Here is a 475,627-nt window from a genome sequence, read left to right as displayed (position 1 = left end):
TCATTTCTAACATTTCTTCCAGGAGCTTACAATACACGATTGATGCCTGACATTATCCTCTCCTTTTCCCTGTTTATCCATTTCTGACCACTTGGCTCAAGGTTCCTGAGAGCCTGGACCTCCTAGAAGAAAAACTGGGCGTGGAGTACAAGGCCAAAGGGACCCCCTCCCAGCACCCTGGCAAGACCAGGCAGGCCTTGACTTTCCCTCAGTAGGTCTTTCCACCCCAAGCCCACCCGGCTGAAACTGGGAGCGTCAATGAGACTCCATTAGGGCAGAACGACCCCATAAAACCAGTTATGGGGTGTTGCTGAATTTACAAGCCTGTTCTTGTAAAGTCGCCAGATTTGGGGCAGCTACGGCCCCCGTGGAAGAATGACTAAAAGGGATTTCTTCTCTCCACCAGCTCTCGCCACACACACGCCAATCATTTCCATGGAAGCTAAAGGAAGGCCCTTTCCTTACCTGGGAACAGTCAGTTCCCCAAAGTTTACTCAGTCCCCCTCCCATCCCCTTCAATCTTCTTTCTCCTCTCTCAGAGCCCTTCCTCCACCACCCATTACAGAAACAGAGACAGAGTACAGAGATAGACAGATTCAGAGACAGACAGACAGACACAGAGGCAAGACAGAGAGAGAGACAGAAAGAGAGAGACAGAGAGAGAGAAAAGGGAGGGACATAATTGGAGGAAACACTGGGACTTGGGAAAGGGAAGACCCTCAGAACCACTGGAGGTTAATACTTAGAATTGGCTAGGGTGCAAATCCCAATTTGGCCACTACCTCAAGTTGTTTCTGATGTTAGCTGATCATTTTCTCTCTGGGTCTCAGTTTTTCCATTTCTATAATGATTTGATTGTATTAGATGATGTCCAAGGTTACATCCATCTCTAATATTCTGAGCTCCACTCTAACACTTCTAATACTACAAGATCCCTTTTAGTTCTGACATCCTGTGTCCTAAGGTCCTTCCCAGCTCTGACATCTGTTGACATTTAACAGTCCAGATTATTCCAGCTCTGATTTTATGTTCTAAGGTCTCTTTGAGCTCTAGGATTCAATGATACGCCCATCCTCACTGAAGTGTTAGGGACCTACAGTTTTTCAAAGCTTTTACTTTTAAAAAGAGACCCACAAGCAAGATGCAAACGTCTCCTTACCTAAAAGAAAGGCAGCCTTTCATGTTTGTGGCAGGCAGCTGGAGGTGACTTTGGGGACGCGAGTTCTAGAGGGACGCCCTTCAGACATCTTGCTGTTTGCTAGGTGCTGAGCACCTGGGAATGTAAGTACAAAAATGAGCCCATCTCACCCTTCAGTGAGTTTATGTTCTTCTGGGAGTGGGAATGATCCACAGGCCACGTATACAAATTATACAGAATAAAGACAAAAGTCATCTTTCTCAGAGCTGGGGAGATGCTTCCTGGAGGATCTAGGCTTTTAACAAAGTTAAAGATTCCATGGGATGGAGGTGGAATCGAATGATGGTCCAGGCCTGGACAAGAGCACAAAGGTCTGGAGGCAGGTGGAGCGAGCATCCCAGGAGGATGAGGAGGAACAATGTCATTGCCATCTGGCTTGGGTCAAATTGCCAAAGACTTGAAATGGAAGATAAAATCATTTGGTTTTTCTCTTAGAGGCAATAGGGAGTGCCTTTCTTTCTTTCTTTTTTTTAAAATTTAATTTGATGTTGTTGTTGTTACTGAGATAATTGGGGTTAAGTGACTTGCCCAGGGTCACACAGCTAGTAAGTGTTAAGTGTCTAAGGCTGGATTTGAACTCAGGTCTTCCTGATCTCAGGGCTGGGGCTCTAACCACTGCACTGACTAGCTGCCCCTTAAAGCTTCTTGAAGAAGGGAGTAACAACCCTTAAGTAAGATCTGAGGTTTAGGAACATAAATCTGGAGCTGGATGGAGATGGGATCAGAGAGTTGAGAAGCAAACAAATTACTTTGTTTGGAGAGACTGCCCTTGTAGCTCCTATGGGCTGACAACTACAGACCACCATCCTGCCCTCTCTTCTGGGTTGGGTGGGGGGGCATCAGGGGAAGGAGGGGAGATTCACGGCAAGCAAGGTGTGTGCTGCTGCCCCTGTCATGTGCCGCGGGCAGGGCTCACAGGACAGCTTCCTATGGGATCTTCAGGTCTCATGTCCCCTGTGGTCAGCCTCCAGACTAGAAGGGTCTGTTCCCAAATGATCCAACCCAGAGCTGTGGGAAGCTCGTTGGAAAACCTGGAAAATATGAGGCTGCAATTGTATATTTCGCCAGGACACTTATTCCTTCAATAAACCAGGCCATCCCAGCTGTGAGAATTAAGGGAAAGGGCAGGAGGAGGGGGGGGGAACGTTCTTCCCAGAGAGTTTCCTGAGCACTTCTAGGGAAGGAGCCCAAAGTAGGGTTTGGAGTTTCTTGGCCAAGACCCAAAGAGGCTCCCTGGTTGCCCGAGATGAGGGTGGGGAGAGAGGGAGGGGTGTCAACATCCTGTCCCCTCCTCCTCCATGTGGCTTCTCCAAGATCGGAGCTTTTGGGGAACCCTGGGGAATGATCATCCCCATAATCACAAAGGTCAGAGGGATCATGGGCCGTATCCTAAGGGCTTCCCTCAGAATCACGGTATCAGAGTAGACAACAGCCTTGTAATGCAGTCCTCTGGTTTTACAGGTAAGGAAGCAGTGATTCTCTCCAAAGCTTCTTCATGAATCACAATAGCTCATTTAAATGGAGATTTACCATTTATTGTTATTAAAAAAAAACATTTCCTCAGAAGAAAGTTTAGTCTTGTCCAACTCCTCCTGATCCCATTGGAGTTTATTTGGCAAGGATAGCAGCATGGGTTTGCCATTTCCTCCCCAGCTCTTTTACAGATGAGGAAACTGAGGCAAACAGGGTGAAATGAATGCCTAGGATCACACAGCTAGTACGTTTCTGGAGCTGGATTTGAACTCGTGTCTCACTGACTCAACAACAATAGTTTCTTTTAAAGCTCTATGGGATCAGAGAGGAGAAAATACCCAAACTCAAGCTGTGGTTAGGATTCAAACCCAGTGCTTTTCCCATAATGCTTTGAAACAACAGTCGAACTCACAGAGGAAGAGGAAGGACATTCCAAGTGATTGTGTTGCTATATCTGGTGATAGTGTTTGCATTGGGGAAAGCAGTTTGAGAAAAACCATGGAGACCTTATTAAAAATGGTGTGTCTGGGGCATAAGAGCTGACCACTTTGGCTGGAAAGAATAAGCACTACATCACAAAACTGTAAGTGTAAGCAACCAATAACCTCATTTTACAGATGAGGAAACTGAGACCCAATGAAATTAAGTAACTTCCTCAACATTGTCTAGAGAATACATGTCAGAGGTGAGAATCAAACATAAGTCCTCTAACTCTAAGAACTCTTTCCACTCTAAAATCATATGTTCTGTTTCCTTCCAACTCTGATATTCTATGTTTTTCCTTCTAGGTCACTTCTATTTTGACAATCCATGTTTCAAAGTTCAATACACAAAGTTCAACAGTCTATGTTCTAAGTTCCCTCGTAATTCTGACATTCTATGTTCTAAGGTTCCTTCTAGCTCTAACTAGTCTATATTCTTTCTTCTAAAATCACTCCAATTCCAACAAATCATATTTTAAAATACCATTCAATTCTATCACTCTATGTCTTATTGTAGAATCAAATAAGGTTATGTCTTCTAGGAAAAAATTTTAAATATTAGAAAAGAGATTACACAACATATCACAAGGATCATACACTGTAACTAGGTGGGATTTATACTAGGAATGCAGGATTGGTTTAATATTTGGAAAATTATCAGTGTAATTCACTATAATAACAATAAAATCAACAGAAATCATATCAATATCTCAATAGATACAAAAAATACTTTTGATAAATATAGGACCCATTTCTATTAAAAAGATTAATGAGCATAGGGATATATGGAGCTTACCTTAAAATGAAAAGGAATATTTATCCATTATTATATATTAATATATAATATTATATATGATATAATATTATATATAAATATATATTAAATATTTATCCACTAACAACCATTATCTGCAATGGGGATAAGCTAGAAACCTTCCCAATAAAATCAGGGTGGCCCAGGAAGCAAGGATGCCCGTTATCATCTTTATTATTTAATATTTTACAAAAAAAAATTAGTGTAGTAACAAAAGAAGAGAAAGAAATTAAAGGGATTAGAAGAGGCAATGAGAAAACAAAACTATGAATCTTTGCAGACAATATGATATTAGATTTAGAAAATCCTAGAGAATCAATTTTTTAAAAAACCACTTGAAATAATTAACAATTTTAGCAAAGTTCCAGGATACAAAATAAACCCACATAAATCATCAGCATTTCTATACATTACCAACAAAGTCTAGAAGCAAGAGTTAGAAAGAGAAACTCAATTTAAAATAACTGTAGGTAATATAAAATAAATGTGAATCTACCTGTCAAGACAAACCCAAGAATTATATGAATACAATTATAAAACATTTTTTACACACAAAAAGTTATATATAAAATGATAGAAAAAATATTAATTGCTCATTGCTAGGTCAAGTCAATATTTTAAAAATGACTTGTATGCCAAAATTAATCTTTTTATTCAGTGACATACTAATCAAATTATCAAAAATTATTTTATGGAGCTAGAAAAAATAATAACAAAATTAATCTAGAATAATAAAAGCTCAAGTTTATGCAGGAAATTGATGAAAAAAATGTGAAAGAAAATAGTCTAGCTGTACCAGATCTCAAATGGGTTATAAAATGGCAAATATCAAAACAATTTGCTACTTTCTAAGAAATAGAATGATGGATCAGTGGAAAAGTTAGGTACAAATTACTTTATAGTAAATGACCATATTGATCTAGTATGATAATCCCAAAGATCCAAGCTTTTGGAAGCAAAACTTATTATTTGACAAAAATGACAATATGTCAGAAACTAAGTATAGACCAACATCTCACATTGTACATCAAGATAAGATTGAAATGAATATAGGATTTGCATATAAAATATCATAAGCAAATTAAGAAAGCATGGAGTAGTTGTTCTGTCAGATTTATAAATAAGTAAAAAATTTAAAACCAAAGAAGATAATGGAGAACATTACAAAATGTAAAATGAATAATTTTGATTATATAAATTTTTAAAATTTTGCACAAACAAAATCAATGCAATCAAAATTATAAGGAGAGCAGAAAATTGGAGAGAAAATCTGCAACAAATATCTTTGGTAAGGCTTCATTTTTCAGATATGTAAAGAACTGACTCAAATTTTTAAAAATACAAGTGATTTCTCAGTGGTCATAAATGGTTGATAAATCATCAAAAGGGTACGAACAGGCAGTTTTCAGACAAAGAAATCAAAGCTATTTGTAATCATATGGGAAAAAATGGTCAAAATCACTATTGCTCAGGGAAACAGATTAAAGAGTTCTGAGGCACCATCTCACACCTATCAGATTGATTAATATGACAAAAAAAGGAAAATGTTGGATGTGGGAGATATGGGAAAACTAGGACACTAATGCATTGTTGGTGAAATTGTAAATTAATCTAACCACATTATTGGAATTATACCCAAAGGGCTTTAAAACTGTGATCCAGAAATATCACTGCTAGTTCTATATCCCAAAAACATCCAAAAAGAAGAGAAAAAGACCTATTTGCACAAAAAATATTTATAGTAACTCTTTCTGTTATGGCCAAGAATTGGAAATCAAAGGGAAGCCCCACCAATTGACAACTGGCTGAATAAATTGTGATGGAATATTATTGAAATGTGAGAATGACAAGCAGGATGATTTGACTTACAGAAGCAGGAGAACATTGAACATAGTAACAGCAATATTATATAATGAAGAACTGAGAATGATAGCTATACTCTGTAAAACAAAGGTCCAAGACAATCCCAAAGGATTAATAATGAAGCCTTCTAACTGCCTCCAGACAAAGGACTGATGTTGAGTGAATATAGACTGAAGCTTTTTTTTTTTCACTTTCTTTCTCTTTTTTCTTTTATTTGAGTCTTGTACAAAATGGCTAATTTGGAAATGTTTTATATAATTGCATATGTATAACCTATATCTGATTGCTTACTGTCTCAGGGAGGGAGGGGCAGCTGGAAGGAAGGATAGAATTTGGAAATAAAAATGTTTTTAAATATTAAAAAAAATAAACAATTCAGGATTTTTGAGAAATCGCATGAATTCAGCTCTAGCTTATACCAGGCCAAAGAGTCAAACCCAGGGCCCCTTTTGATCTCACTTCCAACAGCTGAGATGGCTTATTAATTGGTTAAAAATCATTATGAAGCCTGTAACTCATTGTGTCTTGGGGGAAGCTTCCTGTCACCCGCAGCTCCTCCCACCATTGTCACAGTCTGGAAGGCTTTACTGTCACCTTCTCTGACTCAGTCTCAGAAGAGTGTGGGTTGGGGACTTCAATTGTCAGAGACAGAGTTTCTACAGCTTCCTTCCATCCCCTGCCTTTGAATCTGAGATCTGCCCCTAGATGGTAAATCCTGGGGTTTTATATCTTTGTTCCTCGTTTCAGGCCCCCTAAGGCTGGGGGGCCACCAAAGTGCCCATAAATGAGAAGCTACTTGTGCTGTTGGGATTGAGTAACAGCTGCAAGTGACGCCAGCATACCCAAGCTCTGAGGGGAGGGGAGGCCATGGCTTTGACCCCATCCGGACCATCTGGTCCCCAAGTTCCCCACCTATGTCCATCAGGAACCTGGAGCTCCTGAGCCTGGGCTGGCCGACATTGGCTGGACTCTATGTAGAAGGTGGGCCCCCAAATGGCCTAGATCCTGACTGGAAAGAGAAAAATGCAAACGGCTGTTGGAGTCCATACAACATCAATTAATCGAACTTTTTTCAAGAATTAAATTCAGTTCAAACATATAAGTGCCCACTCTGTTTCATACACCAGAAAGACAAAGTGACAAAAATTTCTCCTTCTGGGGAGTTTATATGCTACTCTGGGGGCAGAGAAAGGGAGTGAATTGGAAGGATCTGGAGGATGCTGAGAGCTCAACCCTTCCCTTTTACACATGAAGGCACTGGAGCTCAATGAGATCATACAGCTTATACATATCAGAACCCAGATTTTCCTGCTTCGTCTTTAGTGCTCTATCCACTAAAAAAGACAATGGTATTGTGGAAAGAGCCTTAAAATGAATTAAGAAGAGCCTGAATCAAATCCCCATTCAAGTCTCCATCATTCATCTGACTTTGAAGTAACTCCGTGGATAAAGTCCTGAACCTTGAGTCAGGATGGCCCAAGTTCAAATGCAGCTTCATACACTGACTGGTTCTGTAATCCTGGACAATTCCTGAACATTGTCTGCCTCGGTTTCCCCAATTGTAAAATGGGGATCAAAATAGCACTTAGTCCACAGGGTTTTTGTGAGGATCAAATGGGGTGGTTTTTGTAAAGCTTAACTGGGCTAAGTAGCTATTTAGCGAAAGCTTATTCCATTCCTCTTTCAATGAGTTATCTTCCCTCTTTATGACTCTGTTTTCATATATGTAAAATAAGCTTTCTTTTTTTTTTGTTTTTTCTGAGGCAATCGGCGTTAAGTGACTTGCCCAGGGTCACACAACTAGGAAGTATTAAGTGTCTGAGATCAGATTTGAACTCAGGTCCTCCTGACTTCAGAGCCACCACTCTATCCACTATACCATCTAGCTGCTCCTAAAATAAGCTTTCTTAACTTATTTCATTTCTTTTAAATTTTATTTTTCCTAAATTATGTGCAATTTTTTTTAACTTAAAAAAATTTGAGTTCCAAATTCTTTCCCTTCTTCCCTTCCCTCCTCCTTGAGAGGAAAACAATTTGATATAGATCATAGATTCTCAATCTATTTCTAAGAGTCCTTTCAGTCCTTTCTAAATCTTTTGATGCTGAGGGAAGTCAATAGTCAGGCCGTATCTGGAGCATTTGGGGTCCAATGCTAAGCACCTAATTCAAGAATGATATTGATCATGAAGAGTCCATTTTGAGAAGAGTGACCATGATGGGCGGTGGTCTGGAAATCATTTCACGTGAGCAACAGCTGAACAAAGTGGAAATATTGGTACCCTCCATCCCCTAAGTGACTCTACTGGTGTAGGGGTTGTTTTCCCCAATAGAACGTAAGCTCTCTGAAGGCAGCAGGGACTGTGTCTTTATAATCTTTGTCTCTCCAGTGCCTACTGCACAGTAAGTGCTTACTAAGTGCTCTCTGAATGGCTAATATGAAAATAGGCTTTGCAGGCTTCCTATGTATAATGAATATCATACTGGTCACCTTCTCAGTGGGGGTGACTCGAGGCTGGAGGGAGGAGCAGAATTTGGAACTCAAATTAAGAAAAGGGTGCTATAGGTAGATGGAGGGACAGACAGACAGATGGACAGATGGACACAGATAGCTATAAATAGAAAAGAGACAGATAAAAATACAGGCAGACAGATATAGAGATACAGGTAGATAGATAGCTATAAATAGAAAAACAGAGAGAAGACAGACAGAGACAAAGACAGAGGCAGACAGAGACAAACAGATAAACAGGAATAAAGACAGGCAGGAAGACAAATAAGGAAACAGGAAGACAGACAAACATAGATAGATATGGATAGAAAGAGATAACTAAAGAAAGACAGAGACAGAGACATAGGCAGGCAGACTAATAGGTATAGATAGAAGGACAAAGACAGACAGAGAGACAAGTAAATAAACAGGCATGTAGACAGGGAGGCAGATAGAGAAAAAGGCAGTGAGACAAATATAGATGTAGATAGAAAGGCAGACAGACAGATAGACAGGCAAGGAGATATATAGATAAAAAGACAGACAGTAGACAGGCAGACAGAGAGACAGACATAGATAGGGAGAGAAAGAGAGAGAGAGAAAGAGAGAGAGAGAGAGAGAGAGAGAGAGAGAGAGAGAGAGAGAGAGACGATAGATAGAAATTAACTTAAAAATAAAATTTAAAAATTCTTGCTGATTGATTAAGGGGATATTAAGACAGAGTACTATACTCAGAGTCAGGAAAACCTAGATTCAAATGATATCTCAGGCACTGGCTGTGTGATACTGGGTAAGCCACAGAACTTGTTTGTGCTTCAGTTTCCTCCTCTTTAAAATAAGAGACTAGATTCCAAGAGCTTTTCCAGCTCTAAATCCTTAATCCTACAGTGGATTGGTCGGAGTCAAGAATTATAGAGGGTATGATCTCTGGGAGTATCTGAAGGGCCATCATGTTAGATGTATCCTGCTTGGCCAGGAATGTAGACCCAGGAGGGATAAGTGGATGAGAGACCTTGTACAGAAGGGAAAGAGGGCCCTAGACTCTGAATAAGGACAGACCTGGATATGAATCTCCATTCTGATTCTAATTGTAAATAACCTAAATCACAGTTTACTCATCTATAAATTGGGGCTACTTATAATAAGTTTATATTATTTACTTCATAGGGGTTTCATGAGGAAAATGCTTTGTAAACTTCAAAGTGCTATTTTGGGTATGGGGAAGGGGATGGGCGCAGGAAAAAGATTTCTACTTCTGAAGTCAGAAGACTTGGGTTCAAATACCATCTTTGCAATCTCATCATTTTGACCAAGTCATTTAATTTCCTTGGACCTCAAATTCTTCCTGTGTAAAATAAGAGGGTAGGATCAGATGAACTCAATGTAAAGAAATCTTGGTTTTTTTTAAATGGACAATCTTGCTAGGAAATGCGTTTCCACTTCCTGGAGATTCTCATAGAGAAGATAAATCCATACTTGTCAATGACACGGTACTAGCCCCCATTTGGATTGGTCTAGATACCTTCCAGGTCTTTTCCAATACCAGGATCCTAGGATTCTGTTGCTGGGTCAGCCCCTGTGCAGGGACCCATGCTTCCCTCAGCAGCTTTCACTAAGCATCGGGGACAGCTATGAATTTGAAAAATGTAATACTGCATTTCCTTTGGGGCTTACATTGAAAGTTGAGATGGGAGTTAGCGCTCCAAAGCAAATCCTCCGTGTTTACTTAGCCAGGGTCGGGCTGAGGAATAGTTCCTCTAGAATTAAGGGCAGTCAGCTGGTCTGCACTCACTCATCGAAGATCTCTAAGGTACAAAGGCTTCAGATTTCAGCAGCATCCATAGGAATAAATATAATGGCCACAAAAAGATTGGTCCCACAACCAGTAGCAGCCTAATAAAATTCATGGTTTTTCTATTTTTCCTCATGAGAAACAAGACCAGAAAAAAAGCAAATTCAGATTCTGGTCCCGTGCCCTGTATGACTTTGGACAAACTAAAGTTACCTCATCTATAAAAAGGGAAGATTGGTGACATAGGAGATCCAGAGCTGGAGTCAGAAAGCATTCTGACTTAGACCTCTATTAACTGGGAAAGTCATTTAACCTCAGTTTCCTCATCTGTAAATAACAGTAGCACCTACTTTTTAGGGTTCATGTGAGGATCAACTGAGATAAAATATAATGTACTCTAATATATAAATATCACTTAACATGATTATTTTTATTTATTAGTATTAGACTTCTCAGGTTCCTTTCAGCTCTCCTTATTTTCCCAAAGTTTAATTGATATGAGATGAGAAGGGCTGAGATATCTCAGATAGTGGAGAAGTTTAAATTCTTGATTCAAACTCTGCACCACCTCCCTTTGCCTGTCATTCCCTTCCTTAAGAATCCTCAATGTCTCCCCATTGACTAGAAGATAAAATCCAAACCCCTTCTTGACACAGGCAGCATTTGGCCCTTCATCTCATGGGTCCCAACATGTCTACCCTTTTTTCCCCCATAATAGCCCTGAAAGAGATCTGGCTTTGGGGTTAGTGAACCTGGGTCCAAATCCCTCCTCTGTAACCTACATTCTGTGGATTCAGCACAAGTCACTTTTCCTCTCTGAACCTCAATGTCTTCATCCATAAAATGAGGGGGTTGGAAAAGATGCCCTCTGAAGTTCCTCTCAATTCCACAACTGTTTATTAAACACTTTCTCTTCACAATGGCACCATGATGGGTTATAGAGAGATAAAGGCAAGAGGAAAACTCTTCTGCCCTCAGATCACTAACTCCTGCTTAATGGTTACAACATCCAAACTGATGGGGAAATATATCATTTGACGGCAGAAAGAGATCTAACCACTGGGAAGTGGGAGTGGAGGAGAACATCAAGAACATCCTGTAGAAGGCAGAACTTGAGCTAAATCTTAAAAGAAGCTAAGGATCCTAAGAGAGAAGTGAAAAAAGAGAGTATTCCAAGCATAGAGTGCTGAGTTCAGGGAACAGCAGAGAGGCCGAGGTGGGTTAAGATTCTATGATCCCATGTTCCTAAACTGGTCTCTTCTTCTTTTTATATCTTTACCCACGTCTCCTCTCTGTTTATCTAAGTCTTTCCCACTTTGGCTGAGTTCCCATTATTTCTCTCTCCTAAGCCAAGTCTTTCCTACCAGCCCAGATCAGTCACTCATCCTTCCCAGAAACCTAGCACATATTGCCTTATGCTGATGGCAACTTTTCATCTACAAGTAGCTTATTTCCCCAAGTTAGCCTCCCATGGTATATGAGAAGCTGATCCCATTTCCTTCCAAAATTCCCTGAGCCTGTCCCTGTGTAAATAAAAGTCACTTGCTCACTTTCAGGTAGGACTTTTCCTCCCACCTCCATGTCAAAAAACAGCCTGTGACATTGCACAAGATCATAGAGTCATGTACACCATAAGTAAAATAGCAATAAGTAAATGTTACATAAACTACTTAGAATCACTGAGTGACTGAATGTTAGAATCCGAAAGGAAAATTTAAACCTAGAACATAGAAAGTTAGATCTAGAAGAGACTTTGAAACCTGGAACATAGAAAGTTGGAAACTTAGAACCTAAACATTTGGGAGGATGCTTTGGGACCTAGAACATAAGAGTTTGGAAGGATCTCTTGGAGCCTAGAACATAGATTTTTTTAGGGCTTGAAGACATTTTAGAACATAGAAAGTTAAAGCTGAAAGGGAATCTTAATACAGAGACTGTTAGTGCTCAGAGGGACCTTAGGATATGAAGTGTTAGAATTTGAAGGGGCTTTTGAATTTAGAATGTTAGACCGGAAGAGACCTCAAATCACAGAACACAGAAGGTTAGAGCTGGAAAGGATTTTAGAACATGATCTACCCATTACTAGTTTTATGACCTGAAAGCACTTCTCAGTGGGCCTCAGTTTGCCCATTTGTAAAATGAGAGTTGGCTATAGAGCTGGGTCTCTTAGTCTGGGGAAGTCTGGGGAAGCCTCCTATGGACCTCTCCTCAGAATGATGTTTTTAAAATAAATACATAGAATTACAAAGGAACTGAAACACAGCAGGCTCAATCATAATGAATTTAGATGGAAGATGGCTGTTGAATGACTAAATCCAATGAGTCATAGGCATTTAGTATTAACTTGGAAAAAGTTCACGGGTGCAGTGACCCAGGGATCCGTGTTATTCAATATTTTTATTGATGGTTCGGATTAAGATGTAGCTGTAATGTTTAGGCAGATGGCATAAAGCTGGAAGGGATGGCTAACGCATTGCATGATGGAATAAAGATCCCCCTAAAGTTCTGACCAATAAGCCAATGGGCTAAATCAATATAAGGGACAGGGATAGGGACTGGACATGATTTCATCTAGATAGGGAATTCCTGATAAGGAACTTCCTTTACTCTCATTTTTCCCTGTCACTTAGATTTTTTTAAAAGAGGATTTCCTAAAACATCGAGGGGTTAAGTGCTTTGTCTATGGTCACACAGAGAATATATCCTGGGGTAGAACTTGAACCCAGATCTTCTGGGCTCTGAGGCTAGCTTTTTGTCCAATATGAAAAATTACTTCTATTAAAGAAAGTTTAAGGGAAATAAAGGAAAAGTCCTACTCTTGGGTTCTGAAAACCCACTCAAGCATAGAATGGGAGGGTTATAGCTAGAAACATTTTCTCTGAAAAAAGATCTGGGGGGGGGAATTAGTGATTGTAAATTCAGTATAGGTCAACAGGATGATATGGGAGTAAAGAAAAAGAAGTAAGTAGCCAAGGAAGATTGTCTGGGATGATGGGGGGACTTGGACTGTTGTCCTTTGCTACGGTCAGACCCCTTCTGGGTTCACTTTAGACAACACATTTTAGAAAGGACATTGATTGACAAGCTGAAACCCATCCAGAAAAGGGTAGAAATGCGAGAGGAGGAGAGACTGTCTTGTTAGCATTAGTTGAAGGAACTAGGGGCATTTAACCTGGAGAAGAGGAGATTTGAGGGTGGGGGAAGTAGGGGAACTGATGTAATTACTATCATCCAGCATTAGAAGGGACGTCAGTTAGATTTGTTATGCTTGGCTCCAGAGGGCAGATCCAGGAGCGACGGGTCGGCTACAAGCAGATCCAGGATTGATGGAAAGAAGAACTTTCTAATAAGCAAAACCACCTCAAAATAGAATAATCTGACTAAGAAGGTAGTGAGCTCTCCAGAAGACTTTGGAGGACATCTCCTTGTCAGATATGTTGCCATAGAGACTCTTGATTAGGTGCACATTGAACTCAAAAGCCTCTGAAGTTCTTTCCATTTTGGAGAATTGCTGTTTCCAAGATTCCTCCCAGTTCTAAGCATTTCTGGTGATTTGAGAACTAGCATTTGAACCCAGATCCACAAACCCTTTTTTTCACAAAGTTAACCAGCCAGGACTAAAGTGAGCTTTTGACACAGGGAGCAGGTCAAGACAACTTGGCCCCCAGTAGCAGCCCCATGACCCTATGAGCGCCTGATGACCCCTACTCTCGCGATCTAGCCAACAATAACATCACAACTTTCTGAAAATGCCCCCGAGCTACTGGGTAGGTAGGTATTTAGCCAGACCATGCTGTCTCTCTTATTCTGAGCCGTCTCAACTAGCCTGTTCTCCATCAGCTTCTCTGACAACCATGTATAATTATTAGGGAAATGAGGTTTGGGTGTTAAATAATGATCATTCAATTTATTTTGACAGCAAGGACCAAAGGGGGGAAATTGACATTGGTGATTTTTCCATAAGCCTTGACAACTCTAATTAATCTTTACTCCTTTTCAGAGAAGCCAGCAGCCTGTGATAGCCCATGTTGAGCCAAGGCTGCTTGCCTGGTGAGAGAGGTTTGTAGGATTTGGAGCAGGAAAGGGATCTTGGAAATCAGCAAATCCAGAGTTCTCTTGTAACAAAAAAATGAGATCCAATGAGGTAAAATGACTTAAACTCCAGAATCCAGCTTTAGATAAAGCTTAACCCCAGTCCAGAAGACATCCTGAAGTCACAGGAGTAGGTTGTGGGGTGAGAACTCTCAAAGGATCCAAACACATTCTCATTCCTGGGCAACTTGGTCCTCCCCAAACCCAGCCCGACATTGGATAAATCGAGAAACTGACCACAAGCTGCCTTGAGGACCTGGATATCTTCCCTTTGGAGATATCTCCCATGCTCCTGTTTTTCTCCCCCATCCCATCCCCTCTCCCTGCCTGTAATCTCTGTCAATGGGTTTAGACCTCTCTGTACCTGTCTGTCCCTGTGAGTTTATTTCTCTCTGTTTGCATCTATCTGTGTCTATTTGTCTCTCTAATTCTGTTTCTGTCTATTTCTGTTTATCTGTCTCTCATTCTTTATTTCTGTTTCTGTCTCTCTATTTCTGTTTATCTATCTCTCGTTCTTTATTCTGTTTCTATCTCTCCATCTCTGTCTCTCTCTCACTCTATTCCTGTTTCCATCTGCTTTTACCTTCTCTGATTCTTTCTATCTCTGCTGTCTCTGTCACTTGATTCTAGGGCCACAGTTTTTCCATGGTCCTAAAGGCCTTTCCAACTCTAACATCTATGACAACTTCAAGCTGCATCTCCACCATCCATCAGCTATATAACCTTGGAAAAGACAAATTCCCCATATGAACCTCACTTACTTCTATGGTTTTCCAGCAATCCTAAAGTGACACTCTATGTATGGCAGGGATTCTTCATCTAGGGTCTATGAATTTGTTTATTTTAAATACTTTGGTTTTGTTTCAGTTTGTCCAACTTTATGAATCCATTTGGGTTTTATTTTTTGACAAAGATATTGGACTGACTGGTTTGCCATTTCCTTCTCTGGCTCATTTTACAGATTAGGAAACAGAGGCAAACAGAGGTAAGTTTCTTGTCCAGAGTCACACAGCTAGTGTCTGAGATTACCCAGGTCTCCTTGACTCTAGACCCAGTGCTCTACCCATTTTGCCACCTTGCTGCCTATACTTGCTAAATGCATCTCAATATAACTGGTTTCCTTTGTAATCACACGATTACACTTTATTTTATTTTATTTATTTATATTTATGTATTTATATATATTTATTTATTGCACTTTATTTTAAAAGATTTCACTTTATTTTATGCATTTAAAAACATGCTTCCAAGAAGGAGCCCTTAATTTTCACCACATTGCCAAAAGGGTCCAGGACACATAAGCAGATACCCCTAAGATCTCTGAATATTCTCCTTCTCACTTCTATGTACCAGATTTCAGAACCTTCAACATGTTTCCAATCCAGCCAACTTTTAAGGGAAAAGATGCCCACTTCACTGAGCAAATAATAATTTGGCAAACCCTCTTCTGCTCCTGGAGGATTCTTGCCTGTCTGAATCTGAGCCTGCTGGAGTAAAAGGGAGACCAGATCCCTCCATGACAGTGCATCTGCTCGGGGCTGGCCCCTTTTACCATCTCGCCATAGACGGGAAACCCAAAGCCCAGCCTAGGCCTCCGCCTGGGGTCTGTCTGGGCCCCCGCTTTCCTCAGATGTCAGGACTCTGCGCTCAAACATCCCTGGGAACCGTGCCAGGGACTTTCATGTTTTGGATTTCTAGAATTAGAAAAGACCCCAAACTACCAATGAATCATCCCAAAACTATGTGGGGCTCTGTCTGGAGGGAGACCTTGAGGGTGAACACTTGAGCAGGCGTCCACTTTAATTTCACATGCTGTTTTCCAAACCCCAAACTCTTTATGGTTCCCAGGTTTAGGAAAGGTCCTAAAGTCCCTTTTGGCCTGAAATCTGTGATTCCAAGATCATTTGATATTTCACGCTTCTGAGGAATTCATGTGGTTGTGTGATCTTGGTCAAGTCCCCAGATCTCTCTGCCTTCACTTGTTTCATCTGTAAAATGACAGAAATGGATGCTCCGAGCTATGACAGCCTATGATCTAAGGCTCCCTCCAGCACCAACGTTCTTGAGATCACAGATTTCAGACCAAAAAGGGATTTTAGGAATCATACAACCTGACCCCCTTCATTTGACAAATATGGAAAAAGAATCAGAGGTTGGTGACTTGGAGAAAATTGAGGCAGAGAGAGGTTAAGGGGCTCGCCTGGGGTCACTAGTAAGTGTCTGAGGTAAGATTTGAACTCCGAGCTTCCTTTCTCCAGGCAACATGAAGTTATGGTAATAAAGAATTTTTTTCACTTGAGACAAAAGCAGTTGGGGGAATGGGTACAAGGGGGGAGAAGGAAGAAGGGCAATGATGGCAGCCTGGCAAAGGGCAAACCTGCTCGGGAGAGGGGAAAGAGAGAGCATCATACCTTAGAAATCATGTTTTTGCCACTATATGCTGGGCCAGGTTGTAGTGACCTGGCTTTCCCCCTACTCCCCTCCAAAGGCTGGGTCATTATGAGAAACCCAAGCTGCGCCAGCTCCTGGGCAGCCCTGTACCCCAAAGTCTCTCCCCACTGGCTCGGCATGAAAGACCCAGATGCTTTTCTGGAGCCAGCTTCAGACGCAGGAATTTGCTTTTTGCAATGTGTCAACAAGTCAGATTGATCCCTTGCTTTCTCACAGACTCTTCCCATTCCTCTTGCCCCATCTCCTCGGGCCTCCTTCTTCCTCCGCTCACCCCACTGGCCTCTCCTGCCTGCAGATGCCCGGGCTCGGTCCTTTGGCCCAGCAGAACAAGCAGGATCATTATCTCGCTGAGATTTTCAGTGGACTCCTTTCAAACAAGTAGAAGCTTTATCTCCCCGCCCAGGACCGCAACCCCAGAGTAGCCCAGAGAAGGGCAGAAAGAAACAGGGCAAGAAAAGCTATTCCGGAGTCATGGGGCAGTCCTAGAGAAGCATCCCCATAGTCCCCTTATCAAAAAACTGGACGAGGGGACCCCAGAAGGACTCCAGGGATCCTCAAACTTTTTAAATAGGGGGCCAGTTCACTGTCCCTCAGACTGTTGGAGGCCGGACTATAGTAAAAAGAAAAACTTTGTTTTGTGGGCCTTTAAATAAAGAAATTTCATAGCCCTGGGTGAAGGGGATAATCATCTTCAGCTGTGTATCTGGCCAGCGGGCCATAGTTTGAGGACCCCCAGAAGTCCTAGACGATATCTAAGATCCTCTGAGATCCTTGGGAGTAAAGGAGTCATAGAACATTGGGCAGGGAAGCTAGATGGCTAGTGGATAGAACACAGCTTTTTAGCTTCCAGGGCACACTGTTGACCTAGCAGAGCACAAAAAGCCAAAAGTCTAAAAGCTTCCTTTTCATAATCTTCTCCCTTGCATTAGATTTCCACTCTCTGCTAAGAATCTTTGTTCTTTTTCAATTAGAAAACCATTCTCTTTAGAAGAGAAAAGAGAAGAAAATTATAAGTTGTCATTCAGCTTTTTGACCAGTGTTCCATCTTTTCCTTGATATAATCTCCCTGCTTTCAAAATAGCCTGAAAATCCCTTTGTACCTGTGACATGACATTAAGAACGGATGCAGAATAAAGGAAAAACAGCCAGGAAAATAATACATGTGATGGATATGAGAAAGTATGAAAAACGCTCTGTAATTGTAATAACCTAGAGCTTAGTCTTTCGAATTTATCATTGCATCAAGAAGTTCTATCCCTTAACTCAGCTAAAGCCATTGACATATAGGTCTGATTCTCTTTTGGATTCATCCCTAAGTTACTTGCCTCTATTTCCATCTTCAATATACAACTTGGATGCCAGCTGAACTCTAAGAATTCATTTTTATTAACTATTCATAAGAGAGAGAGAGAGTTTTCTTTTTTTAGTTCTTTTTTGTTCTTTTTTCCATTGAGAAGGCAAGGTAAGAGGGAGAAAAATAGATATTTGTTAATTTTTTTAAAATAAACATAAATTTATTTTAATAATAAATAATTAAATAATAATAAAATAAATAAAAAATCATAAATTAAAATAAAAATAAAATAAAACTTAAATACAAATACATATATGTATCTATACATACATTTATATACTGTATACGTGTATGTATATGGATATTTGTTAATTTTTAAATAAAATAAAACTTAAATACATATAGATACATATATACATGTATATACTGTGCACATATATGTATTATGGATACATGTATGCATATATAAGCACATAGACAAACATATATTATATATATACATATATATAATACACATATACACATATACATATGTATGTGTATATACTCATAAGAAAGCCAATATGATGCAATGGAATGATCTCTCGACTTGATGTTAAGAAAACCTGGTTTCCAGTTCCAACTTTGACACTTGCTAATACCTATGTGACCTTTGGAAAGTCATTTGTCTTTCTCAGCCTCAGTTTCCTAATCTGTAAAGTGGGAATAATGGCATTTGCAATATGTTGTTCACAGGGTTGTTGAGAGAGAAAAATGTTTTACAATAATTTTAAAGCTCTACATGAATGTGAATTATTATTATGTGAAAATGAAGGAGTCTGAAAGGAGAAGTAGAGTAGAAGCTACTGTGAAAATCAAATGACTTGGAGTGGTTGAGGGATACATAAGTTTTGTACTGAGGCTGATCAAAGGAAAATTAGGGATGGTCTGGGCTAAAGCAATGCCCTTATTTGCTTGCATATACTAATTACACATTGGTAAGAGAAAGGCACATTCATGTCAGTACAGGTGCTGAATAAATGTTGAAGTCATTGAATTTGATGTCAGAAAAGGGCATGAGGAAGCTGGAAAGGCTCCAGAGTAGAGTAAATAGGAGAGTGGAGAGACTTGAGTTTATGCCTCCTGAGGATGGATTGATCCAATGGGGAAAGTGTTTGATTTTGAGCTAGAGCACCGAGTTCAAATCCCCTTTCTGCTACTTACTATGTGACATTTGCTAAGTCACTTCTCGCCTATATGTAAAATAAGGGTGCTAGACTTGATGGTCTCCAAATCCCTTAGAGTTCCACATGCAGAAGCCTGTGAACAGAGAATGTGGTCTCATGAAAAAGATATTAAATCTTGTCTGTTTGGCCCCAGAGGATAGAACTGCAATCTTTGACTTGAAGTTGTTCTGGAAATATTGAGCAGTGACCATGGACATCCATCTGGCTCCAGTGATTCTCCAGACAAAATCTTTCCTCCACTCCTCCTATTCTTTAAGTGGGGTTTGCTCTATTAGAAAGTGGTTTCTTGAAGGCAGAGGCTGTATCTCCAGGACTCTTTAAAAAATAGCATATTGGGCTATTGTAGGTTTATTCATGCAACTCAGATATCAGAGTTAGAAGAAACCTTAGAATCTAGAATGTCAGAGTTCACAGAAACTTAGAACATAGAATGTCAGAACTGGAAAAATATTTGAGCTGAAAGAGACCTTAGAATATAGAACATCAGTTTGGAGGAATATTAGAACTTAAAATGTCAGAAATGTAAAATGAAAAATCTTTAGAATCTAGAATCTAGAATCTAGAGCTAGTATAACCTTAAACTCTAAAATGTCAAGTCCAGAAGGGACCTGATAGAACCCAGAATGTCAAAGTTTGGGAGGAACCTTAGAAAGTAGAATGTCAGATCTGAGAGAGATTTTAGAACCTAGAATTCAAGAACTAGAGGGACCTTGGAATCTAAAGTGAAAACAGCACAGAGATCCCTATCTCCTGAGTCTCTGGCACAGACTACCCATGTCACCTTACATAAATCTCTTCCCTATTCTGGCTTTACTTTTCCTCATCAATAAAATTCATCTGGTCCAGAGAGTCTCGGAGATGCCTTTGGGATTGGAGAGCTCTGATCTTACTCGAGCATGGTTTACCTGGGGCCGGTCCCCTCATTCCAGAATTCCACCAGGCTCTCCTCCCCAACAAGGGGTCATGCTGGTTGGACTTCTCCAAGGAACAAACACCAAGATGAGAAGGGAATGGTGAGATTGTGCTTATTGGAGCCAGACTCTGCAGGGCCCAGCCTGAGACAGAGAGGCAGCCAGGCTGGCGAGTCATTCCTGGGCCTCTGGAAAGGAGCTTCTCCCAATCCCTGGAACTGAGAAAAGGGGGAGAGAGGAGGAGGAGAAAACCAACAAAGAGAACACATCAAATGCTGGGCAACCCATGTGTTCTGGCGGGAAGAAAATTCTTGGTATTTCGTTAGCTGGAGTCTGAGCTGAGAAGGGAATTCTCAGTTCCAGAGTCTTCTGGGGGCCATGGATTCTTGTATTTTCTTCCCTTTTTAATCTTAAAAAAATAAGAAAGGGAGAGAGAGAGAAAGGAAAAGCTTCTCCATCGTTTAATTGAATTACTGAACTGCCCTCTGGGGCTGACATTGGAATACATGAGTCTTTTGTATAATATCTAGAGGAATCCAGGGACAGAGGGAAGGATTTCAAAAGAGAAGGCAGAGGAAGGGGGTGGGCGGAGGGGGGCACTGAGTATAGCGTAAACTAATAGGGATGGGAATCATTCTTCAGTGCTGGAGGGATAAGGGAGGGGGAGGCTGGAGAAATTTAAAACTGCCTCTCCTTCTTCGCCCCAGGCCTTGCCCTGACCTGGGATAAGCGCCCTCTCTCCAGTCACCGGGACAGAGTTCAGGACACAAGGAAAGCTGGATAAATATGGTACCCCTGTCGTTGCCTCCTCCTGACACAGGAGACCCTCCTGTCTATTTGAAAAGGAGAGCTCAGGATTATAGATCTCTTCTCTTATGGGCCCAGGCTCTGCTTTGACTCTCAACCTCTCCCCATGAAAATGTGTCTTCTGAGTTTCCTTAGTACCCAACCAAAGCTTCGTGAGATGAGGTCTAGATTTGGCATTGAGCAAGTAATTTCTCTTCTCTGGACCTAGTTTTCCCATCAGTCAAATGAGGAGATTGAACTAGATTATTTCGAAGGCTCTTACCAACTCAAAAAATCTATGTTCTGTGTTCTAAGGTCCCTCCCCAGGACAACATTCAGGGTTTAAGGTCCTTTTTCAACTCTGATATTCTAGAGTTTAAGACCTTCCTGGTTCTGACATTCTCTGCTCTAAGGTTCTCTTTCAGCTCTAACATTCTAACAATTAGGTGACACAATGAGTAGAAGGGTGGAATTGGAATTAAGACCTGAATTCAGATCATATTTACTGTATGATCTTGGGCAAGTCAATCAAGCTTTGTTTGCCTGCTCAACTATAAAATGGAAATAATAATATTAATAGCATCTATTTCCCTGGGATGTTTGAAGATCAAATCAGATATTTGTACAGCTCTTACTACAGTGCCTGGCACATAGTAGGAGCTTAATAAATGCTTGTGTCATTTTCTTTCCTTCCTACCCTCCCTTCTTCCTTCCTTCCTTCCTTCCTTAGTTCTTTCCTTCATTCCTTCCTTCCTTTCTTTCCTCTTTCCTTCCTTCCTTCCTTTCTTCTTCCCTTCCTCCCTTCCTTTCTCCTTCTCTCCTTCCCTCTCTCCCTCTTTCTTCATTATGAATAAAGGGAAGGGAAGAGAAAGGATAAACATGTAGTCTGCTATATGCCAGGTTCTGTGCTATTATTTCTTCATAACAACCTTGCAAGCTAGATGTCATTATTAACCCTTAGTAAAGTAAATTAGTCAAGTTAGGATTAGGTGCTTCCCTCCATCTCAGCTGACTGGTCTCTGATAGGGATCTTTGACCACTAGACAATGGTAAATAGGGATAATATGGTTTGCCAAGAATTCAAAACCTAGGCAGGACCTGGATCTGGGCCCAATCTTCCTTCCCTCCTCCAATTCCTCTTATTTCTTATTTCTTATTTCTGCCCCAATTCCCTCTCTCCCTGCTTTGTTTTTCTCCTTCTGTTCTAGTCCCATCTCCTGTTTAGATTCTTTTTCTTTCCTTCTCACTTCTCTTTCATTTCTCTCTCTTTTCTTTTCTTTCTCTTCCTTACACTTCTCTAACTCCTTCCCTCTTTTCTCCCTCTTCTCTCTCTTGCTCCCTTCTTTCCTCTTCTCCTTTTTCTCTCTCTACCTTACCTTTTCTCTTTTCTGCCTCTTCTTTCCTTCTTCCTTTCATCATCTCTTTCTCCTCTGAATTCCCCCCCTCTCATTTCCCATTTCCCTCTTCTTTTCCCACACTTTCTTTTCCCTTCCCCCTCTCCTGCTATCCTTCTGCTTTCTCTGGGCTATGACATAAGAAGGAGGGTCATAGCCTCCAGCAGGTCCATGGCTTCCACATCTGTATGAGAAAGCAGTCATTCATTTACTACTGATTTCACTCTTTTCCTTATAGAAATGAAATTAAATCACCTTCAGATGTGTAATGAAAGCATCCCGCCTGTTGCTATTTTAAAACTCCCCAAATAATTGTAACACTGATTAAAGTTTTATAAGAATTTTTTTTAAAAGTCAGTCATCTAGCATCCCCACAAGACTCCACCTAATAGTCACTTTATTAATACAAAGTCTGGAACCAGGGATGTCTTGCATTACAATGATTTATTTTTTCCATGTATATGGTGTGTCCTTCTCAGCTTGTCTTTAATAAATCTTGCAGGGTTCTCCTTCTGGAAAAACCTCCCAGCTGCTTTATTTATATAACCACATGGATTTTTACATAGGTGTGAAAGCACTGGCTTTGGAATCAGAAGCAAAGCCTTAACTAGGCCAAGGGAACTAGCTCTCTGTACCAGGACGCTGAAATTTAGTGTAGAGAGGATATCTGTGGGATTGTCAAGAGTGTAGAAACAGCTAAGTTTGCAAGGACATCTGATTAAGATGATACTTCTTCCTCTATTTGTAGCATACCACCCAGCTCATCCTCTATCCAGCTTTCCTGCGCCTTATTTCATTCCTCCCTGTGATAGATCAAACCAACAGCATCCCCATGGTGGCTTCCTCCTTTTCCAGTCCACATATATATTTGCTACTTGCCTTAGGCACAAAAATTACCGGTTACAACTCTATTGAGAAGACCATCAATCTTCTCATAGATCCATAGAAATATTGAATTCCATAGACATGTCTTAGAATTCTTTTTCTCACAACTTTTGGAATGGTTAAGCCCCCATTTAATTGTATACATACAGATATACCTCAAACTATCTTCATATCCCTCTTATATGTGCAGAAAAGACTATATTTACCATCCAAGACTATTACCATGAAAGAATTGTTTCTGCATCTATTGTCCAGACTTGATTTCATTGGTATAAGGATGGTGTAGACATTCCCTTCTCCAGTGCAGATCAGCAACTCATCTACAACTTGTGATTTTTTTCCACTTAATAATATTTATTTTTTCCAATTACATGTAAAGATAGTTTCAACATTCACTTTCATACCATTTTGAGTTCTGATTTCTCTCATCCCTCCTTCCTCCCTCCCCAAGGTGGAAAGCAATTTGCTGTAGTTCAAATAATGTACAGTTATATTAAACATATTTACGCGTTAGTCATGTTGTGGAAGAAGAATCAATAAAAGAGTAAAACCACAAGAAAGGAAAAAAGTGAAAGTAGTATTCTTTGATCTGCCTTCAGACTCCATCGTTCTTTCTCTGGATGTGGATGGTATTTTCCATGTAATTTGCAGACTTAACGAGAGCTTCTCAGGATACTAAGAAACAGCACAATGTAGTATATTGGAATTAACTCGGGACTTGGAGTCAGGAGATATCGTACCTCTCCTCCCAACTACTTATATAGCCATAGGCAAGACGCTTTACCTCTCAACTTCAGTTTCCTTATTTGTAAACTGAGCATCATAAAATAATAGGATTTAACTATCTCAGGGGTCCTTAAACTACGGCCCACGGGCCAGATACGGCCGCTGAGGACGATTATCCTCCTCACCCAGGGCTATGAGGTTTCTTTATTTAAAGGCCCACAAAACAAAGTTTTTGTTTTTACTATAGTCCTGCCCTCCAACAGTCTGAGGGACAGTGAACTGGCCCCCTATTTAAAGAGTTTGAGGACCCCTGATATCTCATTAGAGAGCCAATTGATACCGTGCATGAAAAGTTCTTTGGAGCCATTCAGGGATGTGTGAATGTTAGCTACTATAGACCTGCCTGCCCTGTGTAGAACTATATGCACCTTTCACAGCAGCTTACTCTTATACAATACATACTTGCCACCATTACACAAAATATATACACACATAAAGACATATCTATATATCTATATATGTATACACACACAAACACACTTACCATGTAAGATGATTCACCCTTCAATAGGCAGTCTACCCCAGACAAACAAGCACAGGCTTTCCTGAGAACAGCCAGCAAAGATTTATATATGTATATATATTATATATAGTACTTTAAGGTTTGGAAAGTTCATTGTAAATATTATCTCATTTTAACGTCATAATGGCCCTTGGAGGTAAATTCTATTATCCTCCTAATTTTATAGGCGAGAAAACTAGGTAAGTAGAGGCCAATGACTTGCCTAGAGTCACACAGCCAACAAGTATCTAAGGCAGATTTTAACTCAGGTGTTCCTAATTTATATACCTAGTGTTCTATTCACTATGCCACCTAGGGGCTAAGAAACATAATGACAGTAGTATTATAATGATGATGATAATTTATTTAGAACAGTATGTGTTACAGTGTTTTATATATTAGTTCATCCAATCCTCACATTAACTGTGTGAGGTGAATGGTACTGTAATCCTCATTTTATAGATGGGGAAGCTGAGGCTTAGGGAGGCTGCTTAGGTGACTTGCTCAGTGACATAAATAATAAATATTTAAGGAAAGATTCAAACTCAAATCTTTCTTATCTCAAATCCAGTGTTTGCAATAGTGTTAGGTCTACCACTGTCTGTAGAAATTCATGTAAGGCTTTTTTTTTAAGTGTAAATGGAAAGTAAATCTCTCTCTCTCTCTCTCTCTCTCTCTCTCTCTCTTTTTTATTATAGTAACTTTTTATTGACAGAATCCATGCCTGGGTAATTTTTTTTTACAACATTATCCCTTGCACTCACTTCTGTTCTGATTTTTCCCTCCCACCCCACCCCTCTAGATGGCAAGCAGTCCTATATATGTTGAATATGTCCTAGTATATCCTAGATACAATGTATGTGTGCAGATCCAAACAGTTTTCTTGTTGCAAGGAGAATTGATTCAGAAGGTAGAAGTAACCGGAAGAAAAACAAAATGCAAACAGTTTCATTCATTTCCCAGTGTTTTTTTCCTTTGGGTGTAGCTCTTCTGTCCATCACTGATCAATTGAAACTGAATTAAGTCTCTTTGTCAAAGAAATCCTTCCATCAAATTACATCTTCATAAGTATCGTTGTTGACGTATATAATGATCTCTTGGTTCTGCTCATTTCACTTAGCATCAGTTCATGTAATTTCCAAGCTTCTTATTCATCTGTTGGTCATTCTTACAGAACAATAATATTCCATAACATTCATATACCACAATTTACCAACTATTTCCAATTGATGGGCAGCCACTCAGTTTCCAGCTTCTAGCACTACAAACAAGGGCTGCCAAAACATTTTGGCACATACAGGTCCCTTTCCTTCTTTAGTATCTCCTTGGGTATAAGCCCAGTAGAAACACTTTGGGTCAAAGGGTATGCACAGTTTGATAACTTTTTGGGCATAATTCCAGATTGCTTTCAGAATGGTTGGATTCGTTCACAGCCCACCAACAATGTACCAGTGTCCCAGTTTTCCACCCCTCCAACACTCATCATTATTTTTCCTATCATCTTAGCCAATCTGACAGGTGTGTAGTGGTATCTCAGAGTTGTCTTAATTTGCATTCTCTGATTAATAATGATTTGGAACACTCTTTCATATGAGTGGTAATGATTTTAATTTCATCATCTGAAAATTGTCTGTTCATATCCTTTGACCATTTATCAATTGGAGAATCTTGTTTCTTATAAATTAGAGTCAGCTCTCTTATATTTTGGAAATGAGGCCTTTATCAGAACCTTTAACTGTGAAGATGTTTTCCCAGTTTGTTGCTTCCCTTCTAATTTTGTTTACATTAGTTTTGTTTGTACAGAAGCTTTTTAATTTGATGTAATCAAAATTTTCTATTTTGTGATCAATAATGGTCTCTAGTTCGTCTTTAGTCACAAATTTCTTCCTCTTCCACAAGTCTGAGAGATAAACTATCCTATGTTCCTCCAATTTGTTTATAATCTCGTTCTTTATGTCTAAATCATGGACCCATTTTGATCTTATCTTGGTATACGGTGTTAAGTGTGGGTCCATGCCTAATTTCTGCCATCATGTAAGGCTTTCTTATAGCTACTTCCTAGTCTTTTACTCCTAAGGCTTCAATTCTGTGATTCTGTCAGTGAGTACAATAGGGATGTACCAAGATCCCAGTCAGGGAAATTTGAATATAGTATTAGGAGATTACTTGATGATATCAAGTAATTACTTTTTCAGGAAATAATAAATCCCCCCACAAATGCCCTAAAATCTATACAGAAACTGACCCAAAACCTTTTTTCTGGAAGCTCAAATTTTTATTCCATAAGTCAAGTTTTGGTCAGATGAGGCTAAAATTAACAGAAGAAAAGATTTTAATTAACTAAATATATGCAGGAGTAATGGCCCTGATATATGAACAATATGAGAAATTTGGCCCAATATTTCCTAGATAGGGTGGTGACATTGCCTGGGTGTGGGAGGAGAATAGGAAAGAAAATGTGTGGTCAGAGAGCACCATGGTTGTCTTGGGACATCTTGAAATTTAATAGTACTCCTAGCTATGCCATAGAAGCTTGTCCTCACCCTTTACCTTGGATTTCTTTCCAGTATGGGATTAAAGGATACTAGAACTAGAAGAAATCATTGATAATATGATGTGAAAGCTGGAAGAGACTCTAGCCTATAGAAAATAAAATTCTAGAACTGGAAAGGACCTTACAATATAGGTTGGTCAAAGTTAAAAGAAGTTACTAAACCCAGAGTGTTAAGGAGGAACCTTAATACACAGAATACTAAAGCTGAGAAGGACATTGGAACATAAAACATAGATTGCTAGAGTTGGGAAGTACCTTAGAAAGGAAGGGAGGGAGGAAGGGAGGGAGAGAGGAAATGAAAAAGAGAATGAGAGAGAAAAGCAACCCTGTTTGACACTAACAACTTACTAAGGGGACTGAGAAAGACTGGTTTATGGTTCAGTGTCTCCAACCTCATTGACTTGTAAAAAACCCACTACTTTTTTTCCTCTGCCCATGACATCATACTTTGATGAAGAATTCAATTCTCTTAATAATTGGGGACCTGGGGCTAGTTTTCCACTGAGCAGAATGATGACTGTCTAGGAGGGGGCCTCTCTGTGCTCACCTATCCTGGGACCAATCACCTGTGGAACAGTTTTTAGAAATTCTCCGGGAGGGGATATACTGGTTTGTTTCTTTTCACGTTGTTCTATTTTTCTGATATTGGCTCAACTAGCCAAAGTCTTTAGCTAAAGAAAAAGGCCAGCCCCTTGGTCTACAACTTATATGTGATCCATTTTCAATATGCCAGTTTTGTCAATATGGACCCCCTAGGCAGTCAGAAGTTGTGGTAACTGAATTACAGCACACAGCAGAAGAAATGAGGTCTATGTCTGGGTTCAAACCAAACTGGAGGAGACCTTGGAGGCCATTCAATCTAACTCTCTCATCTAATAGATTAAGAAATGAAGGCCTGAGGAGATAAGTGATTACTTGCTCAAGGCCACAGAGTTTGTCAAAGATAGATCAGGGAGTAGAGTGGGTATTCTGACACCAGACCCAATACCTTTATCTAGTTTCTATGTGTTGCAGGGGCTTGACTAGGGAAAAGGGAAAAGAAAAACTCGAAACCAGGGGAGTTAGAAGAGGAAAGCCCAGCAGACTGGGAGGTCAGAGTTGGTCTGATGGTATCAAGGCATCCTTTCCTCCCAGCAGTTCACCATACCCTGGAATCGTCCCTCTGCTTTCCTTTAGGGACGATTTTAGGGAAAAACTTGTGCTCTTTCTTCCTGGTGCACAGAGATTGTAGACACAGAGTAGTGTTTTAATAACTTGGACTCTCCTGAACCAGAGACTCATTCAGGCAGTTAGGAAAGACTATAAACAGTGGGCTTCAGTCACAAAAACACACTACGGCTGGTCCTCAGATAACCTCGAGCAGCCTGAAGCCAGGGAGGGAGGAGGAATGAATCTCACAGAGAAAGGAGGGATGCTGCCAAGACTCTCTCCCCCAAGGATCCAGATGGCTGTCTGAGACAGATCAAGCCTCTGGGGTCCCTGGAATCCACAGATCCCAGGGGAGGGATCCTTGGCGATTCTCAATGCCCTGCGTGTTGGGGAAAGGGTAAGAGAGAAGTGGTGAAAGAATATGGGGTGCTGAAAAATTACCCATGCTCTTGTAAATAAAAAGCTATAATAATAATAATAATATAATAAAGAAAGAATATGGGGAAAGATCTCTGGAGGCCCATTTTTAGTCAGTTAGGACCATTCCCTTCATTTTATGAACAACTCAACCAGCCACAATACCCACAGCATCAGACTCCAAGGGAAGAGGGAAAAAAGAAGCCAGACAAATGTTTACACACTCTCTTATAACCTGTGAACCTCAGAGGGAGAGGTGTAGACAACAACATGGCAGATCGCTTCAACCAAAAGCCAGACTCACATCTGGGGAACCATCTGTCACCTTTACTTTTTTTCATTTTAATTCTTTCCCTTTGAATTATGATCACTCTAGCTCAGATATTTATCACCTATTTCTCAGATTACTTCATTAGTCCCTTGTTGGACTCCCAGCTTCCAGTTTCTCCTCTCTCTAATCTTTCCTCTGTTTTGTTGACTAGTTTTACCCAACTCTTCGTGACCCCATTTCTTGGCAGATATACTGAAGTGGTTTGCCTTTTTTTCTCCAGCTCATTTTACAGATGAGGAAACTAAGGTGTGACTGACCCATAGTCACATAGCTAGCAAGTATCTAAGACTAGTTTTGAACTCAGGTTCCTCCTGACTCCAAAGCTGCTCTATCCATTACACCACCTAATTGTACCAATCTGTCCTTTAGATGCTGCTTAAAACGCAGTTCTGACCACATCCCTCCCTTGATCAAGAATCTTTAGTGATTTCCAACTATTTGTAGGATAAAATGCTAACCTTAGAACTAGAAGACATCAGGATTAGGATGAATCTTAGAACATAAAATGTCAGATTTAGGAATATCATAGAACATAATGCTAGAGTTGGAATAGGAATATATGTGTGTATATATATATATATATATATATATATATATATTATAATATAGAACATGCAATGTCAGGGCTCCAAAAGATCTTAAAGAATAGAATACTAGAGCTGGTTTTAGAATATAGACCATGATTCACTTTTTTTTCCTTTTTCCTCTTTTTTTTTCTTTCATGATTTTTCCCTTTTATTTTGATTTTTTCTCTCAACATGATTCTCAAAGAAATGAGTATTTTTTTAAAAAATTAATATACATGTATAACCAGAAAAAAGAAAACAATAAAAAAAGTTGTTAAAAAGAGAATAGAATATTGATCATGGAATGTCAGAGCTCTAAGATACCTTAGAGAATAGAATATTAGAGCTGAAATGGATCCTAGAACATAGAATGTCAGATTTAGAGAGATTAAGACCATGGAATGGATCTACAAACTTTTAAAAATGGACTTTAGAATATAGAACATGTAATGTAAGAGTTCCAAGGGACTTTACATAACAGAATGCTAAAGTTGGAATCGATCTTAGAACATGGAATGTCAGATGTGGAGGGGCCTTAGGACATGAAATATCAGGCACCTTAGAAAACAGAATTCTAGAATTGGAATGGATCTTAGAATATAGACTTGGAATGTTGAAGTTTAAAGGGGCCCCAGAACACAGATTGTGCAAGGTAGAAGATGTATTAGTGGTCTCCAAGCCCACCATTCTTTCCACTATAGCCAGCTATCTTCCAAGGACCATTGGTAAAAAGGAATCAGAGTATATGTTTGGGGAATAGACATTTCAGAAGAAGCAAATGTCCCCATCTTCCCTAAATCCTCAGGGAATGAAAGAAGCCAAAGCTTAAAATATTGGTGAAGTTAGGGATCCTCTGGTTGGGAGCACAGTCACCTGTTTGCTGTTCTTTGAATATGTCATCTCTTGATTCCCAGAGTTCTCAGTGGGGAGTGGCTAGACCCTCTTACCTGAAATTCTTTCCTCTTCTCTCTGCTCCTGGCTTTCTTCAAGTCCCTTCTAAAAACCTACCTGCTACAGGAAGTCTTCTCCAATTCTCCTTAATACTAGTGCCTTCCTACTATTGATTATCTTTGATTTACTTTGTAAATAGCTTATTTATATAGCTAATTAAATATGAGACCGTGAACTCCTTCAGAGCAGGGACTGCTTAATACAATACTTGACACATCATAGACACCTGATAAATGTTTATTGACTGACTGGCTGATGGACTTGAAATATAGATTGAAATAGTGTCCAAGGGCCCCAACAGGGAATCCTGGAGAAATGGAGAACTGCCACTCACCAAAGAATCAAAGATGTAGAGTTAGAGATAATTTAATTCTACTCCTCTGTTTTACAGACTAGGAAACTGAGGTTCAGTGTGGCCAGGGCAGTTTCCCAAAGTTATATTGATAGAGAATAACAAGGTTGGATTTCAACACAGGTCCTCTGACTTCAAAGCCAGTACCCAAATCTAATTTCCATGGAACCACACTGGGCAGAGATTTTTAGATTTATTTTTCCAGCTGAGAGGTTGGCTCTATTTAATAGTTCCTTTCCAATAATTGAACTTGATCAACTGTGTTTATTTAACACCCACAATGTTCTAGGCTCCACATTAAACACAGAGAAGACAGAGTCCTCAGCTTTCTGAAACTGAGCCAGGCAATCAACATTTTGGTTTGTCTCCAAGAACCATAGATTTTCTCTCTCCTTTTCCAAGATCTTCCCCTCCTTGCCATTTCTGGATCTCTTTCTTAACTTTCTCCTTGGAGAATTCCTTTTCTTTTTCTTTCCTCTTTTCTTTGTGTGTCGTGGTTAAAAGGACATTATTCAAAGAATACCCAAATGGAGAAGGTCTCTCTCCCTGTAGCTCCTTCCCATCCTTCTCCAGAACTCCCGCTGGCCTTCATTGTTGTCTTCTCTCTCCCCAAACCCTTGATGAGCTTTTCAGGAACCACAGAAGTCAACAGTTTGAAAATACTGCTCTTTTCTCTCAGACAGCTTTGGCCCTTAATCAGAACACTGTCTTCCTCCTGGGTGTGTTATGAGACACTGAGCTGAGTTTGCTGACTTGCCCTCAACAGATAATAAATAAAGGCAATTATCAAAATCTGTTCTATCACAGCAGAAGTTTGTGTTCTGCCAGGGGGAGTCAGCTACTGGCAGATTTCCTCTCACTTGGTAAGTGGAGACTGGCAGCCTCACAGATGCTGTAGCCTAAACAAGCCTATATCCAGTGTAACCCAATAAAACACTCTTCATTTCAATTCAGCAATCATTATTAAATGCTTACTAGGCTAGGGAATGAGATACAAAGAGGGAAAAATAGTCTCTGCCCTCGATGAAGTTATAGTCTAACACAGAAGTGAAATAGAAGATAGAGCACCTGGATTCAAATCTTGCCATGGGTACTGATCAGCTGTGGAACTCTGGGATAATCAGTTAACTTCTGGTGAGGGGACTGGGCTCAGTGACCTCCCTTTCATCTCTCCATCCAAATAGCTGTAGTATAAATTCAGATATGTTTAGAAGAATAGGAGAGATCATGGAGAATCCTCAGGAACACAGGTCACTTTTAATGGTGACTGGGGGAGTAGAGAAAGAGGCTATCAGGGAAAAACTTGATGGAAGTGGGGACATCTGAGCTAGACCAATGAGTGGGGATAAGTTCAAGAGGATTCTCTTTTTAAGAATAATTTTTTATAATTGTGGAAATATATGTAGAAGAATTACACATGTTTAACATATTGATTACTTGCTGTTTAGGAGAGAGGTTGGGGGAAGAGAGGGAGAGAATTTGGAATATGGGTTTTTGTAGGGGTGAATATTGAAAACTATCTTTGCATATATTTTGAAAATGAAAAGCTATTATTTTTAAAAAATAAAAACCAATTTTTGTTTGATTTTTTTGTTTGTTTTTATGTCACCAGAATTTTTCCTAATGTCCCTCATACTTCCTTCCCAGGGAGTCATTGCATATAATAAATAATATGTTTAAAGGGGAAAAAAGAAAAAAATAAGCAAAACAGATCAATACATTGAAAAAGTCAAAACATAGATGCAATGTTCCTTGGACCTCCCATCTCTGCAGAGGAATAGGGGTAGAATGTCTTCTCACAGGACTCCTTTGGGGCCATTTTGTTATTTATAAATATGCAATTCCAAGCATGGGGGCAGCCAGAGAAAATGCTCAGAGCCAAGAGATGGGGTGTCTGGAACAGCCAGGTGGCCAGAGTCAGTGGATCAAAGAGCAAGAGCCAGGAAAAAAGATGTAAGAAGACTGGAAAAGGGAAGGAGAGGCTAGATAATTAAGGGCTTTGAATGCCAAACAGAACAGAATCCAATATCCCTTTATTTTTTTACAAAGAAGGAAACTGAGTTCCAATGACTTTTTAAGCTTTTTCCATTTGTGACTTCTTTTCACCTAAGAAATTTTTTTCCTTGACACAATTAGGGTTAAGTGACTTGCCCAGAGTCACACAGCGAGGACATATTAAGTGTCTGACACCAGATTTGAACTCAGGTCCTCCTGACTTCAGGGCTGGTGCTTTATCCACTGCACTATCTAGCTGCCCCTACACCTAAGAAAGTTTTACATGACCCTGGTTATGTAGGTATATATAATAGATATACAAATCAAGCATTTCCTGATAATAAAGCGAAATTTTGTGACCCCTGTATTCAGCTACACAACCCCATAGGGGGTCCCAAACCACAGTTTAAGTAAATAGGAGTTAAGGGATTGGTCCATAGTTATATAGGTAGCAGGATTTGAATCCTGATCCCCTGATTTTAAAACCAACTCTCTTTCCACCATCTCCTACAGGTTTTAGTATCTACAGAAGAAAGTGAGGTTTCAGTAGGAACCAAAATTTATACTCCCCAAAGAGATCAAAGAAAAGAAAAAAGGAACCATATGTACAAAAAGCATTTATAGCAGCTCTTTGTGTGGTAGCAAAAAAAAAATTGGAAACTGAAGGAAAACTTGTCAATTGGGAAACGGCTGAACAAGTTATGCTATATGAGCGTGATGAAATATTATTGTGCTATAAGCAGTGATGAAGGGGATGATTTCAGAGAAATCCAGGAACATTTGTATGAACTGATGCAGAACCAAAAGAATGATTTGCGCAATAGCAACAATACTGTAAAGACAAATAACTTTGAAGATTTGGGAACTCCAGTCAACACAATGACCCAACTACAATTCCAGAGAACTCATGATGAGAGTTCTTCCCTCAGAGGCAGCTTCTGGACTAGGACAACCAGAGACATATTTGGGATGGGTTTTGTTTTTCTTGCTTTCTCATTGGAGGTAGCAGAGAGAGACTACAGACCTGAAAATAATATCAGATTGATTTTAAAAAACAAAGATTCAGTTAGAGTCATATCTATCGGGAAAACAACAACAATAAACTAATAAAGACCAAAGGATGGAAAGAATGTTAGGGAAGAGAATTGGGCTATAGGGAAGTTTATAAACAACTTGGAAACTTGGGAAGGAAGAATGGAGAAGGAGAGGAACTTGGGAAGATGAGTTCATTTTGCTATGGGGAGGACAGGACCACAGCAGCCAGCAACAGCCACTGCCTTTCTTCTTCCCCATCCCAAAGCACAAGTTAGATGTCATATTAGGGACAGTCTGCCCCAGTGAGAAGGTGATGGACCCCAGGAAGATGCAGCCCAGAAGTCAGGGAGTCAGAAGAGGTCAGTTGGGTGAAAAGTGTTCTGCCAGCTCGTGAGAAAGAAGTATGATTTTATTCGAACATATACATCTACAAATAGATGCCTATTAAAAAACCTTTTTTTCAAATTCAAGAGAAAATATCAAGAAATAATATTTTCTTTGGAGTAAAATCCTTTCCAGACTTTTCCTTTTAGAAAATAAATAGAACAAAAGCTAGACTCTTTCTTAAGGAAATAGATGAAGGGTGATAACCAAATTTAATTTCTCTTTTTCCTAGTAAGGTCATTGCCTCTACACTCACATGGGGGAAGCAGATCCATGACATATAGAAGAGTGGTGTCCTCCTCAAGGAGCAGGCCTTCCATACCCCATCCCTCGGCTCCAGGAATTCTCTCTGCTATCCCTCATGCCTGGAACACTCTCCTTCCTCTGCTCTGACTATTGACCTTTCTCACTTCCTTCACAGCTCAACTAAAATCCTTTATTTTCTTTTTTTTATTAAAGCTTTTTATTTTCAAAACATATGCATAGATACTTTTCAACATGCACTCTTGCAAAATCTTGTGTTCCAAATTTTTTTCTTTCTCCTTTCCCCTGCCCCCTCCCCTGGATGATAAATAATCCAATATACATTAAACATGTGCCATTCTTCTATACATATTTCCACAATTATCATGTTGTACAAGAAAAATCCGATCAAAAAGGAAGGAAAATGGGAAAGAAAACAAAATATAGGCAAACACAACAAAAAATATTAAAATGCTCTGTTGTGGGGACAGCTAGGTGGCACAGTGGACAGAGCACCAGCTCTGAAGTCAGGAGGACCCGAGTTCAAATTTGACCTCAAACACTTAACATGTCCTAGCTAGTGACCCTGGACAAGTCACTTAAACCCCAATTGCCTCAGCAAAAAAAAGAAAAGAAAGAAAATACCATGCTGTGAATTACACTCAATCCCCACTGTCCTCTCTGGTGTAGATGGCTCTCTTCATCACAACATCATTGGAACTGGTTTGAATCATCTCATTGTTGAAGAAAGCCACGTCCATCAGAATTGATCATGGTATAGTCTTGTTGCCGTGTACAATGGTCTCCTGGTCCTGCTCATTTCCCTCAGCATCAGTTCCTGTCAGTCTCTCCAGGCCTTTCTGAAATCCTCCTGCTGGTCATTTCTTACCAAACAATAATATTCCATAACATTCATATACCACAATTTATTCAGCCATTCTCCAATTGATGGGCATCCACTCAGTTTGCAGTTTCTGGCCACTACAGAAAGAGTCACCACAAATATTAAATGTTATTAACTGATAATGATTTCAGGGAAGAAACTATAATTCTTAAGATGTGTGGTACAGGAAGAAACTGAGTAGTGAATCCTGGGGAATGCCAATGTGAAATTACATTTTTAACATTTTATCTTTTCCTTTTTCAAGAGTCCTGTAACTGCTAGTTCAATTCATCTTGGGGTAGATATTCATTCTTGAAGAAGTATAGTAGGATTATGCTTTTGAATGGCTCTCTCTGCATCTCTGTGTCTCCATCTCTGTCTCTGTCCCTCTGTGTTTCTGTCTCTGTCTCTGTCTTTCTGTCTCTATCTCTTTCTCTGTGTGTTTCTGTGTCTCCATCTCTGGCTCTTTCTCTCTGTCTTTCTGTTTCTTTCTCTGTATCTCTGCATTTTTGTCTCTCTGTCTCTGTCTTTCTGTCTCTGTCTCTGTGTTTCTGTCTCTCTGTCTCTGTCTCTGTCTCTGTGTCTCTCTGTGTGTTTCTGTGTCTCCATCTTTGTCTCGGTCTTTCTGTGTTTCTGTCTCTGTCTCTGTCTTTCTATATCTCTATGTCTCTGTGTGTGTCTTTCTGTCTCTGTGTCTCTGCCTCCATGCCTCTCTATCTCTCTCTCTCCTGGAAATCTTTAGATATTAGATGAAAAATACATGAAATAAAACTATTTCTGCTTTTGTCTTTACAGCAAACAGTATTAATCTCTTTCCTTTGCTCATAGACAGAGCCTGGGACAAACTCTGGCTGCACAGCACTAGTTCTGGTTCTTGTCTCCCCATAGAACATAAACTCATTGAAGGCAGATGCCTTTTCATTTTTATCTTTGTATCCCATGGTGATATCCCATATCCCTTCAACATGAAGGAGGCACTTCATAAATTGCTGATTGATTGGTTAGGATGAAGGGTAGAGATGGACTTATTTTTTGCTGATTTCAAGCCTTTGATGCCAAATTACCTCTCTCCTCCATACTCTAGGGTCTGGATCCATATTTCCTCCCACTCACCCCACTCCCATGCTCCCCCTCACCAGGCCCAAAAACCTTTTTTTGATCTGTTCATCAAGGGTCTCCTCCTCCCTTCCCCTCCAGCTGTGTTCATGACATGGACAGCAAGGAGCAGTTGGATAGTGGGGGAGCGAAGAGGGGGAGACAATTCTCCTCCCCCTTGCCCAACATTCAAAGAATACTCCCCATCAGTCCCAGCATGGACCAGAGCCCCTCTCCCACTGGATCCTGGGCCTGGAGGGGAAAAGCAAAGGCAAAAGATCAAACATCAACTGAATGGAAGCTGGAGATGCTGCTGCTCAAGTCAGAGGCAGAAGAATGGAAGAAGAGATGGGGCCCTGAGGATAATTACTTTCATCCAAATTCTATTCCCATAAATCCCCAGCCCTTTTTGAGGACAATTTTCCCTTAATCAAAGGCAGTGTTATTAATGACTTCAAGTGGAAGCTTTTCTGTGCAGGACAATGGCAATTCCCCAGGCAGGGCTCCTTCTTGCCTCCTGGACAGTCCGTGTCTATATGAGACCAACAGATGGACACAAATGTCTACTTCTGAGCCTGCAAGTCCTCTGGTGGAGTCAGATAACATCCCCGCATCGGAGTTTCTGCAGACACAGGCTGACATGTTCCCTGGCACCTCAGAAGTCCCTGCCCTTTGGCTCCAGAGACAGAAAACTCCTCACAGGAGCCCTGGGAAGACACAGTTGAAACACTGCTACATTGAAGCCATTAATTCAACATGCATTTATTAAGCTCCTACTGTGTGCCAGCCACTTCAAAAAGCATCAAAGATGCAGAGATGAAAGTCATCCCTGTCTTTAACAAGCTTACAATTGACTGGATCCAAGAGGAGGGAGGTAATATGTAAACACATAAATAAATATCAAATAGATACAGAACGCTATTGTTTGTCCTTCCTCATCCAAGAGGACCATGACGTTGGGACAATGGGATATCATGACTTGAGAGTGAATTGGATTTAATGGAGGGAGGGCTATGCAAAGTCACCTGTCTCACTTTCCCCTCCAGAGTCATCTGGGTCCAGTGGCCACTTCTAGATCTGGACGACTGAAGAGGGAATGAGGTACAATGGAAGATATGACCTTCTTAAGCTAAGGTCTTTCCCAGGATTCAGTTCAAATGAAGCAATTACCCAAGTGATTAAGGCTGGGAAAGAAATGAAACAAAAAATGATCTCTTTTACCTAATCAAAAAAATTATTCTGGGAGGGCAAACCCCTTAGGAACCCAAAACAAAACAAAAACAACTGTTATTTACACTTACTCTTAGTCATTGGGACCAAAAAACACTTGGGGGAACTTATTGTCGATCGATAATCAATCCAAGTTCTAACTCAGACTTCTTTACTTGAGATCCATGAACTTGGTCTTTTAAAATAATTTTAATAACTGTATTTCAATGTGATTGGTTTCCTATATATTTTATTTTGCATTTAAAATATTAATATGACTTTGCTAGACTGATGTAGAACACACACACACACACACACACACACACACACATACACACTCCCTTCTATGGATTCTTTCTTTTAGTGTTCTCTCTTCAAGAATCTGCTCTGAGTATATGGCACAAGATAGGATCTAACCCATCCCAACATGATTCATGCTCCCCAAAACTGTTATCAAAGCATTTGAGGGGGTGTTTTGGCACCGAAACTTAGAACACAGACCAGACCCTCACACTCTTAAAAACAATGAGTTCCATGGAGTTGCACTTGCTAAAGCTGCTAAAGCATTAATGCACCCTGATTCTCTGAAAGGAACTCTGGGGGCTTGACGCCCTTGTCACAGCTAGTGTTCTCAAACACGTGTCCATGACGCAGGTTCATCAGAACTCCCTACTCCCAAAATCAACTGTTCTTAATGAACTCTCCTTCTCAGGAATCCACTCTGATCCTTGTTACTGAAATTCAACCAGTCCTATCAACAACCCTCATGCTAAAAGTCCTTTCCTAAGCCAAGCTGCTCAGGGATCCCAGAAAATCAGCATCAGGGACACCCCGGATGTCTCTTCAGTAGAACTGAACCACGGCAGTCAGCCGACTAATGGCACAGCACTCTCTTCATTTTGACCTAAACATCCTCAATAGTTAACTCCTCTACATGTGAATAATTCAAACAAAAACCCAAAGTGGAAAGAGTTCTGTCCCGATCTGAGTTTTAATCCCACCTCGGAAACCTAGCAAGTGTGTGATCCCGAGTCAGTCACCTAGTCTCACTGAACCTCAAAAATATTTGATCAAGTCAATCATTAAGTATTTGATCAAATCATTGCAGCAAAATGCAATCATTTGATTGCAATGAAACTATAAGTCGCAAATCATTAAAGAAATGTAAATTGTTAATGATTGTTATGTACAAGTACTTTGATATATACCTGGAAAATAAGTTTTAGATAAAATTAAATCTCTTTTTTCACATAGTTTCCAGTTCAGTAGAGGGGTACCGTATATACAGAAATAAAAATAATACATATCTTAAAATAAAAACAACAGAACTGTGAATTCATTAACATTAGGAATTCCCAGTAAGGAAACTCCCTTTACCAATGCAGAGAAATATCTACTCTGTTACTTGTGGCCTTAAGGAATTGTTCAGGGTGTTAAGGTAAATGACTTCTATCATGTGGTCAGGGTGTGTTAGAGGCCTAATTGGAATTTGGACCTTCTTGACTACTACTAGGCAGGATTACTAGCCAATGTACCATATACAGTGATGAATATAAAACACAAAACGTTCAGTAGCGGTAGAAGAAATCACTATACATTTCTATCCCTAGTCTAAAAATTATTTCATCTTGTCTGGTCATGACCTATTTATAAGAGGCACTTATCTTATGCTCCTCCATAATGAATGTATTTTCATTCTCTTTGTCTCCAATCTTGTCTCTAAAGAGAGACAGAGAGAACAACTGAAGAAGCTAAGCTCTCTGTGTGGAAGGTCCATGCTCTCATAATTCTTTTAAATAATGAACAAATCTTGGTCTTAGCTCCAGGCTTTGAAGAGAGTGTTTTACTTTCCCATTCTCTCCAAAACCTAGAGCTTAATGGGCTAGAACCTCCATTATTGGAGTTGATTGTGCCACTCAAGGAGGTCCGAGGTGTTATCTGTGCTTTTCTCAATCCAAGACCCTAATCAGTACAGCAGGCAGTTGATTTTCCAGGTTTAGAATGATGGTCCATTTTTACCATTAAGAACATTTTCCAACTGGGTCTTGGCTAAATGCACTGAGGACCAGAGAAATCTGGTTGACCTTGGAAAAACTAATTCCCTCTCTGCCTCAGTTTCCTACTTCATTTTAAAAAATGAAGTGGTTGGATTAGATAGGTCTAAATCTCCTTCAAGCATGATCTCAAGAACATATAGTTGGCCAGTGTAGATTGCAGTTCCCTGGAATTATCTTCCTGGTCCCTGGGATTATCTTCCTGGTTCCTAGCCAACTTTTTCCCCTTCCAACCTATCTTTACTGTCAGTGAATTCTTTTGACTTCACCTGACTCCTCTCTGATTTTTTCGTAATCCCTGGCACTTTCTCCTCAGTCAAACCAATCTACTTCCTTAATCTCCTTTCCCCTTTCAATCCTGTACCACTCACAGATTCACAGACTACTAAAGCTAGGGTTGACTTTTGTGACCATCTGATCCAATTCCTTTATTTTAGAGAGGAGGAAACTAAGAGAAGACCTGGCTAAGGGCTTTTCAGGGGTTATATGGCCAACATCACAGTCAGGAACTAAACACAGGCTCTCTGAACTTCACTATTCCAATATCTACTATGTGATAGGAGCCATGCAAGTTACTGGAAGAGATACAAAGATAAAGAAACTACTCAATGACTGTTTTCATGGAGATTATAATCTAAAAGGCTTTATGTGTGGTATTACATACACAAATATCCCCTCTTTCTCTGATGACTGTTATTATGCCATCCTTTTATTTTGGGGAATTCTCTTCTATCTGACAAATATGAGATCCCATTGAATTTCATTCTTTTGATTTCCTCAACCCCCCCAAAAAATGCCCTACCTATTGAAAAAAACCCTCTGAATTGACTCTCATTACTCTGGCTTCATCCTTAGTCATTCTGTTTTCCAGGCTCAAAACTCCAGTTCTCTCCATCTTGAGCTGCTGGTTCCCATTGCTAGGAAGCTCCTTATTCCTGACTTGGTCAGGATGAGATCTGGAAACAATGTGTCATAGATCTAAGACTTTTTCCGAGCATGGCCCATCCCCTGTGCAGGCCAGGGCGGGAACTGAAAGCACAAGAACAAAGAGACGCCAGAGTATGGAGCAAGGAGGGCCCCAGAAGGCCTGGGCTCTGTAGTGTGACTTCCAAGGGGCAGGGTTTGGGAAGTCTAAGGGTGGGGGCTCAAGATTGTGGTCAAGGGGGAGGATTTGTATTTGAACCATGTCCAGAGAGAAAGAGCAACCCACAGCCAATTTTCCATGACATCTTGCCTCACTTGAGCTTCCCCCAGACAGGGAGGAGGGCAGAAAGACAATTCTGCTCCCAAAGATATATTCAGAAAAAAAAATACATCACTTAAAAGCCATGGGAAAAGGTGCCTACTATAGGGATAGGATCAGAGCATCCTACAGAAACATAATAATAATAAGTTATCATTTATATTAATATTTACCAAGCATTTTGCTTATTATCACATTATATCCTCTCAAAAACCCTGAGAAGTAGATGCTAATATTATCCCCATTTTATAGAGAAATAAATTGAGGCAGATGGATAATAAGTTGCTTGTCCTGGGTTGCACAATTACTAAATTTCTGAGATCAGATTTGAATTCAGGTCTTTCTCATTCCAAGTCCATTGTGGTACTTCCTAGTCTTCCTAGATGCCATCTCTCTAAAACAAGAGTATTGAGTTCACAGGTCATAAATCTTCCTCATTACAAATCCAGGGTTTTGTATCTCTGAGATAATAGGGGGAATATATGATTTCTCCAACTTCAATAAGTCTCTCCATCATATGACTCCAAGGGAAAGATATATGCAATTGCTGGTGAAAGGGGAAAGGAAAGCAATGTAGGCACATTCATATCTGAAGTCAATGTCCAATCCACATCAGATTAGTAATCTGACTAAGAGACTCCCCACAATCAGTGACCCAATGTCCATCTGAGAAACAGTGTCACAAAATATATATTGATAGTCCATATAGTTCTTACAATATCAACCAGATACACAGCATGTGGATATGGAAGACATAATGGGAAATGACTTTTCTTTTACCCTAGTCCATTTTCTCCAATTATTCCATGTTTTGTGTACCCATTTCATTATAGACTGGTAATAAATAACTCCACTAACACATAGATGTGAAATTTGACTTCATTCCATGTAAGCAAAACCTATATAGAAGAAAAAACCCAAGTAGATAAAGAAATTTTTGTCCTGACCATGACATACCATTGGATGAACAATCTATAGAGTTATTCTTAAAAATCAGTATATCCCTCTTGGGCAGATGGGACCAATGAATAAAGAGCCTTCTCTGAAATCAAGCAAGAAGAAGAAAGAAGGCTGAATCAAATTTGCCAAACTGGGTAGTGTTTCCAATAATTTCCAACTCCTCCCTGATACAAAAACTCACCTTGTGAACATTTTCTTTCAATGATGCTTCTTGACTATGAATCATGGAGCAGCACATTGGCCAAAGAATTAAAAGTGAGAGACCTTAAGAGCAAAGGGCAGACTCAGGGTGAAGTTCATACCCATAGGCTTCCCAATGATAAATGGAGAAAAGATAGCATTGAAGGAAAGCATTGGAAAATGAGGTAGAACAGTCATGTAGCAAGAGCAGGAGATAAGAGACAGATCGGTGGTGAGTAAAACTCTGGTACCCATGGGATATTAAAAGGTTTGGACCAGGAGATTTTAACCTAGGAGGTCTGTGAACTTTAAACAATTTTTTCATAACCATATTCTGATATAATTCGTTTCATTCCATCACACTATTTTATTTTATACATTTACAAACATGATTCTCAAAAGGAATTCATAGATTTTACTTGACTACAGAAGGAATCTAGTAGACAAAAAGAAAGAGTTAAGAACCCATGATGTAGAGAAAAACCTCCTACGTGTTGGCTAGGTCCCATAGGATTTATGGGAGGACAAGGACAAGAATTGTACAAGATGGCAAATTATAGATGAGTGGCAATCTGCATTGTTGGAGGGAATACTCATTATGAATTCATGGCTCCACTAAAAGTCTAAAAATTAAAGAGGAAAATTATACAAACTGCAAATGAGGAATTGTTACAGTTCATGAGAAAACAAGAGCTTTGGGGTTTGGATCCAGATGAAGTGATTATATTTATTGACCACCGTGCCGGGTTACTCTAGTGAGGGCGATTGTTTCTGTGGTCTAGAATCCCTTTAGAATCATCCCTTTTCCACTTTTCGACAACAAAGGCAGAATTCCTGGGTATAGATGAACCAAGTGCTTCTTACCAACTTTCATAATGTCCATTAGTGGGACCCCATCAGTCACTGAAGACAACAAACTTATACTAAACATCTCTTCTAGGCAAGGCTCTTAAGAGGCTCTGAGGATGCAAAGCAAGACACCAAACAATGAATTCTGAGTTCAAATCCCATCTCTTATATTTAGTAGCTGTGTGATTTGGGGGCAAATTACTCAGTCTCTGTTGGTCTCAATATCCTAATCTGTAAAATGGGGATAATAATAGGGTTGTTATGTGGATAAAATGAAATAATTTTTGTAAAGCATTTTTCAGTCCATAAAGTACTATATAAATACTTATTCTAATGTGGCTAATCTGTATATTTTTACATGCAAAAGAGTAGGTTTGGGGCAAATGGAAGGAATAAAACCCAGTAGGCTTTTGCTCAGGGGGATGTCTGGGTAGGATGGGTGAGAGACAATCATGAAATATAGAGACAGAGGAGGAGGAGGAGGAGGAATCTGGATTCCTTGGCCTACTGTAGAGCTTCATTTGGCAGAATACTTGAGCAGAGTAATTCCACTGCTGGATACTGGTTACAAATGAACCGTCTGAAAAGACAGTTTAGAAGGGAGGAGGAAAAGAGTAGGGCTTTTCCCTTTTGTCTCTGTGCCTGCACATACAAATCACATCTTCTTCTCAGAAATCTTCCCTAGATCCCACCAAATAAAGTTAGCATTCAAGACCTTCTAAAATCGAGCTCCAGCCTCATTGCCTCATGTCTCCATCCAAAATGTTCGGCCAGACTTTCTGCCCTCCATCCTTATTCTTTCTCTTTCCATTTTTCTCTCCGTTCATGTCTATTCCCATGCTTGAAAAATGTCCTTCCTCTTCATCTGCTGCAGTCCCTCCCTCTCTTCAAGGTCTAATTGGTAAGATCATAAATTTAGTCCTAGAAGGACCTTAGAGGCTGCCAAATTCAACCTCCTCATTTTACAAATAAGGAAAATGAGACCCAGAGAGTTTGAATAATTTATCCAGGGTCACATAGCTAATTAACTGTCTGGGGCAGGATTGAAAGTCAAGTTTTCCTGACTCCAAGCCCAGAATTCTAGCCACTTCTCAGCTTTGTCCCTGAAGCGTCCTGTGACCTCCCCTCAGGTAAAAGCAGTTCCTGCCCCCTCAGACTCTCCCAGTACTTTTCCAAGCCCTGTATCTCCTTCCAGGCTCACATTCTGTCTGACTCATCATCACTTGTGTACATGTCAGATTCTCTCTGCTCCCGGTTAGACAATAATCTTTTATTTTGAGCAGGGCATATGTCCATATGTCATTTTTCATTATTGCCTACACAACACAATGCCTTGCATATAATAAGCACTTAATAAATATTTATTATTTGCTATTGGCAGTCTACCAATTCCCTGGAAAACATCTTCAGAAGCACAAATAATGTGGATGACCCTCAGGTTGTCTTGGTGGCTCTGAAACTCCGCCATTGGGCCATTTTGAAGGGTGAACCGAAATCCCGTTAATAGGGGAGATAGGGGTCCCAGATTCAGCCCAAAGTCACCTTTCTGATGTCACTTCCTGAGCTCATCCCCTCATCACTAAGAGGTGTGTCTATTTCAGAAAAAAAAAAAGATGTAAAATTGGAAGCTACAGGGACATCCAAGGAGCTCCATTGCCCTTTGCACAGTGTATTAGAGAAGTTAATCATATTGACAACTTATGGGTTTCCCTCCTAAGCTGGTGGCAGAGAGTGGGGGAGAAAAGGTAAGCCGAGGCCAGAAATTTCCCCTGCTTTTTTCCTCAGTGTGTGAGTTTTTCATGACCCTGTGTCTTCTGTTAACTACTTTGACGGGAGAGAACGCCTCCTTCATTACTTAGCAGGTAGCCCCACAGTGCTCAAAGGGAAGCAGCAGCTATCAGGAAAATCAGCATCTGGTTTGGATAATTCTGTGTATTTAGATCTTTCGTTAGAGAACTCCCCTTGGTCCCAAGTAATTGAAATCACTTATTCACAGCTTTGAGCTAAAGAGTTGGTGCTGGACTCCAGTTTCATGCAGTAGAACCCAACACTTACGGTTCCAAGAGGCTCCCAGGTGAGACCGGCAGTCATGGGGCACTGAGGATGGAGTCAGGAGTGAAGTGAGGGGATGGAGACTTCCACCTTGCCCTTAGACCCTTATTGTGATTTTAGTTGCCCATCCCAGTCAAGAATCACGCTCCTCCCCCATCCACAGACAGGCAACAGGAACAGGGTCCACTGCTACTTTTGGGGGAAAAAACAACCCAGTGCAATTAGCCTTGCTGTTTTTGGCTTGACTGTGTGTGGTGAAGTGCCCAGTATGATTTGGCAAGGGCCCCGGCGGCCAGAGAGGTTCCCATGGTTAGATCTGGAGCCCAAGAGTTTGGAACAAATTAACACCAGCCAAGAAAGTGAACTTAATTACTGAAATGCCAAGAGGAGGAGGTCGTTCTGCCTGCCATAGGCTGCCTGCCATCCCAGGAGCCTTCCAGAGCTATGTTCCCACCCGATCCAGCCTTCGCCTCTTCCTCTCATCAAGGCACAGAACTCCGACCTTTCACGTCCAGGGGTATGAGGGCCAACAAATACGAAGGCAGCCCAGCAGGCCCGTGGCGACCTAGGATGATGGCATTCTCTGAGAAACGGCCGGGGAGTCTGGAGATGGAGGCAGGGCGATGGAGGAAAACTCACTCCTTCCATCCAAGTTTTCTCATTAGTGGTTTGCATTGTTGAAAAAATATCTTCATTGGAGGCCGAATGTTACAGCAACATGCTGCTTTAATCCAGGGCCTTTAATCTGGGGCTTGGAAAATGTGGCCCAGAACCTCCAATAAGAGAACAATTCTTTCCCCCAGAACTATGTTCAAAATGTCACCCTGTTCATTTTTCTCTCTACTGTTTCCCTTTCCTCACCCCTGTGCCTGCCTCTGGGGACAGTTTTCTGTCTATACTACTGTCAACTTGGAGTCTGCTCCATATGGTTTTTGAAATATAACCTCCTGTTTCTCTCTTCTTTCTTTTCTGCCTCTGTTTCCCTCTTCATCTGTTTCTCTCTTTCTGTTTCTTGCTTGGTATGCTTTCCTCTCTCTGTCTCTCTCTGTGTCTCTTTCTTTTCTGCCTCTGTTTTCCCTCTTTCTGTTTCTTGCTCCATGTTTTCCTTTTTCTGTTTCTCTCTGTCTCTCTTTCTTTCTTTTCTGCCTCTGTTTCCTTGTTTCTGTTTCTTGCTCCATGTTTTCCTTTCTCTATCTCTCTCTGTGTCTCTTTCTTTCTTTTCTGCCTCTGTTTCCCTCTTTCTGTTTCTTGCTCCATATGATTTTCTTTTTCTGCCTCTCTTGCTCTATCTTCCTCTCTGTTTTCCCATTTTTCTTTCTTGCTTTCCTCCCTTTCCCTCTTAATCTCCCAGTCTCTGCCTTCCACTCCCATCTCTCTCTATACTGGAACCCATTACTCTCTTTGTCTTCCTTCTTTTTTCAATGTCTCTCACCTCCTATCTCTCTCTCCCTACTTTTCTGTCTCCCTCTTCTGTTTTCTCCTATTCTTTATCTGTCTGTCTTTCTCCCTTCTTCCCTAAGAAGTAAAATTTGTTGCCAAGTAGTAACTAGGACTACAAGAAGAATTTCAGAATCTTACAATTAGAAGTGACCTCTTTTTAATACCCTCTATAACATTCCTGACAAATGATCATCTATCCTCTGTGTGAGAAGCCCAGTGACAGGGAATTTACTACCTCCCAGGGCATACCCTCGGATGCCTTCAATTATTGGAAAGTTTTTCTTTACAACAGATATGGCTCTCTGCAGATTTGCTTTGAGTTCTGCCTTCTGGGTCTGGGCAGAAGCCCAGGCTTTAATACTTGAAGCCGGCCATCAGCTGCCCTCAGAATCTTAACTAGATCTGACAACTCCAGCCACAGGTAAGTGGCCAGGCTTCTTCACACAGTGATCACAGAAGTGATCAGGGAATGTCTGGTGCTGAGAGATCAGTCTATTCCTGGAGCCAGGGAAGGAACTTGATAAGCTCCTGCTAACTCTCTGGGCAAAAGGAGCGCCTGTCCTTTCCATTTCCTCTGAATCCTACTTATTTTAGTCAGGGAAGCCTCTCTTTGCAAGTTCGGCTTTTTCTGTACAGTTAAGGATAATAAAAGCATCTATTTCACAGAGATATTGTAAGCATCAAATGAGATCAAATATGGAAGCACTTTGCAAACCTTAAAATTCCAAATGAGTGTTTGCTATTATTGTTGTTGTTTTTATTTAATTCTTTCTCACAAGTAGAGAAATTGAGTATACAACTTCTAGAGATATAAGAAATCAGAGAACTGAGTGACCAGTGACAACTGGTAGGCTCTAAATTTTTCACTCCTAATAGCATCCCTCACCTCCATCTTCCAATACTTCCAGGACCCAAGCAACCCCTATCTACTGGTGACCACCATCTTAAATAATATAATTACCATATTCTCACTTTTTCCCACCATGCTCTACTTGGAACTTTAGCCCATCCCACCTTACCGTTGGTTGGCCTTAGCCCTGTTGATTGATTACAATAAGCATCATGTCTCATACAATCAACGGGCAGTACTGATAACTTGGGTTGATGGCCCCCATCTCACATGTTTCTCTGGTCCTTCCCTCAAAATGCATCATTTCGAACACCTTTATCCAGGTAGAACCTCTGGAAGTTGTCTAATTATTACAGATGCTCCAGGAAATAATGAACCCTTTCTTCTCCCTGGAACACACCTTGTGCTTTTCTGTCTCTACTTTGGTCGACTCTATGTCTTCTGTTTGGAGTTTCTTACCTTCCCTTTTTCATCTATTAAATTCCTATCCAGCCTCCATGGAGTATTCAGCCTCCTCTGACCTAACCCAGAACTAGAGAAGTCAGCATATGGTGGAAAAGCCAGGGATGCACGGTCAAAGATTCACACTTTGTTTCCATAAATTGCTTACTTCTGTGGCCTGAGACTCTGCTTCTGTACCCTTCTCTGGGAAAACACGGTTCCCTTCCAGTTCTAACTCCAAGAATCCCCAACACTGACTTAATGGCAGTCAGGTGGACTAGATCTTAGCCATAGGTAGAAACTGGAGTCTGAGAGATTGGCTCTAGATGTTTGGCCATGGCAGATGGGCAGTAAAAGTAGTGAGAGGGTGGAACCCCAGGGGAAGATGCTTTCTTGAGTGCAACAAGACTGAGTGTGGTAACTTTTATTCCAAAAGTTCTCTGGGTGATCCATCCCCTCACCAGGAAACCATCCCACCCCCACCCCATGACATTAATGGGAATTATCCACATTTATAAAATTAAGGGAGTTGGAGTCAGGATTTCCATAGGCTTTTCCTAGCATGGCCCCTAACTCTTTAACCTTGCCCCTTTCCCTCTGTCCTTGTTTTATCATCATCAAAAGATGTAAGATAAGGTCCTGCCCTCAGCAGATTTAATAATCTATCTGTTCTAGGAAGTCTATCACACTGAATGTAAAACTATGAACTGGAAAGATGGGGTGCTGTCCAACACTAAGATTTGAATAAGATTAGATAAACAGACCGACAGATAGATAGATAGGCAGAAAGCTAGGCAAGCAGATAGACAGATAGACAGACAGACAAGCAGGCAGATAGATACAGACAGATAGATAGACAGAAAGATAGGTGGGCAGATAGACAGATAGATAGATATAGAAATATAGTATGTGTGTATTCGTGTGTGTGTGTGTGTGTGTGTGTGTAAAACTCTTTGGAAATGTTAACTTCCTTTATAAATGTCAGTTGTTGTTAAAAAGCATTAACATTTCCATTCTGGAATCATATGTCTAGTCAACCAGTTTATTAAGCCATTTTACAAAATAGGAAACTGAAGTGGGGTTTTTTAAATTTTTTATTGTTTTTTTAATTTTTATTTTTCAAAACTGAGATTTTAACAGGCTAAGTGGCATAAGCCCTGAAGAACAGAGCTGAGAATCCTAGACACTGGGACTTTGGGCATCTAAGCAGCAGGAAAAAAGTAATTTGTTATGAATTTGAAGTATTGTTTAATTTGATTATTTCTTTTGTCAAGTCCTGCTTCCAAGTGATATGAGAGAACGGGGATGGGAAGATGTGATTTAGAGATTATCCTGGGAGTTCCAACCAATACGGTGTGTGTCTGTTTTATCCCTCATGGTCAGAGGAAGAGTATGATCTCTAATCCTAATAGATTGGAGTCTGTTTCATAAACAGAAGACCTGGAATCCAGGTCTACTACCCACTACATTTTTGACTTTGGAAATTCACTTCTCTTAGACTCAGTTTCTTCTTCTGTAAAATGAGAGGTTTGACTCTCTTCCTGTTTTAAATCCTATGACTTCCTGTTCCTAGGCTTTGCCACTGATTGTTGGTGAAAGGCATGGACAAAGGATGGTCCAGGTGGTACCTCAGTTTCCCTTTCTGTAAATGGGTCCATATGGGCATTCAAAGTAGAAGGAAATTGCTTTTAGCACGCAAACAACAAAAGAAGAAGTATCTTCAATCCCAGAATGTGTAAACCATGGCAAATTATAAAGGATAAGGCAGTGAGACTATAGATCTAGATCTAGAAGGGACTTTGGAGATCATGTCATTCAAAAGTCTCATTTTAGACATGAAAAAACAGAGTATTTCCCCCAAGTTTCACACAACTCCTAGGAGGACATCTTTGAACCGAAATCCTCTGCCCCCAGGGGGGTCCCTTCCACTGAATCACACTGACTTTCACTTATGATATGAATGAGGGTTCCAATGGAGAAAATATCCATTGCAATGATGTATAAAATTATATATAGATTTATGTATAATTATAAATATGTAAAATACTAGAGTATAGAAATTGATAGAGGGTATAAGAAAATTGATTTGATTGTCTAGGTTTTGCACCAAAATTTCTGCCCAGCATGAGGAAAGTCTGCTGAGAAGGAATCAGAATCCTTTTGAATTGTTTCCCAGGGTAACAGGACAGTGGAGTTTCATGTACCCTGCTGGGCTCTCTCAGGGCCCACCTACCATGAAAGGACTTCTCTCTTTCTTGGTGGTGGGGAAACCTCAGCCTTCCCTCCTGTTTGGAGGTTCTTTCACCCAAATTTGAGATTCTGGTTTCCCAAAGACTGACTTCTTACACCAGCTGAGGAGCTCCCAAGCTAATTCAGTGTGCTGTTTAATAAAAAGAATGACATCTGTCTTGGGGCTAGGGAACATTATCACCTTCTGTACACACACACACACACACACACACACACACACACCAGCTTTCTATATTATTTATGCTCGCTTTGAAGAGGACTTGCTGAAAAGACACTGAGAAGGAAATGGAGCTGTGGTTTGAGATGTAAGGGACCAAATGCCCGGGAAACCCAGACTGAGTGTTTTGATGAACTAATATGGGCAGCTTGGAGAGAAGGAAAGCTATCGTTTGTAAAGAACTGGGTCATGTCTCATCCCAGCTGGAGAGGATGTGTGAGATGGGGGGGAGGACGTTCTCTGGGCTGCTCTGAGAACATGTAACAGCCCCATTTTGCCATATGACAAGACAGTGGAGGAACACGGCCTCCAAAGCCCGTTCAGTGTGTGTGGGTGATTTCCAAGGGTGTGGTGTCCTAATACAGAATGTCCCAGACAGTGTCAGTGACTCCTGAAAAATGTACTTAAGCCACAGAAGCTTCTTGAATGTACCCATCTGGACAGGGGCACCAGAGAAGTAGCTTACAGTCTGGAAAAACAAAATGGGCTTTCCAGAGCCTTATCAAGAGAATTCTTGGAATCTGAAGCTAGAAGGATGTTAGACAGTAAATGCTTCATCTTACAGATAAGGAAACTGAGGCCCAAAGAGGTTATCTTGGCTCATTCACACAGCTAATCATTAGCAGTAATTGCTTCTGCTTCCATGTAAGAAACACCATCATCATCCTCCCCATTTTACAGCTAGAAAAATTGAGGGACAGAAAGACATGAAGGGAGTTCACACAGTTAACTAGAGGCAGAATTGAGACTCAAACCCAGATCCTCTAATTAACATTTTCATTAAGCTTAATTGGGACAGCTAGATAGTTCCAGGGACTGGCCTGGAGTCAGGAGTACTTGAGTTCAAATCTGATCTCAGACACTTATTAGCTGTGTGACCTTGTTTGTCTCAGTTGCCTCATTTATAAAATGAGATTGAGAAAGAAATTGCAAAATCATTCCAGTCTTTTTGCCAAGAAAATTCTAAATGGACTTATGAAGAGTTAGGACCAAAGTGACTGAACAACTAGCACCTAGGACAGTGCCTGGCATATAATTACTATTTAATAAAAATATCTTTTGAATGAATAAATGAAGTGACCTGCTGAAGGTCACATAAATGACCTTGACTTCCCTATATGAAGCAAATAATAATAGTAAGCCTAGGATTTGAAAGCAGCCCTCTGTCATATATACATATAAATATATTTTGAGAGATATGTATGTGTGTGTTATTAAAAATTTCCCTCAATTACATATTAAAATAGTTTTTTTTAAACATTTGGGTTTTTTAAGTTTTGAGTTCCAAATTCTATCATTCCCTCCCTTCCTTTTCTCCCTCCTCCTTGAGATAGCAAGCATTCAGATATAGGTTATACATGTACAATCATATAAAACATTTCCATATTCCATATATCATTTTGTCTAAAAAGATTTAAATAAAAGAAAGAGAATGAAAGAAAGAAAGTGAAAAATATTTGAATCTGTAGACAGATAATATCAGTTCTTTCTCCGGAGGTGGAAAATATACAACATCATGTGTCCTCTGGGATTGTCTTGGATCATTGTATTGCTGAGAATAGATAAACTTTGTTGAACGGACGTTACTATATACAACATTCTCCTGGTTTGGTTCACTTCATTTTACATCGGTTTATCTAAGTCTTTCCAGGCTTTTCTGAAATCATCCCACTTGTCATTTTTCACAGCACCATAATATTCCACTGCAACCATATACCCCAGTTTGTTTATCCCTTCTCCCATTGAAGGGCATCCCTTTGATTTTTAGTTTTAGCTGCCACAAAAAGAGCTGCTAGAAATATTTTTGTAGAAATGGGTCCTTTTTTATTTCCTTGGGATACAGATCCAATAGTGATACTACCAGATCAAAGCATATGCACAGTTTTAAATCCTTTTGGACATAGTTCCAAATTGCTCTCCAGAATCGTTGGATTAGTTCACAACTCTGCTAACATCTGCAGTAGTCAGAGTGCTCATTTTAAATCTAGTGCTCTTTCTACCCATCCCACCACCAGGGCTAGAGATTCAAGAGGCAGTTTCTGTGCTCTCATGGAGACTGAAGGTAAGTTGTTCCTATCCTAGACTGGAAGCCCTTTGAAGCCAGAGGCTACTCAGAGTTCTATGTTCCGTGCCTGGGTGCATGAAGTCTTTCTCCACCTCCAATTTTACTAATAAGCGACACCTCAAAAATTGATTCTTTGTATTTCATAGTACTCCTAACTCATTAAGGTTTAATGAGACAGATAAGAGAATGAGTTTACTGATGTGTTACATTCTAATTGGGATAACTAGGTAGCACAGTGACTCAAACACAGGATCTAGAGACAAAATAACCATGGCCTCCGATACTTAATATCTCTGTGAACCTAGATAAGTTGCTTAATCTCTGCCTGCCTCAGTTTCCTCATCTGCAAAGTGGGGATCATAATAATGGCACTTCCCAAAGTTGTTTTGAGGATCAAATTCAATAATAATTGTACACGCTTAGCACAATGCCTGACACATACATAGTAAACACTTTGTAAATGTTAGTTATTCTGATCATAGGAACAGACTTGGGTCATACTCTTATTACCATTATTCTAAGACCCTGTAGCAGTTTTGGAAATAACCCATTGTCTCCGGGAAGAGACTGGTCCCACCCCTCTCCTAGAAGATGGTCCAGCAAAATCCCAGAGGGAGGTGACTGACTCAGACAATTCTGACATGCAGACAAGGGAAAGATTCCCATGAGTTCTACTAAGTTTTACAGGGGCTCTGTCTTCCGGCAGGGCACAAGCTTGTCCTGTTTTTCCCCACACTGAAGGATGGTGACTTTTTTAGTTAAATGGAAAGAGCTCTGGGTTCAAAACCGCCTCTGTCTCTTGTTACCTGTGTCACTTCTTTATTTCTCTTGACTTTGGGGTCCTAATCTGAAAAATGACAGTACCAGAGGTCCCTTTCAGCAATGATCCTATGATCCCATCATCCTCTGAGGTTGGTATTAACTTCAATACATTAATGGATTCATGATGTCACTCAGACAGATGAGAGACTTTTCCTCCAGAGTTGCCCACCTCCTCATGAATCTTTTATCTCCAATGAGCTGTAGAGTTTCCTCTGGCTCATGGATGCCAGGACAACAGAACTGGTCCATCTGCTCTTCCAGTCGTACATCTCCTTGGGGATGTCTTTAAAGTCATTTCTTGGGGGCAAGGTCTCCATGACCTCCTTACACTCGCCATGCTCCTTTCCTTTACCCAGCAATTAATCACGATCACTCTCATTTCTGTAGAAGAAATAAGAACCATGAAATAAGAACCATGAAACACTTCCCTCATGACAGTCTTTTTTTAATGGCATTTTATTTACAAGTTATACACAGGGTAATGTTACAGCATTGACAATTGCCAGACTTTTTGTTCCAATTTTTCCCCTCCTTTCCCCCATTCCCTCCCCCAGATGGCAGGTTGACCAATACATGTTAAATATGTTAAAGTATAAATTAAATATAATATAAGTATAATGTCCAAAAAGTTATTTTGCTGCACAAAAAGAATCAGACTCTGAAATATTGTACAATTAGCCTGTGAAGGAAATCAAAAATGCAGGTGGACAAAAATAGAGGGATTGGGAATTCTATGTAATGGTTCATAGTCATCACCCAGGGTTCTTTCGCTGGGTGTAGCTGGTTCAGTTCATTACTGCTCCATTGGAACTGATTTGGTTCATTTCATTGCTGAGGATGGCCAGGTCCATCAGAATTGATCCTCATATAGTATTATTTTTGAAGTATATAATGATCTCCTGGTCCTGCTCGTTTCACTCAACATCAGTTCATGTAAGTCTCTCCAGGTCTTTCTGAAATCCTCCTGCTGGCCTCACAACAGTCTTATAGAAGAGACAATAAATACAATATTTTCCTCATTTTATACATAAGGAAACGGACCAAGAACACATAATGATACCAAAAAGAATAACTGGGATTTGAATCCAGGTCCTTCCCAATGCCCCAGACAAAATGCTTTCCTTTATAATAAGCTAGAGATATAAGTAGCAATTATTTTCACATTGGGTCAAATCAAAGAAGTGAAGGTGTGAAGGGATGATTGGATCATGGATTTAAATCTGAAAGGGATCCTAGGGATACCCTAATCCAATCCCCTCCTTTTTTAGAGAGAAAAGTAAAGTCCAGGGAGATTCCAAAGGAAGCCTATCTTCAGCCTACTGGGAGGTTTCTGCTTTGCTAAAGCAGGTAGCAGAGCTTGGAGCGTAGCTGTGAGAGGAGAAAGACCTGGGATTATCCTGTCTGCACCCCATAAATTCTCTACCCTGAGACAAAGCCCTCAATAGCACCCTAATAACAGCATTGTACTAAACTGCTCGTCTACTTAATGGAGGACAATTCAAAGTCTCAGGTTTGTTCATGGGTCACTTTCAAGGCCTATGGGCCTCTCTGGTCAGCCATATTCCTGGCCCACTTGCTCAAAGGCCATTCTACCCTAGCTCTAAAAGACTTTCCTTTATGGAGGGGGTTGTTGATTCATATACCCATAAAGCCAACCACATCCAGGCCCGAGCAGTTCTCTGGCCCACCCAGGATTGGACCTAATCACAACCCCTAAAATTAAGTTTCTTTGCCAAAAGGGCAAATGGTGGGGGGAATGCCAAAGAAAACAAAACTTTCAAGTCTAAAACTTATACTTCTCTTGACCCAAATCCCCCAACTGGATCCTCTGCCTGCACAGGGTATCTTGCAGACTAGCCAAGAAAGCTTACCACTAGCAGCAAGGAGATTTCCAAAAATGTATAGGATTCCCCCTTTCTTCCTCCTGCCCCTAACCCCACCCAGCCTGGCCCTGTCTCTAGATTCCGTCACTGGGACCATTTGCTACTCAGGGGTCCCTTGGCTTCTCCCCAGCCAGCCAGGGGTTTCTCGTAATTCTGCTTCTCAGCCCAGCTCCCTTTTTAACATCATAAATTTAAAAATGTTTCCTTTATAAAAAAGAAAGAAAGAAAGGGAAAAAACACAACTCCAAACAAAACATAAAAGCCTTTTAATGGAGGGCATAATAAAGCCGAGGGAAAACAGGCTTAGCATTGAATTTCTTTGACATTTCACCTATTAAATTATGAACTTCTTAAGGAAGAGCCTGGATTTTTTTTTTTTGGCCAATTAAGGTTCTTTAATGAAGAACAAAGCTAGTATTGTCTTTCTTCAGTGAGATCCAAGTGGTATTGGGCAAAGGGCTGGGGGGGGGAGGAGGGGGAGATAGCTGAGCACCAAGGGATGACCCTTGAGGTAAAAAAGCAGCTAGTCTCTCAAGGAGGACCAGAATAGACAGAGGCCTTGCCCAGGCCCCAAAGCCCAACCCCCATCTTCCTGCCATGATCTTCAGCCCCCAGGCAGACCTTGGGATGGAGAAGGAAACAGGAAGAGAAGGTTCCCAAGGGAGCACCAGATTTGAAGTTATTGGTCCAAGGGAACCTAGAAATTATGTCAACCATTTCATTTTATAATTGAATTGAAGCCCAGAGAGATAGCAAGCTACAGAAGTAGAACTTGAATTCAGAGCCTCTGATTCCAAGTGCAGAGCCTTGGGTCATGCTATCTAAGGACCCAGATGGGATCGAGATTCCATTCCTTCTTAGCTGTGTGATGTGGGGACAGTTCCTATTTTTTCAGGTCTCAGTTTCTTCCTTCCAATCTAATCCAATAAGAATTCATTATTGGTCCAGGTCCATTATCAGTCTGCTTTTAGTGGCAGAAGGTAAAATGTGTGCCCATCCCTGCCCTCAAAGGCCTTACATGCTGGCCGTCTCTGTGGTCCTTTCCCATGCCGGATCCAAGGGCTCCATAACACTCCAAAGGGAAGGAGATGCTACAGTTACCCTTAAGAACAAGATCAGAAAGGCACAGTTACCCTTAAGAACAAGATCAGAAAGGCAGAGGGATGGAGAAGACCAAAGGTCAAAGTTCAGTTCAACCTCTCTGCCCCAATTATGATGAGCAGATCACTTAACTTCTCCAGGACTCAGTTCTCTCCTGGTAGTGGATAGTGGATAAAGCACCAGCCTCGAAGTCAGGAGGATCTGAATTGAAATCTGGCTCAGACACTTAATATGTCCTATCTTTGTGACCCTGAGCAAGTCACTTAACCCCAGCTGCCTCAGCAAAAATAAAGCTCACCTGGCTTCCTTGGGGATCAGAAGCACATAGAGGGCTGGAAGAGAGGAAGGGAGGAAGGAACAAAGGAAGGAAAGAAGCAAAGGGAAGGAAGGAGGGAGGGGAAGAAGAAGAAAGGTGGGAAGGAGGAAAGGCAGAAAGGAGGGAAGGAAGGAGAGAGGAAAGGAAGGTTGGAAGGAATGTAAGAAGAAAAAAAAGAAAGAAGGAAGGAAGGAGGGAGAGAAGAAGAGAAAGAAGAAGGAAGGTGGGAGGGAAGGAGGAAAGGTGGGAAGGCAGGAGGGAAAGAGCGAAGGTGGGAGGGAGGGTAGGAAGGCAGGCAGGAAAGAAGGAAGGAAAGAAAGAGGAAGGGAAAGAAGGTGGGAGGGAAGGAAGGAAGGGAAGAGAGAAAAGGAAGGAATGAATATAGGAAGGTGGGAGGGAAGGAGAAAGGGAAGGAAGGAAGATGGAAAAGTGGGAGGGAAGGAAGGAATGTGGGAAGGAAGGTAGGAAGGAGAGAAATAGGGTAGGAAAGAAGGAAGAAAGGAGGGAGGGAATGAAGGAAGGAGGAAGAGAGTGAAGGAAAGGAGGGAGGGAGGGAGGGGTAAAAAGAAGGGAAAGAGGGAAAAAAGAAAGGAGAGAAGGGAAGAAAGGAGGGAGGGAAGAAGGAAAAGAAAGGAAAGGAAGAAGGAAAAGAAAGGAAAGGAAGAGAAAAGAAGAGAAGATCATTGAGGCAACTTTTTAAAAATTCAAACTAAAATAACTGAAATCAGAAAGAAACCAAATCCTGCAAGATTCCTTCAAAAGCTATAAGTTGAACTTACTATACATTGAAAAGAAAAGCTGGCTGCACATAATAAAGAGCTTCAGTTTCACATTTTTTTTCCATTCCTTCTTAGCTGTGTGATGTGGGGACAGTTCCTATTTTTTCAGGTCTCAGTTTCTTTTGCACAGTGTAGATGGAAAAGCCCATTTTGTTTGATATATGTAAAAAACCAAATAATATTTTTAAAACCTATTTTAGAAGCTTGACTCTTGTCCAGTGTGTTAGTTTTGTTCCATCTACAAATGTAATTTTTTAAAATGCAGCTCATGCCGACCCATGATTTCATTGGTATAGGGGACTCCCACATGAGGAAATTCCTTTATCTACTGCCAGTTGGTACTTTAAGAGATTTGGATGGTCAACATGTCAAAGGAAGAACTTGGGCTTAGGTTGGCTCTCTGTGTGCTTGGCCATAATGCCTCTCGTACTTTTGTTCAGGGAACTGGCAAAAAAGAAACCATAAGGATCAAGGACAAATCAAGGATTTCCCAATTTGACACCAAGTATGAATGACTACTTTCTGACATGTGCTCAATCAATCTCCCTAGTGATATCATCATCCTACCATCTCCCCATCTTTCCTCCTGACAATAGCACTAGATCAGTGCTCTAATGCCCTGCTCTAACCCAGTTTACTTAAATAGCCATCCGATGTTTTCCCAAGTGCAGATAATCTAACTTTACAGTCGGACCTGTTCCTGATGATACCATTCACATTGGCTTCTTGCAGCCTCTGCTGCCTTTTCTTTGTTTTCCAAGCTTCCCTTTAATAACATCACCCCCATGTATTAAATGTGCCAAATACGTTAATAATGTCAAAGTCCCTGCCATGACCAAGAGAGCATACCCATTGCTGTCCAGAGGGATGAGACAAGCTGGGGAAGGAGCTAAAGCAGAGACCGAATGAGAACTAGAGAGAAAGGATTGGGGCAAAGGCCCCTTGCTAGTGGCAGCTGTTAAATTTCCACTCTTTGATCTCCCATGGTAGAGTAAGGAGCCTAAATCGATTTGGAAAACTCCCTTAGACTTGCAGGATATTAAAGGGATGTAAATACAATTACATGAATACATCCAATAGCAGAAGAAAAACAGAAGTAAAGATTGGGCAAGTGGATCAGCCAGGGAATACCTGGAATCACAGTGACCTCCAGGATGACTTATTCATTTTAGACTCCCTGTTTCCCTCTCTTGTCCAACATTAGCCTTTCTTCTAAATACTTACTCTGGGAACCCCATTTGTGAGAGACCAATGGAAATCTCTAAGTCCAGATTCTGAGCTCCAGGTATGTTTCAAATCAAAATCCCTGAATAAAGGCTCTGAAAGAAAATAAGGGTGGAGGGGGAAAGGAAGAACTGAATGGATCACTAAGGAGATTTGTGATTTATTATTTCTCCCATTTGGATTTAAGCCTTTCAATTGGTAAGTGATCTTATGTGATCTTAAATGAAATGTACCAGATAAAGGACACATGCAAGGAGCCATCGTGAGATTAGATTGAATGATGTAGATCATTCATGAAGGGCCAGAACCAAGGGATTTGTCAAGTGGCTGTATTTCATGTTTATAAATATATAGATGAGAAGCTAGAGCTCTACATTGTAAAACAGAAGGATTGTTCTGTTCCCTTTTCTGAAGAAAGACATCATACCTAGCTGGTCAAAGTTGGGGGGTTGAGTCAGTTTACAATTGTTGAGACAAAAGTTGGGGAACCAGTGCTGTACATAGCAGAGCACTACAGATAAAGAATTTGATACCAAGGTATTTATTCTAAGATTTGGACTCCCACTCATCCCAAAAAGAGACACAGGAATAAGCACAGAGGGGTTCTATCAGGCTAGTCTCATTTGGGAAAAAAGCCACATCTCTATGGGGAGGCAGAAGTGAGTTCCCAGGGCATCCTCAGACAGGTTCTTTGGTTCAGGAAATGATTGACAGCACAGCCTGCCTTGCTGGACTGACTTCCATAACTTGAGCACATGTGATCCTCCCTATCCTTTCTCTGAAGCCTTTGAAATTTGCTCTACAAAAATATAAATTCAAGGTTGCACATCAGACTATTTCTCTAAGACAGAGTGGCCCCTTCCCTTCAAGATGACCTTTTTAATTAAGCAATGAATTCCACCTTGTTTTTGAAAACCTGGATGCAGAATGAGAGTTGTCCTTGTTGGTTCCTCCCCTTTTTGAAGGATGAAAATGAAATTAAATCCCACTAATAAATTACGTGTTGCTCTGTTTATGGCAGGGAGAACTCCAACTGATGGCTAAATGAAGTCCAACATGACAACTATATCATATGTCTGGATCAAGCTGTGATCTGTTTCCTGTCATCTTCATCTATTTCCTCTCTTTGTCTAAGCAGCATGATGTTTCTTTTTCTGACTCTCTTAACCTTCACTCAGATGGGTTCCACTTTGTTTTTCTATCTCTAGTCCCTAGATTTCCTCATGTGGTGATATCTTCTTAATTACAATACTGTTCCATCCATTTGACCTATTCTATTACTTTTAAATAAGGAATGCCTTTCTATATTTCATATTCTAGCCATGAATGTCATTATTTGCAACTTGTTTGTCATCCTAGAATATCTATCATCTATCTATCATCTAGCTAACGATCATCTATCTTTCTATCATCTATCAATCATCTTTCATTTATCTATCCATCTACCTATCATTTATTTATTCATCTATCATCTATTTACCTATCATCTATCTCTCATCTATCATCTATCTATCTACCATCTTTCTATCTGTCTGTCTGTCTCTGCTGTCTTCCCATCTTGGAACATCCCTCCATCCTTGCAGTCTCTTCTCCCATTTGATGAATTTTTTCCAAGGTCTCCATTTGGGGAGAGTCCAGGTTGATCAGCCTTTATTCCCCTCTCAGCTCTGCTTCTGACTTCTCAAGTTTTTCCAACTACTGTCTCACCCTGTAATTTCCCTCAATGCTTGGGGTCTTCTCACCCTGGAATATCCCTTGACCCCTTGCAATTCCTCTTATCCCATTTGTATATTCGTCTTGGAGCCTCCATTTTGAGGAAAGGTCAATTGCTCAGCTTTCATTCCCCTCTTGGCTCTGTTTCTAACTTTTCAGATTTCTTCAATATGTTCCTAATCCCATCCCCATGCTGGTGCCTTGTCCCCCAAACACAGAAACACATACACACACAGAGCTCTCTTTTATATGTTATCTTCTTCCTCCCTCCTCATTAGAAAGTAAATGCCTTGAGGACTAAGAATGACTTTTTTATGTTTGTGTGTGTGTGTACGTATATATATGTATATATATATATATACGTATATACACACACACACACACACACACACACATATATATGCTTATTGTTTGCCAGTCATAGTTAGTACTTTTTGTATAAACCACGAGTTTTATGATTTGTTCCTGTCTTGTCTACTGTGATCTTTTTGGCTATTTATATATTTTAATAAAATATTTACAAACTTTATTTATAAAATATATAATAATGACCATATATAAATATATAAAAATGTTTTTTAATTTATATTTATATATAAATATATAAGAATATATTTCTTATATTGTACCTATCTTCTATAGCTTATAACATGGTATATATATACACAAGTACATATATATATATATATATATATATATATATATACTTAGAAAATTTCTTTTCTCCCATTTCATTTTCATTTGATGAGTTTTGCAGGTTCCAGGCAAATAGGTACATTCTACTTCTGATCAAAATTCTGGTATTTCTATGTTTTAAGTTGCAACCCAGAAATCCAAATCTCATTCTTCAATACCATCTACTTATTCAAAAGATCTAGGTTTAAATCTCAATTCTTCTACTTACTAGCTATGATAAGTAATTATAGAAGTTCTCAGTTTCCTCATCTGAAAAATGGGGGATTTGGACTAAATAATCTTTACAGTTTCTCTCAGTTCAAATGTCTTATGATGTGTTTCTCTCTTCAAATGAGATAAGATATAAAGTACCTTGTAAACTTTAAAGAGAATATAAAGGGCAAATATTATCATTTTTCCATGTAATATGGGTTCTAAAAGTTCAAATATTCCATGATGCTGTGATCTCGAGTCACAAACACTTTAGTATGAATTTGTTTTTTTTTTTTAGATAGCAATTATCTCGAAAGAAAAGGTAATGAGTGAATAACTGGAAGGAGAAAATGCCAGCAAAACCAAGTGGAAAACAACTTCTCAGCTTTGTTATAAATTTTTCTTAGGGATACCCTATAGTTGAATGAACAATGGGTTCAGACACTCTTTTTAGTTCTCTCTTCCCTACCCTAACTCTAAATGTTATCAGGCTATGCCACCCTAAATTAGAGATTTTTCCAGTCAATCACCAAGAATTTATCAAGAATCAATTAAAAACCAAGATTCAAAGGAAAAGATGAAAATATCTCTGACTTTGTGGAGTTTAAAATCTATCCAAGGAGACAGGATATTTTTTTTCATACTCCAAAAAAATAAGAATTTTAATTTATCTTAAAATTGTGGTCCTGAAAAATCAATTTCTATTTCTCCCAGCAGTGCTTGGTACCATTCTGAAGAGTAGAATAAAAGAAATATACTTCCTTCTTCCAATTCCTAATCACCCACATAATTCTTAAACCCTGTAATCTCTCTTCCATCCCTAGTACATTGATGAAACTGCTTTGTTTAAGGCTATTAACGGCCTTCTTATCATGGGAAATCACTAAATTGTTCCAGACAGGATATTTCTCTACAATTAAACATAAACATCATGAATAGAACTCCAAGCCTGGAATCAAAAAGACCTGAGTTGAAGTTTTATTTCAGATACTCACTATTGTGTGACTTTGAGCAAGTCACTTCATCTTGCCTCAGTTTCCTCATCTATAAAATGAACTAGAGAGAGAAATGACAAACGACTCTAGCATCTCTGCCAAGAAAAACTCATGAAGAATCTGACATCACTGAAATGACTGAACAACAAACATAAAAAAAGAGTGCCTGGATCAGGGATTTAGTTGGTATAAGGAACTGCCAAAGAAGCAAACTTTCCCCACCATGGCAGATAACATCTGTCTTAAGCAATGAGAAATTTAATGTATTTCCAGGAAGATATGACCAATACATGTCTATGGCAGGACATGAACCCATTTTTCTAGCTCTAAGACCCACTATGGCTCTGCCCCTCTTCCCAGGTGCCCCATTCCCTCACCCCTGGAGTCAGCCACCCTACACAGGGAAAGTGGGAGGCTCCCACTCATGACTTAGGCTGGACTAAGTAGCCCCAGAGCTTCCCAGTCCTTCCCAGGGGGTGGGTCCAGGTTTAAAGGGAAGGCATTAGGCAGGCTAATCGCCAGTAATCACATTGTTTGAATTAGCATTGCTAGTGCTTCCCACTAAACGGTTTGTTATTTTAAATAACCCTTGGTGTTTTGAATTATGTTCCCTGGACAGAATGCAGGGAGCTCCTCTCCCACTGTTTTATGGGGGAAGGGCCTCATAAACCACAGGGTTTGCTCCTTGAATCCTGACCTTTGTTCCCTGGACCCAGCCTAGAAAGGAGGTAAGGGTTAGTGGCTCATTCTGCCAGACAGCAGAACTCTGCTGAGCTCTGGGGATTGGGGAAAATCAGCTCAACATTTCTAGGGTTCTCCTAGAAATTGGTCAGAATGAAGAACAGGAATGACTGATTCTTCTTGAAAGAGGAGGAAGCTGAGACTCCAAAATAATCTGCCCACATTCACCCAATTAATTCATGACCAACCCAGGACCAGAAACTAGGCCCTGAGGTATAGAGCCACCTGCTACCCTGGACTTGGAGTCAGGGAGATCTGTTTTCTGACACTTACTAGCTGTATGATTTTAAGTAAGTCATTCCATCTCTGTTTGCCTCAGTTTCCTTACCTGTAAAATGGGAGTATGCACTTGATAGCTTCCGATTTTCTTTGAGGTTTGAGACTACCCCAAGATCTCAAGACAAAGGAGCACTGCTGAACAGAGCCAAGTGCTGAAGTTTAAGAGACTTTGATTTTAGTCCCAGCTGTGCCATTAATTATGGAGTCATTCATTCCCTTCTCACAACTTCAGTTTTCTCATCTGTAGCAGTAAAGGAGATGGACTCAATGACCCTTTCGATTATTTCAAAATAGCATTTGATGATTAAATTTAGAATATACTGCCACCATTTCTAACCCTCCAAAGATACCTTCCCAATTATTGTTTAACTTAGACAAAGATTAAAATTAGCTTATTTTTCATGACAATGTGGATTAAAGGCAGGCTAAAAAACATATCTAAACAAAGCCAGATCTACACTGAAATCTTGACTCAGATACCATTCCACAGAGATTCTAAGTCTGGAGTCTGTGAAATTATTTTTAAAAAACATTTTCATAACTTATTTTAATATAATCAGTTTCCTTCATAATACTGTGTCTTTTATGTACTTAGGAACATTATTCTGAAAAGGGGTTCATTGGATTCACCAGACTGCCCAGAAGCAGGGGTCCTTGCTCTAAACAGCGGATAATTGACCTGTGAGGAATTGAAAGAGACAAGAAGTTTAAAATCAAGCCTGGGAAGACCAATCATTTTGTTTTTTCAACATTTAACTATTTAGTTGGTTCTCAAAGAGCTCTAAAATGACCTCTATGTTCGAGTCAACTTACAGTGAGTCTGACTATGGCTGATAAAACCAAAAGAATGCTCTACCACTGCTTCCGCACAAATAGTCCATGTGAACTTTTAGGTGGATTCTCTAAATTTAGGCATCTCACATTTCTTTTGAGTTACTTCAATTCTGCTTTCTTCATACAGTATAGTACCTTGTCTGATGAGGGCACACCATGCTGGGATATTCTGTGCCAGTGTATCCCATGTCATGCAATCAATTCTAAGTTCTTAAAAGAGACCTTGAGAGTATCCTGTCTCATTTTTTCTGACCACCATGTTGCTCTGCATGAGTTCTTTATAAAAGAGCCTTTTTGGCGAGTGTATGTTTGACATTTAAGCAATGTGGCCAGCCCAATGCAGCTTTGTTCTCTGCAGCAGAGTTCGAATGCTTGGCAGTTTTGCTCAAAAAGGACCTCAGTGTCTGGTACCTCATCGTGCCAGGTGATCTTCAGACTCTTCCTAAGACAATTCATATGGAAGTGATTCAGTTTCCTGGCATGGCGCTGGTATACTGTTCAGGCAGGTCACCACAGCAGCTCTGTAGACCTTCATTTTGATCAATTTAATAGCTCTTCTCTTCCACCTTTTCCTTCATAGTCTCCCAAACACTGAGCTAGCTCTGGCAAGGCATGTGTCAACCTCATTTTCTATGTGTACATCCCAAGGTAAATGAACTTACCCACAGTACCTCACAAATCATCCCCAGATTCCCAAAGCTTCACCAGGTCAACTAAGCTCTCTTTTCTCCAACTTCCTCTAGAGTATCATCTCTAAACTTCAGTTATAGCTGATGTAGAAAGGAAAAGTCACCCCAGTTCCACTTTTAGGACATATGCCATTCCCATCGCCTCTTCTTTATTCTGAGTCAAAAATAACAAGAATAAGAGAATTAAAGACCATTAGACACCTTAAAACATGGAAAGTGAGAACTGGGAAGGATTTTTAAAACATAAAACATAATAAAATGAAAGGAGGATTTTTAGGATGCCTTGGAACAATAGAACATGGAATGTTAGAACTTTAAGAGAGCTTAGAATATTAAAGATGGAAGAGATCTTAGAGATCATAGGAGGATCATATTTAGAGTCCCAGAAGTAATATTCGAAGGCATTTTTGTCAGATGAAAAATCCATGGCCAAGAGGGATTGATAAGGATCAGACCAGGAGCCATTCAAGGCTCTCACAAAGGCACTCTAGAACAATAGACTGACTCCTCTATTATAGCTCTGTGTTCCTTTTCCTGAGCCAAATGTAGGTCCAGACGGAGTTTGAAAATGCTGGCGATTTAATTTTAATTTGCATCACTGATTTACCCAACTCCAGAATCCCTGACTTAGCACCTATCAAAGGAGACCAAGAGGAACTCTCAAGCCAGAAGACAAAGCCTTTCTTTCTGTCTGAATACAGTAGAATGAACTCAAAGTGCTCTCTGGCTATGCTCAATAATCTTAGGAACTATATAGAATACAGAATATATAGAGGATAAAATCCTATATAGAATTGGATTCTAATGGAAGATGTGACAGACACAGAAACCTGAACTCAAATCCTGCCTCAGACTATTGCTAGCTGTGTGACCATGAACATCACCTAAACTCTCAATTTCCCCATTTCAAAAATTGAGATAATAATACATATAGTTATTTTCCCACAGGGTTGTTGCAAATATCAAAAAAAGATGAGCAGTCAACAAGCATTTACTAAGAACCTACTACGTGCTAGCCATTGTGCTAAGTTTTTAGAGTTTTAAAAAAATAGCCCCTGTCCCCAAGGAGATTTTATATGATAAAGTGGAGGTAGGGGGAGGAAGGGACATATGTTTGTATGCATATATTTTTTAAAATTCCAACTACTTAGGCAAATAAGGCAATATTTCTTTAGAAAAATAAAGCATTTATAAGCCTTAAAATATTATATAAAGTGACTTCAAGTTCATTCACATAAGACTTTCCTCACTGGTAGAGATTGATTACTCAGTGTTCCATGCCTTTGTGAAAGGTAGAGTAGATGAGAGTTTGGGAGAAGATCTTGCTCTTCTATTTCCATCTTTTAGGAAGAAGATATTCTCTCCTTTGAAGGAAGAGAAAGATTCTGGGAAGTAAATGACCTGTGGAGGAGCTAGCATCTCCATCAAGGTCTACACCTCAACTTGTGAGAATAGAGACTTCAGGGAATTAACAAGGAATCTAATAAAAATAGGAGGGAAGATAGCCACCAAAACATAGAAAGGAATCCAAAGATTTCTTTAAAAAAAATTTCAAGACAAAGAAAATTGAACCAATACCTGAACAGCACAGGATTCTGCGTATTTCCAAGAGACTATGCAGTCACAGACATGTTCTTACAGGGTTCAAATGATTAGAAATGTGAAAGCAGAATTTATGCCCTGAACCATAGAAATAACTGGAAAAAATAGAAAAACTCGAATTCAAATGATGAGGCTCTCCAAAGAAATGAAATGGAGGACAACTGATTATAAATGCAAATATACAGAGCAAAAAGGGGGGGGAACAAAACCCAGTATTCCCAGGAAGTCTCCCATCCAAATACTAACCAGACCTGATTGCTTAGCTTCTGAGATTAAACCATATAGGGTGTATTCAGGGTGATGAAGAACAAAATGGAAGAAGAGAAGCAAAAGGTAACCATGTTAAAAGAGCACACTATATATACATAAATAGATATAGATATTTTATTAAAGATTTTTTATTTTCAAAACATGCATGAATAATTTTTCTTTTTTAGGCTTTTTAAAATATATGTATTACTTTTTACTTTTTTATTAAAGCTTTTTATTTTTCAAAATATATGCATGAATAATTTTTCAACATCAACCCTTGCAAAACCTTGTGGTCCAAACTTTCCCCTTTCCCCTCCTTTCCCCCACCCCCTCCCCTAGAAGGCAAGTAATCCAATATATGTTAAAAATATAGCATACAATCTATACCAAAAAAATATCGATATTGAATCTACTAGATCACAAAGGCTCCACATAAAGGCAAAGTTTGTGTCCCCGGGACTCACTAGAGTACCTAGCACATAATAGGTGTGTCATAAAATTTTTTGATGGATTGACTGGGCTGAAGACAGTATAAACGGAGACAAATTAAACATTTCAGGCTTCTAAGGAAAACATGTCAAAACTCCAAATATCAAAAGTTCTCAAGATGCAACCCAAAGTGACAATTCTGCAAATCTAAATCTAATCACTAATGGAAAAAAAAAATAGATGAACATTCAATATTGGGGAGATAGTTGAATATAGAGCCCTATATATGGCCCACAGACATAGGTTGCAGAAATATTATTGCCCCCATTTTTTAGATGAGACAAAATCCTTTGCTCAAAGTTACACAATAGTGGCAGAATCAGAGTCTCAGATTTAGAGGTAGAAGGATTATATCTGTTTCAATCCCGTCTTTTCAAAGTTAAAGATAATGAGATCCAAGGTCACACAGGTAGAAAATTCTCAAAGCAGGATTTTATTCCAGTTCTTCTGACTCTCTCTCTGTAAATCCAGTGCTCTTTACCTTACATCAAGCCAAAAACTTCAAGAAAATGGCATAAATTAGTATGTGTCTATTTTTACATGTGTGTATTTTTATATTCATATGCACATAATAATATATGAATAATAACTATAATAAAAAACAAGACATGAGCAGATTATTCAATTTGCAAACAAACAAGATAAAAGAAACAACGCACAAACATAAATTTAGTAATCAAGGAAGATGCAAGTAACAAAATGAATTACCTAATCTCTATAGACTATTAAAAGGCGGAAAAAATTAGAAAGAGAAACATACTTACAGAAATTTTTTTAAAAATACAACAAACAGATGAACCATTAAGATGCTTGATTATTGAAAAAATTGAATTTAATTTTTTAAAATCTTGGCAAACCCTCTCATTCCTACCCTCCCATATGAGATATGTTTCTCGTATCCCCTTCTCTCTGCCCGTGTATCCACCATCTTAGTACATATCCTAAACAAGTAGCTCATGTTTAGAGTGGCAACATGTACACAAATAGGACAATCTGAAGTAATTTCAGAAAAAGGGAAAACTAACACCTGAAGTGATAAAAAAAATAGCTGGCATTAGATGCAGCACTTGAATTGAACTTAAAGAAAACTAAGAATTTTATGAGGTGGAAATGGAGAGGAAGTAGGTTTTAACCTGTGCAAAAACATGAAGATGGAGATGAATGAATGTTATTGGTTGAATGAATGAAATGAGCAGCAAACACTTCAGTCTTCCCAAGTTTCTCTAGAATTGGGTCTGACTCTCCATTTGAAGCACTAAAAGTTGATAAGAAGCTACCATGAAGCATTCAAGGAGGTGGATGGAGTAGACATTTTCAAATGCCTGGGAAAAAAGGCTGGAAAGCAATGTCAGTTTTCCTGGGATATGGGGGGGATTGCAGTGGAGAGGGGGTTCTCCAAGCCTTGCCCTGACATCCAGGTGAACCTTGAACTATAAAATTAAGTGATATGGGGCAGGGCCAAAGGTGAGGGGTGACCCTCTCAAGTCCCCCACATGGTATGGGAAATTACCTAATTAGGACCTTTCAACAGTGAAGTCCACAGGAGCCCCAGCTGCGCAGCTGGCCCTGAGCTGGCAAAGGCTCTTTTAGACTTAAGAGGTCTAAAAGGTCAGTCCTTCCCTGAAAGCAGGTCTGTTCTGTCCCTCCTTCACAATCTCTCCTCCCATCCTTCTCAGCCTGGGGGCCCCCAGAATACCAAGGAAAACAAAATGTGCACATGAATATAAACATACACACACATAAAAATAGACACATACTAATTTATTCCATTTTCTTAAGGTTTTTGGCTTGGTATAGGGTAAAAGGCACTGGATTTGCAGTCAGAGAGTCAGAAGAACTAGATTAAAATCCTGCTTTTGGCATTTTCTACCTATGTGACCTTGGACCTCAATATCTTCAACTTTGAAAAGAAATAGATATAGCCCTTCTACCTCTAAATCTGAGACCCTGATTCTGGCACTCTTGTGTAACTTTAAGCAAAGGATTTTGTCTCAGTTTCCTCATCTAAAAAATAGGGGCAATAATATTTCTGCAACCTACTTCTATGAGCCACATATAGGCCCTAGATAGAGGGCTATGATGAAAATCAAATGGGGTGTAATGTTACAGAGATAGAGCTTTCTGTAACCAGCCCATGAAATGGAGTACAAATGTCAGTCATCGTAGTAGTTTTTAATAATTGTCATCATGGTGGTAGCAAGAGTAGTAAAAATAATATTTATGTGGTCAACACGAGAGGGCTGTCATCAGGTCCCATCACCAGAATTGACAAGTATATGAAAGGAAAAAATGAAGGAAAACCATAACTGCCTTCCTGAATCATGACTTTCCATTAGTGGTGTCATTAATTGACTGGTTCTTGCTTTTGCTAGGTTATTGGGTTTTCTGAGATAATGATCCTGGGCATAGTGTCAACAGGCTTTCTCTACTCCAAGGCTAGTGGTTTCCTGAGGTCCTTGAAGGAGGTTGGAGCAGAGCTCAGTTTGAATTAAATCACGCCACTTTCCATAATTCCTTCCCTCTCTCTTTTAATTCAACTAGCTAACAGTTAATTTAATAGTTTCTCTTGGTTTAAAAAAAAACAGTACAAGACAGCTCCTACTTTTACTTATCAATTCAACAGGGTCTTTTTGCTTATAATTTTGTTACTCTCTTCCTTGATTTTCAAAATTTCTACTTTTGTTTTAAATTGGGTCATTTTGATTTATTGCTTTTCTACTTTTGTTGGATTTTGGTTTTTGGTTTCTTGGTTTTTTTGGTAACATTTTCTCAATAATACTTTAAGATTTACCAAGAAAGTTCTGCCCCATTTTACTTTCAGAATGCCTCCTTCAGTCTTTTCCTATATTATAGATGTAGACCTGAATAGGATTGTAAAATGCAAACGCCTCATTTTATAGATGAGAAAACTGAGATAAGACATGAGAAATAACTTTTCCCCAAACCAAAGAAGTAATAAGTAGTAGAACCAGGCAGGTGTCAAACTATGATTTCAAACCTTAAATTTTCCCCCACTTTAGACTTTCTTCCTTCCTAAAAGATCTAGATTTTCTTGTAATAAATCCTTTCTCTGATCCAAAGAATATATAGTCCCTGAGGACAGGGACAGTCTTATATTTTGATCTTTGTTTCCCCAATGTCTGGCAAAGGATGAGGTGCTTCTTTTTTTTTGGAGGGGGCGGCAGAAGGGAAGTGGTCTGGGTCTATGGTTTCTCATGAGAAGATTCCTTTTACCAGAGCAAACTGACTGATGATATCTATTCTATAATTTATAATCTTGGAAATTTTTCTGGAGCATTGAGCAATTATTAATTGACTTGTCCATGGCCATACAACAGACATATGTAAACTCAAGCCTTCTTGACTCTCAGCTTGTCTCTCTATTCACTTTTCCATGATGCTGTGTATATTATAGGTGTTTAATAAATCTTCTGAATGAGTTAAATGAATATATCCTGAGAGGCATCTGATATTTTATTTGTTCCAAGTCGAAAGGTAGTTGTTTTGAATTAGGACTGGAAACGACAGATTTCTGGTCCTTGTTTTAAAAAAATTCTTACGACAAACTCTAGTATTATTCAGTATTTTGTCCGAAGTTTTCTGACATAGCATATAATTGTTGTCTAAGGTCCATACAGAATGCAAGTATTTCTAGATTCTGCAAGCCTCTTGCACTCTCTAGCTTGTCTCCTTCTGACTTTTGAAAGATATGCTTTCACACGTATAGTGTTTATATCTTCACTATGGAGGTGATCAATATATTGAAGCTATGATTTATTGGAAAACTTGTTAGGTTAGACTAAAAAACTTAGTCCTTTCTTATTTGAGCATCAGACTTAATGGGATTTTAACTTCTTCATGCTCATGGATGTTCTATTAGGTCAATGTGAATGAAGTTTGTGACCTATTCTAGACATCATGCCTTTGACAAATGTTAAATGAAAATATATCTCACAGATTATAATGTGAATTTCTAGCATTGGTTGATAAATGGAAGTGTATCAGAAACTATAGTTATAAAATCCAAGTTTCATTGCATAACTAGATGAACTCCTTGACTTTGAGCCATGGATCTTAAGTTAGTGTCTTGGACCTTAGGAAATGTTTGAAAGGAAGTAGATAATGGAAAATATATAAGATCTATGATATGTGAGAACATGTAGATTAGAAATGAATAAGAAATGATTTTAAGAAAGAGTTATGAAAGAAAGAAATGATTGAACAGAAAGAAAGTAAGTCTAAGACAAGAAAGTAGGAAAGAAGAGAAGATGAAAGAAAGAATAGAAAGAAAGAAAGAAAGAAAGAAAGAAAGAAAGAAAGAAAGAAGGAAGGAAGGAAGAAGGAAGAAAGAAGAAGGAAGAAGAAGGAAGAAAGGAAGGAAGAAGGAAGGAAAGGAAGAAGAAAGGAAGGAAGAAGGAAAGGAAAGAAAGAAAGAAAGAAAGAAAGAAAGAAAGAAAGAAAGAAAGAAAGAAAGAAGAAGGAAAGAAAGGAAGGAAGGAAGGAAGGAAGAGAAGAAGAAGAGAAGTGGAGGAAGGACAGAGAAGGAAGGAAGGAAGGAAGGAAAGGAGAGAAAGAAGGAAGAGGAAAGAGAGGAGGGGAGAAAAAGAAGGAAAGGGAGAGGGAAAGGGAGAGAGAGGGAAGGGAAAGGAAGAGAGAGGGGGAGGGAGAGGGAGAGGAAGGAAAGAAGGAAGGGAGAAAGAGAGGGAAGGAGGGAAGGGAGGAAAAGGGAAAGAGAAAAAAGGGGAGGATGAGAAAAGGAAGGGGAGAGAGATGATCAATAAAGATAATAAATCGAAATAGAGATAAATAGATGGTGAGTTGATAGGGAGAAGAGTTAGAGAATTAATGAGATGATAAAGGTAGAAATAATAGAAATATAGAAGATAAAGATAGATAGATTTGTATATGTGTTGTGAGAGAAAGAGACAGAGACAAAAAGAGAGAGAGAGAGAGAGAGAGAGAGAGAGAGAGAGAGAGAGAGAGAGAGGAGAGGGAGAGAGAGGAGAGACAGACAGACTGAGACAGAGAGAGAGAGCAGAGACAGAGAGAGAAACAGAGAGAAGACAGAGTCAGAAAAAGAAGGAGGGAGGGATCGAGAAAGAACGAGAGAGAGAAGATACGTGTACAAAGTACTTTCTCAATGTCAGGCATTGTGCTGAGCTGTAGAGATAGAAAGAGGAGCAAAAGGCACAGCTCCTACCCTCAAGGAGCATACATCCTAATAAAGGAAGACAACATACACAGGGAAATCAGCAGAGGGGGTAGGGGTAAGAATAGCTGTGCAGGCCCAAAACTAGGCTAGGAAAAGAATGGGTCTGGATTATGAACCAGCCAGGAAACATGACTAAAATCTTTCCTAAGGTGGTAGCTGGGGATATAAGTCACCAATCACTAGAGCTGAACTTCGGACAGAGGTCTCTCTGGGATGGCGAGGTGACAGGGAGAAGGAGGACCGTGGAGAAGAAGATCAAATACCTTGTGTATCATCTTCAGCCCAGAGCCAATGCTAAAGCACAGAGAGAGCTTGCCCATGGTCACCCAGCTAGTAATAAGAAGCAGGCTTCCACCCAGGTTATGTTGACCACACATCCCATAATCTTACCATCCTACCAGCCTGTTAACCAAACCACCATCCGGTTGGCGCTAGCAATGGAGAATGCTTATGCTGGATTTCAAACCGCTCATTTAGAGTCTTGGGAAGCCTAATCTGGTTAGGAATAATGCAGGGGTTGGATTCTCACCTCCCCCAGGGTCAAATATTCCTCATATAAACCCGGACTCATTTTCCCATGCTATTTGTAGGAAAAACAGTCAATACATGAAGTAAAGAGAAGAATTGCTCACAGGGAAAGTGCATGGCCAAGGTAACCCCCACATCGGGTGCCTTCGTGTTTGTCCCCCTCAGCCCAGCTCACCTGCTGCCCACCCCCACCCCGAGCTTCTCTTCTCAGCAGTCAGATTCTCTGGGCCCATTAGTAAATGCCCACTGCAAAGTTGCTCTAGTACAAGACACCATTGCAGGAGAGCTCACTCCTCTTCCTCCCCATGTACTCTGGGAAAACCATTAGGGAAAAGACAAAGAGTGAATTCTTTTCAAGACCTGAGTTCTTCCTGTGTAACTATCTTCAGTCTATTTACCCCTTTGAGGAGGGAGAGAAAGGTGATTTTTCCCTTGTGAAGTGACAACTGAGCCTTGAAGGACACCCAAGTTTTAAAGAGCAGATGTAAGGAGGAAGAGAGGAACAGGTGAGAGGGGGGCTTGAGACTTCCAATGTAAGCCCCTTAATCCTTGGGGTCCAAACCCCAAGTCACAGGTGACAACACTGAGAGGCAAAATTTTAAAGAAGATCCTTTGACTCCAAATCAATTGTCCCTCAGATTACTGCCAGCTGCCTTCTTATTTCCTAAGGATGAGTCCCTGCCATGTGCTGACTCTAAGCATCCTATACTTATCCTTAAATTTTCTTGAGCTGCTCTTCAAGACTTGTCTGAACCCCATCCCCTCCTCCAGGAAGCCCTCCCAAACTAACCTCATGGGTGTCCAGTCCTCTCCAGCCCAGCACTTTTTGCACAAAGACAAAGCTCCAGCAAGTAGTCCTGAACTCTGAGGTAGCTTCTGGACTTTATTCCTGCTACAGAATTACTAGTCAACCTGGATGAAGGAAGAGCAGCTGCATAATGGCCTTTATATACTGATGGAGGCAAGAGATGAGCCAGAAGCAAGGTTGCTCTCTCCCTTCCTCCCAGTGACCCCACAGTCCCAAGCTACCAGCCTTCATGTTCCAGGTGCAAGCTACAGTTCTCTCTGTTTATTTTCCCCAATTCCTCCACTTGCCCGAAGCCAAGAGCTTCTAAGTAATTAGTTCTTTTATTTTTTTGTTCCTGGGAAAAAGGAAATTTTTGTTCTTTATCTCCCCTTCCTCCTCAACTCAGGAACACTATAATAGCTTGGGAAGGAGGGGCAGGTTTCCATAACTAATAGGAATATGAAGTGGAAAAGACCTTTAGGGATCATCTAAGCCAATCCCTTCATTTTACAGGAAAGGAAACTGAGGTCCAGAGAGGAAAAGTGAATTGTATAGGTCATAAAGATAATACACATAGATATATACACATATATAAACATAAATATGCAATATATACACATATACACCTATATATACACATATAAATGCCTATATATATATACACATTTGCACACATCTATAAACACATACACATATACACTGTCAATTTCCAAATCTTGTTTCTATCTTCACAATATCAGTGTTCTACCCCGACTCTTTAGTCATACAGCTACAACTTAAGTTCATCATCACCTCTTACAAAAATTTCTACAACAGCCTCCTAATTGACCTCCCTGCCTCAGATCTCTCCACTCCCCCCAGTTCACCTTACATACTCCTGACAAAGACATCTTCCTTAATTATAGATCTGACTGGAGTTGAAGACAACTCCATGTGTTGACTTCTTCCCACAAATAGCATGGGAAAGTGAGCCCTGGTTTATATGGGGAATATTTGACCCTGGGGGGTAAGAATCCAACCCCCCATTATTCCCAACCAGATTAGGCTCCCCAAGACTCTAAATGGGCAGTCTGGAATCCAGCATAAGCTTTCTCCATTGCTAGCGCCAATCAGATGGTGGTTTGGTTAACAGGTTGGTAGGATGGCAAGCTTATGGGATGTGTAGTCAGCATGACCTGGGTGGAATAGGAGGTCCACAAAGCACACATATATATCTGATTATAGAGAGAGAATTCTTCTATTCAGATAACCAAGTAGCTTCCTATTGCCATTTAGATAAAATGTAAGCTCTTTGCTCAGCTTTCAATATCTTTTACCACCCAACCCCAAACTATCTTTCCAGCCTTGTTGGACATTACTCTTCTCACACATTGTGATCTGCTCAAACTGTATAATTTGTCTCTGAGACACGACACTTCATTTTCCATGTCCATTCCCAGCTCCTACATGGCTAGAATGCATTGTCTCCTCCTCTTGACTCCAGAGAGCCCCTCTCTCCCTTTAAGAGACAGCTCAAGAACCATCTTCTCCCTGAAGTCTTTACTAAGACTCCAACTGTCAGGACCTTCCCTCTAAAACTAGAATTTAACTACTTAGCCAAGTAGTTAAGGAATTCAGTAAGATCAGCAAAAACTAAAGGTCTAAAGAGATAAGGAGAAGGAGACATTGAAAAGTAAAGGAGAAATCTTCCAGATGAAAAGTACACACTTCCCATCATAGAAAAGATAAGTCTTGGATATCATCATTACATATGAAAGAGTCCAGCTAAACAATGAATGTGGCTTCAGGGCATAGACTGTAGTCCCAGTTATCCTTAGCTACTCATAAACAAAAGATTCCCAAAGGAGGATAGAATGAAAAAAGACTGATCATCCTAAAGGACTATGGAGTGGTTTATAGAGGTAAGGAGAAAGAATATGTTAAAAGAAGAGATATCTTCTCCCTCTCTTGAGCTGAGACTCTGCAAAAAGCAAAATGAAGAAGCTTTTATTACTCTTAGTCAATAGTTGATAAACATTTATTAGATACCTAATGTGTACCACCACTGTACTAAGTCCCTCATGACATCATTAATCCTCTTACTAGAAGTAAGCTGGTCCTCTTCTCCTCCATTTTAGATTTGGGGAAACTGAGGGCACACGATTAAGGTATAGTTCCTCAATAAATTTGAAACTAGGAGTAAAAGGTTTTTTAACTCTTGTTAATCAATAAATTATGAGTCAATGAAATTAAAACAATTCCCCATAAAAAGCAGTGTTTGCTGTATGCAAAAATTGTGGTAAGTACCCAGTTAAATGATTAGACAGAAACTCCCCTTTCCCTTCTGGGAGTCTTTTGTGAACAGCTCATCCCTTCACATCTTCTCTCTGGAGACTCAGTCAGAGTAATACCATATGTGTCTCCATTTCATAATTTTATAAATCAATTATCAATTCAATATGCCATGGCATCTACTTCTGGGTTTGCCTCCTGATACAAGTGACCCTTTACTTTTAAAGTGCTGAAATCTGAGTCCCTTCTATGTCCATTAATTTATAAATAAAAATTTGTATATTAAGCCTTGTGATTCTGAGTATCTATCAGGGGAGCTGGTGACTACCCTTGGAAAAAAATATCACATAATGGCATTCACAGCTCATCTGGATGAAGGCAGTGAGCAAAAGGAGGAGAGGTCCACAAAGCACACACAAAGGCAATATCAGGAGAGAGCCTGTGACACAAAGATTATGGAACACTACAACTGAGTGGAACTTTGGAAACAAAATATAGAATTTTGGAGCTGAAAAGAACCTTACAACATTAAATACAAAATGTTAGAAAGGCTAGTCTAATCCCATTCCAATTATGTATTCTGGTGTTCTCACTTTACAGATTCAGAGAGAAAAAAGACTGAAGGTCAGAGGAAACATCATTATTATCATCCTATTTATATAGTGTTTTATCATTTGGAAAGATGGATTTGATAGACTTGACAGATGAAGAAACTGAGTCAGACAGAGGGTAAGTGACTTGCTTAAAGTCACACAATCAGTGTCTGAGTCAGATTTGAACTGATGACATTCTAGAAACTTCAGACAGTCATCAGATTAAAACCAAAATATTCCAGCTAGTTCTTAGGGACATAATGACCAGCTTCTGTATGGCTGTACCAATGGAGGACAGGCTGGGGCAGTTTCTACCAGGCTGCACAAGTTTTGATTAAGGTCCCAACAAAAAGGGATATATCTTCCTTCCTTGGACCACCTAAGTTCAGAAAAGTTAGGTTGGCCCCATGATGATGAGTTCTTTGGCAAAGGTAACTCAAGAAATAAAGAAAATTTTAAAATGACCTTCAATCCTGTGTAACCCCTATCAATAACAGTTGCAGATTGGGAAGAAAGATGCAGAGGATACCCATAATCACAATTTTTAACTTACCTAAAAAACATTGTCTTAACTGTTGGTACTCTAAATGCCCAATATCCATTGCATTGACATTGTTACTAGAAGAACTCAATTGTATCAATCTGGATAGTCATATTATAAATGAAACCAGATGACTAAAGGAAGTTACAGCTAAGAGGGCTCACAGGTTCTCCTTGGAGAAGTAAATAAGGGAGTTGTCGGTGTTGGTTTTATGATATGTCCAAAGGCAACAAAAAACATCATCTCATCAGATGCTTGGTGATCTCATGTTGCAAGGCTCATGATGAATATTCGCAGGGGGACCACCATGAAGATAATTGCTGTACTCATGTACCAACATCTGTTGCAGAAGATGAGAAGATAGAGAAATTCTACCAAGAACCTGATAAGACCTTCCAAGTTAAATCAACATATACTTTAATACTTGGTGGCTTCAGTGCAAATATGGGCATTATAGAAGAGAATGAAAAACATGTTGAAAAATATGATTCAGGACTAAGAAGTGAGAGAGGTCAAAGGTTTGGGGATTCTTGAGAAGCCTCCTGCCTGGAGATCATGAATATTTTCTCTGAGAAGAAAGTCAGGAATCACTGGACATGATGAATACCAAATTACATCACTATAAAATGAGATTGATTATATCCTAACAAATAGGAAATGAGTGGTTACCGATTAGAGATTCAGCGATCTGTATGCAATCAGATCACCAACTTATTAGTGGAAAAATCATAGTCAATATCACACCAGAAGAAAGACAAATGAAATGAGACAAACAATTAAAACAGTTCCAAACTGACCTAATTTTGGTGCCAAAATTTAGAGAATGGATGAAAGAACAGACATTGACACATAACATACTTTCAACTACCAAAATAAGGAGACCCAAAGAGCCCAGAAAAGACGTTATCCAAAAAATGCTTGATTTCTTTGGCAAGCAGAGAATTATTGCAGCCAATGGGAACACTACCATTTTTTTTAATCTTGTGAAGGAAGTTGGTAAAAGATTATGAACAATTTCACCTCATGAAATAGCAAGCATCAGTGGAGACAAAGAAAAAAAGTTTTAATCCTTGATGAAAGACTCAGCTAAGCATATTCATTTTAAGAGTATTAAGAATAAAAAGGAAAGAAAGATAACAAATGAAAAACAGAAAAAATCTGGAAAGATTCTTATAAGAAATTGTTTTCAACATTAATGACTGCCGAGCAACTATATTCAAAATTTAATGACAGGAATTAAATACTTGAAGATTACCTCATCTGGATCAAGTATACCACAGGCCATTTACATTGGTAGTGACACAATTTAAATAACAGATATCTCAGAAGAAAATATTCAATGCTCAGGGTGGAAGGGGAGAATCTCCAATCTTATTGCTACCAAAAAAAAAAAGGCTACTGAAAAAATATTTATCTCTATTGACCAACATATCTACTTTTCCAGGTAGACCAAAAGTTTATGAAAATAAAGACATATTGAAGGCATTCTTGAAGAAGGTATGAGAAAAGAGAGGCAGGCTTTTATTTTTTTTTTTTAATTTAATAGCCTTTAATTTACAGGATATATACATGGGTAACTTTACAGCATTAACAATTGCCAAACCTCTTGTTCCAATTTTTCACCTCTTACCCCCCCCCACCCCCTCCCCTAAATGGCAGGATGACCAGTAGATGTTAAATATATTAAAATATAACTTAGATACACAATAAGTATACATGACCACAACATTATTTTGCTGTACAAAAAGAATCAGACTCTGAATTATTGTACAATTAGCTTGTGAAGGAAATCAAAGATGCAGGTGTGCATAAATATAGGGACTGGGAATTCAATGTAATGGTTTTTAGTCATCTCCCAGAGTTCTTTTTCTGGGTATAGCTAGTTCAGTTCATTACTGCTCCATTAGAAATGATTTGGTTGATCTCGTTGCTGAGGATGGCCTGATCCATCAGAACTGGTCATCATCTAGTATTGTTGTTGAAGTATATAATGATCTCCTGGTCCTGCTCATTTCACTCAGCATCAGTTCGTGTAAGTCTCTCCAGGCCTTTCTGAAATCATCCTGTTGGTCATTTCTTACAGAACAGTAATATTCCATAATTTTCATATACCACAATTTATTCAGCCATTCTCCAACTGATGGACATCCATTCAGTTTCCAGTTTCTAGCCACTACAAAAAGGGCTGCCACAAACATTCGTGCACATACAGGTCCCTTTCCCTTCTTTATAATCTCTTTGGGATATAATCCCAGTAGTAACACTGCTGGATCAAAGGGTATGCACAGTTTGATAACTTTTTGAGCATAGTTCCAAACTACTCTCCAAAATGGTTGGATTCGTTCACAACTCCACCAACAATGCATCAATGTCCCAGTTTTCCCGCATCCCCTCCAACAATCATCATTATTTTTTCCTGTCATCTTAGCCAATCTGACAGGTGTGTAGTGGTATCTTAGAGTTGTCTTAATTTGCATTTCTCTGATTAATAATGACTTGGAGCATCTTTTCATATGACTAGAAATAGTTTCAATTTCTTCATCTGAGAATTGTCTGTTCATATCCTTTGACCATTTTTCAATTGGAGAATGGCTTGATTTTTTATAAATTAGAGTTAATTCTCTATATATTTTGGAAATGAGGCCTTTATCAGAACCTTTGACTGTAAAAATATTTTCCCAGTTTATTGCTTCCCTTCTAATCTTGTCTGCATTAGTTTTGTTTGTACAAAAACTTTTCAGTTTGGTATAATCGAAATTTTCTATTTTGTGATCAGTAATGATCTCTAGTTCTGCTTTGGTCATAAAAACCTTCCCCTTCCACAGGTCTGAGAGGTAAACTATCCTATGTTCGAGAGGCAGGCTTTTACAAACAATACTCTGCAGCAGACTACATCCTTACGGACATACAATTCACTGAATGATCTAAAGCAAACATGTCAAAAACATGTATCTCAAAGTCCACATCAAGGTTTCAAGTATTCCTGGGCCAGATTAAAACGTAATTTGGAAATATTTAACAAAATAAATAAAAAGATAAGAACACACAAATAATATTAGTCTCAATTAGTAAACATTTATAGTTAGCCAGTGCTAAACATTGAATATATAAAAAAAATCTCTTAAGTGAAGTGCCCAAGTGGAAAAGAAAGTAGGCTTTCTTGTGGAGAGCAAGGGAAAACAGATGGACATTCTGTATGCTCCACAATTACCCATATAGAGTTAAGGTACATAGAGGAAGTTCTTGAAATCATGAATGGAGGGTTCACAGGAGAACATGGATGATAGTCAGGATGGATAGGTATAGCTCTGCATCATTGCAGAGTGTCCACATCTCTGGCAATCAGCTTAGGATTTTTATCTCCTCCCTTCTTCATCTCTCCAAAGTATGTTGATTTTTTTTAATGTAATATGCCTCTGAACAAGACTGAAATAAAGTGAGAAGGCTTCCCTTCCCAGATCTCTTGCCAAGGTTCTTTAAAATTGCCCCAAACAGAAAATAAAACATTATTACCTTTAATGCAAATAGGCTTCTGAATTTGCAAAGACTGGTGGGGAACAAAGACATAACTAATTTCTCTAGTTTATTTGAGGATTTGATCTTCTCCCACTTCTTCAGAAGCTTGACCTATTATTCAATCTCTCCTTGTCTCTATCTCTGTCTGCCATTGTCTCCTTGTCTGTCTCTCTCTTTCCCTCCCAATTTACATCACTCAATCTCTCCCACTCTCTAACTAACTCTTAATTTTGGCTTCCACTTAAGCAAATACATCACTTCTTATACATTTCTCCACATTTCCCCAATTCTGAAAAAAAACTGTCCCTTGATCCTACCATATGCTCAAGCAGTCATATTATATATTCCTTCTATTTCATGGCTAAAAACCTAGAAAGAATTTTTTTTATTCACTTACCCAGAAGCCACATCTAGATACCCTGAAATTAGGTTTCTATCACTATTACTAGACCGAAATGGATTTTCCAATGTTCAACACTCATTGTAGACCTTCTGCTCTTTTCTCTATATATTCGCTTTAACGTGGTAACCTTGTCATCTCTTGTGGATTAAATGATCATCTTTTTGCAGAAGACTAGATTTTTCTAGTCTTAGTGTTTTTCTTGAACTCTAGTTTATATCATTGACTTGTTAAACTGAATGTTTCAGTATTCAACATGTCACTTTTTCAGTGCCATGCCAATGAAACTACTAAGATATTACTTTATAGATACAGAAAGAATAACGAAATTAATTTGGAGGAACTAAAGGAGAAGAATTTCAAAAGAAATAAGAGCAAAGGTGAAAAAGGATCCTAGCAGCACAATATTCCAAACTTTACTACAAAGTAATAATCATCAAGAGATAGGTATTAATTAAGAAATCAAGAGGTAGATTAGTGATAGAGATTGTGTACATAATACATAGAAACCAAGTAACCTAGTAAGTAAGCTTAGTAACTTAGTAATAACCTAGTTTGATAAACCTACAGACCCAGCTTCTGATACTATTTAGCAAAAACTACTAGGAAAACTGGAAAACATTCTGGCAGAAATTAGATCAACATCTCACAACGTATACTAAGATAAACTTCAAATGAATACATGACTTAAATATTAAGGATGACTTCATAAATTAATGAAACATGGAAGAAATTATCTTTCATATCTATAGACAGTGGAAAAGTTCATGTCTAATAAGACATAAGATCACAGGAGGCAAAAAAGACAATTTTAATTATATTAAATTTCAGAAGTTTTTAACCTATCTAAAACCACAATCCAATGCAGCTAAAACTAGGGGGGCGGGAAACAGGTAATATTCAGAAAGAGGGAAATCTTTGTAGCAAATTTTATGGATAAGGGTTTCATTTCCAAGATATAAAAGAAACTGATTTACAATTATAAGAATAAGATCCATTCCCTAAATGAACAGGAAGTATTCAAAGTGAGAAATACAAACCACCAATAACCATATGGAAAAAAAATGCTCCAAACAACTAAAAATTAGAGAAATATAAATCAACACAACTCTGCTATTCCTCTGATAGTAACTCTGATATAAGATTAATGAAGTTGAACAAAAGAAAAATGACAAATATTGGAGGATCTATAAGGAAAAAGTCATTAATATACTGTTGTTGGAATTGTGATTTACCCTGTCCATTATGAAAAGCAATTTGGAACTATGGTTCCCAAATTACTAAAACTATTCATACTTTTTAACTCAATGAAAGCAGGCTTATATACCAAAGAAATCAAAGAGGCAAAGGACTTATATATACAAAAATGCAGCATATTCAGAAAGTCTTAATACAATTTTAGATACTAATAGCTTAAAACTGCACTCAGATTTTTAGGATATCCATATCTATAACAAGTGCTTTTGTGGTCATAATGATATAAAAAATTCCATCAATTGGGAAATAACTGAATTATGGTATATGAATAACAGGAAATATTGTCGTGCCATAAGAAAAGAAAACAATACTTTTAGAAAAACTGAGAAGACTTGCAGAAAGCGATGAAAAATAAAGTAAGCAGAACCAGGAGAACAATTAACACAATAAGAACAACCTTTTAAAAAAAAACTTTGAAAGTTAGAAGAACTCTGATCAATGCAATAATCAATTAATTCCAAAGGACTGATGATAAAACATGTTATCCACATCTTAACAGAGAAATAATAGGCTCAAGTTATAGAATATTTTTTATGCTTATGTTTAGATACATCCAGTAGGAATTTGTTTTGCTTGACTACACATATTGATTCAAGAATTGTTTTTTTCCTTGAGAGGACAGAATAATCAATTTTTGTTCATTGAAAAAAAATTAGCTTCAAAAAATTTGAGTGGAAAAAAACACTTAAAATGTTCAAAAGAGAATGTATTATATTTCCCCAAAAAATGAACCATTTTCTAAATTTTCCTATTTCTAATATAAATCAAGATCCTAGGCCTATCTTGGGTGTGTGTGTGTGTGTGTGTGTGTGTGTGTGTGTGTGTCTAGAGAGCTTCAAATTACTGACAATGCCTGTGGGTAGACAAGCCATTGCTAACCTGAAGAATCTGTGGGTGGGAGAAATTTTTCCTTTCCATGGGAAAATATGCTGTCTCCAGGCAGAACAATAAAAGGCATCTCTTTAACTTACAGGACTAGGTCCCAAAATATCTCAGTCCCAATTTGGTTACTGTGCCATTTGTACTTCTGTCTCCCATTGCATTTAACCCCCATTTTTCTTTCTGTACAACTTTCAACTTTCCCTTTTTCTATTCAATGTAATTACAAAACTATAACTTAGCTTGGGTAAAAAACATAGCTGTGAAGCATATTTTTATGACCATAGTCCAGTTATCCCCTTGTGGTCACAAACAATAATACAATTTTGTTATCTAAGGTAGAAAATGGATCAATTTTTTCAAAACTACTGCGAGTTCCACAATTCTTCGAATCATCCAGTTTTATAACCATGATTATCCTCATCATTTCCCCTCACCCTATGTATCCAATCAGTTCCCATGTCTCATCAATCCCACCTTCAAAACATCATTCAGATCTGTCTACTGCACGGGTAGAAAAGATCAAAGTAGAAGGTTCAGCAGGAAGTGGGTCATGCTGAACTGGAACTCCAAAAAGAAAAGGAGAATGGATATTTAGATATAGTGATGGTAGTGGAATTCATTGTAGCTGATGAAGTCACCAGCTGAGAAAAAGGAGAAAGAATAGAAGGTGGGAATCCCACATTGTCGGTGTTGGTTGGTAAGAGAAAGGCTTAAATCCTTGTGGGTTCCAAAACAAAATCAGAACTAGAACCAAAATCAAAACTATAACGAAAAATTTAGGAACCAACAAAGATTTATTGAGTTTGCCAGCAAAGTAGCCCCACCCAAACTTTCCATACTTTCCAGGGAACAAAAAGTCAAAGCTTATATAGATTTCAATTTAGTGGAATTTAGTCAGAAGGTAAAATGGGTATTGGGTACCTTAGAACTGGACAAGACCTGTTGCTGGAGGTATTGGAGGGCAGAAATGTGATATTCCTTTATTGGACAAGATTGTGTTGCTGGGACTAACAGGAAAGGCCATCCCTTGTAATCCTATAGATAAGACTTTTCCTTCTGGGGCTCCATCACAAGAACACTATGTAACACTATAATAAATATTTGTTATTATCACCCACATCCATGATACTTTTGGAAATTTCAACTTAATGGATTTTAAAGAGAAGTGTGATTTCTCATCTTTGAATTGTTGTTAGCAAATTCTAAATATTTTCAGAAAATAATCTCACATTAGGATTTCACATAGCAATCCCCATATTTAGTCAAATTATCAATATTTTGACGGATACACAAGTCATCATCGATGTGGGTATTTTCTCTTTTGGTACATCCATCACGTACTAGTACATGGACAGACTTCTCATACTCTCCATATGTAATTTCTTTTTTTTCACCATACAAATTTCCATTGCTTCTAGGGCCACCTGCAAGTGTTTTGTGATTTGCACCCATCATTGAAGAATTGTTCATTACTTTAACACAAGCTGTGGGCCTGCTCTCCACATATGCAAACCACAACCCATCCTTGCCTGCCACTTTCTGTGACTGTTGTCTGTGTCCTCCCAGAAGTTTGCCACAGGGCATCCACTCAGCGTATTGTAGCCTCCTTTATTTTTTCCTTCCATTCAAGGATACCAGAGGAGCACTCAAGTCAACCATCTGGCATCACTACCATTTGATAAGCCATTTTCTCTTTCCATTAAACATTATTTTAATAATATATTTTTCGCTGGTCATCCTGCCATCTAGGGGAGGGGGTGGGGGGGGTAAGAGGTGAAAAATTGGAACAAGAGGTTTGGCAATTGTTAATGCTGTAAAGTTACCCATGTATATATCCTGTAAATAAAAGGCTATTAAATAAAAAAAAATAATATATTTTTCTCCAAAATTCCCTGTTGCTGATATGCTACAATCTGCTCCTATCTATCATGTACCTCACCATTACTTTCTGCATGATGCTCATTTTCAATTCTTCCGATACTAACGTTTTCCATACCTCACAGACCACAATGCCAGAAGATTGATGTTTAAAAAGATGGATTTATGTGGCAACAAACAATTTAAATTGACAAACTTTCTCTCTGTGTGTCTCTCTATCTCTTTGTGTGTGTGTGTCTGTCTCTCTGTTTTTTTCTCTCTCTCTAGATATATATATGTGTGTGTATGTGTATATCCATAATAAAAGGACTATTGAAGGCCCTGTCCTTAGAGAACATTCAATGTTCTCTGACTGTTACATATATACACATATAGTTTTTGTGAGCCTGTTTTTGAAAATGTGTACTTCAAAACAGGTGCAGATATTCTATGACTGATTCCTATTATGTTAATATATGCTGAAGAAAAGGCTTTTAATTGACTGCTGAGTAGGAATTTAGTATTTATAAAAAAGTGTTAGATACACCTTTTTGTCTTTCATTGTAGGGGGATGGGTAAGAAGAGTGTTAATCAATTTATACTGGGGAACATGTTACTTTAACGGATGATATTAAGGAGAACATATTAAATGGAGGCTCAGGAGCAACAGAAGATTCCTCAAACTCACTTTGATCTGTAATGAAAGAAAAACCAGCCAAGCTCTAGGGAACTGACCTTCTCGTTGAGTATAAGTTGGGAGAATGCGATTCCTATTCTAATCTAAAAAAAATTGTTGGTTACATCCTCAATCAGTTGCTGCAGAAGTAGTAAACATAATAACTTCTTAAGACTACAGGAGTGAGAACTGTCTATAGTTTGTGATGATTAGGGTTTTCAGTGGAGGAAAACATCCAGGTAAGTCTTAAAGGATAGGCTGATCTATAGATATGTAGGAAAAGAAGGAAGGAGAAATGGGGCATTTCAAGCCAGGATCAAATCTTCTATGTCTAAAGCAGAGGAAAATCAGAGTACTTAGAAAGAGAGAAATATCAAAGCCAGACTCCTAGGGGTAAATGGGAAGGACAGGAAGGGGAACTCATTTGCCTTGTCCAACAGAGTTTGGATTTCCCAGCCAGACAGCAAAACTCATTATTGAATAAGAAAGTGAAATTGAGTAGTCAGTTTCCTAATAGGAAAGTTGTTCAACAGCAAGATGTGTAAAAAGTCCCTTGACTAAGAAGGCTAGTTCTTTCCATGTTCTTATTGATCTCTAGGAGGTCTGGTCACATGGGAGAAGAAACGCTGAAATATGCAGCATGGAAAATGGGAGCTTGATACTCTGAAACCCATAGCACAAGAAGGTTACCCATCGCAGATGCATAGAACAAAACTGAAAGAGACCTCAGTGCAACTCCTTCATTGCTACAGATAAATAAACTAAAACGGAGAGAACCTGAGTGATTCATCCAAATTGGCAATGAGAGTAGGATTTAAGCCCATCAACCCAATGGCTCTCCTAGATCAAGGGCCCGAAACTCTATCTCCTTCTACAGATTCTTAATATAATCTTGCTACTATTGGAAACCAAGAACACAAGAAATGTGTCTGTATCTGTGTCTGTGTGTGTGTGTGTGTGTGTGTGTGTAGTATGTATGGAGAGGGAAAGGAGGGAGAGAAAGGGAGGGAGGGAGAGAGACAGAGACACACAGAGAGAGAGAGAGAGACAGAGAGACAGAGACAGAGACAGAGACAGAGAGAGGGAGACAGAGAGAGACAGAGGACAGCCAGGATCTAAAGCTGGCCAAGTGAAAGGAATAAACATTATTCCTATCTGTTAGACAGATAGGAAGTGATCAGACTAACAAGGGTTTTAAAAGTCAAACAGGATTTTCTATTTGATCCTAGAGGGAATAGAGAAGGAAACAAGCAGTTAGGAAATGCCATGCTAAACACTTTTCAGTTATTATCCCATTTGATCCTCACAATAAGTCTGGGAGGTACTATTATGATCCCCATTTTACAGAGAGAGGTTTAGTGATTTGGCCAGGTTCACACAGGTACTAAGTGTCTGAGGCCAAATTTGAACTCAGGTCTTCCTGACCCCAGACCCAGCAGTCTACCCACTTTACTACTTATTTGCCTACAACTGAAGGTTGTTGCTGCTTTTCTTACTGTGCCATTTTGTTCTGTACTTTTTACATTAAACTAATTGTATCTTCTGCCTGACTCATCAAAATGAACCCACTGATGGGGGCTCATGCCCTCCAATTTTAAAAGTGTGGACCCAGAGTATGTTGAAATTGAGATGAACATCCTCTGAGGGACCTGTCCAGAGAGTAAGGTGAATGACCACAGGCTATCTCATTTAAGCTCTCCAACCATCCTATGGAGCAGATACTGATTATTATCCTCATTTTATATTAGGCTGGCACAGTTAGTAACCCAACTCTTCCCATCTCCAAGTCCAGGAAATCTACCCATTTCTCCAAGAGCTCTAGCCTTGTGGTTCCTAGTCCTAAGTAAGAGATAGGTATGAGAGAGAGAGAGAGCAGCTAGGGAGCACCATAGTACATAGAGCTCCAGGCTTAGAGTCAGGAAGACTCACCTTCCTGAGTTCAAATCCAGTCTCAGACACTTAGTAGCTGTATGTGACTCTGAGCTAGTCACTCAAATCTATTTGCCTCAGTTTCCTCATCTATAAAATGAGCTGGAGAAGCAAATGGCAAATCACTCCAGTATCAATGTCTAGAAAACCCCCAAACTGATCCAAATGAAGGATCAGACGTGGCTAAAAAAAAAACTCAACAACAAATAAGAGAAAGGCTTTGAAGGTATAAGGCTCGGGTTTAAATCCTTGTGTAATGTCAGCTAAATCACTAGCCCTCAGTTTCCTTACATATAAAATAAGAAGATAGAGTATAAAGCTTCCAAGTTCCATTCTATGAATCCATGAATGTTCACTACAAGCTCCTCTATTTCTGACCTTCTGCTCAGAGAACAGGGGATTTGAGCAGAGAAAGGAAGAGCCCATCTCTACCATGACCTTCTCTAGAGCCAGCAATGGCCAACCCATTGGATGTGGAGAGCACAATTGAGGTCAATCCTGCCCCACCCCCCAGCACCATATCAGCTCTGATTTTTCCTTAGCCCCTTTTCGGCTGGATTTCAAAAGACAGCATCGCTAATGAGAAACATACAAGTTTCTGAAAGAAAGTTAACTGGAGGGGGCAGCAGAGGGAGGGGTGCCCTTCCTTCGGCTCCGTCATTCTTTATTAGAACCACATTGTCCAGAAAGGGGAAAAGCCGTTCTGCTTCTGAACAGAAATCCAGGAGTTCTTTTTCACCCAGAGATCCCTCTAGTACTGTTGCCTGGAACCTCGTGGGTAGGAAAGTTGGATTTAAATTATAAAAACAAAAATTAAAAAGAAGCTTCTTCAGGTGAAGAGAATTCAGAATGTAAGGTAAGGTAAGGCAAGGATCATGCAGTCAGTCTCCTTCCCTGAGTTACAATATGATCATTCAAAGAACCTACTGGAAAACAAAGATGAATGTTGCAAAATCCCTCAAAATAAGTTTGGCCCCAAAGAAGATATATGCGACTTCTCCCCACTTTTTTTCAGAGATAGGGAGTGGGACAAGTCAAGGAACAAGTGGGACGAGTATGGCTATGGAACATTATATATCAAGTCCAATTTTTTCAATTTATAAATTGGTTTTTCCTGGTTCTTGTTTCTTTTTTCTTTTTCTAGGAAAAAAAGTGTTATAAAAGATGGCTTTTTGGGAGGAAAAGAGATGCAGGGAGGAATTTAGGCAATGTAAGAACAAAAGAAATCAATAACAATCTACTTTTAAAAAGAAGCACCCCCAAGAGACCAGAGTGATTTTTTTCTAACCTAATATGAAAAATGATTCTAATGCCTGAGCAAGCTTTTCACCTGAACTCAGCAACTTTTTAGGAAACTTTTTGAAGAATCTTGATCACAGAAGAAGGATGCTGGGAAGGATAGCAATTCCAGGCTTGTTCTGGAGCTCAAACAGAGGAAAATCTAAACTCTGAGAAATTAGTTTAAAATCATAGATTTAAAACTGGAACTCACCATAAAGGCTGTCTAGTCCAACCGATCTCAAACATTTTTTGGTCTCAGGACTCCTGTACTTCTTAAAACTTATTGAAGACCTCAAAAGTTCTTGTTTATATGGGTTATATCTTCTAATACTACTATTTTCAAATTTAAAATTAGAAATTAAAATGTTTTAGTATTTAGTATTGAAACCAACCTCCACAAAAATATGTCTGTAAAAACAGACAAGGAAACTGAGGCAAACAGAAATTAATTAATAAAGAATCACACAACTATTAATGACTGGTGTCATCACATAAATTGAAATCTCTCTGATACCAAGACCAATTCTATGTTCACTAGGCCACATGGCCCAAATTATTATTATTATTTTAAATAATAGCATCCTTCAACCAGAAGACTACTATCTCCTTATGTTCTAATGATCATTTTCTGTCCTGATTCTCCACCAAAATCCAGATTTGTTAACTTCTCTGTGATCTCCATGTTATCTTCTTTAGTTATCATTTTGAGCAGCAAGAGCATCTTGGAAAGATCACTGGGCTGACCACCAAGAGACCTGGATTTGAGTCCTCTTTCTGACACTAATATACTATATGGACTTCCTTTCTAAAGGGTGGTCCAGATGGTCTCTCATATTCAATCCAGCTCTAACATTTCTTCCAGCTTTAATTTTCTATTCTGAGATCTCTTCTAGTTCTAATACTCTATATTCTAAGGTTCCTTCTAGAGCTAACAATTTTAATTTAGGACCTCTGTCTTTAGGTTCCTTCCATTTTTGATATTCTGTTTCCTGAGGTCTTTCAAAGCCACCATTACAACTGCCATATTTTAAAGACCCTTCTAGTTTGGAATTTCTGAATCCATTTGGAGGGAATAAGCATTTAAGCAAAACCTACTACATGTCCCACACTGTCAGCAATTTTACAAATATCATCCCCTCCGATCCTTACAACAACACTGGAAGGTAGGTACTATCATTATCCCCATTTTACAAGTGAAGAAACTTAGACAAACAGAAATTAAGTGACTTTGTCAGGATCTCACTATTTGTAAGTATCTGAGGCTGGATTAGAATTCAAGTCTTCCTAATTCCAGACCCAAAGCTCTAAGCACTATACAGGTAGCTACCTCATATCTACCCTTCCCCTCCCTTAGAACAGCAAGAATCTCTCATGCTTCTGTCCAAATATTCTAGATTGTCAAGAAGTAGAACTTTCAAGTGCCTTATGGAAGAAAGGTCTTGCAAACAGACATTCCAGGTAAAGAAGGGCACAAGAATGATCAGATGTTCCAGGTTACTGAGGGAATTTTCTAGTAGAGACAGCAGCAGAGACATGGTTTTGAATTCTGGGAGTCAGAAACAGAGCTGGAAGGAGAAAAACTGCCTGTCAAGAAAATTGAAAGAAGCCATTGGGACCCCCCCATCCTAGGTAAGTCAATCCCAAATTTAACATTTATTGTTAAGTTGATTCATCTTCCAGATTGCATCTTATTCTAAGTTTTGTATCTTCCCTATGTCTAGTAGAGTGATTACATAACATGAGCTTAATAAATGTTTGTTGTTCAGATCAATTCAACAAGCACTTATTGAACACCTCTAATGTGCTAGACACTCTCAATGCACTTATATTGAGGGGAGTAGAAACAACATAAAATAATTTTGTGTCAATTACACAAAATACACAAAATGAAGTGGCACAGGTAGCAGCACATTCTGATAAACCAGAGAGAATGGTATTAAAGTCAACAGCAGTCTGTGGTCAAAAGAGCTGAATTCAAATTCTGGTTCTACAATTCGCTACCTGTGTGACCCTAGGCTACAGTCAACTTCCTTCCCAGATTTAAATTTCACTATCTACGAAGTGAGGAAGGGTTAGCCTAGACTATCTTTAAAGTTCTCCCTCAATACTCTATATTGTCCGATAATGGTACAAGTCCTCAAACAAGTAATATGAGGGAAAAGGAAGTCTTGAAAACTTGACAGAACAAATAGAAACCAAGAGCGGTGATGGCAACAGGAGCTACTGTGGTCAAGATCATCCTCTGAGAGTCACAGACCTATATATCTTCATCAACAAAGGGGATCCCTCTCTAAGGGCTGGGCTATCCCCCTTGAGGCTCCTGCTCCCCACACTCACTCCAAGCATCAGGATGATTGATGAAATATTAAAGATATCAATGTGCAAGATCCACTTCAGACCTTGGGCCTGTGATGGGCCCCTTCCCTGCATCTGGGGGAAGAACTGTTTTCAGCAAAAGCAGGACCTTGAACAAAGCAAACTCTGAAAACTCCTTTGGTCACCTTGAAAGCAAAATGTTTTTTTCATTAACATTTTATTTCTGTATCCACCATCCCACCTCCCTCCATAAACCAGGCCTCCAAGCCAGAGCTTCCTTTCTGTCTCTGTCTTCATAATATCCTCAGGCAGCTGGAAGAGAGTGATCTCAGCCGTCAACCACGCAGAGTCCACCAGAACCCCCTCCGGCCCCCTTCTCATAATGAGTTGTTTTCTCCTTCCTTGCCCACTGAGGAATCTCCTGGAGAGTTCCAGGTGGAAAAGACTCCTTCCCTCCATGATCTCTCCAACTTCCCAGGATGAAAATATCTATCCCAGAGGAGCTGTCCAAATAGGATGGGTAGACATAGCCACCCATCCCCTCCTCACCCTAAAACTAGCCCAGGGTGGTGATGGTAGTGTTTTCACTTCCCTTGAGGACAGATCATCATTAGGATTACTGTTTCTTTAAAAGAAAATGTCATTAAAATCTGAAGCTGGATTTTTATGCACATATAGTGGTTAGTTAATCAAACATAGGGTTGTTTTTTCTTTCTAAGGAATAAAGACTAGACCTATAATTTTATTTTTTATTTATGTTATTTATTTATTATAGTATATTTCTTTTACTATATTTTATATTTATATTTATTATGTATAATAAAATAAAATATTATATTATATTATCATTTATTTATATACCTATTACAGAACTTATTACAGAATTCCCAGGATGTAGAATGACATCTTGTCTGCAGCTTACAGTCTTAAAGATACGTCTAAAGTACAACCTTGTTCAATCATAATCACTGATGATAAGACTTGAATCAGGACGTCCTGGCTTCAAGGCCAGCTCTCTATTCACTACATCACAGTACCCCCTCCTTTTCTTTTTAATCACATCTTTACATAAGGGTCTCGGGACCATGGGTATAAAATCTGTCCCACCAGGGAGCAGCAGCGTCTCACGAGCTCTTGGGCAGGACCTTCTCTGATTAGAGATAAGAGATTAGTTTCTTTATAAACTCTGTCCCTGGGTGTCAAAGGCAGACTAGGGTATGAATATCCTCAAGTTTGTCCAAAATACAGAAAATATTTCTCTGAGCAGCTCATTTCCATCTAATCTAAACCAAGGAAAATCTCATTTGTTTCAACTGCTCTCGATCCCAAGCCCCACATTTATAGGTTTGGATACAATTGGTGTTTGATGGCCATATCAATTAGCATAAAACACAGACTTTTTTTTAAAAGATGAAGCCAACTACAATATGACTTTCAGTAGATGGGTTACATCCATTGACTACTCCCCTCTGACAGAAATGGAAAAACTGGGAGATAAGTAGTCACCTAGCAATTTTTCCATCCTGGAGCCTAGGAAATATTAGTTAATGTCTGCATATTGAATTTATAATCTAGGATCACATGAGACAGTATTATAGAATCACAGGTTTTTTTGTTTTTGTTATATATATATATATGTATATATATATATATTATTATTATTAAATAACTTTTTATTGACAGAACCCATGCCAGGGTAATTTTTTACAACATTATCCCTTGCACTCACTTTTGTTCCGATTTTTCCCCTCCCTCCCTCCACCCTCTCCCCAAGATGGCCAGCAGTCCTATACATGTTAAATAGATTACAGTAGATCTTGGATACAATATATGTGCAGAACCGAACAGTTTTCTTGTTGCTCAGGGAGAATTGGATTTAGAAGGTATAAATAACCTGGGAAGAAGAACAAAAAGCAAGCAGTTTACATTCATTTCCTAGTGTTCTTTCTTTGGGTGTAGCTGCTTCTGTCCATCCTTGATCAATTGAAACTAAGTTAGATCTTGTCTTTGTTAAAGAAATCCACTTCCTTCAGAATACATCCTCATACAGTATCGTTGTTGAGGTATATAATGAGAATCACAGGTTTAAATCTGAAAAAGCCTTTAGAAGATCTCAATCTAACTCTTTCATTTTATTGATTTATTTCATTTTATTTTATTGATGATTATTTTTTTATTGATTCCCTGAGTCCCAGGGTAGTGAAACAATAGGTCTAGGAGGACATAGCTAGTAAGTATCTGAGATGATATTTGAACCCCAGGTCTTCTTCTTCTAGATCCAATTGTTTGTTCTTTGTTCTTGAAGAGTACCAATGACATCAAGGAGGTGATGTCATGACATGTAAGCGAATCATTGCACTTTTAAATTTGCAAATATCTCATTTGATCTTCCCAACATCCCTGAAAGGAAGATGTTATTATTATCATCTCCTTTTTACAAATAAGAGAACCGAGACTGATAAGGGTTAAATGCCTAGGGTCACACAGCTAGTAATTGTTTGAGGCAGATTCAAACTTAGATGTTCTTAAGTTTAACACTTATATGCCTTGTTTGATCTGGCTGCCTAAGCTCAGAATATAAAATATCCGAGCTGGGAGAGACCTTAGACCTGGATTTTAGTGAGGAAGAGCTGTGCAAGGTCACCTGCCTCACTTTCTAGATCCAATATCCTATCACTGATACTTTTGTTGAATCCCTGGTGCATTATGCCTTTCCTACATCCAGTATTATCATTATAATCAGTTATTGTAATTGAAGCAGTGTGGAGTCCTGAAAGGAGATCTGTGTATGGAATCAAGAAGATATGGATTTGGATTCCACCTCTCACACTTCTTTGAACAAGATCAAGTCGCTCTTTCACTCTGAACTCAGTTTACCCATCTGTAAAATAGGGATAAAAATGTATATCGTATTCCATAACGTAAAGGATCAAATGAAGTAAAGTCAGGAGAGTGCTTTGCAAACCTTGAAGGTCTTCATAAATGTCAACTACTACTTCTGACACCAGAAAAGCAGACAAATTCCAACCCCCTGCCATTTCTCCTCGACCACACTGCCTCCTGTCTCCTCCGAGTTATGCCAGTCGGTCTAATGTCAACCCTGCTCATTCCTGAGGGAAGAAGCCACTTCCTGAGGTGGAGCTGGTTTCTTCTTGAGATGCTATCTAGAAGACCAGCAAGAAATTGCTCAATTCCTAGCTTTCTGAGGCTGCCCTCCCACCCTGATGTTCCCCAATATTCAACAGAGGATGTGGTTTCTAACAAGATTAGCGATGAGCAAAAGGCACTTCCAGCCATCAGACGGGAGCGGCTGCCAGCAAAGACAAGACTAATGACCTCCCTTTTCTCCAGCCAGTACCTCTCTTCCTAATTAGACTACATAGAGTTTCAGCTGAGATAACATCTGCAGATGTGATACTTAAAACCACTCAAGGTGGGCTTGGAGAAATGGAGGAAACGGCTGGGCTCAGGGCCAGTCTGGGACAAGATTATGAAGTTGGATGGATGTGGGGATGTTCCCTTCCCACACCTCTTCTCCCTCCCAGCCCTGACATCCTGAGTCCCAGGATCCCTCTCGGTTCTGATCTTCTGTGTTTTCCCAGCTCTAACAAGTCTCTGTATGACATGGGAGACTGGCATAAAACCTCTGGCACAGGACCTCCTAGCATGACGTGCCCTCCTCAGAAAAGGTGCTGGGCTCTATGAGCAAAGCAGAATTAAATTAGCTCAGAAGAAACATGAGATGCTCAGAGTTAGAGAATCCATCCCAAATGTTCAGGGACTCTTTGTATCCGACAGAGCATTCCGAGCTCGTATTGGTCTGATCAACTACAGTCGGACACTTTGTAACTCGACTCTAACACAGTGATGTCTATATTTTGGTCCTCTTTGAGAACAAAGGACAGCAACCAACCAACCATGTTCTAAGGTCTCTCCCAGCTCGGATATTTTATATTCTGAGCTTAGGCAGCCAGGTCAAACAAGGCATAGAGAATTAAACTTAAGAACATCTGAGTTTGAATCTGCCTCAGACAATTACTAGCTGTGTGACCCTAGGCATTTAACCCTTATCAGTCTCGGTTCTCTTATTTGTAAAAAGGAGATAATAATAACATCTTCCTTTCAGGGATGTTGGGAAGATCAAATGAGATATTTGCAAATTTAAAAGTGCAATGTTAATAACTAGTTATTATTATTATTAAGAGTCCCTCCACCCCAGAGATCGTGTTCTAAGGTTCCTCCCAGTTCTGACATTCTATGTTCTGTTACTCCATTTGATCTATTGGCAAAGCAGATCAACGCTTTATTGCTATGCTAGTCTTTCCATTTGGTGGGCTTTCCTCTTAAGAGAAGTCTCAGTCAAGTTCTGGACTGATGTTCTGTCAGGGAGACGGCGGTAATGGTGACAATAAAATCGGATGGGGCCATGTGGTGAAAGAACTGGACAATGAAGCAAAAGAATCCTGGGTGTGAGTCATGCGTGATTGGGAGCAAATCACTCCTGGAGACTCAATCCCCATCTAGAAAATGAAAATAACTGTTACATTATATTTAGATGTTATATCTATAATATATCTATAATCATCTATAAAATGAATCTAATTATGGTATATGTTATATTAAAATAATGTTATATTTATATATTAAATTATACAATTATAATATAATTATATATTACAGATATAAAGTACATCAATAAAATGAATAATATTCTGTATATCATATCTATAAAATAAATTTATAAAATGAATGTTATTACATCATTTATGTAGCATATTTATAAAATACATCTATAAAATGGATACTTATATTACATTTATAAATTATATTAATAAAATATATCTGTAGTGATTTTATTATATGTATTTATATATTATGCCTTTAAAATACATCTATAAAGTGTTATTATACTATATTTATATATTTTAACTATGAAATAAATATAATTATATTTATTGTACCCTACTCAGATGGCTATCCTAAGAATTAAATGTGACAGGGTATGTATAATACTTTATAAACCACAATATTCTAAATCAATGTCAGCTCTCTAGAAAATGGGCAAAACTTTAACTTTGACAAAATGTCCTTATCTCTTACGAATGTGACAGTTTGTGACAGAAGGTAAGTATGAGATGTTCAAAAAACAAGTAAAAAGTGAATATAAGGTATTCCAAAGTGGGAAAAAAAAATGAAGAGGGTATTAACAACAACAATAATAGTAATAGTATTTATAAAGTATTTTACAAATATCTCATTTTATTATTTCTACCCTAGAAGGTAGATGCTATTATTATATCTGTTTTACATATGAGGAAACTGAGGCAGAAATCATTTAACTGATTTTAAGGCAGTCCTAGCCTCTGCCACCAAAATGGCATTTATCAAAGTAGTTCATCTCTCTGGAAATCATTTTCCTCATTAGTGAACTGAAGAAAGAGGTAAAGTAGATAATCTCTAACATCCAGTTCTAAGCAATGATTCTATTATATGGGGATTATACATCATTGACTGTTTTCAGAGGGCTTTTGTATATTTTTTTCAATGTAAATGGACATTTATTTAATAGACAAATAGAGATCAAGAGACACTCTCCCCACTCATTTCTCTAACTACAACTTCCTGCATGCCCAGCAGTCTTAGGTAGTAAATTCTCTCCATCTGCTCCCTGCACCCACTTCTCAGTCCAGCACAATGAGAGGGAGAAACAGAAATAAGAAGCTCAGCAGCCCCTCCTTTCTGCTGTCCCCGAGCTGCTCCATCAGCATGCTCCAGCAACCTGGGATCTGCACCAGTTCTAGCTAGTAATTCCACTCCTGATGGGAACTTTTTTTATAGCCCATAGTGCTTAAAGAAAGGCTCACAAAATGTTTTCCCTTACAACAATCTCATAAGAGAGGTAATGAAAGTATTGTAATCTTCATTCTATAAATGAGAAAACCAGGACTCACCCCTGGAAAGAATTTCATTGACCATCCAATCTAACTCTCCCATTTCACAGATGAGGAGGTTGAAGTCCCAAGAGGACAGATTACTTTCTTGAAGTCCCATAAGTAGCCATTGACCATCCAATTTAACTCTCCCAATTTATAGATGAGGAGGCTGAGATCCTGAAAGAACAGATTACTTCTCTGAAGTCCTATAAGTAGTCATTGGGGTCATTGGGATGACAGAGTGGATAGAGAATCAGAGCTGGAGTCAGGAGGACTCACCTTCCTGAGTTCAAATATATCCTCCGACACTTGCTGTTTAGTTAATTGTGTTTGCCTCAGTTTCCTCATCTATAAAATGAGCCAGAGAAAGAAATGGCAAACTTCTCCAATACCTCTGCCAAGAAAACCCAAAAGTCAGTCAAGAAGAGTCCAAAATAACTAAACAAGAACAAAATAGTATTGAGCTGGATTTGAACCAGAATGGTAGAAAGGTATCTTTCTAGAGACCTAGAATTATAGAAGGATGTGACAAAAGAGGGGGGGGGGGAAGAAATAAAAAAGGGAAAGCAGAGGAAATGAAGAAAGAAAAAAATCACCTCAGAAAATTTTCTTTCAATCCAATACATTTTCTCGAATAAGCAAAAATAAATAGAAAGGAGCACAGTTTTTAGAATTAAAGGACCTGGCTTCAAATATCACCTCTACCCATTTGCTTGGAATTGGGAATGGAAAGCGGAATGATGGCCCTTCATTCCAAGACTCTGATTTAAGTGGAAGAACAAGCCAGCCGATTCAGATCAGGGCTAAGGTCCGGGAAGTAGCTCTAAGTGGGGAGGGCGGCCCCTCCGATGCCGCCCCGGGCTGCCTTGTTTCTAACAGTCCAGCTTTCATGACCCACTTTGGGTTCCAAAATAGCATGTTTACAACCTGGCCCAAAGAAAGAGGCAAGGGATTCATTGATTTCCCAGATTTCAGCCTTGGGGTGGAGGGTGGAGAGAGGGGATATAAGGAGGGGAGCAGTGTCACAAAGAACGCTTTAAACAAAATAATGATATTCTGGATTTATATCCCAGATACAAAATGCTTTCATAGGTAATATATCTCTCCCAACATAGTAATGTATGCATGTATATGTGTGTGCTGTGCGTGTATGTGCACACATGTGTTACATACATGTGTACATGCAAATACATATAATGCACCAGATATGTGTGTTGTGTGTTTGCATGTATGTGTATATGTGTATGCAAGTGTGTGTATTTATAATCACACATGTGTGTGTTTACACACACACATCTCAGGAGTCAGAGGTCCTGCTTTCAAATCCTGATTTTACATTGTCTTATTTATGTGTCCTTGGGTTAAGTCCATTGCCCAACTGAGGTTCCTCATTTTCCTTATATGTAAACATGAGAGGCTATTTCAAGTCTTAACTTTGAGTTCATGAACTTGGGGAATAGGGATTTTTAAATGTTTTTACAACCAATTCCATATTCCAATGGTTTTCTCTGTAATCCTCCAAAATTTATTTTATGCATTTAAAACATTGCTTGAAGAGTCCAGAGACTTTGCTAGACTGGCAGAGGTGAAACTATATCCCAGGGGCCCTGTATCCACTCAACTCTTCAGCAATGGCCCCGAAATGACACCCACTCATTAGGTGACTCCAGTCAACCGGTGATGACCCAGTTAGTTAAAAGCATTTTTTCCCCAAAAAACTTCCTTTTTTCTCTCTCTCTCTGCCACAAACACTGCATTTGCCTGACTGCAGTTGAGGTAATGAACCCCAAACCAACATGAACCACACTAATTTTCTTTAGCCCAAACTGAACTAAATATTAATTTTGTACTAGCCCTCAAACCAAACTGAAACTGAATAAATGAAAGAAAAGGGATTCCTTAAGGACACTCACCAAGCACAAGACACTATGTTAAACCCGAGAGAAATTCAAAAAGTGGAGCTTACCTTCTAATAGGGAAAGATAGCACATGGGGAGTGATGGCCTTGGATGGGTGTTTTGGTCAGGGAAGTAACAAAGATGAGGAGGAGAGTCAGAGAAACTGAACAAACTCTTCTTTTTTAGGGTTAATAGTGGAGAAATGACAGAGATAGAGAAACAGAGACAGAAAGACAGAGAAAAAGATACACAAAGACAAAGAGATACACAGAGAGAGACAGAGAAAGTGACAGACAGACAGAAGATGCAGAGAGACACAGAGAGAAACACAAAGAGAAACAGAGACAGATGGACAAATAGAAGAGGAAGAGAAACAATGAAAAAACGAGAAAAAGAGAAACAGAGAGAGATACACAGACAGAGCAAGGAGTACTGCCATAGGAGGGAGGATATCATGTCTAGATAGTTGGGTAAAGGCAGCATGAGTAAGAACTGGTGAAATTTCACCAAGCAGAAGCACAGGAATCCAAGCTGAGAGCTAGAATAATCCAGTCTAAATTATAATTATATCTAATTTTTTTTTTAAAAATAAGCTTTATTCTTACTTTTTTTCTATGTCATAGTCATTTCTTTATTTAGGACTTCATTCCCTCAGCCTCAAATTAAGCCTCTCCAGAAATAAAGAAAAGTAACAACAGATAAAAACTACTTTGTCTAGAGTATATAAAACAATATCACCTGACAGTCCCACCACCTCTCTGCTAACAAGATTGTCCTCCATGTCTAAAGTTGGTCATTTTGATATCAGGGGGGTGATCAGAGAAACTTCTTGATTTTCTGGACTGAAATACTTTCTTTAGAACTGTATGTGATCCTGTCAATAAAAAGTTAAAATTAAAAAAAAAAAAAAGAACTGGACATGATCGCTGTCCTTTTCCAGTGGAACATGGACCCAGTCCCTTTGCTGAAGGACATTCACAGCAGCTCCTGATCGATCCTTTGATAAAGAGGTTGCATCACAGTTGATTGGCAGCTGAGCCAGGAAGTCACCCCCTCAGTAAAGTTATATGCCTCTCTTTGGGGCACTTTGTCTGGGAGTCTGTCTGTCATTTGGTCTTCCGATAAGAAAAGAAGGGGATTTTTCTCTGCTCCTCACCAGAAGCTCCAGAAGCATCTTATGCAGGCGATCCTAAGCCTGAAATCCCTAGCTCTTGCTTCCTTTCTGAGTTTCTTTCCCTCAGTACCAAACAAGTATTCTGAGAAGTGAAAGTTACCAGACTGATGAAAGCCTTGGGGGTTTAAGAGTGAAACCATGGCTTCTGAGTCAGTGCTCCTGGCCAATTATGACTCTTTTTAGAGAAGGTGACCACTAGCAAGACTCCTAATCTTTAAGAGATTAAGGACCCATGCTTGCCTGACCAGGAGATCAGTCCTTCCTCAGTTTCTCAGACAGTACAGATCTGAGGTGAATGTGTACTGTCTGTCAAGCAATCTCCCAAAGTTGTCTTTATATCTTGGGAGAATATCATAGATGGGATGACATTTTAGGTATTTATAAATGTGAGTTTATGAGTCTTTTGTGTCTTAAGAATTTCTTTTGAAAGTGCTCCAAATCACTATTAATCAGGTAAATACAAATGAAGACAACTCTGAGATATTACTACATACCTGTCAGATTGGCTACGATGACAGGAAAAGATGACAAATGTAGGGAATGTGGGAAAACGGGGATACTGATGCATTGTTGGTGAAACTATGGATAGATCCAACCATTCTGGAGAGCAGTTTGGAATTGTGCTCAAAAAGTTATCAGACTGCATATCCTTTGACCCAGCAGTGTTTCTACTGGGTTTATATCCCAAAGAGATCTTTAAAAATGTGCAAAAATGTTTGTGGCAGCCCTTTTTATAGTGGAAGAAACTGGAAACTAAGTGGATGTCCATCAGTTGGAGAATGGCTGAATAAATTGTGGTATATGAATGTTATGGAATATTATTGTTCTGTAAGAAATGACCAGCAGGAGGATTTCAGAGAGGCTTGAAGAGACTTACTGATGCTAAGTGAAATGAGCAGAACCAGGAGATCATTATACACAGCAACAGCAAGACTATATGACGATCAGTTCTGATGGATGTAGCTCTCTTCAACAATGAGATGATTCAAATCACTTGCACTTATTCAGTGATGAAGAGAGCCATCTACACCCAGAGAGAGAACCATGGGAACTGAGTGTGGACCACAACATAGCATTCACACTCTCTCTGTTGTTTGCTAGCATTTTGTTTTCTTTTGCAGTTTTTTTCCTTCCTTCTTTATCAGATTTTTCTTGTGCAGCAAGATAACTGTATAAATATATTGGATTTAACATATATTTCTACCATGTTTAACAAGTATTGGTCTACCTGCCATCTAGGGGAAGGGAGAGGGGGAAGGAGGGGGAAAGTTGGAACAGAAGATTTTGCAAGGGTCAATATTGAAAAATTGCCCATGTGTATGTTTTATAAATAAAAAGATTTTATAAAAAAAATTCTTTTGAAGTAGAGGAAATAAATTTCTATCTGAGACCAATCTACTGGATCCACTGAGTACTTTATCCAGAAGGGACTCTATTAATCCCTTTTAGGGGGTGCCCTATATGGGAACTTAAGCTTTGTTGTATATTTTGCCCTGGAACTCCAAGGATTGGGATATAATGAGCCAAAAATGAGAAAAAGCCAGATTCCTCACTTCAGAATCAAGATCTCCCAGAATTTAACTGGAATTTAAAGTTTTCCAGACCATGGGTCTCATCCAGTATCTTTATTAAAAAAAAACTAAACTAGAAAAATTATAGATATATTAAACACTCTAAATCAAACCAATCGAATGGCTCTTTCTGTATTTGAGTACCTGACCACAAAAGGTTAAAAATGAAAAGGCAAAAAGTAAAATAGGCAGACAACATAAATCTATCCCATTTGGAAGGAATAGTCCCAAACATAATGACTTAGCTTGCCCCTCCTTGGCTCCCAGCATGGTCCCGAAGGGTGTCTCAACCTGCTCACTTAGCTGCCTCCTTACCCAGAGCATATCCAATTGCTTCCTCTCACTGAGAAGCAAGGGCTGGGGAAGGAGAAGCCGCCATCCCTCTTGCCTGGTTCTGCCCCAAAGCTGTCAGCTACAATCAGGGCCCAAGAGAGGGGCAGAGCAAGGAGCAGGTCAGCAGGAACTGAAGTTCCTTTGGTCTGAAATATTTCTGTAAATGGGGTCTTGGGAGGTGGACGGGAAAGATGTTAGATGGAACAGTAAGGAAAAAAAAAGATTCTCTGTTTGTGAAATTTATGGAAATAAGGGTTTGCAGGAGTTCTGGGAATGAAGAGAATGATTGCCAGTTCAAGGGAAAGAGATTCCCAAGGTCCTTTTTAGCTCCAACATTCTTTGTCCGGTAATTCTGCTCTGATGTCCTAAAGGCAAAGTGAGGTTGTGGAGAGAGCCCTGGAGAATTAGGCAGATCTGCATACAGAGAACTGCCTACGGGGACTGAATGTGGATCACAACATAGTATTTTTACTTTTTATGTTGTTGTTGTTGTTGTTTGTTTACTTGTTTTTTTTCTTTTATTGGTCTTATTTTTCTTGTGCAATATGATGAATGTGGAAATACATTTAGAAGAAGTACACATGTTTAACCTGTATTAGATTGCTTGCAATTTAGGGAGGGGAGGCAGGAGGAGTTGGGAGAAAAATCTGAGACACAAGAGTGAATGTTGAAATCTATCTTTGTATGTATATTGAAAAATAAAAAATGATTACTATAAAAACATATTTTCGTATTCATCATACTGCACAAGAAAAAAATGATATGATATATGTTTGTAAGGAGTTCTATTTTTACAATGGAGGTGTGTGAGAAAGAGTAGATTTTTGTTAAAGTAAAATAAATTTTAATTTAATAAATGAAAGAAATGGAAAAAAGTCAGATTATCAAAGGCTTTAAGTGTTTAAAAAAAGAATTAGGCAGGAAAGATTGAACTCAAATTCTAATTTTTATTTACTTTGGGACTTGAGGCAAATTATTTAACTTCTCTAAAAGGGGATAAAAAATGTATTATTCTATAGCAGGGACTCTAATCTTTTCATATTGAGAACCCCTTTGACGGTCTTTATGAGACTTATGGACCTTCCCAGAATTCTGTTTATTTTTTAATTAATAATTGAAGGAAATGCTCAGTTTCAGTTAGGGGTAACAGAACATAAAGATATCTTTTTTTTCCCATGCAAGTTCAGAATGTCCTTGAAATCTAACCACAATTTCTTTGACAAAGAGACCTAACTCAGTTTCAATTGATCAATGATGGACAGAAGCAGCTACACCCAAAGAAAGAACACTGGGAAATGAATGTACTATTTGCATTTTTGTTTTTTTTCCCGGGTTATTTCTACCTTCTGAATCCAATTCTCCCTGTGCAACAAGAGAACTGTTCGGTTCTGCACACATATATCGTATCTAGGATATACTGCAACATATTTAACATATATAGGACTGCTTGCCATCTAGGGGAGGAGGTGGAGTGAGGGAGGGGAAAAATAGGAACAGAAGTGAGTGCAAGGGATAATGTAAAAAATTACCCTGGCATGGGTTCTGGCAATAAAAAGTTATTATAATTTAAAAAAAAAGAAGGAACATTTAAATAAAAAAATAAAATTAAATGAGCCATATTCTTCCCAAAAAAAGAAAAAGAAGAAAAAGAAATCTATCCACAAACACCTTGAAGGGGCTCATGCACTCCATATTAAGAACCCTTGTCTGTAGGATTTTGAGCAAGGATTTTAGAGATTGTTGAATCCAGCCCATTCATTTTACAGATGAAATAGGTGAAGTGAAGAAAGGGGAAGGGATGCACACAAATCCCACCCTTAGTGAGTAGCTAAGCCAGGATTCAAGTTCAAGTCTTTGAACCCTAAAAGTTATACTGCACTGTACTCCCCCGTCTAAGGACTTCCAGCTCAATTTTTCTTTGTTCTATGGCTCTGAGACTTTCAAGATTATGACATTGTGTTCTAACGTCCCTTTAAACACTAATAGTCTATGATTCTCCATTGGTTACTGTGATTCTATAAAATAAAAAACCAGAAATCATCCCTCCCCATCCTTCATGTCCTTCTCTTTCAGGTAGAAAATGCGCTTTGGATGTACTCCTCATTTCTGTCAGTGTTTGGGGCGACAAGAATTTTGTTCTTTGGGTGCAAATTCTCTGGCTATTTCTCACAAAGCTTTGCATGTGCCTACAGTATGGTGATGTGATTCATTCTGATTCCAGAGGTTGAAAAGGCCCTGTGGAGGGATGGGGTGTTAAAAGTCTGGGAGAATCACAGCTCACTCCCAAGTAGGGTGCCTAGATGGGAGAGGCAGCAGATGGGAGCAGCAATTATGTAGAATTAAAAGATGGAGGTACATACAGCCTTGGGCAGGGACATTCCTAAACTCCAGCTCTCCATCTGGACCCTGCTGATGGTGACAGCATGGTGACAAGAGGCTCCAACTTCCAGATGGTCTTGAGCAGTCAATATCCTCTAGATCCTGCATAAATGCTGAAGAAGATATAAATAGGGAGAGCAACTTTGGTCCACAGATTGTTCTTGAGTCGTGAATTTGACCTGTGATGATTATTTAAAAATATATATAGAATGGAAAGACGTTCATGAAAGGATAATTAGCACATTAATTCCATTGAGGAAAGGCTAGTTAGCATTTCTCTGTATAGGAGTAAATGGCAGCCCCTTGTATGGGGGTCAATTCTTTTTAGTATCTTGTTTTGTGAGGCTATTTGATTTTAAATAAATACCCTAGAATTTAATAGTGAAATAAGATAACATAGTAAAAAAAGGGGGGGGGTCTGAAATTAGTATCAAAGGACTTTGGGTTCAAATCCTGTGGTATATAATAATAACTAATATTTATTTAGTGCTTTAATGTTTAATACTTGACATGTTATCTCATATCATCCGCACTGTAATGTGTATGAGACTATTAGCCCCACTTTTACAGATGAGAAAACTGAGTTTGAGAACAGTTAAGTGGTTTGCCCAGTGTCACACAGCTGAGGAAGTATACAGCCTCAAGTTTTTTCAACTCCAAGGCCAGTATTCCATCCCCCATGCCAGTCTCCTCTCTCTGTGATCCTAATACCCTGTGATCTATTTATCTTGATTTTCTAAGGAAAATACAGATCAGAATGACTGGATGCAGTGGGAAACCCTGATCTTTTTAAACCTAGGTCTTTCCAAGGTATCAGTTTGACTGAGGCAATGTTCATTCAGTAATTAAGGCTAAGTAAGAAATAAGGCAAAGAATGTTCTATTTCACCTCCTCAAAAAAAAATCAACCTGAGAGGGAAAGACCTCAAAGTTTCTGGTCAAAACAGAAACAGTTTCTATTTACACTCACTCTGACGCTACAAGATCCAAGCAATAACTAAGTTAAGGTTGGCTTGGACCTATTCTTGGTCATTCAATGAGAACCAGAGTGATTTGGGCTTAAAGTATAGTCCTTAAGAAAGAAATCTAGCCCATAAATCTCATGATATCTTTCAAGGTTTTGGAGATCAGAATTTATATTCCCTTGAGCAGAACATCCATAGGTATTATTGCCTATGTGGATGAAGAGAGAAAGAGGAAGAGAAGGAAGGAATGAGGAAGGGAAGGAGGGAAAGAAGGAAAGAAGGAAGGAAAGAATATTTACTGGTTCATATAGTATCAGTTATACATATCAACAAAGATTATGTTTGCAAACTACTTCAAAAGCATTAAAATATTATATTAATTCCAGTAGTAAGAGAGGAGACAAGGGGAGAGGGGAAAAAGAGAGACAGAGACAGAGAGAGGAGACAGAGAGAGAGAGGGGGGGGGAGGGAGAGGGAGAGAGAGAGAGAAATTGGAGTTCCTGAAAAAAGTTATGGAGGAAAGCTGGCAACAATGACCCCAGACTTTTGCCTGTAGTTTTCCCATGAGCCTAATGTTCCCATGTGTTGGTCTACAGCATGCTCAGTGCTCCGTCCTGCCCCAGCACCACCATTCCTTTCAGCCCCTGTAGGAACAAGCCAGTGGGAGATTGGGTGATTGACACCGTCTAAGATGAGACCTGTCATCTTGGCAGCTGTTAACTGCAGGGATGAAGCCGGGGGGAAGATGAAGTTCTGTGGCCTGGAAGGAACAAAAGGCTGTCCCAGGGAGAAGTGCCCTCCCCAGAGCCGAGCCAGCTAGCTCTAGAGCTGCCTGTAAATCATCCTTAGGAACCTCAGGGAGCTTCAGAGCACTGGGCACCTTTTGGACCACCCCCCGGCCATTCCATAATGGAGACAGAAGGTGGGAAAGACACAAAGTACCAGAGCTCTACGATTTCATGGCAGATTTAAGGGATAAGTCTTGATTTCAGGAGGCTGGGACAAGGGGCATTCCAAGAGACTAGCACATCACTCTCAGGCCAGCTGCAATGACAGGGCCCATTTCACAGATGATCTGAAGATGCTGGTGGTCCTGAGGAGGGATCCCACACAGGTGGCTCCCTATCCACAGGGAGAGGGCAACTGTGGCCATCGTTTCATTTGATACATTTTTCTGGGGCAGGATGGGAAGAATTTTGGACTTGGGATTCGAGTCAAAGCCCAGTCCCAATATTTATTAGATTAAGATCTTCTCTGAATAAAACCATCACCAGCCTGGAAGTAAAGGAGACTTTGCTCCAGGGCACCCACTGGTGGCTTTCTCCCAGGAAGTCTGAGCTTCTTTCCTGCAGCAGCCATAATTTCTCATGGGATCCTGAGATGCTGAAGAGTATATACAACATCCCCAAGATTCCACTGTGGCGCCTTTCCCAGCCCCAGAAATCCCTAATCCCCCAAAGGGGAAGGTCTGATTGCCCCATTCAGCCGCACCGGAGGTCAGACCAGTCATCTCCCACCCAAATAATTTTGTTCCACCATTTCCACTCCTAAATAATATCTAGTATTTTCATCTGTATAATGTGAACAATAGTGCTTAATGTTGCTTTCTTCACAAGGGTCTAAAGGGCAATATTGCATAATATGTAAAATGCTTTGCAAACATAAGTTGCTATTAGGCTTCTTAGGGCAGGGCAGGCTACCCCCCCCCCAATATTTTACCCCACCATTCACCTTCCACAGGCAGCCACCCACCATTTTCTCCATGAATTCTGCGAAGTCTCCTTCTGCTTTCCTAGAGATGGAGGGCAAGAGTGGCAAAAGCTCAGTGTTTGCCCGGTGGCCAGGGATTCCAGGACTCTCCATACCAACACCCAGTTCCTGAAAGTGGGCAAGAACAACCACACCTGAGAATGAGTGCCCTCTCCAGAGACCCAGGCCTCCACAAAGCCTCCCGCTGCCCAGGGGACTGACTTTCAGCTGTCTGTGGTGTACTGTGAGGTGGTTTAACGAGGGGAATCACCCCCAAATTACCCATTTCAGCTTGTTCAGATCTTCCGCAGAAAAGCTTGGATCAACTGGAAAATCCTAACTACAGTTACATTTAAAACCTTCTCACAATCCAAATGTCAACACCAATAGAAACAATATGCTTATTTTCAGACCTCCTGCCAGACTGGATTAATTTCTACAGGCAGAGAGACTGTTTTAGGACCGTAATGTCTCAATTTTACAGATGAAAAAAAAAGAAAAAACCCAGCTCCCAAATCTTCTCTGCTTTTTCTTTCTTCTTTTCTCTTTTCTCTTTCTTTTTTTTCTGCCTGTTTTCTTGTTTTTTCTTTTTCTTTTTTTTGTTTTTCTGTCTTCCTCTATTTTCCTCCTCTGTCTCTCCTTTCCTTCACTTTTCTCTTCTTCTCTTTCCTTTCTCTTCTTCTTCCTTTCTTTTTTTCTTGTCTCTCTGTCTCTCTCTGTATCTATCTATCTATTTATCCATCTCTGTCTCAACAAATGAAGTTCACACTCCTGGTCTTCCAACACAAGAACATACATCCATTCGAAGCTAGAGAAGGAGACAAGGTAGAGAGGAGATAGATTTTCTTTTCTTCTGCCCAGATCCTCAGAGCCTTCTACTCCCTCATGTCTTCTGACCCAAGTAGTAATCTCCCAGGATCCTGTTGCCATGGCACTCCACTTCAGGGGCCCAACCAACTGCTGCCTCTGACCTTAGTCTCCTCCCTGAGTCGTTGTCAGTTGTGCTCCAAGAGCATAAGCAGTCTATGTGGCAATGGGCCTTCCCCTCTGCCAGGATTGGACCACAAAGCATGGGAGAGCCAGGATCATGTCATCTTCTCACAGTCTCATGCCATGGGGAGGAGGAGAAGGGGAACTCTTCCTTATTCTTATATATATATATATCCCCTTACACATACATACACACATATACACACTCACATATAATCTCTCTCACACACATAAAAGGAGCTAGAAAAGCTTTGTAGGCTCTCGCCCAGAATGAGCCACATAACTGTGTGAGGTTAAGTAAGAACCAGCAGAAATGATGGAATTTTGATGTTCCTATGAGCTGTAGGTAGATGCTCCACCATGATTGGTGCAATCCCTAATTTGATAAGAATTAGGTACCTGCTATACGTACCAGGAGGCAGCTAAGTGATGCAATAGAGAGAGCAGTACTTCTGGAGTCAGAAAACCTTAGTTCAAATCCAGCCCCAGACCCTTACTAGCTGGATCACCCTGGGCAATTCAATTCTTGAAGAGGACGGATATCAGGAAAGAGATGTCTTGACTGGCGAGTGAATTGGATGTAAGTGAGGTAGGGCTGTGCAGAGTCACCAGCCCCACTCTAGGAGAGAGCTGCCCTGAAATGCAGCCCATAGAGCTTTCTATTTGCATTTATCCCTGCTGGTTGGCTAGGTGCTTGCTAAGATCAGTTGTTTCAATGCTACCCAAGGACTGCAAGACAAAGCTCCAATCACCCCAACTTCGTTTCAGCTCTTCTTGTAGGTTCAGCAGGAGCACAGATCCAGAGCAATGTTTTCCATTTAAAAAGGTTCCAGAGGGAAGCTTATGTTCAGCTCAGGACTGAAAGAAGCCCGAGCTAAGACCCGCTGGGGAGCAACATGTATGAATGCATCCCAGGTGGCAGAACATTCTTGCAGCCACTTCCCAACAAGCCAAGTAGGAGACCCAAAGCCCAAACAAACCGCAGGGACTACCTGCAAAAGCCCCAAACCAGCAGAACTCAAATATTGGCTTTTGTTTTTAACCAGAACCAGCAGTTAAACCAAAGAGCCCTGAGAATAAACCAGCTCAAACCAAACATCAGTTTCTCTGTTTTCTATATGTATTGAAGCAGAACTAAGCGAGAACATCCATCCCTGAATGAAGCTGATATTTCAGAAGGGAAGGGCCTTCGTTTCTACTGATCCTGTGATTTCCAGTGAGACGTGGTTGGAGACGGGGAGAGGGGAGGGAGAGGTGAACAGGGAGCAGAGCCCAGGAGAAAAGTAAAGATCAGACCACCATCTAATGGGATTTTTTCATTTTACAGATGATGAAACTGATACTCAAGAAGCAATGACCCCTGACACACCCACATGCACTGCCACAACCACCATCACCTCCAAGGTCCTGAAATCCAACAAACCAATTGATTAAGTATTTCTTAAGGGCCTACCACATCTGAGAGCCTGGATTGGCAGCTAAGTTTACAAAGATGGGAAATAACAGTGTTTGGCCATAAGAAGTTCACTCTTTGGTGGGAGACTGGTACAAAGGGGCGTGGTTGACCAAACTGCTCCTGTGCATTTGGAGAAGTCCAGAGTAGCTTGGCTGATGGGCTTTTTATTTTTTATTTTTTTTTTTACCACAGTATCATCCTTAACTCCTCATTCTCCTTCACCCCTACACATCCCATCAGTTGCCAAATATTATTACACCTATCTTTAGAATTTCTCTCTCACCTGATTCTCTATAATCACAAGACCATTTCCTTAATTCAGGTCCTCAAATCTACTTGAATGACCTGATGACTTGTCTCTCTGCCTCAAGCCTTTCCCCACTGAGCCAACCTCCACATTGTGCTAAGACTAGGATCTGACCAAGTTAATTCTATATTCAGTAAACTCCTGTGAGCTTTTTATTACCTGTAGAATTCAAGTACAAATTTCCAGATCTTTCCCTTCCCACATTCAGTCACACTGTTCTCTCTCTGTCACATACAGCATATCAACCCTATGCTGATGTACCTTGAAAATCCATGCCTTTGTATTGGCCATCTCCCATGACTGGTGAGCACTCCCTCTTCACCTGCACTTCAAAGAATCCCTCTTTTCCTTTAAGACCCATTTCAAAGTGTGAAAATCCATTAGGACAGGTGAATAAAAGCACTGAGCCTGAGTCAGAGAGATCTGAGTTCAAATCCAGCCTCAGATACTCACTAGTTATATGATCCTGGGCATGTCACTGTTTGCTCTAGTTTTGTCATTTGTAAAATAGGGATAATAATAGCTCTCACTTCCAAGGTTGTGAAGGTCAAATGAGATAATAATTGTATAATTTAAGACAATACCTGGTTCATACTAATCATTATGTAAGTGTTAGTTGTTATTTTAATGTATTTTATATTATATATTTATGTTTTAAAATATTTTAATAATAATGTTATAGCTTTGCTTTTTATTTTTGCTCATTTTAATGGAGTCACCGTGGACAAGGAATTATTCACTTAGCGGGTAGTAGGCTTTTCCTGAACCCCTAATTGCTAAAGTCCTCCCTTTCTATCCTGAACTTTCTTTATATTTATTCCATAGATAGATTGATTGATATAGATATGAATAGATATGCACACATATATACAAACACATATATATGCAGGAAATATCTATACCCATCTATTTTCCAAAATAGAACTTACTTGAAAGTAGATATTGTTTTTCTTTTTCTCTCTAGCTCAGCATTTAACACAATGGTCATGAAATATTATACAATAATTAATTAATTAATCGGTAGACAGGTCCATCCACATCATCCCATGAATCAATGAACTCCAGTAGCTCCCTATTACTTCTAGGATCAGCCACAAAATCCTCTGTTTGGTATTCAGAGCTCTTTATAATCCAGTTCATCTCCCCCAACTTTCTAGTCTTCTACCTTACTCCCTTCCACATAACTCCAATCCAGTAACAGTGGCCCCCTTGTTATTCCCCAAACAAGACATTTCATGTGAACTCAGGGAATTTTCTCTGGCTTTTCCCCATGCCTAGAAGGTTCTCCTTCCTCATTTCTATCTCTTGGCTTCCCCGGTTTTAATTAAAATCCTGTCCTCCACAACCCCTCTTAATCCCAATGCCTTCCTTCTCTTATTTCCCACTTAACCTGTATTTTGCTTATTTTTACATTTTTGTTTACTTATTGCCTCCAGAATCAGATTGTAAGCTCCTTGAGGATAAACACTACCTTCAGATTCTTTTTACATCTCTGGTGCTTAGCATAGTATCTGGTACACAATAGGTATTTAAAAAATGCTTAGTGACTCACTGACTTGATAGATACTGATTGTTTGATTTTTTTTTAATTCATACGTTCAACTATTTGGACTTTAAAGATCTTCTAGTTTAGCCTATTTATTTTACAGATGAAGAAACTTAGGAAACTCAGTTAGTAAAGAGACTTACCCTAAGTGTATAAAAATAGTAAGCTTACAGTGTCAGGATTTGATTCCAGACCAGTGATTCCTTTCCACAGCACCATGATTATCTTCCCTGTCATGGGATAATATAGACTAAAGAACCCTGGAATTGAATAGTCTGGAGACCTGACTTTTAGTCCCAACTCTACACTAACTGGATGACAGTGGACCAAACGCTTCATATCCCTAGGTCCTGCTTTTCTTATCTACTAATGAATGGTCAGAGCGTATTACTCTTCATTGTCCTAGGGGATGCTGTTTGTTGTTGTTGTTTGTCCTTGGTTCTTGAAGAAATCCAAAGATATCTGAAGAATGATGTCTTGAATCAAAAATGATTTGAATTTAAGTGAGTCAGGGCCATATATAATCATTATTCTCAGTCTCTCCTCTGGATTTATTGGAGGCCAGTTGCAAAACGTGGTTCAGGACAACTGGTAATGGCCCTGGAGGCAATAGGAGATGCTGGACTTTTTAAGCTAAGGTGTTTCCCATATCTGTTTGAGTGATTTAAGTCTATGTAAGAATGGAAAGAAAAAACGGTCTCATTTGCCCTCACAAACAAAAAAAAATCAGGCAGGTAGGAGACAATCCTCAGAGTTTTGGAAGGGGAGTTCTATTTGATTCCCTGAAGGCTTTGCTCGGCTAGACAGGAGGAAAAGGACAGTTCTCAGCTGTCAGGCCTTCCTGAGAGGCAGCCCAATATAGTTAGTGGCAAGAACAGTGACATTGGTTATATGTAACCTGGTTTGAGATCCAAATACTGCTTCTTACTGGTTTTGTGACCATTTCCTAGACTTCTGTTTCTTTATCAGTTCAGTGAGGGGGTTGGACAAAAGGATCTCTAAAATCCCTTCCAGTTCTAAATCTGATGGTATAGATCTGCCTGCAACCACCCTTGTCCAGATGAGGGCAGCACCCTGCCCCCTCAACTTTCTCTGTAAGAATCATCAGGGAAGAAAAGTCTCAGAACAGAAGAGCAAGGTTGGCTGCCAAGAGCCGCCACTAATTCAAGTACACAACAAATGGGGTCTCTTGATGGAAACATTTGCTAGAGATACAGCTGCATCCTTTTCTCATCTCCCACCCTACCCCGAGAGCCTCTCCTTTTCCAACTAGTCACAATCCCTTCCCTCCCCTACAAGGAACTTCCAAAGCAAATGGGGATGGGGATGGGGTGGAATAGGGCAGGGACCAGGAAACTGGTCTGGCTACTGCTATTAATTCAATGTGACCTTGACCTTACCCAGCTTTAATATCTTTTCGGAGAACTCCACAAGGAAAGGATGGTTTGGGGCCTCCTTCTGGGAGATTTCATAAAGGGAGATCCAGAATCCAATCTCAGAATACTAAGCCACTTTCTTGTGGCCAATTCCTGAGTGGGCTGAGTGTTAGCAGCTTCTGTCCATCATACTTGTAAGAGCTGCAGGAAGCAAGTTTCCCCTATTCCCTAAAGAATTTCTTGTCATAAATGAACTGTTTAGTTTTCCTGGGTTTCATTAATCTGATGAGTCCAGGGGGCAGCCCTGAGACCACCGTACACCCGAGACTTTTTTTTTTAGCATAACAACAGGGCCCCCTGGAACGATCAGAACACAAGCCACACTTCAATTCAAGCCCAGCTCCAGAGAGAGAGAGAGAGAGAGAGAGAGAGAGAGAGAGAAAGGAAGAAAAAGGAAGGAAGGAAGGAAGGAAGGAAGGAAGGAAGGAAGGAAGGAAGAAAGAAAGAAAGAAAGAAAGAAAGAAAGAAAGAAAGAAAGAAAGAAAGAAAGAAAGAAAGAAAGAAAGAAAGAAAGAAAGAAAAAAGAAAAAAGAAAGAAAGAAAGAGGTAATGAGGGAGGAAGAAAAGAAGGAAGGAAGAAAAAAGGAAAAGGAAAAAGAAAAGGAAAAAATCTTATTAAATAAATAGGCACTATTCCTCTCTCTCTCTCTCTCTCTCTCTCTCTCTCTCTCTCTCTCTCTCTCTTTCTCTCTCACTCACTCACTCACTCACTCTCTCTCCCTCCCTCCCTCTTCCCTCCCTTCTTCCCCTCCCCCTCCTCTTTAAACCCTTTTTTGCCAGTTTTCCTGATCCAAGTTGGGAATTGCTTGCAATTAGACATCAAAACTTTGGAGTGACCCTGGCCAAGATCTGTCTCTTCTGCTTTGCTAGGGCTTTGGAGAACAGGCGGGTGTCCTCCTGGCTCGGTCACTTGGCCAAATCTCAGGTTACTATTGTGACAGGTCAGAGTCAGGGCTTTACCTAGAATTCTGTCACAGACCTAGGGACAAGCTTTGATCTCTGGAATGGTTCCATGATGAGTCTCTTTATCCCCCTCCCCCTTTTCCCCAGAAGTTTGGGCTGTCTTAATCAACCGACTAACCTGGACTGAGGGGAAGCAAAGGTCACCTTTTCCCAATTGCCACCATTTAGATTTTTCTCTGCCTGCTCTTCCCCCCATTTCCAACCAAGTCCAAGGTACAAATGTCGGCTAAAATGTTCTGAGTTCTGAGCAGGAACATCTTCCTCCTAATCTCCCACCTTCATTCTAGCCATCTCTCCTACCCCCACTCCTCACCAAGCTCAGCCCACAAATAGCTCACATTCTTCTAAATTAGGATGGCCACTCTCCATTGCTAGAAGACCCAAGTTAAACCTAAACTTTGCATTCTGCCACCCCTCCACCCATATTATAGGTTTTCTGGGGGCCAGGAATTGGGTGTCCTGATTTTATTGGCTTTCTTCAGCTCCCAAATTCTGGGTGCCACTTGAGTTTCCTCATGAGCCATAATAATAATTATGATTAAAAATAACCACTGCCTTGACTTCCCCTGGCTAACCTGTAATTTGGGGTTGCTGATTTCTGGGGTAAACTAACAAAGGCAAATAACTCAGTGCTTTGACCTCACAGTTAATCTTCAGAGCAGATGTGGCTTGTGTTACTGAAAGTGATTGAGGGAAACACTTCAATATTCCAAGCTGGTCTTGTATCTTTCCCCCCTAAAACGCATACACAATTTATAATGATGCATTTAATTAATGGTAAATGAGCATGGAATTCTGAGGGCCAACTCATCTGACAGCTACATTAACACCAGATGAGGGGGTGGCGGGGTGTGTTGATAGGGCATGGCCCTGGGAACCAAAGTGAATGAAGGAGGGAGGATGGGATTGATGGAGTCCTTCTGGCCCAAATCTCCAGATTTGAAAAGTAAAATAAAGAAAATAAGGATGAAAAGTTCCCAAATGAGTTAGACAGAAATAAAATAAATTAAGTTTCCTTGGTGATTAAAGAGAAAAAGACCAGATTCCCATTGAAATGTGACTTTTCTAACTTCAAGGAAAAGAGGAAGAGTGAATCCTAATTTCTAACTTCAAGGAAAAGAGGAAGAGTGGGCCTGTTTGGTGTGAAAAGGATCCTCTGGACTCCTGAGAAATCCGTCCATTTCAAGGATATCTGGAAAGTCATTTTGAAGAACACATCTTCTCAAAAAGGGCAAATGCTTTTTTATATGAAATGGCTCTCTGGGAGAAACATAGAAAATCTAGGCAATTTAAAAACAAAAAAATCATTAAAATAATTATATTCTTATGTAATACATTATACATATGATGCAAACAAGCCAAGGAAGAGAGCGTCAACAAATATATGGCATTATTCATTTATCAAAATTAAAAAAGGATTTGGGCTACCATTGAGAAAATAAATCCACTACATCCTACAAATATAATTGATAATAAAATATGCCTCAACGAAGATGGAATTACCAGGATAGAATGCCTTGTACATTATCGGAAATGATCAGTCTATAGCGCATTTTTGCTTAATTGTTTTTCTTTGTCGCAATGGAGCGTTCGATCTAGAGACTAGGGGAGTGTGTTCTTGAAAAAAAAAAGCATCAAAAAAAAAAAAACTTGGTTTTTTTTTTAAATAAAGAAGCTCCAAAATGGAGGAAGGAGGGGTGACCCCCGAAAAGCTGAAGCTCTCTTGGTCAGCTCGCCCCAAGACAACTGGTGACCTTTTCCAAAAGGCTGCTGGGCGCCGGCCCGAGGAGAAATGGTCTCCGCTCCCTTGCCTGGAAGTAAAGCTCCGACCTTATTGAAAACATTATCTTTTCCATCAATAATACCTTTAGGTTCTTTATTAGCCAACTCCCTGGCCAGGACTGACATATTTACAGCACGGCAGTAAACTTTATGTATCTGCAACAATATTAAAAGGGCTGGGGGTGAGGGGCGAGAGAAAAGGCGCACGGGCAGTGACCACAGCAAATCATCCGACCTTCCTTAACTCGCCCCACTGAAAGCTTAATTGTCCCGGAGCTCGGCCTTGCCGACAATCCCGCTCCTTCCCACCGCCAGAAAGAATCAGGGCAAAGATGAAAAAAGTCTGTCTGAGGATTGGAAACATAAGAATACGGGGTTTGAAAAAGAGAGGGAAAGAGGGAAACCCAACTGATAGCACCGGCTAAGCTTAGCCAGAAACCTGATCTTTGCGCTGGAATGGTTAACATTTGGGGCAGTTTGGAGAGAATTGCTCCAAGCTGTTTTTGTTTCCAATGTAGAGTTTAGGTAAGAAGCGCTGGCCAGGCAGTGCAGGTCAGAGTCACTTTGGGAGCCATTCCCCCATAACTTCCCAACTGACAAAGGTAGGGCCATATTATTATTTTTCCCCTCCTCCCTTTCTTCACTCCATGGGCTGTTAGTTAACGTAAAGAGCTGACCCCCCCCCCCGCCCCAAAATCCTGACCGAGCTGGTTCTTTGACCCTCTCTTCCGTGGTTTGTTTGCATCATTCTGCCAGCCTTCTCTCTCCCTCTGCTCTCTTTCTTTCTTTTTTTTCTGTCTCTCTTTGCTTCTCTCTCTGTCTCTCTGTCTCTCTATTTCTCTGTCTCTCGGTTTCTCTCTGTATCTGTGTCTCTCTCGGTCTCTGTCTCTCTTGTTTATTTGCATTGTCTCGTTCATTTACATTGTCTCTCGTTTATTTGCATTGTCTCTTTAGTTTATTTGCATTGAGTCTCGGTCTCTCTGTTTCTCGTTTATTTGCTTTAGGACTCCGTGTGTGTGTGTGTGTGTGTGTGTGTGTGTGTGTGTGTGTGTGTGTGTGTGATTTATTTGCATTGTTTCTCGTTTATTTGCACTGGATGTCTCATTTATTTGTATCGGATGTCTCTCGTTTATTTGCATTGGCTCTCTCTGTCTCTCTCTGTGTCTCTTCTTCTGTGTGTCTCTGTCTCTGTCTGTCTCTCTCTCCTCCCCACCCCCATTTCCAACCCTGCCAGCGACCTGAGGACCCCGGATCCCCAGTTCCGCTGGGAAGATTCTGGGCGCTTTCTCCCTGGCTCCTTCCTACCAGCCAGTGTGTAGAAAGCGGGGCTGGGCCGCTCTGTCTGCCCGTTTGGTTCAGAGAAGGAAGAGGCAAACCCGCTCTAAAAGAAAAGTTTGGCCTTGAAATGGGAAAGGGAAGGGGGAGAGAACTGGGATCTCCCCAGACCTGGGTCGGCTTGGCAGCCTGGGAAAGGATTTGGGGCGCCCCGGGGTGGGGGAGGTGACGCTTGACAAAGCCCTTCCTTGGACTTTGGCAATTAGGCGCACTCGTGTAGTGTGTAGCCGGGTACCCCGAATCCAAAGAGAAGGGTGGCAGGAAACCACCAGCTTCCGAGGACGGACGCGTTTTTCTGCCCGATCTGTTTGATTTAGTAAGAGAAACCATCCTGTCAGGGCTGGAGCCCTGGGAGGGAGAAAAGGGGTTTCCCTCTGGGAACGGGCCGCGGGCCGCAGATTGGACTTGAACTTCAGGGCGCTCCTCCCGGCCAGGGCCAGGCTGCCACTTTCTCTGCAGTCCCGTGGGGGTTTTTCCCTGGGGTCCGCCTCCATTCATGAATGGAAAGTGCGAAGGCTCATTTCGGGGGTACAAACCCGCATTTCACTGGAGGTGGGGAATGGTGCAGACGTTTCCAAGCGGGGATTTTTCGTCCAAACTAATCCTAGAAGGCGGCATCGAACGCCGATCTTCTCAGCACTGCGGAGCCCTAATTCAACCCTCAACTGGGCCGCCCCGGTTTTGTTGTTATTGGTGGGGGGAGCCCTCAGAAACCGTCCGTTTAACGCTGATCCGGAGAGCGTCCCCCTCTCCAAAATTTGGGGAGAACGGCGAGAAAGATCTCCCCTCCCCGGCCCTATTTCCAGGTGCCTTCTCGCTTTTGCAGTGGGCTTCTGAAAGTGAAGCCTTTTGTTTCCAAGTGAGTGGGTGCACCCCGGGGTACACAACCCTCAGAGGCGCTGGCTTCTCCAAGGGCCACGGCTGGGGCGAGCCGTCGCTTTTCTGTTTTTACGTTGTGACCCAGGAAGGTCCAAAGGCAGACGGACAGGGCAGGGTCCTCCAGGGGGTTGGGGTTGGAAATTAATACCGCCAAGAGGAGCCTTCCTCTGAATCCGAGGCAGCGGGGCGCGAGTGGGGGGAAAGGAGCCGTGTCAGGAGCCCCAGGGCCGGACGGCCTGGGAACCCCCCCTTGCAATTGCTAATTAATTATATGACGTTGGAAGGCTCCCTTCACCTCTCTGGGGCTCATTTTCCTCCTCTGTTAAATGACGGACCTGGATTAAAAAGATCTCTAATGTTCCCTCTAGTCCTTTATCCTGCCTGGACTCAGTCAGGACAGCGAGGTTCAGGACGCACGATGGAGAACTCGCCTTCGAAAACTGCGGTGTCCTTACAGGTTCTGTGTGTGCTGCTCAGTTTCAGGGATAGACCCCAATAGAGGTCGGAAAGAAAGAAAGAAAGGAAGAAAGAAAGAAAGAAAGAAAGAAAGAAAGAAAGAAAGAAAGAAAGAAAGAAAGAAAGAAAGAAAGAAAGAAAGAAAGAAAGAAGTGAGGAGAGGAAAGGAAAAAGGGAGAGGAAAGAAAAAAGGTGAGGAGAGGAAAGGAAGGAAATCCAGCACTGTCTCTCCCAGCCTTTCTCGGTCTGTTTTCGATTTTAAAATCAAGTTGGAAAAGTCTGGATTTTTGTTTTATCATCCAGGGTACAGTGGTTTCAGAAATGAATTGTGTGTATTGGAGGGGAACCGGTTGGATTTGGGAAGTTTAGGGTTCCGATTTGCACAACTGAGGATGCTGGGATGAGGAGGATGGTAGAACATTTCGCCCAGGCCGCAGCGGAGCTCTCTGTCCTGCAGGGGAGTTGGGGCGGGAGATGGGGCAGAGCGGGGCTAAAGCTGGAGGGTTGGAGGACTGGATGGGGGCCCTGGGTGTCTGGAGCCAGTGCGGCGTGGGTCCCAAGGCTAGCTGCGCCGTCTCTGGAGCAGCTCGGGAGTCTGGCCAGCCCCGGGGAGCCGGCGAGCTCCTCCGGGACTCCCTGGGACGCGGAGAAGGCTTTGCTGAAATTAAAAATGGAAACGGATTTTTTAATGAATGTCTCTGTCGGGGGGTGGAAGGAGTGCATGCTTTTGTGTGCGCTTTCTGGGACAAAATTTCCTGTGCGGTTTGCCCGGCGAGATCAAAGGGAGCTAATTAACTTTTCTATAAGGTAAACAAAACTTTAACTTAAAATGGCCATCCCCCTGAAGTATGGGAAGCTGGTCTTTTGTAAGACGGAAAGGAGGGAGGGAGGGAGGGAGAGAGAAGAGAGCAAAAGGAGCCCCCTCGAACTTGGCTTTGCTAGCTCTGCGAGCCTTCCGCTAAAGTACTGGGAAAGTGCTGGCCACGGGAGGCGCGACTCGGCGTGGCTGCTTCTCCTGCAATTGCTCTCTCGCTCTAGCTCGTTCTCCTCTTTTCCGCTCGCGTTTTGTGGCTCTGACTGTGTCTCTGTCTCTCAGGTCTTTGTCTCTCAGTCTCCGTCGGTGTCTCTGTTTTGTCTCCTCTGCGGTATTGTCTCTCATCTCTTGTTCATTCCATCCCCCACCTTTTTTTTTTTTTTCCTGTCATTTCTCTGTCTCTCGCCCGTTTCTTTCTCTCCTCTCCCTTTCTGTCTCTCCATGTGGGTCTCTTTGTCGCTCTAAATCTCTACTCTCTATGTGTCTTTGTATGTCTTCCTGGTGGATTTTTTTTTTCTTTCCACCAAAATAATCTTTAAATCAAACGGCTGAAGCTCTGCCAAGTTCAAATCTCTCCTAAGATTAATAGGGCATTGTCCCGTTAATAGAAAATTCATTCTCCCTAAAGCCCCTTTAAGGAAAGCTGGGTGTGTGAGGGGACCCATACAAGAGTGTGGGAAAGTGGAAGTTCTGGGTACTCCCAGCCTCCCCTCCACCACCACCTCAAAAGAGAAAAAAAAGGTTCTGTTAAGAAATCTTACTCTATTTTCAGTGATCCCAGGTGGTGCTGGGGGGGAGGGGGATTCTAAATGACAGACTTTTGTCTGAACCATCCCTCCAAAGAAACAAAACAAAGAAAAAAGAGAGAGGAGAAGAAGGGAAGGAAGGGAAAAGAGAGACAGAGAGACACACAGAGAGAAAAAAAAAAGAAAGAAAAAAGTTGGCTCAAAAGTATTTTCTTCACCCAAATGGAGGACTAACCCCTGGATTTGTTTGGGGTCCTTTCCTTCCAGGTTGTTCTCCTTTGCTCAGGGCCCAAGTAATAAGCAGGAGGAAATGGCCCCTATTAAAGCATTAGACTCTTTGGGGTTTTCCTCCTTCCCAGTCTCTGACCTTGGGTTAGGAGGGGCTTATAGGAAGGCCAGAGCCTGCTCCTTCCCTTTCACAGGCTGGAACAGCTGCAAGAAGCCTCTTTCTGCTCGGAGAACAAAGAAAACTTGGCTCTCAAGAGACAGGATTTGAATCTTACCTAGTTTCTCTTGGCTTCAGTCTCTCAGGGTATAGGACTTCATCAACCCTTTCTCCACCGGAGGGGAGAGGAGGAGGGAGTGTAGAGGGGACTACTCTGTTCTTCCTTCAGGAAGTCACTCAAGTAGACAGCCTTGAGGATAGAAGGAAGTCAATCCCAAATGGTGTTTTTAAAAAATTGTTTAATTTGAGTTACATCAATAAATTCATCTCTCTGAGTCTCAATTTCCTCATCTTTCATTCAATAAATTATCTGCTGTGTGCTAGGAACAGTAAAACATACATAGACATACAAAGTCAAAAACAAAATATATCCTGCCTTTACAAAGTTTATTTTTGATTCAGTGAGAAGATATTGTACCCAGATAAGTAAATACAAAGTGAATGTAAAACAAATACAAAATTATAAGGGAAGTATTAAGAAGTAGGGAATCCAAAAGAGATCCAAGGAAGGAACACTTTCCAGGTAGAGGGGAAAGCCTATGTAAAGAAAAATGTGGCTGTGGGAAGCCGAATGAACTGAATGGTTGCAGCAGAAAATGTTGGACATGGAGTAAGGCATAATCAGCATCAAAACAGAGATCATAATACCTAGAGCTCCTGTCCTACAGAATTGTTGAGAGGTTCAAATAAGATAATGTACTATGCATGTATTTACATGTATCTGATATACTATTTATTTTATAGGTATACATATATATCTGTGTGTATATATATATATATATATATATATATATATATGTAAAGAACTCAATAAGCATAAGGAACAGCTAGGTAGCACAATGGATAGATTTCTGGCCCTGATGATAGGAGAACTTGAGTTCAAATCTAGCCTCAGATACTTACTAGCAGTATAATTCTGGGCAAGTCATTTAACCCTGTTTGCCTCGGTTTCTTTATCTATAAAATGAGCCAGCCCCTGGAAGGGGCTGAAAGAGGAGGAAATAGAAACCAGTCCAATCCTTTTGCCAAGAAAAATCCAAATAGGATCACAGAGTCAATAAGCATTAAGTAAGACTGCAACAAGTCAATCACTACAAGCCTTATTAAAAACAAACAACAACAAAAAAATCAGCTTCTAGCTTCTCGTCCTTAGTATCACCCAGGCAAGGCAGAGAGAAGACCTCCTTTCTCCAGACACACCCTTCGGGCTACACAAGCTCCTTGAAAATGGGGATTGTTTCCTTTTTTTCTGTTTTTCACCCCACTCCCACCCTGCCTAACATATAGTTAAATGCTTATTAAATACTAACATATTTAATAAACTGAATTGGTTAATTCCAAGTCAAGCTGGAAGAAGCCTAGTCTATCCAAAAAAGATTTGGACTTGGGTCGTCTGACTCCCAGTGCTGTCACTCTTTTCTCTGCTCTATACTGTCTGGATTTGGCAACAGGAGACATAAATTCAAGACCAAGATATGTAGAAATAGTTGTGTGACTGTAGACAAGTCATTCTCCCCTAGATTCCCATTGCCACTGCCCCAGATTACTTTCCTTCTATTCTCTATAAATCTTGTAGGTATGCTGTTATTTACATGTTTTCTCTCCCATTAGAAGTAAATTCAATAAGGGCAGAGACTGTCCTTTTGCTTTCTTTTCTATCTTCAACACTAAACATAGTGCCTGGCCCATAGTAAGCACATAACAAAAATGATTATTGACTGGCTGGTTGCCTTTCTGAGGTTTAGTTTTCTTAACTATAAAATGAAAATCATACTTATTGTCCTTGCTTCCAAGAATTATTTTGTGATTCCTGAGCCTGAAATGAGAACTCATTTTGATATTATAATGAACTTCACCTGTGTAAAAAAAAAAATGACACCAAAAGCCAAAACAATCAAGAATTTCCAAATTAGAAAGGGCCTCAGGGAGCAGCCATCTAGTCCAGCCAGAATAGTAATTCATCCTGCTTCATAACTAACAAGTGGTCATCCTCAAATTAGGAGGGGGGACGCCTGCTTCTCAGGGCTGCCCACTCACTCCACTTTGGGATAAAACATTTTAGGAAGTTCAATGCAAAATTGACCTCCCTGCAGCCTCTACTTATTGCACCTGGTTCTTCCTTCTGGGACCAAATAGAATATAGTACAGGGGAAAATGGGCTGGTTTCAAGGTCAGAGTATCTCACTTCAGAACCTGGCTCCATAACTGAGTATCTATGTGACTGAGAAAATCACTAAACCAATCATTGTGAGTCCCTTAAGAGCAGCGCTGTGACTTTTTAGATCCCCAGTGTCTGCCACGTGGTAAATGCTTAATAAATCCTAGTTATCTAGAATTTATATAAATAATATATATGTTTATATACATAAACATATTATATATTCATGTAAAGCATTTATACAAAAACTTAAGGTTGCAAATATCTCATTACAAATATTATTTAACTGCTCTTTAGCTCCTTCTAGACAGATATCTGTTCCCCACTGCATTTTTTTTTTTTGCAGACAAATAGTGTGATCATCCCCTATTCCAGTTATGTGAGATGCCCGTGGCTCTTGGCCATTCTCAGAGAGAGAAGACAGTCCCCCCTACCCAAGAAGAAGAGGGAACCTCCCATCCACATCTCTCTCAGTTACCATTTTTTAAAAAGGCTATTAAGCTACAATTGTCTCCTGCAAACATATACTTCATTGGACCAACAGATTTATAATCTCTCCTAGAAACATATATTAGAATTGGAAAGGGTGAAAGGGGACCAATCCAACTACCTTATTTTACAGATGAGAAAATGAGGTAAAGTGATTTGTCCAACTACTAAAATCGGTTTCCAACATTGTGTCTTCTGACACAGCAAGGGTAATGTTCAAATCTCATGCCTCATATTCCTAACTCAATTTTCTTTCCACTGTCCCCTACTGCCTCTTCTCCATGGAGGATACTCTATCCAGTAGTGAAGATTTCCCTCCCCATCCATGCTTGGATCAATCCTGGAAGTCACAGATACTAAAATGAAGTGCCATTTTAAACTAAAGGGAGATATCCTTGGATTTCTGCTCCTCCCTCACAGTCAAAACTTATTCATTTTAAATTAACCACTAAGAAATGCCATTGTCCCTTGCAGATTCTCCTTCAGAACTCCAATTAGAGTATGAGTGATATTTTCTAATGTAGGAACTGCACAGGAGAATTGAGTCTATTGCAGAGGTAAAGGTAGCCATGCTTCCAGGCTTCCTGTCTTCCTCTAATTCATTGTTACTTATATCAATAGTCTCTTTGATGGAAGATCTTATTCATGGCAAGTTCATTCTTTAGGTCACTCATTGAAAAATCCGAGTAACCAAAGAATAAATGGGATCCTAAGAAATCAAGCTGAGATCATCATCCTTTATGTCTAAATCATATACAAATTTTGACCTTATTTTGGTGATGAGATGTTGGTCTATCCCTAGTTTCTGCCATATTGATTTCCAGTTTTCCATTAGTTTTTGTCAAATAGTGAGTTCTTATCCCGGAAACTGGAGTAAGAAATCAATCCCAGAAATAACTGCATCAAAATGTTCATCTAACTAGAGTGTCTCTTCCTTCTTGACATAGTGGGAAAATCTCTTGTTTGGGAATTCCAAGGTAATGATCTTGAACAAGTCACATTTCTTCTTTGAACTCCATTTTTTTCACATGTAAAGCAGAGAAAATAGTAGTTACTGCCCCCAACTCCCAATGTTATTGTGAAATTTGAATGAGATAATCTGGTTTGTAATCCCAGAGTCCTATAAAAAACATCAGCCATCCTTCTTGCCTTCATAATAGTAAATTGAAAGGCAGCATGGCCTTGTGGTTAAGAGTCAATCTAGGAGTCAAAAAGACTTACATGAAAATGCTGTGTGATCTGGGCAATCTTCTCTCGGTGTGCCAGGGGCAACTCTCTAAGAGGCTAAGTGGAACAGCGGGCACTGGTATTTCATCAGAACTCACTAACCCAATGATCTCACAGATCTGGCACCAGAACATAAATAGTAATTCAGTCAAGGTTATTTAGATCTCGCTGCAAAAGATCTCTACATGCACACATTGTTTATTGTAGCTAAGCCTTCTAAATGAATGAACATTTCCTATTTGTTGACCAGATGATCATCTGGTTTGCTGGATATTAACTGTTACTAAGTCTCCAGTCTGCCTAAAAAACATGTAAGGAGATGGAGAGCCAGTCAAGAGTAAGGGCTAAGAGGGCAGCTTTTGCCTGATGCCCCACATGTTCTCCAATATTAATGCCCAAATTCTAAACTGACTCAAATCAGATAATGTACAAAAAAGGTCAAGTGACTTAAAAGCACTATGAAAATGGTGCCTTTTATTATCTCTACCGAGATCCTGGAAATAGGATGGTTCATTAGGTGTATATAGAGCAGAACCATCAGAGAAGGCAGGACATGCTTCCTAAAGCCACTGGCCATATCTCCCTTATTTTATGACCTCTGGATCTGGGCTCTGCTTCTGTCTGTATTTCTCTATCTCTACTCAGTGTGCATCTCTCTCTCTCTGTCTCTCTCATTCTGTCTCTGTCTCTCTCACACACAAACGTGTATGTATATATGCCTTTATACATACATTTTACATATACGTGTATGTGTGTGTGTTGGGAATTGACTGGGAAGACAGACAGAGAGCCATATAAAGAAAAAGAGACAAAAATAAACAGGAGAGAGAAAGAGATGAGACAAAGAGAGAAATAGATGGAGAGGGAAATAAATAGAGAGGTACAGAAAGACAGAGAGAAAGACCAAGACAGAAACTGAGACAGACAGGGTTGCCTGATTGAGACAACTCCTCCACTGACCCACTGCCTCTCCAGAGCCAATGATAGAAAGACAAAATAGTCCTTTCTGTCAAAGATTTGTATGTGCTACTGAAACAGTATAATGTCCATACAATAAGTGAACACAAAATATACGAAAATAATGTGAAATATATTTAAGAGGGAAAAAGCAATGTCAATGAAGTCAACAAGAATTTGTTAAGTGCTTATTATGTGCCAAGCTACGTGGTAAGAGCTGGAGATTCAGCTACAACCAAAAGAAAAGTAGTTTCTGTTCTTGGGGAGTTTCCATTCTGATGGGGCAAGATACATCAAGGGAAAGTGAAAAGAGGCAATAGGGAGGAAGAAAGGGCCCCACAACAAGGAGTGGGAAGTCTAGAAAGTCAAGAGCTAGCCCCAGAAAGGAATAAAGGGGTAAAAATGGCTCACTGGTCAATTCCTTAAAATGGAGGTTATTCTAGGGAAAACTGACCAGATCAAAGAAGGGGCCATGGGACTGGCAGGATCTTTCAGGGTAAGGATGAGGTTGGGGCATGGTGAGAAAAATGGGGCATAGAGTCATCCCTGAGCTGCGCTTTAAAGGTAATGAGCTCCATGATAGGGAGGCAAGGAAGGAGTGTATTCCAAGCATAGTAAAGAGCCTGTATAAGGCCACAGAGGTGCTCAGAACACAACAGAGCTCCACTTGACAACAGAACATCTAGAAAATATTTCTAAAAGTGATTATCCAAGTTTTATGGAAAGGGAAACTGAGACAATGAATTCAGAAACTAAGGCTCAATTTGAACTGAGCAGGTCTGGCTCTGGTGCCTCAGCAGTAACAGGAGGTTCTTGTTCTGGTCCATCATTTCTATAATTGGACCTACGGTCTGAAAGCCAACTTTTATTTATATCCCCCCGCTCCTTTCCTGTGACTTCTGTCTATGTCCCCATTTGTGGGCCCTTCCCTTTAGACTCCCAAAGGGAGAAGATGGGAGCATCAACTGAAGCAGAATGACTCAAAGCGGCAGGTAAAGGAGTGGTGTTGAATGGAAAAGGCAATTAATCTGTAGTGGGAAGATCTGAGATGTCCCCATCATTTGGCTTCTGTTCATTTGAAGACTAGAATGAACAAAAAGACATTGAAATCTACGGGCTTGGAGACTCCTTGGTTGCCATCGGAGTAGGTTGTGCTAGCACAGAATCACTTCCACTGATTCTTTCACTGATTGGGTGACTTTGGTTAACTTGATTCCCATTTCTGAGTTTCCCCCTCTGTGAAATGAGGATATTAAATGAGGTTCTGATTTTTTTCTAAATGTTTAACAACCAGCTTTCCAAAGAAAAAATGTGCCCAAGGCACTTTTAATTGAAATCTGGATTAACATTTTATGTGTGGCTTAAGTCTATAAAATCAACAAATCAATAAATGAAGTCTTGATTTGTAGCATATGCTGACTTCCAAGGTGTAAATGCTCACACTAAAAATTTAACAGCCTACTCTTGGTATGAGCTGGCTCCCTCACACCACAACTTTTGGTTGTAACTTTTCATATCCCCATCCTCCCAGCTTTGAGACTCTAAAATCCTTTCTGGGTCTGACATTCTATATTTTAGGGACCCTCCCAGTTCTAACATTTTGTTCCTAAGGTCTCTTCCAACTCAGTTCAGTACATAAGGTCCTTTTCAGGTCTGAAATATCATGTTTTAAAGTCCTTTTTGCCTCTAGAGTCCTACTAATTGACCCTAAATTTAGCACAACCTCTCCCTGCTCATTACCTATAGCTACAGTAACTAAGAGGAACAAAGTCTCAGGGCCAGTCCATTTGGGGAGCATGTGCCCCTGGAACCCCCACCAGGCTCAGCCTGGAGCTCCATTCCCTGTCTTGTAAGCTCAGCCAGCTGTTTCTAATGTGGGGTCCCAGGAAGTACTACACTTCTCCCCCCACACACATACCCAATTAGTGTCTCATCCTTGACTTGGAGCCTTTGAGAGGAAAGGTAGGAAATCCCAGCTCTAGAAGAGGAGGGTCCCCAGGCTTACCAGTGTCCTTGGAGGCAAAACTCGGGCATCCCGGATTTCAGCTTCCAGTCCCAAATGGGAACATTTGTTGTGTAGTCAGTTAGAAGATGATGAGTGTTACTGGCAGGAGCATGTGGCTGGAATAGAACAGATGCTACTGTACTGAGGAGGGTACTTCCTTGGGATTTTCCCACACAAGCTGAGAGCAGGGATGTTTCCCTCCCTAACACAACTAATAGCATCCATCCTCGTTGTTGGCGTCCTCAGGATGACTTACTGCAATACATCAATATTTTAAGACTGTGATTTCCTTGTGGTGGGCTCCTGTCCACATGTGCAGATTGCAGCCCCTCTGTGATTTATTTATTAGGTGGTGCTGGAATGCTGCTGTCACTAAAGATTCATCCCTCTGTGGCCAATATGCTGGGGGAGTCTCTCTGAACTTATTTAGATTAGTTTTTGAATGATGGCAGAGTCTGTTACCAAGCTAGTCCTGGAGATTTGCCCAACTTGGTAGGATCGGTCCAAGCCTATTAGAACTCAGAAGAGTAGAAGATGGGGGGAGAAGGAGGAGGAGAAAGAGAAGGAGGATTACTCTCATTCAATTCAATTCAATTCAGGATCTTAGATTTGGAGCAGGAAGGGAATTTTGAAGCCATTGGACCTGGCCAATTGTTTTACAAGTTAGGAAACTGAAGCTCAAAGAGGCTGACTTGCTCAGGGTCACACAGAGAGTGTCAGAGGTGAGACTGAACTGCCACTGGAGTCCCTGCTCTTCACACTGTGCCATTTTGCAATTCCTTTCAATTCAGCAAACATGTATGAAAGTGCCTACTTTATATATGTCATTTCCTTTTCCAAGGACACTCTTAGGGAAATACAAAACATATAAAGGTTTTGTTTTTGTTTTTGTCAGAAGCATGATCTTAATGTTATAGGGAACTCCCAGTGGGAAAAACTCCTCTACCGTGCAGATTGGTATCTGCTAAGCAATTTATAATCTTAGAAACTCACCTTGAATCATGCAAAATTAAGTGACTTCTGCAGGGTCACAGGGCCAGTATGTGATAGAGGCAGCAGTTGAGCTCATGTGTCCCTGACTCAGAGGTCACCTTCTATTTGGTGCTTTTCTGAAGATGCAAATTAACAAAAGGAAGAGCCTGCTAATAGAGAGAGGAAAAATATCTTGTAGGAAAGAATACCCGATTTTTGCTTTGAAGGAAGCCAGGGATTCTAAATAGTAAAATGAAGTGAGAATACACACTGGTATACAGGAGAGACAGGCTAAGCCAAGGCAAGAAATGGGAAGGTTGTGGGAGCCCTCCATTTATACTCAGGAAGATTTGCGTTGTTCATCCATCATTCTCTAAGAGCACCAATGATATCACAAGGGTGATTTCTCCACTTGCTCGTGAATTGGATTGGTTAGGAGTGGGACAGAGTCATCAGCCTCATTCTCTCCTCCAGATCAGGAAGGTAATAGTAATAGAAGAAGAAGAAAGAAGTAAGAGGAGGAGAAGGAGGAGGAAGAAGAGGAAGAAGAGAAAGAGGAGGAGGAGAGAAGAGGAAGAGGAGAAAAAGAGGAGGGAAAAGAATAGAGGAGGAGGAGAAGAAGAAGAAGAAGGAGGAGGAGGAGGAGGAGGAGGAGGAGGAGGAGGAGGAAGAGGAGGAGGAGGAGGAGGAGGAGAAAGAAAGGAAGGAAGAGAAAGAAAAGAAGGAAGAGAAAGAGAAAGAAAAAGAAAGAAAGAAAGAAAGAAAGAAAGAAAGAAAGAAAGAAAGAAAGAAAGAAAGAAAGAAAGAGAAAGAAAGAAAAGAAAAGAAAAGAAAAGAAGAAGGAAGAAAGAACAAAAGAAAGAAAATAGAAAGAAAGAAAAAGAAATGGTGGTGGGATGATGTGGTGATGACAGGGTATTAGTAATAACAGTAGTTATAATTATTGACCTTTTCTTTTCAGAGGACTTATGATATCACCAGGATGATAATTTGCAGGTGAATTGGATTTAAATCAGGTAAAGTTGTACAAAGTCTTCAGCTTCACTCTCTTTTCCTGAGTCATAAGAATCTGAAGAAGGAGAAGGGGAAACTTCTCTCCTCTACTCTCTTTCATATTTTCTCTCTTATCAGACTAAAGACCAGACAAAGAAGAATATTCAATCCATTCCTTAAGCTCAGAATAGTAGAAAAAGGCCTGCATTTGGATTCTGAGGACACGAGTTCAAATCCAATCTTTTTCACTTACCTATGTGACCCTTGGTAAGCTGCTTTTCCTCTCTGGGCCTGTTTTCTCAAGTGTACAGTCTCCAAAGTTTTTTCCAGTACAATGTCCTAAATGTAGCTTCTAGCAAGGACTGCCAATGTCAGGGCACTCAATAGTGCCCTTAGGGAGCATAATGTGTGCAGAGAATTGCACCCACTGTGTGGCTACTGAGGGGTCCCTTCATGGCCAAGTCTCGCTGCTGAAAGCCACTGAGTTCTGGATCTGTGCACCACAATGGCAGTGTTCTGCATAGGAAAAGCAACATGATGCAGTGGGATCCATGGAGCTGGACCTGAAGTCAGAGCACCTGGGTTAAGAGCCTCACTGGCTAAATTCAAGTCTTAGGGATACAGATTCAGATCGACATTATTAATCTGGTAATACCCATTTCACAGATCATAGAATCATAGATTTTTGAGTTGGAGCTCTCTGCTTCTTATCATTTTTGTGGTCTGTTCTCACTTCTCCAGGACTGTCTCACATAGAAATGCTCTGGGCTCCTCCCAAGGTCACTGCTGAGTGCAGCAGTGCTGTCCTCCACATTGCATTCCCTCCTCTCCCTAGACAGCCTTGCAATGGAGCCAGGGGGTGGGGAGGGGCCAGAGGGCACTTTGGAAGCTGGTGCCAGGCACAGATCCTAATTCTTCAGCTTTTTTCTGCCCGGGGTTCTGAAAAACCCCAAGGAGAAGAGGAGTGCGATAGGATGAAGAGAACCTCCTTTATGGGGTTGATGCTCATAAATCCATTAGGGAGTAATTTATAGGAGCTCCCCGTAACACCTAATGCCAGTCAGTGTGAGAGGTTAATAGGCGAGGTTAAGGAACTGAGGCTGAAGTAATTTATGAAGGGGCTGGTGGCTTTTATCCTGGTCACAGCTCTGGAGTTCGAGCCTTGTGCTCTGAAAGGCAAGATTGGGCAGGGAGGGAGGGAGGGAGGAAGGGAGAGAGACAGAGACATAGATCCACAGATATAAATCCAGAAAGAGGGGGGAGCGAGGAAAGAGGAAGAAAGAAGAGGGGGTAAAGAAAATGGCAGTAGGGAAGAGGGAGGAGAAAGATGGAAGCAGTAGAGGAGAGGCAGGAAAAAAGGAGGACCAGAAGAAAGTGGGAGGAGGAGATTAGACAATGGGGGTGAGGGAAGAGACAGAGAGGGAGAGAGGAAAAGAGGGGAGGGGAGAGAAGAAGACAAGAGGGGAGGGAAGGAGAGGGGAGGGGAGGGGAGGAATAGAGAGGAGAGGAAAGGAGAGGGGAGGAAGGGGAGGGAAAAGAAAAAGAGAGGAAAGGAGGGGAGAAGAGGGGAAGGAAGGAAAGGAGAGGAGAAGGGAAAAAATACAGAGAGATTACTATATTGAATGTCAGTTCCTGGAATAAAAGCTAGATTTTGACTTTTTATCACCTAGCACATTGCTTCAAACATCATTGATGCTTAATACTTGTCTATTGTTTTGGATGAAATTGAAGGAGAGAGAGAAAGAAAAAGGAATTAAGAGACAAAATTATAAACAAAAGTAATTTGCATTGATTTGCCTTTGTGATCTGTAAAGGTACTCATCTGAGCCTCATGGAACAAGCACAGGAGGAACATCTGACCTGCTCTTATCACTTACATTTTACAGAAGAGGCTTCGAAACCACAGGGAAGTCAAGTGACCACTCAGTTCCACACAGCTAGTGAATGTCTGAGGCAGGACTCCAAAACAAGTTTCTGACTCTCAGTACAGTGGTCCTTCCACCATCCCAAGTTGACTCAAGAAAGTGGGAGGTGAGAGAGATTCACAAGACCATAAACCTGTTTATAGGATCACAGTCGTGGTGCAATGGCAGGGGCCATAGTTTCTGTTCCCCTGGTGCAACAACATCGAAATGATGCTTGTCCTGGACCTGGCCTTTCATCAATGAGAGGAATTCCCAGAGTGGAGATTCACTCTACAGACACATCCACAACTTTCCTGTCAATTATAAACTTAAGAGTCACCTAAAGTTAGTGACTTATCCAAAGTCACAAAATCATGAAGTTATCAGAGGCAGAACCAAACTAGGTTTCTGATGAGGAATTATTCTACTTTTTCTCTCAGAGTTCAATAGATAGGTAGAGATCACTATATATGTACATAAAAACATATAAAGGTGTGTGTTCTTTTCATTTGTTATTCAAGATGCTGCAGCTGACAGTCCGGGTTGACCCCCTGTAAAACTGAGGATAGTGACTGTATCTTACCCCAAACTTAACAGTTTTTTAAACACTTTCTGTGAAATGACAATTTTGAGTCACATAACCTCAAAGAATGTGGATTTCTTACAACTATAATACTTTGATTTTATGATTCTCATTCTCTGGGCTTCCATTTCCTCATCTATAAGAAGACTGGGCTACATTCCCACCAAGATCCCTTCTAGCTTTGACCCTCTATGCCTCCATAATTTGGATCTTAGTTTTCTTATTTGTCACATGGTCCCTTATGGTTCTGGCTTCCTGTTTCTCTGATTTACATTCTCTAAACCAAAACTTCTTTAACTTTAGGTTGTGGCCCCATATAGGGTCATATAACTGAATATGAAGGTTGCCAAATTATGACTTATTATCTGTAAATGTTTGATGTATATACCTCTTTTATATATGTATATACCTGAGTTTCACAAGGGATCACAAGTGGAAGAAGTTTTAGAAGCCCCTTTCGAAGCCCATGTTTCCTGTCTTTAAAACAAGATTGCACTGGGTTCTCCTCTAGCTCTGGGGCCCATAGATTTCCAAGAATATCCAACTTAAGAGACTAATAGTGAAGGAATCTGGAATGATCTCATGCAGAAGAAGGCACCTGAGTTGAGTTTTGAGGGAAATGGTCCTTTAATAAAGATTTGTAGATTGATTGAAAAAAGGTTAAGGATTCTTCTACAAGAATTCGAGGGCTCTGAGCAGCTCTAATATTGGAGGACTCTTTTGTAAGCTAACATCTGCCTGATTGATGCCTTTGCTCAAGAAAGCCCACCCAGGTCCTGAAGGCTGCTCACCAGGCTGCTGTTTCAGCCCCGTTGTTCCCCAGATGTCCTCAGCTGTGGCACATTGTTAGGCGATGCCCTCGGGCAGAGAGGGGGCCACCAGGATTGCTTCTGTCTACTCTAGCCCCCTGCACAAAAGTCTCCTGGCTGTCCTGCTTTCTGTTTCACTTACTTCATTCACACAGCACCCAGTAGAGGTCTGTTATGGACCTAATACTGGATCTTCCATGAGTCGTCAAGTCCTGAGATCCAACATGGCCTATTACTGTGGCATCTAGTAAGAAAGGGTAAAAATGAGCGATTTTCTTTTTTAGTCACATCTTCTTAGAATCCACCCTTGAATCTCACAGCTTGATCTCTAGCCTTTTCTTTTAGAGGCAGTTGGAGGCACAATGAATAGCGTGTGGGTTCAGGAGTTAGGAAGACCTGAGTTTAAATAGGGCTTCAGATACTTACTAGTTATGTGACCCTGGGCAAGACATTTCCCCTCAGTTTCCTCAATTGTAACATAGAGATTATAATAATATCTATCTGAAGGCTTGCTCTAAGGATCAAATGACACAGTATTTATAAAGAGTGCTTAGTATAATGCCTAGTACATAGTAGGTGCTACATATGTTCATTCCCTGCCTTCTTGCCAGGTTGTTTGACTTTCTGATCAGATCCTCAACATGCAGCCACTTGTATCCCTCATCCCACATTTTATTCATCATGTTGTGTCTTCTCTTCTCCCGTTAGAATATAAGCCTGTTGATGCAGCTGGGTGGCACAGTGGATAGAGCACTGTCCCTGGAGTTAAGAAGACCTGAGTTCAAATTTGGTCACTGATATTTTGCACTTAATAGATGTTGATCTGTTTATACATATTTATATTTATCTACCTGTCTATACATACATATCTATATCTATACGTATCTATATCTATTTACATATACATATCAATATCTATATATATATATCTATCTGTACATATCTCTATCTATACATATACATACATAAAATTAACACATACATATATTCATATCTATATATAGATACATGTGTGTTTGTATGTATGTGTCTCTTGAGGATGCAGACTATTTTGCTTTCTTGGATTTTATCTATCTAATTCTTCTTTTCCAAAATATAAAACATTGTTGAAAGTTTGTGTGACTGATGAGGTAGGAAAATTGCAATATAGGGGGAAGGGAACCAGCCTGGGTATCAAAATAATTGTATTACCTTGAGCATGTCATTCTCCCTTCACTGGGGCCCAGATTCAAAGAATCATCCAAATCTGAAGGTCTCATTTATTGATTTATTCTTCATAGCATGAGAATTGAAAAAAAACTTTAAAATCATTCAAGATTTTTGCTCAATTATATACATTTAACTGAGGTCAAGAGAAAGAACGAGACTTTCCATAAAATGAGGGGGATAATTCTAGATGATCTCAAAGGTTTCTTTCAATTCTTACATTCTCTACCTAAGGTTTCTTTTAGTTCTAAGTTTCTATGTTCCAAAGTGTCTCTTTTTTAAGTTCTAGTGTCCGTCCCAGCTTTGATATTGCATGTTTCAACGTCCTCTTCTAGCTCTGTGTTCTAAGGAACCTCCCAGCTCTAAACTTCTGTGATTTCTCAAATACATTTGGGTCAAGAGTGGTAGATTTCATCGTTGATCTAGAGCCAAAAGCAACACCAATTTTACAGTTTAGAAACATTCAATTATGTGGTCAGGGTAATGGTGTACATTAAAAGCTATCAAGCAGAAATCTTTATTAACCAGGTCTTAAGGGCTCCAGAAGTGTACTCAAGGTGACTAGTTATAATGATAATCTGGGGGCCTTCAAAACCTGGGTTATCTTCTGAATCCTCCAGAGAAAGATTAATGTTCAATAGATTTTGGATGTTGAGTATATGTAGAGGTAAGGTTGGAATCTAAACCGGTAATTTCTCCAATATAGGGAGTTTTTTTGTATCAAAACTCTCTTCACAAATGCAAATTTTATAACTTATAGTCTTAGAGGGCTGCCCAAGGTACTGAGTATTTACGTTTTTTTTGCCCAAGGTCATACAGCTAGTACAATTAAATCTTGTACCTGGGTCTTTTGAACATCATGTCCTTGTTCAGTTTAAGTCGTGTCTGACTCTTTATGACCCCACTGGAGAATTTCTTGGCAGAGATACTGGAGTGGTTTGTCATTTCTTCCTCCAATAACTGAGGAAACTGAAACAAGCAGGATTAAGTGACTTGTTCAGGATCATATAGCTGATAGGTGTCTAAAGCCAGATTTGAATGCAGGAAGAGGAGTTTTCCTGACTGTGGTCCCTAGTCTTCTCCCCATGACTGCCATCAGTTACCTGTACCAACTTGTCTCTCATGCTTGATTGTATTCTATCTTTTAAAATTGACCACCATTGAACAGAATGTCTGGTCATTCTTTACGAATCCAAAGACTGGTTCAGGTCATCAATCATTCTGCAGAAGAGGGGGATTGTTGTGGTCGAATCCTCTCCCTCTCTCCACCAAAGGGGCGGTAGAGGAACGTTGCACTTCATATCTCATTTTGGCATTGTCAAATGAGGGTTAATTCAGTCCCAAATGGGCCAAATTTTGTTAAGTTCCTTCAGTCCCCTAGAACAGCACAAGCGTGGGGTTCTGAAATGATCTCTTTTCAGGTCTCTGCATGATCTAATAAAGTGAAAGAGCTAGGGTAGAGATAGCACAGAGGCAAAAGTAAAGATGCTACAGCTGGAATCCAAGAACTTGGGTTCATATCTTGACCTTGTCCCTTGCTAATAGGGTAAATGTCTTTCTCTGGACTTCAGTTTGTCCACCTAAAAATGAAAGGATTGGACTAGACAGTAACTAAGATCTTTACCAGTTCAAAATCCATTTGAATTTCCTCTCTGACTAATAATCTACTACTACAGAAAGCATGGAGAGAAAGAAAGCTTTGGGCCAGTTATTTATTCTTCCTATGCCCATTAAATCTAGGTTACCAAAGTGATCTAAACATGGAATCAGGGCTAATTCATCTCATTTTTTAAAGCATTTTTAAGAAGCATGGCAAAGAGGGTAAACAGATATCTGGCACAGAATCAAGGAAGATCTGGAATAATAGGGTTAAAGAGTCCCCAAGCTGGCTGTGGGATGATGGGCAAATCATTTGACCTCTCTTACTATTCTAGGCAACTTTCTAAGCTGAGGTTACCCTGCACGAGTAGACAATATCTCCATCTGGGAATTCCTTATAATAATGAAATCACAAGTTCAGTCCCTTTCCCTACTCTGCTGAGAAATGAGATTTTATCAGGAAACAATGTATTCACATAAATGGAAACAAAGTAAAATCATCATAGTTTGGGGGTGGGGGGAGAAGCATTCAAATCTGGGGAAACCAGAAAAGCTCCCATGGAAAAGATACACTTGAGCTGAGCTTGGAAGAAAGCCAGGGATTCTAAGAGGTGAGACTTGCTGCTGTGCTTAAATTCCAAGGCTTCAAGGGTCTGTGATTTTAACAGGGTGGGTACACCCTCTCCAATCATAACCTCCATATGCCACAGGAGGTGGTTATCCTTGGGTCTCAGTTGCAGTCTTAATGATAGGGTTGGTATTCTGGATTGCAATTTGGAACTACGCCCAAGAAGCTATAAAGCTGTGCATACCCTTTGATCCAGCAATACTACTGCTAGGTCTATATGCCAAAGAGATTTTCTAAAAAGGGAAAAGGACTTACTTACACAAAAAATATTTATAGCAGCTCTTTTTGCGGTAGTTGAGAATTGGAAATTGAGGGGATATCCATCAAGTGGTGAAGGGTTGAATAAGTTGTGATATATGATTGTGATGAAATATTATTATGCCATAAGAAATGACAAGCCAGATGACTTCAGAAAAACTTACACAAACTGATGCGAAGTGAAGTGAACAGAACAAGGAGAGGGTTGTACACAGTAAAAGCAATATTGTGTGTTAAAGAAATGTGAATGATTTAGCTATTCTCAGCCTAAAGAACTCATGGTAAAACATTCTATGCACTTCCAGAGAATGAACAAATATTATCTAACTACTACTAATACTAATTTTTTCTTTCTTTCATTTTTGAGTTTTCCTATACAAAATACAGGACTAATATAAAAAAATATCTACGGATACACAAATTAATATATTTATTAATTATTAATATAATTAGTAATTATACTATATTAATTATTGCCAATATACAAAATATATTTTGTATATTATATACAATATATAATTAGTATGTATAATATATTATATACTATACTATATGTAGTATATTCAATAATATACAAAAGTTTATGCTAACATACACTAATTACTAATATTAATAATTAATATACTAATTACTAATTACTTTACTAATTAGTACGATATACAAAAGTTTATACACGATTGCACAATTATGACCTGCATCAGATTGCTTACCATCTCAGGGAGGGAGGAGATAGAGGGAAGGATGGAATTTGGAACTCAAAACCTAAAAGAAACTTAAAAACTGCTTTAACGTGTAATTGAGGGAAATAAAATAATATTAGTAAATGAGAAAAATAAACTAAATTAAAAGGTTGGACCAAATGTTTTCTGAAGTTTTTTCCAGGTCTAAATCTGTGATCTTATGGTCATGAATGGTAGTGGACCAAGAAAAAAAAAAAAATTGCCTTTGGCCTACCCTATGTCGCTCTCTCTGAGCTTAGTTAAGCTATTCCACCTTTGAGTTCTTTACAAAGCCTTTTCAGATTGGTAAGATCTTCCAGGATTGATGTTTCATTAGCATATCCACTCAAGATCCACCACCATGATTTAATGAAACTTTGGAGGATTTCAAAGTGTGGAATCATAATTCCCATTTCCTTACAACATACCTCTGAGGAGATAGTGGTAGCAGCTGTAGTAGTAGCAGCAGCTATAGTAGTACTAGTAGTAGCAGCAGCAGCAGCAGTAGTAACACTAGCACTAGCAGCAGCAGTAGTAGTAGCAATAGCAGTAGTAGTAGTAATAACACTAGCAGAACTGGTAGTAGTAGTAGCAATAACAACAGCAATTGTAGCAGCAGCAATAGCGGTAGTGATGGTCATGGTCATGGTGCTGGCAGTAACAGCAGCAGCTAATATTTCATAGACTTTAAGATTTGTAAAGTACCTTAAATATGTTATCTCATTTGACATATTAATAACATTATACGGATGAAGAAATTGTGATTTGCCCAAGTGTGGGACTCACCGTTCAAACCCATCTCTGCTGACTCTGGGGTTAGCACTCTTCCACTCAACAAAAATGTTCCTAGATTATATTACTACATTTGCCAATATTCTCATAAAAGCATTTTTTCTTTCTCTGTTCCCATGCCGCCATTTTGTACCCTTGAATGCTGAAATGAGAGACAGACAGACAGACAGACAGAGACAGAGAGAGACAGATAGACAGACAGAGAGACAGAAACAGAGACAGACAGAGAGAGAAAGAGCGAGAGCGAGAGCGAGAGAGAGAGCGAGAGAGAGAGAGAGAGACCTACTACTATCAGCCCCTCACCAGCCTTTTATTTCCTTCAGGCATGAAGCCAGGGTTCTGCCTCCTAAATGTGAGATCAGAGGACAATATCATTTGGGTCAGGATGCCGAAGGTTTCATGGGGTGTAAAGTGCTCAGCTCCCATTAAAACTTGGGAGAGGCAAAGGAAAGGGAGGAGAGGGTCCTGACTAAAAGGCTACAAAGCCTTTTAAAAGATCCAAGATTAGTCCTTATTCTCAGCTAAATCCTGGAACCATTTATCTCTTTTTTCCCCCTTGAAATTGCAAAGGTTACTCATTTTTAAAATGATGATAATAATAAATGCAAAGACTGATGGTAAGTGCTTAGAAAGTAAAAGGATTTTAAGGCTAGAGTCAGGCTGGGTACAGAATGGGGTGTAATTCAGTCCAAATCGGTGAAGAGGAATTGAGCTTCATAACCTTAGTTGCTAATCAATCAATTGATTTTATTAAGAATCAATCAATTGACAATCATTTATTTGAAGCCTGCTGTGTGAGAGACATTATGTAATTTATAGAGATAAAAGGACAAAAATAAAAGTGTCTGATCTTCAGAATCTTACATTCTACATAAATATGGAGAGAATATATTCGTGATTCATGGAAGGCAGTTTGGGAAGGGAGGACATTCACAATCAATCAGGGGATCAGGGAAGTCTTTGTGTAGATGGTGGCTCTTAAGCTAAATCTAGAGCTGAAAATAAAAATAAGCTATTCTATTGAATGGGGAATTGAACCTAATGCACACAACCCACTAATGGGAGTACTTTATAAACAACGAGTTATTGCTGTTATGTTATGTATTACACTACTATACAATGATGCAAAGCAGACTACTTTGTTCTTGTTCTCAAAGACTCCCCAATCTAGTTGTGGAGATTACAGACACTGAAGAAGCTTCAAAAAACCATTGAAGAGTTGTTACAAGGCAGCTTATAAATGATTGTCCATGAAAATAAATGATACTTGGATTGAGGAGAGTGACCTGGGGGGGGGGGCCTTCTAGAGGAGGTGAACCTAAAAAAAGAGTAAGATAGATAGAGTAAGAAGAGCAAATACCCTTAGGCATTCCTAAAAAGAAACCCAACTGGTCTGTAAGCATTCATCAGGTTCAATTCTGCTACGGGGTAGGAAAATAGACTTACATTACAGCTATGAAATAGTGTATATATGTATGTATACATATATACAAATATACACATGTGCATATATGTGTATATATATGTATATATATGTAATGCTTCAAAGTTTCCAGAGTACCTGTTTCACAACAACTCTATAATTAAGTTGTAGGAGTATCCATTTTACAGATGAAACTCAGAGAAATGAAGCACTTTGTCCACACTGCCAACTGAGGTTCAAGTCAATCAAGAAATATAATTTTATAATGTGTCAACTCTGTGCCTTATTCTACTAGGAGGGAAGCAATATGTAGTATATAAATATGTACAAAACAAATTCCCTAAAATAAAGTTAGAAAATTACATTCAAAAGATAAGAAAACACTATCAGGAATTCCTTTTCTCAAACAAATATGGTCATCCTCTCCAAACCAAGGGAAGCATAAAATATAAAAACTTTAGAAAAAAACACTCTATATAATGATGAACAATCAGTCAATAACAAATATTGAATCCAACATTTTCAATAAAATTAATCCAAAAAAGACCATAGGCATGAAAGATCTACAAATTACATATGAGGTGATTTCACAGGTTGGGAAGCACTAACATCTACCACCAAAGATTCCATGGGAGTTGAATTCTGAAAGGATCGTTAAAAGAAATTAAGATTTCTAATACCTGAAAGTGGGAAACTCTGATAGCTGCAGTGGGGGGCTCATTAAACTATGTGAACACTTCTTTAGTGAAAAAGATGCTTATTTTGAAATTGAGACCCAGGTTCAAGTCAATCTCTTCCACTTATTACCCTTGTGACCTGAGAAAGTCACATAACCTCTGAACCTCCATTTCCTCATCTGTAAAATGGTGGTAGGAACGGTGACCCCGGATCATATACGATCTAAAGTCTGCAAAGTGCTCTGTAAATGCTAAAAAGCTTTGTAAACCATAAAGCACTATATAAATGTCAGCTGTTATTATTATCATCAACTTAATATCACTCCCACTACTGTGGTTTTAATGCATAAACATAAGAAGGACTGAATATTTCTTCCAGATCTGAAATAGAATTGACTCTTTTTTACTTTTTAACTGGTCAAGGTCTATTTAAAATGGGGATAACTGAGAGTGCCTAGAAGGAACCCATATTAACACAGTGGAAGCTCAATAGGAATCTTCACCCTCAATGGTTACCCCGAGGGCCACCTAATTGAGCACCCCATTGACTTTCTAAAAATTATTACCTAGATCAGCTGCCCCATTCACTAACTGAAGAGGCTCCTTTGCCCTTCCCTGATTTCCAAGTGTTGGTTTTCCAATTTGTAGGGCCTTTATTAAAACCATCAGGCTAATCACACGGAAGGGCCATGTATTTTTTGCCTTCTTCCTCCCTACTGCCAGGCCCAGCCCCAACCAAGAGCCCCCACCCCTTCTTCTGGAATGTAGCCATCAAAACAAACATTAAATGCAAAATGTTTGGCTTGAGTTATTACTTGTGAGGGTGCTGGGAAGAAAATTTATAGCAACATTACTGTGTTTTGCTAGAAATCTCTTAATGCACCAAAGTGGGAAGGTGTGTGTGTTTTTTATTAAAATGTTACACTCAATAAATCTGATCCACTGGGAGGACACAGGTGGCCTTGGCACTCAGCTGAGGCAACTGTCATTTCAAACTTTGGGGCAGGCTTTTCTGACTGTCTCTACTCCCACTGACAAAGGTGTCTGTTTCTCTCTCTCTTTCTGTCTCCTTCCCTCTCTCTTTTATTCTCCACCCCCTATATCTGACACAGGCTAGAAAGCTTTGGAACCGAGTTGATCCATTCTTATTACCATCACTCCGATTATATTTTTCACTTAACTTTTATTCTGCTGACCTTGATCAATCAAGGACCACATGATTTTTTCCCAAGCTCTAATTAGACACCGGGGGTCTCCTTATATGTACCTACTTTATGAAGTTTCCCATGGTGCTGGATTCAGTTCCAAATAAGCAACAACCACTGATTAAAGGCCAGAATTATACTTGGCAGTGGGAGTGACACAAAATAGATGAAATGGAGTTCTTGCCTTCATAGCGAATCCAGTCCACTAAGGGAACACTTTATTGAAGCTTTGTTTGTATTTGTCCAATTCAATGAGCTCAGATTTATACAGATTTTTCATATTTCAGAATTCTCATTTTAAAAATTATTTTCATTGATGTCTTCTACATCACATTCTCAAGGTTCTAATTCTGAGAACAGAAATTTTGTGTCACTTTATAATTGACACAATAATGTAAAAGGTGCATGATATTCAGAATATGTATGTATGAATGGATTATCGCTATACTCAGGTATGCCCACACACACACTTTAATCCAATTAGTTACATGAAAATTTGGAGTCAGACAAATGATGCTAGAAAGCGAACTTCTGTTTTCTAAAAGTATTCAAGAAAGGACTTCTTGAAAGGAATCTGAACAGACACTTGAAACAGAATTTATTTTCTGAAAATCTTTTTATCCATAGTTTTACGTAGAGCCCGGGGTAGAAGTAAGGGCTCTCTGTCTCTTGAGATGACGTTTCGCTTCTTTACATGTCAGACACACACATAATAGATCACATCCCATGTAAATACATGTAGAGCAATCGATTACCAAACATTAACGGGGAAGGGGAGGAAGAGATATTACGAAGAAGAGTCTGATTTCCCGTTTGTCTTATGCAAGCGAAGCCCCTGGAACATAGTAGGCCTATTTCTTGTAACATTTTGTTCCCACCGTCGGGTGCATTCCATATCTCCCAATAAATTGTTAGCTCTCAGAGACACTGTCCAGGAGAATGAATGCGTTTTTAAAATGTTGATTGTTTTTAAAATGTTGAATTGTAGAGAAACTGAGGCCGCCTGGGTTTGAAAGGGGAGGACATCAGTACAGATGAAGTGCTGAAGGTTTCTAGGACGCGATTGGCTCCTAGATGGGTTTGAGGTGGGGGTCCCGGTACTAATTCTGTCTTTGGTTCCCCACCTCCCCTACCTTGTGGCCCTCCCGTATCGTTCGCCCAAATTTGTTTCTTTTCAAATAAATTAAGTTGGCTTTGCACCTCGGGAGATTTCCATTTGATTCAATTCATTTCTGCTCGGTATACGTTCATTAATAAGCGCCACCGCTCCGGGCTTCGGAACTCGCCAAGTGTAACAGATAATGGTGCAACGGATAAATAGCCGGCAGAAGACAGCTGGCTAAATGAGAAGCGCAAGTATCCCGTCCTTTGGAAGCGCGTGGCGCTCCGTGGTCGCGAAAGCCGCGGATGGAAAGAGATAAAAACTCTGGATGTCTCCGAAGTGACGAGGTCCCGCCTCCTACGAAACCGCCACCTCTCGGTTCAACAAAAGACCGGGCCACTTTTCCCCATCCCAGAAACAAGACGAGTGGCGAGATTTCTCTCCCGAAGATTTAAAATCGAATGGGTTGTCTTGGCAAGGAGAAGAAGAAAAAGGGCTCTTAAACCGAGGGGTGGTGAAGGTGGGCAGAGCGGAGGGTCAAGCTTCTTTTACTTCACTCCTCCCAGAAACTTTCGCTGGAGCTTAATCGAAGGGGGAAACTCACTTCAAGCCTGTTTGACCGAAGGGCATTTCATCAGCTGGGTGATTTTATAGCAAATGGCGACCTTCGGAAGTTTACGACTCTCGCCCGGGGTCAAGCCTAGAACAGACCGGAGGGCCCCAGCGCGCCTTGATGCAGTCCTCCCGAGTCAGCTACTGCCGTTGGGGCCCTGAGGGAAGGGGAGGCTGCATGGGCCTTTATACTGAAATCGTGGGAAATGATGGAAAGCTCGGCCGTCGTCCCTGGGCTGCTTCAATCTTCTAAGACGCAATTTCTTTTAGATAAAATTTAGTCATTGGTAATAGAATTCGGAAAGTCGGGATGATTGAAGGAAAGAGGGAACAGTCGCTGGAGGGGCTGAGGGGAAGGGGAGAGAGAGAGAAAGAGAATGAAATCAAGATTATTGTACGGGGAGTCCAGTCCACGCCGGACGCAAGGACGTCCGCTAGACTTTCCGAAAGTCACCGGGGGACTGCTTTGGGGTCTCAGGTTGCTGGATCTGAGTCCAATCTTCCCCGGCTCTGCCTGAGAAGTTTGGGTCGGCTTTACCCTGAACTACGAGGTTCCCGTTTCTCTCGGCCCCAGCTCAGAATAGGGGATGGGCTGCGTGAGATGGAGGTAGGGTCCCCTAGACCGCAGGAGGCGGGCGGCGGTCCCCGGACTTCTCAGTGAAGGCAGACGGAAAGGAAAGTCTCCTTTTGCCCCCAGGCCGTCGAGAGGCACAGGCTGGGGCGCAGCCCGGCTTCTCCTTTGTCCCCCGACTCACCCAGACGGTTCTCACCCTGAAGGACTCGCCCTTCTTCCCTTCTTGCCTTCTTTCCAGAGATCTTGCTTGGAGCATAGTTTCCCATCACTCCCGAGCTCCTTTTCCTTTTGTCTTCCCTTTGTGGATAACTCGAGAAGGGAGTAGCTAGTAAACCGAGACCAAGCCTTGCAGCACCCGGGGCTGAGGCGGGCCCCTGGAATAAGCAGAGAGAAGTCGGGCCAGATGTGGGGGCTCCAGACTCCCAGAGAACGCTGCGGCCTGCCTTTGCTTTGATTACGTTATCTTATCGGCTGCTCACTGGGCTTTCAAAGCCGATTTGCTCCGGTAACGGTAACCGGGAAGGCTAAGGAACTAGTCCTTCGGCTGATAGGCCTTTAGGGGAAAGAAGGAGAGAGTTCGCTTAATCTCGGGGATTCGAGCTTGCGGGCTATTCATGGGGGGCCCGGGTAGCGTGGGAGGAGGGAGCCCAGTCTCCTGCGCCTGCCTGGGGGCACGAGCGCAACTCGCACTGCAAGGACTTGGTACTGGACCAGGGATGTTGAGAACCGAGCAGGGAGGCAGTAAGGCCCAGGAGAGTGGGGAGCGGGCTCCCGCACCCAGATTTCTCTAGGCTTTGGGTTTCCTTTCCTCCACACTATCTAGTTACCATTGATCTTGATCAGAATAAAAGTTTTAAGAACTTCTTATAGGAGACTGGACTGGCCAACCGATATTTTCTTTTTGTCCAGATCTGTAATTTCAAGGGGACGACGGGAATTTCCGAAATGGATGCTTTTAGACAAACAATTGATCCCTAATTTATTTCTTAGGGTCTCCTGGGTCAAAGAGAAATTAGTAATATGAGTCCAAGGAAGGATTCGAACCCCACTTTTTCTGCCTTTAAGCCTGGCCCGTTGCACACTTTGCCATGCTAACTCTCTGATGGTGTTCTTTGGGCATCTGGGCATTATCTTGCTCTTTAATTCCCAGCAGGCTGGGGAGAAGGAGTAAAGATGGGCACGGAAATGCCGTTTGGGGGGTGGAGAGGGAGAGAGATAGGGCGGGGTATCTCTCCGGAATCCTGTACCCAAGCATTGTGTGTGCTGTTTTCTCTTGGCCTTGCCCAGTCCCTCCCACCACCCGGCATTCACAGCCTCCCACCCCACCCCCATCTCAACCCTCTCCTAACTGCCCCCATCACCCAGTCACACGCCCCAGGCTGGGCTCGGGTTGCCAGCGACAGGTGCACTATCCCAGACCTTAACCCCATCCCTCCTTTACTCCATCTCCATCCAGAGCGACATCTTCTGCCTGACTGGGGGAGGATAAACTACAGCAAGGGACTCTGGAGCCAAAGACTGGGGTCCAGACCTCTCTTGCCCTAAGCTAGCCACCCCCATTATCTTTCATCAGAGAGACCAACAAAGAACACGAGCCTCTCTTTCTCCCCATATCCTCAGCCTAGAACGATTGGGATCGAGAATAGTAACTTCCTTCTTATCCCAGGGCCCCAGCACTCCCTGGACCCCCTAGCCCAGCCACCACCCCCAGTAAGGCTCTGGTTGACTTCAGTGCCCTGGAAGTCATCACCCCTGGGAAGGGCCGTGGGAGCCTTGGGTTCCCTTCCCCCTACCAACTTCAAAGGCTTTTTGGTGGAGTGAGGAGGGCAGAGGGTGAGAGGGAAGTCAACTTATTTTTCCTGCCATGCCATGGACCCTGGCGGCTCTCAACAAAATAGTCCAGACTAGTAGGAGAACAAGAATGCTCTGGCTACCTCAGCCTAGACAGTTCTTCGGATGAAATGAAAAGCAGAGAACCAATAGATTGGGGGTGGGTCGGGGGAACAGCAGTTCTGTGGGTCTTTTTCTGCCAACCCCTGTTTTCCTTGTCTTTTTCTTCCAATCTGACTTTTTAAACTCCCAAGTCTTTCCCCATCATTATTCCACCGAAGCAGCACAGAGTAGCCTAAACAATACTACCTGGATTAGGAGTCAGAAAACCTGATTCTCTTCATAATCTAAATTAAATGTAATTATTTAGATTAGCTTTGACCCAAAGCCTCCTTTCCACTGAAGGGAGAAAGGGTTAGGGAATGGTGTTAAGGAAACAGAATTTGGATTATGAAAGTATTCGATTTACTATGGGAGGAATATGAAAAGAAGATAGAAAACTGAAACCTTAGAAAAGACTCCAAAATACTTAGTCCAAGGAGGGTAGGAGTTTAGGGGTTTCCTAAAGAAAATGTAAAGAAGTCATGGGATGTCAGATTTAGAAAGGCTCTTCTAGACCAAACTCTCCTCTTTTTACAGAGGGCTTAAGCAACTTGTCCAAGGCTGCATAGGGAAATTGTAAATCCTTCTTTCTTTCCACAACTGCACCATCTTGTCTCTGAAGGTGGACCATGATTGAAATGTATGTGTAAATGTGTGCAATGGAAATTCTATATGTATTATACAGTTGTGGGAATTGTGTCTGTGTATATTAAATGTATGTAAAGTGTATATAATATATAGCAGTGGGAACTGTCTATATATTGTATATACTGCATAGATATAATATATAGTAGTGGGAACTGTGTCTACATGTACATTATCTATATCTATGTATATGTAATGTATAGATACATAGATATAGATAATATATAGTAGTGGAAACTGGATCTATATGTATATCATATTGTGTGAGAATTGTATTTGTGTATATATACTCCATAAGTAATACACAATAGTGTATATATATATAGTATATATGTTTATATATGTATATATATAATATATATGTGTGTGTATATGTATATATATATATATATATATATATATATATATATATATATATAGTGTATATGTGTATATATACTTCCTAAGGAATACATGTGGAAGGTATATGTGTATGCATATACACACATGTTATATATTATAGGGATAACTAGGTGGTGCAGTGGATAGGGTCCCAGGCAGTGAGTTGGGAATACCTACATTCAAATCTGTCCTCGGACATTTACTAGCTGTGTGACCTGTGGGCAAGTCACTTAACCCAATTTGTCTCCGTTTTCTTGCCTGAAAAATGAGCTAGAGAAGGAAATGGCAAACTATTTTAGTATCTTTACCAATAAAATCCAAAAGGGGGTCACAAAAAATCCAGACATGACTGAGAAGCATCTAAAACAATATACAGCAATAGAAACTGTTTTTACATGTATATCATATGATGTTATTCAGGACACTAAGGTTCCAAACAAAAGAAAAAACAGGAGGAAAAGATATAAATCTGATCGTGTTGCTCCTCACAAATCCAGCATTGTGTTCTCTTGTTCGACCTTCCTAAGATCTCCGTGCACACTCACTTCCTTACCCTGTTCCAGCCCCTTTATATTAGAGATGAGAAAACTAACCACCAATGAAGTTAAGCAGTTCGGCTAACTTCACAGATTTGAACCTGAAGCCCAGAGAGTGGGCTCTACAGCTTGCTCTTTTATCTCCCCCCCCCCAAGAAGCTGAAGAAAGGGAACGGGTATCAAATGCTTACTGTGGGCCAAGCACTGGAGCTTTACCTGCTCCTCTCCCTATTTCTCTTCTGTGGGCTCCCACACTGCTTGCATCTCTCACATCCAGCACCTGTGGGTGTTGAATTATAGCCATCCTTCAAAGCTCACACTAAGAGCCACCTCCTAAGGGAAAATTCCCCTCATCCTCCAGAATGTCTTCCCCTTCCAACCTCACTTAGCGCTGGGTTTGGCCCAGCTCTGGGCGCACCTTCCGAATCCAGTTGTGTCCAGTGATGTTGCCTTGTGTTTCCCAGTCCCTTCATATTGTCCTTAAGTGCCTAGTAAGTTCTTTGAAGGTATTTGCTGAATTTTTTTTATCCAAAGTGAGCTCAGAATAGTAGGCGATCAATATATTGAATAAATGAGTGAAGAAATGATCACATGGGAGGGAAATCTTGGGCAAAGCTCTTAATGATGTCCATTCTAATGCACCAGATTATATTTATGAAACCAAATATAATTTTATATTTGGTTTCATAAATGTAATCTGATGATTCTGATATCAGTCGATTCATTCTCTCTCTCTATATATGCATATATATAATATATATATATATATATACGTGTGTGCATGCTGGTGTATATACACACTATGTATATATATTTCCCAAGTTACATGTAAAACAGCTTTTACATTTATTTTTAAATCTTTGAGCTCCACATTCTTGCCCTTCGTCCCCACCGCATTAAGAAGGCGCTATTAGTCAATTCCAAACTAGCCAGATGCCGGACATGAGTTGGGGGCTGTGGGGAAGAAGCTTCCCCTCCCGGATTTGCTGGGTCTCTCTTGGTCCCCCAGAAACTGCCGGACTTGCTCTCCCATGACCAAAGCTGTCTGGGGTGTGGAGATCAGTCAGAGGCCAGATTTGTTAAGGGCAGTGCGGCCCTGACTGCCAGATCAGCAGAGAATTCTCCCATCCCCAGCCTGGCAGCGGGCGGGAGGGGAGCCTCAAAATCCAAGAAAAAAGGAGAGACTTCTGCAAATCATTGTGGAGAGAGAGTGATCCTAAAGCCGTTAGGGGAGGCTGGGCTGGAGCCCACAGCTCAAAAACAGAAGCAGAAGCGGCAGTGGGGGTAGGGTTGTCTCGAGTCAGGCGCGGATGGGGGGCTGGGGATGGTAAAGCAGGGCCAGATTATCTTTCCCCTCCCCTATTTCTCCAAGCATAAGGGAGAACTCTAGGAAGAAAGGGCCTACAGCCGTCAATGGGAAGGGAGGGGGAGCCACGGAAAAGCCAAAACCCGCCCCCGCCAATTTCGGGTTCAGCGCAGGTTTGGAACCGCCGGAGGACATAGGGCAGGAGTGTTGGTATTGGAGCCAGAGCCGGCCTGGCCCGCTTCGACTCTCCCACACCAAAAGCAAGCGGAAAAGTCTCTGGCAAAATGAACTTGGAGAATGCACGGTCTGGCCCGTCTGTGCTCCTCTGGTCTGCTACATTCTCCATCACCTTACGCACCGGGAGCCTTCCCTCGGTGCCGGAGCTCATCATGGAGTCTAGAGGCCCACAGAAAGCGAGGTCTGGCCCGTCTGTGCTCCTCTGGTCTGCCACGTTCTCCATGTCCTTACACACCAGGAGCCTTCGCTCGGTGCCGGAGCTCATCATGGAGTCGGACAGGCCCACAGCTGCCTCGCCTAGTGGGTTCCAGCGTGGTCTATGACCCGTACGCGCCGTCCCACCGCAGTGTTCGGCGGAAGAGAAGGGGCTGGTTTGTTTCTAACCCTCCTCCCCCACCGCCGGGAGCCCTGACTCTGAGTTCCAGCTCCGCTGACCCTCTTTGCGGGCAAATCACGCCCCTCTTTGCGCTTCGGGTTCTTCTGTAAAAAAGCATTTTCCAAAATCAGAGCGAGTCTCTCAGCTCCAGAACCTCCCCACTGTCCCTAGACTCAAACATCAGATCCCGTCTTTAAAACGTTGCGCCCTCCTGAAACCTGCTCGTGGCCCTGCCTTTGCAACGAGTCCTCCTCCATGACTCGCGGCACTCTGCGGTCGGGCCCGAGCCACTCTCTCTCTGGTTCTCCCTCCTGCCTTTGCACGCCGTCCCGGCGTCTCGAATCATTTTCCCCCTCCTCACTTCTGCTTCCGAATCGTGTCCTTGGAAATCATGGCTCAAAGGCCATCTTCTACAGGAAACCTTTCCGGATCCCGCCAACGAGCTGTTCGAATCCTCCCTCTACCACCCCAAATCGCTTTGTGTTTATTTTGTGTATGTGTGTGTGTATACACGTGCATTTCTGTGTGTCGATTTGTCCATATATTGTCTATTTATTTGGTACATAGACTTTATTATTTATTTGGGGTGTGTATATAAATATATGTCTATATAGAGAGACATATATAAATACATAAATGTCCCACGTAAGGTGGGGCACACACCTGTAGTTCCTGCTGCCAAGAAAGCTAAGGCCAGTAGAGTTCTCTGTCTTTAGGGCCGGGTACTGTCAGTGGAAGATCACCAAGAGGCTTAAAGAGTGGCACAGGTATAAAAGATGGAGCCTCCATCCTGTCCTCAGGAGGATCTGAGTTCAAATTTGACTTCAGACACTTGCTAGTTGAGTGACCTTGGGCAAGTCACTGAACCCCAATTCCTCAGTTTCCTCGTCTGTAAAATGAGGTGGAGAAGGAAATGGTAAACCAAAGTTGGACACAACAACAAAATCTCAAATCCTAGCATTTTTCCCTGTTGTCCTCCATTTATGCTCTAAAGACTACTTGGACTCTCAGTTTAACATAGAGATCGACTCCTAGAGACTGTAAGGAGCAGAGGGGAACCAGATGACTCCACAGCTCCCATCCCTAGCCTTGAGACCTTTCCAGAACATAATTAAGAAAACAAACATTCAAAGAGAATCAAACATAGGCTAGAAGAGCATTGGTTCTAATCAATTTTACAGATAAAGGAATTGAGGATCACGGAGAGTTCAATAGAAACTAGACAAGAAGCAGAGCTAAATCTGGAACTCAGTTTCTCTGACTCCCAAATACTATACGACCCACCCTTTTAAAGAGTTACTCTACCAAGCAGCAAGGAAATCTATCTTCCTCTCTAGTTCTCTAGACCTACCCTCATTGTGAGATACATTTGACTTCTTAAATCATCTTTAGGCCATCTCTTCCCTTCTCCCCAATCCAAAAGAGCTCTAGCACTACATGTCCTCTTCTTCTTCTTCTTCTTCTTCTTCTTCTTCTTCTTCTTCTTCTTCTTCTTCTTCTTCTTCTTCTTCTTCTTCTTCTTCTTCTTCTTCTTCTTCTTCTTCTTCTTCTTCTTCTTCTTCTTTTAATTTTCTGACTGTTTTGGTCCCCACATCTGGCACCAGATTTAAAAACCAGACTTGCTCAGGTGATTTTATCCTATTGCCTTGCTAGTTGTATGTCACCTTCCACATGACTCTATTGAATAATAGCAGAAATATTAGTATTCTCAGTTTATTGATATAGGAAACAGGTTTAGAGAATTCAAATGTCTTGCCCAGAGTCACACAGTTAATAAGGCTTAAAGCCAAAATTTGAATCCAGGTGCCAAGTATATTCATCTCAGAAGAAAAAGTAAAAGAAGGGAAGGGAAGGGAAGAAGGAAATGAAAGGGAGAAGAGAAGGGAAGGGAAGAGGAGAAAGGAAGGGAAGAGAAGGAGGAAAGGAAAGGAAGGGAAGGGAACGATAGAATAAGGGGAAGAGGAAAGAGAGAAGGAAAGAAAAGGAAAAGAAAGGGTAGAGAAGAGAAAGGAAAGGAAAAGAGGAAAGAGAAGTGAAGGAGAAAGAGAAGAAGAAAGAAAAGGGGAAGGGTAAAGGAAGGGAAGATAAAGGTGCAGGATTTCTGTAAGTTAAGAAAGTAAAGAAGAAGAAGATCTGGGTTGGGTCCTGGTTTCCTACAGTCTCTAGCTGTGTCTCTCAATTACACCCTTTGGTCTCTCTAAGCCTCAGTTGCCTCATCTGGAACACAGGACTCATTCAGGGCCATCTTCATGGAGTTCTGATCTATATACTGCCCCTGGACCCAGAAAACTCTGGAGGAGAAAGTAAGGCTGATGACTTTGCACAGCTCTCCCTCACTTAAATCCAATTCATCTGCATGTCATGGCAGCACCTCTCTGATGCCAGAGTCCTCTTCCAGAAGGAAGAACAAACTACAATGACATAGGACTAAAGGTACTTGTACCATCTAACTCCTCAGACTTCTGTGAAGAAAGCAATCTTTAACCACTAAGTGCTACAAACAATGGAACCATGTTCATTGACCCTAAGGAAGGAAAAAAATTTTCTGTTTGAAAAAAAAATCCCCCACTGTCCCCTTCTTCTAGGCTCTTGGAATATTTACAAGGTCGGATGGGAGGCAGAATGATGTAATGAATAGGATACCTACTAATTCAGGGCACAAGGGAATAGGATTCAAATCCTGCCTTAGAACTCACACTAGCTTTGTGAGCCTGGGAAAATCTTATAACCATTTTGTCCCTGAGGATCATCATCTGTCAAAGGAAGGGTCGAGTTCAATGTTGCCCCAAGATCCCTTCCAGCTCCAACTCTATGAGCCTCTAACTGATGGGAACAGAAAATGTTTTGGAATCTCAGCAGCTGCAAAGGGTGGGCAGAGTTAGCACTCCCCTACCCCTAAGTTCCAAGGTGGCAGGGCCCAGAAGCCATCTGGAGATGGGGATAGTGGGATAGGCAGGGGAGGTGGACGCAAAAGGACTGCTGAGTCTTTGCTGGACACTGGCACAGGCATGGCTCCGTTACAGAATAGAGATGAATAGAACATGAAATTCAGCATGTCCTGGCTGGAAGTTTCAGTAGAATATAAAGTGTCAGTGTTGGAGGGGACCCTGGAACACAGATGCCGGGACTAGAAGCCCTTTGGGACTTAGAATGTCAGAGCTGGGAGGAACCTGGCCCCTCAGAACTGGGAGAGTCCTTAGGACGAAGGGAGCTACAAACCCAACTCACTTATCTTCAAGTGAGTTTCAGGGGAACGGAAGTGCCCAAAGTCACCCGACTAGTAAGGAGGAGAGCCAGACCTGAAGCACAAATCTGAGTCCCTCATCTTAAAGCTCAGGAGAGCAGCAGTTTTCTCCCCCCTAGTCTCTGCAGCTGGCAAGGTGGAGCTGCTTGTGACTGGGGACTGAGCAGGGCCGAGGAGACTCCAGAAATAAATCGCAGCTACTCTCACCCCCACCCCCCTCTTCATTCCGCAGCCCGTTTTGTGAGACCCGAGCAGTGGGTGGGGGAAGGGAGGAAAGGGGACCATTTCCAGCCCTGGTTGTATAAATAGGCTGCTAATAATAACCTTGGATCTCGGCTCAGGTACCCAAAGGCCAAAAATTTCCTATTCACCACTAGCAAAAGATCTCCGAGTCTCTACCCGTAAGAAGCTATAGTTGGACTCAGTTTGGATAGCCCAGATCCAGACCGAGGTGGTAAAGAGAGGGGAAGGGGGAAGTGCCCCCTGGAACTCAAGAAAGGGCATTTTATTAAAATTCGATGGATCCTTGCTACCTTTCTGAGATAAATTGGGAGCTGAGGGAATACTCTATTTGACTAAGGAGGTATTTAGACAATAGAACATAAAATATGGGCACTAGGAAGGAATTGGAAAAGTAAGGTGTCTCTTAAAATAAACTAACACAAACATTTTGCAGGTGGAGAAACTGAGTCCCAAAGAAGCACAGTGAAACACTGGTTCTGAATAACTAAACTGGAATTAGACATTTCTTCTCTCCATTCTTCCCTGGATGGGAAGATTCAGATCCACATCGATGGGTCATTAACTCAATTTGAACAGCCCGAGGGTAGTGTAAGTGAAATCTTCCAACTCAATGGGCTCCCGCCTGGCTTACAATGACCTCTCCCTTTCTTCCTTTCTCTTCTTCTGCTCAGGTGACACGATTTCTTTTCTCCTCTAAGGTCAAAGCCAGTAGGGGTAGTGCAGTGAAATGGGGGAAAAGTGACCTAGACTGAGGAATCCTCGCAAATCCACAAGCATCCTTACTTCCAAACCGGTGCCGTTGCCCGTGTAGACATCCTGAATGGATCAGCAGAAGGAACATTGGAGGTTAGCTGTCCAAATGCTATTTATCCAGATCAGAAAACCAGGATTTAGAAGGTTAAATGACTTATTACACAGGGACACACAGCTAGTAAATGTCTAGGGGAGGATTAGAATCCAAGTTTTCCTGACTTCAAATGCAAATCTCGCACGGGGGCCTTTTCTGGGTGCTCCTAAGGGAAAAAACCTTCACAATACAAAATAGCTTGCAAGTTCCCAGGGTGGCAGGATGAGAAAGACCTATTTTCCAGGCCTCCTATCCCCCAAAGAATTATTCCCTAGGTGGGGAGTTCTTGACCTCCTGGCAGACTTAATGATGTGGTGAATATAGGAATTGTTTCATGTCCATTTGTATCTTCTGCTTCTACAACAGTGTCTAGCACATAATAGGCATTTAATAAATACTGAGTGTTGGTTAATTTATTGGTTTTCCAAGTCATAAGATCAGTAGCTGATATGGACCTTAGAAAACACTTAGTCCAACCTTTTACTTTTATAGATGAGGAAAATGAGGCACCTGGAGGTGAAGGGAACATAGATAATAAAAATGTCAGGAAAGGACCTGAGATATCATTTAGTCCAACGTTCTCACTCTATTGAGAAGGACCAGGGTGGGAAAGCTACATGCCCCAAGTCATACAGCTAATAAGAGGCAGCACTAAGCCTTGGACCAGGGTGTCCCCATTCCAGTCCACAGTTCTTTTCAACAACCCTCATCTCATTGTGTCCATTTTTTTGGGGGGGGCCTCCTTTCTCCTAAGGGGAGGAGGTGGTATAAGAGGACCTCTCAGGGATCCTCAGTCTTCTAACACAGATTGTAAGACCCTTCCTGCTGCCCTGCTCCGCCTCAGGCTCATAGTCTAAGGAAGGAAGCAAGGGGAAGGAGTTGAATACTCTTTGAATACTCTGCCTTGGACCTCCCTCAATTCTTTTTTTTTATTTTTTTATTATTATTTTTTTTGGACCTCCCTCAATTCTAACCATGAAGATGTTTGGACTCATAGAACTTCAGATCATAAAGGCTGCTGATATAAAGGACCCCAGATACCATCAAGTTCAACTCTTCCCCTCTCTCATGATAGAGTTGAAACAGATTCTGGGAGATTTATGTGATTTGCCCAAGAAACCAACAGATAAACAAAACAGTTGGAACCCAGATTCTGACTTCTATCCTTTTTACTATAGGTTCGAATGCTCAGTCTTTTACTCACTGTCTGAATGACACTGGGAAGGTCACCTCCCCCTCCCCTGATATCAGTTTCCTCTGCCAAAAGAAGTTTAAACTTTATAGATGAATGGAAAAGTATTCATTAAGCTCTTTATAGTCTATGCTCACTCTCTAAGGTCCCTTCCAGCAATGACCCTGTGGCCCCTTGGCCAAACTCTCTGACTCCTAAGGGAACAAGATTGTGTCTTTGAATGCCAGAGGGAGGGTCCATGCTGTAGATTGGCAGTTCTTCGCCTTAGACTGGTGCTGGTGGAGTCAGGGCCAAAGAATTGTGGCTGCAGCTTTTCCAATCCGGAGGCACATTTCTTTCCCTTTCTTGTAGCCAGAATAGTATCAGAAAAACCTTCTTTCTTTCCCAAAATCAGCCCAAGAGCATTCAAATTTGGGGCTCTGCCTACTCTCCAAAAATTCTAATAACTAAATGGGTTTGTGCTAAGGACAGAACTCTAGGGATCTAGAGAGCCCTTGTCTTTGCCATCCAGAATAGCAGATCCAAGAAAATCTCTGGCTCCTTTGTGCTTGAATTCATAATGAAGTTCAAGATCTTACTTAGAAACTCTGTATCCCTTCCAGCCTTAGTGGATCATTTAATACATGAGAATCATCTGGCAGGAAGGACTAGTAACCAACCATAAGGATTTGCCGGGTTTGGGGGGAGAACTCAGCCCCACAGATTGTTACAACTGGGAGATCCTTTGGTACCAAAGGTTCCAAGAAAGAAGGGATCCTAAAAGTCATCTTGTCCATTCTCCCTTTACAGGTGCAGAAACGGAGGCCCATAGGGAAATGACTTAGGCAAGTTAGTAAGTGAGATGAGGATTTGCCAAAACCAAAACAACTGTGATTTTCATTACCCACATGATCGTGCCCGGGGAAAGCCCAGGCAATACCAACCTCCGGAAGCCTTTAAATGCCAGCTTGGTGGTACTACCCTTCTTTGTAGAAGAAGTCCAGACATTCAGGTTACTTAGTTGGAGGGAGATAGTAAGGAAGGAAAATCTGGGATGGGGGCCCTTGAAAGAACATCTGGTTGGGTGCCCCAACCTCAGTCCAAAGGGCCTTGTGGTTTCACCCTGCCGAGGGTGGCTCAGTTCTAGTTTTCTGGATAGAAGAAGTTATAGCCTGAGAACCCCGAACTCCTAAACTTGACTGAACCAAAATTCTATCCCCTAAGCTTGAGGACAGTATCTCTCTCCCAAACCACAGTATTCCAACAGCAACAAAAGTCGAAGATGTGGACCCTAAAGGTAGGGGTCACCCCGATCCCCAAATAGCCAGGAGTGGGAGTCTGACTTTGGCAGTAATTGTAAAGGGGTTAGGGTTTCCAGGGAGTCTCGCGGACTTCTTTTTCCTTAGGCCCCCCACTCTTAAGCGTGGAAGGACACTGAGGAGCCGGAGATGACCCTCCCGGAAACATGTGATTTGTTATTTTAAAGAAATCAACGACTTCAAGGATTGGTCTTTAAAAGGCTACCTCTGGAAAGTTGGGGGAGAGAAAGGACCCCTGTCTCCAGCCAAAAGGTGTCTGTACGAAAGTCCCCGATCCTGCCACTAGCGCAGGGACCTTGAAGGGCCCTATGGTCAACCTCCTCCACGTGTCCTCATCCTTTCCCTAGCACAATGCCCAGCCCCAGTTGTTCGTTCATTCCCTCAAGCTTGGATTTTTACACCCATGCCCTTGCACGAAAACTCTCGTTCCCTCACTTGAAGTTTCTTGAACTCGTAAGGTGGATGTGTGATTTCCATTCACACACACAAGTATCATTCTCTCTGCAAATAAGTCATGCGTAAGGGACTGTGTAAGCTGTCACCAAGCACTCCCCCACCCCTATCCTCCTCTCACGGATAGATACACTCACCCCCGTTCATACACACCGATCATCCAGAGCCAGAGCCACGAGTCCCGATCTCTATCTGGCCACTGGACGCAGAGGGCTCCGGAGGAGAAGGTGAGGCTGGTTTCCTTGCCCATCCCTCCCCCCCACTCAAATCCAATTCTCTTGCACGTCATGACATCACCTCCCTGATGTCATGGTCCTCTCCCACCCAGAATGAGACAAACGGCAACACGCATGGCTACTTCTCTCATACAGCCTCTCATAAATAAAGTGTATTTGGAGAATCTCGACCCCATTCACACAGAGAGATTAAAAAACAATCCCATGGCTTCTCATAAAAGTGACTGTATACATTCAGCACCCCCATCCCCCACTCCCATCCCAACACAAACACACCTCTGTGTTTGGCACAATGTCTCTCACGCATGGAAAAAGGGTCCTTCTGATCCTTACACACACACACACACACACACACACACAGCCTTCTCACGCACACACTCTCAATCACGCACACTCTCTGGATTCGATGCAATGCATGGGGCTGAATTTACACAGTCGAAACCCCTACCCCTACCCACCCCCACTCCATTCTCCAGGACAAACCGACCCCCTCGCACACTCCGTGGCGGCGCCTGCACGCGGGAGGGGCGTAGGGATGGGGGCCACATTGGCAGAGAGAGTGCTTTCCTAGAGGCCCCCCAAATTGCTTTTTTACTGGGCTGCAGACATTGCAGTTCCTCGGCCTTTTTGGCTCTGACTAAGCCACTAGGGTGGGGGTAAAGGCGGGGGAGACGGGGAAGCATTAGGGGGGAAATCCTATTAATAAGCAAAGAATTAAGCAGGTAATAAAAAGAGATTCAAGGAGGAGAAGGCGCTGAAAGCTTTCTGGGGCGGGGAAGTGAGCTTTGCGGCTGGGTTCCAGCAGCCTGAGAGGCGGTTTGGAAATGCAGATGTGACCCCATCTGTATCTGCTCTGGGAGGACGCCTAGTTAGCCGGGTTGCTGTCTGGCGCGGAGGGCGGCCCCTCTCTTTCCCTTCGACTTCTGCTTTTCCCCGCCCTTGTCTTTTCTCCCCCCAAATATCTCTGGTGGGTTCTAGGATTTAGGGCTGGAAGAGAACTTAAAGATCCACATAGTTCAACGCCTTTATTCGGCAGACAAGAAAACTGAGGCCCAAGGGAGTCAAGAGGCTTTGTCCGACGTCATATTAGTAGAAAACGGCAAGGCTTAAGTTGGAAGCAGGTCCTGTGGTTCCAGATGTTCCTCTCCAACGTTTTTCTCACACATTCGTTTCTGGGGGCTCCGAGGTGGCCAAAGCAACTCTTCAATTCCAGGGCGGCAAGTCTGGCCCCCACCTCGGAGAGGTACTCCCACCCTATCCCCTTTCCGTAATATGTTTCTCTCAGAGCTTGAGGAAACCAGGTTGTGAATCAACATCCTAATCATTAGCCTAATCACAGGAGACCTGAAGATTCTGGGAGAAGATAGAGAGCATCCGAATATCCAAGGCGGGGAGGAGGGGATGCCGTGTTTGGGGTTATGCAGTCAAAGTCCCCTGTAGGACAGAAAAAAAAAAGTCAGATCCTAGGGTGAGTGTGTCTGTGACTGTGTCTGGGTGTGAGAAAGAGAAAAACAGACAGACAGAGATAGAGACAGACACAAATGCAGAGAGGCAGAGATTGAGAGACAGAAACAGGGGACAAAGCCAGAGAGACAGAAATAGTATACAGGAGAAACACACTCATGATTCATTGTGTTTCGTTGTTTAAGCGCTCTCTCTTCGCATCTATCAGAGCAGTGTTTGTGAAAGTCAGGAGATGCTGGTTCTATTCCTAATAATAGTTATTTATGAGCTTTCAAATGAGACATTTGACTTTGGGAGACTTGTTCCTCATTAAAGTAGAAGGGGAGGAATGGACTAGCTAGTCTCTAAGGTGTAGTCCTCTAGTACTAGTATTCTCTAAGGTCCCTCCAATTGTATATTTCAGGATCACCTCCAAATCGGAGATTCTGGATTCTCTATTCTAAAATCTCTTTCGTTTCCGACATTTTGCAATCTGGATTCTACGACTAAGATTTGATGTTCTCTGTTCTAAAGTCCCTTCCTCCTCGGGCACTCTGTGTTCTGCGCTTCCAGACTTTTGCTACTCTTCCATCCCACAGTTTTAGGTTCTAAGTGATCTTCCCACCTGGACTATTCGGAAGGCCGGGATTTCGGCCTGGTACCTCGGGGAGGTGGCTCACCGGTATTAGACTGGCCCCAAGCAGAGTCTCCTGTCCCACCCCACCCCGCCTCCAAGCCCAAAGCCGAGGCCTTCGGGCCACAGAGAGGAACTGCCTGGCCCCGGCACAGAAGGGGTTACGGCCCCGGCGCCCCTGGACGCGGGTTTGCGTAATATCTTTATTAGGCAGCACTTCAAGGTAAGCGCGCAATGGAAACCAGATGTGTGGACGCAAGAACCGCAGGAGAGCGAAGACTAAAAATAAGGGCGGGGGGACAGAGCGGTCCGAGAGAGCAGAGGCCGAGGGGGCGGGAGGAGGGCACTGATTAACAATCGGAGGGGAGGCCAGCCGAGGGCAAGGGGAGACCCGCACGGAATTTGCTCTTCCAAGTTAATAGTTCATTCTTTTTAGGGGGGGGGGGGGCGGTGCACTTCCCACTCGGCCTCTTCCCGCTCAGTTCTGGGTCCCACCTTGCTCTGTAGGCAGAGTTTCCCTTGGGCCCCTCCCTCCTTCCGCCACCCCTTCGGAGCGAGGCCTCTTTGTGGCTCCCTTCTGGCGGGACTTTTGCCCCCCGGCCTCGGCTGTCCTCGGGCCCGGGCTTATTAGGGATGAGCTATGGAGAGCAAGGAAGCAGTGACGTTTGGCGTCTCCCAGGCGCTGGGCTTCCCGCGGCCCCCACTTCCCCTCCCCCACCCCACCCCACCCCGGGTGTCAGATCGCTAACACGCCTTGGCTGGGGGGTCGGGGGCGGAGAAGAGATAGAAGGCAGAGCTAGGCCTAAAAAAGGCAGTGCGCCTTTTGCTAGAGGGAAGAGAGGGCGGGAGCCCGAGAAAACCGGGCCGTCCTTCCAATTCCCTGCCATCTCGGCTCCAGTTTGTGAGGTGGTGATGGCAGGAATCATAGTCATACGGGGTGGATGGGGGGGGGGGGGAGGACCAGGCAGAGAGGAGCGATCCCTTCTCTTCGACCAAAGCTTCACCCGTAGGCAGGGAGCGAAAGGGGCTGGGAAGGAAGGGGATGTGGGGAAGGTTGTGTGTATGGAGTGGAAAGGGGGGTGCGGAGGAACAGCTTCATAGGTGTCTGAAAATAACTGAAGGGGATGGATGGGAGCCCTGATTTCGAGAAAGAAACAGGGTGAGAAAGCCAGGGCAAAGACTAGGAGAAGGGGGAGAAAAGGCTAGGTTCCTGCAGCTGCTCTGCCATTGCCTAGGGCAAAGGAGCCCAAAAGGATGGAGTGAGGCAGGAATTAGAATTTCTTCCCCTTTCTCCTCTTCTTCCTCTTTCCCCTGCTCCTGCCACTTAGCTCCAAACAGTTCCATAATCCATTTCTTCAGCCAGCAAAGAGTTGGTAGGTTTTTTCTAATCTGGAAACTATTTCTTCGTGTAACATCCCCCCCAAAAAATCTGACTGGGGACCCTCTTGTCACCAAGTGCCCGCGCTCATTAGAGGGCCTTCTTCTCTAATTCACACCCTGCCGCCGCTGGGGCGGGAAGCGAAGGAAGGAAAAAGGAGCGGGGAGGTCCGAGGCTCGAAATCTCTGTCACTGGCCTAGCGGCATCTCTTTAAAAGGAAGGGAAGGAGAAAGGAGGGAGGGAGGGAGGGAGAGAGAGAGAGAGAGAGAGAGAGAGAGAGAGAGAGAGAGAGAGAGAGAGACGGAAGAAAGAAAGAAAAAAAGACGATCCTTACTCTTCAGAATCTGAAGAGGGTTTTAAGGATTTGCTCAGTTTTCCGAAACAGCTGAATCACTTTACAGCCCTGTGTTTTTCGTCTGAAAGAAGAGACAGAGAGGGGAGGAGAAAAGGAGAAGGAGAGGGAGAGTGAGAGAGAGAAAAGAAAGAGACAAGGAGAGGAGAGGAGAGAGAAGGGAGGGGAGAGAGAGAGAGAGAGAGAGAGAGAGAGAGAGAGAGAGAGAGAGAGAGAGAGAGAGAGAGAGAGAGAGAGAGTTTTTAGAGCCGCTCTGGCTGCCTCTCTTCCCTCCCTCTCTCCCTCCCTCCCTTCCCTCCTCCTCTTCTCCCCCCTCCTTTCTCCTCCTCTTTTCCTTTCTCTCCTCCTCCTCTCCTCCTCCTCCCCCCGCTCGCTCACCTCCCTCTCTAAACGCTAGCCAAGGCCGGCGGCGGAGGCTTCTTGGCCGGCCCCCTCCCCTCGGCTCTGTCCCTCCCACTCCAGGCATGAATGCTGAGACGTGCGTCTCTTACTGTGACTCTCCGGCGGCCGCGATGGACGCCTACTACAGCCCGGTCTCCTCGCAGAGCCGCGAGAACTCGCCTTCCTTTCGGGCATTCCCCGCGGCTGACAAGTTCAGCACGGCGTTCCTGGCGGCCAAGGGCCAGAGCTACGGCGAGGCCAAGTGCCGGGGCCGCTACACCCCGCAGCAGCCGCCGCCGCCGCCGCCGCCGCCGCAGCCCCAGCAGCAGGACGCGGCTGCGCCCCTGGAGAGCGGCGCGGGCCAGGCGCAAAGCGGCGCCGGGCCGCGAGGCTCCTTCAGCAAGTACCCGCCGCCGCAGCCGCCGCAGCCCCAGCCTCCAGCGCATCTCTACCTGCAAAGGGGATCTTGCAAAACGCCCCCGGACAGCGGCCTGAAGCTCCCAGAGGGCGGCGGCGGCCACAACGGGCCCCTGCAGGTCTCCTGCTACGGTGAGTGAATCCGTCCCGCTTCCCGGGGAGGTGCGGGCAGCGGAGGAGGCCGCGGGCCGAGCTCTCCCTCTGCAGCGATCGCAGTCCCGCGCCCCGGGAGCGGCCCGGTCCCCCGAGTCCCGCAACACCGGAAGCCTCGGGAGGGTGGGGCGGGAGAGAAGAGGCAGAGCTGAGGGAGAGAGGCGGGGGAGCGCGGGGCTCGGGGCTCGGGCCTGGCGAGCTGGGGCTTCGACGGGGACGAGGAGACGAAATGGACAAGCTCGGGCTCCCCGGTTGTGTGCACGTTTCCCTCGCCTTCTCATAGGATGGTGTCCCAATTCCCTGGCCGGGCCACCTCGGCCGAGCCTCCTGGGCGCTCTGGGGCTCGGCTGAAAGCAAAACCTCGGCCGACCTCCAGTCTTCGAGCCGCGGTTCTCCCGGTGGCCTGGGACGGATTTGGAGCTGCGGGGGAAGGGGGAGGGGGGGCGGCACGAAACACAGACTCCAAAATAGGGAGACGCAAAGTTTGTTCTTGGGGCCGGGACTTCGAATAACGTGCGGGCGCAAAGGGCTGGCCCCAGGTCCGGGGCCAGCTTCCCTCCCCAACTCACCAGGGCTTCCCCAACAGTTCTATAGATAAGAATCGTCACAGGTGGGAAAGTCGATGAACCCGGGCGAGGAGACTCTGTTCTCCTTCCCGCCACCATCTCTCTCTCTCTCTCCTCCTTCCCGCCCCCCCTCACTTGTGACCCAACTCCCGTGACTGTTTCTGGGTGTCCCGGAGTGTCTGGGTTCTAGAAGGCTGGGGATCTCTGCGTCTGGGTCCTTGCAAGGCTTAGCAGCCAGCACTGGGGAGAGAAGGGGATGGAAGCCTGAGGCAGGGAGGTTACCCTCTGACTTTTCTCTAGCTGAATCCTTGCCCCGTCCGTACTCCTTAAAACAGTGCCGGACGGTACCACAAAGAGAAGGGAGCTTCTGAGAGAAAAGCGATGGACACCCTAAGGGTCATTTTCTCTGTCCCCAAGTCATTTCCCTCTCTTTTCTTCCAAATCACAATTACCCACATTTTCTATGTCCACAGTTCTTCACAGTTTACACATGGATTAGCTCGTAATCGCTCCACAGTGAGGTAGATGTGGCAGGCCCTTAGAACTCAGCTCAGGCTTCTCTTCTAATTTCTGCTCGGACACATTTTTAGCTGCTTGTATCTTTGGGAAACTCGTTTCTTGTTTGTTTGTGGGAGCCTCGGTTTCATCCGCTATAAGATTTGAACTAGAAGGCCTCTAAGGTCTCTTTTTGACGTGCAAGTTTTGAAATTACATTTCTCAGAAGAAGAAATTGAGGCTCAGGGAATCTGTATTGGCTTGTCCAAAGTCAAAGGACTAAGAAGTGACTGAGCAAGATGGAAATGAAACAGGACTGTAGACTTTCATTTTGGTGCTCTTTCTTTAGCAGGGCCCAACCCTGTCAGTCACAGAGCACTCTTTAGCGGCAGTGGCTCCCTATGAGGGTCTCTATTTCTTGGGGAGCCCTAATGCGATCCTGTATGGGAGTGTGAGAGAGTACAATTACACAGAACCATCTCCCTCTTTGGGGTGCCTGGAAGATTAAGGGAAAATTTAATTTCGCCATTTCTTGGATTCCCTTCTGAGTTCGGCCTTCAGTGGCCGAATTTAATTCCAGCCAGAAAGAGACCCATGGTTAGCCCTAGTGCAAGAAGTACTCCCAGAGGAGTCACATAAGGGACCTTCAGCTATCAGTTTGCCAGTTGGAGTGATCTCTGAAAGAAGTGAAGGTGGGGAAAGGAGTCATCCAACCCAAGGGCTCAGGGTTATATTCTTTTCTCTTTTGCCAGGGGTTCTTAATTGTGTGTGTGTGTGTGTGTGTGTGTGTGCGTCTTAAACTACTTAAACCACAGTTTGATGAAGTATATGGATTCTCTTCTCAGTTCTGTTTTTAAAAGCATAAAATAAAATACATAGCATTACAATGGAAATCCAATTATATTAAAATACTGTTGGGGGTTTTTTGGTTTGGTTTTTGTTTGTTTGTTTGTTGAGCTCAAATTGATAATATCTACTCTTGATGGTGGGATGGCATAGGCTATGGGTGCACTTGACCTTAAGAGATATTGTTCCTTGCTCAGAAAGGAAAGAGCCCAGTCAGATATAGGACCCAAATGTCCCCTGACTTGTCCTCCCTCCCCAAACGATTTGCCGCTACGTTCCCCAGGGATTTAGACAGACTGAAATTTGGTCTCTTTTTTAATCTCCCCTGGGTACCTGCAATTCAGTGTGCATCCATTGTAAACTGAAGCCACCTGCTGATGTAGAAAGCTTCCACAGAACCTGGCAAAAGCATCCAATTCACTATCGGAACAGGTCATAGGAATGGAGTTAAGTTAGATTGAATTGATTTGGGAGGAATAGTACTCCCTACTCAAGCACTAAAATCGTGTGATGTCCAACCTCTCCATCTTCAATTTCCACATCTAAAAATGTAAAGTGGGAAAATTATCCTGCTTTAAGATCTCTCTCAGCTATGAAAATTTATGGATTCTAAGTACAGGGACATCTGTCTACATGAACTCCCATTTGCCTATATTTCTAGATCTTATCCTTGATACTCAGGAATATGCACAAATAAACATATAGACATTTCCACTGATCCCATAGAATTTCCACTGGATGATTGGGACATGCTAGGGTGCAGATTTGGCTCTAAAAAAACCCTCCCTGCCTTCGCACACTTCATCTATCAGTCAGATAACCAACTTTATGAAGTTGGGGATCAAAGGCCACTCCCCATCCTTATACACACACCATAATCCCTTCTTCCCTCGAACTTCTAGTTCAAAATCCATTGTATCTCTTTGGCTGGTTTTGGCTCAGACTGGGAGATGATGTGTCCCCTACATGGAGCCTGCATTTTGGAGGGTGCTCAGAGATCTGGTAGCAAATTGCCAGCTATTGTTCAGTTAGAGAGGCTGGATCAGGAAAGGGGCATGTGGAGGAAGGGAGATTGCCTTGTAGTTCCTATAGAAATTTTTAAAAATAAAAAACAAAACCTCATCAAAGAGGCCTCCTATGTGGTTTTGTTTATAGGCCAAAGGGGGAAAATCCTTTGGATAGATGAGATCTTTCTTCCTGGCCCCTAACGCTAACCTTTTTCCCTCTGAGAAAATGACCCTGAGACCAGTCCCTTCCTTCTCCACTAGTCCGGGGCTGAAGATGACCTTCAGCTTTGGGTGGGGGAGAGGGGTTGTTTATAAACCAAATAAGATTCCTATACTTGGTTTCTAGAAACTCCATCAGCCTCCCCGGTTATGCTCATAGCTGTTTAAAACAAGTGAAGATTAGAAAGACTTCAGACACCATTTCAGGGACCATTTGAAGCACCAGAAGACTGGGATTTTCAGTCCTTTGCCGACATTAAGATCTCTCCTTGACTTTTCTTCTGTCCTCTCCGCCCCCAAACTGACTTTCCCAAATTATTTATTATCTCCATCATTTAGATTTTAAGCCTGAGTTCTGAATATCTGAATAGATAGAATTTTAGAGATGATCCAGAACAATCTATTCATTTAGTCAACAAAAGTCTAGTCACACAGATAGAAAGCAGCTGGAACCTAGGGTTTGGGTCTCCAATTCCAGTGCCCTTCGATCCTAATATTGCTGTTCTTGTTTTAATCACTTTTCTCCAGATACTCAGCTCTCAGATCAAAAAGGTTAGATTAAGAGTCATCTTTGAAAGGTAGAAGGCAGCCGGCTGGTACTGGGCATAAGAAAGCAAAGGAACAGAAAAGATTCAGAGATGTTCATATGGAACGGGACTAGAATTGGGGGAGGGCAGGTAGACTTTTCTGCCCCTGTGTTACTTACTCCAACAAGAGAGTAGGTATAATTTGGGGATGAGCTTGATAGTCTTCAAAAAGTTTCAAGCAGATTGCCCCCAAAAGATCGAAGAAAATTCTAGCTTTCACTTGGAGAAAAGGGTTCAATTAAGGAAATGGTGGGCAAAGTGGCTGCTTTCTCTGGACCCCAGTGTCAAGGTTATGGACACTATAGAAATTCTACAGGATTTCAGTCACTTGTGGTGGTGAGGATGGGGATGGGGATAGGGGTAAGGTTCCTTGTCCTATTAGGAAATCCAAGGGAGCTTAACTTCTTAATTTTCAATCTAGCTAAAAGGAAAATATAAAGAAATCCAGTCCTGGGCCTGGGAGTTTGGACACTGCCTGGACATCTCAGGGGAATGGCCCAAAATGGAGTCCAGATGTCTGGAGGGAGCTCGACCTTTCAGCCACACGGAGGGCTCCGGGTTTGATCTTTCCTGGGTGCCGAGCTCCCCAGAGACAGACATGGGCAAAGGCTGACCTTAGCCAAAACCACTATTCGGCACCGAGGGCTAGTCTTCATGGAAGCCAGAAGCCAGTCCTCCGAGCTCAGAATAACTCCATTAGTCCTGCCATTCTCCAATGGGAGCCTAGCCGGAATCCTCACTCCCAGACTCTTCGCCTGCCTTGTTCCCCTTTACCAAAACCAAGTGTGAGCACCTCTGAGGTCCTGCGCCTCCTATTTTTTCAAGGTCTTTCTCCTGCCTTTCAACCTGAAAGATGGAGGAGTTTGGGAAGGACAGCTAGCCCCCCAGGTCCTGGACTCAGAACACCTGAACCCCAGGCCTGAAAACAGTAGCACTCTTAGTCTCAGCCTCCGATGGGCACGGTGTGGGCACCTGGAGCCCCGGGGCCTCTAAGTGTCTGGGGTAGAGCTGTCCATCTCTGAGCCTTGCGATGTAGGAATATAGTGGTGATCCTAGCAATGCCCTGAGCTTAGGTATTGAGACCCCACCGCCGGGCCCTGGATTTACTGAATAAAACCCCAAGGCAAAGGCCATTGGACCTCTCCAAACTGGTGGGGAGATGTTTTGTGTGTGTGTGTGTGTGTCAGAGAGAGAGAGAGAGAGAGAGAGAGAGAATCTCCACTCTTTCCTTTTCTTTTGATGGGGGGTGGGGAGACTAAGTTTTCGCTTTGATCCAACATTTAAAAACGGATCTGTCAAATCTGATCTCGCCTCCCCTGGCCAGGGGTTAGTTACAACCAAGTCCTAGCGAAGCTTTCCCCCAGGAGCGGGCCGGAAACCCTCAGCACAGAGCCTGTGGAATGAGGGAAATGGGGAGGGGGGGGGAGAGGCAAAGATTTCTTTTTTCGATCAAATTAGACAGAATGTTTAGGGCTGGGTTTTGTTCTGCGTTTTTTTTTCCCTCTGCGGGAACCCCGAGGCTGAGAAACAAAAGTTGGTTGGTTCCGGATTGTATCTGATCAGAAGTTCTAGTTGTGTTAAAGAGACAGGCAGAAGAAAAAAGAATGTTTTAATCACAAAACTCAGAAACAGACAGAAACGCAAAGAAACAAAGAGCAAATATGATTCATAAAATGGGATTAGGTATCTGAGAGAAATACATATTTTCTTTCTCACAGATTCTTTGAACAGATACAAACTCAGACCAACGGTTACCACATTTTTTTTTTTTTTGCTTGTTTGTTTGATGAGAGACAATATAAATTGTAAGAATCGATATTTCTGAGAGGGAGAGAATGGCAGAGACCAAAAGACATAAGTGACCAAAATATAAATTACAAAATTGCATATGTGTACGACAGAAAGCAGAGACTAAAAGAACGGGATGGGAAAGCGACTATTGTATTTGAGAGAAAAAGAGACAGATAAAAATATGATTTGTAAACTGGAATAAGAGAGAGAGAGACGGCGTCGAAAAAAATAGGAGAAAATATAAGAGAGACAGGCAGGCAAAGTGGAGACAGTGAATGAGAGAAAGGTAGAATGGACTGTTTATAAAAGCGAGGTCGAGAGTAGAAATGGATTACGAATGTGAAGTTCAAGAAAGAGAAAAGCAGAAACCCAGACACCTAAAGAGAGGGACCCAGAAGGTGGATTGTAACCAGCAGAGACAAAGAGAGTAAGGTCGTGGGAACAATTGAAAGAGAACGAAGAGACGGGGATTACGGAAATGTACAATGGAATACGTGAATGAGAGAAACAGAGGCTGAGAAATGGAACGGAAAGGCAGAGAGCCAGAGAGACAAAGAGATTGCGACCGAATTCGGATTGGAAGCAGTAATTAATGTAGGAGGTAGAGATCGATCCTGGGAGGATGAAGATGTAAATGGAAACGGGGCTAGACTGATCGACAGACAAAGAAATTGAGGCAGACCTGAAGAGACTGGAGGCAAACGGCAATTTAAAATTTAAAAATTAAAAAAAAAAAAAAATCCGGAGACTTGGAATACGCGGTTGAAGCGATGAGACAAAGGAAGAAAGAGACCCAGAAAAGGTGATGGTGAAAGTCGTGTAGGGAAGAGAAGAAGAAGAGGCGGGACTGTGGGTTGTAAATGTATGCGAGCGAAAGTGAGCCGGAGCTTGGCTCTAAACGAGGCAGCCGTGCCCCGAGTACTGGGGAAATCCGAGTGCGGCTCCGAGTACCGGGCCGAGTGAGGGCCCGAGTACCGGGAAAATCCGAGCGCGTGGAAACGATTTCCGTGTTAAGTAGTCCCGCATCTAACTAACTGTGCGGAGTTCTTCCCAATCGCTCCCCCGGCCCGGAACAGGCGGAGGACCGAAATAAAAATGAAAATATATGGCCTCAGAGAGCCGAGCTCCGAGGTGGAGGGCAATTGTTTGTAAATCGATTGATCTGCACGTAAACTTATTGGGGTGTCCTGTTAATTTGGGGTGGGGAGAAAGCCAAGGAGGAAAAAGACCTGCGACTTAAAAGGCGGGTTACGAGACCCCTGAAGGGGCTCTTACGCATAGATCCACATGCCGGACGCATAGACGCGGCAGACGGTCCTGGGATCTGTACTTGAAGAGGGTGAGACGGCGCAGTAAGCGGCTAAGTGGTGTTCAAGGGCGGATTAAATGGCGGTGAATAACGCGAGGGCTTTCCGTGTCTCTCTTATTTTATTTTTGTCCACGAGGAAAACCTGCGTGGCGCCGAATCCCCGCGCGGAGCTGCAAAGCCCGACTGAGCACACCATCGCTAAGAGCGCTTCCCCATCCCGCAGGATTTGCCCTTGGGGAGGAAAAAAGAATCGCAGCTGGTTGCAATTATTTCTAAAATTAAAAAACAAAAGCAAAAGCAAAACGGCAGGCCAAATATGAGTCCCGGGGTCCCCCGCACGCTGGAATCTCGGGCCTCCCTCTGTCTGGGCGCGCGTGCTCTTTGTTGGGGGGCCGAAATAGAAAGGAGAAAGCGGCTTTGTGAGCGCGCGCCAGAACTCTGCCCGGGCTGGAACCCCAGAGACGCGCGCGCAGGGAGCTTCTCGGGGTGCAGGGTCCGAGGCAGCGCCCGCCGCCCGGGGCAGCCCGAGGGCCGCTTTTCGTCCGGCACGCGGGCGGCGGCGGCTCCCGGAGCTCGGGCCTGGGCCCACGCGCCTCCAAAGAGGGTGCAAGGGAGCGGGGGTACACCGGCGAGGGTCTGGGGGCCCCGGCTCTGGGGCTCGGTGGATTTCCTTGCTAGTTGCGCGCCCGGCTCGGGGAAAGCGGCATGGAGAGCTTCAGCCGGGCTCGAATTCTGCCTTCCACGCTTTGATCACTAGTTGTGTAATGTTGGGCAAGTCACTGATGCCCCTGTGCCTCCATTTCCTTATCTGTAAAATTAAGGGGTTGATTTAAGGGAGTGATTGATCTCTAAGCCTTCCGTTCTCTGAATCCTTAGCCTCCATCTCATTTCCACTAGGATAAGTGGAGTATGTTCTCCCAACCACCCACTCCCCACAAGAACTTGGTGTAGGGGGGAGAATCTAGGCTTCTGGAGCCCCCAGAGCGGTGAATTTCTTCTCTTTTCTGATCTGCACTCCCCGCAAAAAAAGTTCCAGCCCGACTGAGGTGTTGGTAGGGTCTAAAAATCGTCTTTCAGGCCTTGGCTGCAGGGTGGAAGGCTTGGTGCCCTTTCCTGAAAGCCGATTCCTTCTGGGCCCTGTGAAGACAAGGACATGGTGGGCACCTTTTGCTTTCAGCTGGCCCCACCAGGCCTTTGACGGGCACATCATTGTCCAAGTTTCTCGAAGCTGTTGTTGGGTTCCGATCCCTGTCCTGTGGGACTAGGGAGAGGGAGAGTGGATGATGTTTGAAAGAGAAACTGAGGCAAAGAGAAATCTCAACTCTCTCCATTGATCCCAGAGGCCAAACTGCCAGGGGAGCTGATTGTTCCACAGACTCTGTGAAAGGGACAGATGTCTCAGCAAAGACACACAAGAGTCACCTACAGGTCGGAACAGTTTCCTTGTGCCAGAAAGAACTTCATGGGTAGACCACTGGACAGTAACTGCGTGGGAGTCGCCCCTCCGGATACCCCCAGGAGTGTTACAGAAAGAGGGAGGACAGGATCACATACTCCTTCCTTAATCCCCCCTCCATTCCAACCCAACCCCAGTCCCAGAAGCCTCTTCTGTGTCTCCAGAGGCCCAGACTTAGAGGTGGGCCGCAGGCCCTGTTACAGATGTTGCAGCTCTGGGCCTCTCTTAGTTGAGGATGAGCAACCCTACTTCCTCCCGGCCCATTCCAGATGTGCTGCCCTGCGCAGCCCCTCCCTTTTTTGTCCTTCTTCCCCCAGGCTAGTTGCAGGTGTACAGAATAGTCCGAGACAGTCCCTGCCAAGCAGCTCTCCCAATGTCCCCCTGTGCAAGACAAGCAAAGTTCTGTCCTTCCTTTGTAGGTAACCGTGGGCCCAGATCCCAGTTGCTTCACCCTTACCTTGCCAAACTTAGCTCATCTTCTGCTTGGCTGCTGGACTGAGGGGAGCCCCGCTGCTGCTGAGACCCTGAGGTTGGGCAGGGGTTATGTAGGTATGAAGAAAGCTACTAAAGGAGAAGAATTCTGCAAGCAGGCTGCTGCTCCTCCAGCCTCAGGCTCCTGCTCCCGCTTCTGAACTGACAGAAGAGCTCAGGAGAGAAAAAATAGCTCATTGGACTGGAAAGAAGCCTGAGCCTCAGTTTCCTCATCTGAAAACGAATATAATCCCTGACTTCCGAGGTCCCTGGCAGCTCGAAACCTGTGAACTTTTGAAGGAAGGAGGGAGGCAGTGGAAAACAAAGCTTTAAAAAGGGCCAGAGAGAATGTGGAGTTTTAGCATGTTATGGTTTAGTAGCAAGTCCACTACACTGAATTTGGAGTGGGGATATATCATTTACTGGCAAAGAGATCGTAGGTAAGCCATGTTACTTCTCAGAGCCTCGGTTTCCTCCTCTGTAAAATAAAGGGATGGGACTAGAAGACCTCTCAGTAAGTCTCTTCCAGCACTAAATCTTATGGACTGAAAAAACCTGGCAGGAATCGGGCTGAGGGGCCAGCATATATGTTTTCTCACTCAGGTCTCTGGAACCTCTTCCCCAAGAGGCTCGATGGAGGTGATGATGCAGCCTGAGAATTCTCTTTCCTTAATAAGAGAGCAGAATTAGGGTTCGGGTCACAAGCTGCCACAGCCTGGCCCCAGGGGAAGCCCAGTTCAGCTGAGCTTCTCTGAATGACAGTGGAATATCCTCAGAGAGAGCTGAGGGCTTGGAGACCTCACAAAATTGGCTTGGTCTCTAGAAAATAACATGTTTGTGAATCTGGGACATTCGAAATCATTGGCTTGGGGCTACAGTTTCAGGCTGGGGCAGTGGACTCCCACTCCAACTTGAGAGTCCGGAGATCTGGGCCATTATGCACAACCTCTCCTAATTGGGACCAGGACCAGATGGGTACCAGCTCACGGTCAAATAAGGGGTTGGGGAGCTGGCGACTAAGATTTAAAGACAAATTGGGGTACTGAGATCCAGAGCGGAGATAGTGAATATAGAAGGGAAAAATTAAGGTCAAATTCTCATTACTCCCTCCTCCTTGGAGTCTCATTAACATGGACTTCATCTCTCCAAGATTACCTTGTAATATTCCCCGAATTTTTATTGTGCTTCAGACCAATTGGACACTTCTCCACTGCCCCCACTAACCACACCTCGACACTCCAAGGCAGGCTTCCTCACAGCCCTGGAATGTCTTCCCTTCCACTCTTTTAGGCAATTGGGGTTAAGTGACTTGCCCAGGGTTACACAGCTAGTAAGTGTTAAGTGTCTGATTTGAACTGAGGTGCTCCTGATTCCAGGACCAGTGGTTTACCTACTAGTAGACCATCTAACTGCCCCTTCCTTCCATTCTTAACTATGGACTCTTAAGTTGGTTCAATTCAATCCCATCAGTGTGTATTAAAGCTCCTACTATGTTCCAGGCAGCCAGACATATAACATACAAAATGAAACAATCCCTGACCTCACAGAATTTCCAGTATACTAGGAGTTGGGGAAGGGGAGAAAGTTCATAGAGAAGATAACATAGAATATAAACTTACAAAGGAAAACAATGACATATGTACAAAGTTATCTGGGGTGGGCCAGTGGGAAACCCTAAAAGTGGGAAGGACCAGGAAAGCCTTCCTGCAGTCTTTGGAATGAGCGCTAAATGCAGTGAGGGATCCCAATAGGAGGTAAGAAAAGGAGAGCATTCCAGACACAGGGAAGAACCCAATGTCACCCCCTCCAAGAAGCCTTCCCTGGATTTCCTGGATTTGTGGGAAATTCACCCTTCCCTTTCCCCTTGACTTCACATTCCATTTTCAACAAATGTTCTTTAGGACCCCACAATGTGTCAGGTACAATGCTAAGCTATGGGGATCCCTGCCCTCAAAGAGCTTATTTCCCTTTGCAGCAAATATCTATGAAGAGCCCTAATCAATATGTTCTTAAAAGGTTATAGATTTATAGTATAAATAGGTCTATAAAAAATAAATAAGTTAACAAATAAATCAACAAACAAAATAAATTCTATGAATGAATATATTATTACAGATTTATAGTATGAATTCTATAAATAAATAAATATAGTATAAACTACCTCATTTTAAAGTTGAAAAAAAATGATCTTAGTTTAAGTGACCTGTCCAGGGTCATACATAGCTAGCAAGTGTATGAGGCAGATGAACTCAGGCCTTCCAATTATCTCCTCTCAATCACTTTGTTGGGTTCCCACTAATCTTTATATTATGAAATGTCATGTTTTCCATGTTAACACGCTGGTATCTCACCCTTAAAGACCCCAATCCATGAGATCGGGGAATCTGTTTTTTTCCTAAACTTTCTGCCTTGCCATCAAAGAAAAATAGATTTGGAGCTAGACTGTATGTTTTGGACCACAGAGTCCAACCCTCTCCAAGATTTGTAAAGGAAGAAATTGAGTTGCTCAAGATCACAGAATTAAATTATGATTAACACTAAGCAAAAGTGCCATTTCTACCATAGACTATCTTTGATTAGTCACCCATGGGTGCACAGAGCACTGAATGCCTCTAAGATTATAAATTTTAGAGAAAGTGTTGACTTATATTGGTGGGGAGAGTTTTTGCATAAAGTCTCTATTTGTCATTCAGTCATTTTAGTTTTGTCAGACTCTTTGTGACCCCATTTTGGGTTTTCTTGGCAAATTTCCTTCTCCAACTCATTTTACAGATGAGGAAACAGAGGCAAACAGGATTAAGTGACTTGCCCAGAGTTGTACAGCTAGTAAGTGTCTGAGGCCAGATTTGAACTCAGGTTGTCCTGACTCCCAGGGTTATACATCTAGTAAGGGTCGGACTCCAAGTCTGGCATTCTATCCACTGAGACACCTAGTTGCTCCATAAATGCCCTATTCTGATAAATTGTTGGTCCAGCTGAAAAGAAAATGCCCCTAAACCAAGAATTGTGATCAGCACACAGTAGACACTTAATAAATGTTTCTTGAATTACAAGGAAATATATTGGTGCAGTGTGGATAGGTGTAAGATAACAGGGTCAACTTTAGGGCTGGCAAACAGGGCCAATAATTGTAGAAGCTATCCTTACCTTAGAAAAGGATGTAGTGCAACCTTGAATTAATGAAAGAGGTACCCAAAAAAGGAGGCTGAGGAAGGAGGCTGATGGATAAAGGAGTCCTGAAGTCAGGGATCTATAGTAAGACATATCAGGAATTGCATTTCTATGCTTCTATTATAAGCTTTCATTGGAAGAGAGAGAGAGAGAGAGAGAGAGAGAGAGAGAGAGAGAGAGAGAGTGTGTGTGTGTGTGTGAGAGAGAGACACACACAGAGACAGAGACAGAGAGACAGAGACAAAGAGAGACAAAGGGACAGAGAAACAGAGACAGAGAGAGACAGAGTGAGAAAGAGAGAGACACAGAGAGACTGACAGAGACAGAGAAAGACACACAGAGACAGAGATAGACTGAGACAGAGAGATTCAGAGAGACGGCAATACAGAGAGACACAGAGAGAGAGAGAGATCATAGGTTCATAATATTTTAGAGCTACAAAGGATCCTAAGATCACCAAATTTCTGAACTAGAAAGGATTTTAGAAGGTCATTCATATTTAAATTCAGTTCATACTCTTTATCCTAAACAGTTTATCACCTGTCCTCCTCAGCCCCAGCCTTCCAAGGAGAGGTACCTTCTGGGGCAACTCATTCAATCCACTTTGGGACAGTTCTTTAGGAGAAGAGCACATGAGAGAACCTCAGAACACAGCATGTCAGAGCTGGAAGACTTGGAAAATGGAATCTAGAATAGCAAAGCTGGAAGAGACTTTAGACCAGAGAATGGTAGATCTAAGGGGGCACATACCCAAATCCCATTTTAGATAAGGTCCAGAGAAAGATGTCTTCCTGAAGGAAAGCTCAAGTGTGGCTCAATCTCTTTCTTGTAGCCCTTGTAGTCATCTTTTTTTCTGCCCCAGGCTGCTTTTTCAGCTTTTAGCCACCTAGTTCCTTCTGTAGTCTTTTCTTCCAAAAAGAAATCTTTCTCTTAAACTAAAATACCAATCAGGGCAAAGTCTCTACTTTAAAGACAGTTCTGTGTGTCTGAGGATTAGCATCTGTGAGTTACACAATGGACCCAAAAGGTAGAGGTACTTGACGTTGTATAAACGTGCAAAGGTGTTTGCACCTGTATCAGTCTTTGCCCTCTATATCTCTGTGTCATGTACTAGTCCTAAGTGTTTTCCCACTGTGGAAGCTCATATCCCAGGGTGGGGGGAGGGAAGGGATCTGTTATTTATTATCTTACTACCTCAGATCACTGAACTTTTCTGGTCCTCCGTTTCCTCATCTGGAAAATGAGGTGGTTGGGCTTAGCAGTCCCTAAGGTCCTTTCTAGTTCTAGATCTATAATAGTATCTATAGTATACTATATACTGTTATATTATATAGTATGTTTCTTTGATTAAGTGGGTTATTTCAGGGGCAAGGCTCCTAAAGACTCAGAAAAAATTGCCCCTCTTTCATTTCAGGGCCCCAGCTGCCTCCCACAATATGCAGCTCCAGTTTCCCCTCATGCTTATCAGTCCGGCAGAGTCCACCCTGAGCTAATGGACCCAGATTTGTCCTGGCCCTCTCCTTGCCAGGGCTTATCAGGAACGAGGTGAACCTTACCTTGTGGGCATGATCACTTTAGGCCAACTTTGGGTCACAACGGTGACCCCCTCAGCTAGACCTGGGAAAAGTGCACACATTAGAGACTTCTGTGTTGATGAAATAAGCTTCTGGTTGGATTCTGGAGGGGGTCTGACTGAAGAGAGAAGGGGACATCCCCGCTGTCAGCCTCATCCCATATCTGATGCTACATTGAGTTTCGGGTGGGGCAGAGGACATCTAAGAGCTGATGGGTTGGGGGGGGAAGGAGAAGGGAGGTGGACACATCTTTTCAGGGAAATATAAGCAAGGACAATCAATCTCTTAGGAACAAAGGATGATATATTATAAGGGAGCAATGTTTCTACTCAAGTCATTTGGGGCAAGAAGAAGGAAGATGGGAGAGGATCCATTTGATGCCAGGACGTGAATCATGAGCTTTTAATCAAAGATCTGAATTCTAATCCCATCTCTGTCATCTTTCACTTATGTGATCTTGGGGTTACCCAATCTCTCTGCATTCATTTCTTCATCTGTAACATGAGGGGGTTGACTTCAGATCAAGGGTTCTTAACACCTGATGTCTTGAACCTTTTTTTGGCATTCTGGTGAAATGTGTACCTCCCTTCTCAAGAAAGAAAAAGTTACTAATTGAAGGAAATGCTAAGTTTTAATGAGATGAATGAAAAATAAAGATGTATATTTTCTCCCATCCAAGCTCACAAAGCCCCTGAATCCATTTATGGACCTCAAGTTAAAAGTCCTGGAGGATATAACCTTTAGATTCATGAACTAAGGCTCACTCTGTTCCCTGTTTGCCCCTCTCTAATTCTTTCTCTAACTCCCATCACAGGAGGGCATCTCTCACACCTCAGGGATATCAATGCCCCATGTCTGGACAGAGAGGCCAGACTTGGTCAGGAAGCCTTCTCCCTCTGCAGCTGGAGGAGGATAGGGTCTCTCTGCACCCTCAGGAGCAGGTCCTTGTGCTGCCTCTAAAAAGGACTGGCCAAAGAGATGTCAAAGAATCATGCTGATCAGAGATCTCCCTCTCAGGTGGTGGGTCTGTCAGGGCTCCCACCCTCTGCCCCCCCCAGATGCAGCTATAACTATGATTTCCAGGATCTCAGCCTATCTAGGGGTCCCCTTTAGGACTGAAGGTCCCTGGCTCTGCTTCACAGTGAAATCCCATTCTCGGGTACTGGACTACCTGAATGGGAATATTTCCAACCAACAGAACCTTTGAAAGTTCCCAAAATCCTCTTTCCTCACAACAACTCTGGAATGTAGTTCCTGCTCAGAATCTCATTCCCATTTTGCAGATGAGGAAACTGAGATCCAGAAAGGTCACAGCTTGTACATTTCAGGGTGAATCCTGGCAGGTTGTCTAAACCCAAGGGCAGCTTTCTGCCAACAAGCCCATTGTTCCTTTCATGAGCACATTTCTTTTCATTTCCTCCTCTTCCTCTTCATCTCTAGAATGAAATAAAGTTTTTGTCAGTGAATGGGACCCTACAGCCATCCAAGAGCTTCCAGAACTCTCATCAGAATGAGAACATTGAGCACTAGGCTTTCTTGCCCTCTTCTTCTCCTTGTAATTTTCCATAGTCCCGGAGGTGAGAGACAATATACTGTGTGTGAGCAGCAAGAATCAACAGAGCACATGACTCAGGGGAATGATACCTGGTTGGGTGGCAAATAGTGCCTCCGTACAATGACCTGTCTGAGAAAAATGGTATTAAATATGGCAGTTAGAACATAGGTGACAACCCTCTCCACCCCCCCCTTTTGGGATCCCCCCTTTATGTTCTAGCCATATTGGACTACGGGCCATTTATGAAATTCTATCTCCTGACTTGGAACCTTAGCACAAACTGTTCCTCATTCTTGACATGCTTTCTCTTATTTACCACCCCCCCCAATATCTACTTCTTAGAACCCTCAGCTCCAATCAAGGTTTAGTTCAGCTGCCACCTCCTTCCAAAGGACTTTCTTGATTCTCGTATTTTTAATGCCTACTGCCCATTCCCCATCACTCTGAATTGATAGTTTATGTTACGTGGAGTTGCTCTGTTTACTTCTCTGTGGATGTGCTGGATTCTTCCAGGAGAATATGAGCTCCTTTCTGGCAGGGACTCCCCCTGCAGTGTTTGTATCTCCGGCAACTTGGGCAATATCTGGCACGGAGCAGGTAATTATTAAAAGCTCGTTGATTGGTTGGCTGGTTAATAGACTAGGAAGGAGGTAGGTCGGTCATGGGTAGGGATAAAGAGAAAAAGAGGTAGATAGTCAAATGTAACATTTGTAAAATGGAAGAACACCTCCATTGCCATGGCTGGTAAGTGGTACAGAGGAGGTTACAGATGTACATTGAGAGGTGAAGTGTTGGTATTCGTTTATAACTTTTTCCTTGTTGATATTTTATATATTCTTTATATGTTTTAAAAATTTTATGATAATTTTTTTTGTTTTTCCAAATACATGCAAAGATACTTTTCAACATTCACCCTTTTTTTTCCTTCCTCCTTCTCCCCCTCGTTGTTCCCCTGGAGAGCAAGTAATCCAGTATAGATTAAATATATAACATATAACTTCCAAGCAGGATTCCTATAATCTTGTCTCAAATGGCTTCAAACTTTTCTGTGTTTAAAACAATCATTCTTCACTTTGTGCTTGAGATCCTTTCTCTAATTCCGGGATTTTTAAGCTAGCATTTGGGAACATTTTAAAAATATTTCACTATTTGATTAATAATATTAAATATCTCACTATGACTTTGGTACAATTTTCCTTTGTAATCTGTTGTATTTTATATTATGTGTACAAAAACATTATTCTAAGAAAGAGTCTAGAAGATTCACCATACAGCCATCAAGCCCATGCAACCACAAAAAAACTAAGAATTTTTGTGCTACTTGCTTCCTATCGCTCTCAGTTTGAAATCCAAGTTCTTTCTTGCATTTATTCAACAAACATTTATTAGGTCAATCCTGTGCTGGGGGAAGTACAAAGTTTAGAGAAGATTGGATTCTTGCCTACATGGAGCCCACAGTCTAATAGGAAGCTAAGACCTGAGTAAATGATAACCTTGAAAGAAGGACTCATGTTGTGATTCAAGTTTTTCAAGTTATTATTATTGAGTTATTCAAATACCTGAAATCTCACTCTTCCTTTGGGCCACTTCAACCCTATAAAAATGCAGATACTCTTGGGACCCCTGAACCTCAAAGTTCCCCCTCAATTCTAAATCCATAATCCTATTATCTTTTCCCCTCTCTGAACCTCATTTTCCTCATTTGTAAAATAAGTGGGTTGGACTAATTGGCCTTTGAGAGTCGTTCTGAGCTCTAAGCCTAGCATGCGATGGTCCACTTCCCAAGGTTTTTTCCCACAGTGAGTGGTAACCTTATCTCAGTCTAAGGACCCTCATCCAATGTGATGTTTTTCTAATATCTTTCTATGAACCCTCCAGAAAGGATTATAGGATCATGGAGTTGAAAGAACCATTAGAATCAACGAATGCCCCACCCCCCGCCTCCCTTATAGATGAAACCAGTGAGGATGAGGGAGGTTAATCAGTTATCCGTTAGCATTAGTGATGGTATTTTTTTTTTATTAAAGTTTTTGATTTTCAAAATATATGCATAGATAATATTCAACATTTACCCTTGCCAAACCTTTTGTCCCAATTTTTTTCTCCCTCCTTTCCCTCCACTCCCTCTAGGGTATAATCCAATATGTGTTAAAACATGTACAATTCTTCTATACGTATTTCCACATTTATTGCACTGCAAAGAAAAATCAGATCAAAAAGAAAAAAATTTAGAAAGAAAATAAAATGCAAGTAAACAACAATAAAAATGAAAATACTATGTTGTGATCCACACTAAACTCCCACAATCCTCTCTCTGGGTCCAGATTAGTCATGGTATTTGAACCCAGGTCCCCCAACTCCAAAACCAGGTATCATGGGGATGGAAAACAGGCACTTGAGAGAATGAGGAAGAGGGGTTCAGGGAGAGATGAACTGTGAAAGAGCAATGGGAAAGTGCAGGAGAAAGACTTTATTGCCATTGAAATTAGGTGGCCACTTTGAGACAGACCAGACTTCAGGCATCCATCTAATGTCTTCTCTGGAGGCATCTGGAGCTGCAAAGTCTTGCCTGAGCCTCTCAGGTGCAGCTTTTTCTTAAGTCCTGGTGACCTTCTGGAGGTCTGGTTCCCATGGCATCGGGGAGCATCAGCTCTGAAGTAAAAGGATCTATGATCAAGCTTCTGCTACTCATCCTTTCTGGGACTTTGACCCTATCCCTCCACGTCCATGTATTACACTTTTCTCAGACATGAAATGAGAGAATTAGTCTCTAAGGTCAATGTACACTCATGAATCTAGATCCTCCAAGAAAGACAATATGGAAGGAATTTTGACCTAGGAATCTGGAGATCTGGCCTCAGAATGTTGGGTCTGGCACTATTCATCTGTAAATGACTTAATTTCTTTGGGCTTATCTGTAAAATGGGTATATTAATGCCCCTTGGGGGTCTCAGTTTTCTCATTTGTAAATCCAAGAAGTTAAACTAGATGAGTTCTGTGTTCTATGAATTTCCAGTGGTTTCCCAGAATTCACTTCCATAAATTCTAGTTGTGAAACTGAACACTTTCCTTGAACTCCAGAATCCATCTCCTGCCTGTCTGCCTGCTTACCTTTGCACAGGGAGTTCTCTGCGCCTGGAAGGCACTCCTGGCTCAGTCCTTTAGCATCCCTCGCTTACTATCTCAGCTCAGAAGTCATTTCCCTCCTGAAAGCCTTTCCGGAGGTTCTCTCCCCTCTCAAATTATTGTACGAGGCTCTCTCTGTTAATATGATGTTTCCCCCAGTAGAACGCCCTTCTTGAAGGCCAGCTCCTTGAAGGCAGGAGCTGGTGATCATTTAATGTGGTTTGCCTTTTCCCTGCCAGCCCCTGGCACTGTGCCCTCCGCTTAGTGGGCCCTTAGTAAATGCTTGTTTAATTGAATTGGAGGACGACCTCATCTCGAAGGTCCATTTGACCTCTCGAGTCATAGAGTCCATCTATTAAAAGCAGCTGAGGGCAGGGGGATTGTTGGCTACTCTCTGACCCTCAGGTCTTTTTTTAGCTCTTGGCTATAGGAGGCTCCTCCTCTGCTCTCGGCACCCCCCACTTCTGAGTCGCTGCCAAGCTGCCTGCTTCCAGCAGCATAGACTAGGAGGCACCAAATGGAGGGCCTGGGGTGATCGCCCCCCCGCCCCCCTCCCCGGGATGACTTCGGTCAGAGGAGGGGTTCGGAAAAACTGGCTTCCGTGGAAACACCACCAGGTTGCCTTCCCCACATTCCTCACCCTGGGGAGCTTTTAGCTGCCTGGGAGTCTCTCCTCCTGCTGACCCAAAAGAAGACTGGGGATTTTTTGTTTCTCCATTCCCTGCAGCGAATTCCAAGGCCTTTCTTGCCCTGCAACCTGACTCCTTGATCTATCCTTCCTTCATTTCATTCTTTGGAGCTCCCTGCCGAGAAGAGCCCATGTCAGGGGGATGGAGAGAAGGAAATGCCTCTTGGTCCCCATCATCTTTCTTCCCTCATTCCACTCACACTCCCCATAGAGAATTGTGAAGTCTTCCTTGAAAGGAAAACACCCTTTGTATCCCCCCTGTCCTTGGGCTCCCACCCACCATAGGGTCCCAGCCAAAGCTTTCTAGGAGCTACATTGTCTTTTCTCCTCATCTGCAGGCCCTAAGAAAGGTTCTGGGTTAACATTAACTGATTGTGAAATGGTCTCCAGCCCCTGGGCATGGGGAAAGCCAGTTGGCTGACACTTCTCACCCCCAACTGCGGCACCTTGGAGGACTTACCCTTCCATATTCCATATTCCTCATTTTCTTGTCTTCCTTTTACTTCCAATCAAAACTTGTTTGTCCAATGTTTCATTCCCTGGATCTCCGCTCTCTGGTGGGTTTAAGACAAAGAAGCTAAGAGTGAAGGGGAACATGCTTGTCCAGTGTTTCATTTCCTGAGATCCCTGCACTGGTAAGGTGACAGCGAGCTGGTTTAGAGCAAAGTGCGAAGAGTGAAGGGAACCTCCTTTAGACCCCATCTAGTATGAACTTCTCTTTTTCCAGAGGAGGATAACATGGAGGCCTGACAATATTCAGTGACTAGCCCAAGATCTAAGAAGTGAATCCCAATAAGAGCAAGAGACTATACCTGTGAGTTCATTGGGATAGGGAACTTCCAGGTTCTACCATTGCCAGGCAGTGCCTTCTCCGCAACCTGCAGGCTGAGAGGAGTAATCAGGATTTTAGTGGGAGATGAATTCACAGGAATACATCATCACAGAATTTTTCAATTAGAAAAGACTCGGGGACCATTTAATTCAACCCATACCCAAAAAGAAATCCATACTTCAACATACCTAACAAATGTCCATGCAGCTTCTGCTGGCTGACCTCCAGGGAGAGGGAAATCCCTCACTTCAAGGCAGCCTTCCCTACTTTGGGCAGCTCCAATTGTTAGGAAATCTTTCCTACTATCGAGCCTCACTTGGTCCTTTTTCAACTTCCACCCAGAGCTACTGGATTTACCCTCTGTGACTAAGCAGTGTATGTCTTCTTGTTCATGACGATGGCAGTGATCTGAGTTTATCTAGTCCGCAGTTTCTTAAACTGTGTTTCCTGACCCCATATGGGTCTGATAACTGAATGTGGGGGGTCACAAAATTATGATTTATTATTAAGAAATGTTTGAGTTGTATACTTATTTTATATATCTATATGCCCAGAGTTGAGTAAAAATTTCTTAGGTGAAGAGATGGCAAATGGAAAAAAGTTATCTCCTTGCTTGTCTTGGTGATCAATTTCCCTATTCACCATTTTTATTCTATTCATCATCCTTGACGGAGAAAGCAGCAGGTCTAGTGACTCCATACTTCAGCAAAAGCCCCAGCCCCCTTAGAATCTGCTCCCAATCTTGTCTCTAGGAAAGAGTCTGCCAGGTCCTCCCCTCCTGCTCCTTGAACAACAACTCTGCAGCTGCTGTGACCCCTGTAGGTCCCTGGTCCCCAGGATGAGGAAGCTTCTCTATGGGACTCCAAAGATTCCCTTTGTAGGCAACAGGTCATCCTTTGATGATGACCTTTGGGGAAGACACGCAGCTGCCTTCCTCATCCCTCCCAAGGGGCTCCAAAGCTCTAGACATCAGACCCCTCCGTCTTGGTATGTTTCTCGCACTCCAGGCCGGGATGACTAAGGCACATTTTTAAATAGGGAGTTTGGTTTTGTTACCTACTGGCCCAAGCTCCTATCTTTGCTTAGTCTCCATTGATTTTTTGGCCTCCTTGGTGAGAGACAGATTCTGTCTGAGAGCAAAGATGCTCTTCTATGTTCCAAAGGCTTGTCCACCCCTTACACACACACCTAGTTCTATCTCTTGACAGATATTCCTCATTTATTTGCAAAAGAGAAATGATTGATGGATCTTGAGCCCAAAGACAGATTGATCCTCCCCTCACTTAAGTGACCCTCAAATGGCACTATTTCTGCCTTTCTTAAATCCCACCATGACAGAATCCACCAATCAGAAAGCAACAATAACAGTCACATGTTAGCTGTGTCCCCGATTGGTTGGGTCATCTTGAATAAATCAATTTTTCTTCTTGATCCCCCAGTCTTCATGTTTAGAGGCAGAGTCATGTGGAAAATGGCATGTTAGATTCAGAGGGGAAAAAAAAGAATTGCACATTGATTCAGAAGCGGAAAAAAAGAATTGCATTAAAATTTAGTAAACGCAGTAAAATTACTTACTAGCTGTTTGACCAAATGAGATCTGAAGCTCCTTCCAGTCTGAACATCATTCACTGGGAGATCCCTCCCTATTCTGATATTCTACATTCTAAGTTCCCTTTCATCTCTGATATTCTATCTTATTTTCTAACATACCTGCCAGCTCTGATATTCTACCTTCTAAGTTCTCTCCCAGCCCTGATATTCTGTGTTCTACTTTTTAAGGTCCCTCCCAGTTCTGATATCCTACATTCTAAATTTCTTTCCTGCTCTGGCATTCTATGTTTTATGTTGTAAACATTCTTGCAGCTCTGACAGTCAGTGTTCTGTGTTCCAAAATTCTTCCAAGTTTCAACATTCTATCTTCTAAAGTCCCTTCAATATTCTGTGTTCTAAGAGAATATTCTTGGTTTTACATTTTATGTACAATTTCCTAAAGTCCTCCATACTCTGACATTTTGTGATTGCATCATTTTTCCCAAGAGGGCCTTCACTTCAGCAAAATCCTTTCTGCCTCAGTTTCCTCCTCTGTAAAATATCAAGAATACTAACTTTAAAGGGGTCGTTAAGGAGCAAAAGAGATAATGTATGTAAATTGCTTTGTAAACTTTAAAGGATCATATAATTAACCGCTATTATTACTTTCTATTTTATCAATTATTCTGTTAATCCCAACTCAGCCTGTGACCTGTGACCATGGACAGGTCATTTTCATCTGACACTCCATTTTATAAATCTATTTTATAATCAGGCATTAATATCTGAATTACCTTTCTCACAGGATTATTAAGAAAATTAGAAAAATAAGTGTTTTAGAAAAGTGACTCAGTATTCCTTTGTTCCTATAATACAATCACCTACTTTAGAGCTTAAAGGATAAGATATCAGAACTTCAGAACTCTTGGCTCTTTTTGTTTCTTTGATCCTACATTAATGTGATCTACTTCTCTGGATTGGATTGTTAGGGTGGGATACTGGTAAAGCACACCTAGAGTCCAGAAAATCTCAGTTCAAATCACTTACTACCTATGTGACTCTGGGAAATGAACTTAATCCTGTCTAGTTCTGTTTCCTCAACTGTAAAAATGAGCTGGGGGAAGAAAATGGCAAACCATTCCAATATCTGCCAAGAAAACCCCATGTGAGGTCACAAAGAGTCGGATCACGACTGAACAATAATTTTTTAGGATTACAGTGAAAAAAAGTACTTTGTGTTCTAAAAAGTACTATGTAAACAATAATGATTATTATTTTACATTAGGCTCAATTCCTACCTTTTCCCCTCTCCCAAAAATAGACATTCAATTTCTGCCACTTTACCTTCCGAACAGTGTCCCCTCCTCTCCTGCTTCCCAGCCAGTTTGGGACAATGGAAAGAACAATGGGTCTAGAATCCTTTGACTTAGTTCACCTCAAATTTGGGTTCTTCATCACCTCTATCACCTGTAGCAAAGCATTTAACATCTTTAGGAGTTAGTTTCTTCCTCTGAAGGAGAAAGAAATTGGTCCCATTCAACTCCAAGTCTATGAACCTATGATCTTTAACTCTCCTTCCTTGGAAGAATTTGGAACAGTGAGATCCCCAGGCTTCCCCAGAATCCATCTTAGGAAAGGGGACAGACCCTTCCAGTCTTAAGTTGAGCCAACAAATCATGGCATGTAGGCTTCCAATATCTATTGGAAACCTAGGGATTCCCTGTGGGAATCATTCTTTCCCCTGCTTCACAAGGGGATATGAGGGTTGGGTAGGAATCAAAGAAAAACATTTTTAATTCCCTGGACTAAGTATATGTGTGCTTCTCCACCTCAGGGAAGCTGAGGTAAATGGAGCCTGAAGTGTCACGGTTACATCTAGACCTTTGGGAGTCATTAAATTCAATATTTATTTAGTCTAGGAGGCTACTGACAAAATCAGGGAAGGCAAAGGAAAAATACTTTGGAATTCCTTTTGAAATAGCTCTTTTTCTTTACATGATCAACTCCCTCAACCTCTTCATGGGGGTTAGATTTAAAGAACTAGTCAGGAATACTCAATAGAAGCAACATTTTTGTTTCTCTCCCAGAATCCATCCTGTTGCTCCCTGACTCTATTATTGTACATTTTTTTCACATCTCAGGCTAATTGATAAAAGCTTCATTTAGGGAAGATGCGGGTATTATATCATTAAAATTGTCAAATTTATGGAAAGAGAATTGGCTCTGGGATTTAGAAGACCTGCTATTGAATTCTGACTCTTATTCTCCATCTGTGTGACCTTAGCAGAAGCATAATTAGGGCAAGACAACTAGGACTTTGCCCCCAGGGGTTATAATATTCAGGAAGCACTGACAATACTTAGACTTTTTTTTTTTTTCCAGCAGCATAGAACCGGCTGATGGTAAGAAAAGAACTAGGTGGCAGGATTAATAAAAGTAAAAAGCTACCAGATAATCCTAGCAAGAAAAATAATAACAACAGTATCAATAATAACACACACACACACACACACACACACACACACACACACACCCCACTACCACCACCACCATGAGCTTTTCTAGCAGCTGACTCACAATGTCTCAGGGTCTGAATTTTTCTTTAAAATGACAATTTTAGAGAATGTTTTGTGAAGTTTCCCTTGGGCATTAAAACTACTAGTTATGGATTTGTAACTTCCGTAGATCATTCAATTTTTCCAAGTTTCAGCTTCTTCATCTTCAAAATGAGAGAGCTTCATGAAGCTTGAAAATCCTCTGATCTTCTCTGAGATTTGGTTAATGCTATAGCTACATCTGAAACTTCTATGAACTGAAATTGATCTTCCATTTCAGCACATTAATAATATTTGCTCAGATTAGTGGATGGTTTTTGGAACTATGCCCAAAGGACTATAAAACTGTATATACCCTTTGATCCAGCAGTTCCACTACTGGGTGTGTATCCCAAGGAAATCATAAAGGAGGGGAAAAGATCCATATGTGCAAAAATGTGTGTAGCGGCTCTTTTTGTGGTAGCAAAGAACTGGAAAACGAGTTAGTGCTCATCAATTGGGGAATGGCTGAAGAAGTTATGGAATATGAAAGTAATGGGATATTATTGTTCTACCAAAAAAAAATGATGTACAAGTTGATGTTAGAAAGGCCTGGAAAAATTTACATGAATTGATGCTATGCAAAAGAAGTAGAACCATGAATACATTGTACACAGTAAAGCAAGATTGTGCAGTGATCAACAATGGAAGAGCTGGTTCTTCTCAGTAGTTCAATGATTCAAGTTAATTCCAAAAAACTTTGGATAGAAAATACCATCTGTATCCAGAGAAAGAACTATGGAGACTGAAAGTAAATCAACACATACTATGTTCACTTTTTTTCTTCTGTTTTTTTTCTCTCATGGTTTTTCTCTTTTGTTTTGATTTTTCTCTTCCAACATGATTCATAAAGACATGTGTATTTTAAAAAATAATATACATGTATAACCAGAAAAAAACAATATAAAAATGGGGGAAGGATTAATGGAGGGTTACGGAGACTACAAAGTACTTGGCAATGATTTTGAGGTTATTTTGATGAAGATGTACTAAGGGTGATGATGACTTCACTAAAAACAAGAACAAATCTAAAACCAAAACTAAAAACATATATCATTCTAAAATGAATGTGGCTATTTTCATTTTAAGTCTTTATAAATTTTGTAATGAATTGGAATTACAGATGTGATATTCTAAAAACAATTTAAAAACCTCCAAGTGGGGAGGAGAATACAGTTACAATCTGTATCCAAGTAAGTAAATACAATATAGTTTCAAGAGGGAGAGAGTGCTAACTGGGAAGGGAAGAGCTCACAGTCCTGAATAAGAAAGCAAGGGATTCTTCTAGGTAGAGAAGAGAAGGAGGAAGTACGTTCCAGACATGTGGGAACAACGAGGAACAACCCTTAAGTGCCTGCTATATGCCAGCTCTGATATTTAAGTTAAAATTATCTTGGTTTTTAGTTATTAAAAAGATTTGATGAAAACCCCAATTTTTAAAAAATCTGATTTTAAAAGACTTTTAAAAGAAATCTTTTCCAGAGTACTGAAGTTCAAGATAGGTCTTGGTTAAGATGGAACATCTGGTCTCTATTTCCCATGAGGAACATAAAATACTATGCTGTGAAATAGGAAGTTGTGAACCATCAACAGGGGAGATGATTATTTGATGAGGAGAATGAATGAGAGGGGAGTCTCTGTTTTGATGACCCTACTTTTATCTAGTGGAGACAGGCAGAGGAGAGATCTGGACAAACCCTGGGAGTATTTGAAAAGACAGTTTTCAGCTGGGGGTCAAAAGAGAACACAATGAGAAGATAGTGCCAGAGTTAAAGCTTAAATTTCAGAATAAGTGGTTTATCTCTTTTCTTAGAGGTAATAGTGAGCCACTAAACCTCCTTGAGATGACATGGTCAAACCTGAGTACCACAGGTATTTTTGGCAGCTGTGTGGTTGGAGGATTAGAAAAGGGAAAGATTAGATGTAGAGAAATCAATTATGCCATGATAATGGTCTAGGAGAGAGATGAGGGCTGAGCTGGAGTCAAGAAAACTCATTTTCCTGAGTTCAAATCTGGCTTCAGACATTTAACTCGCTGTATGATCCTGGGCAAAACACTTTACCCTGTTTTCCTCAGTTTCTTCATCTATAAAATGAGCTGGAGAAGGAGATGGCAAGCCACTCCAGTATCTATGCCCTCCTAAAAAACCAAAAGGCATCATAGAGAGGCTAACTCAACTGAACAACAGCAAAGGAAAGAGATGAGAACCTGAACTAAAGTCATAAAAACAAGAGCAGAGAGAAAAGGACATGTGGGAGATACTATAGACGTGGAAATGACCAAATTTGTTAATTTATTGGGTGTGGAGTAAAGGAGAGAGTCAAAGACCTTAGATGTGTGGGGTTTTTTTGTTTTGTTTTGTTTTTTTGCTGAGGCAATTGGGGTTAAGTGACTTGCGCAGGGTCACAGCTAGGAAGTGTGAAGTGTCTAAGGCCAGATTTGAACTCAGGTCCTCCTGACTTCAGAGCTGGTGCTCTACCCACTGCACCATCTAGTTGCCCCAGATACGTGTTTTAAGGTTCCTTCTAGCTCCGTCTGCTTCATTAGAACATTAAACTTGTAACCCCAGCACCAAGCACCTAATACAGTGTCTATATACAGTAGGTGCTTAATAAATGTTTGTTGATTGGTTGCTTATGAGATCATTTCTAGCACTGATATTCTATGTGCTAAGGTCCATTCCAGCCCCTTACATTCTCTATTCTATGATTTCTTTTAACACTGATTTTCAGTTTCTGAGGTTACCACAAACCCTGACATTCTATGATCTAAGATTCCAACTAGCATTGATATTCTCTGTATTATGTTTTAAAGTCCCTTCTAGTTCTGAGCTCTTTTCAGTTCTGACATTTTATATTTTTAGATCTTTTCTAGGTTAGCATTCTACATTCTCAATTCCCTCCCAGCTAGGACCTCCCATTAGCTCTTGCAGAGAAACTGATGACAATTAACCAAGTTTGTTGTTGAGTCATTTCAGTTGCAACCAATTCTTAGTGACTCCATTGGGGGTTTTCTTGGCAAAGATACTGGAAGGCTTTGGTACTTCCTTCACCAGCTCATTTTCCAGATGAGGAAACTGAGTCAAGCCGAGTTAAGTGACTTATACAGGGTCACGTAACTAGGAAGTGCCTTCCTGACTTCAGATCCAATACTTTATCTACTTTGAACCCTAGCTGCAATCATTAATTAATCAATTACCCAAACAGCTCATTTTTCTTGCTCCCTTGCCCTCTCTACAGACTGCAGTGACATGTTATTTCTGTGGCACAGAAAATACTTGGAGCCAGGAAGACTCAGATTTGACATCTATGAATTGGTGTGAAAGTAGCACACAGCTCACAGGCTTGTTGTGAGCAACAAGTTTAATGCATTTAAGGACTTTGCAACTCTTGGAGAGCTATAGAAATGTGAACAATTATTGTGGCATGTGAGATACGACAGTGACTGAGGATGCTGTTTTGGTGCCCCATGGGGAGCACCCAGAGGAGGCGGCAGCTGGGCTGGAGATCAGCTCTGGTTCTTCCTCCTCCCCGCCCCCACCCCCAACTCCAACTCCTGCCACCTTCCAGGCCCTGTTAGACATTAGGATCCAGCCTCCAAATGTTGGCTCTGAAACGGGATTGTTCTCAGTCATCCCGCAGTCTGGTTTGGGTTAGTGATTTAGGGTTTAAAATAATTCTGAAAACATAAGTACAAATGCTTCTCCCCAGGATTGGATTGTTACTCAGTATTTTATTTATTGCATCTACCAGAAAGTGGAAACCAGCTCGGAACCCTTCTGGGAGAGATTTCTTCTAGTCAGGAAAGAGATTGTGTTTAGAGAGAATGGACAGTTAAAAAAGAGTATCATCCTCTACCGAAAAACATTTTCTCTTCAATGTGTCTTTTAAGTGTATATTTATGTGCATGTATTTGTGAATAAATATACACTTATGCACTTATATATAATTATATACTTTATCTAATATATATTATATTATATGCTATATATTATATAATATGTATATTACATATATATGTATATAATGTTGCATATATTTTTAGGAGGAGGCAATTAGGATTAAGCGACTTGCCCAGAGTCACACAGCTAGAAGTAGTTGAGGCTGGATTGAAACTGAGGTCCTTCTGATTTGAGGGCTGGTGCTCTATCCACTGTGCCATCTCACTACCCCCATGCACTTTTTGATGTTTGTGATTCCCTGATAGAATGTAAGTTTCCTGAGGGGAAGGATCACATCACTTTTTCTCTGTATTCCTAGTACTTTTCGTATAGTAAGTGCTCAATATATGGTTTTGGATTGCTTGATTCAAATGAAGTATATATCCATTGGAATGATGACCTTGGCGTTTATGGAATTGTAGTATTTAGAGCTGCAGAGCAGCTTAGAGATCTTGTCAAATCCCTCTCTCTTCCTTTGCCCTTTATAATGGAGACCAACAGGAGGAAAGGGAAAGGGAATTGTCTAAATTCATGCAGCTAGGAAATGTCTGGGCTGAGATGCACAGCCGGGTTTCCTGACTTGAAATCTAGTATTCTTTCCATTATATTATGGTTCAGCCAGCCCAGAAGTAATACAACTTTCATCTGTGTATGTGTGTGTCTGTCTATCTGTCTTTGTGTGTATGTGTGTCTGTTTTATCTCTGTTTCTCTGTGTATCTCTAGGTGTCTTTCTGTCTCTCTGTCTCTGTCTCTTTCTGTCTCTGTCTCTGTCTCTATCTCCCCCTCTCTTTTCTTCTGTCTCTGTTTCTGTCTCTCTGTCTCTTCTCTTGCTCTCTTTGTCTCTTTGTCTCTATTTCTGATTCTCTCTGTCTCTCTTCACACACACACACACACACACACACACACACACACACACTTCTGAAGACTGGGAGAAGTTTTTTTCTCCCAGTGAAGAATAGTATCTTCATCACCCTCACCCCCACAAACATCTGCCCAAATCCTGACTTAGACACTTACTAGCTATGTGAACCTACAAGCCACTTAACCTCTGTCTGCTTCAGTTTCCTTATCTATAAAATGGGCATGATAATTTACCTCCCAGGGTAGCTATGGGGATAAAATGGGGGAAAAAAAGTTGTATAGCCCTCTGCAGATTTTAAAAGTACTTTATGTATGCCAGCTGTTGTTGCTGCTGCTGTCAGAGGGAACAATGCAGCCACATTAACCGCCTCCCTAGAGATACCAAGAGCAGGAGAGCTTTGGAAAGCTTTGTTTTTGTCATTCACTCATTTCGATCCTGTCCAACTCTTTATGATGCCATCTGAGGTTTTCTTGGCAGAGATCCTGAAGTGGTTTGCCATTTCCTTCTCCAGCTCATTTTGTAGATGAGGAAACTGAGGCAGACAGGATTAAGTGGCTTGCCCATGGTCATATATAGCTAGTTAGTGTCTGAGGCTAGATTTGAACTCATAAAGATGATTCTTTTTGACTCCAGACCCTGGACTTTGCCAAGTTGCTAAAGATCTGTGTACGGACAAGGAACAAGACCAAGGAGACTAGGCTGGTGGAAGGACTATAGAATTCATAGCTTTAGAGCCAGAAGAAATCTTAGAATGGTAAAACTGAGGCCGCAGGGAACTGAAGTGACATAGAGTTCATGGGATCATAGTTTAGAACTGAGAAGGATCTCAGACACCATCGTCAGCCCCTTTGTTTTACCTTTCCACTTGGGTCACCATCTTGCTGACAAGTCATGCCCAAGACTCCCTTATTCTTTCTCTGGATCTGAATACCTTTTTCTCTCATGACCCTTTTGGATCTGTCTTTGACCATTGTATTGCTGAGAATAGCTAGATCAAATGCTCTTACTGTTACTGTGCACAATATTCTCCTGGTTCTGCTCACTTCACTCAGATCACTTCATGGAAATCTTTCCAGGTTTTTCTGAAATCAATCTGCTTGTCATTTCTTATACCATAATAGTATTTTTTAAATCTTTTTATTTGCAAAACATATGCATGGGTAATTTTTCAACACTGATCATTGCAAAACCTTGTATTTCAAAATTTCCCCTCCTTTCCCCCACTTCCTCCCCTAGACAGCAAGTAATCCAATATATGTTAAATATGTTAAAATATATGTTAAATCCAACATATATATATATATATATATTTATACAGTTATCTTGATGCACAAGAAAAATTGGATCAAGAAGGAAAAAAATTGAGAAAGGAAAATAAAATGCAAGAAAAAACATCAGAAAGAGTGAAAATTCTAAGTTGTGGTCCATACTCAGTTCCCACAGTCCTTCCTCTGGGTGTGGATGACTGTCTTCATCACAGGATTATTGGAACTGATTTGAATCAAATCATTTGCTGGAAAGAGCCACGTCCATCAGAATTGATCATCGTGTAATCTTGATGTTGCTGTACCACAATAGTATTATATTACATTCATATGCCACAAATTCTTCAGCCATTCCCCAATTGATACACATCCCCTCAATTTTCAATTCTTTGCCACCGCAAAATGAGTTGCTATAAATATTTTTGTACATTTGGATCCTTTTCCTTTTTTATGATATTTTTGGGACTCAGACCTAGTAGTGGTATTGCCAGATCAAAGAAAATTGCTCTCCAGAATGGTTGAATCAGTTCATAACTCCACCAACAATGCATTCATGTTCCAATTTTCCCATAACTCCAATATCCATCATTTTCCTTTTCTGTCATATGAGCCACTTTGATAGGTATAAAGCAGTGTCTGAGAGTTGTTTTAATTTGCATTTTTCTAGTCAATTATTTAGGACAGTTTTTCATATAACATAGATATCTAATTTCTTCTCCTGAAATCTTCCTGTTCATCTCTTTTAAGCATTTATTAACTGCAGAATAATTTGTATTTTTATAAATTTGACTGGGTTCTCTATGTATTTTAGAAATGAGGTCTTTACCAAAGAGATATTAAAGAAGGGAAAGGGACCCATATGTGCAAAAATATTTGTGGCAGCCTTTTTTGTAGTGTCTAGAAACTGGAAACTGAGTGGATGCCCATCAATTGGAGAATGGCTGAATAAATTGTGGTGTATGAATGTTATGGAATATTATTGTTCTGTAAGAAATGACCAGCAGGATGAATACAGAAAGGCTTGGAGAGACTTACACGAACTGATGCTGAGTGAAATGAGCAGAACCAGGAGATCATTGTACACTTCTACAACAATACAATATGATGATCAATTCTGATGGATGTGGCCCTCTTCAACAATGAGAGAATCCAAATCAGTTCCAATTTATCTGTAATGAACAGAACCAGCTACACCCAGCGAAAGAACACTGGGAAATGAGTATGGACCACAACATAACATTTCCACTCTTTCTGTTATTGTTTGCTTGCATTTTTGTTTTTTCTTCTCAGGCTATTTTTACCTTCTTTCTAAATCCAATGTTTCTTGTGCAACAAGATAATTGTATAAATATGTATACATATATTGTATTTAACATATACTTTAACATATTTAACATGTATGGGACTACCTGCCATCTAGGGGAGGGGGTGGAGGGAAGGAGGGAAAAAGTTTTTGCAAGGGATAGTGTTGAAAAATTACCCATGCATATGTTTTATATATAAAAAGCTATAATTAAAAAAAAGAATTGAGGCCTTTATCAGAAATACTGATTGTAAAAATTGCTTTCCATGTTTCTGCTTCCCTTCTAATCTCGATTGAATTGGTTTTGTATGTTCAAAAACAATTTAATTTAATGTAATCAAAATTATCCATTTTACATTTCATAATGTTCTCAATCTCCCGTTGATCATAAATTTTTCCCTTCTCCATACATCTGACAAATAAGTAATTCCTTAATCCCCTAATGTCTAAATCGTGTTCTCATTTTGACCCTATTTTGGTATACAGCTCTAAATGTATGACCTCATGTTTCTCTTCTATTGAAGTCTTCAGTGGCTCCCCATTGCTTTGGGCTAGCTCTGATCTCTAGGAAGTGTTTTCTTTACAGCTGGTGAAAATCTACCTCTCTTAAAAACTTCGACCCACAAGGCCCAAGTAGAACACTAACTCCTCTTTCAAATAGAAGCTCTCCAAATACTTGAAGGGGACCATCGCATCTTCCTCTGCCCCTCCCCCAATAAATCTTGCTTTTCTCAGAGTAAAATGTCAGTTTCTTATTATCTATCGTCCATCATTCTGGTCACCGTCTCTGAGCAGTCTCCAATTTATCATTTGCCCTTCTGACAATGGGACTTGAAGGAATCCTCACCTCTTTAGGACAAAGCCATTAAGTTCACAAGTCTCTGGCACTAAATGATAAAGAACAGAGAAATTAATCCCGCTGAGGAAGATCAGAATGGAGACATAAATTCAGCCAAAGGACTCCCTGTCTTACCAGCTAGTAATGAAGAAAAGATTTTGTGAAGTTAATTTATACATAGGATAATTGTGGATTATTCTAGGATTTTCAAAGGGATTTTAGAACCTACAAAGACAAAGGGACCTTGAAACCTGGAAACTCAGAACTAGAAAAAACCTTAACACACATATCAAAAACTATGATAAATAAGAGGTACATTAGAACCTTAAAAGACAGAGTTAAAAGGGACCCTAATCACAAAACGCAGAATGTAAGAGCTAGAATAAATTTTAGAATATAGAATTTAGGAAGCCAGAATTCGGACAGGCTTTAGATATTAGAACAGGAAAGACTAAAGCTGGAAGGGGTTTTTGACGAAAAAATGCTGACTTTGGAAAGGGCAGTTCTTTCCAGCTGAGGGTATTTGGGAAGCTTCATAAAGGAGGCAGGGCTTGAAAGAGGGGAAGGACTTCAACAAGGGAAAATAGTTGGGGTAACCTCTAAAAGCATTTGTGAATTTCTGGCTGGAAGACGTGACTCAATGTAAGGGAAAACATGCTAATACTTAGAGATGTTTAAAAATAAAGTAGGCATAGGAGCTCTCCATCAATGGAAGTCTTCAAGCAGAGTTTATATGACTTGAATCCCATCTTCTTGTCTTCAAGGCTAGCTCTCTGTCTATTATGTTCTACTTTTCCATCTCTATCATATAAAAGGAAAAGGAGGAAAAGGAAAAGAGGAGAAGGAAGAAGGAGAGAAAGAGAAAAAGGAGGAAGAGAAAGAGGAAGAGGTAGTACAGGAAGACATTTGTGGCTTAATGCATGCACTGGCTGCAATCACTTACATTATCAAAGACAACCCAGGCTAGGACAGGGTAAACTTAAACTCAGTGGGATTTAATCCAATAAATTTAATTCACGTGCCGATGACCCTGTCTGTAATCTTGGCTCGGTTCCCTGGGAACCTTGGTGTTCTAAGTAGTCAGAATGGCCCAGGCTGGCAGCTATAGATGAATTCATTATCCCACACTAGATAGGCTCTAGACTATTCCCCATCCTATGCCAAGCTTTGCCAAAACCTGCATAAGGATTAGGAGGTGCCCAAGTCCAGAAGATATACTATGTATTCCCAGTCCCCATTAGCTCCTTTCTTCGGCAGATGGCTGCTTAGATCTAGATAAAGGTTTGGATGCCTAAGGTTGGGTCCTTCTCATGCGAATAGAGCTAGAATTCTCAGCTTGTAACTTCAGTGACAGAGCAGGGCTTGTGATTAGATCCAGGATGAAGCTTTGTGAAGGTTCTAGATTCAAGAGGGAAACAATTGGAGTTTGTAAAGCAATAGGGTCATGAAAGGATGAGCATTTTCCAAAAGGGGACCAGATGAACACTAGTCATGGAGCTCACTATTGTATTAGCTCCATCAATTAATCCAATATGAGTCAGCATTCACTGAACTGCTAGAACTTAGAATATTATTAGATGGCAGAGGGGCTTTAGAACATAGTGTTAGAGCTGGAGCTCTGGGGGACCTTATATCAAGGTACATCAGAGTTATGAGGGACCTTAAATCATGGAATGTTAGAACTGGAAGGAACCGTAGAATCTAAGTAAGCAGAATGGTTTTGCCTTCTTTTGTGCTAAGCCCAGTGCCTAGAACATAGTACATGCTTAAAAATGCTTGTTGATTCTACTCAATTTGACTTTAGAGCCCAGAACACAGAATGTTAGAATGGAAGGGACCTGGAAACAGAGCATAAGAGGCCAGAATCAGAAGAAACAGCAGAGATTCCCTAGCCCAATCCTTTTAATTTGTAGATAGGCTCGGGGAGATGAGGTGACTTTTAAAAGATTTCACAGCTAGAGGCAGAGCCTGGTCTAGAACTCAGGTCATTGTCTTTAATGTCTCCTTTCCCTTTTTAAAGACTAGTTCTCCATCTCCTGGCTAGTAATAGAGAAGCTACTAGCTGGTTCCCTCTTATTGATGATTAGCATAAAGGATTTGACCAGTAGGTCAAAGGAGTACCATTTCTGACTTAGACAAGGCAGCCTGGTGGTCCTCTCCTTCTGGGGGCTCGCCATTTTGGTGTCAGATACCAGATGAATAAACTCCAATGCAGCTCAGAACTCTCAAACTCAAGAGATCCAGCAGCTTCTGTGTTATTAGCAGAGTTTATAGGTGTGCTCTCCAATATACACACCTGAACCTGATGCCCCCTTAAAAAAAAAAAAAAGCTCTATTACTTTGCTTATTAAACCATAGTCGTTTCAAAATAGCTCCACCTTCTTCCCAGAGAAGCTTCCCTAGTAGAAATAAAATACAGTATATATTTTCTCATCTAACAGTGCATGCTACTTAGTTGCCCTCCTCTATTCTCAGAGGGGAAAATGTGTTTTGTTATCTGTCTTTGCAGGACCAAAGTTAATTATCCCATTCAAACTGAAATCAGATGCTTTTTAGCATATTTTCATTTATATTGTTGCAGTCACCATGAACATGGTTTCCATGGTTCTACTTCTTTTCATTCTGCATCAGTTCATACAAATTTTCCCAGGTTTCTCCAAATTCATCAATGACACTCCGTTATGTTTGGTTTGTCCAAACATTTACCAGTCAATGGACACCCACTTTGTTTCCTCATCCATTTTGCTCCCAAAAAAGTGCTGCAAAGAAAACTTTGGTATCTGCGGGGGCTTCCTAGGGTACATATACAATAGTAGAATTGCCTGGGTCCAAATTTAATGTTTTTTCCCACTATATCATATCTGGATCCAAAACATTATGTGTGGGGTGGGGGGAGAGAGAGAGAGGCAGAGATAGACAGAGACAGACAGAAACAGAGAGATAGAGAGAGACAGAGAGTCAGAGGCAGAGAGACAGACAGAGGAGAACCATAGAGAGACAGAGATAGGAGACAAAAATAATGCCCACTCTTTGCCCTCCATGTGTTGATAATTTCCCATATTTCCTTAGAGGATTGATAACTGCAAGCTGGGTGGGGATGGGGGGAGTGGGAGGGGAAGGAAGGGCAGAAGAAGGGAGGGGGAGAGGTCAGTGATTATTTATTGGGATTGAAGTGGCTCCTAGTGGTCAGCCTGGGTAACTGCAACCTCGGAGTTTGCTATCCAGTTCCTTGACTTTGGGAATCAATAATCCCAACATCAATCAGTCAGCAAGCTCTGAATAAGCACCGAGTGTGTACGAGGCAAGGAGGGGGAAAAAAGCTTTTCTAGCTTGTCCCCAGCACCAGATCCTCCCTCCCCATCTCTTCTGCTCCCCTTCCTCATTTCTGATTATTTCTACAATCCTTTGGTCTAGAGGGTTCCATCTTTCCAAGCTGGCTTATCTTTGATGGTGGTGGGAGTGGTGAGAACGGAGGCACTAGACAGCAGAATGTTTGAGGAAGGGACTATGGCCTATGTTATAATTTGTGTATCTCCTCCAGCACCTAAGACAGGGTATGAACATTCTGGGGGAAGGGGAGAGGGAGGAAGAGGGGGATTGTTGTTATTTGTCCTTCATTCAGGAAGAGGACCCGACATCAGGGAGGCAGTAAATGTTGAGAGAATGATGTAGTTTTTAACTGTCTGGGGAATCGGACTCATGTTTGTTTATTTTTTTAATTCTTAGAGAACAGCTCCTCATTTTTATTCCCAGTTCCCAGCCTCCATTCCTCCCCCTGCCAACTGTTAAAAAAAATTCTCATTAGCTAACTTGAAGTTAGAGAGGCTGTGCGATTTGCCCAGAGTCATTGAGCCTGTAGTTATCTTTAGGGTTCTCCTCCTTGCCTTGCATCTGAATGCAGGGTTCCCCACCCCCACATCTGGGCAAGTCTAGCTTTTATTGGGGATGAGGCACTTTAGGGCTGATACGAAACCCAGCTCTGAACTCTGACCCATTTGTTTACCCATGGGTCACTGGGCTCCTTAGATCTAGAGCCGCAGATGACTTCAGGAGTTATCTAGTCCAATCCCACTATTTTACTTCTGAGTAAGATGAGGCAATAAATAGTTAACATCTAGAGCCACAGAGGACCTCAGGAGCTATCTAGTCTAATCCCACTATTTTACTCATGAGTAAACTGAGGCACAGAACAGTCAAGCAACTTACCCAATATTACAGAAGTGGTAGAGCCAGGATTGAAATTGCAAGGTCCTGTGACTGCATGCTAAGTTCAGAGCTCAAACACTAGCTCCGGGGCAGGTCTCTGGGGCCTCTATTTCTAACAGACCCTAAATACTTCATTAAGTGGATCCCCAGGCTGGGCTTTGGCAGGAGCCAGAGCTTTAGAGCTGCAGCTGCGGTAGCAAGAACAGCAGCTGAAGCTACAGGAGACATCCCCTACCTCCCCATCCAAGCGCTGAGCCCAGAGCCTCTGAGGCTTGGGCAAGGCAGAAATGGGCCTGGTTAGCACCTTCTAAATAGCTTAAAAGTGCAGTGAGATTGCCTATTTCAGTCCCTCGGATCATGACTTCATCTTCTCAGAGCTCCAAGCTTTTTCACTCTGAACCAGGCACATGTGGTTGGCCAGAAGTCGAAAACCTCTTTCCAATCCCTGTTACATATCAGGAAAGAAACCGAGTCCCAGAAAAGTTAACTGATTTGCCCAGGTTACACAGCTGTTAAGTGTTGGAGGCAGTTCTCAACTACAGGTAGACTTGATTCCAAATCCATTGCTTCTCCCATGCACAAAGGCAAATAACTGGCCCCCACTTGAATGGCTTACAGACTCTAAATAAATGACATTTAGCAATCTTCAGGGGTTTTTTTTATTACTACAAACATCTAAAGCTGTGGACTCTCAGTTTGAAAGGAGGGACACTTTTGAGCACAGTAAGGGCCCAGCTGCATTTATGTAACACCTACTATGTGCCAGGTGTTTTGAAAAATGCTATCTCACATATATTGTAATTTAACATATACTTTAACATATTTTACATGTATGGGACTACCTGTCATCTGGGGGAGGAGGTGGAGGGGAAGGAGAGGAAAAGTTGGAACAGAAGTTTTTTCAAGGGTCAGTGTTGAAAAATTACCCATACATATGTTTTGTATATAAAAAGCTATAATAAAAAATTAAGAAAAATGCTATCTCAATTGATCATTACAACAACCTTTAGATGTAGGTACTATTATTATCTTCTTCGTTAACAGTTGAGGAAAATTGAGGCAAAGAGAGGTTGTGACCTACCCAGATTCATATAGCTAATAAGTGTCTAAAGTTAAACTTGAACTTGGGACATCCTGACCCCTAGTCTGGCACTCTACCCACCGAACTACAAGTTGTTTTATGTTGTTGTTCCAGCCGTGTCCAACTTTTCTTGATGCCATTGGGAATTTTCTTGGCACAGATACCAGAGAAGTCTGCCATTTTCTTCTCTTGTTCATTTTACAAGTGAGGGAACTGAGGCATCTAGGATGAAGTGACTTTTCCAGAGTCACATAGCTAGTAATTGTCTGAGGCCAGATTTGAACTTGGAAAATGAATCTTCCTGATTCTTGCTCTGATGCTCCATCTATTGAACCATCAGCTGCCTCATATGCAGAGCTGATTCTAGGAATAGCAATTATGTCAGGTGGTAGCACAGAAAAGTATGTGTGAGTGTGTGTGTGTGAGTGTGAGTGTATGTGTTGTGTGTGAGTGTGTGTGTGAGAGTGTATGTGTGTGAGTGTGTGTGTTGTGTGTGTGAGTGTGTGTATGAGTGCATGTGTGTGTGAGTGTGAGTGTGTGTGTGTGTGTATGAGTGTATGTGTATGAGTGTGTGTGTGAGTGTATATGTGTATGTGAGTGTGTGTGTGTGAGTGTGTATGTAGAAAGGCAAGAACTACTCAGGTGGTACTTCATTATCATCATTATCACTGGTTTTCATTTCCTGTCTCTGACACTTATTAATGAGATAAATGTAAAGCACTTCACAAATCTTAAAGTACTTAAATGCTGTCAGTTCTTGTTGGCTGCTGCTGCTACTGTTCCTGCTGCTGCTGCTACTACTACTACTACTACTACTATCCCCACCACTACCACTACTAACTACTACTACTATTACTAATCATTATTACTACTACTACCACCCCTGTTGCTACTATTACTGTTATTGCTCCTACTGCTACTACTACCACCACCACTATTACTACTATTACTAATCACCACTACTATCACCACCATCACTGCTGCTAATACTACTGTCACTGCAACCACTGCTACTCCTGCTACTTACTACTACAACTACTTGTGTCACCCTGGGCATATCACATCTCTTCTAACCTCCAGGTCCCCCATCTGTAAAATAAGGAGACAGGACCTTTGACCGTTAAGGCTCTTTCCCACTTTCCACTAGGAGCCAATGAAACCCAGGTCTCCTTGCCCTTCTCATATCTAACTTCATGTTATAATTACTGTATATGGGAGGGGGGCAGCAGTAACACTATAGAAAGAGGAAGAGTCAGTGGACCTAAGTTCAAATTGTGCATACATAAGACCTTTCTTCTCCAGTCACTTGGGGTATAGACTTTAAAAGTCTACATTTGGAAGAAATCAAATAACACCCAAACTTCCTGATTTCTAGGATTTAAAAATTTTGAGTCTGCCTTATGTCAGTCAATTCCTTTCCCCTCTTTATCTCTTTGTCTGTTGCAATGATTGAAGGAAACAGGGCTATTTAGCCTGGAAAAGGGAAGGGGAGTGAGGAGTGGACTGGTTTACTATAATTAAAATATTTGAAAAGATCTCTTACAGAGGAGGAATTAGATATTTAGTACCAGAGGGTAAAATCAAGACTGAGACACAGTGAGGGACCAGCTACATTTATATAGTACACACACACACACACACACACATATAATTATATGTTATATAATTATATAATATATATAATATATTATATATTATATAATAGAATATATATTATACTCTAAGATTTATATAACACCTACTATGTACTAGAGAAATCTTAGCGTATAAGCTTTTTAATAGGAGGGAGTATGATTTACATATGTGTGTGTGTGTGTGTGTGCCCATGTATGGAGGAGTATGCTGATAAATTCTGAACAACCAGCGAGGGAAGGAGGAAGCAGGGAAATATATGCATAATGTACTTGGAAATATTAATCTGCTTTATTAAACATATTATCCATCACTTTATTAAACAACAAACCGATAAATCAAGCTTCATTTGCAGTATTTGCCCATTTCAAAGGTGTAAATACTTATACCAAAAATTAAATATAGTCTCTCCATCTGAGATGGCTCCAGCACACCTCTATATGTATGTGTGCATGTGTGTATTTGTACATATGGGTATGTATATGTTCCCAGTGCCTAGCACAGTGCTTCAGAGTAGTCATTTAATAGTTGTTTGATGAATGGATTCCTAACAAAGTTGAGCCTTCTGAAAGTAGACTAGGCTGCTTCATGTATTGGTGAATTCCCGCTCTGTGGAAGTATTTATGGAAAGGATGACAGATGACTACTAGTCCAGGAGGCATTTATTAAGTGCCTATTGTGTTCCAGGCACTATGCTAGAGGGCTAGAGGGACTCATGTTTCAGGCAGATATTGGATTCTATAATCTGAAGTTCTAGTTTTTGAGTTTCTATGTTGCTGTAATGTTAGAGTAAATTTTCTTAAACTGCTTTCAGGGAACTTGCTTTTTTTTATTTAATAGCTTTTTATTTACAGGTTATATGTATGGGTAACTTTACAGCATTAACAATTGCCAAACCTCTGAACTTGCTTTTAAAAATATTTTGAAAACTGTCTTTTAATATAATTGGCTTCCTTTTCAGTTTTGTGTATTTTATTTTATGCATTTTTAAAGTGTTGTTGAGCCCTTAGCACAGTTCCTGGCATAGGATGGTGCTTAATACATGCCTGTTCTGAGAAGGGATCTACAGACTTCACCAGGCTGTCTAAGGGTACACACACACACACACACACACACACACACAGAGAGAGAGAGAGAGAGAGAGAGAGAGAGAGAGAGAGACGGAAAGAAGGAGAGACGGGGAGATGGGGAGATGGGGAGACAGAGAGATGGAGAAACGGAGACAGAGAAGGACAGAGAGAGACCAAGACTGAGAGACAGACAGAGAGAGACTGAGACACACAGAGACAGACAGAGACAGAAAGAGATTATAGGTCTTACTTTTAGAGAAAGTGGGATAATAAGAGTTGGAAAAAGAGCTGAAATCAGACCTGGGATCTCAACCCTGAGTCAGACCCTAATAGACTGACCCTAGCAAATGGCTGAAATTCCAGACTCCAACAGATAAAATTCTTCTAGGAGAAAAAAATGAGGGTTTTTCCCTAAGATATTTGGAGTTTTAGAAGACAAGGAAGGAAGCTGAAAGGAAAGGACGGTAAGAAAGAATAGATACAAAACTGGGACCTCATTCTAGAAGTTGCACATCAAGAGCACTAACCTCAGGAGATTGTCATTAGGATATTAGTCTTTAGTAATACTGTCAAGAACATCAGAGCTCAGAGTGAGCTGAGGCTGGGAGAAGATTCTAAGGAAACAAAAAAGACTCATTTAAAAACTATTGGAAAGAAAATAAGAATAATCAAAGAATTAAGTTGACAGGTTAATGATGATGAAGGGAAGCAGAAGTACTCAGCTCGTATTACATTTTACTTTTCTCTGACAAGAGAAATGACTTTTGGAATAGAAAAAACCAACTGATCCACAAATACCTATAATCGCCTACTATGTGCCGGGCACGTGGTGGGACTACAGCTATAAATACAGTAGCAATAACGATAGTTCCTACTACTCTCAAAGAGGTTACATTTCTCAAAGAGAGACAAGGACATGTATGTCTGTAAAAGAATAAATGTGTGCAGTTAAAATGAAACTGTTCCATCCCATTTTAGCCCCCATACCTTAACTAGATAGGAATATGTCTCCATCAATGAATTATTTATGGATCTTAGACAAAGGAAGGGAGGTTATAAGCATTTATTGAGGCACTGGGAACTCACAACAACCCTGGGAGGTGGATGCTATTATCATCTTAAAATTGAGGAAAATGAGATAGACAGTTACTAAATGACTTACCCAGAATTACACAGCCAGTGAGTAAGATTTGAACTCAGGAAGATGAGTTTTCCTGACCCCAGGGTAGGTACTTTATCCCCTGTACCCCCTAGTTGCCCCTTATTAATTATAAACCTGCAAACTCATAGGATTCAACATTTCATTGTCATATATATTAACAGAATCAAAAGACAGAAAGTACCAATATACATAAACAGTGACTTTTGTATAGTCATTTTTTTTTTCATTTTGGGAGTTTTCATGACAAAGATACTGGAATGGTTTTCCATTTCCTTCTTTAACACATTTTGCAGATGAGGAAACAGGGTTAAGTGACTTGCCCAGGTTCGCATAGCTTGTATCTGAGGCTAGATTTGCATTCAAGATGAATCTTCCTGATTTTCTGACTCCGGGGCCCAGGGTTCTATCCACTGTGCCACCTCGCTGCTCATCCCAACCCACCCTAAATAGTGACTAACATTGTAATAATCAAGTTGAAATCCCTTCCCTTCTCCTTCCTACCTTCCTCTTCACTACTTAGAGAGGGTTAGCAAGGAAGATGGACAGAAAGTGATCAGGAGTTCCTCTAGCATACTGCCCTAGGAAGGCTGGGAACCAAGACCTGGCCTCTGCTTGCTCTCACCAAACAGACTCAGTTCTACCCAATTCGGTCCTGGCCCCTCTGCTGGGCTTCTTATCCCCCCTCCTTCTAGATAGCTCCATGACACCCACCCACCATTGTCCCCTTCTCATCTTCCTGCTTCCATGCACACTCTCCCATCCCTCGCCATTCCCTGCTTTTGTTCCCACAAGGCATTGTACCTGTCCCAAAATCCTTGCTTTGAGAGCCAGGATGAGTACAGTGCTGAGGTGGCCCTTCCTCCTTCTTCTCCGTTTCATTGGCCCCAAATACCCCCCCCCAAAAAAACACACTGGATGAAGGTCCCTTCAAGGCCAAAGGACACTGACACCTGGGAATTCTGGGAAAAATGTATGTCTGCCCACACATTCTAGCCCACCAACTTTCTATGACCCTTGTTCTTTCAAAGTCTATGATCCCTGGAATGGTCTGAATAGTCTTGGTTCTCAGACAAGTCTCTTGGGTCCTTCCTACGGTAACATTCTAAGTTCTATAATCTCCTATGCTCTATATCCTCCAGATGGAACATTCTATGAGACTTGGACTGTAAATTTGGGTTCCCTCAATTCCTAGACCCATCAGGAAGTGCTCTATTGTTCCAGAGCTTGGCCCATCCCAAGGCCGACTGCAGGGCATGCTGGTTACTATATTTCTAGATTTGTGCTTAGAGGTCTCCATGGTCTGACTAGGAAAGTAAGGTCTCCTCCCACAAGGAGAACTAAGCTGTTGTCCCTTGCCCGTTAAGACCTTGCTGGGTCACATTTCTGGTGTCTGTTGCATCCAGAACTGGGCTTTTCATTTTGAGTGAGACTGGGTGGGGTTTTTCCCTTTAAGAATAGTTTTTTAAAAATAAAATGATTTGTGCCCAGAGAAGATAAATATCTTTGCTGAAAGCTCCCTGCCAGCTTGCCAACTGCAGTCTGCATCGTGCTGTCAATGAAGGCAGGGCTTGGCAGACCCTTGTTCATCTGGGGGGGGGGGGGCGAGCATTGGTGTGTGTATGTGTGTGTGTGTGTGTGTGTGTGTACACATGCTGTGCAGCTGCCACATCCCAGAGGGCCTTGCCTGTGCAAGCAACTCTCAAACAAACTCTCGGTTCCTCGCCCACCACCTTTTGCTCTTCCCAGATCCAGTCTCCTTTTTCTGAAGGAAGTATTACACCATTGACCATATTATCGTATATGTTGTGACTACCTTGTTTGCCTGTCCTGTGGGTCTGTGATCCCCTCTCAGTAGTCTGGAATCCCATTTCCATGGAATTGTCTTGACCCTTCCTCACCCATCTGTATTTAGAGACTAGCTTTCTGCCTGCCAGCCCTCCTTAGAAGCATGCTCAATAATTTATCACTGTGTAATTAGGGGCAAATCCCCTTTTTTGAGCCTCAGTTTATTCATCTGGAACAAGGACATAATTATATTCACTTCTTCACTTGCTTGAACAGAATATGTTTGAGAAACCTGAATGTTTTATATAAAAATGGGAGTGATGATTTCTGAGCTTCTAAATGTTCAGCCTTTCTGGCTGAATGCTCCTAAAGACTGAAGCTAGGGAAGCAAAAACAGAGCCCTGAGATCAAAAGACATGAGTTTAAATCCCAGCTCTGCAACTCACTAGTCACATGATATTAGTCAAGTCATTTCCTTTTCTGAACCTCAATGGTCTTATCTCTAAAATAGGGATAATAATAGTTTTATGTCACAGGGCTTCTGGAGGAGTCAAATGAGACAGTGAATATAAAGTACTAATATGATATAAAGAATAATATGGAAAGTAAACCTCAAAGCCATATATAAAAATCAGCTACAATTAACTATAAAATGGGGATAATAATAGTATAGCACAGTCTAGTAAAAAATGGAATATCAAAGAGGTGATGATTAGAGTACCCAGGCTGGAGAAAGAAAGGCTGTCTTCCATGAGTTTGAATTCAGCCTCAGATACATATTAGCTGTGTGACCCTGGGCAAGTCACTTAACCCAATTTCCTCCAAAGGGGGAAAAAAAAGAAAGAAAAAAGCCTTGATTATCTCTGTCTCTGAAGTCTTATTCTTTGGATTTAGGATGTTGGATAGGAGAATTCTTAAGTATCTTCTGACCCTGGATTCAATGTGTGGGACTACGCCAACGAGTATAAAACCAGACCATAACTAGAGCATCGTGACTCCCGGGGCTCTGTCCCAGGGCAACCCAATTTAGAGAGCACAGTGATTTAGCACATGTGTTCCTGGAGCAGTACTTCTGAAATTAATTCCCCCTCCCACTCTACTGAATTGATCTTAATTCATCCTTGTAATTTTTTTTTTCTTATTATGAGTTACCAAGTTTATTTGAGGAAGAATTCATGTGGCTTGTTCCCGAGGTGATTTGCGCCCCTGCCCTCAGGCCCACCAGCATCTCTAGTCATGTTGCTTGCCAATTATTCCCTGACGTTTTCAGTGTGCTTTGAGCACTACAGGCCAGCCAAGATCAGAGCTGAGAAATCAAGACAACGGCTGCGGGAGTAACGGTGTGACTTCGGCCATGGGGCCATGGGGCCACGGGGCCACGGGGCCTGTTTTCTATGGTTCTGTATTTAAAGAAACTCAGGGAAGTTAAACAAGGCTCTGTCCCAATGGCAACAGGACTATTATGAGCAAGCGCCACATGAAAAAATAGGAAATGGGAGCAGCAGAGAGGTAGGGAACATTGTGGTGAGAATCAAAGTGGCAGATTGGAAATGATGCTGGGCTTGGATGCAAGAATACTGACTTCCATTTAGTTACCTTAGGTGAAGCACTTTACATCTCTGAGACTCAGTTTCTCCATCTGCAGAACGGGGATAGGAATGATTGCACTACCTATCACACAGGGCTTTTTCTTTTTCTTTCTTTTTTTTTTATCTAATAGCCTTTTATTTACAGGTTATATGTATGGGTAACTTTACAGCATTAACAATTGCCAAACCTCTTGTTCCAATTTTTCCCCTCTTACCCCCCACCACCTCCCCCAGATGGCAGGATGACCAGTACATGTTAAATATATTAAAATATAAATTAGATACACAATAAGTATACCTGACCAAACCGTTATTTTGCTGTACAAATAGAATCAGACTCTGAAATATTGTACAATTAGCTTGTGAAGGAAATCAAAAATGCAGGTGGGCATAAATATAGGGATTGGGAATTCAATGTAATGGTTCTTAGTCATTTCCCAGAGTTCTTTCTCTGGGCGTTCATTACTGCTCCATTGGAAATGATTTGGGCTTTTTTCAAGGAAAAATTTAATCATTCATTTCATAATTTCTTAAAAATGTTTTAATTAGTAAAAATACAATTTTTTCTCCCTTCCAATCTATGTCTACTGAAAAAAAGAAAAGAAAAAAATAAAACTTTACCTTTTTTGAAGAAAAAATTCAATCATTCATTTAGTAATTGTTTAAAAATGTACTTGTTTTAATTAGTAAAAAAAAAAAATCCATTTTTTCTCCTTCCCAACCCCTTCCTATGGGGGAAATAAAGAACAAAACTTTATTTTTTTTTGAGAAAATATTTAATCGTTCATGTAATAATCTTTTTAAAATGTACTTGTTTTAATGAGTAAAAATCCATTTTTTCTCCTTTCCAAACCATCCCTACCTGAAGAAAAAAAAAAAAAGGAAAAACAAAACTTTACTTTTTTTGAGAAAATATTTAATCATTCATTTAATAATCTTTTAAAAATATATTTGTTTTAATTAGTAAAAATCCATTTTTTTTTTCTCCCTTCTAAGCCATCTCTACGGCGAAAAAAAGAAAAACAAAATGTTCTCTTTTTTGAGGAAAACCGTTAATCATTCATTTAATAATCTTTTAAAAATGTATTTATTTTAATTAATAAAAATTCTTTTTTTTCTCTCTTCCATAATATACCTATTGGAAAAAAAAGAAAAAACAAAACTTTCCTTTTTTCAAGGAAAACATTTAATCATTCCCTTAATAATCTTTTAAAAATGTATTTGTTTTAATTAGTAAAAACCCATTTTTCCTCCTTCCCAACCTATTCCTACTGGAAAAAAAAAGAAAAACAAAACTTTTCAACTTCCATTTTAAAGCAACTGTGATTGTTTTGTTATTTTGTTGAAATTGAAAATACAAAGAAAAACACAGAGCAAGACAGAGAGGAAGAGATGGGGGAGAGACATGGGGAGGGAGAGGGAAGGAGGCATGGAGTGAGAGAGAAAGGAAGGGAGATAGAGGGAGGGAGGGAGAGAGGGAGGAAGTGAGAGGGAGGAGAAAGTTCCTTCCCTCAAGGGACTTACATTCAATCTAGAGGAACAGATTTTATACATTTGAGTAAATAGGAAGTACATACAAAGTAAACACTTTGTAAACACCAAAGGCAACAATTACCTCCAAAGTGGCCATCTCTGGGGCTGAGGATTCAATGTATCCTCATCATCTCTCTGGGGCTCTGAAGTAACAAAGGGGGGTTATGGAACCTCAGAAGACCCAGGTCACTAGAATCACTTCCCCTCCCTGAGTCTCTTATTTGACGTTTCTGAGGCTCAGTTTCCCCATCTGTAAAATGAAGAAGGGTTGAATCGGGTGAACTCTAAAGTCCTTCCCAGCTGTACTTCTCTGATCCCGTGATCCATCTGTAAAACGAGGGAGTCAGCTAGGTGATTTCTCATGTTCCAGTTCTTGCAATCCCTGACTGGAACCATGCCCCACTTGATGGGGATGGCTGCGGGCCAGCGTCCACCAGCTGTGTCCAAATGAAGCCAGATGTGACAGACCGTCAATTAGCCCTGGGAAAATGCACAGGATGTCTGTCAACCCAGCACTGTCAATGGGAAGCTCCTCAATTTGCACCTGAGGATCCCTGGCTGGCAGAGGAACCAGGGAATGGGCGCTGTTTTCAATTAGGAAACATGACCCACTGTGAGGAAAACCAAAATATCTTTCTGATAATGGGCAAGACTTGGGAGGGCCGCAAGAAGGATGGCAACGTCGGTCCCCTCAGCAGTTGTTCATCTCTGCCCAGGGACAGGGTCCATGCAGCTGGCTTTGAGGTGGGACAGAAGAAAAGCATTAGACTTTCTTACCATCATCCCACCCAAAAAATGGCCACAGGGAGCCAGGAAGTGAGAAGAAATCCCAGGCAACACTAGAAGGCTGACCATTGAAAAAGTCCTGGCTGCAGTAAAAACATCCTTGCTCTCTGTGCCTCAGTTTAACCATCTGAAAATGGAGACTATGCATGGGTCAACCCCTAAGTACTGAAGTAACTTCAGGAACTGAGGAAGGCCATGTTCCTTCATGGCATGGACTCCTCTAAACATAGAATCATGGCTTTGAGCTGGAAGGGTCCTCACAAGTCACCTGGTCCAACACTTTCGATTTTCAGGAGGAGGAAACTGAGGCACAGTTTTCAAGGTCACAGAACTAGGATTTGAAACCAGATCCTCTGAATTCAAATACAACAGTTTTTGCACTGTACCACCAGGCTAAGGAAGAGTCATGGGGATGAGATACCCCAAACCTCAGGGAGTTACTTCTTCTCTGGCCTCTTCCCTCTGTCAATCTTCATGTGATTGGAGCCATGACTCAGTTCTCAAATCCAATGGGGACTAGCCCGGATTACTGGATTTCTCTGTGCCTCAGTTTCTCTATCTAATAATGGGATAATACCATTGGCAGTAGTTAAGTCAAGTTTGTTGTGAGCCTACAAGTTCTGAAGAAAAGCATTATGTTATTATCATGATTGGCCTCTTGGCTACCGGCTTAATTGAATTTCCTTTTCTCCCTTTCTTCCTTTTCTTCCTCTCTGCCTTCTCCCTCAGCCAAAGAAAGTTCCTTGGGAGAAACTGAGATAGCACCCAACTCTGACCCAGTGGGGATGGACAGCAACTACCTCGGGGTGAAGGAGGCTGGGGTGAAGGGTTCCCAGGACAGGGCTGGCACAGACCTGCCCAGCCCCATGGAGAAGGCCGACTCGGAAAGCAACAAGGGAAAAAAGCGACGGAACCGTACCACCTTTACCAGCTACCAACTGGAGGAACTGGAGAAGGTCTTCCAGAAGACCCATTACCCAGATGTCTATGCCCGAGAGCAGCTGGCCATGAGGACGGACCTCACCGAGGCTCGGGTGCAGGTCAGTCTGGTGTGGGGTGAGGGGCCTAGGGGAGAGGGAGGACAATCTGAGGGGTTTTCTCAGGCTCATAATTCATCCTTGGCAGGTCAAGAGATCAATCATAGACACCTGACATGGGCAGTGGAAAGAAAGAGCAAAAAAGGTGTGAGCTTTTCCTTTGAGGTTCTCACACTGGGGCTTAGACGAGAAAAATATTTATAAACAATCAAAAAATACAAAGACTGTCAGAGCAGGAAGGGGCCATCTTAGTCCCAAAGAAAAAAATGAAAGCCCCATTCCTGCCCTCAAGGAGCTTACATTCTACTAGTATTGGTCATGTGGTAGAGAGGAAAGATCACTGGGCTGGAAGTCGGGAGGCCTGGGTCCCAAACCAGACTCTGCCATCAGTGAATTAACAAATGAGTCAATGAATGAGTGAATGCACAAATGAATGAATAAATGAATGAATCACTTATTATGCATCCAGCTCTGTCCTAAACACCAGGGATACAAAATCAGAAGTCATGACAGTATCCTGATGTTGAGGTCAAGGAGGAGGACAGGGGAGGTTACCCCCAAATGATCCAGGGAAAATCAATTTACATTTGTGTCAGTTTCCCCATCAGCTTAATAGTCTGTATGCATCATTACACACACACACACACACACACACACACACACACACACACACACACATATGTGTAAAATTCCATTTCTGTCTCTCTCTGCCTCTCTCTGCATGTGTCTATCTCTTTGTGTCTCTCTGTGTGTCTTTGTGTATCTGTCTCTCTATGTGTATGTCTCTTTGTCTCTGTGTGTGTGTGTGTCTCTCTATCTCTGTGTGTCTCACTGTCTCTCTCTCCATATATACACACATATATAAATAAATATGCTCATATATATGTATATATACATGTTTATACATACAAATATATAATATGTATGTGGGTATAAACACACATGCTATGTCTAAGTTATAAGACAGAAAATAGATGTTCTTCTCTACCTTGAAAGAAGGGATTATTGAATGAGCACATGAATTCTGCCCCATGTGCACTCTGGGGACTCTCCTGCCGGGGACCCTGGGTACCTGAAGCCAAGCTGAGGAGGTCAGAGGGAGAGAGCGGGGATGGGGGGGCCTTTCCCTAGGAGGGAGCCTGGCTCTTGGCTGGGCTCCAGATGCTGGAGGGGCCTCTGCTGTGCCTGTCTAGGATTCCGATCTGCGCAGCTGGTGTCTGAAGACAATAAGATTTCCCCATCCCTGGCCCACCCCGCCCCGGCCCCAGATGGGCTGTGGTTAGCGTGAGCTTTGCCAAGGCAGTTGGTGCCTTGCACGGCTCAGCCCCCCAGAGAGGCCTGTGTTGAGTGAGCCTGTGCTTGGGGCTGGGGTTCAGAGGCGTGGTGGTCCCGAAGCTCAGGATTTCAGAACTTCGGCAGCTTTGGGACGCTAGCGTTGATGAAGACCAGACGCTTAGAATCCTTAAGATCCTAGATTCTAGAATAGAGACTTTGGGGAATCCACACAGCTTGAAAGCTCGAGGGCTCCAGAATGAAGCCCCAGAATGGGGCTGGAAAGGTGGGGGGCCTCTGAAAGCCAGGGGTTTGTGTTTCAGGGGGGGTATAGGTGAGGAAGTGGGAAGTAGGGATGGGAAGCTAGATTTTGGAAGCCACAGGACTGAAAAATCTGGCAGGATCTAGAGCTTGGGAATCCAGACTCTAATCAATCAATCAATAAGGATTTGTTAAGGCAATGTGTGCCAGATACTCCTTCCCTATGGGAGATCCTTCCAACTCCCAGCCTACCCCCGCTCCCTCCATTACAGTATAAGCTGAGATTAGGTTTAGAACCAGAGAATGTCAAGAGTTCAAGGGGACCTTAGAACCTAGTATGAGCTGGGAATGGCCTTAGAACACAAAAAGGCGGAGCTGGATGAAAATTAAAACAGAAGGTGAGGGGGGGGGAGGGGAGGGGAAAGACACGGGACATAGAATGGAGGAGCCAGATGGAATCAGAGCAATCATCCCAACTCTTTGTTCCCCTTCCTCTCTTCAACACACACACACACACACACACACACACACTCAACACCTGTGTTTTTCTACATTACATTTAACACTGATGAACCTCCTTCCTTCTTTTCCCACAGATATCTTTATCTCCATTAATCCCATTCATCCTCCTTCCAACACATTCATATCCTTCTCCATCACATCCATGTCTCCTTTATTCCTTCTCTCCACATTTTACTTCCTCTTCTCATTTCACTCCTTTACATCCTCTCCTCTCTTCCTTGACCATTTATCTTCTCTTCTTCCTCCTCCTCCTCTTCCTCTTCCTCCTCCTCCTCTTCTTTCTTCTCCTCCTTCTCTTCTTCTTCTTCTTCCCTACTGCCTTCTGCCCCATATAGCTGAAGAACCCCCCCTTTACCAACTTCCCTTTACCAGTTTCTAAGACCTCTGTTTGTTGGGGAACCCTGGCCCCCCAGCCCCTTCCCAGGCACCAGCCATTCCCAATCCCCTCCCATGAGGGGCCCGAGACTCTAGCAAGCGGGAAGGAAAGCTTCAGAAGCTGCTCAGCATTTTCCTCCTTGTCTCTTTCTTCCGAAAAGGAAAAAAAAAAGCGGCAATATATCTTGAAGCCTCTCATCCCCCTCCTCAGCAAGCCCCCCTCACCTCCCCTCAGCTTCCCCCACATAAAACCCTGGGAGGCTGAGGCAGGAGGAGCGGAAAGACTGAGCTAAGCCTGCAGGAAATTAAACATGAAATGAAAACAAGCTTTGGCCATCCACTCTCTCATCCTGCCCTCCACCCCCCATTCCAGGCCACTGATAAAACGGGATCCAGTTTCATTGGGAGATGAAGCTGGCTCTGTGCTCCGGGCCCTGAGGGGTGGGAGGCAGGCTGGGGGACCGGCCTGGGATGTTCAGCGCCAGGAAGAGGCAGGGGGTGGGACAAGATGGCACCGAGGCCCCAGGGAAACCTGGTGCGCAGGGTCAGGGGAAGCCCAGGGGAGAAGGAGCCATCCACGGCAGAGTGGTAGACATATTCTGCCTGGTCCCAGAGGGCAAGGTTATGAACAATGGGGAAAAGTTATAAATAGGCATATTTAGGCTAAATTGGGGGGGGGGAGGGCAGGGTTCGGGACTTCCTAAGGCTGAGGTTTATTTCCAAAGAGGAATGAGCTGTCTTGGAGCCAGAAAGATCTCCTTTTGTGGAAGTCTTTAAACAGAAGGTGGAGGAGCAATTGCAGCCATGCTGCCGTGGGGTACAGATTGACTTGGTCCCCTTCCTACCCTGAGATTGTGATTAAGGACTGGCCTTAATTCTGGCTCTCCCCAGCCAGTCTTGCGATCTTGGACACATCACCTTATCTCACAGAGTCGGCGTAAGGATCGAGCCGGAAGACAGAGACAATGCACTTCTTACTAAGATCCCCATATTACAGATGGAGAAACTGAGACTCGGGCAAATGATGTCTTTTGTATCTCAACGCCACCTGAGCATAAGCTCTGCTTCTCCTTGTCTCTACTCCTCCCCCCCCCCCCACCCAACCCTTTTGCCCTTTTCCTCTACTTCATCCCTCCTGCCTTTGTTCCCTTAGGCAGTGTCTCCCCAATTCAAAGAAATCTAAGGTTATCTTTTTAATCAGTTCCAGTTAGATGTGAAGCATCTTGAAGCTTTCTCACTTTCTGCCGCCTGCCTGGAAGCTCCTTCCAACCCCAGGGGCAGAATTAGCCACTGAGTCTCGGGGCTGGCTGTGGGAATCGCAGGATTCTAAGCTACAGAGGATGTGAAAGGTCATCTTGTCCAACGTCCTCCTTTCCCCGATGACCTGAATCATGTCCAGAACCCGGAGGTGACTTACCCCAAGGATGAGCAGAACACGTTCTAGAAGTCCGTCCCCCCACTCCACATTCAGAGTTCTTCCTGCTCCGACAAATGCCTCATGTGGAACAGCCCCCACCTGAGTTCTGAGTTCCCTCTATAACATCCAGAAATATCGACTTGAAGCTTCCAGTGACAGGAGGCTCTCTCCCTCCCATGGCAACCCATTCCCCTGCCGGACAGCTTGACTGGTTGGGCCATCCAGAGAGCTTCATTGCCTGTGACTTCTACCCATTGGTTTTAGTTTTGCTTGCCACCCCTGGATGATGATGATGATTATAATATAATGATGATATGTGGACAGCGTCATATCATTACCAACAAAAAAACAAGTACACGGTAGCAGACATAAGAACTCAAAAGTTTATAAAGGTTTCTACCTTTGTCATTTCATTTCACCTTCATTTCATCTTTGGGGTAATTGCTCTTATCCCTATTTAACAGGTGAGAAAACTGAGTCCCAGTGCAGTTAAGCGATTTGCCAGTCACACAGCTAGTATCTGTAGTAGAATTTGAACACAAATTGAGTTATCCCCACTCTCTAGTAAACTGATCAAATTCAACTCAAATGCTTTGAAGTTTTAGGGAACTGGGAGCCAAAGGGGATCCTGAGTAGGGCCCTCAGACTCTAATCCCTAGGGACCCCATCTCTATCTCACTCCCCACACGTGCTTCTATCCTCAGGTCTGGTTCCAGAACCGACGGGCCAAGTGGAGGAAGCGGGAGAGGTTTGGGCAGATCCAGCAGGTTCGCACTCACTTCTCTACAGCCTATGAGCTACCCCTCCTTACCAGAGCTGAGAACTACGCCCAGGTGAGTGAGTGCTCCAGCCCAGTCCCAGCTCCAAGCGCCTCCCTCTAAGATCGGGGCAGACCCGGCTGGGCTTTGGGGAAGGAAAGAGCCATCTCTCCATTTCCGTGTTCTGACTTTGTCACCTTTGGGGACCCGCGGAGCAGCCTGACTCGGCCGCCTCGGAGAGGAAAGCCCTCTTTCTGGCCTCCTCTGCCCCGCCCCCCTTGCCCCCCCCCCCCCCCCCCCCCCCCCCCCCCCCCCCCCGGCCAGCTGTAGCTCTGTGTTGGCTGAAGGGAGAGCTTGGGCCGAGCCGGGCTCTGGTGTCCACAAGGCTAAGGGATGGTGGCCTTCCCACCCCCAGGAGGCCGCCGGGGGAACTGGTTCCCAGGGAGGGGGGGCCCTGAAACCTGGAAGCTTCTGGGAAGCCTGGCCCCTCCCACCTGGCCTCCATTTTCCGAAGCCCCCAGGCTCCCAGCCCAGATGCTGGGCCGCTCTCTGCTAAGCTGGGAGGTCAGCAGTTTGCCTTTGGTGCTTGCAAGCTCCCCGCGCTGGGCCCCTTGGCCCTTCCTGGCCCCAGCCTTGCTTTAGCCGCTTCTCCCATATCCCCAGTTGCAGAAGTCACTGGTCTCAGCTGGTCCTCGGCTAACAAAACCCTAGTGACCTCGGAGCATCTAGCGCAGCTCTCCCCCATACGCAGCTCCATCCACAGCAGCAAGTGGGACGGCAGGGAGGCGGAGCGGGCCCTTTTCCGCTGGTTTGGTGATGATTTGGATGCTACCCGCCACCCCATAGTCTCCATTACCCCGTTCTCTGTCTCTCTGTGTCTCTGTCTCTCCCTCCCTGTCTCTCTGTCTCTCTCTGTCTCTGTCTCTCCCTGTCTGTCCGTCTCCCTCCCTCCCTCCCTCCCCATCATTACAAAGGTACTGGGGACGCTGCTCCGGACCCCGGGCGCTTCCATCCCCTTCCCCGCTGCCCCCCCCCCCCCGCCCCCCCCCCCCGCCCCCCGCCGGGCCCGGGAGCCCGCCCGTGACTTCTCCGCTTGCCTCTTCCCAGATCCAGAACCCGTCTTGGATCGGCAACAACGGAGCGGCCTCGCCGGTGCCGGCCTGCGTGGTCCCCTGCGACCCGGTGCCCGCGTGCATGTCCCCCCACGCGCACCCCCCCGGCGCCGGCGCCGGCGTCTCTGACTTCCTCAGCGTCTCGGGGGCCGGCAGCCACGTGGGCCAGACGCACATGGGCGGCCTGTTCGGGGCCGCGGGCCTGGGCCCCGGCCTCAACGCCTACGAGCTCAACAGCGAACCGGACCGGAAGACCTCGAGCATCGCGGCCTTGCGCATGAAGGCCAAAGAGCACAGCGCCGCCATTTCCTGGGCCACATGACAGGGCCCCGCCCGCTCCCCCTCCCCGTCCCCCCGCCTCGGGGCTGGCCGAGCCCCCGGACCCCCGCGGTCCGACTCTCCCGCCGCCCGAGGCCCCGCAGCCAGGGGAGCTTCGGGAAGGTGGGCCAGCGGGCGGCCCGGGGGCGGGACTTTCTGCCCCGGCCTCCGCCGCGCTCCGAGGCCCTTGTCCCAAGGCAGTAGAAAAAGTCCTGTTGCCGAGTCCCGAAGCCATCGGGAACGGAGACCCCCTCTCCACAGTCTGAGCCCCCGGCCCCTCCAAGCAGACTCCCGTCCGTCCCGGGCCAGCGGGGGCCCTTCCTCTCTGGGCTCCGTCTGGCCCCAAGCCTGAACGCCTTCTTTTCCCGGCATTCCCCCCCCCCCGATGGCTCTCGGGTTCCCCCGAGACGCCCCTGTCCCCCACTTCTCTCCCTGAAGCCGGACGGGCGCCCGCCTGGGAAACCCCGGGCTCCCGCTTTTCGCTGCTGCCGTCGCGTTTGCCGAAGCCCAGACTGGGAACCTGAGGGTCCCTTCCATTGGATGCCCCTGGGAAGGAGGGATGGGGGGGGTCGGGAGGGAGGGTAAGGGGTCACAAGAAGAGCCAGCCTTGGGACTGATGGGGAGCAGATTGGGTCAGGCAGGAGGGAGGCTGGGATGGAGGCCAGGGCAGAGAGAAACTCCAGGACACGGTCTCCCCTCTTCCTCCTGTCCAGGAGACTCTAGTGCTGAGAATCAAAAGGGAGAGAGGAAGATCAGAGCGGAGGGATGGCCAAAGAGCAAAGAAGAGAGAGCTGGGGGGGGGGTTCCCCAGAACAGGAGCTGAGGCTGGTCCCGAGAGCAGTGGAAATGGAGAAGGGCCAGGGCCAGGGAGACGGAAACTCACTTCCTGACCTGCCTCAACCCACAAGTTTGGGAGACAGGAGGGAATGGGACAGAGCCCCCTAATTGGGGGGCATTAGCTGACCCCAGATAAAAAAAATTATCTTCATAAGGGCCCTTCCTATAAGACCTTTCAAGAAAGTCCTTCTCCACCTGCTTTTCTTGGGTGGAAAGAATCCCCAACCCTTTAGCCTTTCCTTAGGGCTTCCATAGAAGGAAACCAATGTTTCTGGCTGAAGAGATGGCTCCTGACTTGGGGCCCCGACTCTCTGGACAGTACCACATTGCCAGTGGCTCCATCCTATGCCGGGACCCTTGGGGGCTAGACCCAGTGACTGCTTGTTTCTAAGAATGGCTCTCTTGGATAGAGTGGAAGTAGCCTGTTATCCTCAACGCCTGCCAGCCTACTTGACCAGTTCCAGTCCCCACCAAAATCTGCAGCTCTGGCTGCACTAACCAGAGTCTTGTCCACAAGCTGCTTCCCCTAACTTGAATCCAAAACCTTTACCCCATTGGACTGGAGTCCGCCCTTCTTTCTTTGTATTTAATTCAAGCCAAAGGCATTTCCTATTGCCCATTCAGTATAAGATGCCTACAGCAAGGGACCCCAGGAGGTCACCCAGTCTAGCTCACTGGTTTTTCCAAATGAGGAAACCATCCTGGGGAGGTGAGGCTACTTGCCCACACCGATAGAAATTCTCAAGTTAAATCTGAACCCACATTCTCATCTTCCAGAGCCAATATGCTCTCCCAGGGTAAGGCTCGATGGAGGAAAAGGAGCTGGTGAGAATCAGGGTGTTATGAGGAGAACAATGTACCATTATTATGACCCAGAGGAGAGCGAGATCAGTGCAAAGGAGAAATGGGGGCCAAGTGATTCGAGGTATTTGAGAAAGTTGACATCACGTTCATGGGTGGGAATGAGGAGTAAGGTAGACTGGGTTTTCTGAAGGATTTAGCGTCAAAGTTGGATTTGGAAGGAAGAAAGGAAGCTCAGTAGATGGAGGTGAAGGTAGGGGAGGCAGAAGAGGGCTGAATGGCTGGGAGAACACAGTTTTCCAGTTTGGCTGGAATATAGCATATATGGGGGGAATAGTTTGGAATAAAGGCTCTCTTGGGGAAGCTGAGCCCCTCTTGCCCTTTCGGGTGCTGATCCCTGCCTCAGTGGTAGATGGTGTACTGTTGCCCTTCACCTTAACCAGTCTCCTGGGTTTTCAGATGAGGATCAGCAATGGCTCTGAGGCAGAAGAATTAGAGAAAGGTAGTTCTGATTCTGATCTCACCCAAGGATCATATTCATTGAAAAGTCCCACAAATACTAGCCAGTCCCCTTCACTTCCTACTCCCTCCAGCTCCAGTGGGTCAGCTGCTTTGAGGTTCAGCTCCTCACACATAGGACCATAGATCAAGTCTGAAGGCACCTAGAATCCATTTCTCCATCCCTTTTTACAGATGAGGAAACAGGTCCATGGAAGGAAGTTGAGATTTGGCTAAGGTAACCAAAGGTGAAATTAGAATTTAGATCTTCTGATTCCAAATCTAACACTCACGCTACCTATGCAAAACTCACCAGAACCCAAGCAAGAGACAGAGAGATTCCTCCTGATCCTTCCATGAGGAGACTATGTGCCTGAGGATCTTTATGAATAAATGAGGACTTGAAGGCACAGTGAGGTGAAGAGGTTCACCCAAGATTACTCCCAAAAGGCAACACTGAGACGGGACCTCCGTTCTCACCATTTTTTTGCTTAGTTATCTCATGTAGAGATGCTTATTTGCTGATGGGTCCCAAGAAATAAGTCAGAAAATGAGGGTTTAAGAAGAAGGTTTAGCTTAGTCCAGAATAGGAACTGAGGAATAAGGAAAGAAGGAAATCCCAGCTCAACCAAAATGACTTCCCCAGTAAGAAACAAGAGACGTTAGGAGTCTTCAAGTCTCTAGAACCAACCCCGTCTCAAAGTCCAAATTTAAAGTTAATGGGAGCTGTTTCCATACAGAACCTCTTTGAGAAGAGGTAAATTCCCTATCTGTCAAGGTGAGAAACTGGGGGGATGTTTTAGAACAAGTTCTTGTTCAGGCCTGAGTTGGCCTAGAAAACCTACCAAGTCCCTTCCAAATGTGATTCCAACAGGGCCAGATCAGGGAAATAGGCTGTCATCTTTTTCTGGCCCAGCTGAGGGGTGAGAGCCCAGAAGGAAAGCAATAGGGAGGTTGGGTGGGTGGGAAGAATAGGAAAGCCTAATTTCAGTGACCTGGGGATGACTGCTTTCATTTTGTCTTTGTTCTGAAGGCTGGGAAATATATTTTTCAGTTTCCATGACTCCTGGGATCCCAGATATAGAAGTATAGGTATGGGAGGGACAGGGAGAATGAATGGTGAGACATGACTTTATCAATAATCTCCACAGCTAATTTATACATCTCCTACCTTTCCACTCACCATGGCAGGGCAGTGACTCTGACTCTGTCCATCTATCAATCAAGGCTATTCAGTAGTCTATTCCCACAAAGACATGGCCACAGAGATTGGAGGAAGGGATTGGAAGCCTCCAAGACTTCACTCTTCCTCTGTAGCCTTCACGCTCCACAATCAGAACAATCAAATCATCCCAGCTTGGGGATAATGGCTTGGAAAGGGAGACTCTGTGACTCACTGTGGCCCATTAGTTTGGGTATTTTAAAAATATATGGGCTGATCAATGGGGACACTCCCTCCACTGGGCCCAGGGCCCAACATCTCCGTGGTGTCTCATCTTGTGCAATTCTTGTCCATCTCTTTCCTTGAACTCTTCACAGAGGGTCTGCCGAACTTCCTTTGGTTCTTTTGACATTTCATGGACGCCACTCTATCTGTTCTTCACTCCCACTACATGACCTGACCAACCTCCTTTTCTTGTGTCATCTCCGCTTCCGATGCTGTCTCTTCCATCACTTCCCACTTGCAAGTCATTGTTGGTAATGTGTTACAGCCCGCTCGCCAAATATCTTTCCATGGCCCTTTGATCATAGGATTTGGAGCTGAAAGTGACCTGAGGTTATCTGGATTCATTTTAAAGATGAGGAAAAAAACCAGAAGCAATTAAACTAAAGTTGTTGGTAGCAAAGTGGGGTTCAGATCCCATTCTTGGGAACTGGATCTGGGTCCAGCGTTCTTCCTGAAATGTGTCACAGATGATCAAAAGGAGCCAAAAAATCCTCAAGAACCTCCTCCTTCTGCCCTACAATTCTCATCAAGATCCACAGCTCTTGATTGATAGAGGGTGCCATGGAGAAGACAGCCATTTTCAATGTATATTGAGGGCTCGGTTGGCCAAACCATTTCCCCCGCCCTAACCCCCAGCCTGCTTTGATCCCTCTCCCCGCCCCATCCCTTCACGTACATATGTAGAAATAGGACTTTATACTACTGATTTTGAAGGACAGTTTTCAATGTCTAATAATATATCTGTTTGGGTGTGCAGTGGTTGAAAGAGCTGGAGAGAGAAGGAACACAAACCTCAACCAGTACTATTGTTCTCATTGTAAGATATTTTAACCTTGTATAAACGCAAACTTTTCTTTAGCTTAATGGCCTGGGGTGGAATATTAAATATATATTATATAATATTAAAAAAAGTCTGTAAAATACATGGAAGAAGAAAAACAAGAAAAATTCTAAAAAAAAAAAAAAAACAAAAACCACCAAAAGTGCCCAAGGTTGACTCCATAAAGTTTTATTGCCTTATACCACCATGTACTACAAGTTCATTGCCGCGAAATATTATGAAAAAAAATGTTCTTGTCTTTGGTTTATTTCTTTGAAAGTAAGTTATTGCACTTACATAATTTAGGGAGGGGGACATCTTGGGGAAGGGGTTTTAGGGTGTGTTCTGGGACAAAAGGGAAAGCAAAAGTAGCTGGGCTTTCCCAGAGTCTCCCATCACTGGACACCGGCCCGAATGATTTGCTTGGTTGTTGTTGTTTGCAATAAACTTCTCCTCTCTCCTCCCAACTGGAATCTGTCTGTTTTGTTCCCAAGTTGTGACATGTGAAATGTGATCAGAGGGAGCCTCGGAAATCTCACGTTAATTGAAGTCGGCAAAAAATACTAACAGTGCCCTTTTGAACTGCTGACACAGTACAGAATGGATTACCCGGGCTAGATTAACAACAGGTGGCAGGGGACAGGCGCTCCCCTTTACAAAGAGGTAGCTTGGGCTATGGACTCAGATGCTTCCCTCCCCCCGCCCAGCTTATCCCAGAGGGGCTTGGAGGGCCAGCCAGCCAGCCGGCCGGGGCCAGGGCAAATACAGAGCCCTCTTCCTCCCCGCCTCCCCCCATCTCAGGCCTTGGAAGAAAGCAGAGCAATTTCTTATTCTCCGCTTCTCAGCTCCTATCTGTAGGAGGATCTGAGAGGGAGAAACTCAGAATGGTAAACTGATGTCCTCTATGGGCCTCCTTAGTATCCCTTAAGAGGTGAAATGATTTCATGGGGGCCTCATCCCAGACACTGGTAAAGGAGGGAGTGGGAGTCTTTCTTTTTCCATTCAATGAACATATCTGAATCACTTTCCAAATACAGAGCACTGCGTTGGGTGATGGGGATATACTTTAAGGGGGGGGGGGGAAACAACATGTACACAAATAAATACAAAATATTCACAAAAATAAGTACAAAATTTTTCAGAGGGGGAGAAATGTCGTGTGGAGAAACTGAGGCATAGAGTTGCATGGATGTAAATTTTCTAGTCCTTATGGAAATATGTCTAAATAGTAAAGCAAATTTTAAAAGTCTCAGAGTCTCCCTAAAGAAGGAGGCAGCTTTTAATTAGAAGGATGGAGAGGTTAGTTTTTTTAAGGAGGAGATATTATTTTCTCCCTCAAAAGCACTGTGGATCTTGTGTGAGGGCTTTCTTCTCCCTCCCACAGTACTTCAGATCCCCCCAACAAGATCTAGAAATGAGGAAGAAACTGGAATCGGCTGCCTTTGGGGATGATGGGAGTTCATGCTCAAAATACATTCTCTCCAATTCCATAGAAGGTAATTTAGAACATGAAACATAGAAGTGATATCAGAGCCAGGAAGGAGCTTAAAATGTAGCATGTTGGCCCTTCAAAGCCATCTACATAGTCCAACTCCTACATTTGCTAGATGAGCAAGTTAAGGCCCTTTGAAGTTAATGTGATTTGTCTGAGTTCACATACCCAATTAGCTGCAGAGATGGGATATGAATCCAGGTCTCCTGACTCCCAGTCCGGTAGACTGGATTAGACAGAATCCCAGTAGAAAGGGATCTCAGAGGCCATTCAGTCAAGTCCAGACCTAATCCAGAATCTCTTTGACAAAAATCATCCCAAAGGGGTCATTCATAACTATGAATTTTATCCATTTTAGGAATGGGGAACCTCTTCTTTCTGAGGGTAGAGTTTTTTTTTGCTTTTAGACCTTTCAGATTCCCATTCATGTCAGAATCCATTCAGGGGGAAGGTTTTCCATAAATCAATCTTTCCATTCAATCCCTTAAAGAGCTGAGCATATTTAGGCTATTTCTTCTTCCATGTAACAGCCCTCCAAAAATTTTAAAAATAGGCCCTGGCTAAGTTGTCTCTTCTCCAGGTTAAAAATATCCCTGTTTTCTTTAACCCATCTTCATATAGTGTATTCTCTGGTCTTCTCGCCATCTCCTGGATGTTCTCCAGCTTGTCTCTGCTTTTCCTAAATATGGCACCCAGAAATAAATGTGGTCTGATTAGGACAGAGTGCAGAGGAATGAGTCTCTCCCTTCTCTGGATTTAACGCCTCTTACAAAGGATATTTTTGGCTGCCAGCTCACACTGTTCATTCTTTTCAAGCTTGTAATCCATCAGAACCTCCAGATTTCTTTCATGAGAACTATAGCCTAACTATGTCTTCTACTCCTTGCTCACCCCCATCACCCTTTAGACTTGTGAAGTTGACTTTAAAATCCAAGAAGAATTTTGATTCATCCCTATTAAATCCTCATTCACTGGATCTGACACATCAGTCTAGCTTGTTGAGATGATTTAGGGTTATTGTGGCAATTTCTATCACCTGAAAATTCAATAAGACTCTGGTTTCTGTGGTTTCATTCAAAGCACTGATGGAAAGATCCAAAGTAAAATCAGAGGAGGAAGTTCAGCTGACTCTACTGAAGGCTCCTTTCAAATTGACATTGACCCATTAATGAAGAAACCACCGAATAAACCACTGAGGTCCATTTCCAGATTCTGCTGCTCATTAATTCCACAAATCCTCTCCACTTTTCATTTTTATGACTATAAAAAAGATTGGCTTGGATTAATCTAAGGTCTCTTCCTGCTCAAAATCTCTGATGGTATTCCATGTACAAGTCAAATCATATGGCAGAGGATTATTGACACTCTTTTGTAGGAAGATTAGCCAAGGGAGATACTATTCCCACTCTCTCTCTCTGCACCCATCGGCTCTTCAGTGGCCATCTGAGCTTACAGCTCATTGCTGTTATAGTTGTTGTGACTTACCCAGTGTCTGAGGCTGGATTTGAACTCAGGAAGATGAGTCTTTTTGACTTCAGGCCTGGAGCTCTATCCGCTGCACCAATTAAGACCCTTATCATTTCAATTTCCACAGAAAGAGAAGCATTTCTCATTGTTACTCTAATCCTAGGGACTAAAGTCCAGAAGAAGTAGGAATGAAAGACTGATCAAGAACATGCTGAATCCCCATCAGAAGGGGATGAGGTTAATGGGATTTAAAAGATCAGTAAGGGGTCCTAGAGGTTCTGTGGTAGAGCCCCCAATTTTACAGAAGAGAAAATTGAGGTCCAGGGAGTTAAAATGACCTACCCAGAGCAATGCAGTCTTAGTTTATTCAGCAGTGAAATGTAGGGGTTGGATTCTGGCCTCTTAATTCCGTTCCAGGTTTAAATCTATGACCCTAAGACCCTCTCCATCCTGTGTCTTCTACTCAGGTGCCTGTATCTGCATTGGGATGGGGGGAGGGCCCTGAAGCATAAAAGGGACCCAGACTGACCCCTCTGCTAACCTTGAGGGCTCCTAGGCACATGCTTAGCCAGCCTCTGACAGGGGAGAGATTAGGCATCTGTTGGTTCAGTGGAAAGAGCATTAGCTGTTGGGGACAGAGTGTTTCAAATTGCCCTTGTGACGCTTTCTGCCTTGTGGCTTGGGAGTCAATTAATATCCCCAGGTCTCAGTCATTTCATCTGTAAAAGTGCTAAGTGGGGGTGGGAGGAGGGCTTGACAAAATGGTCTCTAAGGTCTTCTCCAACCCTCATTCTTTAATCTGTTTAACCAAGGGGACTTTTAATTTTCATAGCTGATCAAAGCTAGATCAAAGAAGTGAAATAGCAGTTGAGAGATCATAGGAAATTGGTGAATATTCAAGCAGAAAGACTACCATCATCTTCTCTTTGCAGAAAGCCAGACTAAATGACTAATGAGGCTTTCTCTTCTATTGAGAATAATTCCAACTCAGGGACAACACTGAGCATATCAGTTCAGCCCAGGGAGGTCTAGAATCAGCTGTGGGATACTGAGAGCCCTTCTGGAGATAGTAGTAGTTTGATGTGGACCGTCAGGTGGCACAGTGGATAGATTGCTGGGCTGGGAAAGTAAACCATTATATCATCTGCAAAAAAAAAAATAATAATCCATTCATTTAGATTGTCCATTTTATTGGCATGTAGTTGGGCAAAATAGATCCTAATAATTTTTTTTATTCTTAATTTGTTGTGAATTTATCTCTTTCTTTTTTGATACTGGTAATTTAGTTTTCTTTTAAAAATTCATGTTAGCTAATGATTTATCAATTTTATTGTTTTTCAAATCAGATCCTTGTTTTATTATTAATTTAATAGTTTATTCCCTATCAAATATGTTAATATTTGATTTTCAGGAGTTCTATTTTGGTATTTAATTGAATGTTCAGCTTATTGGTTTTTAAAAGTTTTGTTTTTTTCACTTGCATGCCCAATTCAGTAGTCCACTCTTTCTCTTTTTTTATTGATTGAAGTATTTGGAGATATAAAATTTCCTCAAGTACTGCTTTGGCTATATCCCCAAAATTTTGGTATGTTTTCTAACCATGATATTTTTTTCCTGAAATTATTGTCTTTAATATTTGTCCTTTGAGCTACCCATTTTTAGTATTATGTAATTAGCCTCCAATTGATTAAATCTTTGCTTCAAAGACCTTTCATTGTGTTATTGCATCTAAAAGATGCATTTAATATTTCTGCTTTTCTGCATTTGTTTATGAGATATTTTTATGACTAAATATATAATCAATTTTGTGAATTTTAACTTCATATACAGCTAAGAAATAGGCATACTCCTTTCTGTTCCCATTCAATAATCTCCAGGGGTTTTTTCTAAAATTCTTTTCAGACCCTTCATTTATTTATTGTTTATTTTTGGTTGGATTTATAAAAATCTGAGAGGGAAAAATGGAAATTCCCCAATGATACAGTGTTACTTTATATTTCTCCTGGTAACTTATTTAATGTGTCATTTAATAATTTAGATACTATGCCATTTGTTGCAATTTTTGATATTTATTTTTAGTTTTGATATGTATTCATTAGTATCTTTCAGCAAAATATAATTTCCCTACTTATTTCTTTTAACCACTTCTATTTCTGTTTTTACTTTGTCTGAGATCATGATTCCTAACCCTGCACCTTTTGGCTTTTTTAACTTTAATTGAAACATAATCGCTTTTGCTTATTCAAAAGCTATTTATTTGAATTCTATGTGTATTTTTTTTCAGGTGTATTTCTTGTAAATGACATCTGAAATCCTCTTTCATTTTATGAATTCATGTTATTCACATTCAATAGCTATGATTATTAATTTTGTTTTCCCCTCAGTCTTATTCTTCTCTGTCTTCTACTTATCCTAATCTGTTTCTCATCCCCTCTTCAAGAGATGGTTTTGCGTAAGACTAATCTCTACCTTCATCTACCCTCCCATCTTGCTTTCCCCTCTCTCCTCTTCTCTCCTTCCTATTTCTCTATTGAATATCATGTATTTCTTTATCAACTCTTTGTGTATATGTTATGTTTGTATTTCCCATCCTTTGATCAGTTCTAATGACAGTGAGGTTCAAGTAATGCTTACTCTCAGCATGCTTCCTTGCTTTTATAGTTTTCTAATTAGAACCCTTTTGTGTGAGATAATTTTTCTCTTCCTCCATTTTTTTTATCTCAATCTTCCTTCATGTAATTCTTTACAATTTCCTTTCCATTATTTTTTTTAAGATCATCAAAACTTAAGAGAACAACTATTGGGTCTGCTATCTAATTAGACTTTCTATATGATCCATGATGGTGATAGAGTTCTGAGTGTATTAATACTATCACATATAAACAGTTTATCCTTGTTTAGTCCATTATTATTACTCACTCATATTTATCCTTTTATATTTCTCTTGATTCCTCTATTTGTAAATCAGATTTTCTACTCATATCTGCTTTTTTTCATCAGGAATACTTGGAAGTTCTCTACTTCCATCTCCCCCCAAAACCATTATACTTAATGGTTTAATATTAATGTTGTTATTTGTTTAGTTTTTGGGGTTTTTTAGATAGATAATCAGGGTTAAGTGACTTGCCCACTGTCACACTACTAGTAAATGTCAAATATGTGAAGATTTGAACTCAGGTTCTCCTGACTTCAGGATCAGTACTGTAATCACTACATCAGCTAGATGTCCCAGCATCGTATTGTTTTGCCAGATAAGTTATTTTGGATTATTAGCCTAGATTTTTTGCCTGCTGGAATATGGTATTCCAAGCTCTCTACTTTGCAATGAGAGCTGCTAAATAATGTATAGTCCTGACTTTCCCACCTCGACATTTGAATGATTTATCTATTTGAAGTATTTTTTTCTTTAACCTAGAAGCTCTGGACCTTGGCAATAATATTTCTCGAAATACTTTAGAAGTACACTTTAGAGTTTCTTTCAGGAAATCTCTTTCAGGAGATTACTGATAGATTCCTTCTATTTCTACCTTGCCCTTTGTTTGTAAGAGACCTGGATAGTTTTCACTTTTGATTTTTGAAATATGACGTCTAGACATTTTTTTTCTTTGACATGGGTTTCAGGTAATTTTGTGATTCTTAAATGATCTCTCCTTGATCTGTTTTCCCAAGTCAGTTGTTTTTTGCATTTAGAGTCTAAGTGACATTAATGTCCCTGGTTGGTAGTTCCAAGAAATTGCCACTAGATTCAGTCAATACCAGCAATCTGGGATCCTCTGCCAGTTATGAGAGAACTGCAAATGCCCCTTTGGTTTAAGATTCCTGACCTGGTTATTTTCCTGCCAGCTTCAGATCGGGCTAAAGGCTAGAACTGAGTTCTCTGGATTCACTATCCCCCAAGCTATAGTTGGCTCCTTCCCTGATACAATTTTAACCCTTGAGACTTTTGCCTCCCACTCTAGACTCAGCCATGTCCCCCTGCCTTTAACCCTTTTTCAAAGCAACGCTCCCTGGCATCCCCATGAAAGTAGGCTCCTCATTCTGGGGCTTTCTTCTTCCACAAAGTCCAGCTGACAAGTAGAGAACCAGTTCCCTAAATTGCATGCTTGATGGCCAAAGAGAACTGAGCTTTCCAGATAACAAACCAACCCCAAACAAATCCATCCTGCTGTTGGTGATGAAGCTTCCATCTATCCCCATGGGCAAGAATCCTCATACTGGCTCCAGACATAATGGGGTGTGAGAGTTGATATTTTCCCAGGAATCCTGTGATTCCAAACAGATCTTTTAATTTTTTTTAAAGGACAACATAGAATCACTGGTTTCAGAAAGGGCAAACTTCATTAAGTGGGTCTGGTTTATGACCATATGTAGTCCATGTGTTAAGGTGTTGCCCTAACCAGATAGAAGCAAGCCCAGTTATGGGGTCTGTATGCTATTTCCCTCCATGGCACTACTTAGGGGTATTGTTTAGATGTATAGATGATCCACTGTGTTTTCTCTTTCTCTTTCTCTTTCTCTCTCTCTCTCTCTCTCTCTCTCTCTCTCTCTCTCTCTCTCTCTCTCTCTCTCTCTCTCTCTCTCTCTCTCTCCCTCCCTCCCTCCCTCCCTCCCTCCCTCCCTCCCTCCCTCCCTCCCTTCTGGGATTTTTCCTTCCATTTCAATTTTTTTGGGGAGTCTCTTCCCCTCCACACTTTGACATTCCTGGATTTGTGGGAAATGACAGAATCATGTTCCTTTGGTCTCATGTGGGCTGCATCACACCATGCAGAATGAAGTAGGGGAGAGGGAAAAAAACCTTGGAGAGAGAAGGAGATAGAGCAGGGGCAAGAGAGAAACTCGAGTGCCAGAAGCCCCCCACCCACCCAAACTCACCCACCCCGAGAGACAGGGACGGAAGTTTCCAGCAGATGAGGGAATGGAGGTGTGTGGGCTGAGGCTTGGATGCTCAGCAAGTCAGATGGGATCTCGGGGCAGGCGGGGGCTAACAGGATGGAACCCCACCCAAATGGGAAGAAGAAGATGGCTAAAAGTCAAGTCATTTTTCACAACATGTTGTCATGATGCCCTCGATCACTGAGATTTCAAGAAAATATCTTTTGGGGTCACTGCAGTGGTCTGGGTCTCCTCAGTCTCCATGGACAATTTTATCCACGATGGAAACATGGGATGATGAAGTCTAACGTTCTTTGTGGACATAATGTGGTGGGGGTGATGGGCTGCCCTTCTCTACCACCATGGGCACCAGTAGATCTTGTTAAGTTAATGCTTGGGCTCCTTCCTGCTGTCATCCCCTTAATTCACCACTTTATATGTAGAATTTTTGTACCAGCCTCAGTCACCTTCTTTTCTCTAAACTCCTGTTGTTCATCATGCATAAAAATGCCAGATTAATCTATCTGAACTATTACTTTGATTGTACCAGACCTCATCTCCAAAGATCATCAATGGCTCCCTACAACTAACCAAATAAAGTCTAAACTCTCTAGCCTGGAAGTGAATTCAGTCCAAGAAGCAATACTAAACTCTTTCAGTGACATATGCAAGCTATTGCGGGTATGGAATTCAAAACAGGATAAAGAAAACAGACCCTGATCTCCAGCAGCCTATATTGGGCTGGAGAAAAAACAAATGTATCCAGGCAAATATAGAATTCTAAGGATGAGGAAGGAGCCTTCACGCATTAATGGGGTGGAGAAGAATGCTGTAGGTTCTCTCTGATCTGCATCTCCAGTAGCATCTCACAATGCTTCCAATACATGGCCCCAGAGGTCTGCTCCAACTTGGATTCTGCATTTTCCTGAAAATGGGGAGAAAATCTTCTTCCTCTATTTGTCTTGTTTATGCTATTCTTCACCATATTTTCCTTTCCTTGGGGACCCTTTAGAGCTCAGCTTAAATGCTCCTCCTGCAGCATCTAGCCAGTTTGGTGATTTGTTATTCCTCTATACTTTGGAGACACCAACTGGATCTGGCTTTATCCTTTAGAGAGGATCTGTGTCTTGTTTTTCTTAGTTTTCTTAGTCTTCTTTTCTTGTAGCTTCTTAGAGAAGCTCTTGGAGGGTAGGAACAGTATGCAGCTTAATGCCTAAGTATGGTATCCTGATCATAATAACTAATATTTATATTACACTTATTATGTGCCGAGCCCTGTGCTAAACACTATACAATCTCATCATCATCATAATATATTAATATATATTATGTATAATATATAATAATATGATAATTTCATTATCACAACCACCTGGGGGTGTATGCTATTTTTATTTCCATTTGACAGATGATGGAACTGATGTAGATGGAAGGTTGTAAAGGTTTGAGGGCCTTCCTCATGCTTATACTTGGGCCTTCCTGACTCCAGACCCTTCTCTCTACTTCACCTCCTAGCTGTCTTTACATTATACATGTACACTCATCTTTTACATATTCCCACATGAATCCCGTTGGGAGAGAAAGAAATCAGAACAAAAAGGAATAAGCACCAGGAAAAAAACAGAAGTGAATATAATCTGTGTTGATTTACATTCAGTTTCCATAGTTCCATCTCTGGATGCAGATGGCATTTTCCATTCAAAGTTAAACGGGATTGCCTTGGCTCTCTGAACTGCCGAGGGAACCAAGTCTATTACAGCTGATCATAGGATGCCATTTTCTACATCAATGTCTATAGATCACTGGTCAGGGGGAAGTCAAGGACAAATGACAGAATATGAGAGCCCGAAGAGCCCTTTCAGATCATCTGGTCGGATGTTCCTGCCAAGATCACATCACCAATGACTGATGGTCGGGGACAGAACTCAGGTTCTGATTTCCACCCTCTTCCTATTCCAACTTGGTGAATGAGAGCACAATGTTTAGTTATCATTCACAGTTCCATTTTTTGAAGAAGGGTCAAATCACTCCAAGAATCTGGAAGATAAAAAGGATGTTCTTCACTCCACCTGGAAGGGAAGAAGTTGAAGAATAAGATGGTGTCCTTACTTTGTCTTCATAGCCACCATGCCAGAGATGAAAGCAAATACCTCGGGAAGATCAGATCCATTAAAGAAGTCGGAGGACTGGAAGGGGGGCGGGGGAGGAGAAGATGGAGGTGAGCTCTCAAAGCCTACCCCTACTGGGAATCCTGTTGGAGCTGCTGCCACCAATGGGCAATTTCAGCTAATTACCACAATTGTTGCTGTTATCCCCTTAATGAAAAACACAGCTTTACTTCTAAGCAGGCACTGGGCCTGGCAGAAAGATGAAACCTGAAAATCAGCAGACACAAGGCTGCACACAGTTCTTTCTACTGAAATTAAGCCATGTTCAAGGCACACTGGGGAAGGGCTGGAAATAGCTTCAGACTGAAGCCAGCCACCCATGGCCCACACCAGGCACCGGATGGACATGCTCCGGGCTAGTCAAGAGGCCCAAATCCCAAGTGTTCAGTTCAATAATGTAAGAAAATAAACATGGGGCTTATTTATAGCACAGGAAAGGGCTGCTGCAGGAGGATTGGGCATTTGGTAATCCACCCTGACGGGGCCAGATAGGATCCAGACCCCCAAGTTCTTCGATGACTGGGTGAGTGGGATTCAAAGCCGGAAGGACAAGGGACTGGCTGCCAACATCACCAGGTAGAGACAAAGGGCATCTTCTGTCTAAGGGGGGAGCCGAGTAGTGGAAAAAAGCCATGGATTGGGAGACAGAAAACCTGAGCTCCAATCTTGGCTCTGGGAGGGTGTGTCTCCCCAGACTCTGTTTCCTCTTCCGTAAAATGAGATTTCTATAGTTCCTCTGGCAAAAAGGGGGAAAATTCCAGGGTATACCGTATAAATATAGTATAATATAATATAAATATATTTATATATTATAAAATATAATATGTTTATATATTATAAAATAAAATATAATAAATATAGTATAGTATAAAAAAGTACCCAGGGTACTTAGGTCTAAATGGGCTACAACGTTAGCTTGGCTCTTCTGCTCTGACCCTTAGAAGATCCCCAGGGTTTCCCTGAGCTTTTCACGACACCATTAAAGGTCTAAGTTTAGAGCTACTACATAAAATCCTTCTTTTCCAAGTCTTCGAGCCAAACAGCTGCATTCTGAAAGAAGGAAGCCTATAAAAGGTGGCACAGCTTAGCAGCTCCTACTTCTGCAGGTCTTAGTATTCACAGAGTGCTCTGAGGCAGGTGGTACCCATGGTAGCCCCCTCTTACAGATAAGGAGTCTGAGATTTGGAGGATACAGACTTCCAGTCCAGTGCTCCAGCTCCATGGCCACTGTCTTGTGTGGCCCTTGAGATGAAGATGTGTTCTGATCTTGGTCTCCTATCCTAATTGAAGTAGATTTCCCACTGGAGACCATGAAATGTGGGTTCCATCATCCCCTCTAGCTTACTGACTAGTTCAGTGACGTAGGACTGTTCTTTGGGTACACTAGTTTATTCATGTTGAATATCATGTACACCATACAGAACACGTAAGTCTATGTGCACACATCTATGTGTATATATGTAGTAAGGGAGATAACATCCCCCCTTTCCTTTCATGTTGAATAACGTACACCATATAGAACATGTATATCTCTGTGCATGTGTCTATGTAGCGGTATATATGGCAGGGGGATAACATTTCCCCCTTTCCTTTCATGTTGAATAACATGTATACCATAGAGAACACAAGTCTCTGTGCAGATATCTATGTAGATATAACTTTTCCCCCTTTGAATATCATGTACGCCATGCAGAACACATAAGTCTATGTGCAAGCATCTGTGTATATGTTTGTATGTGAGAGAGATAACATTTCCCCCCCTCATCTTGAAGACTCCCACGATGCCGCAGTGCTGAGGGCGGCAGTCCGGCGAGGATGGCTGTAGAAACCCAACAGCTTTATACCCACAGTGGGTATAGTGGGCTGGAAGCTCAGCGTCCTTTCCCTGCGTCAGCTCGGAGCAATATAGAGCAGGGGATGGGATGGAAAGGGTGGAGGGAAGATGCAGCTGTGGGACCTAGCCAGCTGGGAGCAGAACAGAGGGAAACGTCTCTCCCTAGAAAGTTGTAAATTTGAGGAAAACAAAACACCCTCCGATGCAGACACTGGTGACTAAGCTGCTTCTTGAAAAGGAAAGAGGCCCGAGAGGCTGCAAAAAGAGCCAAATTCTCTCCAGGCGGCCTCCCTCCTGGTGCCAGCGATGGCTAGCCGGCACAACAAAAGCCACAGGCAAACAGACGCCTGCGGAGTCGCACACACCCTCCCGGGGAGACAGAGGCCTCCGCAGCTTCAGGATGGAGCCGGGTGGGAGAGCTCTGGGAGCAGCCTGCGGCACATACAGCACAGCCAGATCCTATTACCTGCAGCCCTGTGGAAAAGGACTCCAGGATGCTGCTGGGCTCCCCCACTGGCTCTCCCGCCGGGCAGGAGCACTCCTGGGTGGCAGCAGGGTGTAGTGGGCAATGGATTTGGAGAAACCTTGAGCTCAAATGCTGACTCTCTTTCCTCCTGTGAGACCTCCAATATCACAACCTCAGCTTACTTATCTGGAATAATTGTGTGTGGAAACTGAGGGGTAAGGGGAGATTGGATTGAACGAGCTGCCTACACAGTTCCTGATATTTTAATAAGGGACACATCATTTGATAGGGTACAACTCCAAGTCAAGGAATTTGGAGTTTGAAGGATATCAGTTTATTTTCCTGATTGGGATAGATTCTTAGAACACAGGTCTTAGAAAACCAAGGGGAAAGCACTACAAATATCAAAGACTAGCCAACGTTGGAGGATCTATGAGAACACAAGGACACTAATACACTGTGGGTGGAATTGTGATTTGGTTCAACCATTCTGGGAGGTGATTTAGAGCTTCGCTAGAAAAATTACTAAATTATTTAGACCCTTTGTTCTAGTGATACAAATGAAGGGCATTTAATCCCAAAGAGGTCAATGGCAAAGGGAAAGGTAGACAAAAAAAATTCTTTGTGTGGCAACAAAAACCTGAAAAGATGAAGGGAATGACCATCAGCTGGGGAGGGCCGAACAAACCGTAGCACACAAATGCAATGAATTATTATTGTCCTGCAATGGACAAGAATATGAAAACCTCAAATCTGGGAAGGCTTCCATGAACCAATGCAGAGTGAAGTGAGCGGAGCCAGGGGGAATTATATACACAATGATTACAACAATGCAAAAGAGGCAGAACTCAGAATGAAGGCTGTACTTTTTAGTTCAAGAAAGGCTTCTCGGGGATATGACTGAGAGATGACAGCAATGGTTTTTAAAGGTTCAATAAAAGCTTGTTTTTTTTTTTTTTCCCTGAAGGCATCCAGCTTGATTTTAAGAGACTGAGCAAGGGTGGGGTACGGGTTGAGGGGTAAAGCTCACTTAGCCTCCAGATCCCAGGATGGAAAGCCGTGATGGCTTCCAAAACATTCTTTGAAAGGGATGCCTGCCAATTCATTTAAAATTCCCGCTAGGATTGCTTCACAGGAAGCAGCTGGGACAGGCAAAGAGACTCACTGTGTTCCTCACAGGACCAGAGTCATTTCAGAAACAGAATGCTGGGACTTCTATTTTTTACAAGATAACCTTCTATCTGCATCAAGAAGCCGGAAAAAATGAAGTCTTCCTGAGAGATGCTCCCATTCTTAAAAGGGAAGTGAGTCTGGTAGCTGGATGAGGCTCCAACATTAAAGGTCTTCCCACTTTCCAATCTGGTTTCCACAACAGAGCCACAGTTACTCAGGATTTAATTAGCATTCTTGTTCTGACCAGGGAGTCTGGTTTCCCGTGGGCAGATACTCCCATGCTGTAAGACCTTGGAGACCAGTTCTTTAACCCTGATCTGGGACAAATAAGCCAAGATAGATTAGTTTCTACTCACCATGGTCCATTTTCACCTTCTCCATGGATTGTTTCTGCCCTGAAAATACATGTGCTACCTAGGGCAGAGTTCTGGGCTCGGGCCTAGGATGAATCTGGGTTTCCCCACTTAATTTTTGTGACCTTGGGCATATCAATTAACTCCTTTGGTTCTCAGCTTCTTCACTGGCAAAATCTTCAAGTTGGAAAAATCCTCAAAAGCCCAGAGATACTTAGGACCTCCCTTCGTACTTGATTTTACATCATGCTCCATGAAAAAAGCAGTCAGCGGGAGCTCAGGGTGTGCAAAGCACAGGATAAAGACAAAAAGCATGGTGATCCCTGTCCTTGAGAAATCCCCTCACTCATTAAAGAGGATATAGAATACGGGGCCTGATGGTTAGGGTTGAGATCAGGGGAGTCACACAGGGAGGGATGCTAAATGGATTTGCCAAGAAATGCTTTGACACGTTTCTTTCCAGGAGTGTTAACTGTCATTCGTTAGGGCAAGAGACAGAAAAGGGCAGGGGGACAAGGGCCAGGATATGACAGCATGGCGTTGGGGAGGGCGACACGGGAGCTAAGTGACAGAAGCCCCAGTCAGAGGTCTCCTGGGAACGTGTAGCTGCCTTGTCAGATCCAAGTTCTGTGAAGACCCGAATCCTGTCTCATCTACTCTTATCTTTCCCAGGGTCCGTCTAGCACAGAGTTCTAAAGAGAAAAAGCAAGCGCTTTATTGGGAAACCCCTTATTACTGGGGTCCTTTGATTGGCTGCATGAGGTAGGTTAGTGGCCCAGAATGACCAGGCTGTGGTCTTTCTGCTGTTGGCCGGGCCCGGCCTTCACCTCTGGGAAGGGTCCCCTGTGCAGAAGCTATGACCCAAGACTGAAGATACTTTCAGCTCAGGAGCTTCTTTTCAGCCCTGAGCTAAAAGGAAATTAGTGAAAAAGTGAGCACGGAGTTTGGTTTTCAGGGACCTGGGTTCAAATTCAAATGGGTTTACCATTCCCATGTCCTGGACCATGTGACTTCTCCCCACCACAGGCCTCTGCAAAATGACGGAATTGGGCCAAATGACATCTGAGGTCTCTCCAACGGCCGAGTCCTACCTGTGACGGTCTGGTCAGCACTGCCTTTGCCAGAAGCATCCGGAGGTGAGAGAGCTCTGGACCAGGGAGGGAGAACCAAGTCAGCCCTTAGAAAAGCAGGTGCCTCAGATGGCCAAATTACGGGATCTGCCTCAGAGGTGATTATGTAAGTCGGACCTTCCCATTTCCCAGATGCAGGACCTGACGTCCACATGAGTGAGGTGCTGTCCAGGGCCCTTCACACCACACTCAATTCAAGTCATTGTTTCCTTTTGTTTCTCCAGGAAACTTTGTTTGAGAAGGAGAGAAAGAGTGAGAGGAAGAGGCGGATGGCAAAGGAAGCAATGATAAAACCCATAAAGTAAAAATGTCAGTCTCACATTAATGAGCAGAGATAGAATTCAAACACAGAACTCTTGTGACATTTCTGCAGGGCCCTGACAGTGGAAAAAGCCCAGCAGGCTCCCCCGGGGCCGAGGGGAGGGAGTGGTCGAGCACCCACATTTGAGCTCAGTCCAGGGCAACTTGGGTTCACCTTCTCTGTGGGCTGCTGGAACGTACTCTCTTTAAAAAGATTTCTCAATCTGAAACCAGCTGCTGGCTGCCAAGGGCCAAACATGACATTTTAATTAGCATCATTGTTCTGCTTCTGAAAGCAGGCTCACTGGTCCCCCCAAAGCCAGATGCTTCTGGGTCCTGTGGTGGGTGGGGGCTGGGGAGACGGTTATTTTGCCAGGCCCTCTTAGCAGCTCTGAGCATCCCCTAAAACTCCCCTACGTGGCTGTAATCACGGACACTGTCCAAGCTGTCCTTCCTCTGTGATTCCTGCCCTGTGCCTAAGTGAAGGCAGGCTGTGGGCCCAAGACTGTACCTGAGCACAGACACCCCAGGAGGCTCTTAGGTACATCTCAGATGTGACGACATCTACCTGGGGTAATGGAGCTCAGGACTCAAAAAGTCAAAAGCAGCCTGGGTGTGCATCCCCCCACGCCCACACAGGGGGACCACACCTGTGAAATGATGGTAAGAAAAATCTGGTCTGTTAGAATCCAATGAAATAATGTACTGAAATGCTTTTTAAGTCACATTGCAAGATATAAACATCAGCTGTTACTATGATTTTTCTGATGAGATGAAGGAGATCCAAAGAAACAGTCTCCTCCCAATGTCTCCTCATGGTTGTTGGGGATGGCTAAGCTCCCCAGGGCTCCGTCAGCCCAGCCCAAGCACTGTTTGACCACTCCTGACCAAGCTAGATTGGCCTGTGTCTGCACACAGAGGGCAGAGAAGTCCCCCAATTTTCAGAGAGGGAAAAGCTTTCAATTCAGGAAGAGCATGGATTAAGTCACTGAAAGGGCTGCAATCTGCAGCTGTAGAGGGAGGGTCCCTACAAAGCTTGCCTTCTGGAAGGAATGTTCCTGAGATTCCAAACTAAGGGCCCCTTAGTGAAGGTGGATCTTGGAGACCTCACTTAGCCTTAGAAGGACTCTGGGGTCGAAGGTGCCCTCCAGCTTTAAGTCTGAGAGACTTTGCCTTAGCTTCGTGGGGCGTTCCTCAGAGTCCCTGGATGGGTACCCACCTTCTGAGCCAGAGATGCAGATCAGGAAGCCATGGCAATGGTAATAAGCAGAGGGGGAAGTGGGCACACATTCACGGGTGTGCTGCCTCCACAAGGACCTGACTCTCTTGTTTCCTCTCCCGGAGCTCCACTCGAATCTCAGTGTTTGGATGAGAGAGAGGACCATCCACACCTCCTCATGTCCCCACCTTGGGAATCATCCAAATCCTACTGTACATACTTGTATTTTCAGCAGGGTGCATTGCGGGGACCCAGAAGCAAGAGAGACCTGAGCTCTGCTATTTACTGGGCAAATCACCTCACCTTGTGGTGACTGCTTCCTCATGGGTAAAATGGGGGAATTGCACAAGACCGACCCCATTCCAGTTCTAAATCCTAAATCCCTTATTTTCTGGGTCTCATTTTTCTTAGTGATACAGGATTGAACATTAGCCAATTTATCCAGTAAACAAAAATAATTAAAAGACATGATGGGACCTCCTTGGAGATGCTAGGATGCCCAAGGCTTTAACACTGGGATCCTGAATAGAAGGGTCAGTGCTAGTCTTTTCGATGCCTCTTATACCTTCCCAAAATGGTTTTATAATTTTCTCTTTGAAGGAAAACCAAACTCATTTGAAACTTCAGAATTTGTTCAACATTTAGAACCTCTTCTGTGCTGGTAAAGAATTTCTCTCTACTTTTGCTGTCAAGACTAACAACAGAAATGGGACTTTTTAGTTTTAGAACAATACACAATTGGGTCTCTCAAGGTTAATTGTCTTTTCCTTATCATTGTCATTATATACATTGTTCTTTGGGTTCTATTCACTTCATCATCAGTTCATATAAATCTTCCTAAGTTTCTCTGAAATCATACTGTTTAGCATTTCTAAAAGTATAATTGTGTTTTGTGAAGACCGAGTAAGCACCCTGGATACCCTAGAATCAGCCAAAGTCAGGAGAAGCAAAAGTCCTTGGTCTTTATTCTTGGTCTTTAGGGGTAGAAGTGAAGGGAATCTCTGCGACCTTCCTTTTCCTCTTCTACCGCCAAAGTGACCCTGGCTTGTCTTACTCCACCCCCTTAATCCTTCCCACAATTCTCTGTATACACCAAAAGATTGAACCAGCACAGAATAGTGGGAAGGGCCATTTTCCAAACATATGCTTATAGAGTATTGGCAATCGGTAATTAGCCGTAAGTGCTTGGTTGTCCAACCTCAGTGCATCAACTCAGAGTTCCAGCCCTTTACAGTGTTTCATCACATTTATATGACACAACTTGTTTAGCCATTATCCGACTGATGGGCACCCACTCCAATTCTCTTTCGGTGTCACCTCAAAAGAAATCTTTTGTACATCTTTGATTTGTTTTACTTAGGAGCAATCCCTCTCACAATCTGCCTTTCCTCTAATTCCATTCTCCTCTTTCCCTCATGTTTCCCTTTTGAAAGGTATTTCTTTATCTAACTCTATCTATTTTTCCTCCCGTGACCAGTTCAGGTGAAAAGTTCAAGCATCAGTTCTCTTCCCTACGTTCTTCTTCTTGTCTATACAGACGTCTTCTTGGCTACCCTAGATATGATCCCCTAAACTTCCTATCCTCTTTTTCTCTTTCCATTTTTCTCTTCAGATCATCAAGACCTAACAGATGTATTCTCAGGTCTTTTGTCTAATTAGATTCCCTAAAACCTCTGATGAGAATAGGGTTCAGAGGGGACACATTTATCATCTCCTCACATTTGAATGTAAGCAGTTTATCGTTGTTTAATCCTGTGATTGTTCATTTGTTTGGCTTTTTCTGTTTTTCTTCACTCATATTTAACTTCAAAATTACTAAAAGCCCTGGTCTGTATGTGAGAAATGGTTGAAAGTCCTCTATTGCATTAAAGGTTCCTTTTTCCTATGTAGGATTATATTTAGTTTTGCTGGATAAGTTATTCTTAGCTGTAAGCCTATAACTATTACATTCTGAATGATTATATTCCAAGCTCTCTGTTCCTTTTTGGTGATGGTTGCTATACTGTGTGTGACCCTGACTGCTGTGCCTCAGTGCTTGAATTCATTCTTTCTGGTTCTTTGCTTTGGAAATTCTAGATTTGGGCCAGAATGTTCCTGGGGTTTTTCAATTAGAAGATTTCTTTCAGCAGGTGACTGGTGGAATCTTTCTGTTTATACTTTGCCATCTGGTTCTAGGAGAAGTAGGCAATTTCTTTTTAAGATGTGACTATGATCTCTGAGGGTTTCTTTTATATCCTAGTGTTCAGATAGTATAATGATTTTATATTTTTCTCTTCAATCTTTTTTTTCAGGTCATTTGTTTTTATTAAAAAACACCTTGCATTTTCTTCCTTTTTCAGGCTTTGAACTTTGCTTTTAATATTTCTTATTGCATGGAATCACTGGTTTCTATTTATCTATTTTCATTTTCAAGGAGTTTGTATTCTGGGCCAGGTTTTGTACCTTCTGGGTCAAGCTGTTAATTACCTTTCCAATTTTTTCTTCCAATAGCTCTCTTTCTTTTCCATTTTTTTCCTCTAGTGCTCCCATTTCATTAAAAAAAAGGGGGGGGGAGTTAAACTCTTTCTTCATCTCTTCCAAGATTTCTAGCTGAATTTGTACCTGAGCTGTGTTTTCCTTTGAGACATTACTTGTAGTTGTTTTAGAGTAATTCTCTTCCTTTGGGTTTGTGTCTTGACCATCATTATGGTCATAATAGATTTTAATTGGGGGAAGGGAATAGGATAAATGCTTTTTTTGGTGGGATTTTTTGCTCCTTCTTCCAGCTTGCTTTCTGACTTCATCCAGAATATTAAGGTCAGGCATCTGCACTTTTGAAGGGAAGGCCTACATTTGTATTATTCTAGAATTTTGGATGACAACAAGCTCTCAGGGATTCATACTTCCAATGAGGGCAAAGTCAGGCTGCTGCTCCCCCGGTCTAAGTTCCGGACTTGGATTTGGGTCTAAGTAACAATAGACTGCTGCTAGATTCAGGTATTATCAGTCTCTGGGAAGCTCTGTTGGTCCAGAGTGACAGAACTCTACGCTTCCTCTCAGATTTCTGCTCTGGTTATTCTTCTGTAGCTCCAGACCTGGCTAGAAGCTGAAGCTGAGACCCTACTCTGCTCCTGGGATCTGAGTGACACATTAGCTACTTATTCTTTGCTCAGTACACAGCTTAGGACTTGTGGCCACCTCCTATCTCTAAACCCCTCCCCTGTGCTAGGTACCATTTGGCACCTGTTTCCCCATCCTACACACGGTGCCCTGGTCTGGATCTGGTATTTTTTTGCACTGGTTCAAAGCCTCAGTTTGGGCCCTACAGTGTTCCATGAGACCCCAGAAACCCGGCCTGACCCCTATTCCTGGTGTTCATAGATCTCTCAGTCTGGCTCCCTATGCCAAGCTGCAATGGAAAAAATGACTCACTGAGTCTTTTTTCTTGGATTTCCCCATCAGGTTTCAGCCTATTGTACTTTCCAGAGCCCTTTGGAGGCTTTTTATTGGAGCAGAGGAGGGAGTGGAGCATCCCTCCAAGATGCTCCACCATCTCGGCTCTGTTTCCCACCATGAAGCTCTAATGTTCCACTTCCCAGCCCAGTACTCCCAAGGGAGGCCATGGCAATATTAGCTTCTGGTCATATCTCCTTCCAGATCTAGGTAGCTGTGATTTTTGGAGACAGAAGGTAACGAAGACTAGAAACAAATCCATATCGAGAGAGGGAAAAGATGTCCCTTCTGGTTGACTAGAATTAGTATTAAATGATAAGCCAGGGGAAAAGGTAAAAAATAAAATTTAATTATATTAAAAAGCCAGACCAGGACAATAGTACATGGTGCACAAGGGGCCTTCAAGCCTCTCCTCTTGAACCAAGTCCCATGATCCCAGGCTGCAGCCAATGTATCACCTATAATCATGATTTGCTGTTTGGTATTTGAGTCCAAGTTAGGGATTTTCTTCCCCAAAGAGCCCACCGATTTGGAAAAGTAAAAGTGAGATGGGGGTGCTTTTTTCCCACAATTTCCTGAAGCTAAAATTGTAGGCAATGTATCCAATGTGCCAAGGCTAGAACAGACAGTGTCACAACAAGCCAGAAGTCCTGGAACTTCAGTCTGTTGCACGGAGAGATGCTACGGACTCAGCCTTCCATTTTCAAATAGGGTCAGCAGAGAACACGATGTCTGTTAGCTCAGGTGAGACCCAGGCTAGAGGCCGGCTGGCTTTCCGAGGGAGAGAGAAACACGGATCGTGCCGGGCTCACCCCCTACCTGGAGGCCCCCTTGAGGGCCCTCACCCATGCCTCCAAGCCTTGGTCCTGCGGCGGGCACCTCTCTCACAAGCTGCCGATGTTGGGGAAGCTCTTCAGCTTTTCAGGGAAGTCATCTTTGTACAGGACGGGGTCGGCGCGATGCTCCACCACCTTGAGGGGCATGGTCCCGAAGACGGAGGCAAATTTGTTGATGCATTCAGATCTGTGGAGAGAGGGAATGCAGAGGGCTAAGCAAGAAGCCCCAGCCACCACAGCGTGCACTTGGACACGGCCCTACAGGTCGCCTAGCACACTTCACCTGATGCTCAAGCAAGCCCTGGAGACGGGTGCTTTTGTCATTCCCCTTTTACAGAAGAGGAAACGGAGGCATGGAGAAGCTACATGCTTGGGTGGCAAGCCTGGGGGGCATAAGGCTGGAAGCCTGCCTGCCTCCAGCACTAAGATTCTGGTTACTGCCATGCTTTCCCCTATATCCCCTATGACCAGCAGAGGAAGACCAAGGCTGACCCCCCCCCCCCCATTCTTAGAAGGGTCCTTCATCCACAGCAGGGGCCTGAGAGATAAGAGAAGGTGCTGCCAGGAAGCCCTGCCCATGTGCAAGTCAAAGTTTCCTTCCCCTCCCCCTGAAATTCCAGTCCTTGTCCCACCACACAAAAACACGTGCTGTCACCCAAGGTGGATCAGGCGCCGATAGCCCACCTAACTCCTTGGCTGCCGCTCAGAACGAGGGCAAGGAGGCGGCTTCTCCCGGCTGTGCCCGGAGTGAATGGAAGGGACGAGCGGCAGATGTGAAGGAGCTCGGAGTCAGGACATCTGGGCTCTCGTCCCGGCCTGACGGACCCGGCTCTCACACAGCTGGGGTACCCCGGAGACCTGTTACCTCCCTCAGCACCGGTCTGCTCATCTGCAAACTGTGGGCCACAAGATGCTACCTGTCCGCCAGGGCTTCTGAGCCCCAAGTCTTCTGTAGGCCCCAAGCCCTCTCTGGGTGCCCAGCCCTCTCTGAGTCCCAAGCCTTCTGTGAGCCCCAAGTCCTCTCTGGGCCCTGAGCCCTCTCCGGGCCACTTCTCTGGGCCCTGAGCCCTCTCCGGGCCACTTCTCTGGGCCTGCAGAGAAGTGAGGGAAGCAGCTCCAGGAAGTGATGGGTTTCCACAGGCTACCGGCACCAGCTGCAGCTTCTTGCTACCTTTGTGAGAGCCAGAAGGGAGGAGAAGTGGAAGGGAGGGAGGCTCCGGCCCTGGGGCTGATTCCTCCCTCTGGCCGCTCTCCCGGAGCCCCACTGGGGATCCCTCCGAGGTGAGGGGGTCAGGCTCTCCCGGGGACCCTTCACAAGTAGTCTTGGTCAATCTTGCCAACTGAATCTGACAGGGTTTTGCCCTAGCCTGGGGAAAGATCTCAAGCACAGCCAAAAAAGCAAAACAAGAACCCCCCCTCCCACCAACTGAAAAAAATCTCCTTTAAAGCTGGATCTCAGAAAGGTCAGTCCCTCTCTCCTCAGCCAGATGACAGGGCCAACGAATATGAGGGGCTTCCTCTGAGAGGCCCGGAAGCCGAAACAAGGAACTCCTCCCTGTTTGGCTGTTGCCGAGTGCTCAGACTCCTGAGCCGGGAGGACCATGCTCACAGATGACTGAAGACTGGCAAGGGGGCACCAGGGAGGAGGGTCGAACCCAAGCTGTGGGAGCTTCCCTTCTTCCTCCATGACCACAAGGCTCCTTCAGAGAGCTGCCTGGAGCGCCAGGGGCCCCAGCACTGGCTGGCTCTGGGACCTGGGCTGGCAGGTGATGGCTCTTCCAGGGAAGCCATGCTAGCAGGAGGCAGAGGTGCCCTGCCAGAAGTCCTACCTTCCTGCCCGCCCTGTGGGCATCTGGCCAACAAGCATTTAGGGAGCACCGACTATGTGACCCGAGGAGAAACAGGCCAAACTCAGTCCCTTCCCTCAAGGAGCCCCAGCTAATAGAGGAGACAGCACACAAATGCTCACGCCCACACAAAATGCTCAAGCAGCAGAGCCCAGGTCAGGGGATGTAGCAGTGGGGAAGGGGTCCCGTGTCCAGAAAAAGCCTCCTGCAGGATGGACTTGGGGGGAGGCAGAGTTAAGGGATTCACACACACCCCCCCCCCCCCTTGTTCAGCCATTCCCCCCCCCCCCCCCCCCCCCAAACCCGTGGAACAATTTTTCAGCCCAGGACAATGGAGAAAATCAGCAAGAAAGGTCTGATGCCCCAGGGCAAGAGCAGGTGCAGCCCAGCCCAGCCCAGCCCTAGCCCTGGCTCCCACAAACCAGGAGCCGCCTTGGGAGCCACTGAGTCAGCCCAGTCCACAGAGAGTAAGGGGGAACTAGTTGGGAGATGACAGGAGTCTCTGCTAGCACCAAGGCAGGAGCCTGTTGCTTTGCCCACGCTCGGCTCTGGGCTGCAGTCTTGGGTGGCAGCCCCAGAGAGAGGAGGACCAGCACTTGGGGCCACAGTGGAGCGGGGCCCCTCCTCACGGTTCCAGCACAGACAAGAGCCCAGCCTGGGAGGAGCAAACACCTTTCCTTAGATCACACCACCCTGGAAGAACAGAAGACTTGCAGAACTCTAGAAGCATCTCTGAAAACAGCCGCACAAACCCCCGAAGCTTGAGACAGGGCCTCCTCCACTCCGGATGAAGAGCCCTACTTTAATGATGAGTTAAAAGTCAAGTAATGGGCTTGGAGAAGGAACATGCAACAGAAAAAAATCCTGAACACAGAATTATGGTGACAAAGAAGATCAAAACATACTCAGAAGAAAACAAAGTGAAAACTTCTACATCTAAAGCCTCCAAGAAAAATAACAATTGCTCTCAGATCATGGAAGAGCTCAAAAAGGACTTTTTAAATCAAGGAGACAAAGTAGAGGAAAAATTGGGAAGATAAATGAAAGTAATGCAAGAAAATCATGAAAAACATATCACAGCTTGGTCAAGGAGACACCAAAAAATACTGAAGAAAAACCAGAGTAGAACAAATGGTAACGGATGTACAAAGAGCTAATAAGGAAGAGAATGCCTTAAAAAGCAGAGTTAGCCAAGTGGAAAAAGAGACAAAAAAAAATTCACTGAAGGAAAAAACTCCTTAAAAAGTAGAACTGGCCAAATGGAACGGGAGGTACAAAAGTTCACTGAAGAAAATAATTCCCCCCAAATTGTAATTAAGCAAACAGAAGCTAATGACTTTATGAGAAATTTAAAATAAATCAAAAGAATGAAAAAATTAGAAGAAAATGTTAAACATCTCATTGGAAAAATAACTGACCTGGAAAATAGATCCATGAAAAATAGGTTAAAAATTACTTAACTACTTGAAAGCCATGATTAAAGAAAAAAAGCTTAGATATCATCTTTCAAGAAAACTTCCCTGAAAAAATCCACTGATTACTCATTGAAAGAGATCTCTAATGGAGGACTCTCAAAAATATTATAGCTGAATTCCAGTGCTTTTAAGTCAAGGAGAAAATATCACAAACAACCACAAAAAAAAACAATCCTAGTATCATCAAGCCATAGTCAGGATAACACAATATTTAGTCATTTCTACATTAAAGAATCAGAAGATTTGTAATATAATATTCAGGAGGGCAAAGGTGCTACAATTACAACCAAGAATCATCCCTTCAGAGAGGAAAATGGACATTCAACAAAATAGAGAACTTTTAAGCATTCTTCATGAAAAGGCCAGAGCTGAAGAGAAAATTTGACTTTCAAATACAAGACTTAAGAGAAATATAAAAAGGTAAACGGGAAAAGTACAAAGGAAAATATAAACAGTTTTACATTCCTACATTGGAAGATGATACTTGTAATTCATAAGAACTTTCACATTATCAGGGCAATTAAAAGCATATACAAAGGACAGGGATTAATAAAAAATTAATTAAATTAAATTAAGGGTTAAGAGAAGACTATACTGGGAGAAAGGAAAAGGAGATTAGTTCACATAAATTATTATTGTAAATTATTTTACATAAAAGAGATAAAAAACTTTTATAGTGGAGGAAAAGAAGGTGGGGGATAAGGGGAAATGAGTAAATCTTACACTCATCAGAACTGGCTCAAAGAAAGAATAAAATATATACTAACTGGGTATATAAATCTACCTTACCCTACAGGAAAGTAGGAGGGAAAGGGAATAGGAGAAAGAGGGTGGTTTGATAGAAAGGAGGGCAGATTGGGGGAGAAGTTAGTCAAAAGCAAAACGCCTTTGAGAAAGGACACGTTGGAAGGAAAGAGAGAATAGAATAAATGAGGGAAAAATAGGACAGAGAGAAACAGAGTTAGCAAAAATAATCATGAAAAATTTAAAGCAGATTTCTCTGATTAAGGCCTCATTTTCTAAATACAGAACTGAGTCAAACTTATAAAAATTAGATCCAGTCTCAAATTGATAAAAAACCAAAACATATAACAATTTTCAGATGAAGTAATAAAACCTATTTCTATCCATATGAAAAAATGCTCTTACTCACCACTGACTGAATAAATGCAAATTAAAACAATTCTGAATTACAACCTCACACTTATTAGACGGTGAGAGGGACTGAGACTCAGGAGGGAGGTTAGGCCCAGCCATACAGATCTAAGAAGTATTTACCCAGACACGATAACCAAGCCCATGAGAACTGAGGAAATCACTGAGCAAGAGAGCACTGAGAAAGAAGAGAGGAGCCCAGAACATCCTTCTTTCTTTTTTAAGCCTTTGAAGGAGTCACCAAATGAGAGTCTGGTTCTAGGCAGACAAGAGCTCAATATGCACTTGTAATGTGCGGATCCAAAGGAAGTTGGGGCCTGTCCTTTGGAGCTTACCTAGAATTCTGAGTGGGGAAGACAAGCCACAAAGGGAGCCGAAAGAGGGGATGGCTGAACTGGGCACCAACAGCAATGGCTTCTGTTTATTTAAGAGATCTTTAATATTAAGATGAAGTCATAGAATATTTCCATAAAAAAATCAACACATATTCACAACTTTCCAGAGATTTCTGGTTAAATGATGGCAAGAGCCCAGGACCCAAGGGATCGTGGAAATCCTGAGCCATTGGAGATGTGGAGGAAAAGAACTGCTGGTTGGATGGCAAGTTTCATGTCCCCAGGACATAGTGACAAGGGAGGGATGAGGAAAGTGGTCTGAGCCAGGGCTTCCGCTCTTTTGTCCTGAAGGGTCCTGAGGCAGATGGAGCAGGACAGGGAGGTCTAATGGAAGTGTCCATTCCAGCCACCCCAACCAATGGGGAAGGGAAATTCTTTAAGTGATTTGGGCATTTCAGAGATATGTCACAGACTCCTCCAGCTTTCTAAGAGGACAGTGTAGAACAGTGTGAAAAACATCCATGTTTCATTTCATCTCTTTCCATCTCCCATCCCAGGGGCCCAACTTGAGTGAAGAGCCAGCAAAGGAGACTGTCCACAGCAACAGAGAAAATCCCTCTACTGCGCCACACAAAGTTCTTCAGCCCCAGAATTCACACCTTGGATGTACCCTCAGCCCCTGTGGCCAATCCCAGAACTTCCATGTAGAAGAGGTGCCCAGTTCAGTCCTGCCTGCTTCCAGCTCCCTTTATGGGTTGTCTCCCCCCCTTAGAATGCAAGCTCTCTGAAGGCTGCGCAAGGCAAGTGCTTATTAAACAACTGTTGGATGTTGCCTGCCTGATGGAAGGAGTCACTTGTCCGTTTGGGGATCAGTCTTCCCTTTGAATTAGAAGGCAGTTGGACAAGATGATCCCTAAGGTCCCTGAGAACTCTAAACCTTCCCATCCTAGAACGTGGTGCTTTGTGGGTTACAGAGCCATTCTCTCCCAGTCTCTGGCCAACTCCCCAGCCCCAAAGTCCAAGTCTCACCCCAAAGGTAAAGGGCAGGAGGTGAAGTATGAAACTACCTGTAAAGACGGGCTGGGCCAGGAAGATGGAGGGGCTAGTCCTTGATGAAATGTGAACAGGCTCCTCAACTGAAGTATCATCGGGCAGCTTGGCTTTGGCGGCCCTTACAAAGCAACTTGAGCACGAGGCAAGCTGGGCAAGGTGAAGTGGGAGCAACTGTGGGGAACATGCATCCTGTGTCTCTGCCGGGATGAAGGGGGTGGTGCCCACTGTGTGCCAGGCGCTCTACTAAGCTCTTTACCAATGCGAGCTCATTTGATCCTTACAACAACCTTGATCGGGGTGGGGGGGAGGTGTCTGACCACATCAGGCTGCAGAAGCTCCAGGGGCCAGTGGCCGGCTGTGTCCTCCCTGAGGGCTCCTGGGCTGCCTGGGGTCTTCCCTGGAGCCGCCACTCTGGAGAAGGGATTTGCCTTCCTGGAACTCTGCTCTGCTGGGTGGGATGGGGAAGCGGCTGATCTCTAGAAGTTCCGTTTTCTCGGCATCGTGAAAGGGCTGGCCTAGCTCCCCTAGGCCCTTGGGGCAGTTCCTTACAAAATTCTGGCCATCACTACATGTGACAGCTGACCACCTGAGGGGCATGAGAAGGTCCACCAGCAACCAAGTGCTTCCATCAGTAACTCCTTCCGATCCCTCCCACGAGCCTCTCCTTTCTCACATCCCAGGGACATGGAAGGGCGGCTTCTGGAGAGATGGGAGCAGTCTGCAAGGGTGGAATCAGCAGCTTTCTGGCTCTTCTTGAAATCTTGCCATTCTATGGGATGATCTGGTGCCAATGGAATCAATGCTGAGCCCACCTGGCAGCAGTTTGGGGACAAATATGCTGGAGCCCACGGGCGGTTCTGACCCAGGGTGCTGAGCCAGCCCCACCCAGCTGGTGTTCTTGGGCCCGGGTCCTGTCATCTCCTTAAAACTCAGAACACAGAGTCTTCCTGAAGTACAAGCCTTTGGTAAGGACTCCCACAAACCCGCTTTAAGTTAGCGTTAGTTTTCCTACTGCTTTGTATCTTAAACTTTACATGACTCAGGAGTTCTGCAAGTCACTTTTGCAAGAAAGGCTGTGGGAAGGAGATGTATATGGAAGCTGTAACTTGGGCAGGGGCAGAGGGGCATGTACCTCCTGAATCTCGGACTTCAGGCTGGCACTTTCTGTACAAGTCCTAGCCGGCCAGTCAGTAAGAATCTACCATGTGCTGCCACTTAGAAAGTTGTCGGGGGCACCGAGACACGCAGTGATTTGCCCGGGTCCCACAGGCAGCACGTGTCTGAGCTTGAACTTGGAGTCAGGTGTCCCCGACTTGTACCCCAATGCCATCCACTGGGCCAGACTGCCCAGTAACTGACCTAGAAAGGGCTCCAGTCACATTTCCCTTCTCTCTTCCAACCAAGGCCGTTAGTCAGTAGTCAGCGGTCCGTCTTTCACAATTAGTTCGGCCACTGAAGTCTCCAGGCAAAAGCCACATCTCTGGCACGCAGGGTTTGCCATAGCTGAGAAGTGAGCGGAGCCGATGGCATCATCGCCTCATGAGCCGAGGTCACAGGTGAGCTGGATGCTCCCTCTGCCCGTGTTTGAGGAAGGGCAGGGAACTGGAGGGATGCCGGGAGAGCCTGGAAGACTCTCCCCAGAAGGAGGGCCCCATGCTGGACAACGGGCTCTCTGAGGGCAGGACCAGGTTCTGCCGGAGCTTGGCGCTGGTGTGAGGGCCTCAGGCGAGGCACAGGGAGTAACTGAGGGAGGCCTGGAGGATGCAGCCGGAGCCGTTCCTCTAAGAATTAAGAGCACTTGATCTGTGTCATCATGGCTGGAGGCTCAGTCGTGTGGGCAGAGGTCCTTTCTTTCCTGGCTGCTTTATAAAAACTCTGACCATTCAAATTTGCACCAAAACAGATATATCGCTCTTCAAAAGAAGTTTCCAGGTATCAGTGACTGAGGATGGTTAACTACGGAGCCAACATGGAGTCTGGCTCTCAGAGACTTGGCCAACCATGATCCTGAGCCCTCCTGGTCATTCCACACTTGGCAAGGGGTGACCCGAGCCTGAGCTGGACCCTACTCCCCCAGAGCAAAGGAACCAGGAGGGACCAGCTGCCGGGCGGCAGCACCGGGGCACTTACCTCTCTACCATGTGAGTCTGGTCCAGGGAGAGCCCGTCGATGGCCGTGCACTCAGGACACTTGAACTTTTTACGGGGAGTCACCTGGGGGCATTGACAGGAGAGAGAGACCAGTGACCAGGAGGCTGAGGGCACAATGGGGGGGGGGGGGAGGCTGCCTCTATCAGGGCCAGAGGTGGAACCTCCATGGCTTCCTGCACACACACACTTGTACATGCACACACACACACACTCACTCACACCCCTCCCTCTTCCTCTCCCCCACCCCCTCTGGCCCAGCCCCGTGTAGAGCTCACAAGGGCCCGATGGCCCCGGCCCAGAGGCTCGCCTTCTCTAACTGAAGCCGGGCGATGACAAGCTGCTTAATTCCTGTTTAATGACTGCTTTCTGGCTGCCAGGGCCCCTGCACAAACACCATTTGTCCTGCAGCCCTCCGGGCGATGAAATATGGCTTCCCCGCTCCCGTAACCCTAGCCGAGGGCGGCTCTGGGCAGGAGGTGCCAGCTCGCTGGGTTGCTTCCCTTCTCTTCCCTGCTCTCCTCCCCATTCCACCTCTCTGTCCTGTACCTTGGAAGAGGTTTCCCAGCAAGGACCTATCCCTGTGGGAAGTGGGGGCAGCCTTCAGCACACTCTGCTTTCCCACCCTCTGAAAGGAGTGTCCAGAGGAGCTGTCCCAGTTTAAAACACATGAACCCATGTCAAGGGCTTACAACAGGCCCCTGTCCCCCACCCACACTGTTCCAATCTGTGGGTCAGCTCTCTTCTCACCCAGGTGGCCGGGGAGGCCCGAGGGGCCTCAGCCAGGGGCTTTTGCCCTTTTGTGGCTCTCTGTGACTCAGGCTTCCCAGGACACGGTCCCTAGGGAAGGGGGGGTATCATGCCAGGGGACTAAAAGATGCAGAGGACATCTCTCTGCCTCTGGGCCCACGGGTCACCCTCTGCCTCCAGGCCTTGCCCCCAAGGAGGCCCAGGTCACCCAATGGTCCTGTGGCCTTGGGTCAGCCACACTGATTAAGCCCCTGGTGTGGGCAGGGCCGGGAGCAGGGGCAGAGTTCTAGAGATCAACTCCATCAACAGCAGAAGTGGCTTTTGGGCCCGTTCCTACATTCAAAGCCCAGCCCTCTCCTGGCCAGGCCACAGGGCTGAGCCAACAGAGGTAGAATCCAAGCAGCTCTGGCCCTCGGGGAGGTGACATTCTACAAAGAGAGAAGCAGGAACCCAAAGCAAAGTCCAGAAAGTAAGAAGGGTAAGAAAGGATCGGGAAGCATTTGCTTCAGGAGCTGAGCTAAGTTTTACAAGAAGTTTAGGAATAAAGAGGCGAGGGACAGCCTGGGTAATTGGGAGATGGCCTGGGCCCTTTGGGAAATAGTTGGAAAGCTAGACATTGCCTACCTTGGTTTCCTTATTTACAAAATAGAAATTTATTTACTACTCGACCCCCCCAGAACGATCTAATGAGATGAAGCTCAAGAGAATTCTTTAATCTCTAAAGCCCTATGCAAACATAAGGTATTATAAGACCCTGGGCATAAAGAAATATCTCTGTGTCCAAGTCCTTCTCAGCTCTGACATTCTAGGACTATAAGAATCCCACCTTAATGACGGCTTTCCCTGTAACGTTGGCCACCAAGAAATTCATGGCAATATCTTCGCAGTTCATGTGAGCATCCACCCAGTTCTTGATGTCTCCAGGCATTTTGTAGGTATACAGGTAATTAAAATACTGCAAGAAGAGAGGAAAACAAGAGGCCTTATCTTAGTTCAATGTTCCCATTCATTTTAGAGCTGCATCTAAGAATAGGGTAGATCCTACTTTACAAAGTGCAGTATCTGGGTCTAGGTGGAGGTCAGTGAGGGCTAAATCCAGCCAATCTATGAACTAAGAGTGTTTTTTTCAAATTTTTATCTTAGCAAAAGCATTTAATTAAGACATGAAACAAAATAATAAAAGAAGTGAATTAAATGGTATAACATTCATCATTACCAAACACAAAGGGTGATAATTGCTTAATCTTTGGGGGAATTGTAGCATTGTTTCCTTTCTTCTTCTTCTTTTTTTTTTGAGGACAAAATATAGTTTTATGGCTCCAAGGAATAGTTTTTATTTTATTTTTTGATTTTTTTCCCCTTTTTAAATTGTTTTCTTTTTTTCTGGTTATACATGTATATTAATTTTTTAAAATACATATTTCTTTATGAATCATGTTGGAAAAGAAAAATTGGAACAAAAGAACAAAACCACAAGAAAAAGAAAAAAAAAGGAACATAGCGTGTGTCGATTTACATTCGGTCTCCATAGTTCTTGGATAAAAGTGGTATTTTCTTTCCAAAATTTTTTGGAACTGTCTTGAATTAAATCATAAAGGAAGGAAAAGGACCCATGTGTGCAAAAATGTTTGTAGCAGCTCTTTTTTTATGGTGGCAAAGAATTGGAGAATGAATAGATGCCCATCAACTGGAGAATGGTTGAATAAGTTAGGGTATATGAAAGTAATGGAATATTATTGTTCTATAAAAACCGATGAACAACCTGATTTTAGAAAAGCTTGGAAAGATTTACATGAACTGATGTTGAAACAAGCAGACCCAGGAATACATGGTACACAGCAATAGCCAAGAATGTGTGATGATCAACTATGAAAAACTTGGCTCTTCTCAGTGGTTCAGTGATCTAAGGCCATCCCAATAAACTTGATGAGAGAAAATGACAAATGCATCCATAAAGAGAATTATGGAGATGGAAAATTATGGAGGCAGAAAAGTTCAGAATTATGGAGGCAGAAAAATTCATCTTGCTGAGTTCAAATCTTACCTCAGAAACTAACTGTGTCACCCTGAGCAAAGCACTTCACCCAGTTTGCTTCAGTTTCTTCAACTATAAAATGAGCTAGAGAAGGAAATGGCAAACCATTCCAGTGTTTTTTTGCCAATAAAAACCCAAATGGGGTCACAAAAAGTTTTCATGACCATAAACAATTGAATAAATACTGTTTCTAACCTAATTCCAATATCCCATTTCGGACAAAAATGATCTGACTCTTATACCATTTACTTAAAAAGGAATATCTGAAAAATTCAATTCAATTTAAAATATGTATTATGTACTTCCTACATGCTAAGGACGAAAAGACACAGATTCCGGTCTCTGTTCTTGAACAACTTACATTCAAGATAAGAGAGCACTCAAAATTATAGCATAGGGTGAGTTTTTAACAGACCCAAGTTGTGAAGCAAGATTCTAAGAGTTAGAATAAGCAGATAGTGCATTTTAGGCGTGGGGAATGGCTTAGACAATGCACAGAGATGGGTGATGGTGGCAAGTATAGGAATGGTTTGCCTGGGAGTAGCATGCATGAATGAGAATAGCATAAAATAAGGTTGAAGCCAGATTGTGGAAGGCTTTAAATTCAGCCTGAGAAGTTTCTAGTTTTTCTTAAAGATACTAGGGAGTGACAGGGTCAGACTTGAGCTTAAGAAAGATTACTTTGGTAACTGTTCGGAGCATGGTGGAGAGAGGAAGAAAATGGAAGTAGGTAAAATGATCAAGTGAAAGGTAAGGAGATGAGGGCTGTTCGATGAGAAGGGGACCCATGAAAGAGAGCCTTGTGGACAAAGGCTCCTGATTGAGAGCAAAGAGGCAAGGGTAAATTTGGATGAATGTTCGGGAGATGTTGCATTGGTTATAAGAGTTGAGGATGGGTGTTTAAAGATGGTGGAGATCTATGAATGTTTTCAAGAAACAGAAAAAGTTATAAGGAAGAGGGAAAGTGAGGAAGAAAGAGGAAAAGGAAAGAGAGAAGGAAAAACAGACACAAAGACAGAAAGAATGAATATGACTGAAAGAACAAGCTCATGGGAATGTGGAAAGGCAAAGAATAATGGCACAGTAGCGGGGAACCATCATATTTTACTTTGGAAAACAAAATGCTGTGGTCTTCACGCTCTCCTTAAAAAAGGGTAAATCTTTCTCACCTGACTGTGCTCTAAAACTTCCTTCCCAATGCTTTGACATTCCCAAATCATTTTCACTTCCTTTTTTTTAAGTTCTGCAAAATTAAGATGATCTAAGAAAAATGTCTCTTCATATTCATCAGAAGCTTCAGCTATGGATAGTTAGCCAGCATTTCCCCCCAATACTCTTTAATTACCTTGTGGTAAAAAGCTACTCCTGTAAGTACCATAGATACTTCATTGGTCCACTCAGACTCATACTTCCACTTGTTCATCTCATGGTCCCAGAGGTGCAGGCGGCCCGGGTATCCCACCAATCTATCAGGAAACTCACGCCAAACCTGAGAAGGAAGACATGGGATTGATTATTTCCCTGTACAAACTGTCCCCATGAAAGACAAATACTGGCTAAGATTAGCAGACATCTTCATATTTAAATATAGAACCTATTTTCTCTAAGTATATGGGACAGTGGGTGGTAAAACTGCTGGAAGATATTTGTAAAGGATTCTCCTGTCCATCTAAGATCAGAAGATCCTAGTTTCTTTGGCAAAACCTTCTAATATCTCTTCTGGCTCAAACCTACTAATTACAGTTTGTTTAACCATCCCTCAATTGATGGACATCCCCTAAATTTCCAATTCTTTGTCACCACAAAAAGAGCTGCTATAAGTATTTTTGTACACATGGGTCCTTTTCTTTTTTTTTTTTTAATTTATTATTTTTTTATTTTTTATTTTTATTTTTATTTTATTATTTTTTTTGTCCTTTTCCCATTAAAAAATGTTTCAATGACTCTCTTTCTTTTTCTTTTGGTATCACTATAGATATTTTCTCTCTCCCCACTTTCCCCACTAAAATGAAGGAAGGAAAAAAATAACAACAAAAATCCCTCTTGTAATAAATAAACAGTTAAGGAAAATAAATCCACACACTGAATATGTCCAAAAATGTATGTCTCTTTCTACACCTTGAAAATATCACCTCTATCAGGAAGTGGATAACAAGAAGTTTCATGATGAGACATAGCTGGCCATTACATTGCTCAGTCTTTCAAAGCTGATTTTCTTTACAAAGTTGTCAACCTTGTATAGACTGTTCTCCGGGTTCTGCTCATGTCACTGTTTTAGGTTATACCACATAGGTTTCTCTGAAATAATTTCTTGTCATTCTTTTTGGCAAAATAAATAAAATTCCATTGCTTTCACATACTACAGTTTGTTCAAGCATTTCCTGCTTTTACAGGCATCTCTATAAGATTCTAGTTTTTTCCCTTTTTCTCCCTTTTTAATCCCCACACTTCAGGATCAAGAAGTTTGTTTTGCTTGTGGCTATCTTCTCCCTCTATAATCCTCCATTATACCTGCCCATTCTTTAATTGAGTTTGATATATTGGTGCACCAACCTTTCTAGGTTTCTCTTTATTCTGGTGTTTATATTTCAAAGTTCCTACTAACTTCTGGTCTTTTCAAAACAAATTTTTGAAAGTTCTGTTTACATTAAAGATCTATTTCCAACTGGTCCAACCATTTTGGAGAACAATTTGGAACCATGCCTGAAGGGCTATAAAACTGTACATATCCTTTGACCCAACAGCACCACTACTGAACAATATCCCAAAGAGATCAAGGAAAAAGAAAAAAAAAGCATATATGTACAGAAACATTCCTAATCACTCTTTTTGTGGTGTCCCCAAATTGGAAATTGAAGGGATACCCATTACTTAAGGAATGGATGAATAAGTTACAGTATATGATTGGGATAGAATATTATTATGCTATAAGAAATAAGGAAGAAGATGGTTTCAGAAGAACCTAGGAAGACTTATATGAGCTGATGCAAAGTAAAGTGAGCAGAACTTAGAGAATAAGTTAACAGCATAACAATAACAGCAAAATTATAAAAACAATAAGTGGTGAAGGACTTAGCAACTCTGATCAACACAATGATCTTCAACTCATCATGAAAAATGCTATCTACTACCAAAGAGAGACTTGATGAACTCTTATTTTTTTCCCCCCAAATGGCTAATGTGGAAATACATTTTGAATTCATATTATAACGGGTATTGCTTTTCTTTATTAATGGGTATGGGAAGAAAATATGAAAAAAATTTGAAATAATTTTTTTTAATGTAAGACTGTTCCCCATTCCCTTCCAATATGATTAAACCAGCTTTGCAGGATAAATTATTCTTGGTTGTAAGCTCATATCTCTTGTTATTTGGAACACTGTATTCCAAGATCTCCTCTAGTTCTTAAAGGAAGTGCCAGGTCTTGTATAATCCTGACTGTGATCCTGGGTGCATGCTGTATTTTTACAGATTTGATGTAGAAAGACTGTTTTTTGGCTAGGACACTCCTGGGATTTTTGCTTTTGACTTTAAGGAGGTCAATGGCAGATTATTTCCATCTTTACTCTTCCCACTTATTTTAATAGATCTGAGCAGTAGGCAGTTTTCATTTGTTATATTTTTTTTTTATTATAGCTTTTTATTTACAAGATATATGCATGGGTAATTTTTCAGCATTGACAATTGCAAAACCTTTTGTTCCAATTTTCCCCTTCCTTCCCCTCCCCCCTCCCCCAGATGGCAGATTGACCAATACATGTTAAATATGTTAAAGTATAAGTTATTATTTGTTATTTCTTGAAGTATAATGTCACAACTATTTTAAAATCATGGTTTTCAAAAAGTCAAATAATTCTTACATTATCTTCCTGTGACCTATTTTCAAAGTCAGTTATTTTATTGTTGTTGTTTACAAAGGATAACTGATATTTTCTTTCACTTTTTAAAACCTTTGCTATTATTCTAATATTTCTTATTATCTGATAGAGATACTAATTTCTCTTTGTTTAATTTTAGTTTTCAGGGAATGCATTCCTTGGTTTTGATTTCTCTCTTCCTCTTGTAAATTATTTATTTAAACTCTTGTTTCCTTTATTGTAGGAATTAATATAGTACCTGTGAAAAATCCATTTTGTCTGCTTGAAGAAAACATTCCAGGATTACTTTCTCTTTGTAGGCTGCGTTTTTAGATTTATAACAAAATTTTTTTTCTTAAATTCTGGTCAGAGTTGGATTTAATTTTTGAATCTGAGGGTTGGGTTAGATGATCTTGAAAGTTCTTTCCACCTTTTAAATTATACAACTCTATGAAGAATTGTTTAATCCTTCTATTTAATTCTTCCATTAAAATGAAGTTTCTCAAAGCATGGAGAACAGAGTTGCCTCCTTCATCCTCTTCCTGTTGCATTCTCCCCTCTCTCATGCTTCTGCTGCGTCTGGCTTTAGGCAATAGATATAAAATCTCTGTCTTCATTAATGATTTTTACTCTCCTCTTTTTTGAAGAATAAGTTTAGCTCTGTAGAATAATATGTAAAAGCTACTGGAAAAACCACAGGAAAGATACAAAGTTTTCCAGTATAAGATCATAATCCTGCGCCATTAAACTTAGCTGCCTTTCTAAATAGAGAATTAAGCTATTTGGTACAGATCCCAGAATCAAAGGAACAAAGACAGGCTCTTACAGCTGTCATCAAGTCCAACTCTCTCATTTTAAACATGAAGAAAACTGTGGATAAAGACAAGTTACTGGCCCAAGATCACACAGGCTTTACTGGTTCCGAATATGATGACAATCCTGGCCCATGAACAGCACTTCCAACAGGGGAGATGGGTCTCTCCATTGTGACCAGCAGGTTCTTTATGGGAGGGCTGGCCGGGGCTGTGGGCAGTCTGCCTCGGTGTGCAGGTAGCTCCCCCCGACAGGGCTCCAGGGGGGGGTGAGAGCCCCCCACCTCAGCAGCCACAGTCAGAAGAGGGCAATTAACGCCCCCCAGACTGGACACCAGGAGGCTTTTGCTCCACCACCCCAGGAAGCCCTGAGGATCTGCTGGTTTATTTCACGGCCCACTGTCCGTCCATTCGGGGATTTCCTCTCTCTTTTCTCTAGAGTAGACACCTGCCAATCCAAGCAGCTCTCCGGTTATAGCCATATCCCTTTTCCTCAGACCCACCACCAAGCTTTCTGGAGCAGAATGTTTTCAGGAAACTGGCGAGGTTGTGAATGGAAGAGAAGCAGCAGGGCTGAGAAAGGAGGGACTGTAGTTCCAGCCTCAGCTCCACGAATTTAAGGGGAAGTCTGGCTTACCCAGAGCTTTTTCTCAAGAAAATCCTGTGATAAAACTGGCATGAGGAAGATTGTCTCTATTTTACAGATGAGGAGACTGGGACTTGGAAGTGAGGTGACTCATCTGAGATCATGAAGAAGTATTGGGAATAAAGAAAGTGCTTTCTGAAATGTGAAGTTCTACAGGAGAAGTCAAAAAACAAAGGGTCTTCTAGGACCAAACGCCTCCCTCCATGCCCACCCTAAGAGGAATCAGACTGTAGTGATCCCCAGTCACAGAAATGCTAAGCTGGACTGGCTAAAGAGCTACAGCAAGGCTCCGGATTGAGAGCTTTCTGTAGTCTTGAACGAGTGCCGCTGCTAGACGCAGGGTTCCTGTCCTTGACTGGGTCCTGGCAGCTGGATACAATCAAGTTACCATCCTTGTCACTTCATTTATTACTGTGCAGCTGACTATGGGATCAAAACCAAGGAGAGAAGAATGGGGATGGGCCATCCCTAATAGAGCTTGAGCAGAGCAAGATAGTGATCATATTATATAATGGACTTCCCAAGATAGACAAGTAAGAACTCCAGCTCCACCCTCCTCCTCCTTCCCACAATAAATTCAAGAGATTCTTTTTTCTCAGGGGGAAATGTTCTGGGGTTGCTTCGGAGTCATTACTGACAGATGTCTTTTCATGTTAATGGTACTGACATTTTAAACCACATTATTAATTCAGCAGTCTTAGTAATGGATAACAGTCATAAATATTTGCATAGCCCTTTATACTTGCAAAGTGTTTTATGGTCTCAGAATAATTATTCAAATAGGCTAAACAGCTGATATGGCCATAAGCCGCCTTCTCTTCCTATTCCCATTCCTACCACCTCTCCGGTGTGGACAATCAGTCTCCCAGAACACGACCAGGTTACTGGACAAAGACAATGGCAGTGTGAAAAGTGAGTTACTGGGGGACTCCTTGCTTTGTGTATTTTTTCTACATTATCCATAGGTGCCTTCTGGGAGTTGGAATTCAAGCAAACATTTACTGGGCATTTACTGCGGTCTAAGATATAGGAGGAGATGAAATAAGACATTGGACAAGAAATAGCGAACTCCCAGTTTTCTAGTGCTTGAGGTTAACAAAACACTTTCCCCACAATAACCTGGAGAGGTCAATAGTACAAATATTATTCTTCTCATTTTACAGATAAGGAAACTAAGACCTAGAAGGATCAAGGTCCCCACAATTCATGTCAGTCATGCTCCCAATCCTGTGCTGTGTCTTCGTACCGAGAGCACACTGGAGGCACTCATTGAAGCAGGACTTGACAAAGCACTTTCCTTTATCTACTCCACTGATGGTTCACATTCTCATTATTGCCTCAGTGATCCACAGAAGAGAGGCCCCCTTGTCTGAGATTACAGAAACACAAGGAGATTTGCAATGGGAAGTGGGGATGGAGAGGACGTGCCCAGGGGGATCTCATAGTTATAGTGACCAAGGTTTGGAGTGCCACAAGAGCTTGGTGAGGTTCCTGCTATTCTGAGCTGAAAGTGGAGTCTATAATAGCAGCAGAAGCCCCTGCCCTGGATCCCAGAATCCTCGACAGCCTGAGTCATGTTGGGAAGGCAACCTGCATCCAAGGCAACATAGTCCTGCTTTGTGGTGATGCTCAGAGACTTTTCATAAAGACGGAAATGACACAGTATCAGTGCAGTCTGCTTCTCTGCTATTTCCGCTGTGATGGCCTTAATCATCTCCTCCCTGAACCAAGGCCATTTATTCCTCTACATTCCCTGCTCAGTTGGGCTGGGGTGGCCACCCAAGTTTTCGACTGCTCCTGCTGCTCTGATCCTTAGGATCAGGATTGCTGCTTCCCAGGTCTTTAGCAGGCACCTGAGCAGCCTTCAGGAAGAGAGCCTGAGACTCCAGCTGCAGTCAGAGGGCTACACCAGCACTCATTCACACCAGGTCACGCCATCACAATGCTCCGACAGTATCTCAGAGAGGCAGGGAGACATTGTGGAAGTATTATAGGAGAGAAACTGAGGTCCAGGAGTGTTCATAATCACACAGCCCATAAGGGTCAGTGCAAGGACTTCAGCCTGGATCTGATCATTCTAAATCCAGAATTCTTTTCAAAATCTCTTAGTACAGAGGCAGTGAGATGGCACAGTAAACTTCTGTAAACATCCACTGGATCTGAGATTTCAACTTCAAGCCAGCCTCTGATAAACTAGCCGTGTAAATCTGGGAAAGTCACTTAATCTCTGTCTCCCTCAGTTTCTTCAAATGCTAACTGAGGATAATAACAGCATTTACCTCCCAGGGTATATTGTGATGACCAACTGGGATAATAGTTGCAGTGTGTTTAGCACAGTGACTAGGACTATAGGCACCTAATAAAAACTCATCTCCATTAAAAAAAAAAAAAAAGGGAAAAATGGTTTTAAATGTAACTGGGAGACAATATTAATTTTTTTTCATTTTAAATTAAAAAAAATACATGCCTATTTCCTTCCTACTCTCTTGAGTTGTATGACTGAGAAGACTGAAATGGCACTCGGGTACTAAAACTGGAATCAGGAAGACCCGAGTTCAAATTCTGCTTCTGAACTTTACCAGCTGTGTAACTTTGGGGAAGCCACTTAACCTCTTGTAGCCTCAGTTTTCCCATTTGTAAAATGGAGATGATAACAATAGAGTTTCTCTTATAGGGGTTGTTGTCAGGATCAAATGAGATACTATAAATAAAGCATTTTGCAAACCTTATGATGCCATATGTTAGCCATCATCATCAAAAAAATGAAGGGGGTAAACTGGGTCATCTCTAAAATCTCTTTAAATTTCCTCTTCCTAATACTCCCCCACCGGCCATCTCTGTCAGTCTTGGACAAAACAATATCGGTCCTTAACACTATGCTTGATTTAAAAGGGTAAGTTAATAAAGAGCATGATTTAATTCTCAATGGGACCTCGTAAATGCTTCGGCTAAGGAAGACAATACACTACAATCTAAGCCAGCCTGCGTGGTCCATTTTCCATCGAGAACGTGTGTCAGCCACAGTCAGATTCTGGATCTGCTTGAACAGCAAGAGGGAGAAGGTGTAACACAGGTGGTATCCATCTGGGATGTAAAAGTATGAAACGATGTGTCTGCTCCGGGGAGAAAAATGACCCTCCAAGTAGCTGCTGTAATCACCATATCTTCAAAAGGCAAAAGGTGCCCGGGGTGCTGCTACTGGGCACCTGGGATGGTTATACTTAGCGGGGCCCGTGGCCCCAGTGAAAAGACTTTAATGTGGCAAGAGAGAACAACTTAGACCGATTTATAGTTATATTCATTTTGAGTTTGCAGAGCCCTTTTCTTGGAACAGTCCTATGAGGCAGGGAATGCGAGTTAACACTTAGCTCCATGGTGCACACGCTGAGACTGAAGTTCCCCGCGTTGAGGGCCTTGCCCAGGAGGGCACTAAGCTGGTACAGAGGGGGCACTGGCGGTGGCCCTAGTGACTCTGGGAAAAAGGCCTCTCTTCCTCTGGGGTTGGGGAGAGGACTCATGACTGAAAGAGAAAAGCTCCAAGTACAAAAAAAGAGCCTGAATTCGAGGAGTGTACGTTCTAGGGGGCCCCACCGAGGGAAGGGCTCTTCTTTGGGCCATTTCCACAGTTGCTGCTGTTTCGAGCCATCTCGGGATGCCAAGGACTCTGGTGGCAAGGACTTTCCAAGGGAGCAGCTGCCAGCTGTCTCCACAGGGATTCCTTCCCAGGCTCTTGAATTCAGGGTCTTGAGTGGTCTTTGGGCTTCGAGGGGAGATGGGGTCCCCTTGTGGGGCTTCCCCTTCCTGCCTCCATCTCTCCCTCAGGGTTTCTTGCTGCCTCAATCAGGCTGCCCACTTCCCCAAGAGCCTTGACTCCTGGCCTGGTGTCCTGGAGCAAGATCAGTGTTTGGGGTAGGGATGAAAGTTAGGAGGTGGGGGTTGCTGCCCCTTCTGGGGCTCCTGTGCTTATCTGCCATTATTAGAAGTTAGTTATCTCTTGTTGCTCATGGTGAGGAAGGATGGAGGTCCCTTCTCCATAATTATTTCTTTCCTCAATAAGAAGCAGTTTGGCGGTTTGTGAGACAATACTATTACTAAGGCTCTTAGGTTCAGGGTCAAAAGAGAATGTATATAAAGTGCTCTGCAAACTTTAAATGGAGAAGTCGGGCCATTTTTATCCATCAATCAGCAAGCATTTATTAGGTAACTACTAGCAAGCACAGTACTAAGCACTGAGGACACAAGGACAAATATGACTGTTCCTACCTTCAGGGAGCTTACAGTCAATCATGTATACATATATGTACGTATGTGCACACACACAATTATGTATATATACATAAGCATAGACAAAACAAATGTAAAGCAAATCAGGTAGGGGAGGGACACTGGCAGCTGGGAAGGACAGAAATGAACCCATGTGAGTGAGGGTGACATGAGTAAGGAATGCAATGCAGACATGGGCAAAGATGGAAGTGGTACAGAATGGGCGACCCCAAAGCCTGAGGGCAGTTTTAAGCGATTACATGTATATGAGGAACAACAACTTAGTCAGTTTAGCTGGACTCTGGAGTGCAGAAAGGGGAAAAGTATGAAATAAACCTGGAGAGATCAGCTGCCACCAGTCTGTTAAGCCCTGGAAAGGTACAATCACTCCTGTGCTTTTGTCAGCTCTGCTGTGAAGAGGCTGGACTGGAGTGGGAAGAGACTTGAGGCAGGGAGACCAGTTAAAAGGCTCTGGCAAAAACTGAGGCAAGATTTCTGCCTCATTCAAGTGCTGTTTCACTTGGGCTAATCCCCATCATCAAACACCATCACTGCACCCAGCTCGGACTTCTCTGAAATGAATGTGGCTGGAGCTGATTGAAGATAAAGTTCAGAAAACTGATGTCAAAGGGCTTTGTGCAGAAATTATAAAAACAATTCATTTTCATGGAGCATTTTTAAGGTTTCAAAGTTAACATAGCAACTACTATCAGAATGAATTAAAAAAAAGAATTATTCCCATTTTTAGATAAGAAAATAGTTTCTTAGAGGTAAAAGGACTTGTTCAGGGCCTCGTTAGTTTTCATTGGACTAGTCCAGGAGTCTTTTCATTGGTTTCCCTACCTCCAGTGGTGCCTTATTTGAATCCATCCTCCATACCCAAAGTATCAAACGCATGGCTCCAGGAAAACTCCTGTCCATGGAACTAGATTAAAATTCAGTTCATTAATCCTTTTTTTTTTTTTTCTATTTTAGTAATGTATGTTTTTGATTCTCCCCCTAAGGACTACTTTGGCTGCATCCCGGAAATGTTGATATTTTTTCACCAACATAATTTTCTTTTACATAGTTATGGTTTCAATGATTTATTCTTTCATCCACTCATTATCTAGGTTTTCACTGCTAAATCTCAAATTAGATCTATATCTTTTGTTTGTGGTCTCTGAATTAATTGCATTATTATCTGTAAGTGATAGTGACTATTTATGCCTTTTTTTTTCATATGTTTGCAATATCCCTGTGACTGAGTCCATGGTCAATTTTGGTAAAAGTTCCATGTGGTGCTGAGATTTATGTATATTCTTTTACTCTCCCATTTAGAAGACAATATATATATATATATATATATTTTTTTTTTTTTAACTCTGGTTTCCCCAGCAATTTATTCATTTCCATATTTTTCCTCAAATTTGCATTGCCATCCTTGCACAGGAACCGTGCTCATCTTTTCTGTATTATTCCAATTTAGCATACCTGCTGCTGAGTACAGCCTTAATCAAACTGAGACCTATTGTAGACCTTAACTTAAAAAGGCCAGGGATTTCCATTCCATCCAGAGCCATCTCCAGTCATCTTGATCTATACCTTGCCACTGGACCCAGATGGCTCTAGAGGGAAAGTGAGGCAGGGGACTTTGCACAGATCTTCCTCCCACAAGTCCAATTCACTTGCACGTCATGGTATCACCTCCCTGATGTCATGGTCCCAAACAATAACAACGTGCTGTCAAAATTGAAAACTGAGAGTACTGGTGTCTCCTGTCTCTACTGTGTTCAACTGTTCAGATGTTGCTTTTATGAATTTGGATGCTAAGGCATTTAGTGCACATAAGTTTATAATAGGAATTGGTTTGTTGTCAGTGGTCCCTTTTAGTATAACAGTTTCCTTTTTTAATCTCCTTCCCACCTTTTTTTTTGGGGGGGGGGGGCTTTGTCAGCATGATGACAATTCATCCTTTTTTTTTGAGTGATTTAATGCACAGTAAAATTTCCCTTCATTTTCTCAGTTTTAATTTGTGTAGAGTCTTTGTTTTTTCAAGGTCTTTCTTGAAAACAACAGATTGTAGACTTTTGTTTTCTTATCCAATTTGCCATTCTTTTTCATTTGATTGGATTGTTACATTCATTCATATTTAAAATTGTGAAGATCAGGTTTCATTTTCCTTCATCTATCTCTAATATTGGTTCCCCTCTCCAACTTATAATCTCCTGCCTTTGTACTATAAACACAATACAAAGTGGCTTTAGTTACTTTATCGTAATCTTTTTTAAGGTGTCTCTGTTCCTCCAAAGCTGCCTTCCACATACTCTGCATCGATCTTATGTCCACATGTTTTTTAAAACGTTGTGTCTTCCATTAAATGAAAGCTCTGAAGGGCAGAGACTATATTTTAGTTTTCCTGGATATTCCTACTGCTTTGTATTCCTGGGGTCTAGCACTGAGTGTTTGTGGATTAACAGAGAAGTTCAATCTTTCTGTTATTCCACCCTGCCTGCTCCCAGCTTCTCTTGGACACAATAAATAGAGGTAGTTTGTTTCAGGACTGGTTTTTACCAAGTATCACAGTAACAGACTCCCTCCTAGACCACATCAAGCCCCTGGTTTAACTCTAAACATGGACCAAAGCTCATCTCTTACATTCAGCTTTCCATACAGGAAGGAGAGTAAACTTTGGTGGTGTAAACTTAGTGGAATGGGGGGTCTGATTTGCTTCATTTTCGGCTCATGACTTTAATGAGATTCATGCCTGACAGCACATTTGGCACTGGACAACCTTCAGAAAGCTCAAATAAACCTTTGCCCATGTCTGGGACACAATCCTAACGGACACTCGATTTCCCAGAAAAGGGAGTTAGGGAGTTGTCACCTGGAGTTTCATAATACTGATTGGTTCTGACAAACACATGCATGTGTTATGTTATGTGTTAACATTCCCCTGTTAGATCATTTCAGCCTGTGGACTGAGGGGCATTGATTAAAATATGCCATCCAATCCCAGAATTCCAGAATCTCGGAGCTGGAAGAACCCCAGAGGTCATGCTACCGGGGTTTTGGCAGACTTCCCGCTCCCCCAATCGGACTCCAGGGAAGTGTCTGAATAACGGGATGTGGCATTCCCGCTTTACACAATCTAGAGCCAGGGCACAGATGGACTATCTGAAGTTGACTAGAACTGATATGGGAATGAATTTAATTAGAATTGGAAAGGGTACCAAATTTGGAGCCTGGATCCAAGAAGGCCGACTCCGGCCTTTACTGTGAAGGTGATGTTGGGAAAGTCGCTTCCCCATTCTGGCCCAGATCACAAAGCCCCTGAGTGACCAGGCTTGGACAGGAAAGCTGGTATTCTGGCTCCCAGTCTGGGGCTCACTGGCCATCCTGATTCTGCCAGGATCACCATTCCAAAGGACACCATGCAGCAATCTCAGCTGACCACCTCACTAATGGTAGGCTCATCTTCATTTAGATTCTTTAACGTCTTTGGAGTTCACACACACTTTCATATGACTCATAGCCTGCCAGTGGTGTTATTTGATTTAAGTAATATTACTTTTTAGTTCCTTATCTGGGCCACAAATTCCCTGAAGGCAGAGAGAACATCTTCCTTATCTTCATTTCCTCCAAAGCACCTAGGACAGGCTCTCCTACAGAGTAAATGTTCAGCAAATACTAAGATGTTAAGTAGGAAAAGACAAGCTTAGAGATGAAATCACTAGCTGTCTTCACTCAGTATCTTCAATTTGGCTTCCATTCATCAAGGTACAAAACTTACTAGGTACTTACTAGGTACAAAACTTACTTACTAGGTGCTTAGTAGGTACAAAATACCTTATGACTTTGGTGAGGAAGAGAAAACAGCAACTGCACAGGAAGAGAGAACGTTTTTCTGGGTGCTGGAGAAACATAACATGGATACAGGTAAAGGGGGTGAGGGGCTAAGCCCAAGATGGCAGAATCAAGAAAACATTCCTGTCAAACTCCCCCAGTATTTTCCTCCAAACAATTTTAAATCACATCAAACTCTGGAGCAGCCGAGCCAACAAAAGGTTGGGGTGAGACATTTTTCCAGCCCAAGATTATTTAGGCAGTCAGAGGGAGACATCTGTGACATTGGGATGGGGCTTAGCCTTATAGGGCAGCACCAGGGTAACCCATTTCTTGGCCTCAGAGGCTGCAATGGTGGCAGCAGCAGCAGAACTAGGAGCTCTCATATTGCCCAGAGAAGGTAAAGGGTCTGGACAGTTGGTCAGAAAGAGATTGCAGGATACCCCCATGTAGGCAATGGGTGTAGGACCAGGTGCCATTTATCCACTCCACTGCTTATTTTCCCACTGCATTTACAGGTTGGAAAAGAGAGCTTGTGCTTGCAAAGGAGCAGATGCCTTAGCTTCTGGCTGCAATTCTAGGGCAGAGAGGAGTGCTAGTGCTAGGAGCAGATCCTTCCTGAAAAAGGACCAAATAAACAGTGATTATACTTCTTCCCATATCATATCATCTTGGAAGAAACAAAAACTTACAGACCCCCAGAACTGGGGAAATAGCAAGTTGAAAATGTCTAAAGTTTGAGAGAGTCCCCCCACTCCAGATGAGCAAAGCCCAACTCTGAAATAAATTACAAAGTTAAAAAACAGACTGGAAAAATGAGCAAACAACAAAAAAAGAACCTGACAATAAAAAGCTCCTATGGTGACAGGGAAGATCCAGGACAGACTCAGAAGAAGACAATAATGTCTTCTACATCTTCTACATCCACAAGTTGAGTTCCAAAAAGATTCAGACACAAACACAATAAGGATTCCCAGAAGAGCCAAAGAAAGAAATAATAAAAAAGAGCAAATTATTTTAAAAATCAAACAAGAGTAGTAGCAGGAAAATTGGGGAAAGAAATGAGCAATGCAAGAAAATTATGAAAAAAAGAATGAACAGTTTGGCTGAGTTACAAAAAAATTACTTTTTTTAAAAAAATAGAATTAGTCAAATGTTAAAAAGAGAAGTAAAATTTCACTAAATAAAATCATTCCTTAACAATTACAATTGGTCAAGCAGAAGCTAATGAATCCATGAGACATCAAGAAACAATCAAAGTCAAAAAATGAGGAAAATAAAAAGAAAAATATGAAATATTTCATTGGAAAAATAATTGGCCTGGACAATAGATTGAAGAGAAATAGTTTAAAATTTATTGGACTATCTGAAAACCATGACCAAAAAAAAAAAGAGCCTAGACATCATATTTCAAGAAATTACAAAGGAAAATCGCTTGTACATCCTTAAAAGCAGAGAGCAAAATAGAAATTGAAATCATCTCCTAAAAGAGATTCCAAAATGAAAAATTCCAAGAATATTCTAGCCAAATTCCAGAGTTCCAGGTCAAAGAGAAAATATCGAAAACAGTTGGAAAGAATTTATTCAAATACCAAAGAACCACAGTACAGATCACATAAGAATCAGCAGCTACCATATTGTAGGAGTGGAAATTTGGGATATGACATTCAGAAAGGCAAAGGAAAGAGGATTATAACCAAGAATAATGCACTCAGAAAAACTGAATATTATTCTTCAGGAGGGAAAATGGGAATTTAATTAAATAGAGGCCTTCTTTATCCCTGATGAAAAGACCAGACTCGAACAGAAAATCTGACATTCAAACACAAAACTCAAGAGAGGCATAATAAGGTAAACATGAGTGAGAAATTATGAAGAACTTAATAGGTTAAAGTGTTCATTATCCTAAATGGAAAGATGATACATGTAACTCTCAAGAATTATTATCATTAGGGTCATTTAAAGCATCTACTTAGAGGGCATGGGTTTGAATCCATTATGTTGGGATGATTTCAAAAGTAAAACAGGATGAGAAAGGCACGCACTGGGAGAAAGGGGAAGGAATAAGGAGAATGGGGAAAATTACCTCACATAAAAGTGATGTACAAGAAAGTGTTTCATAATGGGGAGAATGGGAAAGGGGAGTGAGTAACACTTGAATCTCACTCTCATTTTATTTATACACTCCCATTCACCCCCAAATACAAATTTACATCCATACTCAGCTGATTATAGAAATCCATCCTCCCCAATGTAGAAGTTAGGAGGGCATAGGGCCAGGAGAAAGAGGGAGAGGGATGTAATAAGAGGCAAGGAGGATTAAAGGAGACAGTGATCAGACATATATAGGTAGGTATATCTACAAGGTGCAAACTGAACAATTCCAAAAACTAGGGAGCAACAACAATGGGGGGAGGTTAGTAAGTAGCAGAACAAGACTCCAACCCTAGACCCCCTGACTCCAAAGCCAGCACTCTTTCCTCTTCACCATGAGGCCTTAAGAGAATGAAGAGCTGCCCAAACTTTGTCAGTTTTAAGCGTACGATTCTACTATGACTAAATAAAAATTCAGACACTTTTTTTTCTAATGGTACATGCCCAGTATCTCTGCAGCTCTCTCATAATCCTCCTCTTCAAAGAACCATGAAAAGTCAATGAACACGTGTGTGTGAAAGCCTCAGCCGTGGCTTCTGGAACCACTGGCTCAAGCAAGTCAAAGAACACTAGCCTGGGAGGCAGGAGGCCTCTGATGAGCTGTGTGACCTTGAGCCTCAGTTTCCTCATTTGCAAAACCATGGAGGAAAGGGAGCTGAACTAGATGATGATTCTTTAATGTCTATGCTCCTCCCTACCAAAGTATATATTCTACAGTTCTATTGTCCCAAATTAGTATTTCAATTTATAATGCTATTGGCCATTTTTCAATTTGTCATAAACAGATCATAAATTTCTTAAGAATGGGACCAGAAAGAGAATTCTGAATTTATCCCCTCCACTGCTACCCTGGGTTTAGTAAAGTGTCTTCTGTACAGCAGGACTATAATGCCAGTTGGTTAACCTGATGTCAACCTAAAAGATGATAGCCCCTCCGGGTGTTGCTGATGGACCTGGGAAGAGACAGAAACAGTTTCTTGCAAAGGTGCCAGGAGGATTTGCCGGGAAGATTTGCCAGGAGGATGAGTAAGGGCCTAGGTGTCCCTGCAGACTGACCAAGACAGATGTTGAGCTTCCTTGTCCCAGTCCTGAGCTCTCTGCTCAAAGTCTGGGGCTGGTTTGCATTTAGAACACAAAGCAGCTCACTCACACTAGTGGCTCTCCCAGCTGTCGTTTGGCACCTCTGTAATTAATTGGTGAAGTTCCATAAGAAACTTGTACACATGGAGGCCCCGCTGTCTGCCACGTTCTCTGGGAGTGACTGGAGAAAAGCAGCTGAAGGAGATCTAAAAGTCCACTCCTATTTCTCACATGCAGCGTTATCCCTTGAGGTGGATTCAATGCGAGAAGGGAGGGAGGGGGAAGAGATGAAGGAGGATCAGGGCTTCTAAACTGGGGGTCCTGAAAGTGCCTACGGGTGAAATAACTGTCACCTCTCGAACCCTAGGCCAGCAAGAGACTCCCTATTTGTAAGAACAGTTTATGAAGCTACAAAGAAACATGGCAGTGAAATTTAACCACATCAGAGACCCTGCTTTTGATCTTTCATTCATTCACTTGCCAAACCAATGCATCCTGACTGTAGTCCTACTAGGTGCAAAGCACCCTCACTGGTTTATTGCAATGACCTCTCCCTGAGCCTGAGATGACTTCCATTTTGTATTGGGTGAAGGGTCACAATTGGCCTTGAGAGCGGAGTTTTCTCTCTCTAGTTCAGCAGTGCAACCAGTAATTCTGCTCTAATTAAATTGATAAACTGGACGGCACTGAGCCCCAAAACAGCGGCAGACCCCAGACCATGGGCCGCATGTGATCTGCTTCCCAGCCCAGTACTGATCGGAGTCAGAGGAAGGTGAACTAGGAATGACTGAGCCTGGCCCTCCCTTCGTGGGGGCCACAGCTACCGCCTAACTGGGCTCTCCTACTGGGCTTTTCAATTCTTTTTGGGGGGTCAAGGGTGTAGGAAGAAAAGAAAACACTTGCTAATTTTGTCAAAAAATTATGTTTTTTTTAAAAAAAAAGTCCTAAATGTCAAAGTCCTTCAACTTATCAAATGGTTCAGAACCTCATACTGGTTTTATTAATGGAAGTGATGTTTAAAAGATGCTTTATGCTTTAAGCCAGATTGTCGTTTCCACCCTCAGTGCTCAGCACAGCGCCTTGTATGTAGTAGGCATTTCATAAGTGCTTTTTCATTCATTCATCCACTCCAAACGGGATCCTGGATGAATTTGAAAGTGACAAGGGGCCCGAAGACATAAAAGATTCCCAGATAATGTGGGGACTTCCCTGGAGTTTAGGAGCGTTCGCTTCTCAGGCTCCACGACATCCCAGAGCACAGGCAGCAGAGGGCTGGGCCCGGAATCATGAAGACCCAAGTTCAAATCCTGTCCCACTAGCTTGTGACTCTGGCCAAGTTACTCAACCACTCTCAGCTCAGTTTCTCCACCTGTAAAATGGAACAGCTGAACTCACTGGCTTCGGCAATCCTTCCCTCCCGCCCCCAACAAGTACAAAGTCTATGATTTTAGGATCCTGTAGATTCTTACTGGGGGAGGGGGTGGCTGTGGAAGTGAGAATGAACCTGGCACGCTCTTTGTTGCCAGCACCAGGGGATGACCAGGGGAACCTGCAGGAGGAGTCTGAGTCACCTGTTAGCAATGAGGAGCTGGTGGGTGTTCTGAGTTTTAACTCTTCCTTATCCTCTTCCAGGCTCCAAGAAAGGAAACCACTGTTCAAGTCCAATGTCAAGAAGCACCGTCACCCCTGGAATGGGTCAGTGAGCGTGAGCATGTGCGCACGCGCACACACACACACACACACACACACACAGTAACCCACTTGCCATCAGCAGCAGTAAGCTAGGAGTCAGCTCCCTCTATCCCCTCAGTCAGGTCTAGAGCACCCTTTTCTCCCCAGAAATGATACTGGGCCCAAAGAAGCAAAGGATGGGATCATGGCTCATCACCTCCCCTTCATGGATCCATTCACTCAGTGAACATTAATGAAGCACCTTCTGTATACCAGGGAGTATGCTGAGCCAAGTGGATAAGGAGCTGGAACAAGCCGTGGTCTTGGCTCTTGGTACAAGGGAGGTGTGATGCAGTCACAGAGTGAAGGAGGAAGTGGGATATGGTACCTCATAGACGCAGGAAACATCTAATGAGGAAGCCCATTTCTAGCCAAGGTGCTGGGAGTGGGGGCTGCACAGAAGAAATGACCTCGGAGTGAATGGAGAAGGGAAGGAAGGACTTCCACAGGTGACATAGGAGAACAAGGAGAGGTGGAAGAGGAAATGTGGCTGTTGTTGCAGGGTGCACAAGCTCTATTCCTGGCCTTGGACACATAAACACTTTAAAAAGGCTACTGACCTCTGCCTCAGTTTCTCCATCTGGAAAATGAATAGAGTGGATGATCTCTAAGGTTCATTCTTATTCAGACATTCTAGGAATCTGATTCCAAACCAAGAGATAAATGGTGCCTAATTCCTATAAAAACTAACACACCAAAGCTAGCTAGGTGTGCAGTGGTTAGAGCGCCAGCCCTGGAGTCAGAAGGACCTGAGTTCAAGTCTGGCCTTGAACACTTGGCACTTACTAACCTGCATGACCGTGGTTAGGTCACAACCCCGATTGCCTCTGGAAACAAACCCCCCCCCACATGCCAAACCATACTTGGGCACCAATTTTCACGAGTCGGGAGGTGGGTTACATCTAATTTCTCCATACTAGTTTACTTTGATTTTCCTAACTTATATATCTTCCATGTCCAAATCCACTACCTTAAACCTCTTTCTAAGGTCAAGGCGCCTAATGGGATCCCATATGTTCCCTTCCTTTCACAATGTGGAGTTAATCACCACTTCTTATGCAACAGCAATCATAAACCACTGTCTCAAATGCTGCGTTTTCCAGCCAGTTTTACAACTTGAAACAGAGGGAGTGGCTTAAAGTTCAGAGAAACACATTACAATATTTTCCCCTGGAAAGAACAAGCAAAAGAGCTTCCTTGGGGAATTTGGGGGAATAGAATAAATCAGGCCTCTGGCTGTGTATCCCTTTGGCCCTGAGCAAATCCCTACTTAGACAGCCCATCCAAAATCAATGCAAATGAACTGCCCTTCCAAGACAAATTTTCCAAAGCCCCAAAATCTCAAACTAATGTCTGAAACCTAGTAACTCCCATAGCAGCCGATGTTACCCTGTAATCCACCCCGAGATGCTCCAAATCAGGCACTGCCTGCTTGCACAGGTATCTTTTTGTGGAAAGGAATACTGTCGTGATTGGCTGAAGCTGGCAGGGGTGGAAAGGCAGGGAAGGAACATGAAGCTCAAAAGTAAGTGGCCCAGGACAACGGTTCCCATGCACAGATCTCACCTACCCAGCACCTGGTGACTGACAAGGCAACCTTCCCCCCTGCTGCTGCTGTGGATGGGGGTGCCAGCATCGTTTCCCCATTTTTCAGTTGAGGTAACAGACTCAGGGAAGAAGCAGCAGCCTCAGGACTCTCACCCCTCTCTTCTCGTCGGAGGTCAGTCCTAAGGCCACTTGGTTCTGCACTCTTTTGGCTTCTCTGCAGTCTCTCACCCCGCTGATCAGCCTCTTTCTTATTACTCTTTTCTCTAGATTTTGGGGACACCACTGTCTTCAGATTCTCTTCCTACTTTTCTGACCCTCCTTCTCAGATGCTTTTTGATAGCTCCTCAGTCAGGTCAATCCCATTAACTATAGGGTTAACTACAGGTCCTTCAGGGCTCTATCCTTGGGTCTTTTCTCTTGTCCTTCAACAATGTTTCACCTGGGGATCTCATCAGCACCCATGGATTGAAGGACTATTTCTATGCTGATGATTCTTCCAATCTATCTAACCCACTCTAATCCCTCTGCTGACCTCCCATCAGCCTCTCCAGCTGCCTTTTGGACATCTTGAACTGAATGTCCAGGAGACATCTGAAATCCACTACATCCAAAATGGAACTCATTCTGTTTTCCCCCACCTTCCAAACTTCCCTATTTCAGTAGAAGGATATGACATCATCAGAGTCCTTCGGACTCACGTCAGGGCTCATCCTGGATTCCTCACTCTCTCTTGTCTCCATCCCTAAAGCCTGTTGGTTTCATTATTCCCACATCTCTCAAACACACCCCCTTCTCTCCTCTGACAGTGCTCTCATCACCTTACACCCTGATTACTGCAATAGCCTGCTGGTGGCTCTGGCCGTCTCAAGTCTTTCCTTATTCCAGTTAGCCACCGAAGTGGCCATATCCTCTTCTTACTCAATCAACTCCAGTGGCTTCCTATTGCCTCCAGGAGCAAGTACAAAATATCGGTTTAGCTCTTCATGACCTAGCCCCATCCAACTCTTTCCCATACAAGCCCTTTCCAGTCTTCCTACATCGTACTCCCCAACATGAACACTCTGATCCAGTGACCCCTGCCTAGCTGTTCCCAAAACAAGACAGTTCATCTCTTCGCTCAGGGCCTTTTCTTTGGCTGTCCCCCGTACCTGGAATGTTCTTCCTCCTCATCTCCATCTATTGGCTTCCTTTAAGCCCACCTAAAATTCCATCTTCTCCAAGAAGCCTTCCCCAACAAATGAACTGCCCATCCAAGATCAATTTTGTCTTTTGTATCCCCAGAACTTAACGCAGTGCCTGACACATACAGGTTCAGTGAATGTTTACTGACTGATTACCCTCCTACCAGAGGCATATCCTAATCAGTTACCAGTGAAATTTCTATGTATAATTTTTTTGCATTTACCTATCAGTAGTTTGTGCCCCCTCCTAATTTTGTTTTGACATTCCCAGCACCTGGCTCCTGGTTGGCATTTAATAAATGCTGATTGTCGAAGGCTCTTTCTACCAGAAGACACTGCTTCTTACAGCATTTAGCTCCTGATGGTGGTAAACCTCACCAAGGCTAACAAGTAAGTCACTGCCTCCAAAGGAGGGTATTATGGGACCAGAAGGACAGGCTGGTTATTTTCATCAAGTGAAGACCAAGACAGGCTCAGGCTTCGTTCTCAGAGGACATGCTGAACAGAGAGCGCTGGCCTGTTCCTGGGTTGGAAGGAAAGGTGATGCAGACGCCTCTCTGTGCTGGCCGAAAGCACGGTCCCACCCCTTTGAGATAGGGAGCCTCCGGTCCTACATTTGATGTTTCATCAATAGCTGTGAAAACAAATCCTAAACTCATTGTTTGAATTTGCTCAGTTGGGAAGAAAAAAGTGTCACTTCACTATGATTCCCAACTGGGTGCTTTTAAAAAAAGATCAGATGTTATTCCTCTGGTTCATGCACACATCTGACTTCCTTCCCTCAATATTTGTTTGACTTTTTTCTCCGATGGGGATCGGGGTACTTTGCAAACAGTTTGGAGAGGTCAGCCTTCCCTGCATCTTCTCTCAGCACCTCCCTGAGCTTCTGCTCTGTTCTTTTCTATCTTCTTGTAGCAATATTCTCTGCAGCAGCTCTCAACTATTTTCACTCCAGTTCCCATGAGCCTTCAGTGTGCAAATCAATGCAAGCTGTAGGTAAAGCAGTCCTCACAGATTACTCAAAATTGCTCAAAAGGAGTCAAAGGCATGGAGTTTCCCCTGTCTTGCAGAAGGCATAAAAATTTTTGCTTCTAACTCTAGTATGAATGATGCTTGACGGCTCCTCATTTCAGAGATATTCCCATTATGCCTTGAAGACTGGAGCACTTTGAGCACTCAGCTGAAAGTCTGAACTACCAATTCTTTGGACAACAGCTTCTCCAGTAATTTTTCATCAGGTACTTGAAAAGAGGATAATAAAGAATGCTTAGAAAAAGTGAGTTTTAAGAGCCAAATTGTGATAATACCTAGACTGGGTAATTTTAGAGAACAACAGTCACAAACAAACAAACTACCGTCTCATGTGGAAGAATACTATAGTATCATGTGGGAAGACTCCTGCTTCCACAAAGCTCGACTCGGGCGTGGTGATGAGGAAGACAAGCTGCAAGGAAGGCCTATATTTGGCAAGCCCAAAGGCAGCTCAGCTCTGACTCCTGCATCTTAATTAGGATGCTCTCACTAACAAACCGGTCAGGTAAAAGGCAGAAACATGAAAATCTTCGGCCTCCTTAGCACCCTCTGTGCCAGGTGTTATCGCTTCACAGACAGTGTCCAAGGGCTAGGCAGAAGGGGTCTCCAAGGTGCTGCCTCTTGCTAACGAGCTTAAATGCTCCCACTGATGGCAGATTCCATCTTAGGTACACGTCTATAAAGTTATATCTCGATGTGTCCCTATCACTTCACTGTATGATAAGGAGGATGTCCTGGGTTCTCAAAGCCTATGCTAGTTGAGTGCTGGTTCAAGAGGGTTCTGCCAATTTGGAAAGGCTTACTGCATGGTTCCGGGGACAGGCGGCTGCCAAAGCACAAGAGGTTCCATCATCAAGAGGTTAAATCACTAGCAGATGAATTATTTGGTTATGATGGTGCATAAGAACCTAATCTTTTGTAAATGCTTAGGCTGACCTGGAAGCCTCAACTACCCCTAGACAGTCCAGTGGAGCCATGGCCAGAAGCCCCTCCTTTAGAAGCTTGTAATGTGGCCCAACAGATCTAGGGAAGACAGACACTTGTTCTTACAATCAAAAAGCTACCTGGGTCAGTATAAAGTAGAATAGTTAGACATTAGCTTCGACACCCATCTAAGATCTTGAGCTTTTATTGCTGGATACATATACCATCTGGGGACTTGTGCCAATCAGCAAATGACAGAAGCATCAAGCAAATGGCCCCTCGGGTGCTCCAGCCTTCTGACTATACAATTATTATGAGATATTATACAATTAATTCACCTTAAGTAAAATTTTGTTGGTACCGTTGTTGTTCAGTTATCTTGATCCTTCATGACTCTGTGGACCAGTGCTGTCCATGAGAGGTTTTTGGCAAAGACACCAAGTGCATCACCATTTCTTTCTCCACTGAAGTAAGACAAACAGGGTTAAGTGACTTGTCTGAAGCCAGATTTGAAGTCAGTTCTTCCTGACTCCAGGCACACTGCTTTATCCACCGAGCCACCCAGCTGTCCCAAAATGATGATACTAGCAGCTAGCATTTATAGAGCACTTTAAGATTTGCAAAGTACCTTATATATGTTATCTTACTTAATCTTTACAATAATCCTGGGGGGATGGTATTATTATCTCCATTTTACAGATGAAGAGACTGAGGTTGAAAAATGAAATTATCTGCCAGAATCACACAGCCAGTAAGTGTGGAGGGCAGGATTTGAACTCAAGTTTTCCAAACTCGGAGTCCAGTGTTCTAGCCATTAAACCACCCAGCTCCCTAGCTGAAAGGCAGGTACTACAGGTACTTAGTATCTCTATTTTATGAAGGGGAAGCTGAGTCTAAGAGAGGCCACACAATTTTCTATGCTAATATCACCATTACACATTTTGTACATGTTGCGAAGTATAAGGTTTAGTCCAAATCCATATCTGACCACTCACTGGACCCAGATGATTCTGGAGGAGAAAATGAGGCAGGTGACCTTGCCCAGCCTCCCTCACTTCAGTCCCATCCACTTACAAGTCCCGACATCCTCACCTCCCTAATGTCATGGACCTCTCTGAGTGCAAAGGACAAACAACAATCTTCTCCCTCGGTAAATGGGGCCTCTAGGTGCCCATGGTGCACAGAGAACCGGTTCTGGAGTCAAGAAGACCCAACTTCCTGAATTCAAATCTGGCTTCAGACACTTCCTAGCTGTGGGACCCAGGGCACATCACTGTTTGCCTCAGTTTCCTCATGTAAAACGAGCTGGAGAAGGAAACGGCCAATCTCTCCAGCATCTTTGCCAAGAAAACTCTGAATGGGGTCATGAACAACAGATCCAAATGAAAAACGACTCAAAAAACCCCCCAAACCGGGGCACGGGGCTTTTGGGGAAAAGTGTGACTGGAACACACATTAAGCTTATTAAGCTTTGACCCTATAACCAACATTAACCAAAGAATTTCACTTCTCCCAAGTGAAAAGTGTTCAACACTTGAGTGCTACTAGTATTTTTTTAATGGTGAAAATGAAGATCAAAGTTTAAAAAGAAAAAAGGGAGATAGCCCGCTCTATCCAGCCAAGTTTGTGTGGCTCAAACTTTCTGCCACATGTTGAAAACTCTCATGGATGATGGGGGAGGGGTGAAATGGTGAATCGCTCTGGGTTTCCCAACTCCTCAGTATTCAAGTAAAAGCAGATGAAGTTAAAAAAAAAAAAAAAAAAAGAATCGAACGTTCTGGTAACACTATATGCTGCTACTGTTTCCCCAGGAGTTCCTTGCAAATAAGTATCAAGGACTCAATAGATACTTTCCTGATAAAATACATAAACAGATAAATAAATTATCACTGGCTGAGGAGCATTTCAACATCTGGTAGCTCACTAAAGCCTGTCAAACAAGTCAAGAGACACGCAGGGCCAGGGAAGATCAATCTACAGCTCCTGACTTGAGAACTGGAGAGGAAAAGTTATATCCCTGCTTCCCCTTCCCTTCCAAGTGAGAACATGACCCATTTAAGTCAGTGAGTGACCACGATGTTTTCTTCCAATGAAATAAATAATGGTGGTCACCAAATCTTAGAAATTTAACTGAAGCTCAAGCCTGCTGCAATCACAAAGGACAGGAAAGGAACCTTCCTGATTAGCTCTGTATTCCATTCCCAGGAGCCAGAAGCTTGGAAATGGCATAAACTTTAAAGTCATATCCAATCTAGCTTTCTTAGGTTCAAATCCCACTGCAACATTTCACTATGTGATTCTGAACAATTCACTTAATCTCTGTCTGCCTCGGGTTCTTCATCTGTAAAATGGGGATGACAAAAGCACCTACCTCCCAGAGCATCTGAGAGAATAACATGAGATAGTATTCAAAGTACTCTGCAAACCTTAAAGTGCTATGTAGAAAAGCTACCTATTTTATTAAGCGAAACTCTAACTATTGTTCCTATTATTTTCCCATGGAATAGGATTTTACCATCACGCCTAGATGTCCCCTGGATTCATGGAATTACTGAATGTTAGAAATGAAAGGGACCACAGAATGGAAAGTTAGAGCTGAAAAGCACATGAGAACATTGGCAATAGAAGGGACATGAAAACATAATTATCAGAACTGGAAAGGATCTCCTACGTAAAATGTCAGGGTTAGACAAGATCTTAGAACAGGGCCTTGTCTAATCCCCTCATTTAACAAGAGGGAACAGAGCTCCTTGGAACTTGCTGCCAGATATTTCTGGACTGGATTTTCTGATTTTTGTCCCACTGATCATTCCGTGTCCCCTCCTACTTTTTGCACCAGGCTTAAATGATCTTCCCATTTCTTTGATAAGGGTGGGTATATTAGCATTCTGTCTGTTTTACTGTTCCTTAGCCAAGGTATACAGGGTTTGGCTTTTGAAAATTCTCCATAAATCAATTCTTCCATTCCCTTAAGCAATAGTACTGCTCTGTCCTTTGAATGAGCTCCAGCTGAAGTCTTGGCTAAGTGTGGGGTGCCTCCATCTGTGTTCTGTGTTTCAGATACAGTGTCATCGCAAAGTGATGACTGGTTCCCTATTCTCGAAGTTGGGAAGTAGGAATTCCCTGTATAAACTCGAAAGCAACTGCTGCCATGTCCACTGCTCCAAAAACTAGATGGAAGTCCTACTGCCCACTGAATTAAGTCTCAACTCTTTGGTATATAGTTTGAACTACTTCCCACCCCTAAACATGTTCATCCTTTATTTGTCTTTCCTCATTATGTTCCATCTATGAACCCTCTTTCCCAGTTTCTACCTAACAATATCCGGCAAATTTCTTAAAGGCTACTTCCTCCATAATACCTCCCCTGAGCCCTCGTTCAATGATTGCTTCCTTATCTCCTCTCATGGAACTTCTCCTATGAATTCTCAGATGTATTTATGATCTCATCTATATAATTTTTATTAATCTATATTATGTTCTATACCATATCTGTACACAAGTCTTTCCTCACTAAATGGTAAGTTCCTTGAAGGCAAGGGAAATTTCTAATTTAATTTCTATGTCCTTCAGTACTCCATCCTTCGCTTTGAATATAAATTTATATTATATAATTGCACATAAACAACATTAATACATGTTTGCTAGATGAATGAATGGACGAATGGATAGATACTCCATTTAGAAAAATATTCTCCAAACTTTTCAACTGTTATTTTTAGATACTCTGGCTTCACCTTCACCCTAAATATGTGCTATCCAAAAATCTGCTGTAAGTTTCTGCCAAAAGCAGAACAAGCTAATAACTTCTTTACTTGCCTTAGAAATAAGTTTATACTTTAAAAAGGCAGCATGGTAGAGTGATCAGAAAGTGAGACAGGAAGTTTTGGATTCAAGTGTTGCCTCTAACCCATAGTAACTATATGACTCTGAGCAAATCACTTATTGTTCCCAGGACTCTAAGCAACTCTCTAAGAATCAGACGTAACCAGGGTATCAACCCACACTAGCAGTTTCTTCATGTTCCTTAATGTAATCACAGGTCTAATGCTCATATCTAGATAGGGCAGATAAGCTCCCATAAACTATAAAATACTATAAAGGGAAGTTGACTCAAGAAGGAAGGGAGATGACATTGTACAAAAATGTTTATAGCAGTTTGTTTTTTGTGTGTGTGTGGTGACAAAGAATTGGAAATTGAAGGGATGTCCCTCAATTGGGGAATAGCTGAACGAGTTGTATATGAAGATAAAGGGATACTGTTATGCTGTAAGAAATGACAAGCAGATGGATTTCATTGTGCAATGATCTATGATAGACTTTGCTCTTCTCAGCAATGCAATGATCTAAGACAATCCCCCCAAAATCCTGATAGAACAAGACATCCACATCCAGGAGAAGAACCATGGAGTCTGAATGCAGGACAACGCATACTATTTTCACTTTTTTTTTTGTTTGTTTTTTCTCACGACTTTTCCGTTTTCTTCTGATTCTTCTTTCTCAACATGACTAATGTAGAAATGTGTTTAATATGATTGTACATGGATAACTTACATCAGATTGCTTGCCATCTTGGGGAGGGTGGAGAGAAGAGGAAGGAAGAAAGGGAAGGGGAAGGAAGGTAGAAAAAATGGAAAATCAAAATCTTAAAAACAAATGTTCAAAACTAAAAAAAAATTACATTAATTTTTTTAAAAGAAAAAAAGAAGGAACAAAGCTGTGAAAAGATGAAATTCTGAAGGCAGAAAGAGAAATACTTCTGACAAGGAGGAAATGTGGAATTTGTCTGAAGATCAATGTGGATTTATAGGTAACACACCAAGAAGTCAACAAAGATTTTAAAAAGATATACACAGAAGACAGAAACAAGGTCAGACAGTAGAGGACAGGAGCAGGGTAGGGTCTTATAAAACATATCAGGGCATTAAAATGAACTGGGGTTGGAGAGGAGAGTTAAGAATCAAGAAAGTCTTGTGAAGTTACAATGGGAGTTCAAAGCAGCTCTACCAGGAAGGGTAATGATGACAAAAATCAGACTGCAAGTGAGCATCTCAATTCTTAATTCACTTCTGTTGCCTCTACCAATGAGAATGAAAACTGGAAATGACAGAAATGATTAATATGAACTATGGGTTACATAGACAGCATAATGAATAGTTCAAATCCTGGCTCAGACATACTAGCTGCGTGATCCTGAGTAAGTCATTGATTCTCTCTGTTTTAGTTTCCTTACATATAAAATGAAGAGACTGGATTCACGGGCCTCTAAGGCCCTCAAAGTTCTAAATCTGTGATCTTTTAATCCTCCTCCCTGCTGGAAAGCCAAACTCCAAAAAGCAGAGTTTTGAGCACCTGGCAACAGGAGTTTGGCAGCACTCTGTGTTACAAAGTCAGGGAACTGGGCAGGACACCCATGGTGGGGTGGATGGGAAGTGTGGCACTGCATTACACCTGAGGGAAAGAGCCCACAGTGCATCTGGGTCCAGCGGTATTACCTCAGAAATAATCTAGGGTAGACTGAGCCTGGTGAACCATAAAATGCCGAGTGTGAGTGAGATAGCTTTGAGGTCCAGGCTTTGGGGACATGTAGTCAGTGAGTTTAAGAAAAATAAACAAAAATTGTGAAAACAAAAATTATGGCCCTTACAGAAGTAATAATTAACAAATTTAAGAAACTGGAATCAGTGGTAGCAAGTGTCACCAAAGAAACAAGAAAGGATAATTGATTAGGAATAAAAATACAAAGTGAAGGACAATCAGGAAAAAGAGAAACAAAAAGCTTATAAACAATTAAAGACTTCACAATCTCCACACAATAAAACATACTGATCTAGAAGACAGGATGTACAGAGACTACTAAAAGATGTTAAGAGTTCCCAGAAGAATACAAATCAAAAAAACCCCGAATATCATAATGCAAGAAATAATACAAGAAAACTAACCAAAACGTTTGAACACAGAAAACAAGGTAGCAATCTAAAGAATCCATAGGTTACCTCCAGAAAAAAAAAAAGTCCTAGCATGCACACTTTAAAGACATAGTAGTTAAATTGAACAATTCCACTGACTCAATAAATTCTGCAAGCAATTAGGGAAACAATCTTCAGATGTAAAGGAAAGGAAATTCAAATAATGCAAAACTATTATATATCCACAAGTAATTGCAGGAAGGAATGGAATAACATATTCTAAAGAGCAAAAGGTGCTAAAGATGTAATCCAAGTATCCTGAAAATTTGACCCCAACCATAAATGAAAAATGCTGAACATTTTTTTTTTTTTAAAGAGGCATTTGAAACATTCCTAGAAAGAAAATCAGACCTGGAGAGCAGATTTGCTTCTCACACATCCTAGACAACAGAAAAACAAGAAAGGTAAAGAAATACAGCAACCAAGGATAACAACAAAATAGTAACAAAGAAACCATTAAAATATTTATTTCTAAAAATTTATGAGGAGGTAAGAGTAAAAACACAAGTAAAATAGGGGTTATAGTAGAGAAAGAGGCCTAAAAACTAATAGACTAAGCTTTTAAAATAAAATAAATCATTAGCCAACCTTATTTCAAAAAGAAAGAAAGAAAGAAAGAAAGAAAGAAAGAAAGAAAGAAAGAAAGAAAGAAAGAAAGAAAGAAAGAAAGAAAGAAAGAAAGAAAAAAAGAAAGAAAGATAGAAAAGAAAAGAAAAGAAGGAATAGGGTGGTAAATCAACAAAAATAGCAACTTTATAAATCCTGTCTACATGCAAATCAATGTATTTGTGTTGTGTGAACCATAATTACAAAATGGGAAGATACATAAAACAGAGGACAAGAGGAAGAAGATGGAGTTGGGGGAGGGATGTGATATACCCTAATCTCTCAACTGCCAAAGTGATTTGTTTGTTCATATCCTTTGATCATTTAACAGCTGAGGAATAGCATTTGTTTTTTAATGTACAAATATAATGTATACATGTATATAATACATATGTGTGTATCTCAAATAATGTGTATACATCTCAAATAAGTATGGAAGTGAAAGTCATTGAATTGGAAATATACATATGTATGTGTATAAACACACACCCACGCACATATATGCATTAATTTTGCTTGTACAAAAGCACTTAAGTTTCATACACAGTTCTTTCTTAAATTTTACAACTGCCTGTATCCTGCATTTGGTTAAGAATATATCTCCTATCCATAGATGCGAAAGGTGTATGATCTATTTATTTTCTAATTTTTTAAAGATATGATGATTTGTATCATCATATGATAATATGAGATATATTAAGATCTCATATCAATTTTGATTTTATTATGGAATAATAAGAAAAAGATCTAAGCTTAATTTCTGCCAGATTGCTTTCCAGGTTTATATTTATATTAAATATTAATCATATTTATTATATTAATATAAATTATATTAAATAAAGAATTCTTTCCTAAGTAATTTATGTTTTTTAGTTTATCACAAATATTGGGTTATTGAGTTCCAATTTTTTCTGATTGATTCTTCCTTGTTTGATATGTTTCAATGGATTTGCTGTTTTATTTTTTTTAACTAATATCAATAGTTCTTATGACTGCTGCTTTATATACTTTGAAATCTGAAAATGTATTCCACCATAATCCCTAAATTTTGTATTATTTCTCTTGATAATCTAGATTTTCATTATTAGTTTATTGAGTGCTTCAATATCACATAGTAGCAGGAAAATTAGCATCCTTGCTTTAGTACTGTATTTGCTGGGAAAGCTTCTAAGGTATTTTCATTACATTTAATACTGGCTTTTGATTTTAGATATTTTTAAATGATATTTAAAAGTCCCTTTATGCCTATGTTTTATGAGATTTTTTGTGTAAATGTCATATTTTGTCAAAAGATTTTTCTGCATCTATTGAGAAAATCATGTAGTTTTAGATGTTTTTGTTTTTAACATGATTCTCATAATTGTTTTCCAAATGTTAAACCATTGCTACATTTCTGGTATAAATTCAACTTGATCATAATGAATAATTTCTTCAGTGAAGTGATGTAGTCTGATAAGATTTTATTTAAAATTTCAAATTGGTACTAATTAATAACATTGATCTATAATTTTTAGAATCCTTTCTTTTTTCAACTTTTGAGAATAATGTATAGTATTGGTAATAATTTTTCCTTTAAGTTTGATATGATTATCGTATGAATCCATTAGAACCAAGTCTCCCCTCCCCTCCCCCCCCAGTAATAGTTCTTTTAATAGATATTATTTCCTTTTGTGCAGTTGGATCATTTAAAATTTCTACATAATATTCAAATAGTTTGGGTTATCTTACATTTCTCTACTGCTTTTGTTTTCTTAGTTTTGTTGCTATAGAACTATGCAAAAAATGATTCTAATAATTATTTTTTACTTCTCCTGGTTTTACTGTGATTTGACTTCGATCTTTTGCTATTTTGGTTTTTTCTGCCTCATTCTTTTTACTAAGCTTGGCAAAAAGTTTTTCAATTTTCTTCATCTTCTCAATGAACCAATTTTTACTTTTACCACTGCTATGATCTTTTTGGTTTTCAATTTCATGATTTTCAATATCTCCTCTTTTATACTTTTTTGGGGGGAGGCACTTATTCATTGGGTGAGTTTTTAAAAGCTAACATTGAGTACTATTTTATTAATGTATGCAGTGACTATTCCCCTTGAAGTTTAAATTTACTTGCATTCTGGAAATTGACATGTTTATTACATCGTTATAATTTTCTTTTACATATATATCAACGGTTTCTATGATTTCTTTTCTGACCCATTCATTATTTAGGATTTCAATGTCAAGTATCTATAAGAATTTGGGTCTTTCACTTGTTGTCTTTTAACTTATTACTATTCTTGTTGAAATATGATCTGCAAACAATGTGTTTAGTATTTAGCAAACTTTTTGGCATTCCCATTTAAATCTTGTAAGACTTTCTCCAACAATCTGTTCCACTCTATATTTTCATCCTTGTTTATCTATTTGTTAAATTTGTTCAAAACTAAGAAAGGGACAATAAAAGTCTCCTGCTATTGGTGTATCATGCCTACTTGTAATTCAGTTAATTTTTTCTTTATAAATTTAGACGTTATAGCATTTGGCATATATAAGCTTGATGTTGATATTGATTTGTTATTTATGGCTCCTTATAGCATAATGTAGCTTTCTGTCTATATGCTATGAATTTTTGATTTTGGTTTTTCTGATCACATGACTATAACTCCTACTTCTTGAGGATTGATGTGTTGCAAAAATAAATTTTATTCCAGATGCTTATTTTTATTCTATTTATATATTTGCATTTTAAGTGTGATAAATGTAAGCAACAGATTGTGAGGTTTTGTTTTCTTATCCAATGTACTACTCTCTTCTGTTTCATTGCTCTGTTTAATACATTCACATTTAAATTTATGAGAATTAGGTTTATATTATTCTCCATGTGTCTCTAATATGGTTTCCTTTTTTTTCTGAGTTAGGATTTTTTTACTCTTTGTCTCCCATTATTTCTGTTTAAGGCATCCTAGAGCTACTTCACACCTCTATTTGCTACCCTTACACCTAGTTTTATAGCAGCACGTAACTTGTTAATTTCTTTTTCCTTTTTTACCTAATTACAGAATTCCTTCTCATTTTTTTTTCTCAGTTAAGTAAAATATCCTTTCTCTCTCCCTTCAATTTTTTTTCCTTAATGACCACTTTTCCTTGGTGAGCTTGTCCATTATTCCATTGCCCCCTTTTCTTCCCAAGAGCCTGGAGGGATCCCTTTCCCTTCAGTGTTCGCCACTGACCTGCTTAGGATACATCTCATATTCCTCTCAATCTTCTTTCCCTCAATTCTTGTCTGAGCCTTCCCATTCTGCAGTTGCATCTTATAAAAATAGTGAATCACCTGGAAGCTGGATCCATGTTGGTTCAGTCAGTTTTTCCTACACTCTTATAGGTAAGTTCTTCTTTTACCCTTAGTTCACTGAATACTTTTAGAAAGAAATCTCTTATCTGTTCCTCTGTTATGTTGTTTCTTACTTCCTAGGAGTCTTTCTCTTTCTAGTTTTTTTGTTTGTTTGTTTTTGCTTTCCTTCTAGGGGGTAATTTCATTACTTGTGCTTTACTTGGTTGCAGTATTTGTTTATCTTTCTTATGTTTCTCTTGTCTGGGGAGTTTGAAAAGCAAATAATCTATTTGGGTTTTGTTTGTTTGTTTTTTGTAGAAATGCTTCAAATGCCTTTCTTTTATTGAACCTCCATCATTTAACATGGATGATTTGGCTGAAGTCTGCAGGGTATACCACTAAGAGGTTCATCTTGAGGCCCCCAAATTTTGCAACTATCATTCCATTTCCTCTTTAGTTTCCGGTGAGTACCAGATATTTCTGTTATTCAAAAATCTTTTCTTCCTTTCTATAATAACTTTGTTTTCTTTAAATTCTGTCATCCTCTTCATTACCCTATGTACTTTAAGAAAGAAATCTTTTAATAGACTCTGTTGCTTCTGACCCCATTAGTGATTTTTTAATAGTCCCTTGAGATGGGGTAATTTATTTCATTACTTAATCTCTTCTTGATAATTATACAGAAAGTCTTGTGTTATTTGAATTTCCTTGCCTTCATATTGGAAGGTCTTTATCCTGATTTCAAGCACAATTTGTTGTCTGCCATCAGAACTCTTAAATTTATCTCCTGTTCCTTGGAGTGGATAGCCCAATTTGCTTTTGTTTTTTCCCTAGGAGAACTTGCCACTGTGGATTCAAACTTTTCTGTTCTACTAAGTATTTCTTCTGTGTAGGCCATAAATTCTGCCATGTATTTGTCCCTTCCTTCTTTCAAAATTGTGATCTCATTTTTGGTGCATTGTGGAACATTCTGTTATAGTTTCATCTTCTTTTGGGAATCCATAGTTTTGTGTTTCATCAAGTTTGTAGATTCTGTTTCTTTTGTCTTGTAATATTTATTTAAAGATGTGTGCAATCTCTTGGATACTTGATTATCTGCTGATTTATCTGTTTGTGCTCTAGGTTTTTAACTGACTTTTTCCTTCCCCTACAGAACTGTGGTGGTAGTTTTTTTTCCCCCTTTACATTCTCTTGTGACTTGCTTTTGGACTCTTCCCCACTTGATGGGGTGGCTTTATCATCAAAGCTAGATATCAAAGCTGTCCCAGCTTCCTTTCATGATGAAGAATTTACTTTTTGCCAGCATTAGTCTCTGTCCTAAGTAGCTTCTGGGGACAAGACTAGTTTCAAATGGATTCCAGGGCCCCCTCCTGCCGTTTCCATGAAGCTACACACTTCAATCCTCTGCCCCAATTCTTTCTAATCTTTGGCTCTGATAGTCATGAACCAGCATAAGCCATTTTCCCTACAATTGAGGGGAAGACAAGGTGGACCTTTGGACAGAGTGCATGTTGCCTTGGGATTACCTAAGTTTGGGCCCACCCAGAAAGGAGTAAACAAGATAATCTTTCCTTCTTCCCCTTGCCACCATCTCAAATGCCTGGGCAGAGCTGATGCTCACCATTTGTGGCAACAGAATGCTAGAGGAAAATAAGTGTTGAGATTTGCCTTCAAAGTCTAGAGACAGAGGGAAATTCCTTCCTGGATCCAAACCTAAAATCTGCCTGAACACAGAGGCGGGTGGAGGAGAGCGTTGGGTGGCCCCCTTAAGGACCAGTGTTCTCCACCATTAACTGATAAAGCCGACACTTTTTGTCCTTAGAGACAATTACAATTGCTCTCTTCTTGGTGCAGAATCTTCTTTGAGGTTACTGGAGACTGGAGAAAATGCCTCATCTTCAACCTTCTTGGTTCCATGACCCAGAAGCCCCCCTTTTCTTTCAGCAGTAAACACGGTATGTGTTTGTGTGTGATGTTGGGAACACAATCAACTCATTTTCTCTCCACATTCTACACAAGTTTTCCCGAATGCTAAATTCGTCGCCATCTGTGCCTTCTGTACATACCAAACATAGCTTCTTGTTTTAAACAGTGACTCAAGATGGAATGTGAAGGCAGGCAATACAAACAACTTCCTCTGTCCATCGTACCACAAAAGAGACATCAGAAGAAACCCCAAGAGTATGAGCTCATAGGAACTTTCACTTTGTTCCTAAATTATTTACAATAAAAAGCTGAAATGGTGATCAAATCATAATTTGGGGGCTATTGGTAAAATCAGTTAAAATTCCAGTTAAGAAAATATAAAGTTCTCAGAATCTTCCCCATCTCCATCTTGCCACATAATTTTAGCTCTGTCATCCTCTATTTTGTTTTCCTTCTAGAGAGTTTTTTTTTTTTTTTAATGAATCAAGTCCTCTAATCATTTTTAAAGATAACTAATGGTAGAAAGAAAAAACAAATTCAGCTCCACCACGTTTCATACTTTTCCCATACTGATTCTTTTTTTATTGACAATATTTCTATTCCTTTTAGAGTCAAGAAGCAAAGATGAATGAGGATAGATTGTGATCTATGTCCTCATTGCATCTGAAGACCCATTCATCTCCCCAGGCCATCTTGTCACTATTTGCTGCCACGATCATATTCCTCTATGCCTAGACTAGAAACCTTCACTCTGGACCTTCAGAATTCATGCTGGGGACAGGAATCTAAACATCTTTAGAACTGTCAGTCTGGGGTCCGGCAGCCTCAGCTGTAGTCTGAATGAATCTAAACTTACTGAGGTCACTACGTCTGCCTGGTGCCTGCACCAGACTCCAGATCAGACCATGTTTCACTTTCACATCCCATCTGGTCAGCCACCCAGGACATTTTCCTGTGGCTCCTGCTTTCCACTTCTTGCCCTTCTGAAAAGCATCTTCCAGCTGACTGCTCGGGTAGATCAAATAAGCATCCCTGGGACTCCCCAGATCCTCTCTTTTCTGGCTACCCCTCTCCTATATATCTCTTCCCCAATTCAAATGGAAGCTCCTTGAGGGTCTCATTTTTAAAATTTGTCTGTCCATACTTAGAATTTTTCCCAGCACATAGCAGCTATAGATAAATTATTTTTCATTCTTTTATTCTCAATCATTCATCACATTGGTGAAGTCCCAAATCCAATGATGGCCATCAAAGCCTTTAGAATCTGAGAATTAAACAGAACTTAAATGAGGTCATAGGATCACAGGGCCTTGGTTTTAAAGGTTTTTTTCCTTTTCTCTAGAAAGATCTTAGTTCATCTCATCAAAATAAACCTGAAGAGGAATTCCCCATTCAGCATCGTTGGCAAATTCGTCAATGAGCTGCCACTGGAATTGGGCATGGGAACTGTTCTCCCTAAAGGCAGCACAGCCCACTTTTGGATGGCCCTAATTGTTTAGAAGCTTAACTCCTTTTTCAAGGAAGCAAAATCTGTTTCCCTGCACATTTTGCCCATTGCTCCAGGTTCCTCTTTCTGAAGCCAAGCTGAACAATTCAAATCTGTCTTCGACATGAATGACAGGCCTTTCAATATCTGGAGACAGCAATCCTTTCCTTCCCCTCCCCCGGCCCATGCCTAAACATTCAACAGTTCAACATCTAATTCATTCCTTTACCTCTGATCTTGGAAAGGTAGTTTGTCCTTTCAAAGAAAGAAATCTGAGCTACATGCAAGAAAGTACCTTAAAGGCCCTTCTCCGACAATCTTTTCTCTCAATTGAAAAGGAAACTTTATATGTATATATACATATTGGTACGTATAATTTGAATCAGAATATATATTTGTGTATTTATATATATGTATATGTATAATTTGAATCAGAAGCAGTGATGACATAATGTACTATCAAAGAAATTGTTCTTCTTGTGATTTGCCTGGAGAAGCAAACACCTTCAAGAGTTATGGGGATACTATTGAGATAATAATTATATCAGAAACTTTCATTGGATATAATGTCAACATTATCTCAAGTGACTACAAAGAAATCTGAGAAAACAATATAAAATTTGTCATTTGATCTCTCAATTCTTTCTCTAAATCCACTGTTAGATGAGATACAACATTCAGGTAAGACAGAGCTGGGCTTAGGAGTCAAGAAATCTTGAATTCAAGTCCTACCTCTGATAAATATTGGCTATGTGACCCAAGGCAAATCATTTAAACTTTCAGTACTCTAAGCAATTCCTAAACTAATAAGTGGCAGAGAAGGTGCCAGCACGAACTGTCAGAAGGAGTTTCATCACATGGGAACTCCTTATATCACTGAAATTGCAGTCTCGTTCTCATATCCTTTCATATAAGAAGCATTAATGCTATTAACACTATTGATCATTTCCACAACAGTTTCTCTGAAATTCACCCACATTTATACAAAATCAGCAGTTAACATCACAGAAGTGTACACAGGATCTTTGATTTCCTAGAACTGGAGAAGGAAACTTCAAGGTGAACCAGTTTAACATCCTTGTTTTACAAGAGAACAAAGTGATATATGGACACAGAAATCTGACTTGGCCAGACAAGTAAATGGGAAAGCCAACCCAGGCTCAATGATCTCCAGGCCCGTGCTCTTTCCACTCTACCGTCTTAAATATATTTTCCTAAAAACAAAATCATATATGTATACATCTATTGTATTTAACATATACTTTAACATATTTAACATATATTGGTCTACCTGCCATCTGGGGGAGAGGGTGGGAGAAGAAGGGGAAAAAATTGGAACAGAAGGTTTTACAATTGTCAATGTTGAAAAATTACCTGTGCAGATATCTTGTAAATAAAAAACTATAACAAAATAAAATCAAACAAACAAAATCCTTCATACAAAGGTTTTCAAATACAATCTGTGGAATTCACATGGCAAGCCTAGATCAGCTTGACCAACTTTCCTTATTCCTTAAGAATTTCAAATCCAAGCCAATTCTAAACCCAAGTGAAGGCAGGGGCTTCTATCCAAAGGAGGCGAATTGGGGGATACGTTTTGCCACTTTCCCCTGTGTCTAGCTATGGCTAATTGATTTGGACTTTCTGTTTTCCTTAGATTGGATACCATCATCACCACGGCAGTCACGGGGCTAGACCTGTCTCCATCATGCATTTCATGTACTTCCTCCCTGACAGGGCTCATCAATCTCTACTGCTTTTTACCCTGCTGGGGCCCAGCACTTTCCCCTGGGGAGACCTTTGCTGCTCTCGATACTTAACCCTTGAACCTGGCTTAATCCATCACCTCCAACTGAATGGTGACACAGAGGAGACCTCTCTCCCTGAAGGCAGGGCTGCCCGCCTTCCACTTGGGAAGCAGGGAGAAAGCCATCCACAGTGTCTGTCTGCTTTCTTTTGTTCCCATTGCCTCATGCTTCCCATAATGATGGCTGCTTGGCTGATTTAGCTGAAGTGGAGGGCAAGGGGATGCATTTAATGTAGCGTCCTCTATGTTTTTGTTAAATATTTAGGAGGTTCCTTTGGAAAAATCTAATAGAACTCTCTTTCCCTGAATGTCCCAGAAGGAGAAACTGTAATTCTGGAATAAGATTTTCTCTCAAAGTCTTTAAGGGAAAAAAACTTTTATATATTCTTATTGATAGATACCTATCTGAATTTTATTACTGAAGGGATGAGAAATCCTAACTCCAGAGGCCAAGAGCAGGTTTTTTCTAAATCCAACCTATGGCTAAACAGCAACCAATCCTTAAAAAACAAGACAAAAACATATACCCATATATGCATATGTATGGATCTCTGACTTACCTCATAACCAAACTGTAGTTCATCAGCAGTTAACATAATGATATCATCGTCAATAGCAAGCACAGCTTCTGTTTCTATCTCATCATAGGGGAAAAACCGATTACTCAGTTTGTTTTCAGCTGTTCTTACAACTTTCAAAGGAACTCGGATCTTGGGCCAAAGAGAATCTGAAAAGAAAAACATCAATCAGAAGAAAGTAGGTACTTGTTTCAACATAAATATATGTAATATACTTATTGCATAAAATTGTTTTATTTTGCTAATTTCCAAATAAAGTAAGGGAATGGTGGTAAGGGACAGACCCTGAAAAATGAGTTTATCTTAATGGCAATGGGCTCTAGGAGAAAGTGCTGGCTTGTGGGTAGATGTCCATGGCTGAGTTTTGTCCCTACACTTACTGATTTGTGGGATCCTGGGCAAGTGGCTTACTCCTCTAAACCCTGCTTCCTTCACAAGTAAAATAGTTGAGTGCTAAATTTTAGCTAATACTTACATTACAAACTCAAGGTATTATAGTGAGGAAAGAACTTGATAAATGTTCAGGTGATATAGAAATAAAAACTATTATGACTGTAAGACAAGTACTAGGAGGGTTTATGGTTATCTTGCTTGTACATTAAAAAACAAACCTCTGTAGCATGCCTACTGGTGGAAAAACACTGGATACTAGCACTGAGCATACAAAATTAAGTTGTATAGCTCCTGCCTTCAAAGAGCTTATACTTCAATAGGGGGAATTAAGACATGGGAAGATGCTGCTTGGAACTTCTAAGAACTTTCTCGTTATTAGGGCAACTAGAAAGGAGTATATGGGCTGTGAATTGAATATGATGAGTTGATATATAAAAAAATAAAATTAAAGAGTAAGAAAGAGAAATACACTGGAGAAGGGGAAAGCGAGGTAGAATGGGGTAAATTATCTCATATAAAACAGGCATGAAATAGCTTTTACATGGAAAGGAAGAGGGGGGAGAGGAGAGGAATGTCTGAACTTAATTCTCATTGGCTGGAAGAGGAAATACCATACACAGTCAGTTGGATAGAGAAATCTATCTTGCCCTACAGGAAAGTAGAAGGAGAAAAGGATGGGAGTGGAGGTCTGAGAAAAAGAAGAGCAGACTAGGGGAGGCAGTGAGCAAAATACTTTTAAGGATGAACAAGGTAAAAGGAGAAAGAGAACAGGATAAACAGAGAAAATAGAATGGAGGTAAATATACACTTAATCATCATAATTGTATAAAAAATCTTACAGCAAGTTTTTCTGATAAAGGTCTCATTTCTCAAGTATATAGAGATCTCAGTCAAATTTATAAGAATATAAATCATTCCCCAATTGATAAATGGTCAAAAGATATGAGCAAGCAGGTATTAAACAAAGTAATCAATACAACCTAATCATATGAAAAAATGTTCTAACATACTAATGATTAGAGAAAACGTAAATTAAAGCAACTCTGAGGTACCACCCTACACCTATCAGATCAACTAGTATGACAGAAAAGGAAAATGAACTGATACAAAGTGAAATGATAAGAAACAGAGGCCATTGTACACAATAAGAGCAATATTGTATGATGATCAAGTGTGAATGACTTAGCTATTTTTAGCAATACAATGATCCAAACCAATTCCAAGGGATTTGAAAGATACTATCCACCTCCACAGAAAGAACTGATGGAGTCAGAATACAAATTGAAGCATAGTTTTTTAAAACTTCCTTTATTTTTCTTGGATTTTTTTTGGGGGGGGTGTTATGTTTTCTTCCATATGACTAATATGGAAACATGTTTTGCATGACTACATGTATAAAATTACTTGTCTTCTCAAGAAGGGGAGAGGGGAAGAAAGAAGGAAGGAAGAGAAATTAGAACCCCAAATTAAACAAAAATGTAAAAAATTGGGAATGTGGGAAAAAACAAAATATTAAATTTTTAAAAATCATTCAAGATTTGTTAGACAACATCACATTTATTTTGATTTAGGTTTTAAAGGTTGATGACAGTGATCAAGTCTTTTATTTCCTTCCATGCTAATAATTACCTGACCCAACTCAGGCTCAATTTGCTCAAAAATTTTAAAACAAGTACGATATTAAGTCTCGAGAAAAATTCATATCTCCAGAAAGTTTTTTTCCTCACAATATATCTAAGAAGATGAGAAGGGATGGGTTTTAGGAAGGACAACCTGGGCATAAAGTTGTTTAAGTGACATAAGCCAAATATGACCAAGCCTTCTGGGGAATCCAGAAAAAAGTATTAATATGAGAACACATGGTCAATGTACTTGATCCAAAGGTGAAGATCATGTTTTCCCCACTCTAGGACACTTGTGGTCTCCCCTTTATCCATAAGAGGAGGGCCACCACTGTTCTGGGTGCTTTCCTCACCTTCTCTGGACATCTTCTCTTTGGATCATTTCTCTGACACTCTAACATCGTTTGTAACGAGTTCCATTGGTAATGGATTGCTCTTTGCTTACACCAGGAGCTTACACTATCCTCTGAGGGATGTCCAATCTCAGCTCCCAGGAATCTGTGGCATCCCCAGAGAGTGTCCCTGGACAATCACCCATCTTCAGGGAGAAATGTGGGTCATTCAAAGAAGTTCAGCCTCTCCATGTTTTCTGTTTAAATGGTGATCATATACATTTTCTTTGTCCTGGGTGGATAGCGAGTGGATAAAGAGCATGGGAGTGGGACTAGCAAGAAGATACGGAATAAAGACTAAAAAAACAAACACAGTAAGTACCTAAGAGTCTTTGCATCTGAATTACTTATAATAAAGAAAAGAGCCTTCACCATGGAGATGGGAGACCCAGGTTCTCCCCCCCAGCTGTGTCATGAATTCACCATGACTGTAAGCAAATTTCTTGTTCTCTGCTTCCCATTTGCAATGTGATGAAATCAGATGAACCCTAAAGGTCCTTTGAATTCCCAAATCTTATGATTCTGTCATTCTACTATTTGGTCTATTTTCCCCCAATAGAAAGTGACAGGAGACTTCATTCTGGACCTTGGTTTCTTAAGTTCTAAATTCAGGAGATGGGGTTCTGGATTAGAGATGACAGGGATCTGCTCAGAGACCTCAGCTCTGGGGAGACAATTTAGGGAGCCCAGGAGCTGAGATGGGAAAAGAATGATATCTCAATTCTCACTGATCGCTGCCCAAGGTGAGCATCTCTTTCAATTATGTAAAAACATTATTCTGAGGAGTCCCTGGACCCGAGCAGACCGCCAGAGGGTTCCACAAAGTCAAAAAGGGTCAGAATCCCTGTAGGGGAGCAGCTGAGGCCCTTCTTTAGCTCAGATTTCCATGATCCTATAATTTTCAAACATTAGCTTATTAATAGGCACACAGATCAGTCTGTCTGTGTCTGTCCAACCTAGTGTACATCTTTGTTTAGCCGCATCCCTCCAGAAAGTCTCTCCTGCCTGTCTCTTCTATGACAACTTTAATTTAAACAGAAGCCCTGCCAACAGGCAAGGGCTAGAACCAAGACCATAGATTTATTTTAATGAAATACTAAAGCAAGAAGCCCCAGTCAAGTATACAGAGCACCCAAGAACTCATTTTTCTGTCTTCCCTCTGTATGTCTCTGTCCTTCTTTGTTTCTGCTTCTCTCTCCTTCCCTCTTTCCCCCCCCCCTTTCTCTCTGACAGTCTTTGTCTCTTCTCTTTCTTTCTCTCTTACACACACCCACACCCACAAATACACACAAGGCCACGTGTATATTATATGCATAACATGTATGCAGCACACACAACATACACATTCAATGCAAACTCACTCAAGAAGAGTGGGAAGGGGGTATTATATATGTTGGCCTCTTTGGCAAAATACAATATATTTCTCCAAGTCAGCTAGAATCTGTCTTTTGACATGTTGAACATATACAGGACATTAAAACTACAGATAATTTGTGTATTTGTTTTCCAAAGATATCTATTGTTGAAATAGAGCTAATCTGTCCACACTACCCAAAATGTTTTCAGATGCCAAAAGGCTCTGAGATTTGATGGGGTCAATATTAGCCAGGGAAGCTGAAGGGGATGCTATGGAACTTGGGTTTGAGAAGGAGAATTGAATCTTGGCATTTATTGCAAGCAGAACTAAGGTGATTTCCTGCTCTCAGACTGACTGTGCAGAGCCAAGGAAGATGCTCCTGCAGCCCCCTAGGAGTGAGGAGCGAAGGACCTTCTTTTCCTTCCAGGTGAAGGGGAGGATATCATGATGGGGAACAAGCGAGGGTCAGCAGCCTGAAAGGAAAAGCACTGTCACTAATTTCTCCTTCCCCCAAAAGAATTCTATGGTATAGGAAGGAGAAGAGAGGTAGAGAAATCAAGTAGAACCACAAGGCCCCGAAAAGCAGAGATGGCACAACTGGAATGGGAACCTGGCTAATCACAAAAAGCTGGTAGAGCTATTCCCACAAGGTGCTTTCCAAAAGCACTTCACCAAACCTGAGCCAGGCCTCAGTGTCTCCAGCATTTGCCTAACAAAGCTATGATTTTTCATACAAACAACCAACAACTAGTGTAGAGAAGAGACTTCCTCCCAAAGAAACATTTACAGATCTTCACAGAAACCTGGCAAGGTCCCCGAGGAGTTCACTGCCTACTGACAAATGAAGAAGGGAGGCAGAGAAGCTTAGGAATTGTTTCAGACAGAGAGCCTCCAATCCTGCTGGTGGACCGAGGTTGAAGCAGGTCTTCCTTTCTCTTTCTCCTTGGAATCTTGGATGGAACAGCCTCTCGTATCTTGTGCCTCATTCTGTGTGTATTGGTGGGTGGGGGGCAGACAAAATAGAAATATCACCTTCCATTCATAGAGGATCCAGGAAAATATTTCTTAAACACTTGGCTAATGTTATGAAAAACAAACAGTTGGGCAGGATGAATCAGTAACCTCACTCTCTCTCTCACAGGCTCAGCTTTTAGTCCAGCCTGAGGAGAAAAAAGGACTTTTTGTGTCAATCTAAAAAAGACTAAAGTGTATTGACTAGCTCTTGTCTCCATGTGGTATGCCAAAAGAGATGTGTGAGCAAACAAAATGTTTTTCCAACTTGGCGAAGGTGTTAAAAAGTATAGGAGATGACTGATGGTGACCCTACAGCCATCTGGCCCGCCATTACCACAAGCACAACCACAGGTCCCAAGAATCAACACTCACTTCCTTGCCAAATGTCGAACCACTTTAGGAGATCCTAAGTTATCCTGGGCAGCTGGAATCCTGAGTCAGGATCATGGAACACTAGAACCGCTATCAGGAGATGGCCCCATTTTCTCACCCAAGGTAATGGCAATTTGAGAATAAGAAAGTATACTGAATATGGAGTCAGGAGACCTGGGTTCAGATTCCACCTCTGGTATATCCCCTATGTGATTTCAGACAAGCCATTTCCTCTCAGGTTTCTCGATGATTAAATGTGGTGGTTAAACTGGAGGATTTCTCCAGTTCTCTCCTCCCAGATCTAAGTCCCATGATCCCTGATCAGCTCCTCTGGATTTCCCATCCTGCCTTTCCAAAGCCAAAGCCACCTTGCCTGTCAAAGTATTCAAGTAACCACAGTTGGATAAGGTCCCTGGTAGGGAGAGAGAGATGCTCCAAGGCTACCACAACCTCAAAATTAAAATCAATTAAAACACAAGATCTCAGGCAAACTTGTCTGAAATTTATAGTGAATGAGAGAACTTTACTGAGATAATGGTTCTTATCTCCATATTGATCTTGAGAAGGAACAAGGGGCAGAAGAGAAATCAATGATCATCCTTTTCTTCTCACAGATTTCAAAAGCCACGTGATGAAAGTGAGCCAGAAATTTCTATCGCTGATCCTAACTATTTACTTAAACTTTAAACTAGTAATTTTGACTTAAGTGTTTAGTTGAGTTAGAGAAAGGAGGAGGGGAGAGGAATGGGACAGTGAGGGGAGAAGGGGGTAAAGAGACACAGTCAGAGTCAGAGACACACAGAGAAAAACATTTCTGCCTTCACCAATACTCCAAGCAGCAGACATGTTAACCGCAATATTTATTTTAGCGAATGCAGAGAAAGTGAAAAACATTACTTTTGCCTCTAATATTTCAAAGCCTTGGATGCTTTAAAAAATTACTAATGCTTTACATTAAAAGTCACATGTATTTGCAGGCATGGGGGCCAGTCAGAGCTGACAGCTATGTCTGCCAACTGAACAAACACTCTCCTGAAGATTAAACATGGTTCTTGTTCTCTCAAAACACCCGCATCTCCAGGGCCAACACGTCAATTAAAACCACCACAAAAAAAGTGGGTCCAGTTCTCAAAGTGTCAAAATTTGGCCTTCAGCAGATAACTTCAATGTTCCCTCACCCTGGTCCAGATTCAGAAGATTTAAAGAACAGCCACATCTCTCAGAGCTCCAGGATTTGTAGCCAGGCTGTTTCCTGGAGCCCTCCTAACAGTCAGTAGTGCTCAGGGCTGTCCAGTCACCCCGGGAAGATGCAGAAGAACTAGGGCAAGGTTTGCAGCCAGAGGGCCCAGCCTCCGGGGTGGGCTCAGCTGAAGCCCATGAACTTTCCCAGGGTGCCCTGGGAGACCAGAGAGGTGAGGTCACTGGCACCACTGGGACTGGTCCTAAGTGACAAAGGGAGCATCCCAACATTGCCCTAATGCCTTGCCCGGGGCCATCTCTTCTCCCTCTAAGCTATCCCACTCTGTGATCTCATCAGCTCCCATGGGTTCAATTATCACCTCTTTCCAGATGACTCCCAGATCTCTCTGTCCATCCCTAGTCTCCTTTCTGTGCTCCCAACCCACATCAACAACTGCCTCTTGGGCACATCAAACTGGATCTCCCCAAAACATTTCATACTCAACTTGTTCAAAATAGAACTCATTACTTTCCTCTTTCCAGATGGCCTGTCCCTGCAAAGGGCACTATCACCCTCCCTGCTAACAGTGGCTCCAAGTCTGGATGTCATCCTTAAATACCCTCCCTCCTTCCCTCCCACCTATCTAAGCCACCGACAAATCTTGTCACTCTCTCCTCACAACACGCCTGGTGTCCGTCTCCTTCTCTGACCCACACAGCTACCACCTCTGCGAAGGCCCTCACCGCCTCTTAGCTGGGACCACTGCAACAGCCCAACCAGGTCCTTCTGCCTCGATCTCCCAAACACCAAAGTGGTGATTCTGCCGGGCAGACCTGCCCATGCTAAGCCCTGGCTGGGTGAGCTCCAGCAGTTCCCTGCTTTCTGAGGTGAGATTTATACTCCTTTGTTGAGCGTCTGATACTCTTCATTCTCTGCTCCTCTCTGGCCTTCCTACATTTTCCTCTCCTACACACATTCTACTGGCATTTCTTTGAACACTCCACTTCATCTCCTGGATCAGGGCCATCCCCTCGGCTTGGAATGCTCTGCCCCTCACCTTAGCTAAGCTTACTGATGCTCATGACCAGGAAACCTGCAGAGGGATTATCCTAAATTATAGAGGGGCTGTGTTATGATCAGTATTGGTGGATGGAGATGATAGAATCCTTGGAGTAAATGTAAAATTTATAATATTCAGTTATTCTGCTATTCCCATGTGAATCCCTGGAAAGTTGTTATGTTAATGGCCTCTCCCAAACCACTACCCCTAGTAACCCTCTTTCCTCAAAATGCTAGGGAATGAGAGTTAATACCGTGATTGCACTTACAGACCAGAAATACAAAGGTTTGAGGGACTAATAATATAGTCAGACCATCGCCTCTAATAGTAGCACTTCCCACAATCCTGAACCCTGAAATTCCCTTCTGATTATACTCCTAATTTTCCACTCCTCCCTCTACCTCAGTCTTCCCAAATTCTATTCTCTGTCCTAACTGTGACCTCTAGTCCTTAATAGCCTTCTCTCTCATCCCACTCCGTCCTCCTTATTCTGGCTCCACTTTTATTCCTTCTGCCAATCAGTTCGAGTATCCACATCCCCACAGACTTCCTGGTCCCCTTGTTCTTTAGCTGTTTATTCCTAAGCAATCTTTAATGCTGGGTCACCCCACTTTCTGCGTTTTCTGCTCTATTCTTATGCCACTGAAGAACGCTGGAAGAAGACACAACAATGTACTGACCAGGGTGATCACATACTCATGTAACCTTGTCTCAAATGAAACCATTTTCCCCAAGGTCAACAACTCACTGAACTCTCTTTCAGATCCTCTTCCATGAACCCTCTTGAGGCTCCTGACCCTGCTGATTACTCTGGTCCCTTACAAGCCCTCTCTTTCCTTGACTTCTAGGATGTGGCAGCTCTTCCCTGGTGGCCTCCCACCCATCTGACTCTTCCTTCTCAGTCTGATTTGATCCCAATTGTCTTTCTGTCCTCTAACCACTGTACTCCCACAAGGAACTGCCCTGAATTCACTTAGTTTCCCACTCAATAACTCCTTCTTTCAGCATCTCATTTTTTCTTATCTGCTTGATTATTACTATGCAAAATCTATCCAAAGTTTATCCCTAATTCCTTTCTGAAATTACATTAACCGCCTCTCAGATTCTCTCCTCCTGAATGTCTCATTCCCAAGTTAATGTATCTTCATGGATACCAGCTAATTCCCCAATGAGGATATTAAATCTTCGACTTGAATACATTACATAAGCATTCCCTGTAGCTAGAATGTACTTTCTCCTTTCCCTTTCCTTTCATAATACTCTTCTTTCCCTTTTCAAGATTCAGTCCAGATTCTCTCTCCATGATCCTCCCTCATTACCTCAATAGTTACCGCACTTTATTAACAAAGTAATAATTACTTTATTACAGTAACTATAATCATTGCAAAAAAGTAAATTACCCTCCTCAATTTACTTTTTGCTGTGTAGCTGTTTATTGTTCTGTGCAACTCCATTTGGGGTTTTCTTGGCACAGAGTCTGGAATGGTTGGCCATTTCTTTTTATAACTCATTTTACAGATGAGGAAACTGAGGCATTCAGGGTGAAGTGATCTGCCCAGGTCACACAGCTAGATAGTGTCTGAGGCTAGCGTCAAAGTCATGAAGATGGGTCTTCCTGATCTCAAGCCCACCACACCACTTTGCTTCCCCTTTTACAGGCCACTGATTTGGGACGCATGTTCACCTTGAGAACAGGGGCTGTTTTGCTATCTTTGAACTTCCAGCCTCTAGCACAATGCCTTGCACTTAGAAAGAGCTCAATGAAAGATTATTAGATTGATGAAATATGAAAGGTGCGGGCGAGATGAAGTCAGCAGTGAGTGAGTGGTAGGGCTCAAAGAGTATCATTTACACAGGAATTCTCTGGAAGACTAACTCCTTTGCTGATCTGCGCTGGATCCTCTGCGACTTACTGGGTCAATGACTTGGATAGGAATATTGAGCATTCTTAACAAATCTGCAAATGACACAGAGTAAAGTGGGAAGCTACACGATGGATGACAGTCCGTATCCATAATGGTCTTGACTGGTTAGATTGCTAGGCTAAGTCTAGGAAGTCAGAATTTAATAGGGAAAATTGTCAAGTCCTACACTTGAGGGCAAAAAATAACCTTCACAAATGTCACCTGGGCAGAGTATGGTCAGATGGTCATTTATGTGAAAAGAAATGGGTGGTGGGGGGGTGATCAACTCTGAGTTCAGTCTGAGTCAGTCATGTGTAGCCATGATGACTAATAGGATCCTGGAAGGCAGGAAGAGAGACAACTGGTAGGGAAGGATGTGGCCGAGCGGCTGTCTTGTGCCCTGGGCTCAGTCCCCCTTCAGGCACTGCAGGCAGCCTGGCCGACACCTTAGGGAGGACCATGATTCTCTCCTAGCTAGAGAACTCCAGAGCTGGGCACCAGGATGGTGATGCAGAGCTGCTGCCCCATGAGGACCAGGTGAAGGGAGTGGGGCTTGGAGAAGAAGACTTCTAGGAGGCCTGATGACAGCTGCCTTGAAGTGGGGGGAGGGCTGACACAAAGGAGAAGGAGATCGTGCATGAGAGATCGCCTCTTACTCCAGAGTAGGAATCCCTCCACTGTGGTCCTTAGATCTAGGCTTTTTTTAGGGGGTGCCAGTTACAAAAAGCCAGATTTGGCCAAGAAGCAGGAAGGATGCTGTGACGAGCAGAGGAGGCGGGGGTGGGGGGTGGGGGGTGAATGTGCCCTCTTTAGAGGTTTCAAGGAGACACTGGCAACCCCTTCCCGGGCACACTGTTGTGGGCTGGACTTGAGAGCCAAGGAGGCCTCTTGTAATCCCCGCATTCGGGGGTGAATGCAGCAGAAATAAGGGAGAACTGAGGAAGAGCCTGAGCATTAATGCCAAGAGAATTTCCACGAGAGGCATGAACCAAAGAGCCAACATGAGCGGCCTGAAGGGCCTGCAGCTGCCCCAGAGGCTGAAATGCCCCCTCCATCACGCCACTGGCCATCAAGGGGCACAAGTAAAGCCAACCAGAGCCAGGGTCCCATCAATCAGCAGCCAGTCTAGCCCAGGAATGTCCTCTAGGCCGCAGCCAGGAGCTAAGGTCCCGGCTCCCCTAAACCCAATTAGAAGAGAATAGCTATAAAGTGCAGATCCTAGCCGCAGGCCATAAAGCAGCCTTATCAGTGACAGTGAGGCACATTACACCAACTTCAAACTCATTCCTTGCTCTAATCCATCAGAAACTTCCTGGCTTTAATAGGCTATAAATGGCAAGGGCTTTGAAGTCCCTGGGATTAGGATCTGGGATAGACAGACTGAATGAGAAACTCAATGCAGGTGGAAAGTACTCTGTGGGGCTGAATTAAAAACAAATCCAATTAATCAGAAAGTCCTCATCCTTGGCTGCCAGTGAGGAGATTACAGGAGTGGCCGGTGCATGAAAAATAAACAAACAGAGGCAGGTCGGCGAGCAGGAGTGACAAAGTACTTTGCAGTGGCCAATGGGAGGCTGCGGCCCGAGCTCTCTTTGGGGTGCTAAGCCAAAGGCTATGAGGGGCATGCACTGCTGACCTTCCCAGTCAGAGGCAAGGGCATCTTCTTGGGGAAAGCCAGCACAATATCAGAGCAGAGATAAGGAAGGAGAAAACTAATGCCTTTTAAGTTGAGTTTTTGTGTAAACAAATCATCTGGGATTGCTGAGGGAAGCTGGGGTCTGTTTTCCTCAGGTTGCAAGTCTTTGATCCCCTGTGATTCCTAAGTCTTCCCAGACCCAGGCCACAGCCCAGGCCAGGCTGGCTCTGACCGGAGTGGCCCACCTGGGGCCAAGGGGGCAATCTGGGAGCCGCAGACTCAGTCTCTCTTTTCTGCCTAAGGTCACAGTTATCCCAGGACCGGGTAAAGAATTGAGGCTTAGTCAGACCGACGGATGCGCCAGATTTAAATTCCAGCTTTGTCAGCTGTGACCCATGTAACTTCCCCTCTCCAGGTCTTGGTTTCCTCATTTGTAAAACAGTAGTTGCCACTAGGTGATCTCCGGGTTTCCTTCCATTAAACCCTATGAAAGTCACCCAAAGGGAATGAGGTATCCGGGACTCAGAGGATGCCTTCTCCAGGCCTGCCTCCAGACACTGGGCCTGGGCCCTGCACCTCAGAGTCTAGAGAGCCGTCTCTGGCACGTATCAAGAGAAAGGGACCACCCAGGCCCCATCCCCACCGATTCTCCTCCTTTCTTACCTTCTGGAGGGTTTTTATTCTGGTTGTTCCAGACCACTAAGAGCTTGGACAGGCTGGGCACCTTAGATACCTCCGTGATGACCCTGAAGAGGCTCTCCACGCGATCGTAGGTGAGGACAATGGCAGTGAAACCCTGGGACTGTGGCGGGATGAGTGGAAGGAACAACGGGTTGCTCACACTGCTCCATTTCTGTAAGATGCCAAATGAACAAAGATCAGAACGATGGGCCACCCCTTTCCCTTCAAATGCCCAAATACCTTCAAAAATCTGGTAACCAAAATATAGTTTCAAAGACCCTCAAAGGGCCACTATTTCCCTCCACCTCAATGTACCCTTGCTGAAAGTGTTCCAGAAGACGAGGGCACTCAGCGCGGTGGGCTTGAGACTGCCATGGGCTGCAATCCTGGCATGTGCCTCAATGCTCTAAGCCATGAAATGATCCTATATTACCGACTTCGCTTTTTAAGGAAAGCCATTTGCCAGCAATAAATCAGTATAAAAGCTGGGGTTCTGTTATTATTGTTAGGATAGAGGGATCTGGCATAGCCTGGAGGCTGGGTGTTTAAAGTGAATGGTGCTAGGATGCCCAGGGGACTATTGCTCATGTCGTGATCTCCCTGATATGGTGTAGGGGCACTGCTGCCCTGGCACTCCCATCCCTGAAAAGATCGAACAGAGAATCTAACTCCCTGACAGCTGGCTGCTATGTCACGCATTCTGAGCCCCAAGGTGTCCTCCAGCCACCCCCAGCCCACTGTCATTGTACAGGACAACAGCTGTTTCCCAGATGGAACAGTTTAGGACAAGAAATGCACCAACCCCATGAATTACACATGACATGAGAATTCATGGGACAGAATGGGATGACTGGAGCTGCAATCTAAGGAAGAGGATAGAGCCAAAAAAGCCCACACTGCCCCAGACCTGAATTTCACAACAGAAAGAGACTTGGAAAGGTCACCCTCAAAATGCTGACTTCCTCCCCACGGCCTCGGTCTCAGCTATACACGCCCTTAGGAAGGCAGCTGATTCCAGCTATGTTTTATTAGCCTCTAACTACATGTCTTGAAATCCTCTGGAGTTTCCATCCCCAAAGTCTTCTCATTCTTCATACTGCACAAATTTATATGGAGGCTTCAGGGCAGAAACAGCACAAGATTCATCATAATTAACCACCATGGGTCACATAAACCCCCCCAGGTTGGAAACTGTTAAAGGTGGAAGAACAGAAAAGTTACAGAAACTTAGAGAGAAGCTGTGTGCAGGGAGGATGTGATCAGAATTGAAAAGGAGAAGGCCTCTGGAGTTTTCCAAGACCCAGATGGGATCATGTCATTCTTCTATCTGAAAATATTCAAGAGCCACCTACTACTTCTAGGACAACTAGGAACGCCTCCGGTTTTCATTTGGAGGCCTCAACAATCTGGCTCTGTCTTATCTTCCCAGCCTTATTTCAAGTTATTCCCCTTTGCATCCTTGGTGGCTCAGCCAAGATGGAGCACTACTACGCCTTGAACTTAGCAAGTTACACCTTCCTGTGCCATCATTCCACATGCAAAGAAAGCACTCTTTTCTCCTCTCTGCCTTTTGGAATCCTTCATGAATCTCAAAGTTCAGCTCAGGGAGCCCCTCTCCTTCTGGGAAGGCTTCCCTGCTTTTTTCCCACCTCCAGCCCCATCATTAATGTGTTCTCTCTCCTCATAAGACTTTGAATCTACTTGAATATGTGTCTGTACTCCCAGTAGAAGAGGAGCTTCTTGATATCAAGGATCTTGCCATTTTTTGATTAGGTCTCTCTAGCACTAGGCCTTAAATAAAGCAGATGTTTGTTGAACTGAATTTAACTGAGTAAAGAAATTGAGGTTTGACTTAGAATTTACTCCTCTCAATTTTTCTCCAAGCGAGAGCTACTTAAGATCCTTTATCCTTTATAGTTAAATGTAGTCACCAAGCAAAATCTATCTAGAAATGTGATGGGGAAATGGAATTAAATGCACCAAATATTTAATCCTGACAGAAAATGGGCACATAAATAAAAAAGCTAAATAGTGCTATTGACAGAGGGGCAGAATATATCAGAACTCTAACAAAACTCATTTTGTTTTTCACATGGAGGGTAGAGGTAGGAAGCCAACAGACTCAAATGCCGCTGATCCTTCAAAAGAGGGGGCAATTTCCCTAAAGGACATAAAGACTTTAAGGCAGAGTTCCATGGGAATTCAAAGTAAAGTGCCCTTGTAGTGTATAACAGCTCTGCTTTCAGGACCCAGGGAAGAGGGAAAAAAAAGCCAGACTGGCTGCCAAGACACATAATGCAAGGCTTGGGTCTCGGTCTCGCTTGGGGAAGTGGAAGGAAGGAGGGCACATGGGGAATCCTCTGGATGGGGAAGGGACAGGAGCCTCTCGAGATGTTCAGCTCTTCCACAGTGGCAATTCACCACACATGAGGATAGAGAAATAGGGAAGCAATTTAAGCAGCCCATTGGGAAGACACAGATACTTGATTGGTTGAGAAAATGGAAATTCTGCCACTTTTCCTCATGAACAAGATAAATTCAAATCAAAACAGAAGGATGAGAAGCAGAATTAGACAAGCCAATAAACAGCCTTCCTGGGCTCTGAGTCATAGGTACGAGATGCCCTTTCCTAGGAAAGGTACCACCTGAGCCATGTCTTCTCCCTCATCTCCTCTCACTTGGATGCCTCTGCTAGCACCTCCTCCTTCCCCATCTTACATAAAGAAGTGAGCCCTCTCTTTACCAAGGCTAACTCCTCTCCATACCCAAAGGATCTCTTTCCATCCTGTCTCTTCCAAAAGGTGCCCCCTTGGGTATCCTCACTCTGGCTTAGCACAGCATCTGACACATAGGAGGGGCTTAATAAATGTTCATTGACTGACTGCTTGAATCAATCTAAATGGCTTGGATAAAAGGCGAAATAATAGACTCTTGAGTTGAAAGGGGGTTGAAAGGGGCAATCTGATCTAACCTTCACTTTGTAGGTAAAAAGGGGAAGTTACTTGCCTATGTCATACAAGAGATAAACAGAGCTGGAATTTGAAACAAAGCACTCTGACTCCGGGCCCAGGTTCCTTCCTCTGGATCTCTCTTCATTTCAGAATTAGACAGGGCCTCAGAGGCCACCTAGCCCAGCCTGGATCTCAAGAGAAACCCCCAAAAGACTACAAGCAGCAGGGTAGAGAATGGAGTTGGCTGTTAGCAGAAGCTCAATGATCATCTGTGAGGCAAGGGGAGGGGAAGCAGATCCCAAGATCTCAGTCAGAAGCCAGTTAATCTCTCTCCGCCCCATCTGGGAATCCTTTTGAGACCAGCCCCTTGACAGTCAGCAAGCCAATAGTCCCTACACTTCTGTCTGTCAAAAGAGACTGCTGTCATTTCTCCCCTCCCTGTTTGTGGGCTCTCCCCTTCTACACTTTAGATCTTGGCTAAATTAAAACCAACCACATGGTTTAATCTGGTATTTTTGAGGCATTTTTAATGTAAAATTCCAAGTAAAATAAGATACTCAAGGACTGAGTTCCTGGATGGCACAATAGCAAAAATGCTAGATTGGGAGTCAGGAAGACCTAAATTCAAATCCCACCTCAGATACCTGGTAGCTATCTGACTCTGAGCAGGTCACTCACCTTCTCTGTGCTTCTCTCTCCTGACATGTAAAGTGGAGGTAACATCACCACCTTCCTAGGACTGTTGTAAGGACCCAATGAGGCCATATAGAGAAAGCACTTTGCAATCCTTCAATCAGTCATTCTCAGACAATGGTCCCAGGAGTCCTGAACACCAAAAGTCTGAGAACTGCTACCTTAAGGTATTATATAAATGTGTGCCATTCTCCCTGCATGGAATACACTAGCCTCCCAGGTCCTCCATCTCCATGAGTCCACCTCAGGTGTACACAGAGACCATGACACCTTAGACCTCCCCATCACCTACATTCCACTTCCATGACATATAATTCTGAAATTTCTCTACCCCCAAATAATCAGTTAATCAATACTTTTTAAGCAGTTACTATATGTCATAAGCTGTGCTAAGTACTAGAATTACAAATATGGAGAATAAAATAAGCTTTGCTCATTCTATGTCTCTATCTATATATCTATCTGTCATCCCTACTCATTTGCTGTTTCTGTGTATCTATCTATGATCTCTACAATCCTTACTCATCCTACATCTGTATCTCTCTATCAATAATCCCTCGTTCTCATTCTGTGTGTGTGTGTTTGTCTCTCTCTCTCTCTCTCTCTCTCTCTCTCTCTCATTCACTCATCTATTCATTTTCCTTTCTTTCTAATCCTAACTATAGAGTTCATCAATTCAAAGTTACCCTGTCTTCTTCTCTTGAGTTCCTTGCTCACTGGTCCTAATGCTACTCATTCCTTGCCAAAATCAGCCAGCTCCATCCCATTTCTATTCTCATGCTGTGAAAATAATTGGAAGAAATCAGGCAACCTTTCTCCTTGGAAACACTAACAACTTTGTAATCCAAATTCACATGGGCCCTCACTGATGACCTAATTGACTGTCTAACTCCCAAGAGTAGATGTTCCAAACCACCTCTTCTTTCTTAAAGCCTCCCACTCCACCCTTTCCCCTTCCTCCCAGCAAATGGTCTTGCATCATCCTTTGCCGAGGAAAAAAATCCATTTTCCTTGAGCTCCCTGAGCATTCCTTTTCTAGCTCTCCAAATCCCATGGCATTTCCCTCAATTCTTTCTTCTTTTGTCTTTGTCTCTGACAAAGATGACCCTTCTCTCTAACCCCTCACTTAAACTTCTGATTTCATTTTTTTCTCCTCTCCATCAAGACTGAAAACAATCACTTCCCATCTCTGCTTTTTAGCTCTTGCTGATACCTGAAAAGACAAGCAGGTCTCTCCCATTCAAGTAGACAAATGGCACTGAATCCTGGCTCTACTACTTCTTACCACCATGAGTATCGTCTTAGTGTTCTCAATAGCAACCTCAATAGCACTGGATCTAGGCTTGACAGTCAGTTCTGCCTCCAGGCTCAACCCTGGCTTTAATCCAGGGAGCAGTTAGAATGGCTGGTTCCCCTTAATGCCCTGTCCCCACATTGACCGAAGCTCCTCTCTCTTTTTCATGCTGTATACTATGAGGCAGAGGAAATCAGACTCACAGCTGAGAGCTACAAGGGACTGGAGTCTGTCTCCTCTTACCTTCTCCTTTTGGAGATAAGAAAACTAATACCAACCAACCAATCAATATTTATTAAGTACCTACTATGTGTCAGCACAATGTTAAGTACTGGATGGAAATGAAACTAAATAAGTCACTCAAGGTCAAAGAAATGTCCAAGTCCTCTATGTTCTTCCCCCTGAGTCATGGGGCCTCCTAAAATATCCCCCCAGTAGCAAGCCCAGGGCTCTGTAGCAAACAGACACATAATGAATATTTGTTCATCAATGAGACCTATTCAAGTATGGATTAGATTGGACTACATGCTAACTAAATTCTTTTCCATCCTGGGACTCTGTCCCAGGGATATTAATAATATTGAGATATTTCAGATCTTAGAAGAATCAGGAGGGACCAGGGAAAGGTTCTGAGGACCCAAGTGATCCAGAAATGAATGCCTTAGCCCATATCTTCCCTCTCTGCTCAAGAAAAGAGTTAAAAAATGAATTAGTTGGGAAAGATAGAAAGAAGAAAAGTGCTCCAGAGTAGATGGTACCTATTCTAAGATGAAGAACCAGAACTGAATGTGGCTAGAGCTCTTTCTCCCTTTCCGCTCTTCCCTCTTTAGACCTGCTAACAATAGTTTTTTTTCTCACATTCTTATCCTTCCTTCTCTCATTTCTGCTTCTTCTTATACTTTCTCTCACATCTGGAATGAATCTCTTCATCTCGTCTTTAGTTCCTCTCTTTCTGAGATGAAGTCTTCCCTGACCACTCCACAGTTTAAAATGATCTATCCCTCCTCAAATTTCTTCTTGTACTTTTCTTTCTCATTCTCTTTGCCTGGACCTCCTCTTTGCACTTGTCACACTCTCTCCTAGCACCAATATGTTTATGTGTGTAATGTATATATATATTTTCCTGTTCAACTAGAAGAGTCCTGAACACAGTTCCACAATGAATCTTTCTCTTTCTAGCATCTGACAAAGCTCATCCACGGTATGTACCTGATAAATGTTTGTTTAATTGTATTCAAGTTTATTCACTTATTCATGTCTAGTTTTTCTATAACAAGTAGGCATCTCTTGCATGGCTACAAAATATACACTCTTTGCTCTCATTTGGTTGAATAGTTGTGTCGACCTCCATCTGGGGTTTTCTTCAAAAAGATACTGGCACACTTTACCATTTCTTTCTCCACTCATTTTACAGATGAGAAAATTGAGGCAAACATGGTTAAGTGACTTGCCCAGGGTCACAGTCTGAGGCTGGATTTGAATTCAGGTCCTTCTCACTCCAAGGCTGGCTTTCTACCCACTGTATCACCTAGCTGCCCAATATATATTCCTCTTGCCTTCTAAAATGTTGATGGTCATCCTTTTGGCAACTCAGAAAAGGAAATGGAAAACCATCCCAGTATCTCTGCCAAGAAAACCTCAGATGGGGTAGGTCATGACTGGTCAGGACTGTTACAACTGAAGAATAAAACTTTGGCAGCTGGTTCAAATGGGATTCATTCTGCTCTTCCACCATACTGTAGAAGGATTGACCTAGTGAATTTCGGAGAGACTTCCCATCAGAAGGCTGGTTAGTGGGTGACAAATTTTTCAATTCATGAAAACCATGGGATGGAAAGATTGTAATCTATATTTATGGAATAAATACCCACTACCAGTGAAATCATGGACCCTTGTATTACTGCTTTCTCATTGGTATAATTTTACTCTTAAGACCAGAAACACTAAGGTGGCTACCTTTTCATCCCACTCTCAAAATTCAGCTACAAATGCCACTGATCCAAATTGGGTTTTTTAATACTTCCTCTTCAAAACCTATCTGTCCTTGGACAGATGATGACAATTTGGAGAAAGGCAGCCCTTAACACTAGTATATGTCAGCCTTCAATATGAACGCCTGAGCAAAAGTCTACATCGCCTTGTACAGGGGCTGGCCTATTCATCCAAGCAAACTTCACCTCTCTACCCCCAGAAGCAACAAAAAGAATCTCACTGGACAGGGAAGTTTGAAAAAGGGCATTTATTCACCCCTGAAATGCCATTAAGAACTAACCCCCTGCTGACTGATTGAAGAGAGTGTCTATAGTCAGAGACCTCCTGACCCCACTTTCTGCAGGAAATCGGGCAAATTTAAACGTCCATAATTTACTCAAGACTCTGACTCTTGCCAGAGAAAAGGCAAACAATGCTGGCAATTAACTCAGCCTGATTAAATCCCCATTACAGCAAGCAGGGCATGAAATCAGGAAGCTGGGCTCCCAGCGATGGAAGAAACCAAACAAGAGGGAGGCCATTTGTTGCACTTCTGTCCTGGGATGTGTGCGGAGAGAAAGCCCTGCTAAACCTGCTCATTCAAAGATGGAAAAGAGATACCAGAAGACAGCTTATCTGTCACCCTGACAAAATGCTGACATTTAGCTACAGAAAAAGCAAGCCCGTGCCCCTGTTGCGTGCTCCCCATCTCCCTATATGCACACACACAGCACTTGCCACTCTAACAGCAAGTATCCATTTCAGGAGCCAGGACTGATAGACTGCTATCATTTGTTCCTGGTCCATAATAGCCGGTTGTAAACCCAAAGCCTGTTTGGACCAGCTGCCTCAGCTTGCCAGCCTGGCCAGGCCGCAGTACCCAGCGAGGTCTGCAGGGTCAGATCTGGAAGCCAGGAGGCTGCCACTGAGCCAGACCAGGACCCTTCCAAGGCTGCCATCTTCTCTAAGAAGCGGCAGGCTGGCTTGTGGCACTCCTAAACCACTGGCAAGCAAATCTCTCCTGATTCTCATTATGATTCTACCTATTTTCTAAGAAAGGTTAGAAACTGGAGATAGTAAAGTTAGTTCTAGGATGGGCCTAATCAAACATTCTAGCCAGAGGGACTAAAGTAAAAAGGGAAAGCTGCTCAATATGGTAAAAACAAACAAAATAAAAAACAGCCTTTACTGAAAATACTCAAAGCTATGACTGTTATTTGTTTAGAATTTCTGAAGAATAAGTTTAATTTGAGGTTAGGCACACAGATCTGACGAACTTTTAAAAGTCCCTTTTATTCCAAAAATAAACCAAACCAAATACCATCAGACAGGCTTTGAGGAAACAAAGCTGAAATCCAGGGTGATTCAGAGTCTTAACCCCCATAACTCACACCTACACAGGGGAATTTTATGTCCCAGTGTGTAAGTTTGTCTCAAAATAGGCAATACCAACCCACTAGATATTTGAGTAACAACACATTCAATGTTAAGTAGGAACATTCAAGAAAAATGAAAAGTCATGGAAGAGAAGGGTAGAAGAATAGACAGAAGCTACTTCCTATAGCCCAGAGGCTGAATGGCTCCTGGAATAACCCAGATCTACCTATTTTTACCTTGATGGAGAAGAGAATTTTCTTGGTCATTTTAAAATATCAATTCCAACCTCAATGTGGTTTCAATTACGAATTACTAGACTCAAAAAAAAGCTTTGATTTATTCTATTTTGCTCCAATTATGCATGATGTGTTTCCACCAAAGACTTTGAGAAAGTATTTCATCATGCTTCCCATCCTGGAATGGTCAAAGGGCAAAACCAAAGGAGTTAACCCTCCCATCTCTTCTCCAGGTTCTGCCACGCTCACCCTCCATGAACGCAGATCAAGAACTTAGAAGTGAACTGGGCCAAGGAAGGGTTAAGCATTAGCATAATATTATTGAAGAGAATGAGGGGGATGTCCTTCTCCAAAATGGTGAGATGATATTTACGACTAATGGTCACTGGGAGTCTGGGAGCAGGACAATCAGTAATGCAACCCACGTTTCCTTCCCTATTAAACTTCAATGGCCCCAGCTCACCGTAACACAGCAAGCTGCTTACTATACGCTGACTTGAAAAGCTAGAATTATAGAGTCTTAAAGTTGTTTTCAAAGGTACTCTCTTGGGAGCAACAAGGGAATGGAAACCATGGAAGCTGAAGTCTCCTAAGTCGATCCATTACTGGCTATATTTTCCTTGGTGGAATTCAGCTGGAATTCAAAAGTTAGACGATGGATGGTCTAGAAAAAAACCCCGATTCTTATGTCAAGTTTACTGCTCGATACCCCGAAGTCGACTTCCCCAGCAGAAAAGGCCAAACCTCACTGACCTGGCCAGAGGAGACGCCAAGGACAAAGAAACCAAAGGCAGATTCCCTTAATCTTTTAGAACCAGATACACTTATGTGAAGAACCCGCTGGCACTTATGGGAGCATGACAAATTAGGAAGTCAGATGTGACTCTTGGACTGAAATCTCCACTCGCCACTTATAAAACTGAATAAATCACTTCGTTTCTTTATGTGTCTCAGTTTCTTCATCTGTTAAATGAGTCTTAATACTTGAATGAAATATATTTGAAGGGGGAAGAAATGTATATTCAAACCAATGTGATAAATATGAACTATTGTATTTTTCACCTGCCCCGAAAGTGGATGAGGAAGTGGAGGCAAGTTATATAGCTAGAATTAAGCCTTACAGAGCTAGAGTTTCTAGCTGTCATTTAAATCAGTCTGTATGTGACTGAAAGCTCCTGCGAACATTTGGGTGCAAACCATTCTTTTGTCTTTCATTTCTTCACATAGCACCTAGGGTGAGATCTGTTTAAATGCCCAACCCTCCTTACCTTTCACTATAAAGCTGCTGCTGCCAGAAAGAGCAGATACTGATTTATTTTCAGGTAGTAGCGGGAAAGTTGACATTTTATCCTCTCGCTCCAGGATGAAGCTTAGCCAGCAGTTTGCAGGAGCCTGTGGCTGGCTGCAGCTTCCATCCAAGGGATGGAGAGAAGCCAATTAGACGGCTCCGTGCAAAAGAAAAACCCCAAAGTTCTTGGAACGAGGAAAATGACGACTCCAAATGCTGATGCTTTTAATAATCCAAGTTATCTCAGACTACAAGTAATAAATGAAACTAACCCAATCTCTGCCAGCCAGACTGCAAGAGGTTTTTTTTTTTTTTTTTTTAAGATATTATCTAGCCAATAAAATGAGTGAATATAACAAATTGGAGGGGAAAATATCACAGCATTGGATTGATCTGTGATCACTTGATATCTCCTAAGAGAATAGCTGATTCATAATAAAAGGATATATTTTCTGTACTTTCTGAAAACAATTTTCACACATACACACACACACACACACACACACACACACACACACACACACACAATTAGGCCTAACCTATGAGTGTTAAAGTAAACCTTAAAATAATAAAGTTTTACTGGATAAGTTAATGTCCAATTTGAACAAAGCAGACAAGCCTGTTCTTAATCCAACCAGAAGTAAGGTTTTCAGGGATATGAGCACAGGTTTATGATACTGTATCTCACAGGAGAGATAAAATAAATTTATGAGTTCATTTGAGTATACCATCTATGAAATGCTCTTTCAGTTCAACAAAAGAGGCCCTTTCCCTTCCCTGGGAATGCTTACTGGCAGTCCAACTGGAAGGTAGAAGTCAGCTCTAGCATAGATGAAGAGTTTACAGTTCAATGAAAATTGCCTCTCTTGGCAACAATTAAACTAGTTCCAAGCACATACGCTTGAAACACCGAGGCAGTTGTGACCAATTAAGTCAAAATGTTTTGTAGGTTGGACCTAAGAGCCTTTACCATCACTGATTTAAATAGAATCTTTTGGATTTTAGAGCTAGAGAGAACCTTTGGATATCATCATGTCCAAGCTCCTCAGATGGAAAACAGGGAATCTGAGCTCTCAGAAGCTAAAGTTATTTGCTCAGAGAAACACAACAGGAAAGTAGCAGAGTCAGGCCTAGAATCTAAGACTCCAGGTTCACAGTCAAATAGTGTTCTTGCCACAATCTCATGAGCCTACTTGAAAAAATAATAATTGCAGCTATTATAGATGTTTACAATTTATGGAGTGCTTTTCTTACAGACCCCTGGGATATAGGTAGCACAAGTATTACTTTATCCATTTTATAAAAAATAAAATTTAAAAAATCTAAGGCTGAGAGGTTTAAAAAAACAGGCCCAAGATCATATAGCTTTTTCATAGCAAAGCCAAGATTCAAAAATGTGCCAAGTCTTCCCCTCTTTCAACTTCTCTCTAGCCAACCCAGAAAAGACAGAGGACGTACGGTGCCCTGGGAAGAGGGATGGAGATTGAGTCAGAAAACATGAGGGCAAATCCCTGTGTGATTTGGGCAAATTACCCTCCAGGTCTTAAGGGGTTTTTTATCTCTAAAATGCAGAAGCCAGATAAAATGATAAATAAGTTCTTTTCTATCTTGAAAACGATAAGCCTATTAACAATAATGGCCATTGAGGTAAAACAGTATGGCAAACCCTGAAATCTATAGCTACCATGACTTATTCATTGGGGCATTTGCTTTAAAATACCTGTCAAGACCTATTGTCATCCATTTGCCTGTGCCAAAAGTATGGTACAACTTATATTGCAAAGATATGGATTGCTCCAAAGGTGTTTGTCTTATTAGGCTTTGACTTCAGGATGCCACTCAATCTCTTAATCTTTGTTCCTGTTCAGTCATTTTGCAGTCAAGTCTGACTCTTCCTGACCCCAGTGGGGTTTTCTAGGCAAGGATACTGGAGTGACCTGCCATTTCCTTCCCCAGTTCATTTCATAGATGAAAAGATTGAGGCAAATAGATATCTAGGACAACACAGCTAATAAGTTTCAGAAATCAAATTTGAACTCAGGAAGATAAATCTTCCTGACTCTAGGCTTGTCTAAGAAAACAATCATGGCTCAAGTACTCATTCACCACATAGTCAGTTTTGCAGAAAAGACAGAAATTGTTTAATTGTTCATCCTTATAATAATATGCAAACTCTATTTCACATTTGATCCAACTTGGACTTGCACTGGGTCAGGGTTTCTTTCATAACCCTGATGACCCACGTTCTCCTCTGGGGGTACTCACTTCTAATTCCTTTGCTTCTAAAGCCTCCATCACGTCATGTCTGACTGAGGACATACAAATCTTCCAGTTGTCACTTTCAACTGCTAACGACATCAAGAATTTCTGATAATTGTTTGCTTTCCAGATTCTAATCTGGGTTTTAATATCTCCTTTAATCAAATATTCAACGTTACTGTTTTGTGCATTGGACAGATAACTTTTCAGTTTCTTTCTGTAGCTCTTCATTAGTATCTCAACTTCATTTTGTGATGGTGGTATCTAATACCTGTCCTTCAGATTACTGGTAATTCCACCATTCCTCCTGTGCTGCTAACGATGGCACAACTGAAACAGGTATTTTATCCTGGTTCTAAGAAGCTTCTCTACTATTTATGTCAAATAGCAAGAGAAAATGCAATTGCTTATGACATTTATAGCAGATAAAAGCTTTCTGGAATTATTCTATCCTGATATAAATGATCTATTAATTGAATTTGTGATGTCAAACTAAAAAAAAAAAAAACACAGTTCTACAAATTTTAAGTATGCCCATATCCTTTTCAAAATTAATTGAGACGATACTATTTTTGCCACTGTTTTCATTGAATAACACTTCCAAAGTTCTTTTAAGTATTGATTTTCAATTTCTTCAGGTTCTTCAGCTTTTCCTTCAGATTTAAATAATTCCTCAATTCTAGCCCTTATTTCATTTAATCTGAATTTAGGAATGCCAGAATTTCTTATGATTGCCCTTCATTGACTATAGTAGAAATCATATAATACTTTAAGATTTTCAAAGTGCTTTTAAATGTATAATATCATTTGATTCCCCCAATTCAGTGAAGAAGGTACTAGAATTATTCCCATTTTATAGGTAAGTAAACTGATGCTAACAGGAGTTAAGTGATTTGCTAAGGGTCACAAAACCAGTAACTGTTGAGGCAAGATTTCAAGTCAGATCTTCCTGACTCTAAGAACAATTCTCTAGCCACAATGCAACCTAGCAGCCGAAAATAATCTATGGTACATTGTTGTATAACTTAAAGCTCCATTTATGATTGACAAAAACCAGTATGAAATTATGGCCTATTGTTGATGGGATCTGTTATCAATTTCATGATGTAATGATATGGTACGAGCAGATAATAAAAATACTCAGACATGTCCTCTATGTCATGTATACTCACGGTCTGCCCCTGTGAGTGGTCAGTCACTGCACCTAAGCATTTTAAGAAAATGGGAGGCTCACATTTCTGATTTGTTCTGAGTTACCATAATGGCCTTTGGGCATAAAGAGTGCTCTCTGTAACAACCCTAGTCAATATACTCCCATGATTGATAAATTGATAAAGTATCTCCTTCCAAAAAATGGACTGGATAGGGCTTTGAAAGGATTTTTGTTGTTGGTTATCCTTTCATTCTTCTGATCTTTTTCAAAGGGGCTCGGATTAAAAACAGCTATCCTGCTACTCTTCCTTTAAAAATCTTTACCTGATCTAACCATCCTCGGATCAGAGACTGTCTTTAGTTGTTTTGTTTATTTGTTTTCTTCAGCATTCAGAACAGTGCCTGGTACTAGGTAAGTACTTAATAAAAACTTAATGACTGAATAATAATTTTATATTTATCAAGTCCAAGGGATATTTTGATGTCCTTGCAGAAAGACTCTACAAAATGAAGTTCTTTAATTTGCTTTTCAGTGGAGTCGTAAAGCTTGATGTCATCCATACAAACCAAGTGGCTAATTAGAAGCTTTGGTTCAACTCCTTCCTTAATCTGGAAGCTATATTTCATTCTAATTAGGAGATATGATAAAGGATTTAAGACTTGGCAGAACCATAATGGGATTAAACTCTCTTCCTGAAATATAAATTTCTTATGAATTGTTTATGACATTTTGTTAGTGGCATGTTTTAAATGGAGAACAGTTTTCTTTGTGGACATCAAATACTCCAGAGATCTCACTCTACATGGGGTTGTTTCCTCATCTGCAGAATGTAAGTAGACCAGGATTCCGGAAAGGAGTCCCACAGAGGCAGCAGCCATGTCATGATACTTTCAAACAGACTGTTCAAAAATTAGTGATACAATAGTAAGTTTCTCTTTCTATTCCACCCCCAGGACTTTGGGGCACACCTTTTTTGTTTTACAGACAACAGATTATTTTCCAACGTGCTTGATTTTGATGCTGTGAATTCTTTCTACAATATATATATATATATATATATATATATATATATATATAGGTCTAGATGTGATCCTTAACCTTCTCATCATGTGGTAAAACAGATAAGTGATGGCTCCTGTTAGAAGATGGCATGAGGAAGATAAGCTTGGAAAGTAGCTTGGTAGTATTCCCTGAGTCACTGTAAAGCTTTCAAGACAATAATTCTGGAGCTTAGTTCATCCAACTGCAATTTTGTAGAGGCAAAAATATCAATCAATTCTTTTGCTGAAACTATTCTGTTGTTCACTATATGAATGACTTTCAAGCTTGTTTGATCTGACCTGCCTTTTCATTGGGTTGGGTTTCCTGGATTCATAGAAATGAACAACACTTCTCACATCCTCCTTCTTTCTGTCTTGTTCCAGATTCCTTATTTCTCAAGCCCCTGTAGTCAAGTTTTGTGATTGATGTTGCAATGTTTTCCTTGTTTGTTGCAAAGCCTGGAATCTTTGAATCATCTTAACCTTTTAACTTTTCTTTCCAATGACCGATTAAAGGGAACTCAAATTTCCAATATGCTTCATTTTACAATCTTCCAATGCCTTTCACAGATCTTCAATATTCTTTCAATCTGCTTCGGCCAGGTAGCGTATGATGTCTGTTCTTGTGCAGACCCCTTGGTGGTTCTACCTTTCTTCCTATGGTCTTTACCTGGCAACAATACTGTTATGCAGATTCTGAAATGATTTTTTTCTGTCAAATACTCAAGGCGAATGTATTGTTCATTATGATTAGGGCAGACATCTTTTTTTTTTTTTTTTTTTTTTTGAATGACTCTGCTTTGGTATAATTTGTCCTGTTGCCAAGACTCAAACTATCAAACTCAAAAAAGGTCTTTGGAAATTCCACTCTATCTATGCCCATCTCCTTTTCAAAATTACCTGAAACTATTCCAGTTTTCCTCATCTATTTCATTGTTAGATGTAATTTCTGCAGTCTATACTAAGTGAATATTTTCATTGAACTCAGAAATTCAACTTTATTCCCCTCCAGATTTTAGTAACTCTTCAGTTTTATCTCTTATTTCATCTAATCTAGGTCTAAGGATGAACTTACTCTTTTATGATTGCTCAACATTAGTGAATAATACATTGAAGTATGTTTTCAAACTAAGAATAACACTGGGAGGAAAAAGCAAAATGAAGCCATTTCTTATAACTGGTGATATCTGTTTCCAATTTTTTATGATATAGTATTACCTCATAATAAAAGTATTTATATCTTCAGGAGATTTTAGTGTTCTCATGGTTTGCCTGGGGTAATGGTAGGTACCACTGACACTAATATATTTACAGCAAAAGGATATTTGTATTATTATTTTTGTTGTTACTGTTCAGAGGTAGTACAGCATAATAGAAACCTGGCCTTGAAATCAAGAAGACCTGAGTTCTAGCCACAACCCTATGTGTTCTTGAGCAATCATTCAACATCTCAACACTCCCAAGCAACTCTCCAGAAGTATAAGCTCTTCAAGAGTTTCTGATCTGCAATAGTAGACAGAATTTCCTCCCCAGGAATTTGCTATACTAATGAAATCACTGGTCTTTTCTTGACCAAAAAAACAATCATCATCATTATTATATGTCTTATTCATATCTCATAAGTGACCTGGGCAAGGAAGCAGGGAAGAGACGGTAAACTTGTAAAGTTGGCTGAGTTTTTAATCAACTTTTGTTCCTTACATATAAAACAGTGGTTGTTATAAATATTCAGATCTATTTAAAAACAACATTAATCTGTGTAAATGCCATTACTTTATTTCCTAAATCTAAGCAGTAGGATGAAGAGGGTGAACAAACTAAGCAAGGTTCCAAGATGGCTTAAGTACCAGAAAAGCACCTAGAAGGGAAAAAAAGAAGCTGAGTTGTCAAAGACTCCAGCGTAATAGGCCATGGATCAAAAGTGGTGCTCTTAGGACTCCCAGTCAGGTGTGACTGGTGAGCATCTGTAGATGAATAACATTTTAAGCTGCAAGACCCAGCCATTATCTTAACAAATAAGGACTGCTCTCTGGGCATCGCCCCAGAGAAAACCCTGGGTTCCAGGCACCTGTAGCAGAAGCAGCTCAAGTTTAAGCACAGTGCCTGCTGTGATTGCTGTGGAGTTGCTTCAACCATGTCCAACCTTCGAGACCCCATTGTGGAGTTTTCTTGAAAAAGATACTACAATATTTTGCTATTTTCTTCTCTGGTTTATTTTACAGATGAGAAACTGAGGCCTAAATGACATGTCCAGGGTCAGAGGCCAGATTTGAACTCATAAGGACGAGTCTTCCTGCTTCCAAGCCCAACACTCGGTCTCTGACACGATCCAGCACCCATTCTATTTCTAACATAGTTCTAAGCCCATTATATGCCAGTTCAGAGGTCTACAGTAAATACTAGCATTCTCTAAATAGAGAGAAAGCTGCTTAAAGGTGACTTGCCAGTCAGGGAGTCAGGATACAGAATCCATCACTATGAGTCCTCAAACCTCCCTTGCACTCTTTTTGGGGACAGGCTGCTATAAGACTAGTCTTGGCTTTACATTCTGTGCCCCTATGATGTCCCTCCCACTTACTTAGAATATTAAGAGTTGGATGTCAAATGGTCCACAAACTTCCAGTGACTAAATGGGATTAAGTGTACTCAGGAAATATTTGACAAAATAAATAAAAATACAACATGACACAGTTAATGTTAATTTGTGGTTCTCTAAGTCAACATGCAGCCTTCCAGGATCTATTTCTATTTGAGTCTGACACCACTGCTTTTAGAGGTCATCAAATTCAAGTGAAAACTCACTATATCCAGAGTGCTTGAAAAGCAATTATTTTGGCTCTTGGATCTGAACTTCTGGGTACTAGAAATGATGTCATTTTTCCTCCTTCTATCCCTTAAATATTTATTACACAGTTTCCTAAAATTAATAATTATTTGTTTAATTGAATTTTTCAAGTCCCTTCAAGTAAGAGCAATAGTAAACTTGGTGGCAAATGTGATCCTGGCTTAGTTTTGATTAAGGGAAAGAATGAGAAGGCTTCCAGCAGTATGTGACATGAACTAAGAAGAGGACATTGACCTGTTTTAGTCAAGGAAAAAGGATCACATTTCCAGACTACACTTATGTAAAACTAGTGACTTACTTCACCATGCCATACACACTTGGGTCTTAATCACTGTAAATTGAAAAAGAAGCAGATGGCCCGTTCCTCCCCCTACTAAGAATAAATTTAGAGAAGGTGAAGAACTCATGACAGCACCTCTCTGAAAAGCAGACCAGACATAATTTACTAAGGTCTATACTTACTCCCACCCTTAAGAGTCTGATATTGTAAATGAGCTATAGTCTAGAGGGAATACTCCCTTACAGACTGGCCTCACGGTGATCTTGCTTACTGTAGGTGAAATATTTCTCAAGTAAGGAAAAAAAAGCTGTAAATATATTATGCTACTTAGGCCTCTTGCCAGTTGCTTTAACTGATGGATGGCTGAAATACACAAGCCGGGGCTTTAAATCAGGGCTCTCTTCATTTGAGCCTGAGAGAAAAGCGCAAGACCAACTCAATCTCAGCTGCAAGAAATAACCCTTCAGCTCCTTCTAGCTAGTTTCTTCACTGTTCCCTTCACTCCAAGCTCCTTTCTTTCTTACCCAAACTAAGCTGGGCTATCAGTGGGTGCTGGGTCAGCCATTCAGAACTAGCCCAAGATCCCCACTTCACTCTCTCTGAATTCCTCTAAATCTCCTTTCAGTTCCTCTGAACCGCTTAAAGGATGTCACCTGGTGCACGCATCACTTTTCCAATGCCCTCACAAGTAATCATTCAATCTCCAGAGAATGACCTTTTTGTGGCAGGGAACTTGCCATCTTTCAACTCTGAAATTTTTCTTGAAGCATCTGGATTTGGAAAATGCCATCAATATTTCAACACTTCTCATTTCTTCAGCCTGCGTCCTCTCTTTACCAGTGAAGTCTACTGTCTGCTTTAGTTTTTGAGAGCTACTGAGGATAAAAATTCAGCATGCTGTGGTTAAATTGGTTTCATGTCCCTCTGAACTAAGTTAATCTGGTACTTAAAGAGAGCCGCTATAGGGCCCCTATTCAAAGTAAATCCTTGTTAATTCAGTAGGACTTGTCAGAATTTTAGTGCTACTATATAGCCTCCAAGAACACAGGATCTTTTCCATACTACAATGAGTCATGAGACTGGACTTTGGTGGTCATATTAATAGTAATAGCAGCTCACATTTAAAAAGAATCTCAAAATTAAAACCTGAATTTACATGTATTTGGAAAAATGAAATATTATTTTAAAAAAGGTGTAGTCTTTTATAAATGTTGGGTGATGGATTTGTGTTTTGTATAGGAACTGGACTGGATAATCTCTGAGATATTGAGACTATATATTAATTTCTGCTGTTCCCAGGACAATAATGGACAAACAGAGAAAACTGATCCTGGCCTCCAGGTACCACATTTCCCGATCAGAAATGTCTTCAGACTAGGAGGCATGGCATCCCTGCATGGAAACATGCTTCTCAGTCACTTACAGAACCATTCTAAAGTTTGTAAGTGCTTTGAATGGCCAACACAATGCTGGTGCTTTGGCATCCATCCAGTCCTATTCCCCTATTCATCCTTCAAATAATAGAGTGGGATTCTGGGTCCCTTCCACATGTATCCAACCTCATAAACTCATACATTAACTTCTCTTTTTTTGAACTCTTTTCAGAACAGTTCTGGTCACTTATCAGGAACAAAGCTTGTAAGATTTGCCCATCAAATTGTTTTCTTCAAAAAACTACAACTTATCTGAAATACCAAAAGTCTTTTGAAATTGCACTGCATTCACTTACAACAGCTGGAGGATCATTCCACTCTTCATACGAGATGGCAGCATATGGATAAATTCGGTCATTGATGATCTGAAGGGTGGCCAAAGCAATGGATTTCATTGACTTGAAGTAGGCTTCCCAGAACCATCTTGCCTGCAAAAGAAAGAGACCAGTTTTGAAAGACCTCAGAAGCATCTTAGATTTTGCAATCACCCAAGTGTTACCCTTCGTTAATCAAAGACCCTAGTCTCCCATCATGTCATCTTTTGTTAGGTCTTATCTCACCTAACCTATTCTTCATCTTCATTATGATCTCAAATCTCTCCATACCTCTGTTCTTTCTGAATCTTTGACTTTTCTTTGCTCCCTTCCAAATTTTGTCTCAATGGTTAGCCAATTTAATTCCACACTGTCACCAAATGTCAAATCCTTTATTCCCTTGTCTGATCATTGCTCCTCCTTTGCCAAACCCCAGTCTTGGATCACTCCCACCATCTGCCTCCTCCTCTCCAATTCACATGCTGATTAATGGAGCTGAAGGAAGTCATACAGCCATGTTGAATGGGTATACTATAAATTCATTTTCTCCAACTTCAACTGGGCCCTCCTTGCAGGAAAGCAATCTTTTATTCTTCCTTAATTGGTTCCCTATTTCACTCCTCTTAGAAAGTCTTTCAAATATCTTCTCTTTTCAAGTTTTCCATACTTCCTTTTCCTCCTTCCCTTTTAGCTGAGAACTGCACCTTTTGTTTTATTGACAAAAATAAAACCATTTGCCACAAGCATCCTTCTCTTAGGCTCAAAACCCATTAACATATTTCCTCCCTCCCCTCAAGTTTCTAATAATGAGATAACTCTTCTTGCCAAGATCAACCACTCTATATGTGTCCTTGATTCCGTCTCTTAGACTGCCCTTTCAATCATTCCTTCATCCTCATTTCAATCTTCAATCTCTTCCTATCTACTGGTTCCTTTACTACTTTCAAAAATGTCCAAATCTCTCCAAGTCTTTAAAAAAAAGAAAAAGAAAAAAAAACCTTCACTATTCCCTATGATTTCCTCAAGTTACTGTTCTATATCTTTCTCCTTTCTTTCTGAGTAAAATTACCAGAAGCTTTCTACACTATTTTGTCAAAGTCATTTTCTCTCCTCTCATTCACTCCTAAAACTTCTGCACCCTGGTTTATAGCCTTGTCATTTAACCAAGACTGTTTTCTCCAAAGTTACCAATGCTATCTTAAATGACAAATCTTATCTTACTTGCCATCCCTTTTTGACCACTCTTTCTTCTCTAGGTTTTTAATGACATTACTCTCCTGGTTCTCCTCCTAATTGTCTGATTGCTTCTTTTTCAGCCTTATTTGCTGGTTTATCATTCATATTACATCCCCTAGCTGTGGGGAGCGCTATTCCTCTTGGGGACAACTAAGAGCCACTAGGTACCACAGAAAATTTGAGAGTTGGGCCTGGAGTTAAAAAGACTCAATTTTCTAAATTCAAATCTGGCCTCAGACACTTTGAGTGACCCTGGACAAGTAATTTAGTCTCAATTTCCCCATCTGTTAAATGAGCTGAAGAAGGAAATGGCAAACCCCTCCAGTATCTTTGCCAAGAAAACCCCAAATGGGGGTTAGGGAGAGTCAGACGTGACTGAAAACCACTCAGCATCCGTCCCTTTTGTGCTCATTTTACTTTCTCTCCTGGTCACCATATTAGTTCCAAGAGGTTTAATTATTATCTGTATGTAGATAGAATACAGACCTACATATCCAGACCCACTCTCTCTGCTGATCTTTAGTATCTGTTCTCCAATAACTGCCTATTGGACATTTCAAACTAGATGTCCCAAAGACAACTCAAACTCAACATTTTTGAAACCAAAATCATCCCTCTTCCAAACTTCTCTATTCCCACTAAAGGTATCACTTTCTTTCAGCTTCAATCCTGCCATTTCTACCTCCACAACATCTCTTATATCAAATATTATTCCGTCCTCACTTACATATCATGTTAGTTTTTGTTACTTCTTATCTACATTATTGCTGAATTTTCCTAATGGGTTTCCCCCATCTCAAGTCTAACCTTACTCTACTCTATCCTATATATACTACCAAAGGGATTTTTCTTAAATTTATCTCTCACTATATCAGTCCCCTGCTCAGTGAACTCCAGTGATTCCTTATTGTCTCCAGTTTAAAATATTAACTCCTTTGTTTAGCTTTAAAAGCCCTTCATAATCTAGCCTCAATCTAGCATGTCAGACTCAGTGGACATTACTCCCTCCCTCTATTTTCTGCAATCCAGCCCCTTATATATATCACCGCCCTCCCATCTCCATGCCTTTGCTCTAAATGTATTTCCTCCTTACTTTGGCTTCACAGAACCTTTCTCTTGCATCAAGATGCAGCGTGAGCATCAATTCTACATGAAGCATTTCCTGATTGCTCCCCCTGCAAATGCTACTACCTTCTATCTAACTACCTTGTATGCATTTATATTCATGCTCTTTATATTGATTTTTCTATATACTACATTAAAATGTAAGGTCATTGTGCGTGGGAATTGTTTCATTCTTGATATTTTTATAGAGAGAACTGAGCACAGTGCCTACCAGAACAACTAAATAATGTCAATTGACTGCACAGCATTTCCTGTGCAATTTTTCACTGGTGACATGCTGCCGTTTGCTAACAATCACTCTGTGTCTCTCCATTGCCAATGTGGTTCACCTACAAGTTTACTTGTTCTCAGACTATGAACACACTTCCAGGTTGTTTCACAGCACAGAGCATTACCGGGAGATGATTTGCTCTATCGCTGACCACTGAAACAACCCTTCTAAATTCGCTCAATTTTATATTGTTTTTCTTTTTTCTTCATCTGTGAATTTCAATCTGCAAAGGAGGGTAGGTCTTTAAACTTACTATTCAACTAATTTCTCAAGGAGATCAGAGATGTAGGAAAGACCCATACACACCAAAACAGTACTTGACAAAGCACAGATGAATATGATAGAATACTGAAACCCAATAAAAAACAATGACTATAAAACTTTTGAAAGACAAGAGGATTTGTTAGGAGTTAATGTAGAATAAAGTGAAGAGTGTTGGAATGATCTACATGATTATGTTTACAGTAATATAAAAGGAATAAGCCCAGAAAACTATCTGAATGACAGCATAATCAAGCAGAAGTGACCAGACTGACACCTCAAGAGAAAGGTCATCATCTCTAGGAGTGTTATATAGGCCATTCCGCATGGCCAGTACCTCCCTTGTTTTCTTTAGCTGTATATTTCTGTTGTGTAAGATCAAAAGGTGCCCCAGAGAGTGAAAGGGTATGTTTTAAGGAAGTTATGGGAAATGACAGTGACATTTAAAGAACATCATTAAGACTTTTTTAAAAGAACATTTGTGTTTAAAAGATGGGATTCATGTTTGAATCACGAACTCTTGTTCCAGACAGAAACTTGAGATCATCAAAAATAGTTCTCAATTTTCCAAAGGCAATCCAACCCACTGTCTTCCTCTAAATTAATTCTAGATTCAGTTCGGTGCCCATTTGCAATGTTTGTCCAAAATCAATGTAATGATAGACCAATTCTATGGGCTATCTATCCATTGCAAGTCTATGTAGACAACAGTGAAATATTATATACCTCACATTTATAAATATGTCCATGGCAACCCATCCAAACATGAGACATTATTAAAAATGAGTCACAGACTATGCTCAATAGAGAACTGCTGCATTTATTATTAGCAATGAATATGATAAATTAAAATAATTTGTGCCATTGTATTATTTAGCTCGCATTACCATGGTGTCTTAAAATTTACAAAGTACTTTCCTCAGTGGCTCTAAAACAATATTCAAGTCAGTTCCCTTTTCAAGGGATCATACAACCTATACTCCAGTCTCATGCTCTGAAAAACCAAAATGAACCCAAACATTGAGAGATTATTTTTTAATCTAAGTTAAGAAACTTTGGCTAAATATGCCAAAGTTCTGTGCCCATAGCTAATCCATGGAGGAGACAGAAACTCTTAGAGTTGGTAGGAAAGAGCGCATGGTAACCAATCCACCCAGAACATTAGCCAAAAGTGCAACTAGAGAATATGGCTTCAAAGTCAAGATGCCTCAGATCATCCAAGCCTGTCCACCCATCCTCAGTCCCTTAGGAAAGGAAGCCTGCTTTGCCAAGAATCACAGCTCAAGTGTTTTAGCCTGGGGTTAAGTGAACTTCCCAGATTAAATTGCTTCTGCAGCTCCCCAGTAACAACTTGATATCTCCAGAAGGCATTTTAATTTATAGCTTCTCAAGGACTCCAGGGCAGCAATTTGCCTCAGGGCAAAGGAACCCTCCACAAAACTGTGGTTTTCATCAAGAGGGCAGAATCTAACGGTCAGTGTGATTGTTTTGTTCTAAAATATGGGCCACATTTCTCTCTATCCAGTGTCTGGAGAGTGGATTCTTCAGTTGTGTCTCAGAGAGGCCCCAGGAGGACAGGCACTCCCCTGCTGCGATCAACAGAATGGCTGACATTTTTATAACGGCATTTTTGACCTTCCAAAGCACTTTCCTCATAACACTCCTCCAACTAGAGCAGTATAGACTAGAATGCAGTGAGTTTTAAAATGAAATGTCTCCATTTACTCAGTTAAAAGGGAATATTACTTTTCTAAATTTCCAGTAGCTTCAGAAAACTGGATAATAGCTAACAAATTGCCACAGGTTTACTCTTAAAGAATTTAGGTAAAAGCAAAATGTGGTAACTAACTTTTGGTTGCATTGTGTTGGCCCTATCCCCATGGAACACTGTACCTATTTCAGCCTTAAGCTGATATTGGGAAAGCTTATAAAGAAAGAGTGGGTGGGGGAGCAGCTAGATGGTGCAGTGGATGGAACACCAGCCCTGAAGTCAGGAAGACCTGAGTTCAAATGTGGCCTCAGACATTTAACACTTCCTTGGGACCCTGGGCAAGTCACTTTACCCCAATTGCCAAGAAGGAAAGGAAAAGGAAAAGGAAAAGGGAAAGGGAAAGGGAAAGGGAAAGGGAAAGGGAAAGGGAAAGGGAAAGGGAAAGGGAAAGGGAAAGGGAAAGGAAAAGGAAAAGGAAAAGGAAAAGGAAAAGGAAAAGGAAAAGGAAAAGGAAAGGAAAGGAAAGGAAAGGAAAGGAAAGGAAAGGAAAGAAAGAGTGTGGAAGTGGAAAAATCCTGGATTTAGAGCTAGTTAAGAGACAATGATTCCTGCTGGGCTGTTCCCTGGTCACATTCAGTTTCATAATACTGAGTCCACTTCGGGGGATGATAATTTAGGACAAGTTGGAGCAGGCTTAACGGAAGGCAACCAGGATAGCAAAGACCCTCCAAGCTACTTAGGTGAGGAGCATGTAGAGGAAATGGGGGTATTTAGCTTGAAAAGAAGAAAACTTAGAGGGCATATAACAGCTTCCTTGAAATGGGGGTGGTGGGCACCAGGGACCCAGAGGAACAAGGACCTAGGCCTAGAACACAGTGGCCACAGGGTGAAGGTAAGGTGCTGAGGTCGGATGGCTGAATGGGAGGTGAAGCATGGTGGGTGAGGGGGGCTGGGCTGGGCCTAACTTACCAAGCAGACTGCCTGGTTGACTCACCCAAAAAGGGGAGGAGAGGCCTTGTCTGAGCCGGAGGAGCAGCATCAGGGCAGGGAGCAAGATGCTGGGCTGGGTGGTCGGCCAGTGCAAGGGCCACCTTCCACCCGAGTCCTTCCCTGACCTCCCCTACCTGGGAGCCCCAGCCCAAATTACTTTGTCTTTGTTTTGGATGCGTTTCATATTTCTGATGTGTGCATGTGTTGGTTTTGCTGATAGAACACAAGAAAGTTCCTCTTGGGAAATGACTTGGGCAGAGACTTTTTCTTTTTGACCATCACATTACCACCGTGCAGCACAGAGTCTGGAATACGGCAGGTACTTAATGAATGTATATGAACTGACTTTCTTTTGCTTGGCACTAGGCTCAATTAGCTAAAGTTAGAGACCAAAAAGGGAAGGGAAGAGAGGGAAAGGGAGGGATACAAGAGAGGAAGGGAGGGAGAGAAAGAGGGTACAGGAGAAAAGAAGGAGAAAGTCAGAGAGAAAAAAATTTTCTAATAAATAGCTGTCCAAAGATGGAATGAGTTTCCTCTTAAGGTAGTGAATACTCTATTTCTAAAGCTGTTCAAGCAACTACTGGAGCATCATTTGCAGGGAAACTTCAGAAGAGACGTCTGTCTCAAGGATGACATGGACTATATATACATCTGCAATTTTAAATTCTATGATTCTAAGGGTAATGAAATAGGATTTAGAATATTTGTTAATGTGAACATAAAAGGATGCTGGAGGAAAAAAACACTATGAAAATGGAACAGATTTGTGTTAAAATCCTACAAAGTACCTGTAGTCAGGAGGAAATATTTCGGTTTAAGGAACTAGACTCTCCACTGGTCTTTAATAAATGAACAAACTGTTGACTTCTTTTTTAAATTTAGAAACTCCCGGAAAACAACCTCAGCTTAACAGATGCAGCCCGTCAGAAACTGGGACCTGACAGACGCAAGGTAAAAAACCCCACACAAAGTAGCTATTTACCAGTTCACCAATTATCAAGTATTAACACTACTGAGAACTACACAATGGAGAGGTTATGATAAATAATCTCTCAAATCCTGATAATTACTCATTGTAATGTGTAGTTCTAAGGTTTCTTTCTATTCTACCATTCTAGATTTTAGATCAAAGATATCAAACACGTGTCAGAGACCAGATTAAAATGTAACTGGGAAATATTTCACAAAATAAATAAACAAAATCACAGTGAAACAGATAATATTGCCAGTGTGTAGAGCCTTCTAGACAGATTACCTATCCCTGTTTCTATTTGGGTCAGACACAACTGTCAGAAACAAAGACTAGTAATTCTGACATCTTATGTTTGAAGCTCCCTGACAACTTTAACATTTGCTTGTAGGATCCCTTCCAGTTCCAAAAGGCTGTTTCCAAAAGCTTTCCAGTTCTGATTTAAATAATTTCAACAAATTACCTATTATGTATAAGACACTGTGCTAAATTTGAAATTATGCTCCAAGAGTTACTAGGTCATACAAGCCTTTGCCCTTGCAGTTAATAAAGATGGTCACTACACATTTATTGAATGCCTTTTTATGCCAGATACTGTGTTAAGCTTAAATCAAAGAAAGAAGCAAAAGGTTCATATGTACAAAAATATCATAATAGCTCTTTTTGTTATAGCAAAGGACTAGAAACTATCAATGTGGTATATAAATAGAATAAAATACTACAATGCTATAAGAAATGATAAAGGGGATGCCTCAGAGAAATCTGTGAAGACATGTTTGAATTGATGATGACGATGATGATGATAATGATGATGATGATGCTGAAATTCACTCAACCCCAGCCTCAGCCAAAAAAAAAAAAAAAAAAAACCTTACACTGTCATTGAAAATAGTATGTTCACAGATAAGTAAATACAAAGGATCCTAAAAAAGAAAAAATGCTCATACAAGGGTCTTAGGATCACAGACTTGGAAGCACAAAGTCCCTTATTGGTCATCTAATGCAGTGGCCCCATTTAATGACATTAAGTAGAAGATCTGGGATATAAACCTAGGTTCTCTGTTTCCAAATTAATAATTTAATGATCAATAAGCATTTATTATGCACATGATATATATTAGGCACTAGACATATAAAGAAAACCAGACCAGTTGTTTTTGATAATAGATATTTTAAATTTTCTTCTATTTAAAAAAATATTTTGATTTTTATTCTATCATTTCTTGAGGTCCCATGTAACCAATGATTTTTGTTTGGTCTATTCTAATTTTAATTTTAACATTCAAATTCCTTACTTACATAAGGCTTTCCGCTTTGTTATGTAAGTGATTCATTTTCCTTTCAATCTTTTCCGCTAAAGCCCTTATTCCATATATAATTCTATGTTTTTAAGCTCTTGGTTCATTCTTTCTAGGTACACTTGGGATCCCTATGGCCAAGCAATTTTTTTCTCTGAAGTTCTGCTTATGATCTCTTCTGGGTTGATCTCTTGGTTGTATCTTGACCTCAAATATTTCTGCTTTCTGTTTACCCATATTGGGGTTTTGTGCCAGGATACTCTTCCTCCTGCGCTCTTGGAAATGGTGGTCATGTTTTATTTGGTTCTGATCTGTTTCCTGCTGCTGGTTTCTATTTCTCTCAGCATATCTACACTCAAAGTGCTAAAAGACTTCAGTGAACTTAAGAGTGAAGAGGTTAACTGTAACTTTCCCAATTAGATGAAATGCCTCTTCTAAGTTAGTAGCTCCCCCAATAGTAGCTGTTCCCCTTTTTTGTTCTCCACTTTGTCAATGTAAAACCTTTACATATTTAATTCCACAGCCAAAAAGTCACTTTAATCTGCATTTTTCTAATTAGTAGGGATTTGGATTTTTTTTTTTTTAATATAACTAAAAACCTTGGATTTCTTCCAATGAGAACTGCTTAGTCAAGTCCTTTAACCGTTTATCAACTGGAGAATAGCTCTGGTTTTTATACTTACAAACTTGAATCAGTTCATTATGTATCTTGGAAATGAGATATTTAGATGAGAAATTTGAGAAAATGGAAGTTTTTTTCCCCAGTTAACATTTTCCCTTCAAATATGAGCTTCATGGACTAGTTTGTGGAATAGCTTTCTAACTTTACACAATCAAAACTCTCCATTTTATTTTCTGTGATCTTCTCTATTCCTTAATTGATTATGACTTCCCTTATCCTTGGATCTGAAAGTTTCTTTCTTATTCCTATAATTTGTTAAGGATGTAACTTTTTGACCTAGCAGCAGTTAGATGGCATAGTCAAGAGAGTGTTGGACCTACAGTCAGGAAGATCTGACTTAAAATCCCACCTCAGACTTTTAAAGTAGGTAGCTTTCGACTCCTAGCAAGTCACACTACACATAACGAGGTACATACACATTTGGTTAGCACAGTTAAGTTGTTACACAGATAACTGATATCACGTTGCTTGCCTTCTCAATGGATGTGTAGGAAGGATGGGAGGGAGGAAGAGATTTGGCACTAAATATTTTTAAATGAATGTTAACAAGGTGACATATAATTGAGAAACATTTAACAAAAGAAAGAAAAATAAGTCCATCTTAATTTCTTCAGTTCTTAACTACCTCATTTTCCTCATTTGTAAAGGGAGGTAATAGAACAAAGCTGCTAGGGTTGAGAAGATAAAATGAGGAAATATTTGGAAAGCACTTTGCAAACCTTAAAGTGCCACATGCATGCTAAGTTCTGTTAGAGAAGTCATAAGTCACCCTTAGTAAATCTGATTAAAAAAAGGAAAGAGGAAAATCAAATTGTTAGTCTTAAAAATGAAAAGGGAGAACTCGCCACTAATGAAGAGGAAATTAGAGCAATAATTAGGAATTACTTTGCCCAACTTTATGGCAATAAATTTAAACTTAAAAATGAAATGGAAGTACCTTCAAAAATATAGTTTGCCCAGATTAAAGAGGAAGAAGAAATATCCTAAACAGCCCATTTTAGAAAAAAGAAATAGAAAAGCTTAAACTAATCCCAAGAAAAAACCCAGGACCAGATGGATTTAATGTGAATTTTACCAAACATTTAAAGAAAATTAACCCTAATGCTATAAAACTATTTGAAAAAATAGGAGGGGACTGAAGGAGTCCTACCAAACCCTTTTAAATTAAGACATGGATGATACCTAAACCAGGTAGGTGAAAACAGAGAAAAAAATTATAGACCAATTCTAATGAATATCATTAAAATTTTAAATAAAAAACAAAAAGATTAAGAAAATCATCCACAGGATAATACACTATGATCAAGTAGGATTTATACCAGGAATGCAGGGCTGGTTCAATATTAGGAAAACTATTGATAATTGACATATCAAAACAAACTAAAAAACCATATGATCATCTCAATAGATGAAGAAAAAGCATTTGATAAAATCCAAATCCATTCCTAATAAAAACACTTGAGAGTATAAATAAAATGGACTTTTTCTTAAAATAGTCAGGGAGCATATATTTAAAACCATCAGTAAGCATATATGCAATGGCAAAACTGGAATCTTTCCCGTAAGATCTGGAGGAAGAAGATTTAATTGTAACATTATTATTCAAATTGTATTAGAAAATACCCGGGAATAAGAGTCAGAAAGAGATTAAAGGAACGAATAGGCAGTGAGGAAACCAAACTATCACTCTTTGCAGATGATATGATGGTACACTTAGAGAACCCTAGAGATTTACAAAAAGCTATTAGAAATAATCCATAACTTTTAGCAAAGTTGAGGTTATAAAATAAATCCCTAAAATCCTCCATTTTTATACATCACCAACAAAACCAAAGAAAATACAAAGAGAAATTCCATTCAGAATAACTGATTTAATAAAATATTTGGGAATTATCACCAAAGGAAAGTCAGAATTATAGAGCTTTAAAAAACTTTCCACACAAATAAAGTCAGACTTAACAATTGAAAATATCAATTCCTGGATAGTGGAAATATAATAAAGATGAAATACTCCTAAACTAATTATTTATTTAGTGCTATACCAATCAGACTTCCAAGAAAATATTTTTAATGATCTAGAAAAATAACAAAAAAATTCATATGGAAAATAAAAAGGTCAAGAATCTCAAAAGAATTAAAAAAAATAAATGAAGGTCCTAGCTGTATTGACCTAAAAACTATATTATAGTAGCAGTCACCAAAACCATTTGGATTCAAGAAAAGATTAGTTGATCAGGGAACAGGTTAGGTTCAAAGACAGAATAGTCAATATAGCAATTTAGTGTTTGACAAACCCAAAGATCCTACTTTTGGGATAAGAATTCATTATTTAAAAACTGCTGGGATAACTGGAAATTAGTATGGCAGAAATTAGCATGGACCCACACCTTAAACCCGATACCAAGATAAGATCAAATGGGTCCAGATTTAGACATAAAGAAAGGATTATAAAAAAATTAGGAACAAGGATAGTTTACTCGACTTGTAAGAAGAAAAATTTTGGACTAAAAAACAACTAGAGACCATTATTGATCAAAAACAGAAAATTTTGATTACCTAAATTAAAAAGTTCTGACAAAAACAAAACTAATGTAAAAAGATTAGAAGGGAAGCAAAAAACTGGGAAAAAACTTCACAGTTAAAGGTTCTGATAAACCATTTCCAAAATATAAGAGCTGACTTAATTTATAAGAAACCAAGCCATTCTCCAATTGATAAATGGTCAAAGGATAGAACCAAATTTTGATGATGAAATTAAATCTTACCATATGAAAGAGGTTCCAAATCATTATTAATCAGAGAAATGCAAATTAAGCAACTTGAGACATCATACACACCGTCAGATTGGCTAAGATGATAGGAAAAATAATGATGATTGTTGAGGGGATGCAGAAAACTGAGACACTGATACATTGTTGGTGGAGCTGAACGAATCCAACCATTCTGAGAGCAATATGGAATTTGAAAAAGTTATCAAACTGTGATACCCTTTGACCCAGCAGGTTTCTACTAGGCTTTACCCCAAGAAGATACTAAAGAAGGGAAAGGGACTAGATTGGCCAAATGTTTGTGGAGCCCTGTTTGTAGGACTAGAAAATGGAAAAAAAATGGATGCCCACAATTGGGAAAGGTTTAAAGGGTTATATGAAGTTTTATTATTGTTCTGTAAGAAATGACCAGCAGGATGAATACAAGAGGTTTGAGAGAATTACATGAACTGGATGCAAGTGAAATGAGCAGAACCAAGAGATCATTATATACCGCCAACAACGAATGTATGAAGATGAATCTGATGAAGTGGATTTTTTAACAAAGAGACCTAATTCAGTTTCAATTGATCAATGATGGACAGAAAAGCTACACACAAAGAAAACACGGGAAATGAATGAAACTATTTGCATTGTTGTTTTTTTCCTGGTTATTTCTACCCTGAATCCACCCTCCCTGTGCAACAAGAAAACTGTTTGGATCTCACACAACATTGTATCTAGGATATACTAGGACAATTCAAAATATATAGGACTGTCCATCAGGGAGGGGTGGAGGTGGAGGGAAAATCGAAAGAAGTGAGGAAGGATAAAAAAAAAAATTACCCAGGCATGGATTTTGTCAATAAAAAGTTACTATAATAAAAAAAAAAGAGAGAGAGACATCATAAGTCCACTGGCGTCTAACTTGATGGTGGAGCAATCTGCTGGTCTGTCCCCTAGGTTTTTGCCACCAGGCTGGCCCTTCATTCAGCTGCCCAGATGACTCTTCCAGAGCTTGCGGACCCTCAGAGCTTCACCCCTGTACCGACCCCAAAAGTCCTCTGGCATTTAAAGTTCAAAGTTCTTCATAAGCTGATCCTCCCCTTCTGTCCAGTTTTCTTACACTGACCCAGAGATCCCTCAAACAGGATACTCCCTGTCCTGTCCTTGCCCCCCACGCAAAGGGACCTCTTAGTATCCCCGGTTTCCTCAGGTCTCAGCTCCAATCCCACCCCGTGCAGGGGAGCCTTTTCCTAATCCCCTCGGCTACCAGCACCTTCCTCTACCTTAGATTCGAGGCCCCAGGTGGCCCAATGGTCAGGCCTAGAGTCAGCTCAGACACTTGCTAGCTGTGTGACCACAGACAAGTTATTGTTTTCCACCTGCGTTTCCTCACCTGCAGGGTGGGGACAGCGACGGCACCTCTCTGCCAGGTGAGTGTGAGGATCAGATGAGATCACACTGGTAAAGTGTTTAACACAAAGCTTAGTACACAGTCAGTGCTATAGAAAGGCTAGCTAGCTCATAGCTTGTATGTACCCATTCAGGGCAGCTGGGAGCACAGTGGATAGAGTGCCAGGCCCAGAGTCTGGGAGACTCATTTCCCTGAATTCAAATCTGGCCTCAGACACTTGCTAGCTGGGCAACCCTGGGCAAATCGCTCCTCCCCGCCTGCCTCAGGTTCCTCATCTGACAAATGAGCAGGAGAAGGAAATGACCAACCCCTCCAATGTCTTTTCCAGGGAAACCCCAAACGGGATCACAGAGAGATGGACAAGACTGAAATGACCGAACAACGTGCCTGCTTCCGTGTTCTTTCCTTGTTGTTTCCCCCATAAGAATACCAGTTCTTGAAGGCAGGACTCGGCTCTTCTTTGTATTCCCGACAATTAGCACAGTGCCAGGCCCAGCGTGTGTGCTTGGTAAGTGCTTGTTATATTCCTGAGTACCTGAGGACTTAGCCTGAGAGCCCCAAGAGAAGGAAGCGCGGTCTGGCCCTGTGCAGCCCGCCAGAGCATCTCAGCGCCATCACGCTAAAGACACCATGTGACAGTCGCTTGGAATCACAGGGAGTCAGAAAGCCCTCCCCACATGCCCCAGCCCAGGCTAGGGGATTTCTGATAGCAGCTAGTCAGAGAATGTAGCAATGAATCAATAAGCTCTCGAGCCTTCTCTTCTGGCTCAGCTCGCCAGCAGCAAGGCAGGCTCTTAGGGACTGCTCTGGTCAGCAAAGATTCTATTTTAAGCCATAGGGTCTCAGGAGAACAGCTGAAGCCCATTTAAAATTGTAGCCAATGTCCAGGGCAGTATCAAATAGATCATACTTAATGGGGTTTTCATTCCTTCCCTAGAGAACTCATCCTCATTCTAATGAGCTCTTCAAATAGTTAATCTCTATTAGGATAGGCCTCCAAGGAGTTCATAACTTTAGTCCACTTTTCCCACCTGATCATTTATTTATTTTTAAATCAAAATTTATGTGAAGCTATAAAGAGCAAGAAATAACAAAACAAAAGACAAAGAATGAAAGAAATAGAACAGAATGCAAAATATCTTATAAGAAAAACAACAGATCTGGAGAACAGATCAAAAAGAAAAAAATAAAAGGATAACTGGACTACTTGAAAACTGTGATCAAAAAAAGAACCTTGACAAAATAATGCAAAAAAATAATCCTAGAAAATTGTCATGGAGTGAAAGAACACCAGGGGAAAGGAGAAATAGAAAAAATCCACCAATCACCACCTCAAAGAGATCCTTTGTGGAAAACGCACAGGAATAGTATGGCTAAATTTTGAAACCCTCAGATCAAAGAGAAAATTTTGCAGAAACAAAGGGAAAAAAAAAAAAAAAAAACAACTCAAATATGCTCAAGCTACAATTAGAATTACAGAACTTAGCAGCAGCCACAATAAAGGACTGTAGGTCATGGAATTATATATACTAACAATTGAATGGAGTAGGGCTGCAGTGAAAAATATCATATCCAGAAAAATTATTGATAATATTGAATGAAAGAAAATGGACTTTTACTTAACTTGCAGATTTTCAGAACTTTCAACTAAACTCAAACTCAATAGAAAATTTAACATTTAAGAGCCAATATCAAAGAGCAGTTTCAAGGAATTTAACATGGACAAATTGTTGGTTTGTTTACCTGGAAAGGCATTCCATATGTTTAATACCGACATCAGAAATTGGGTAGCTCAAAAGAAAAATTGGAGCAGAGTTGAATATTATCTGACTCTAAAAAGCAAAAGTCTAGAAAAAAGGTAAAAATAGTAATTATGATATATAAATGAGGTGCAGAGGAAGAAAAGACATAGAGGCATTAGAGGGAGAGAGGAGGACTCATAATTCTGAAAACATATCAGAAATGGGTTAATAGGCAACACTACATACATACATACCATAGCACCCTCAAAAGCCTATAAAGAAATAAGAGGAGAGATGAAGGGAGGGGAAGAAAAAACTAGGGGAAGAAGACAAGAGAAGAATCCATGGATGGGAATAGGTTAAGTAATAGCAAGACAATTTAAGGAGCAGAATTAAAGCAGAAGATTTTTATACAACAAGGATCAAGAGTAAGATTTACTAGGAAAAAAAGTGTAGCTAGTAATCATTGATCTTGGACAAAGTCAAACTTAAAGATTCAATCAAGAGATTACTCTACATTATATGTCAGTCATACGAATACTATTTTAGATGCATGTTTACTTATGGGTAAATGCATGTAAGTGTGTGTGTGTGTGTATATATTTGTATGTGTATATACACATACATATCTACATCTGTATGTGAGTATATGTAGATATATATGCAAGTGTTCTATATGTATATAGATAAATGTATATGGGATCTGTAGGGGTGTGAATGTATATGTATGTTTATATGTGTATGTGTGTATACATATGTATATATGTATATATGTGATATATAAATATATTTATTTATATTACAATATATAACATGTGCTAAAGATAAAATATATATATATAAATATATCTGTGCTTAACTAGAGTCTACTTGGGAGAGACAGGGAATGATGAAAGGGAGAAAAAAGAATAAAGTTTTAAAAAGTGCACCGCAGAGAACAAAAGAACAACCTACAAAGAAGCAAAGAAAAGATGGACACTCATGAATATAATTTCTTCTACTATTATAATGTCATTTCTTGAACTGGTAATTTATTATTATATATTTTGAATCCTCCCTGATGTTCTGCCGGTGAGATGCTGTGCCCTCACTAGACAGTTTCCTGAGGCCCACAGAGAAGTGATGGAACTCCTCATTGTGGACAGATGAGATACAAGAGGCTCAATGAGAAGAGAGACATAAGACTGAAGGTTCCAATGCCTTAAAATATCTTCTCCAAAAAGATGGAAGATGCCATCTGTGCCAGAATGCAGAGTTGACAGGATAGGGGACCTCTATGTACCTGAGAAGGCAGGACCATCTGACTGATGCTTGAAAACTTTGAGACAGTAAACCAGGCAATCTGCAATTTGGCTGGACTATTCATTTAAATATGTTTTGTACTTATCTCCTCTCCTTCTGCCCATTGGCCTGCCCTTTTGATCACAATGCTACTCTTAAACAATATTAATCAATAATAGCTCAAAGGACATTAAAGGCCACCTAATCAAAACCCAGTATTTACAGATGAGAACACAGACTCAGTGAGGTGAAAGACTTGGCTCAAGGTAACATGGAGTAATAAAGAGGTGATGAGAAAAACAGGATTTGAACCCAGGTTCACTGCCTCCTAATCTGTGTTCTTTTCAGTAAAAAAAAAAAAAAAAAAAAAAAAAAAAAAAACTGGCATTGAAATGATTATTGGACTTTTCAGCCACTTGCTGTCTTGTAAAATAAGTCAGTCAGCAAGCATGAATTCAGAATTTACTATATACCAGGCACTTTTCTGGGTTAGAGAGAGAAGGTCCTGCCTATGAGATGCTGCCATTTATATGGAGAAGACAATGACTAAGTCCTTACAAGAGCTACAGTAGATGGAGGAGAATCTGAGAGGAAAAGGTACTAGCAGCTGGGGGTGGGGGGTGGGGGGGTTGGGGCAGCCCCCATCCCCACCCCTGCAGAAAGTGGAATTTAAGTTAAGTCTTAAAGGAAACCAGGGGAACTAAGAGGCCAGGCTGAGGGGAGCCTGATATGCCCCGTGTGGGGGGCTACCAGTGCAAAGGTCAGAAATGGGGATGGAGCATCATGTTTGAAGGTCACTGGATCACAGAGTTATGTGACCAGAGAACGTGTGCAGGAGAGGAAAGTGCAAGAAAACAAGTAGGAAAGCTCACAAAGAGCTTTGGACCGCCTCCAAAATCTCTGGCTTCATGGGAAGCCCCAGTGCAACCTTTTGTTATGATTGCACTATCAGCACCCACCTTCCAGCTAGTTCTCGGCCCCGTCAGGAAAAGGGGAGGGGGGCTGCTTTACACAGAGGCCTACACAGGACAATTTCTCCTTTCTTAGGTCATATCTCTGGTGGGTTTAGACTTGTCTCACCAATGTCATTATAAGGTTAAAAAAATAAGCAGATTCTCAAACACTGCTCCTAAACGTGGCTAACTAGAGCATTCTGAGGCCCATGTGCAAAAGGCAGATCCTCCAGCTGCAAAAAGCCCCTTCTATTCAAATCCTGTCTCAGACTTCATTCAAAGGATGTGGGGGAAGGAATGAAAAAGAGTTATAAGGGATATAATTGGAAAGAATTCCTTTTCCCTCCCAAAAAATACTCATAGTATGAACTAAATAAGCACAAAACTCAGGAAAGAAGCAAAAACAAGTAGTAAGGACCAAGAAAAAGAAGTCAGTTGACAATAACACAAGCTTCCATTTAAAAAGTACTTTTACCAAGCTTAGAGAGATTTATTTCTTATGAAGTTTGGGGTACAAGAATTATTACGCCCATTTTTCACATAAGGAAACCGAGACTCAGAGAGTAACATGCAAAGCCATGGCTTTGAACTCAGGTCTCTCGATTCCATGCACTCAATTCTTTCCTCTACAACACTTCCCCTCTCCAAAAGCAGGATGATTCCTGAAAGTTCCTATTTGGAAGTGGTGTTTCCTTTGAAATAAAAACACCAGGGCCCATAGCTCTTTACAAGGCCTTTACAAGCTCACACAGCATCAGGTTATGTGGCTCATTCATAGAAAGACTTTTAGAACTTAGCGTTCATGTCGGAGAATAGAGACTAGATGAATGGAAGTCTTCCATTCCCGGAGCTGGGATGAGAACCAAGTGCAGGACACGGAGAACACAAGGAATGGACAGCCACTGTGTAACCCTCAGTTTCTCCAAGTAATCCCGTGTAGAGAAGATGGAAATTCAGCAAACTGCTCACTAAAGGTGACGTGCTTGCCAGAGGAACGCCGAGGAAGACCCAAGTCAAGGGGGAGGACCTCTCAGGCCAGGGAGTCCTCACAAACAGCTTTCTCTCGAGGAAAAAGCCGCGTGCCCCTGGAATATGGGGAGTAAGCCTGGTATCTGCTTCTGACCCTCCTGAATCCGACAGCTAACCCGGAGCCTTCCCTTCCAGGAGAAAACGCTGCAGGAGTCGCTGGCCGCTTGGGGGATGCTGCGCTCTCTGAGCTGGGCACCCATGCCCTATGGGCACTGGAGTCCTGGAGCAGCGGGACTTGCCACCACAGCCCCCACCTGCCTGGCTCAGTCTGCCTCAGGGAGCTGCGCGAGAGCCTGCTCCTCACTCTGCCCTGCTCAAAGGGAGACGCCGGAGAGCTCCTCTCGGCTCGGCCCACACAGGCCCCCGGTCACCGGGCAGCAGTGTGTCCCTTCCTCCCCTTCACCATGAAGAAGGTAAAGAAATGAAGGCCACACATCCAAGTCCACACACTAAGACTCGGGGGCAAAGACGAGCCCTGGATGGGCACAAACCCAGCTCTGGGGGCTTCCTCTCCCAGCCTGGAGTTCGGCTCACGGTTCCCTTCATGGCAAAGCTCTGGACAGGGCTCCCGAGCACACAAAAACCCGTGGCTCGGCTGCTTGGCCTCCAGCACACACAAACCTCCCATCCCCAATGCTGACGACAGCCGGGGACATGAAAACAATGCTGGGGTTTAAAAAAAAAAGGTCTATAAAAGCCACGGTTCTTTCCCAGGCCCAGCTCATTAGCAAGTAATGTAAATGTTATGGTCAGCTGTTAAAATAGTGTGGTATTAGTAAACTTGGGTTAAATGGACTAATAAAGGGAAAACAACTTTCTATGAGATTATTTTTATGTTCTACAGAAGATCAACTTAAAAACCTCTGTCTGCTAAGGTTTGGTGTGTTTTTGTTTTTCTGAAAAGCTCCTGACCGGGCTCTTTGCCGAGAAACCCATTGTTCAGGAGAGCTGGTAATCAGGTAAGGCAGGGATTCCACTGAGGCAGCCAGGGAGGGAAATCTGGGAGGGAAAAGACAGGGCCCTTCCACTCACATCACCCTGATGGACACCAACATTGGGGGGAGCATCCGACTTTACCAACTCCATGAGGTGAGTAATGTCATTATCCTCTTATTACAGTGGTCAAACTTTGACCTTTGAAAGGGGTCAAAGGTGTAATCTGAGGTTATACACAGGACCCCCAGATTTCTGATTTAGAAAGATACTCAGTGGGCATCTAACCCAACCATGGCCAAAGCAAAACAGCAACAACCGAGGATTCACCTCTGCCTAGCTCAAAGACCCAATGGAAAGGAGCCCCCTCCCTCGCCAATGTTTCCCCACAAGGCCCGATGTGCCCCTAGGTACCCTAGCCCTGCTGCTCCCATGTCTGCCCTGGAGGCTGAGCACAACACCTTTCCTTATCACATGGTAGCCGCCTTCAAATACAGGGAAAAAACGTTCATGTCTTCCCTGAGTCATCTCGTTTCCAGGGTAAATACTCCCAGGTTCCTTCAAGTGATTCTCCTGTGACCCGGACTTGAGATCCTTCCCCACTGCTGGTTCCCTCCTCCGGCAGCAGCCTGGCCACCACCTTTCTAACCTCCGGTGCCCTGAGGGATTCCAGTGGTCCCGCCCAAGGCTCCGTAGGAGAAAGCAAGCAGCATCATGACTCCTTATTCCCAGAAGCAAGTCAGTCACCCCAAGGTGTAAAGACCGTGTATTTTTAAATCAGCAGGAGTCCGGAGTTCAGGTTAGGGGAAAATCGTCAGTCTTTATTCTCAGTGAAGAAGGATCGGAGGTGGAAGAGAATCGGCGATAGCAATGTGTGCAGCTGAGTCAAGAAGCTAGCTAGACCAGCAGCCACACAACCAGCAGCTCGGAGTGTGGAACCCAGGCCCAATCTCCCCCAGCTTCTCTTCCTGTCTCTCTCTCTGCCTCCACCCACCAAAATCGTCATTTCCTATACAACACATCAGGACTTGCACTGAGAGTGGGCAGGGACCATTCTTTATCCAATCATGTATATTAATAGAGTATAGCCCAATTACTATTTAGCCTCACGTGCTTGGGACCTCAGTGCATCAACTCAAACTTCAGCCCATTACACCAAGGTCCCCTTAGCTTTTGTTTGGTTCCCCCAGAAGAGTTCATTTGAATGGGATTAAAGTCCATAACAATCCCCAGACCTTTTTCAGAGAAACTGCTCTGCAACAATTTCCCTATCCATGTGGTAAATCTAATTTACCACCATGACACCGGCTTCTTGGACCCAAGCGTAAGACTTTACTTTTATTCTGTTAAAACTTTCGGTTCACACTTGGGAGGCAGAAGGGTTAGAGTTTAACTACTGGTCTTCTGACTTTATGGCCACTGTGCGCGTGCGTGCGCTCTCGCTCTCTCTCTCGCTCTCTCTCTCTCTCTCTCTCTCTCTCTCTCTCCTTCTCTCTCCTTCTCTCTGTCTCTCTCTATCTCTGTCTCTCTCTTGATGTGACCAGTGGCAAGAACAACCCCTATGGGTCAGACCTCCTGAGCCCCAAGGCCTTTTGCAGAAAAGCCCATGGTTGACTTCAGCGATCACCCCCCAGAGCCTCAGTAAATGACCTTATGACAACCTAAATGAGAAGGGATGGAGACAGTAGCTAAACGATCAGAACTGGCCCGGGGGGTTCTTGGGTTCTGTCTCTGACACACGGGGCTGTGGGGGGCCGGAGACTCCACATGGGACTTGGAGGAGCCAAGGTGAAGCCGAGGCAGGAGATCCGAGTGACATAAGGACGACAATGATAAACTCTCAGAGAGGAAGCCAAACTCGTGGGTGATCACAAAGACCAATCCTGGTCCTAGAGCAGAAACGAGGACCCTCCCGTCTCCCACCTAGGGCAGGGGGCTGCCAGGCAAGGTCAGGTGCCTACAGGGGGGCTGATATCTGAGAAAGAGGCTGTGTCCTTACTGCCCAGGAGAAAAGCTGAGCATCGGAGGGTTTAATGGCTCCCCCTGGGAATAATGCTACTGACGGTGACTAAGCAGGGCCAGGCCTACCCCTCGTGGAAAAAGAGGCAAGCCGGTTTTGCTGCAGCAGGGCTGCCAATAATTACCACTCCTGCTCAGGGGAGTATATATAGTTTACATAAATATAATGCTTTAAGGTCTGCAAAGAGCTTTTTATACATTATTTCATCTTATCTTTATGACCCTTTGAAATAGGTGCTATTATTATATTTATTTTCTAAATGGGAAATGCAAAGTTTATGATGGTCTAAAAATGATATTAGAGTAACAGGAACAAAGTGTGGGTTTGGGGAGATAACTATCTTGCTTTTCTGTTTAATCCATCCTTTCTTGTTTAAGAGCAGGGGTATCTTTTCATTATTCTTATACTCATCTATATCACCTCTTAAAAAAAAAAATCACCAGATGCTCAGATTTTTTTTTCCACAAAAAAGAATGGCCTCCCCTGAGTTATTTACTTAAAAAAAAAAAAAAACCCTCCAAGTCTTACAAAACTCCTTCTCCATTTATTTCATTATAACTCTGCATCCCAACTCTTCTTTTCTGGAATACAATGCATCCCAGGCTCCAGCTAAAGCACAGAGAAAGCTCCACACAAATGCAGCACAGAAGTGATTTGTGAGAAACCCAAGAGCCCATCTCTCATAAGCTCAGAAAAGAAGCCACTGGCGGCCTTGCTCAGAGCTCTCCCAAGGGCCTGAGCTGGTCGGGACCTAGGAAATCATGCTCTAGGTCCAGGCCCCAAGGCCCATGGGGACCCAGTCAAAGCTCCCTGGACAAGAGTCAAGACAGCTGGGCACCCCCCACCACGTTCAGCCTCGGGTGCCAGGACGAGGGTCTCAGCCCGGATGCCGAGTGCCACCTCTCGCCCCGTGCTCAGGCTGCGAAGTAGGGGGCAATGAGTCAGCCTGAAAGGGCCCTGCTTCCTCTGCCCTCCCCACTCCCAATGCCCTTCCACACACAGATACAAACACATACAAACACACACACGCCCTGCACACAAAAACATACCCTCATGCACTCTCCAATCCCTGCCCAGATGTGGCCGAGCTGAGAATAGAGCAAAAAAAGGCTTCAGGAAAGTCAGTGACTCTCCCCTATGATGCTGTCTTTGTTACTCAAGCAGAATTTTTAAAGAAGGGCGATCAGTAGAAAGAGCGCTGTCTTTGGAACATGTGTGAGGACTGGGATTCAAACTCTGCCCTGGTGTTCACTGCCCGCATTATCCTGGGCAAGACCTCCTGGGCCTCAGTTTCCCCATCTATAATAAGGGGGTGAAACAGAGGACTCCGAGGTCAGTTCTCCCTCCCACCCCCCGAAGAGGACAGTGATAGGGTTTTTAGAGACAAAGCTCGTGGCCTCCAACCACAAGTGCTCAAGCAAACCACCCGGCCTCTCGGAGCCCCCGGGATACACTGGCCATCAGGGCCTATCAGGGCAAAAGAGACTACACCCATATATCCAAACAGTTATTCACTCTGACCAAGTCAGACCCATACAGGAGGTGCAATCATTACTCAACAATAATAAAAGCAAATAGCAGAATAAATTTTTTAAAGAAGAAAATAACAATTATTATAGAAAAAGCCTTTAACAAATTAGAATTATCTCCATTTTATAGATAAGGAAAATGGGTCTGAGACAAGCTAAACTATTTTCCCAGAGACATAAAGTCAGTAAGTACCTGGGATGAGTTCAATTTGTGTCTTCTTGATTCTAACCAAGCCCTGTGCTCTGCTGTGTCACCTCCCTGGCACAAAAGCTGAGGCTAAGAAGGAACATTTCTCTCCCTACCAGTAACTGACATGATTTCAGATATGCTAGCAATAAAATAAATGAGAAGAATCCAAGATATAGATATGAACAAAAAGGAGACAAAATTGGCTTATTTGTAGACAACATGATTTTTTAAATTTAGAATTTCAGAGAATCAGGAAAAAAAACTGAGATAATAGTTCAGAAAATAATAAGATGTAAGAGAAGTTCCCCCAAATTTGTAGCATTTTTATATCACAATAACAACCCAAAAGAGGGGGGAGGGAATGATAAAAAAAGTAATCTCATTCAAAATAACCACAAAAGGCATAAAATATCTGGAAGCTAACTTATCAAAATAGACTCAGCATGAATGCACGGTTGGTGGAAGTGTGAATTGATTCAACATTCTGTAGAGCAACTATGTGCAAAGGGCTACAAAATTAGGCATACACTTTGACCTAGCAAATAGAAATTTAAAAAAAGAAATAAAAAAGGGATTTTTTAAAAAGAAAAAACCCTATATATACAAAGATATTTATAGCAGCTCTTCTCTCAGGACAAAGAATTGAAAATTGAGGGAATGTCCATCAGTTGGAATGGCTGAACAAATCGTGGTATGTGATTATAATGGAATACTATTCTGCTATAAAAAATAATCGGGGACATAGTATGTTTTCTTTTACAACGTAACTATTATGAAAATGTTTATTATGACTATGCATGTAGGGGTGGGTGGGAAGAGAAAAGGGAAAGAATTTGGAACTCAAAGTTTTAAAAACAAATGTGAAAGCATCACTGTGCAAGGATCAACTTTGATAGACTTCGCTCTTTTCAGTAATACAATGATCTAAGACAATTCTAAGAAACTATGATGGAAAATGTAAACCACATGCAGAGAAAAGAACTTTAGAGTCTGAATGTAGATCGAAAAACACTATTTTTACTTTATTTTTCCTTCTCATAGTTTTTTCAACATGACTGATGCAGAAATATATTTAATATGATTGTAAATGTATAACCTCTATCAGATTGTTTGCTGTATTAGGGAGGAGAGAGGGAAGGGATAGAGAAAAAATGAAATCAAAATCGTAAGGAAAATAAAGAATGAAGATAGGCAAAGTCAATATGGAAGACTGGCATAAAGTACATCAAGATCCCTGCCCAACAAGAAACTGGAAATTGAGTGGATACTCATCAGTTGGGGAATGGTTGAATAAGTTATGGGATATGAATGCTATGGAATACTATTAAACATTTATTAAGAAGAGGGTTTGAACCTCTGGGAGTAAAGGTTTAAACTTTATGCAATTACCAACTCTGCCATCTTAACAACCCTGTTCTTGGGGGGAAAAACACAAATTGATTTAGAATATTTAGATTGATTCATATGTTGGTTCTAGGGCTTATTGGGGACATTGGCCCTATTTCTCTTGTCCTTTCGTACTGGGAGAAATGAATTTACAGATAGAAACCGACCTGGATTTCTCTGGTCTGAACTCAGATCACATAGGACTTTAATCGTTGAACAAACGAACCTTTAATATTGTTCTATAAGAAATGACCAGCAGGAGGATTTTCAGAAAGGCCTGGGGAGACTTACATGAACTGATGCTGAGTGAAATGAGCAGGAGCAGGAGATCATTGTACACAGAAACAAGATTATATGATGGTCAATTCTGATAATTGTGACTCTTTCCAACAATGAGATGATTGAGGCCCGTACCAATGATCTTGTGATGAAGAGAGCCATCTATACCCAGAGAGAGGCCTGTGGGAACTAAGTGTGGACCGCAATATAACATTCTCACTCTTTTTGATGTTGTTCACTTGCATTTTATTTTCTTACTCATTTACTTTCCTCTTTGATCTGATTTTTCTTGTGAAGCAGAGAGAATCATATAACTATGTTTACACATATTGGATTTAACATATATTGTAACATATATAACATATATTGGATTGCTTGCCATCTAGGAGATGGGGGTGGGGAGAAGGAGAGGAAAATCTGAAATACAAGGCTCTGCAAGGGTCAAGGTTGAAAAGTTATTCATGCATATGTTTTGACAATAAAAAGCTTTAAAAATAATAATAATAATAGAAAAAAAAAGACACCTGCCCAAACAAATTTAGAAAATGAGATTTAAAGAGGTAAAGTGCATAGTGAACTGTCTGGCACATAGTAAACCCTAAGTAAATATTTATTATTATTATTATTATTCCTATTACTGTAAAATACACCAATGTGGCTCCTGATTGGAAAATTCGAGAGAAAGTCACAATGAGTCATTCTTTTTAAACCAGGTCAAATTATGGGCTCAGAAGGAAAAGTCTGTGAATACTGGGAAAAGAATCTGGCCAGAAGCATACAAGGACGTGGGACCAGAAAAAAAACGAGGCACCAGATTCATACTGGGGCAAGACAAGAGGATTCAGAAACAGGAGCCAACTGGCAGCTCTGTCACTCACTACCCGGTTCTGAGTTACAGATCCAGGATGGTCACTGAGAACACCCAGGGTGGAGTTCCAGGATATCACAGGCTGTGTACCAAAAGAAAAGCAAACAGCAGCAGTGTGGCTTGGACCCCCAGGAGCAAAGTAGGGTCTCAGTTCCAGTTTGTAGACCTTAAGCTGTAGAAGAAAAACCTGGGCAGAAATCCAAGACTAAAAGGGAACCTACAGTTCTGAACCAGCAGAACTTTCTGATAATGGCTGAGTCCAGCAGCAGTTCACTATCACTCAGAAACCAATGGAGGTCAAGAATTTGCAGAATTGATGGGGGAGGAAGAGGAAGGGAGACACACAAAATCAAACTTTGACCAGAATCAAACTATTTTGAGAGCCATGAAAAGTGGCAGATTCCCACCATTGCTGTCTCAGATCCTAGAATAACACAATACTCAATACCCCAAGAAATCAGTAAAAGAGATGGCTAAAATCTTCCCTTCAGAAATGCATAAGGCCCAGTTCAAATATAAAGTCTGAAGTCAGAAAGTAGGCAGGAAGAAGGGGCAAACAAACAAAATTCCAACATAAAAAGCTATTGTAGTCACAGAGACACTCAAGTCATAAAGAGAATGACTCCAAAACATTTATAAGCAAAGCCTCAAAGAAAATCATAAATGCGGGTACAAATCAAACTAGAATTTCTAGAAGAGATGAAGGACTTTTTTAATTTAAAAAGCTCACAAATAAAATGAAAGTAGTAGAGAAAAATTAGAAAATAAGTGAGAGCTATCTAAGAAAAAAATTGGAAAAGGAATTAACATCGGCAAAGAGTACAAAACCTTACCTAAGCAACAAAATCCCTAAAAATCAGAATGGACCAAACAGAAGCCAATGACTTCATGAGGCAACAGAAAAAGTTAGGCCAAAAAAATTGAAAAATATAGAAGAAAATGTAAGATACTTCATATCAAAGCTATGTGACCTGGAAAACAGACCAAGGAGAAAAAAAAATACGATTAAATAGACTACCTGTAACCCATGACCAAAAAATATAGAACATTAATCAATGATTCTTTATTAAATACTTACTATGTATCAGGCACCATGCTAAACACTAGGTATACAAAAAAAGGGCAAAAGACAGTCCACCTCAGGAAATCCACAGTCTAATGGAGGAGACAACAAATATACACAAAGAAATCATATATAGAAAACCACAAGCCTCTGAACAGAGTCTGATGGAACGAAATCCACTCTCCAGCTAAAAATACATTAGAAGGACTTCAAGAAAGGTCCGTCTCACTGGAGTAATAGGGGTGTTCAGCGCAGCTCAGATGGTGATCAGGAAAGCCAGTGAAAGGGTCTTAATCAAAGCAGATCTGCAACTCAGACCCTCGGTCCTGGCTCAGTAGCAAAGCAGACTAGTGGGGCAGTCTCCAATCCCAGAACCTAATGCCAGCCTGGGAAACTAGGCTGTTTCTTGGAGAGTGCAGGTAGGACCACCCCGTTCTATGAGCAAGACACCAAACACAAAGGGCCCTTGTGCTCAAAGCCAAGGCTCAGAGATGCCCCCTTTATCCCAGGAGCAGACCTTGACCATAAAAGGAACAAAAGGGGGAAAGAACAAAAAAATGAGCAAGAAACAGAAAAGAATCTTAAACTATAGTGACAGGGAAGATCAAAACACTAACTCAGATGGGGACAAAATGCCCACAGGGGTTATCTCAAAGAATGATATAAATTAAACTCAAGCCCAAAGAGACTTCTTGGAAGAGCTCATAAAAGATTTTAAAAGACAAAAAAGAGAGATAGAAGAAAAAATGAGAAAAGAAATGAGAAATATACAAGAGAAAATAACAGCTTAGAAAAGACACAACTTCAAAAGGAAATAATTCACAGAGGTCTGGGAAATAAGTGAACCATACTAACTCCATCTTGTGATTAAACTCTGGTTCTGGCTCAGTTCCCTTCCTATTATTCAATTATGGGTCAACTCCAATATCTGTCTCGTGAGAAAATGTAATTCACTTGCAGGAATTATGAGAAAACTTGATTGCATTGTTTGAACCTAGTCCTGTATGGCTGGGAAACAAGACCACCTGTAATTGCAGTTTAGAAACTCTTAACTAAGACTCTTAGTATTCTGACCAGAAACTCAGCCAGATCTGAAGACTGATGCAAGTTTTCTTGGAATTATACATCTGAAGTAATCCATATGGGTTACTGGCCCCATACTGGTCAATCAGGTATTGTTTCCATGTCCTTTTGAATACAGACATTTAGAAGGATTGAAACACTTCTAACCTCCCCCTCCCAACATGGAAAATCTCTAATCTTTCCTCTACCTAATTTTGTATCCTGGTTAACTTTTAATTAATTAGCCTTAGCTGATTAATTGTTTTTAACACATAAAAATCTATCTCACACTGTAATACAGTCTTTGGATTGATTGTCCACTGTTTATTATGCCTTTTTGCTAATAAATTGTATGGCTTGGATTGTTTCCTCAGTTATTATTAATTATCTACCATAGAAATAAGGTACTGGAATTAAGAGGGAAAGGCTTCCTACAGAAGGTGAGAAGCTGGGCAGATGGATACAAGGAGAAAGCACATGCCAGGCTGGTATTTCAACAACTCTAACATTCATCCCAATCTTTCAGAACTCAAGGGCAAAGTGGAAATAAGATAAATCCACTGATTACCTCCTGAAAGAAACATTAAAGCCAAAATCCAGAACTTCCAGGTCACAGATAAACCTTACAAGCATCCCAGAAAAAAAGAATTCAAGCACCCAGGGGCCACTGTCAGGAGCCCTTACAATTTAGAACCACCATTAAAGAGCAGAGAACTTGTGATACAGTATTCCAGAAAGCCAAGAATACAAGCTTATAACCAAACCAATAACTTAGCCTAACTGAGTATAATTCTACAGAGAGAGAAAAAAAAAGGATTTTTAGTGAAAAATGAGGACTTTTGAGAATTCTTGATGAAAAGACCACAGTTGAAGAGAAATCTGAAGTTCAAATGCAGGAGACAAGAAAAACATACAAAGGGAAACATAAATAGTCCTAAGGGATTAAAGCAAGGATACATTGCTTACATTCTAACATAGGCAGAGTTTACATGTGTCTTCTCTAAACCTTCCATCATCAGGAGTCACAGAGAAAGTACAAGGTATGGAAATAGTTCTGTTACAGCTTACAGCTTACTCTTAAAAGAAGAATGGAAAGAAAAGAGAAGAGGAATACACTAGGGGGAAGGGAAAAGGAGGTTAAAGAAAATTACCTCACAAAATTACACGTTTCCCATGTCTCCTCATCAGAAATCACCTTTTCTCCAGCAAACTCTAATAACTCATTGTTTGTACAAAAGTCAAAAAGGAAGGGGGCAAAGGGATAGTATCTGACACTGAACTCTCGCTCTCATCTGAACTGGTCAAAGAAGAGAAGAAAACACTCAGGGAATTGAGTACAGAAATACATTCCATTCGATAGGGAAATAAAGAAAAGAGAGACAGGAAAAGGGAAAATTAAAGGGAGGGTTGATTAAGGGAGGCATTAATCCTAAACAAAACAGATTCTAAAGACATCCAAAAACATTGATATCTCTTTTTTGAGTTGACAAAAGAATGGGAATCTGAAGGAGTGTCATGGAATGAGGAACGACTGAACAAGTTAGAGAATATAAATATATAAGAATGCTATTATACTATAAGAAATGATGGACATGGTTTCAGAGAAACCAGGGAAGAACTTCATGAACTGATAACAGAGTGAACCAAGAGAGTAATTTACATGATGACAATATGTAAAGACAATCAGATTTAACTGAGAAACTCTGATCAGTGTAATGACTAATTAAGATTCCAGAGAACTAATGAAAAAACATGTTTCTGATAAGAAAATGAAGGACTCAGAGTACAAGGAGGCACATACATATTTACACAAACATAAATGTGCATGTGTATATTTCATTTCACGGCTAATGCAGAAATCTGTTTTGTTTGATTATACAACATTTCAAACAGGTTTTGTTTTCTTTCATTCTCATTTGGGGGAGGAAGAATAAGAAGATAGATTTTTATTGCTTAAAAAGTAAAATTTAATTTAAATTTCTTAACAAAGAAAGGAATTAAGAAGCACAACTTTCCTAGACCTCAAATTATAAAGTAATGATTATCAAAATTATGTTGGTACAGATCAAAAACAGAGGAGAGTAAATCAGTGTCTCAGATTAAATAAACAATAAATTTAAGAAATTTAAAACTAGGAAGCTCATGTTTGATAAACTCAGAAATATAAATTATTAGAGAAAAGACTCTACTTAACAAAAGCTGCTAGGAAAACTAAAAAACAGACTGTAGGAAAACAAGTATACACTACCCCATTACACAGTGCACAGCCCAGGAAATTCTAAATGGATTTTCATTCTTGATAATAATAAACAGCCTACAAAATACAAAACAATTCTGAAGTTCCACTTCATACTCAGCAAATGGGCAAAGATGACAAAAGAATTGATGTTGGAGGGACTATGGGAAGAAAGATACACGAATATAATGCTGGTGGAGCTGTTAATTGCTCTAATCATTCTGGAAAACAATTGGCAATTAAATGAAAAAATCCATTAAATTGTGCCTTTGATCCGGAGATCTCACTATCAGTCATATACTTAAGGAGATCAAAGACGAAAAAGGCCTTTCTCTATCAAATATTAAAGATTCATAACTACTACTTTTGTAGTAGCAAAAAAACAGAAATAAAGTGAGTGCCAATCAATGCAGAGCAGCTGGACAAGCCCTATTCTTTAACTGAACCATTCACTATTGCTGAAAAGAGAACATCATGGAATCTCTGATTAAGAAATCCACAGACCTCTGGTCCAATCTTTACCTGGACATGCATTCCCTCCACAATACCCTGAAAGTCTGCATCTGAAGTCTGCAGGTAACGGCAGCTCTCTAAGTGCTAGAGAAGCTTTTCTGGATCCTAAGCAACTTTCATCTCCTGCTCCCAGTTCTCCCTGGGGCCAAGAAAAATAACTCAGCCCTTTTCAACTTGACAGCCCAACTGTAAAATGGCCCCTGAGCAAGGCTTCTTGACCTAGGGTCGGTAAACTTGTTTTCTTACTATTTTGAGAAATATATTTTAACATATTTGGTTTCCTTCATGATCCTACGTATTTTGTTTTATGCATTTAAAAAAAGGATTCTGAGAAGGGTCCTTCTTAGCTCCACAGGATTGCCCAGGGAAGTCAAGCCAAAAAGCTTCAGTCCCTTTCTTCCATGGATCCTTACAGAGACAAGCACCCCAGGAAAATGAAGTTTCTCTCCGGGGATCCCTTTGTGTTTGAGGGCCTCCCCAAACACAAAAGCTTTTACTCCCATTCAGCAGATAAGAGAGACACTTCTTCTCCTACTTTCTGCCTTCCTGTGCCTGTTGCCAAGTTATGTCCATACCACAGGCACAGAGCCAGGCTGCCCATCGCAGGTAGCTTTTGTTGGGGGAGATAGAAAGAGCCTTATCAAGGAACCTGCTTGATCCAAAAGGAATAACAGACTCCTTCCATGTCAGTCTTACTGCGGATTTTGTTTCTAACAAATCCAACTTCTGATTTGCGAGCCTCACCCCCATTCCTTAAAACCTCCAAAAGGAACATTGGGCAATCTGGATTTTTACTCAAAGGGAAGGTCAGAGAAAAAAGGGGGTGGGGAATCTGGAGGGAAGGAGGGCTCCGTCTATACTCCCAGGGAATGTTCAAATGTTACATGACCTCCTGGCCACGGGGAGATGATGAGGGGGAGGGGAGCGGAGAGGGGGAGGCTGGGCCATGTTTCTTGACAAATGACAGACAGCTTCTGAAACTGAAAGCCACAGGTTTCGAGTCTCAGGGGTATCACCTTCAAATACGTCAGGGTTCTAAAGGTAGATCAGCTTTCCCTGCTGCCTCCACCCCGCTGAGAGGTGAGATCCCAAGGCAAACACAAGGTTCTGACTGGGAGCCTTTGAGGCGGCAGGAGCCGGGAGGAGTTCAAAGACAAGGCCGGCTAGCGGCTTGCACCTCCAGGCGCTCCCAGGGTGAAAGGTTACTAAAGCAGGAGCCACCGACCAATAAAGGAAGGTTTGGCTGAGCCCTCTGGACAGATAAACGGGAGATCCGCTTACACCTCTCCCAGCTTTCTGAGGTCCCCTCACCTCGTTCCCACTGCACCCCGGGCCAGCTCCCCGACAACCCTCTCCTGCCTGGCTCTGCAGAGCAGCTGCCAGGGACTTGAAAACTGCTAATCAGGACCCAGCATCAAAAATAAATAAATCAGAGCCTCACTTGTGTCAAGTGCCACAAGCGGTTCTACCCGGGATGAGACTATCCATGCCTGCCTCCCTCCCAGCAGGCGGGAAAGCCGAGTGGTCTGGATTAGCGAGAGAAGGCTTGTGCAGAGCCAGTCCCAGGCCGATCTCACAAGGCCCATCCTTGTGCGTCTCATTCTGTGTACTTCCACAGACTTTCCCAAAGCTTGGGATTCCCTCAGTGTCCCTGCTCCCACCAGGGCAGAGCACCTCTCCTGATCTCCTCCCAGGGGGGAGAGGCCCATTTCCTCCCCCGGCTTGTTGCTGAAGGCTCTCCAGCTTCCCTGGATGGGTGTACCAGAACTTAGCTCTCCTTCCAGACCACAGAAAGGGTGCCCCTCAATGGTCTATTAGTGGGGGATGCATCTCCATGAGGGCAGCTAGAGTGCAGTGGAGAGAACATGGGACCTGGAGTCAGGAGATCCTGAGTTTAAATCCAGCCTCAGACACCAGCTGTGTGACCCTGGTCAAGTCACTTAACCCTGTGGGTCTCAGTCTCCTGATCTGTAAAATGAGCTGGAAAACAAAATGGCAAATCACCCCAATACCTCTGCCAAGAATACCCCAAATGGCGTCACGGGGAGTTGGACAGGACTTAATCAACTGAACACCAACATATCTGTATCTATATGAGGGGGTGAGGAGGGCACAAGGAGTGCTAAGGAAAGGAAGGGTCAAAGAAGCAGTGGAGGGATGGCCAGCCTCTGACCTGGGAAGCCATGAGTTCAAGTCCCCATGTGATCCATTTAGGCAAGTCTTTTCTACGTCTCTCAGTGCCCCAGATCACTCTCAAAAACTCAAAGTAGAAAAGTCGCTGCTAATCAGCATAGGTAGAGAGTGCTCCACACTGACAAAGTCCAGGCTGAGTTCCAGAAACAGCTAAGAGGGCCGCCTGTCTAGAACAACTATAAATCACCAAGGGAAGAAGCAAAAGTCTCTCCGGTTCACTCCGCTGGCGAGGGCACTTCTTGTGTCACCTAGCTAGCTGTCTTTCAAGGGGCAACGGCCTGGTGAAAGGCCAAGGGGAAGCTCTCACAATCTATGACAAAAAAACCTGTTGGACTTTGAGGCAACAACCCTCCTCCTTCTTTGGGTGTGAGAGGGGAAGGGTCTCAGATCTTTTTCCAAATATATGTGCATGTGCATGTGTGTGTGTGTATCAATGTGAGAACGTGTGATTTCATCGATATATAGAAAATTCCTTTCACCTCATAATTATCTAGTTCATAAGTCTTACAGTGGTACATGAGGAATACATTAGTTAACTGACTGGCCCACATTCACACTTAGAATATCAGGTGTGATTCACGGAAGTCTTTCTGACTCCACAAGTCTCGTGTTCTACCCACTGTGCAACAGTCCCTCTCTGTCTGAAAAGGAATGTTCTATCCCTCCCCAGAGGCTATGCTGTGTGTGATGGGAGCTTCCAGCCCCACTCGGGATCTGAAGTCCCTGTGACATCCAGGGAGATGAGAATAATCAAGGGTCTCAGCAGGGAATGTAACTCCATTCTAGAGCAGGATTTTCAGAAAGAAAAAGACATTCATCAAAGTGGGAGATGAAGGCCCTTTATGAGGGTTCCCCACCACCAGGGAGAGCAGAATATCACTTCCCAACCACCAGATTCTCCACGAGGTACTGCCGGATCCTACCAAAATGCTTTCATTCCCTGTCGGTGGCCAGCTATAAGGCAGGCTCCTCTGACCATACACAGGGGGGATCTGTCCACGCTGGAAGAGCGGGTTCTGTTCTATATGCCTGATTTCTGGCTCCTCCTTTCTGAAAGCTGACCACACTATACTCAAGCTTAGCTAGAGATATCTGCAAAATGAAATTCCAGACATGAGTCAACTGTAGCTGCCAAAGAAATCGGGTCGAGGCTCCTAATTTGGTTCATTTCCAGCCCCCCGAGCCCTTCACCTTCAGAGGCCAAGCGGTCTTGCAGACTCTCCCAGTCTGCATGTCCCCAACCTGTGTGTTCCATGAGATGCAGGACCCGACCGCCCAGGGCCTGGAACCTGCCACCTGATGGTGTCCCCTCCCTACTGCGCAAGTTGGAAGTTTAGATATTCTCCCAGAATTATACTTTCCTACTCGTGCCCGGTCCTTCTGCCGAAACACTCCCTCTCCCACATCTCTACCAACGAAATTCAAAGCCCAGCTCCAAGGTCATCTCCTTTAGGTGGTTTCCCCTGCTCTCCTTAGCAGGAGCCATCCTTCCCCAGCAAACTCTAGTCCTCTCCTACCCTCCACTTTGTCATATATTGATCTTCTCCTAAGTCTTTGTTTCCCAGACAGACTGTACCCTTCTGGTGGACAGTTCCGCATCCCACAGAAGGAAGCGCATTTCCTTGTACACAGTAGCTGCTCAAAAAAGATTTGTGAAATCTAAACAAAATTAGGAAGGACGCCGCAAGAACCACAAGTGATGACTTCATATTATATAGGTTCTCAAAATTTAAACATCCTAAATAAAGAGACGCTGAATGAAAATTAAATTTTATTTTAAAATAAGCTGAGATTTGAAACAAAGTGACTTGTTTATATCAAAAGTATTGAGGATGTGATGATCGAGTCAATGATAAGCATGAGGGATAAGAAAAAAAATGTTAGCTTGAAACCTTCCAGGGAGGAGAAATTTATCTCCACATTACAAAATGCCCTTCTATATAGGGCAACCTGGGCCTCAATTCCTTTTTTTTATTATAGCTTTTTATTGACAGAAGATATACATGGGTAATTTTTCAACCTTGTCCCTTGCAATCACTTCTGTTCCAACTTTTCTATCCCTTCCCTCCACCCCCTCCCCTACATGGCAGGCAGTCTCATACATGTTAAAGATGTTAAAGTATATCTTAAATACAATATATGTGTACATATCTGGGCCTCAATTCTTGTTGGCTTTAGCATTAAGAAATTTTTGTGGACCAAACCAGCAATTTCCATCCATATATATAATATATATATTAATATATAATATAAATTAATATTTAAGAGAGAATATTATATTCTAAGAAAATTTACCTTAAATAAGAAGAAATTGAACCTATAAAGTCCATTTAAGAGAGAATACTATATTCTAATAGTCTGGGAATCAGAAACCCTATGTTTGAAATCCAGCTCTGCCACTATGGGGCCTAAAACAAGCCACCTCCCCACTCAGGAATTTATCAGTTTACTAATCTGTAAAATGGAACACCGGACTAAGAGCCCTTACTGCTCTAAGATCTTGTGCCTATGAAAGCTGTCTGTAGTTCTTAATTCGGAACAGCACAGTACAATGAGATTAACTGCTGTCAAGGTAAACCTGTATCCATTACGCCGCCACCCCAAGACAAACATTTATTGAGCCTAACTTCTAAGCCCTGGTATCAGACTTCAAATTAGTTCAAAAGAAATGAGCCACCACTTTGTACTGTAGGAAGAATGGTGGGGAAGGAATAGGAAGGGTAAAGATACAGATGATTAGAAGACCGAATCTTTGCTTTTGAAGGGTTCCTTAGGTCAGGAGTTATTTCATCTCCTGAGGTCTCAACAGGTCACACAAAAGAAAATGAGGATCTCCAAGGAGAGCATCAGAATTGTTCTGAAGTGTCAAATCTTATCGTATCCAAACTGGTCTTAGTTTGGTTCTTACTAGTTTGGTTGAAACTAGTTTTTACAGGAGTGACCCCTCCCTAGATGATTATTCCGGAGCAACTAATCCCTTATCTGAAATGGGATAAATGAAAAACTCTGAAAATACTTCTTTTCAAAAACTCAGAATACTTCAAAACCAAATGAAACCCAATGTTCTTTGGATAACTTTTCCCCCTTCTTAGAATACTGAAGGCTGTTGCTGAATTATAGGTCAGCAATAGCAACAGATTTTTCCTCTGGGGAGGAAAAAAAAGAAAAAGAGGGATCTAGGAGGTGGAAATGTTCAACCTATTTCTGCTCCTACAACATAAAAACAGCTGAAGCTCTAAGCCTCAACCTTGGCCCAATTGTAGTTCTCATCAAAGAAGGAAAAAATAAATCAAGCCACATTTGAAAACAGACCATTTTATGTATTTAGTTACAAGGGCCTCAAATGACATCTTTCTTAGTGTAGAAGAATTGCATTTTAAAAGCTGTTTGGAGAAAAGTACCTTGTCTCTGTCTCTACTGACATTTGGTCTTTATTTCTCCATTTTCTCCTCAAATTTCTTTTTCCCCTTTAATAAGAGGAAGAAATTTTACCTCAAATAAGAAGAAATTAAACGTATAAAGTCCATGCAACATGAGAGTTAAGTAAAACAAAATATGCAAATTGGAAAATTCAACCCACTTTAGCCCACAGCAGGATGGAGTCAAATATAGGGTGAAATGGGTCCTCTTTGTGTGTATGAAAAAGACTATCCCTCTGATATTTCAAAGTATACAAAACAGCTTAACTTTTATTAGTGAAGACGTTTATTTGAAAACTATGAATTCCATTCTGGCACTTTGTCTTTGTCATAATTTATCCTTTTATAAATGTATTCATTAAAAACAATCTGGAATTATGCCTTCAAAAAAAAAAAAAAAAGGCTATTTTTGACCCAGAGTTCTCATTGCCAGAGTATATACCTCATAGGGTCAAATTCAAAAAGAAAGGTTCCAGATCCTTCAGAGGAAAGATTGCCTTGGGGTGTATGTGTCTGTGTTTAAAAATAAATTCTAGAGGTTATTTAATGACGTTAATTTCTTTTATATAGTATATTGAGCTGGTTTTTTCTCTCCCCCCACCTTTTTAAATTAATTTTATGTCCGTGCTTTAATATAAAAAAAGAAAGAAAACAAAAAATGATCATATATGAAACCATGATTCTCTATATCACACTATTTGGGTTTTTGAAAGGTACATTAAAAATTCCACACATTACTTTCAAAACTGCCCTGTTTGTGATTTTTTCCTAAACTTCTTTCTTTTTTCTTCTATGTTTTTTATATTTTGGCAATTCTCTTTTGTGAGGTCAAGGTATTATTGTTTATTCTCTCTCTTTCTCTCTCTCTCTCTCACACACACACACACACACATTCCTATCAAAAACCCAGACACCATTTTCCCATAAATTATAGAATAAAACTTTCCAGAATTACCAGAACCAGGGAGCAAACTGAACATAAAATCAGGATGGATATTTCTGAAAAAAACTGTAAATTTATCATCCTCAAAAATAAGATTGCCAAACTCTCTAGAGTTTTCATATTAAAGAAAGACTACTTCAATCAAATAGGAAAAGTTACATGACAACTCAAAGAATTCCTTTAAAAGTCACAAAGAATTATACAGCAAATATGAGAATATAAAGAAAAGAATGGAGTGCAATCTAACAAAGGAAAAAACCCTTGCCCAAGAATAATTTATCCAATGGGGAAAAACCAGAATTAACAGGTCAATGGCTTTCAAAATTCTTCTTGAGAGGTCCAGACCTGGTAGAATATGTGAAATATAAATGCAAGAGAAAAAAACCCAAAAAGGTAAATGAGCAAAATAGGAACTAGATGAACATTATCAAGTCCCCTTAAGGGACAAGTACAATCATCCGGAAAGCAGGGAAGAGTGGGAAGGAAGAAGCTAGTATTCCTTAATAACTGAACGAAGCAATAAGCAGAGTCCCTGGCCCACATTTGCTGGCAATGAATTCATCAGCACACATTTTAGTGTCTGTTTTGTGCTAGGCCCCAGGGCTACAAAGACAAAAATGAAATTGTCTCTCCCCTGGAGGACTTTATATTCCTATATAAGCCTGGAATGCTCTGCTGGTGTGAAGTTGTGACAAGCTACAAATAGAGGAATTGGAATTTGATCCCAGAATAAGAGAAACCAAGGATTAAAGGGCAGAGCCACAACAGGGCTAGATTTAGGAATATTATATTATATTTTCCAGTTAGGCATGACACTCTCCAATGACTGGCTATTTGCTAAGGCTCATAAACAAGAGCAAAAAGATTAAACACATCTTAACGGATGACAAAATGATAAAAATTATAATTGAGAGAAATGTGAAGGATTCAAATGAAAACTAAATGTAATTCTAAAGAATGAGTGGAGAATCACAGAATCAAACTGTAGAAATAATATATCGTTCTATCAAATAAAATAAGGAGTGATATACCTAATAGAACAAAGCTCCTTGAGAAGCAAGAGTTTTTCTTTTTTGGTTTTTTTTCTCTTTGTATCCTGACATATAATAAGGACTTAATAAATGTGTGTTGATTAACATTTTTTTAAACACCAAAACTTATGAGATGTAGCCAAAGCAGGTGTTAAGGGAAAGTTCTTTCTCTATGCACTAACATCAATAAAAGAAATCAATAAATGCACAAGATTTATAAATTATATCTATACACATACATGGTGTGTGTGTGTGTATATATATGCATATATATATATATTACACATACATACATAGTGTGTGTATATATGTGTGTGGATGTGGTTGTAGATCCTAATAAAGGATTCCTAAATACTCAACAATATTTGGAGGGAAGGAGGTGCTTTTATTACTCCTATTTTACAGAGGAAACTGGAGGCAACAGAGGTAAAGAGTCTTATCCAGGGTCACATAGCTAGTTAGTGACTGAGGTCACTTTTTCTTAATGACTGAGAGCATCCTTTCATACATGGTTATTGAGAGTGAAGTAAGAACAAGCTGGAAAACAATTTTACAATGACCATAATAATGTAAAGGGAAAATGGTGAAAGTCTGAAAATCTTGAGCACTGCACAATGAGCCATTCTGATTTCAGAGGCTTGACAAGAAACCAGTGGGACAAGGCCTACAGTTAATATGAGGCTGGGACAATCGCTGGTTTTACTTAATTGTATTCCTTTGTTTCATGTAAGAGTTCTCTTGGCTAGGAACTTTTAAAAAGAATAACAATAAAATGTTTTTTTTTTAAAAAAGGTTCTCACATGTCAAAATTTTAAAAGTGATTTTCTTACAATGGCATTATGAGATAGCTAATATTATTATTGTTGCTATTTTACAAATGAGCAAACCGAGTTTAGTGAGAAGGGAATTGCCTAGAAGAATGAGCTTAAACAAGTGCTGGAGCCAAGGCTGAATGCTGCACCTTGTGACCTAAGACCCAACGTTCTTCTCATCACTTGACTCCCTGGTTCTCGTTAGTGATCTTGGCAATACCCTAATAATTTATTTCCTTCCATTTACACTTTTCTCCATACATGTTCCTTTGTCCTCACAAAAGTATAAAGAATGATTTTGTGAGGTTTTTGTTTTATAAAAAGAGACAAATCCTACACCCAAAGGAACTATAAATGAGAAAAATGATATAATCTGGAATTGTGTATTCCTTATATAATGTAAATTACCATACTAGATGAAAGGCTGGGTATAATATTGCTATAACATGGAATTTTTTTTCCCCCAAATAGCCAGTTTTATAATAACAATCCATATTTATTATGTAGTGCTTTTGGTTTGCAAAACACTTTCTACAGCTCAGATAAAATCATCAGATCATTTTCCATTAATAAAGAAACAGACATGTCCAAGGTGTCTAGTCCACCTCCTTCCCATGCAAAATAGAACCAGTTTCTGCACAGAAGGAATTATGGGATATTAAAAAAAAAAAAAGGATCTGGAATACTCACTGAAGTTACTATAATCCATTTAGCAAAGACCGAAATTAGAGGACAGAGGACAGGCTTATGGAGGATACTCCTAAGATAAATTTTTTCCTCCCTCTGAAGGGCTTGGGAGGAGAACAGAGAAGGTAGGGTAGACATGTTCTTTATAAAATGACTGGAAAAAAAATTCTGGTCAGGAGATGCCAAAGATTCTGAAACTCCCCTCAGGCCATTGGCCAGGGTCCAGGTAATGGTTTTTCCTTCCCCTCGTCTGTCTGTGAAAAGATTACTGCCTGTGATTTTCCACCAAAGGGAGAAGGGAGACACTATGGGGGAAAGGAGAGGGTGGGGTGCACCCACTTCCCCGTAAGTGTGAGTGGAAGAAAAATCCAACTTCCTAAGATGGCTTTTGTGGGCATAGCACTCCGGGGGGGAAGAGGAGGGGGAATCACTGAAGTGTTTGCTGATCTAATCACACAGCCTGAAAGAAGCAGCAGATTAATGAAAGAACCTTTATATCTGATAATGATGACCTCTGAGAGCCAAGAACTGGGCTGGCAAAAGTGTGCAGGCAGGTCTGGTCACTCAAACTGCCTTTAGAAAAATGCTCTGGGAATCAACCACCTCTCCACCAGGGATTCCCTGTTTAAGTGCCAAATGTTGTAAAGGAAATATTACTAATGGAATGGCATTTTTGATTATAAGATATTTTTAAGCCCTTGAAAACCTTTCTTGTCTAACTCCCCCTGCCCTGTGCCCACCATCCAATGCAGAAATCAATTTGGCCTTTATCCTTGAAAGGGGTCATTCAATACTATGCCAGTTAATTATCTTCCCACCCACCCCCTACTGTGGCTACTGTGCCCACCTCATCCCTTCAGATCTGCCTGGCATTTTTTCAATTTAAGAATGAGAAGTTTCACACGCCAGCCTGAGCTCCCTGGAGCCGGCGGAAAGGCCCATATAGCTGTCAGCAAACTGATAAGAGCTTTAAAATGACTCCACAGGGCCCTCTTTAAAAGGGAGAGCCAAAGGAACCCATAAAGAAAGGGGGCAGGGGCCACGGAAACCAGCCCCTCACACCATTTTAACGTGGCACTAAAACGAGCTGCAGATTTATGGGAGTCTTTTAGCCTTCGGCCCAACGCTTAAGGGACATTAAGCTCACCTCTCTCCCCTCTCCAAGATAATTCCTTAAAGCACGAGATGAAGTTGACTGGAAGGGAAGGAGCCGAGTGGAGACTGGGGAAGGATGGGAGGGAGACTTAAGATGGCACTAGGGAAAGTTTTACTTCATCTAATGACATTGTCCTCCCTCATTAAAGCACTTCGAAAGGATTTTTCACAAGCCCCTTCAAACCCACTTATGAATTTCCATTTGGCTTGACTTCAGACCAAGCAAAATTATACCTAAGCAATCATACAATTTTCAGTTCTGACCTTGACTAGTCTTTTACAAAAAAAAGTTAAGTTTTTAGTTTATGCGTTTTCCCCCCAAATGAATGAGTTAGTATTAGGAGAAAAGAATGGAGAAGTAAAGGCCAAGAATATATGCATTGGGAATATATACAATGATTAAAGAAGTCTTCACCCAAATATGCCCCTAAAATATATCTAAAGTTTATCTCCTCTTCCCTGGGACCTATAATTAAAACAGGGAAAAGCCAAACTCCAGATAGCTCTCAATGGGGAGCTTATTCCTGATGCCCATGGGTGCCACACCATAAATCACAGCACAGCAGCATAGGAAAAGCAATGGCCAGGGAGTTGGGGGGGAAAAAGGGGGAAAGAGGGGTTTCAAGTCCCAACTTTGCTCACCAGCAGGGTGACCTGAGCTCTATGTGCCTTAACTTCCCCATCTACAGAGTGGGAATGATCACAGTTCGCTCTCTTCAAGAGCTATAAAGAAAAAGTATAATATTCATGAAATTACATATAACCTTAAATTGATCTGTTGTTCAGTCATTTCAATTATGTCTGATTCTTCATGACCCCATGTGGGGTTTTCTTGGCAGAGATACTGAAGTACTTTGTCATTTCCTTCTCCAAGTCATTTCATAGATGAAAAACCTGAGGCAGACAGAGTGAAATGACTTGCCCAGGGTCACACAGCTAGTAACTATCAGGTGCTCTAGCCACTATACCATCCCTTCCCCTATGGATAGCTATGTAAATACAGATTGTTATTATTATCACTGGCTTCCAGAGTCACAAGCATGTTTAAATATACCCAGAGTGGAAGTTCCTTGTAAATCTTGAAAACCATGCCCACATGATACAGAATGTAGATAAGAAGTAAATTCTCTCTCATGGGTTTTCCAATGCCAAGTTATAGAAAGTGCAGTAGATTGAGAATCCAAAGTCAAGGGATTCTAGTCCCGGCTGCTTCCCCCAAGACAAGCAAGCCATTTCATGGCTCTGGCTTCCATTTCTCTGTCTGTAAATCACAAGGAGTAGATGAAATGGTGTCTAAGATACCTTCCAGCTCTATAACTCTTTGTAAATTTCTTTATTGATGATGCTTTCTCCTTCCATGAAATAAGAAGTTTTTTTTAATCAATATATAATATGTTCCTTAGAAATAATATTCTCTGACCCGTCGATGTGAATAAACCCTTGGTAACCAGATGCCATCTTTCCTATCTGACCTCACCTCCCACAATATGGAGTCCAAAAGACACAGAGGTCCTTGGTTACAAGGATCAATCTCTTCTCTATTTCATTCTTTCCCTTGCAAATATCATATTCTATCCTAATTCCCAACTGCCCTTTACCTGTTCAAATTTTAACCAGCCTTAGAATCAAACCATTCTATCAAGGCATCTTTTCCAACAACTCAAGCCCACCATGACCATTTCCTATCCTCCCCTGCCAGGACACTGGCTCTAGCCAACAGTCATTTCATCCTATCCCCTTCTTCTTCGAGACCTCAAAGGAGCCAGGATTTCCTCCATATGTAGCCTCCCTCCACGGATAACAAAAAACCTCCGAGTCTGATGGTCTTCTAGAATTAGCACAATCAACACAAGCCACCACATGTGCAGCACGGGCCACGTCGTGGCCACCGTCGCAGTGATGAGCCTAGACTTGCTCCTAGGAAAAAAAGCAGGCAGCCCAATGGCAAGCCATGTCTCTGCAGTTTGGCAGGACCTGAAGGAGCTTAGCAGAGCCTTGGAGAACACATGGTCGGCTCTAGCTCAAAGAGAAAGACCTTGACAATGGAGGGCCTTGTCTTCCAGCATTCTCCAATTATCTTATGTCTCTAAGTCTCAACCCTCACAATCAGGCTGAGGGCTCCTTAAGGACAGAGATGCTATTTTGGTCTCCCCCATTTTGCCATTTTTGTTCCCAGATACACATAGATATTTATAATGGGCACTTGATATATTTTCAATTGAAATGCATCACACAATTTTTAGACTACATGACTTCATTCTTTTGAAGGCAGTTGTGAAGTAATGGGAAAAGCAATAGATGGGGTACCAGAGGCCCTGAGTTTCAAGGCTAACCTATTATTTATTATACAGCAAAACTGAGGAAGTCCTTTCACTTCTCTGGGTCTCAGTTTCCTGATCTGTTAAATGAAGGGATTAGACAAGTCAGCTCTACTTCTAGGACCCTATGACAAGACTAGCAAAGTACAAGCCCACGACATGAATCACCCTGTGTGCTTCTGTCAATACCAAGAGTCTTCTAGAAGAGCTCCCAAGGAAAGAGATTTTATGCTCTTCCCATCTGGACTGTGAGGATTTAAATCTCCAAGGCTGGACCAAATACCTGCAAATCAACCCAAACCTTAAAGACAAGGAAATTTATCTGCATACCCTAGTGTGCTATAAATTTGAGACGGTTCTATTAAAATGCTTTTCTTGGCTTCACAACAGATATTTGGCAAACAGTCTTTTTCCAGCAAGGTTCTTAATACCAAGCTTGGAAAAAAAAAATGCTCTTATTTAAGAATCTTACATTAAATGAGCTCTTCTTAGTCTTTCCTGATTTAAACAACACATGTGACCAGGATGCTTTATAACTGGGATCTAGGAGCCCAAGACAGCACACACACAGCAGAAACTGACAACATGGGAAATGGTCAAATTGTGAAATTTCACGTATTATACCCCGCAACGTGATCACGCTGCCTTCTGAAGCTCTATCTTTGGATGGGGAGGAGTGTGTAAGGAAGAAGCTGTAGTTCTCTGAGAAAAAAGGTTTTGTTTCACTGGCCACATGAACGCCAGTATATAAGCTGAGCATTAGGCTTAAGGGCACATCTTCTAATATATGGTCTGTAGGGAAAAACAAGCTTGGAGACGAGACTAGGAAACAACTTTCAATAGCATCTGACAAGAGGAAAATATTTAGTGCTTTTTAAAGCCACAAGAACCCAATTTATTGCAAATCAAATTTCCCAGTGGGGGCGTGGGAATGAGAGACATTGCAACACCAGCCCTAGAAATTACAAGTAAAACCTTTTTCCACATTGCTTTGCTTTGCCTCGATTTCCAGTGTTGTGTCCAGTCTTAAATGTCTTAAGCAACCACTTCTCCTAGAAGACTGTTCCACAACCTAATAGCTTTAACTGTCAGGAAGTCTGTCCTGATTTTCAGCCTCCAGCTAGGCCACACAAGCTTCTTGGTCGGAGCAGAGTTGCGGGTGGCAAAGCAGGGAGTGCTCCCAGGCTGTCCCTCGCCTACTGTGTGGTCCTGAATGGGTTACTTAGGTTTCTTCTCACCTTCACACCCTTCCATATCTGGAGCCCTCTTATAACTGCCCATCTCAGGGCTGAGCTGAGATACATTTTCTCAAGCAGGGGAGAACGTAGGGGGAAATGCTCTGTAAATATCAATGAATGCTACAGTAAAACCTCAACTATCTAGAACTGACAGGTAATGAATCATTCTGCAGAATTTCCTCGATGGGGAGAATAGAGAAAACCAAATGAATTTCTTTTATAATTCTGATCGCTTGGTTGGAAGCTTTTCTACAAATATCCCTTCCATCCTTACAGGGAGGACACCAAATATAATTTCATCTCTTCTTAATAACACGGGGTCATTTTTATACACATTGATCATTATTCTACAGCATAATACACATGTCCTCGGAGCTTCATGAGGTGGATGGAGACGTCTGAATCTACTAATGCCCCTAAGACTGGTCTACTTAGTAAAGCCTTGTTTCGTTGTCCTGTGTCTCGTGCTTCTGTCTCCTTCCTTGCTGTCAGCATTGCTGCCTCAGGTCCTCCCTGTGGCAGTCAGTCCTTCCTTCCCCCTTCCAGTTAGCTTGTGCTACAAACCAAAGGAGCAAGCACTCTGGAACGACATGTAAACTGCCAGTCATAAGATCTTGACAATCTCACTCCTTTAGAAAAATGTACACGGCTTTTTTGTGACACACGGCTTGCTTCCTTCTAGGTTCTAATTTAATTCATCATTTTAAGAGTGATGAAACAATCACTGAGAGCAAGCACCCTGGAGTGGGGGGAAGATCAGGGAGAGACCCTCTATGTGTGGGTCTTGGTTTCATCATCTAAAGGAGACGATAATCCCTATAGTACCCGCCTCCCTGGCTGAACTTCTGCAAGGATTACATGAGACAGCAGGAGTAAAGAATTAATGCTATTAATGTCCACCCCTGACACCTACGGGGGGCTTTCAGATACCCTAGGCTTGCAGATAGGTGAGGTGCCTGGACAGCGAAAATGAAATATTTTTTCCTTCCTTCTTCATCATTACATTCTCTTATTCTCATACCCTTTAATGCATTAAACCCTGTTTCCTAAGGACAAACACCCCAACTCCCAGCATCCTCCCTTCCATAGGCCACACTGGAGCAGCCAAATGCTCTCCCTCCCAGACTCGCAGTCACGTCTCTGGACAATCTGAATGAGCTCCGAGCTTCTCCTTGCAGTCCTGCCTCCTGGTTCTTGGCCCTGATTTTCTAGCTTTTCTAGGCTCCTTTTCTCTGATTCACTGAGTGTCTTTGGGGTTTTCAAAGCTCCCCAAACCTCTGATAATCTATTCAGTTCTGATCTCGGAAGAATCCTGTGGGGACATTCCCTGCCCTGAAAGGGGGGAATAAAGGAAATTTTAAAAGTTAAGGCAAGAGTAAAAGGAAAGAAAGAAGAGGCCACGGAGGGCCAAGACTACCAATACTGGGCCCAACTCCCTATAAAGAATATAGGAAGACAGGCAGAAAGATTAGGGAAAACCTGGGAAAAGTCATAAGAGCAGGATTCACCATCTGATGTGAGGGACAGAGAGAAGGACACCACAGTCTGGTGACAGAAGCCCAAGAAAGACTCAAATGGCAGAAGAGAAACACATTTTCAGTGGGACAAGCCTGTGGGAGCTAGAGAGGAAGGTGGCTTCCTCTGCCTTCTCCAAGGCTCCCAGTCACAGGAGCACAAAGAGTTCAAAGGCAAGGAAGGCTGCTGACTTCCACCTCCTGGTGTGGCGGGGGTCGGAGGTCACTGCTGTTGGAGCCACTGACCAATAAAAGTATGTTTGGAAACTCTACCAGGCAGATAAGTCGGGGATCCATTTACACCTTCCTCCCTCTCCACACAAACACTTTTTACTATGTGGTTTGGAGTGGCCATGTCTTCCTGGGTCCAGTTTTGCCTTCTTTGCGGCTGGCCCTGGAGGTGAAATCCACTTGATTGGAGGAATCTAGCTGAATCTTTTTCTCAACTTCTCAACTTCTCAACTAATAAATGGAAGGGAGGCAAATGACAGGATTTTTCTCTCTACTCTGCTAACCTCTCCTTATAATGAAAAAAACCCACATTAGTTTAGAGGCTAGATGGGATCTGTCATCAAAAGCTCTCTGTTTAGGGCTAAAGAAACCAAAGTCCAAGAAGAATAAGTGTCAAAACCCATGTTCTAAGCTTCCCCATACCCAGATGCCTCTTGTTTGCCCGGCCAGTCCTTCCTTTTCTAATTCTTTCTGTTTTAATATCTTTGCTTTGCAAATGTTCAGAGAATGGCTGTCTCTGTGCACATCCACTGATTCATCAGTGCGAGGATGTGGGAACCCATTCCACACCAGAGAGGCAACCGCTTTATATGGGACATCTTAGAAAAATGCCAGAGACACCAAGAGGTTGGTCCTCTCTCACATAGGCAAACCATTTCAAAGTCATGCTTTCTCCCATCTCCAAGGCTGACCCAGTCACTTCGACCTACAATTAGTTGTTGATTATTTACTCTTTTGATTTCTGATTACTTGATATACTATATAAGCAAATGTGTCCTGGGGTTCGTGTTATTCAACTTTTTAATTAAGGTGACTTTTTGTCAAGGTGGGGAAGCCATAGACGTGTTTGTAGGTAGTAGACAATGATCCAGGAGAAAGGAGAGACTGGAAATAAGTAAAAGAGTAGGATGGCAATGGAGGAAATCTGTTGGAGGAGACAAGTTGGATCGTATAAGACGGGGCAAGAAAGGGCCAGAAAACACCTGAATGTGAGATGAGGAGAGGGGAGACAAAAAAGTTCATGATGAAGGGCCTTGATTTTTCCTTAAAATATGAGACAAAGTTCTTGGAGAAGGAGATCAGGGGAAGTTCAAGGTGTGGGGATAAAAAGGTATGGAGGAACTGCTGAGAAAGACTATTGGGAAGCATGGAGGACCCAGGTGAGGTTATGTAATAGAAATCTGTAGTGGATTCAGTGAGAACAGTTGATTGATTTTCTTCATCCTTATTCAAAAGCATGTGTAAAGTAGGGAAAGGAACGAATGGTGAGGAGAATGAAAGGCTGAGGCTTAGCTAAGTGTAACTAGCAATACAAGGAGGGGTCTAAGGAGTCAAGAAAGGAGAGTGGGGAGTTGAATTTGTTCACTAAGGAGTCAACTTGGAGAGAAGAGAAGAGAGTGACTAGTGTAAGGGAGATAGATGGCCTGGGAAAGAATTGATGGGTCAAAGGACTGGAGATCATGGTAAGGATGATGGTCAAATAGGGGGATTTTACAATTCTTTAACATGGAGATGGTACAGTTGTAGGTGATGGCAAGATCAAGGGTATGATCATTTTTGTGTGTGGCCATGATGACGGTGAGTGGAGGAACAGCTCGTGAGAAATGAGTAAGCTGAAGAACTGAGTTGTTAAGGTGTTTGAGGTAGAGTCAGTGTGTATATTGAAATCCCCTAGTATGAGGACAGGAGTTGAGGAGGAGAGAAAAATCATGAGCTTGTGCCAAATGTACGAATGTACCAAATTCACTGAGGAAAGAAAGAGAGTGACCTGGAGGTCTATAGACAACAGCTACTAGAATTGTGATTGGGTGCTAGATGTGACTAGCATGAACCTCAAAAAGAAGAAAGTTTACTCAGTGGTAAAGATAGGGAGAGAATCTGGAAGTGACAATGGGGAGCAAGGTAAATTTGACCAAGGCTCAACTGGTGAGCCAAGGGGAATGAGTAAATGTACAGCCAATGCTAGAAAGAGAAGCCAGGGAGGTTGTGTCATCAGGGGGAGCCAGGTTTTAGTAAGAGGTACCAGATGTGGGAGTGGGAGAAAAAATACTAAGACTGAAAGGAAATTTGCTATCCATGAGACAGGCATTCTGCAGGGCACAGGGGAAGGGCTGGTTGGCATATGATTGAAACTCTGGGGTGGGGAGGATGAGGTGGATGGGAATAAGGAACTGAGAGCTGGCGGATGGGGAATGAGGTTTGAATGATAACTTAGACGAACTTGAAATCACCAGGATGTGAAAGTTAAAGTTATTAAAGTATATCAAGGAAATACTATGTAGTCTTCCCACATTTTACCAACTTCTCATGTTATTCTTATGGAAGAGATAAGAGAGATGAGAGCTATGTGACAAAAGCCTCAGAGCTGACTGAATGGCAAGACTTATGGAGTCATTAATAGTTCTCCAGGAAGAAGAGAAGTCTCCAGTGGAATGCCCTAGGGATCAGTGCTTGGCACTGTACTGATAATGACATGGATAAAGGCATAAAGGGAAAGGAAGAAGGAAATAAGCATAAAAAGCATTTTCATCAAATATGCAGATGAAACAGAACTCAGAAGGATAGATAATGAGCTGGAAAATATAGCCAGGCTCCAAAAAAAAAATCTTTCCAAGCTAGAAAGAACATTGAGCCAAAGGATAAATGTAAGGTCTTATATTTGAGATCCAAAAAAACAACTTCACAAGTACAAGCTGGGGAAGCATACAAGACGGCAATCACTCCCAAAAAGGCCTGCTGGATTACAAGCCTAATGAGAAGATGGCACATCTCAGCAGCATAACCTACCAATGGAAATGCACACCCTGTTAAAAAAAAAAAAAAAAGAAAGAAAAGAAAAGTGGTTTTCGGAAGAAAGAGGCTCTCCACAGTCTGGCCATCCTGCGCCCTCATCAGAATCCATCTGGGGCTTGGGTTCAGTTCCTTACACCACAATGAGGAATGACACTTTAACCCAAAGAGTATCCAAAGGAGAGGAGCTAAGAAAGTGAAAAGCTCTGAGTCCATTCTGAGAACTGACTGTAAGGACCAGACATGTTCAGCCTGAAATAGACTCAGGAAAAACTTGTTGTGTCCAAGAATTTGAGTGGCCATCTCATGGAAGGATTAGATTTGTTCTGCTTGACCCCAGAGGGCAGACCTAGAAGTAATGAGTAAAATTGTAAAATGGCAAATTTGGCCTTGATTTAAAGAAAAACTCCCTAACCACTAGAACGGTTCTCAGGCTTTCTTTGCTCCCCAAATAATAGTATGATTCTTTTCCAAGTGAATTCTCAGCATGCTGCGAAAGGGTTTGGAGACTAATGCGGGCAAGTGATAATTCTACATAATTTGTATAATTCTATATAAGTCTAGCAGAGACTGGAGGCACATCTTTTTGAGAACCATGTTACTAAAACCATCCAAAGGAGGAATGGATGCCCCTGGAAATACTGGGCTCCCCTCTCACCGGAGATCTTCAAACAAAGGCCACTCAAGAGTGAGCTGCAGTACACTGGCTTGGACTAATTTCTGAATCAAACAAATCTATGAGGAAAAAGTAATGAATAGATAAGTCGGGATTCTAAAAGATCTCGACAGCACAGTATATGGGTCTTGGCAAACTACTACTGTTTTTACTGTGCCGTGCCAAAATTAAACTTTATTTAAAAACATAAAAATCATTCTTGGCTCATTAGTCAAGCAAAAATAGGCTGGTAGACTGGATTTATCCCTGAGGCTACAGTTTGCAGATCTCTGATTTAGAACAATGGCCTGGCTGGTTGTTGTCCTTCGTTCTCAGAGGACCAAAATGACGTTACTATGTTAGAGTTGAGTCACAATGTGTCTGACTGTGGCTGATCAGACCAATACAAGCTGAGAATGCTCTGCCACAGGCCAGACACAAAGAGTCCCTACGAACATTTGGGATGGATGCTCTAACTTCATACATCTCCAGTTTTTTCTGATCTAATTCAATTCTGCTTTGCTCATAGAGCACAGCACCTTCTCTGAGGAGGACCCATGCTGGAAGGTCCTGTGCCAGTGTCTTCCATGTCATACAATCAATTCGAAAGTTCTTAAGGGAGATCTTGTGTCCTTGATTTGTTTTTTCTGACTACCTTGTATGAGTTTTCCATATTTTTTTTGGTAAGTGTACATCTGGCATTTGAATAATGTTGCCAGCCCAACGGAGCTGTACTTTCTGCAGCAGAGTTGGAATACTTGGCAGTTTAGTCTGAGAAAGGCCCTCAGTGTCCGGTACCTTATCCTGCCAGGTGATCTTCACAACCTTTCTAAGACAATTCAGATGGAAGCAGTTCAGTTTCTTAGCATGGTGCTCATAGACTGCCCAGGTTTCATAGGCATATAACAATGAGATCAGTACAACAGTTCTGCAGACATTCAGTTTGGTAGTCAGTCTAATACCTCTCCTCTCCCATACTTTCCTTTAGAGCCTCCCAAACACTGAGCTACTTCTACTCTATTATAACAAAAGTTAATAAATCAAATAATCAATTTATTTCAAAAATACATGATGAGCCAAGATTGGCTAGATCCTGTGGCTCAAAGCATAGAAGTTTTAATGGGCTGCAGATTCAATCGAGGTGTGACATGGCAGTCAAATAAAACCTAATGATTTTAGGAGGCATTAAAAAGGCCCAGAGATGTGATAATCCTGCCACCCCCTGTCTTGGTCAGACTTAATCTCTCACCTACTGTCCAGTTCTAAACACCACTTTCTAGGAAAGACACTGACAAGTTCAGACATGTTCAGAAAAGGAAGGGCAAGATGATGAAGGGACCAGAAGATACATACACAAAGCTTAACTAAAGGAACTGGGGGCAGTTCAGCTCAGAGAGGAGCATTCGGAAAGACCCAACCATGATCTTCAAGTAACTGAAGCGCTGTCACAGAAAGCGGGACTAGCTCTGTCTGGCTTGGCTCCAAAAGAAAGAACAAAGAATTCTGAGGGGGGAGTTGAAGAGCCACACATTTTGGCTTGACGTGAGGAAAGAGCTAACAATTAAGAGCTCTCTCTGAGAAGGAAATGTGCTGCAGAAATCAGAAAGCATCTCCTTCACCGGACTTTCAAACACAAGCTGCAGGACAAGCTGTCAACTCCGCTGTGGAAGGTACTCCGGTCAGGTACAGAATGGAACAAATGGCTTCTGGGATGCCACGTGGGCTGCTTAAGGGCAAGCACTGTGTCTTATACCTCCTGTGCATCCCTCCATAGTGCTCAGGGAATCGCCAAGTCTAGGAGAGTCTCAACTGTAGATGCTGATTAACTGATGCAATGGCTCCCCCAGAAACAAAGGTCGATCTCTTCAGCACCGACACGTTGCCGTACGGCAGGGAGATGGGACAAAACAATCTCGGAGAAGTAAGAATGGTTCTCCCAGAGGGCACATGATGGGCACAGGCAGACTAGAGGAATTCTGAGAGGAATAAAAGCTGTGTCAGGGAAAGGCGCACTGGGAAGGGAGGGCAGACGGGCCGGATGGTGACTGGCGGGCCGTGTCCTCACGCTGCCAGGTCAAAGTCTACTTTTATCTACAGAGAAAGGAGGTCTCTCGCAGGGAGTTCATGGTGGGCACGGACAAGAGTGGCCGAGGAGAGCCAAGGCTAGAGGCCGGTGACTGCATTGCTGCAGGGATCCCAGCTGCCCCCAGCACCGGAGTAACCACTGTGACCAGCTGGGGAGAGAGAGAGGTATCGGGGGAACCTTGCATTCTACGCCACTGATACGATCCCCTACGTGCCCGCCTGCTCCTCCGCGGGTCCTAGTTTGGTGACAGCCAGAATGAGCAGAAGCAGCACTGGAAACGACAGAATAGTCACCCTCAGTCCCAGAGACGGGGTTTCCGGGCGAGCTCCAGGGCTCTGCCTCCCAAGGGCCCCCGTCCCCAGCACAGCTGCCCTGCTCCCCGGCTACACGGGCGCTGCTTCCCGCCTCCTTCTCTGGCTCTGGGATGGTGAGCCAGTCCCACAGGCTGCAGGCTCGGCCGGCCCCGGCCTTCACCTCCCCGCACAAGGACAAGGGGCCCCGGAGCACCGGTGCGATCGCCAGTCTCTGCAGCCCAAGGGGAGAGCGCCAGCCTGCAGGGGACCCTCCTGCCCCCCCCCCCCACCCACCCCACTGCCAGGAGGAGACGAGCTGGGAAGCTCTCGAGGCCCCAGACCCTGGAGCCCCAAGAGTGAGCAGACAGAGCCCCCTGGTGGCCACGTGCTCCCCTGCACTGCTGGGGAGAGCTGAGGGGGAGACGTTGCTGAGGACCCTCTGCCCGGCAGGCCCTCCAGGGGCCCTGAGGAGGGAGCCCAGACTGGGGGCTCCCGGGCAGAGGCCATTCGGTCCCGTGCACCGGCTGACACTTAGCCACGGACTCCGGGGGAGCCAGCTTCGAGCACCGAGTGCCAGGGAGGGAGCGGGGGCCTGGCCCGGGGAGCTCGGGCTCTGGTGCTGCCCCCCTGACCCCCCACTGCTCTGGGCAAGTCGCTCAGCCCTGCCGTCTCAGTCTCCCCGGCTGGAAGGGAATCAGCGCGGACGTTACCTCGCAGGGGAGAGGGGGGCCCGAAAGGCCTCTCTGCAAATCTCAGCCGCGGCAGGAGGCCCCTGGCCCGTCCCTCAGGACAGAGTGCCCGCCATGACTCAGGCACCGGAGACAGAGAAAGAGAGCAGGCCCTGCCCGCAAGGACTCACATTATCCAGGGGAGACAAGCAAAAAATCTCTGCCCAGCAACCCACCCTGAACGAGGCGCTGGGCTCCAGCACAGCCTCAGGAAAGAAGCCTGACCTGAGTTCAAGTCCTCCCCCGGCCACCCCCACTTGGGCAGTCACTTGGGCTCTTTGTCTCAGATTCTCCATCTGTAAAATGGGGATAATAAAAGGGCCTCCCTCCAGGGCTGGTGAGGACTGAGTGAGGTACTGCTGCAGGGCCCTTTGTGAAACTTAACGCACTACACAGATGCTCGCCATTATCACACTGTTCTTATCAGAAGGGAATTCAGGAAATGATGCTCTAAGAAGTCTTTGGTTATATTTCTCCCAGTCTTGGAAGGAGAAACGACCCAGACATGGAGGAAGAGAATACCCAGGTGTGTGAAGTCCCCCAGCGGACGGCCCATTCCTGGTCCCTAAAGCTACTGACAGGAAAATGAGGAGTGAATTTTGTGTCATAACCACAAAGGATAAAGGATTATTGCTATTCCGCTCTGCAGCCAGGGGGGCGCCTGGCCTGAAGGCAGAACCCCACCTTGCTGAGCCCAGACTGGGCTTCAGACAACTACTAACTGGTGTGACCCTGAACAAGTCACCTCGTTCTGTTTGCCTCAGTTTTCTCATCTGCAAAATGGGAAGAAAATGGACAACCCCTCCCTCCCCCAGGATCTTTCCAAGAAAACCCAAATTGGGTCACAAATGAGGCTGGGGGTTAGCAGGCGCCCACACAGCTCAGCATCCACTGGCCTGTGGATGTGCGAGACCCAGGGGGACAGAAGGAGGGGGGTGAGGCACATCCCCATGGGCAGCGTCTTAGTTTAGAAAACCACAAGAGAACACTGTCCTTGGGCCGTATATTTTATTTCATTAGACATCTCCCAGTCACATCTTATTCTGGCTTGGTTCAACCCCTGATCGAGGTCCAGTTCCTGGCTCATCCACTCAGAAGACTGTGACCTCGGTCAAGCTATCTACCCAAACTCTGCACTTCCCTTTCCTCTCTGTCAAACAGGAATGCTATTCATGTTGTGAGGCCAAAATTATAAGCTATGTGACCCACTTTACAACTGTTGCAAAGTTTATAAACAGATTTTTTCACTGTTACTGGTTCATCTGAGACAACAGCAGTTAAGTACTTATCTGTAGATGCTATTTTAAATTTTTTAAGTTGTTCCCAGACCAATATCACAGAATCCTTAAGTTTGAAGAACCCTCCAACACATCCCAGAAAGAAATCCCCCTCTATGGCACACCTCTGCTTGAAGGGCTCCCAGCCCGTTCCACGTATGTATGCTATTGTCATCAGTACGACCTTGCCTCCAGAATCGGCCACGTCAGCCTGGTGGACAGCTCAGAATTCTCAGCTCCCTGACACTGCCCTGTCAACGTCCTCCTCCTCCTGCTGGGCGCCGGTGCCATCAGCCATGACCAGTGCCACTGTTTGCCCGGCAGCTCCGGGCCATACACTGGGGCAGGGAGGTTGAGAGCTCCCGTCTAAAGCTCCTTCTCTGGGAAGTGGGCAGGTTGGCCCAGAGGAAGCCCCTATTCTCTGATCTGATGACCTCAGCTTCCTCCTGCCCACTCGGAGTCCCGCTCATACATCCCTACAGCCCCAGTCCAGGAGGGGAGGGGATCTCAGCCACAAAGAGGAGGAGGAGGCGCTGCCCACTGTACTGACTTCTCAGGGGAGGCTCTGGCAGGGAGCCTACACTAGGCCCAGCCCTTACCTGTCTCTGCATCTCCTCGATCTGCCTCTGGGGGATGCTCCGCAGCACACTGTACATGTCTCGCATCTTCTCCTCAGGTATGACCACAGATGCCCTGTAGGTAAAAGATCATGGAAAGGAAGAGAGGGGGACGTATTAGCTCTAGGGAAACCAGCCTGGAATAAACCAATTCTGCCATGCTGACCAGTGCTGACCGGCACTACCGGCTGCCTCAGGAACAAGCTGAGGCCGGGAGGTACGTCTAACTTAGCCTAAGGATCTCACCAGGACCTAGGAAGGTGATGGAGAGCGGACAGCCAGAGGAGAGACCGACTGAGCTGCTTTGGGCCATGATGCTAGGGACATCGCCAAGAACAGAGAGGGCCTGAAGACCTTCAGGCATTAGGAGCCCACTGCTGTCCAGGATGACTTATTCCATATTAGGACAGCTCTCATTCTTTAAAAACTTTTTCATTTTCTCAAGCTAAATGTGCTCCTCTCTAACTTCTATCCCTACTGGTTCTGCCTGAGGGTCAAGTGACATAAATCTAATCCGCTTTTCACAGCCCCCTATCCGTGAGAAGACACCAGTCACTTCCTCCCATAAATCATCTCTTCTCTAGGCCAAATGTTCCTAGCTCCTGGGCCTGAATTCTGTATAACTCACCTTACAATTTCCTTATCATTCAGATCACCCTCCTCTCAACAGGCTACTTTGCTAATGTCTTTCCTAAAAGAAGGTTCTAAAGACATTACTTGGGCAAGGTACAGTACAGGGCAACGATCATAATCTCTAGCACAGAGAAGATGATATGAAAAGCTAAACCCATGACCAGGAGCCATTTATAAATAGGCCATTTATATTAGCTCAAGATTCTTTTCTAGTGACTCCTAAAATAAACCAGGACTATAAAATCACTCACAAAGATAGTAAAAAAGAAATTAACTCAGCATTCAGAGCAGGAATAAGCTGAGGATACAGGGTATCAACTCTTATGCTTGACCAGAGGTCCTCAAACTATGGCCCGTGGGCCAGATGCAGCAGCTGAGGACGATTATCCCCCTTCCCCAGGGCTATGAAGTTTCTTTATTTAAAGGCCCACAAAACAAAGTTTTTGTTTTTACTACAGTCTGGCCCTCCAACAGTCTGAGGGACAGTGAACTGGCCCTCTATTTAAAAAATTTGAGGACCCCTGCGCTTGACCCTTGCTAAGTCTTCCACAGAATTATCACACAAGGGCAATTTATAGTATTGAAAAATTATTTTAAGACATTTCCATAATATTTCTACAAAGTGATATGTATTTTTTCCTTTTACAAAGCACTTCCATCAAAACATCTCTGTGAGTTGGTAAAAGTTTAATATATCTATTTTACAGGTAAAGAAACTGAGACTTACAAAGGGAAAGTAACTCAACAAGAACTATTTGATGAGCTATTCTCAGTATTAACCCCCTGCCCCTGCCCACCTCTCTAGCAATCAAAAGTACTCTTTAATTTGACCCAGATAAATGTTAGGGCATTCTCTGGGCCCTTCATTCTATACTATAAGTCAGGCTCATCTGACTTGTCCTATTGGTAGAAGCAACAGGCCGCCACCCTGAAAAAGGGAAATAAGCCAAAGGAGACTAGGCAGAGGGCAGAAATACACTACCTCTTCCAGTCCAGAACTTCCGAAAAGGGCAGGATATAGGAATCAGCAATGATAACTGGGACACAGCCGGCCTGAAGAACATCACTCAGAGCTGCCTGGCCCAGCCGGGCTCCACGAAGGACGATGCAGAAAGAAGCCTCCTATAGGTGAAAAAGCAATAGTGGAAGACTGAGCTATAGATTAGGCTACCTAATATCTAGATCAAAAGTGTTCTATGGTTAGAAACCAAAAGAGGTCAACACACCCAGAACACATAAATCTAGATTTTTTCTTAAATAATGTTTTATTTTTCCTGTAATTACCTGTAAAGACAAATTTTAACATTCACTTTTTTAACATTTTGAGTTCTGACTTTCTCCCTCTCTCCCTTACCTCTCTCCAAGGCAATAAGTAATTTAATATATATTATAAATTTGCAATCATGCAAAATGTATTTCCATATTAGTCATATTGTAAAAGAAGGCACAGACCAAAAGGAAAAAAAAGTGAAAAAAATAAAACGGGTGAAAAATAGTAAGAGTTTAATTTGTATTCAGACTCCATCAGTTTTTTTAGACTTTTTTTTTTTTTTAACAGTCATCAGTCCTCACCAATACAACTGGAAATGTTTTATCAGTCAACAAGTATATAAATGCCTACTGGGTGCCAGGCATTATGCTAAGTGTCGAGGACATCTTCTAAGGTCCTAACAGCGATAATACTGGCAGTAAAGAGAACCAGAAGTACCAAGGAATAATGAGGTGAAGATCACAAAGCTCATAGAATTTAGAACTGGAAAAGATTCATTTTTCTCACCCAAAAATCAAAGCCCAAGATCATATAAATACAAGTATCAGCAAGTATCAAGACTTAGGTCCCTGAACTCCAAACCTCTGTCCCACCCATCCCCATGCTGCTTCATAACAATGTCACAGACAGTAGTGACAGGAATCACTTTTCGATGCCCAACAATCTGATCTGTCACATCCAATTTATTTCAGGACTAAATAGGTCATTTAAGGTCCCAGACCAATGTCCCAAACTCTAAATTGCCTCCATGTTGCTTGGAAAAGTCAGACTTTTCATGTCGCAGGATAAGACTACCAAGTAGAACTACAAGTTCTCTAAAGAATGTATTAGGCATGAGAAACCACCATTTCTTACCACATCCTCACGGATGAGATGGAAAAGAGGAAGCTAAAAAATAAAGGTTTTAAAGGACCTGAATAATTACATACAAATTACATACAAAGAATATTAAGGCAACAAGGTCTCATGTCTCCATGGTCAGTTCTTCCTTGTTCTATATCATAGTCATGGACCCAATGAAGAGGCAGACATGCTGAACAAATCTGTAGATGAAACAGAGCTGGGAGGGAGTCAATTCTATACTGGATGACAGCTAGAGAAGCCAAAAAAAAAAAAAACAATAGAGGAAGAGTTCAGATGAGAACAAAGATGAAATTAAATAAGGATAAATGCAAAGTCCCACCTTAAGTTAAAAAAAATCACCTGAACAAAGTGAAAGATGGGAAGAACTGATGTAATAATCATTTGTATTAGAAAGATCCCAAAATTCTGATTAAGCCAACATGAGGGTGATTTGACTGCTGTTTAAAAACTTAATGCAATCATAGGCTCCACTAATAAAAATCCAAAGCTTAAAACCTCTTCCGTGGTCTGATCACACCTGGATGCTGTTTCATTCCAGATACACTTTTGGAAGAATACTGATAAGCTAGTGAATTTTTATCAAGTGACAAGGAAGTTGGAAATGATGTCACACGAGAATCATCTAAAGTAACAATTAGGGATTTTAACCTGGAAAAGAAAAACTAACTGGGGAGCCAAGGGATGGAGAGCAAAGTAAAGCTATGAAAACTGACCAAATATATGAAACGCTGTCAACAGAAGAATTGTGCATGATACCAAAGAACAAAACTAGGTAGAAGTTCCATTTAAGAAGATCTCATCTTCATTTTTTTAAAAAGCAGAATGAACTATTGAGAAAGGAAGGAACTTCCCATCCCAGAAAGGCTTTTGGAAGAATATGGATGAACCCTTGTTAGCGATACTCTAGAGATTTCTGTCCAAACACAGGCTGAAAATGACCACTGCAATCATTTCCAATTTGAAGAGTCTAGTATTTCATACTAAGAGTTTGTGAATGCCACAATTGAAGAGGTATATTAACAAAATGTAGAGTCATCAAGATGAAGAAGACGCTGGCAGCCATGTTCTGGAGGAAGAGCTAGTGAACTGAAGAATGTTTAGGAGAGGACTAGTGTGGAGGTGGGATAAGAAGGAAGCATGACAGTCCCCCCCCCTTCAGATTTCTACAGGACTGTCATTTAGAAAAGAGATGAAACTTTTTTCGGTTTCCAGGGAACTAGAACTAAGACTAGAAGTTACAAAGAGTCAAAATTCAGTTCAATATGTGAAAGAATTTTCTATTAACTAAAGTTGTTCAAAAATTAAATGAGCCATCTTGTGAGACAGTAAAGCGCCATGTCACCAGATGTATTCAAGCAAAAGGATGCTGAGGAGGAGATGGATGAGTAGAATGGGAGATAAAGAGAACTTGGTTTCTGAAGCCCCTTCAAAGGCTAATATCTGCTCAGTTCATAATCATTTTTTGACTAGCCTTGTATCTTCAGCTATCTTCACTTCACATAAGCACTGAAAGTAGTCTTGGGCTCCTACACACCTCACAGTCTCCTAAAGACATCTACAATTTTCAAAAGAAGATATAGGGAAAATGCAATAAAAGATGAGAAACAATAATTGTTGGCTGATCCTGTCTTTTTTTTTTAAGAAGTGTGAAGAGCTGTTATGAAAATCTCCACAAGTTTCAAAGGTAACAAGAGAAAACTCATCCTGGCAAGGGAGAAGGAGAGAAAAGATGCTAATAAGAGTAAGGTTCTTTTTTCAGCCCCTCTTGGGAGGAAGTACTGAAGCAATCAAGATGAGCCCCAGTTTACCAAGATGAACAGAGAGGAAAAGTGCTTCACTTAAGCCTTCTAGGAAACTCACATACCTTGTACCTTTGGAGAGAAAAAAAAAATGGTAACTCAATAAGGGTCATTCTGCATTTAGCTGGTAAGCATGTCTAGTCTCAAAAACAGACACACACCTCATAAAACTATATGGCAAGATCAATTTAAAGTAGATGCATGATTTAAACATAAAAAATAACAACCTAAACAAATTAGAAGAGCAAGGAACAGTCTACCTGTCAGACCTATGGGAAGGGGAAAAAATCATGATTAAACAAGAGGTGGAGAGCATTACAAAATGCAAAATAGATAATTTTGATTATATTAAATTTAAAAGCTTTTGTACAAATAAAACCAATGCAAACAAAATTAGAGAGAAAACAGAAAATTGGGAAACAATCTTTACAGCAAGTGTAAACAGAGAGAACTGAGTCAAATTTATAAGACTGCCATTACCCAATTAATGAATGGTCAATGGATATAAAAAGGCAGTTTTCAGATAAAGAAATTAAAGCCATCTATAAGCACATGAAGAAGTACTCTAAATCATTTTTTATGAGAGAAATGCAAATTAAAACAATTCTGAGATACCACCTTACCTATCAGATTGATTAATATGACAAAAAAGAAAAGTGATAAATGTTGGAGAGAAAGTGAGAAAATTGGGATACTAATGTACTGTAGGAAGAGTTGTGAATGATCCAACCATTATGGAGAGCAATTTGGAACTATGCCCAAAGGGCAACCAAACTGTATATGTCCTTTGACCCAGCAGTATGTCCTTTGACCCGGCAGGAAAACCCATTGGATCTGTATCCTAAAGATATCATATTAAAAACAAACAAACAAAAAAAAAAAAAAAAAAAAAAAAAAAAACAGAACAGGACCTACAAATATATTTACAGCAGTCGGGATGCCCATTAATTTGGGAATGGTTGAATAAATTGTGGTATATGAATATAATGTAATACTATTATTCAGTAAGAAATAATGAACATCAATTCTGATGGACATGGCTCTCTTCAACAATGAGATGATTCAAAGCAGTTCCAATTGTTCAGTGATGAAGAGAGCCATCTACACGGGAGAGAGGCCTCTGGGAACTGAGTGTGAACCCACAATATAGCATTTTCATGCTTTCTGTTGATGTTTGCTTGCATTTTGTTTTCTTTCTCAGGTTTTTTTCCTTTCTAGATCTGATTTTTCTTGGGCAGTAAAATAACTGTATAAATGTGTATACATATATTGGATTTAACATATATTTTTACATATTTAATATGTATGGGACTACCTGCCTATCTAGGGGAGGGGATGGGGGGAAGGAGGGGATAATTTGGAACAGAGATTTTGCAAGGGTCAATGTTGAAAAATTAGCCATGCATCTGTTTTGTAAATAAAAAGCTTTAATAATAAAAAACAAATGATGAACAGGCATATGTCAGAAAAACCTGGAATGACTTGTATAAACTGACACTATGTGAAATGAGCTAAACTGGGAAAACATTGTACATAGTATCAGCAACATCGTTTGAGGATCAACTATGATTTTCTCCACTCTTGTCAGCAACACAATGATCTCAGATAAGTGCAAAGGATTAATGAATGCTATACATAACCAGATAGAACTGATGGACTCAGAATGCATATAGAAGCCTGTATTTTTTACTTATTCTTTTTCATTTTTTTTTTCCCTTTTGATCTGTTCTTTTACAACTGCAACTAATAAGGAAATATATTTTTACATGATAGCACAAGAATAAATATCAAACTACCTACCATTTTTAGAAGAGGGGAGAGGAGAGAGGGAGAGAGGGAGAGAGGGACAGAGAAAAACTTTGGAACTCAAAAGCTTGAAAAAATGAATGCTAAAAATCTTCTCAACATGTAACTAGGGGAAAAAAATGAAATACTATTAAACACACACACACCTGCGCGCGCGCACATGCACACACACGTAAAAAAAATTTTTAAAGACCACTTACTCAGGTACTAGGTCTAACTTTCCCACCCGGTGTTTATGGAAACAAGAAATGTAGAGGGTCCAGATGGCTGCAAGAGGAGAAGCAGACCAGGAAGAGACCCTGAAACTCCAAACATCCAAGCTCTCCCTATTCCCTCTTCCAATCCCCCAAAAGATAAGAAACTATTTTGAAGTATTTTGAGACAAACAGAAAGAAATGGAAGAAGGCTATAGGAAAAACTCTATATTCTCAACTCTTCTAAAGCTAAATGAGAAAGATGCACAATTCTAGTAAGAAAATGAGTCCCCGGATCTTCCAGTGGCAGGTGGAAAACCCCAATTTGGCCTGAAGAAAGACAGCCATCCAGATGTGGACGCACATGCTGATAACCATTTTTCCTGTCTAGACAAAGGTTACTATAAATACATCTGCTCACATCATCGCTGTTATCAGCTAGACATTCCAGAGGGAGATGCCCTGCTTTGGGAGGGAAAGTATTTTAACAATCTCAGCATGGGCCAGCTCTCTTTGGAGTTCAAAAAAGTACCCCATCTCCTCGAGAGCTCTCCTTGGGCAGGCCTGTCTGCATTTCAAGTAGCTAAGTGAACAAAACTCAATTGTTCTCTTTGGCTGAGGGTTTCGGAATTCTCCTTTCCCTGCCCCCACGCCCAAGGAATGCTAAACATCTTGCCTATAAAAACATCCCCAGAGGAGCAGATGCTGCTGCCCTGCCTCTGGAGGTTCAAAGTGTCACTCAACTGAGGTAAGGAATCCATACCTGGTATGAAGGGGTCATACGAGTCCTTCCCACCTTCCTCTGAGAGGGAAGCCGCAAAGGTCACTGCTCATGTCCTTCAAACTGGCAAGTCTAAGAACATTCAAACCCCTAATGGGTCTCAAGGCAGCAAGAGGAAGCTCAACATGTTTCCCTCCCAAAGCTTCCCATAGCTATGCAAGGCTACCTCTCCGGCCTGCAGTGCTGGGGTGGCCTTATTCAGAGCTGAGCCACAAGGCCAGAGCCTGAGATTTGGAAGGCCAGTTATAAATCATCTAACGCTTCCCTATTCGTCTTAGAGATGAAAAACCAAAGCCCCAGAGAGACTGACTCGCCTGTCCACAGTGCCCTGGGCAATAGGGAGCAGAGCTCAGATTGTGGTCCGGGGCTCTACACGGCATCACCACGGACCACCTTACAGAGACACGAGGCGTGCCCTCCCTAAGTACCATCTGGAGCCGCGCCTCGCTCCTACCTCGGACTTCGCCTGGTTTCATGTGGTAAGAGACAGGAGGAGAACGGTACTGACCTGCAGGACTTGGGGGTAATCAAAAGTCTGGTCCTTGTGGCAGCGCTTGCGAGTGGCAAGGACGCCCTCAGAGAGGTTGGTGCACTTCTCCAGGACCAGCACCGACTCTCCGTGCTGGGCTTGGAGGGCCTCCAGGTCGGATCGGTACTCAGGATGAAGGGCCATCTGCGATGACAGAAGGAAGTACCTCCTGGGGCTGAGAGGAAGAGATCAAAGTGATTGGAAGGCCTTGGGCAGATGCTCTAGGCAGGCCTAGAAAGCCTTTGAAGTCAGACAGAGCAAAGAGCATTCTCCCTTGAAAATAACTGTCCCGGATGGGCCTCCCCTTACTTTGGTTGGGAAATACAGGCAGAGAATTACTTTCTGTTCAGGCATACATTCCACAAATACTTATTAAGCACCTATTGTATACAAAGCTGATTGTTAGATGCTGAGGGTGATGCAAAGTTGAAATAAGAGTTAGTATGTGCAGTCCAGTCAGGAGTAAGATACATAAATAACTAGAAAGTGCCATAACACATTATAAAGAGGACAAAAATCAGGTCCCCAAGTAAGTCCACTGCCAAAAATGGTACTTCAAGGATGGTTCTGACAAAGTTTGAGGGGCTCACAAAATTTGACCAAAGTACCCAGCCAAATCTACTCCAGAAAGGACTAAGGTCAGAGAAAGGGTTGAGCTGAGAGGAGAAGGTGTCTCAGAGACTTGTTAGTCAGGCAAATCTATGGCTAAGTTACGTAAGGACAAAAGGCTATATTCTGTACATTCGTAAATACCTAAGTTATTATGAGGAATAAGAACTGATGCTATTTCCTCAGTTCCTCAAAAAATGTTCCTTTTGGACAATGTCATACATTAGAAGACTTGAAATGGTATATTTAATGGCTGGCATGACCCATCAATGTTCATCTGGTAACAAGTGACAGGTCAAGCCCTAACCCTTGTCTCCTGGCTCCTCTGGCCAGCACACTACACTGCCTCATTCAGGTAGCTTTGGGGCCTCAGTTTCCCCTTCTGAGAACAGGCTCAGATTCATCCCATTCTTCAAAGAGAGGATAGGGTGATAAATAAATGCAAATACATGAAGCACTCAGCTGCCATATCAATATCAATTCAAGACAATATGGAATTGTACCTCCGCTGATGTGGATATGGGGAGAAGAGGAATATGAGAGGCAAGATTAATTAGAAGCCAGAAGGTTAGTCAAGAAATCAGGAAAAGCTCTCAAGAATCTAGTAGAAAGAGCATGGGATTTGGAGTCAGAGGGCGTACATCCAAATCATGGCTTACGACTCATCGAAATTGATCAGGAAGTTACTTCAACACTCTTGGTCTCAATTTTTTATTCATAAAAGGAGGCAGATGGAATCTGATGACCTCAAAGATTCATTCTATCTTTAAATTTTATGATCTATAGTGCTTGAGAATCACATTTAGATGGACCACTTGCTAATTAACAAAAATAAAAAGACACAGTCCTTGGTACTTTCCTTTTTAAAGAGCTCCAAAGTGTTTAGTTTAATTAGGAACACTCCACCTATATAAAAAAGTGCATTCAGAGTTGGAAATGGATGGGCAGAGTGCTGTTTCCTATAGGCAAAGGCCTCTCTACCCTCTTGAAGAGAACCACAAGACTTCAAAATAGTGTTGGGAGGATTATAAAAAGGCAACATTTTTCCTAGAGATGAGCTAAAAGGACCGAAACATCTTGGCCAGCCATGCTGACTGGGCTCAAGAAATAATTAAAAACAAAATGTCATCAACAAATTGGGCCAATTCCATGAAAGAGCTGTCCGTTCTTATGGAAGAATGAAATTAAATCAGTAATGTTTCAACTTCTTTCTGATATAGGCCAGCCAAGCGGGTCACACTTGGCCTAGGACATATCAACTTTAACATGTCATGAGGTCGTATGGTTGAATTTATGGAACTGGTTTTTAGGAGGCCGACTTAAACAAAGGCAAACTAGAAAGCATTCTGGAACCTCAATCTAACTGAGAGAAGGAGCTGGGTTTCTGTGATTCACCGCAAGTCACAGTTTCTCCGAGTCTTATTTTCCCTTCTTGTAAAGTGGGGATGATCACACTTGTATCACCTATTTCACCATATTTTGGGGAAGAAAGCAGTTTATAAATCCTGAAGGGCGACACCAAATAGAAGTCAATAACACATAAGTAGGTATCACTTAGAGGCTGATAAAGTATTTTTCTCTCAACAAATCTCTAAGGTAGAGAATGCCAAGAATATTATAGTCATTGATGAATTAGGCAACTGAGGGCTGAGAGGGGAAGCGATTTGCTGGTCACAGGACTAAAACACTAGAGCTGGGACTCGGGCTCCAAATCCAGGGACCTTTCTCCTGCTCCATCAATGAAATCTCTCATCTTTGTACAGAAGTTTGATTGTCATCATTAGGATGTTCTCTGGGGCTCCGAATAAAGAAAAATGGTATTTCTGGGAATGACCCAATTAGGACTAGGGCCAAAAACTGATTTCATCCCTCTACTAAATCATGAGCAAAGGCCAGGAGAGGGTTTGGCAGGACTCTGTTACACGGGGGCCAAATGCAGATCCAGGAAGTCATTTGTATCGCAATCTAGTTGATTTCTACACCAGCCCTCCACACACGCGCCCTCCCACCCCCTCCCCTCAGTCTCCTTCCCTTCCATTTAAATATTCAGAAGCGAACAAAGGAAAGCATCAAACTATCCCAGTGACAGCTGGAGAGTTTGGGGCTTTTCACAACCGGAGACCACCTTACCATGTTACCCTTGGCACATTTCACTCCCTTCTAAGGGCTAACGCGGCTGGACGGTCTCCTAAGCATGGGCTCCTCTCAGCCACCTTACTCTGGCTCACCCAGGTCCTTCGGTCACAAGGGGCCCACCCGCCCTCCCTCACGGAATTCTTACATCATCCACTCGGCATCCACCAAGTACTTATTAAGCACCTACTATGTGCTTAGTAATAGGCATAAAGACAAAAACGCAACATTCTCTGCCTTGTTACTTAGTCCTAAGCAAATGTTGCCCTTCTACTTCCCATTCAGTCAGCGGAGCGCTGTTTTATGTAACTACATAATGTATTGATCACACAATACGGTGGAGTAGAGAGGGCTCAAAGACCAGCAGCCTGCAAAACTCTCAGAGGCCTAGACTCAAATGAAACTGGGACAGGACTAACAATAAGATACAAATACTGTGCCACACAGGTGATATTCATAGGGTATGGCCAATAGGAATCATTTCTCCTCTAGAGAAAAAGGAAGAAAGGAGGCAAGGAGGGAAAGAAGGAAAGAATAAGGGAAAGAGGAAGGAAGGGAGGGAAGAGGAAGGGAGGGAGGGAGGAGGGAAGGAAGAAAAAAAGGAAGGAAGGAAGGAAGGAAGGAAGGAAGGAAGGAAGGAAGGAAGGAAGGAAGGAAGGAAGGAAAGAAGAGGAAAGGAAAGGAAGGAAGGAAAGGAAGGAGGGAGGGAGGAAGGAAGGAAGGAAAAGAAGAAGGGAAGGAGGGAGGGAGTGAGGAAAAGAGGGAGGGAGGGAAAGAAGGAAGAAAGAAAGGAAGGAAGGAAGGAAGGAAGGCAGGCAGGCAGGCAGGCAGGCAGGCAAGCAGGCTTCCATAATTCCCTCAATAGGCCAAATTCTAAATTTTTTAAAAGATCATGTGGCATTCTAATTCTGTCACTTATGAAAGCTGTAAACTCCTAACTTAGCTCCTTTTAAAGGAAAAATGACAAAAATCCCACCTGAAGCCAACAAACTTTACAGACACTGGCAGTAGTAATCTTTTATAGATTCCCATTAGGGAAAAAATGGTAAAAGGAGTTGGGGCAGGGAAGATTGAAAATAAAAGCCAATGGTCTTGCCACTCCTTAGGATAGCTTGAGAAATCTGAGAAAGAATCCCAAAAAGCAATTCTCACAAAGTGCAGCAAATCTAAAGCACTTCTGTCTCAGTCCCTCAAAATGGGTAATGAGAGCATTTTTGCCTCTGTCAAGGGACAGAAGAAGAGGAACAGTTCAGGCCAGAAGCGCAAGCTTGGAGGGTAAAGAGAGAGGTAGACAGCTGCCATTCAACCAGCACAGGGCATTTTCCCCAATAGCTACAACCTATCCCTTCTTCCTGCCCCCCAAGAAGAATCACAGCATAAACAAAACTTTGGGATTTAAAGCCCCAAGGTATCTTAGAGAATAACGTCACTAATGACTGGCACATATATGTACCCTTCAAAGTTTACTCAGTCATTGTGCATATGTGACCTCAGAGCTCAGAGAGATTGTCACTTGTCCAAGTTGTCAGAAGGTTCCAACTGCAGACTACTCACTAAGCTGTCTCTCCTAGGCCAATCCTTCACTTTAGAAACAGGGAAACTGAGGCCCTGAAAGGATAAACAACAAGAAGGCATCACGGGGCTCAGAGCTGGAAGCTCTCTTCTCCCATCCCTATTCTACAAAGGAGGAACCATGGGTCAAGAGATGAGACAGCTTGCTCTGGCCATGGCAGTAGCTAAGTGGTTGAACTTGCCCTCAACCCCAGGCCTTCTGACTCCACATCCAGCATGCTTTCCATTACATCCCTTAATTCCATCAGACCCCACACCAAGTCACGACGTGGTCTGCTCCCTTCATTACCAAGCCCCAGGGCCCTAATAACCAGCCTATAAGTAGAAGTAAAACTGTTTCCAGATCACCAGGACTTCCTATGTTGTTGAAATAAGAGTATGCCTTACACAAGGGGGAGAAGGAGAAAGGAAAGGGGGGAGAAACCGCTTTCAGGGCTGTGCTAGGTGCACAGCCTGTGCTCAAAGCCCTCCCATCCTACAGGGAAAGCAGGGGTTACGTGGGGATCACCTTACCCCGGTCCTCTCTCTGGCAGGTCCACCTCAGCTGACAGGGGGCTATAGACAGGAATGCTCACATCATAGCCCTGGCGATAGGTCCATGTGGAGAAGCCACCTCCGGCCAGAAGAGCCCTGAAAAACAAAAAAGGTCAGGACAGTGTGAGGAAGAGGGATTCCCATTCAGCCAAGCTCCAGTCTAAGCAGACTGGACCAAAAGAGACTCTTTCTGGAACAACCGATGTTTTCCTTCCTTTACTCACTCTTTCTCCCCAAATTCAATCTTCTTTAACCATCTCTGCTGTCAAAAATATATAGAAATAGTCTCCGGCAAGAGCCTCCAAACACCTCAGAGCCTTCAAAACCTCTTCTGCCCCACCTCCCCCCACCCCTGATTATCATGACTCTTGTGTAATTCTGGGAATGAGAGGTGTCTGCTCAGGGCCAGCTGATGCCCTATGTGAAGGCAAGAAAGAGGAAAGAAAAGGGAGGGAAGGGAAAGCGGTGGAAGCAAAGAGCATAGAGAACTATTTAAGAAGAAAAAGAGAGAAAAAAGAAAACAGTTTTAGGGGTGGATGATGAGATCTAATGGAGGTTTTTTTTCAGATTCTAAAAGGGAAAGCAGATACTCCTGGTCCCTCGGTGTCACTTCAACAACTTTCCCTGAGAGTCCATTACTTAACATCTCTTTGATATTATCTCTTACTCTCTTTCCAACATTCATAGAAAGGAAGAAGACTTAGAAGTACCAGATACCAATAAAATATTGATATTGACAGTAATATACAAGAAAGAAGTAATTATCAAAATGTTTTGATATTGGTTAAAAAATTAAGCACAGCAGACTAGTCTTTGATAAACACAAAGATTCCAACTATTGTGATACGAACTCACTATTGATCAAAAACTGCTGGGAAAATTAGCTCTAGATCAATATCTCATACCCAATACCAAAATAATTTTTTTAATTAAAGGAATAAGGAAAAATTCATGACCAAAAAAGACAACCACAGAAAACAAAATGGACAATTTTAGTTGCATAAAACAAAAGAAATTATTACAACTAAAATCAGAAATGAAGCAAGTAACTGGGAGAAAGAACTATAGCAGTCTCTATGATAATGGTCACCTTTCTGAGAGATGAAGAAACAGATTCAAATCATAGGCATATGAGCCATTCCCTAACTGACAAATGGCCAAATGATATTAACATGAAATTTTCAGAGAAACAAATCCAAATCATCATTAGCCACATGAAAAAAAGAATGTTCCAGATCACTAATATTGGAAAAAGAAAAATTAAAGTAACTCTGAGGTTCTGCCTAACATCCATCAGATTGGCAAAACTGGAAAAAAAAAAAAAAAAAAGGAAAATAAATAGATCAAGATACCAAAGATAGCAAAGAACGAGCAAAAAGACCTATACGTACAAAAATATTTAACCTAGTTCCATCTGTAATGGCAAAGAAGTGGAAACTAAGCAAGTGTTAGTTAAGGAATGATTGAACAAATTATGGCATATGAATTAAGTGTAATACACTTTAATTCTATATATTATACAAAATGATAAAGTTTATGGCTTCAGAGAAAGCTGGGAAGACTTCTATAAACTGAAACAGAGTGAAGCAACCAGAAACAATAAATCTCTAACATAACAGCACTATAAAAACAAACAACTTTGAAACACATAAGAACTCTTATCAACGTGATGATTAGTCATAAACCCATTAGAATCATGTTGAAACATGCTACCCCTCTCCAGGAAGAAAGGTAATAGATTCATGGTAAAGAATGAGACTCTTTTTTTCTAGACGTGGTCAATATTGAAGCAATTTGTTTTGTTTTAACTATGTATATCTATTCAAAGATTTTGTTTTTCTTTTTTTTTTCCAGTGGGGCAAAGAAGAAAAATGTTAAGAAGATAGATTTTTTGTCACTGGCAAAAAATTTTTTAAAAATTTTTTTTTCTTCAAAGTTTATTTGGTTATCCCAGAAATATCTCAAACTCAGCATGTCCAAATTTGAAATAATCCTTTTCCACCAAAATCTTTCCTTCTTCCAAACATCTCTGTTCTGATGAAAGTGGAAAGACCTTCTATTGAAGGACCACCAGCCTTCCAGTCTTATGTTCATAACCTAAATTCCTCGCTGAATTCCTCACTGCCAATGAGTTGTCAAATCTTGCCATTTTTCCCTTCACAGCATCTGTAGTTTCCAAGCCTTACTCTCTACTCACACATGTATCATCTTAGTTCAGGCTCTCTTCATGTCTTCTCCAGATTATTGCAATAGACTACTAAGTGGACTCAGTGTTTTCATCACTCCAGCCTGTTCTACATAATGCTTCCAAAGTAATTTTCCTTATATGTAGATCTGAGCACGTTATTCTCCAACTCCAGTGACTTCCCATTTATTGTCTTTAGATTAAAATATAAACTCCTTTGTTTAGCCTGTAGAGCCCTAAACAACTGGGCTCTAATCTATCTTTGCTGGCTCACTAGACATTCATTTCCCCTCCTTCCACACCATATGCTCTAAGCACTGTAGTTTTTGCTGTGGCCCTTACACACAACACACCATTTATCATTTCAGTACCTTTGCATTGGTCATCCCCCAGGTCTGGAAGGCATCCCTTCATTACCCCTGCCTCATAAAGTCCCTGTTTTCCTTAAAGATGCAGCTTGCTTTACCGACAGTAAGCATCTCCTAAATCCTCCAACTGCCAGTGGACAAACTGCCTTGTATTTAACTACTGAGTGTGTGTGTGTGTGTGTGTGTGTGTGTGTGTGTGTACTTTAAAACTTAGGCTGTATATATTTTAATACAGGCATACCTCATTTTATTGTGCTTGGCTTTGTTGAACTTTGCAGATATTATATATATATATATATATATATATATGTGTGTGTGTGTGTGTGTGTGTATTTTTTTTTACCAACTAAAGGTCTGTGATAACCCTGTGTTGAGCAAGTTTATCAGTGCGCCTTCTCCAACATGTACTCGCATTGTGTTTCTGTCACATTTGGGTAATTTTAACATTATTTCAATTTTTTATTATTAGTATATCTGTTATAGTAATCAGTGACTGTTGATCTATTATAACAGATTTGGAGCAACACAAACCATACAATATACATACAAGATAGCAAACTAACTCCATAAATGTCATGTGTGGGGAACCAGCCATTCCCCATCTCTCTTCCCCTCCTCAACCCTCTCTATTCCCTGGAACAATACTGAATGGTCTCTAGGTGTTCAAGTAAAGGAGGAGTTAATGCAGCAAACTTAATTATTGTCTTATTTTAAGAAATCGCCACACAACAAGACTATACAATGATCAATTCTGATGGATGTGGCTCTTTTCAACAATGAGACAATTCAAACCAATTCCAATTGTTCAGTGATGAGGAAAGCCATCTACACCCAGAGAGAGGACTGTGGGAGTTGAGTGCGGACCACAATGTAGCATTCTCACTTTTTCTGTTGTAGTTTGCTTGCATTTTGGGTTTTTTCCCAGTTTTTTTTTTTCCTTCTTGATCCAATTTTTTCTTGTGGAGCAAGATAATTATATAAATATGTTTACATATATTGGATTTAACATATACTTTGACATATTTAACATGTATGGGACTACCTGCCATCTAGGGAAAGGGCTGGGGGAAAGGAAGGGATAATTTGGAACAGAAGGCTTTGCAAGGATCAATGTTGAAAAATTACCCATGCACATGGTTTGTAATTAAAAAGCTTTAATAAAATAAAAAAAGAAGAAAGAAATCACCACAGCTAGCTCAACTTTCAGCAACCACCAACACTGAGGCAAGACCCTCCATCAACAAAAAGATTACAACTCACTGACAGTTCAGAAGATTGTTAGCTTGGTTTTTTTTAGCAATAAAATGTATTTTAATTAAGGCATATACATTATTTTTTAGACGTAATACTACTGCCCACTTAACAGACCACAGTAAAGCATAAACATAACTTTTATATGCACTGGGAAAGCAAAACATTTCTAGGCTGCACGTTATTGCGAGATCTGCTTTACTGCCAGAGCTCTGACACCCAAGGCCTGGCATCTCCAAGGCGTGCCGGTGTGCTGGGGTTGGCCCCCTTCCCCAACATTAGGAAGGGTGCTCTCTTTGAGCAGGGGCTGCTGCATTCTCTATACTTGCCTTTCCTCCCAGCGCGGCCGAACCTTTTAGTTACAGCAAAGAAAACTACTGCGCCCCAGCTACTCTCCTAGCCAGGTCACCAGCTTCTCTCCCGCTCATTGCACAGGATACTCCAGCACTGACCGGCTATCACCGGAGCAGGAGATTCCTTCCCTCCTCACCTGCTCCCTGGGGCTCCTTCAATTCCAGCTAAAACCCCACTTTCAGCAAAAAGCCTTTCTCCAGCCTCCTCCTCACGCCAGGCCTTCACTGAGATTCTCTCCCACTTACCAGTAGACACAGGAGGACAGGGACGTTTGCCGTTTCTTTTTGTCCCCAGCACTTATCGCACTATTCGGCACTAAGAAGGTGCTTAATAAATGCGTGGTGACTTGACTTGACCCGAGTGACAAGGCCTCGGACAGCCCAGGGTCATGCCCCGTGAAGCACTGGAGTGGCTAGTACGCTGCAGAATGATAATTTTTTTTTCATTAAGCTGGAAGGACCTTAGAACATAGATGATGAGAGCTGGAAGGGAGGAATGTGTCCAAGGTAATATCCTAAAAGATGTCTCTGAAAAAAACAAAGCCCCAAGCCAGCAAGCAATGGAACTCAGAACAGCTCCAAGAAGATTCAGGAACACGCTCTGGGTAAAGACCAACTGCTAACTGAATAGCTCTGCCCGCCCTCCCCCTTCCCCACTATTTGCGCTAATTTTCCAGGGTCACTGAGGTGCAGCCTCATCTGTCAGCTGTCACCCACCCCCTCGCCCTCATACGAGTTTCCTGTTAAACCTAATCCCAGGCAGTGCCCAGAGCCCAGGAAGCGAGTGAGCCACGAGTGCTGCCTCTGCAAATTTCCCGCACGAAACCTCCATTTTCCCTCATTAGGAAGCCTCAGCCAAGTAGCTCTAATTGGATCCGGTGAGTGGGACGATGACACCTCATCAGCACCAGGAAAGCAGGTGTGGCTCAGATCGGTTTTTACAGTTCCTTGCTCCCTGGGGCACAAACACCCGGCAAAAGCGCTGACGAGAGCAGAAGTTTTACCATTTCCACGTACTGCACCGTCGTGTCAAGGGGCTGAAGCTGGGAAACCACACGTTCCGCAGCCCTGATTGCTCCCCAAACCCTCTCCACCCTGATGACAGCCTACATCCCATCTAACAGGCCCCGTTTAAGTTCAAACACTTTCTGACCAGCCTCCAAATCCCAATCTGTTTGCTTAAGCTTTGGGGAAACCAAGAGCAGGTGAGTGACATAAAAAACCCTCCCCAGCTGCGCGCTCCTCCTATACAACCTCAGGAGCGTCCTGGGCAGCGCCAGGTGGCCCCCGACTAGCCCAGAGCACCGAATCGGGCCCAAAGGGTTTGGGCATTTTCTAAAGCCCTGATGGCACACAAGCCCTCTGGGTCTCTGAACAGGGAAGCAGCTATGGTACTAATAAACCCATGCACACAGCAGCCTGAGAAGCTGCGAACACCACTGCCCCTCCAACCCCGAGGAACCCGAAGAATATGACTTCGATCAGGCTTGAAGATGTCCCCAGATTTTGTACTTCTTCATCCGTGATTAGTCTCATTATCAATCATATATCACAATATGCTTAGCAATGAGGCGCAAGTTTATGGTAACCCTTATTTTTAAGATTTTAAAGCTCTCAACCAATTGTCAGACAAGAAGGGATATTGAGGGAAATGTGGCCTCAGTAAAAACATGACACAAACAAAGTAAACTGAGCTCCTTCTTAGACTTCGATGTGTCACCTTGCCTAGGTTGCATGTTTGTAAAATGAAGGGCCCAGACAACATGACCTCCGAAAGGTCCTTCCCACTCTGGCATTCTGGGTTCTAAGGTCCCTCCCTCCCTCCCAGCTCAGACATCATGGAACATCTAAGTTTCCTCTCTCTTTACATGGAAAAAATTCTACAGCTATTTCCTCCTTTTATAATTATAGCTAGTATTCATATGATGCTTTAAACGTTTGCAAAACCCTTTACAAATAACGCCTCAGTCGATCTGCACCTGGGAGGGAGGTGCTGTTATAATCCTCATTCCACAGATAAAGAAACTGAGGCTTTAATTTGCCCAAGGTCATGAAGTTAATGTCTGAGGCCGGATAGGAACTCATCTTCCAGACTTTTAAGTCCAAAACTTTTTCCACTGAACCACCCACTTATTGGATACATATTCTATATAAAACTTGGACACATTCTTTTTGTCAGTTAACATATTATAAAATCAGAGGTAATTCCATAGGGGAAAAAAAGTCAACAGACTGAGTTGAAAATTTAAATAAAATAAATTTTTGTGTACAGCAAATACAAGGGCTAGGTGAGTAGTAAACGATGTAGAAATGAATTAATGAGTGGCAAGTGAAACACCTTACAGAAAGGATTCAGAAACTAGATTGAAGTAATTTTTTTGGTATGCAACTGAACTGGGAAGACCAAAACATGGAGCAGGAGGTGTTTATTCTATGTTCAAAGGAAGCTCTTATCTAATATTTTCTAACACTGATGTTCCCTCCATCAGTTTCCCATTCATTTCATAATCTTTATCATGATAAGTAACTTGTTGTGAAGTATACAATTTGCATTACTTCCAAAATGTTGTAACAGTAAAATAAACACTTAATTTGGTGAGATCATAGAGTTAACTTCTTACTGCATCTGTCCAGACTGTTCAGAATTCTCAGAACTCTGAAGCTTTTTGCTAATGCTAAGTAAGATTCCCTTTCTGCCACTGAGTCCCCTCTCTTCTTCTTCCCAGATGATGGGAATTCTTCCATGCTGAGTTATCTCTTCACTGGACACTCATACATCAATCATCTGCTCTTTTATATGGGTATTTACATTGCCTAATAAAGTTATGCTGTGATTTTATACTTGGCTACCTGCTAATATATGACATAATCAGCTTGAAAATTTCTAAGTTCAAGGCATCAAGATCTTTAAAATAAATTTGTGCCCTACTTTTTCAATTCCATAAATTCAAAATGCCACCAAATAAATTTATTTAAATCAACAGATATAAAAATTTGCCCTATAGATACCTGCATATTAAGATAAGCTCCAGCAAATTTCCCCACTAAAAAACCCATAAAAACACAAAGCAGCAACAGCAGCAGTAGTAGTGAATGCAATATCAAGAAAGATCAATGGATTTGCCTAAGCCAACTCAGGACAGAGCCACCAAGGGGATGGCTTCTTCTTCAAATCTGACCCCTATATTTCCTGGGTAAAAGTACTCATTGACATCTAATTCACAGACGATTAATACAGAAGGAGATCTGAGCACACAGAATGTAATGCATTTGCAAAGGACAGGCCTGAGATATCACTCATTATTAAAAGGGTTGGGGGGGGGGGGGGGGTGACTCTTAGATAATGCTGATTTTCAGTGCAATCAGAGCAATAAGAAAATCCACAAAAATGACTCCTGACCATTCCCCGATGCAGAAGCCGATTTGGGCAGCAAGATAAAACTTTCTATGAGATGAAATAAAATGATTCATCATTCACTATTTGGAAGCCAATGAGAATGTGTGTGTGTGTGTGTGTGTGTGTGTGTGTGTGTGTAAGAAACATTATTTTGCTTTTGGGAACCTTACTATTTCAGGAATTAACAGGAAGCCAAAGTAAGCTCTGTTTACCCGATATCCCCTTGCCATAATAAGAAATTCTATTTAACATATGTGTCTGATAAAAATGAAATCAATCTCCTATTCACGTCCATACATTATACCTACAGTAATGTGCCAAACAGAGCTCAAGGTTTTGCAAAAACAAAGAAGGGAGCAGGAGGTAAAGACATTGCATTTTTAACAACTCTTTTCTTTTCCAGCTCACTCGGTCTCCTCCAGTGTTTCACATTCCAAGACAACCAAATCCATAATAAAGTAGCCCATTCAGAAGCCCACAAGCCTGCAGAGGATTCCTTCTCCAATGGAGACCGTATGGTTTGACTGCCCTCTACAGATCACTGGCTTTCCCACACCCACTTTGGGACTGGAAGCTTTCTTTTAGCAAGACTATGGCTGGCAGGAATAGGGCTCAGAAGGATCCCTGCTGCTTTCCAGAGTATTTGACGGTGGTCAGTTTATAAATTCAAACTCTTAGAACCACCCTTGAGAAGCTGGAAGACAGTTGACTGAAGCCAGTAAACTCTAGTCTCAGGTCTGTTACAAAGATTTTGAGCAACTTACCCCTGCTGTGGCCCTGATTTTCATCCTCTATAAAATGGGGGGACTGGACAAGCTGCCTTTGAGGATCTGTTCCACCTCAAGATCTCTAGTTAGTGTATGTCTGTGAATCAACGTACATTCTTTCATTCAAACATCCCTAAGTGCCTACGTACAAAGTACTGTGGGATGCTCTGAAGGAAAAGACAATGATATTGATGAGACTAAGAAGTGCTCTGGGGCCATTCTGAATGGCCCCCAGTACTAATTCCCACACAGGACAGAATGAAAGCTGGAGGAGACCTACAAAAAAAAAAAAAAAAAACTCACCAGAATGCAAGAGAAAAATGGGTTCCAATTAATTCAGATATAACAGCAGCAGTAGCATTATTGTTGGGCAGCTGGGAGTACAGTGGATAGAATGCCAAGTCTGAAGTCAGGAAGACTCATCTTCATGAGTTCAAATCCGGCTTCAGCCACTATCTAGCTGTGTGTCCCAGGCAAGTCACTCTGCCTGTCTCCTCTGTTTGCCTCAGTTTCCTCATTTGTAAAATCAGCTGGAGAACGAAATGGCAAATCACTCCAGAATCTTTGCCAAGAAAATCCCAAATGGGGTCATGAAGAGTTGGACAAGACAGAAATGAATTGAACAAGCTAGCATTGATAGGTACAAGTATTTTTACATGTGTTAAGGGATTAGAACCTCACAACAACCCTGTGAGGGAGGGGCTTCTCAGCCTCATTTTACAGAGATACAGAGTGTGTGTGGGGGGGGGAGGGGGGTGGGTTTCTTGGAGTCACACTGCTGGCAAGTAATAGAAGCAACATTAAGACTCAGGGCTTTTCCAGGTCAGGCCTCCAAGTCCTGTGCTCTATCCACTTCTCTTATGAAAATCTTTCTAAAACACTACTAACCTGGTAAAATCCAAGTGAGCCTAAGTGAAAATTTACCAGATTATTGAGAATCTTATGGGATCTGTGAGTCATCATTTGGAGTCTTAATAATCATCATATAGAATTGTAGATATTAAGTGAAGAAGGTATAAAAGACTAAATCTATGTAAACCCCGAAATTGCTTTTTTTTAAATAAATCTCTGACATGTCAGTTTCTTAAAAATAAGTCCTATTGATAAATAAAACCCTTGTTCTCAAGGCAGCGGAGCCTCTGTTCTCCCTTACACCTTCTCCAAGAAGTAAGACTGCAGAACCTAAATGCTTGCAGTAGCCACTGCAGATGCACATAAGGCGAAGCACAAACTCGAACAGCAATTTCATTCCTCAACAGGGGCCAAGAGGGCTACAAGGGGGCATTTTTCAAGCTGTTATCCCACCTCAGTCATTGCCCTACGAGGGCCTAATGCTTCAATAAGACACAAATATAATCCTGGATCTCCAAAGGCAACACCAGAGGAAGCCAAGCTTTGGCAAGTTCTACAAGCAAGGAGGGTGGGATGTCCAGACTTAGTACAACTGCACACTCGCTGTCCAAGCGCCAAGTGGGCTCGGCTCAGCAAGGACCTTCAGCCAAGGGCTGGCTACCACATAATACCTTTTTTTCCCAGCAACCACAACTCCATTAAGCCATCTACTAAGGCATGGAGGCTGACAACAAAGGAAGAATTCACATCAGTGAAATTACTGTTCCTTTAATTAGTTCTTTACAAGAACAGGCACTGATTTTGTAGAGATAGAGAACCATAAGTGTGGAATACTACACACACTGTTCAATACAATGTGTTGATTGATTTGGCTTCACTGTTTTTTTTTCTTTCTTTTAAAATTTTTGAGCAAAGTTCTCTTCAGGTCTTAGCCCATTATGAGGTACTACTCTCTCTCCCTTCCTTCTAATAGTGCCTTTCTTTTTATTCTAATTAACTCTGATTAGTCTATCTGCTCCCCCAATTCTATTTCATATTTACCATTCTTGGTGTCTATTTCATCCCTTAATTTTGTCTATGACCTCTTTCCCGCTTGTTCATTCCCTTACTCTGGTCTTAGTCAGAAATAGGCTGATGATGCAATGGTTGCAAGGATTCAAAAGTGATCCTGAAGCTATTCCTATTCCCAATTTTTTAAAGGTTTTTTTTAATTAGATGAGCCCTGAGACACTACCCTTGTTTTCTGCACAGGTTATCTGTGGAGATTACTTTTGGAAAGAAAAATCAAAAAAAAAAAAAAAAAAAATTCAAACAGGGGGAAAGGCTGGGCTTGGGGTTAGAGTCTTAGGTCTAAGAAGCCTGCCTCTGACCATTTACTGGGTATGAAGTCCCAGACAGGAAGCTTCCTATCTCGAGCCTTCTCTTTCTCCACTCCACCTACAGTATGATCTAGACACGTACTGGTCTTAAGACTACCGAGACAATGAGGTGGCCCAGTGAGTAGATGGAGCATCAAGCCTGGAGTCAGGAATTCAAATCTGGTCTCAGCGAGCTGTGTGATCCTAAGCAAGTCTCTTCTCCTGTTTTAGGAGTTTCCTTGTCTGTAAAATAGAATGATAATAACATCTCCCTCCCAGAGTTATTAGAGATTCGAATGAGATAATAATTGTAAGGTTCTTTTCAATTTTTTGGTATATAAAAGGTAGCTATTACTACAACTGCAATTACTAAGAATTCTTTTTCTCCTTTTCTTCCTCCTCCTTTTCCTTCTCATCCTTTCTTTCTCCTTCTTTTTGCAGATTAGAGATGCAGATGCTTCCTCCACTAGCACAGATTTCAGTTTGCTCACGCTTTAGTACATGATCTTCAGGAACTGCTATGAGTCACCCCACGGTGGGTCTTTCTGATATTTGTTGACAAGTCCTGAGATAAGACTTAGAGTCTGCTGAAAGACCTCACTCAAAGCTTCTCGAAGGCCAGAGTTTGCATTCAATTGACAGAGCCAATGCAAGGCAGAAGCCATAGGCTGTAAGTGCTACAAGGGGCTTCCTAGGCCCAGTTCCCTGGCCCTGACAAAATTTCCTTCTACCACACACATCTACACCGAGTGATCATTCAGCCCTCACTTGAAGACCTGCAACAAAAGGAGGGCTCATGAACCAGGCCATTCCTCTGTGGATGGCTCCCATTGTCATTAACTCTTTCCTGACGTCAAACCAAAGTATTCTCTTTGTGACTTCCACCCACTGGCTCTAGCGCTGCCTTGCATGGTCCATTCTCCAGTTTTCCTCCATCCTGATCTCCTTCTTCTAGATATTCTCTGGTTTCTCTATGTATTTTCTAGATAGGCAAAGAGAGAGGTAGAAAAATAAAAGGAGCAGGTTTTTTAAGCATTTACTATGTAACAGACTCTGTGCTAAGTGCTAGGGAGACTAAAAGAAAGAAGAAAAGCCAGTCTCTGCTGTAGGGCTACATTCTAATGGGGAGAAGACCAAACATAAAGAGGTGAGAAGCTGGAGGAGGATGGCACCTGCTCAGTAGCATAACTAGAAAAGTCTTTGATGTGCTTAGAACTCAAAAAAGTAAGACTAAATCTGTCCTACAAAAGTCCTGGGTGACTTCTAGGATAGCATTTCATTCTCGGGTATTTCCTAAAATGTGGGGCCCAGAAGTGGACACAAATCCTCCCAATGTAGCCTACCCTAAGGAGGCAATAATGGAACTCCCAGTTCTCGACACTGAAAGCAGCCCCAACATAGCATTAGACTGATGGAGTTTTCCATGTTACATGTTACATCATTTCTTCCATGTTACATCATTTAACACTCTATGATCTTATAATAATTTGGTTCTCTGCCTTACAAAGCTCTTGTAGAGAGAGTGCTTGGTAAAGCTTGAAGAAGCAACAAAATAAATTCGTTTACATTATATTAAAGGCAGAATAATAGTTTGGATTAGAAGACCTCTGAGGTACCCTTCCAAAACCATGACTCTATTTACAAAGTTGAATTTTTGGAGAAAAAAAAAGTACAGAATTTTTACATTTATTCCTACTAAATTTCCCCTTATTAATTTTATCCGATGATTCTAGCCTATCAAAATCTTTTTTCTGATATGCCATTAACTTTTCCTCCCAGTTTCATGTCATTTACAAATTTGATAAACATGCCATCTAAGTCTTTATTCTAGTCATTAATAAAAATAATTAAGCAACAAGAAACCAAGGACAGATGTCAGAGAGATTCAATTTGGGGGAGGGAGGGTCTCTTCAAGCTGACATTATATCTTTGGGTCTAGTTCCTCAACCAGTTTCAAAGTCATCTGACTATATTAATATCTAGACTACATCTCTTAGTTGTATCCATTAGCATAGCATAAGAAAGTTTCATGCAATCTGTCTACAGTCTGTACCAATTAACCAGTCAAATCACTCTGATAAAGCAGGAAATGAAATCAGGATGGCAGGACCGGGTGGTTCTGAATGAAGCCATGCTGGCTTTTAGAAACCCCTAGTTTTGACCCTACATATTAGCCAATCTCACTGGTGTCTCATTTTCCCACTCTACTCTCTTCCCTTCTTTTGAAAACAGAGCCATGTGCCTCCTTCTCACCTTGCAGGAGCTCTCTAGTAGATCTTTCATAGATCACCAGTGACTAAGCAATCACACCTGCTAGTTCTTTCTCTAAAATGGTGTTGGTCTAGGTATGATAATCTGAACTCATGGATAGTAGCCAGAGGCAATTTTCTAGCCACTTGTTTTAGGTTTCTAATTCTTGCTGGGTTTTGGGTTTGGGGCTCTTATCTTATCTCATTTAAAACTCTCTTAGTAGAAAAAACACAGAAATCAAGAAGCAGTTAATCTGAGCTATCTTAGTGCTCCCAATGATCATTCCTCTTATCCTAGCCCAGAAGGGGTATTATGATACATCAGAAGAGTACTAATCTAGATACAGGTTCATTATCAGATCCCATGGTATTCCTAGCCTTCTAGCTATAACAACATTCCCTTAAAGGCTTGCTTACAGTATCTGCACAACAAAATCATTTAGGATGCCTGGAGAGCTATCACAACAGAGATAATCTTATCCAATGATCTTCTCAATATACAAAAAGATAAAGAAACAAAGAAGTTCATCACTATCAAGAAGAAGATTCAACACCGGGTTGCCATTTGAAAAATGGTTCACTGTATGCACACATATATTTTATCTAGGATATACTGAGACATATTTAACATATATAGGACTGCTTGCCATCTGGGGGAGGGGATGGAGGGAGGGAGGGGAAAAATCAGAACAGAAGTGAGTGCAAGGGATAATGTAAAAAATTACCCTGGCATGGGTTCTGGCAATAAAAAGATATTTTTTTAAAAAATGGTTCACTGTAGATGGTGAGAGCTTCCAAATATTCTTACATGCAAATGACATTGTGTTGATTACATGGAACCTCAAAACACTGAAGATGCTCCTAGATGAAATTTGTGACCACTTAAAAAGTCTGGTCTCTGAAGGTAATTTGGAGCATTTATATATAAATGCTCCAGATCACTAATAAGAAAAATGCAAATTATAACAACTCTGGTGTTCGATTTCATACCCATCAGATCAGCAAAGATGACAACAAAGGAAAATATTAATTGCAGTTTGGGGAAGGTAGGAGGACTGGAATGTGAATACACTAATTGTTACTGGGCTCTGCTATGATCCAATAAAATTGGAGAACGATTTGAAACTATAACCAAAAAAAAAAAGTTACTAAAATTAAATTGTGCCCACTTTTTGATTTAGTGATACTGTTACTAGGTTTATATCACAAAGAGATAAAAGACAAAGGATATGGACTCATTTGTACAAAAATATTTTATTGCAGCACTTTTCTTTTTCTAGCAATGAACTGGAAAATATGGTAGTGCTTATCAAATGGGGAATGACTGAATAATTATGGCATATAAATTTAATGAAATGTTATTGAACCATAGGGAAATTATGGAAGAGATGGATTCAGAGAAACCCAGGAAGACTTGTATGAATTAAAGCAGAGTGAAGTGAGTAGAACCAGGAGAACAACTTATACAATAACAACACTGGGGAAAAAAAAAAAAAACTATTCTGTTGGATTCTGATCAACATGACAACCAACCATAAGGCAAGGGCAATGAAAATGAAGCATGTTATTCACCTCTTGATGGCAAGAGTATGGATAGATCCAAGATGTGATATATATATTTTTTCAGACACACTTAATGTGTGGAGTTTTTTTTTTTTTTTTGTTTGACTATTTAACACAAAAAAGGATTTATGTGCTTTTTTAAATTTTCAGGGGACATGAGAAGGTGAGGATGTCTAAAAAAAAGTCATCAAAGCATTTTTAAAAAACTATAAAAGAGAACAAAAGGAGAACTGGAGGGAGATCCAGACAAGCAGTTTAGCTTTAAAACACACTGGATTTACACATATACATATATATGTATATATAAATATTTTTTTAAAGGGAAAAATTTGTAATCTAGATATTCTGTTTCATATACAAACCTCATTTTCTGTTCTTTATATTTAGAAATGCTCATGTTAATTAGTATTTGTTATTTATAATAATTTGTCCTAACCATCTACACAGAAAAGACTGAGCAAATGAAAATCCAGCTGTCCAGACTAAAAAATGCAGCTGGATAGGTAGCCTGCATGCCCATCAGTATATTTACATTGGACAGACACTGCAAATGGATGAATAGAGCCCAGAATAGAAGAAGAAGACAGCAGATTGGATTTTCTATGGGAAACAACAGAGTTCTTTTAATGATCCCAGATTCTCTCTTAAATCCAGACCTATCTTTTTACTACCAGTACACTAGCTGCGTTGTATACTGCAAGTCATAGAACATTATAGTCTCTGAAGAATTAAAATTCAGCCTCTCTGAAAAAAACTATGGAAAGTAGACATATGATGAGGGTTATCAAGCCAGGATAAACTACAGAGAACAACCAGATGCCATCAAAGAAATAAAAGAAAATAGAAAAGGAGAACTATTTGAGTTTATCTGCCCTCATTGGCCAGTCCATGTGCTCCCCTGGTGTCCACAAATTGTCAAGCAAAAGAAAGTCCCCCAGAATACTGGGTGGTCTTCTCACAGTGAACTCATAGAGGGAAATGAACAAGAATCCCACACGATAAGCAAGCACGAAGAGGTGATAGATCCCCATCTCAGGGACTGAATATACATGTCAAAGAGAACACAGATCCAACTGAGTACAATTATTATCTCACAATTATTAAAAAAGAGACTACTAACCAATGTGATTAGGTAGCTATTGGGCAGTCACTCAAGCCCTAATCACTGTGTCCTTTGGAAGAAGTAAAATTCTAACTGCCAGGAGAGGCCCCACCCTCAGAAGCTCTTCCCAGCTATTCCTGCTCCAGCCAATTTTCCATCAAAGCTCCACTTTGATCTCCAAATGGCTTTGCACTGGTGCCCAACAACATCTAAGCCAAAGGATCTTAACCTTTTCTGTATTGTGGATCCTTCTGGCAGGCTGGTGAAACCAAGAGAATCCTTTTCAAAATATTAGGGTTTTTTTTTTTTAATTCATAATTGAAGAAAATGTTCCATTTCAGTTAAAAATTCATGGTTTTTTCACCATCCAAGTTCACAAATCCTCTGAAATCTGTCATCCACAGACCTTACTTTAAAAATCGCTAATTTAATCTATTTTAAGAATAGTTTCTTTCACAAGGAAGAAATAGGTCAATGAAATCTAGTAAACAGCAGAAATTATATCATTAACTTGTAATGGATCTTCAGTGATTATTTCACCATAGAAAAAAGTCAAAGGCTACCCACCTGTCTCTGGGGACATCCAGGGCTGTATTGTAATCTGGAGGTTCCCCAGGTAACATATTGAACAACAGCTGATTTGTGCCTCGATCCCATCTGTTAAAAAAAAATTGTAATTAAATTTAAAAAGAGGAACAATAGATTTTGAATGTTCATTAGTAGGAAGCAAAGATTTATTAACAGCATCCTGGCCCCAGGCTAAAAGGAACTTCAGTAATGGACAGAGCACATTCTAGGAATCCCACCATCTCAGGAGACATCTTCTGGGTTCCCTCAAAGCACATATGGACATGGGAACATGGAGAAAGCCTCATTTAAGATAATCAAGTATTTTTGGATAGAAAAACTATCTGTATCCAGAGAGAGAACTATAGAGACTGAATGCAAATAGAAGCATACTATTTTCACCTTTTGTTTTTTGTTTTGTTTTTTTTCTTTCTTGTGGTTTCTACCTTTTGTTCTGATTTTTCTTTCCCAACATAACTCATATGGAAATATGTTTAAAATGAATGTACACATATAATCAATCAGATTGCTTGCTAGAATAGAAAAGGGGAAGATAAAAGAGAGAGGGAGAAAAAAAATTTGGGAACTCAAAATCTTACAAAAATGAATGTTGAAAACTTTCTTTATATGTAATTGGAATAATAATATGCTATTAAAATAAATTTTATTAAATTTAATTATTCATTTAAATTTTATTAAAATATATATTTTTTTAAGATCCTCAAGTTTTTACCTGCAATTCACATCCCTGCTCTCTTACAGACAATACAAAGTAATTAGAGCAAGAGTTAGTCTGGTGTGACCGAAGCAGATCTTTACTGAAAAAAATGAAAATTTCAAGAAAGAATTTTCCCTCATCCTATTGCACATGGGCAAGACCCCGTACTCCTCTCTGATTCTTGGTACAGAATAAGCAATTAACAAATGCTTTGCCAAAGAAAAGAAAGAAGGGATTTGTTGAGGGCATTTTTCCCAAACGCACAGAAGAGAACAGAAGGAAGTTCAAAAGGAAAAAGAAAGACAGGAAAGTTTGGAAACATAAGGAAGTTACATGCTTTTTAAAAAGTAGCCTATACAATGAAGATTTGCAGTTTGCCTGGTTTTATTTGCCTACTCCGGGGGCCAAGGACCTTCTCCTACCACGGCAGAAATAGTACAGGCCCACTTGTCATTACTATCTCCTAGGTGCTTCCAAAGGGTCACAGGCAAGCACCAGCCCTTTCTCTGCTCGTGAGTCCTCAGGCAGCAGTTCTCCCCCTTCCCTCTGGGTAGGGGAGACCACGGGGCTGACTGCCATCAGACATCAACAAGGAACAGAGGACCTTGACAGTCCTGCTCCTTCACACTTGGAGGGGCTGCCCAGAGAGAAGGCACAGACAGGGGCCGGGACCTGAAGCAGAAAGCCCAGGTGGGCGTCGGGCCGGGTACCTGGCGAGCTGGGCCAAGGCCTGTGCTGTCTCCTTAATGCGCAGTGTCTTCTGGTTGAGCACATCTATGGACGGCACAAAGAGGCAGGCCCGGTTGATGTCATCTGTGTAGAAGTCGCTGTCTGAAATGGCCGTGAGCAGCTCATTGTACTCCCGGGAAATGGTGTTGCTGACGGGCACCCCAACGTCATCGACGTACTTCTTCAGCGAGTAGATGTAGACCTTGATCTTGTCCTTGGGGTTGAAGCCGCAGCGGTAGACGTCGAAGCAGGTGTGCATGCGGCAGCTGAGGTCTCCCCTCTCCGGGACGGGGCTGTCGGCGGGCAGCCGGACCACGGGCACATCGTGGACGCTGCGCTTCTCCACCGCCCAGTCACTCGAAGACTCGATGGAGTGGGGCCAGAACTGGAAGACGCCCGTAGCAATGAGGCCCAGTAAGACCACCGAGAAGAGGGTGATGTAGTAGAGACGGTGCTTGGTCTTCATCCTTGGGATGAGGGCAGGACCCCGGATGTTGTACTTGACCGACGCACACATACTGGCTCAGACAGCCTCCTCCTCGTGCTCCTGGAGCCAGAGACAAGAACAGAATGAGCAAGTGTGTGGGGAAACAGAAGAGCTGCCCGGGGGTTCAGTGCCTCATAAACCTACATCTTATCTTTTATGCTGATGAAATAATGAATAGAATTATACACTCAGCTTGGGAAAAAGACTTTAAAAACGTTTTGGTTTTTTTTATTGCAGGATGGTAAATCTGAGAAGTCTGATATGCAGGCAAAATACAAAAAGTAAAGTCATTTTCCATTCCATAGTCTAGTAAAAAGAGCCATTAGACATATATATATAGAAGACCCTGCTTAGATCTCGGAGTATCCTTGGAGCTTCACAAAATCATGGAATTTGGAGCAGAAAAAAACTTTAGCAATCTTTTAATCTAATACCTCACTTTACAGAAAAGAAAACTGAGTCTGGGAAAGATGTAGTGACTCTCCCTTCACTCCCCAAAGAGGAGATGGAGGTCAAAGGCAGGTCCTTTGCTTCCATGTCCGAAGTGCCTTCCACTTCCCTTGGTTCCTTTATCTGTCACATGGAATGTTCAATGCCAGCCCCCGCTTCCTTCACTATGATTCTGAAGACCAAATGAGGAAATGTTTGAAAAGGGATGTATCATTCTCTCAATTCACCCTTCCCAAACTCCTTAGACAGAGAGATCAGATATCAGAGATCAGTACCTATTGTTAGGGGTGTTCCTTCTCATTAATCGAAATACATTTTCAGAGTTTATTGCAAAGGGAGTACTTTCCTTTAGTAAAGTAAATAAATCCTGGCTGTACTTAGGAGTAATAAGTAATAAAATCATTTCCCAGAGTATGAAGGGAAAAGGCAACTTTAATTTCCCACGACAATCTTTTTTAAGACAGAATGGACCTTCATTTCCTCCCAGATTAAAATTTATTCATCAAAAACAATTCTCTTTTCTAATACATACAGGGCAAGAAAATAATTCGTAATTATGTAAGAATAACCAAAATTTATACAACTCTTACTACATGCCAGGCATGTGCTAGTGCTAATATTTACAAATATTCTCTCATTTGATCCTCCCAACAATGCTAAGAGAGTGCTACTGTTGTTCTCATTTTACAGTTGAGAAAACTGAGACAGGTAGAGGTGAAGTGACTTGACCAGAGATACACAGTCAGTAAAGTATCTGAGACTGGATCTGAAGTCAGGTCTTGCTGGCTCCAAGCCCTTGGTGCTCTCTGACAGCACGGTAGCTAAGGTTTATAGAAAAGTTCTAAGACCCTGGGAAAACAGCTGGGTTCTATCTTGATTTACCCTGGACTCACTGTGTAGGATATGATTTCTACATAAATTTATTTTCTATATATTTGTATATGTATACATTGCCTCCCCCAGGAAGCTCCTGGAGAACAAGGGCAATTTCAGTGTTTCACCTTTGATCCCAAGCTCTCTCTGCAGCCTGGCACACAGCAGGCCCTTCATAAATTCTGGTTGATTGACTAATTGACCTTAGCACCTCCAGTTCACCAAGTTCAAAACAAAATCCCTCCACTTCCCCTCCAAGTTTCCCTATTTCCATAGAAGTCACCACAGACGTCCTTGCCACTGAAATCTGTAACTTAGAGTGATCCTGGGTAGGTTTTTCTTTCCCTCACCCCCAGACCCAATCAGGTGCCAAGGAATGCCCTTTCTACCTCTACCATCTCTCTCACAAAAGTATCGAAGAATGGCTGACAACCCCTCTTTATCGAGACCCCCCCCCATCACCTAGATTATTTTAGCAGTTTCCCAATAGTTTTCTATTGCAATCTTTCCTCTTTCTGATCACGTCTCTCTGGTCCCCCTTGGATAAAATACAGGCTCCTTAGCCTGGCAGTCCAGCAAGGCTCTCCACATTCCAGCTCCAGTTTCTAGTTTATTACACTACTGCCTTTCACACACTGAACTGCCTGCTCTACCTTCAAAACCAGCCTTCCATCCCCTGCCTCCATGCCTTTAGCACAAGGCTAGATTGTCCTTTGAGACTCAGCCCAGGCTTCATACCTTCAGTGAAGTCTATCATGCTACTCCTAGTTGCCAGTTCTCTTTACTTCTTCAGATCACATTGTATTAGGACCTAGAATGGAATCATGGCTCCAAATAGACTCTTCACTTCTCTTAGCCTCTGCTTCATCAACTAAAAAACAAAGGGGCCTGCACTACATGATCATCCACTCCAGGAACACTCTATTATCTTTAAGATTTTAAGAACACTAGGAGAAGATCGTTCTTCATTTTCCTCAGAAGATTAGTCTCTCTAAATACCACCCAGCACAGTGCCTTGTAGCCTTGGAACTCTCTGGCTTTGAGTTTCCTCACTTATAAAATGAAAGTGCTGGCTAAGATGACTTCTTCCATTTGTCCCAATTCAAAAGCTTACAAACCTAAAAATCCAGTCTCAGAAAGTCTACAGACTGATGTTCAGATAATACAATTCATTAACTGGACCACAGAATTTCACTGAAAATCACTTATTAAACAATATGGGAAGAGAAAAAAGCAGAATAGTCAACCAGTCAACAAGCATTTAATATTAAGCACTTAATATGTGTCAGGGACCACCCAGTGCTAGGGATACAGAGACAGGCAAAAACATTGTCTTGGCCCTCAGGGAGCTCACAGTCTAGAAGGGGAGAGAAAATGTAAATAACATATATCTAGGCGATAGAAAAATTTCCATATGATAACCACAAAGAGGAAAATGCAAAAACCAAACCACAGAAACCATGCCAAAAAAGAGGAAATCAAATAAATACATTTGTCTATGAGTACGTGAACAGAGTGCACAAGTGGAAGTGCCATTCACTATTAAATATGAAAGAAGCCATACTCAGTCGGGTTTCCATCTTTTCCAAGTCTATCAGTGGGTCCACAATTGAGCATGATAGGGGATGCTGACCTAATTCCCTGCTCATCTTCTAAACTGTAGTAGGAAGGATATTTCCAAAGTTAAACACAATCCCTTCTCTTGCTGTCTTATTCCACCATCACCACCACCAATGGTATACACACACACACACACACACACACACACACCCCTAAATCTACCCCAAACTATCCAAACTTTCATGCTCTTTACCTCCAATCAGTGCTTAGTTTCTTTCAGATTGGTCTCAATCCAATAGGTAACACATACATCCTATTCTTAAAAGACAAAGTGCTCTTCATTACCAAAATAAAAACTGTATCTAAATGGACCTTCCTATCAAGATACTGATTGCATTCCCACACACACCCCTTTCATTCAGCTTCTAGATGGATGACAGCCCTGGAGGAAATATATCCATCTATCACTGAATGATTGTTCCTGTTAATACTATCCTTGGTACCCTGGATCAAAATGAGAGGAATCTCACAATATCTGTCCACTTCATCAAATCCTACAAACATTAACTTCTGTTAAACAAATCAAATCTGCCCTGACAAAACAAGAATCATTTGACAAGTTGCCAGGCAATGAGTCACTGGAAAAGTCTGTCATTTACCCTTACACTCCTGCCTATATAAAATGAAATTATCTCTTCTTAGAATTACTTATTCCAAGAATCTGCCTGAGTATTTCTCAAAGGCTTTGGATCCCAACATATTTTCTTAGTCCAGTGTTTTAAATCACAGCACTTTCTTCCTATAATAGAGCAGCAAGACCCTCCTTCCAATTAAGAAGACAAGATTACTGTACAGTCCAAGCAAAGAGCATGAAAAGTCAGAGACAGTTCTATCCTTGATATAAGAACATCCTCATTTTCAAGATGTTCTTTTCGGTCCACAATATAAAATACTCATCTTCAAATCAAAACCTGAATCCTGCTAAAACTGAGGGGATTAGACAAGCATACAAATAAAAGGTGAAACACTACTTCTAATCTAAAAATGGGCAGCAAATACATTTCTGAGAAGACAGCAATTACTTTATGGAAACAAGTTCTTTTCAGCATTGACTTTGCTTGTAAATAAACTTCTGCATATGTTCCTTGCAATGTTAAAGCAAGTTATAAATGAAAAATGTAAATCTAAACATTTTAGGTAGCACTTGGAATAGGGAAGGAAATAATCAGGCTTAGGGTATACATCAAGGGAAGTGGGAAACGTCAGAAACTGAATCAATGCTCTATTTTAACAGTCACAATGTAAATCCTAATATTTACTTATTATGTTTATTCTGATGAACAATGTTTTTAAGTTTTAATGAACAATCGTTCTGGACAATTTACTTTAGGCTATCTGAAGTTCAGAGGCATTTTACTGGGAGCAGGGAGTAGAGATGGCATCTGTGTAAGAGTAACACCTTGAAGGCAGGTCAAGACCACTGAGTTCTAGTCATGCATCTACCATTGATTAGTTGTATTATCTTGGGTAAGTCAATTCAACTCCCATAGGTCTCAGTTTCTTCACTTGTAATATAATAGAAGATGGTGGAAACAAGAGCTCATAATTACATTAAATTCTTTAAAGACCTTTGGAAACAATGCTGGGCATGAAAAGCAAAAGAAGCTGCTTCCCGATATATACTGTCTGTGTGATCCTGAGCAAGTCACTGTACTTCTCATACTCTAAGCAACCTTCTAAGACTATATCAAGTACAGAGAGGGTGCCAACTTACATTACATCCCAAAGAGGAACTTTCTTTATCCAGGAACTTCCTATATCAATAAAACCACAGATTCAGTCCTATCTCTACCCCTATAGTTTGCTCAGAACAAATCTGAGGGAGGTTGACGTGTTATAATGTTATCAATAGAGACACTTGGGCTGGGAAAATAAACAGTTAGCTCATCCATTCTCTCAGGGAGAAAGAAGGCCTTTACTCAAATTTCAGTGTTCTAACTGCAAATCTACATGATCTGTCTAGGTCTCAGTTTTAAAATACTATGCTTCTATAATCTCCCCAAGATGATAACCACCCTATTAAATTGCTTTTAAAATCCAAATTCAGGATCTGCAGATGATTAAGCCAGAACCTTTCTCACTCTAATTAGAATATATAACCAAGATGAAAACTCTGAATCCCAAACTCAGAACCACAGATTTCAGAAAGTCCTCAATAATCATCTAATTCAATCAATATTTTCCAGATGGAGAAACTAAGAGTCAGAAAAATTAAAAAGTCACAAGAGAGAATCTCTCTCCTCAGCTACCCTCCCACATCCCCAAATGCTTTTTGGATCTGTCCAATAGGCATCTCAAACTCAACATGATCAAAAGAGCCATTCGCTATCCCTCCCCACAAACCTTTCTGTCTTCCAAATGTGCCCAGAATGCACCAGTTCCCTGGACTCCCTAAATTCTCTCATTGCCCATACCCAATCTGTTGCCAAATCTTGATTTTTCTTCCTTCACAGCATCTCTCATATATGCTCTTTTCTCCATTCACACAGCCCTAAATAGCTAACAAAATATTGTTCTTAAAGACCAGGTCTATCCAAGCTACAGCCTTGCTCACTAAACTCCAGTAGCTCTCTTTACCTCCAGGATCAAATATAAGATCTTCAGCAGAGCAGGTTAGCTGCCTCCCACGGGCCAGCACTGCACTGGGTACATGATCAAACAAGCATCGAGATGAGAGCTGCTACCTTAAATCCCAACATGGATGGCAGGAAGGGATAGGTCAAAGTGGGTGAGAAAGGAAGCTTACAAAATCCCTGCGGCGGGTTAAGAGTCTAGCAAAAGACAAGGATGAGACTGAAGGAAACACATTTGGAGAGAAGAGGGAGAGCAAAGGAGACAGAAATAGACACGTTTGAGGAAACTAACAAATTCTGAATGCTCCCATTTTCAAGATGAGGGATGGTGTCTGTGCAAATATCCAGAATCAGACCTCCCACACCCACAGGTCATGCTGGATCTGCAGTGGGAACACTGAAGTTTGAGACCGGGCTTTGCCTCCCGCTGATAGGCTGCATGAGCTAACCATTCACCTTCCCAGCCCGTCTCCGTTGTAACATTGTAGCAGAACTTCCCTCAGTTGTAACATTGTAGCAGAACTTCCCTCAGTTGTAACATTGTAGCAGAACTTCCCTCAGTCGTAACATTGTAGCAGAACTTCCCTCAGTCGTAACATTGTAGCAGAACTTCCCTCGGTTGTAACATTGTAGCAGAACTTCCCTCAGATTGGTTCTGAGCAAGTATTTTGCAAATGACAGAGACAGGTATAGGAAATTCGGATAAGGAGAGTCCCTCTCCCAGCGCAGGTTCCACCTTCTGGCACTTGCTGTAAAGCCAGAGGAGCTCAGTTTGGAGAAGTGCAGTGCCTTGGTCAGGGTCCCACAGACAGTCCATCTGACTTTGGGGTGCACTTGCCCTGACTTCCCCAGCTGCCTGAAGGAAGGAACGAGGGATAGCTTCTCCCCCCCTTCCGCCGGTGGTGGGCCTGAGGATGGCGGGGCTATTTCTTGCCGCTTCTCCCTCCTCCAGCGCCTGTCAGGCACACCCCCCTGACTCCCTCCCCCAGGGGGAGCACACACCTCTGACCCCCTCCCTCAGTGCCATTCACAGCCTCACTCCCTCCCCATTGGGGGGTCACAGCCCAGCCCAGCCCACGCCCACTAGGAGGAGCACGCTGCTCCCGGGTCACGCTGTCTGTGCCCCACCCCCATTCCAAGGGGAGCCCCTTTCCCCTGACCTCCTCCCCCACCTCCCGGGCCCGGGGCCCGGCGCCGGTCTCACCTCCGCCTCCGGCCCCCGCGGCGCCCCCGGGCTCCGTCACCGCCTCATGCCCCGGTCAGCGACGAGAGGCCCAGGAGAAAGGCTTCGGGCCGGCCTCGCCTCCAGTTCCGGGCCGGGTGAGAAAGAGAGGCCGGCGGCAGCAGACGCCCTCGGAGGCCGGCCCAGCCCCCTGACACTGACAGGCTGCGCAGAGCGTGCGGGGAACTGCGCATGCGGGAGCAAAGTGCGAGTCGAGCCCTTGGCCTGGGAGGCCGAGCGCCGTCTGGCGGCCCGGAGGTGCCGGAGCGGGCTCCGCCAATCGAGAAGCGAGGCCCGCCCCCTTCCTAGAAGGCGGGCGACCTGACCCCGAAAGGAACGGTGTGCGCAAGCGCGGAAAGACGGCGTCGGTAACCAGAGCAACCAAACGCCGGGAGGATTTCTTCCGCTTTCTCGCCAAGACCCTGGGGCGCGAGTTAGGATTGGAGTCAGCCTAAGGCGCTATCACAGGAGCTCTCAGGACTGGAGGGAGGTCAGGGTTCCAATGGGCTCCTCACTCTCATTGTGATCTGGGACAAGGCGCCGTCCCACTTCCGAAACTCAGTTTCCTCATCTGTAAAATGGGAGCGCAAGGTTACAATCAGAAGGCATCTGAGATCATGTCCTTCAACTCCTTTTCCACAAGGGGACCGAGGCCAGAGAAGCTTGGCCCAGACCATCTGTGCTTCCCCGCCGAGGGCTCTTTCCCCTGCCCGGGGATGGATAACCCCCTGTGATGCTCTGATCACCGCTGATGGGGAGGATCAAATGGGATGATCTTCATTCAAATCCTGCGTCAGAGGCATTAGCTGTGGGACCGCCCAGAATCTCGTCTTCGTTTTCCCCATCTGTAAAATGGGGACAACCTTGAAATAGTGCCGTGGGATGATGCAAAGCGGGAAAGTCTGGGCTCACCTTCCTCCTCTGACTCCTTGCGTGCTCAGGGACAAAGCTTATAACCTTTCTGACTGTTATAAAATGGTGCCTGAGGGAGGACCTACTTCTCAGGACCGTGTAAAGCGCAAATGAGATCAAGCTTATAAGTGTCCATTTTTGTTTTTAAGAAATAATGCTTCTCATAGGCTATGTTCACTTCTTTTTTCTGTTTTGTTTTTCTTCCGGCGGTTTATCCCTTTTGTTCTGATTTTTCTCTCCCGACATGATTCATAAAGAGATGTATATTTTTTTAAATTAATAAAATTTTAAATAAAAAACAAAGAATACCTCAAACTGTGCATACCCTTTGATCCAGCAGTGTTTCTATTAGGCTTATATCCCAAAGAGATCATAAAAGAGGAAAAATGATCCACGTGTGCAAAAATGTTTGTGGCCGCCCTTTTTGTAGTGGCTGGAAACTGGACACTGAGTGGATGCCCATCAGTTGGGGAAATTGCTTCATAAGTTATGGTAGATATAAATTATGGAATATTATTGTTCTACAAGAAATGATGAGCAGAGTGATTTCAGAAAAACCTGGAAAGTCTTACATGAACTGATGTTAAGTGAGCAAGTCCGTAGCAACAACAAAATCATGTGATGATCAACTGTGATGAACTTGGTTCTCTTCAACATTGAGGTGATTCAGGCCAATTCCAATAGGCTGATGGAGAGAGCCATCTGCATCTAGAGAGAAGTCTATGGGGACTGAATGTGGATCACAACATAGTATTTTTTTAATAACTTTTTATTGGCAGAATAACATAGTATTTTCACCTTTTTTGTTGTTGCTTGCTTGTTTTATCCTTTCTAATTTGTTCCCTTTTGAGCTGATTTTCTTGTGCAGTGTGACAAATGTGGAAATATGTTTAGAAGAAATGCACATATTTAACCTATATTGGATTACTAGCTGTCTAGGGAAGCTGGAAAGGGAGAAGGGATAAAAATTTGGAACAGAGTGAATATTAAAAACTATCTTTGCATGTGTTTTGAAAAGCAAAAAGCTATTATTATTTTTAAAATAATGCTAAAAAGAAATAAAAACAAAGAGAAAAAAGAAATAATGCCTCTTGACACCCCTCAGATCCACAGAAGCCCTGGCTTCCTACAGGAAGCCAATTCAGGGTAGCTTTTATAGCAAGCTTTTCCTAATCCACTCAATTAGGAAAGTAATTACCTTGCATTTATTTTGTCTTTATTTCAAATGCAAAATTTCCATCTGCTCAGGATGGACATCCCCCTGAAGGACAGTGTTGTGATTCTGTTTACTGAGTGGTACATCTGAGGGAACATGACTCCTGAATGGCTGAGAGAATCTTGATCCTCCACTTCAGACTGTTGTTGGAAAAACAGGGTTGTCTTTAGATATGTTTGGAGGACTTCAAGCCCATTGAAAAAGGGAACTTTATACTTTTAAATGAGAAAGTATTCCTTTCTGGAGTCAGACCCACCCCCAACATATTCCTTACCTTCCAGTATTGGAAAACTCTGGAGAATGCTAAGGGAGAATTAGCCTATTTAAGACTAGTCTCTTTCCTCGAAAACTGAAAGCTCATCCCTGTTTTCTTTTGTTTTGTTTTGATCTGTGTAACTTCTCCAATTTCTACTTTCTGATTATTTTGATAAAGCTATCCATGGTCTTTTGAGTAACCAGTGTTTAATAGGAAGTTGCTAAGTTGGAGAAAGAATATTACTTTTTTCTTGAGAGCTATCAGAGAAAGTAGGATTTTTCTTAAGCTTTACTAAAGTATGGTGGATAGATAGAATTCTAGCACAATGCTGTTCCTAAAGATTATCAAGGAAATGATCAAAGACTCAGCCACTGTCTTCTTCTTGCTTCCAAATCAGATATTTGTTCATGCCCTACAGCAGCCAAGGGCCTTTATATTTACATGACCTTAAAGGTATATAGTTGTTAGAATCCTTACAAGCTGTTAAGTCATTAGAATTGATAGAGACAATAATTATCTAATTTAGCATGTTCAGTATGATCGATCTGATCCTACAAGGAGATGTTATGGGCCAGAAGAAACAAAGTATGAGTGGAACTGATAGAAACAATGCTTGTGTTCACATCTTTAGAGAGTTCATATAAGCAAGAAGCTCTTAGGGCCAAAGAGCACTCTGGAAGGAAGCCTACAAGCCCACTCTCGAAGGTGGAGTCAGATTCATTCCATCTTCCACCTTTGTGCTGGCTGGAAGCTGAAGAAAGCAGAGGCAGAAGCAAAGGACAAAGCTGCAAAAGCTCTTAGAACCAAGGAGAGAGAGAGGCTTCTAAAGAAGAAAGCTAACCGGGCTTGGGAGGAGAAAATAAAGGTTTGGATTTTATCAGCTGGCTGTATTTGAGGTGATTATTACTCTGAACTTAAATGAAGGCTGCCTCCAGAAACCTCCCCAAGAAACCTGCTCCCAGAGAGAACGATCATATATTATAAAAAAAAAAAAAAAAGAGAACACAACAAATGTTTTATTTTCAAAAAATATCAAAGAAGAGGGGATAGAGCACTAGCCCTGAAGTCAGGAGGACCTGAGTTCAAATCTGAACTCAGATACTTAACACTTCCTTCCTGTGTGACCCTGGGCAAGTCATTTAACCCCAATTGCCTTAACCAAAAAACAAAAACAACAACCAAAAAAAGTCAAAGGCTCCATCTGCTGGAATAAGCAGGAAATCTATCTCAGTGGGTAGGAAGTTGATCTCCAGTTGGTTGGTGTATGAGATGGCTGAGAGTGGGGCAGAGGAGTGTATACAAGAAGAAATTGAGGCAATATAAAAACAAAAGTCATCGATAAAAATGTATTTGAAAGCTGGTCTCAGAGTCAGGACAGAGTATCCAAATCTTGCCTCTGATACATCTCAGCTGTGAGTCTGGACAAGTTCTTTGTCCTCAAAGTATTCTGGGTGACTCTCCAAGATTATGAGTTGCTGAGAGATTTCTGGCCCGCAGTGGCAGAGGCAGCTCCTCACCAGGGCCACCTTCTTCCAGTTCCCAGTCCCAGTTCTGACATGTGTACAGCTTGTCTTCCCAATGGAATTGAAAGGAGCAGGGTTCGTTTGGTTTTGTCTCTGTGCCCCCAGTACCTGGCACAGAGCCCAGCATAGAGCAATCAGCTTTCTGACTGAATGACAGGGAAAACAATTAGGCTCTCAAAGAGAAAGCCTTTATTTCACTTTTAAGTGAAGGGGCAAGAAGGGGCTGAGGACTCCTTGGGAGAGGAGCGGAAGCCTGCTTTTCCAGGTAGTTTCCTGCCCATTCTGCTTGAGCAGAAGGAGAAATAGGGGGAGAATCATACATGGTCTGCCAACAGTCTGAAGTACAGTCTCTCTCCCGGGTTACCGAGGCTGCCTCTGATAAACTGCTCTGTTACACTTGCTCTTCTGTGGCCTGTCAGACAACCAGATTCTTGGGCTCTGAGTCAGAGGCCGCCTCACCTCGACTGAATGCTCTTCTCCAGGGGCTGGCAGGGGGAAGGGGTCTTGGCCACTTGGGGCTCCTTCCCAAGCACCTCCCGGATTCGCTGCATGCCTGAGGAAAAAAGGGAAGGAACAAGCTGCAGGAAGGTACCAGTGGGAATTGGGAAGGAGGGGCAAAGAAAAACTGAGGGGTCTCTAAAAGGGTCACCCTCCTGGTGGAGTACTTTTCCCATCAGGCTCAGTTTTGAGGCCAGCTTCTCCATGAAGCCTTCCCAGATACCCTCTGCCAAGAATACTCTCCCCATTCTCAATCTTAACTACATTGTTTGTTTCTGGATCTCCTCTTTGCCTTGTCACACTTGAGCTTATATGATCTGATAAAACAGACTCTCTGAGAACCCCCATTTGCCATGTACACAGCAGACACTTAATAAATTAGGATTGATTGATCAATATCTTATTCCCCTTAGCAAGCATGAAGCTCCTTAAGGTAGGACCTGCTTAATTTTTATCTTATATCCCCTGTTCCTATTACAGTATACAGCAGGAGTCTAATAAATGTTTGTTTAATGCACTTTGTCTTTATATTCCCAGTTTTGAAACAAGAGGATTGCACATAGGAAGCATGTAGGAAGGGTTGATGAAACCAAGAGGAAGATTGAATCAATGAGTGGATAGATTGATGTACAAATAGAGAGATGAAAGAATTATTAGGCAATTACTCTGTGTTAAGTGTTAGGAATACAAATAGAAGGGAAGAGATGAAGGAAGGAAAGAAGACAAGGGAATGATAAAAAAAAAAGAAAGGAAGGAAGGAAAAAAGAAAGAAAGGAAGGAAGGAAAAGAGAGAGAAATAAAAAAAGAAAGAAACAGAGAAAGAGAAAGAAACAAAGAAAAAGAAAGAAAGAAAGAGAAAGAAAGAAAAAGAAAGAAAGGAAACAAACACTTATTAAGGCTGAGAAGTTCTAAGGGAGGAGCCATACATCAAACACAAGCCCCAAAAGATCAAAAGGAAGGTAGAGGAGTAAAAGATATAGTGAGATATGGAGATAATTTTAGGGATACAGAGTTTACCAGTCTAGTAGGAAGAAGAGAGGCAAGGGCTCAGTGCCCAGGAAAAGGGCAGCGCGCTCTCACCCAGCCGCAGTCTGTGAATCTTGTCAGAGAAGACCAGGCGGAACCAGCCAGGTTCCTTGCACTCAAAGGCCTTTCCACAGGACAGAAGTACCTTGTGGTCCAGGAAACGGCGCCACAAGGAGAACTCCTCCTCAAAGGTATCTGTATGCAAGTACTAGGAACAAGGGAAACAAAGCAAGAAGCTCAGGAGCCTTGGTCTCCCAACCTCAAATCTTCCCTCCCTGAGAATCATTTTCCATCAGCTTCCAAGCTAACATCCAGCTATGTCCATTCTCTGTTCTACATCCATTGCTCCCTTGCGCAAGATCATCTAGTGGCTTCCTATTGCCCCTAGGATAACACTCCTTTCCATGTGATTTTTCTAGGTATATTGTTTATTACAGGAAACTTTTCCTGATTTCCTCCCCCAATACACACACACACACACACACACACACACACACACTCTCTCTCTCTCTCTCTCTCTCTCTCTCTCTCTCTCTCTCTCCTTGCTAATTTTCTCCCATGTCCAAAAGGACTTTCTAATTATTTTGTATATTTTTGCATTTATTTATCTACTTGAACTTTTGAATCTTTTTGCCCCCCCCCCCCGCCCCCAGGACATAAGGTCTATTTCATTTTTGTGTCTGGATCGGAGAGGTCAGTACCTGGCACATAAATGCTTATTCAACCACTGGATGAAGAAACCCTTGCTTTATCTAACCAGAATTGACTCCAAACCACAACTGTCCTTACTTTTCTCAGGTCTATCCAGACAAAGAAACCAGCTTTGGTCCTGAGGAAGGGGACGCCCAATGTCTCCAGCTCCTCTGTGACGTAGGCGTGGGCAGCCCTAAGCCGGGAATGGTTTTCGGACAGGTATACCTGGTTGATCCAATCTGTCCAAGTGGAAGGGAGCCCCAGAGAGAAATTGCACCAATCCACCAATTCCACTGAACATCACCCCCCTGATTTTAACAGTAGAAGCTTCTCCTCCCTATTTACTGTCAAGGCTCATCACAGTGGGGGAGAAGGGCAAATCTTATTATCTGGAGAGTTTTCCACACCTTCCCCTAATTTTTTTAACTGACCCAAGACCCGCCAGCTTCAGGCTGGAAGCCCAGCTCTGTCACCTCGGTCCCGAAGCAGCTGTGCCATCTGGTACTGGGTAGTACCACAGACGCCATGCAGACAACCAAGGGAGGCCACGGCATTGGCTATGTCCTGATTCTCGGTATAGAGGGTGGCAAAGCGCACGCCTGAGATCCCAAAGTCCTGCAGAAAAAACGCTCTGAATATTGGCCAACCCTTCCTCAACTTCCAGAGAGAAACTCATTCTTTCCTTCACTCCGGTATTCTGAGTTTGGTCTGATGTGGGGCTTACCTTGCTGGTCCCCCATATCACATGGGTCTTCTGGGGATCAGGAAGCCTGTAGTGAGAATATACACAAAGGAACAGGAAGCACAATATGATCCATTAGAAAAAACACATGACTCTCAATATTCAATGGAGGGATGGATGGATAGATGGATGGATGGATTTAGGGCCTAACACTGACTGCCATTGACTTTCCATAGAGCTCTGGATAAGTCACTTAATTTCTTCTTGTCAGTTTTCCTCATTTATGCCTCTCAATGCAGTGGAAAGAACCCAATGGCTTTTCAGAACCAAGAGATCCAAAGTCAAACCCCAGCTGTGTGACCAAAGGCAAGTCAATACATCCCTCTAAGTCACAGCTTCCTCATCTGAGAAATGAGGATTTTAATTTCCCAAAGTACCTCACAGAGTCATTCAAAGAATGATGAGTTAAGGATGACAGCTAGCATTGATATGGGCTTCAAGGCTTACAGAAGATAGGCATTTGAGCTTCATAAGAATCATATATCTTATATGTTACTATTGTTACCATTTTACAGATGAATAAACTAAGCTGAGATAAACTATTACATGACTTGTCCAAGGTCACACAGGTAACAAGACCTCAGAATTTCCTTTCCACCACACCACATGAAGGCGTTCAGAGCTCACGTCCCTTGTTGGTTTTCACTGGAAGCATTGCTCAGGAGAAGGAAGCCCCAGCGTGCAGGATGTTCAGGAAGCATGAAACTGGGCAACATGCAGAGGTTCTTAGAGAACTGGCTCCCACAGCAGCCCATATCCCGGGTAACATGCTCTAATTGGGTTTTCTAGGGAGTGGGGGATGTGTCCCAGCTCTCACCAACACATCCTCAGCCCTCACCTGTCCATGCTTAGGACACTTTGGAACATGGCGGACTCGTCAAAAACTGACAACATGTATATCTCATCCACTATCACATGAAGCTCATGCCTGGACGGGAGGAAAGGAGAGATAGTAAAAGGGACCCTGGGGCTCTACAATAGGCCTACTGATAGAGCATGACTCTTTGTCCCTATCTCTTATCCAGGAATACCAGGAATTCCGAGGCAATCCCAATAAACTTTGGATAGAAAACACCTCTACATGCAGAAAAAGAACAATGGAGACTGAATGTAAATCAACACATGCTATGTTCATTTCTTTTTTCTGGGGTTTTTTCCTCTCCCATGGTTTTTCCCTCTTGTTCTGATTTTCTCTCCCAACATCATTCATAAAGCAATGTGTATTTTAAAAAATGAAGAAATAATGGAACTCCATAATCAATTCCAACATCCATAGAATAATCTCTCAATGGGTGGCTCTCTTTGAGAACCAACAGGGGTGGGGGGTAGAGTCAACCATTAGCCCTCTTCTCTACTCTTCCCCAAATCCCTCATCTCCAGGCTACTACAAGTAGATGGAATCCATATTTCAGAAGGAAAGGGATTCTATCCCTTCCCACCAACACATACATAAGGCCCAACACCTGAGAGCTTCCAATTTTCAGCCAAGTATAAAAAAGAGGGGGGGAGGGGGGAAGGAAGGGGCAAGACCACACCTCTTTGCAAAGTCCAAGTACTCCTGCAGCTGTTCCTGAGAGTAGATGTCTCCCAGAGGGTTATGGGGGTTGATGAGAATGAGACCTCTGACATTAATTCCCTGAAACAACATGAGCATGTGGACTGAGTGAATGGAGCAGGAAGTGGGTAACTTAACTCCATCCACCACTGCTTAAATTTGTCCATCACCACCCCCATAGTTAGAATCACAACTCAGGACAGTATCACTAAATTATATAAACTGTTAGAGCTGGAAAGACCTTCAGAAATCAGAGATGGCTGGGAGTGCAATAGATTGCATGGGCCTTGAATCTAAAAATGCTGCCTCAGAAACTCCCTTAGATTTGTAGTCCTCACCTACTCTCTCTACCTCAGTTTCCTCATTTGTATAATAGATAGCACCTCTCTCAGGGTTGTCATGGGAATAAGATGACATATATGATGTGCTTTGCAAATCTTAAAATGCTAAATCAATTCCAGACGCTCTCATCTCTGAAGACAGAATGCCTTCATATTACAAGTCAGGAAACTCAGTTCAAGGAAGCAGGAGAAACTTGCTCAAAGTCACATAGCAATCTGTTGGAGAAGATGAATCCTTACATGGTTATTTCCCACTCAGAAGAATTATTTATTTCTTGATATGCCCCTCCCATATCCCAAATGAACCCACAGACTCCCGAAGCGAAGGAATCAGCCTTGATTGTGGTCATCAATTTCCATCCACTGATTTTGGGCTGAGATCCACATACCTCAGACTTGGCTCCCTGAAGGGCTATCTCCAGCTTCCTGACTGTAAGTTGGAAGGGGCGACCGTCCATCTCAGTGACCTGGAAAAACTTTTCAAATTATTTGTGCTCAATCCCACTGATGGACAAGACCCTGAACTCTAAGTCACCCTTTCTTCCCATACTTCTATGGCTCCCTATCACCTCTGGGATTACAAATAATCTCTTTCTTTGGCAGTTAAAACCTTCATAACCTGACCCCAATCTATCTTCCCAGCCTCCTCACATGTTGCTCTCTTTCATGTTCCCTACAGTAGGGTTAAATTGGATTTCTTATTGCTCCTTTATGCACAGTTTCCATTTTGTCTCCTTGCCTTTTAATTAATTGGTTGTTCCCTTGAAATGCATTCCTCTCTTTCCAATGGGGGGGAGGGTGGAATCAGCCAGTAGACAGCCCCCTTCTTTACTCCTCCCCAAATCCCTCATCTCCAACCTACTACAAGTAGATGGAATCCATATTTCAAAAGACAGCCCTTCTTTCCTTAGCCATACCTCTTGACTCAAAAGTGCTCAGCTCAGGTACCATTTCTCAGGAGACTTTTTCCGATTCCCATAGTTGCTAGCAGCAACCCCCAAAAAATCCTTTATATAGATTTTGCATGTGCTTTGTAAACAGGTATGATACTTAATGTCTCTCTGTTTCAGTTTCTTAATCTGTAAGGATGGGAATCATAATAGCACTTACCTTCCAGATTGGATGGGATCCAATGAGAATCAAATGAGATATTTGTAAAGTTCCTGACACTATACTAGGTGTTTTTTATGTTACATTATATCATGTTGTCAACTGATAAAGTAGAAGTTCCTTGGAAGCCAACGATGTTTCATTTTTGTCTTTGTAACTCCAGTATCTAGTACAACACTTGGCAAATAGGAAGTGCTCAGTAAAATGCTTATTGATTGATTAGAGAAACTACCTTTCCCATACATGTCTGTGGGGGATAACTATTCACACAAATGTGTGTCTCACCCTCCCCATCATTAGCCTAGAAGACTAATTCCATTTCTTCTCCAGTTTAGCGCTTGAAGTCCACTGAGAATCCCAACCTGAGATTAGCCCTGAGCTATATGGAAGGTGATGTGACTTCTCTTCCCTTTCACCTCTAGTCCTGGCTATTTCAGATGCATCATCTTCTCCACCTTAGTGCACATTCAAAACTCAGAAAAGTTCCTTTTCTCCTTGGGGTTCAACCATCCATTAAGCTCAGATTTCCATCTGGGAGCTCAGATTTCCATCTGGGAGTGCTGGAATCTCTTACCCTGCTATCCAGATGAGCATAAACCAGTCGAACATTCCCATAGAGATATACGTGTTGAGTGATGGCCCCATAATAAGGGCTGGAGATCAGAAAAGCCTCTGAAAGCAAAGAGTAGAAAAGGATGTCATTCTAATGAGATTCTCTCCTACCATCCTACTCAGCAATCTTTACCCCATCCCTACTTTCCACTCTCTCACCTTAGGATCAACCATCTTTGGTGTTTTAGGAACATTTAATAAGAGTTTGGTGTTTTGTTTTTTTGGTCCTAGAAGATTTTTATATCTCTCAACATTCAGACCCCAAAGTTGAGATCTTGGAGGTCATCAGAAGCAGTGTGATACAGTGCAGTCAGAATGTCTGCATTCAAGTTCCATCTTATGTGACAAGCCTTGGCAAAAGACTGGGTATTTGGGGTGAGAGAGACTGAAAAGTTGAGATTTTATATTTGTGTAAAATGAAGGTTTGCTTGATCGAATATTTACAAGGATTTTGATTTTTTTTAACTGGAAGAGTAGAGGGGAGAAAGAAAAAATTTAATAAAAAAATTCATATGTTTAAAAGGGTAAAATGGAATGATAGGCTTAAATTTAATAATCTCTAAAATCCCTACCAGTTCTAACCTAATGATTCTGTAAAGGTAATCCTGGCCCAGGGAAATCTGATCAGAGATACAGGGTTTCACCAAAATGTTGTCATCAACCCTTTTTTATTTCCTTCTGAGAGAGAATTTTTTTTTTTTTTTTTTTTTTACTGTGGAATACATTATAACACGAATGAACAAAAAAAGAGCACAATTCAATGGGTACCCCACACATCATATATGAATAACATGCAAATTGATTAACAATTCATTTATTTTATGATAATATATCACAATTACAGATAATTATATAATACGTAAATTTAGTATTATATATTTAAATCTCAATTAGAGATAATTCCTCTGCAGTGCCTTTTTGTTTCTTATAAAGTGTGTTTTCTTTAGATTTTTTAAAAAGTCTTCATTTGTTACTTTCATTCCACATTCTTTTAGAGCCATCAGACCAGGTTCTATACAAATTGCCTTGATGTCTGCTCCAGAGACATCATCTCTAGCCAGAAAAAAAATCATCTAAAGTTACATCATCTGCCAAAGTCATTGTGCTTGTATGAATCTGAAAGATGCATTTCTTGGACTTTTCATCTGGCAAACAGAACTTGATCTCCTAGTCAAGACATCCGGGTCTAATTAGTGCTGGATCCAAAGTTTCCATTCAGTTTGTGGCCATAACCATTTTCACATCTCCCCTAGAGACAAACCCATCCAAGTGATTTGACAATTTTATCATTGTTCACTGAATTTTTCTTTCTCCATCTGAATTTGAAATGTACCTTTTGGTCCCAATGGTATGGATTTTATCAATGAAGACAATTGATGGAGCACGTTCCTCAGTTACTCAGAAAAATTCATCTCCTAAGTACTTTTGAATAAGCCAAGTACCAATAATGCAGAGGAGGGTTGCTCAGGTCTGGTTTGCTATACTTTTGACTCACAAGGTTTTACTTGGGCCGGACAGACCACATGGAATGGCTCTTTCAGATGGTTTAATCCCCAGCTTTTCCTACTACTGAAGGTGAGTGAGGAAAAGCTCCTCTGATGCCTTCAGTTTTTAAATCTGGTTATCCAATCCACCAATATTGGTATACGGCTCCTGTAGGGCCATTCCCACTTTTATCGCCATAATGAGGGGTTCTGTGTCATCCATTAGAATGCCTACCACAGCATGAACCTTATGGTGAAGAATAGAACATCCCGGTTCTGGAAGATCCTTGTCTATAAATGACAAAGCTCTGATCCCATAAAGGTCAACACAACAGCATGATAACATTATGGAGATAGTTAAATAGCAATATTAGGATTTAAAACCTAGGTGTTTCTGATTCCAAATTTGTTTCTCTTTGCATTTCCTGATACCAATATGATACAATGAATAAAAACCTGAATTTGGAGGCAAAAGACTGGTTCAGATCCCAGCTCTTTTATCTACTACCTGTGTGACTGTGGGCAAGTCACTGTGGGCCTCAGTTTACTTCTCTAAAAATCAATGAGGTTCAACCAAATAAGAGGTTCTAAACCTTTATTGTACCATGAATCCTTTTGACAGTGTGGTTTACCACATTCACAATCATTCTCAGAATGATGTTTATATTCATAATTGAAAGAAGTGCTAAATTTCAGATAGAGATGAGTGAAAATAAAACTGTAATTTGTTTTCTATCCAAATTCATGGACTCTCTAAAATCTGTCTTCATGATCCTTCTAAAGTCTGTCTTCATGGACCCTCTGAAATACAACTTCATGGACCTTCTAAAATCTGTCTACAGACCCTTTGGTTGTGAAGTGGGAGCTATCTATAAACACTAGGTTAAGAATTCTTGGATTAGATACTCACTAAATTTCCTTCCAAATCTTAATCTATGACCAAGAAGGCATTAGAAAAAAGGGAAAATGATGTGAAGGTGACTCTTTAAGCCTGGTGCCTGGGGCCTTCTCAGTTACTCCTGATCACATCACAACCCAGATCCCAGCGCCCTGTGACTCAGAAAAACTCACTCACCCCCTGGATTACACAGGACTGTAGCCAAGGCAGAGAAGAGGGAGGCGCAACCATTCACCACTACCACCTGAAAAGACACAGGAAGGAAGGGAGAAAGAAAAGAGGAAAAGGAGAAGGGAAGGAAGGGAGAGATGGAGAAAGAAAGGGAAAAAAGAAGTGTGAGGGAAGGAGAAAGGGAGGGAAGAAAGAAAGAAAGAAAGAAAGGGGGAAGGAGGGATGAAAGAAGAAAGGAAGAGAAGAAAGGGAGAAATGAAGGAAAATTAAGTATTGTTCCTATTATGTGCCAGACAATGTGCTAAATGTTTTAAAAATATCGTATCTGAGTCCTACAAGTAGGTACTATTATTATCCCTATTTTACAGTTGAAAAAACTGAGGCAGACAAGTTAAATGACTCACCCAGAGTCAAAGAGCTCATAAGGGTCTCTGATCAGATTTGAACTGAGGGTTTCCTAGACTCCAAGCCCTCTAGCCACTGTGCTACCTAGCTGCCTCTAGGTAAAGATGAAACAAAGATTAGGGCATCTCCAGAAAAAGAGAGCTTTTAACAAGGGAAACTTGCCCTCACATGGCGTGGCTGCCTCCTTTTCCTCAGGCTTAGGGGACTGAGGCTGGGGAGAGAAGGGAAAGCCCTTCCTGCTCAGGGGGAGCTCCCAGGTTAAGTGAAAACACAGCCGAGAATCTCCACTTAGGATGAGATATGAAGAGCCTGTGATCATTTCAAAGGCACTTCAGATTGGAGGGGGGAGATTGCAGTTTGAAGACAGAACAAAATGAGAAAGAGAATCACAGCTAGACCCTGCATTGCTCCCATTTCTAAAAGCCAACTCAAATAAGACCTCCTCCTCCAGGAAGCCCTCTCTGAAACACTTCACTGGTTCATATTCCCAATCTCTAATGGTCTTATCTAGGGATATTCTATTTATCAGAGAAGCTGGGATGGTGTGGAAGAGGGGCCAGCCCGCCATGCCAGAGGAGAGAGGTATTCACTGGGAAATCCCTAAACTAAGTAAATCATAAATTGGTACAAAACAGAACGTTACCAAAGGAAGCAAACTAGATTAGGAGTCAGAAACATACAGGTTCAAAGCTGAGGTTCGTCCCTTATTAGCTGCATGTTCCTAGTCAAGCCATTTAACTATTCCTCCCTTGTGCCTTAGTTTCCTCTTTCTGTATAAAGATAGCACCTTTCACAAGGTGGCTGTGAAGATGGCATGAGATAAAATATGCAAAGTGATATGTAAAATGTCAGAAGTTATAATGATGATTTTAAACATGTTCAAATGGGATAATATTTAAGCTCTAGCAGATAGTATATAATAGATGCTTCATAAATACTTATTCCCTCCCTCCCTCTAGTCCCCTACAGCAGCAAAAGTTCCATCAGAATGAGGAATATCTTATCTAAACCCTGCATCTCCCCTAGTCTGTCACACAGTAAGTGTTTAAGCAATGTTTGCTCTCTGATGAGATGATGGATGGATGGACGAACAGATGGATGGATGGATGGATGAACAGATGAATGAAAGGATGGATGGATGGATGGAGAACAAATAGATGGATGGATGGATGAATAGATGAATGGATGGATGGATGGATGGATGGACAAACAGATGAATGGATGGATGGATGGATGGATGGATACTTCCTACTCAGAACAGGAGAAGGATGATAAATCCTTCCCCAACAGTTCCTAATACAAAAAACTAAGAAAATGCCAGCTAGGCCAGCCTCCACCCCATCCCTACCCATAGAGCACAACCATTACCCCCAAGTTCCCCAGGGGCTGAAGAACAAGATTACCCACATTCTCTGGCTTGAGCGGAACAGGGGCCTTGCAGTAGTAGGTCAGGAACCCAGCCACCTCATCCCGAAGCCTGTGAAACAAGTCAACAAACATGTGTATTGAGGCAGCAATGATCGCAAAGCCATATCAGGCTGACCTTCAGGGTCATCCCTCCTCTTCCCCCCCACCCCTGGCCATGTCTTATAGAGGCTTCCATCTCTGAAGGCCAAGGTTCAAAGGTCTCTCCAGCTCTGACATTCTCTGTTCTATGGTCCTTTCTAGCTCTGACATTTCCTGTTCTAAGATCCTTCCCAGAACTGGCCTTCTCTGTTTTAAGGTCCATCCCAGCTCTGACATTCCCTGTTCTAAAATTTTTCCCAGCTCTGATAGTGCACATTCCACGGTCCTTCCCAGCTCTGACATTCTCTGTTCTAAGGTCCTTTCTAACTTTGACTCTTTTTTCAACTCCAGCCTTGATGTCTTCCAACCTTAATACCATGTTCTAGATTAGTCTAAGGTCCCTTCTATCACTCTAAGCTTCCTCCTCTGTAATAGATGGACTTGCTCTACATGATCTCCAAAGTCCTTTGCAGCCCTAATTCCTATGACCCCAAGGACCACCCCCTTCCCACTTTCCCCAGGAGTCAGTCACCCATGTCCTCAGAAAGCAAAGCAGCTGGGAGCTACTAACCACCTGTGTCCTTTCCAGTCGGGATACTGCAGCATGGGAGGCTCAATGTGTTGCATGTCCCTCTGATTCAGCTGGTGGGGAAAGAAGATAGAGCAGTGGGACCTTGGCAGGTGCACAGGCCTGGGAGGCCCAAAGTGGGGAGGGGGAGCAGCAAAGGTCTCCCATGTGAGACAAACACAACTAATAGCCAGCCTCCAGAAGTCAGGAAGTGGCAGATTCAAGTCCTGCCTGGAGCTCCCATTGGCTCTGTAAGCCTGGGTAAGTCACCTACTCTTCTAGCACCGAAGGCACCCTCTAAGTCGCTCTACTTGCCAAGGTAGAAGAGCTTTCCTTCCCAGGCATCCCCTACATCAGTGGAATCACAGTGACAACCACCCCTAAAAACAAATCTGGGGCTTATATTATTTAGCCTCCCTCCCTCACAGGGCCGCTGTGGACAAAATGAGAGAAGGTTTCTAAAGAACTTGGTGAGAGCTAATTGCACATTTGTGTCAATGGCCAGACTATAATACAGGCAGGGGCAGTGTCGGATTGTCCAGAAGACACTTAATGATGCTTCTTGTTAGTGCTTATTGTTTTACCAAATGTGTTTCCCATGAGAACCCTGGGAAGGATTCGTAACATCTACCTCATTTTACAGATGTGGAAACTGAGGTCGTGAGAGAATTCAGAGAAAGAATATGTAGGAGGGTCCTGACCTCAAATCTAATATTCTTTCCTCTGTGAGAGAATACACATGAACACACACACACACACACACACACACACACACACACACTCACACATACACATACACACACACACATACACATTTTAGTGAGACACGGGCACACAGCCCAGACAAAATCACTCACCTGCCCAAAAACTCTTTTTGTCTCCCATGCCTTCTCATTCCTGCCTCGGCTATCCCTTGAAAGGCCATTCCCACAGTCAAGAAAAAGAATTGTGACATTCCCCCTCAGTGGTTTCTGGGATATCCCCTGGAGACATTCAAGGAAAAGCAACACGAATATCTTCAAATGAACACCCAAGACTCACCCGGCTGGACAGCAGGTCAAAACAGAGCTTGTTTTCACTGGTCCCAAGGTTAATGATTCCCTGGAGGTTGGAGGGAGAGAAGAAGACGTGGGACAGGTATAGTAGACAAGGCTGCCTCTGTAAGGGGGGAAGACCCCACCCTAACCAATGCCATGAACTAGCAGGACCCCAACAGGTCCCTCTACTCGTTGAGTATTCCATTCTTATAGGAACAAAAAGGCATGGAGTCTCTTGGTGATAATGATAGAATTGACATAATTCTTTAAGATTTTCAAAATACTTTCTCAAAATTCCATGAGATAGGTAAGGATCCCTATTTAATTTTTATAGTGAGCAAAAATCTACTTTTCTTGCCCTCTCACCTTTCCCCGCGTCCAATGGAAAAAAAAGAAAAAGAAAATTTTTGCAACAAATATACATCGCCTAACAAAACAAATTCCACAACTGGATACGTCCTAAAATGCTATGTCTCAATTTGCATATTAAATCTATCACCTCTCTATATCAATAGTTGGATAAAATATTTCATTCATGGCTCCTCTGGAATAAGGGTTATTGTATTGACCAGAGAGTTAAATCTTACGAAGTATTTTGGCTTGGGGCAGCTAAGTGGTGGATAGATTACCAGTCCTGGAGTCAGGAAGTTCTGAGTACTTAATGCGTACTAGATGTGTGATCCTGGACAAGTGACTTAACTCTAATTGCTTTACTAAAGGGAAAAAAAAAGTGTTTTGCCTTTACGATGTTGATGTTATTGTATTAATTGTTTTGCTGCTTTGTTCTACACCAGTTTATACAGATCTCGTTTTTCTAAAAACCATTCCCTTCATTAATCTTTACAGCACAATATTCCATCACGTATCATAACTTGTTAAGCCCCACTCTTCCCATACATCAACTAACAAATAGATACCTCCTTAGCTTCCAGTTCTTTGCCACCACAAAAAGCTGCTATAAATATTTTTGTAATAATCCCCATTTTATGGATAAGGAAACGGCTCATATTTAGTAAAGTAGGCTGAATGAAATCATTCATTTCCAAAGTGAAAAAAAAAAAAAGGGAAATCTATCTACAAAGGCAGAATGAATTATTACAGAAGCCCTCAAATTTACAGGCAATTCTATTCCAACATACCTTCTGAATACTTGATAAATTATTTCTCACACATAGAACTATTCCTCAAAAGTATGTATAATGAATGCAAATTCATCTTGATGTATTACTAAAGAATAACACCTTTTATCATAATGGATCTTTTCAATTAACATATATTACTAGTAAAACTACTGTCACGTACATGAGTGAAACATGTTTTTGACATTTAAATGGAGTCTTCCTATTTGGAAAGTTTAGGGACCACTGAGTTAAGTGATCTCTAAGAATCTTTTCAGCTTTAATGTCCTTTGTTCTCAAAGTACCTTCTAGTTTTGTTAACATACAATCTAAGGTTTATCCCAGCTGTGATATTTTATGTTCTAGTACTAAGATCCCTGCCAGGTCAGACATTCTATATTCTAAGATTCCTTCTATATCTAACATTTTATATTCTATGCTCCTTTCTTACCCTCACACAGTGTTTTAAGGTTCTTTCCAGTTCTTACACTTTATATTCTTAAGGTCTTTTGAGTTCTAATATTTTATGTTCTAAAATTCCTTCCAATTCTAATATTTTAAATTCTCTACTTCCTCCCTGCTGTGAGATTCCAAGTCCTAAATTTCTTTTGCTTCTGATATTTTATGTTCTAAAAACCCCCTCCTTAGCTATGACATTCTAAGTTCCTGCCAGCTCTGACAGCATGATGTTCTTATGTCTATTCCTCCCGACATTCTATGTTCTGTCTTATAAGCTGCCCTTCCAATGCTAACATTTCTATTGTTCTTTATTAAAAACCCAGAGCTCCAGGTCAGGATTGATACATGGCAAAGGAATCATAAGCATTTCTTCTGAACCCATAGAAATGACAACAAGTTCTTGACTTCATTAAAAAGTAGGATCGGACTACCAGCATATTCTTGAAATATAAAGTCTATTTTGAGGGATAAGAAAAGTCCCCTTCCCACTGAGATACAGGAGGGACTTAGATCTTATTGTTTTAGTGATGCTTAATTTGAATAAGATTTCAGGCTTCAGTAAATGAGTCCAGACCAGAGACTCAGTAGTCCCATTGTAGTCTGTCTGCCTGGGTATCAATTCTACATCCCAATTTTTTGTTATTATTGTTGTTATGAAGTCTATAATCATCAAAATTATGAATATTTCATTATACAAATAAAAGAAAATGGATTATATGTATAACTGTGAATTTATTTTAAAGTATATATTTTATGTTTTAAAGTATATATTTTTATATATTTTATTATGTTTTTAAGTATATATTTTGTATATGCTGTTTTAAAGTATATATTTAATTGAACACTTACTAATTGAACACTAGTAAAAAATAAAAAATAGGGACAGAAATAGGGGAAGCAATGAAGGGTTACTAGAAGATTGGGTAAAGTCAACTAAGAAAAAATAGAAGGCAATTCTATTTTCACACTGGGGAAAGTGAAGTTAGGGAACACATCACCTCAGTTGGTTATATAGGTTGAAAATATAACTACAGCTCCTAAAACAATTAGATAAATTCGTGGATGACACTGCTTTGTAGTCATTGTGAGAAACTGAGACATTTGGAAGAGAAATTCCTATCTATTAGTCATCATTTCCTTCCAACAAATTATCCATTACTGATGCTGAGGTAACTAATAGGGCTGGATTTAGGTCAATAAGCTTTTAAGGAAAAAGAGTCATCTTTTTTAACAACCATATTGTATATGTATATGTATATATATATATATACATATATATATATATAATATATCATGTGTCATCCTTTGATTTAATTAGTACAAGTTCACTCAGTCTAATAGACTACTCACCTCCATGGCTAGTGATTCATTGTTTCTGGTACATATTTCTGAATTACTGAGATGACTCAACCTATGGATGCAGACTTGCTCTGTTATTATGGCTATAAGCCATTAAAGGATGTACATGGAACCAAAAAGGGCTCTGGTTGCAGACCCCTGAGTGAAATGTCCTGGGGGATCTGATGCAGATGTTGATTGTTACATTGCACACTCCAAATCAGGCTCCTGTTCACTCACAGAGTCTCAGGAGACAAAGAGATCTCAGGGGTCACACAAGCCAACTTAAACACAAACAAGGGCTCCCTTGATACCATTCCCAACAAAAGCTCCTCCATATTTTTTTTGGAGACCTTCAATGGGATAGAATTCACCACCTTCCATCACAGCCCATTCCACATTTGAACAACTCTAATCATTAGGAAGTTTCTCCTTACAATGAACTTTGGAAATCTGCCTCTCTCTTATTCGTGGCCTTTTGAGACCAACTAGGACAAATCTAATACTTCTTCCATATCAAACCCTTTAAATATTTGAAAGCAACAAATATGCCTCTCCAGGTCTTCTCTTCTCCAGTTCCTTTAACTGATGTTTGTATAGTTAAGTCTCAAAGCCCTTCCCATCTTGATTGCTTCTTCAGAGGCTCTGCAACTTGTGGTACCCTGAACTGTATATAACACCCCAGATGTGATCTGATCAGGGCCAAAAACAGCAGGACAATGATTACTTTAGTCCTGGACACTAAGCACTAAGACACTATTACTATTTGGGGCTTCCATGTCACTTACTCTCTCTTCTTGAGTTTCTGCTTTACTAAAAATCTCCAGATCTTTATCATACAAACCAAAAAAGCCTGTCTGTACCTCCTTGATCTTACATCTATGTAATTCATCTTTTAAAAATTTATTTAATATTTTTAATCCAAAGATGACTTTATATTATCTCTCTTAGATTTCATATTATTTTGCTTTGTCCATCACTCTCAAATATTGTGACAGATGATTAATTGGACTCCTATTTTATTCCACTAAGCATTAATCAGTTTGATATAATTCTATAGGAGTGGTGATTTGCTGTGTATATTAGCTGTGAATTGCAAATTGTAAGTTCATTTGCTTAATCATAGGAAATCAACTAGAGGACTTCCACCTTGTTTTTCCATTTTATGGTGCCAGAGGTAACTCAATTACATGGAAAACCTCCTCCCCCCCAAGTTAATTTGTTGCCCCTCTGTCCTTCATGACCCCTCTATTGCCCAACGTTGGGAGATTACCATAAGCACGTAGCTAATGAGTGATCCTGGCTGCCGGACAGTGGCCTGCCTTTCTACTGGCCTGTTGGACCATAAATGTTTTAATATCTACTCATCAGACAAACCTGTTCATTAACTTTGGTAGGCCCTCCTGGAAGGAAATGATAGGTCTGTTAAGGTCTGCTCACCAGCCTATTTGTCTATCTGCTTTTTGTGTGGACCATCCTGGAGGACCAAGTCTATCCACCAATCAGACACTGTATTTTTGGCCTGGTTTTCCTGCATTGTCTGGGTATGAAACTAAGGCCCTGGAAGAAATGGGCATCTCAGGTTGTGAGGAAGACTTCCTCTTCATTGAAGGGGGCCATGGACATTTTAATAGGGTATCATTGGCTCAGCATTTTGTCTCAGTGTTTTTTCTTGCAGCCTGGACAATTTTCAAAGTCCTACACTGAGTTTTAGAAATGGGATCCCAATGTTCTAATCAAGGTAACAATAGGAGCCTGCTTAGTCAGAAGGTTATTTGGTGGAAACTAAAAAATTAATTGGGAGCTCCCCTAATTGGCAAGATGCAGCTCGGGCTGGAAGCAACTCTATCGTCTCTACACTGCCTACCCCCCAGCTTCTTCCTGTGACTTCCCAGGGCAGGTGCGCTCACGTTAGGGTTCTTGTCTTCATCATACTCATCCAAGTGGTAGGCCTTATAACCTTCCTCGGCTGCATCCCGAAAACATTTGATGATGCTTCCTCGAGAAGAGAGGTACGGACTTATCTGGGAAAACTTGGCAGCAGGATCACCCAATCCATAGAAATCAGCAGGCTCCTCATCTCTCTTCTCAGAGGATTCCCTGCCCAGACCCTCTCCATGGTCAGTGCCCAATGGTAAAGCAGGGGAAGGGGCCAATTGTCTGTCCTCCTGCTTTAAAATGCTGAACATCTACAAGAAGATAAAGATATAGAAGTTAAAATCGTTTTCTGATACTTTTCTTGAAATCAAAGGTAGGTTGGATTGGAAGCACTGATGCGCTAGTAAAAATTTAACAACCCTTCCCCCAAAATCTAAAATGTACTAGGACACACTTTCAAATTTAATCTGCTTTATTAATATTTTCTCGCTCACTTTCTTAAGTCTAAATAATCAACAAAATAATAAATAAAGCTCCCATTTGGAGTATTGGCAGATGATAACTTAAATATGCTGAAAATTTAGCAATGGGCTCTCTCCCAACCCTGTACCTCCTGATTCTAGCACACTTCTGACTGACTGACATAGAAGCTCAGTCCCTTGGCCACACTTAATTTTTTTTTTCATTTTTCCTTTAAAATCACTTTGAATAATAAAACCTTAATTAAAAAAATTTAATCAAGGAAGAAGAGAAAAACACATTTAATAATACTCCTCTCTACCACTTCTGGTGGGAAACCATCTTGTCCAAAGTCAGTGTGACGATTCCTTTTTTCATACTAACCTATAAAATGAGGTTAGAGGATGTGAATTCGAGCTCCACAAATTCCATCCCAATTCTGACATTCTCAGATTCTGCAAAACCCCATTCGTTACTATTCTACTACATTACACTACACTACACTATACTACACTATACTATACTAATACTATACTATAGTATTCCTGCTATACTATACTATACTATACTATAGTATCCCTGCTATACTATACTATAATATACTATATTACATACTAATATACAATACTATACTATACTATATATATTATACTATACTATAGTATCTCATTACTAGAGGTGGGGAAAAGGCAGAGGACATGTTTTTTGCATATCTCTAATATACAAATTCAAAATAACACTTAATAAGAGTTTCCTGGATTTCCCAATAAGCTATGGCTAAGCTAAATAGTGGCAGGGATTTTCCAGCCAAATCTCCTCTCTCTAAAGCCTAGCAAATTGCTTTAGTGTGCCCTCAGAATGTACCACTGAGCTCCTACTCAGGAACCCCTTTCTACAAGTTTACTGAACTAATTTCTATGATGAGAAAAATGAGAAAAGTTTCAGGCCTTTCTAAGACAGAAGAGATGGAGCATTCCTAGAATCCGGAGGCTTCTCTACAATCCCAACCCAACAAAAACCGGGCCTCCTCTATTCCTGAGTTCTAAGGAGGGATCATCAGTCACTATGCAAAAGACTGTAGGATGGGGTCTTCGGGCAGCTCCACCTACCCCTGAAGATTCAAGAATAACCTCTACCAGTTTGGGAAAGTTTATATAACAAATTATATACAATAGAGACAAATCATGTACAGTAGAGGCAAAGAGAGAGCTTAAGATAGGGCTTAATAAATATTTGTGGAACTTAATGGAAACTTTCAGGTTTTAAAAGAGGTCCCAGTTAGTGTAAATGAGCTAGGGAGGTATTAAATAAAATGTTAAATTTTAAAACGAAATGCAGATCCAAGGCAATCCTAATCATTTTTGGCTGGAAAAACTCCATCTGCATCCAGAAAGAGAACTGTGGAGATTGAATGTAAATCAATCCATGCTATGTTCCCTTTTTTCTGTTTTATTTTTCTCTTGTAGTTTTTCCCTTTTGTTTGATTTTTCTCTCCCAACATGATTCATAAAGAAATGTGCACTAAAAAAAAAAAAGTTAATATACATACATAACCAGAAAAAAATTAAACAAAAAATAATTAAATGAAGAAAGGATTCCATTGATTATAAGAAAGCTACCAAGGCTCAGAAGGAGGCGGGAAGAGGTGGAAAGAGGTGTGGCTCTAAGTGATCGGAAAATCCCTATTTGCCCTGCTTTTCTTTTGAGGAGGCTTGGGGAGAAAAGTGACTATTTGGGGAGGTGAGTCTGTGATTGCATTAGTATCGGGAACTCCCAGTGTGGCGATTCCCTCCACCAAACCGAATGCCCCCTTCTCTGGGGCGCTGAGAAGTTAACCCTAAATGCTTGGGGGCACACGCAGCCAGAATGTCAGCCTCGGAGGCCAGCTCACTTGCCCCAAATCAGCGCTATCTACTTCACTGCGGAAGGAGCTGGTCCCAGGCTCCTCCAGGACTGGGATCACACTCTGCAGGAAAGTGGGGGAATAAGTCAGAAACGGGCCCGAGAGGCGGGGGTGGGGGTGGGGGGGGTTAGAGGGTGTCCCATGTAAGGAAAGGGTGAGTGATCCAGGAAAGTCCTCGCTCCCCTGAGGCGGAGGAAGGCGGGGCCAAAGCCAGGCACACTTACTTCCCAGCTCAGGTGCGGGTCCCACTCCAGGGTATTGTGGCGTCCCCAGCTCGGCGCAGGCGTAGAGCCCGGAAGAGGAGCTGCCGGGAAAGGGGAAGGAGAGCCTGGCCAGCTGGGCCCGAAGCGCCCGGCCCCGCGTGGGAGGAGCACCCCGGCCTCCTGCCAACCCGCCCGCTGAGTGTGGGGGCGGCGCCGGGCCGGAGGAGGGCCCACTCCCATTCCGCTGACGCTTTGGGCAGCCTTTCTTTAGCCTCCGGACTCACTCTTGGGCCGGCCTGTAGAACCGATCGTTAAATGACCAGAAGGAGCATTTATAGCTCAGAAAGAGACACATTATACAAACCAAAGATTACTCTTTAAGTAGAGTTGGGTAAAATGTTCATGATGCAGATTCAATTTAAACTTAAAATGATGCAGATTAAATTTAAAAGTGTGTCCAGCCTGCATGATTCCGGCTAATCCGGACACCTCTGGATAATTCTCAACGAGATGGCCTTCTAGAGCGCGCAAAGCGCTTTACAAACCGCATCGGCGCCTATTTGATCTTCGTGTGGGAGGGGAGTAGTCCCGATCTGGAGAGGAGAAAACTTGTTCTGAGATTTCCAGGACGTCCGAGGAGTAACTGTCAAAATGATGGCTTTGAACTCACCTCTGCTCTGACTCCAGCGTTTTCTATTCTATAACAGGGTCACCTTTGCTGTGTCCCGGACTTCTTCGACAATCGAGGGGCGCCTATAGACCCCAGCTTCTTAAACTGGGGGTCGCCACCCTATACGTGTCCTCAAAACAGTGTGGGGGGCGTGAAAATAAGGTTGATCATCATTAAAAGTTTGCTTTGTATTCCTATTTTATATATCTATATACCCAGCATTGGCGTAATAATGAGTCGGTCAAAAAGAAGTCGCTAGGGGAGAAAGTTTAAGAAGCCTTTCCTAGATTCATATTTGTAAGCTCATAAAATAAAACATCAGCACAAAAAAAAAAAAAAAGCACATTGCATTACAAAGGAAACCAATTCTGTTGAAATACTTATGAAAATATGAAATATGTATTTTAAACAAATGAGGTTCTAAACTTGTTCTCTATTCTAGGCTCTGTTCTAAGGTCCCTCTGAGCAGTCAGTCCATATTCTTCTGTATAAAGTCTCATCTCTTCCCTTCCATGAACCAACTATCTACTTCTGACATCTTGTGCTTGGAGATCTTATCCAGATATTAGATCTATATCCTAAGGTCCTTTTCAACTGACATTCTACTTTTTTCAGATCTCTTCTACCTTTGACATTCAACATTTTAAAGTGATTCATTATAAGCTCAATGTTAAATATATTTTTTAAAAAGCGATTTTAACCGTCTCTTCAACTACTGAAATTTAAATAAATGCATTTCACTCATAAAATAATATCTTCTTAGTCATACCCTTACTTAGGCAGGTTGTTGGGAAAGCCTTTCATACAGGAAGGCCGAGACTGGGGATTTCTGAAACTCAGGAAGGAGTTTTGAGCTGCCAGAAAACTAATACTTAAAACTAAACAAAAAATTAAAATTAAACCCATTGAACATTTCCATTAAGTTCAGCCTAAGAAGGGACAAATGGGCCCAGGTAGGAAACAGTGTAAATGAAAGTTTACTGGAATATCAGAGTGGGTGGGACAAGCCCCTCAGTAGCTTCTACACTTCCAAAGTAAGGGAACTAGGGAAAACCAGTCTTTTTAAAAGAAAAAAAAAAGTCCCTCCAGCATTTCTGTCAATTTCATTACTTTTTTTTTTAAATAATTGGGCAACTGTAGATATCTTATAGCTCTATTTTATATATTTATCTTCTTTGCATTATTGCATAAAGGCCTGTCTGTAGTTCCTTATATTGCTCCCTGGTATTCCAGGGAGGGTGTATTGGTCTAGCTCACCTGGATTCAAAGCCTCTCTCTGGCATAGAGTGACTGTAGGAACCAGTGCAAGTCACTTAAACCAAGTGCTCAGCCCCAGTCTCTCTCCTTGTTCCCTCAAGCTAATATACCATGATTTATTTAGATCTTTTATTTTTTATAAAAATAAAAAAAATTGGGGGGTAGTTTCTAGCATTTTGCCATTAGAAATAATGTTTTCTATTAATAGTTTTCAATATTTCTATTAATATTTTGTAGCTCTGTTTTTGCTTATTCCCTGAGGATATATGGATCTAACAATGAAATTATTGGATGAAAGAATGGGATAATATTTTGGGGGGTAAAATTTCAAGAGTTGTCAGATTTCTCTCCTTGCCTTTATTTTTAAAGACTTTGTCATTTCATTTCAACAAGGCTAGAAATGAAAGGGCCACTCATAGTTGGATACCACTGCTGATTGGCTGGGGATGTTTGAACTGCTCTGCTTCTGATTTGGGGCTGTTTGGACCTCATTAGATAACCTTGTAGCACCCACACACACACACTTCCACCTCACCCCACTCCTGCTCCCATCTAATTTTTCAAGGACTCTGTCACTCAGCTTACTGAGACAACCCATGGATAAAACCCAATGCACCTTGGAACCCCCTCAAGAGACTCAAGAGATTAGCCAACCTCAGCCTCCTGGTTATTGTCTCTTCCCCCCCCCCCCCCCCCCCCCCCCCCCCCCCGCCCAGATTGCTTTCTAAGGGAAGGTACTATTTGAAGTTCTACCAGCAACAATTGTACCTGTCTGCAAACCCTGCTATCATTGATTTTAATTATTATTGCCAATTGAATGGGTGAGGTCATATCTCAAAGTTGACTTATTTTATGTTTCTTTGATTATAATGCACTTGAAAATTTTCCAGTCTTTTTAATTTAAAATTTTATTTTTGTTTTTATATCACCTTCACTTCCTTATATAGCCCTCCATTCACTACCCTTCTAAGAAAAAATAAAAAAGAGAAAAAAATTATGTTAAATTAATGACATCAACCAAGATCCTCATTATACTCAATGTTCACACCATAGGTGTGATGATACAGAATGTACTAAAGATGTCCAGGAATATCCCAAATCTCTCCAAAAATAAGTGGTTTTACATTTTAACTTTTCTTTTTCTTTCTTTTTTTCCTCTCTTTTTTGTTATTATAGCTTTTTATTGACAAAACATATGCATGGGTAATTTTTTGATCCTTACAAACACTTCTGTTCCAACTTTTCTCCTCCTTCCCTCCACCCCCTCTCTTAGATGGCAGGCAATCCCATACATGTAAAACATGTTAAAGTATAAGTTAAATACAATATGTTTTACATTTTAACTTAATAATGTAGGTGCTCTTTAGTGTTCAAATGTGGATTGTTAGATACACATGTGTTCTTTTTCATTTCTTCATTCTGAAATTTGAAACACAGAAGTACCCTAACTCTATCCTTATGCTTTGGGGTGTTTTTAAACTTTTTTCTTTACTTTTCTAAATAAAAATAATGTCCGTTATGGCTGAATTTTCAAAAAAAAAGTTCATTTTTAAAAATAAATAAAATTCCTTGGGTGTACACAGTAAGAAAATGTACTGAGCAGGTATATTCCACATCCCTCTTCCTCCTTTTCTACTATTATAACTTCTAGCTCTTATTTGAGGACAAGCTGGAACATTACAATTTCATAGCATTCAGTTTCATTTGCCTTGTAGCTGTTGTTTTCAATTAAATGTTTGAAGTCAGCTTGAGTATTTTTTCCAAGTGATTTTTAGTAGTCTTATGTTTCCTCTTTTGTAAATGGTCTGTTTCTGAAAGAACTGATGGATTCTGAATGCAGATGGAACTGTACTATTTTCACTTTATTTTTTTTTGGTGAGTTTTGTTCTTTTAGTCTGTTTCTTCTTCCACAATATGTTTAATATGGAAATATATTTTACATGAATGCACATCTCGTTATTCATCTTAAGGAGGGTAGAGAGGGAAGAAGAAAGAAAATGTGTAACTCAAAAAATTTTAAATGAATGTTTAAAAATTGTCTTTACTTGTAATCATTATAAAAAAATAAATAGCTGTGTGACCCTGGGCAAAGCAGTTAATGCTGTTTGCCTTAGTTTCCTCATCTGTAAAATGAGCTGGAGAAGAAAGTATATGCAGTATCTTTGCCAAGAAAACTTTAAAAAACTTCAAATGAATTCACAAAGAGTTTGATCAACAACATGGTGGAAGTAATTTTAGTTTTAAAAATGGAAGAAAAAACATTCTTGGGGGAAATGGGGAATCTATGTATGCATAATATTTATGCCTTATTAGATATGATTGTTACGCTGGTTTTTGCTTTTTTTTTTTCTTTCATGAAGAGATAGGAGCCAGTTTAAGAGAAATCTTTCTAAAAGAGTTAAGATGAGTTTTAACTAGAAATTATTGTGGCTTAGAAACAAAAGACTCCAGTTAAGCATTCTTTTAAGATTACAAGGGATGTTGTGTGACTAATGAGTCCCACTATTGACCTCTCTTTTTAGCCAATATCAGATCATTTTGAAGGTTACTGCTTCACTATTAAGCACCCTGCCTTCTATTTTTTTTCACTATTTCCTTGAGGAATTTTTTTGTTCCTCCAGATAAATTTCATTATATTTTTTTCTATCTTAATAAAATAATCCTTTGGTAGTTTGATTGGTATAGCATTGAAAAAGGAAGCTCTTAGAGGTGATATAGTCCTTTATATTAGATTGATTCAACCTAACTATAAGCAATTAATACTTTTCCAGTTATTTAAGTTTACCTTTTATTCCTGTAAAGGACATTTTGTGATTGTACTAATCTAATTCCTGGGTAGGTTTTGGACTCCCAAATACTTTCTACGTAATGTAATTGTGTTAAGTGATTTATATTTCTTCTTGCTGGGTTCTGTTGTATTATTAAGATCCTAGATTGAGGGCTGGAATTAACTTTAGAGGTCAAGCCCAACCCTTTATCTTTACAAATGAAGATATAAAGGCAGGGAGAGAAATTAAGGTAAATCACAAGAGGCTAGAAATTTGAAAAGCGAACCAGAAATTTAATGAAGACCAGATAGAAAAACAACAGTCTTCAAAGTTACTTAAGAAAGACTAGAGCACAAGACCTGGCCCCTCACCCCACTTCTAAGAGTCCTAGAAGATTTACAAGAGCCACAGAAAATACAGTGATTGCTTCCCCAAAACCAACACATCAAGTTAGCTCCTGAACAAACAGAAGTGATTCCTCTTGGACAACAGGAGAGAGGGATGGAAGATGTGTGTTCTTCAGAAGGCTCCAAGACTGGCTCAGACAAAGACTTCCTTCACTCTTGTTGGCAATGGGGGACTCCCCAGATCCAAAAGAAGCTTCGTCCCTGCACCGATGCTCAGCCCCTCACCTGTGGTCCCTACTGTTTGCTGACTAGCTGGTTAAGCACATCCAGGGCCCCAGGCTGCTCCTGGGTCAGCTGCTCCAGGGAGCCCTTCTGCAGCCAGGCAGACGAGCACATCTGTTGCTGAAGCAGCCCGATTAGGTCCCTTGTTTTGACACCATTTGTTGGCCCTTGCTGGATGGGGAGAAACACTGACTCCTCAGGGCCGTCTGCCTGGCCTTCCTGCCCCCAAGGCTGCCTGGGCAGGGACAACTTCTGCTGCAGCTCCTGGGTCTGCTGCTCTAGTACTTGCCGGAACCTCTGCATTCCTGGATTGGGGACATGGGGACAGAACAGGGGAGAGGGAGTCAGAGGGTTAATGCACAGGTGGGTATATCGAGGCAGCCCTGGAGAGTGCCTTGTGCAAGAAACTCTCAGACACCACAAATGTTAGAAATGAAGCAGCTCTAAGACCATCTGGTTCTGCCTTCTCTCGGCCTACAAAGGAGGAAACTAAGGCAAGACAAAATAAGTGCCATTCCCAGTACCACATGGATGGCAAAGGTAGGTTTCCTGGCTCTTTTTCCAGCACAGCATTACTCCATTACATTTATATTATACTCACTACCCAGACTTCTCCAGAATCGATGCTTTGCCACACATTGCTCTAGCACCCACTGTGCGTTCTCCACTGCAGCCAAATTAGCCTGTTTATTGATCCCTGCACAAAATTACATCTCCTGCCTCATGTCTGGAATATCTCCCTGGACCTCAGTTTCCTTATCTGTAAGATGAAGGAATTGCTGTCCTAAGCTACTAAGTTCCTTCTGGTTCAAATCAATGATTGTTTGCTCTTCTTCTTAGAAGAGCACGATCTGTGTGATTTGGGAGGAGTTACTTTATTTGCCTCAATTTGTTCATCTATAAAATGGATAAGGTCTTTCCTAACTATAAATTTTTGATCAATACTTTTGAGTTAACAGCAAGATTACACAATGATCAAGTCTGATGAGATCATTCAGATCAGTTCCAATGATTTTGTGACAAAGAGAGCCATCTACACACAGAGAGGGGACTGTGGGAACTGAGGGTGAATACAACATAGCATTCTCACTCTTTTTGTTGTTGTTTGCTTGCATTTTATTTTCTCTCTCTCTCTTTTTTTTCCTTTTTGATCTGATTTTTCTTGTGCAGCAAGCTAATTGTGGAAATGTGTACAGAAGAACTGCACATGTTTAACATATATTAGATTACTTGCTATCTAAGGGAGAGGATGAGGGATAGGGGGGAAATTTGGAACACAAGGTTTTGCAAAGGTGAATACTGAAAATTATCTATGCATGTGGTTTGAAAATAAAAAGCTTTGATAAAAAAAGAAAAGTTTTAAAAAATACTTTGTGCTACTGTGTTCCTTAGTGTACAAATCTAGAGAGGAAGGTGGGAGACAGTTGGCTTTGCTCACCCAGTTGCAGCCGGTGAATCTTGTCTGTGAAGACCAGACGGAACCAGCCGGGCTCGAAGCACAGAAAACTTTTGCCACAGTGCAGCAGCACTTTGTTTCCTAGGAAACGGCGAAACAGCAACAGCTCCTCCTCAAAGGTGCCCGTGTGTAGGTACTGGGGGCAGCCACGGGTGTGGGGTGAGTGGGTGGAGAATCAGAACCCAGGGAGTCTAAATCAGGTCTCCAAAAAGCCTCCCCATTCCCAGAGCATCCCCATTCACCCACTACCACCATGAGCTTCCTCTTTCTCACACTCACCCTCCTGAGATCTATCCAGACATATAAGCCAGAATTGCGGTTGAGAAAAGGGATGCCCAGAGTTTTTAGCTCATCTGTGATGTAGGTGTGGGCAGCCTTGAGTCTCGACTGGTTAGTCGGCAGGTAAACTTGATTGATCCAATCTACTCAGGGAAAGAGAGACTCCAACGTTTCTTATTACTTTAATGGTAATTAATTAATGCTTATTAATAATAATTAGGGTTTTTGGGGGGTTGCTATCCTTCATATCCCAATGCTTGACATATAGGAGGTGATTATTAATGTTTGCTGATTTAAGCCTGACCCTCAGAGTACCAAATCAATCAAATATTTTTAAGCACTTACTATGCGCTGCACACTATGTTAGTAGAGGGGCCTTTCTACCACACATGATATCTCTCTTGGGTACAGGTTACATTATGTCCAAATCAGATTATAACTAGAGTGTTTCATTCTGGGCATTCAGTTCTGGGAACCACATTTGGAAACTAACTAACTAAATCGTGTTTAAAGAAAGGCAACAAGAAGAATTAAGAGACCAGAGACTATGCTTTGGATGAGATGTTCCTAAAGTCTTAATAAAATTTGAAGTTATTAAAGCTATTGTTTAAATTTAAATGTAAAAAGTTTAAATTTAAGCTATTAAGGCTTAAAATGGCATCAAAACTTTTGGGATATCCTAGAGATAAAGATTTACTGGAAAAATAAAGATGTTTGAATTGGAAAGGGAAGACATGGAAGAGATAGATTTTTCAGGAGTCTGAAAGGCTGTTTTTTGGAATAGAGAGCAGACTCATTTTGCTTGTCCTTCCAGGGCAGGGGAAAGAGTAAAGTGGATGCTATCTTGGGGGGGGGGGAAGGGGGGAAATTGGAATACAAGGTTTTGCAAGGGTTAATGTTGAAAAATTATCCATGTAGATCTGAAAATGAAAAAGCTTTTACTAAAAAAGAGTAAATTTGAAGGTACTCTGAGTTAGGTTTAGAAGTGCCTCCTAATGGCTTTCCATAATGAGAGGGAGATATATGTGTGTGTGTGTGTGTGTGTGTGTGTGTGTGTGTGTGTGTGTGTGTGTGTAATAACTTTGATGGTCTCTGAGGTCCCTTCCAAGCTCTGAGCTGCCGGATTCAATCACACCATCTCCAAGCCCAATGCCAATAATCATAGGATTGAAAAATCATAGACCTGGAACTAGAGAAGTCTCCAAAGACCATCCAGGTCAACCTTCTCATATTACATATGACAGAAAGGCAGTCACTTATTAAACACTGACTATATGCTGGCTACCAGAAGACCAAAAAAAGAGAAGTCTTTGACCTTGAGGAACTGATAGTCTGCTGAGGAGGGGAGATGCTACAACATGTGTTTGATTAAATATATCCAGAATAATATGAGAGAAGGGAGACAATGCTAATTATGGGCATCAAGGAAGGCTTCCCATACAATGTGGCCTATGAGCTAAATCTTGAAGGAAGCTGAAGACTGTAAAAGGTAGAGATGAAGAAGGAGTTAGGGACAGCACAAGGACCAACTTGGCTACAATTTGAGGAAGGCAAAGTAAAGCAGGAAAGGCAGGCTGGATCTAGACTGTGAAGGGCTAACAAGTTTGCATTAGTGCCTGATACATGGCAAGTGTTGATGGGCTAAGTGATTGAGAGACCAGAAAGTGGGGTTCCCAAAGTGTAGATGATGCAATAGATGGTGAAGGCTTGAACGAGGATAACAACCTTGTGAGTGGAGAGAAGGGGGTGCCCACAAGAGATGTTGTGGAGGAACAAATGGCATGACTCTTCAAGTAACTAGATATAGGGAGATGATGAAGGGAGGAGAAGTCAAGGATGACTCCAAATGTGAAAAGTGGTGGGAATGGAAAGAAGCATGAGAATGCTGCTCTCAAAAGAAATAGAAAAGTTTGGTAAAGAGGTGACTGTTAGGAAGAACCAGGGAGATACCGATCCCATTTCTGGCACACTGGATTAGAGATGCCTCTGAGACTTCTGGGTATCCAAAGTGATGCAGGCCTGGAGCTCGAGTGAGAAACTGAGTCAAATGCATACAATTGTCCTACAAAGCTGACCAGTCACTAAGAGTTAGGATATAAAGAAAGAAAATAAGAGGGATTCACAATTAAGGACTTGGATGATGATCCAGTAAAGGAAACTGAGAAGAAGTGATCAGAGAGAGAGGAGGAGAATCAAACAGAAGTGAAGAAACAAGAGAAACCCAAAGCAGATAAACTCTAGAAAGGAGTTAATGGAGAAGGTGGTGGAGAGCTTTTTGTAACCCTTACATCATTCAGCACCATAAATGATGAAATCTACCATCCCACTGAATGCATCACTCAAGGATAATGGGGCACCCCCCCCATCCTCCATCCCACTCCCCTTCCCACCACCACTGGGTCCAAATAGTCACCATGGTCCCGCAGCAGCTGAGCTATCTGGTATTGGATGATACCACTTATGCCATGGAAGTAGCACAGATTGGCCACGGCTGCAGCCACGTCCCTGTTTTCTGTATACAGCGCGCCAAGGCGAATCCCAGATATTCCAAAGTCCTACAGAGAAGACACGTCCAGACAATCTATCATGATCCCTTCCCTTTCCCCAGCTGTCTCTAACTCCTTTCTCTTACTTATAACGTCATAGTGCTCACCTTGCTGGTCCCCCACATGACATGAGTCCTTTGAGGGTCCGGTAGCCTGCAGGGAGGACAAAAGGGGGAGGGGTTATAGGATAGTTGGGGTCAGTTCTGGAATGTCATCAAGTCATCAAAGGTTAGTACCAGTGCAGAGGACTCAGCATTTCTTTCAGTGAGCATGAGCAAGGGAGAGGTTCTTGTTCTAAAGTAGAAAGAGTTCCCATGAGCCCTGACTGTAAGTGTTCCATGGTGTCTGACACTGGCCAATTCATGAGAAGCAGGCAGGACATAGCAGTTGTTGTCAAGGCTGTAGCCGTTGCTGGTCTTGTAACAGACCACAGATCTGTCCAGAGAGCATGGACTGGGGGTGTCTTCCCTGAAGGGGTCAGTCCAATAAGAACGCTCCTCAAGGACATGCTAGCACACCTGGCCATACTCTAGGAAAGTCTATGCACAGGATAATTGTCACCCGGCCTCCGGTGACCTCGGGCATCCCGAAGCACAGCCTGACACACAAATATTCCCAAGTAAAGCATAATTAACTCGGGGGGCAGCGGACACAGACATACAGGAAAATATACAAAGTTCCTCTTGCTTCCCCGCTCTCCTGTGAAGGAGCAGCAAAAGATTTTCTTGCTTTATTTGCTGTCAATATAATCAGCTCTTAAGCCATGGTATAAGGGTCAGTTTTAGAAATACCATTCTGGGTTTTTCTCTACTTTTAACTAGTTTCTAAAAACAAGATTAGAGTAGGGAAGAGCCCTCCTTTGGGGCAGACTGCCTGCTTTCTCAGCTCAGCTACCCTCACTGCCTGATTTCAGTTAATATTTGGGGGCCGAAGTGTCAAACACAGCACACGTGGCCCAAACACTCCCAAGTATATCCCAAACCAATTAAAATATAAAAATAAATTATTATAAATTATAAAATCAAATATCCTATTTGATTTTAATGGGTTAATGCATTAATAAAAAATACACATATGGTTTTCTAATCAATATATGACCTGCAGGGATCTTTTTGTATGATTTAGTAATCCCCATTTCTATTTGAATCTGACACCTCTGCTTTAGGTGAATATCAGGCTATATAAATTCTGAATGAAAATGGGCTGTTATTTAAGAGGAATAAGAGAGAATGACCTAGTTAAAAAAGTGCCCCTCAAGGGCCAGTAATTGCCAGCTCACCTGTCCATGCTCAGCACACTGTGGAACGTGGCTGACTCATCAAACACTGACAGCATGTAAATCTCATCCAGGATGATGTGCAGCTCATGCCTAGAGATGAGGAGGGAGGACAGTTCAGTATGATCAATATAATTCTTCTGAGCTCAATAGGTCTGCTCTTTATGGGGTTTACCATAGCTATACCACCTGTTCAAGCAGCCCCAGAAAGGCCAGAAGGGCCAATAGAAGTTGGCAATACCATCTCCCAGAGCACTCAGAGAAGCTAACAGCTTGCCCCAAAATCACCTATTTGGAAAGCCAAGGAGCTGGGATTCCAACCAAAGCTCTTTCCATGACCCCATGTAGCCTGCCACCATCTCTTCTGACTCAAGTTTTTCATCTTGGGCCTATTCTCTCCAACTCATTGGAGAAACCCAAAGAGCATGGACAAAAATAGCAGTCCATGGACAATAAGAACAGCCTCCATCCATGGGCAATGAGTAGCTTCATTCACCGACAATAAGAGCAGCCCCAGTCATGCACAATACGAGCAGCCCCATCCATGGACAGTAAGAGCAGCCCTATCATAGACAATAAGAGCATCCCCCATCCATGAGCAATAAGAGTAGTTCCATTCACAGACAATAAGAGGAGCCCCATCCATGAACAGTAAGAGCAGCCCTATCCATGGACAATTAGAACAGCCCCAGTCATGCACAATAAGAGCAGCCCCCACCCATGGGCAAAAAGAATAGCCCTCACCCATAGGCAATAAAAGCAGCCCCCATCCATGGGCAATAAGAGTAGTTCTATTCACAGACAATAAGAGCAGCCCCAGTCATGCACAATAAGAACAGCCCTATCCATGCATGATAAAAGCAGCCTCATCCATGGACAGTAAGAGCAGCCCACATCCACTGGACAAGAAGTGCAGTTGCAGTCTCTATCCTTGGACAATAAGAGCAACTCTCATTTCGTATGCCCTTGGTTTCCACAGGTGAAAGAGAATTATGCACATTTGCAAAGTACTTTACAAATTCTTTTTAATTCCATCCTTACAACAACCTGTGAGGTTACATGACCCATATGTTGTGAGAAGCTGAGCAAGTTGTCCAGAGTCACTTAATAATAATAAGTAACATTTATAGAGCACCTACTAGGTGCTAAGACTATTTTAAGCCCTTTACAAATATTATCTCATTTGATTCTCCTCACAACAATCTTAGGAGATGGGTAGCTTTTTTGTTATTAAATCATTTTTCATTCATGTGATTCTCTGTAACCTCATCTAGGGTTTCCTGGAAAAGACACTGGAGTACTTGGCCATTCCTTCTCCAGCTCATTTTACAGATGAGAAAACTGAGGCAAACAGAGTAAAGTAATTTGTCTAATATCACACAGCTGAGAATTATCGAGCCTGGATTTGAACTTGGTTCTTTCTGACTCCTGACTCAGTGTTCAGTAAAGCAACCTCACATACAGAAAGCATCAAAGGGAAGATCTGATTCCAAGATAAAATTTGACTCCAGGATAAGTCTTCCATCCACTCTCTCCTGCTAGGATGCTAGGGACCGGACCCTTTGGGCAAAACCTCTGAGATTTGATCACAAGCCTTTCTCGAGGCTTGGGAATATTACTTCTCCCATGGTGACCCAGATTTGTAATAGGAATGGAAATAGTACTGGCCCAGAAATTACCCAAAAGTCATTAATTAGTTCTGGCCCAGCTTAGGGGAACTAATGGCTTCCATTTTCCTTATCTGAAAAATGGGGATATTATATTTTGAGTGATTGTTTTTAGAATCTAGTGTTTGAAAGGCTATGAAAGCAATTGAGAAAGCATAGCTCACTGAATGAAAATGAGGCACATAATTATTGCTGTGCCCAGTTTTAGCTCCAGCTTGACTTCTCAACTGTATAGACAATGGCATTCCCTCCTCTAGCCTGTAGGATGGAGGGAGAGATATGGTCATACCTCTTAGCAAACTCCAGGTATTCCAGCAGCTCTCCTTGGGAGTAGACATCACCCAGTGGATTCTGGGGGTTGATGAGAATTAGACCTTTGATGTGCACCCCCTGAAACCAAGCTGAGTGTCAAGGGAGTAGCAGAGACCCTTATGCCAACCCAGTCTCAGCCCTTAACTCCTTAACTCAGTCATTCAAAGTGGGCCCTTAACTCAGCCTTTAGAGCCTGAGCCTCTTCCATCAGGGAAAATGGAAGGAGACAGCCAAAAGCTATTTTTGAAGCAGAATGGGAAGAAAGGGATGATTGGGTATGAGTATCTGCAAAGGAAATAAGCCTTCACCTTGACAAGAGAAAGATGAAGAGAATCTGGCTTCCCAGAGGAAGCTACCTACAATCATGCTCAGGGACAAGTAATTAATTGATTACAATCAAATTCAATCATCCGACTGAATTAAACTGAATTCAAGTCAACAAATATTTAGTAAGTAAGCGCAAGGATTTGAAGCAACCTGAAAACTCCTTAAGGACATGGCCATCATCTTGGCTAAATTTTCTATCTCCCTATTGCCTAACACATTGCATTTCATACAGATGGTGCTTCATAAATAAATTAATGAATACCTGGCTCTCTTCCTCTATCAGCAGAGGCTGCCCCAAGCTTACAGAACCCCTCGTACCTCAGACCTGGCTCTCTGCAAGGCCATTTCCAGTTTCTCCACGGTAAGTTGGAAGGGGCGGGTGTTGGTCTCTGTAATCTGGAAGAAACCCAAACTCTGGCTGAATCACCTGCTCAGAACTCTGGAGGCCCTTCCCTGACATCACCAGCTCAAGGAGAAGACCTCTGCCTCCTCACCAGAGTACCTATAAACCCATTCTCAGTGTCATTCCCAGGAAAGTTCAGCACCATCTGGATGGACAGTGACAGGGGGACCCAAGTCTGACCTTGCTGTCCAGGTGAGCATAGACCAGCTGGACATTCCCATAGAGGTAGGTATTGTTGACGATTCCACCATAGAAGGGAGTAGGGATCATAAGGGCCTCTGAAATAAAGGCAGAAAAGACATCATCAGCCTCCGACCAATGTCTAGAATATGTTTTCCACCCAGATCACTAGAACCAATCTAGAAAGTTTTTTTTCCAAATGTTACATCATTGGTGATCTTTAAGTTGAGAGGGGTTTCAGAGGCTATCCAATTGAAGCAATAGCCAAACCCTCCCTTTAAAATATACCCAAATGGTCATCCACCATTACTTGAATTTCTCAAGAAAAGGAAAAGCCCCTTTCTCCAGAGGCAATCCATTACACTTTTAGATAGTTTTATCTGGTAAATGTTTTTAATCAATCCTGAATATGTTTCTCTTTTACTTTCACCCACTGTTCCTAGTTTGCCCACTAGGGTCACAAAAAACAAATCTAATCTCTATTCCACAAGAAGACTCTTTTAATACAACATAAAAAATAATAATAGCTAGCACTTATCTAGCACCTCTAACAAAGAGCTGTACAAATATCATCTCATTTCACCTGTACAACAACCCTGGGGATTGGGGAGGGGATAGTTGCTACTATTATGAGGTCCATTTTACAGCTGAAAAACTTAGACAGAAAAAATTGAATGACAGAGTCACACTGCTAGACAGTGATGTAGGATTTGAACTCGGGTCTTCCTGGCTGCCTCTATAAAGGCAGATATCATGGCCTTCAGAAGCCTCTTCTTGTCCAAGCTAACCATCCTCCATTTCCTGCAATAAATGACGCTATAGATTTTAAACCACTCTGCTCACTCCCCTCTGGAAGCATTTCACTTTATCAATTTCCCTCCTAAAATGTGGTCTACAGAATGGAACGCTATGCTCCAGTTATGGTCCGACCAGGGCCAAGGACAGTGTAACCATCACTTCCTAGACCTGGATGCTCTGTTTTGCTTAATACAATCTAAGATTTAAAAAAAGCATTTTAATTTTTGTTTGTTTAACCTGTTATATTATATTATTGACTCTTATTCTGTGCTTACAACCCACAAAAATGCTGGGTTTTTTTTAGATATAGTTCTGGTTAGCCATTCTTCCTCCATCATATAATTTTGTGATTGATTTTTTAAGTCCAAACACAGAATTAAAGACTTTCCCAAATTCTTTGCTAAAATCTGGCAAACTATGTCCAGAAGTTTTTTTGTGTTTGGGCAATGTGATAAAACCTATGGACTCTTCAGAAAAAAAGTTTTTAAATATGTAAACTACATAGGATTACAAAGGTAATATTGAAATACAGTTATCAAAATATTTTTAAAACAAGTTCATGGGCCCCCAAGTTAAAACTCCTTGATTTTAGAGAATTCCCCTGTTTCAATCCTAAATCCTAAATTGGAATGTCCATTTTCTCTCTAAGGTCCTATCATGTCTGTTTCAGCAATCAGTTCTCCTTGGTGAAAATCAGGTCCAGAAGAGAGTTCTCTTTGTGGTCCTTAATGCAGGGATTTTCACATTTTAAAAGATGAAATGATCATTAAGGCTGGCCAATAAAGTATTATCAGATAGGTTTTGGACAACAAGAGCTCCAAAAGCTGTCCAGATAACTGAAGTTCCTCATTACTACTATATTATATCTCTTTCCCAGACTCATAATCTAGTTCCTCTTTCTGTCCAGGTGGTCTGTAGTATACTCCAATAACAATGTTGCTTTTGATCCTGCCTTGGTTGATTGTCATCCCAATGTTCTCTATCATGTTTACCTGCTCTGGCTCCTGGGTTTTCCAAGAGTATATATTCTTATTTTCTTGTTTCTCCCTATTACCTACCCTCTTCCTTTTAAATATAATTCCCAAGCCATACTGCTCTTCATATTGTTTATGGCCCAGAAATAAAGTATGGGTATAAGGTAACAGAGCTGTTAGATAAGGGGGGATACATTAGTAAAGCCATGGATTGTATTATTAATTTCTTTCTTGGAATTAGTGTCCTGTTAATTTGTGAGTGTATCTCTTGTTATTCTCACTCCTCCAACACGTTCACTGTTGGGTTTTTGGTAAGGCAATTTCCACTCTAGCAATATAAAGAGTTTCTTCCAAAACTTTTCTTCGTTCACAGTTTACTCTAGGCTCACTATTGCATTCTCACTCACCCACCATGCCCATGACTTTATACTCACATCTTATTACTGAACCACAAATAATATCTCCCAACTTGATCACCTCATTTACCAGAACTGGTTCCAAATGATTATTGCTCCAAAAATGTAATGCATTCTCAAAGAATGATAATAATAATTGCTAACACTATTATAGTCCTTTCGGGCTCACAAAGGATCTTTCAGAATTGAATCTCACAACAATCTTAAAAGGTAGGGAATGCAAATATCATTTATTTTTATTTTACAAATTAGGAAATTATTTAAGAAAGGTGTTTCCTGAATCACTCTGCTAATAAGTTGTTCAATGGAAGATTCAAACCCAAGTTCTCCCATTTTAAGAGATCATCTTACTGTACCATGATGCTTCTCAAACATGGAGGGCTTGGATAGTGCCTACTTACCCCCAGAGTCACACAGAACTGTGGCCAGTGCGGAGAAGACAGAGCCGCAGCCATTGAACAGGATCACCTGAGGGCAACACATCAGGTGCACGGATGTATCTAGCACCCACAGGACCAATAACCTGCCACCTATCTAAAGTGAGCTAGCAATCCTGTCTATCATTCCCAAAAGGGAGAAAGGGGAAGCATAAGAAGAGGCCCAGAAGGCTCCAATTTGGGCAACATGGCTTTGTTCATTTTTGGCAACCCCAAGTAGTCCAAAGATGGGTGGGAGAGCTCCTGGGAAGGGACAGCAAAGCAAAACAGAATTGTGAGATATAAAATCAACTCTTCAGAGCTGGAAGGGACCTTAGAGGTCATCTAAGTGAACACTCAATTTATTTAGTGAGGCAAAATGGGGTTAAATATCAGCTGTCTGAGGCCTGATTTGAATTCAGAATCTCCAGCTCCAGGACTGTACCACCTAGTTGCCTTAAACCCTCTCATTTTAAAGAACAGGAATTCCTAAAATAAGTGACTGATGAAAGTCACATGGGTAATATGAGAGTGGTGGGGACTAGGAAGGAGGCAAGACAAGTTTTCAGAGAGAAAAGCTCACAGATTCTCTACCCTTGTATGCTTGCTCTTAAATTTGCCCTTAAACAATAGCTCTTCTATTAGACTGTCAGTTGTTTGAGGACAGGGACCTTTCCCAGTTCCTAGAACAGTGTCCTTAATGTATGTACTTAATAAATGCTTTATGATTGATTGAATGGAAAAAAGACCTCCAACTTTTCTTTCTTTCTTTTTACCTTTCATCCTTCCTTCCTTCCTTTCTTTCCTTCTTTCTTTTTTCCTTCCTTCTCTCTCTCTTTCTTCCTTCCTTCTTTTATTTCTTCCTTTTTTCTTTTTTCCTCTCTCCTTTCTTGGCTTTCTTTTGTTTTTCCCCCTTTCTTTTTTCTTTCTTCATTCCCTCTTCCTTTCCTTCTCTCATTTTTTCTTCCTTTCTTTCTTTTTTTCTTCCTTTTCTTTCTCCTTCCTTCCTTTTCTTTTTTCTTTCTTTTTTGTTTTCTTTCTTCTTTCCTTTTTCCTCTTTCTTTCTCCTTCTTGCCTACCTTTTTTTTTACATTTTTTCTTTTCTCTTTCCCTCTCTCTCTCCCTTCTTTCCTTTCTCTTTTTCTCTTTCATCTTCCTTCTTTTATTCTTCCTTCCTCCCTACCTTCTTTTCTTCTTTTCTTTCTTTCCTTTTCTCTTCTTTCTCCTTTACTTTTTTCTCTTTCTCTATTTTTTCTTTCTTTAGCTCTTTCTTTTTCTTTCTAATTTTCCTTCCTTCTTTTTCTTTCTCTCTTTCTTTTTCTTTCTTTCTTTCAATTGAGAAAAAGGCAAGAACTTTCTTCTGGGACTAGTAAGGACCAGAGGGCATGGGGCTGATGACTCACATTTTCTGGCTTGAGTGGATTGGGAGACTTGCAGTAATAGGTCAAGAACCGAGCCATTTCTTCACGGAGGCTGTAACAAAGATACACAGGCAGAGTCACTGTCCAGGGAACCCACGACTTCTCCCAAATCATAGGATTTCTTGCCCCAAATTGTCTTCATTCTGGATTGAACATAAGTTCTTTTACTATACCACCGGGCATAGCCCAGGGCCAGAGGAATGTCTCAGTTTTTGTCTGGAGGTTCCTTCCTGCCCATCCAAACAGGCAAGGAGAGAACCAAGGAGTCCAGCCTATGTGCCTTTAAGCTAGAACGAGATCACAAACCAACCCAATTTCCACTGAACCAGGCCCAAGATAAAAGAGACATAGGCATAGAATCACAGTGGCTTAGAAGTCATTGAGTCCTATCTATACATAGACAGAAATTCTCTCTTCAGCAATTAGTCATTCAGCCTTAAAGACCCCTTGGGATGGGGAATCCACTACTTTCCATGTTGGGTTCAGCTCTACTCAGGAACATGATGGGGCCAGCTAAGACTATTGCTAAAATGACACTGTAAGCATTTGCACCTCAGAAATTAAGAATCACTGCAAACCAGGGCTTGGTTTATTATTCTATCAACTGTCCAGATTTTTAAAAGTGATAAAAGATAATACCTTCGAATATACCTGCCAAAACAGACGGAGGAACTATATGAACAAAAACACAAAACACTTTTTATACAAATAAACTCAGATCTAAATAAAAGAAATAATATCTATTGTTCATGGGTAGATAAAACCCATATAATTTTTTTAAATGACAATTTTACCCAACTAATCCATTTATTCAATGTCATTCCAGTTAAATTATTTTTAGAATTATTTTATGAAGTTAGAAAAAATAACAAAGTTAATTTGGAAGAACAAAAGCTCAAGAACTTCAAAGGAACAAAGAAAAAAGATGTAAAGGAAGTAGTTTCAATAGTATCAGACCTTAAACTGTATTATAAGGGAGAACACTGTTATATGTAAAAAGGACAATATAATTATTACAAGTTAAAATTTTCTAGAAAAAAATAAAACCCATGTATCCAAGAATAGAAGAAATACAGAAAATTGGGGGAAAACTTTCAAAGACAATCTCCAGCATAGGATATAAATTGGGTTGCAATATTGCTGTGGTGTAGGAAATGAGCTGATTGATTTAGAAAAGCATGGAAAGACTTAGACCTATGAAAGAAGAAACTATCCACCTTGAGAGAGAGAAGACAAGTGTAAAGAAGCATAGTATGGTTCTATAGATACATGTATGAGTATATGTGTGTACATATGTATATGTTTATAGAAATCTATGTGTATGAACATATATCCTCACTTAAGTGCAGTCTTCTTTAATATGTGTCTGGGACATGGAAGGGAAAATAAAGTAAAAAACAAAGAACAAAATAAAATCAACAAGGAAGCCAAAAAAAAATTTAAAAAGCCGGGAAGCTTTAAAAACAATATATAGTATTTATTACATAGATTTTCTTGAAATGGAAATGCCTTGCTTTATTTTGAATTCTCTCTTCTGTTCTGCTGTGTACATGGACATATTTTCCTTTTTCTTTTCTTATTTTATATTTAAGTTTAAAATTGAAAAAATTTATTAAAAGAAACAAAAGAAAGTGATGGAGAAAAGGTTAATAATGCATATGAAACTGAAAAGTATGTGTGTGTGCATAAATTTTTTTTTGATGTTGTTATTCCTGCTGGAGAACCTGTTGTTAAATATTTACCAGCACAGTCCTGACTCTATTTGGTGGGAAGTTTTTCTTTGTGTCCTATTGAAATATGCATCTCTTAGTTCTATTCCCTTGGACCAAGAAAAACAAGGCTAATCCCTCTTCCACATGAGGATCTTTCAAATGAAATACTTATTTTCTATAATTAAAGGTGTTCAAATCCCCAAATTTAAAATTTGAGGTGTTTTCTTGGGATTTTTTGAGGGTTATTTTTAATCAGACCTATGTTTATTAATATAGGGAATACAAAGGGAGAAAAAGAAAACCCTCTGCTAATTCAGACTCAGTTGATACTGGTGTGTTACACTGGATATTAATCAGTGACTTGCCCAGGATCACATGACCAGTGAATCTGATCCAGTTCTTTCTAATTCTCAAGCCAGCTCTTTAACAGCCCCTAACACTGCCTAACGCATCAAGATCAAAGGAGAATCTACCAAGTTTAAATATCTTCTCCCTTTTGCTCCAACCTACTATTTTTTAAGGTTCAGAGATGAGAAGTGCCCATTAGTTCCCCTGGTGGGAAACAGGAAGCCCAGAACTTGAACTCAGGGTTTTTGATTCTAAGTCAAGGCTCGGTCCAGTATATCTCACTCTTTCCTCTTTCCCCAGTGCCCCCTCCGTTCACCTTGAATGCTAGCAGGACAGAACCCCGGGCTACTTACAACATGTGTCCCCTCCAGTCTTGATACTGTAGTAAGGAAGGTTCGATGTGATGCATATCACTCTGACTCAGCTGTTGGCAAAAAGGAAGATGGCCCTAAGGATGTCCTCCAGTAAATAGTCCACCCAGGTGAGCCACCCAGGTATCAGCCCCAGATAAACAGGCTGCACACAAAGGCTGATATTATAAATGAATAGCACAGGCTCCTCCTGCACCCATCAGCCATGCAGCCTAGCTCTTACAAATGCCCTTGCCTCTCACCCTAAAAATGGCTGATGATACTTTCCAGACACTCAACCTGGGAGGTTCCTATTTATTTTTACTTCCAGGGTGTTGCAAGCACTGATCCAAGCCTACCCAAGAACACAGGGAAGGAGGGGTCAAAGCTTGTAACACCATCATTACTACTCAATGCTCTGCTTTCTCTTAGCATTTCCAACAGTCTATAGTATATGCTGCTTCCCATGATCCTTTGAGGAACACTCACAGCACAAGTAACACAAATACAGCCACATGAAAAAGGCTACCAAATTAACATGGCTCCCCAGAACCATAATGCTTTGCCATAAAGCAGTCACACCTGGCTTTCTTGCACTCCCTTCTGTTAATTCTAAAATACAGAAGTTCATTTAGGAAAACCAGCCCAAAAGCCTGGGTTAGCTCTGACTTTATAGATTAGTCACAAGTCTTGGGGATAGGATCTGGAAAGAAATTGGTACCCACATCAAAGTTACCGGAAGTAGCTGTTGTCTTCCAGACCCACATCCTTTTGTCCTACCTTCCTTTTATTTGGGAGGAGGGAGACGGGGTCCATACCTGTGATTTCATTGGCGTAAGAAACCACAATTGGGGAAATTCCCTCTATCAATGCAGATCATCCATTTTTCCACAATTTAAAAGTTTTTGAGAGAGATCTGGGCATGGAGAGTTTAAGGGGATTTCCCAGGATTCTGACACAAGGTCAGTACGTGTTCAAGTTGGAGTTCAAACTCAGATCCTCCTGACATTGAAGTTAGCTCCTTATGCCTTCTATTACCTTACTGCTTTTCTTCTTGATTGCCTAGTGGCAATCATCAAAAGGCCTCCTGTCTCTAATCTATCTTATCTGTTTCTGTCTTCCTTTTACTTGGGACCTTTGAAGCTAACCTGGATAGAAAGAAAGGGACCCCCGGGGGCCATGCTTACCCTTTTGGACAACAGATCAAAGCAGAGCTTGTTCTCACTGATCCCAAAATTAATGATGCCCTAGAAAAAGGAGGGAGAAAATTGAGTCACAGTTGGCTCTGAAGAGGAGCTGTAGTCTCCTGTTTTGTTGGGGGGGGTCTGCTTTTGGAATAAGATGGTGATGGCTGGTAAGAAGAACAAATGGTTCCCAAAGTGGAAGGCCAAAGCAAAATACAAACCCCCGGGTGTCCTACACGGTGCCTGATTGACATTGGACTCTCCTCTACTCAGAGTCCAGTTGAGTTTTCCAGGAACTGGGCTGAGACATTCTGAACTAGAAACCCACTTGTGATACCCATATGGACTTCCATCCATGGTCTGAGAGCAGAGTTAAAAGGTTCCTCCCTGGTAAGACAGGCCACTGACTGGACCCACGGGATCTCAGATCTAAAGTTGCAAAGGATCTCAAAGACCATCTAGCTTACCCATCATTCTATAGAGAAAGAAACTGAGCCCCAGAAGGATTATGGGAGAATTAGTAAGCATCATGGGCAGCAGAGGACCCAGGTTCCATGGCTCTGGAACAGGGTTCTTCCCACTGTTCTCTGTCAGATGCCTCCAAACCAGCTTTACCCTCAGCCATACTCACGTTGGGGTTCTTGTCTTCATCATATTTGTCTGCATAGTAGGCTGCATTGCCCTCATCATTGATACCACTTTTGAATTTGATGTCATTCCCTCGGTTGGAGAGGTAGGGGCTTCCCTGAAGGTGTCTGGTCCCAGGGTTACTCAGCCCATAGAAGACAGGGAACGTCTGTTCTGGTCCCTGAGGCGTTCTGGATCTCTTGGGGTCTTCGGGGGCCAAGCCAAAGCCCTGCCAAGACATCGGGGCTGCCGGGCCAGGGGAGGCTCCACTTCCCTGCTTGAGGATGTTGAGCATCTGGGCAAAGATGCTGAACATGCGGAACTCGTGATCCCGTTCCACCTCTAGGCGTCGCTGTTCCAGCTGGACCCTCTGCTCTTCCAGATGCAAGAATCTCTCCTCCATGGCCTGTTGGGATGTCAGCACCTTCAGCAGCAGTTCGTCCACAGGGTCTCGGATCCTCAAGCCCTTCCACTTCCTCCTGAGCCGGTGCACAGTGGGAAAATCAGGCTGGGGCCCTTCACTTGGGAGCTGGGAGGAGGAGGAGGCTAGGTTAGGGTCACTAAAACCTGCAAGAATGAGAGGGAATAGTTACTCTGGCACCAGGGCATGGGTCTCCCCACACCCATTATCCCAAAGCCTTTAGCTTAATGGGGGGTCCTGGGGAATGAGATAACTCATCTCAGGAATCATCAGAAAAGGTTATTTGGTACAGCAGTACTTGGACTAAATGACATCTGAAGTTCCCTCCTATGCTACATCTACAAGTTTAATTACTCACTTTATATCTCTGAGACTCAATGTTCAAATCTGTAAAATGGGGGGGGTAGTAATCAAGAAGCCCCAAGTTCAAATCCAGCCTCAGACACTTACTAGCTGTATGATACTGGGCAAGTCATTTAACCCTGTTTACCTCAGTTTCCTCATTTGTCAAATAAGCTGCAGAAGGAAATGGCAGACCACTCCAGTGTATTTGCCAAGAGAACTCCAAATGGATCACAGAGAGTCAGACTGACTAAAAACAACTAAACACAACAGCAATAACAACAGCATAAAATGGGGGTAATAAATAATAGCATTTACCTATCAGGGCTGATATAAAGATAAAATGAGATAATATGCAAAAAGTGCTTTACAACATTTTAAACACTGTCCAATGAGTTTCCTTGGCAAAGATACTGGAGTGGTTTGCCATTTCCTTCTCTGGCTCATTTTACAGATGAGGAAACTAAGGCAAACAGAGTTAAGTGACTTACCTAGGGTCACATGGCTAGCAAGTGTCTAAGGCTGGTTCTGAACTCAGGAAGATGAGACTTTCTGACTCCAGGCTAGGTGCTCTGTGCTCTGAAGCACTCCCTAGCTGCCCAATTACTTTCCATTACTTCCCCTGCTTCAATAGCACCAGCTAATTTGTCTCCTCCCCACTCCATGTATATTTTACCACCTCCATGCCTTTGCATTCTTAAAAGACCCTGCTTCTTCCCTTTCATCTCCAGGTCCTACACAAAGCCTTTCCTATCCCTTCCCAGTTACTGGTGCTTCTTCCCCCCAAAAACATTTTGTATATGCCTGAATTTACTTCTCTATGGTTTATACTTCCTTCCAGTAAATGATTAGCTTCCTGAGGGCAAGGAACACTTTCACTTTTGTCTTTCTGACTTATTCCCTGCACCTATCATTCAGTAGCCACTTAAAAATCAATAAACTTGTTATTAAGCTTCCTACTACGTGCAAGACAACGGGTCAAAGGAACATATCCAACTCCCTCATTTTGCAAATAAGGTGAGAGACGCAAGGTTAGGTGACAGCTAGTTTCTGAGTCAGGATTTGAACTCAGATCTTTTAGACTCCCAGTTCAGCTCTCCGTCTGCTGTTCCCCACTACCTGCTTCTACATTGAGTTGGATGCTTTTTAAAGTTCAGTTTAAGACTAGTCCATCTTTTCTCCTCTTTATCCGCTATGACCTTAAGCAAATCACATCTGGCCTCAGTTTCCCTCTTTGTAAAATGAGAAAGTTGGTCTATATGATCTCTATGGTTCCTTTCATCTCTATATCTAGGATTCTTGCCAGGTTCTCTCTCTTATCCACAGGGAACCTATCTAGCAAGTGAAGATACAGATAGATGTGCATGAAGTTGGCCCAGCAGATTGTCGATCATATTTTTCCCCTCTGTGGCTGATTCAGTTAGACCTCAAGGGGACTGGGGGTTAGACCCCAGTGCCCTCATCTCCAACCCCTTTTTCACTTTTGGTGGTGAGATCAGCATGGGGGGCTGCTGCAATATAAGGAAAAAACAAGGAGGCAAGAGAGTACAGTGAAACAATGACCTAGAACCCAGTCCCAGTTCTACCAACACTTAACAATGTGACTCGGTTTTCATTTGCCTCCATTTCAAACCTTTCATTTGCCTCCATTTCTTTATCTATTAAATGCAGGCCATGATCTTTGCCTCACAGGGTCATTGTGAACATCATCTGGGATGCCATATGTGCATTCACAACCCAAATATGGGGTTCTCTATGGACACAAGGTGGTGATTTGCTAACATCTGGAATCAGGGAAGTAGCAGCAGTCAGGAAGGAAGGCAATGGCAGAATAGGAAAATGGGTCACTGAAGACAGCATGCTTTGGGAAGGACAACAGGACAGTTTTCTTGGGCTCAGTGAGTCATTCTTAACTCCAGGGCTTCCCCGACAATGAATTCAGATCTCCTCTATTACTAAATTCCCTCATTTAAGTCCTAGTTCCTCCATATACGAGGTGCATGACAGATCGCACCTTTTACTCAGTTAAGATGATTTCTAGGGTCTTTCCAGCTCTAGAAGTCACCAAACACCCTATGATCTGTATTTGAAGAACCTTCTTCCCTCTCTCCTTCCCATCCCTGTACAATGAACCCACTCGGGATGGACATAAGACCAGCATATTGGATAATTTCCCGGAGCTTAACCCCTTCCAATAATCTGAAAGTCTTTTTGGAAAGTAGGTTCAGCATAACGGACAGTCAGTCACCTATCCTGCCTTTCAGAGAATTCCATGCACCCCACCTCCCCTGCCAACTCCCTACCTGAAGGTGACATACTGGTCTCGATAGGAATTTCTGCCCTGGACAGGGGGGAGTCATTCTGTCCCCTCTCCAGAAAGCAGTGCTCTGCTTGCTGGTCCTTGGGAGAGGTTGGCTGGTAGGTCATGGGGATAGGAGGTTCAGGGGTCGGCTCCTGTTCATCTGAGTCCACCTGCTCACACTTGATCTCCATCAGCTCTGATGGGTGCTGGGAATGACCGAAGGGGAGGTTGGGAGGGGTGAAGTGATGATGGTAACTTTCCACCAAGGCTCCGGGTAACTCAGGCTGAGTGACCACATTGCCCATCATGGGGTCATAGGCGATGGAAGGCCTGCTGGTAAGAACCCTGTCCATCACCTCGTAGAACTTCCACGTGCGGCCTCCCCGAGTGCCTTTGTTGCTGTCCTTGATCTTCCGGTATTCCAGTTTCATCTTCTTGATCTTTTCCCGGCACTGGTCCCCGGTCCGGTGGATCCCCTTGTCCCGGAGCACCTCGGCGATCCGGTTAAAGACGTGCTGGTTCCGAAGACAGCTCTCCAGCTCCAGCTGAACGGACTTGTCAGCCCACAGTTGGAGCAGCTCCATTACCTCGGGATCCGACCAATTGCTTCCCCGCTCATATTTTCTGCCCCGGAAATCCATGCGCCCACCCCGGACTGCCCCAGTCCTCTTGCCCTCCCCCGCCACAGGAGCCGTGAGGGGCATGGGGAAAGATCTGAGGTTGGGAAAAGAAAAGGGAGGGAGATGGACTGAATGGAGAGCTGGAAGGGAGGAGAGGAGGGTAGGGAAACTTCTTTAAGGCAGATATGGTGCCCCTGGGAGGAGAACGCAGGAAGCTGGGCCACGGAAGAAGAGGCTCAGAAGTTGAAGGTCCTGTGTGGGACTCAGTGAGAAAATAGAAAGAAAGAAGGTTGGAGTCAGGCTAGGGAAGAGAAAGTCAAAGAAGCAACCCTAATCCACTTTAAAAAAGCTGAATCACAGAACCTCAGTTCAAATCCTGGTCCTTCCTGTTACCTCTATGTCTGGGTCAGTCCCTTTACTTCTGTCTGTCCTCTTCTGAGAAGAGAATCAGATCTAAAGTCTCCTCTCGCTCTAAATCATGATCCTATGGTTTTCAGTTGCATTTAGACTACCTCTCTGAGCCTCAGTTTCCCCAGCTGCAAAAGCAGGCTAGATTGGGCTAGATCACTCCATAATCTTTAAAGTTCTATGATCTTACAATCCAGCACTGCTGACTAATACTAATTGGCTAGAGAAAAAGTGGCTTCAGCTCTGCGGTCCTCAGTTTCCTCGTTTGAAGAATAAGGGTCTTAAGCCAAGACACCTTAGGAAGAACTCTATAAAAACCTTGGTTTCTGGGATTGGGTTAAAAAAAAAAAAAAAAAAAAAGCTGATTTGTAACACTCACTAAAAGGCCTGAGTTTGGCCTCGGGCCCCTTTCCCAGCTCAGTGCAGACCCAAGCAGAAGGCTGGGGGAAGGGGAGTCCTCTGGTCCCCTAAGCCTCCCTGTCTCCCCGCTCTCTCTCAGCTCTCTGAGTCTCCCAGAAGCAGGAGTCCGTGGCTTGGCTCGGCTCGCATCCGCACGGCTTGGAGTTTGGTCTGGCTGCGTCCTCAGTGGTCCGGGACAACCCGCGAAGGCCGGCCCGGGAGAAAAGGTGGTGGTGGGTGGGTAGGTGGGATTGGGGGATGGAAGAGGGGGCTGGGGAGCAGGGCTGGCCGCCAGTTCACATCCGGGTTGACGGCACATGCGTGCAGCCTTTATTCCGGGATAACTTTGGCCCGTGTCAGTCAAATACTTCCCGGCATGTGGGGGCAGCTGGGCTGAACCGGGATAAAAAGGCTGCGCACGTGGCCCGCCCTCCGAAGCCCCTCCAGCCTAACGTCCTCCCCACCTCGGCCCAGACACACTAGCCCGGCTCTGAGACCTGGCCCCGGGGGGCTCTGGGACCCCAGCCCTGCTTCCCCTCTCCATCCTGCATCCCTCCTCCATCCTGCATCCCTCCTCCATCCTGCATCCCTCCTCCATCCTGCATCCCTCCTCCATCCAGTCTCCCAAGCTCCCCGTGCGCCCTGGGGCGGAGCTCCCTCTCCTGGAGCAGACATCCCGGGAGAGAGCCCCAACCGGCCAAGCCCTGGACAGCTCCCTGCGCAGCCCGACCGCTCTCCACCCCGCCCCCTCGCCGGCTCCCTCTCCTGCCCCGCCCCCAGGCAGGGAAAAAAAAGAGAGAGAGAGAGAAAGCTGGAGCCCCAGAGTTCGACTCGTCAAAGTTAGGTTCGAATCCCGACTCCGAGAGAGTAACCGAGGAACTGCGACCGTGAGAGTGGCCGTGCACAAACAAGTGGAAAGGCTCTCCCAGTTCCCCTCAGCTGATTCAAATCTCCCAGGCCGGCACCCGAATTTACAGCTGGGGAAACTGAGACCCAGACAGGGGAAGAGCAGGATTGCCACTCAAATCCTCCCATGCTTTCCCCTGCACCCACTCAGCTCTCCGAGTCCCACAGGCCCAAGGAAAGCACTTTGTCAACCCTAAAGGCCCCTGCGGATCTATTATGGCTCCCTCGGCCCCCAGCAGGGATCAGCTCTGCCAAACAGCGTGACAGGCAGGTGTGCAAGTGGAATATGGATATAATGCTGAAAAGGAGGAGGAGGAGGGTATCTATGATATCATCCGTTTAAGGAACTTTCGGTGTAAGACGTCTTCTGCCATAAAGGATCTCCAGGGTTGTTGGAGCTGAAAGGTTAAGTCTTTTACCCGAAAACTGACTACACGGTGGCTGAATGGTGTTAGATTTGAGACTCCAACCTAGCTTTTCCTACTCTAAGGACAGCTCCCTAACCACTAGGCTACATTGTATCTCCAGGAGAGAGTATAAAGACTAAATGTTGAGTGATATGTGTATCAACACCTCCCACAGACACATCCTCATATCTGAATGTAAATATTTGGATCAGGGATTTAGAGCTAGTAAGAAGTTTAGAGATGGTCTACTCCAAAGCACTTATTCTGAAGACAGGAAAGAGTTCAAGGGACTTCATCACACAGAGAGTAATAATACTAATAGTGCTATATTTGCTTAAAAAATAATAAGCTCATTTTAAGTATCAGGGCAATATAATGTCCTAAGATCTATGTGGTTCCCTCTTCTTTCGTTTTAGGAAGTTAATGGGAAAGTTATTAACTCGATTATAATTGAGCACTCAGGAAAATTCCCAATGTTTAGGCAAATATTAGGTTTTCTGCCTAAATTTATTTATCTCTAGTTAAATCTCAGCCTCTTTGCAATTGAGCAAAATTCAATTTACTAGAAATGTTTGGGTAATGGAACAAAAGATTACTATTATAGTTCCTATAGATAGACTTTCCTTGATAACTTCCTTCTTTATCTCAGTTCCAGTCTACCTTCATTTGACCTCTCTTGCCTAACTCAGCACTTAATAATTTGAGCTGTCTTCCTGCTTTTATACGGGACTCAATTCCATCTTTATATTCCCTCCTTCCCAGTTTTGATATTTGCTTCCCCCTTGAAGTTTTCAAGAGCATACTAGACACACACACAAAAAAATTGCTAAACCATGAATACTCTTAGTGGTAGCACTCATAATCAGATATAGTAATTAAAACTCTTCCCTCTCTAGAAGATTTAAATACCCATTGTAAGGAGGAAAAACTCTGCCTTCAAGAAAATTTTCTCCCTTCCCAGTGTGGGAAGAAATGCAGTTCTCAAGGTCTCTTCTGATTTGTTCCCCTCCCTCCACTAGGCAGTAAGTCAAATCTTGCTGAAATATCTGATACATTCATGTCATAATTAATTAGTAGGCTATGCAAAATAGCCAGATTATGTGCCCATAGCTAACTATAAATTAAGCATAATTAACTATACAATACATGTATGATGCTAATACAAAAATGAATGTATCAAAGAGAAAAATAATAAAACTAAAACATTCAGCAGTTAATACATGTATCAACAAATACACAATTACATGTAAGGTGCAAATTGTAATGGTAACAATTGGCATTACTATGTACTCTTTGTGTAACTGTTTCCCCAGGGATATTCTATTAGTCTGGTTAATAGTCAGATGTCTTCTGTGACCTGCTGAGTTATCTACTCAGTTATATTTGATAATACTGACTAGCCAGAACCCTAATCAGCCCTATAGTTCTACTTTCCTTAATCTGAGTTTATAACTCCCCTAACAGTGGTATTCATTCTCGAGGAACAGTATGCAAAGGCTTTATCATTTAAAGTGTTTCTGAAACACTCTCTAGGGAATCTGTCTGGAATTGGGGAATTCTAGAAATTGGAGCAAACGTAGTTTTCCAGTAAAATTCCTAGAGGAACAATCTAGGTATGGATCAAGGGAAAGGGATAAGTAATCTTGACCAGGTTTTTTTCTTATTATTATTTCCTGACTCCTTCCAACTTTGCCCAGAAAAGAACCTTGCAGATTATTTCAAAGGGTTCAGAGAATTTCGATTTCTTCTATTCCCACAGATGCCCAGCTGAGGGCAGTGTTTGTATTGGGAGCAAAGGATAGACTGACTACAGATACACAGCTCAATGAGTATCCCAGGCAAAAAATGACACAATGGCTCAGGTAACTTCCCAATAACTCCACAGCATATGCTCTACCAGACTTGGAAAGGCTTTGGAGGATTTCCTCCAGGGAGAGCTAATTGCAAATCGACCTACCTAAATTCATCAGAAAAGAAAGCTAGATAACATAGAACTAGTGGCTTTGGTTGTTTACTATATTTTTTATTTACTGTATTTATTATCTATATTTTTATATAATATATAAATATTTTATATATTTATATATGAAATATATAAATATTTTATATATTTATATATGAAATATATAAATATTTTATATATTTATATATGAAATATAGAAATATTTTATATATTTATATATGAAATATATAAATATTTTATATACTTATATATAAAATATATGTATATTTTATATATTTACTATATATTTATTTACTATATTCTTCCACTTCCAAGTTTTTATTCAGGCAATTTCTCCTCTTATCAGGAATGTCTCCTTTTCTCTCTCTCTTCACATGTGAAATTCCTTCCCATCTTTTGAAACCCTATCAAAGGAAGGAAACAGACATTTTTAAAGAACCTACTATGTGCCAACACTGCTAAGTGCCTTACCATTGCTATGTCTTTAGCCTGACTGTGCCCTGTGCCTATTTCTCCTATCCCATCTAATAATCCCCTCCCAGAAAACCAAAGCTTTCAGAGTCTGCTTCGCTACAGTAGCATTAGCCTTCTCTGCTGCTTCCTCCTTGCGTGACTTTTGAGAGATCATTTATCTTTTCAGAACCCCAATTTCTTTGTGGGAATTAAAATGAGAGGAGGAGAAGGTGCAATTCACAGGCTCATCTATCTAAAACTGCTATAGAATCTTTCATTTTACAATTGAGGATACTTTAGCCCCCAGAAGTCAAATGACTGTCTATGTGATTTTCCACAGATCTGACTATGTTACTGCCTTGTACTCTAATCTTTAGTGGCTCCCTATTACCTCCTAGTGGCAAATAAAAACTCTTCCTTTTGGTGATAGAAACTCTTCAGAATGTGATTCTTCCTACCTGTGGTTTCCACATTAGAATGTGAATTTTTCCAGGGCAAGAGCTGTTTTTAAATTTGGTTTGGCTTTTTAGTATTCCTACCTTCACCTCCTGCATTTTGTATAATACCTGGTACATGATAAGTGCTTAATACATATTTGCTTGACCCACTGAGTACAGCTTTCTCTCTCTCTGTCTCTCTCTCTCTCTCTCTCTCTCTCTCTCTCTCTCTGTCTCTCCCCCCATCTTTTGACAGCACATTAGGTCTGAGTTTCCTCATCCACAAAACAAGAAAAAGGAAAATATTGGACCAGATAATGTCTAAAATGTCTTTTAGCTCTGACATTCTGCGGTTCTTTGTGTGATCCTATTAAAAGACATTATGGAAATCAGTGACTACCAAATTAACATGCTAAATGTGTTTTCTCTCTGAAACCAGAGTGAGTTCAGTGGAATCGTTTTAAAAAGCTTTTATTTCTGGGATTTGATAGAACATGAGTCCTAAGAGACTTGCCTTTAAAAGACCCCAAGCCCTCACGATCTGCCATTTCTCAGTTTTCCTTTTCCATTTCTACCTCCTCTTTCTTGATTGACATCTCATGTTATAGTGCAGACTCTTGGAACTCAAGGAGCCTTAGAACATAATGAAGAACACGTAGCCAGTGCTGCTGGGAACTGTGTTAGTCCATGGGACTTAGAACTGGAAAGAAACTCAGAAGTCACCAAGTCCAACCTCCTCAACTTTACAGACAAGGAAACTGAGGCTTTTTAGAAAGTGAGTTGCTGGTGGTGATTTAGCCAGTATGTATCAGATGAGACACTGAACCCGGGCCTTCCTAACTCTTATGGCCATTATATGAGGCTTCATTCCCCTCCATCTTGACAGCTGACCTACAATACTGGCATCTCCTGTTTGAAGGCCAGTACGGCCTGTGTGACTCTGGGCAGGGAACATTCTCTCTGGGAAGGGCTTTCCACATTTGAAAAATAAGGGATTCTCTTCTAGCTCCAAATCTATGCCTAAAAAATCTAAAGCCTACATGGCCTACATGACAATCACCAAGTATCTATTCAGCAGATGCCATGGGCCAGGCACTGGACTAAGCACTAGGGTCACAAAGAAAAAGCAAAGGCGGCCCCTGCAAAGGCGGGCAGCTTACATGCGAAGCAAGATAACATGCAGCTAATAGAACAAACAATTTAACAACAAAGTGGATAGAAGATAGCTTTAGAGGGGCTGATTCTCATTAGCAGTTGAGGAGGAAACCGGGAGGAAGCAAAGGAAGCCAGGAATTCCAAGGGCTGGTGGCTGGGAGGAAGATTATTGCAGGAAGGAGAAACAGAGATGGAGACAGTGTGCTGGGCAAAGGAGCCCAATATGACAGAACCACGGAGCTCTGGGATAGGAGAGGAGAGTCAGATCAGAAAGGTAACAAGGATGCCAGTTATGAAATAGCGGGGGGGGGGGAGGAAAGAGGAGGAAGAAAGGGAAGGGGAGGAAGGAGGGAAGGAAGGGAGAGAGAGACGGAGAGAGAAAGACTCCTCTTGGAAATCTGTCTTGGACTTCATAAGAAACCCTTGGGGTTTATTGATCAAGAGAGTAGCATAGGTAGAGATAACTTTGGAAAAGTCATTTTGAATGGCTGAATAAACTGTGGTATGTGATTATGATGGAATATTCTGGTTCTATGGGAAATAATGAGCAGGATGTGCTCAGAAAATCCTGGAAAGTCCTCCAAGTCAAATGTACTGTGTACAGAGCACCAGCATTGTTTTGGGATGATCAACTATGAATGAAGTGACTTTGCTATTCTCAGCAGGACAATGATCCATGACTACTGTGAAGGACTTATGATGAAAAATGCTATCCATCCCCAGAGAAAGAACTGATTATGTCTGAATGCAGACTGAAGCATTTTCTCTCTCTCTCTCTCTCTCTCTCTCTCTCTCTCTCTCTCTCTCTCTCTCCTCTCTCTCCCACCTCTCTGTGTCTGTCTCTCCTTCTGTTTGTTTCTCTTTCTCTGTCTCTGTGTCTCTCTCTATCTCTATCTTCATCTCTCTGTGTGTGTCTGTCTCTTTGTGTCTGTCTTTCTGTCTCTCTTTTACTTTATTTTTCTTGAGGGTTTTTTGGGAGGAGGAAGATTTATGTTTTCTTTCACACATGACTTTTTTGTAGCTTTTTATATACCAAACATATGCATGGATAATTTTTCAACATTGACCCTTGCAAAAACTTCTGTTCCAACTTTTCCCCTCCTTCCCCCCACCCCCTCCCCCAGAGGACAGGTAGTCCCATACATGTTAAATATGTTAAAGTATATGTTAAATACAATATATGTGTACATATTTATATAGTTATCTTCACACAGGACTTTTTGCATAACTTCACATGTGCTGTCTTAATGGGGGCTGGGAGTGGGGATAAGGGAGAGAATCTGGAACTCAAAGTTTTAAAAATAAATGTAAAAAATTGTCTTAAATATAACTGGGGAAAATAAAAATATTGAATAAATTCATTAATTTTTTAAAACAGGGGAAACAGAGAGAGGGAGATGGGGATTGAGAATCACACCAAGGATGGGCGTATCTATAAAAAGGCACAAAAATACCTGTAGGATTCACCCTCACAAGCTCAGAGGAAATTTTGGATGTGAGGGTATAAACCCTCAGCGATAGATAATCTACTAAAGTGCCTTCTTACAGAGTTGTGAAAGCTGCTCTCCTGAGGTTCAAATGGCACATGGGACTCACAAAGCCAGGTCCAGGAAACTCGGGGTAAGAGTGCCAGAGTCCCAAGAAGAAGGGCCTCCCAGAATTCTCTCCCCCTTGGCCAGCCTTTCTGGCAACAGGAGCTATAATGAGCATTTGCCAACAGAGGGTGCTACTCCCCCATCTTCCTGCAGGGAACCAACAGCTGCGCCAGCATTGGAGCCCAGGACCAGCAGATTCAAGGGCAAAGGAAAAGCAGAGAACTGAGGATTGGACACACCTTAGAGCACAGGACAGAAAATGCAAGTTGGCGGGGCCCTTTGGGCCAAAGGACACTGAATGTTAGAGCCGAAAGGAGGATGACCTTAGAACATACAAGATCAGAACCTTAGAACAACAAGATAGACTGGGAAGGACCTTAGAACACCAAAAAATCAGATCTGGGAGGGACCTTAGAACAGGAAAATGCCAGAACTGGGAAGAGCCTTAGAACACACAAGATTAGAGCTGGGAAGGACCTTAGAATATACAAGGTCAAAGCTGGGAGGGACCTTAGGAAAGGGAATCCCAGTGATGGAAGGGACTTCAGAACACAGAAGGTCAGGGCTGGGAGGAACCTTAGAACATACAAGGTCAGAGCTAGAGAGTATCAAACACAAAAGGTCAGACTAGGAGGAATCTTAGAACACAGAATTTCAGAACTAGGAGAGAAACCTTAGAATAAGGGATGTCAGAGCTGGAAAGGACCTTCAGTCTCAGGTAGAAAAAATCTAAAAGATCATCTAATCCAATCCTTTCATTTTACACAGAGAGAACCGAGTACAATTTCTCCAACCTTCAATCTTCTGACCTCTATGGTCAGACATCAGTTCTATGGGATTCTAGGTCATCTGCCTGATTTTCATTTGTCCTTCCGAGAATAAGAAAATGGCTTTATCCAAACAGTTAGATCCAATTTGGGGAAGTTGTTATTCATGTCTAATTCTTTGGGACCCCTTTTCTTGACAAAAATACTGGAGGGGTTTGCCATTTTCATCTCCAGCTTATTTTACAGATGAGGAAACTGAGGCAAACAGTGTTAAGTGACTTGGTCAGGATCATACAGTTACCGAGTGCCTAAGTCTAGATTTGAACTCAGAAATCCCTGACTCTAGGCTTAGGCTCTATCCACTGGGCAACTTATTGAAAAGTAGAGACTCCCACAGTTCATCCCTCTTTCCATGGAACTGAATGACCGTGGACAAGTCATGGGCAAATCTCATTCTTATTTTCTTCTTATCTTCCTCCATTTTCATATATTTAAAGTCCTATGGGGATAGGGAGAGGGAAGGAGCCGGCTAGGGCAATGAAGAGGACTTTTTTTTTTTCTCAGAAATACCATATGCTTACATACTGCTTCGGGTGCAGAAAGAGTGGAGGTGTTGGTGTTGCTAGGCAGGAGAGGGCCTGGGAACTGCACCAAATCCTCTGAGCGGCTCTTGGCTGCCTCTGCCTTTACGAGCATCCATCAGACACATTTCCCAAAAATGCTGCAATGGACTTCCAACAGATTGCTGCTCCAGCCTAGAAAGGACTCACCTGACCGACACTGGGGGAGCACAGGGAGAGTGTGGAAACAGGCAGATCTCTGAGGATGAGATGGCTCAGGGAGAGGAAAGGGGGCTTGGAGGTGGGATTCCCTAGTGCCGGAGACAGCAACATAGACTTACAGTTGGAGGGGACCTTAGAGAATAACCTTCTCATTTTACAGAGAAGGAAACTGACTCCAAGAAATAGAAAGTGAATTGTTCAAAGTCATACAGGCATAAGACTCAGGCTCCAAATCTAGAACTCTTTCTAGTTCTTGTTCCACTTTTTTGCACTCTAGAAGACCACACCTGTGTGATACAGTGGTGAGAACACTGAATCTGGAGTCAAGAAGATGAGTTCAAATCCAGCCTCAGACATTTATTAGCTATCTGACCCTGGATAAGTCACTTACCCTATTTGCTTCAATTTCCTCACCTGTAGAATGGAAATAATAATAACACCTGCCTCCCAAGTTTCTCATAAGGATTAAATGTAATATCATTGGTAACATACTTAGCATAATACATAGCTCATGGGAGGCATTACGAATATTTGTTTCACATCCTGGTGAATATTTGTTTCCTTCCTTCTTTCTACAGGTAAGTCAGTTAATTATCAGTTCCTCAGTTTCAACATTCATGAAATGGGGCTAATCATATTTGCACAGCCTATTCCCAACCCTTGACAAACCTTCCATCCTTAAAGAAATGTGAATTGTTAAGGGTAGGGACTGACTGTGACAGATGGAATCAAAAGACTAGTGTTCAAATTCAGAGCCACTGGTAGGGCTGGGTTAGCTTTGTTCTGCTTGGCCCAGGAGACAGAACGATGAATGGTGGGTGGAAATCCGAGAGCACGGATGTCGGTCCATATTTCGGAGCCGTTAGGGCTCCACGGGACGGCCTGGGGAGGTAGTGGTTTCCTCCTTGTGTCTTCAAGCCAAGGGGCGCAATCATGCTTGGGTAGGATGTGCAAATGGGGATTCTTGGCCAGGGGTGGATGGTGAGATGGGCCCTAAGGCCCCTCCAACTCTAAACTTCTATGGTTTTGCCTAGAATTCAGGCTTGTGTTCTATGAGAAAGATACAGAACGGAATGGGATAACATTTATTAAGCCCTGACTTCGTGCTAAGGGCCGTGTGTACAGGAAAGCAAACGTTCCTTCAAATAGGGGAAGACAACGTATGTCCTTGTGCCCAATAACCAGATTTTAGCACCGACTATACGGGTGTAGCCGATACAAAGCAGGAGAGGTCGTTCACGTGGCGAGAAGACGTTGGACTCTGGCCCAGGCTGCTTCCTGCTTTCAGTATCATCAGATTTAGAGCTGGAATCGACCCCAGAAATCAATTCCTCCAACCTTCAGAGCTGGGAAATGACTTAGTCAAGAGCACATGTAGGTATCAAGTAGCACAATTCAAACCCCTTCTAGAAAGTAATAAGAGCTGCTCTTGACAAAGGACTTCAGAGTTTGGGAAGCGTTTTATAAGGATCCTTTCCCCTGACCCTTGTAGCAGCTGCGTACAATGATTACTCTGATTTTACTGAGGAGGGATCTCGGGTTCAGAGGTTTAAATGACTTGCTCAGGGTCAGTCAACTACAAGGTCTTCAAGGCAGGACTTGAATCCAGGTGTTCCTGACTCCTAGTCCAGCACAATATACCTCAGTGACTCTGTGTGGCAGCTGCCTTGGGAGCCCCCAGACCTTTGGGGAAGCCCAGAACCACTGGGAGGGAGGATTCGTTGCACTTTTAGAAAGAATCTGGTCTCTAGCACTGGCTTTTAAAAGAAAAAACCTCAACCTGTCTGCAAAAGCAAAAACAGCTGACAGTCTCAAGTTTCTCAGGGGCTTCTCTGTCTCTCAGTGTCTGACTCTCTTCTTCTCTCTTTGTTTTTCTTCTCTCTCTTCTTCCTTCTCTCTTCTCCTCTCTTTCATTTCTCTTCTCTCTCCTTTTTTTCCTTCTCTCTTCTCTTCGATTTTTCTTCTCTCTTCTTTTCTTCTTCTCTTCTTCTTTTCTTCTTCTCTTCTCCTTTTCTTCTTCTTCTCCTTCTCTTCTTCTTCTTTTCTTCTTCCTCCTTCTCCTCTTCCTTTTCCTCTTCCTCCTCCTCTTTCTCCTCCTCCTCTTCCTCTCTCTCTTTCTCTGTCTCCCTCTGTTTCCCCCATATCTCTGTCTCTGAATCTCTCTCTCTCTCTCTCTCTCTCTGTCTGTCTCTCTCTCTCTGTCTCTCTCCCCCCTCTTTGTCTCTCTCTTCTCCCTGCCTCCCTATTTTCTGTCTCACCCCCTCTCCCAATGTTTTACTGTCCTCCTCAATCTTCCAGTTCCTTTCTCTCCCTCCCAGTCCTTTCTTCTCCCTCTCTTTTACTTCCCTCCTTACTGCCGCTGTCACTTTCCTCTCCCTCCTCCTTCTCCCTCTCCTCCACCCCCCTCCTCTTGCTGTGTTTCCATCTCCGCCTTGCCTGTGTTTAGCTTTATGGCGACGCCCCGTCCTTCCAGCACTTAGCATGCTGCCAACATTCATTACCTCTTAAAATATGAATAAGCAACAGCCCTTGCCAGCTTTATGTGTTGCTTCTAAGTCTGAGTTGGGGGGAGGGAGGAGATTTTGCTGTTGGACTCCCAGCTTTCCAACTTCATCTGTTCCAAAGGAGTCACGTTCCCTCTTTGCACCAAGGACTGTCCTGGTCCAGAACCTTCCCCACTAACATGATCTCTTGGAGGAGAATCCTTCTTCAGGTGCTCCCATCATGCTCTTTGCAGCATGAAACCAGGCAGGGACAGTCCACTTGCTGGTCCCCTTTGGCTGACAGGTACCCATCCCTGCTCAGAGCTCCTCCCCACATTTTCCCATCCCTGGCACATCTCAGACACTGGCAAACACAGAAACTTTTCTCTTTCTTCCCCTTCCCCAAAACCAAGAATCATAGAATTAGAACAGACCATAGAAATGGATCTTGGAGGCCTCATTTCACAGAGGAGGAAACTGAGTCTCTGAGTCATGAAGTCTAAGGTGACAGAACTGAATCCAAGCCTTCTAACTACAAGGCTGGTGCTCTTTCCACTGTAACAGCCAGTTCAGCATGGCGCTGGGGACTAGTAAGGATACCTGGAAGCATGATACCATTCACTCCCTTAAGGACAGCCAGGTTGGGGAAACAAAACCTACCCGGAGATCCATTAAGTGTCAATAAAGAGCTGGATCTGATTAAGTGGCAAATAAATGGGGGGGGGGGAGAACCACATGGGAGAAAAGCTGTGGGAGTTGGCCACAGGTGGACCTTGGGCTGTGGAGAATTGGACTTGGTAGAAGAGGGGAGAGAATTCAAAGTGGGGGACACTGGCTGAGCAACGTGAGTGGAGGTGAATGGAGCAGAGGGGGAGAGAGGGATGGACAAGATATGGCTGGAAGGGAAGGAGACTAAAGCGGTTGGACTCAAGTGTTCACACTGAAAGCTAGAATAACTGGCATCTCGAATGCCAGGCTGAGGAGATTGGGCTCAGTTTGGGAGACCAGGGTCTCCCCTCCTCATCCCCAGCCCAATTAGTCATAGTCTTCCTTTGCCCCTCCTCCAGATCTGCTCCCCACTGTAGTCACCCCCTCCTCCTTCCACCTTCCTGGTCACTTTGGCAACGGGGAGACCTCAGGATCAGCCAGAAGCATCCAGATGCATTGGGAGGAGAAGCGTGCCCTTGTCCCCCAAGATCTTCAGCACCTCTTTAGCCTTATCCAGACTTATCTCAGATTCTCCTCATATAGGATGCGCTCCACAAACAGAGCAACCTCCCATGAGCGCTGGGCTCCCAGCTCTGTGGTTTTGCTCATATGATTCCCTAGCGTATCGAGCTTCCTCAGTGCCTATTTTTAAGTCCTACTAGAATGAAGCCTTTCACCATTTCTCTTCTCCCGGCCCCATCAGACACGGCCATGGCTCTGACTTAATGGGATAGAAAGCAGGGGCTTTCATCAGGGGATGAAGAATCGTCCTCCACCCTTACCAATCAACCTCTACTCTCAAACTCAGACTTTTGGCTTGTTTGTTTTGTGAGGTCCAAGGTCAAATAGCTAGGAAGTATTAAATGTCTGAGGTAGGATTTGAATTCACGTCCTCCTGACCCCAGGTTCTTACTCGTCTATGGATAGAGCCCCCAAACTTACAATTTGAGAGGCAAGCCTGGGGCACAATGAAATTGTGACTTGCCCAAATATATCTAATATGAGCCAGATCTTCTCTTTATTTTTAATTCATCAGATAAATATTTTGGTCAGCCCTAGAGTCAGAAGGATACAAGTTTAAATCCAGCCTCGGACACTTAACACTTCCTAGCTATGTGACTCTGGGTAAGTCACTTAACCCTACTTGCCTTGCAAAATAATAATAATAATAATAATAATAACAAAACAAACATTTCTATAACAGTATAATTTTTAAAAGATAATTACACATGAAGCTGCAAATCTACTATGAATAACTTGCTATTCTTTTTAAATATCTAATAAAGTTATTTTGGAGGGGATATGGAAAAATTGGGACACTCATTCATTGTTGGTGGAATTGTGAATTGAAGTGCCATAATGTCTCTTTCATGCATTATTTCATATGTTCTTGTTCACTTGGTTTTCAATCCTGACTGACTTTTCATGACCCCATTTTAGAGTTTTCTTGGCAAAGATACCGGAGTAGTTTGCCATTTCCTTCTCCAACTTATTTTACAGATGAGGAAACTGAGGCAAACACAGTTAAATGATTTGCCCAGTTTCACATAACTAGTAAGTATCTGAAGTCAGATTTGAACTCAGGAAGATGATTCTAAGCACAGGCCTCTATGCACTATGGTACCACCTAGCTACCAAATTATTTCATATACATACACGTAAATTCTCTATAGTTTTGTATTATCTCCTTACTAAATTAGGAGCTCATTGAGGATAAGGACAATATCTCCTATCAATTTTGTATTTCTTTCCCCATTCCAGGACTTAGAATCCTCTGCACTAAAGCTATAACTTAAAAATCTGGGAGGCTGAGACTTACTGCATAAAAGACTTCAAATCAACTTTGTAATTTATAATATGGAAATCCAAAAAGTAATTACAACCCCCCAAAATTAGTTACTATAATATAATAACTCTTGGCTGCTGAAGAAATGCACGTGTTAAATTTTTGTACCTTTAAATTTTTAGGGCCCTGGAGCATAGCCCCATTGCGCTGCCTTAGCTCCCTAGTTATAACTCTTCTCTGCACTTAATAGTCCCTTAATGAATTGTTTGTTGAAATATACTTCAAAAGTCTAAAGAAGTTCAGACACCTCAATCATGCAGGGTAGAGGTATGAGACTCGGGGTTGGAGGGTGACCCAGATTTCATTCTGGGGTGCTCAAGGCAAATCCTATTAGTTTCATAACTGCACCTCAGGCTGGCAATGAACATTGGGCAAGGGCCAAATTCCTGTGAGTCATTCATTGTTGAATCTGAATCTTCTGGTTAAAGGGTATAGCTCTTGTTTCTACTTTAATATTTGCAACCTGTGATTGTTAACAGAGTTGTGTTATTTTTATTCTTATTTTACAAGGGAGGAAACTGAGGCTCTCGGAGGTGAATTTGGAGTCAGGAGACCCTACTCCCTGTG

General features: G+C 41.8%; 5 protein-coding genes, 1 non-coding gene and 1 pseudogene across 6 annotated transcripts in view; 2 read left to right on the top strand and 5 right to left on the bottom strand.

Moving 5' to 3' along the window:
• LOC105751048 (transcription and mRNA export factor ENY2-like) overlaps positions 1-215 on the top strand; it is a 100,640-nt gene extending 100,425 nt beyond the window's left edge. The window contains exon 2 of the mRNA XM_031943569.1: positions 102-215. Coding sequence (XP_031799429.1) covers positions 102-215 — 114 coding nt within the window. The remainder of the gene's footprint in view (positions 1-101) is intronic.
• Positions 216-160,009: 159,794 nt separating this feature from the next.
• Positions 160,010-215,113, top strand: ALX4 (ALX homeobox 4). The gene is made up of 4 exons (XM_031941648.1): positions 160,010-160,566; positions 208,188-208,498; positions 213,047-213,175; positions 214,208-215,113. The coding sequence occupies exons 1-4, from the start codon at positions 160,101-160,103 to the stop codon at positions 214,532-214,534; spliced, it is 1,233 nt and encodes a 410-aa protein (XP_031797508.1). The 5' UTR covers positions 160,010-160,100; the 3' UTR covers positions 214,535-215,113.
• Positions 215,114-239,166: 24,053 nt separating this feature from the next.
• EXT2 (exostosin glycosyltransferase 2) lies at positions 239,167-411,320 on the bottom strand. The gene is made up of 14 exons (XM_031942785.1): positions 411,122-411,320; positions 403,896-404,461; positions 402,468-402,557; positions 386,435-386,551; positions 381,587-381,782; positions 375,347-375,486; positions 373,714-373,807; positions 319,935-320,066; positions 300,801-300,990; positions 289,190-289,356; positions 251,818-251,961; positions 249,264-249,392; positions 247,671-247,753; positions 239,167-239,862 (listed from the first exon to the last, which is right to left on the bottom strand). The coding sequence occupies exons 2-14, from the start codon at positions 404,429-404,431 to the stop codon at positions 239,724-239,726; spliced, it is 2,157 nt and encodes a 718-aa protein (XP_031798645.1). The 5' UTR covers positions 404,432-404,461; positions 411,122-411,320; the 3' UTR covers positions 239,167-239,723.
• Positions 261,436-261,539, bottom strand: LOC111721449. Its single transcript, XR_002770639.1, has one exon. It is a non-coding gene; the product is annotated as a U6 spliceosomal RNA (small nuclear RNA).
• Positions 411,321-414,637: 3,317 nt separating the features above from the next.
• Positions 414,638-435,356, bottom strand: ACCS (1-aminocyclopropane-1-carboxylate synthase homolog (inactive)). The gene is given in 16 exon segments (XM_012552584.3): positions 414,638-415,539; positions 415,541-415,599; positions 416,625-416,778; positions 417,360-417,502; positions 417,737-417,878; positions 417,988-418,033; positions 418,844-418,933; positions 419,541-419,641; positions 420,291-420,368; positions 421,586-421,683; positions 424,183-424,249; positions 425,989-426,058; positions 426,659-426,729; positions 427,697-427,756; positions 432,518-432,796; positions 435,072-435,356. Coding segments are annotated over 16 exon segments (1,755 nt in total). The 5' UTR covers positions 435,291-435,356; the 3' UTR covers positions 414,638-415,461.
• Positions 422,337-424,173, bottom strand: LOC105750948 (annotated as a pseudogene).
• A 4,421-nt stretch (positions 435,357-439,777) lies between the features above and the next one.
• LOC100927800 (1-aminocyclopropane-1-carboxylate synthase-like protein 1) lies at positions 439,778-462,002 on the bottom strand. Its single transcript, XM_023506338.2, has 15 exons — positions 460,133-462,002; positions 457,071-457,633; positions 456,443-456,502; positions 455,259-455,329; positions 452,828-452,897; positions 451,410-451,476; positions 448,821-448,918; positions 448,556-448,633; positions 447,888-447,988; positions 445,935-446,024; positions 444,763-444,808; positions 444,523-444,664; positions 442,110-442,252; positions 441,813-441,966; positions 439,778-440,679 (listed from the first exon to the last, which is right to left on the bottom strand). Exons 1-15 carry the CDS (start codon positions 460,833-460,835, stop codon positions 440,387-440,389), a joined length of 2,679 nt encoding a protein of 892 aa, XP_023362106.1. The 5' UTR covers positions 460,836-462,002; the 3' UTR covers positions 439,778-440,386.
• Positions 462,003-475,627: the final 13,625 nt, after the last annotated feature.

The sequence above is a fragment of the Sarcophilus harrisii genome, chromosome 6 (genome assembly GCF_902635505.1).
Source record: "Sarcophilus harrisii chromosome 6, mSarHar1.11, whole genome shotgun sequence".
NCBI lineage: Eukaryota > Metazoa > Chordata > Mammalia > Dasyuromorphia > Dasyuridae > Sarcophilus > Sarcophilus harrisii.
Note: the sequence above shows the minus strand (reverse complement) of the source record. Positions and strands in the feature narration are given on the sequence as shown.

What these genes read in the sequence shown, in the direction of transcription:
- ALX4 (XM_031941648.1), top strand. Translation starts at nt 160,101, where the DNA reads ATGAATGCTGAGACGTGCGTCTCTTACTGTGACTCTCCGGCGGCCGCG. An exon ending in CCTGCAGGTCTCCTGCTACG is followed by an intron (nt 160,567 to 208,187) that starts GTGAGTGAATCC and finishes CTTCTCCCTCAG; the next exon opens with CCAAAGAAAGTTCCTTGGGA. An exon ending in GAGCTGAGAACTACGCCCAG is followed by an intron (nt 213,176 to 214,207) that starts GTGAGTGAGTGC and finishes GCCTCTTCCCAG; the next exon opens with ATCCAGAACCCGTCTTGGAT.
- EXT2 (XM_031942785.1), bottom strand. Translation starts at nt 404,431, where the DNA reads ATGTGTGCGTCGGTCAAGTACAACATCCGGGGTCCTGCCCTCATCCCA. An exon ending in GAAGTTCTGGACTGGAAGAG is followed by an intron (nt 373,808 to 375,346) that starts GTAGTGTATTTC and finishes TTTTACCTACAG; the next exon opens with GGCATCTGTGGTCATACCTG. An exon ending in GAGTAGCTTTTTACCACAAG is followed by an intron (nt 249,393 to 251,817) that starts GTAATTAAAGAG and finishes CTCTTCTTGCAG; the next exon opens with TATTTTAATTACCTGTATAC.
- LOC100927800 (XM_023506338.2), bottom strand. Translation starts at nt 460,835, where the DNA reads ATGCCCCTCACGGCTCCTGTGGCGGGGGAGGGCAAGAGGACTGGGGCA. An exon ending in GACCAGTATGTCACCTTCAG is followed by an intron (nt 457,634 to 460,132) that starts GTAGGGAGTTGG and finishes TCATTCTTGCAG; the next exon opens with GTTTTAGTGACCCTAACCTA. An exon ending in ATCCACTCAAGCCAGAAAAT is followed by an intron (nt 451,477 to 452,827) that starts GTGAGTCATCAG and finishes TGTTGCCCTCAG; the next exon opens with GTGATCCTGTTCAATGGCTG.